Source organism: Sus scrofa, chromosome 9 (assembly GCF_054392235.1).
Source record: "Sus scrofa isolate SSC_HxYL_T2T_F1_AM1 chromosome 9, Sscrofa_HxYL_maternal_Yorkshire_Landrace_v2.0, whole genome shotgun sequence".
Lineage (NCBI taxonomy): Eukaryota > Metazoa > Chordata > Mammalia > Artiodactyla > Suidae > Sus > Sus scrofa.
Window position 1 is genome coordinate 113,135,798 of NC_139391.1, and position 404,877 is coordinate 113,540,674.

At 38.8% G+C, this 404,877-nt stretch overlaps 6 protein-coding genes, 1 long non-coding RNA gene and 3 gene segments (V, D, J or C); 5 read left to right on the forward strand and 5 right to left on the reverse strand.

The window, feature by feature from the left end:
* The first annotated feature begins 4,143 nt into the window (after positions 1 to 4,143).
* LOC106505000 (putative G-protein coupled receptor 141) lies at positions 4,144 to 7,602 on the forward strand. The gene is made up of 2 exons (XM_013979857.3): positions 4,144 to 4,313; positions 6,618 to 7,602. The coding sequence occupies exon 2, from the start codon at positions 6,653 to 6,655 to the stop codon at positions 7,535 to 7,537; it is 885 nt and encodes a 294-aa protein (XP_013835311.1). The 5' UTR covers positions 4,144 to 4,313; positions 6,618 to 6,652; the 3' UTR covers positions 7,538 to 7,602.
* An 11,527-nt stretch (positions 7,603 to 19,129) lies between these two features.
* NME8 (NME/NM23 family member 8) lies at positions 19,130 to 55,353 on the forward strand. Of its 3 annotated transcripts, none has more exons than XM_021063577.2 (17): positions 19,130 to 19,485; positions 20,446 to 20,714; positions 20,791 to 20,848; positions 21,049 to 21,155; positions 25,430 to 25,501; positions 34,660 to 34,776; positions 37,424 to 37,490; positions 38,340 to 38,413; positions 40,121 to 40,213; positions 42,066 to 42,253; positions 45,405 to 45,577; positions 48,600 to 48,744; positions 49,408 to 49,515; positions 51,654 to 51,805; positions 52,801 to 52,945; positions 54,179 to 54,417; positions 55,058 to 55,353. In XM_021063577.2, the coding sequence occupies exons 2-16, from the start codon at positions 20,682 to 20,684 to the stop codon at positions 54,414 to 54,416; spliced, it is 1,770 nt and encodes a 589-aa protein (XP_020919236.1). In that variant the 5' UTR covers positions 19,130 to 19,485; positions 20,446 to 20,681; the 3' UTR covers position 54,417; positions 55,058 to 55,353. The 3 variants fall into 3 exon arrangements, with proteins under 3 accessions (XP_020919236.1, XP_084833633.1, XP_084833632.1); XM_084977507.1 differs by having other exon boundaries at positions 19,226 to 19,454; XM_084977506.1 differs by lacking the exons at positions 19,130 to 19,485; positions 20,446 to 20,714 and having other exon boundaries at positions 20,805 to 21,155.
* Positions 55,354 to 65,995: 10,642 nt separating this feature from the next.
* On the reverse strand, positions 65,996 to 76,015 carry SFRP4 (secreted frizzled related protein 4). The gene is given in 6 exon segments (NM_001128465.1): positions 65,996 to 66,555; positions 68,867 to 68,930; positions 71,293 to 71,491; positions 73,743 to 73,808; positions 73,916 to 73,996; positions 75,267 to 76,015. Coding segments are annotated over 6 exon segments (1,041 nt in total). The 5' UTR covers positions 75,712 to 76,015; the 3' UTR covers positions 65,996 to 66,369.
* Positions 76,016 to 79,754: 3,739 nt separating this feature from the next.
* Positions 79,755 to 108,889, forward strand: EPDR1 (ependymin related 1). Its single transcript, XM_021063578.2, has 3 exons — positions 79,755 to 80,333; positions 105,834 to 106,042; positions 107,175 to 108,889. Exons 1-3 carry the CDS (start codon positions 80,035 to 80,037, stop codon positions 107,369 to 107,371), a joined length of 705 nt encoding a protein of 234 aa, XP_020919237.2. The 5' UTR covers positions 79,755 to 80,034; the 3' UTR covers positions 107,372 to 108,889.
* LOC102157670 (uncharacterized) lies at positions 87,822 to 298,538 on the reverse strand. Of its 15 annotated transcripts, none has more exons than XR_014816157.1 (11): positions 298,423 to 298,538; positions 296,095 to 296,222; positions 248,520 to 248,708; positions 232,324 to 232,429; positions 226,781 to 227,018; positions 205,269 to 205,336; positions 198,130 to 198,234; positions 192,426 to 192,472; positions 164,522 to 164,676; positions 126,799 to 126,921; positions 88,318 to 88,459 (listed from the first exon to the last, which is right to left on the reverse strand). XR_014816157.1 is itself a non-coding variant. In XM_084977513.1 (7 exons), the coding sequence occupies exons 5-7, from the start codon at positions 198,143 to 198,145 to the stop codon at positions 103,819 to 103,821; spliced, it is 429 nt and encodes a 142-aa protein (XP_084833639.1). In that variant the 5' UTR covers positions 198,146 to 198,234; positions 205,269 to 205,336; positions 248,520 to 248,708; positions 296,095 to 296,222; positions 298,178 to 298,365; the 3' UTR covers positions 101,846 to 103,818. The 15 variants fall into 15 exon arrangements, 1 of the variants encoding a protein (XP_084833639.1); XR_014816154.1 differs by lacking the exons at positions 88,318 to 88,459; positions 298,423 to 298,538 and adding exons at positions 260,234 to 260,341; positions 298,178 to 298,365 and having other exon boundaries at positions 126,741 to 126,921; positions 164,522 to 164,615; XR_014816152.1 differs by lacking the exons at positions 88,318 to 88,459; positions 164,522 to 164,676; positions 298,423 to 298,538 and adding exons at positions 260,234 to 260,341; positions 298,178 to 298,365 and having other exon boundaries at positions 126,741 to 126,921.
* LOC146400094 (uncharacterized) lies at positions 219,800 to 241,794 on the forward strand. The gene is made up of 3 exons (XR_014816159.1): positions 219,800 to 219,939; positions 226,314 to 226,413; positions 241,660 to 241,794. It is a non-coding gene; the product is annotated as an uncharacterized LOC146400094 (long non-coding RNA).
* A 29-nt stretch (positions 298,539 to 298,567) lies between the features above and the next one.
* On the forward strand, positions 298,568 to 357,289 carry STARD3NL (STARD3 N-terminal like). 4 transcript variants are annotated; one of them, XR_002346928.2, is made up of 9 exons: positions 298,568 to 298,746; positions 321,335 to 321,618; positions 325,500 to 325,577; positions 328,026 to 328,103; positions 330,227 to 330,280; positions 330,394 to 330,511; positions 332,852 to 332,947; positions 340,974 to 342,217; positions 342,408 to 342,865. XR_002346928.2 is itself a non-coding variant. In XM_084974369.1 (9 exons), exons 2-8 carry the CDS (start codon positions 321,394 to 321,396, stop codon positions 341,030 to 341,032), a joined length of 708 nt encoding a protein of 235 aa, XP_084830495.1. In that variant the 5' UTR covers positions 298,568 to 298,746; positions 321,335 to 321,393; the 3' UTR covers positions 341,033 to 341,049; positions 354,329 to 357,289.
* Positions 346,013 to 360,645, reverse strand: LOC102158002 (T-cell receptor gamma chain C region 5/10-13-like). The segment is given in 8 exon segments: positions 346,013 to 346,622; positions 348,962 to 349,009; positions 349,297 to 349,344; positions 349,893 to 349,952; positions 350,832 to 351,161; positions 354,086 to 354,136; positions 360,084 to 360,401; positions 360,514 to 360,645. Coding segments are annotated over 8 exon segments (1,038 nt in total).
* An 11,947-nt stretch (positions 360,646 to 372,592) lies between these two features.
* On the reverse strand, positions 372,593 to 393,499 carry LOC110255503 (T-cell receptor gamma chain C region 5/10-13-like). The segment is given in 9 exon segments: positions 372,593 to 373,203; positions 375,325 to 375,366; positions 375,640 to 375,687; positions 376,502 to 376,561; positions 379,530 to 379,859; positions 382,779 to 382,836; positions 387,062 to 387,372; positions 387,492 to 389,751; positions 393,428 to 393,499. Coding segments are annotated over 8 exon segments (1,032 nt in total).
* Positions 393,500 to 399,581: 6,082 nt separating this feature from the next.
* LOC102158411 (T-cell receptor gamma chain C region 5/10-13-like) overlaps positions 399,582 to 404,877 on the reverse strand; it is a 20,571-nt gene continuing 15,275 nt past the window's right edge. The window contains 4 exon segments of the C gene segment in view: positions 399,582 to 400,191; positions 402,314 to 402,355; positions 402,643 to 402,690; positions 403,526 to 403,585. Of these exon segments, the coding sequence occupies positions 400,052 to 400,191; positions 402,314 to 402,355; positions 402,643 to 402,690; positions 403,526 to 403,585 (290 nt within the window).

Sequence of the window (404,877 nt, forward strand, 5' to 3'; positions counted from 1 at the left end):
AAGTTCCCAGGCTAAGGGTTGGATGCCACAGCCACAGCAATGCCAGATCTCAGCCACATCTGTGACCTACACCACAGCTCACGGCAATGCTGGATCCTTAACCTCACGGAGTGAGGCCAGGGATTGAACCTGTGTCCTCATGCATATAGTCGGGCTTGTTACCACGGATCCACAAGGGGCACTCCCAGAAAGTTGAATTTTAAAGCACTACAGTGACAGCCTTTTTTTTTTTTTTTTTGTCTTGTCTTTTTTTAGGGCCGCACTTGTGGCATATGGAGGTTCCTGGGCTAGGGGTCCAATCGGAGCTGTTTGCTGCCAGCCTATGCCAGAGCCACAGCAATACCAGATCCGAGCCGCGTCTGCGACCTACACCACAGCTCATGGCAATGCTTGATCCCTAACCCACTGAACGAGGCCAGGGATTGAACCCGCAACCTCATGGTTCCTAGTCAGATTTGTTACCACTATGCCACAAAGGTAACTCCAGTGACAGCTCTTTATATCCTAGTACAACTTGTGGATATTATTATATACAGAAGAAGATTCCTTTGGTGACTTTTTAATCAAGTGCTCCTTGACACATTAGTCACACATTCTGTTAACCATATCTTGATTGATGTTGTCCCTCTGAATGTCAAAATACTAAGACAGTTATCTCAGAAAGCAGTTGAGTGTAATCTATTGATCTGAGCTACATCACATTCTGCCTAGTGTGTATTACGTGTTGGTAAAACCACTACTTCCTTTCCTGTGTTCTGAGGAAATATCTTCCTTTCATAAAGGAGTAGAATAAAGAAGAGAGAAAAAAAATTAAACCACTTTGTACAGTAACCTCCAAAGAGGTAACTAGATTTACTGTGAAATCAGATCACATCCTAAGGCATAGGAAAAGAGTCACACAAAGCATTTAAAGATTTAAAGCTAAAAAGAAGATGAGAGGAGAGTTTATCTTGAACAAAATGTTTCCTCATTCTCAACTGTCTTCTTGCTTTGGGATGCTTCCAAATGTTCAAAGACATAGTCACTTAAAAAAAAGACAAGGCTCAGAGTTCCTGTTGCGTCTTGGTGGGTTAAAAACCTGACAGAGTGTGAGGAAGTGGGTTTTATCTCTGGCCTTGCTCAGTGGGTTAAAATAAAGACACAGTGTTGCTGTGGCTGTGGCATAGGCCAGCAGCTGCAGCTCCGATTTGACCCCTAGCCTGGGAACTTCCATAGGCCACAGGTGCAGGCTTAAAAATTAAAAAAACAAAATTCTTGAAATACCTGTTTGATATTTTTCAGTTTGCTTAGCATCTAAAGATGCTCAGAGCTTCTGCTCTGGATTTCCTTCCTCTGGAGGAGGAGTGAGACAGATAGAATGGCCTCCCTAGGCTTCTGTCTCCTATCTGTGAAATGAGGGCAAGGCTGGGATGGCCTCTCTGCACCCCTCTCATTTCAAGTTCCGTGTCTTTGAAAAAGAAAGTTACACTGAGGAGTTATCTTGTGGCTGAGCAGGTTAAGGTTGGGCATTGTGAATTCAGTGGCTTAGATCCCTGCTGTGGCTTGGTTCAATCTCTTGCCCAGGACTTTCCGAATGGTCCAGGCATGGCCAGAAAAAAAAAAAAAAAAAACTACCTGAGTTAGAGAGAGACAGAGTGAGACAGACTTAAACACACAGAGAAAGAAATGAAGGGAGGACCAGAAGGTTGGCGCCTAGAGTGGGGTGGAGTCCAAGGTCCGAGTGCCTAGATGCTCTGAGTATCTAGGTCAGCTTCACCTCTTAGTGTTTTGGATCAGACAGGGCACCAAGCCTGGCATTTCAGTGTCTGGGTGAATGACTTAGGAGTGTAAACAGGTTTGAGAATTAAAGTTGCAGATTTTATTACCCCTTTCCCAAGGGCATTTCACTGCAGCAATTCAACAGCTCCAGAAAGACAAGCGACCCCCGCCCACCCTATTCTTTTGGCAGGGACCCGACGAGAGGCAAGATGTTGTGCCATCTCCAGCAGCATCTGCTTTGGCTCATCTCCCGCTGAGAACAGATGAACGCTGTCTCCTGAAAATGAACTTAGGCTTACCACCATCACTAATGTTTTAATCAAATGGTTTGTGTGTGGCGAGAACAATATTTAAAGAATTTTAATCCTCTAGAATTTTAAAATACACTTCCAATTAAGGATTAAGGTGCACCCCCAAAATAAGGTTCCGGATATCATGGAGAAGAAGATGGGAAATTAAGCCATTGATTGTTAATGTGTCTGCAAGATGCTATCCCAGGTTTATCACGTGTGCATCAGGCAGTGGACATGAAGGCTTGGAATGTATTTTTCATTCTTATCTGCTCTCTAACTAGCTCTATAACCATGTGGAAATTTTCTTAACTCTCTGAATTGTAGTGGCTTTCTCTGTTAAATAAGAGGGTTGTACTGTGCTGGACTGGGTAATATTAAGGTTTTGCTATTTTTTTCTTAAAGATTTTTTTTTTTTTTGGTCTTTTGTCTCTTTTAGGGCTGCATCCCCGGCATGTAGAGGTTCCCAGGCTAGGGGTTCAATCGGAGCTGTAGCCGCTGGCCTACACCAGAGCCATGGCAATGCCAGATCTGAGCCACGTCTGTGACCTACACCACAGCTTGTGGTAACGCCGGATCCTTAACCCACTGAGCGAGGACAGGGATCGAACCCGCAACCTCATGGTATCTAGTCGGATTCGGATTCGTTTCCATTGCGCCACAGCGGGAACTCCTTTTCTTAAAAATCTTGGTACTCCTGAATGAAAAGAGCTGAATTCTGAGTATAGTGAGAAAAAATATTGAATACATGCATTATTCTAGCTATGTTTTAAATAACAGTATACATATATGCTAGTACTTTGGTCTTCTTACATTGTCAATGCAAAGAATTAATCTTTATGCTGGTGAAGAATTACTTTGTATGCCAGCCATAGTTCTGAATTATAGCAGAGTTTTATTTTTATGCTCCACTGTTGATTACATCTAACTTATTTCCAGTTAGCCCTTCCTCAGATAAGCAACCTCTAAATATAGCATGGTTTCTATGGAAACATAGTTTATCCTATAGGATATAACACATTCAATCTGAAAAATGAGGCCTGTCAGATAATATGTCAAAATCGAGGCCTGTAATGCAGATCTTATAGTTCTGAATTAATTTAAGGAGAGATGTTCAAAATGGGTTAAAAAATTGGTTGCCTAAGAAATTTTTTCTAGCTGAGTTGAATGGGTACAAATTTTCTTTTGACAGTAAGAGTTAGAAATCTTCTATTGAGAGTTGTTCTTGAAATATAATTAAGCATATGGTTCTATTATGTTTGGATTCTGTTGTTTTATATCTCCATGGCCACAAGCACTGTTGGATGATCTTAGAGCAGATAGCATGGGTGGGGATAATTGTCATTCTTTTCAAAGCAAAGGAGAATTTTATCAGTTGTTACCTAACTGTACGCCATAATGAGCTGGCTTTATAGGTGATAGAGTTTTGGTTCCTTTGAGTTCCTGGAGCTGAACAGTAATACGATTTGAGACTGGATCTGCCTGAAACTCTTAAAGGCATGTTGGTGTCTTTCATTTTTAGGTGTACTAAACCCAACTAAAAGTTATGCTTTGAGGTCTTAGCACAGCTAAAGATGACTCTGAAGTCAGAAGACAGGAAAGCTTGATGTAAGAAAATATAAGACTTTGAGAAAAACAAAACAAGCCTTTGCATGGAAGTTACATCACCAGGCAGTTGAGCTTCATAAGGAATCATCTCTCCAAATGGTAGTTATTGAGGGAAATGAAATAGAATGGAAAATGAAATGGAGGGAAATGAAATGGAAATTGAAAACCAGAGATAGAAATATTTTAAATTACTGCTGAGAATATAAAAGTCTGACAGAAAGCACTCTTCTTGGACATCTTTTCCAGATATGGAACATTTTGGATAAAACAAGTGTAATAAGAAAGAGCACGGGAGGAAAAAAAACAACTCCGAGTCTTCATATTAATCAGAACTACTGCAAACAAGTCATTGACAGTAAAAATGAAAGTCTTAACCTAGAAAAATGATTTTGAATGTTTCACCACTAGCTGTGAAATAAACATCCGTCTGTGGCCCAGATGGTTTATCAGCATCATCCATCTTGACTATTTAACTGGAGAAGCCCTCAGTCTAAAGTTTGACCTCTTCATTCATGCCATGCCCTCTCCTGACTGTTGTTAGTGGAGTCTGGATTCTAGCAAACTGCTCTTATTATCTGTTCCAATGGAGATCACCAGCAAATGACCAGGGTGCCTTTAGTCTTCCAGCAGCAGCAAATCATAAGAGGAAAAGAACAAGTAAGTCATTGGGGTAGTCATTTAAATGTTTCCGCGTAGAAAACAGATCTGAAGGGTTCAGCACTTGGTTTTAATGAGCAAAGAAGTACTTAGAAATGACAAACTGCCCAAGGACGATGTTGTGGGTGGGGTGGTCATAAGGATAGGGTCCTGAGAGAAAGGAAAGGTGATGATCCGATGTCTCCCTTCCCCATGAATTTCTTCCCATGGATTTAAATACTTACAGGAGGATTCTGATTAAAACAGGATGGCATCTTGTGTTTACGAAATTTCTTTTTTTTTTTTTGATCACCACCATATCAAATTTATTATGCCACTGGCACTAATGCAGTTGGAGGCGCGCATGGTGACACTGCACAGGATTTCCTGCCTTCTAGTTTCTGTCCAAAGAGAACATCTACCTACCAGTTTCTTCCCCCTTTATGGAGGAAAATCCACTATGGGCCATTTACCCAAATAAACCTCTTAGTGTGTTTATTTTCAACTTTTTTTTCTTTTTTGGACATGAATTTTCCTCTTATGAAATTTCTTTGTGTATGTTGTAAAGGGAGGAGACACTTGGATGACCTGGTTCATGTCAGGGAATCTGTGGGGTTTTTAGACATGCAACATAACTTACTTCTCACAACATTCTCACAAAACACATCTTCTCATTCCCATATTTGCAAATGAAGAGTCAAATATGGGAATCTGTCCCATTAATGGCCAGCTAATAGTCTACTTCTGAATGTCACACTGCACTGGTAGCTGTGTCCATTTAAACTGTGGACCTGACAAATTATTTGAGTTTTCATTGCTTTAAAATAATTTCAAACTTAAATCTTGTCTGCTTAGAGTTAAGGACTACCAAATATTTTAAATTAAATCAGTGGTATTGTATTTGTTGTTTATAAGTCATAGAAAACTATTTTGTGTCACACAAAAGTATGCAATACTTGGTCCATTAAGTATTTTATCTACATGTACTTTGCTAAAATGCACATTTCAGTGCATAAAATTTAGGTTGTTTTGCAAAATATAATTCTAAGTTACAATAAAATCTCATTGAGGGTAGTCAATATGACAGGTCTAATATAATTTTTCATAGAGAAAAATTTATTCTAGGAAGATTCATAGCAGCAGAAGAAAACTTCTAGCATATTTTAGACATTCTCCGTGGCATAATTTCTCCTTCACGTACAAATGCTCAAATTATGCTTCTGGCCAGGTGGGCAGGAGATAAATGAGGAAAATGGACACATCCTTCCAGAGAGGAAAGTCTGACCTGTCGATCCCTGGGTTTCATACCATCCAATCAAAGTTCCGAAAACAATTTTTTTTAAATCATCAGATACTTATTAAGTACTTTTTTTGTTGTGGGTGCACCTGCGGCATATGGAAGTTCCAGGGATCAAACCCCGACCACAGTTGCAGCCTGTGCCACAGTTGTGGCAACGCTGGATCCTTAACCTGCTGCGCCATAAGGGGACTTCCTTTTAAGTATTTACTAATGCAACAATTATATGTAACATAACTATGTTCCTGCCCCCATGAGAAGAGGTAAAAAAATGTCTTTTTGTTTTTTCATCTGAAGAATCATAACTTTGATATTTTTTTTCCTAGTTATAAAGCTGTCTCAAATATGTTGACTCATTTAATTTTCCAATAATATTAGCAGTGTGACTTCTGCATTTCATAGCTAGAGATCCGTGAGGCCAGGAGACTTGTACACGTTGCCACAGAGACTAAATAGCTGACTGGCACTTAGATGCAGGCAGGCATCTTTCTGCTATATGATCACTGTCCCTTATGCATCCATACCTGGAGAACTCAAAAACTAAACAGAATCCACCCTCAAATTCCAACTTAAAATTTTTTTTTATTTCCAACTTTGCCTTTATTTAAAGTTTATTTTGTTCATCATGACTTTTTGCATTAATTTTGATTTTAAAAAATATTGCATTAAAATACTATTTATTTTGATTACTGACTCTCCAGCCTTCCCTTAAATTTTATGCCAGAGGCTAATATGCCTTATATTAATCCCCGCCCTAGTATGTGAATTTACCTATCTGTGAATAGAGCACCTGAGTATACAGGCCTAAGTTTTACACTCATACAATCTTATTTTTATGATTTTGTTTAACTCCTCTCTGTCATATCAATACATCTGGGTGATTCAATGGCAGGTCTGACAATATTTATTGGGTACCCAGTTTTAGGCTTGCAAATAATGGGCTGGGATTGCAAAATTCAATATTATTAATGTGCAGTTGCTGTGCAGTTTCAATATATGCATTATAATTTTGTAAAATTTTGATCTAGGGGCTTATGGTCTTCTAAGCATTTTGCCGTGAAACATGGAATGGATCAATAAAACCACCTTGTCCAACGCTTCAAACAAAGACTTGGGCCACTGTGACGGGCACTGCAGGACAATTCTGATAACACTCTATGGTGGGGTTTTGCTGGGAGGCACCGCTGGAGCTATTACTATGTCTTGTATGATGCTCAAAAGGAACAACCAATCAATGATTGCCATGATCGTTCTCAATATCATAGTGCTACACTCCATCCTCCTGGTCAGCCTTCCCTTCCGCCTCAGCTATTATGTCTTAGTCGTCTGGGAGTTTGGATTCTTCACCTGCCGACTGGTTAGCGGCATAATATATGGTCATATGTACTTCACCTTTGTTTTCTATGTGGCCATCGTCATACTTCGATTACTCATCTATTTTAAGAAACTCCAGATGCAGCAGTTCCAAAAGTACCATGTGGTCGTGTTATGCATTAGTATTTGGATGGTGGGTAGTGTCATTTTTTTGCCATTTTTTTTTTTACAATATGGCATCAATCCAATATACTCAGAACAACGATGCTTTGAGTTCTACAAAGACCTCAACCGCAGGGAATTCGTTATCTTGAACTACTCTATGATTGTCATTATGATGACAACGGTTGTGACTCTCTTTCTGATACAGATGGGTGTCATCGTTCAACTAGTAAAGGCTCTCTGGCCAGACTTGTGGGCCCATCAAGAGTACAGAGCTCAAATCAAGAGCTTCTTCTTCCTCCTAGTGATAGTTGTCTGTTTTATACCCCACCATGTCTTCCGTGTGCACTTCATTCAAAACTATTCAGAGACAGGAAATTCTGAGTTAGTTCTTTATAATGAAATTTTTGTTGCTTTAACTACTGTCTGTTGCCTGGACATGCTGTGTTTCATAGGTGGAGTTATCCATTAAGTACTCCTATGTTACTTGCTTTGTAATCAGTTTTGCACCATTGTGATAAAATAGTTTCAACTGAATGGGTGCTTCCATGATTTCAAAATTTTTCAAATTCTCTGCTCTTAATCATCACCAAAATTATTTTTTTCTTGGAAAGGTAACCAGATTGATTTTTCCCCTTCCTCAGAGAATGGTTATCACTTCTTCATTAACATAGAATATGTTCAATCACCTTAGCTCTATGCAGATTGACCCCAATCATCCAGACTCTAACCCTGCCTCTTTTTTCTTGTGATGTTTCCTTCTGTTAAGCATAGCAATGGGCTTTCCCAATGCACTTGCCAGGCTATCTTCTTCTTTGCATTTGCTCTCACTGATCTTTGAACCTAGAATGTCCTTTTCCTCTATTTCTAAACTATCTATTCTTCAAAGTCCAGACAACCTGATGATAAGGACTCTACAGAAGACTTTACTGATTCAAATTATGCTCAACTTGAGACAGATGCCTCTTGAAAATTACTGATTGCCAGTAAAGCTATGGCTGCGGGCTGTGGTGTTTGAAGGAAAAGATTAACTCAGAAGTATAGAGACTTAAGAGAAAACTCTTTCAGGATGGATGGAGCATTGATGTGGTTTCAATCTGATTAATACATAGTAGGTGCTCTGGAGGCTGAAGTTACCTCCCAGATCTGCCTTCCTAGATGTGGATCCATGAAGCAGGAAAAGAGATAGGAAAAGGTGGAAGCCAGCTGGACTTAGTCTAAGCATACTGGCAGGCAGGATTAGAACCCATGCCCTTGAGTCCATGGGACAGTTCTAAAGCTTGTTAAAGGCACCCTATATAACCAAGAAGTGTTACAAAATTAAAATCAGCTAAGTCAATAAAAACAAAGACAACCAACTCAGAGTCCACCTATCAAATGTAGACATTGACATGCCCTTAGGCTTTTCTTTGCTTACTGTTATGCTGCATAAAGAGGACTCACCTCTTCTTCCTCACTCTCTAGTAAATGGGTCAGAGGCTTTAGTTTTGGCCAAGACAATTTCATGCCAGGGCACTGTAGAAACTAGCAGTCAGTTCTGACTTGGCTCCATTACCCTCCTGTCAAAAATCCTTCCAACTCTTTCTGGATTTGAGAGAACTAAAAAAAAAAAAAAAAAAAAAAAAAAAAAAATCCACCAATAATTACAAATGTATATGTGTCTTGAAACTGGCTTTTGAGTTTCCATTTCCACATGATTTTCTGCTTATCCACCAGAAAGGCAAGTAGATTATTTGAAAAGGAAAAAAATGGTAACCTCCACGCCAGGGAGAAGCAATGCAGTACCTAAAGTTCAGCTCGTTAGAAGGTCAACATCATAAACCCATTATGTGGGGACAATCTTTTCTTTCTTTTTGTTAAAAATGCATTTGCTTTTGAGCAGTAGTCTTCAGAGTGGAAGTGGGCACAATAATAATTTAGCAAAATGCAAAAAGTGTAGTAGTAAAATTTTATTTGTACTTATTTTAGAGTAAAAGAAAGTATGTTGTACTGCTGTCTATAAAGGAACAATCAGCAATGCAGGGGTATAAACTATGAATAAGTATTACTTAATGGGTATTTTCTTTTTTACAGATAAGGATGTAAGATCAAAATAATCTGAAATCCACTGTTCTGGAAGACCAAGCAATGACAATACTCTCTCTCAAAAAGTTTTTCTCAGAGTTCCTGTCATGGCTCAGTGGTTAAGGAATCCAACTAGGAGCCATGAGGTTGCGGATTCGATCCCTGGCCTCACTCAGTGGGTTAAGGATCTGGTGTTCCTGTGAGCTGTGGTGTAGGTCAGAGACAAGGCCAGGATCCCACGCTGCTGTGGCTCTGGTGTAGGCTGGTGGCTACAGCTCTGATTAGACCTTTAGCTTGGGAATCTCTATATGCCACAGTGTGGCCCTAGAAAAGACAAAAAAAAAAAAAAAAAAAAAAAAGGTTTCTCTTAGGGATAAGACTGCTCTTTATTTAGTGGAGTAACTTGATAACATGTGATGACTGAGAAAGTTGAGTGAATTCCTCTAGCTCGTCTAGATGGAAAACTAGGACAGACCCAGAATTTGGGCATTGTTTCTTAGGGATTTAAAAGGGGACCCGAGGACTCAGGAAAAAGAAGACCCAGAGAAATATTTTATTTAGAAGAATGAGAAACCACATGTTTTAAAAGAAAGACCTAGGGAGAGTGACGACTTTGAGGGAGAAATGATCAAGGACACTGAGGATGGTGTGATGGCGTATATTTCATTGGGGGTTGTTTTCTGTTTTGTTCCACGCTGTGGTTGCTTCTATTTTAATATTATTTTTATTGCACAGCTTTTGACACACAGCAGCCTTAGGTTATTGGTGCTTTGGGGACATGAATGCAACAGGCAAAGTGCGATGGAGAGACAGCCCTGGGACACAAAATGAGAATTCATCTGACTCGGGAGGACTTCTTAGCTCTTTTAAGCTTTTTCTTCTTTTTTTCAGGACCTCCATCATCATTCTTGTATACTGTCTGTGGCCCTATTCCCTCTTTACATGAACCCTATTCCCTCTTTACATGAATCCTTTCAGTATATCCCTTTGAACTTTTTCCTTCCAAAACATTTAGCAAGCAATGAGTTATAAATAAAACAATCATCAGGATAATATAGGAGAGAATATCAGATGACTATCAGATACCTAAACAACAAGCATATTTGTACAGACCAGCTATCAATGTCCTTGTCAAACTGTCTTATAATTATTTGTCTACATGCAATTCTCTCTTATACTTCCCCCTTCTCAGACCATGAGAAACTTGAGAGCAAGGAACAGGTCTTATCAGATTGTATATATATTAATTCCTACCTTGAAAATCAAATCAAGCCTTTTTTTAAAAATTTTTTTATTTTAGAGCCATACCCATGGCATATGGAGTTTCCCAAGCTAGGGGTCAAATCGGAGCCATGAGTGCTGGCCTATGCCACAGCCACAGCCACGCAGGATCAGAGCCATGTCTGCAATCTACACCACAGCTCATGGCAACGCCAGATCCTTAACCCACTGAACAAGGCCAGGGATCGAACCTGCAACCTCATGGTTCCTAGTCAGATTCGTTTCCGCTGTGCCACCATGGGAACTCTAAAAATCAAGTCATTCTTTAAGCTAGAAAAGGGTGAAATCAGACACTGGAGTTCGAGTATTTAACTGGTCAAGGTTCAGTAGAAATGAATCTGACTAGCATTCATGAGGACGCAAGTGGCTCAGTAGAAATGAATCTGACTAGCATCCATGAGGACGCAAGTTTGATCCCTGGCCTTGCTCAGTGGGTTAAGGATCCGGCATTGCCGTGAGCTGTGGTGTAAGTCACAGATGTGTCTCAGATCTGGCGTCACTGTGGCTGTGGTGTAGGCGGGCAGCTACAGCTCCAATTCGACTCCTAACCTGGAAACCCCCATATGCCTCAGATGCAGCCCTAAAAAGACAAAAAAAAAAAAAAAAGAGATAACTCAGTGATGAGAGACCAGTTATGAAGAAGTAGATATGATGCCAGGAAACCAAAAACAATGCTACTCCAGGGCTATAACAGCAGTGCTGTCACTACCCCTACCCTCAAGATGGTAAAGAGAGAGGCCTGGTGACCAAAAACTGGAAAGAGAAATAACATGGAGCTAGCTGCTTTGAAAGAAGCTATGACCTTAGGTTGAGGAGTCAATCATCCCGAGGCAATGCTACAGAAAATAAACCAGTGAAATAAACACCATCAACTTATTCTTCTTCATTCCTCCAATATTTTGGTGGTGCTTTCTGTTGGCTGAATTCACCAGAAGCCAAAAGGCAAGGGAGACCGTTGAGGCAGTTCATACAAGCTCTTTGGGCAGAGGACAGGGTAAAGAATCAGAAAAATGTTGACAAGAAGTTCCTGCTGCTGTGAAGCAATGGGATCTTTGGTGTCTCTGGAGGGCTGGGACGCAGGTTTGATGCCTGGCCTGGCACAGTGGGTTAAAGATCTGGAGTCGCTGCAGCTGCAGCATAGTTTGCAACTATGGCTCAGATCTGGTCCCTGTTCCGGGAACTCCATATGCCACAGGGTGGCCAAAGAGGAAAAACAAATATTGACAAACCCCCACATTCAAAAATATTCCTGGAGTTCCTGTTGTGGTGCAGCAGAAATGAATCCAACTAGTATCCATGGGGATATGGGTTCAATTCCTGGCCTCGCTCTGTGGGTCAGGGATCTGGTGTTGCTATGAGCTGTGGTGTAGGTCGAAGATGTAGGCTCAAATTCCACCCCTAGCCTGGGAACTTCCATATGCTGTAGGTGCAGCCCTAAAAAAAGAAAAAAAATGTCTTACTGAGATTATTGCTTCTAAAACAAAATCTGAGATCAAACTTGGTAAGTAAGGTATGATAAGAAAACAGAAGGTGATAAAATATAAGCTAGCATGTTTCAAAGGAAAACAACAGAAAAAAATGTCAGAAATGAAGGCCATATTGAAAACCTGATAAGAGAGAACTTAATTTGCTTAAAACATGGTAAAGAACCTGGAGATCAGGATCAGTAAAAACAAGCATAATTGCACAAAAAAAATTTAATTAAAAAAATGTCGAGAAAATGATGGTTGTGGAACATGGGTAGTCCTAACATACACATTGGTGTCCTCTAACAAGTTATTTCGTATCTTTTTAAAAATATATTTTTGCTGGATATAGAATTCTAAGTTGACTGTTCTTTTCCACCACTATCTTCTCACTTAGAGCTTTGGTTTCAGGTTAATCCTAGCCTCATAAAATCAATGTTCCTCTTCTTTTTTCTGCAAGATTTTGGGAAGGATTGACATTAAGTCTTCTTTAAATGTTATAATTCACTCCCCCCACTCCTGCCCCACACCCATGGCATGTGGAAGTTTCAGGGCCAGGGATCGAACCCACCCTACAGCAGCAACCCAGACCACTGCAGTGACAATATCAGATCCTTAACTTGCTGTGCCAAAGAGAACTTCTAGAATTCAATTTTGAAGCCATTTGGACCTGGATTCTTCTCTCTTCCAGTGTTTCTGATTGCAGTTTCATTTCTTCACTTATTATAGGTCTGTTGAGAGTTTCTCTTTCATCTTCAATCATCTTACGTAGTAATTTGCATATTTCTAGGAATTTGTGCAATTTATTAGTGAATAATTGCACATAGTGCTCTCTTAACATTATTTTTTAAGTTTGACAGTAATTTCCCCATGTTCATATCTGATTTTATGTATTTGTGATTTCTCCTTTATTTTCTTTGTCAGTCTAGCTAAAGTTTAGTCAGTTTTTGTTACCTTTTCTAAGAATCAACTTTTGGTTTTATTGATTCTCTCTATTCTTTCTATATTTATTTATGTCCACTGTAATGTTTATTATTTCATCCCTTCTATTAGCATTAAGTTTAATTTAATTACGCATTTAATTTCTAGTTCCTCAAGACATAAAGTTAGGCCGTTGGGTTCTATCTTTCTTTTTAAATGTGTTTACAGTTAAATTTTCCTCTGAGTACTGCCTTAACTGCATTGATCTGCTTTTCTTTTTTAAAAGTCTTTTTCTCTGTTTTATTTTGGATAATTTCCTTTCTTTTGTCTTCAAGTTCACTAATCCTTTTTCCTATGAGGTCTAATTCTGCCATTAATCTTGTCTAGTGTATTTCTATACACTAGTCTAGCGTATTGTTCATCTCTAGAATTGTGAATTCATTCTTTTAAGTATCTTTCTCTCTCTTATCTACTTTTTAAACACAGGGAACAAAATTATGATTACTATTTTAAGATTCTCATCTGCTGATTCTAGTATTTGTATCAGATCTGGATAAGTTTTGATTGATTTTTTTGCCTCATTGTGGGTTATATTTTCATGCTTTTTCACATGTATGACAATTTTTAATTGGATGCCATTCACCATAAATTTTACCAGGTTGGATGTTGGATATTTTTGTATTTTCATAAATATTCTTAAGCTTTTTTTCTGGGATGAAGTTTGATCTTTTAAGGTGTTGTTTTTTAAGATCTGTTAGGCAGATGCAGAATAGTGAAACAACTAGGGCCATTTATTTCACTATTCAGGAAAGATCCTCTTGAGTACTATACCTAGTGTCCCCCAAATTATTAAACTCTTCAGTCTGTCTGGTAGAAACATGCACTCTTCCCAGTCTTATTGGAGCAATGGACAAAATTCTTACTAATCCTTTTATATTCTTCCTTCCCTATACTGATCGGTACTCAGCTGAATACTCAATAAGGGGGTGGTTATATAAATGCCTGGAGTTCTCTCTCTGTTTCCCCTTCTCCTCCCTTTTACCTTGCTCTGAAAAATTCTAGCTGCCTAGAATCTCAGCTCAGGCTCCTCAACCTAGGGATTCTGCCTGGTTCCACCTGGAGTACCCTCCACCTCCATGTGGAAAACTGGGAATTTTTTTATAAGGCAGTAAGATGAGGCAGTCAGTCATAGGGCTTATCCCCTTCACTTTCCATTTCTCACTGATCACTGCTCTTCTTTCTCTGATGTCCATTTAATGTCTTGAAAACAACCATTACATGTATTTTGTCAGTTTAATTGTTCCAGGTAGTATGTTAAATATGGTCACTATTACTCCACATTGGCCAGAATCACAGGAATATATAACAACATGCTATAGATATTCATGAACTTCTTTCTTATTCTGTGGGCAGAGCAATTTGTCTCAGATGATGTCATGGTGCTAAGATGACCTACATACAGATGCTGTAAGCAATTTCTGTTTTATTCTTTATTGATCATCAGTATAAAAGGATATCAGCATCTATGATCTGAAAACACTTGAGTCACGTCTAATTTTTCTCCCTTTCACAGCCCTGCTCCTATCTCCCAGCATTCTTTCTCCTCTGTATCCATTCATTTCTTACTTAATGGTGATAGAAATCTTTGTAAGAAGATACATTTGCAAGTTTTAGGTAGACTGGACTTCCCCACAGGACTGCTAATCAAAATATTTTAGAGTTCTATCTTTGCGTGACTATAGATAACAATTATTTAATGCTCACCATAAGCTGGAGAGTGTTCTAAGCACTTTATATATTTTAAATCATTGAATCCACACAGAAGTCATTAAATAGGCTCTATTATTAGCTCTGGCAAAGACTAAAATGAGGCTAAGAAACTTCCCTAAGGTCAAAAAGACCACCACTATTTAATATTATTTCATGGGGATTTTGTAGAAAATATGTGTTTTGGGTGGGGGCAGGAGGAGGAGTACAGATTAGCTACAAAAAGCTTTAGCATAATAAGATTTATTTATTCATAAATAGCTGGTCCCACCGAGCAAGGGTGTTCCTGAATGTGCTGTGCAAACCTACCGCTCTTGTGCAGAAGGGCTTTGCCCAGTTACTTGTTTCCTGGGGGTTCACTTATTCTGTTGATCTTAACACTGGATTTACCTCTCAGTAGTGGTAATGAGTCTTCTCTTTCCATCTGGTCATCCTAAAAACTCTGAACTCACCATCTCCCATCTCCCTTCTATAGAGCTGAGCCTTCTTTTACATGCCTCATTCATGTGAAAAGCATCATTCACTCAACCCAAACTTGAAACTTCGGAGTTTTCTATAATTTCTCCCACTTGCTCACCCCTACAAAGAGTCACTCCTCAAGTGCCATTGATACTAACCCTCAAGTATTTCACAGGTCTGTCTCTTGTGCTCTGAACCTCTGCTTTCTGCTTTCATTTAGGTCTTTAGCCTGCTCTGCGGGGTTGCTACAGTAGGCCTCCCCCACCACATTGGCTTCAATTGCTGTGCTGATGTCTCAGTGGTTTTCCTAGAATTGAAACCTTTTTATGTTAATCATCTATTGTAAACCCTCCTGCTTTAAACTTCTGAGAAGCTTCATGCTGTTTTCACGTAAGGCCCAAAAGCACTACTGTGTTGCTTATGGGACTTCCTGTGTCCAGCCACACAGATGGCCTTTCCAGACTCTTGGTGACCTCACACAGCTCCTCCATTTCAGGTGGGGCATTGCCTTCACGGTTCCTTCTATGTGTCATACTCTTTCATCCTCTCTGACTTAGCACATCCTGTTTTCTCCTCCATGAAGTCACCATTCTCCCTTGCTTCCCAACTGCCTCACGCTATGGTCTGTGCCCTGCTCCACCTTACCTCTACTCTTGCCTCCAATCTTTTGTGGAAAGTAGAGCGAGTAATTAATTACTCTTATTTAGCATATAAAAATTAAGTGTATATGAAAAACATTTATTTTGGAAGTATCAGCTCAAAAACTTCATTGACATTCTTTTTATCAGTTACTACAAGTTGTGAGTTAAGTTTTCCAAGTGGAAAACCTTGACAGGGAAAAATTTATGATAAATAAATGAGTCTATAACACAGAAAAATAATAAATTATTTTACATTATAGAAATAATATTCAACTTTATAGATCATTTAGCCATACATTTAAAAATAGTATAATTATAGGAAGCATCCTAACTCTGTCACATAACAGTTGCAATCCTAGTCTAGTTACTAACCTTTTCTTAAGACTCCAATATCTCCTCAGAAAACTAAATATAAAACTACTGTATGATCTAACAATCCCACTCCTGGCTGTATATCCAAACAAAACTGCAATTCAAGAAGATACATGCACCCCAATGTTCACTGCAGAACTATTCACGATAGCCAAGACATGGAAGCAACCTAAAGGGCCATTGACAGAGGAATAGATAAAGAAGATGTGGTATATGTATACAATGGAATAACACTCAGCCATAAAAACAACAAAATAAGGCCATTTGCAGCAACATGGATGCAACTAGAAATTCTCATACTAAGTGAAATCAGAAAGAGAAGATAAATATCATATGATATCTCTTCAATGTGGAATCTAAAATATGGCACAAATGAACCTATCTACAAAAGAGAAAGAGACTCAGACAGAGAGAACAGGCTTGTGGTTGCCAAGGGGGAGGTGGGAGGGAGTGGGATGGACTGGAAGTTTGGGGTTAGTAGATGCAAAAACCATTACATTTAGGATGGATAAACAACAAGATCCTACTGTATAGCACAGGGAACTGTCTCCAATCCCTTGGGATAGACCACGATGGAAGATAATATGAAAAAAGGAATGTATATATATGTATGACTGGGTCACTTTGCCATACAGCAGAAATTGGCACAGCATTGTAAAACAATTATACTTTGATAAAAAAATTTTACAAGTCTGTAAGGAGTTTCTTTGTGGTGCAATGGCTTAAGGATCCGGCATTGTCATTGTATTTTTTGAGTCACTGCTGTGGCATGGGTTCAGTCCCTGGCCTGCGAACTTCCACATGCCATGGGCACGACCAAAAAAATTTCATGAGAAATATGCTACATCAGATGAACAGAGTGACCCAGGAAACTTTTTAAAAACAGAAAATTAAACTGGAAGTTATACATACAACTTGTACTCCAGGTATTACTAGAGAATTCACCCCTAAAAAGTGGGCACAAAACAATTCCCAGGCCAAGTCAGCCACTCACCCTACCTATCAACATAGAACAGGTCCCACTCTGAGGAGAAGAGATGCGAAAGAACTCATCAAAGGGCAATGAGGAAAGTAAGTTAGGCCACTGGAAAGGTAGGAGCTAAGGAAGAAGAACCATCTCTAAAAATTATCCACTAGCCTCGAGAATCCTCGAGGGAAGTTTGATTTTTAAGCAAAAGTAAGCATCATAAAGTCATAGGGAAGGCAATAAACACAGGGGAGGCTGGGATGAAAAGTCAGCAGGTTAATATCCAGCCAGTGTGGTTGTCTGAGCTGGTGCAGAAAGATGTACAGTTCAGGTCTAAACATGTGAAAATACTAAACAAAATAACTCGGTTTCTTTTATTTCAACAATTTTCAATTTAGTTGCAAACTAAGAGAAAGAAATATCTAGGGCAGAGAAGCAAAACAGGAAATTGAAGTCATAGCGGTAAGCACGACTGGACTAGAAAGTATTCATTGGCATACTACAATGGAGAACACGCCTCAACAGGTTTATCTACACTATAAAAAGTTGAGAGTTCAGGATTCTTTGTTAGCTGCAACTGCTGGACATAAAGATAGGCTGTCCCATTTCTGAAAAGGGACTATACACATTTTCCCTCCAACTGATTTAATGGTAGGAGTGAGGATGCTTGCCATCCATAGGAATTCTATGTGGATAAAAAGTCATTGATGAGAAATTCAGGTCCCAGAACTGTGCCAGTCATAGATATGGATCAGGATTTTCAGCTACGGGAAATAGGAAATTTAAGTGGAGAAATTAACATACAATCTGTCTGGTACTCTAAATATTGATGGGGCTGGGCAAAGTCACATGCAACAGCACTGTGCAGCTAGCATCCACAGCCCTGTCACCGGGGCTCGTACTAAAAGCAATTCCTGCTAATACTACTGAGCCAAAAAAAAAAAAAAAAAAAAAAAAGGAATGAAATATTGCCATTTGCAGCAACATGGATGGACTTAGAGATGATCATACTAAGTCAGACAGAGAAAGACAAACATCATATGATAGCACTTATATGTGGAAACTTAAAAATAATACAAATGAACATTTTTATAAAACAGAAAAAGACCCACAGACTTTGAAAACAAACTCATGGTTACCAAAGGGGACAGGTTGGGGGGAGGGATTGATTGGGGGTTTAGGAATGGTATATGCACACTACTGTCTCTGGAATGAGTGGTCAACAGGGTCCTGCTGTATAGCACAGGGAAATCGACTCAATATTCTGTGAAAACCTATATGGGAAAAGAACCTGAAAAAGAATGGATGTGTGAATGCATATAACTGAATCACTCTGTTGTACAGCAGAAATTATCACAACATTGTAAATTTCCTGTACTTCAATAAATCTTTAAAAATGACAAGCGATTTCTGCTAAACATGAGCGCACAGAAAAAGTCACATACACACTCACACATCACTGTGAAGGATAATCAGCTGACCAAATGCATTGGCTAGACTTGTATCTTAAGAAAAAGAGAAGACAGCAAGCTAAAAAAGATGTGAAGTGAAAAGGCTAGAATTCTTACGACATGAAAAGGAGAGTTTGTTTTTTAAAAGTTACATTAAAAATTTCCTAATATAAATTCTATGAACAACATAATAAAACACACACACACACACACACAGTTTTACAAAGGTCCAGAGGAACTGTCCCAGATTGGAGAAGACCAAGGAGAGGACAACCAAATGCAATGTGCGCCTCAGGATTGAATCCTGGACCAGAAAAAGGACATTCTTGGGAAGGTGGAAGAGATTTGTATGAGGTCTACAGTGTAGTTAATACTGTATCAACATGAGCTTACTGGTTTCCATAATTATTCTATGGTTATGAAAGATGACAAGCTAAGCGGAGTGTGTATAGGAACTCTGTGTACTACTTTTGCCACTTTCTTGTAAGTCTAAAATGATTTGTGATTTTTTTTAAAAAGAAGAACAGAGGTAGGCGCAGGAGAATCTGGAGAGCCCTCTGATCCAAGCCGAGGCGCACAGGTTTCATACAAGACACCTTCGGAAGCAGAAGCGGTGGCAGCGTCAAGCCCAGGATGGGTGATGGAATCTGCACTGAGCAGGCGCACCTTGGAGGCAGAGGGGAGATGCCAGGGCAACTCCGGAAGAGGCAGCAAGGGGTATACGAACTTTGGGGCCAACTGCTCTGTAACCGCTGACCAGGTCTGCGCGCTGGGCTCGTGGTCCTCGGGCCGGCAGGACAGGTGCTCGCACCAGCCAGACTGGTGGCAGGTAACGTTGGCGACCTTGGGCTTCCCGGCCATCCTGGCATCCTTTCTTCCTTCTGCGGAACCAGCGGGGGCTGAAGGGCCCCGGGAGCTCGCCCCACCCCCGCCTTGGGGTTGCTCTGCGTCCGGGGAACTTGGACTTGATTGAATTCGCCCCACAAAAATACAGGGCTCCGTAAGAGAGCTGATTTACATCCTCCCGGGCTGTGAGTTTCTGGTCTTGAAAGGTCCCAGTCAGCAACTGTAGGAGGATCTATTTTGCATAAATAAGGCTTGTCTGAGAATCCCGCTGCCCTTGCTGGTTGTAGTCTTGCTGGGGGTCCGCTAGGTCCGCTGTCACACACGCAGTCAGACCCACGTCTTAACATCCCTAACACCAATGAATAGGACTTCAGGGGCCTCACGGATTTACTACTTGCAGAAAGTTTATGTTGCTCTCCAGAACCCACTAGTGGCCTTGTTCTAAAACTTAAATCTCCCGGAGAGGGACCCAAGGAAGATCCATGACCATGTTCATGGCGATTAACAAACATGCACACAGAAACAGAACCATGCATAATACTTAAGGAAAACAAACTAAACACAGTTTAAGAAGCTGTGACTCCTAAAGGTTCATATTTTAAAAAAAAATTTTTTTTTAGAGGCTAATGCTTTATTAGGGATTCACTTCTGGGAAATCTAGAGTGAAGGACTGAGCTGGCCTTAGTTTTGTAAAAACACACAACTGGTTGCTCATCTTGCAGAACATCTTTTTAAATTTTTAAAAATTTTTTTATAGAATTAAAAAAATTTTTATTGCTATTTCCCCAATACAACTTTTTTTTTCCTACTGTACAGCATGGTGACCCAGTTACACATACATGTATACATTCTTTTTTCTGCCATTATCATGCTCCATCATAAGTGGCTAGACATAGTTCTCAGTGCTACACAGCAGGCTCTCATTGCTAATAATTTTAAAGGTCGCTTTCCATTTACAGTTAATACAAAATATTGGCTATATTCCCCGTGTTGTACAATATATCTTTGAGCCTGTCTTATACCCGTTAGTTTGTACCTCCCCTTCCCCCACTCTTATCTTGCCCCTCTCACTCTCCCTATAGGTAAGCAATAGTTTGTTTTCTAAATATGTGAATTGTCTTCTTTTATGTCTTCTTTTGCTTCAGAATTATTGGAAGAGACAGCATGGGTGCAAGCATATAGCACAGAGCCCAGCCTGAAGGGTTCTTCAGAGACCCTGGCTTTCTCTCCAGAAAAGGGACGCGTCATAATCCAAGACTGCTGAAGAAAAATTTCTGCAGTACATAAAATTCTGCCTGTAGGAATAAAGAGAAGAACAGTATGCACCTTTCCTTTTAAATGTTTTCTATTTTTCTTCCCTCTTTCATGTGATGGTGGATAAATGGCAGGCAAAAAGCGAGAACTTCAGTTACAGGTGGGCATGATGTTCCAACAATTCTTGCCTGGTGCCTTGGCATTTGAGACCTTTTACAGAGCTTCCCTTTTTGCAGGCAGTCATCGATAATCAAAGCCTGTGGGATGAGATGTTGCAGAACAAAGGCCTGACAGGTACTGGGGCTCCCCAGTTTTTCAACATCCGGAGGTGGGCCCATGGCACCTCATGACACCCCAATACCAAGCACCACTCCTCACTTTTCAGAGTAAAGACCTGCTCTGTCTTTATCCTGCCCCTGCCCCCAGGAATGGGATAAGCTACTCTTCTAAATGCATTGACTCCGTTCTTTCACAAATACTGTCATTTCTTCCAGTGATTGATGTGTACCAAGCCTGGTGTGGACCTTGCAAAGCCATGCAAACTTTATTCAGAAAATTGAAAAATGAGCTGAATGAAGATGAAATGCTACATTTTGCTGTAGTAAGGATTTCATTTCCGTTAAACTATTATTTTCTTGTCGCTTTAAGGATTGTCTTAATTTAAACAATCTGTCAACTCTTCAAAATGGACAGTGTTTACTTGGCAGCTTTACTATATATTTAATTCTACTGGATCTGAGAACAAATGTGATTTTTATCCCATTCCTATAATTCTGAGGTTATATACCGTGGTCATGAATATTAGAAAAACACAAAAATGGGTATCTGTCTATTGCCCTGTTTCTTTTCACCTGATTGTATGATGTGTGTTCAGACTACGGGCTGCAAATGCCATTTACTGGATAGCACTGAGTAGGAATCTGGGCATTTACCCAGTTAATAATTTAAAAATGGTAGTGATTTCCCCTCCCTTATTTGCCTCCCAAATGTGACAATGGATTAAAATGTTACAGCTGAACTCACTGTGTTGATTATTCAGTTTATCCACATCAAATTATTAACTGCTTAGAGTTTTGTTGTCTAATATGATAGCAACTAAGCAAAGTGTCTTCTGAGCCCTTGCAATGTGGCTAGTGTAATTGAGGAATGGAATTTTTAATTTTAATTAAAGTACATTGATTAAAAACCAGATACTCTAGTTAACCGTAAAACTTTTAAGTTGTTTGGGACAATTGGATATGTGAATCTACATCTTTGACTGTGAACTTTATGAAAGCTAATTAGAGATTAATTTTTTTTTGTCTTTTTGCCGTTTCTTGGGTCACTCCCACGGCATATGGAGGTTCCCAGGCTAGGGGTCTAATTGGAGCTGTAGCTGCCAGCCTACGCCAGAGCCACAGCAATGAGGGATCTGAGCTGCATCTGTGACCCACACCACAGCTCACAGCAACGCCAGATCCTTAACTCACTGAGCATGGCCAGGGATCGAACCCACAACCTCATGGTTCCTAGTCGGATTCATTAACCACTGCGCTATGACGGGAACTCCCAAGATTAATTATTTATGATTAAAAGTTAGCCCACAAAGTGTGATGTACTCTAAATGTAAAATATACACTAGATTTTGAAGACTTAGTATGAAGGAATGTGAAATATTTCATTGACTTCATGTTAAAATGATCATTTTTGGATATAGTGGATTAAGTAAAATATACTATTAGATTACTTTCACCTGTTTCATTTAGTTTTTAAATGTAGATACCAAAGAATTTAAAAGTATATATATGTAACTCGCATTCCATTTCTACTGGACAGAAACATATCCAGACCAGCTAGACCTAAGAAATAGAAGCAGATAACTCATATATCTCTATCTCTTCTCCCTAAAACTCATAATCCCTGAAGGCAACCTGAAACTCCCACCCATTGCATGTTGTCATGGGTCCACACCGTCCCACCCAGACCTTGGGATCAATTTGCTTACTGACCTCAGCTTGTGTTTGACTGTCCGTCATCCCCTTCTGCAGTCACATTGTTTATAGGACTCGGTTTCAGTTTACAAATAAGTAATCTTAAGCTTACAAAGTCACTTCTTCCTATCTTTTCCTCTCAAAGATTGGGGGTTGCAAAGAAAAAAAATCTACAGAACCCATAAAGAACAAAGAAAGAAAAGTTAAAAGGAGAGAGCACGTAGTTACACAGTCATTTGATCTGTTCGTCCAGAGGTTGACTTTGTCTTCGGAAATAAGGGCCCCATAATTTTTTCAAGGGCAGTATTCCTTAACAACCTGCTGCACTCTGAATAGTCAGAATGACCTGAGTAGAGCTGGACTAGTCATCCTAGATGTGGTCCTTGACAGAGAGGAAAGGTAATTTCAGAGGATAGAGAAAGAGGCCTCAGGGGGATTGCCATATGCGGTAGATGGGGTTGGTCTGAGAAGTCATAAGACAAGATGAGATGGATCTAACAGCAGGCAAATAGATCATGGAGAATCAAGGATCAGAAAATTCTTGTGAATCCCGGCAGTTTTTCTGGAAGTGGTACAGGGCACAAGTTCATGGTCTAGGGGCTCTGAGGAGACTCCTGTATCTGAAAGGAAATTGAGTCAATGGGGAGAGACTGACAACAAGGCAGACCCCTTGCTCACCCGCCAGGCTACCTGGAAGGGAACTGGGGCTTGGAAACAAGGAGAGAGGACGGTGTAACTTGATGCTGTGCTCCCAGGTGGTCTGGAGTCATAAATCCCTCCTTGTTTACGGAGCCTGAGTCGGCACAAACCTGGAGTGTGTGTGTGACTTGGACAAGGCAGGGGAGGCTGAGGAGTGGGTGCAGAAGGATGAACTCACCCGGTTTGTTGGGATCCCATTTCAGCACAGCTCAGAGCTATGTGAGGATACAGGTGTTAAGAGCACCGCCTCCCACTCAGAGTCTTCTGATCTTGTCCTCTCAGCGGTACCTCAGCCAGCCAGAATTCCTCAATCTACCTCACAATGAGTCAGCTCCATCACTGTGTCTATCCCACTAGGAAGTGCTAGTAAAGTCTTTCCAAAACACTTCCAAAATGTGTTCATAAAGCTAGCATCCATTGGATTTAACAATAAAAATATTTGTGCACTCTGAATGGTTTCTCTTCTGGGCATATCCAACAATAGCGCAATCACATAGATTGCTGCTATTTTTCTCCTAAGACCCCCCTCATAAAAGGTGAAAAAAATTGTCTCCAAATTATTTCCTTGAGAGCGACAGAGGGGCGCCCTCTGCTGGATATTTGTCTTTCTGCAGTTAACCAAGGAAAGGGAAACTTCCTGAACTTGTAAACTAGATATGAACTAACAGAGTACAGACTACAACTTAGAGTACAAACTCATAGTATAAACACCTACGAGGTTGACTACTTATTGAAATCACCTTAAGCTTAAGAGTCAGTATAAAATTTTTTCTACTATGTGCCTTTTAAACACTTGAAAACTTGTACTAACATTGTGCTTATACATATAAAAATTCAGTAAATATTATTTATTATTCCTTAAATATTATTTTTTATAGTTTTAAAGTAATATTATCACCACATTCTTTGTTAATATTTTATTATAATGTAAAACTGGCAATGATTTTACCTAGATTACTTTTAAACATAATCTTTGAATTTTTTCCTTTAATATAATAGATTATTTTCTTTCAACTCTTTTTCGTTTTTCAAGGCCGTAGAACTTTATTATTTATTTACATATGTATTTGTTTATGTACATATTTATTTATATTTTAATTTTTTCAGCTATGCCTGAGGCATGTGGAAGTTCTCAGGCCAGGAATCAAACCTGGGCCATAGCAGTGACAATGGCAAATCTTTAATATCTAGGCCACCAGGGAACTCCAGAACTTACATTTTCTAGAAAGAGAGAGAAAGAAAGGAAGAGAGAAATAAATGAAGGAATGAAGAAATAAAGAAAATGATGTAGAATTCAACATGTTACAACAAGATTGTGACACAACCCCTCTGGCTGACACAGGGTTAAGGGACGCTTACCATCCTTGGCTTCCCCCTCACCATTCTTGGCCACAGTTGAGGACCCTCTAGAAATCTCAGTTTGCAAACAATCGCCTTAGGTTACAAAACATCACTCTTAATAGGAGACCCTACCGAACGCAACTCATTCTGATACCTGGCCCAAGGGATGTTCACGTTAATATGAAGGAAAATGCTATTATTTAATATGCAGTTGTCAATAATCAGTTGAGGACAACTTGAACTTTGCGAGAAAACTTTAAAATCAAAGACTTTGAAATTTGATCACTGATTTATTCAAGAAGCATTTAGCAAGCTCCTTTTTCTGTTTGGCCTGTGACTGATGAAGGGGAGGGATGATGTACAAAGGTGAGTATGGATGGAACATCATTTATCTGTACATGTAGCTCTTACAGAGGACATGAGCTAGGTCCACATAGCAGTAGTACAAGACTGAAATAGATGAGAGGTGCCCCAGAAAAGGGCAGTGAAGTGCTATGTGGAGGGGAGATGGTTTGCAGCATGAGAGAGCAAGGCGGACTGCTTGGAAGAAGGGCACTGGAGCTGGGTTGGAAAAGGGCAGGTAACGAGGAAATCGAAGGTGGTGGTATAACCTAGACGGCAAGGAGATGCATGTCCCCACAGGTCGGGTCCATAAAGGTGAACAGTGAGAGGTAAAAGTTGGTCAAATGATGCAGGGCCTGAATTGCCAGTAAGCGCAATTTGATCCTAAAAACAACTATAACATACTCAGGAAATGTTGTAGTGAACATAAAACATTGTACATATCTCTGCATTTTCTGAATATAGCATATCAAAATACATGCATATAGTGTCCTTTATTATTTTACAAAATATTTTTTTTCAGGCAGAAGCTGACAGTATTGTAACTTTGCAGTCATTTAGAGATAAATGTGAACCTCTTTTTCTCTTCAGCGTTGTAAGTACATTTATCATCTCAAGTGTGTTATCAGATTCCAATTTACAGCTAAAGAGCATGTACCTTTGTAAAATTGCTGGAACTTTTGGCCTTAAATTTCTTGTCTATTACTATTTGAATAATTTGATCTCTAGAAGCTCATAATGGATTGAGAAGATTAGACTACCACACATTTAATTGATCAGGGAAAAGGAAATTAAAATAGTATTTACCTTTCCTAGGGAAATAATCAGAGATATGTATGATGAATTATTACTTTAGGAGTGAAAAAATGGAAATTTCTTAGATATCCAGCAGAAGACAAATTGGTTATAAATATTCATGTGTATCAATACAGGGAAATATTTGTATGACCACTATTTTGTAATATATATTGCTTTTATCTCTGTATTTGCAAAAGTATAGAAAGACAGGTAGTATATTCATCAAAATGTTAATAGCAGTTTTCTATGGATGCATGATTTAAATTTTCTTCTTATACTTTTCTATGTTTTCCAAATATTCCATGATAAACACACAATTTTAATAATTAGAAAAACCAGAGCTCCCATTGTGGCTCAGCAGGTTAAAGACTTGACACAGGGTCCTTGAAGATGTGGGTTCAATCCCTGGCCTCACTCAGTGGATTGAGGATCAGGTGTTGCCACCAGCTGCCTCAGAGGTTGCAGATGTGGCTCAGATCTGGTGTTGCTGTGGCTGCGGCAAAGGCCTCAGGTGCAGCTCTAATTAGATCCCTAGCCTGGGAACTTTCATATGCTGCAGCTATTGCCATAAAAAAAAAAATCAGTGAAACATAGTAACTGCTGTTTTCTAAAAGAAGAGTATACAGATGTTTCCTGGTGGCTCAGCAGGTTAGGGATCTGGCATTGTGGCTACTGTGGCTTGGGTTCCATCCCTGGTCCTGGAACTTCTGCATGCTGTAGGTGCACCCAAAATAAATAAATTAATTAATAAAAGAAGAGAATTCAGGTAAGTGCTAAGTTGTGTGACACACAAATCTCTAGCTGTGTGTCTGCACAGTTCTCTAGCTGTGTAACTGCTACACAGCTAGAGAATTGAGATAATAAGGAAAGACTTCCCAGAGAGCGCTTGAACTGTTCCCCTGCTGTTGAAAACTTTGGCATTTTTTGACATTACGAATAATTATTAAAAAAAAAAACAACACTCCTCAGATATAACATTTTTCATTTGTTTTTTGAGGGCCACACCCATGTCATATGGAAGTTCTCAGGCTAGGGATCAAATTGGAGATACAGGTGCCAGCCTACACCAGAGCCATGCCATGCCTACACCAGATCTGAGCCATGTCTGCGACCTACACCACAGTTCACGGCAATGCCGGATCCTTAACCCACTGAGCGAGGCTGGGATCAAACCCACCTCCTCAAGAATACTAGTTGGCTTCTTAACCTGCTGAGCTACAACGGGAACTCCATAGATATAGCTTTTTGTTTATGTTAAACAACAGTCTTGCAGCTATTTCAGGGAATTGAAGCCTGGATTAATGGATAAAAACACTGCACTATAGATCTTGCTGTAAGTTGGATGTGTAAGATCTGACGATTTACATGAGGGCTCAGCCAACGTTTTCCATCATCGGCTACGTGGTGTTTGTGTTTTCAGCTTTGCAGAAATACAGTCTGTCTCGGGTCATGGTTTGCTGACCCCTGACCTAGATGCAGTTTGTGGAATGGGCTTGGTGGGCTCATGGAACCATGGGGAGGCTTTCATAGCAGTAACTGTAAGGAGCCTGGGGCTGAGGAACAAAGCCTGGGCAGGGGGCCACCATGTAGAGTCTGGAGCTCTGGGATGGTCATCACCCTGCTGGGTCAGGTCTGATGGGCAGATCCACACCTACCTCCCCAAGACACCATCTGGTCCGTCCTCTCTTATCTGCAATCAGCGCCCAGAGTAGACGTCCATGCTTTCTCCCAGCCCATATACATGCTCCACCTTCTAACACTCCGAATTTTCTTTTGCTGACTTAGTTCTCCATTTCTCCCCTTGTCTCTCAAACCCTTTCACCCAGTGTCATCTGGAATTAATTATGCAATTGGCAAATATCCCAGGCATTTCACCCATGATGCTGAGCTTTTGTTCTGTTTCCTTGACTTTCCTTAAATATGTCTTCTTAGGAGATTTTTCTCTGCTGCTCAAAAATAGTGAATATTTTCTCAGATTGCATGTCTTTTTTTTTTTTTTTTTTTTTTTGACCACTCCCTCGGCATGTGGAAGTTCCTGGGCCAGGGATCCAGCCCGAGCCATAGCAGTGAGCAGAGCTATAGCAGTGACAATGCTGGATCTGTAACCCACTGAGCCACCAGGGAGCTCTACATGTTGCATGTCTTGAGGTCAGGAGTAGAACTGAAGTTCCCCTTACTTCTCACTACCTTAATAACATTCCTTTCCCTGCTTGTCAGACCCCCTATCTGGCTGAGGCTCCTTCTCGCCCACTTTATTCCTGTCATTTGCTGCCTTTTATATCAGTTCTGTAGATGACTAAAGACTTTGGCGTGTGGCTCAAAATCTTCCTCTCCAGTCCAAGTCCTGCCATCATGCCACCACTCTGGGACGTCAGTGTCCTGGCCTGGCCTCTCAATTGTTGTTTTTTTTCTTTTTATGGCCACACCCTTGATATATGGAAGTTCCCAGGCTAGGGGTTGAATCAGCACTACAGCTGCTGGCCGACGCCACAGCACAGCAACGTGGGATCCGAGCCACATCTGCAAACTACATCAGAGCTCAGGGATCCTTAACCCACTGAGCAAGGCCAGAAATTGAACCTGAATCCTCATGGATACTAGTTGGGCTTGCTACTGCTTAGCCACAGTGGGAATCCTGGCCTCTCAATTTTTGACCTCTTAACTACCAATGAACTTTTTTCCCAATAAACCTCATCTACTCAGTCCTGCATTCATACTTCAGACTATGTTATCACCCATTGCTCCATGTTCCTAGTCATTAAGAATTTCAATCTGTGGCCACAAAACCACCAACGGCTTATTCTTAGCTGCTAACAAATTCATTCCAGTGTTTCAGCAGGAAAGCCTTTTTCAAGGGATCCTAGAAAGCCCACAGAGTTTATTGGAAGATTCCTTTTGGTGAGAAATGGTAATTAGACTGTCAAGATTCATTTAAACCTTTCTCAACTGGATCCTTCTCACTGGTCTTTGAATATGATTAAATCATTCCAATTAAAAAATACTAAAAAAAAAATACTCCTTTTAGATACTCTGCCCCTTTCCAGCTACCACTCACCCCTCTCCTTTACCTCACAGCTGAACTTTTTTTTATTGTTATTTCCCCAATACAATTTTTTTCTACTGTACAGCATAGTGACCCAGTTACACATACATGTTTACATCCTTTTTTTCTCCCATTATGATGATCCGTCGTAAGTGATTAGATATGGTTCTCAGTGCTAAACAGCAGGATCTCATTGCTAATCCATTCCAAAAGCAATAGTTCACATCCATTAACTCCAAACTCCCAACTTATCCCACTCCCTCCCCCTCCCCCTTGGCAACCACAAGTCTATTCTCCAAGTCCATGATTTTCTTTTCTGTGGAAAGGTTCGTTTGTGCCTTATATTAGATTCCAGATATAAGTGATATCATATGGTATTTGTCTTTCTCTTTCTGACTTACTTCATTCAGTATGAGAGTCTCTAGTTCCAGCCATGTTGCTGCAAATGGCATTATCTTGTTCTTTTTTATGGCTGAGTAGCATTCCATTGTGTCTATATACCACATCTTCCTAATCCAATTGTCTGTCGACAGACATTTGGGTTGTTTCCATGTCTTGGCTATTGTGAATAGTGCTGTAATGAACATGCGGGTGCATGTGTCTTTTTAAGGAAAGTTTTGTCCAGATATATGCCCAAGAGTGGGATACCTGTGTCACATGGTAGTCCTATGTATAGTTTTCTAAGGTACCTCCATGCTGTTCTCCATAGTGGTTGTTCCAGCTTACAGTCCCACCAATAGTGCAGGAGGGTTCCCTTCTCTCCACAACCCTTCCAGTATTTGTTATTTGTGGACTTATTAATTATGGCCATTCTGACTCGTGTGAGGCGGTATCTCGTGGTAGTTTTGATTTGCATTTCTCTAATAATCAGTGATATTGAGGATTTTTTTCATGTGCTTGTTGGCCATCTGTACATCTTTCTTGGAAAAATGTCTATTCAGGTCTTTTGCCTATTTTTCAATTCAGTTGTTGGCTTTTTTGCTGTGGAGTTGTATAAGTTGTTTGTATATTTTAGAGATTAAGCCTTGTCCATTGCATCATTCGAAACTATTTTCTCCCGTTCTGTAAGTTGTCTTCTTGTTTTCTTTTTGGTTTTCTTTGCTGTGCAAAAGCTTGTCAGTTTGATTAGGTTCCATTGGTTTATTTTTGCTTTTATTTCTTTTGCTTTGGGAGACTGACCTGAGAAAACATTTGTAAGGTTGATGTCAGAGAATGTTTTGCTTATGTTCTCTTCCAGGAGTTTGATGGTGTCTTGTCTTATATTTAAGTCTTTGAGCCATTTTGAGTTTATTTTTGTGCATGGTGTGAGGGTGTGTTCCAGTTTCATTGATTTACATGCAGTTTTCCAGTTTTCCCAGCGATTCTTGCTGAAAAGACTCCACCCCCCCATTTTATGTTCTTGCCTCCTTTGTCAAAGATTAATTGACCGTAGGTGTCAGGGTTTATTTCCCGGTTCTCTATTCTGTTCCATTGGTCTGTCTGTCTGTTTTGGTACCAGTACCACACTGTCTTGATGACTGTGGCTTTGGAATATTGCCTGAAGTCTGGGAGAGTTATACCTCCTGCTTGGTTTTTGTTCCTCAGGATTGCTTTGGCAATTCTGGGTCTTTTGTGGTTGCATATAAATTTTTGTATTGTTTGTTCTAGTTGTGTGAAAAATATCATGGGTAATTTGATAGGGACTGCTCTGAATCTGTAGATTACTTTGGGTAGGATGGCCATTTTTACAATATTAATTCTTCCAACCCAGGAGCATGGAATATCTTTCCATTTCTTTGAATCCTCTTTAATTTCCTTGATTAATGTTTTATAGTTCTCAGCATATAAATCCTTTACCTCCTTGGTCAGGTGTATACCCAGGTATGTGATTTTTTGGGGTGCACTTTTAAAGGGTATTGTATTTTTGTATTCCTTTTCTAACATTTCATTGGTAGTGTACAGAAATGTGACTGATTTCTGAATGTTAATCTTATATCCTGCTACTTTGCTGAATTTGTTGATCAGTTCAAGTAGTTTTGGGGTTGAGTTCTTAGGGTTTTCTATATATCGTACCATGTTATCTGCATACAGTGACAGTTTTACCTCCTCTCTTCCTATTTGGATGCGTTTTATTTCTTTTGTTTGTCTGATTGGTGTGGCTAGGACTTCCAATACTATATTGAATAACAATGGTGAGAGTGGGCATCTTTGTCTTGTTCCAGATTTTAGTGGGAAGGCCTTCAGCTTTTCTCCATTGAGTATTATATTTGCTGTGGGTTTCTCAGAAATGTTCCCTCTATACCCACTTTGATAAGAGTTTTTAATCATGAAAGAATGTTGGACTTTATCAAATGCTTTTTCTGCATCTATTGAGATGATCATGTGGTTTTTGACTTTTCTTTTGTTAATGTGGTGTATGTCGTCGATTGATTTGCGTATGTTGAACCATCCTTGTGAACCTGGCATGAATCCCACCTGGTTGTGGTGTATGATCTTTTTGATATGTTGTAGGATTCCATTGGCTAAAATTTTGTTGAGAATTTTTGCGTCTATGTTCATCAAAGATATTGGCCTATAGTTTTTTTTTTTTTTTTTTTTTTTTTTTTGGTGGTATCTTTGGTTTTGGAATTAGGGTGACAGTGGCATCATAGAATGTCTTTGGGAGTGTTCCTTCTTCTTCAACCTTTTGAAAAAAGTTTAAGGAGGATGGGTATAAGTTACTCTTTGAATGTTTGGTAAAATTTGCCTGTGAAGCCATCTGGTCCTGGAATTTTACTTGTAGGGAATATTTTTATGACATATTCAATTTCATTTCTAGTGATCGGTCTGTTCAGTTGATCTATTTCATCTTGATTCAGTTTTGGCAGGCTGTAGGTCTCTAGACAGTTTTCAAGTTGTCAAATTTGTTGGTATATAATCGTTGATAGTATTCTTTCATGGTTTTTTGTATTTCTGTAGTATCTGTTGTGACTCCTTTTTCATTTCTTATTTTGTTTATTTGGGTCTTTTTCTCTCCTCTTTTTGGTGAGTCTAGCCAGAGGTTTGTCAATTTTGTTTACCTTTTCAAAGAACCAGCTCTTGGTTTGATTGATTTTTTTCCATTGTTTTTTGAATCCCTATTTTATTGATTTCCTCTTTGATCTTTATCATTTCCTTCCTTCTACTGACTTTAGGCTTTTCTTATTCTTCTTTTTCTAATTCATTTAAGTGGTGGGTTAAGTTGCCAATTTCAGATTTTTCTTCTTTTTTGAGGAAGGCCTGTATTGCTATGAAATTCCCTCTGAGCACTGCTTTTGCAGTGTCCCATAGATTTTGACTGGTTTTGTCTTATCATTTGTTTCGAGGTATTTTTTAATTTCCTTCTTGATTTCCTCACTGACCCATTGATTTTTTAGTAGCATGTTGTTTAGTCTCCATGTACTAGGTTTTTTTCTCATTTCCCTGTGGTTGATTTCTAGTTTCATGCCATTGTGGTCAGAGAGGATACTTAAAATAATTTCTATACTCTTAAATTTGTTGAGGTTAGATTTGTGCTCCAATATGTGATCAATTCTTGAGAATGTTCCATGTGCACTTGAGAAGAATGCATGTTCTGATTTTTTTGGATATAACGTCCTGAAACTGTCAATTAAGTCTAACTTTTCTATCGTTTCCTTTAGGATCTCTGTTGCTTTATTGGTTTTCTGTCTAGAGGATCTGTCCATTGATGAGAGTGGGGTGTCAAAGTCTCTTACTATGATTGTATTCCCATCACTTTCTCCTTTTTTGTCTGTTAGTATTTGTTGGAGGTATCTGGGTGCTCCTATATTAGGGGCATATATATATTGATGATTGTAATATCCTCTTCTTGAATGGATCCTTTAACCATTAAATAGTGTCCCTCTTTGTCTTTCTTTATGGCCTTCATTTTATTTTATTTTTTTGAGCATTTTGAAATTTATTCATATTGACAGACCCAGAGAGAAGATAAATCCATCTCTCTGCAGAAGTAAATGTTCCACAGGGGCCAACTGAAGATTTTGGCCTGAAGTTCTGGTTTTGTATTTGTTTTTTTTTTATGGCCTTCATTTTAAAGTCTGTTTTGTCTGATATGAGTATTGCTACTCCTTCTTTCTTGTCTTGTCCATTGGCATGAAGTATCTTTTCCCATCCCCTCACTTTCAATCTATATGTGTCTTCACTCTATATATGAGTTTCTTGTAGGCAGCAGATTGAAGGTTTTTGCCACAGCTGAATTTTTGAGAAGATTTTCTGTATTTATTTTTACTCTATTTCTTCTCATCCTATTAACCCCTCAACCCATTCAACCTGACTTCTTTCTGATTATTCCACCATATTTGCTGTTGCTAACATACCTAATTACTTTTAGGTCTTGGGCATCTGCTGCTCAGATGTACTGAATGTGGTGACCATGCCCTTCTTTTTTGAACTCTTGCTTCTTTTGGCATTTGTGACTTAATTTTCCTTTTGCTTTCTTAGATGTTACTCCTTTCCTTCTCCTTTTGCAGGTTCATCTTTCATCATTCATCCCCTGCAGACTGACTTCATCATGCTACATAATCTCCTTAGAAAACTTCCTCCATACACGGTTTCAACCATCACCTCTTACATACCAATAACTCAAGTTTATATTTTCAGCTAAATCCTATAGTTTGAGCTCCAGACTTGTGTATCCAATCGGTGCCTTGACCTCTCCTTTTGGTGTCCCAAGGCATTTCACCATGAACTGGTCCAACACTGGACTCCTCCGCCATTCCTACCCCCACTGGAAATGTTATCTGCTAGGGTTGCCTCCTTTGGTGAAGAACATCTTAACATGTCTAGTTTCTCAAGCTAGAAACAGAAAAGCCATTGTAATGACTTTTAACATCACACACTATCCACACCAGACCTTGGTCCTGTCAATTTCACCACTCAAGTCTCTCTCACACTCATCTGCTTCTTTCCATTCTTTCCATCTCCAAAAGCACTACCATAAAATGAGCCACCTTCTCTCCCATCTTAACCTCTAGAATAGCTTCTGATTGGTATACAGCTTCTTCTGCTCCACCTCTAACCTTTTCTCCATAAGGTAGGAAAAGTGAGCTTTACAAACAGCAGCTCCAATCGTCATTCCTGCCTCTGTTTAAACCTTCCAAAGGCTTCCTTCCCTCTGCCCTTAGGATAAAGGCTGCATCCTCCCATGACCAAGCCTTCACACCTTCTGGCTCCCCCTAGCTGTTGGGCTCTGTCTCATACCAGGCATCTCACTTTCTCTGTGGTCATTTGCTGTATTCCCTTCCAGCCATGGGACTCTTGCATCTCTATTCCTTTCGCTTAGAATGTTCTTCTTCTCCTTTTTATTTCTTACCCATCCTTCACATTTCAAACCAAGTATCACTTCCTGATATTGATAAGTACCTTTACTAATCTCCTTGATCAGTACACATTCTTACAGATGCTCCCAGCTCTTTCTCTCTCAGTGATACCTATGATGGTTGTTATTTCACATGTGTTTGTGTTCATTTTTGTTTTTTTGTAATTTAATTAGATTAGGTACCAGGACTGTTATTCCACACCATCATGCCTGGTACAACGCTAGTAAACAGCTGTTTAGCAAATATGTGTTGAAAGACAGACAATAGGGACACAGTATAAAAAATAATTAGGGAGGGTAATGGGAGGTCTATACAGAGTCATTAAAATTTAATGCAGGGTTGCCTTGTCTTTGGTTGTAAGAAGACAGACTAATTGGAGGTGGAATGCAGTTTACTTTACCAAATGGAGACATACTTTCCCATCACTAGTCTGTATTTTGAAATAGCTAACTACAATAGCTAAAAAACGATTGGTGGGGTGTGGGCCAGGGTAGGGTGATGGGTCCAGCTGAAGTGTTAATTCTTGACTTACTCTGAAAATGAAAGTTTCCCTCTTGCTTTTGTTTCTCCTTATAGAATGGCAAAATTATTGCAAAAATCAAGGGTGCAAATGCACCACTTGTTAATCAAAAGGTTATTACCCTGATCAATGAGGAGAGAAAAATCGCAGCAGGTGAAATGGTCCGACCTCAGGTAATACTTTGGATTACTGACAATTTTATTTTTAAATTTTATTTAGAAAAATGATGCAGTACATCTTTTTTGTTGTTTCCCCCAATTTTATAACTATCTAAATAATGCAACTTTTCTGGGAAGTATTTTGGTAATATGAATCAAAACCCTTAAAAATGCATAGCTCTTCTGAAAATTATTACACTCCAATAATTTTCCTTAAGATAATGACAGAAATGTAGAAAAGGATGTCTACATCAGTGTCATCTATGTTATTAAAATGTGGAATCAATCTAAATGCCTAGCAATAGTGAATGGGTGACATAAAAATGTTTGTAATTTAGTTAATAAATTGTACAAATTCATAAAGTAGAATATTATTTAGTATGTTCTAGATGTATGCTTATTAACGTGGAAAGATGACTAAGATAGACACGTGAAAAAAAGAATACTGAACTTTAATAGGATACTTAGAATAAAATCCTATGTGTATGAATTGTATTACTTGTGTAATAAGAAAAAAATAGTTTAAGAAATGAAACATTAACAGTAATATTATGTTATTATAATGTCATTATTAATTTATTAATTTAATTAATATTGTGTCATTAATATTATGTTATAACATAACAAAATAAAAATATAAAAACATAATAAATCATATAAATGTAACATAATAAACATTATTATAAACATAACATAAATGTTTATGTTAAACATAAACATAACAACATAAACAAAACATAATAAAAACAAAACACAACAAAAACATAAACATAATAAATATAACATATTTTAAACATAATAATTAAAAAAACAAAATAAAACATAATAGCATAAGAAGGTAAGCCATGTAGGAAAGTGATCTGAAAAATAAGCACATAATAGGAGTAACTGATGTTTTTGAAACACACACACACAAAACAAACAACAACAACAAAATCCAAGGGAGAGTATGAACTTAAGAACTAGAAAACAGAGACTAACCAGAAATATTGAAAAATAGAAATAATGAAAAGGTATAGGTTCAAGTTTGTATAAGTAGTTGATATTTTAAAATGTCAGTTTAAATCAGGAAAGTATAAAAATTCACAAAACAGGCTTAAAATACTGGGTTAACTATTTGAGAGTTGCATCACTTTTTCATATACATAAAAAATTTCAGATGAATTAAAGATCTGAATATGAAGAAACAAAGCATAAAAGATAAGAAGAAAATATGGGAAAACATTTATGTTGTCATAGGTTGAGGAAGGCCTTAGAAGTAGAACATAAAACAGAGATAGCAAAAAAGAAACACTTGATAGATTTGATTATTTAAAAGTTTGAATAGAATGTAAAAGGAAAGCTGAAAACCTGGAGAAGTGCTTGTGTTGTGTGCCAGTGTGTACCAAGCACTTTATAAGCATTATGAAAAAAATGAATATTTTGACAGAAAACTGACAAATATGGGGGATTTACATTTATAATTGTGATATTTTCTTATCCAAGGACATTTCTCTTTACATTTCCAGGTTTTCTTGTTTTCAGGGCATGTTTGCCCTTCCTTTCTATCTCCCTCCCTCCCTCTCCCCACTCCTCCCACTTCTAATTATATTAAACATAAAATTATAATAGGAATTATTGAGGACTTACTGTTTGCTAAAGATTTTCAAAAAGATCCTCTCACGTAATCTGTACAGAAACATTTTTACTCCCCACTTTTCTTGAGATATGATTGACAACTAACAATTCATTAGTTTAAGGTCTACAACATAATAATTTGATATATATGTATACTGGGAAATGATTACTACACTTAGTTAACATTTGTCATGTCATAATTTTTTTTCTTGTCATGAAAAGATTTTCTTTTTCTTTTAGATCCACACCTGCAGTGTATGCAGGTTCCCAGGCTAGGGGTCAATCGGAGCTACAGCTGCCAGCCTACGCCAGAGCCACAGCAACATCGGATCTGAGCCCCACCTGTGACCTACACCACAGCTCCCGGCAACCCCAGATCCTTAACCCACTGAGCAAGGCCAGGGATTGAACCCGAAACCTCATGGTTCCACTGAGAAGCTGAAGTTATGCATTCTCTTGTCAAAAAAATGTATATATGTAAATATATAAATATTTCAGGGACTTCACAGAACCACAGAAGCACTTTCAGGGCTTTTCAAGAAATTGAGAATTCCCCCATCTTCCTAGCATTTTATAGTAGGAAATTGGTTATTGTTTTGAGAAAAGCATTTTTAAAAATAAGGAGGCATCTTTCTGCTCCTAATATACTAAGTACAATGGTTAGGAATGGTTCTTGAAGCTTATAAATACCCTTTCAATCTTTAACAGAACAACTGTGCATTTACTCCTTTCTCACTTGTTAATCTTTGCTTCTTTCTTATTTTATCTCTTGTGCTCTTCTTACATTTTAAGGTATTTAAAAAAAAAAACATTTTCCATATAGTATACATGCATTATTTATAATGGTCTCCCCACCCCAACCATTTCAATATTCCTTATTCTATTTCAGTGGAAAGCTTAGGGGAAAAGCAGTGTTAGATAAATGTAGGCCCATTTCCACTTTAGTTTCTCTCCCTTATAAACATTTATCAGAACCAAAGTTTCTAAAAACTCTTTCAATTTTGTATTAAAATGTAACTGGTTTATTTGCATTTCTTTTCCATAGTATCATGAAGTTGCACTTGTAGACTCAGATTCAGAAGATGCTGGGGAAACAGGCTATGAAAATGTTGGTAAGTAAACTTACTTTAACAGGAGGGGATTTGTGTACATGGATGTCCATTACAGCATTACCTGTGGCAAAAAAATCTGGTAATGACATCAGTGTTAATTGATAAGGGACTGAAAGGATCAGTGGTGATTGGTGCCGTACTGGATTCAGTATAGCAACCTATTTTGCTCCCCTTGCCTCCCCTTTGGTCTCTGTGCCTGGAGCATTTGAGGGGTTACTCACAACCAGCAGCTCCTGTCCCCTCTGAGTAATCTGGACAGCAGCTCCCTCTTATTTCATCCTTTATCATCTTCCAAAAACTTGGGAAAATAATTTCTTCCTTGATGACCCACACTCCTTGTTTATTACAATGGACAATATCCTGCCTTCACTGGGTTGCCTGAGTAGCTGCGTTCAGACTGGCGGGAACACAGGCAAACAGCGTGCTCAGTGAGCCCTTCTGCACTAAAAGCTCATTATAAGAATGTGTAAATAAATGGGGATAAATTCATAAATGGTAAAGCCATCCGTTTGTAATGTTTGCTGGCACTGCAATTCCAGTCACGAGTGATACTGAGCGGGATGGATCAGGGGATGATTCTAATGCACATGAATTGCATTAAAATAACTTTTGCCTACCTATACTCTGCTTTTTGGCCTATTGACAAACTCTCAAGGATGTTTCCCCTGCATGCAAATAGAGGAAATGTGCTTTGATTCGTAGAAACTCTTTGGAAGCTGCAATGCCATAAAAAGAACAAAGCTGTCGATGGACATTCACTGGCTGTTAGTAGTTTCCATTTCAAAATTGCCACATCTTTCGTTATCTACACTTTGTGCCAAGAAAATGAAATTCTGTTTTTTTTCTCAGATGAACTATACAGTATTGTTATTATCAATCCCGATGCTGTGAATGCTAGAAAAGTTCTAGAAATTAAAGACAAAGTAAGTAATATTTCCCAACAATACTGAATTATGAAATAACAATCCCTTCACTTTCAATTTGGACACAAGCCTATGATTTAGAGTAAAATAGAACATAATAAACTTCTGGCAGTAGGTACCTCTAAAGGCTATGAAGATGTTTTTGTCTTAGTCTAGACCTATTCAACATCCTTAGGTAAATACCTCTGCTCTACCAATATAAATGATAAAAATTATAGCTCTTATATTGGATTATAACAAATTTCTTTGTGTTTAGTTAGTAGCAGTGCAAACTTTTTGTAAGCTCACATTAGCCTGCTTTATTTCCTCTATGCTGCCATAAAGGCATGGTCCTTTTTAGATACTGGTAACTTAAGCAAGCACTTGTTTTGCTGTTGAGCCAAAATTAAAAATTTTTAGAGCAAAATTGCATTCTAATCCAAGGATCAGCAGACTTTTCCTGTAAAGAGCCAGGCCCTGACTATTTTTAGGTTTGTGGGGCATATGACTCTGTCATAGTGGTTTAACTCTGCATCATATTAAGAAAACAACAACAGACAGTAGATATACAAATGGGCAAAACAAACAAAGCCCTCCAAGCCACCCAAGGCCCAAAATAAAACAAACAAAAAATCAAATGGTCATGGCTGTGTTCCAATAAACTTCATTTCCAAAAATGGGTAGGGGGCCAGATTTTGACTGCAGGCTGGGGTTTGCTGACCCGCAAACAATGATTTTGTGTTGAAACAGCAAAAGTATAGTGCAATTTGAAAGAATGTTGCCTGTGCAGTGGAAAAGTCACCTAGGGAGCTGTCAGGAGGAGTTGGGTATTTCTTGATGAATTTCCCATCACGCATTCTTTCTTCTACCAAAACAGCATTATCACTGACTAAACTACAATTGATGGTCCATTTTATACCTGAGTGACATGCACACTGAATTAGTCATTAAAAAATTTTAAGACAAAGAAAGCAAGGCTAAATCTTAAATTTGATCTTTCCCCATAATTTGGATATTTTTGTTGCCATAAGAGTAAGACTTAACAAAGAAAAGCCTTAAAAAAAAGTTAAAACAATTTTGAAAATAGACAATTAAATGCTTGTAAGTTTATGTCTTGACGCATGATTCAGGAAGCTATATCTTTCCTGGGAATTCAGCTGGTGTTTTTACATGGTGAGGCAATTCGCTCAAATAGTAGACATGTGATGGGGTCTCTGGTTCAAGCCTTGAAAACTTAAAATATTAAGGGGCATGAAGAGGACCGTCTTTGTTGACACAGTTTCGAGCCTCTTCCAACCTAGTGCTCTGTGGATTGTGCTGAGGCACAATCAAGAAATGCATTCAAGGAGTTCCCATCGTGGCTCAGTGGTTAACCATGGGAACTATGAGGTTGTGGGTTCGATCCCTGGCCTTGCTCAGTGGGTTAAGGACCCGGTGTTGCCGTGAGCTGTAGTGTGGGTCGCAGTTGTGGCTCGGATCCCAAGTTGCTGTGGCTCTGGTGTAGGCTGGTGGCTACAGCCCCAATTGGACCCCTAGCCTGGGAACCTCCACATGCCGCGGGAGCGGCCCTAGAAAAGGCAAAAAGACAAAAAAAAAAAAAAAAGAAAAAAAAAAGAAATGCATTCAAATCTGGGTGGTTTGTTAAGCTTAGGAAACAAGTGTCCTTGACTTATTTTACCTGTGTGGTCCCCCGACACCTCTCGATCTGACCTTGCTCTCTAATTGAAGATTATCAACACGCAATTCGTCATAGAAGCAGAGGATAAGAGACTGCTCACAGCAGAACAAGTAAGGTACTTCTATAGTCAAAAGGCAGACGAGGTAAGAAAGTTTTGTTTTGTTTTGTTTTGTTTAAGCCACTCTGTTGTCAAATACAGTGAATTCCTGTAAGTTTGAGGTCCTCATTATAGAAAAGCAAATGAATAAATCTGATCAACCAAGTAAGCTCCAGGTGTCCCTGCTGGTGTCTATATCACAGTTAATCCAAAGATGGTGACCATGTGAAAATTTCCATAGAAATAGAGGCAGCCGAGCAAAAGTAGATGGTCCAGTTGTGTTTAGCGAAGATCCCTTTATCTAATCCTAACCCTAACCCTAACCCTCATCTAAGACTCCCTGCAGCAGCCCTCAGAAGTAAATATCCAGGCCTTTCCTATAGATTCTTATCCTAGGTCAAGGCTCCTTGTCATAAATTTCACAGGAAAGCTCTAATCCTTTTTTTTTTTTTACCTAAATGGCTTTCTGTCAAGCCATTTTTAAAATTCTCTTTTGTCTGGGGGTAGGATATAACAAAGGCAGTGCCATTGTTGGAAAGTGCACTGGTTTGGGGGGATCAGGAGATGCAGTTTTTAGAAATGCATTGTTGGAGTTCCTGTTGTGCAGTGGAAAAGAATCCAACTAGGAACCATGAGGTTGTGGGTTCGATCCCTGCCCTTGCTCAGTGGCTCAGTGGGTTAAGGATCTGGTGTTGCTGGGAACTGTGGTGTAGGTTGCAGACATGGCGTCTTGGATCCTGTGTTGCTGTGGCTATGGATAGGCCGGCAGCTGTAGCTCGGATTGGACCCCTAGCCTGGGAACTTCCACATGCTGTGAATGCAGCCCTAAAAAACAAACAAACGAAAAAAGAAATGCATTGTTCTTTGGGACTGCCATATGCACACTGAGATATATGGAATGTTTGGCCAAAAGGGACCTGCTGTATAGCAGAGAGAACTCTACCCAATATCCTATGATAATACATGTAGGATAAAGATCTGAAAGAGAATGGGTGTGTGTACATGTATAACTGAATTACTTTGTTGTACAGCATAAATTATCACAACCTTGTAAATTACACTTCAATAAAACTTTTAAAAATAGAAAAAATAAATGCATTGTTCAATATGGTAGCCATTAGATACTGGTGGCCCTTTGAAGTTAATTCATTAAAAGGAAAGAAGATTAAAAATTCATAGTCCCAGTGGCACTACCACATTTCAAATTCTCAGCAGCTGCCTGTGGTTACAGATATCGGAGACCACAGAGCATGGTTGTGGTCACCGAAAGTTCTAGTGAACAGCACAGTGTAAACTAGTTGCACCACTCAACCATCTCTCTTGGTTCTGGGAAAGCGCTGGACCAGCATCACCTGAAAATTTATGAGAAAATCCAGTTCCTAGGCCCTACCCTAAACTTACAGAATCATAAACTCTGGGATTGGACTCCAGAAATCTGTGTTTTGACAAGCCCTCCAGATGCTTTGGAAGCATCCTGCAATTTGAGAATAATTATTAGAATGTCATTAAGATCAGTCCCTGCTAGAGTCCCCACTGTGGGGGCAAGGGATGGGTGGTGTCACTGCAGGGCCAGGATGCAGGTTGGGTCCCCTGCCCAGCAAGTGGGTTAAAGGATCTGGCATTGCTACAGCTGCACTATAGGTCGCAGATGCAGCTCGGATCTGATCCCTGGCCTAGGAACTCCACATGCCACAGGGTGGCCAAAAAAGAGAAAGAAAGAAAGAAAAAAAAGATCAGTCCCTGCTAGCTGTCTGTCCTTCCCAGGTATGTTAATAGGAGGCTTGTAAGGAACCTTCTCTTACAAGAGGGGAGATGTTCTTGACTTGGGTAGAGGCTGCCACTAGAGTCTACCCATTTCGGGAGCCTGAGGTAAACAGATGATCATTTTATTTTTGTAGCCTGACTTTGAAGATTTTGTTTCTTTTATGACAAGTGGCCTCAGCTACATTCTAGTTATATCTCAGAAAAAGGAAAAAGAGCCTCCCCAGGATGAAAGTGAAGCTAATTCTGAGACGGAAGCTAGAGAAACATGGGACGACCAGCAGGAGATGGCCAAGTGCGTGGGGATGAAGCATAAGCAGGACAGGTAGCTCCGACCAGGAAACCCACCCTGTACGATGCATTCGTAGGTAATAGAGTGTAATGTCCAGGTAGCTCGAATCTAAGACAAACATCTTTACATTAAAGCCACAAGGAGAGTTCCCATCGTGGCTCAGTGGTTAACAAACCTGACTAGTAACCATGAGGTTGCAGGTTTGATGCCTGGCCTCACTCAGTGGATCGGGGATTTGGCATTGCCATGAGCTGTGGTGTAGGTCACAGACGCGGCTCGGATCCCAAGTTGCTATGGCTGTGGTGTAGGCCGGCAGCTACAGCTCTGATTCGACCCCTAGCCTGGAAATCTCCATACACCGGGGGTACAGCCCTAAAAAAGACAAAGGCAAAAAAAAAAAAAAAAAACCAAAAAAAAAAAAAACAAAAAAAAAAACCCACAAGTACTGCTTCCAGTCTCAAGTTTTATATATTCAACAAAGCTGGAATTGCCCTGAGAGTTTATGTCAAAGGGTTAGACCCTCCTGTTTGTCTAAAGCTGGCCTCATGGCCCTGGACTCCAGGGCTAGAATGGGACCAAGCATGGTCCCTTCTGACCCAGTTCCCTCTCCTATCTGCCCACATCCCACCTCTGCCTTTCTCGAGTCCTGGAGACAGCAGACGTGCTCTGCCCTTTTCCTTAAGGGAGCTAGTGGTTATAAATCACTAAGAGGGTGCAGGTGTCTTTTTCAAGGAAAGTTTTGTCCAGATATATACCCAAGAGTGGGATTGCTGGGTCATAGGGTAGTTCTATGTATAGTTTTCTAAGGTACCTCCATACTGTTCTCCATAGTGGTTGTACCAGCTTACATTCGCACTGGGTAGCACTGGGAACTCTGCCTAGTCACTTATGATGGAGCATGATAATGTGAGCAAAAAGAATGTATACATGTATGTGTAACTGGATCACCATTCTGTACAGTAGAAAATTGACAGAACACTGTAAACCAGCTATAATGGAAAAAATAAAAATCATTCTATCAATAATCAATCAGTCAATCACTAAGAGGGAGTTCCCATCGTGGGTCAGCAGTAACAAACCCAATTAGTATATGTGGGGATGAAGGTTTGAATCCAGCCTTGCTTAGTGGGTTAAGAATCTGGCATTGCTGTGAGTAGTGGTATCGGTCACAGACGTGGCGTTGCTGTGGCCGTGGTGTAGGCCGGCAGCTACAGCTCCAATTTGATCCCTAGCCTGAGAATCTCCATATGCTGTGGGTGCGGCCCTAAAAGGAACAGACCAAAAAAAAAAAAAAAAAATCACTAAGAACTCAATCCATATGTTTTTGTTAACAGTTTGTAAATATTCAAAAGTGAACATAAGTCACTTACAGAATGTTGGTTTTACGTATTGCCATTTGTGCTTTTTCATTCCTCTGAAGACTCAGAAAATCCAGTGTCTAATACATGAGTTGTCAGGGTGTGCCTGAAAGACAGGTAAGCGGAACAGAAATGGGTTCTGAGCAGCTGAGTCTTGAGGCTCCATGATGCATGTCTCCTCTGCTGGGCAGCCCATCTCTATGGCAGGTTTTGACTGAGCATCTCCAGAACTTTCCTTCTTGTCTTATTAAGTAATACATTATAGTGGCTTTTCTGGAGTAGGTCCATCTGCTAGTTTCTAGGGATGTCATAATTTTTAGGTAGTAGGGAGACCCTAATATCATTAATTCCCAGTTTTCAGTGGGATAGAGGTACTCATAGGGTAAATCAAATGCTGACAAAGGGCTTTGTAAACAATAGTAGTTACTCTATTTTTTGGTTTTTTTTTGTTTGTTTTTAGAGCTGCATCTGCAGCATATGGAAGTTCCCAGTCTAGGGGTCGAATCCAAGTTGCAGCTGCCAGCCTATGCCACAGCCACAGCAATGCGAGATCTGAGCTGCATCTATGGCCTACATCACAGCTCATGGCAATGCCAGATCCTTAACCCCCTGAGCAGGGCCAGGGATCGAACCTAAGTCCTCCTGGATGCTAGTTGGGTTTGTTACCACTGAGCGAGCCATAGTGGTAATGTCAAGATAGTAGTTTTATATCAGTGTAAACTTTCCTGAAGTATTTAGGAGAATGAATGGCGAAAATATCTGTAGCTTATTCCTAAATTTTTCACACACACACACACACACACACACACACACACACACACACACACACACTCCCGTGGTGGGATAAGAGAGAAAAAGAGAGAACAAATATGATAAAATGAAGGCAGTTCGTGAATCTAAAGTTCATTATCTTGGTTTTGCAACTTTTCTGTCCATTTGCTTTTTTTTTTCCCCCAAGTAAAAAGTTTAAAAAACTGTACTCATCCATTTAGAAGAGACATGAAAAGAAAAACGAAAATAAAGGGATGGCAAAGAAATAGCCAGGAAAAATAAAGTGTTAGAATTGAACATTAAAAGTGCTAAACATGATAAAGGACATGATATAGAAGAAAGCGTTTGCAAAAAACATATAGGAGTCAAAAATTTATGTTTCAAAAAACATAGATTACATGAAAGTAAAAGTTTTAGAAAAATGAAGAGAACTGGATAAGAATAACTTTATGGTCAGAGCTCTCCATACATGGTGGACAAAAATGCAAGGATATATAGGAATGCCAAATACATATTCCAAATTCTATATAATAAATGATCTATAATATATGGAATATCTTAAATCCCACAAATAAATTTGCTTTGGTAACAAAGAAAACTTGAAAAGTTTTTTAAAATTAAGATACCACCACACACATTTGCTGATTATAATCCTATAAAATTAGAAATAAACAATAAAAAAAGACCAAAATGTCTTATCTCCTTGAAAACATGTAATGTGGTCTTAAGCTTTGATTCAAAGACAAAATTAAAGGGAAAAATAAATTTACCTAGAGGAAAGAAAAAAAAATTAATGGATTTTATTTTGGTTTCTTTAAAATCTTCTCCTGAAGTCAAACATACATGATTTCATGTAATCTATTTTTGGATTGGTTCCATAAGATTTCAATTAAATGCATATTTTTTGATATGATAGAGAGATACAACTTATCTTTTTGCGAAAATAAATTTGTATGTGTTTTACTAAACTCCAAATTATTTGTGGCCATATCAGTTTTAAGTCTCTGGCATGACTATTAAACTTCAGTTTATAAATATATTTTGGCTTTCAACAGTTTACAAGAATATATGAGAAGACAACATCTATCTCAGTTTTGTGATGTTGAAGAGAATATAACTAATACTACGCTTATTGACATCTTCTTCCCTGATTTTAAAATAATGAAAGGCATAAAATTAGAAAAGATACTGGCATTGCTTCGACCAGATCTCTTTCATGAAAAGAAAGGTAAGAAAGTATAAATTGTTTAACTATTTTGTACATGGGATTTGAAGGAAACCTAGTATACTTACATTAAAAGACCTTAAAAATTTAACATTTAAGAAAAAGCACTTGAAGTAAGAAATTTAGTTTATGTTAATAATTTCTCAATAAAAAATTAAAATTTTTTTGTAGTTGAAGGTTTTTAGGATGTGTTTTCTAACCTATGAATTTGTTAGAGTAGATTGTAACATGGCAAGAATTATTATATAATAAAGACCAGAAGCACCCATGTCTGAAAAGCCTTAGTTTGAAGCTTGGGTAAACCCCTCATGACTAGTGTGATTTGAAAGAGATACTTTGTCAAGTCTATTTCTTCATGTTTCAATTCAGGAGATTAAAATGAGAAAACACAAATAAGGTACCCAGCACTTAAAAGGTGCCAGTTATTTTTAACCTCCTTACTTTCTACTCTTAATAATTTGAAATGATTTTTACCAAATACAATTCTCTCCTATGAAGAATTTTGGTGGTAGCTGTTAGTATAATAACATATCGCTACTGTGATATACAAACCATACTTACACTTAAGGATGACATAAAGGTATGAATTAAAAAGGGGAAAAAATTTGAAGTGGTTATTCTTTATCACTCTCCCACTGGCCCACTGCTTGGGTCTAGCCTCCGTGTTTTTTTTTTTTTTTTTTTTTTTTTTTTTTATCATTTCAGGTTTACTGTGTTTGCCATTTGGCAGATAAGTGGTAACTCATCATTCTTCTTTTTTCAATAAATGTTAATTGTCTGCCCTTGTGGCATGTGACCATTCCCAGGCCACGGATCAAACACGGGCAGCAACCCAAGCCCAAGGCAATGTCAGATCCTTAACCCACTGTGCCCCAAGAGAATGCCGATGTTGACCGCTAGTGACATTTAATGATTCTGCATCACTTCAAGAAATTTCAAAGCAAAGTCCACATGGATTATTTAACTTGAGGAAAATTGACATCATCATATTCTCGTTTATTATCAAGAATTATAATGTATCTCTATTCTACTTACTTATTACACCTTTTATCCAAATATAATAGTCGTCTTCATTACAGCTCTTATTTTCCAGTTAAATGTGGTAATATATGGAACATTTTTTGCTCCAAAATGTACGCTCAATAAAGGTCAGCTGTTCCTAGTTGTTCCTGTTTTAGTGCCAGCTATTTCCTTTTAGGATTATTCTTAGTGTTTTTTTTTTTTCCCCTGTAACAAATGACATCTTCTCCCCCCTAAACTTATCTTCTAAGAAAGATAGTGGCTTCTGTATATATTTACTTCCTGACCTCCTTACTGAATTATGTTTTTTAACAGTACTCACTTTTAAAAAATAGATTCTTGAATTTTCCAAAGAGCATATACACAATGTTATCCATTTTGTTCAATTTTCTTATCTTTATGGATTGCTTAGTACTTCCAGACAAATGTGAAGTAGTTAAAGGCAGTTATGGTAACATCTTGCCTTTGCTTTACTTCCCACTGCTAGTAATGCCTCCAGTGTTTTCAAGTAAGATGTTGGTTTTAGATTTCAGGCAAAATCTCTATATTCTAATATCTACATGGAGCCACATGATACAAAAAGATTGTGAATATAATCCAACTCTCTTTGTTATTTACTAAGATGAACATAAAATAGTCTTTCTCCTTTGACGTGCTCACCTACTGATGCGATTATAACAGATTTTCAAATGTTCAGTCTTCCTCGGGTTCCTTGAATAAACTTTCATAGCGCCTGGTGTATACCAAGCTATTGGAGCTGGTTTGGTAATATTTATGAGAAAAATAATGTGTATATATATATATATATGACACGGTCACTTTGTTGCACAGAAATTGACAGAATATTTAAAATCAACTACTTTGATTTAAAAAAAAGAAAAAAAAAAAAGAGGAGCTCCAGTGGTGCAGTCAGCATGCAGTACATATATGGTTAAATTTATTTCAGTTAAAATATTATTCTTTAGTCTTTCCCTGGTATTATGCCAGGCTTATTCTAACCTTTCTTTATTTTAAGTGCACTGAGAAAGTTATTTATTTATCTATTTATTTAGTTTTATTTCTTTTTATGGCTGCACCTGCAGCCTATGGAAGTTCCTGAGCCAGGGGTCAATCAGAGCAGCAGCTCCTGGCCTATGCGACAGGCACAGCAACACTGGATCTGAACTGCATCTGGAACCAATGCCACAGCTTGTAGCAATGCCAGATGAGCACTGAGCAAGGCCAGGGATTGAGCCCACATCTCACGGATGCTATGTTGAGTTTTTAACCCACTGAGCCATAGAGGGAACTTCTACACAGGGAGAGTTTTAAATGTCAGATGAACTATACATAACTTAAAATTTATTAATAAAGCTAACCAAGCTGATTCGTCATTTTATAGGGGGTGGGACAAATAGGCTTTTAGACAACTTTTAAAATTTCTTCCATAGTTACTTATCTGCTCCACTGAGTGAGGCCGGGGATCAAACCTGCATCCTCATGGAGACTATGTTGGGTTCTTAACCCACTGAGTCACAGTGGGAACTCCCAACAGTAGCTGTATCTATAATTTTTCTCATATAAACTAGTTTTCATGCTCCCCATAGCCCTTAGGCCCATTAATTTCCCACTTTTTAATCAATTATATTTCATTTATCAGTGATCTAGAGGCTATGTTTAAGCACATTAACAAAAAAATATGCACTTGTTTCTGAGCCCTAGCCTGATAACATCATTATATTACCTTCATGTATGAAATAAAATTTACCTGCCTATATAACTTTTTTGTGTATAAACCCCCATCCCCAAACCTCTAGATATTGGTCCACTGAAAAACTGGAAATAGCATCATAATTTGATATGTTGGGGATATTACTCACCTTAAATTAAAATCTAATAAGCTATTTTATAAACTTAAGTTTCATATGAGAATGAAGTGCATTCTATGTGGTTATAATATATTCTGCATTGTGTGTACAACCAATAACCTAGCAGTTTAAAACTTTTTATGTGACTTTGTATTTAGAGGATGTGTTGAATATTATTCAAGATGAAGGCTTTAAAATAATGATGCAGAGACAAATAGTATTATCAGAAGAGGAAGCCCAAACACTGTGCAAGGAATATGAAAATAAAGATTATTTTGAAAATCTTATCAAAAACATGACCAGGTAAAATAGATTTCAGGTTGAGAAAGCACAGACTGATTTATGTTTGAGTCATTTAAACCTTCTCTTGACCCTGGTTTCTGTTCAAGTCTCAATTTGGTAAAGAGGTGCTGAGTCTATTTCTTTGCCAGGCTCCCTCCCATCTCACGTCTCCACCCAACTGTGTGTCTTCTCTCATCCTCCTGGCATGTTATTACGGTGATGTCAGGGTCCTGGGTGAAGTTGCTGGAGTCCAGTTGAGTTGATGGGAGTTGCTGGAGTCCAGCAGCATCAAGTCCAAGTAGAGAACTGTGACTGACTCTCCAGGGCTTTGGGACTCCTAAAGATCACTAGTCCTAGGAGGGGAGAAGGATGCTAGAAATCTGTCAGTTCTAGAAAAGGGAAAATGGCAGCTGGGACAGAAAGCCAGCAAGGACGTATAAATTACCAGGAGGATAGGGACAACATAGGGACCACTCTATCAGAAGTGAGACCCTTCTCTTCCCATCCTTTCTCTGATTCCATCCTTTTAAGAACGTGGTTTTGAGAGTACATGAACAGGAATTAATTTCATACTCTTGAGAAAATGTTGATTCTACTTTTTAGTTTATTTAACTAATATGCTTGTAATACCTATCTATAATGAGCTGCGAACCATACTTTTGTTGACTTTGTGTTTTCTAACAGTGGTCCATCTCTAGCTCTTGTTTTATTAAGAGATAATTGTTTAATGCATTGGAAACAGTTAATTGGACCAAGCACTGTTGAAGAAGCCAGAGAACATCTCCCAGAGAGGTATGATGCGTATCATGGGTCCCAAAATTTCTCATGGGAGCCATTCTGATTTTTTTTTTTTGGATATGGGGTACAGGAACCACAGCTGTAATCCAAGAGAGATTCTCAAAAAAGCTACTTTTTTTGCTGAATAAGGAGCAGACTGCTTATGATTGCAAGACCAGCCCAATGACAACCTGAATACAGCCAAGCCTTTGTAAGAGAAGGTTATGGGTTGTTTGGATTGAGGTTGGAAGAGGTAGATATCCAGTCAAAAGGGCCCATCTTAGTAGAAATATCTGTCCCATGCAATATTTAGGAGAAATCCTTTTGAGAAAGGTGTGAAGGTTGATTAGAAGTTTCAAGACAACAATGACTAACAACATGTAGTCTATGACTTAGTGGGAACATTTTCTAAGTTAGTTTACTGATGAATCTTAGAAGTCAGCTAAACTTTGTAATCTGCTCAACACCTGGCATGTTACCTAGCACCTAGGAGCACTCTAAGTTTTTTATTTATTTATTTACTTTTTATTTATTTATTTTTTTTCTTTAGGGCTGCACCCACAGCATATAGAAGTTCCCAGGCTAGGGATCTAATCAGAGCTGTAGCCACTGGCCTACACCACAGCTACAGCAACTCCAGATCCGAGCCATGTCTGCTACCTATACCACAGCTCACAGCAACACCAGATCCTTAACCCACTGAGCGAGACCAGGAATCAAACCCGTGTCCTCATGGATACTAGTCAGATTCATTTCTGCTAAGCCACGACAGGAACTCCAGAAATTACTTTTAACCATTATTTTTCACTGGTTTCCCCTTTTCCTGTTTCCTTGGGCCTACCCAAGATTGTTTTTGAAATAACTCTTTCACCAGAATTCTGCCCTTTCCTATACTTGGGTTTCAGATACTACGCTCTCCATTGCTTACTCTGAAACATGGGCACCTGCATACAAGAGAAACATGGCAACCCCTCTATCCCAACCTTACACACACACACACAGTTTTTCCAATAAGCATGTCTAACAGCATAACAGAGGTGCTGGCTGTAGTTCTCTGCCATTAATGGAGTAAATGCTGGTGATGGCTTAGGTGGTCTTTCATTGTGCAAATCCCCCATTCCTGGCAATTACAGTCCAAGGGTCCTACACTACAAATATCTTCAAATCAGAGGTGCGAGAACAGCCAGCAGCTGAGTGGGAAAGTCAAATTGGATAAGGAAAAAATAGAAATCTCAAATGGTCAGAAAAATAAGAGAGGGAAGAAGAGGATCTAGAAGCTGAGGATAGAAGGCCAAGTGTCCAGTGATGTCAGTCTATTAACTGGAAGGAATATTAATCACCATGGCTGGATTCTGTGGGTTGTTTGCTTAGGACTGTATGCAAAGGGCATAGAAGGTAATGAGAAGTGAGTATCTCCTCTACTGAAATAGAGAGAGACAGAAAGACAGGGAAAGGGGCCACTGAAAAACATCAAGGAACGGTTGATTTTGGAGATACGTATTCATCTATCATATAGAAACAGAACCAGAATAAACTGATTCTCTGACATCGACTGTCCATTACTATCCATGTCATTTCTGCCTCTTTTCACAAAGTCCATCCTGAATGCATGTTCCTCTTTGCTGCTTTTGCTCACCTGGAGGGTTCCACTGTGATGTCTCCCAGATTCAATGCTTCTAATTTGGTATCTTTGGTACAGGGCCAAATGCCATCTCGCGTGCTTGATGTCATTTAGTGATGAAATAAGCAGAAGGAGTATTTATTGACAATTTGATATCCCCATGTATTTCAAATACATCATCTGATTACATCCTCAAAATCTCCTTCCAAAACCGGGTTTATGATCAAATTTATATTCGAGACAACTAAAGCACAGAGAAGTTAAGTAATTGGCCAGTATCATCTAACTAGCAAGTAATGCTGCCAGGATCCTGTAGTCTGTGCTTTTTCACAGGGTGGTCATTCCTACTTTCACAGTTGTCAATATCCATTATCGTGATTGTTGAAATGGTCTCATGACCTCCTTGGAAGGAAGCAGCATGCCTCAAGCCATTTTGCAATTACTTCCTTCTGCACAGTGCAAACATGAATACTTTTTATATGGTGTTATGTTATATGTTGTAATAGTTTTTAACTTGACTTCTTTTTCAAAGTTTATGCATACGATTTGCCATGGAAAGTTCACCTATCAACCAGTTGTATGGAAGTGATTCATTAGAAGCTGCTGAAAGGGAAATACAGCATTTCTTTCCTCCTCAACACACGGTAGCACTGATTAAACCTCATGTATCACCAGAACAAAGAGGTAAAGACAAAAAAGTAAAAGCAAAGTCTACCTTTTTCTTCCAAGTTTGTGAACTTTTTCAAGCTATGGAAAAGTTGAAAGAAGAAAGCAATGAGTGCCTTCATTGCCAGGAGGTAACTCTGCAAGTTGGGGCTGTTGGTGTGATTTGACAGGACTTACTTTATTTCAATCCCTCAATGGGGCCGTGCCAGTTCAGGGAGAAGCATTCAGATTGGTTCTCCCCTTCAATCCATTATCTAGCAAGAAGTTCCTTGGCATCTGCAGTATGGAGATGGAAAACCTGTCTTCATTTTTAGCAGAGGAGCAGATTTCCTCCTCTCCTCCTTTTATAGCCCACTAGATGTTTCATGTGGTTTCTGGAAAGATGGATCTTAGAGACTGGACATTTACATTTATTTATATTAATGTATTCAAGTTCTCCTGAATGTTAATTTTTTTTTTTTTTTTGGCTGCATCAATGGCATGTAGAAGTTCCCTGGCCAGGCACCAAACCATGCTACAGTGGGGACCCAAGTTGCTGCAGTGACAACAATGGATCCTTAACCCACTGTACCACCAGGGAACTTTAATCTGGTGCTTTTTAAGTTCAATTTAGTTTAGCATGTTTTTTTTTTTTTCCTCCTTTTTGCTTTTTGTGGATGCATCTGTGGCATATGGAAGTTCCCAGGCTAGGAGTTGAATTGGAGCTGCAGCTGTAGGCCTACACCACAGCCACAGCAATGCTGGGTCTGAGCCATGTCTGTGACCTATGCCACAGCTTGTAGCAATACTGGATCCTTAACCCTCTGAGTGAGGCCAGGGATCGAACCTACATCCTCATGGATATTATGTCATGTTCTTAACCTGCTGAGCCACAGTGGGAACTCCAGTTTTGGTTTTTTTAAACCACTCTATGCAAGTAACAGTATTACCTTCCTTAGTTTTTCGCAGTCTACTTGAATATGGAGCAAACGTGGAGGCAATGTGTAAAATTACCAAATATCTGTTTTCCCTAGAGGATATCCTGAAGCTTATTAAAGAGGCTGGGTTTGACATAACACAGGTGAAGGAAGTGCTCCTAACTGAAGACCAAGCAGACAAAGTTTATTTTAAAATAAAAGGAAAAGCATTTTATAAAGATGTATTGGAAATTTTATCTGAGTAAGTTTCTGATATATAGTGCTTTTTTTTTGTCTTTATAGGGCAACACCCTTGGCATGTGGAAGTTCTCAGGCTGGGGTCAAATCAGAGCTGCAGTTGCTGGCCTACACCAGAGCCACAGCATCGCCAGATTTGAGCTGCATCTTTGACCTACACCACAGCTCACAGCAATGTCAGATCCCCAACCCACTGAGGGAGGCCAGGGATTGAACCTGCATCCTCATGGATGCTAGTTGGTTTTATTACTACTGAGCCATGACGGGAACTCCTAGTTCTTTGCTTTTTACAAAACGTTTTTATTATAGTTGATTTGCAATGTTGTCAATTTCTGCTGTACAACAAAATAACCCATTTATACATACATATATGTTATTTTTCTCATACTATCTTCTATCATGTTCCATCACAAGTGATTGGATATAGTTTCCTGTGCTGTACAGCAGGATCTCATTGCTTATGCATTCCAAATCCAATAGTTTGCATCTACTAACCCCCAACTCCAAGTCCATCCCCCTCCCTCCCCCTTGGCAACCACAAGTCTGTTCTCTATGTCTGGGTCTGCTTCTGTTTTGTAGATAGGTTCATCTGTGCCATATTTTAGATTCCACATTGAAGTGATATCATATGGTATTTGTCTTTGCATTATCAAAGCAGTAATTATTCTTTGTAGAAACTTAGAAAACTACAAAAATTCATTAAAACATACCATCTAATCTAATTTATGAAAAGGCACCCTGGTAATATTTGGAGTTTTTTTCCTTCTAATTTCTTCTTTTCTTCCCTGTCTTCTTCTCTCTCTTTCCTTCCTTTTTTTCTGTTTCTTTAGGTCTTCATATTAGCTACAGAGGTTATCTGGCTTTAGATCCCTGCTTTGCCAACACACTTGATCTTTGCCTTAGTTTCCTTATCCATAAAAGGGGGATAATAAGGGTACCTACCTATGGGTACTGTTGTGAAGGCTAAATAAGTAAGTGATGCATTGAAAGTCCTTGGAACAGTGCCTGGTTGCCTCCCTAGATTAAACTACATCTCTTTTCTAGTACAAAAAAAATCTGTAGGAAGAAGGCAAAATTAAAGAAGGAGAAGAAGAAAAAAGCAATCACAAAATCACACTAATAAGGAGAAAGAATAAAAAGGAGCTCTCTGGGTGAAGCTGTAGCAGGTGTTCAGCTATGTCCACTATCCCTGCAGACATCCATAGCCCAGGTCTTCTGACAGCATTTTTGTTCACAGGGGTCCATCTTTGGTCATGATTCTGACCAAATGGAATGCAGTGTTAGACTGGAGACGATTGATGGGCCCCACAGACCCAGAAGAAGCAAGACTACTGTCTCCGAACTCTGTCCGAGCCCAATATGGAAGAAATATTTTGAGAAATGCTGTCCACGGAGCCTCTAATACCCTAGAGGCAATGGAGACCATTAATAAAATGTTCGAAGGCTTTCTTGCTGAGAATCCTGAGGAAAACTAAAGTATAGTATCTCTTTAGCTATTATTCTGTCTTCTTTGCTTACTATAGCGGCTGGGTCTAGGACAAGGCTGTCTTGGCAGGGCCAGCTCTTTCCTCGTATTCCTGAATCTACATGTATTTCCTGCTAGTTACACTGTGCTCTTCCATAGCAGCCTGGGAGCCTCGAAGCCAAGCCTTATAGATGCCAGGGACCTGGGAGACAGTGGGGCAAGGGAGACACCTTTGGGTTTGCGAGTCTTGGTCTTGAGCTGTCTGTGCCATCTGCAATGACTCAGTCATGGAGTCCCTCCCCTCACTTCCCCTCCACTCCTCACTCCAAATGGCCAAAGTCATTCAATAGCCTCAACTCTGTTCTCTAACTCTCTGGAAACTTGGAACCTATGAATAACCTGTAGGTGCTGTATGATAATGTAGAATAGAACAGAATAGAATATTAGGAATCCTAGAGTAAAAGGCACTCATTTCTTTTCCTTGGCAAAGAGGTGGATACTTCAGGAGAGGTAGTGACAGAATAGGTGTGGATTGAGTCTGCCTAGCTGCTGATCAAAACCTTAAAAACTTTTCTAGCCTAGGCAACGTGGGAGATGGAGTGTAAGATAAGTGACTTTCGCCATCAAATCTACTTTCCTTTATTTTCACAGGGCAGACTCACACATGACACCTGTATGGCTCTGGCTGCTGACTTGAATATGACTACACAGCTTCTTCACATGGGGAGTGCTGCCCCCGCCTGGACAAGCCAAACTGAGACTCAGCCTCCAGAGCATAACGAGGAAGCAACACAAAATGGAGAATCCCCTCCACGTCCAGCCAGGTTCCTCAAGGAGAGAAGTACATGCCTCCCTAATATTATCATTTAGGCTATAATTTCTCCAGGTATAAGAACACTATCCAAACATGAGCTGTGTAAAATAAAAGCAAATTCTGGCACAGAGCATTCCATTCGTCTGACTCAGTATTAGACCAGAGCATGATGGCACAACCTTAAACATTTATGTTGAGAAAATATGTATTGTATGTCTGTTTGAACTGTAGATTCTTGGTTAATACAAAACTGTGGGCTCTCAGTTAATACATAATAATAATCAAGGTTGTCACCTTCAGAAAAATACAAATATAGTGGAGAGATAAAACTCACAGAAACAGGAGTTCCTACTATGTGCCAGCATGTTATTAATCTGACGAAGATGCAGGTTCCATCCCTGGCCTCGCTCAGTGGGTTAAGGATCCAATGTTGCCGTGAGCAGTGGCGTAGACCATCAGCTGTAACTCAGATTCGACCTCCAGCCTGGGAACTTCCATGTGCCACAGGTGTGGCCCTTAAAAAAAAAAAAAAAAAAGGTAAAAATCTCACAGAAACTACCTAATTATAACCACCATCAGACAATATACATAATTAAGCATGTCAGTGATAAATGATGGGGGGGGGTGAGTGAAACTACATTCTGTTTATAATATCTATGAGCAATATGGTGCAGATCTATCCTAACATTTACACAGCTCTCCCTTTCGTGGTGAGGGGAACCTTGTGAATAATACAGAGGATTTGAATCCATGTACATTTCAGTGCTGAAATGACAGGCAGGGGCTGGAGAAGGTAAGGAATGAAATAGATCTTTTTGAAATCAGAGACAAGGAGGCAAAAAGAGAATTCCATTTTAAAAGTTTTATATATATATATAAATAAAGGCATCTATAGGCATGTATATATGTATGTATGTGTATATACACACACATATATATACACATACATACACAAATATTTTGCTAGTTTCTGCCTCACTTCACCACTGTACTATATTAGAACACTGAGTGGGCTGATCCTGTGGGTATGTTTCAGACATTCAAGAATCATTTTTTTCTGCTCTTTCTGGACCTTATTGCAGGCCTGAAGATACACAGCCTTTAAAGGCTATTGTGGTCTTTAAAGGCTGGAGATAGAAAATTAACATGTGTTCTAGGATTCTTAGGTGTCAGCACAGAGTGCTTTGAGCAGATGCATATAGGAGATGGAGGGGGAAATGGGATGCAAGCTCTCCCGACAGGAGGCTTTGCAATAATCAAAGTGAAAAATGACAGCAACTCAAAATAATGTAGAAATGTAAGTTCGGGGTCAGAGAATTCTTAGAAGGCTGCACTGCCTTGATAATTGATTACCATTCTACCAAATAGGTGGGGAAAGATAAAGCTGCCTGGTTTGAGCTGCTGAGGAAATGATCTAACCAGTCCCACACAGAGGACCTAGAAGAGAGATATAGGTGAGAAAGAAATACCTTGAGTTCTGTTTTGGTCATGTTGGGAAGAAGCCATCTGACCACAGAAGAAATCACAGGGAAATTAGAAGATAATTTAAGATGAATGAAAACGAGAACATACCAAAACTTATGGAATGCAGCTGAAGCAGTGCCAAGAGGGAAATTTGGAACTGAAATTATTACATTAAAAAAGAAAAATCTCAAATAAATAAATTTACCCTGTAAGAAACTAGAAAAAGAGCATATTCAACCCAAATTTAGAAGGAAGAAAACATTAAACATTGAAGTGGAAGCAAGTGGAATTGAGAGTATAGAGTCAATAGAGAAAAATCAATAAAAGCAAAAGACTTTTTCGAAAAGATCAAAAAACTCAACAAACCTTTAGCTGGATCGGTCAGAGAAACTGAAGATGCAAATGACTAAAATCAAACATGAAAGGAGGGACATTACTACTCAATTTATAGAAATAGAAACGATTATAGGAGAATACTATAAACAGCTGTATGCCAACAAATTGGGAAAACTAAATGAAATGCACAAATTTCTAGCAAGTCACAAACTACCAAATTTGACTTAAGAAGAAACAGAATATATGAATAGGTTTATCAAAGTAAAGAGATTACATCAGTGGTTAAAAACTTCCCAACAAAGAAAAGCCCAAACCGGAAAGGAAAATTTAAAACTGTCTCAATTACCATGTTCTTGTATCTAGTAAACTGTAAAGGAACGAACACACACACACACACACACACACACACACACACACACACACACACACGTGCATACAACTGTTGGAGGTAATTCAGCAAAGGTGCAGGATAGAAAACCAACACATAAAATCATTTATACTTCTTCACTAACAATGAAAAATTCAAAATGGAATTAAGTAAACACATCAATTTACAATAGCATCAAAAGAGTAAAATACGCAGGAATAAACTCAATCAGAATACAAGTGCAAGACTTTTACATCCAAAATTATAAAACAATGTTGACAGAATCTAAAGAAGACACAAATAAGTAGAGAGACATCCTGTGTTCATGGATTGGGAAACAATATTGTTATGATGACAGTGCTAGCCAAAGGAATACACAGATTTAAGGCAATCTCTATAAAAATCCCAATGGTATTTTTTTTTTGCAGAAATGGAAAAAAATCATACTAAAATTCATATCAAATTTCAAGGGACTCAAAATGGCTAAGACAATCTCAGAAAAGAACTAAGTTGGAGTCCTCCTGTTTCTTGATTTCAAAACATTGCAAAGTGACACCAGTCAAAGCACTGGTAGTGGCACAAGGATGGACAGACATATAGACAAATGGAACAGAATTGAGAACCTATAAATAAAATTTCACATGCATGGTCAGCTGGTGTTTGAAAAGGGTGCCACAATCATTCAATGAGAAGAAAATAGTCTCTTCAATAAAGTGTACTGGGAAAACCATCTGTCTTTTAAAATAATGAAGTTAGACTATTAACGCTATACTACGTAGAAAAATTCAGATTGGGTCAAAGACCTACATTTAAGAACGAAAAAAATAAGAGAAAATCTGCAAGACCTTGGGTTCAGCAACAGTTTCTTAAATATAATCTCAAAAGCACAGGCAATGAAAGAAAAAAAAAGAAGGTAAATTGGTCTTCATAAAAATTAAAAATTTCAGGGAAACAGGCACCTTTGTTTTGGAGTGAGCTGGACCTTGGCAGAGCAGTACAGCCCCCAGGTGCCCATACCCGTCACTCAGCTTCTGCTTACATAGACAGACACAGAGTGGGAATTTTGGCTGCTTGAATGCCAAGAGTTATGTGGTATGGGAGTCCAGTTTGCAACCCTTACGTGGCCTCAAGCATCCATGTCTTCTAGGCCTTCATGACCAGGACCTACCCTGACCTGCCTAGCCAACTGCCTGGACAAGCAGGTCCACAGAGTCTGCCCCTGATGTGGGGGCTGGGTAGACTGTTAGAGCCAGAATCCATATGGTCCTGCCACCCCTATGGGATGCAGGACCTTTCTCCAGAACCCTGCTTTCTCATCTCCTCTCTCTGCACTGGGAGAAAAGGGGTGCTGTGATGCCTGACATCCTAAGCTGCCACCTCTGTTTTCCCCAGGTTGTTAGGTTGGGGTGGGTCATCCAATTCCAAGACTCTCTGGAATCCCTCTCAGGAGAGTTGGGGCCCTAGATACATGAACCCACTCCTTCCCTCTCTTGGAAGAGGCCAAGGATTAAGGGGTCTCCTTTGGATTGTGTGGTGCTGCACTTGCGGCAGGGACTCCAGCTAGAGGGTGTCCCAAACCTCCCTACCAGCTTCACTGCGTCAGGTTTCATGGTCACTTAGAGTGTGAAGGATTTGCCCTCAGTTTCTGGATTGATCACAATGGAATCAGTCCATGAATTGCTGCTGAGCTGGCGAGGTGGCTGGGTGGACGGATGGTCTAGGGCTTCCTGCCCGCCATCTTGCTGACATCACGGCTTGATCATCTGGTGTTAGTGATACATAACTCACCTCCAAACAGCAGTGTGCCCCACTGTTTGAGATGCACACTTGTGAACATTCATCTGTCTTGTTCAATTATGCAAAAATCTAATTACATGTGAATTATCAGTAAGTATAGTTCTTGATTTTTCTTCAGAGTACATTTTTCTGTAGGTAGGGTATATAATTATGGCTTTCTTCAGATTGTGCAGAGAAATCAGTACAGTAAAAACCTTCACCTTCCTCACTCCTTCAAATTGAATACTCTATCTAATGCTTTACATGCCTGGTAGTATTTGGGCAATTGCAAAATGATTGTGGTGAGTGGCACACTGTTATTGCCTCAGGCGTGGTCCAGGTCTTCAAAAGCATTCAAGCAACAAACTCTTTTGATAACCAGCAGATGGCATGCTTTACTCTGTTGTTTATGTGTACATAGCTAAGAAGATTTTAAAAGCAAGACACAGAGAAAGGCTATTTCTTTCAGATTGCAGAATTAGCTTTGGGGTACGTAGTCAGAAATATAATAATCAAAGTCCAAAGAGATATATTCAATTAAATTTTAGTTTGTGCTGGTACTGGTCCTGTAGGGACTGAATTTAGTGGGTGGGACGCAGCAGCATGAGGCAAGCATTTGGAAGCTGGGGTTGGTGGTACCTGGGACTGTCTTCTTGCCCCTGAGTGAGAAAAGTTTGAAAAGACTACAAAGTTGTCAAGGCTCCAGCTAAGTGGGTGGGTATGTGGTCTTGAATCTCAGCTGGACTTTAGACAGAAGACACACCATCCTTGGTCACTGCGGCTAAGGCAACTGAGGACTGCAGAATGGGTGGGCATACCTTGGAGCCGTGGGCTGGGATCTGTACATACGATGAGAAGCTCATAATGGAGGTGACACAGGTCCAAACACAGGAACTGGCTCAGAATGGAGGCAATGATATGCCTGTGCGGGAAGGAAGTACCTCTATCCCAACAGTCACGCAGAGCTGAGGATGAGGTGTGCTCTCCACTGTAGAGAACAGTCTCCAACCTTCCGTGCTGGCTCAGTCATGCACCTTGACCCTGAAGCCAGAGTTTGATTGCCCTACTTATCCCCTCCCTGGATTCTGTTCCCTGTAGGCAGATGATCTGCAGAAAATGGACAGATTTGCTAAAATATGCGATGCTCTATTTTATGGCCCTCTTCCTGGAATCTCGGTGGCCTTTCTTTTCACCGGAGTTGATCTGCTGCTACTGATGCTGGCCTGAACTGCGTCTCAACTTGCTCGCCCCTTGGAAGATACTTTGGATGACCTCCAAAGCCAGTTTTTAAAAATGTTTTTAAGAAAGGAAGAAAGACCAAGTAATGGTTCACTTGATTTTCAGCTGATGAAATATTTCAATGACATAATAAATATTTGAAATTATTAAATGACAAAAAACATTAATGAATCTTAAAAAATCCATGAGTTTGACTCAACAACAGCATTTTAGATATCCCTTGATACCACGATGGAATTTTATTCATAATATTATTTTTTGCTTAACTTCAGTTTTTCACACCTCATTCTATTATTCATGTCATTATAATTTTGTGAGATTTGGGATCAGCCCTATGGTTATGAATCTTCTCTGTTATCAAAATTTAATTGCTCATAAGGTATGTTCTTTTTCCCTCTAGAATATATCACTAATGTGATCCAAACTTGTCATTATAAATTGGTTCTCATGTTTTAGAATTACTTAAATAGTTCTAAAACTATTTCCATATAAATTTTGCAACTAGATATATTAGACTTAGGTGTATACTGCCTGAAATTGCAAAGGCAAAGTTACACATCATAGAGTTTCTTACTGCCATTAACTTCCTTTTTTTTTTTTTTTTTCTTCTTTTTAGGGCCACACCTGCAGCATATGGAAGTTGCTGGGCTAGGAGTTAAATTGGAGCTGCAGCTGTGGCCTATGCTGCAACCATAGCAATACTGGATCTGAGCCGCATCTGTGACCTATGCCACAGCTTGTGGCAACACTGGATACTTAACACTCTGAGCCAGGCTAGGGATTGAACCTGCATCCTCACAGAAATAACATCGGGTCCTTAACCTGCTGAGCCACAATGGGAACTCTTCATTGATTTCCCCCTTTTTTTTTTTTTAAGTTTTCCTTACATTCCAGTGGGAAGAGACCTCTTTTAGTCAGAAAGGTAAATATTATAAGGTCTGTAGGTCCTTGGGAGATGAGGGACCCCCTGGTGGATGGCTTGACTCAAGGCTCCCAGTAGCCTTGTCAAAACTTCCTTGGACACTGAGGCAGTCTAAAGGGTTTCTACCCAAATTTCTATCCCTCTTCTGTCTCTCTGATGATGACTCCCCCAGCCCTTTTCAGCTCCCTCATTCCCTCTCACAGATGTTTCCTCTAATAGGATCCACATTTAATTTAATTCCATTTTGGTGCCTGCTTCTCTGAGGAACCAGACTAACATACATATAATCAATAATTTTCATTGTCTGCATGGTTACATGACTTAAACCCACATTCCATTCTATCTAATATGTTGGTAGCATTTTTTAATTATAAAAGTAACACATGTTCATTAGACAAAACACAAAAAAAGTTTATGCCTTGTGCTCTTTGTGTCCTTTTCCTGGTTCTGAGAATTCAATAACAGTGGAAAATTATTTGTGTCACCAAAGTCTGTCCTTCCCTGGCACGTCTTGGGCACCATGTTTGAAAGTCCATTCTCACAAATGATTGACAGAATAAACTACCCATTCCTTCCCGAGCTGCCTGGCAGGTGGAGAATGAGCAGATGGTTCATAGATGAAAAGAAGCATTGAGTTCCTAGCTAAAGTGCATAAAAACTATGAGAAGACAACAAGCTCAGGCATTGGAAAGTCAGCACTTGGATACACCTGTGGCCCAAGCATTCAGGAGGATAGCTGACATGATCAGGAACTTTCCATGCTGGGCTTACTCCTTGGCCCAGCATTGCTACTTAATTTAATCCCCCCGAACTACTTAAAGATGTGCACAGATATCAGCTATCAAGATGTTTGCTGAGGATGTTAAGAAGCAACCTTAATCCCTATGATATGAGGGTTGTTGAGTCATGCTCACCATGGAATATACCTCCTGGCTGTTATAAATGAGCCGGCCTGGGCTTCACTGACATGAGAGCTAATTCAAATAAAGGGCTGAGTGAAGATGGCAGGTTATGAAGCAGTATGTATAATAGGCTGCTAGTTTTTTTTGTTTTTTGTTTTTTGTTTCCGATCATTATATAAATGCAGAGAGGAAGATGACAGGCTGCGAGAGCAGAGACTGCCAGGAAGTGGCAAATTGGGATGCATACCCACAGGGACACAGAGGAACGCTCTGTGACTACTGAGGCAGAGACTTGAGTTAGTCTGCCACAAGCCAAGGAATGCCAAGGATTGCTGGCAACCAGCAGAAGCCAGGAGAGAGCATTTGGCAACCCAACTAATAATCTGAAGGAACCAGGAGTTTTCTGAAGAAAGTGACTTCATCGAGGGGATGAGATGGCAGAGTTGAGGGCCCCTGGGCTCACCTCCTCTCAGGAGCACACCCAAATCACAACAACTGCCCAACGACCATGGAAAATAAAGACGGGAAGCTACAAAAAGAGATAGTCTACACCCACAGAGTGGGTGCGTGCACTCGCGAATCATAGCCCATACCCTTGGGGTGGGCGAACCACAAACTGAAGGACAATTACATGGGAGGAGTTCTTCCACAGGAGCGAGAGCTCTGTGGCCCACGCCAGGCTCCCCAGCCTATGGGTCTGGCATCAGGAGGAGGAGCATTTCGCTTGGAGGGCCAGGGAGGCTTGAACGCAGAGGCCCCTCAGCACTGGGAAAACACTCTTGGGGGGCATACACAGATCTCATGTGCACAGAGGCCCAGAGAAAAAACAGAGACTCCAGAGGAGCCTGGCCTACCTGCGGGTCTTCGGAGGGTCTCTCGGAGAAGCAGGAGACAGCTGTGGCTCACCATGGGGAGGAGGACCCTGGTGGTGGAGACCCAGGGGAACATTCACCAGAATGAGCTCTCCCAGAGGCCACTCTTTTTACTGGGAGACCTAACCTCATTCAATAGCCTGCAGGCTCTAGCACTGGACACCTGGGGCCAATCAACCTCAAGCGGGGGAGCCCAGCCCAGCAGAGAGGTGGAGCCCCCAGCTCCCTCTAGACACACCCCTTGGCATATCCCTGACAACCAGAGAGCCAAGACCCAGCTCCACCCACCAGTGTGCCTGCGGCCTCCCGAACTGCAGACCAGAACCTACCCTGGGACCCGCTGGTCCCTGACCCTGGAGTCCCAAGAGGAGAGTGTACTGATGGGACACACAGACGGCCACTTCTCCAAGGTTGAGAAACATCACTCACCTTCCACATACATAAACGTAGAGAGAGAAGTTTAGACAAAATGAGATAGCAAAGGAATATGTTCCAAAGGAACAAGATAAAATCCCAGGGAGTTCTCCTGTGGAGCAGTGGGTTAAGGATCCAGCATTGTCACTGCTGTGACTCAGGTTGCTGCTGTGGCGTGGGTTCCATTTCTGGCTGGGAAACTTTTGCCACGAGGTGCGGCAAAACAAACAAACAAACAAACAAAAACCCAAAACAATAAAACCCCAGACTAAGTGAAGTGGAGATAAGCAAGAGAAAGAGTTCAGCGTAACGATCATAAAGATAATCCAAGAACTCAGGCAAAAATGGATGCACAGAGTGAGAACTTAGATAAATGAAAAGGAAATACCTGGAAAACTATATATCAAAATACCGACAGTGATCACCTCTGCAGCGCTACCCTTTGGTTGTTTATTACCAGTGTGGGCTGATGTTCATTTTCAACCTTGTTTTTTTGCTTTTTTTTTTTTTTTAGGGCTGCACTTGAGGCATATGGAGGTTCCCAGGCTAAGGGTCGAATTGGGAGCTGTAGCTGCCGGCCTACACCGCAGCAAAAGCAACGCCAGATTCGAGCCAATCTGTGATCTACACCACAGCTCGTGGCAACGCTGGAGCCTTAACCCATTGAGGGAAGCCAGGGATCAAACCTGCAACCTCATGGTTACTAGTCAGATTTGTTTCCACTGCACCACAAGGGAAATGCCCATTTTTCAACTTTTTTATAATAGATAACGAAATGGTGGCCTGGTTTAGCTTTTATCAATTAATCAAACTATTGAATGTGCCTAATTAAGTTTTTGTGTGATATGCAGTATATGATTTCAGTGACATATGCAAAGGAAACTGTGTTTAAATCTCCCAACTCCTGTTATGTCGTTTTGCACTTAAAAACTTTTTACGGAAGTGTTTTGCTTCATTTCCATGGAGTGTTCTATTTCTAACTCCCCATCCCCCCTAAATTCCTACTATGCCAAGGAGGTAAGCTAGGGTACGAATGCCTTTGATGGCCTTTTTTTCCTAGGTTTCTTTAGTTTAGACGCTACGCTAAACACTGGTCTGGCTTTCCTCAAGGGCCAAAGCGGTTTGGCTTTTACACAGAAACACACTTGTGTGGGTGGATCTATTGGATTCCTTCAACTCTGCTGCCCTGGGGTAGCAATACAGGTGAAGTTACACTGTCATAAGGAGATGGGTGCCCGTGTCGGCATCTTCACTGACCCTATTTCTCCACTCTCCCCTGGCTTTCCCAGGCACCCCACTTCTGTGTCCCAATGGCTATGAAACTGAAATGCTCGTTTAATTATTGTGTGTGAATGCACCGTGTAACTTACCCCTTCTCTGAGAAGCAGAGATCATGGTACATCTAAAGGAGATTTTACTCAAAGCGTTCAGATTGTTCCTCTACATCCTTGAATGGTGGATGGACAGGTGCTTGCAGTTGCCTTTTCCAGGTGCAGAGCTGGTGTGTGGCAACAGGGCCATAGCAGATTGAGGACTGGGGCTTTGGATCCTGACCCCCCAACCTCAGGCCCAAGGCACCCTTGGAAGCACAGCAATCAGCAGAGAGACTGGGCATCAAGATATCTAGGATGGGGCTTCCCTGGTGGCCTGCAGTATGACTGCACAGCATGGTCACTGCTATGGATCTGGTTCATTCCCTGGCCCCGGAACTTCCCCATGCCATGGATGTGGCCAACCATTTAAAAAAAAAAAAAGCGAGAGAGGAATTCCCATTGTGGCTCAGAAGGTTAAGAACCTTACCAGTATCCATGAGGATGTGGTTTGATCCCTGGCCTCGCTCAGTGGGTTAAGGATCTGGCATTGCTGTGAGCTGTGGTGTAGGTCATAGATGTGGCTCTGATCTGATGTTGCTTTAGTTGTGGTGAAGGCCAGCAGCCACAGCTCCGATTTGACCCCTGGCCCGGGAACTTCCACATGCTGCATGTGTGGCCCTAAAAAGAAAGGAAAAGAGAGAGAGAAATACCTAGGATGTTGTGGGAAGTGAGAGGTGTAAATGCTTGGGGCTGACTAATTGGTACCTACATTACAAGAGGCAAGACAAACTGTTTCTGGTGCTACTTCAAGGGAACAGACAAGAAGCATCATGCATGTAAAATCAGACCATCTCCACCATGGCATGGTAACCTGGAAACAAGGATCCAGCCTTTGTCTGCCTTTCCCTTTTATTTATTTTTCATTATTTTAGTTTTTTAGAGTTTCTATCTAAAAATAGAGCAGAAAGGTTTCTTTATATATATATCTTTAGAAACCTCCCCTTTCATCACAAACTTTTCCACAAACAGTAAACACAAGTTTCTAAACATTCATTCCTCTAGTTTTCCTCCTTAGAAGCATATTTTCAATCACATTTTTAAAAAATGGCTCACATTCCAACTAAAGAAGTCAAACTGAAATAAAACATGCCGTAAAAAAAAATTCAGGTGTTTTGTTTGTCATATGGCATTTATTTTACAATGCACATATTAGGTCAAATCGTAAGAACAAAAGCGTATTTCCCCACGTGGAGCTCTCAGCGAGTACACAGAGGGTTCACTCTGAAAACGATAAGCTTTCCCACCAGCCTTCCTATGCCTTCCATACCAAAGGGCATACCTACCACTGTGGCTTGTAGTGGCTTAAAAAGAAAAATGGAAGCATATCACTAAGAAAAATGCTGCAAGATGTGTCTATGGAGAGGACTGCTGATGTTAAGGCAAGGGGTGTGTGGCCTTCTGCAGGCTGACCGGGCAAGGCCCGGCCTGACCCTGAGAGGAAGTCCCCATTCCGGAAAGCAGTTAGCTCACACTCCTTTGGGAGCTCACGCTCGTTTGGAGTTTGTTCTCTTTGGAGCACTCCTAGCTTTAATGTTCTTCTTGGGGCTGGCCGGTTTGGGAGCAGGCGGCTTCCCCTTGGGTTTCGGGGGGTTACTACGACTGGTGCGCCCCGCTGCTTGCTTCTTGTCCTGGACTGTCCTCTGCTGCTCCTGCAGCCTCTCTTCCCACTGCTGGGAGGCAACACATACACATGACTGTCAAATACATCTCACCCCTTTGTGCTGCTAAACTGGCATCTAAATCCATGCAGATTTTCACAGTAACATATTCATCGAGGCATCGATGATTATAATACTACCCTATGTCGTTGAGCATGTGTCACATACCAGATGCTTTGGAAAGTGCCGAGTGCATTTATTTCACTGAAACAGTAGCTCATCTAGGTGGATACCATTGTTGAGACCAGGAAACAAACACACTGATATTATTTGTAGAAAGTCACAGCTGATGAATGTCAGAGCTGGAATCAAAATTCACCAGTCTGGGGAGTTCCCTTGTGGTGCAGTAGGTTAAGGATCTGGTGTTGTCACTACAGCAGCTTGGGTTGCTGCTGTGGCACACGTTCGATCCCTGGCCTGGGAACTTTAACATGATGTGGGTGCGCAAAAAAAAATAAAAATAAAAAATAAAAAAATTCACTGGTCTGATTCCACAGCCCAAGGCCCTAACCTATGCAGTTTTCCCAACAGGCCCTCTAATGCAACTTTCCTATATAGAAAGCCTTCTAAAAAGGTCTCGACATGGGTGAAAACAAATTTATTCAGCCTCACTAGGAAGTCAGGGTCTTTTACCACACTCAATGGTTTACCTAATTCTCTTAAATCCAAAGGGAAGGCAGAAGCCCCTTGAACAACTAGTCATCCACTCAAGTGTTAGCTACCTGATGAGAAATGAGTCATTCTAGATAGCTAAGTTTCCTTGATAGAAAAGGATTTATTCTTTAAATATAAAATGTGTAAGAAAAAAATGAAAAAGTGAGTCCATGTGAATAGATATTGCCTTTGAGCATAGACCAGGCAGTAGAAATACCATGTAATGAAAAACACTGTCCCCACCCTCCTAGGACATAACTCTAGTCTGTTCTAAAATAATAAACTCATTACTGTCCATTGTCCTTACGTGGTGATATTTTCATATTCTTATACTGGAATATACCAAAGCAAATGATCGAAACAGCTATGATTCTTGAAAGCTTTCTTTCTTCTCAACAGTATCAGGTTGTTATGGTGGACATGCCTTCTAGATTGATTCTTCTAATCCACTGCAGTTTTGGGAACCAGATAACCAATCCTGATGGAATTTTCTATCCAGTAAGACCAAGTGTGCTCCTGAGCAGCTCATGAGTGTTTAGCTCAGATGCAACAACAGTGTTTGGGTTATTCAGAAATGCACTGAGTAAGAGAGCCTGGGTTGAAACTATACCTTCTCCATAAATCAGCATTAATATACATTCTCCCCCTGCCTAAGAACTGTTATTCATGCAAACTAAGAGAACATAAGCAGTAGCCATATCTTTTGTGAACCTGGAAACATAAATTCTCCTGAATATATCTAAATATATTTTCAGGAGAAGGGATGCTTTTAAAATTCCAAACCAATGTCTGATTTCTTTAGTTCTGGAATGATTTTACACCTCTGGGCAAAAAAATTATTATAACTCCTCAACTGAATTGCCAATATTTCCAAGATGTTACCGCTAAAATGGTGGATTTGGTCACAAAAAAATTCCTTTTTTTTTTTTGGTCTATGATTTGTTTTGGACTAAAGTCTTAAAATTATTTTAAATATAGGGAAAAATTCTGCTTTGTACAGTGATAGTGTGCATTTTACAACTAGGTATTCACAGCCTTACATCTATATATCTGTTGTTTTTGTTTTGTTTTGTTTTGTCTTTTTGCCTTTTCCAGGGCCACACCCACGGCATGTGGAGGTTCCCAGGCTAGGGGTCTAATTGGAGCTGTAGCTGCCAGCCTACACCAGAGCCACAGCAACGTGGGATCCATGGATCCAAGTCAGGTCTTCTACCTGCACCACAGCTCACGGCAACACTGGATCCTTAACCCACTGAGCGAGGCCAGGGATCGAACCCTAAACCTCATGGTTCCTAGTCGGATTCGTTAACCACTGCACCACGATGGGAACTCCTATATATCTGTTTTAATCCCTCTGGATACTAATTCTGTTAATACCCGAATGTTTGCTAAAACAAATATAGCACAATAAAGAAACCAAAAAAACCCCACCTAATTTAATTCGGAAGTAACCAGCAGATCAGTATTGCATGCAACCAATTGTCTTTGAAGAGAGATTTATGATAAAAGCTTTGAGATGAGCCATTTTCTTAATTACTTGTTTAAAAGAAAAATACTTCTGGCTCCTAGGATAGACTGGAGAGGAAAGAATGTGAAGAATTCCCAAATTCTATAGAATTTCTTCATGTGTACTTAAATCCATATTTAGAGTATTGCTGGTTATACTTACTATGGATCTTTTACTAAGTTGATCTCTCCATTTTTCAACCAAACAATTTTCAAGAAGCATCATTCTGAAAAAAATTATTTATCATAATAAATAACTTCTGATTATGAAGGTAAAAACTTTAAAAATATAAAAGTTATAAAAATCAAAATTTTCAAACTGTTAACCCCACAACCACCCATTTATATTTTTTTGATATTTCATTTCATTCTTCTTTGTATCTATAGATACCTTTAGATCACACTGTATATTTAGATCATACTGTATACTTCCTTTTATCATTGTATTATATGCATATTCTGATATAATTGAATAACTCAAAAATGTAACTTTCATAATTGTATAAATTACCACTACGGATATCCATGATATAGTCAACCATTTTTCTACCGTTGAACCTCCACTTTTGCTTAGCTATTATTACCAGCAGTGAATTGAGTATTGTTAGTGTCCACTGGCTAATCACTTCCTTAAGACAGACTTCTGAAAGTTAAAATCTGAGTCAAAGAGTATACATTTTTTTCCTTAAGCTTGTCAATGCATGATGCTAAATTATTTTCAAAATGGTAGAACGTTCATTTAATTCACCAACCTTAACTGGGTAAAAGTAGCATCTTGTTTTTACTTGGGTTGGAGAATTAAGGAGATAAATATTTTAATGTTTATTATTTGTAGTTCTTCTGGAACTTTGTATAGATTTGTGTACATCTATTTCTATATTGTAGTCTTAATGTTTTAAATATTAATTTATATGAACTTCTTATAGAGGAAGATTACTATTCTTTTGTCATACCTGTTGTAAGTATATTTTTCTTTTTCTTTTTGATTTTTATGTACACAAAAGGATGTCATTAAATATGTATACTGACATCTTCCCTCGCGACTTATGTTACTCTTTTTTTTTTTTTTTTGGTCTTTTTGCCATTCCTTGGGCCGCTCCCACGGCATATGGAGGTTCCCAGCCTAGGGGTCTAATCGGAGCTGTAGCTGCCAGCCTACGCCAGAGCCACAGCAATGCAGGATCCGAGCCGCGTCTGCAATCTACACCACAGCTCACGGCAACGTCAGGTCAGATCGTTAACCAATTGAGCAAGGGGCAGGGATCGAACCCGCAACCTCATGGTTCCTAGTCGGATTCGTTAACCACTGAGCCACGACGGGAACTCCTGTATGTCTACTCTTGCACCATGTCATTTAAATAAGTGTAGCTTCACACTCGTTTTGCTTATCTCATAAGGCACATTTCCTCTCATCGCTCTTATTTTCAAAATCTCCTTTACCAGCTTATTCTTCCAAAGGATTGTTAGAATTATTTGTGAAGACATAAATCCCAATTATCTAAAAAATTTTACTGGGATTTTGATCAGAATTACATCAAGTCTACAAGCTAACAGGAAAAAAAACAACATGGAGACTATTGTTTAATTCACGTGTAATCTATTCATCTTGCAAACAGAATTGAAAGACTAGCAACATAATGCAGACCCCAAACTGCTTCTTGTACTGGAGTGGATATGAGCACCATGCAAGAGATGAGCCTGGAAACATTCATTCCACATTCATTCATTCAAAGTCTTTTGAGAAACAAGATATAAACAGCAAAACAGCTTTAAAGCCAAGACCACAAGGAAATAAGACCAGTGAAGTCAGTTTCAAAAGATGTTTTTTGTTTTTTGTTTTTGTTTTTGGAGAAATAGAGTTTTGAGCTATATATACCCAGAAGAAACAGAGGGGCATTATTAGTGGCAGAGAATCAAAGGGAAGACTTTTTTTATACAAATGAGTAATTTTACTGGCAAAATATATTGCAGTAAGTTATGTGGCTCATTCTGGAGCCTGGGCTGTTGTTTCATTTTTATATCTTAAGAAATTTTTATATTATAAGGATATGTAAAAAGATGTAAGGAAAGATGTGTGGGGAGACACACACACCCAGCTAGAGATAGGTGTATGATAGATGAGTGTGAGTGTGCCTAAGTGTGTGCATGTATGCGTGTGTGCAATTCTCCAGCAAACAAATATTGTAGACTATGTGTAAAGAAAACATGAGGAACTATAATCTCAAGTGGCCATCTTTCCTTAATTTGTAAGTTATTAAAGTGACCTTTAGAAAATTCAGTATTTGTCACATTAAGATTGATTGGAATGATTTGAAAAGAACTGGTTTTAATCAAAGTAATTTATTTGCCTATAAGATTTTGAGTGGATCTGAAGTTGATTTTTAAAGAGGTCTCAAATACTCACATTTCTATTTTTCCTTAATTCGATGAAGAAATAATTGATATTTAGGATATAGGATACCCCAACCAAGGCATCTATTAAAACTGATCTTCAAAAAAGCTGATGCCCTTTTATCAAACTATGACTGCTATGTAGGATTCATGTTTTCCTAAGCAGTGTGCAGTTTTTTCCTGCCCTTCTGTGCTTACCGTGAGCGCCACTCATAACACATGATGAGAACATCTTGATGGGGTAGGATGTGAGGACACTGGCAGGAAGAATTCGTAATGAGTGGGACTTGAGTTCGAGGGATGGGTGATGAAGACTTGAAGATTTCTTTCACATCCACCACTGTCGTGACTTCGTTACAGCCACTCCTCTGCACAGCTTTTATTTTGGCATGAATGACTGCAATTGAAAAAAATCGATAAATGTGTTGTTGAAGCTTTGGAGAAAAATGAGGATGATGTGTTTGTGCCAACTCCTGAGCCTCTCTTAAAGAATCACTCCTGTAATTATGGTCATGTCAGGCTGCCCAAATGTAGGCAAAAAAGCCCACACAATCATATGCTAAATGTAAGGCCTCCCATATTGTCAACAATGCCTTAAAAGTTCTGAATCATGTTGCAAAATGCAAAAGTAAATTCACAAGCAGGCTTAGTCTGGGTTCTGCCTTTGGGTCAGTGGCTGCTCCACATTGTGCTACAGATAGGGTTTGAATAGACAATCCCATAGATCCTTCCTGGCCCTAAAATTCTATAATTCTAAAATTGGGGTGGTTTTTTTTTTTTTTCTTTTTGCCAAAAAACATGTCAGGAACTTGAGTTACATAGAATACGGATAAAATTTTATAGAAACAATACTTGTTTCTCCTCTGCCTTGTAATGATTTGAAGTGAGAATCATACACCCTCAGCTTCAGAAGCCACCTTAATGTTTGTATACTTCAGTCATCCATCTGATGCTTGAACTCGCTCTGTTCCAGACGAAATTATCACAGTCATAACATTTTCACACTGGAAGGAGTCTCTGAAGACTGTTTTCCATCGTTTTATTTTCCAAACTGCCAAAGCAGGGCCCAGGGTGGGTAGAGAGGGAAATGTTATTACAGATGGCTGGTAGTGTCACTGTGTCTGATCGTGCTTTTAATTCTGACTCTTTTGGTCCTTTGCTATTACTATCTGCTGTGGAGTTGTAATCAGCCTAGGAGGGATCTGTCTTGGATTCCGTCCTAGGAAGTGGATATATGAAGGAGCCAAAGAATTTAAATAGAAAATGGTTTCATCATGGAAGTGGTTATGAGGCAATGATGCTCCAGAGAATAGCATGAGCATGGAAATCAGACTAGACAACTAAGCAACTAAGGCCTAACTAGTGTCAGATGAAGGACTTAGTATGTCAGATTGAGTATGTCGGATATCTATGTAGAAGGAGGTTTAAAACAACAACAAAAAGCTACTAGAAAAGACAGTATATTTTTTTGGTTGAATTACCCATTTTGGGTATGTGTGATTCTCAAGTCTGACAACCTAAATAAGAGGTTATTTTTTTCAGACATTTCTAGTGCCATGATCTTCTTGCTTTCATGTGGGTTGTGTAATATAAAGGTTCTGATGATATAAAATTTCAGTCTGAAATAAGGAAAACTGTTAGCAAACAAACATTTTCCCCAAATGGTTTGTTATTTCAGCATAAATAATTTAAGAAATGCAAAAAAAAAATCCTGAAAAGATATGTTAAAAGAACACATTTTTAATTAAATATACTTTTGAATAAGGAGAGTAAAATTAAATTTGCTTAAAACATTCAAAACAGGATGATTGCCTTATTCTCTGAAGAAAGTGCTGACTGGGTCTTTCAAATAAGAGAACATTTACTTTTTATTTTATTTATTTATTTATTTTTTAATTTTTTTTGTCTTTTTGCTATTTCTTGGGCCACTCCCGCGGCATATGGAGGTTCCCAGCCTAGGGGTCCAATCGGAGCTGTAGCCACTGGCTTACACGAGAGCCACAGCAACGCAGGATCCGAGCCGCATCTGCAACCTACACCACAGCTCACGGCAACGCCGGATCGTTAACCCACTGAGCAAGGGCAGGGACCGAACCCGCAACCTCATGGTTCCTAGTGGGATTCGTTAACCACTGCGCCACGATGGGAACTCCCAAATAAGAGAATATTTAAACTACGCTAATAGTTGTAGCCAAAGGGTCTTGTGGTTAATACAATCCCACAATTTATTTAAGGTGTTTAATATTCATAGCTATTTATAAGTAAAAAGATACACATGCAGATCCTGATTCCTCTAGGGTCTTTGAGCCTCAGATCAGTGACATGGGTCATTCAAGCACCCTTCCTGCAGCAATAAAATCTTGAGACTAGAACAAGTGAGGTGCTGACAGCATTTCTCACCAGGACAAGTAAGATCAAGATGTCAAATGTAATCGGATACACACCACTGTTCTCACCTGGGCAATTTTCTTTTGTTTTTACTTGACTTACCCAGAAAAGCAGGAAGTTTTTACACTTACTATTGCGCCATCTAGGACCCACATGATTAACTAGAAAAATCATCAACCCTCTTCTTCACTTCATGACCAGCGGACCTGGCTTTGTCGTGGGCCAAGTCCCCAAGACAATGGCTTCACAGGATGATTTACCGTAACTGTAGTTTTTGCTCAGATATGTCGCTAGGGTTGGCTTCACTTTTTTGCATTTGCATCGGTCTAAAGAAGACAAAAGAGAGACAGAAAGTTGAAGGAAAAAAAAAAAAAGGTTCAGAAATCACTCTGGGGAGAAGAAGGAAAGGGAGCCTTAAGGATAAAGAACTCACCAGGGTTTAGACGTTTACAGTCAATGTCAAGGGGCCTTTCCTGTACCATCATGTCTGGCGTGATGTCTATCCACTTAACGTCTGAAACACACACAGGGCCACATGGGTGTGGTCAGTGATTTGGTCTGTTCCCTCAGCTGGAATAAGGAACCATCTGGAGACAACAGCTACCAGCAGCACACACGCACACAATCCAAAGTAGTAAAAATGGTATGTGATTGTCAATTGCTTCTTTTACAGAGACATTCTGGACTCAGGGAAAAAGACTTTCAGGTAAGACTGGTATCTAGAACAAACTGAGGGGCATGCATGTCCATTTAAACTGGCTGATACCTACAGCCAGTCTGGATAAATTCCATCATTCCCTCCCAAATCTATTGTAAAATGTTGATTTTTCCAAGTCGACAATTTACAGTAATCAAAGTAACCAAAATATTTCCAAATCCCCACCTCGCATTCTGCAGAAACAGTCCACAGTTGTCCCAAACAAGCATAACCCTGGATCATATATATAATTTAAGAAATAAATATGTTTTTTCCTTAAATTCTTAATTAGAGAAGAGTTTCAAATTTCCCCTTCACTCCACTTCTCCTCCACATTTTGGTCGATGCTCTGAGGTATAACTTCAGAAATTACATTAAAGCAACATCCTAATTTCTTTAAAAGTGCAGAAACCTGGGTCAGCGGTAAAAGAAGGCAAAAATATTCTTAGGTCTCACTTCAAAAAGTAGATTTATTTGCTTCCTAGAAAAGCAACAAAATGACCAAAGAGAAAAGAAGGAAGTGGTGGTTGAGATCCAGTTAACTAAGATGCCACAGAGGTTGGCTCCTGGTCAAAGACCATGAAACAGACATCACAAGTTTCCAGGGCGACTAAATTTACAAACTGCACTTCTGGTGGGGAGTGACAGCTAGTACTACTTTTTCAGAAAGAACTCTCAAGAGAAAACACTAACTGGAGAATGCTGGTGGGGATGTTTTGAGGATTAAACGATATACTTAAAGTACTTAAAGCCAACTCAGACCCACCCCTGTATACGAGTTTACTGCTGCTGCTTAATTATTATTTTGTTATTGTAAACGAAAATGTCCCCCATGGTCCCCTATCTAAGCAAAATCGCCCCCCGCCCCCAATGGGACATGGCCCAAGATTCCTACAGAGAAAACGTACTTGTCTAGAAGTCATGTCACCAGCCCTTCCCACCTCCTCCAACCCTCCTAAGTGGGATAGCAGGAGGGGGCTGCCCGACCTCCAGCTGGCAGCTGTAGGTGTGGCCCCTGGTTCTTAAGTAGCAGCGACAGCCAAGGATGATGCCTCCTCACCCCCCTCGGTCCTTCCCCGGGCCTCACCCTCCGGGAGGTCCGTGACGATGGCCTCGGGAGAGATGCACACGCCCCGGTCATAGACCGGCAGCTCGTCGCAGGCCAGGCTCTCGGGCCAGCTGTGGTTGTACATCTTCATAAGGGGCTCGCAGTCGTCGCGCGCACGCTGGCACACGGACTTGCACGGCTTGATGGGGTCGTGCAGGAACTCCAGGGTGCAGATGGGCGCGTACATGGCGCAGAGGAAGAAGCGCAGCACCGCGCTGCAGTTCACGTCCACCAGCTCCTCGTACTGCTCGATGGCCAGGATGGCGTTCTCTTGCGTGCTGTGGTGCAGGTGGTTGGGCATCCGCGTGATGTTCCAGGGCATGTGCCGGCACATGGGGATGCGCACCGCCTCGCAGGGCGCGCCGCGCACGCCCAGCCCCAGGCGCAGCCACAGGCACAACGCGGTCAGGATGGAGAGGAGCATGGCACTGCCCTCCCGCGCCGCCACCCCGACAGGCACAACCGGCCCTTCTGTTCCCGCCTTCCTAGTCTTTTTCTCTCCCTTTTCTGGGGAGGAAGTCCTCTAAGGCACAGGGGATGTGCTCTTCCCAAACTCCCGCGGGCAGCAATGAGAAGCCAAGTGCGGAGGTCAGGGGTATCCGCCGTCAGGCGCACGCAGGACTTGCAGCGCCAGCTCTCAACCTCCGGGGCGCGAACTCGCCCTGGCAGCTCCAGTCCCCGGCCCGGCAGCTCCGAGCACATCCAGCCCCGGCCATTGAGGAACCCTATTTATCTCGACACCTCCCTTGACGTGGGCTCGGAAAGCTGCCTTGGCAGCAGCAGGCGCGCGCGGGCTCCCCCTCGGCCGCCCCACCCCCATCCTTCTCCGTGCAGAAGCGGTGACATCATCTCCTCCGGGCCGCAACCCAGGGCTGGAATCTTGCATTCCCCCAAAGTCCCTCCTTTTTAGTCTGGCCAGTCCTTTTTCTTCAGACCAAGAAAAAGAGTCTCTGGCAATCACTTTGGACACCGAATCCAGAAAGGTGCAAGAGAGGGCTTCAAAGAGAAGGAAAGACGGTCTTTTGAGTCAAAGCTGAACTTTGCACCTTCTGACTTATGGGTTTTCCGCAAATGTAGAATTGGAGGCAAGTAGGAACTCCTGGGGATCTTTAACTCTAAAACATACTTGTTTTGTCCAGTAGGGGGCATGAGAATCGCTCAGCAGTGAGACTATCCTGTGGGTTGGGAAGAGTGCAGTCATGGCTCAAGCAGGATGGAGACATATAAACAAACCAGCCCCACCGTGCGCCGAGTTGTAAGGAGTTTGTTTTTGTTGTTATTTTAGAGGCAAGTAGACCTTAGTTTGGGCTCAAGTTTTTCCAGAATGGCCTTTGATCTGTTCCTGCTGCAGGAACAGAACTTCCTGAAAGCCTAAGAGCATCTTTTTTGCTTGAGGAATGTCTTCCATCTACCAATACTGCCCAGTCACTACTCCTAACTCCCTATTCCTCTCTCCAACATGAATGAAAGCAGAAAGCAACGAAAACTTTGGATACCACCATCTGAAAGATTTTTTTCCTCCTTCATGTCAAGTGATTTCCAATCCAGCAGTCTACAATTTTGATTTTTCGATTTGCTTGGAAACTGTTATTTAGATTAAGTAAGAAGCTCTGTACTATGGAGAGCAATGGCATATATTTTGTTTTCTCCTTTATCTTATTTTTATTAGGAAGAGTTAGCCGACTCCATAGCTGGCTCAGCTATCCATGGAAAAGGGAGGCTTTACTGTTCCAAGTGTACATCAATCCTCAGGCAGAAAGATTTCTGGTATATGATATTTTCTTAGGGCATTAGACTATGAAAACATATTATCTGCATGTTAATCTTTAAAAACATAGTTTAATTGGAAATCTGAACCTAAGGCAGACAGACATTTTTTTTTCCATCCAAAGCTTAGATCTACAAAGTTAGTTTAGTTTTGACCCTGACCAGGACCGAGGATTAAAATAGCCCAAGGAATGAAAAACACGACTGACATTTACTGAGCATGTACAATGGGCCAGGCTAGTGCTAAGTGCTTTAAATGCATTATCTTTTTTCTCCCCCCTTGGGAACATGAATCAAACATGGTAGGTTGAAAGGGTAAATGAGACAAATACATTTCAAGATTTACTCAAGGAGTCCAACGCTATTTATGGCCTGGGGTGATCAAATGCAACCAGGCCAATCTAGAGAGTTTTTCCAGTTTTGTGCAAAACAGATTTCAAGCTTCAAAAATGCCAGTGCAGGCTAGTGAAATATCAAGCAGAGAGGATAGCTCGGATGCGTTCTCAAGCCATTTTCAGCAGTAAAATACAGTAGGTCTGAACTCCCAGACTAATGAAAAAAAAAAAAAAAACCTTCAGCCCAAATTCCTACCAGGGAAGAGGATACAGTTTTGAGAAAGAGCAGAACTCTCTGCCCTTTTCCCAGGAGCAACTGGGTTTCTCCTCTCTTATTGGTTCAGATGGATTGAGGTGGCCTCCTGGATGGGTGGGTAGAGAAGGGATTTTGAAGCTGAGGAGGGCAAACTTATGGTGGGGTAAAACTTCTGCAACCGGTTTGAACTTGATGCATTAGCTTTGCTGTGCAAATACCTCCTGCATTAGCTTTGCTGTGCAAATACCAAATCACAACATTTCGGATGCTGCCCTGATATTCTCAGATGGCATGTTCTTTAAGAAAGGATAAGGAGACGTTAAAAACAGTTCTCTGTAAAGCACTTTGTTTATCCCAATGGTAGTCTGGCCTTAGTGTTCATGGCTGGAGGGGGTTGGTTGGGGGCTCTGAGGAATTCATCTGGAGAGTCTGTCAACCAGCCTCCCTCCTTTTGCCTGCTTGAGCACTCAAGCCATGGACTCATATTTGACACGGATTGGTCAAAAGCTCATGTCACTGGGGAAGTTCCCCTGGTCAGGGGCTTCTCTCTGATGGCCCTCTTTCAGTCTCAAGGGCCTGCTTCTCTGCTTATCTTTTCAAAATCTGGAGTTCTCTAGGGCTCCATTCTCAGCCCATTTCTCGTTTTCTACACTCCCTGATACTCCAGATTTCCTCAGCCTCAGTGCTATTGACAGTAGGGCTGGGTAATTATTGAGTGAGTGGAGGAGTGGGGTTGTCCTGCACACTGTGGGAGGTTTAGTAGTATTTCTGGTCTCCTCCCTCTAGATGCCAATGGCAACTTAACCTCCACTCCACTATGATAATCAAAAATGTCCCTAGATATTGCCATTTGTCCCCTGGGGAATAAAATCACCCTGGGTGGAAAACCACTATTCTACTCTCCTCTCTGGCTTCAGTTACCACCTAGATGTTAATGGCTTCCAAATCCCGATCCCTAGCCCTGCTGGTCTCTGAAAGTGTTTATCCAACTGTCCCCTGAGTATTTCCACCTGGTATATTCCATGGTCATCTCAGGTCATTTCAAAACCAGTTAATCCTAAACCGAATTCATCTTCTCTCACTCAGGACTGACCTCCCAGTGGCCCAAACCAGAGGCCTCTTCTGAGTCTAAATCCTTCTCTCCCCTTCTCAACTCTTCCACCCTCTGCATTTCTACAACCATGGCCTTAGCTCAGACAGTGTCTCTCATAGGGATTAGGACAGCACCGTCCTGCCCTCTGCCTTGCCCTGCCAGTCTCCACGCCATCGTAGGTGAACTTCCTAATGTATATACCTGATGATGCCCCTCCTGAGCTTTACTTTTATGGATGGTTCCAACAACCCTTGGTATTAATAGCAAATCCTTAAAATGGTTTTCAAGGCCCTGAGTGGTCTGGCTTCAGATTACCCTCTGCCTCGTACTTGAACCCCATATCGTGCTCATTTTCTCTTGTTCCCCCATCTTTCTCTCATCCAGGAATGCTCTCTCCCACTTGTACCTGCCTCATTCTGCCTCATCCTGGAAAAGCAGATTAAGATGATATAAACTTGGAGACTGAAGGTCTTTTTTTAAAAAGAGTTGCTTCTTTTTTCTTGAGTCTACGTTAGCGATCCTAACATCACACAAACATAAATCATAAACCCAGTTTACTTGGTTCTTGATGATCCTTAACTCCCAAACACACAAACCTCTAGGCCTGCAGTATTGAAAAGTGAGGGGTGAGGGGAGCAGTCTCACTGCGAATGTGGCTGAGGTTTGTTCCTGAGTCCTCAGCCCAATGGCAAGGCCCTACTTTCTAGTCCTCTAGGCTCTATAATGAGTGGGAGCTGCCAAACGGCCATGATGAACGAATGCTCTCATTTCTTCGGGAAGAGACTCGTTCTATTTTTAATTTGGAGTTAGAAGTTGAGATTCTTTTGACAAAAAGACAGGGGCACAGCAAATACAGCATCCTTGGTACCCTTAACCTTGAGTTTGTTTCCCAGTGCTGGTTACCTGTTCAAGGTAGCAGAAAAACATATTCCTTCTCATCGCTCCCCCACCCCCCCCCCTTTTAAAACGCGGATGTCCTTCAGGATGCTAGTGGCACCACTGCCACTGCATTTCCTGTTGGCAGCAGAGAGCAAGTGAAAACAGAAGCTGCAGCGGGCAGCGGCCCAGGCAGAAACAGCTCCCTCACGATTCACCGGAGCTTTCCCAGGGCCCCGGTCCCGGCTCTCGGGCCTTGCAAGTTCTGATCCCCACAGCTGCAGAGGCCGCCGTCGGGAGGGGCAGCAACTTTGGCGGAGATCGGGTGCGAGAAAGCCGGGCGCGGCGCTGCGCCCAAGCTGCTCAGCGCCCCCTTGGGCTCCGGCTGGTCCTAGGGGGCGGTGGGCGCGGCGCACGGCCATGCCGGGACGCGCTCTCCTCCGCGTGGCCCGGGGGGCCCTGGGTGTCTGGCTGCTAGGGGGCTTCTGGGTCTGGGCGCTGGGCGGCCTCTGCGGCCTGGGGGCAGCGGCGCCGGGAGCCGGGGCTGGGGGCTCACCGAGTGCTCAGCGCCCATGCCAGGCGCCGCAGCAGTGGGAGGGGCGCCAGGTGCTGTACCGGCAGAGCACAGGGCGCTACAGCCGCGCCTTGCTCTCCTACGACGGCCTCAACCAGCGAGTGCGGGTCTTGGACGAGCGGAAGGCGCTGATCCCCTGCAAGAGGTACGTCGACCGCGAAGCTTGGGGGTCCCGGGCGGGTGAGATCGTGGGAGCTGCATTGAGGCGAGGGGTTTCCAGCCACTCGCGGCGCCTCCCTCCCATCAGAGACAAACTTGGCGGAGAGGGCCGCTTGGAGACAGCAAGTCAGAGGCTGGGCCCACCGGGGGCTGCCTGCCGACGGGCACTCAGTAAAACCCAGCGGGGCAGTAGCCGTGGGGAAAGAACCCCCAGGCCCACGTTCAAAGGCTGCTGAGTCAGCCTCGCGGCTCCTGGTGCCTCCTTCAGCCTAGGGCGTGTCTTCTGCACTATCTCATCTCTTCCAGGAGCCATCTGTACACAGAATATGTCCGTTTTTTTAAAGAATTAAAAAAAAATTTTTTTTTAAAGGATCGTGGCAACACTGCCAAAGGTGTGTGGAATCAAAGAAGATAAACTCATTGCCTTGTCACAACCGTTTAAATTTTGGTCTCCTCCCTTAAATTTTCATTTAAGTAAGTTTTACATTTTGTGATCAAAAAGCCTATATTGTCTGTACCCTTTTTATGTAACAGGATCTCTTATGTGTTCTTATTTGCCATTTGATTAGTTGGCCCCTACGGATTTTTGATGGCTGCACATGGAGGGGTTACCCTACAATGTTTTTTTTTAAACCACTGGTCTGATCATTCACCTTTCTTCATCTGTTGTGACAAAAAGCACTCTCTTTCTGAGATCTCATCCTGCTTCTGACCCCTTTTAGACCTGATTTCTATTTTGGGATCACCACCTGTCAATTCTGCCCTTTCCTGTTTCCCTCTGTGAGTTCCTCCCAGAGTTATGTTGACCTCTCTGTATGGCATTTGCACTATTAAGAGGTACCATGTGAATGTCCCTGGTTTAAGGCTCCAGTGGGCAGAAAGTTCTGGGGCAAATTTGATATCATTTCACCTAAAAGCATTTGTTGAAGTATTAGGCAGCGTGAAAGCAGTACAGTAGCACCAGAACCTTATAAAGCAGTATATTCAAGAATGCAAGATAGTGCGTGATGAAACGTAAACCTTGAGTGCTGAGGAGGCCTGAAGCAGCCGAGTCATCACGGGGAACTGGAAATGTCTGCAAGGCCTTTCAAGAACCTCAGGGTTTTTGGTTAGGTCTCAAAGTACTTTGTAATAATATCAGCAACAACCAACGTGTGGGCACTTATCTGTATAAGGCATGGTGCTAAGGATGTTCCACATACCATATGATTTAGTTTAAGCTTCACAACAACTTGATGATGCAGGTTTCATGATCTCCATTTAACAGACAGAGAATCTGAGATTAAGGGAGATTAAACAACTTTCTCAAGATCAACAGCTGGGACTCGAGGAAACAGTGGATTCTGACACCTATGATATACTGGGCTCCTGTTCATCCATTCATTCATTCAGCAAGCATTTTTCAATTCCAGCACTGTGTATAATTTGAGTGAGTCCTGGGCTGTGGGTGGAGTCACTTAAAAAGTTTCCATTCAGTGAGCTGGGTATGTGAGAGCACCTGAGACAGGCACCTAACCCAGGCTTCCTGGAGGAGGTGAAACAGGAGTGAGTCCCAAAACCCCCACCAAGCAGAACAGAGAGGGTGTGGAAGATAGACTGGTCCAGGGGGATGCAGGTGTATTCCGGGACATCCTGCCGCAGACAGGGCTGAGTATATTCCAAGAACTGCAGGCCAATCACTGTTAGACTGAAGCATGGAGTATGATGGGAGTTTGGGGACTGGGGGAAGGCTATTTAAACACTCAGATGCCATGACTGGGTTTTATAAAGAGCACTGGATGTGTCGTTGAGAATAAATGAGAACAAGAGAAGAAGCCAAAATGTGACCTGGGAGATGTTTGTAGAGAGATCCAGGTGAAAGATGGGGAGTGGCAATGGTTGGTGTGAGAAGTGGAACCATTAGGGAAGTATTAAAGATATGGAAGAGGTTTACTGAAGGAGGTGCAAGTGATTAGATGGCATGTTGCAGGGTGGTGAGGGGGAGGGGAGAATCATTTTTGGCTTCTGAAGCTAATGGTACTGATGGATTGGACTAGATGATGATGTATTCGCGGAGATGGGGTTTGGCTTTCTGCACTTTTTTTTTTTTTTTTTTTTTTTTTTTTTTGTCTTTCAGGGCCGCACCCATGGCATATGGAGGTTCCCGGACTAGGGAGCCATTTGGAGCTATAGCACCGGCCTATGCCACAGCCATAGCAACTCAGGATCTGAGCCACCTCTGCGACCTACACCACAGCTCACGGCAAAGCCAGATCCTTAACCCACTGAGGGAGGCCAGGGATCGAACTCAAGTCCTCATGGATGCTAGTCAGGTTCATTAATTGCTGAGCCACAACGGGAACTCCCTGCACTTCTGATGAAGGGTCAGTGCTACTCTTGTGTGCACTGCTGTGAAGCCTTGCACAGTAGTGGTGTACTGACGAACAGTCATGTTGAAGACAGACTGGAACAGCCCAAAGCACACTGCTGATGAGGAATGTGGCCAGGAGAACGAGAGGGTTCAAGCCTTAAGGAATTAGACTTTAGTGTCAGACAACTCTGTGTCTGAATCCAGATTCCTAATGTGGGTCTTTGGATAAGTTATTCAGTGAGAATACTACTAATGCCTAATTTATTGCAGTGTTCTGGGGATGAAATTAGTTCAAGTATGCAAAGCACATAGTCCAGTGTCTGACACACAGTGCAGAAGGTGCTCAGCATGTGGCCGCAGCTGTCCCCATCCCCACCACCATCATTGCCATCCTGGTGAATTTACAATGGCCCAGAGACTCGCTGCCAGCCCTGTGGGCTCAGAAACTTGATGGGCAGCACATTCAAGGGCCTTTCCTTTGGGAGCTGGCTGGGAGTAAGCAAGTTCCAATGCTACACTGTACATTTCAGTGAATGCTGTATCTGGCATGAGGTCAGAATTCTCAAATCTGACTAGGTCATTCTCTCCCTGTAGGCAGAATTGTGTGGAGAGCCAAATTATAATCAGGAGGTTGTGAGCAAAGAGTTGGAGCAAATTCACGGAGTCTAATGATTGCCTGCTCTAGGCTAGGCCATATGCTCAGTGCTGAGCTTTCTATCGTGAATAAGAGAGGCCAGCCCAGGGCAATCAGGCTAAGATAAAGTGATACATCATTTTCACCAAAGACGTGCCTTGTTGCCAAATCTATGCTACCCAGCGTTGCTGGTCCAGACTCCCTCCACTCTGCACGGAGCCTTGGAGGGTACTGCTCAGGTTGTTTTAGCAACCCTTCTTCTATGACTCCATGGTAGATTAATATAATCCTTAGATGTGTGTATTGTATCTTTAGTGGGGTCACAGTCTTGCTGGCCTAGAGGCTTTCTGGTCCCCATGTGGTCCCTTCCTTCCCTCCTACCTTTTTTCCTTCCTTCCTTTTTTTTCTTTCTTTCATTGAAGTAGAGTTGATTTATAATGTTGTGTTAGTTTCTGGTGTACAGCACATTGATTCAGTTGTACATATTCATATTCTTTTTCCATCATGGTTTATTACAGGATATTGAATATGTTCCCTGTGTCCATGTGGTCATTTCTCATTTCTCTGCCCTGATCCATTAAGTGTTGATTTCACAGTTTAGCTTTTAGAAGGCAATTTTATTCCCCTTCTTTCCAATTTCTTGGCAAGGTTCCGTCTCACAGTCTCATCTTTGGCCTTGAGTCAGATGTAGAAAAGAATGTTTAGTGCAGAAATGCATTTTTAAGCTCTTTAAATGTAGATTTGTTGGAACAAACTCAGAAACTTTTCCAGGTATTAGCAATCTGCCCAAGAAACCAGATGTTATTTGAATAAAATATGGATGGGTTGTCTCTTCATATTTATTAGTAAGCTGAGAAGTAAGTTTTAGAATTGGATCAACTTCTTAAGATTTTTATTTTGCATCCAGATAGTTATGGAAAATCCCACTGATAGTTACTGTGGAATGACCAGGATTTTCCAGCTTTCTTCTCCCTGAGATGATGGAAAAGATTAAATAACTTTACAAGCTTCAGATAAGACAAGTCTTAGCAGGGAATGGGAAATATTAGTAATTGATACTATTTTGTTTTCTGGTTCCAACTGTCTTTCCTGTAAACTCACAAGTATTACATTTGGAAGACTGAAGGAAAGGCAAAAAGGTTATTTTATATTTCAGTAATATATTGAACTATATGGGAGAAGCAATGTAGATACTGAATGAATTTTGTGAGGCCACCGGTAACTTACTGCTCTCATTTACAAAATGGTGGATTGGGAGTCGGAATTAATGAAGCTGCTGATGCAGAGTGAGCAGAGAAGCATTAAGAAATTATGCATTAGGAAGATAGGGATATATCTTAGGTGATTATTCAACTACCAGTCCTACATTTTTTTGTGTGTAGTTTTTTTTTTTTTTTTTTTTTTTGGTAAAAGATGAAAGAAAAAAACATGTGACAAGTGGATTCTTATTCAAATTCTGAATAGTTCATCTATGTCTCAATTTTTCCAGAATATTCTATTTCTTAGAGAACAGAATATCATTTCTCTTCCCTATTCTTAGAGAAAACCACCGAATGTAGTGGATAGGCATGGACATTCATTTAGACAGTCCTGGGATAGCAAATATAACTTCTAATCCTGGCTTCACCCCCACAAGGCTTTTCACTTCTCGGAATGTTAGTATTTTTCGTCTTTTAATTTGACTTTAATGATACCTACAATGTTTATACTAAATATTTAGGGGTTCTTCTTTAAAAGCTAAGTACAGATAAGATTAAATAATACCTTGAGAGCACTAATTGTACTTTTTAGGCTGATTCTTGTTTCTACTAAGATGCAATGAACTTGACATAGATTCCAAACTTTTTCTCAATTTGTCCCTTTGTGTAGATAAATTCAGAGTTCTTTTGTCTTCCTTCACCCTTTCACTTAAGCTAGTGTTCATGAACAGAGAAGAGAAGGGCTGCCCTTCCATGCTTTGGCTCCAGGCTCAGAAGGCTGTCCTCTCTATGGAGCCTTGCCATATACTAAGGAATCGATTGGACTGCTTACAGAAGGGCCCCTCCAAGGAGCTGCTGTGGAAGATTAATTCCAAGGGATGTTATCACACCAGGCAACTTCAACAATCATATGTGTTTGAGAATCAGGATAAGGTTTTTTTTTTCGCCCTCCAAATATATAATTTTCTTTTGAAACTGTCTCACAGTTACAGAAAACTTGCAATTATGGTCCATAGCTATTTTTCCCCTCAACCATTTGAGATTTAGTTGCCAACTTGATATCCCCACGACCCCCCCCCCCAAAAAAAAAAAAACTTCAGCGTGTGTTTCCTATGAAACACATTCAGGAACATTCTCCTGCATAAATGCAACACAACCATAAAAATTAGGAAATTAACATGGATTCATTTCTGCCATCTAAAATTCAGGTTTCATTCACACATATAATGTTCTTCATAGAAGAAGGACCCAGTTTACATTCAAGGGCTGCATTTAGGGGTTGTCTTTTTAGTCTCTTTGTATCTGGAACAGTTCCTTAGGCTTTCTTGCACATCAATACTTTTGAAGACAGTAGGCCAATTATTTGGTAGAATGTCCCTTCATTTGGGTTTGTCTGATGTTTCCTCCTAATTAGATTTATGCTATTTCACCTACAGTAGGGACATCACAGAGTTAATATACTATTCCTATTGCATTCAGATGATCACTTGATTTTCCGATGTCTAAAAGGTTTCTTCAGTGTGAAGTGACAATTTTATATTTTGTAATTCATGAGTATTTTATAGGGAGTCATTTTAAGACTGTGGACATATCCCATTCTCCATTAAAGCTTTTATTTATTTGTTTATTTATGTATGTATGTATTTATATATTTATTTATTTATATCAGCATGGACTCAGGGATTCTCATTGAATTGCATTTGCTCTCACCGTTTATTTGATATTCAAATTGCTCCAGATTTAGCCAGTGGGAACCTCTTCAAGGTGGCTTCTGTGTTCTCTTGATATGTCTCCTATTCTTTGAGCACTTCCTTGCTTTCTGGGAAGATAGTCCAAGATCATCCATACTTTCTCTGCCAGAGTCTTGGGATAAGCCATTTTTTTCAAGAAGCTCTGGTTACCTTTACTGGAAAATAATATTTGGAAGCCAAGATCCCTACTCTAGTTGTGCTCATGGCTGTTGGGTGGCACTGCTTCTAGGCCCTCTGACTGGGTGAAGCAATGGAATATAGGTTTGAAGACACAATGTACACACACACAGAGTTACTCACTCATTCACCCATATGTACGCACATTTAAATCTATGTTTATTTCTAAGCTTCCAATTCTAATACATAGAGGTATTTATACAAATATCTCTAATTCTGATCCACTACATAGATCATTCTAGTTTTCTCTATTTACTTTTTTTTTTTTTATTTTTGACCACACCCATGACCTGCAAAAGTTCCCAGACCAGAGACAGAACCCATGCCATGGCTGCGACCTGAGCCATGACAGAGACCATCAGACCCTTAACCCACTGAGCTACCATGGAACTCCTCCTGTTTATTTTTGTAACTCCTTTTCAGACAGTGAGGAAACTGGCTCCTGTTATTCAGTTGCGATAGGTAACCAATCAGGTGTTGCTATGATATCTGCTCTCTATAGGGATGCCTTCCACTTGGGCTCTGCACCTTAGTCCAGGCCATGCAGACACCCACCTTGTTTTTCTCTAAAGTCTAATGGCTTTAGACTAAATTTTTTAAAGAGGGGAAGGGAAGGTTACATTTTTTTGTATATTTTTCTTTGAGATTTCGCGGGGTAACATCATTGTAAATCTTCAGAATGTGTCTGTGTGACTGGGAGAGATAAATTAGTATGAAGTGGTTGACAAATACATTTGATCCTGAGCCCTGTTTTACATGGATTGGGTTTACATTTAAAGAAATCATGGCTTTTAGAATTTCAGGAGAATTATTTCCTTGCCCTTACTCCCTCCTCTGGGTCTGTGATGGCTGGACCCAATATTTTATTAATTCAGGAAGTTTGACTGCTTGTGGCATTTTGATCCTCGAAAAATAAACCGTGGTCATTTGCAATACTGAGTTTTTCTCCAAGAAAGAGGTTTTCTTGGAAGCACATAAAGTTTGCTTTAAGAGTCTCAATTCTGTGGATCTGTTGACCCTGAATTTCAGAGGGTCGATGCTGGGATGTGGAAAAAGTGGGCAGTGAGGAAAAAGAAGTTCCAAGGAAGATAAGCCCAGGAGAGTCAAAGGATGGGTCGGATATAAGACTAATCCATAAATAGAAGCCAGAGGTGGTTGCCATACTGCTTTAACATCTTTATTTCTCTCCATTAACCTTGAACTGTTTCTTCCTGATTCTGACCTCAAAGATGGTGGTCAGGGGCAAAGTGCCCAAAGATCTGAAAATATTCCACCAATTAGTGGTTTGTTTTTCCTGGAATAAATGTGATAGGCTTATATTTCCCCAATTCCAGTAAAAATCTTCTATTTTCCCCCTTTGTAATTTATTTTATTTTACCCAGCTTTCAAGAAAAAAAAAAAAAAAAACCTTCTCTTGATCTTATTAGCCAAAACCCCACTCTCCCCTTCTATTTAAAGCAGATCTCATGCTAACTCCCCTTTCTGTCCTCCCATGCTCTCTTGGACCCCCTCCAGTCAAACTTTCACCATCACAGCTCTATTGAAACGGCCCTGCTCAAGGGCAGTGCACTCCACATTACTAATCAGGTGATCTTTTATCTTTTCTCATTTTATTGTTGGTCATTTCCTCCGTCTTGATGTACTTTCTACACGTGGCTTTCAGGACACCACACTCTTCTAGTTTTCATCCTTCCACCTCATTTTCTTACCTTCTCTGTCTCCATTGCTCTTCCTCCTCTTCTCTTGGATCATTAAGGGTGGAATGTTCCAAGGCTCAGGCTTTCCATCCCTTTGCTTTTCTGTCTACACCCCTCTTTGGGTGATCTCATCTAGATCGTGGCTTCAGATGCCATCCTTACCTGAAGGACTCCCACAGGTCTCTCTCCAGCCTAGGGCTCTCTCCTGGACTCTGCACTGGAATATTCAGATGCTTGGTTGAGTTCTCTGTTTGGTTCTCTAATACTTATCTCAAACTTGGCATGTCCAAAATTAATGCTTCCTCTGCAAACAAACAAATAAACACACAAAAGGTATTCTTCTTGCAGTTTACTTTATCTCAGTTGATAGCAACTGCAGTTGCTCAGGATTAACACTTTGAGTCATCCTTGATTTTCTTTTTCTCCCACTGGCCATGAGCAATGAAGACACAAACTCTATTGACTCTAATGTTGATACAGACCCAGACTTTAGACCAGAATTTGACCACATCTTCGCTGTCATCCTGGTCCAATCCTTTATCATTCTTGCCTGGATTTTTTCGCAATCGCTTCCTAACGAGTCCCCCTACTTCTGCCCTTGCTCCCTGTGGTCTGTTCTCAACATAGCAGCCTCAGTGATTCTGCTAAAAATTGTTGGATCATGTCCCTTGTCTGCTCAGAACCCTCCTATGTCTTTCTGTCTCTCAGAAGATATACTTTTGCAAGGACCTGACCACCTGTGGGATCTCCCCCTCCACCACCCCCTCTGCACACTGTCTCCACACCTTCACGTCATTGTCCGTCCGCAGCCTCAGCATGCTCACTCCTTTGGCACCTGTGTTGTTGTTTTCTCTCCTAAGAGAGCTTTTCCCTAAAAAAGGTACATGGCCCACTCTCAAATTAGACTGTTCCTCCTCTCCACATTCTCATACAGCCCAGCTCACTGGCCTTTATGTTCAAGATATTTGTCTATTTAACATTTTTATTAATATACTATTAAAATTTTAAAAGTCTGTTCCTTTTATAAATCCCTCCTCTGCCACCCTTCAGCCAAAGAAAAGTGCCATACTGTCAGGGATTTTTCTCTGGTTGTCGCTGTATTTCCAGCACCATAGAACAGGCCTGAGTACATTTTCTTTTGAATGAGGGAAGAGTAACAATGATAACATACGTTTATTATAAAAGGATATATAAAATACAGATATGCAAAGAGAAAAAAGTAAAAATCACCCATAATTGCCAAACTGATATGATGACTAGTAACATCTAAATATCCTGGGAGATTTTTAGATGCACAGTTTACATACTGTTTTATAATAGGCTGCTGTTCATTTAACAATGTTGTGCAAACTCATGCATACAGACTAGTTTGCTTCTGTCATCTTTGAACTCCTGGCTTCTTCTCATTCAGATCTCAGCCCATCACCTCCTCAGAGGGGCCCTCTGTGACTGCCCCACAAAAGCCCTCCCCACAAGCACGCACCATCACATGTCACTGTCAGTTCGTTTGTCTGGTGTTTATTGTCTGTCTCTTTTCCCTGGAGCGAGAAAAGAACTGGATCAGTCTGGTTTACTACCAAAAGCCCAGCACCGAGAAGTATTTGGCACATAGAAATTCTCAATGAATGTGTACTGAATGAATAAATACCATTTTTATGGCTTTTGGATTAGTAGCTTTTTCATGGTGGAAAATCTAGATAACAGAGAAGAGCAAAATAAAGAGTAAAGATCTCTAATAATCCTGTTGTCCAGGATTAACAACCCTGATATATATGCTTCTGGGTTTTAAAATTTCTGTTTCTATATATACAATTGTAAAATTAAAATGGAAACATGCCAGGTGATTTTTTTTTAATTTAACAAACCATTATGCATATTTCTCATGCCACTAGGCAGTCTTTAATGGGATCATGTAAAATTACTGATTGGTATTCTGGCTAATGCATAAAACAGAGTTTGTGTAAGCAGTCCCTTATTATGAGACAGTTATATTTCTTTCCCCTTTCTTCTTCATTAGTATAATCAACTACATATATAACCTTGTATTTGTGTGCAATTGTTTGTGTACCACTTTAAAAATATTTTGGACGCGTTTCTGGATAAGAAATGATAGAAAAGGGATTTGCGAATTTATAATTTTTTGACAACTTTGCTTTTCAGGAAACTTGTTCCAACTGATATTTCAACTGGCAGAATATGAATGCTCATATTTCCCACACTCACACTTATAAGGAGTCTAATTATTTTTAGTGCTTTCAAATAGGATAAACAAGAAACTGAAGGGCAAATTGACATACCTACAGTGATGTCAGACCCCTTGTCATGAGTCTCACTCTAATGTGAGTGTCTTTAATTTGTCACAGTTAAGTCTTCTACAGGCTGCTGGATTAACAAAAATATGCTATCACGTTCAGTAAATATTTTTCTGACTTATTTCATAAAGAATTTATTCTAACTAGGATGAATCATAAACTTCCCCAACCTAGCAATTTGTACTAAAAGACTGTCTAACATTAAACCATCTTTGCATTCCTGAAAGAAATTCTAATGTATTATTATGTATTGTCCTTTTAATAGTCCACTTGATTGGATTTGCTAATATTGTATTTAATATTTGTTTTTAATCTAAACACTTTATGTGTAGTTATATTTTTGGCTTGATCTATAGTTTGTTTGTTTGTTTTTTTTTTTTGGTCTTTTTGCCTTTACGTGAGTCACTCCCGCGGCATATGGAGGTTCCCAGGCTAGGGGTCGAATCGGAGCTGTAGCCGCCAGCCTACGCCAGAGCCACAGCAACTGAGGATCCAAGCCGCGTCTGCAATCTACACCACAGCTCACGGCAACGTCGGATCGTTAACCCACTGAGCAAGGGCAGGGACTGAACCCGCCACCTCATGGTTCCTAGTCGGATTCGTTAACCACTGCGCCACGACGGGAACTCCTATAGTTTGTATTTTTGTGGTTTCTATATTTTAATGTCAAGTTTTTGTAGCTTTATAAAAGAATTGACCAGCTTACTATATTTTCCTATGCCCTATAGTCTTGAGGTTGGAAAAAACTGATTCATGAAAACATGTGGACCCAACTCCTTTTGAAGAAGTAACTCATTGATCTTTTTTTAAGATTAAAGATCTAAGATCTCACTGGGCCATTGTAAGGATTTTTTTCTCTAGTTATTGATCTGCTTAACTTTCTGTTTAATTCTGAGTTAGTTTTGGTTATTTATATTTTCCTAGAAAAGTTTTATTTCATCAAGATCATATTTATCATCATAACAAGCTTGTACCTGATATTCTCTTAACTCCTAAACAACTTCACCTATCTATTGATATCTCCTTTTCATGCAAATATTTGTATTTTCTATTTTTTTAACAGTAAGCTAATGGATTTGTATAATGGTTTTATGGTTTATTATTCATTTATATTTTACATCCTATATCTTCATGGTTAAGAATAATTTTTGAGAATTAAATTACACTGCCTAGCCATATTTAGAAAAGGTTTTAAGTAGGGTGGTAGTGAGTCTACACTCCACTACAGGTAGGTGGGCATACCATGACCAAAGGATCTCCCACGTTCCTTTCATCCACAGTCTCTTCCCACTCTTTCTCATCGAACACTGTCTTCAGTGCATATCCTGCTCATCAATCTCAGGTTTGGAGAATTTCCCCCAGTATGGGCTTTGGAAGTTTCCCCAGCACCAGTGGCTTTCTTTAGAAGCAGTGTCTCTTAAATGAAGAGGCCATATGAAGAATCTGATCCCTAGCAGGATGACTGTGTGCCCTCAGATTTTCTGAAGAAGATAAACTCTTAGGACAGATGGAAAACAAACAGAAGAAGCAGCTATCCTTGGATAAAAAGGCTGCAGTGCCTTAGATGATCCTCGTCCCTTCACAGAAAGCTTCTTATGTTGTAGCTAAAGTTAGGTCTACTGGACAAGGTCCAGAGTGTAAACTCTGCCAGTGAGTGAGTGCCACTAGCCTGCCCTGGAAGAGGCACCAAAGTAACCCCTCAAACTCTGCCAGTGTCCAAGTCTGTTGAGTCTGTTGTAACAAATACCAGAGACTGGGTGGATTATAAACAACAGAAATTCATTTCTCACAGTCTAGTGGCTGGAAGTCTGAGAAGCAGGTTCCAGCATGGTTAGGTGAGGACCTTTTTCTGGGTTTCAGACTTCTCAGTATCTTCACGTGGTAGCAGGGGCCAGTGAGCTTTCTTGGGTCTCTTTTATAAGGGCACAAATCCCATTCCTTAGGGCTCCACTCTCATGACATAAGCACATCCCACAGGCCTCATTCCTAATGCTCATCTTGAGCGTTAGGTTTTCAACATGAATTTAGGGGAGATAAAAACATTAAGATCATAGAACACAGAGAATCTGCTGCTCTGGGGCATGTCAGAAGTTGCCAGGGAAGATGCTGGCAGATGAGAAGATGGTGGCCCAAGGCCAAAGGGCACATCAGTTCCTAGGTCTGATGTATCCTTGTCAGCTTCAGGTGAGATATAATTTATGAGGACTATTTCTGGCATCATGAACCACCAGACCAGTTGGCGTGGTCTTCAGAAACAGCCATGGTGAATGCAAGGCCTCTGAGGTTGCCTGAAAATACTTGCAGGGAAGACTGGTAAACAGGACTATCTGCATCGACCCCAAAGCTACTAAAACATTCCCCCCGAGTTGCTTACTGAAACACTTCTTATAGCCTCTGGATTTGTAAGGTCTGCTGCCCAGAGTGTCTCATCAAGAAGCCAATGACCCTGGTTTCCAGGCTGGGAAAGGCAAACGTCCCTATGAAGAAGATGCCTGGGCCATTTTGGAGCTCTCTGAGCTGGCTGAAGTCAAGTGGGAACAGCCCCTGCTTCAGAATCCCCAGGATGACTCTTGGCAGAGGGGCCAAGAGGAAGTGGGGAGGCAGATGCAGTAAAGGAGAGAAAGCCAAGGGGCATGGAACCTCTGATTTGAGAAGAAATGGCAGCGGACCTGTGGAAATTGTACCAGCCTGCACTCTTGGAAGCAAAGGATGCTGAGGAGAGATTTCACCTCAGATTTAATATTCATTAGGATGCCACATCTGGTGTGGTATGATCTATTATGTATTTCCTCTAGATGTGGGAGTCCCCTCTCTCCGAATGGCGCCCTCTACTGTCCCCTTGGTTGCAAACTCTGTATTTTGGACAGTGATTCTCCTTGTAGCCCAGCTCCAGGCATTGTCTGGCTTACCCCGGGTGCCCCAGAGGAGCCACCCTCCTCAGGACACAGCCCCCCCTTAAGGAGTTTAGAGAATGAAGCCTGGGATCCACTTTTCTGGTGCCAGAAATCAGTTTCTTTTGTAAAGGACAAGTATTTAGGTCCCGCTCAGTATGTGGAAAAGAATTTAAAGAGTTTGGATGGTTTCGTGTCTTTCCTTCTTTCAGCATGCTGAGTCAAGCCTCTAAAAGGTCAACGTCTTCTCTTGTTAAAACACAGAGGAATTTTTATAGTGTGTGTTTGTACAAACTGCTAAGTAGCTTTGCCACAAGGTCCTCAGTTAAAAGAGAAATATAAAATATTTTCCTCCTTTTATTACCTACTTCAATTTCTTTTGTATTTATATCCACATTCACCTGACTCCTTGACTTCAATTGTCTTCACAGAGGGTACTGCTGTGGTGCTATAATTTCAGAGATTTTGAATATGGGAGAACTTTGGCTTATGGCTGTTTTACGTAATGATAATTTGGGGGTGTATATAATTCATTGGTTAATAATACTATTTTTACTGAAATTTTTGACTTTTTAAAATTAAAGTATAGTTGATTTACAATGTTGTGCCAATTTCTGCTGTACAACAGAGTGACTCAGCCATATACACATACACACACACATTCTTTTTTTAATATTATTTTCCATCGAGGTCTATCCCAAGAAATTGGATATATATATAGACTTTTAAAGATTCTTTTCCATTACAGGTTATTACAAGATATTGAGTATAGTTCTCTGTGCTGTACAGTAGGTCCTTATGGTTTATCTATTTTATATATAGTAGTGTGTATATATTAATCTTTGAACTTTTCTAACATCTCCTGGTTAATGCCCAGCTCTAGGGAAATTTCTGAAAGTTTGGTATTTTGTCTTCTGTCTTTGTTCCTTACAGAATATCTCTCTGCTTACATGTACTGATTCTCTTATAGTTGTCCCCCACATATCTTATCTTTTCATTAGCTTTTCATCATTTTTTATGTTTTTTTTCTTGAGCTCTGGAATAATACCTTTTTTCAGTGCCCTTGTTATTTGTTTGTTTTTTTTCCCCATAACCAGTCTTCTCTATGTTGCCTCTAGTGCATTTTCTGCTTTGATAATCATGGTTTTCATTGGAAAGCTATCCTTGTGGCCATATATTATTCCTTTCCTCTTAAATGCAGTATCATCCCAAATTTCTAGTGAAAGTAAAGAATAAGATTTATGTATTTTCATTTTTGTTAACTGTTAGCTGGAAGAGTGTATGTGTTTATGTTTCAACTTGGTGGAATGTGATATATTTCTGCTGAAAAGCACAGTGCTGACTGTATGAACCTAACTATCCTTATACCCACTGCAACCTTCTTAATACCCCCAATGTGAAGTTTTAGAAAGCACTCTCTACCATGGCAACATGGGTATCTCACTACTAATGAGGCTGTTTCTTTTAGTAGTGGTGAAAAAAAAGCCAACTTGAACTATTGTCTCATGAGAAGTTTGCTTTTTTTTTTTATTATCTTCCATCAGATGAAAGAATATTTGCCTACATATTGCCAATATTCATCCAGATACATTTCTGGAAAAAAAAATTTCTTCAATTTCTTGAGCACCCTTTTCCTCTTTTGAACTAGAATCCAAGCGGTGGAGGCCCATCGCCTTACAGCTTCTTAAATTGCACACATAATTATTCTTTGATTTTACTTTCCCTAGGGCTGCATTCTCAAGTAATTTAATTTTCCTTTTGTTAAATGTGATTGGCATCAGTCTGCACGATGAGTTGGTGTCTAACACGACAATTTTGAAATAATGTTTTTCTTTTATGTCTCATGATTACTGTAGGGTGTAACTTGATCTTGGTATACGCCAGAATGTCAAGTGGCCGCAGCTCAATTCTTCCTGCTAAGAGTCAGAGAGCCGGCATGCATTACTAATCTATTATACTGCATATTAAACAAATCCAAAATTTGTCCAATTTCTTCCATAAAAGCCAAAGTACTTTTGTAATCACAATATAATATTTGTCCACTCCCTTTACTGTAATTTAATATATCTCGGATGGCCAAGTAGTTGTATGTGGATGGGAAGAATCACTCCTTTCCCCTGTGGAAGGAGGCTATATACTTGTGAATTGGAATGAGTCTGGTTGGAGATCTCACCTTAGATTTGATGCTGGCACCATTATTTACTACTAATTATGCTCGAAGCTTCATATTTTCCTCATCTGTTTAAAAAAAAAAAAAGGAAAAAGCTAATAACACGTCAGCCAGCTGAATATGCCAGTCTGTAACCTCTGCCTTAGACTGTTTTTTCTTTTTCTTTTTTCCCTGACTATCCCAGTTCAGGACAGAAAAGCAATTGCCTCTTGGCTATAAAGGCAGTAGCTCTTCGGGTTCATCTATATCCAGGCCAGACTCTGGTATTTTGAGTTCTAGGATTAACCAAATCCTTGGGCTCTGCTCATTCTGGAAGCAAAGGCTCTTATAGGCTTGTTGTAAGGAATCCAATGGGTAATACCTGTAAACGTTAGTTTTTACTTATTTCATTTAAGGTGCTTTCAGTTGCAGAAAATTTGACTGTCAAGGGCTTAAATTATAAGGATGTTTGTTGTTTACCTCAGAATTCTGGTGATACGTAATTGTAGTTTTGACTCAACAGTTTCATCAGAGTCCCCGGTTCTTCTCCATCAAATTCACTCTGCCATTCTTAGAATGTTGGCTCGTAGTTGCAAAGAGGACATGCTGACTTGTTGCCTCATGGCTGCCTCCACTCTGAGCATCATGTTCTCACCCAACCATGTTCAAAGACAGGAAACAAAGGAAGTGGAATGGAACAGAGACTCTCTTCTTTTTTTTCTTTTTTTTTTGTCTTTCTGCCTTTTCCAGGGCCACACTCACAGCATATGGAGGTTCCCAGGCTAGGGGTCTAATTGGAGCTGTAGCCTCAGGCCTATGCCAGAGCCACAGCAATGTGGGATCCAAGCCTCGTCTGCAACCTATAACACAGCTCACGGCAACACCAGATCCTTAACCCACTGAGCAAGGCCAGGGATCAAACCCACAACCTCATGGTTCTTAGTTGGATTTGTTAACCACTGAGCCACAACGGGAACTCCTCTTCTTTTTTTTTTTTTTTTTTTTTTTTTTGAGAGAAGAAATTTCCAGAGGGATTCCCTCTCCCCATAGACTTCCCTTTAGGTCTCCAAGGCCAGAACTAGTGATACTCCTAGCCTCAAGGGAGACTAAGAAGAGTATATGAGTATACTTTTTTCAGCCTCTATGTTGAGGGGCAGATCAGGGAGAATGGGTGGGAATGCTTGCTGGGTCTTCTACAGAGGGGTCCATTATGCCCTCAGGAATATTCTCCCCTTCATTTCCATCTCATCTGAGTGAATTAACCCTTAATTCACCTTAATGTGTACAAGTTAAATGAGTAGTTTACTTGTTGCGCATTAACTGATTATAGTAAACACAACTGTAATCAGGCTTTCCTATAAAACTATAAATTCTTCTTCTTCTTCTTTTTTTTTTTTAGGGCTGTGCCCGCGGCATATAGAAGTTCCCAGGCTAGGGGCTGAATCCGAGCCACAGCTACTGGCCTACCCCACAGCTCATGGCAATGCCAGATCCTTAACCCGCTGAGCAAGGCCAGGGATCAAACCCACATCCTCATGGTTCCTAGTTGGGTTCGTTAACCACCAAGCCATGAAAGGAACTCCCCCAAACCATAAATTCTTGCTTTTATATCCATTTTCTCAAATAATCTCCATAATAACACTGTGAGGTTCAAAGGAGTCTGTCTTTACATATGGGAAATAGGGAGATTAAAATTATGATCATATAGCTTACCAGTGGTAGACTGTGAACCTTGATTCCTTGACTTAGACTTCTTTACAGTATCTTTCATGTTGTCTGTAAATACTATCCTGAAGTAAGAAAACTAGAGAAAAAGGTTTTCTCCCATTTTCCCATAGAAGGGTAAACTTTTAGTACCTTTTCTAATGCGAAGAAATTAATGAAGCTCTACATCGAGTTAAAATTCCACTGTTCCTTTTTGGGAAACACTAGTACTTCATAAAACATAAAAAGAGACTTTCCTTTGATCCAACAATCTTAGGATGTAAATTTTTCATAGGGATATAAAAATAGAAAGGCAAAAGGCTTTCTGTCCAATTTGTATTAACATAGTTAATACTAACAAACTGTGGAAATAATCTAAGTGGTTATGAGTAGGGAATACAGAAAATTATGATATATATACAAGATAAATATGCATCTGCTAAATTATTGTAAAGTAATGCCATTTATGAAAATTGATACAATCACTGATTTAAAATTCCCAAATAGAGGGGAGTGCCCATCGTGGCGCAGTGGTTAACGAATCCGACTAGGAACCATGAGGTGGCGGGTTCGGTCCCTGCCCTTGCTCAGTGGGTTAACGATCCGGCGTTGCCGTGAGCTGTGGTGTAGGTTGCAGACGCGGCTCGGATCCCGCGTTGCTGTGGCTCTGGCGTAGGCCGGTGACTCCAGCTCCGATTCGACCCCTAGCCTGGGAACCTCCATATGCCACAGGAGCGGCCCAAGAAATAGCAACAACAACAACAACAACAACAAATAAAAAAAAAATAAAAAAAAATAAAATTCCCAAATAGAAAGGGAACCCAATAGCACATTACAAAAGGAATACATTATGAGCAGGTGAGGTTTATTCTGGGGATGTAAGGATAATTCAGTTTTAGAGAATCTATAAACATCTATGAAAGGTAAATGATAAAATTCAATACAAATTCCTGAGACAAAGCATTCGATAAGAACTGATTGTTGCTTCCTTAATATGATGAAATCCCTATAGTTCTTAATCTGCTTGATATTGAAACCACAGTCCCTTTCCTATTAAACTCAGGAAGGCAAAGATGTCCATTATCCCCATTTTATTTAATACCATGTTGGATTTATTGAACAATATAATTGAAACATAAAATATTTAGAGACATGAGAATGAGAAGAAATAAAAGCTATCTCTGCCAATGACCTGGATGCACTATGCCTGGAAAACACAAAAGGCCTAATAAATAAAACTAATTCATATAGTAAGAGACCTCAGGAAGGTATCTGTATATAAGAAGTGGGATAGATGGGGAATTTAGGATCAGTAGATGCAAACTATTCCATTTAGAATGGATAAGCAGTAAGGGCCTATTATATAGTACAAGGAACTATGTCCAGTCTCTTGGGATAGACCATGATGGAAGATAACTTGAGAAAAAGAGCATATATATATATATATATGAATGAATCACTATGCTGCACAGTAGAAGCTGACTTAACAATGTAATGCAATGTAAATCAATTATACCCTAATAAAAATAAATTTAAAAAATTAACATGAAAAATCAATAGCCTTAATATATACAAACCATCTGCTAGAAATAACAATGGAAGGTCTCATTTAAAACAGCAATAGCAAAAACAACAAAAGATAAACTACTTAGGAGTAAATTCAAAGGAAATGTGCAAAATCTGTATAGGAAAAATTTCAAACATTCCTGAAATATACAAAAAACCAAAATGAGATTAAAAAATATAAAGACTTCTTTTTTTGTTGGGGGAAGTGGGATGACAACATCATACAGATAGTAAATCCTTTGTGTATTAGTATTTAAATTTAACTCAGTCCCCTCCAAATGCCAAAAAGTGCTTTTCTTGGAGCTAAATAAGTTAATTCTAAATTTCATATGGAAAAATTAAAAAACCCAAATACGAAGGAGTTCTCTCTGTGGTACAATGGGTTGAGAGTTGGACTTCAGGGGCCTGGGGCACTGAGGAGGCATCATTCCATCCCTGGCCTAGTGCAGTGGGTTAAGAGATCCAGCACTGCCACAGTTGCTTTTTGTTTTAATTAAAAAAGTTTATAGAAAATTGAGAAAATCATATGGTCCTTAAACACATCAAAAGATATTTAACTGACTATAATGAGTGAAGGCAAATTAAAACTGCCCTATTCCTTGTAGAAGGGAAGTGATGGAGGGGTGGGGAGGGGACTTCTAGGGTCTCATAACTTGATCTGGGTGGGAGCTCAGAAATTTTATCCCTGAGAAATTGAAACATTTCTCAGGTTCTTCACTATTATTATTATTATTTTTATACCTGTGGCATATGAAGTTCCCAGGCTAGGGGTAGGATCAGAGCTATAGCTGCCAGCCACAGCCACATCATTACCAGATCTGAGCTGTGTCTGTGACCTACACCACAGCTCATGGCAATGCCATATCCTTAACCCACTGAGCGGGGCCAGGGATTGAACCTGCATCCTCATGGTTACTAGTCGGGTTCATTACCAATGAGCCACAATGAAACTCCTCAAGCTGTACACTTTAGATCTTTGCAGTCTATTGTATCTTCATTATGCTTACCAAAAAAGGAAAATGTTCTAAGGAAAAAAATGCCTGACAGATAATGCATCTTATCAGATTGGCACAAACCCAAGTTTGACAACATTCTCTGTTGGCAAGACTACAAAGAAAACAGGTGCTCTCATATATTGCTGATAGGAGGGCAAAATTGCACAACTCTATGAAAAGTCTGCTAATATTTAACAAAATACCTTTTGCTCTAGTAGTTTCATATCAGTAATTTACCCTAAATATGTATCTCCAAAACATCACAAGTTATCACTGTGGTGTTTTGGGCAATGTAATAAGAATGGAAACAACCCAGTGTTCATCAGTAAGAGACTAACTTAATAACCAATGATACTTACACACAATAAACTATTACATGACCATAAAAAGAATAATGACAACCTCTATGCATTCATAGAGAGTGGAAAAAGCAAGGTGTATATAGTATATACCTTTTCCGTTAAGAAGAGAGAGAAATAAGAGTCCATACATGTGTTTGCTTGTATTTTGTCAAAAGAAATGAAAGAAAATAACATGGAAGTCAATGAAAGTGCTGTCTTTTGAGAGAATGAGGGATGAGGCAGGGACTGGGATGGGAGTATGACTTCTCTGAATACAATTTAATATATTTTTATATTCTGAAACATGACTTTTTTTACATATTTAAATAATAAAATTAAATCAAAGAGGAAAAGTGTGAAGTCCCTGGATTGAGAACAAACAAATGAACCTAATGATATATCAATCTGGAAACACAGTCACTCAGGGAATAGACTTAATCCAAGTTAATTTTTAATGGAGTATTGAGTTGTATTCTAAGGACAAAAAGAACTGCAAACAAATCTTAAACTTCACTAGGCAGTTCTATCTTTTGATAACAGTTTTGAAATGATTGTTTCAATGATATTGTTAAGATAAAGCAAATAATAAATTTGCTAATGTTTTTTAGGAAGGATGACTTTTTTTTTTTTGGCCATGCCTGCGGGATGTGGAAGTTTCCAAGCCAGTGACTGAACCTGCACCACAGCTGTAATCAGAGCCACAGCAGAGACAATGCTGGATCCACTGGGAATTCTGCAGGCATGATTTTTCTTTTAAGAGAAAATACATACAAACCCAAAACCAAAAACGATAGGGGAGAACATATAATGTTAAATTTAGATTGGAAATATCAGTATGAATTCATGATTTTTTTAAAATATAAGAAGCTCTGACCACTGAGAGGTTCTCAGAGCAATGCCATACCAATGACAATGAGCACATCTAGGGCACATATGTTGGTTTCTAAGCTGTTTCTCAGGAAGTTCCAGGGTTCCTTAGAGAAATGGCTGATTTCAGATTTGGTTCAAGGAAAGTTCAAGATGAACCTGTGACATTTGTGTCATGGAAAGCCAGGAATCATTCAAAAACTCATGGAGTTGTCAAAAGTCACAAACACCATGTGGAAGAAGCTCCTACTGACTGAACTTGGTATAATTTCAGCATCAAATGGAATAATGACTGTAATTGTATGTCATGTTGAATAAATAAAAACCCAAGAGTGCAGAGTGATACTAGGTAGATAGATGTATAGATGCCATTTGCTATACCATTGGTAGCATTATGCCAGCCTCCAGTGAAATAAATGATTCAGGGAATGGTTATATTTAAAATGATTAGGTGACAGTTATGGGATAACAGGCTATTCTCAGCAACACAAAGGATTACCCATCAATTACTTAGCAATTGCAAAATGAAATGACTTTTTGATGGAGACATCTGGAGTAACCACATGACTTGGTGATCAAAGTTGGTAGCATTTGTAGTGGAACGGGACATCGCCTGTCTTCTGATGTGATGGGACATGAAGCACAGAGCCTTGTTTTAAAGAGATATTTAGAAAATAGAGCAAATATGGCAAAATGTAACAATGGTTAAAACTAGGTGGTAGATATAAAAAGTGGTCCTTCAACTCTTGTGCATGTTTAAAATATTTCATAAAAAAATACAAAAATATTTCATAGTAAATTAGGGGAAAAGGATTCCATAGATATGTATTTTGGGGAAATACTTGAAAAAAATACCAAGGACAAATTTTTGAATTTAAAATACAGGTTAGAAAATAAATAATCATTTATTTTTGGAAGATGTGTATAGTACACTGAAAAATTAACATATTTGCATACCTATGTTTGTATCAGCACTATTCAAAATAGCCAGAAGTTGGAAACAACCCACGTGTCCATCCATGATGAATGGATAAACAAAACGTGATATATACATTCAATGGAATATTAGTTAGCCTTTTAAAGGAAGGAGATTCTGACACATGCTACACTACTGATGAATCTTGAGGACATGAGGCTAAGTGAAATAGCTTAGTCACAGAAAGATAAATACTGTATGATTTGGCTTGTGTGAGGTACCTAGAGTAATCAAGTTTGTAGAGACAGAAAGTAGAGTGGTGGTTACCAGGACACAGCGGAGGGAGAAATACAAAGATGTTTAATGGATATAGAGTTTCAGTTTTGCAAGATGAAAAGAGTTGTGGAGATTGGTTGCACAACAATGTGAATGTACTTAACTGAACTGTATACTTAAAAATGGTTAAGATGGTAGATTTTTATGTGTATTTTACCACAGTTAAAAACGAAAACTAAAAAATCAATAGATACACATGCACAGAGTTGTTATTTTTCTAAACTAGCGTTTCAAGTTTTAGGAAAATGGATTTTCAGGAAACAATAGAAGTTTCCATGCAGCCTAAGAATTTTGTCAAAAGCCACAAAAATCCTTTGTTCATGAGATGAGAGGCAAAATGGCCCACCAGGCATCTCTTCTGCATTTGGGTTGCCATGAAAAGCTTGGCCTGCTGACCCTTTGGCCAGGCCGGGAGAGCCTGAGACAATGCATCAGGGCCCTCCCGGGAACAGTGCTTTGTTTGGTGTCTGGCCAGTGGGGAGGCAAAGTTGTTGACCGGGGGCTGGCTGGCCTGCCTCATCCTTCACACCCATTCCAGCCCCTCACCTTGCCTGACTGCACCCCAGGGGTGTGGTTTGTGACTCCTGTCCTCACAACTTCCTCCACTTCAGACCCAGACTTTGATCTCGCCTCCCAGGATCCAGTTTCTGTTGAAGTCCATTAGCCTTTTTGGTCTATGGGTTATTAGCCGCCCGGCATCCCAGGCAGATGACTCATTTCAACCCTGGCTGATCTCTGCGTTTTGACCTTCTGGCTCTGTCGGGCTCCAGGCCCTTTATCCTAGTAGTGATGGAGAATGTACATCTTGATTACGAATATGTCATATAAACATACAGGCCATGGAAATCTTCTTTTCCAAACTTCAAATGGAGCAGTACTAGCATTTGTATCCACACGGGATTTTGAAAAAATGATTTATACAGTCCTATTTTGTTTCGCATTAAATTAATATTTTCTGTTTTGCTTAAGGCACTGTCAACATGACCTTAATACCATGTGCCCTCTTTTTTTTTTTCAAATTAAATATTTTGCAAACTTAGAAAAGTACAGAGAACACCATAACAAACACCTGTGTTCAGACCACCCAGAATTAACCTATGTTAACATTTTGTGGAGATGGCTTCAAGTCTAGAATTCTCATTTTGAAATTAACTTTTACCTCTGTGTATGGACAGAGCTGGCCTTAGGAAAGCAGTGACTTTGGCAGAGTTTCTTTTCTGCTTTCCCCTTCCCTTCGCCAGCAGGTAACTGACCCAGCGTCAGTGGCACCTGGTTCTGCCATGGGCCATGCGGTGCCTCTCCCAGGACAACTGTGCTGGCAGCTGTTCCCCAGGGCTCTGGATGGAACAGTAGAGTCCTCAATTGTATTAGAACCAAGGCCTGGTTATGAGTCACAGAAAAAGTTCCAAGCAGAGAAAGGAAAGTTTATTAGAACAAAGGAAACATCATAATTCTGCAGGTGGATATGTGGGCACCGGGCCTCAGAGAGAAAATGCATCCAGGAAATGAACAGCTGTTGGGATCCCAGCTGGCTGCTGCTTCTCTCTGCTTTGTTCTTCACTCTTATTCAGCTCACATATTGAAAATTAGCCTCTTATGGCTTCTGTGTTTATACACAACATGACCAGCCCCAGGAAGTGTCTGACTAGCAGACATTCGGTGGCAATTCCACATGTCAAAGCTAAAGAATCTGATTCTCCCATCCTGGGCCAGATGTCCCCCTCTGGTCCAGAAAGCTCTGTAGAGGGTAGCCAGGTCATGTATGCAAACATGGCTGCCAGGCTTCTACTTCTGTGATCCTGTGGATTGAGGGGCTGAGTTTCAAGAAGGAAACACCCCCCTTTTGGACATGGCTTGTGCATCTTCCAGGCGACAGTCGCTGCAGTTTGAAAAGCACACAGCGGGAGTATCAGCCAAAGCTTGGAATGACTCTGGAAGCTAAAGACCTTGAACTTGGAAAAGCACAAGAGGATGACACTTATGGTGAGGAGGAGGGTAACGCAGACAACCACTCCTGAGGGCGTACAGTATAGGTGCGTCATGGGGCATCGCTCTCAATGAAAGGATCTTGGAGCAGGATTTGTGTATGGACAAGGAATCCCATGTAACAACTGGATTGTGCTCGAAAGTCAATGCTCATGTTTCTGTACTCCTTCCATAAATGTTTAGACTCTGACATGCCAAGGACTTAACCAGGGGTGCAGAAACAGTGAGAGTCCAGCCCCAAACTCCTCCAAAGAGCTTACAGTTTGATATGAGCCCTGCGTGTGTATCACAGGAGGCTGGCTCCATTTTGTAGCAGGATCGTGTAACATGAACACTTCCTGTTCTTTCTCCATTCACTCTCGCTTCTCAAAGTCTGTGCTGGGGTTTTACCCCTGAAAGCCATTTCAAACATTTTACGGAATAAGCTGGGTTGATATATTATAAATCAGGTCATGTTTATGTTTTTATACTAGCTCATAGAAAATGGAAGCATGATATGAAGAGTGGTACTATTTTGACCATATAGACAGTTATCATTTATAGCTGAATATGAGTTATTAGAAATATTTGAATATTAGGAATATTCAAATATTTCTTCTATTCTAAAGAACAGAAGTTTAATCCCTGACTTGGGATGGAGAACAGGTATCCTCTGTGGGAGGTGAGGAATGCAGTAAGAACCACATCCCACTGCCAATCTGTTGGCTATTGATATTTGCTCATGAAAAGCCCTTTCTCTGGGCTCTTCTGCTTTCAGGTGGTGCAGATTTCACTTTTGAAGCCAGGGCTGCAACCTCACTTCACTTGACCAACAGCAGTGCCCTGAGTTTTGGATTGACAGTCGAATGCATGAAAACCCAACACCAAGATGGTTTAGCTTTAGGAAAGACAGCCCTGGTGACCACATAGCATGCAAGGTCATGACGGGTGTTCTCACAGATTGTGGAGTGACTCCAACTTGCTCCATACATGGCGTGTGCATGAGGGGATGAGGCTGAGAACACCTGAAAAACTTGATTCAGGGAAGCCATTTGAGTGGGGTCCCTTCTGGTTTTGTCCTCACCTGTCTTAGCCCATTCTCAGCACAGCTGCACTTCACCAAAGCCCATTCCTAGGATGACAATAGAGACAGTGGGGTATAGGTGGCTAGTGTATCCCCAGTGGGCTCTTGTCCTGCATTCAGCATATGCCTGTAATCCCTTGACTCAGTGCTGCAGGGGGAACTCAACCAAGCCAAGGGTCAAATCATCCTGTGTTCCTGAGGCTGAAAGGCAGGTCACAAACCAGGGGCTAACCCAGGGCCCAACCCACGGCCCCATCTTCTTCATGTTTGTATCCTAAGCACAGGGTCTGTCATATAATGGGTACTTTATAAGTAACTGTCTAATGAATATTCAGTTTTGACCTCTGAACTTCAATTATTTTATATTTAGGTTGTTCATGTGCCTAGGGTTTATAAATAAGTAAATGATTGCTTAGCAAGCAGAACTATTTTTTTCTATTGTCTTGATTTTAAGAGTAATTTATATCAAAGGCCTTTGGCTTTTATGCAGATAAAAAGCACAGTGATTGTAACATAAAGTCCTGAACTGTTCTCTTTTAATCTGTCTTTCAGATTATTTGAATATATTTTGCTCTATAATGATGGAGTGATGTTTCAGATTGAACAGGCCACCAAGCAGTGCTCCAAGATCACCCTGACGGACCCCTGGGACCCTCTAGACATTCCTCAGAATTCCACCTTTGAGGACCAGTACTCCATAGGGGGACCCCAGGAGCAGATCACTGTCCAGGAGTGGTCGGACAGAAAGTCAGCCAGATCATGTAAGAGTTCAACAAAGTATTCAAGTGTTGTGTCTCAGGAGGCATGGGAGGAAATAATGTTTAAGTCCATTAAGGAAGGCAGATGTTAAGGAAACTTATAATCATAATCAAATTGTTGAATTCCGTTTTGAAGTCCCCATGTGTACCCCGCTGGCTGCGTAGCACCAGTATCTAAGTGTTGCCTTCGAAACATCTTGGTCTTCTAGGGCCACCTGTAACTTTCTGCCACTTTGACTGTTATGGGATTAGCCTTTGCTCTGATGTTTAACGATGTCTCCGAGTTTTGTGACATGGAAGGTAGTTGTCTAAACTGCATGTTAGAATTGGTACCTTCTTTTCCTTCCCCCACAGCACTAACTAAAGTTGTAGTGAGCAGATATACTTCCATTATGGTGTCTTTTTATATATAGATGTGAAGAAGCTCTTCTCTGCAGCGCTGCCAACACACCTCCCCCAAGACTGTTTCAAAAATACAGGCCTCTATAATGTGGAAAACAATACGACAGGTCCCCCAACATTGAGCACAGAAATGGCATATGACCCAGCAATTCCACTTCTTGGCACATAGCCCAAAGAATAGAAAGCAAGGAATCAAACCAATACGTGTACAGCCATGTTCAAAGCAGCATTATTCATAACAGCCAGAGTTGGAAACAGCTCAAGTGTCCATCGGCAGATAAATGGGTACACAAAAGATGTATATACATACAGCAGAATGTTATTGAACTTAAAAGGAAGAAGTTCGGAGAGGTTGCGGCATGGATGAACTTTGACACTATGCTCAGTGAAAATAATCCAGTTAGTAAAAAACAAATACTGTATGATTTCACTTATATGAGGTACCTAGAGCAGTCAAAATGATAGAGACAGAAAGCAGAATGGTGGTTGCCAGGGGCTGGGAGAAGGGAGGAATCGAGACTTAGCGTTTAATGGGCACAGAGTTTCAAATGAGGAAGATGGAAAATGGAGATGGACAGTGGTGATGCTTTCATAGCGACATGAACTTAGTGCCATGGAACTGTACTTAAAAATGGTTAAAATGATGTACTTTATGTGTATCTTAGCACAATTAAAAATACATTCATTTGGCATGTCTTCTGCATTAAAAACTCCACTTGCCTGCCTCTTACAGATGAAACCTGGATCGGCATTTATACAGCCAAGGATTGTTATCCTGTCCAGGAGACCTTCACCAAAAATTACAGTGTGATATTGTCCACACGGTTTTTTGACATACAGCTGGGCATTAAAGACCCCTCGGTGTTTATCCCGCCAAGCACGTGCCAGACAGCCCAGCCAGAGAGGATGCGTGAGGACTGCTCCTGGTGAGCCTGTGAACACTGAAGGGGCAGCATCGGACATCAGAGGCCGGCGGCCCCAGCTCAAACCAGATTTGAGACTTGAGAGATGAGAGACTGTTAGAGTTGAATATCAGAAATCTATGAAGATAAACTTTGATGTGTGCAGTTTTTTTGGGGTTTTTTTTTTTTTTTATATATGGTTGTGACTACTTGGGCTAGGTTTACAAAAAGGGATGGGATGGAGAATGTGTGGTAATACATGAAGACATGGCTAACACAGGGACCTCAGATGTTTCTAAAGCCTGTCTGGGTGTAGCACTTTGTGTGTACAGGTTATAGAAAGAGCATGGCATACTCAGGGGTGGGGTGAGGGTCAGCAGGAGTGGTTTGCCTTGGTGGTAGAAAATGTGTTATTACTGACACTACTGAGAATTGCTGAATTGCTGACACGTGGAGATAAAACAAAGCAGAATGACTTTGGTCAGTTTTTGTATTAGTTTTTAAGTTCTCTACAGACAATGACCCCCTTATTGCCTGCGCTGGGGGAAGGACTGATCCCACCGCTCCATCCCTCCAGCACCTCCTTTTCCCTACCCTCTGCTGCCTTGGCTGCTGACGCAGTGGTCCCTTAAAAGTCCCTTCCGGCCTTAAGAGCTTTATGGCATGACCCAATGGATGGAAACATGTTGGGAGGAAATGAAAGGCTATAATACAAAGTGATTATTCCTCTAAAGCTATATTTTAAAACAAGAGGTTTTGGAAAATCTTAATGTCTATATCTGGGTAAGCATGAGCCATGTACGCTTCCTTTTTTCTATGCAAAGTATCGATATATGTGCTGAATCATCACATATTTGTCAGTGACCCGGAGAGACAGGTAGCATTCTAAGAACAGCTACCTGGGAATCAGTAGGCTATTGTTTCTGAAATCCAGAGCAAGAATTCCTTTGTACTAGAACTCTTTGATTTGCTAGACACTCCATGCTTCCCTTCACCTATGCATCCCTGGGGCATTGTTTGACAACCTCTTTGTCTATTCAACTTCCGATCATCCTCCCCAGGTCAGCTTATGCATGGCCTTCAAAGAGCTGCTCCCAAGCCTGGATTGGTTGCACCTTACAGCTTGAACATCGTATAATGACAATGCTTACTAGGCTGTGTCTAGATTTCCTGCCCCCTGGACTCTCTTGCTCACCAGCCTAGCTGTGAGCTCTGTGAGTACGGGTACCATGTTCTGTTTACTTTTATATGCGCAGCACCAAGTGCCTGCTACATGGTCAGTGCCCTAAACATTTGTAGAGTGGAGAATGCTAGCTTCTCTGGTCCTTACTTCCTCGTCTGTTAAATGGGATTGGGTTCGCTGATCTCTGCTAATCTCTAGGGACACCTCTAGTGATAAAATTCTAGATTCCTTCTGCTATTAATTTTTGTCCGGCCACCTATCTATCCATCATTTATCTCGAGGAGAAATGTATGACATCTATATTATGCTGAAAACAATCTGTATTACAGCTTTATATTGTTTCAATAAACAAATTTAATTGCACGTTTAAGTGTTCTTTGATATATTTTATCTTGGCTGTATGGGAGTTAAAATGTTTCTCTAATGAAAAAGTGCTTCATGAGATCTACACCAAATTCGATATCCCTTCTCAAAAGCCTTCTCTTCCTCTTAAAAGTCCAGTGACCTGGATCAGAAGCCTCAGTCATTCTTAACCCATATTTTCTCCTTCAGTGCTCATAGGCAATCAGTGTCATGAGTCCCATTAGAACAATTCTTAAAGCTACTGCCTCCTACCCATCCCCTCAGCCTCCCCCAAGGTCCAGGTTCTTAACATTGCTGGCCTTGGCAAGATCTTGATACCCTCTGTCTTTGTCTTTCTTCTAGAAGCCATCCTCCACTCATTCATAAGCCAGTCCTGAACCCCTCTTATCTCCAGTGCCCATGCTGGTTACTGGAGTCACAGAGCAAGTGAAGCCCAGCCAAGGCTGGCATCTGGAATGTATGGATGGGGGAGATTTTCACAATTGCTTTGAAGGTGGTCCAGCCCGATAAAGCCTTTGTGACAGTGTTTGCCCCACTTCCCCTCTCTATCCACAGGATGGCCCCACTCCCTTCCAAACTGCACATCTCCTTAGCCCTGCATCTTTGCCTTTCCCACTCCAATCCACACCCTCACTCAAAAGAGAAAGGAAGGGAACTCCTATTTTATTCAAGACATGTGAAGTGGGTGTCTTTCATTTTTCATTTGGTTTGATTTGGTAGTTAAACCCCTTCTCAGCTTAGCCAAGTCTTCTTTCCAGAAGGATTTTGTGTCTGTCGGGACCACAATACACACTTGATGGTGCCCTACTCCTGTGGTTCTCCACTGTCCACAGGTAAAGGGGAGGCTCCTTAGCCTGGTGTTCAAATTGCATGGCTAAGTGTTCTTTTCGTTTATCAGGATAATTTTTTATGACAAAAGGTACTCTTCTTATTAAAACATAACTGCTATCATTGTAATTTTCACTTGAGTTATATAATGTCAATAAAGAAAATTATCAAGAAACAATTCATCAAAGGGTTATCTTGCGAAATGGTTTTACAAACCTTAAGTACATGATTTAGTAAACTCTCAGCTTCGTTTTTAGTTTTCTCAGCCTGGAGAAAGGTTGGGAAAACAACAGTATTGTTTTTTTTTTGTCTTTTTAGCTATTTCTTGGGCCGCTCCCGCGGCATATGGAGGTTCCCAGGCTAGGGGTCGAATCGGAGCTGGAGCCACCGGCCTACGCCAGAGCCACAGCAACGCGGGATCTGAGCCGCGTCTGCAACCTACACCACAGCTCATGGCAACGCCGGATCTTTCACCCACTGAGCAAGGGCAGGGACCGAGCCCGCCACCTCGTGGTTCCTAGTCGGATTTGTTAACCACTGAGCCACGATGGGAACTCCGGAAAACAACGGTATTAATTTCCCAACCAGGAGGCGCCAGCCTAAACTGTTGGAAAATTTTCAGTTAACTAAATACACAAATCTGTTTGATTAACAGTATAGTTTTGGGGTAGGTGGGTAGTTATATGAAATAGATATTTAGGGTTGGGTTCATTTCTCTACCAGGGACAGAAGTGGTGTATTTGTTAGGGCATTATGGTATAGCCATCCTATCTTATGGAATAAGGACAATTTAGCAGAGCCAAGTTTCCCATTAAATTCCATTATAAAATGCAGAATTCTTGCCCAGGAAAAACAAAATTGTGTAAAAACTAAATTGAAAACTTTTGATGAGAAAACGTTTCTGAAACATTCTAGAATCACATTAGTAATTAGCAGTGGTAATTTAGTATTTTTTTTTTAAATCAGGGCCCTTTGCTTTTGCAGAAGTTTTAAATTCTAAAGTGTTAGGAGACCTTTTCTTAGCAGCTCTAGCCACTCTGAGGACTTGGGAGTAATAAAGTAAAGCCATAGACTGATCTGTCTACACAATCTTAGGATATTTTGATGATCTGTGGTGCACATTAGGGTCAGAGGAGTGAGTAAAAGTGATGCCCCAAGCCTAGCAAAGGTTTGTGCTTTTATGAACTGTCTTTTTGATTCAACCTCCTTTCACTTACTAGCTTTCATAATTCCCTCCAAAGTCAGCAACCACACGTTCTCATCATTGTAACTCACACTACATAAAAAGTGAGAAATAGCACTGTAAAGATTTCAGACAGATACTCCTGATAGCCTGGCATTAAGGACATTGCTTAGATCCTTATGTGTCCTATCTAATAATATCAAAAATATCATGCTTATAGAAATCCTATACATTCTAGTTCAATCTATCTATGTTCTAAACAGCAAAGATAACTGAAGATTTAGAATAAGGTTATGGATAAAAATAAGAATAAAAGAATAGGAGAGGGAGGATGAGGAAGAAGAAGAGGAGGAAAAACCATTTGATGTATCGTCATAAATTCTCAATCCAAGTTATTGATATGTATTGATAAATAAACATGAGGAGAATTCAAGCCATATTGGAGAAGCAGCTTAGAGATTTTCAGTTCAGCCACCTCCATTTTAAGTTACCATAACATAGAGCATTTCCAAATTAAATATGCTTCCCTAAACCACTAATCAGTGGCCCCTTCTATCACAAATGTTCCTGGAATGGAGATAAGGTTTTCCCCAGATTCTTGCTATATATAATCATTTAGTACAACAGTCTATTAAGAATAAGTTGTTTAATAAAAACCCAATATGTTATTTAAAAAAATAAGTTGCTTTCTACTTATAGAAGAGTGTTAGCAACAAATTTATTTAATGAGGTAAGATGTAAATATGCTAAACATTTAATTGCTTGGAAATAAGATTAAGCTCTGTTATTGAAGACATTGTATCACTAAATACACAATGTATGGATAAGGGAGTTATTTAGAGATTTAAGCCATGGAAAAAGATCTTCACATTCAGGGTTAAAAAACTGGAGGAATAATGAAGTCCTATTAAATCAAGATTGTCATTGGAAACCTATCTCATCAGGATGGGGCTATCAGGATGGAGCTGATGTGAAAGAATCCTGGAAAGTTCTCATTTTGTCTGAAGACAAAATGGTTTAGCAAAAGGAGATTTGTTTATGTGAAATTTAGTTAGGGAATCTAAGACCAAGGATTTGGTGGTATTTATCTAGCTGTGTGCAAGAGAGAAAATTATTTAGCTGGGACTTTGGCCCCCTGGAACTTTCTAGAACTCTGGTGACCTAGGCAAGACCAAGTGGAGGAAGTAGAGGCCAAAGAAGTCACAAACCAGAGCAGGGTAAATTAATAGGTGTGTCTACTCTACTACAAATTCCACCTCAAGTAGATCTTATCACTCCCATGTCAGAAAAAGGGCACAGGGAACAGACCCTCTAGCACCGGAGGAAAGGAGGGAGTAAGGACACAGGTGCAAAGGATTTGCCTCGGTGCCTAACACTGCCTTCTCTAGAGCTTGGTTTCAGAACAACAGCAATAATTTATCATCACAGGTGAATGTCCTAAATGGCAGACTTAAGTATTCCAACTCACTGAAAAGATGCAAAACACTATTGTAAAACAATGCATTGTTGTACTGGTTTATATGCCAGTCTCGTGCCCAAGTTAAGTTGCTTAGTAGATGTCAGTTTTTGGGGAGACTATGGGGTGTAATAGAAAGGACAAGGGCTTGAAATCATACATACTTGAATTCAAATGCCAATTAGGTCACTTATTACCCTGCACAAGTTATTGGAACTCTCTATGAGCCTAAGTTTTCTCCACTTCCTACTAAAAGGACTGTGTTAGAATTAAATGGAACAGCATTTATAAAGGATGTAGCCAATGACTTTGCAAGTAATGGGCACTCAAAATGTTAGATATTTGGCTTCTTTCCCTTGGGAGTTTGACCAACCCTCCATGAACCAACAAAATCAACACTTTATGGACATGTAAATCTGCTAAGGATCTTATCTGGGTTATAGTGGCCCATGAAGGCAATGCCTTCTAGGTGTTCACCTTGTCCCATTGGCTGGCCTGCCCTCTGGGATATCTCTGAATGCTCTCCATTGCCTCATACCCATAGGCAGAAATGTACCCACCCTTAGCCATACTCAGGTACCATCAGGGGTAACAGAAGCTTAGTTTTAAAAATAACTGCAACTTTCTTTTATAAATGAGCCTCCCATGGCTCTTGCCATTTTCCACAGAATACATTAAGGATAGAGGAAATTAAAATAGTGTCAACCTCGATCCTAGAGAATATTAACAAGTACTTACTTTGTGTCAGAGTCTCTATTCCATTTTATACCAATTATCTCATTTAATCTCTACGACAACCTTTGACCTAGAAGTTATTATTATTTCCATCTCATAAATTAGAACACTGAAGTTCATATCAAATGCCCTTGAGAAGATAACGAATAACAATTTTCAACTGCTATTTTACCTCCTAGATATATGCTGTTAGTATATTATTATAGAAGTTATGTTTATTAAATGAGGAAAAACCTGAATGAATCCATTAAAGCACAATTCTCTACAGCCAATTTTGAATATGAGCTAAATATAAAACTGAGAACATCAGACTGTGGGCTTCTAGGTTGTGGTGGCACCTCCTTATCTTTCTCCAGACTTCATGATCAAATGTCCTTTTAAACAAACAAACAAACAAACACATAAAGCCACAATAGTTCTGGAAATAAGAAGTATCCATCAACAGTTTGCCAACCTGTAAGAATGCCCTCTAGCCGTGAGAGCGGCTGGCTGAGCAAGGGCCTTGATCATTCCGCTCCTAAGCTCTGAAAAGCAACAGGCAGGTAGGAATGCAGTAAGAAAATGTCCTCACCCACTCTTACCACTTCTGCCAAAGGTCTGGCCTGATCAGTTAGAAAGCCAACAGGTATCTCCCCTGCTGGGAGATTATTTCTGGGGCAGCGAAAACCATTCCTTCATCCTCTGTTTTCACATCATTTCTCAATAGCACTACTTTCCTGAATTAATTCCTGGTAATACTAATTCTAAGAGTGAAATAGAATAGACTGTGGGCCATGGTCAACAGCACATACTCTTAGGGACTGAAGTCTCCCAAAGAGTTTTGGAAAAGCATCTTGGGGATTGTGATTTCCTGGCTGAAGAAAAAGCATCACCTGTCCAAATTCTCCGGAACCCATTCATTCACTAAGCTTTATGAGATGTTCCTACATCTAAGACTCTCTTCTAGGCACTGGCATGCACTGAAGGAGGAAAAGCCAGGTCCTACCCTCAGGGAGCTTCCATTCTGGTTTTGGTGGGCGGGCAGGCAGGCAACAGACAGACCATTAAAAAAGCCAGAAAGTGACAAGAACTATACAGAGAATTAAAGAAGATGATAAAGTAGAATGAATAAATAGCCACTTTAGATGGAGATGGTCAGGGAAGCCCTCTCTGAGGAGGCGCCCTTTAACTAGAGATCTTAAGGTCATGAAAACATCCTACATTGGTATGAAATGAATTCTTATTTGAGGAAAGATACAGGTCTGCCTGTTGCAGAGACTGGCCTCTTGCTACTTAGTTGAACATCTGTTTAGGCAGAAGAAATTTTGAAGCTAAAATTTAAAAAAATCAATAGTTTAAAAGTACCAGCCATAATCAGAAACAAAATAAAAACAAAGCTTACAATCTCACTAGAATCAGGAAAACAAGGACTCCTGGGAAAAAACCCTTACAAGAAAGTCGTGGAGCCTACATTCTAAAAAAAATACACAAACTTTATAAAAGTACAGCAGTATGTAATGATTTTTTAAATCACTTTTGAAATTACCTGCTAAGTAGCCTACAGAGATAATTTTTTTCCCGCTTAATAAGAGGGGTTAAAATATCTAATTCCAAACCCAAAGGGGTTTCCTTTGCAATTTGACAAAATAATTTTAAAGTTGACCTTGGAAAAAATAATTGGGTCTAGAGAAGAAAAGGAAGCACAGTTGCAGACTCTCCCTATGAGATGTTAGTTAAAAAATGAATGGTTAAATAAAAAGTTGGACAGACTTCAGAATTCACAGATAAATCATTGGGCACAATGCTCTGGAAAGAGACACACAAATTTAACATTTCAAAATGAAGCATCATAAACCCATGGGAGGAATGGGTTTTCTTACCAAAAAAGTATCGGGAAAATCATCCATTTTTTTTAGAAACAAAATCTAGTTGTAGTTTTACCCACACCACACACTGAAATAAACTGTAACACTTTAAAGAGATGGATGTAAAAACAGTGCAAAACCACTCCAGGATTTTTTTATGGATACTAAAATAAAATATAGGAAAACATAGCCTGATCTTGGATTGAAACAATTTAAGCAAAAGAGAGAGAGAGAAGGAGAGGGAGAGGGAGAGTGACACAGACTGAGTATATAAAGTTGTTTATATAAAAAATATATAACATCATATGTGATATATAATATATCACATATATCATATAAATAATATAATATCATAAAGGAGATTAAAATACAATTGACAACGGGAGGAAAACATTCTACAGTGTACTTCTTACATAATATGACATTTTACTAACCAATTAATATCTACTGGTCATTAGAAAATAAGTAAAGGACACAAGTATACAATTTACAAAGGAAGAAAGACAAATGGAAAATAAACATTTTTAATGTCCAACCTCAGTAGCAAGGACATGCAAGTTAAACAATATAATGCCATTTTCACCTTCTTTGACTTGTAAATATTAAAAAGTTTATAATTCCCAGTGATGTTTGAAGGCTGATGATAAGTATTCTCAAACACAGCTGCTCATCTGTACCTTGGCAAATTTCTAGGAAGCGTTTTGAAATTGTGGCTCTTACAAAATTTCTTATGCCACACCCTCTCTTCACTCTCACCCTCAAATTACTAAGACGAGCATTTAGCACTGCCAGCTTTAAACATAATTTCAACTTAATTTTTAAAGTCTGGCTGTGGCTGTAGAACTAAAGTTTTAATAAGTCATTTGACCATTTCTTGACATAGGCTCCACATTACTGTTTTGTTGAAAAAAAAATCTGTACTCACTTGATTCATCTCAGAGAGCTGGGGCAATCTTATTCTATCCTTCAGTTTTCTATCTTTTTTACAAATGTTAATTCAACCTGATGAACTATTAAAATCTTGGAGTCTTCCCTTTATTCGCTGTGGAATCCTTGGGTTTTCTTTTCTCCAAAACGTTCAGGTAAAAATGCTTTGTATCTTTCACAGGACTTTAGGCCAATTTGGGATGGAGGACTAGAGCAGTGGTTCTCAAATTGTAGCATGAATGGAATCCCTGGAAAGAGATGATTAAAGAGATTCTTGTCCCTCCTCCCCCTGGGGTTTCATATTCGATAGACCTGAGGCTGGGCCTGAGAATTTGTATTTCTAACATGCTCCCAGGTGATGCTGATGCTGTTGGAGAACCACTGACCTAAAGGATGTCATCCCTAAGGTGAGCAGGACAAGTGGTCATTTGATGGTTTTTTGTTTGTTTGTTGTGTTTTTTTTGGGGGGGGAGACTGTTGGCAAAAGTGTGAGTTAAAAAGTGAAATTATGATGGAATGGTTTTAATTACATTTCAGCTGGTATGTAGGAGACATTTTGGTGCTGTCCTAACACCCAGGCCAGATTCTGACAGTCACATACATATTACTTCTAATGTGAGACCAGTTCATGGATTCCCAGCTAGACTTTATTTTCCTCAAGGGAAAGTCTTCAACTTTTCTTGACTTCCCCATAGTTATCTACACCAGTAAATGATCAATATAGACTTGCTAACTGAACTGGATTCATAGAACAACAAACTCTGAGAAGAGCCTATAAAAAGTTCTGGGCCCATAAGCAAACCTACAAATTTGGGATTTACTGTGTAGGCCCATTAAAGAATGTCACAAAATCTTCATCTTTCCATATCTCAGTTGTGGTTGAGGATAAGCTGAATAATAAACTTTGAGTTTGAAGATTTTAATCTCTGTAACACTGTCTAAAATTCTCTGAGCAGAAGCTACTTCAGGAATTCAATAATAATAGCATATAATCATGGAGCTAAGATAGTATTATTCAGTTCATCCAGATCCTTTTGAAGTACAGGGGAAAAAGGGAGGGGGTGTGAGGGACAAAAATAAAGGAATTAGCTTTTACCGGAAAACAATTTTTAAAAACCAACATTTCTCATGTATCTTGCTTTGGAGGTTTCTTTTTTTTTTTAAGGGAAGATTTCTTGGAATGAGCTGTTGAGGTTAGGTATTGAATGTTCTTGTTTTATTCTTTTTTATATACTTACTTGGTTGTATATGTATATACTTTTAGCCTAGGACTTTGGGCAATATCCCATTTTGCTCTGATGATGTTGGACTTCCCTGTCTTTCCAGTTATAACAATGGTAATGACTTGTTTACAGCACTTTCTAATGATTGGACACTGTCCTAAGTTATTTTCACAAGTACTAATTCATCTAACTCAATGAAATTCTATTAGATGTAAATTTTATTACCTACTTTATTGGTAAGCACAATTAAGGAACTAGAAGCACAGCAAAATTAAGTAGCTCATCCAAGGTCTCAGAGCCAGGTCATGACAGAGCTGGGATTCACACATGTGAGGCTCTATGTGCAATGGATACAGGAAGCCCACTGACTTTTGAGTGAAACTATCCATTTGAAATTCTAGTCTGATCTAGAGACCTCTCTGGGCTGCCTTTTCCATAGCAGCAAAAATGAGAATAATAATAATTACTTCACAGGTTTACTAGAGTAAAAGATACACTGAGCAAACAACTACAATTGGTCCCTGAGCACGGGGGTTACCCAGCATATATGAAATTCCATCATTAATGAGAAGAAATTCTCAGAACAATGAGTCTGCTTTCTCTGGTACCCATGTTCTCTCCTCATCCTCTGAGGCCCAGTGTCAGGAGATGAAGTGACTTTAACTCTCAGGTTCCACAGCCTGTGTGTCTGTAAGAGCTGTTACACCCACATATATTTTGACCAAGTCTCTAAAATTGCACATAAAGGAGATGAGAGGGAAGCCCTCAACTGAACTGAATTTCCTAGGATTTTTCCATGGCGGTGAAGTAGGATGATATTTTTAAGTATTACCACCCCCAGGGCTCACCAAAGCTTGAGGGCTTTAAAAAGGCTGCAAAACAAAAAAATATATGGTATAAAGATTCAAACGGATGCTCCTGGGGTGAGTCTTTGTCATCTCACAACAACCACCCATGAGACAAGCTTTGGTGGGCCCCAAGCTGAGATGGAGAGTGGGCCTCTCCTGGCCAATGGCCAGCAGTTCTCTGTTGAGTGCCCAGTGCCCTGGGCTAGGGCTGCTGCCTCTTCCACATGCAGTGCCTGGACAACCTGCTTTTCCTGGAGCCAGAGACATGCAGATCTTGTCTGAGGATGGTAGGAGGAAAAACCTTGCTCTCTGACAAGGTAGAATAGGACAAACCTGTTGAAAACTTGTGTATGATCCAGGGGGCTATGGGCAAAGCATCACTATAGCACTTGCCACTGAGGAGTTCTCTGGGGATGGATGGAAGGAGGGCATGGTGTTTAGAGCACTGTACAGGATGGTAAGAGGCCTCCACTGGTGTGGCCCCTAACACTGGGCAAGAGCTGATGCTTCCGAGGGCACCATTCTAAGAATACTACATTAACTGACAATTTAGTCTTCACAATGGCCCTATTATCTCTTACCATTGAGACAACAGACACTTAGACTGACTTGCTGGATTCCCACAGCCAGTAGCCCTTTCTCCTGAGCTGCCTCCTCTGTTGCCAGTCTTTATTGACTCCCCCTGCTCTCTGGGGGAAACCCGGCCTCCAAGATGCAGCTGCTAACAAGGCCCTTCATGACCCCAACAGCCCTCCTGTGTCGTTATTACTTTTCCCTTCCCATTCCACACTTAGGTTGGGATGAACTGGGTTCAGGTCTTCAAATGTATTATATTTTCTGTCGCCTCGGGGCTTTTGCACGTGTTTCCTCTGCCTGAAATCACCTCTCCCTCACTCCCTAAGTAAGGATAATCACTACTCATACTTTGAGGTAAACTTAGGCCCAGTAGTTACCCCTTCAATTTGCTATATAGTTCACTCTTCTTTGTCTATCACACATCTTTATTGTATTAACTGATGTAACTCTCGGTTTTCTCTCTAGATTCAAGGCTCTATGCAGCCAGACTTTGTCCACAGAACATTAAGCCTACCAATGAGTGGGTGATCAAAAAATATTTTTTTATGATTGAGATGGGCTTTCCCTTCCTTCACTGTCTCATCCATACTACTGTTCATATCCCTAAAAATCCTAAATTTAAAATGGCTCTTGATAATTGTCATTAGTGCGACTTGATGAATCCTTGCTTGACTCTATCCTTGCCAAGCAAAAGCAAAAATCCTTCTATGCCAAAATCTTTAGGTCAAAAGAAGTTGCACTGCCAAACAACGAAGGCAAGTAGTTAAAAGAACAGCCCTTAACTTTTTTTTTAAAGCTATTCTCCTGTTTCCCTCGAAGCCACTGACACATGCATAACCCTGGTCTCTGTAACCTCACAGCCCCAGAAACCACACATCATGTGCTTTGGATCTCACATATCACTCATGCTCAGAGGCTGGGTAAGAATCAAAAAAGCTTTGGTTTCAGGGTAAAACAAACTCAGGCCATATTCCCAGCGTAATTACTCTCTCTAGAGGTGTGAATCTGTGCATGAAGTTACATCTCTCAGCGTTTCATTTCCTCCTCTCTGAAATGGGGATGCTAATGTCTACTTCATGGAGTATTATGAGGATTCAAGGAAATAATCAATGTCGTGCCTAGGAAAGGCCAAACATGCAGCAAACAGTTTGCTGATGCTGTTTTTTTTCCTCTCGCTTCTTTCTTTGCCTTAGCCCATGGGATTTTGGTCAAAGAATTTTACACTGTCTGTGAAAGAATTATTTACCTGGGCTTCAGCGGATCAGCGAACACCCTGAAATGATTTGCAGAGTCGTGTATTCCACAAGTGCTTTCATTTCCAAAGAGAGTATCTGTATTAGTTTCCTGAGGCTGCCTTAATAAAGTACCACAAACTTGGTGGCGTAAATAATAGAAATGTCTGGGAATCCCCATTGTGGTGCAGCGGAAATGAATCCAATTAGTATCCATGAGGATACAGGTTCGAGATCCCTTGCCCTGCTCAGTGGGTCAGAGATCCAGCGTTGCTGTGAGCTCTGGTGTAGGTCATAGACGAGGCTGGGATCCAGCGTTGCTGCAGTATAGGCTGGCAGCTGTAGCTCCAATTTGACCCCTATCCTGGGAACTTCCATAGGCTGTGGGTGTGGCCCTAAAAAGTAAAAAGAAAGAAAGAAAGAAAAAAAGGAAATGTTTGGCCTCACGGATCTGGAGGCTAGAAGTCCGAAATCAAGAGTCGGCAGGGTTGGTCCTTCTGCAGCCTGTGTGGGAGAATCTGTTCCAAGCCTTCTTCCCAGCTTCTGGTGATCTCAGGCATTACTTGGTTTTATTTTTATTTTTACTTTTTTGTCTTTTTGCCTTTTCTAGGGCCGATCCCATGGCATATGGAGGTTCCCAGGCTAGGGGTCTAATCAGAGCTGCAGCCGCCGGCCAACGCCAGAGCCACAGCAACTTGGGATCCGAGCCGTGTCTGTGACCTACACCACAGCTCATGGCAACAAGGCATTCCTTGGTTTTAGAAGGCAGTCTCATTGTGTCTTCACATTGTCTTCCTCTATACATACATGTCTCTGTGTCCAGATTTCCCTTTTGTATATGTGTATCAGTTATATTGGATTAGGGCTCATCCTAATGACCTCATATTGAACTCAATAATCAGAAAAGACCCTATTTCCAAATTAAGATCACACTCTCAGGTTCTTGGGGTTACGATTCTAATATGTCTTTTTGGAGGGGACACAATTAAATCCATAATAATATCCATAGCTTTTGCTGAATTCTTAAAGACGTCTATAGCCCTTCCAAGGATTAAAAACCAGTGGCTAGAAAACTTGCTTTGTGCCTTATTTCATATTAACCTATCAATCAGCAACTTTGTAGGATTGAGATGTGCCAGGGTGTGTCTTGAGTGCCAAGCCATGGAGAAACACCAAGCTGATTTTGGTGGAATTGTTTAGGTATGTACTAATGGACAGAAAATACAGAAAGTCTCTCTTTCCACACTAGACTGATTCTGGTTGGCAACTCTTGCTGCTTGGTTAAAATCCTAATGGCTGAGTTAAAAATTCTTTGAGTCCCACTCATAGAATTTAAATTCCAGTGGGTGAGACATTTTTATCAAATAACATAAATGAACATATAATTATAAATTGAGATTAGTGCTAGGGTAGAAAGAAATATGATTCTACGAAAAAGCATATAATTAAGGAAATTGATTTGGCCTTAATTGGTCAGGGAAGGCTTCACTGAGGAAATGATGCTTCATCTGAGATCAGAAAGACAATTTAAAGCAACTAAGGGGAAGACTATTCCAGGCAGAGGACAGCATATACAAAGGTCCTGTGGTAGGAGGGAACATGGTACATTAGAGAAACTAAGAGGAAGCCAGTGAAACTAGAGTAGAGATTTGGAGGCAGAAGAATGAGAGAATGGTGTGAAGCGAAGTCTGAAAGACATTTGGACATTATGGAGAATTTGGCATCTCATCCTAGGAGAAATGGGAAATCACTGAAAGGATCTTAACCTGTATTTCAAGCCATACTCTTAGCCCCATTCTTCTTGACTTTTTTAAATTCTTAGCCTTTAATCACTAAAGATACTACTTTATTCCAGTACCTTCCTATTACTCTGGTTATGCCTTTTCAGTGTAGTTTGTTCTATTCCTTAAATGTTGCTTTCCACTTTCTTCTTGATGGACCTCATCCTGTTGCATGGTTTTAACTACCATCCTTCTGAGACAACGTCAAAACATTATTCTAGGCTGAAGTTTACTTTCCCCATATGCTGACAAAATAAATACTGCATAATTTTGATCACATGAATATCAATATGGTCGGCTTGAACCCTGTTTTGGAACTCTATGGGTAACTTCTTTTTAGAGAATGTTACTAAATCCATATCTATTAACACAGATTTATCACAGGGCAAAGGAGAATGAATTGCCTTTAGGGAGGCTTGAATAGGTTGCTCTCAGCAAGGCCTCCCCAGTCAGCAGTGGAAACAGCTGACAGATAATTTGCCCTTGTGATCTCTCCCGATATATAAAACACATGCTTTGAGTTTGCTGAGGTTTCTGCTCATCTTCCTGAGGGACCCTGACTCAGGGCTACAACCACCATCTGCTTACGTCCATGTGGGCATAGAGCATCACCCTAGCTGAGATGGTGTGGGAGGAACCCAGTGGATTAATGCGTTTGAAGGTCACTGTGGCAAGGTCTACATGAGTACTGAAAATAAGAGTTAATTGGAAGTCATGATAGGTCTGATGCTCAGAGAACGATGCTTCTAAGGTACCCACTGTGAGAAAACAAAACAAAACAAAACAGGAATAGAGAAGAAAGGGAGAGAAGGAAGAAAGAAGGGAGGGAGGCAGAAAAACACCCGGACTATTATTTACTAAATACTGCATGATTTACTTTCAAAGATACATATTATCCTCACAAACAGCCAGGTAAGGTGGGTATTTAGGGCTGGGAATCAATCATTTTTCTTTTGCAGTTGATATTCTTTAAACTATACCACAAAGCCTAGAACATGGATTTGGTGAACTAATCAGACCTTTGACTCACACTGGTTTCTCTCACTCCCATGAAGACTCAGCTACCATTGAGTTCTCTCTCTTTACTTGTGACGTCTTGTCCTGAACCTATACATTTAAGTTGAACCCAGTCAGCCAGAGACCCAAACCACGTTGCTGACAGCAAGTACTGGCAAGCCAGGGATGCAGCAGTTCAACTGACAATCAACTCTGTCCCATCTCCTAAGACTCTCTCATTTGATAGCAGTTCTTCCTGACTGCTAGTCTAGGTTTTTCCTCCTGATTTGATTCAGTTCATACTCTTTGACACTTGAACTTTTTTTTTTAGTTGGATTTAACTCAGTACTTATTAAGGATTTTCCTGCTGGGCCGCTCGTTTGTCACACTGGACTTATTTTAGGCCCTTTGATGTTTCATGATTCTATCTGAATGCAAAATTCTCATACTGGTCTACCTGGCTGATATTTCACATGTTCCAGTGATGAACCCCCTAGGGCAGGAGAGAACTCAGGATTATTTAGGGAAGAATCATCATAAGAAGGGCCTTTGGGCACTTCAAACAGCTTCCTTAAATAGTTTGTACCCAACACCCCCCCTCCAAATACTCACCATGGCAGAAATGTTATATTAAGAAATGTAAAGGGAAGTTTATCCAACAAGAATTATCTGCTCTAGTCATCATTAATGGAATATCTTGGGCAAGTGCTCATTCAACCAAATAGTACATTGGGCAAATTCCTTTCAGCTCAATTCAATTTCTCATTCTACTGCTGGGGACTCCAAAAGGTTTTGTACAAAATCCATTAGCATATACAGTAATCTCTCTCCCAAATGGTGAATTCCTGTATCGGGTAATCCCAATATATATGTCTCTACTTCTGGATTTTTTTTCCCTTCAATGATCAGAATTTTGTAGCTAATACCTGTGAATTCTTGGAGAGGTTTACATTCTCACAGTCATCCTTAGTCATGATGTCCAGACATTGCTGAATCACTCCCTGCTCTGCACTTGCTGCTATTTCCTATTATCCACATCTTGGCACTGACTGAAATACAGATCCAACCGCTTTCCTTTATTTCCACAAGCAAATGAACAAGACAATCATCCAAGGTCTTTGCTACAGCTTTAGGAAGATAGAAGGAGTTTACAGATAGCAGAGGATGCATCCTAAGACTGAACATGAAAATTCCTCAAGAGCCTCTTGGAAATTGCCCCACATTGCTTGGCCATCTCTCTCAATTCTATGTCCTTTCTTTTCCCCTATCCCCAGTTCCTACATTTCTACATTCCGTGTCCTTTACTAATTGAGAGGAGTTGAACTCTTTCTTTTATTTCCTTTCCTTTCCTTCCCAAGTCTCTCAGTGACTCAGCTATCCAAAGTGGTTTACCCAGGTATTTTGCTAAATTAAGACACTTGTTTTCATAGGAGACAGCAATTAAAATGATAATTTTTAAAAACAGAATATAAACAGAGAGAATTTCTTGTTACCAGAGAAGTCGTACACCCACATGGATATAAACATAAAACTACTAAATGGCAGCTCTCTTTTACCTAATGTTGCAGGTGTTTTTGCCCTTCATTAACAAAAAAGAAAAAAAAGAGAGAGGAGAGAGAGAGATTCCAGTCTGGGCATTCACAATCTCCACAGCAGAAGCATATATATCTATAGGCAGAATGAGAAGGAGCAGAACAGGGCGAAGGAGCAGCCCCAGGACACCTCCCTGATACAGACTCAGAGATGCTGTCTGCATGAGAGTTTCCTATCTTGTTGGTTTCTGTGATGGAGTGGAAAATGTCCTGCTTGTCAAAACTTCAGTGTCATCCAGGACCATAAAAATTGGGCAGGGAGGTATATGAATCCCTTTGCCTGACAAACAAGACCAAGTCAACCAGTTATTAAGATATCTTTTTTTTTTTTCATCTTTACTCTCTACACCAACCAACATTCAAGCCATTTTGTGTCTCTGGAAACTCAGTGGAACTTAGTAAGAGGGGATATGAACTTGGAGTCTGTAAGCTGGAAAAGCAGTGAATATTTTATTTTGGTCATTGTATAAGTAATAAAAATATATAGGGCTTGGGAGTTCCTTCTGTGGCTCAGAGGGTTACAAACCTTACCAGTATCCATGATGATGTGGGTTTGATTCCTGGCCTCGTTCAGTGGGTTAAGGATACAGCATTGCCGTGACCTGTGGCATAGGTTGTAGATACAGCTTGGATCTGGTGTTGCTATGGCTGTGGCATAGGTCCCAGCTGTAGCTCCAATTTGACTCCTAGCCTGGGAACTTCCTATGCCACAGGTGCAGCCCTAAAAAGAAGAGAAATACACACACACACACACACCTCAATAAGGTCATGTGTTGTTTCAGACACCTACTTAATTTATGCCTGTCAGAGCTTAAATATTTCTCCCTTAAAACATAAATTTTTCTCCCTTGAGTGTTTTGAGATATTTGCCCTTTATGGTTAATGAGGGGCTGCTGTATCTTTCTCAATTGTGACTATTTTCAAGTTTACCTACTATGTACTAGGGGTTCCTTTAAATGTGAATAAATGTAGATTGAATAAATGATTGAATAAACAAATGACCTTGAGGAAGAGGGAAGGAAAAAGGGGAAGAAGAGACAGAGAGGAGATAGGGAAATACAGGCAAGAGAAAGAGTTGATCTGAGTAATTCTTTTACTTAAAACAACATTGTCTAGAATAGCCAGTATTATCCAATAAAATTGTGTTATTTAATTGGGAAACCTCAACCCATCAGTAATGAAAAACAGCTATTATACTCAGGATGAGATGCCATATCATAAACTAGCTCAGCATATTTTATTGAGATCATTTGATTAATAACAGAAGCAGCTTTCCTAGTTGAGTCTTGGGAAAAGTATGAGTAACTTTTAAAAGCAAGTATCAGTATTAACTGTTCATTCAAGACCTATGCCCATATGTTTTAGTTTTTGTAGGAAAGAGAAAAATGATTCTGGATTACTCTCCTTCCTATTTCCATGACAACACCACCTCAAAGTTCTCACTTTACAGTAATATTGTTTTAAGCATTAATCAATCAAATACTGTTTTACCTAAAACTAAACTAAAAAAAATTTAAGAAGAAAAAAGCCAAGTGGTGGTTTTATCCTCATCATTTTCTTTTCCTTCTTTCCCCCCACTTTCTTCTAAACTATGAATCAGTATAAGTATAAAAGAACCACTACTTAACCACAGGGTTTAATTCAAAGAAGATAGAAATTTCAGTCATAAATCCCAAAATGATGAAGCCAGTGATTCAATAAAGAAAAAAAAAGACAACACTCTAATGGAAGAAAGGTTACCCTCTTATGTGGCATAACAGTTTTCAGTTCAGGCTGCTTAGAAGGCTCAATAGTGGCCAAGAGGACTGATTTCTCAGGTAGCTTCTAGAAGAGCAGTAGCTAGGTGCTTTCTCATTCTCTCCTGCTCTAAAATTGAATCTGATGTGGTCACAGTGGAAGTGAGGCAGGTGGCTGGATCGAAATTGTAAGAGCTTAGCCCTGTTGGAGCTGAGACATAAACTGAGAGGCACTAGGGGCCTCTTGGCTCAGGTCACAGCAGTGACTGAAGGTCATGTGTGGGGCTCACTATTTGGCTCTATCTTGTGCACATTTTAAGACAGATAAGAAGCAATATTTGGGATGGCACACACAAGAACTGATGGATACAGGTTGTCAAATCTCTTAGAGGCATATCACTAAATTTCTATTTCTGAACAGCTGCAATAGTAACAATTTCTGCAGCAAGTACCATTTCTGGAGCTTTTATTTTGACTCAGGTATTTTGCCAAGAGTCCTACATGCATCATTATATTCAGTGAGCCTCAGTGTATAATGAAAGCACTGTTTTCTGCTTTTTTTTTTTTCCAATGGCTGCACCCATGGCCTATGGAAGTTCCTGGGCCAAGGACTAAATCCGAGTTGCAGCAGTGGCAATGCCAAATCCTTTAACCCACTGCACTGGGCTGGGGATCAAACCTGCACCTCCACAGTGACCAGAGCCATGGAAGTCACACAGTGGAAACTCCTCTATTGTTTTTTAAAATTACTTTTTTTAAAAATTGAAGTCTATTTAACTTACAATATCATATTAGTTTCACATATACAATATAGTGATTCAATATTTTTTTAATATTGAAAACCACTAGTATGTTCTATCTATGAGTCTATTTCTGTTTTGCTATATTTGTTCATTTATTTTTCTTGATTACACATATAGGTGAAAACATACAATATTTGTCTTTGACTTACTTCACTTATCATAATACCCTCCGGTTCGATCCATGTTGTTGCAGATGGCAATAGTTTATTCCCTTTTAATGGCTGAGTAATATTCTATTGTGTATCTATACCACATCTTCTTTATCCATTCATCTGTTGATGGACACAAGTTGGAAAGCACTATGGTTATCACTTTCTGTTATAAAGGAGAGAAAACTGAGGCTTATAGGTAAATTACTATGCTCAAGTTCAATAAGGCATGCCTATGGCAGAGCTGTGATATGGAATCAGGCTGTCTGTTCTAGAAACCTCCATTTTAAACTGCTACATTATATTATGTATTTTTTTAAAGAGAAATATTTTAAAAATCAGGTATGAATATATAAATTTTTACCTATAACATTTAAAGTTTTGCCCATTGTTTTTGAGTTGTGCTCTGGCTTAGAATCACCAACACTGGTTGCTACGGATGGTCCTCTGGTTACATTTTCAGTCCTATTTGTAGCCATTCCTCATCCTTTAATACAAATGCCCTCAACTGTTCTTATTCCCAGAATATACTTTGCGCCTTTGTTTAAACTGAACCATTGGCCTTAAATGTCCTTCTCTCTTCCTAGCAGCCCAAATCCTGCCCACTCTCCAGAATCTAGCTTAATATCTAGTAACTGGGAAATGGCATGAGACTGAAGTATGGTTGTTGAATTGCACTGAGACTAACATGTGTTTTGGTGAAATTGATACTGGTTGGAGTGAAGTTGTCCTGGTTTAGGGAGTCCTAGTGTTTAACAAGTGAAGGCAGACAATTCTGATTTTCTATACCCACTGTGATTCTCCACAAACAGAAAAGGATTTCTCTTTAGAACAAGGAGAGACAGGACTACAACAGCTGCAGTGATGCAATTTCTTTTACATTCAAGAGAAAATTTAACCAGGGGGGAGGCCAACATACTCTTCCACATAAATGGGAAAAGTGGTATGTCCAACAGATCTTTGATTCCTCATGAAATTGCTTATACTCTGCTCCTTGTTTTATAGTTTAGGTCTACGACCTCGTTGATGGTATACTGAATTTCTGTGCCTTTTCAAGGAAAAGTAATAAGCATATACATGCCTTTTTAAAATCAGTTGATTATCATTTGTGTGGTAATGAATATGTATTGGCCACTCACATTTACACGTTAGAAGCTGCTCATCATCTAGCCAGTTCTGTTCCATCATCCCTCATTCTGGGCATTAGACTGAAAGAACAGCCCTTATTGGTCTTGTGGTAGAGAGACAGGAGCAAGAGAATGGTAAAAATAATCGATGGCTCTTAAAACGTCTGCTTGGCAGTGAGGTATGCCATACACACACACCTATCACTGACTGACCACATCAAGCCACATGGCTGAGCCCCATGGTTGTTGAGCATAAATGTGCATCCCTCCCACTGGAGGCACTACCAATCAAAACTGCAGAGAGTGGAAAAGGACAAGCTGCCAAAGTTACTTAGATATTACTCATATGTATTTCTTATTGTTATACCCTGAACTGAACCATTGGCCTTAAATGTCAAGGCCAATGGTTATACCCTGGGTTATGTCCCTTCAAAATTCATATGCATAAGTCCTAGCCTCTCCAGTACTTATGAATGTGATGTATTTTGAGAGAGGGTCTTCAAGGGCAATTAAAGTTAAATGAGTTCATTGGGGTGGGCTCTAAAGCAATATGACCGGTGTCCTTATAAGAAGAGGAGATTAGGACACAGACACACACACAGAAGGAAGACCATGTGAAGACAACCATCTAAAAGTTGAGGAGAGAGGTCTTAGAATGAAACCAACTTCCCCAATACCTTGATTTTGGACATAGAGCCTCCAGAATTGTGAGAAGATAAATTTCTGTTAAGCTACCCACACTGTGATGCTTGTTTATAGTATCCCTAGCAAACTAATAGGCTGGTAGACAAATGAACAGTTATGGCATTGATATTTCCAACTTTATTTTCTTAAATGAACACCCACATTAATAATAATCCCTCAGTATGAAGCATTTACTACACATTCAGTGAATAATTAAGTATACATTGTCTAACTTATTCTCTCAGGATACATCTATGATGCAGGTACTAATATTATCCACATTTTGTATATGAGAAAATGGCCTGGAGGGTTTGAGAAATTTGTTCCAGATTATCCCCAAATGGAGAGTTGCGATCTAATCATAGGTCATCTGATTATAGAACCAGCTTCCTACTATTGCCATCGGGGAATATTAGGATGTCTGATAGTATTTACTGATATCAAAAAAGTTAAGGGGATATAAAAATGAGTGAACCATGGTGTCTCTCTTGAGGGGTTTGCAATCCAGTTAACAAAATAAAAGAAGGAATCGCTATAATCTTAAAGAAGATAAGATAAATGTTATGTAAAAGGACCTGTCCAGAATTGTTAGTTATAACTTGGATGAAAAAAAATGATGGCAGGATAATACATGTGGCTAATGGCTCAGCTGGAAGAGAGAGCATATTCCTTGGATAAGAGACTCAAATTTTAAAAAAGATAAAAGAAAACTGTCATATCAGGATGGGAATAATTGGCCAAATCTAAAGAAATGATGTATAATTAATAAATAAAATGAACTTCTCCTAAGTCCAAAAAAAATAGCTGGATCAGAACAACAAAAAAGGAATGTAGACCATTAAGTGAACAAAGTGTATTTTAGTGTTATTAGTCAGCCATGCCGCTCATTGTGGACAAGTCATTTCAGCAAACATTTACAGAGTGTCTCCTCTGCATCAGGCACTATACTTGAAGCCAGAGGTAGAAAGATGGCCAAGCGGAAGTCAGTGCTCTCAAGGTGTCCTCAGGCCAGTAGAGAAACAGAGACATAAGTTGTCATTACAGAAGAATTTGGTAGATGCTTTAAATGAGTTGGAATGAAGCACTTTCAGTATACAGAAGACCTCTTCACAGAGTCAGGGGAGAAAGTTAGAGAAGGCATTTGAAATTGAAATGGGAAGAAGGAGCCAGCAAAAAAGGGAGTTCTTGATGATCTAAAGGACAAGTGAGTGAAAAACTCAACAGTATTAAAAAGTTCAGGTCTATTGGCTTGGTGAAATAGAGGTTTAATCTTGGGCAGAGGCATATGATGAGGCTGAAAAACTGACCTGGGGCTGGTCAATTTTTTGAAGAGCAATGCAGTCAGTGCTACGAAATTTGACCTTTCTCTTCCATGTAACAATAGCATAATGAAAATTTCTGGAGTAGCAACATGAGAACATCTGATTTTTTAGAAGGCGATTGTTGTAAGCAATGAAGAGAAAAGACTAGAGAGTACAGAGTATTTCCAGAGAGATCAGTTAAGTGGTGGTTGTAATTCTCCAATTAAGAAAAGTTGAAAACTAACATAAGCACTTTCTACTAATATACATGTTGATGTAACAGGAGTGAGTGTCTCCAAAGCCCTGGCTCAAAGCAGAGTTTTGAACTATTTTTGTTTTTGTTTTCTAATACAACACAAATTCAGGTGCTGCTTCCTTCTCTACCACTACACTGCCTTCAGATATTCAGGGCTCCACCTTCTTTTAAGGATATTAAAAACTAATTGAGTAGATTTTAAATGGGCTTAGTAAAATCTCAGGATATACATGGGATATTCCTAATGGGATGTACTTGGGTCAGGGGGTGAGTTACAAACGACTAACAGGAAAACCTTCACTTGGAAAGCAATACGAGAGACACTAGTAATGCTCCTGGGCAAGACAACATACAGGGCTCTGTTGAATGGTGATGGACAACTCTTAGCATAGGCTTGGCTCCATCACCTGTCCCTTTATTGGCCATAATGGTCTTTCTTTCAGCAGAGACTGGGTTCTTTCTAAAAACTATCTCTTATCTCCTCCATGTTATCCCTCCAGATTGTCTAGAAGGTCACCTGGGCTCCCAACCTTATCTTCCTACTGATTCCCTGGGAAACTGAGGTCTTAATTTATTACTTGCAGGATGATTTTATAGGTTGACCTTTCAAATCCTTGCCTTTCAATTTTCAGAAATTATTGTCTCAAAAAATGGTTCTTATAAAACAAGAGATTCCAAAACTATCATCTTTTATATGGACTTCAAAAAAGTTAACTGTATTTCTTTGTGTTCACATTAAATCAATCCTAAACTCCTCTCCTCCTCTTACTCTTAAACTAAAGGGTATCTCTAAGGGTTTGCAATCCTAAATAGGACATACATGATCAGACAAGTATGGAAAAGAAAAGCAAACTAATTGATTTTTCCCAAAATATAATTTTATTAAAATAACTGTTTTTAAATCTAGCTAAAATATATGATATCCTAGGAAAAAAGGAGTTCCTAAAATTGGCTCAAAAAGAAACAGAAAATAGCATAGGTTAATTATAATAAAAAAAAAATGGCAAAAGATGTAAAAGTACCAAACTAGCTCAAAAGAAGGATGCCAAATTTTATGTGTGATGCCTTGAAGGCTCACATATAATTCATATAATTTAAAAATACCCGCAAGCATTGGTTTTCAAAATATCTAGGCAAAAGAATCACTTGAGGAGCCAGTAAACATGTAGACTCTGTATCCCCATCCTTAACCTCTCTTAACACTTTGAAGTAGTTATGGGAGGGATCCAGGAATATGAATTTTAAGCAAACAGATGTTCAGAGTACCATGATATTCTTTGAGAAATCTGTTTAAAGCCATGGTCTTTAATGTGAAATTTTCATAAAAAATCCAGTAGGGTGAGGAAAAAAATAGAACTTTTATTTATGTTTTTTTTCCCTAACAAAAGAAAAACATTTTAAAGCTTTTTTAAAAACCCAGTTGATCTGGTCCCCTCTTTGAATCTGTATGCGAGGTGGCCAAGCTAAACACATAGCTCAGCAGAGAAGGGCCTGGGAGAAAAGTATGGGCACCACTTCGTCCTCTCATGGTTATGTTTGCCCTTACACACTGCAGTGAAATTTTCCTGGGTTACATCCTATAGTTCCCATCAAATGAATCCCTACAAATGGACAAGTGGCATGATTATATTCTTGAATAGAAGCAACAAACTAGAGAGAGCACTCCTAGTAAGATAATACCATTCCTATTCATATTTCAAAGAAAAGACTACATTAAACATATTATGAGACAAAAACAAAGGTGATCTAATTAGGTATGATAAACATCAGCCCAAATAATATTAAGTGATCAAAAATGTTACTGGAGACTAGGGATCTACACATATCATCAACAACAACAATTATAAGTGTACGTTGTGCCTTGCATATTAACTAATAAAAGATGAGATCTTTAATTAGGATTAAAGGATTTTTGGCATTTAAAACCTAAGCATCTAGTAGCAAAAAAGCCAAAAACCCAATTGAAAAATGGGCAAAAGACCTAAATGGACATTTCTCCAAGGAAGATATACAGATGGCCCACAAGCACTTGAAACAATGCTCAACATCACTGATAGAGAAATGCAAATCAAAACTACTACAAGATACTGCCTCACACCAGTCAGAATGGCCATCATTAATAAGTCCACAAATAACAAATACTGGAAGGGGTGTGGAGAAAAGGGAATCCTCCTGCACTGTTGGTGGGAATGTAAATTGGTACAACCACTATGGAAAACAGTATGGAATACCTCAGAAAACTAATTATAAAACTACCATATGACTCAGGTATTCCACTCTTGGGCATATATCCGGGAAAAACTTTCCTTAAAAAAGACATGTGCACCTGTATGTTCATTGCAGCACTATTCACAATAGCCAAGACATGGAAACAACCCAAATGTCCGTAGACAGACAACTGGATCAAGAAGATGTGGCATATACACACAATGGAATACTACTCAGCCATAAAAAAAACCAAAATAATGCCATGTGTAGCAACATGGATGGAACTAGAGACTCTCGTACTGAGTGAAGTAAGTCAAAAGAGAAAGACAAATACCATATGATATCACTTATATCTGGAATCTAATATAAGGCACAAACGAACCTTTCCACAGAAAAGAAAATCATGGACTTGGGATGCTAAGTGAAGTCAGCCATACAATGAGACACCAACATCAAATGCTTTCACTGACATGTGGAATATGAAAAAAGGACAGACTGAACTTCTTTGCAGAACAGATGCTGACTTACAGACATTGAAAAACTTATGGTCTCTGGAGGAGACAGTTTGGGGGGTGGGGGGATGTGCTTGGGCTGTGGGATGGAAATCCTGTGAAATCAGATTGGTATGATCATTATACAACTACAGATGGGATAAATTCATTTGAGTAATAAAAAAAGTAAAAAAAAAAAAAAAAGAAAATCATGGACTTGGAGAATAGACTTGTGGTGGCCTGGGGGAGGGGAGGGAGTGGGATGGATTGGGAGCTTGGGGTTAATGGATACAAACTGTTGCTTTTGGAATGGATTAGCAATGAGATCCTGCTGTGTAGCACTGAGAACTATGTCTAGTTACTTATGACGGAGCATGATAATGGGAGAAAAAAAGAATGTGTACATGTATGTGTAACTGGGTCACCACCATGCTGTACATAGAAAAAAATCGTATTGGAGAAATAACAATAAAAAAATTAAAATTAAAAAAAGAAATTAAAACCTAAGCATCTGCAATATTATAAATAACTTTAGTTATAGAAATATTTTTTTTGTCTTTTTTTTAGGGCTGCACCCACAGCATGTGGAAGTTCCCAGGCTAGAGGTCACATCAGAACGACAGCTGCCAGCCTACACCACAGCCATAGCAATGAGGGATTCAAGTGGTGTCTGTGACCATACCACAGTTCACGGCAATGCCAGATCCTTAATCCACTGAGCAAGGCCAGGGATTGAACCCACATCCTCATGGATGCTAGACAGGTTTGTTACTGCTGAACCATGATGGGAACTCCAGTTATAGATATAATTTATATATAAATAAAAATACATATGCTGCAATACAAATACTGGAAGAAAGTATGGAATTTTCTCAAAAAACTAAAAATAGAACTACCATACGATCGAGCAATTTCACTCCTAGGAATATATCCCAAAAATCAAAACACTAATTCTAAAAGGTACATGCACCCTGATGTTCACAGCAGCAATATTTACAACTTCCAAGATATAGAAGCAATCTAAGTGTCCATCAACAGATGAATGGATAAAGAAGATGTAGTACATAGATACAATGGAAAACTACTCAGCCATAAAAAGAATGAAATCTTGTCATTTGCAACAACATGGATGAACTTGGAGCATATTATGCTAAGTTAAATAAGTCAGAGAAAGACAAATGCTGTATGATACCACTTCTATGTGGAATCTAAAAAACACAACAGACTAGTAAATATAACAAAAAATAAGCAAATTTATAGAGAAAAAACTAGTGATTACCACTGGGGAGAGAGAAATGGAAGGGACAACAGAGGGTACAAATTATTATATATAAAACAAGCTGTAAGTATATCCTGCATAACAAAAGGAATATAGACAGTATTTTATAATAACTATTATTGGAGTATAACCTATAAAATTGTTAAATCAATATATAGTACACCTATAACATATAATATTGTATAGCATCTATACTTCAATTAAAAATAAGCTCTTAAAATTAAAAAATACATACATGGTGGTTATACTCTAACATTATTTTTTTCTGATAGGTGTGCATCATCAAAAATATTAGACCTCTTCCTCAAGCATCATCCATGGATCAGTGCCAGTCATGAACAATTTGTTGCAGGTCCACAATGAATAGAGCTATTGAGAGTCAGTGCTTTATGACTTTTCTAGTAATTGACAGATTTACATTTATTAATCTAATAATGAATACATTTAGCTTTATTTCGATGGTTTTTTATTTCATTTTTCTCTTACTTTTTATTTTAATAAAAGTAGCAATAAACGATGAATTGGAAACTAAGAAAAAGAGGTCTCTAACCACAGATCATTTGAAAATTATTGTTCTATGCAGTAGAAAATTGACCAAACACTGTAAACCAGCTGTAATGGAAAAAATAAAAATCAATCACAGGTGAATTCTACCAAGCATACAAAGAGGAACTTATACCCATCCTCCTTAAACTTTTTTCAAAAGGTTGAAGAAGAAGGAACACTCCCAAAGACATTCTATTATGCCACCATCACCCTAATTCCAAAACCAAAGATACCACCAAAAAAGAAAACTACAGGCCAATATCTTTGATGAACATAGACGCAAAAATTCTCAACAAAACTTTAGCCAACGGAATCCAACAACATATCAAAAAGATCATACACCACAACCAGGTGGGATTCATGCCAGGTTCACAAGGATGGTTCAACATACGCAAATCAATCGACGACATACACCACATTAACAAAAGAAAAGTCAAAAACCACATGATCATCTCAATAGATGCAGAAAAAGCATTTGATAAAGTCCAACATTCTTTCATGATTAAAAACTCTTATCAAAGTGGGTGTAGAGGGAACATTTCTTAACATAATAAAAGCCATTTATGAGAAACCCACAGCAAATATAATAGTCCATGGAGAAAAGCTGAAAGCCTTCCCACTAAAATCTGGAACAAGACAAAGATGCCCACTCTCACCACTGTTATTCAATATAGTATTGGAAGTCCTAGCCACACCAATCAGACAAACAAAAGAAATAAAACGCATCCAAATAGGAAGAGAGGAGGTAAAACTGTCACTGTATGCAGATAACATGGTACGATATATAGAAAACCCTAAGAACTCAACCCCAAAACTACTTGAACTGATCAACAAATTCAGCAAAGTAGCAGGATATAAGATTAACATTCAGAAATCAGTCACATTTCTGTATACTACCAATGAAATGTTAGAAAAGGAATACAAAAATACAATACCCTTTAAAAGTGCACCCCAAAAAATCACATACCTGGGTATACACCTGACCAAGGAGGTAAAGGACTTATATGCTGAGAACTAGAAAACATTAATCAAGGAAATTAAAGAGGATTCAAAGAAATGGAAAGATATTCCATGCTCCTGGGTTGGAAGAATTAATATTGTAACAATGGCCATCCTACCCAAAGTAATCTACAGATTCAGAGCAGTCCCTTTCAAATTACCCATGATATTTTTCACAGAACCAGAACAAACAATACAAAAATTTATATGGAACCACAAAAGACCCAGAATTGCCCAAGCAATTCTGAGGAACAAAAACCAAGCAGGAGGCATAACTCTCCCAGACTTCAGGCAATATTCCAAAGCCACAGTCATCAAGACAGTGTGATAATGGTACCAAAACAGACATACAGACCAATGGAACAGAATAGAGAAAACCAGAAATAAACACAGACACCTACAGTCAATTAATCTTGAACAAAGGAGGCAAGAACATAAAATGGGGGGGGGGTCTTTTCAGCAAGAATCGCTGGGAAAACTGGAAAACTGCATGTAAATCAATGAAACTGGAACACACCCTCACACCATGCACAAAAATAAACTCAAAATGGCTTAAAGACTTAAATGTAAGACAAGACATCATAAAACTGGAAGAGAACATAGGCAAAACATTCTCTGATATCAACCTTACAAATGTTTTCTCAGGTCTGTCTCCCAAGGAAACAGAAATAAAAGCAAAAATAAACCAATGGAACCTAATCAAACTGACAAGCTTTTGCACAGCAAAGGAAACAAAAAAGAAAACAAGAAGACAGCTTACAGAATGGGAGAAAATAGTTTCAAGTAATGCAACTGACAAGGGCTTAATCTCTAAAATACACAAACAACTTATATACAACTCCACAGCAAAAAAGCCAACAACTGAATTGAAAAATGGGCAAAAGACTGAATAGACATTTCTCCAAAGATATACAGGTGGTCAACAAGCACATGAAAAATGCTCAACATCACTGATTATTAAAGAAATACAAATCAAAACTACCACAAGATACTATCTCACACCAGTCAGAATGACCATCATTAATAAGTCCACAAATGCTGGAGGGGTATGGGGAAAAAGGAACCCTCCTGCACTGTTGGTGGGAATGTAAGCTGGAACAACCACTACGGAGAACAGTATGGAGGTACCTTAGAAAACTATACATAGGACTATCATATGACCCAGCAATCCCACTCTTGGGCATATATCCGGAAAAAAATATCCTTAAAAAAGACACGTGCACCTCTATGTTCACTGCGGCTCTATTCACAATAGCCAAGACAAGGGAACAACATCAATGTCCATCGACAGATGAATGGATTAAGAATATGTGGAATACTACTCTGTACAATGTACAATGGAATAAAAAGCCATAAAAAAGAACAAAATAATGCCATTTGCAGGAACATGGATGGAACTGGAGACTCTCATACTGAGTGAAGTAAGTCAGAAAGAGAAAGACTAATACCATATGGTATCACTTATATTTGGAATCTCATATATGGCACAAATGAACTTTTCCACAGAAAAGAAAATCATGGATTTGGAGAATAGACTTATGGTTGCCAAGGGGGAAGGGGAGAGAGTGGGATGGATTGGGAGCTTGGGGTTAATAGATGCAGACTATTGCCTTTGGAATGGATTAGCAATGAGATCCTGCAGTGTACTGGGAACTATGTCTGGTCACTTATGATGGAGCATGATAATGTGAGAAAAAATAATGTATACATGTATGTGTGACTGGGTCACCATGCTGTACAGTAGAAAATTGACAGAACACTGTAAACTAGCTATAATGGAAAAATATAAAAATCATTATACAAAAAAAATCAATTATGAAAATTATTGTTCTAGAGCACAGAACATCTAAACTATTGTAATTTATTTTATAAAATCCTGGTACTAAAAATCTCACAAATATCCTGCAAAAAAGAAGTCTACAAACTAATCCCAATTATGTTTTATGTAAAATATTATCAAATCAATCTACTTTTGAACTAAAATAATAGTATGTCCCAGCCAAGTAGAATCTGTATTTTCCCCTTTAATTTTTGAACCATATAGCTCAATATTAGAATGTCTATTAATATGACAGTTACAAATGATAATAACATAATCATCTTGATAAATACCCACAACAATTATTTAATCACAAAATCAGGTTATCAGAGGTTTCAGGTTAGTGTGTACGTGGAAATTTGGGAAGAGTGACACATCTGGAGAGGGCCTGGGAGCTCTGAGCCCTTTCCTCATACCTTGCCCTACCCATGTCTTCCATCTGGCTGTTCCTGAATTATATCCTTTTATAATTAACTGGTAACCTAACCCATCTATTTTGCTATTGTGCATCTAGGATGCTGTGTTGCACGATCTTCTGGTACTCTATGATGTGCAACTGTCATATTTTACCTGCTTAATGCTCCAAGGAGGGGATCCTACACTCCTACAACCTGACCCCGCAAATGAACACCTTCATACTCATCGCTTTATACATCTATATAAAAATTCCTTTTGAATATATACCCAGAGAATATTTGCAGAGCAAGGCTATTCAAAAATTTAATTTGACTAGGAGTAGTTCAAATTCTGTCCAGAATGGCTATACCCATCAATACTACAACTGGAAGTGTATGATAGCTTTGTATCCTCATATCCTTGGCAACATTTGCCATTATTGAGCCTTTCAAAAATTTTCAGTACACTTTCTACATTATGGCACCTATGGCACACAGTACTTCATGTTATCAGTTCACGTATTCTGTCATTCTTTTTAGCCTGTGCTTCCAAAGAGTGCACTTACACAGTTATTTTTGTATACCAGTATAGTTAACTGCTTACCACAAAATACAAACTTGATTAAAAATGATATTTAAAAAATAGGCTATGCTCCATACTCAAAAAACGCAAGAGAGATTATTAAACATCAGTGAGTGCTATTTTTCATAATTATATGGAATTTTTTCATTTATATAAATGAATAGAAAAGCATTTGGAACATTATAAAGCCAAAGAGTTCACAATGATTTTTCATTTTGATTCACATTTTCTTCTTTTTTTCCACCTAGCTTTTAGATAAAATTGACATATAACATTGTGCAAGTTTAAGGTATACATTGTGATGGTTTGATACACATATATATAGTGAACTTATTACCACAGTAAGGTCATTAACACATCTATCACCTGACATAGTTTTGTGTGTGTGTGTGATGAGAACATGTAATATCTATTCTCTTGGTAACTTTCAGCTATACAATACAGTATTAACTACAGTCACCATGCTGCTCATTAGATTCCTAGAACTTCTTCATCTATAACTGAAAGTATATACCTTCGACCCAAATTCCCCCATTTCCCCTACCTTCCAATCCTGGCAACTACCAATTAACTCTCTGTTCCTATGAGTTTGGATTTTTTACAGTCCATATATAAGTGAGATCATACAGTATTTGTCTTTCTCTGACTTATTTCACTTAGTGTAATGCTCTCAAGATTCATCCCTATTGCCACAAATAATAGGATTTCCTTTTTTATGACTAAACACTATTATATATAATATATATTATATTGTTTTTGGCTGAATCACATTGTCTTTATGCATTCACCTATTAATGGACACTTATGTTGTTTCCATGTCTTTACTATTATGAATAATGCTGGAATGAACATGCGGGTGCAGTTAACTTTTGAGATACTGATTTCATTTCCTTTGGATATATACTCAGAAGTTGGATCAATGGATCATATGGTAGCTCTATTTTTTTTTTTTTTTTTTTTTTTTTGCTATTTCTTTGGGCTGCTCCCGCAGCATATGGAGGTTCCCAGGCTAGGGGTCGAATCGGAGCTGTAGCTGCCAGTCCACGCCAGAGCCACAGCAACGTGGGATCCAAGCCGCGTCTGCAACCCACACCACAGCTCACGGCAATGCCGGATCCCTAACCCACTGAGCAAGGGCAGGGATCGAACCCTCAACCTCATGGTTCCTAGTCGGATTCGTTAACCACTGCGCCACGATGGGAACTCCTCTATTTTTAATGTTTTGAGGAACCTCCATATATCTTTCTATAGTGGCTGAACAAATTTACATTACCATCAGTAGTGTACTAGAGCTCCCTTTCTTCCACATCTTCACCAGCATTTGTTTTCTCTTGTCTTTTTTTTATAATAGCCATTTTAGCAGGTGTGAGGTGATATCTCATTATGGTTTTGATTTGCATTTCCATGATGATTAGTGTTGTCGAGCACCTTTTCATGTATTTGCTGGCAATTTGTACGTCTTCTTTGGAAAACTGGCCAGATTCTTTGCACATTTTTTAATCAGATTGTTTTTTGCTATTGAGTTATATAAGTTACTTACATATTTTGGATGTTAACCTCTTAACAGGTATACAGTTTGTATTTTCTCCCATTCTGCAGTTTCTTTTTTTTTTGCTGGTTTCTTTTGATATGTAGAAACTTTTGAGTTTGCTGCCGTCATACTTGTTTATTTTTGCTTTTGTTGCTTGTGCTTTTGGTATCATACCGCACCCCCCCCCCCCCCAAATCAATGCCAAGACCAGTGTCAAGGACTTTTTCCCTACATTACTCACTTAGGGTCTTATACAGCTACATTAGCTTGTTTTAGAAGTTATTTGCTCAATGGTTTATTTGAATTTCATCTTCAGAAATGAACAATTTGTAGTTGACAAGGAAAAGGAACCAAAAAACACTTTAGTATTCCAAACTACTATATTTTAAATATATTCACATTATGAGGACTGACTGTTCTCTGAAAAGCACTAAGTCTTTCACCTCCCTAGTATGTACGCATACTTATTTCTCAGCTAAAATGGTTCAATAGAGCCATTCTTATTCCCTTGAAATACTCCTTCCCCTACTACCAGCTCAATTCTTTCTATTTTTCATATGCAGTGCTCTGAATTTTCTAAAGCTTCTCTGCCGCTGACTACCTTATCTCTCTTTTTGGACCAGTTAAGACATATGAATAATTATTTAACTATAAAATCATCAATACTCTCTAAATAACTGCCTAAACAATTTAGCTCAGGAGTACCTTTATTTTTGCATATATTTATATTACATTCTCAGAAGCCATCGTTTCCCTTTGAAAAAAATACTTCAGTCACATAAAAAGAAAACTAAAATGTCCTCTGTAGAGTGAAGAGAACAAGATAAGAAACTCTGAATATAGTACTGAATTTTCATTATTTTTTCTTTCACAAAAATATTTTTTGAGTGTCTAATAGGTGCTAGTCACTGTTCTAAGAGCTAATGACATGGCAATAAATATAAAAGATGGGAGATTTGCCATGAAGGAGCATGTATACATGCATACATACATATCTATAACAGAACACCAGTCTACAATAAAAAGAAAGAGCAGAGTAAGATGACAAAGAGTGATTATTCATCATGCATCCTTCTAAGTCCTGCTTGACTCCTCCATTTTCCTGTTTTTCACTGGTCACAAAGAGCTAACTCTCATGTTCTTTGGAATACATTATCAAGCCCACATATGGCTGGCCAGAAAGGCAAATTCCACGTCCTGTGATATGGCATTGCATCTAAATCCATAAGTCAGCAGAGATGTAGACCTGATAGAATTTTTGAGACTTCTGTTAGCTCTAGAGGCTCAATAAAGATGATGGTAGTGTGGCATGGTTCAGGAGGTGGGTGGCATGCATCTTTAGAACAAAGGAAATAATCAAGGGACTCTTAGGAGACATAATTTTATGTTCCATGTAGAATATTTACTGAAATGGAGAAGGCTGCAAGAGGGATTTGGGTGAGAAATTAGAGTTCCATTTTGGACATATTAAGTTGAGATGCACTTAATATAGCCAATGGACATGGAGAATAGGCAGTTGAATATTTGAGTTTGGAATTAAATGGAGAGGTTAAAACTAAAAATAAAATGGGGCATGTTGCTGTATATGGCATCTAAAGCCAATTTAATTGGATGAGAACATTTAGGGAGAAAGTATGAAATGATGAGCACTGAGCCATGGGTATTAAAGCATTGTGAGGATGGGAACCAGGCCAGCTTAATGCACACACAACTTGTGTGGTCACACAGGAGGACCCTGTGCTTAAAAGGCCCTATGCTTGGTTTAATTCACTGTTCACACTTACTTGAAATTCCTAATAATTTTTAAATACAGGCCCTGCATTTTAATTTTGTACACACACTACAAATTATCTCGCAGGCCCTGGTTGGGAACATAAGGATTGGGCATAGTCAAGAGCCAATGAAGTAGACTGAAAACCAAGCAGTGTGTTAGTGTTGTCATAAAAGCCAAGTGAAGAAAGTGTATAGGGGTGAACAGAGTGAGTAACAGTCTCAAAAACTGCTGCAAGTTAATGTTATCCTTGGCCTGAACTCTGATCACTGGATTTCGTAACTTCAGTGTGATGGTTGCCCAGGATGAACCGGGTTGTAGAGAGAAGAGAGGAGGGTAAGAACAAGCAAGCACTTTTCCTGTCCATAGGAAAGCTTAAAACTGGGGGAGGAGCCAAGAGAGACAAGGCTTTTCTAAAAGGGATATTATTATGGCATATTTTTTTTTCTCTTGATAATGACTCAGTAAAAAAGGAAGGGAAATGATAACGCAAGGGTGGAAATAATTACAGAAACAGAATTGTTTATTTGTTTTAATGACCACACCTGTGGCATATGGAAGTTCCTGGGCTGGGGATTGAACCTGTGCCTCCACAGCAACCCAAACTGCTGCAGTCAGATTCCTAACCCACTGTGCCACAGTAGGAACTCCAGAAGCAAAGTTTTTGAAACTAGAAGGATGGGATCTAGTGCTAAGTGGAAGGTTTGTCCTAAGAAGGCAAAGTGCAATGGACAGCACCTGTGCCTAGAGCACTTTGTAGAAAGATATGAACTGACTGCTTCTGTATAAGAGTCAAAGTCTTCAGTTGAAATTGGAAGTGAAGAGGGGGTGTTGAGGTTTGAGGAAAGAGAAAAGAGTGTGAAACCATCCTCTAAGAGGATGGGTAAGTGGATGGGCCTAGAACTGACAGGAAGGACTAAGGTCCACTGAAGGGCTCAGCTACATGAAAATATATACCGCCAGTAAAGCATGCTGAAATATTCAAGCCAGCTATCTCTGGTGATGGTTTCTTCTTTGCAACCTTCCGAATCTCCAAAGTTTCCCTAACAGACATATATCACTTTCACAATTAGCCTTCTAAAATTGTTATGGAAGGGTGAAGAGAAGCACATTAATATATGAGGGAGGTGCTTATGATTTGTGGGAAGTGAGTGGGGAATCAAAGAGAACAGACATGTCATTCTGGCTGCCTCTAAAAGCACTGCCCTGGACTAGATGAAGAGCAGTCCAACTTTATGCAGAAATGAGGAACAAGAAAAATATCTTTGATCCTTTCTTAGGCCTTCAGGTTTACTCTATGTCGAGGCTTGAGCCACTGATTATATTTCTCAGTTGGGTTTGAAAGTCCTACTGGTGGATATCTTCCCCAGTGCTGGCACCAGGTTGGCTGCTGTTCTTGGTTTTTTCAGAAATGATGTACGCTCTCACCCTGCATCTTCATGACTGTTTTGATGGGAAGCTGGGGAGGCTCTGTAAAGGATGAACCAGCCACCTCTTATACCAGAAAACCATTAATATTTTAAGTTTTCTTGCTTGTTAAAATGGTTAAAAGTATCTACCTCTTCTCAGAAGTTGAAGTCCTTGACATCTACTCTTGGAGTGTCCTTAGTCATTCTTATTTGTCATCTTATCAGTTTTGCCTGCTATTTTTTAAAAGTGCAAATTAAGACCATTGTTCCAAAAAGGAATTTCAGAGATAGTACATTGTTATGAAGGGGTTATTACTAATTCCAAAACATTTTCACTCTCTTAGACCCTGTAATATTATCTCATATGTGCTTTTAATTTTATCCATGATAGATGGGGTGGTGAATGGGGAATTTCAGGGCAACATTTTTGACCACGTTCCTCTGAGAAATTTACCCTCATATTTCTTCTAAAATCTTTATTGAGATAATAAATCTCGGCTCTCAGGACAAGATGTGGGAATTAGATCCTATGACTGTTAACACATCCCATGGAGCTCAGCTGTGTGGATGCAGAGGCAGTAACTCTGTGTGAGGTGCGAGGTAGGGTGTGTTTTTGGAACCCTGAGTGTGGTGAGCTGAAGATTTAAGAGCCAATGGCAGTTGTGGAAGCCAAGTCCAGGGTTTTACATTAGGATAAAATGGGAGGGATGGATATTTCTCTTGTGGTGGAAATAATTAACTTAACAATATGTATTTGGATTATGTCGCCCTTCATGAAATGCAGAAACTCAGTGGTGAATTTCTGTCATAATGAATTTCTCACATAATAAGCCTCCTATATAAATGTACTTGTTCTTTGTATTCATATGTGAATGTAAATTCTTAAAAGGACAGTTATTTTAATATTAGTTTATTTTCATTGCTATTGAGAAAAAAGATAAAATAGATGAAGAGTACTGTATGAGCAGTGGGTCTAATTATAAAAACATAATGGAACTTTGGGTGATGTTAATGTTTATCTACAAATCAATTGAAGAGAATTATTTACAGCTAGGCGTTTCTTTTCATGAAAGATTGTGTATGATTTACATTATATGGACTAAAATGGGGAGGTGGATCATTGTGGTTATTATGAGTGAAAAACTCAAGATATGCTTAGAAGCAGATTTTCAGAACCTTAAGAGGAAGGGATCAAAGAGCAGTATGATCAGTATCTCACTAGACAATGACTAGAGTTGTTTTGGAAGGTGTTGAAAGATGAAAGACAAGGAAATAAACCCTTATTGCCTGGAACTCCTGGCAGTCAAGCAAGCTTAAATTGGTATCTTTGAGAGTCAGTAAGTCTCATTTACCTTATTTGTGCAATGAAAACAATACCTACATGATAGGTGGTGGTATTTAAATAAGAAAACACACACACATACACATCTTGGTTATGTGACAAGTTTAAAACATTGTAGTTTTATCGTTAGGTCCCTTAGAGATGGCATCTATGGCCAAAGGGTCATAAAAACTAGCCCTTGAGAATTAGAAGATACCCCAACTTTGGGAACAACATATGAGTTCAAGCACCTATAGTATCTGTGAGGCTGTCTCTCCTTTCTTCACTGGCAAAACTAGGATTCTGTTATGATTGTAGGACCTCTTTTCATACCTACAATCCTAGATGCTTTGGGACACCTGCAGAGAGGTTGCAGATTTTGTCCAACACTGATAATTAACCTCTCCTTTTTCACAGCCAGAATAGAGCACTGACCTCAGCCTTTTTTCGGGGCAGTGGGGGAGCAGAGTAAGGGAGGTGGTGCTTCTCATCAGGAGATGACTCTACTTAAGTCATAGAAAACCTTGCCAGTTTGGGTGGAGGATAACCACAGGTCCTGCATGGCTGGTCAGGGAATCAGTCACTGGCTCTGCTTCAGCCATCCAGGAGTCTGGTGGTTGAGGAAGATCACAGGGTGATCTGATAGAGGACTTGCAGAAGAAGAGGAATAAGTCCATCTCTCTCAGACTCATTATAGTCCCCTAAAGCATTAGTGACATTTTTGTTTAATACTGATACAGGGAAAACTTTAGTTCATTGACCTTAGAAATAATTACAGCTTTTTGGCAAGCTTTTGTTCGTGGAAACTGGAAGCACTTCCAAACACTTTAATGATGCTTATTATCTTAACCAGCACCTGTCCTTTACCCTCCCTTGAATACTCCAAAAAAAAAAGTTAACTAAAAGAGAGAATGATTCATTCCATACCCTGATGTTTTTTTATGACCACAGCTGTGGCCACTTCAGTGTCCAGCAAATTGTTTCTTTGGCGAGTGACCTAGGGAGGGGCGGAAAGTGGAGTGGAAGAGGCCTCTGGAAAGTCTTTAACAGTGGGGCGTATTCTCTCCTAGTTGACTCCAAGAAATTCCCACTCATGGAATCTGGCCTATCATAAATAACTTTTCTTTTCTATACTTGATTCAACTTAATAAATCATGTCAGCAAACTATGGTGAATGATGACTGTTCTTCACTCAACAGAACAATAGCCTTCCAAGATGAAGCTCTGGGAGGGTAGCCATCTATCAGTTCCAGTGTCCTCCTGGTGGGCACAGTCTTCTATCTCAGTTGGCTGGTTCCTCTTGTTCATGAACTGCCTTTGTTGGCCTTAATTCTAAAATAGCATCTCTTTAAGATGCAGGAAAGTGACATTTGCCATTTGTCATCAAAGAGGAAAATTCTCAATGAGATTTTCTTTTTTAGAAACTCATCTTTTAAAAAAATCATGTCCAAGCTAGCAACATTTAGAAAATCCAGAAGCTCCTTTTTTGTTTTTGTTTTTGTTTTAAAAAATAACTTTGTCCTGGAGTTCCCATTGTGGCTCAACAGTAACAAACCTGACTAGTATCCATGAGGATGCAGGTTCAATCCCTGGCCTCGCTCAGTGGGTTAAAGATCTGGCATAGTAGTGAGCTGTGACGTAGGTCGAAGACATGTCTTGGATCCCACTTTGCAGTAGCTGTGGCATAGGCTGGCAGCTATGGCTCCGATTAAACCCCTAGCCTAGGAACTTCCATATGCTGCAGGTGAGGCCCTAAAAAAGCAAAAAAAAAAAAAATCGTATAGGAATGAGAAGTATTCCTTTTACTTTTACCAACAATAGTTACACATGCCTGTCCCCCCAACTGTATCACAAATTTTCAAATTTTGGTGCACTGTCACATCAGATATTTCACATATCTGAGTCTTTCCTAAATAATTTTACTGTTTCCAAAGCTCTCAACTCTTTCTAAACCAAATCTCTCTTGGAGTCTGTCTTCACACAAATTTTTTCTTTCCAATTTTCTTCTAATAACTTTGAGTTTATTTTTATTTTATTTTTTTCGTCTTTTGTCTTCTTAGGGCTGCACCCACGGCATATGGTGGTTCCCAGGCTAGGGGTCAAATCGAAGCTGTTGCTGCTGGCCTACACCAGAGCCACAGCAATGCCAGATCCAAGCCTCATCTGTGACCTATACCATAGCTCATGGAAACTCTGGATCCTTAACCCACTGAGCAAGGCCAGGGATTGAAATGGCAACCTCGTGGTTCCTAGCTGGATTTGTTTCTGCTGTGCCATGATGGGAACTACACTTTGTGTTTATTTTTGATTACCGCTAAACCCACCATCATCTCCAACATCATTCTTCGCAACTACTCAGTCATGGTCCTTATAGTTTTGATACACTTCATATGTACCTTATCATTTCCCTTCTCACTGCCACAACCCTAGCTCAGATATTCAGGTAATTTTTGCTTTGTAGTGAGAGACCATTAAAATGACTGCAAACAGAAAGCATGCAAAGCAATCCTATCGCTCAAAGGAGGAATTGTTCTGGGACCTTTAAAAAATTTTTTGTTCACACATTAAAAACTCTTTTACTATAGGTTATAAAAATGTAGGAAAATTTATTCATGTGCTTGTTAGCCATCTGTACGTGCTCAACATCACTGATTATTAGAGAAATGCAAATCAAAACTATCATGAGATACCGCCTCACACCAGTCAGAATGGCCATCATTGATAATTCCACAAATAACAAATTCAGGAGGTGGTGTGGAGAAAAGGGAATCCTCCTGCACTGTTGGTGGGAATGTAAATTGGTACAACCACTATGGAAAACAGTATGGAGATACCTTAGAAAACTAAATATAGAACTACCATATGACTCAGGTATTCCACTCTTGGGCATATATCCGGAAAAAACTCTCCTTAAAAAAGACACATGCACCCGCATGTTCATTGCAGCACTATTCACAATAGCCAAGACATGGAAACAACCTAAATGTCCATCAACAGACGATTGGATTAGGAAGATGTGGTATATATACACAATGGAATACTACTCAGCCATAAAAAGAATGACATAATGCCATTTGCAGCAACATGGATGTAACTAGAGACTCTCATACTGAATGAAGTAAGTCAAAAAGAGAAAGACAAATACCATACGATATCACTTATATCTGGAATCTAATATACAGCACAGACGAACCTTTCCACAGAAAAGAAAATTATGGACTTGGAGAATAGACTTGTGGTTGCCAAGGGGGAGGGGGAGGGAGTGGGGTGGCTGGGGAGCTTGTGGTTAATAGACACAAACTGTTGCCTTTGGAATGGATTAGCAATGAGATCTTGCTGTGTAGCACTGGGAACTATGTCTGGTCACTTATGATGGAGCATGATAATGTACAAAAATAGAATGTGTACATGTATGTGTAACTGGGTCACCACCGTGCTGTACAGTAGGAAAAAAATGTATTGGGAAATAACTATTAAAAATAATAATAATTTTTTAAAAATATTAAATTTTACTTTGCAAAAAAAGGAAAATTTAAAAATTATAAAACTCAGTTATTTAATATAGTGTAGTTTGAAATATCTAAAGCATTGAACAGTTTTTTCCTTTGTAGAATCTTACCAAGTACAGTTTGAACAGTCCTTGCCCTCCTCTTACTGTATTATATACAGTGTGGAGTGAGCATCTTTATTCTGCTTTGGTGAACTGCCATACTCCTTTTAAAATTTGATTGGCTTCTGACTATTTATGCTTTATACTTTCAATGTTATAAGATACTTCTAAGTTTTTTTTTCTTTTTTCTTTTTTTTTTTTTGTCTTTTTGTCTTTTTAGGGCCGTACCCACAGCATATGGAGGTTCTCAGGCTAGGGGTCCAATCAGAACTGTAGCCACCAGCTTATGCCAGAGCCACAGCAATGTGGCATCTGAGCCGCATCTGCAACCTACACCACAATCCACATCAACGCTGGATCCTTAACCCACTGAGTGAGGCCAGGGATCCAACCTGAGTCCTCATGGATGCTAGTCAGGTTCTCTAACCACTGAGCCATGACGGGAACTCCCTTCTCACAGTTTTTAATTAGAGGATTTATTTTTTGCCAGTATGTCTTCTTCTAGGACAACTTCATCCTTTTCATTACAACTGGTTCCTCATTTATGTCCCTAAGTTTGCCCTCATTGAGTTCCTCTGGCTGTAGTCTCTCAAACAGTGACAGTGTCAACATTCCCACAGACAGCTATTTCTTCTTCTTTTCTTAAAATGATTTTTATTTTTTCCATTATACTTGGTTTATAATATTCTGTCAATTTCTACTGTACAGCAAAGTGGCCTAGTCATACATATATACACATTCTTTTACTTACATTATCCTCCATCATGTTCCATTACAAGTGACTAGATATAGTTCACTGTGCAATACAGCAGGATCGTATTGCCTATCCACTCCAAATGCAATAGTTTGTATCTATTAACTCCAGAATCCCAGTCCATCCCACTCCCTCCCCCTTGGCAACCACAAGTTGTTCTCCAAGTCCTTGAGTTTCTTTTCTGTGGAAAGGTTCATTTGTGCCATATATTAGATTCCAGATATAAGTGATATCATATGGTATTTGTCTTTCTCTTTCTGACTTACTTCACTTAGTATGAGAGTCTCTAGTTTCATCCATGTTGCTGAAAATGGCATTATTTTGTTCTTTTTATGGTTAAGTAGTATTCCATTGTTTATATGTAGCACATGTTGTTAATCCATTCATCTGTTGATGGACATTTAGGTTGTTTCCATGTCTTGGCTATTGTGAGTAGTGCTGCAATGAATATGCGGGTGCATGTGTTTTTTTCAAGGAAAGTTTTGTCTGGTTATATGCCCAAGAGTGGGATTGCTGGGTCATATGGTAGTTCTATATTTAGTTTTCTGAGGTACCTCCCTACTGTTTTCCATAGTGGTTGTACCAATTTACATTCCCACCAACAGTGTAGGAGGGTACCCTGTTCTCCACACCCTCTCCAGCATTTGTTATTTGTTGATTTGTTAATGATGGCCATTCTGACTAGTGTGAGGTGGTACCTCATTGTAGTTTTGATTTGCATTTCTCTAATAATTAGTGATGGTGAGTATTTTTTCATGTGCTTGCTGGCCATCTGCATATCTTCTTAAGGATAGTTCAACATATGCAAATCAATCAATGTCATATACCACATTACTAAAAGGAAAGTTAAAAACCACATGATCAGCTCAACAGATGCAGAAAAAGCATTTGACAAAGTTCAACATCCACTCATGACAAAAACTGTTATCAAAGTGGGTATAGAGGGAACATACCTTAACATAATGAAAGCCATCTATGACAAACCCACAGCAAATATAATACTCAATGGAGAAAAGCTGAAAGCCTTCCCATGAAAATCTGGAACAAGACAAGGATGTCCACTCTCACCACTTTATTCAACATAGTATTGGAAGCCTAGCCACACCAATCAGACAAACAATAAAAGGTATCCAAGTTGGAAGAGAAGAGGTAAAATTGTCACTCTACACAGATGACATACTACATATAGAAAACCCTAAGGATGCCACATAAAAAATACTCAAACAGCTCAATAAATTCAGCAAAGTAGCAGGATAACATTCAGAAATTGGTTACATTTCTGTATATTACCAATGAAATATTAGAAAAAGAATACAAAAATACAATACCTTTTAAAATTGCACCCCCCAAAATTAAATACCTAGGAATAAACCTGACCAAGGATGTGACATATGCTGTGAACTATAAAACATTAATCAAGGAAATTAAAGAGGATTCAAATAAATGGAAAGATATACCATGCTCCTGGGTTGGAAGAATTAATATCATAAAAATGGCCATACTACCCACAGCATTCTACAGATTCAATTCAATCCCTATCAAATTACCCATGATATTTTTCACAGAACTAGAACAAACAATCCAAAAATTTTTATGGAACCACAAAAGACCCAGAATTGCCAAAGCAATTCTGAGGAACAAAAACCAAGCAGGAGGTATAATTCTGCCAGACTTCAGACAATATTACAAAGCTACAGTATTCAAAACAATGTGGTACTGGTACCAAAACAGACATACAGACCAATGGAACAGAATAGAGAACCCAGAAATAAACTCAGACACCTATGGTCAATTAATCTTCAACAAAGGAGGCAAGAATATAAAATGGGGAAAAGACAGCCTTTTCAGCACGTGGTGCTGGGAACACTGGGCAACTGCATGTAAATCAACGAAACTAGAACATACCCTCATACCATGCACAAAAATAAACTCAACATGGCTTAAAGACTTAAATATAAGACACGACACCATCAAACTCCTGGAAGAGAACATAGGCAAAACATTCTCTGATATGAACCATACAAATGTTTTCTTAGGTTAGTCTCCTAAGAAAAAAAACCAATGGGATCTAATCAAACTTACAAGATTTTCACAGCAAAGAAAACCATAAAAGAAAGGACAACCTACAGAATGGGAGAAAATAGTTTCAAATGATGCAACTGACAAGGGCTTAATCTTTAAACTATAGAAACAACTTATACAACTCAACAGCAAAAAAACCAACAACCCAATTGAAAAATGGGCAAAAGACCTGAACAAATATTTCTTCTGTAATTGAATTTACATTCAGTTTGAATTTAACTTGCAGATTTATTAACTGCTGTTACTTTGTTGTACTTCATCTCGAGCCAATTTTCTTTTTGGTCATCCATTTTTCTAACATTATGTAGGTTCATCACTGGAAGATAAGGAGACAACACAACTATACACTTTGCTGTCCTTGTGTGAACTGAATAACAGATGTGTGATGGTCAATCACCAACAGACTTCGAAAAACATCATTGGTCACTGATTATGATGCACATCTGTTATTTAAATGGTGACTTGCGAATTGAAGATCTGGCAGTGAAGTTTCTACTTTATGCAATTATTCACAGCTGTTATATTATGGTAACTGAAATCAGAACTGTGTTATTAGGGAACTGGTGTCATTAACTAAACTGTGGTAAATGCAATCTGTATATTATTATAACCATGTAAAGCAAGGGTGATCTGATTGTGACTAGGATAATTTTCTGCCTTCTCTTTTTAACGTTAGTGTCTCTAATCCATCTGACACTCACTGGTACATATTTTCCTCTAGGATTACTATCACCCTATTCATCATTTAACTCCTCAAGAACCTCACAGAATTTCATGTGTAGTTTTCACCCTAACACAGTGGTAACATAATTATAACCATCTTCCTAGTCAGCCTAAGCACCTGAATTTACATTCTGCAGTTTAATCTCTTTTAAGCCTTTGGGGGTAATGGGTGTTCCTGAACCCTGCTGCAGGATTAGGAAATTGAGGCTGCTTTGTTCTTATTGCTGCTGCTGTTAGTTCATAACTTCTATAGGAAGTTAGTTCCTTAACAAAGTCATGTCCTTTGTTAAAACTTGACTTTCTGGGTGTCATATCTGAGTTATACCTCAGTAGGGTAGATCTCAGTAGGGTAGATTTGAAGAGCTGAGCTGTTTTTGTTTCCTTGGGCTGCTCCACAAGACTTGCTCTCCAAATTTACCCAAGTCTGTGAGCATAACTGCTGAACTGCCAAGTGGAAATACATGGTTAGAGTTCTCTAACTTGTTGCTTTGTAGGTTATAGTAGCACAGACACTTTCGTCTGATGTTTAATCTTTTGTCTCCCAAAAGAGCCTAGGAAGAATCATTTGCCTTGGTATTCACTCAGGGATACCCTTCTCTTTGGTGTTGCTACAGTGAGATTCAATGCCTCCTTCACAGTCTCTCCTTTGGTTTCTAGGAGATAGGACAATATTCCTGACTTTTTCTTCATATTTACCATAAAATATCTTCTAAAGAATATGAGATGAATAGAAATATTCCCATCTGTTTTTTCCAGGCCCCCAAAGCTGGACCAACTTGTGTGACTATCTCGGCCAAACAGAGTAAAATAGAAATGATGCCACAGGCCTTCTGAGCCTAAATAATAAAAGCATCTTGCATTTCCGCCTTGCCTTTTTAGGACATTTATTCGTAGAATCCAGCTTCTATGTATGCTGTAAGTAAGCCCAAAATAGCCGACATACAGAGGTTATGAACAGGTAATTTGGCCAGTAGCCCAGCCAATAACCAGTGTTAACTGCCAGACATATGAATAAAGATTCATTCAGATGATTCCTGCCCTCACCCTGTCTTTGAGTCTTTCCAGCTAATGCTCCATGCATGTTAAAACAGACATAAGCAATCTGCTCTGGGTCCAGGCTAAATTTCTGACCCACAAAATTTGTGAATACAGCTCTTGTTATTTTTACACAATTATATGCTGCTGAATTTGGAGTGGTTGGTTATGCCATAATAGTAACTGGAACAGAAATGCTCGACTCTTAAAATTGAATGGTAAGATAAGTGAATTTATCTTTTCTCGTCCATACTTCTAACATTTATACAATGCATATAAGTAAACTGTGCAATCAATAAAGACATGATAAAGTGGCTGAGTAGATGTGGATGGGAGAGGGAAGGGTCTGGGATGCCACTCAGATTGCACGTCCTTGGACATTAGTGAGAACAGGCTCACTATGCATTAATTGTTCTCATCTCATCCATATAAAGACACTGGCAGCACATTACTTCTTGTTAAAGTGTTGCATTAAGCAACCTCTTTAGAAGTAGCCCCAAATTGTGATTAAATGTGGTTATTTCCCACTCTTATCAAGTACTGCCAGAGTTCCCATCATGGCACAGTGGAAATGAATCCGACTAGGAACCATGAGGTTGCTGGTACGATCCCCAGCCTCGCTCATTGGGTTAAGGATCTGGCATTGTTGTGAGCTGTGGTGTTGACTGCAGATGCGGCTTGGATCTGGCGTTGCTGTGGCTCTGGAGCAGGCCGGTGGCTACAGCTCCGATTCAACTCCTAGCCTGGGAACCTCCATATGCCATGGGTGCGGCCCTAAAAAGACAAAAAGACAAAAAAAAAAATACCACCAAGATCTCCTTATCATTTGTAGCTAAATAATTTATCCTAAGAGAGGCCTATCTAAATTCCATATGGCCCAACTGACGGTCCAGTTGTGGATGACCTTTCATTTCCCCCCCTTTCATCTCCTGGTTTTGTGCTTGAACTGATACACTTCAAGATTTATGATCTTTCTGACAAAAATGAAATGAGCCAGCCAGATGGTTGTGGCCCTCAGAAGGATAAGAGATGGTGTGAATAAGAAGCAAGGATCATTTTGACCACTAGTTCACCAAACAAAGCTAAAACTTTAGCATTACGCAATAAGCCAATTTCTGGCATAAGGAGTTGCTTGTTTCAACTACTTGAATTCAATTAATCTTTGCAACCAGACAATTCCACATACTCCATTATTCCTTAGCAAGTGAGTGTTACTCTTCCATCTTCTGGTGGGAAAAGCATTTACTATGTCTAGAATGGATTGAGCTAGTTTAGGAGGAGGCCTCTACATTATCAGCAGAAAGTAAATTCTATAGTCAAATCTGTCAATCACATTAGAACTTTAAGAACGCATTCTGGTGGTACTCCTTAGAAAAGAGAGAAGTCAAGTTTCACCTGTAGGATAAATTAGAGGCCAATTTGTTTCTTCCCATCTTGTAATCTAAAGAAGACAGTTTCTGAAAATCTAAAAAATTTCTATCTTGATGATTTTGGCATAGGATAGCTGGAGGTTAAAGGGAGGAACAATAAGGCCTTTGGGGGGATAAAAAATGAAAATAACCAAAATCATATCTTTGTTACATGAGTGGCCAAAAGTAAAAAGCTTCATACAAGGTTTTTGGTCTTGGCAGCAAGTATTGCCCTTACACCATTGAATGTCACTGTAATCATATGGTATCAATAACAAATGAATTATGGCCAAAATGTCTAAGGTCTGTTCTTGCAGATTTGTTCTTCTCACAAATCTCAAAAGCATGTTCATTCTGAACTCCGGCCAGCTTTTTGACCTTTCTGATGAACTGAAAGGGTTATGAGGCTAGGGTAAGACTCAAACTAGTGCCTGGAACATCCCTCAGAGTGGCCAAATATTTTCTTTATGACTGTAAAGCAGTTTCCAAATCACACTGTTTTCTGTTGCAGAGCTTTCTAGACTACTAAGCTGTACAGTATATCCCAGTATTATCATTTTCAATTTATTTTATTTTTTTATCTCCCCAATACATTATTTTTTTCTACTGTACAGCATGGTGACACAGTTACACATATATGTATACATACATGTATACATTCTCTTTTCTCACATTATCATGTTCTATCATAAGTGACTAGACATGGTTCCCAGTGCTACACAGCAGGATCTCATTGCTAATCCATTCCAAAGGCAATGATCTGCATCTATTAACCCCAAACTTCCAATCCATCCCACTTCCTCACTGTCCTCCTTGGAAACCATAAGTCTGTTTTCCAAGTCCATGATTTTCTTTTCTGTGGAAAGGTTCGTCTGTGCTGTATATTAGATTCCAGATATAAGTGATATCATATTTCAATTTCTTGCTCAAGTCTTGGATTAAGTTCTTTCAAGATGGCCTAAACACTCTGCTAATTGATACCACTGTGGGCCTTTTGAATTAGATTTTGGCCCCAGAGACCAGACAAGGGAGCTTATGTCTATTTTCTATACCATTTTAATTGGTATAGAAAATAATTGGTTTTTGGGGTCAGCATGGTCAAGACATAAAAGCTTTAATTACAGCAGTAGGAGTGGAGTAAAGAAATAACAAGAGAACTAGATGACATTCTGAATGTGATTTGTAGAGGGAAAGGAAACAAAGTTGACTAAGTCTTCTGGGTAACTGAGCTAATAATGATATGTGTGACGTTAAGTTGGATGATCTAGTTTTGCATGGTCTTTTGCTAAACCAAGAAATAATGTATTGTTAACATGCCTCAGTCAGGTCTTAGGTTTATTTAAAAAATATCCTTCATATAGTAAAATTGCTGTTAAAAATGTAATTTAAACTCTCTCTCCTAAAACAGAGATGTTATATTATAGAGAGGGTATACATTCCAGAATTATTTCCTGCTGGATCTCAAAACTAAAGCATTGTGAAAACAGATCACTCAACAAGCATCCTAAAACTCAGAGTCAATGAAAGTGTTCTCAAAATTCAGGCTTTTCAAAGCCTTCTTCTCTTAGTAACCTCAAGTGCAAGAAATTCTTGCTTGTTACTTCTAAAGACAAACTACTTTTTGTTTGCATTTTTAAAATAATACATTAAGATGAAGCTAAACATTAAAAACTTTATATCCTAATTTGACTTTTAAAATTTATTAAAATCCTGCTTTAAACTTCATACTTAATAGCGAATTACTAAAGGAATTGCCAATGGTAAGAGAAAAAAACATGACTACTTTAACTACTATCTGATATTGTTCTGGTTTTCTTCCCAATGCAATATGACAAGAAAAATTAAAGTATATTGTATATTAGAATTGAATACAAATTATTTGCCACTGGTAAAATTTTCAGAAAATGAAAAAATAATAAGCTGAGAGAAAGAGATAAAAGATAACACAAAACTCAGTTCTCATCACAAGGAAAAAAACTGTAACTAGGTGCTGTGGTGGTTGTTAACTACACTTATGGTGGTAGTAATTTTAGAATATATGTATAATATTATGTTATTATATATATATATAATCAATTAATTATTTTTAAACCTAAAACTAATACAATTTATATGTCAATTATATCTCATTTTTTAAAAAGTATTAAGAGAAAATTTGCTCAACTTCCCTCAACAAGAACATGAAAAAGAAAATTAGGGTTTGGACTTTTGTTTCATCTTGTTTTTGATTCTTTTTAAATATAAGAAGTTTGGCAAATTGACACCCAATGCATTTAAGGAGGAAATGCTACTCATACTATAAGTGGTAATGTAATTGGCACAACATTTAGAAGAACACTTCGCAGTAACTACAGTTTAAAATGTTCTTAACTTTTGACCCAACAATTCTACCTGTAGTAATTTTTTTCTACAAAGCAGATACATAGAAATATATAGAGATATATAGAAAGATTTTGACTGCCATACAATATATAATAATAAAATTTGGAAACTAATTTGTGTTAGTCATAATTCATTTCAGTAATGAGTGACAGAAAAAAAAGTAGCTCAAATAATATGGATAACTGTGGCTTTGTAATATTTTTTGAAGTCTGGGAAAGTTATGCCTCCTGCTTGGTTTTTGTTTCTCAGGATGCTTTGGCGATTCTGGGTCTTTCGTTGTTCCATATAAATGTTTGGATTGTTTGTTCTAGTTCTGTGAAAAATATCATGGGTAATTTGATAGGGATTGCATTGAATCTGTAGATTGCTTTGGGTAGTATGGCCATTTTTACAATATTGATTTTTCCAATCCACGAACATGGAATATCTTTCCATTTCTTTACATCTTCTTTGATTTCTTTGATTAAAGTTTTATAGTTCTCGGCACATAGGTCCTTTACCTCCTTGGTCAGGTGTATTCCGAGGTATTTGATTTTGTGAGGTGCAATTTTAAAAGGTATTGTATTTTTGCATTCCTTTTCTAATATTTCATTACTGGTATACAGAAATGCGACTGACTTCTGAATGTTAATCTTATAGCCTGCTACTTTGCTGAACTTATTAATCAGTTCAAGTAGTTTTTGGGTCAAGTCCTTAGGGTTTTCTCTGCATAGTATCATGTCGTCTGAGTACAGTGACAGTTTTATCTCTTCTTTTCCTATATGGATACCTTTTATTTCTTTTGTTTGTCTAATTGCTGTGGCTAGGACTTCGAAAACTATGTTGAAGAGCAGTGGTGAGAGTGGGCATCCCTGTCTTGTTCCAGATTTGAGTGAGAAGGCTTTCAGTTTTTCCCCATTGAGTATTATATTTGCTGTGGGTTTCTCATAAATGGCTTTGATTATGTTCAGGAATGTTCCCTCTATACCCATTTTGGCGAGGGTCTTGATCATGAATGGATGTTGGACTTTGTCGAATGCTTTTTCTGTGTCTATTGAGATGATCATATGATTTTTGACTTTTTTTTTTGTTAATGTGGTGTATGATGTTGATTGATTTGCGTATGTTGAACCATCCTTGTGAACCTGAGATGAACCCTACCTGGTCCTGGTGTATGATTTTTTTGATATGTTGTTGGATTCGGTTGGCTAAGATTTTGTTGAGAATTTTTGCATCTATATTCATCAAAGATATTGGCCAATAGTTTTCTTTTTTGGTGTTATCTTTGTCTGGCTTTGGAATTAGGGTGATGATGGCATCATAGAATGTCTTTGGGAGTATTCCTTCTTCTTCAACCTTTTGAAAGAGTTTAAGGAGGATGGGCACCAGTTCCTCTTTATATGTTTGGTAGAATTCACCTGTGAAGCCATCTGGTCCTGGACTTTTATTTGTAGGGAGTGTTTTTATGACCTCTTCAATTTCATTTCTAGTGATCGGTCTGTTCAGTTAGTCTGCTTCTTTTGATTCAGTTTTGGCAGGCTGTAAGATTCTAGAAAATTGTCCATTTCTTCCAGATTGTCAAATTTGTTGGCATATAGTTGTTCATAGTATTCTCTTATGGCTTTTAGTATTTCTGCTGTATCTGTTGTGATTTTTCCTTTTTCATTTATAATTTTGGTTATTTGAGTTCTTTCTCTCCTCTTTTTAGTGAGTCTGGCCAGGGGTTTGTCAATTTTGTTTACCTTTTCAAAGAACCAGCTCTTGGTTTTATTAATTTTCTCTATTGTTTTTTGAATCTCTATTTCATTGATTTCTTCTTTGATCTTTATAATTTCCTTCCTTCTGCTGACTTTAGGTCTTTTTTGTTCTTCTTTTTCTAATTTGTTTAGGTGGAGGATTAAGTTGTCAATTTGGGATCTTTCTTCTTTTTTGAGAAAGGCCTGTAGCATGGTACTGGTATCAAAACAGACAGACAGACCAATGGAACAGAACAGAGAATCCAGAAATAAACCCAGACACCTGTGGTCAATTAATCTTTGACAAGGGAGGCAAGAACATAAAATGGGAAAAAGAAAGTCTATTCAGCAAGCATTGCTGGGAAACCTGGACAGCTGCATGCAAAGCAATGAAACTAGAACACACCCTCACACCATGCACAAAAATAAACTCAAAATGGCTGAAAGACTTAAATATAAGGCAGGACACCATCAAACCCCTAGAAGAGAACATAAGCAAAACACTCTCTGACATCAACATCATGAATATTTTCTCAGGTCCATCTCCCAAAGCAATAGAAATTAGAGCAAAAATAAACCCATGGGACCTCATCAAACTGAAAAGCTTTTGCACAGAAAAGGAAACCCAAAAGAAAACAAAAAGACAACTTTCAGAATGGGAGAAAACAGTTTCAAATGATGCAACTGACAAGGGCTTAATCTCTAGAATATATAAACAACTTATACAACCCAACAGCAAAAAAGCCAATCAACCAATGGAAAAATGGGCAAAAGACCTGAAGAGACTGTTCTCCAAGGAAGATATACATATGGCCAACAAACACATGAAAAAATGTTCAACATTGCTGAGTATAAGAGAAATGCAAATCAAAACAACCATGAGATACCACCTCACACCAGTCAGAATGGCCATTAATAAATCCACAAATAACAAGTGCTGGAGGGGTTGTGGAGAAAAGGGAACCCTCCTGCACTGCTGGTGGGAATGTAAACTGGTACAGCCACTATGGAGAACAGTTTGGAGATATTGTAGAAATCTATACATAGAACTTCCATATGACCCCACAATCCCACTCTTGGGCATATATCCGGACAAAACTCCACTTAAAAGAGACACATGCACCCGCATGTTCATTGCAGCACTATTCACAATAGCCAGGACATGGAAACAATCCAAATGTCCATCGACAGATGATTGGATTCGGAAGAGGTGGTATATATACACAATGGAATACTACTCAGCCATAAAAAAGAATGACATAATGCCATTTGCAGCAACACAGATAGAACTAGAGAATCTCATACTGAGTGAAATGAGCCAGAAAGACAAAGACAAATACCACATGATATCACTTATAACTGGAATCTAATATCCAGCACAAATGAACATCTCCACAGAAAAGAAAATCACGGACTTGAGAAAAGACTTGTGGCTGCCTGATGGGAGAGGGAGGGAGTGGGAGGGATCGGGAGCTTGGGCTTATCAGACACAACTTAGAATAGATTTACAAGGAGATCCTGCTGAGTAGCATTGAGAACTATGTCTAGATACTAATGTTGCAACAGAACAAAGGGTGGGGGGAAAAATGTATACATGTAAGGATAACTTGATCCCCTTGCTGTACAGTGGGAAAAAAATAAATTATAAAAAAAGAACACTTCTCTGTAACACCATAAGCAAATTATTAAAGAATGTAAAATTTTTTGGAAAAAAAATAAGATTGAGAATTATTTCTTTTTTTGTGTAAAATTCTGGGTAGGCAATTTAGGATAGATATAAAAATAGATCAGTCATGGCCCTAGCTCCTATGTCTTGTGGTTCCACTGTACAGGTCTCAACCTCAAGATACAAGATGGAAGCATGTGCTTACAGGCAGCAGGATAGAGGAAGGGAGGTAAAATGGCAGAGGGTGTAGTCATCCTGTCTCTTAGAAAGACTCATGGAATCGTCCATGTGATACTCTACCTACATTCTGTTGCCTAGAACTTAGTCACATGACTACACTTAGTTGCAAGGCAGATTGGAAAATACAGACTTTATTATGGGAAGCCATGTGCCTAGCTAAAAATGTGGAAGAGAGGGAGAATGGATTTCAGAAGACATCCATTAGTCTCTATCCCATGACTTAACTGACCAATAACAGGAAAACATGGTACAGAACATCACACGGGTGAGGAGGTCCCATCGTGGCTCAGCGGAAACGAATCGGACCAGCATCTATGAGGACGCAGGTTCAATCTCTGACCTCACTCAGTGGGTTAAGGATCCAGCATTGCTGTGACCTCTGGTGTAGGTGGTGCCAGCTTGGATCTGGCATTGGTGTGGCTGTGGTGTAGGCCAGCGGGTACAGCTCCAATTTGAACCCTAGCCTGGGAACCTCCATGTGCTGCAGGTCTGGCCCTAAGAAGACCAAAAAACAAACAGACAAAGAAGGACATTATACGGTTGAATGCTCTGCAGTTATAAATAACAAAATAAGGCAGCTCTAAATGTGCATATATTCACCAAAAGACATGTTAAAATGTTCATTTCTTTTTTTCTTTTTTTTTATGTCTGCAGCATGTGGAGTTCCTGGGCCAGGGATTAGATCCAAGCCACAGTTGTGACCTATGCCACAGCTGTGGCAAAGCCAGATCTTTTAACCCATTGTGCTGGGCTGGGGGTTGAACCTATGTCCTGATGCTGCAGAGATGCTGCCAATCATGTTGCACCACAGTAGGAACTCCAAAAGTGTTCAGTTCTACATTATTTAAAATAGCCCCAAACTGAAAAATACCATAAATGTCCACACACAGTAGAATGAATAAGTAATAGGTGGCATATTTACATAGTGAAAGGAAATTCTACAGGTAATGGGAATGAACACTGTTGCCAGATGCAACTATGTAGATGATTATTTAAACACAATGTTAAGCAAAAGAAGCCAGGCACAGAACACATAACATATATTCCACTTTATGTAAGTTAAAAAACAGAAAAATACAGGATTAGAGAGCAGGATAAACTTACCTTTAAGGGACAGTTAGGACAGGAAAGGACCATGAGAGACTTTTGAGGTGCTGGTATGTTCTATTTCTTGAACTGGGTTCTAGTTACTTGGGGATATTTACTTTGTGAAAATTTACCAAGCTGTACAATTACATTTGTGCAAATTTTTGATATGCAAGTAGTAAGTCCAGTGACTGAAAAGCATATGTATATTTGTACATATGTAGAAAATCTGGAAGTCTATATGCCATATTAAATTAGGGTTAGTAATTTTTTTCTATAAAGGGCCAGACAGTAAATATTTTAGGCTTTGTTGACCATATATACTCTCTGCCACAATTACTCAATTTCACAATTGAAGTGCAAAAGCAGCCCTAGACAATGTATAAATGAATTGGTATGGCTGTGTTCCAATAAAATTTATTTACAGAAACAGGTGACAAGCTGTAGTTTGCCAGCCCCTGTATGAAAATCTTCATAGTGGTTACTTCAGAGGATAGTATTGAGGGGAAGGATTTTTACTCTTTACATGTTTATATAATGTCCAATATTTTATAATTATCATTTTATTTAAAGCACCTACTTTTACTAAAAGCTCAATGTTTCCTGGAAACAAATAAACAAACAAACAAAAAAAACTGGATCTAAATGTAATCAATGGACACCTCAAGGTAGCAACACAAATATGATTCAAGTCAGGCAGCAAAGTAGTCAACATTTTATCACCTTAAATGTCTAAAAGAATACAGAAAATTTTATTGCCAGTTACTAAGAAAAGACTAATATCTGTTAATAATAAAACTCTATTATTCATCTATACTTGTAATTTCCCATTTAAACAAAGATATTAGCCATGACACTGCCACAACAAGAAAATCATTGCTTTATTGTGTACATGAAGCATGTGTTTTGATAAGAGGTATAAGAATGCCAGTGGCATAAATGTCTATATTCAGAGAAAAACCATGATTAATGTGCTAGAACAGTATTCACAGCTAAGCTGAAGTTTGATTTTTAAGATAAATTTCAACTGTTTTGCTTTAGTAATAAGAAGACAAGTGTAAACCAGAGTCCCTGGCTTCTAAGGATTTAAAATCCACTTGCAGACCCAAGATATACATAGACAACAGGTAATTAACCTCAGACAGTCTGTGCCTCTTATTTTGGCAGGTATATATCAGTGCTATAAAAAATGAGAAAGAAAAATTGTGACCCAGCGTAGAGGAGACCAAATTTTCAAAGAAGCAGAATGGATAAGATCTGGAGGGGGCAAAAGAAAACTAGACTCTGAGCTAGAACAGCAGGAGGAACAGAGAACAAAGTTCCAAATAAGCATGACCTCTTCAAAGGACAGTAAAGCTAGTTTGCTTTGGGGGAAATCCAGTTGAAAGAATATAGGCTTTCTCCCAAGTTCAATGGAAAGTCAGTGGGAGACTGAGCAATGAATTAATTCATTTTTAAGAAGACTAATTTTGAGACGATGTGTATAGCTCATGACATTTTCCCTCATTCCCTTCCAAATATCCGACTCTATGATTGTAAAAATTCAGGCCAGGATCTTAAGACATGACAGGAACCTGGAGGCCCTAATCAGGGTAATAGCTATAAATCTATCTATGTATGTAATCAGTACAAATAGCTATAAATGGCAGGTAGTTTACTTTCCACATCAGAATAACTAATGCTTTTTAGAAAAACTTGTTGAATAGTCCATGCTATTTTTTGTTAGTTTTGATGTTAGATTTTTGCCATTATGATTTCTATCAACATCTCTGATAAAATTTCATCCAAGCTCAAATCTTAAGGTAGTCACAACTCTAGCAAAAACATTTAAGTATCATGGTTTCTAAATAGTTGCCCAAGCTTTTATACTCATTAAAACTAGACTCTGTGTCTCCAGGCTATGGACCTTGTGGAGTGTCAGAACTAGATATAGTCTTGCTGAGGCCTCTCTTCTCCTTTACAGGAGCCTTATTTTGTGTCTTGTTTCTAATGCTTTCAGATATAGCTGACCTGTGAGAGCAGGAGAAGGTTAACACGGCTGTTACGTACAGTGATCTTCTATCCTAAACTACTTAAAATGCTCAACATTCTTAACAAGGTCAAGATCTTTTAGGGAGGAAGAGGAGAAGGATAGAAGAAGATATAATCCTCTCTTATTAATTCAAAGTGTCCTTTCTCCTTAGAAAATAGAGGTGTAAATACGACAGTGAAAAATACTAAGGGAAACAAAGTCAAAGCATGCCAACAACAAACTCCAGGAAAGAGGCATCCTCTGCAGAGGGAGACCACATTAAAATGAAATGCCTTCGGCAAACAGATATAATAGGCCCTAGGGTGGCTGAGGTAAATAGATCTGGGTACCAAAGCATTTTTTCCATGGTACAGTATATTAGTAGTATATCTACTAATTTTTAAAATGTTGAAAAAAAGGATGTTTAATTTTTAAGGAGCAGGTCTTTTTTTTTTTTTTTTTTTTTTGAAAGATGAGGTGGTGGGAATAAGTCCAAATTGGTTTAGCCTATTGGGAAGCCATGGCTACGTCATTTATTTCAGCCAGCTTCCAGCCTCACATGACTAGGTATTAGAAGTATTAGGGTATAGTTCATAATTTTATGGGATCCCTGTTTCTACCACAGCCCTCACTAACCACTCAACATCTGGAACTGCTGCCATTTGCATCTTCTGACCCAAGCATTTGGAAGGCTATTGTTTACTAAATACAATAATTTCCTGTTAAATATAGGATTGCTTGAATATTATATATTTTACTTTAACTTACCTATACAATTATATTTGAAATGAACTTCTTACAGATAGCATATAATTGAGTCATATTTTATCCACTTTGACAACCTCTCTTTTAAGTTGTGTTTAGACCATTTACATTTAATATAATGATTTTAAAAAAGTGGACTGCCAATTTATCATTCGTTTTGTTTGTTATCTCTTTTTTTTCCTTCAAATTACTGTTTCCTCTTGCCTACTTTTGGTTATATGATTATTTACAGTATTAAAATTTACCTATTATCTTTCTACTGTCTCTGGATAGAGTTTTTTATTGGCTAATCTATAAATTACAGTATACATACTTTTCACGTAAGTCTACTTAAAATCAGTATTTTATCACATCAAGTGGAAAATAGAAACGGTACTATAATATAGGTTTTACCATCCTCCCTTTATATTGTAGGTATCTTATGTCTTGCATCTACATATATTGAAAACTCCAACAGACAATATTATAATTTTTGCTCTCAACCATACTTTAATGAATACAAAAGAAAAGCATTCAGGTATTTACCATTTATGTTCCTCTTCCTTCATTCCTGAGCTTCCTTCTGGTATAATTTTCCTTCCTTCTGAAGAAGTTTTTTAGCAATTATTTCAACGTAGCTCTGACGGGAAGGAATTTTCTTAGTTTTCTCTCAGCAGAGATGTCTTACTTCATCTCTATTCCTAAGAGATATTTTTGTTACATATAGAATTCTGGATTGACAGTTTTTGTTTTCTTTCAGTACTTCAAAATTGTGCCATTTTCTTTTGTGGTGTCTCTGTGGTTTCTGATGGGAAATCTAGTTATTTGAATTGTTTTTTCTTTGTATATGATGAACTATTTGCGTCTGACCATTGTCAAGATATTTTATTTGCCTTTAAGTTACAGAAATTTGACTATGTTGTGGCTGGGTGTGGATTTTGGGGGTTATCTTGTTTATAGTCTGCCTAGCTTCTTGAATCTGTAAGTTTATGTCTTTCTCAGAAATATAGAAAGTTTTCCTCAAATGTATTTTCTACAGAAACTTTTTTTTGTACTGCATTTTTCTCTTCTCTTTCTGGTTTTTGAGTAACATAAATGTTAGACCTTTCAGTATTGTCACTCAGGTTCCTGAGGCTCTACAGTTTTCTTTTCTTTTCAACTTTTTTCTCCTTATTGTTCAACCTACATAATTCTGTTTTTCTATTTTCAAGTTCATTGTCCCTTTCCTATGTCATCTCCATTTGACTATTGAATTCATCCAGTGAGTTTTTAAAGATTTATTATATTTTTAGTCCTAAAATTTCCATTTGGTTTCCTTTCATATCTTCTATTTACTTTCTGAGATTTTCTATCTTTACATTCAAATGGTATTTGTCCTTACTTTCTGGAGCATTGGTGTTATCTTAGCACTAGCATTTGCTAATTGTCTTTTTCCATGTGAGTTGAGATTTTCTTGCTTCCTCACATGATGAATAATTTTGGAGTGTATCCTGAACATTTTGAAAATTACATTATAAAACTATGAGTCTTACTTAAGTTCTATGGAGACTGTTGATATTTTGTTTTATTAGGCAATTGATCAGTTGGATTCATGTTGCAAGGTCCAACTAGATTTTTGTGGATGGTGGTTTCAAGCTCAGTTCCATTGTTAAAGCCTTTGCAAAACTATTTAGATCTGTCTTGAATGTGTGCCATCCAGTGGCCCATCTGGGACATGGGTAATGGTCTATCTCTTCATTTAGTTCTTAACTGAAAAACAGTTAGCATAGTATTTAAGATCAGATCCATGTATGTGTAGCTTGGGAGTGAGCCTGGGAGTTCATAAACAAATTTATAGGAGTCACTTAACCAAGCACCTCCTTCTCCACAATCAATTTGTTACTTTTTGGTTCATGTGACTCCTCTTTCAGTCCTCTGCACAGAAATCCAGGGTTTTATCTATCCTACTCTGCAGTACACTTTCCACAGCTATATCCACATTTCAGCTAAGAGGTAGGAGAACAGAGAATAAAAAGGAAATGAGGGTTCACCCCCACTCTCTTGAGACTACAACCCCTTTGATTGGAGAGAAACATTTCTTCTCTCAGAAATTAAGTCACCTGCAGGTCTCTTCTACTGCTCCTATCCCTATTGCCTTTGCCATGGAGCTGGGATGCAAGTAAATTAAAAAATGAGACAAAAAGAAAGAGAGAAAAAGGAAGGGATTTTCTAAGCATTCAGAGAACCCCTTCTCATGCCTTAAGCCAGAACTAGAGGACTTCTCCTGCAGCTCTATTTTTTTTTTTGTCTTTGTCTTTTCAGGGCTGCAGCCACAACATATGGAGGTTCCCAGTCTAGGGACTGAGTTGGAGCTGTAGCTGTGGCCTACAGGGGATCCAGGCTGTGTCTGCAACCTACACCACAGCTCATGGAAATGTCAGATCCTTAATCCACTGAGCAAGGCCAGGGATTGAACCTGCATCCTCATGGATATTAGTCAGGTTCATTAACCACTTAGCCACGATGGGAACTCTGTGTAGCTCTCTATTTTGGAATCAATATCCAACTCTGGGTTTCAGGCTGTTCTGAGTCCAGGATAGGGTATACTGAAGTCAAAAAAATGTTACTCTCATTACTGGTTCTGTAGTATTTCAAATTCTGTGGGGTTTTTTTTTTTTCAATCTGTTTACTATTTTTTACCATCAGAATCTTCAACTAGCTGCTCCAGCATCCTGTAAAGGTTTTATGGGTACATTTAGCTGGAGAGATAGGTTGGAATGTATTTACTTTGTCTTAGTTCAAAAAATTTTAAATAAATAACATAATAGCATAAAAAAGATTAAAGTAAAAAAGGTTTCATGTCAAATTAAGTTGTAAGTAAAAAGTTGTTATTTTAGTTCTGGGTGCTAAAACTACTCAAATGTCCTGCCTTTTGCATGGTAAGTGGTGACAAGAGCCAGATACACATTCCCTAGTTCCAAAGAGCAATGGAATACCCAGCAGGAGCCAGCATTCATTACTCAGGGTAACTTAATGTATTTGCTTAGCTTTCTTGAACAATTTACTCTTGCTTTGGATCTGCTCTCTGCTAGGCACATTAACATATCAGAAATCACTTAATAATCACAAATCCCTGCTTAGATAATAGGAATTATCTTCAGACTAAGTGACTTGCTTATTAAGTGACCTATTAAATGACAAGTGCTGCCAAATGGATGGGGGAATGTGAGTAGCCTACTAAATTGAAATCTGCTGGGAACAAAGGGAAGCAGGAGGATAACTAAGCATTTTTCTCATTCACTTTAAAGTTGGCATTTATTTTCAATGGTCATGGGCTACCATAATCTGCAGGAAGTATAAATGGATAGAGAACTAACCACCTCTACTCAAACCAGTGTTGAGTGAACTTGCTCGCTCACCAACTTTTCCTAAGCTCTCTAGACTCTAAACTCTAAGCTATCTTCTTTCTACTTTAGCTCAATCTGCCTTTCTAGATGATCCATTTCTCTGGCACTAAGTTAGTACTTAGTATTCTTTCATAATCATTTGTGATTATAAGAAATAAGAAAAAACTACTCTAGGTTAGAATCAGGTGCTTCCCAAAGCTTTGAAAGCCTAAAGTCACTTGTTTTAGATTTAGTGTTACAGAGAAACAGAGCTGCAGCCATCCAGAGTCAGCAACTGCAGAAATCTGCTGCAGACTTCTGAACTACTCCATGGCATCCAGGAAGGTTTATGGCAGGAGAATGCAGAGTCTGCTGCAAAAACTCATGTCTGAGAAATCCATAACTCCACCCACTGTCATAGGAAAAAGAACATGACTTCTGCTTTGTCTGTCTTGTGAAAATATATGTCATTGGCGACACTCTGAACAAATCCAAAACCCTGTTGGTGAGGGAGTCTAGGAAGGGAGTTTAGGAAGCTACCTCCCGGGCTTCTTGCCCTGGACGTATAAGAAGAGGACTGAGGGGGTATGAGGAATATTGAGTGCCACCAGTTAATATTAGCAAACTAATAATGTTTAACTCCAGTGTCAAAAAACCAAACAAAACATGTTTTTCATTTGGCAAGTTAGACCTTGGTTGATGTTGACCCTTGTGAAAGAGAATTTCTTTATTCATAACACATTTGGTAATCATTTGATGCAGTGTTAAGTTTTTATTTTGCACATGGTCTGAGGCTAATGAAAATAATTTTAAAAAGTAATGTAATAAACTTCAACACTGAGATATTTTTATTACCAGAAGGGGATGTCTCATTCTGTTGTTGGTGTTGAATGATATATTTGCTACAAAGCATAATGCAGAAAACCCCAAAGACAGGAGTTATAGAACTGGAATGAAATTTTTGGGAAACATTAGGAAACATCTGAACTCACTGTAAATTTAGTTAATGTGGATATTTTTAATAAGTAATATTATTTAAAATTGGTTAAAGAATAGAAAGTACCCAGAATTCACAGTAAAATATGATTAGTGTAGAATTACCATAAAGAAAACACAATCCATGGTTTGCTTTTCTGTGAACAAAGGCAATATTTTTTTTCATTTAAAAATATGAGCAGAAGTAAAGAAAAATATTTTATGAGTATTTTATTCCTACAGGTGTGCAAATTTCAATGGCTTTGTTTCAGTAACACTCACTTCACACTTGAATTTAACAATTTTAAGTCTGTCATTAAATGAAAATAATTCTAGTGACCTCGAAATGAATCTTTAGATAATTTCTCAGCCTTCCAAAGTAGGATAATACCTCATTTTCTACTACCTCATGTATTCAGAATGAAAGAATTATAAATTAAAACACACACATACACAGGTGAAACATTGTAGTTAAAGTAAAATACCTTTTGGAGGATGTTAATGTTGCAAATAAGATGGAGTATTTTCACTTACTTCATCAGAAATGTTTATGTAATAACATTTACAAAGAATGGGTAACATGTTACTAAATTTATATGCACATTGATTTTTAAAGGGATTATAGCAAAAAGAAATACAATTTCTCTATAGAACAAGGTAAACAAAGCAATGGGCAAGTGTGTAAAGATTTTAGATTTGATGCAAATATGTTCCTAGATTTTAATTTTAACAAAACTATACAAAGCTTGAAGTTATCTACTATATATTGGCTTAATTGATCTTGGCAATTGTTATGATTTAACAGTTCTGCTGCTATATATATACATATATATATATATATATATATATATATATATATATATATATATATACTGGAATTAAATAATTGAGTAAATGGATACAATTTTGTAAACAAATTGCCAAGACATAACAATCTTCTTCTTCTTTTTTGGGGGGGTACGATGTGCAGTGGCTTGATGTGGGATCTCAGTTCGCAGACCAGGAATTGAACCTGGACTGCAGTGGTGAAAGCACTGAGTCCTATCCACTAGACCACCAGGGAACTCCCTAGAATACAGTTCTTAATGTGCAGTTCCTTTTGCCTTTACTCTTACAGACTCCACTTATTACCAAAATTACTTAGATCAATCACCTCTCCCTTGACTTTTGCAGAGAGGCTGCTTCATATATTTTAATAGTTATATACTCATGTCACAGTCTGAATTCCTTCCTGGCATCCCCAAACTTCCTAAGTGAGTCTCTTAAATTAATATTTATACATATATTAATGTTCATTCTTTGTGCTATAAAGTTCCATGGATTTTGACAAATGCATAATCATGTGTCACCATTACAGTATCATACAGAAAAGTTTTACTGCCCTAAAATCCCTTGTGCCTCACTCTACCCTAGGACCCTTGACAACTATTGCTTCTTTTATTACCTCTACAGTTTTGCCTTTTCCAGAGTATTATGCAATAATCATATAACATCCTTGTGTTTTTTTTTTGTTTTTTTTTTTTTTTTTGGTGGCCTGGTAGCTAACTTCATTTCATTGCTGAATAATATTCCATTATACAAATGTACCATTTACCCATTTACTTATTGAAGGATATCTTCCAGATTTTGGTGATTATACATAGGTTGCTATAAACATAAGCATATAGGTTTGTAACTTTTCAACTCAACTTGGGATAATCCAGGTAAAATACTGAGAAGTGTGATCACTGAACTGGACTATAAGACTATGTTTAGCATTGTATGAAACTGTATCTTTATGGGTTTAATATATGTGTCTGTTTTTTTCATCAGTATAATTCTATTTCATTCCTTGAGCTTTGTAGTAAGTCTTAAAGTTGGGATAGTGTCAGTCTTCTGACTTTGTTCTTCATTATTGTTGGCTATTCTGAGTCATTTGCTTTTCCATACAGACTTTAAAATTAGTTCAATATCCACAAAGTAGCTTGAGATTTTGACTGTGATTACAATGAATATATAACTGAGTTAGGAAGACATCTTAACAATATTGAGTCTTCCAATACATGACCATCTTTATATTTATTTAGCTCTCTGATTTATTTCATTAGACTTTTATACTTTTCTGCATAGAGATTCTATGCATATTTACTTAAATTTATATTAAGTTTTATTTTGGGAGGAGTGTGTCATAAATGGTATTGTGTTTTTAATTTCAAATCCAATTGTTCATCGCTGATATATAAGAAAAAATTGACTTTTGTACATTAATTTGTATCCTGCAAACTTGCTATAATCACTATTAGTTTCAGTACTAAAAAATTTTTTTTGCCAAAAAAATATGTCATTTGTGAACAAAGACTATTTTATTTCTTCTTTCTCAATATGCATACTTTTAATTTCTTTCTTTGTCTTGTTGAAATACCTAGGACTTCTAGAACAATACTAGATAGAGGTGATAAGAGAGGACACCATTCCTCTTTAAGGAGAAAGCATCTAATTTCTCACAATTAAATATAATTTTAGCTGTAAGTTTTTTGGTAGATGAACATGACCAAGTTGAGAAAGTTCCTGTCTACTCATAGTTTTCTAAGTTTTTTTAAAATGAATGAATGGATGCAATTTTGTCAAATGCTTTTTCTTCACCTGTTAATATGATTATGTAACTTTCCTTCTTGTACAATCTTTATAATGTGAAATTTAAGGGGATCCTGGAGTTAAAACTCATGAAAATATGAGGACAGCCACTAAGACTCAACTCTCAAGATTTTTCAACTCTCAAGCTGGTCCATCCTCAGACTCCAGAAATTCATTAAAAATTAATGTTTTAGTTTCCCAAACAGTATACAGCTTCAGTAGTTTCTCTTCCTAGTGAGTTGGTCTCAGCTGTGATTCTTTGTATTCACCTGTATCTACAGATTCGAGAGTGACAGTTTGCTCTGTGGCCTTAGTTCTCTGATGACTCTAATTAAAGACAACACATCTTACTTTATTTGGACTTTTTTTTCTTGTTTTAAAGAAGAGTGGTGAATTCCATGCTATTTAAATGTCAAAGCTGAAACTGAAAGTTGACCTGCAGTCCTCTTCATGTCTATAGCTAAGCAATTAGATTTCAAATCTTCTAGTCCAGTCCCTATTGATATAATTAAGAGTTTGTGCTTTCCTATTCCCATTTCCTTGTTCTGTGGGTTTGTGGCTGTCACTGTTCTATCTTTTAGGATATTAGAATTATGACCACATTACAGACTTAAGAGGACCCTTCAGAGGTTTGAATCTGGGAAAACTTATAGTCCGTGGTTCTTCAGCATTTTTCTGATTGTTCATTAACAAGAACATAATTTTTCTTGCTCTTAAGATCAAGAAACATCACAATAACATCCCAAGGTCATGATTAACAGACATGGTAACTGAGGTGGGGAAATTTAAGTTTTATCTTTCAATGCTTTTGCTACTCAGGTTTTTCCTGCCTATCTCTACCTCAAGTATAACAGACTTGTAGGTATCAGATCAATGAACTAGCACCAGAACAACAAATTGCCATGAATATTGTTACTTTCTGAGAGATAGCATCTAGATAAATAGGTTCTGTCTTAACTGGGATGGAAAGGAGTGGTTGTCCTGTTCTGGTAAGGCAAGAGCTTGTGTCTAAGTCAATGGACAATTTTGCTTGTCCTTAAATACTTGATAGGAATTGTGTTATTTCTCTCATAGCATATATTGATATAATAAATAACTGCATCTTTGTCATCTTCTCTGCCCATATCATCCTATTCCATCAGGCTTGAAAATGATGAAAACATTTTTCGTGTTTGGGAAATAGGCAAATGGACACATAGAGTCAAGGGAAATGAAGAAACAGGAGAGTATCTTCCAAATAAGAGAACAAAATAAACCTCCAGAAACAGATCTCAGTGAGAGAAAGATAATTTACCTGATAAAGAGATAAAAATAATGATCATAAAGATGTTCACTGCTGTCAAAAGAATAGTACATGAACAAAGTGAGAATTTAAACAGAGATAAAAATCTAAGAAAGTACCAAATAGAAATCATAAACCTGAAAAGTACAATAATTAAAATGAAAAATTCCATTGAGGAGCTCAACAACAGACCAGATCAAGCAGAAGAAAGGATCTGAACTTGAAGACAGAGTGCTGGAATTCATCCAATCAGAAAAGGAAAAATTTTTTTAAATGAAAAATAGGATAGATTAAGGGACTTATGAGATAGCATCGACACTCAATATATGCATTGTAGGGGTCTCAGAAGGAGGAGACAGAGAGAAAGGGGCAGAAAGCTTATTAAAAGAAATAATGGATGAAAATTTCCTTAACCTGGGGAAAGAAACAGAGAATTCAGATCCAAGAAGGCCAGAGGGCTTCCACACTGAGATACCTTATAATTAAACTGTCAGGATTAAACATAAGGCTAGAATTTTCAAAGCAGCAAGGGAAAACAACTTGTTATGTACAAGGGAACCTCTATAAAAACTATCAGTAAATTTTTCAGCAGAAATTTTGCAGGCCAGAAGGGAGAGACATAATATATTCAAAGTGCTTAAAAAGAATGCAACAAAGACTACTCAATCTAACAAAGTTGTCTACCAGAATTATAAGAGAGGTAAGGAGTTTTCCAAATAAGTAAAAGCTAAAGGCACTCATCACCACTAGACCAACCTGACGAGAAATGTTAATGAGAGTTCTTTTAGCTGAAAAGAAAGGAAATTAATTTGAAACAGTAAAACATATGAAAGCATAATTCTAACTGATAAAAGTAAATATATAGTTAAATTCAGAATACTATAATGTTGTAATGGTGGGTAAATCACTTATAAATATAGTATGAAGGTTAGGAGATGAAGGTATTTTTACTTTATGGCTTTAAATTTAACTTCAGTAATTTATTAATGGATACACAAGGTAGAAAGATGTAAATGGTGACATCAAAAACATAAAAGGTAAGGATGGAAAGCAAAAATATATGCTTCAGTATGAAAGTTATTATCAGCTTAAACTGTTACAAGTATAAGATGTTTTATGTATGCTTCATGATAACCCCAAAGCAAGAATATACAGTAAATATACAAAAGATAAAGAGAAAAGAATATAAACATGTAGTACAGAAAATCATAAAATCACAAAGGAAGAGGGCAAGAGAAGAAGAAAAGAATAAAGGAATAATAAAATAGGCAGAAAACAAACAACAAAATGGCAGTAGTAAATCCATAACTATCAATAATAACTTTAAATGTAAATGGATTAAATTCTCCAATAAAATGACAGAGTGGCAGAATGGATTAAAAACAAGGACCAACTGTATGTTGCAAAAATTCCATGAACAATTCCATCAAAATGAGTAAAATACACAGATATGAATTTAATTAGAACATGAAAGACCTGTACACTGCAACCTATAAGGTACTAATGAAAGAAGTGGAAGAAGACACAATTCAATGGAAAGATTTCAGTGCTCATGGATTAGAAGAATTAATATTTTACATGTCCATACTATCCAAAGCAATCTACAAGTTCAATGTGATTCCTGCCAAAATTCCAATGGCATTTTTCACAGAAATAGAAAAAGTAATTCTAAATTTGTATAGAACCACAAAAGACTGAATTGCCTGCCAAGGCTATCTCAAGAAAGAAAAATGGAATTTCTGTCCCAGCTCAGTGGTTAACAAATCCAACTAGGAACCATGAGGTTGCGGGTTCGATCCCAGGCCTCATTCAGTGGGTTAAGGACCTGGCATTGCTGTGTGCTGTGGTATAGGTTGCAGACTCAGCTTGGATCTGGTGTTGCTTTGGCTCTGGTGTAGGCTGGTGGCTACAGCTCCAATTACACCCCTAGCCTGGGAACCTACATGTGCCATGGGTGCAGCCCTAGAAAAGACAAAAAGACAAAAAAAAAAGAAAAAGAAAAAAAAAAAGAAAGGAAAACAAAGCTGGAGACATCACACTTCCTGATTTCAAATGATATTACAAAGCTATAGTAATCAAAACAGCATGGTATTGGCATAAAAACAGATACACAGATCAATGAAACAGAATAGAGAGCCCAGAAATAAACTGATAAAAACACAATTAATTTATGAGAAAGTAGTCAAAAAATATACACAAGGGAAATGATAATCTCGTCAGTAAATGGTGTTGGGAAAACTGGGCAGTCACATGCAACAGAATGAAACTGGATCACTATCTTATACCATAAACAAAAATAAATCAGAATGGATTTATTTGAATATATTTGAATATAAGACCTGAAACCATAAAACTCCTAGAAGGAAGCAAAGGGGATAAACTCCTTGAAAGTGGTCTTGGCAATGATTTTTTTTTTAATTGGACACCAAAAGCAAAGGCCCAAAAGTAAAAATAAACAGGTGAGACAACATCAAACTAAAAAACCTATTCAGGGCATAGGAAGGAATCAACAAAATGAAAAGGCAGTGTACCAAATGGGAGAAAATATTTGCAAACTGCACATCTGATAAGGGGTCAACATCCTAAATATAAAATATACAAGAACTGATAAAACACAACAGCAAAATGATCCAATTAAGAAGTGAGCAGAGAAACTGAATAAACATTTTTCCAAAAAGACATACAAATTGCCAATAGATCCATGAAAAGGTGCTCAGTATTACTAATTACCATGGAAACGGCAATTCAAAACCACAATGAGGAGTTCCCATTGTGGCTCAGCAGGTTATAAACCTGACCAGTATCCACAAGGATGCAGATTTGATCTCCGGCCTTTATCAGTGGGTTAAGGATCTGGCATTGCCACAAGGTGTAGCAAAGTTCACAGATACAGCTCAGATCTGGTGTTGCTGTGACTGTGGTCATAGCCTAGGGGTTTCTGGTGTTGCTGTGACTGTGGTCATAGCCTAGGGGTTAAGACTCCAATCTGACTCCTAGCCTGGGACCTTCCATGTGCCATGGGTGTGGCCCTAAAAAACCAAAAGAAAACAAAAATAAAAACAAACAAACAGAACCCCACAATGAGATAGGACCTTGCATCCATTAGAATGGCTATTATGAAAGAGATAAGAAATTAAATACTGGTGGAGATGTGGGGGAATGGGAGCCTTTGTACACTATTGATGGGGATATAAATTGTTTCAGCCACTTATGGAGAGCAGTATAAAAGTTCCTCAAAATAGAGGAACAGTTCTATTAAAAACAGAACTACCATGTGATCTAGAAATTCCACTTCTGGGTATATATCCAAAGGAAGTGACATCAACAAACTGAAAAATAGAAACCACATGGTCACTTCAATAGATGTAGAAAAAGCTTTTGACAAAATTCAGCACCCATCTCTGATAAAAACTCTCCAGAAAGTGGGCACAGAGGGAACCTACCTTAACATAATAAAAGCCATGTATGACAAATGGATAGCTAACATCATTCTCAATGGTGAAAAACTGAAAGCCTTTCCACTAAGATCAGGAACAAGACAAGGATGTCCACTTTAACCACTGTTATTCAACATAATTTTGGAAGTCTTAGTCATGGCAATCAGAGAAGAAAAAGAAAGGAATCCAAACTGGAAACAAAGATGTAAAACTGTCACTGTTTGCAGATGACATGGTACTATAACTAGAAAATCCTAGAGACACCACCAGAAAACTGTTACAGTTCATTGATGAATTTGATAAAGCTGCAGGATACATAATTAACATGCAGAAATTGATTTCTACATACTAACAGTGAAAGAGAAATTAGGGAAACCAAACAAAGAGAAAACAAAATACCAAAAAGATAACTGCACACACACGTATTTATTACAGCATTATTCATAATAGTCAAGACATTGAAACAACCTAAGTGCCTGACAACAGATGAATGGATGAAGATGTGGTATATATACAAAATGGAACACTGAAACTATGAGAAAGAAGAAAGCCTTGCCATATGCAACAACATGGATGGACCTTGCAAGAATTATGCCAAATGAAATGTCAGACAGAGAGAGACAACTACTATATGGAGAATTTTTTTAAAAGATAAACTCATAGAAACAGAGTGTAGAGGAAGTGATTGACAGGGGCTGGGCAGTGGAAGAAGTAGGGAGAGGTTGGTAAGAGTATAAAAATTTTCAGCTACAAGATGAATAGGTCTAATAATTAATACAAAACATGGTGACTAGAGTTGATAACACTGTGTTGTATAAATAAAATTTGCTAAGAAAATAAAACTTAAGTTTCTCTCACACAGATGAAAAAGATACATACATGAGGTGATGGATGTGTTAATTAACAAAAGATGGGGGGGGGAATCCTTTCACAGTGTGTACGTATATGACCAAAAGGACAAATTAAATGTTATAATTTTATGTATGAATTACCTCAATGAAGCTGAAATTTTTTAAAAACAAAGAAAATCAGAAAGTCCACAGTGGTAGTGCTTTTTGTAAATATTTAAGGAAGTCCAAAAACTAGGGTAAAGTAGTTTTCATTAGATATTTATAGTTGCGAAGGAATTCTATCAGTAGCCATAAGAGGGTGGTATGTTAGCCTGTTGTCTTCATTTCTGGTAGCCAACTCTGAATGAAAAGAGAGATTATCATGGGTGGCCATGACTTTCCCCATCTAGAGCTGACCAGAGCTGATCATTGTGATCTGGGGATATAATTGTGATGTTTTTCAGACTGGAGAGCAGTGAAAATTACACTGTTGCTAATGAGCAGTCAGGAAAAGACCAAAGAACCAAGAAACATATGTTTTCTCAGGCTCAAACCTCTGGAGAATCCTCCTGGATCTACAATGTGGTGATCATTCTAAACACTCTAATAGGCTGAACCTCTGCCAAAAGTGGCTAGAGGCACATGGTTTGCATATTTTAATAAGGTTCCTAGAAATCTAAACTTGTGATGATCTTATTTAACCCATTCCAATGTTGTGATCTTTTCTGGTCATACCTCTTTTATCTAAAGCATTGCTGTATTTTCAGTTCATTTCTTATCTAGCTTTGTGTTACTCAGAGCCTAATTTGTTTTTATTCTAGTGTTAATCATGTAAGAAAAATTCAAGAAGTTAAAGTAAATCTCTTCGCATTGATGTTTCTCCAAAATAAAAGTCCCATACGGTCCTATGTATTCTTGGTGAAACTAAACCTATTTGGTTTCACATCCATTCTCCCCCAAACCTTAATTTACTTCCTATATTAATCCCTAAAGATTTGAGTAGAGGGTCTTCAATCTGAGGTAGCACTTGCATTTTTTCAGCTCATTTTACAGCCTCTACAACTTAGTTTAAATCCTAATTATTTCCACTCATCTTTCTCTGTTCACTTCCAAAACATCCCTAAGTCACCCATTCACACACATCTCTTCTTTTGGAAAGAAGGCCCAGGGCAAGTCTGTACTGATACGAAGACTCAGATGGCCACTGAATTTCCTTCCTTGGTGTTTGATGTTTTATTGGCTGTCTAGTTCCGTATTCCTGATGTTTTGTCGGTGTCTCAAGTTATGTTTGGAAAAGAACTTGCCCACATTCTCCATTTCACCTCCACTTGATGCAGCTTGTGGTGGGATGGAAATTCTCTTCAAAGTAAGTATGAAGAAACCCTAAGGTGATAATATTTGCCCTTCAGTTGAAGTAATTACCTGGCCTTTACCAATGGCAAACTTCTGGGTGTTGATAGGAAGCATTCAGCAGGTTCTTTTTAAAAATAGGTAATGCCTCTTTAGAGGATGAAACTTTACTTCATAACATACAATTTTGTTAACCACTCTGTTTAGAAAACCGGGCTCCCTTTGGTTTCCCAGCGCCGGTAGCTCTGCTTGACGCATGAGGCTGGGACTGCGTCCGTCATGCCACTTTAGATTACTGGATCTCACAGGATGCTACAAGGCAGACACACCCCAGGCTGACTCACTGAGTGGGAAGTTTAAAAAGATGGTTTTCCTCAGCCATCAATTAGATAAACCACATTTTCCAGGAGAAAAACAGCATCTTGAAAAGTTCTTAACAAACAAAGTTCTCTTGCTCATAATGCTTTCGGTCATGTTTTCTTGTGAAGGGAAATATAACTTTAACCTTAATTGCACTTACAAATTAGCAAGTAAGATATAATGCCACCCTTTTCCCCCCTTCCTTCCTTTCTTTCCTTTTTTTTCCTCAGAAAGAGACACTTTCATGATTTTAGCTCTGGTAAAATTAGAGCTTTCTTCCTCTTTGCCTCGTCCCTCAAAGTTGTGGTTTTGACCAACCACGTGGTGAATAAGTTATAGATGCCCAAGCTCCTATGCCCTGGTTACTCTTCTTTATATGTTTTCTTTTTGCCCTTTATTGCAATCTCCCTGGAAACATAGTGAGGGAGGGACATTTGCATATTGTGCCTTTTTGAAAATGGCAATTTGGATTTAAGGAAGAAACAAGCACCAAATAATTAAAATCTCCTCACTTCATGCTTTTCCAGTGCTGGCTACATGTTTGGAAAGTACTGGATAAGTGCCTTCCACTGTACTGTAAGATACCCAAGTTCAAAGGATGCTTTTGTGGTTTCTATCCTTGGTGTACAATGTACCTAATGCACATTGAGTAATATGTTCAAAAGCTGACCTTCTTTATCATGTAAAAGAATAAATAAGACAAAAAAACACATGGTCAAATCTTCTGCACAAAATATTTTGTACAAAATCTCATCTCCTTACTCACCCAACACTTGAGACCAAGGTGGCAATATTATTGCTTGGGGTTCCATACAGATATTCTGGGCCTGAATATTCCTTATGCATATTTTTAATCCACTAGATCCAAGACCAGTACTTGATTATTATCATCCCATTCCTGTAATCCTCATGGGCATGTGAATACTAGGTCTAGGAACACTAAAGGCATTCCCCCGCTTGCTGGTCCCTTGGATTTGTTTTTATTGGAGTCCATTTAAAGCAGCCAAACATGCTCAACAAATTCAGATGAAAGTAGTGCCAACAGATAAGAATGATGAGACCAAGTTTTTTTGTGCAGTTATGTGTGTGGGTGTGTGTATGTACTATTCCACTTGGGTCTTATAATAATTGAAAAGAGTATTATCACCACTTCCCAAATGAGAAAATAGAGGCTGGCTGAGATGAACAGTTTGCTAAAAGTCAGAAAACCGAAGTTGTTAATTCTGTGCTCTTAAATATTAAATATTGCTGCTCCTACCAAATTGTACTTCCTCTCTGATTTTAGATATTCTGCCACTCTTTTCCACTTCAATTTAATTAGCTATTTTTTTGTTAGTTTATAATAGAAAGGTAGGAAAAAAGATACCACAGAGATAAAAGAAAGCCTATACCCTTTAATAGCAGTATTATGATCCTCTGTCATGGCCAAAGATTTCACTACTGCTTCTTTAGGGGACTGGGGGAATGGGGCAGGTGAAAGGGAAATACAGTCCTTAAGATGGATTTGAACAATACCATCCAAACCTTTCCATATCATCATGGTCTCTTTGGGAGACTTGGGCCTCATCCTCTATTTCAAGGGACTTGGGAGTATCCTAGGCCTATGGGATATGCCTACATGTGACAAGTCAGACAAGCCAACAGTCTTCAGATACAGAAAGGTACTTTCCTATTGGACAAACAGAAGCAATATGGGTACCTACAATGGGTGCTCACGTGAGGGCAAGGAGTGGTTGGTTCAGGTCACAAAGGCCTTCTGGTGCTGCATGGTACTGACATAAAAGAAAATAAGAGCAGACTTTGGATACTGATACTGTTCCTCTTCTCCGGGTTCAGAAGATCTCTCACAATCCTCCATCCTACCTTCATCCATCATTATCTACCTCTCAGTCTACGTATTCTACCTATTGTTTATGATCTAATGTTATGTGCTTTCAGGCAACTTTAGGAGCATATTCTGGAAGTCAATACTGAACCCTGTTTTCTATGAATGTTTCATCACAACTATCCTAATGGTTTCCCACGTAATGGATAGAATAGGGAAAGTTCACAAACAAGAAAAAACAAGGGAAAAATCACATTAATATGTTTCAAAATATGATATTGCACTTAAGACTCCAGAGGATCTTACACAAGCTTTTTTTCTTAATGCACTTGAAGGATTTTTGAATAACATCACATTGCCATCATGTTTTCAAGTTTTGTTTTTCAAAAGTTGAAGTAGCCAAATGTTGAAATCAATAGAGTTTTGTTACACTAAACTTATGATATTTTTGTACTGTAATTTGCTGATTGTATACTCCACTGACCCATCCTAATATATCTGTATTTCAATAAGCCTTTTCACAAAACAAAGTCTTTCTGATAGAAAGTTCCTGTCATTGTGACCAGGGGTAACTGAGATTTATAGGTGAGAGGACCATTTTAATGAGTTTGATTCAGCTTGGAGAGGAATTTCTAGGGCTGCTTAATAGATATCAAAACCTGGATAAACATAGTAAAGATATGTTAATCCAACTCGGATGATGTGTTACTAGAATAGACAGTGACAGATGTCCATGAAATGGACAATGTTGAGGGGGAGCTGAGAAATATTTAAATGTGACTGGCTGCTGACAAGCATATATGTTCATTAAGCAGAGCTAAATGTAAGATCCTACACTGGTTGAAAAAGATCTGTATGAGATGTGGGATGTGGCTTAATAGCATCACACATAAAACAACATAATGCTGAAAACTCCTTTGAGTCAACATTAGAGTGACAACATAAATTCAGTGTAATGTTAGAATGATAGATTTATCAGACTAAGAGTTAAGCTGGTTAGTGTTGTAGCTACAGCTGTCAGTGACTAAAGTTTCCTTTACTGTCTTCTTTTTTAAATTCCCCCTGTTGTTTGAGTTTCCTTAGAGACTCTTTCTTAAGTAGGGTCTGACCTTTGCAGTTCTTTTAGCTGTAATTCACTCTTATTATGTGGGAGCTCTATTGATGTGGTGGTAAGATGTGAGAGAGAGAAACAGTTTTAGTCCTATGATTAGATCTTAGTATTTTAGGGAACCTAAACTAACTTTCACAAGCACTTCTATAAGCTCCACCTCCCAGTCCTGTCCATAGGTGAGACAGGAAGATCAGGGGTGGCCGGAGTAGGGCATTTCCCTTCTCCCGGTCATTTAAGCTCTGGTAAATGGTTTATCTTGAGGTCAGGCCTTTGCTAAGGAGGACAGAGAGCTCTAGGTGTATTTCAGAATGATTGCTTTCCTGTCTCCCTGCCAGAAGCCCTAAGGGGCAGGAGTGGTTTCCTCTATTCCTCTGATCTTCACCCTGAGAACCTGATGAGGCTCCCAGAGGTAAAACTTACAAAGTGTGAAGTTTATCCACACAGAACCTCCACCTATTTGTCAATGATAGTTTAAGCGTTCCTACCAGTATTATCTCCATCTGCAGGCTTTTGTTCCTGGGCTTCAGCTCCCTTAATATGTGATTCTCAGTATCTGCCTCTCTAGTTTTTGCAGTAGTGGTTTGCCATGTAACCTCAATTCTCAGATCTAGAAAGAGTTTTTGATTTTTCAGTTTGTTCAGTATTTTTCTTGTTTTGAGAACAAGAGTGATGGCTTCCAAGCTCTTTACATGTCAGGCCAGTAACTGAAGTCCAATGACAGATTTATATTTCATCTAGAGAGAGAACAGTAGTCCTGATATAGTTTAGCCACATCCAAGGAATGAAGTTCAATTGTAGTAACCCTCACTTGAAAGAACATATCCAAAGAACAGTGAATGGAAAATAAAGCCATGAGCAAATAGGAATTATTAAAAGTCTGAAAACTGGTCTGACTCAGCATTAGTACCACACTGGTTTCACCATTCAGAGAATTTATCCATGGTTGGTAAGCTATCCTAATGTCACTGCTTTCTAGATCTAGATGTATAAAGTATATAAACAACACTGACAATTTTTTTGTTACTTACATATACATTATATAGTGATTTCTAGAGAAAAACCAGGAATTCTACCACAGAAATAGAAATGTTTGGTAAGCTCAGCCACTGTTGGTAGAAATTCAGTAAGTACATTCTTTCTCATAGATAATAATGGTATAACATTTGGTAAAGTAGAAGTACTATGATTCACCTGCCATTGAATTAGTGTCTCAGAAAATACCAAGAAATGCATATTAGATGATTCAAAGTCAATAAAAGTTTTACCACAAAGCAAACATCAGACCCAATACGACTTTACAGAGTAGTTCTACCACACATTCAAGGAAAAAAAAATAATTTCACTTTTTCACAAAACTCTTGCAACAGGATAGAGAAAGAGAATATACCCAATCTCATTTTATGAGTTCAGCATTTTAATGTTCAAACCTAATAAGAATGGTCAAATAAATAAAAATTATGTAACAACCACACTCTTGAACAGTCATGTAAAATATAAGTAATTAAATAAAGATTTTGGAAATTAGCACAAAGTAATATATAAGTTAATAAATCATGACTAAACTAAATTTATCCAAGTGTTGCAATGTTGGTTTAATAATAGAAAATTAACTAATATAATATTTCATATTAAAGGAAGAAAGGCATATGAATACCTTAATAGATACAGAAAAAGTATTTTTAAAAGTTCCATATTCATGTATGATTTAAAATAAATTTTAGTAAATTAGGAAAGCATGAAACTTCATTAATTTTTAAAAAGGCAAACAAAACCACTCAAACAAAAATGTACAGTAAACATCAAATCTAAAGATGCAATGTTGGAAAAAATAAAGATGTAATGTTGAAGATATTTTCTTTAAGATCAGGAAAAAGATAAGGATGCCTATTACCATGACTTCTATTCAACCATAGACTGTGGGATTTAGTTAGTTCAACAAAAGTAGGGAGAAAAGAAATAAAGGCAATAAGGAAGGATAAGAACCAAAGACTCATTTTTGGTAGGTGATATAATTTTCATCTTAATGTAGAAAATCTAAAAGAAATTCTAGAAAAATTAAGACATTTAATTAGAAAGTTTGGCAAGTTTTTGACATAAACATCAATATATAAAAGCCAGTTGTATTTCTACATCAGGAATAGCCATTATAAATCAGTTATAAATAAGGACATTTTCAGTGGCAACTAAAAATATAAAATAGGGATAATTCTAGCAAAAGGCATGTAAACTTTTATGAAATTATGAAATTTTGCTAAAAATCATTAAGGATGATCTAAACAAGTAGAGAGAAATAACCTGTTCTTATAAAGACTCAGTTTTGCATAGATTAAGCTATAGATTTAGTGACTTTAGGGACTTCGCATAAAAATCCCAAAATGATTTTAGAGGGTACTGTGGAGCTGCAGGGACTGGTAGTTTGTAGGAGGTAGTAGAGGACACAGGGAACTGGGAACATGCTGGATCAAGTGGATCAAGTTGTAAAATTAGGTAACAGAGACTTTTTTCATTTGGGAACACATTTCTACATTATATGATTTAATCCCTTAGTGAGGACTCCAGGAGACAATGTTAACACACTGCTAGGACAGTTCTTCGATGTCTGCAAAAACCAGTAGCACTGAATAAGTGAAGTATAAGCACCAGAATTGCCATGGCAGGGAGCAGAGGAAGGGATCAAAATATTCACAGAAGTGGACATTCAAAAATGGATACAGTATATAAGGCCAAAAATCCTATCTACTAACTATATTCTACACAAGGGCTGGGAGGATCCTCCATTTATTTAGAACAATAACGAATATGCTGGTGAGACAGGCACCAGCATCATTGAGAAGCTCTTCTCTTTAAGCGCAGAACTGTCATTACAAAACTGGGATTGCAGATAACGATGGGGGTGATCCCAAAGTACTAGGGACCAGGAGTTGTGGCTTAAACATTAGGACAGAGGGGAGCACAGTTTTCACAAAATATAACAAGTTAGAATGGTAATCAGAAGCAGCCATGGAGATATTTAACAGAATACAGTCTTCCAAGAGGCCCAAGAGATGGACACTTTTCTGATCCAGACCCACTGAGCGTAGGCAGAGCCTGGGTGGCTCAGAGATAGTATCCTACAACATTATAGCATCACAGCACTTGGTGGTAATTTTCCTAGTCCTTCCTCAAAGGATATAAAGGCCATTTGCCAGCACGAAGAGGAAAAATCCAAATACATTGAGGATTGCTGGACACAAGAACTGAGTTGGCCTAAAGTTGCAAATGGTCCCCTTTTCAGGATGAGGCAAGGTAGAAGTGAAGTAATAAAAGGAATTCTGACCCTGGACCAACTCTAAAGTGTGCAGGGGTGGTAATATCTACCATATACACATTTACTTCACTTCTGTGGCCCCTACAGAAGCTAGATAGATCCTGCTGGGTGATAGTAGGCCACTGCAAACTAACCAAGGCCTACCCCTAGTCATAGTTTCTGTGCTGGATGAGGTATCTTTGCTAAAGCAAATTAACACAGCTTTAGGTACATGGTATCTTTAATTCACAATAACATCCATCAATGAGTATTCACCATAAAAGAAATGTTATACAGCCAATAAATAGAATGGCATAAACAACTGATCTCATCCAGCCTCTGCCATTGGTTGCCTTAATGCTAATACAATGGGTTCAAAAATGAAGTAGCTACGGCTATACCCAAGAAGAAGTGTTCCTACTCATCAAAGCCAATCTGGCTACTGCTGCTACTAGACACTCAGTCTTCTAGCAACAGAAGCCAATCCTAAGCTATGAATTTAGTATATCCCTCAAGGAGAGCCAGCAGCCATTTGGTGGTAAGTTGATTACATTAGACCTGTTGTCCATTGAATTGTGTCCCCCAAAAAAGATATACTTAAGTCCTAGAATGTGGTATCTGTGCACATGATCTTGTTTGAAAATAAGGCCTTGAAGATGTATTCAAATAAGTTAAGGTGGAGTATAGTGGACCCTTAATCCAATATGATTGTTATGCTTAAAAGAGGAGAAGAAACACAGAGACACAGAGAAGAATGACATGAGAAGACACAGACATGGAGGTAAGATAGGCCTGTGACCACAGAGGCAGAGATGGAAATTATGTAGCTGTAAACTAAAGAATGCAAAGGATTGCTAACAACACAAGAAGCTAGGAGAGAGAGAAAATGGCCCTGACATCACCTTTTTGCTAGACCTCTAGCCTGCAGAATTGTAAGAGAATAATTTTCTGTTATTTTAATCCATCCAGTTTGTGGTCATTCATTACTGTGGCCCTAAAAACTAATACAGGACACTTTACCCTTGGCAAGGGCAGTGATTTACTTCATCTAGGATTGACACATATGATGGGTATGGTTTGCCTTTCCAGGAAAACTGAAAGCTTACAGTGATTCACCAACATAGAACACAGAATTCTACCTAACACTGCCTTGGACCAAGGGTCCCTCTTTACAGAAAAGGTGGTACAGTGGTTGACACATGTCCATGGGATCCATGGGTCCTATCACAAAATATACTACCCAGAATATACTGGCCTAAAAGAGTGGCCTTTTGAAGGTACAGCTGACACATTAACTTGAAGAAGGGATGCCATCCTCCAGGATATATCTCTTCAACCTGTAAGTCCAGCACTCCTGGATCCCAGAGAGTGAGTGTTTTCACTAAGAAAACAGCTAGCGTTTTATTGAATTTTAAATTATGGCTACTGCCCAGTCCCTGAAGACCTCTTACACCAAGTGAACAGCAGACAAAGAAAATGTTTAATTGACTCTGCTCATCATTAGGAGGAGGCAGAGCTGCTACTATACCAGGCAAGGAAGAATAAGTTTGGTACATAGGTGATCCATTGTATTATCTATTGCCCAATTTTGACAATAAATTGAGAAGTTTGGGAGTCATGTCTTGAGAAGGGCATAATCAGAGTCTCAAATCTTTAAGGATGAGGGTCTTGGCCATGGCTTGTATAAGTCACCTGGACCAGTGGAGGTGATGGTAAAGGACGAGGAGAATCTAGAAAGGGTGGTAGAGAAGGGGAATTAGAAGTTACACCCTTGAGTAACTTGAGTAATTAGTTACTTGCATAATTTGGCATGATGGGCAGTTAATTCTGCTAGCCTTCCTCTTGTAAATTTCTCCTCAAAATAGAACAAGCAGAATCCTGAAGGATCCTGACTGTAATAGGTACTATAGTGCATAACCTGAATCCACCAAGGCACTCATTCCCCAAGCTACCTGGACTGCTGACTGCTAACAGTTTATAACTGACTGTCTCTGTAAGAATTGCTTTTGGCTGAAGGGAGTTGCCTTACCCCAGTAGCAGAAGCAGTCCAGATGGAACATTTGAAAGATGTGGGGGTTAAGCAGTCTGGCCCATTTAATTTAATTAGGGACATCTCTGAAGAGTCCATGCAACTCCAGAGCTCCTCTTGATATCTACGGAAGCCTCTAATAAAATTGCATCACAGTTAAATGTCTCCCTCTGCCCCATCCTGCTTGTCTCACTCCTTCCCAGGTGCTGATTGCAAGGGCATAAACTCCTGCACATGAATCCCCATCTGAATCTATTTCTCAGGGAACTCAAGCCAACACAAAGGTTTATTGTGGAATTTGAGAAGCTGATCCTAAGCTTTATATGAAAGAGCAATATTCAAGATAAGTCAAGAAGTTGCTAGAGAAGAACAACTTTTGGGAAATAGGTAGTGGTGTTGGGAGAGTCCTACACTATCACAAGTCAAGACTTATAAAGATGCAGGAAATAAGACAGTATAAATTTCCCTACAGAAGCAGATAAATAGCTAATGAAGCAGAATAGAAAAATGGACATAAACTCAAACATACATGAAAACTTGAATCATGAGAGCTCATTGAAGGAAGATAAACTATTGAATAAATATATGGTGAGAATTCACTGTCTCATACTATATGCAAAACTAAAATCCAATTGAATTAATGTCATATATGGAAGACAAAACTCTAAAACTTTTAGGTGGCAACACAGGAGAGTATCTTTTTGACATCCAGATAGAGAAGGATTTTCTAAACAGGAAATTAAACAGCATACCATAAAGGAAGAGGTTAATAAGTTTGACTATAATATTAAGAACTCCTTGTCATCAAGTCACCGTAAACAAAATTAAAAAGTCATAAACTAGAAAAATACATTTGAAATTCATACAAGTACAAAAGAGTAGTATCTAGAATATATAAAGAAACCCTACAGATCAATTAAAAACTAAAATTTCTTTTTCCAAAACAAAAGACATAAGCAAATATCTTTTATGACATAAATACAAATATTTTAAAACATTTTATAATAAAATAAAATTGCCTAAAAGTTTATATCATCCATACATACAGACGTTTAGGCAGGAAAGGTATTTGTTGGTTTTCAGACTCTTAATGTAGACCACTCATGCCTTTTGTTCACCTATGTATATTTCTTTATAGTTTTCCAGAGATTTTAATCCTCATGAAAATCTCACCTTAAAAATATTCTTAACCTATTATTTAACCTATTTCTTAATAAAAAAAATTGGTTTCATATCAACTATATTTTCAAGCACAATTCTTGAAAACAATTAAAATTCTGCATCATGCTTAAGAAGCACACGTTGGAGTTCCCGTCGTGGAGCAGTGGAAGTGAATCTGACCAGGAACCATGAGGTTGTGGGTTTGATCCCTGGCATTGCTCAGTGAGTTAAGGATCTGGCGTTGCCATGAGCTGTGGTGTAGGTTGCAGATTCGGCTCCCATCTGGCGTTGTTGTGGCTCTGGCGTAGGCAGGTGGCTACAGGTCTGATTAGACCCCTAGTCTGGAAATCTCCATATGCCACAGGTATGGCCCTAAAAGGACAAAAGACCAAAAAAAAAAAAAAAAAAAGCACACATACACTGCACATATTCATATACAAACACACAGTAGCAATAGCTGTGAAGGTGCATTTTATATTTTATACATTACAAACATTAGAATTTATTTCAAAATTAGCCCAGGGGAATTTCTGTTTCAGTATATTTGAAGTATGGTATAAACTGCCCAGGGATTATCAACTAGAAGTGGAGTATTTAACCATACCCCTCTCACTTCCTATTAGTCCAGAAATAACAAATATGTTACATATATTATGCTTTTCTTCCTATGCTTAATCTTTGGTGTTATCAGTAATATTTGGTGTCTTTTCCAGCAGGATAGTAATTTTCTATCTCAATTCTCTTCCACAAAATGCTCCAGGCAGCCACTATCAGTTCTTCAGAGTTGGCCAAATAAATGAAACTCACTTGCCATCGCTTCTCTAGACCAAGAAGCATGATAAAATACTTCTTTTACCTTTTAGAAACATTCTTTTCTCACAAATAACAGAGAAAATGTATTTTGCCTCATTTATGAGCACCTTTATCTGCAATCTGAAGTACTAATCCCAGCAGAAGGACTTTGAATCAACACTGGTACATATGCCATCTTCTAATGCTGGAAGAGCTTGTTTTTGAAAAGCCAATCTTATTTTTAGTGCTAGTCACTTTAGTCACAGTAACCAAAATTATGTAAACCTTCTAAATAGACTAAATAGTCTAAAAATACAGTAAAACACCAGCCTCCACACCAACCAAGTCACAATATGGGTGTCTGGTCTAAACCCACAAAATGAGAATGATGGGAAGGTCATTTATCAAACTGCTGTGACCATAACACTCCCATCACTGTGTCAAAACAGGGCGATCAAATGGCTATTACTCAAAGTGATTCCATTATCTTCGGGAAAATATTTCATCTCTGCATACCTGTAAATTCTTATCATGCTAGATTTAGGATTTAAATTCAATGATTATTTCAATGATACTTTGGGAAATGGTGGAACTATTTCCAACTTTGTCACTATGTTTTCAGTCTACCTTTAAAAAATATGAATGTGGGCTGAGGAAAAAAGAGTTTATCTCAATCTATTTGTTACCATTTACAGTGCAGCCTTGGGTGTTTTGAATCCTAAATGAACTGCTTTGATTATTAGGAAGAATTGTGAAGTATATCAAACATTATGACTTTCTCATCTCTTCTTGCAACCCTGGCTAATGGATGTCCCAACACTGATACCTTTAAATTAATGACGCATATTCAGTAAAATAGAGAAAGAGTGTTTTCCCTTTTGTTGTCACTTGCAACAGTGACAATGATTTTATAGAAAATCAGCAAAGCCAAGCTGCTGCCTTACACCTGCAACATGCCTGCATTTACTTTAAAATATTTCAGTTAGGACAATATGATGTGCGTATATAAGTAATCTTCAGTCTACAGGAGTTATTAACATTTAGGTTTTCTAACCCTGAATTCACACTCCACAGTGGGTTAGTTAGTTTTTGAGAGATCCTATCAGGATTCCATGCTCTAGAAGCAAATTTTAAAAGTACTTTAAATTGCGAGGTCTACATCTCCATTAATGCACTTGTTAATTAGAAACGTTTTCATTGATGTAATGAGTGATGATAAAGATATGCAATTAGCAAGGAAGATTAGTGTGGGCACCTCCACTCTTTCAAAAATAGGTATAAGAAATCTAGTAAGCCCAACATTCTAACATTTTTGCAGCAAATAAAGCCTTAGGACCAAAACTCCATATCCCACTACAGCCCCACCCCTCCGCTGCAACCACTTAATGGAGGATTTCGTTGTTTTTACTGATTGAAAAACAAATGATCTTCTTGTTGCCATTTTTTCTTGCATTTCCCTTTAGATAAAACTTTAAAGCAAGGTGCTTTCAGAGTATAGTAAGGGCAGAGTGTAAAATTATTGCAGCATTGTTTAAAGTGTAAAAAAATAAAACGTAAGCAAGATGAATGCTGATCAAATGGAAAATGATCAAGTAAATTATTCATGGAATATTCTACAATAATAAAAACTATTATTAAAGAATAATTAAGCTATACAAAGTGACTTGGGACATGGGGAGATTCTAAAATGTATTAAATGAGGGAAATGACCTGTGGGGAAGAGTATTTAATATCCTTTTTTTATAAAGTAAACAATGACAAAAGATGTATAGCATGTGTGTATAAATGTTGTGTGTGTGTGTATACATAAAATTAGGAAAGATTTCATAACATGGGGCATAGAATGACAGAGATTGGTGGGGTGGGAAAGTGAGGCAAGCAGAAAATAAAAGCTGGGGAAAGACTACAAGATATATATAACATAAAATGTTATTTTGTATGATATATGTGCATATTTATGCTTATAGAAAGTGGAAGAACAGGGTAGATCTATATCTACTGACCTATGGGGATGTCCATGGTATACTAAATAGAAAAAGAAAGTATCTTGTAATGAGTATCTTATGATGCTTTTCAGGATAATGGGAGTAAACCACACCTATATGCAGATATATCTATTGCTATGTATGTTTGCATGAGCAAAAATAGGATACACGATAAGATCTCCAGGGTCTGATTTTGGGGTGGGACGAATTAATAGGAGGTGGGCTGCTGGGGTGTGTGATTGTTACTTTGTCTATTTTTGAACTGCATTACATTGTTTTACATATTCTGACACAAACGTATTACTTTTGAAATTTGAAAACATGCAAATTACAGATTATGGATATTTGAATGGTTTTCTAACATTGTTGAAAAGAAAAAACCTTTTAAAATAAGCTTATTGATTTAAATAATTTATCTTAAACCATTAACTTCATTAATTTCACCAATATATTGAATCCCTATTGGAAACCCTTAGCTCCCTATTTTAGCCAGAATGCTTAAAATTAACTCATTTGTAGTACTAAAATTTTTAAGCAACTAAAGATGTAAAGCTGTGAAAGTAAAATCTTCACTGACATTTAATCATGTTCATTGCAATTTCTGCATAAGTGTAGCACTTCTGATTTTGTGTGCTGACTCATGAGAACTATCAAAGATAGCATTCATGGAGCTGTTACTACATACCAGGCATTACGCCCTTTTTTTTTTTTTTTTTGAACTAAAATTTACATTCAGTAAAATTTCCCCTTTTAAGTGTATGGTAATTGTAAGGAGTATTCCACGAAACACATACCAAGATGAGAATAAACAAGTATTATGTTGGCAAGTCATTGCTTGTTGATTTTAGTCATTGTAATAGGAACTTAGTTGTTTCCCAGTGATATCATTTACACCGGACTATATAAACAACCCCATACAGCAGGCAGAATCTGTAGAGCAGACTATTTCAAATAGTTTGCCACGGCAACTCAGAGCTAGCCTGATCTTTAAAATGGTGCCTGTAACCACACATGATCTGTTGTCCCTAGGATTCTGAGTCTTCCTTAAGCGATGGTTGCTTGTGCATGTGGTTATTCAGAGGCAATGAGACGTGGAATGTATTTCCTGGTTATTTCCCCAGTTCAAGGAGGTGATCAGTATCACAAAATCTCTTGAAAATTTTTGAAAATATGGAAAAGAAGAAAATAGAAATGAAAATCACCCCAACTCTATTTATTAAGCACATAGGTTTAAGTAGCAGCTGATAGCAGCTGGGGAGAAAAATTATTGAAAGATAATAGTAATAGCAAGCTGGGTGAGGCTACTGTAAACTGAGTTAAATTTAAGTAAATTTTCTCATATATGCTTCATATGTAGCAATGACACATTAGTAAAAATCAATTTTTGTTTTTTAGGATTCTAACATAAAAAGTAGAAGAAATAAGAATATATAAATAATGTTCAATATTCTATCTTTATGATTCATATTTTTGTGAAATTAGTGGAATGATTCTACTGAAAACTAACAATATTAATCATGATATGACTTCTAAGGAATTTATTTGATGGAAAGTGAGGTAGAAGGGAATTTAAACAAAACCTTTGTGGGGTTTTCCTTGATGTTGTTTTTGATCTCGTTGTGGCAGGGGTTAGAGTGCAGTTAGGGAAAGCAAAAAATGGTAGAGAAATGGGATTGTGTGATTTAGGGAGAAATAACAGTAATACAGCTCCAGTGATACCTAGGGGTTAGGGCTGGAGGGTGATTTGAGAAAATGTGAACTGAAAGCTAGGTTTTTTTTTATTTTTTGCTTTTTTAATCTAGGGTTACATCTGAAGCTGTATTTATCCCTGCAGAAGATTATCACTAGAATACAGACACAAACAACACAGAAACTAGTCTTTATTTCAGACCCCTTGTGTGTGTATGTGTACACTGGCAAGCTGTAAGCACTAATGAGCTTAGAAAAGGCATACCAGCTTCTATCTACCCCAAGCATCATCGTTTATCTAGCTCTCCCATAATTAGAATCAGATGTCTGACAACAAGCAATGAGTGAGGCTTTGCTTACCTTAATAAGTGCTTGTAAGCTATTTGGCCACTTAAGTGCCACTGGCTCTGTGAATTGAATCGGCAGAGAGAAAGAGAAGTATCAGTGTCAGAATCCACTTTAGACATTTAAGCTGATTCCACAATTTATAAAACCATTCTTATAAACAAATTCCAACCTCAACTGTTTTTCTACTCACCTCAGGTCCATCAAATTGCAACTTAACTACAAATTCTGGTTGATTTACTAAATCAACAGACCAAAACTGTGTAATCATTTGCTTAAAGTGCAAATAATTTGGGAAATTTCACCTAGATGTTTTTATTTGTGTCACGGAAAATTATGCATATTACCATCATTCAACATTTCATCATTAGCCACTTTCTAAACAGTTTGAAATGTCAAGTCAAATCTAAATTCTCTAAATTTTGAAGCGTTTAATTTCACTAAGAATAGCAAAACAGGATGAAATTATTCAAAGCTAACTTCTTAGACTATTGAAAGGAGAATATAAATTGCAACGTTTCCAATAGGTTTGAAATCAGAAGTTAATTTTATTTAACCAGATGAAGCAAATTCTTTTTTTTTTTTTCGTTTAAATGTCCATCTGTTGTTCATGGAATTACAAAATTGTACACTAGAAAAGACTTAAAGAATTGACACAAATACTTAAAAAATCATTGGTAAAATACAAAATGAATGCATTCTAAATAAGTGATTCTATTCAATTACACATTTAATTGAGATACTTTAGATTCCCAAATATAAGCTTAATTTTTTCTTCCCAAGTTTGGTCACCTTTGATTTAACAAATGCTCCATGAGGGTTATACCTTTTCACTCTACTGAAATAGATATATTAATAAAATTTTAGTATTATTTTTAATTATATAACACACTCTTATCTTACAATATCTTGTGTTTATGCATCAAGCAGGGAACTATTCACAAAACTTAATTCCTGGTTAAGCAGATGGAAGCATTTCTTCAGAGGCATCTGATGTATGGTAACAAGCCTATGACCATTTGATAAATGTACACCAAAAGACTGCAAGATATGTACCCACGTAAATCCAAGAAAACACAATGGTAGGAGGAATAGAAACTTAAAGAAGAAAGTGAAACTAGCTTATGTAAAAATAAGTGACTTTATTGAAGCAGTTTGTGTCACAACCTATTTTAAAGAGGAAGCTATTTAGAATGATCATATGCTATGCCAGCCTTCTTTCAAGTTAGTGAACCCAGTTGATAATTTTTTTTTTAAAAAAGGCTTTTTTTCCCCCTTTGTAAATGGCATGACCTGATTTTCCTGTGATTGGGGTCTGCACTGTAAATTTGTTAGTTCATTACTAATTATATTTTGTCAACATTAAAAAAAAAAAAAGCTTAGTATGATTCCAAAAGTAAACAATTCATTTTTGGGGGGGAATGGCACCCATGGCATATGGAAGTTCCTTGGCCAGGGGTCGAATCTGAGCCACAGCTGCAAACTATGCCAAAGTTGTGGCAATGCAGGATCTTTAACCTATTGCACTGAGCTGGTGATCGAACCTGTGCCACTGCAGAGACAACACCAGATCCTTAATGTACTGCACCACAGGGGGTACTCCAAATCATTCATCTTTATATGTCACTGAGGTTTTAAAATTAAACTAGAACAGAAGCTTCTGTTTTGTAAATAAAATGAAATAATTAATATAAGAACAGTAGTATTTTTAACATCATAGATAGCCTTTTAGAATCAATCTGATGAAGTGTCCAGACTATCCCAGAAAAAAAAGCACATTCAAATTAAATTTGTATTAATTTCTCTGCAATTTCTCTGCAAGCTTGTACTTTGATACCAAAGTTTAAAACTTTTGAAGTAAAAGTTGGGACCAAGTTAAAGAATACATGCATACAATAAGGATCTCTGCATAATTATGTTTATTATTGCAAGACTGAGTACAATTTGTCTCAGATTCTTAGTAGCCAGGGGGAAATAGAAGCCCTACTTATGATGACTTTCATCAAGAAAATGAAACATAGCTCTTAGGGAAAACAAAATTTTGGCTAGCAAAAAATCTTAAGTAGTTTTTCCTGGGACTGTTTTGTAAACTTTACCTTGGAAAATGCATAATCTCAAATTGGATTGTAAATTTCAAGTAATTTCTTTTTTTTTTTGGTCACTTAATAAAATAAGAGAACATAAGATTAGTGGGAAATAGGCAGCCTATTCGTTGTCTGAATCATAGAGGATATGCGTTCAACTTGCCTGGTTGTTAAACACTTCTATTCTTAGACTACGTTCTCTAAAATTTTACTTCTCCCTCCAAGTTGGGCCTTTTATAGGTGCAATTCAGATATCAGCCCTCTGGAAATCTCTGCTACATCTAGCCTAACAGAAGATAGAAAAAGAAGAAACAGGAGTTCCAGTTGTGGCTCAGTGGAAATGAACCTAACTAGTATCCATGAGGAAGTGGGTTTGATCCCTGGCCCCACTCAGTGGGCAAGGATCTGGTGTTGCTGCGAGCAGTGGTGTAGGTCGCAGATGTGGCTTGGACCTGCTATTGCTGTGGCTGTGGCTGGCAGCTGCAGCTCTGATTTGATTCTTAGCCCTGGAACTTCCATGTGCTGCACCTGCAGCCCTAAAAAAACAAAACAAAACAGGGAAAAGAAGAAACAACACCTATATAAAAAGTCTCCAATGAAGAAAACAAAAGAGATATTTTAAAAGTCAATAATTAAAGAAAACTTTCCTAAAATTAAGGATATAGATAGATAGATATTCTGAAAGTACATGTGAAAAGGCATACTATATATTATATACACCTGGGAAAATAGGCTGAGAACACTGAGAAAAATCTAACGAAATTATTGTTCATTCAAGAAAGTGAGTAAATTCTTTTGACATCTACACAAGTCAAAGTCACCTGTAAGCGAAAGAAAAATCAAATTGTTAAGAATTTTCAATAGCAAAATTTTATGCCTCTGGGATAAACCAAAAAATAAAATTTGAACCAAGTATTTTATATTCAGATGAAGCGTTTTCCAAATATAAAGTTAAACTCTTTTTAATATCCCATGAGTAATTCCTGAGGTAGCTACTAGAGAATAATCTTTAGATAACTTAAATGACTGAAGATATATCAATTTAAGGACTGGTGATAAGAATTACCATGTAGTAATATGGCAATAAGGAAAGAAATATATAGTACATAATCTCTAAAACTGAAATTAAAATGAGATAAATGCATCTAAATGGGTAACTAGTTGCTGGCATAATCACACAGAAACTAGTCAAAGTAACTTAAAAGGCAGTTTTTGGCTATACTTCCATAACAGTATATGCTCTAAGGACAAAAATTGCTGGAAAAACTAAAACAATTTTCAGTAATTGTTTTGGTAGTGATGGTATTGCAATTAAAAACTGTGTATAAAATATAATTCTGTGATATTATAATCCTATTATCCAATGTCTTTCACAAGCAAGTTTTTTTGGCCAGAAAGATAGAAAAAATGGATGTCAGAAAGGAGACCGAATAAATACATTTTAATCCTGAATGTGAAGTATCAATATAAAGCAATGATATTTTCAGCTTGAAAAAAAAACTTTTTTTTTTCAACTAAGTCCCATAAATACTTATGCATCCAGTAGCAATGAGTACTTCCAGCACCTTGAATTTGGTGTTGAAATCTAATTTCCTTCTGAAAGGATACAGAACTCCTTGGAGAAATGACTAATTGTGAGTTGAGGACAGGAAACATACAGATCATATTGTAAAACTCTTGTCACATCAGATAATAAGGAAGCTAGCAAAGATTACTAGATTTAAGTCAAAGATTTGGAAATCAACTAGCAGAGACTGACAAAGACAAGACAGTAAGAAGATCAATGAGGGAAAAAAACTTTAATAGATTGAAATATATCAAAGAAGTTTAAATCTACGAGTTCCTAATGATACTTAAAAAAAATTGGTCAGCAATTGAAAGACACTAGTGAACCAACTCATTATTTTGAAAACTCATAAAGAGCAACTGGGTAGTTAAAAAGAAGTAGGGGTAAGATTTTCTTTACTGTGGTACTTCAGCAAATAAATGAAAAAGAGATCATAGAATTGGACTATCACTCTCTTGTAACCTAAGTAATGGATCTAGGTATTGAGTTTTTGCTAATATCAAAAAGAAAAAGATAACCAGAAATTAGATGTTCCCTAATGGAAGAACAAAGCAGTGCCTTAAAAAATAAATAAATAAAGTCTTCTCAGAAAATCAAGCCAGAATCTGGTCAATCCTTCAGATTTAATGACTAATTTACAAAAAAATTCAGAGGAAAGCAGTACTTGAAAACTATACTATGGGGATGTAATCAGCAAAATCCTACAGTGCAAACAATCACATTTCTTCAGCAAGTAAATTACAGAGAAAAAAAAGATGGGGGCAGAACCAAAAGGTGAAAAGAAATTTAAAAGGAATATATTAACCAATAATTACATGTGGACCTTGTTTGGATCCTGATTCAAACTAGAAAAATGTGTGACACTAAAGAGATAATTAGGAAGTTGAACAATGACTTAAAATTTGATGATATTCAGGAATTATTAATTTTAAAAAATGCAATCATGACATTGTGTTATATAAAAAGAAAAATAATCATTTTCCTTTAGAGTTACATACTGAAATGTTCATTCACAAAATAAACTGCTGCCTGGAATTTGCCCTCAAAATAATTTGGGAAGGTGGATATGGGAAAGGGTATACAAATCATTTTGTTGAAGCTGGATGATGTCACATGGGAAGTTTATTATATTGTTCTCTATACTTTGGGGAAAAATATTCAAAAATAAAACATTTAAAACAAAAACATGCATTGGCAGTGTTGCCTGTATGGCATTTTCATGCCCTAAAGGCATTTGAAATATTTGCAATATTCTGTTAAAGAGTCATTTATTTTCCCCTGTGTCTGAGAAAAGCAGCCAGAGCTGCATGTGAGACCAGCAAGGGTTAAAAAGAACAGGCAGTTGATACATCTGGGGAGCATTAACTATATTAAGGACAAGCCAGCATGAAAAGGTAACCAGAAGAAGCAGCTGAGTACTCTCTGGTCAAGCCTTGAGGTCATCTGAATTAAGGGACTGTGGTTTACAGTCTAGCATAGGACATGTATCATTTCAGCACTTTGTTTCAAACCCCAGCACAAGAGTTCCTTTGGTTTGGAATTGGATCAAAACTGAGTAGATGTTTTTATCTTCAATAAGCAATTTTAAATGTTTTGTATCACAATACCTTTCAGGAAAGAATAGACAGGATTTACAGTATAGTAACAAAATTTATAGTAACAAAAAATGAATGTCTTTTGGATTTTCTCTATGTTACAAAAATTTCCATTAGATTTATATGTGAGTGTGATGATAAACACGTCTCTTGATTGCCATATCAATCAAGAATCTACAGTATTTAGTATATGATGGCTCTGTGAAAAGTATGGTAGAATTATAGGGGTATTATAATTTCATGGAATAAAAAACTTAGAAATAAAACAAAAATTGTCTAAAATATTGACTCTGCCATTTCTCATCTTCTTGGTTTGGGTAGTCACTGTACTTTTGTTTTCTCATCTGAAAAACAGGATGTTTTTCAGTGAGGTTTAAAGATAATGCAGAAGCACTTAGCCCAGAGGTTCAATAAGGGGAGGAACTGTCATTTTCACATTTGCTTTCTTATAATCAGCAACTTATGCTACTTACCTTTGAGTAAAGGCATCTTTGAATATTTGACATCTTTCTCCTTATGCAAATACCACTACAAGGTGCTCTCCTAGACTACCAACTCAATGGCTTCTAAAGAAAAACCTGAAACGAGTCAACACTCACAGATTAATTTTTCTAATATAGTAAAACAATTTTTGTTAAAAATTAGGGGCTTTTTGTATAACAATATGTTATAAAGACTCAAGCACTGGTTTTAATCTTCTAATACTCTGATCACTAATACTAAAAGAGATGCAAAAGTAAGTGTAGTGGATTATGCAATTGGAGAAAACACGACTCTGCCTTAGTTCCAATGGAAGCAATACTGAATATGCCACATTTCCGCCATTCATAATTTGAGCTGGAACACAGCTTTCCTTCCTGGTCTTTCATCTCTTATGGCTAAAAACAGCAGTGAATAATTAAAAAGTATAAGTCATTTTGATGCAATTATAAAGCATATAACTTCACGCCATGCTTATAACCAGCCACATGTAGACTGTAAATTTCATTTAATTATGTGATAAAATGAATCCATTTCACTTACAGTAAAAGGTAAGGACAGCAAGGGTTTTCCATCAACCCACATGTCATTTTGTGTAGGACCAAAGTTTGTAAAGGTGAGAGAGCTGGAAGTTTAAGTAACAGACCATGAAGTCACTCTACAATACCGTAAATCTACTTTCATTCCTACTAGGTTATCTCTTTGACTAGAGGCTGGGACTCTGGGAAATATAATTTTCGCTGTACTCAGCATATTTATTATATAATATATACTCCGAGTCCATTGCAGAAGGATTAAAAGTAGTAAAGTAATGACTGGCCAATGGGGATCTGCTATATAGCATAGGGAATTCTACCCAATATTCTTTGATAATCCATATGGGAAAAGAATCTGGAAAAAAAATGAATGTGGGTATATGTTTAACTGAATCACTTTTTTTTTTGTACAGCAGAAATTATCACAACATTGTAAATCAACTATATTTCAATAGAACTTTAAAAAATGAAAAAAACTGCCTAAAACCTCACCATTCAGAGATAATCACCATTATTACATACTTATGTATCTCTATCCAGATTTTGTATGAACATAATAATACATATAATTTTACAAATACCTTACCAAGTAGGTGTGTTTCATAACTTATTTTCCCCATAATAATTTTTTAAAATTTTTTTAGATTTTTATTTTTCTATATAGTTGATTTAAAATGTTCTGTCAATTTCTGCTGTACAGCAAAGTGACCCAAACACATATATATACATTATTTTTCTCACATTATCGTCCATCATGTTCCATCACAAGTGACTAGATACAGTTCCCTGTGCTATACAGATCTCATTTCTTATCCGCTCCAAATGCAATAGTTTGCATCTGCTAACCCCAAACTCCCAGTCTATTCCACCCCCTTGGCAACCACAAGTCTGTTCTCCAAGTCCATGAGTTTGTTTCTTTTCTGTAGAGAGGTTCATTTGTGACATTTATTAGATTCCAGATATGTGATATCATATGGTACTTGTCTTTCTCTTTCTGATTTACTTAGTATGAGAATCTCTAGTTCCATCCATATTGCTTCAGATGCACTATTTTGTTCTTTTTTATGTTTGAGTAGTATTCCATTGTGTATATGTAACACATTCTTCTTAATCCATTCATCTGCTGATGGACATTTAGGTTGTTTCCATGTCTTGGCTATTGTTAATAGTGCTGCAATGAACACAGGGGTGCATGTATTTTTTCAATGAAAAAATTTTGTTTTGTCCAGATATATGCCCAGGAGTGGGATTGCTGGCCATATGGTAGTTCTTTAGTTTTCTGAGGTCCCCCCAAACTGTTTTCCATAGTGGTTGCACCGATTTACATTTCCACCAACAGTGGAGGAGGGTACCCTTTTTCCATACCCTCCCTAGCATTTGTTATTTGTTGACTTGTTAATGATGGCCATTCTGACTGTTATGAGGTGGTACCTCGTAGTAGTTCTGATTTGCATTTCTCTAATAATTAGTGATGTAGAGCATATTTTCATGTGCCTGTTGTCCATATGTATATAGTCTTTGAGTGAATGTCTATTCAAGTCTTCTGCCCTCTTTTCAATTGGGTTGTTGTTTTTTTGTTTTTGTTTTTTGCTGTTGAGTTGTATAAGTTGTTTGTATAATTTAGATATTAAGCCCTTGGCAGTTGCATCATTTGAAACTGTCTTTTACAATTCTGTAGGTTGTCTTTTTTTTTTATGGTTTCCTTTGCTGTTAAAAATCTTGCAAGTTTGATTAGATCCCATTGGTTTATTTTTGCTTGTGTTTCTGTTGCTTTGGAAGACTGACCTGAGAAAACATTTGTAAGGCTGATATTAGAGAATGTTTTGCATATGTTCTCTTCCAGGAGTTTGATGGTATCTTGTCTTACATTTAAGTCTTTGAGCCATTTTGAGTTTATTTTTGTGCACAGTGTGAGGGTGTGTTCCAGTTTCATTGATTTACATGCAGCTGTCCAGTTTTCCCAGCATTACTTGCTGAAAAGACTGTCTTTTCCCCATTTTATATTCTTGCTTCCTTTGTTGAAGATTAATTTGCCATAGACGGTCTGGGTTTACTTCTGGATTCTCTATTCTGTTTTATTGGTCTGTGTGTCTGTTTTGGTACCAGTACCACACTGTCTTGATGACTGTGGCTTTGTAATATTGCCTGAAGTCTGGGAGAATCATGTCTCAGGCTTGGTTTTTGTTCCTCAGAATTGCTTTGGCAATTCTTGGTCTTTTATGGTTCAATATAAATTTTTGGATTTTTTGTTAAATATTTTCAATATTTAGTATAGACATACATTAAAAATTATAATACAGCATTCTGTTACATAGAGAACTTACGTACTTAACAAATTTCCTGTTGCATATTTGTTTGTGTTTTTTTTTTTTTTTTTCTCTTACAAATGTGTCTTGCATCTAGATCTTTATACTAAGGAAATATGATGTGTGCATATTCCCAGAAGTGGAAAATTCTTAGTATGTTTTAAGTTTTCCTCCCTAGTCACCCAGTCTGTTTTCCTTAACAAAGGTATTTTATTCACTTTCCATGGCAGACTTTTCTATGTTAGCCACACAGCATGTTAATGGAAAAAGGCCACAGGAGGAGACTGGCAATATGTTCTTCTTTTGTCCACAATCTCTCTTGAACACTTCTTCTGTCAAATGAGAAAAAATTTCCTCAGATATATGATTTGGCCTTTGGTGATCAAGACAGGGCATTGAGAGAAGATGGATGTGATCTGGAACAGTTGGTCCCACAGGTGCATCTAGAACTATCTCTGTGTTTGATAATAAATCCATTTGAACAGTTATTTTTAGAAAGATTTTGAGAAACCAAAAGTTTATCTCAGATATAGTTTACTTCCTTACAAAGCCAACACTGTAATACTTCTATATATAAAATTTGATATATCAAAACATTGTGATGAGTGCTTTGTACACTATTGTTCTTCTTCAGAAGCGTCTTTCTATTTCTATTCTATCAAAGTCAGCCATTTCCCATGAACAAAACCCAAATGAAATGTCCTGTTTCAAATGCAGACTCAGGTTACATTTCTGGTTTCAATGATTATGCATAAAAAATACATTTTTGGTGACTGAAGCTCTGTAATTTTTAGTGACTAATTATAAAGAAAATATTTACAAAGTTTTAGTCAGTGTCTATGTAGCTTATACACACTGATATCCCCCAGGGTCCATGCTGTGCATGTTCTCATTTTATAATATGATGTTAGTACTGCCTACCTCAAGCATCTAATTTAGAAGCATTCTGCACACAAGAGGAGTCAGCTTGCGGCCAAAATTAGAATGAAGCCAACTTTCCCAATAAATGACTCTTATGGTCATCTCTGATCACAGATTGGATTTGTCTGCATTTGATAGAAGATGAATAGTGTCAACCCTAACAAGTGGGGAGGTGGAATAAGACTTGAAAATCCAGAGAATAGAAAATATTAACATAACAAGAAATTCAGAAACACACATGAACAAGGGTGATGTCGATGGAAATGCAATAAAGATCTGGTATCAGAACAGCTGCCTAGATAAATAATATTCTTTATAGAAAAAAAAATGTTTTCTCTGAATCTTCCTTGTTTTGTTATACCACACCTATGCTCAGGGAAAGTCTGATCAACACTTGTTGACCATTTGTAAATTATGTTCAAATTGGTTTGAGTATGTCCCATTTGTTAGTTATGTTAAAATTGGCTGCATATGTCCCTCTGACAATTACTGCTAGGTCATAGAAGGAAAGAGGAAAGCATAACTAAAACAAAAACCAAAAAACAAAAGTTCAAAAAAGTAAGCTCCTTTTCCACCCTGATTTGGCAGTGCACTGGTGAACAGCTGGAGACATGGTATGCTTGGCTATGGGAGCATCTGGGTCTACAGGGGCACAGCTAGTAGGAGTTCCATCAGGAGGAGTTAGAGGGAAATGAGGACTTTCATTAGGTCATGTCAGTTACCTGAGCAGGCTCTGCAACAGGGAGCTGCTGGTCACATTGCTGATGATGGCAGCTTTGCTTCTAGCTTAGGTAAGCAGCTACTCATGTCAAAGAAAAGGTTGGAAGAGATTTGATGTACAATGTAGGTAGTTGTGCTTGAAGGAGGGAAGTTGTCTCAATGCAGACCTTGTCTCAGGTCCCTGAGTTGAGGGACCCAGGATCAAGCACATGTTGAACCCATTAGTGTGGGAAATCCCAGCTAGCTATGAGACTGGAAGTGGCAGCCCCTATAATTTGACAGGTTAACACCATCCTAGAATTTGCTACTAGACTAGAAAAGGCCGGTTTTATAATTGGTACACAATACCATGTTGGCTCAAGAAAGAAGGTAGTTAAGGTCTGAAAGAAGCAGAAGTAGCAACTAGGTTAAAGCATGAGGGAAGGAATTTGAAATCGACAAGTAATTCAGGCAGTGCTCCTAAAATATGCAATGAACTGCAGTACCAAAACCATCAAGATCTACTGTGTCTTCAATCAGCCTTGATGCCAATTTTGGATCTTGAAATCCCCTGGGATCTCCAGGGAGAGAGTCTTATGCTTAGGTGACCACCTGCAGGAAGTAAGGGTGACTATACTAGAAGTCAGTTCAGCACAGCCTAAGAGAAGAAGCAGGGTGGAAATACACCCATGGAGCTTTAGACAGACCAAAACTAAGGCTGAAACACAGCTTGGAAACAGCACTAGCATCACTGTAGCATTACTTTCTTCAAACTAGGTAAAAATTCTAAACAAAATAATTGCAAACATAATCACAATCTATATAAGAAGGATCATATATCACAACCAAGAAGGTTAATATTTGATAATCAAGAATGTAATTTATCAATTAACAGGAAAAAAGGGAGGAAAAATATAGCTATTTCAATAGAAGCAGAAAAAGCATTTGGTAAAATTCAACACTCATTCATGAAAATGACAGAACACTAAAAACAGAAACATCTTTATCTGATAATAGGCATCTCAAAAGAATACAAATGATATGCGTATAAACAAAAGTAATTTCAAAGTTAGAGGTAAAATATTGAAAGTTTTTATCATGGGGTTGGGAATGGGACATGGATGCTTGCTATCACTACTTACTATCTAGGGCAGGCATCATCAACCCAAATGTCTACAAGGGTCATGGCAATAGAGAGAGGTGGGGTCTATGGAATTTCAAAAAGAATATTCTGCCAAAAATCATTCAAATTAAATTACAAAACAAGACCAAACAAAACCAAGAAAAAAACTAAACAAAAATCACTGGTCCAGCCAAACAAAATATCTGCAGGCCAGATTTAGTCTGCAGTCTGCAGTCTGCAAATTGGTGAACTTGGTTAGGGTTATTTTGGGCCCAGCCTTTGAAGATCCTTTCATACAACCAGCTGATAGAATAGGACACTAAACATCACAACTTAAGTGAAAACAGTAATCAAGTATATTACTATCTGAAGGAGATTCTGTATTTTAACATATGTCAAAGCCTAAGCTAAATTGTATTAATCGGAAAAGAGAGCTGAAAAGGCAAATCACATGATAGAAAGAATAAACAATACTAAGGATATAAATGGAAAGGGAGGCTTGGACTGTGGGGCATCAGAGCAGTGATATAAGGTAATGGTAAAACCACTTGCTTATGAATTATTCCAAGAAATCTCCAGCCACCTCTGACTGAATTTATCACATTGTACAAGTCTACAAGGGAAATGGATAAAAAATGCACTATTGAGTTGACTGTTTCCATCTGTTAAATCCTTTCCTATGCTTTACCATTGGAAGTGCTTTGCATATAATCACCGGTGAAGTCTTTGAACTTGAGTTTTCTCTCCTGATGTCTGTTATCTCCCACAGCAACTAGGAGTGATCCTCTATACCCCAGACTAGTGTACCAGCTTGCTCCTGTGCTCACAGATGCAAACATAGGAAAGCAGAAGGAAGGCTGCCCATTTTGCACAGGAAGAACCATTTCTTGGGTGGTCCATTTTGCACATGTATTAAGAACTAGCGTGACCCAGAATTGCCTCTCTCATTTCTGCAGGGAGAAGATCACGGAATCTTTGGTGCAGTGAATTTCTGAATTTAAACTGACCTTGGCTTTTGTATTTCTTTGGAAAACCTTCTCATAGCTTTGCAAGGGGATGAGCTTTTTGCCTGCTTCCCAGAATGAGGTGGAGATTGCATGCAGATGGCCAAAAGCGTAAACCCAATCTCCTCTGGTGCCTTTGGCACTAGGTGTGGGTTTCCCAGGTCAGCCAGTTAGGCAGATCCAAGAGTTCACCCAGAGTACTTAGAGGAAATCTCCTCAAAGCAAGATGTATGTCAGTGCAGCCTGACAGAATTGACCACCCGTGCAGAAGTCAGTCTGGGCTGTCACCCACATGCCCAGGGCCAGGCTTAGTACATGGATGTAACTGTTTTCAGAAATGCCAGTGTTTGCAGGAGTTCTTGACTGTGCTTGCATTTTTGTTCACAACTCTATGTTTTAGATGATGTGACACTTGGATTCTTCAAGTCGTCTTCAGGCTTTCTTGCCCTTCAGATAACTAAGCCCACATCCAAGAGCCTAAGCAGGTGACATCAGGGACAAAGGGGGAAAATTAAAAGCTATTTTCAACAAACTCCAACTTACCTTTGAACTTCATCCTTATAAACCACCTCCAATTGTCTCCAATTCATTAAGATTCCTTTTGCTTCTTCCTGAAAAAAAAGAGGCATAACAGGAAAAAAAAAGTTTTTCTCTTATTGTAAGTTTTTTCAAGAACAATGCCTGGCAATACTACTTTGGTTAGAGTTTCTGACATGTACAATAGTTTTCAGGAGATTATTACATTCACTATTTTAATTGTTAAGTTGCAGAAACCTTGCCTGGCAATACTACTTTGGTTAGAGTTTCTGACATGTACAATAGTTTTCAGGAGATTATTACATTCACTATTTTAATTGTTAAGTTGCAGAAACCTTGCCTGGGGGTCAGAGTTCACACACATGCTCTACTTGTTAAAACATGACTCAATCTGCAGCTGACCTGTTAGTTGTTCACTATGAATGGTGTCATTTGTATCAGACTACTCTCACTAGAGTGTGCCTTCAAAACAGCTTTAGTTAAAAAGAAATACTGAATTTTTGTTGAAAAATTTAAACTTCTTACATGGGGGCAAATCTAAGCTCAGAGTAGAAAGAAAAGAGACAGATCTGAACAGGGGTAAATGAGATTCATTATGCTGGATATCGTGGACAGAGACTCTGATTTACATGTTAATTAACAAACCTTGTACCTAAGTAGATCATAACTAGCAGGCCCATAATAAATGGATGTTGAATGACTGGGGAAGAGTTTACTTTTGAAATTAAGGTATGTCATTAAAAAAATGCTGAGGGATAGACGTGGCCCAAAATATGGAGTACTGATCCCAACTTTAAAATTCTCATATTAAGTACTTTATTAAATGGAAACACAATGACCTGAAAAACACCACTGGTTTTAAATCACTAAAATTTTCATGGAAAAAAAATATGGCACACCACAGGTTCCATGGGCTTTACCCATCTGGAAGTGTGTATACCTGAAAAGGAGGGAGACTTCACTAGTGAAGACAACCCAACTGTCTTCTAAGAGCCAGGCAGGCATATTGGCAAGACTGGGGACATTAGAAGCACGACAAATATTTTCTAAGCAATAGATACTTATCACACTTCCACTTAGTGATTATTTTGCAGTGGAAAAAAATGTTCATCAGCACAGCACTCTTGCACAATTTTGTCTACGTGATTCAGATTAGACTGACCCCAGCCCCAATCACGCAGGCCTGGAAAACCAGAGCCAATTCAAAGACTTTTAATAATATAATCATAAAAGGGATGTATTTATTTTGCTAGAGTTGTGAATATGATAGAATAAAGACTTGAGTTTTTTCTGTCCATCTTTACCACCAGGTGGGAAGAGTTTTTTAGAGAATGAAAATAAAAATGCAAGAAGCTCAGAAGTGAATACAGTTAGTTTTCTGGTCATATTGTGAGAGCATCTGGATCCAGCTATACCTGACACTGGCCTCTGTACTTTCTGTTTAGTGGAAAACTTTTTAGGTCCATTGTTTTTCTCCAGAATATTTCTCTCTACTGCTTTTTCTCAGTTCTCATCCAACAAGGTAATATTTTCCTTAAGAAAACATGTACAATATATTTTTATAATTTACTAATAAATTATCTATGTCTTTGTTAGGCATCCTTAATGCCCTACTTTAAAAGTATCTTTTCCAAGTAGAAAATTATTTGAGACCTTATCACCTCAACAAAATTTTTAAGAAAAAATCTCAAACATCTCAGAATACTGCATATAGTAATTCAGTGACAGTCTGGTCTAGCTCCTTTCACAAGGCGAAAGAGCTATCCGTAAGAATAAAAAAGATTAACCTGCATATAAAGACAGAGTTTTTCTGAAATAAAACAGTAGTATAGACACAAAAAAATGTGCTTGGCTTATACTCAGCCCCTGTATTTTTAGCCCCTCCCACACAGAGAGTTGGGTCAGGGAAGCTCCATTCTCTCATCTTCCTGAATCCACACTTGTGGCATTTATTTAATTTCTAATTGAAAAGTCACCACTGTCAGTCTGGCAGGCACCTGAGAGAAGCTCAGACCTTTCTTCTTTCCTCAGTGTTATCTTGACAGGTTCCCAGAGGTGAGACTTTCACTTGTCATACCCTGCCTGCCTTTGCACTCTCAACTTCCTTAATTACATCCTTACAACTTGGCTGGTTTATACTCCTAGCACTTGGCTACCAGGATTGGGAGCTACTGGGGATCTATCTACTGTTTGTTATCACATCGTTCCTCTTTATCCCCAAAGCTCTACCATTGGAAAATACGGGTTTAGAAGACAATTCAACTGATATGACTTGCCCATAAAAACTGCCCCCAAAAGGAGTTCCTGCTGTGGCTCAGGGGTAACAAACCTGACTAGTATCCATGAGGATGCAGGTTTGATCCCTGGTCTTGCTCAGTGGGTCAGGGATCTGGTGTTGCCTTGAGCTGTGGTGTAGGTCGCAGACGTGGCTCAGATCCTGTGTTGCTGTGGCTGTGGCATAGGCTGGCAGCTGTAGCTCTGATTCAACCCCTAGCCTGGAAACTTCCATATGCTGCAGGTTTGGCCCTAAAAAGTAAAAGAAAAAAAGATTGCTCCCAATGACCCAACATTGGGTGGTTGGGTCTAAACACAGAATACTCTGGTCCCCTTTCTCTCTTTAAGAATCTTGGCATTTGTCTCAATTCTAGTCAGGCTTGTCCTCATACCAAAAATATTTGAAACAGTCAGATGAGCTACAGAATTAAGCTTCTTGACAAAGGCTTTAAAGCTTAATGGGAGCAAGGTGGCCATACCAGGCAGAATTAAGTGCAGCATATCATAATATAGCTTCCCTTGGCCCCCAGAGCCTATAATCAAGCATCTGCCCATGCAAAGTGGAGTCCAGCCAGATCTCAGAGCTTTGTTTCACAGAGGCAACTGTTCCCATATGTGGCAGATGATTCCTGATTTCTTCGGTTTATTTCAAATCTACATTGGTCTATTTGTCTATTCATGACCCATACTACACTGCCTTAATTATTGTAGCTTTATAATATTTTGGCATCTGAGAATAAGTCCTCTCATCTCATATTTATTCTTCAAAAAAATCATGGCTCTCTTAAGTCCTTCACATTTCCTTGTAAACTTTACAATCAGCTCACCAAATTTTTAAAAATTGTTGAGTTTAGATTGCAGCATTTCATGGACAATTGATATAAGATTGAGTTTTCCAATCCATTTATATTTTATAACATAATTTAGATTTAGATTTTATTTAATATCTCTTAGCGATTGCAATTTTTGTATATAAGTCTAGCAGATTACTAGATATTTAATATTATGATGTAATTATAAAAGCATATGCTAAATTTAATTTCCTGACACTTTCTGATGTATAGAAATTGATTTTATTATTTTTATTTTCCCTTCCTTTATTTCTTTTATTTAATGATTTTTTTCCATTATAGCTGGTTTACAGTGTTCTGTCAGTTTTCTACTATGCAGCAAGGTGACCCAGTCACACATACACATAAACATTCCTTTTTCTCACATTATCATGCTCCGCCATAAGTGACTAGACATAGTTCCCAGTGCTATACAGCAGGATATCATTGCTTATTCATCCAAAGGCAATAGTTTGCATCTATTATTAACCCCAAATTCCCAATCCATCCCACTCCCTCCCCTTCCCCCTAGGCAACCACAAGTCTATTCTCCAAGTCCATGATTTTCTTTTCTGTGGAAAGATTCATTTGTGCCTTATATTAGATTCCAGATATAAGTGATATCATATGGTATCTGTCTTTCTCTTTCTGACTTACTTCACTCAGGATGAAAGTCTCTAGTTCCAACCATGTTGCTGCATATGGCATTTTTGTTCTTTTTATGGCTGAGGAGTATTCCATTGTGATATATACCACATCTTCCTAGTCCAGTCATCTGTCGATGGACATTTGGGTTGTTTCTATGTGTTGGCTATTGTGAATAGTGTTGCAATAAACATACAGGTGCATGTGTATTTTTCAAGGAAAGTTCTGTCTAGATATATGCCAAAGAGTGGGATATCTGGGTCATATGGTAGCTCTATGTATAGTTTTCTAAAGTACCTCCATACTGTTCTCCATACTGGTTGTACCAATTTACATTCCCACCAACAGTGCAGAAGGATTCCCTTTTCTCCACACTCTCTCCAACATTTGTTATTTGTGGACTTATTAATGATGGCCATTCTGACTGGCATGAGGTGGTACACCTCATAGTAATTTTGATGTGCATTTCCCTAATAATCAGTGATGTTGAGCATTTTTGCATGTGCTTGTTAGCCACCTGTATATCTTCTTTGGAGAAATGTCTGTTCAGGTCTTCTGCCCATTCTTCAGTTGGGTTGTTGGTATCTTTGCTGTTGAGTTCTATAAGTTGTTTGAATATTTTAGAGATTAAGCCCTTGTCAGTTGTATCATTTTCAACTATTTTCTCCCATTCTGTAAGTTGTCTTAGAAATTGATTTTAAAATTCTGATTTTTCATACAGAAATCTTGCAAAACACTCTATAAGTTTCATGGTTTAACTGTGAATTATTTAAAAAATTTTAGATATAATCATAATATTTGCAAATAATAGAAGTTTACTTTCAGGAGGTCCCTTTGTGTCCCAGTGAACTTGACTAGTATCCATGAGGATGCAGGTTTGATCCCTGGTTTTGCTCAGTGGGTTAAGGATCCAGTGTTTCTGTGAACTGTGGTATAGGTTGCAAATGTGGCTCAGATCCCACATTGTTGTGGCTGTGGTGCAAGCCAGCAGCTGCAGCTCTGACTCAACCCCTAGCCTGGGAACTTCCGTATGCTGCAGGTGCGGCCCTAAAAAAAAAAAAAATTACTTTTATATTTTCGTTTCAAAACTTTATACAATTTCATGTCTTTTGTGTTGCCTGCTGCATTACTATGAACTTGAGCAACTGTTGAATAGGAGTGATAATATCCTTCCTTGTTCCCAATTTCGAAGGGAATAATCTCATTATCTCATCACTAAATATTTTGTCATTTTGCTTGTTGTAGACATCCATTATTAGATCATTGAATGTCTGTTTTAAACAGGTTTGCTAAGAGCATTTTTTCATCATAAATGAATGTTGAATTTCATCATGTACATTTTCTGCATCTGTCAAGATTATCATGATTTTGCCCTTCAATTAATTACTGCAGCATGTTACAAGGAGTGGATACCACTCAGTGCTGAGGATTAAAAGTTAAAAAGTTCCATTAGGGACAGGGGCTCAATTTTGTCGAGGAAGGTCACATTGTTTACTCTAATAGCAGCTATAAATAAGTACAGATAAATCAGAGCATAGGTTCCTCTTGAGAAGAAGAGATACAAAACCAAAAGCAATGGCATTTTAAAATGTTATGAAAGCAAAATAAAAATAAAAAAATAAAATGTTATTAGAGCCTCAGCATTACTGCAACTCATTAAGCACTTACCACATGCAGTATCTAACTTATCCTCAAAAAACAAAAAAACCAATCACTTCCACTAAAGAAAGAGCAAAGTTAAGCTCATCATGGTTAAATAATATGGCCAATGTTATACAGCTAATAAGTGCAGATGATGGGATTCCAAATGGCTCCAAGCCCAAATTCTTAAGTTTCTTTTGCAGAAGACAGCACAACAGAGTGGGTACGGATTTTAGAGTGTTTAGTTTTAATAAACAATATTTTAAAGTGATATTCTTAGAGATGAAATAAAATCAAAAAGTTGTACTTTCGACCACTTTATAGAGATTATTCATGTGAAGAATTATAAAGTCTAAAATTCTTTTATTCTAGTTACTCTCACATAAGTTTCTTTAAATGAAAGAACTCAATTGTGTGTCTTTAGATCTGTGGGTTGAGCAAAGGGTTGAATGCTTGAATGTCTTGTGGTAAAATGAATTCTTCAGTTCCCTTCTTTCCTTCCTACATGAGAACTCTGAATGTTCTTGCAATGTTCCCTAAGACAGTTATCTGTCACTTTTGACACTAACTACTCTAATACTTTGATGATGTTTTATGATACCATCACATTCTTCCATTTTCCTTCAGCATTTCTGTTCTTTTTTGTAGGTTGTTCCATCCGTCTCTTAAATGTTGATTTTCATGTTCAATTTTTGGAAATCTCATATCTTGGAATCATATCTTACATCTTATCTACCTAGTAGCTCATGCTAGAAAAATAAAAGTAAGTTATTTATACACCATTAATACTTAAGTATGCATACAAAATATCAGTATTATTATCAGTATTTTCTTTTTTTTATTTTATTTTATTTTATTTTTTATTTTATTTTTTTTTATTATTTTCCCACTGTACAGCAAGGGGGTCAGGTCATCCTTAGATGTATACATTGCAGTTACAGTTTTTTCCCCCACCCTTTCTTCTGTTGCGACATGAGTATCTAGACATAGTTCTCAATGCTATTCAGCAGGATCTCCTTATAAATCTATTCTAGGTTGTGTCTGATAAGCCCAAGCTCCCGATCCCTCCCACTCCCTCCCCCTCCCATCAGGCAACCACAAGTCTCTTCTCCAAGTCCATGATTTTCTTTTCTGAGGAGATGTTCATTTGTGCTGGATATTAGATTCCAGTTATAAGTGATATCATATGGTATTTGTCTTTGTCTTTCTGGCTCATTTCACTCAGTATGAGATTCTCTAGTTCCATCCATGTTGCTGCAAATGGCATTATGTCATCCTTTTTTATGGCTGAGTAGTATTCCATTGTGTATATATACCACCTCTTCCGAATCCAATCATCTGTCGATGGACATTTGGATTGTTTCCATGTCCTGGCTATTGTGAATAGGGCTGCAATGAACATGCGGGTGCATGTGTCTCTTCTAAGTAGAGCTTTGTCCGGATAGATGCCCAAGAGTGGGATTGCAGGGTCATATGGAAGTTCTATGTATAGATTTCTCAGGTATCTCCAAACTGTTCTCCATAGTGGCTGTACCAGTTTACATTCCCACCAGCAGTGCAGGAGGGTTCCCTTTTCTCCACAACCCCTCCAGCACTTGTTATTTGTGGATTTATTAATGATGGCCATTCTGACTGGTGTGAGGTGGTATCTCATGGTAGTTTTGATTTGCATTTCTCTTATAATCAGCAATGTTGAGCATTTTTTCATGTGTTTGTTGGCCATCTGTATATCTTCCTTGGAGATATGTCTATTCAGGTCTTTTGCCCATTTTTCCATTGATTGATTGGCTTTTTTGCTGTTGAGTTGTATAAGTTGCTTGTATATTCTAGAGATTAAGCCCTTGTCAGTTGCATCATTTGAAACTATTTTCTCCCATTCTGTAAGTTGTCTTTTTGTTTTCTTTTGGGTTTCCTTTGCTGTGCAAAAGCTTTTCAGTTTGATGAGGTCCCATGGGTTTATTTTTGCTCTAATTTCTATTGCTTTGGGAGACTGCCCTGAGAAAATATTCATGATGTTGATGTCAGAGAGTGTTTTGCCTATGTTTTCTTCTAGGAGTTTGATGGTGTCCTGTCGTATATTTAAGTCTTTCAGCCATTTTGAGTTTATTTTTGTGCATGGTGTCAGGGTGTGTTCTAGTTTCATTGCTTTGCATACAGCTGTCCAGGTTTCCCAGCAATGCTTGCTGAATAGACTTTCCTTTTCCCATTTGATGTTCCTGCCTCCCTTGTCAAAGATTAATTGACCATAGGTGTCAGGGTTTATTTCTGGGTTCTCTATTCTGTTCCATTGGTCTGTCTGTCTGTTTTGATACCAGTACCACACTGTTTTGATGACTGTGGCTTTGTAGTATTTCTTGAAGTCTGGGAGAGTTATGCCCCCTGCTTGGTTTTTGTTTCTCAGGATTGCTTTGGCGATTCTGGGTCTTTTGTGGTTCCATATAAATGTTTGGATTGTTTGTTCTAGTTCTGCGAACAATGTCATGGGTAATTTGATAGGGATTGCATTGAATCTGTAGATTGCTTTGGGTAGGATGGCCATTTTCACAATATTGATTTTTCCAATCCAGGAACATGGAATATCTTTCCATTTCTTTACATCTTCTTTGATTTCTTTGATTAAAGTTTTATAGTTCTCGGCATATAGGTCCTTTACCTCTTTGGTCAGGTGTATTCCGAGGTATTTGATTTTGTGAGGTACAATTTTAAAAGGTATCGTATTTTTGTATTCCTTTTCTAATGTTTCATTGCTGGTATACAGAAATGCAACTGACTTCTGAATGTTAATCTTATATCCTGCCACTTTGCTGAATTTATTAATCAGTTCAAGGAGTTTTGGGGTTGAGTCCTTAGGGTTTTCTAGGTATAGTATCATATCATCTGCATACAGTGACAGTTTGATCTCTTCTCTTCCTATATGGATGCCTTTTATTTCTTTTGTTTGTCTAATTGCTGTGGCTAAGACTTCCAAAACGATGTTGAAGAGCAGTGGTGAGAGTGGGCATCCCTGTCTTGTTCCAGATTTGAGTGAGAAGGCTTTCAGTTTTTCCCCATTGAGGATTATATTTGCTGTGGGTTTATCATAAATGGCTTTGATTATATTCAGGAATGTTCCCTCTATACCCACTTTGGCGAGGGTCTTGATCATGAATGGATGTTGAACTTTGTCAAATGCTTTTTCTGCGTCTATTGAGATGATCATATGATTTTTGACCTTTTTTTTGTTAATGTGGTGTCTGATGCTGATTGATTTGCGTATGTTGAACCATCCTTGTGAACCTGGGATGAACCCAACCTGGTCATGGTGTATAATTTTTTTGATATGTTGTTGGATTTGGTTGGCTAAGATTTTGTTGAGAATTTTTGCATCTATATTCATCAATGATATTGGCCGATAGTTTTCTTTTTTGGTGGTATCTCTGTCTGGTTTTGGAATGAGGGTGATGGTGGCCTCATAGAATGTCTTTGGGAGTATTCCTTCTTCTTCAACCTTTTGAAAGAGTTTAAGGAGGATGGGCACCAATTCCTCTTTATATGTTTGATAGAATTCACCTGTGAAGCCATCTTGTCCTGGACTTTTATTTGTAGGGAGTGATTTTATGACCTCTTCAATTTCATTTCTAGTGATCGGTCTGTTCAGTTGGTCTGTTTCTGCTTGATTCAGTTTTGGCAAGCTGTAAGATTCTAGAAAATTGTCCATTTCTTCCAGATTGTCAAACTTGTTGCCATACAGTTGTTCATAGTATTCTCTTATGGTTTTTTGTATTTCTGCTGTATCCGTTGTGATTTCTCCTTTTTCATTTATAATTTTGGTTATTTGGGTTCTTTCTCTCCTCTTTTTAGTGAGTCTGGCCAGGGGTTTGTCAATTTTGTTCACCTTTTCAAAGAACCAGCTCTTGGTTTTATTAATTTTCTCTATTGTTTTTTGAGTCTCTATTTTATTGATTTCTTCTTTGATCTTTATAATTTCCTTCCTTCTGCTGACTTTAGGACTTTTTTGTTCTTCTTTTTCTAATTCGTTTAGGTGGAGGGTTAAGTTGTCAATTTGGGATCTTTCTTCTTTTTTGAGAAAGGCCTGGATTGCTATAAATTTCCCTCTGAGCACTGCTTTCGCAGCATCCCATAGATTTTGAGAGGTTGTGTCTTCATTATCATTTGTTTCAAGGTAGTTTTTAATTTCCTTCTTGATTTCCTCATTGACCCATTGGTTTTTTAGTAGCATGTTGTTTAGTCTCCATGGAGTAGGTTTTTTCTCTTTGCTTTTCCTATGGTTGATTTCTAATTTCATGGCATTGTGGTCAGAGAAGATACTTGAGATAATTTCTACGCTCCTAAATTTATTGAGATTCGCTTTGTGTCCCAATATGTGGTCGATTCTTGAGAATGTTCCGTGAGCATTTGAGAAGAATGTGTATTCTGCTTTTTTTGGATGTAGTGTCCTGAAGATATCAATTAAGTCTAACTTTTCTATTGTTTCCTTTAGGATCTCTGTTGCTTTATTGGTTTTCTGTCTAGAGGATCTGTCCATTGATGTGAGGGGGGTATTTAGGTCTCCTACTATGATTGTATTCTCATCAATATCTCCCTTTATGTCTGTTAATATTTGTTGTATGTATCTGGGTGTTCCTGTATTTGGGGCATATATGTTGACAATAGTAACATCCTCTCCTTGGATGGATCCCTTAATCATTAAATAGTGTCCTTCTTTGTCTTTCTTTATGCCTTTTGTTTTAAAGTCTATTTTGTCTGATATGAGCGTTGCGACTCCTGCTTTTCTGTCATGTCTATTGGCGTGAAATATTTTTCCCCACCCTTTCACTTTCAATCTATATGTATCTTTTGTCCTAAGGTGAGTTTCTTGTAGGCAGCATATTGAAGGTTTTTGCCTTTTTATCCACTCAGCCACTCTGTGTCTTTTGATTGGGGCATTCAGTCCATTGACATTTAAGGTGATAATTGATAGATGATTATTTATTACCATTTGAACCTCGTGTTCCAGTTGATTCTATGGTTCTCCATGTTTTTTTTTTTTTTTTTTTGGTTGGATGGTCTCCTGTTATTATCTGCTTGAGTATATATTTTTTTTTCATTTTTTGCAAATGCAATATTTGGTTTTGGCTTGTGATTGCCCTGTTTTTTAAGTATGCTAACCCCTTCCCATAAATGTGTGTTTTAGCCTGATGGTCCTGTAAGTTCAAACACTTCATTACTATATTAAAATTAAGAAGAGAGACATACATATAAACAAAAAGGGTTATTTACCTCCTGACATCCCTTGCCCACATTTTATGGTTTTGATGACTCTTTTTTATTTTTTTCTTTTTAATTTTATTTTGTTTGAAGCATGTTCATGATTAAATCTTTATGCTGGCTTATTTGAGTGACTTCTCTCTGATTGCAGTTTCCTCAGTCCTAGTTCTACCTCTTCTTCTTCTTTTTTCTTTCTTTTCTTTTTTCTTCCCTTTCCTTCCTTTCTTTTTGGTTTAGAGAAGCCCATTCAATATTTCCTTTAACCTGGGTTTTGTGTTGCTGTATTCTTTAAGTTTTTGTTTGTTGGGAAAAATTTTTATTTCCCCTTCTATTTTAAATGATATTCTTGCTGGATAGAGTATTCTAGGTTGCATATTTTTTCCTTTGAGCACTTTAAATATCTCTTGCCATTCCCTCCTGGCCTGTAGTGTTTCTGTAGAGAAATCAGCTGATATTCTTATGGGGGTTCCCTTGTAGGTAACATTCTGTTTTTCTCTTGCTGCCTTGAGGATCCTCTCTTTATCACTAACTTTTGCCATTTTTATTATGATGTGTCTTGGTGTGGGTCTGTTTGGGTTCAGTTTGTTTGGGGCCCTCTGTGCTTCTTGTATCTTGAATCCAGTATCCTTTAGATTTGGGAAGTTTCCAGCAATAATTTCTTCAAATATATTTTCCATTCCCTTATCTTTTCCTACTCCTTCTTGAATTCCTATTATGCGTAGATTGGCCCGCTTTATATTATCCCATAGGTCTCTTTATACTCTCACATAAGTTTCTTTAAATGAAAGAACTCAATTGTGTGTCTTTAGATCTGTGGGTTGAGCAAAGGGTTGAATGCTTGAATGTCTTGTGGTAAAATGAATTCTTCAGTTCCCTTCATTCCTTCCTACATGAGAACTCTGAATGTTCTTGCAATGTTCCCTAAGACAGTTATCTGTCACTTTTGACACTAACTACTCTAATACTTTGATGATGTTTTATGATACCATCACATTCTTCCATTTTCCTTCAGCATTTCTGTTCTTTTTTGTAGGTTGTTCCATCCGTCTCTTAAATGTTGATTTTCATATTCAATTTTTGGAAATCTCATATCTTGGAATCATATCTTACATCTTATCTACCTAGTAGCTCATGCTAGAAAAATAAAAGTAAGTTATTTATACACCATTAATACTTAAGTATGCATACAAAATATCAGTATTATTATCAGTATTTTCTTTTTACTAATCAGGCTTGAATTTTAAAAGGCTTTTAAAAAATTAAGACAATATTTTAGAGCAATTTTAGGTTTGTAGCAAAATTGAGGGCAAGGTACAGAGACTCTCATATACTCTTTGCCCCTTCACATGTATAGTCACTTTCATTATCAACATTCCTGACAGATTGGTCCATTTGTTACAATGGATGAGCCTACACTGACAGATACATCATAATCACCCAAAGTCCACAGTTCACATAACGGTCACTCATGGTGTCGAACATTCTATGGATCTGAACAAATGTATAATAACATGTATCCATTATTACAGTAATATGTAGAGTATTTTCACTGCTAAAAATCTTCTGTGCTCATCCCTCCAAGCCTGGTGAGCACTGATCTTTTTACTGTCTCCAGAGTTTTGCTTCTTCCAGCCTTTTCAGATTGGTCTCTTTCACTTAATAATATACATTTAAGGTTCCTCCATGTCTTTTCAAGGCTTGATAGTGCATTTCTCTTTAGTGCTGGATAATATTCCATTGTCTGAATGTACCACATATATTTATCTGTTGACCTGTAGAAAAGTATCTTGATTGTTCCCAATTTTCAACAACTATTTTTAAAAAGCTCCCATTAACATCTGTGTGCAGGTTTTTGGGTGGACGTGAGTTTTCAACTCTTCTGGGTAAATACCAAGAAGTGTGATTACTGGATCCTATGGTAGGAATCTGTTTCGTTTTAAAAGAAACTACCAAACTGCCTATGCCATTTTGCAATCCCAGCAGCAATGAATGAGAGTTCCTGCTGCCTTACATCCTCACCAGAATGTGGTATTATCAATGTTTTGGAAACTGGCCATGGTATCTCATAGTTCTAATTTGCTTTTCCCTGTGACATATGATGTGGAGCATCTTTTCATGTGCTTATTTGCCATCTGTACATGTTCTTTGGTAAGGTGTCTGTAGGTGTCTTTGGCCCATTTTCAAATCAAGTTGTTTGCGCTTTTTTATTGTTGAGTTTTAGTAGTTCTTTGTATATTTCGAATACTAGTCTTTCATCAGATGTATTTTTGGCAAAGATTTTCTCCTAGACTGTGGCTGGTCTTCAGGATTATTTCTTTATAGTTTCATTATGTAGAATTCCAACACTGCAGAAAACATGAAGATGAAAACTACAAACAGAAAAAAAGCTTAAATGTATGAAAAATAATAGTATACATATCCTTAGGGATAATTAAATATGATTTTAGAACATTAAAACATGGAAATGGTAAAGATCAAATAAGAACAATGGTTAACTCTGAGGAGGGAGACAGAAGTAGGATTAGTGAGGAGTGTATAGGGTTTTAAAATTCAGATTAAATATTTTTGATGAAAATTGGTAAAACTTTATATCAAGAATGTTGAATAATGTTCTCTTCCATTATTTTCTGTGTTTGAAATAAAATGTGTTCTATTGTTTGATACCTATGAGGTTGGTGAATCTATTACTTTAGTCTAATCTCTTTTTAGGGTGCAATTCCTTTAGAAAATTCCCTTCCATTCCAAAATTATGGGCATGCTTTTATGATGTTATTTTCACTCCTTTTCTAGGCACATCTTAATTTACAACATGAAACTTCAAATATTTGCTTAAGCAATACCTTTGGATTAGTTCGTTTACAAGGGGAATGTAAACCCATTGCTGCCTTAATGTTTATTGTGTTGAAACAAGTGCTCTCACTTGAATTTGGACTCTTCTAGCTGAGTAAATGAACTCAATAAATGGTCAGTAGCTTGTATGAACATCACTGGTCTAAATATAGGATGTGTTATACCATGTCTAGATTAGATCAACATCACAAAGAAATATGCGCTAAAGAATTTTTTTTACTTCTTTTGGAAAAGCATATTTGCAGTGAGCTCACAGATCAGCCTTTCCCATATGTAGCACATTTAATGTTTCTAAAATTTCAAAAAAATGTTTCCAAAATGATTTGAGGAGTTTCTATTGTGGTTCAGTAGGTTAAGAACATGACTAGTGTCTGAGGACACCGATTTCATCCCTGGCTTTGGCTCAGTAGGTTAAAGATCCAGTGTTGCCACAAACTGCAGCATAGGTCACAGAAGTGGCTCAGATCTGGTGGTGCTGTTGCTGTGGTGTAGGCCAGCAGCTGCAGCTCTGATCTGACCCCTAGCTCGGGAAATTCCATAGGCTGCAGGTGCAGCCCTAAAGAAAAAAAGAAAAAAAAAGTACAAAATGATTTGCCAAATCGCAAACACCACATTTCTAAATGGTCCTTGGGGAGGACCAAAAACAAAACTTGGACTTTGAGGCTCTTGTTGACTTATGCCTCCAGCTGTACCCCAAAGCAGTTGGAGCAATGATCTGGGAGGAACTTTCCTCCCAACATGAAACAAACCGCTATCACCTACAGAAATCAACTCCTTTAAAAATATTCTTTGAAAGTGAAAGTTTATATAATAAACTGGGACTTTAAATATTTGCACAGGCCCCAGATGTGAGGAATTGAAGAACTTTTGACCCTGCTCTGTTTCTCAGAGGACAGGCTAGAGTCAGGGCCTCCAAGTTCTGCTAGGTGGAACTTGCTTAGTGGAACTTGCTTTCCCACAGGGACATAAAGAAGAAACTGGTAAGATTTTATGGCTGCACCTGTGGCACATGGAAGTTCCTGGCCAGGCACTGAATCCAAACCACAGCTATGATCTATGCCACAGCTGCGGCAATGCCAGACTCTTTAACCCACTGTGCCGGGTCAGGGAGCAAACCCACCCCTCCATGTGACTGGAGCCACGCAGTCAGATTCTTAACCAATTGAGCCATGGCGGAAACTCCAGAACTGGTAAGACTCTTTTTTTGTTTTTGTTTTTTTGTCTTTTCTAGGGCCACACCCACAGCATATGGAGGTTCCCAGGCTAGGGGTCTAATCAGAGCTTCAGCCTCCAACCTATGCCGCAGCCACAGCAATGCGGGATCTGAGCCATGTCTGTGGCTTACACCACAGCTCACAGCAACACCGGATCCTTAACCCACTGAGCGAGGCCGGGGATTGAACCTGCAACCTCATGGTTCCTAGTTGGATCCATTAACCACTGAGCCATGACGCGAACTCCAAGAACTGGTAAGACTCTTAATTGACTACATGAAGGAAGTCCTTGAGGTCACTTAGGCTGATTAAATGGGGAGTAAGAGAGAGGCTATAGCTTGAAAGTCAGAAGGATGCCTTTTACTCCACTCCCCATGTTCACATTCATTCCAACATGGATCTGAGATGGCTGATGTGTGGACTTCTAATTCTGTTCGCTCATCATCTAGGTAGGAATAAGTCCTTTTTGAAGTCTCTTTGATTATTCTTTCAACTCATTCTTTACTTCTTATATTATCTAAATCTTTAAATGTTGACTCTATCAAATATTTGGAGTGCCAAGGCAATTTGGAGATTTGTGATGGGAGAAACTATCTTACTTCTTTTGAATTGGGATTGGAAATAAGGACGGGCAAAGACATAACTTTACGGCACTGAGATAGAGGTTGAGACACTTGGGTATGTTATAATGAGGTTCTGGGCCCAGGGTCTCCAAGGACTCTTTTCTAGGGAGGCTGTGCCTGAACTTCTGATAGGAGGTTGTTTTTATCAGGTTCCTACTTGAAGGTCTCTTGATCTCAATGTATGTGTGCAAGGTAAGCTGTGTGAAAAGACCAAAAGCAGCACATGTTCTGATATATCTGGAGTTCTCTGGGGGAAATGTGGGCTTGGAGCTGGAAAACAGAAATGAAGATCAAGCATAAGTGTCAGTCAGCTGACTTGGCAGATGGCAAAGAAATCAAGTGTTTTTTTTTTCTTCTAAGAATATCGTCAACATGAACTTTGAGAGTAAAAAGAACTAAACCCTGAAGGAATAAAGGACAAGGTTTATGACATTAATCAGAGCTTAGAAGGGAAATATATGAAAACTTGACCACCACCTCACCATAAAAGAAGATAGGATGGAAGGGGGGTGAGGGAAACATGACCTGAGAGGAGGATGGTGGAGACCTGCTTAGAGGATGCATCTGAAGGGGACAAGATATACATGAGATGGGACCTGGCCTGGCCTCTGCCAAAGGGATTGCTGCCCATCTGGAGCTGAGCTAGTAATTGCCGAGTTGATTACATTTGAGACAACTCTGCACACCTTTCCTTTAGAGGAGTAACTCGGTTACTCTCATGGTTGTCATATAGGGAAGGCTCCCATCTGGAGATGCCCACCTATCACCTGTTTATCTTTTGGAAGGGAAGAACTGTCTGTGCCCCAAGACTGTGCACAGTCCTATCTGAACTGCCCCCAACAGGAACTTCCCTATTTCCAATGGCCCAAGACAGCTACAAGGCTTCTTTAAAAAGAGGTTGGATCATTGATGTCAAGAACAGCAGGGAGGTTGGAAGGGGAACACCTTTGTGACTGTACATGGGTGGTACAAAAGAGGGTGATCTCCAAGTGTCCACTTGAGCCAAGAGTGAGATGAAGCTCTGCCCTCCATCCACGGAGGTTCTTTCATCCTGCCTCCAGACACCCTCTCACTGTGATGCTTAACTCAAGCTCATAATTCTTTAGACTTATCTACATGGACTGCCTCTGCTGTAAGTAGTTCACTGCATTTAGGTAAAACAAACCTGAGCATTTCTCTCTCCCTTGAGAATACTAGTATGTTTTTTATTCTTTCTCAGGAGTCTATAACTTTCTTCCCCAAAGTAGGTAATGTAAAAAAAAAAAAAAAAAATTCTGCCACATCCAGCTAATTGGTATTTTTAAGAAGTCTAACAATAATTATGAATATAGCCAGACTCTGTTTTTTTTTAAAAGATGATTCTCTTTCTTAAAATGTTATCAAGAAATAATTCAGCAATTCTTTCACCACCACCATTTTGCTTCCGCTGGTTCCTTCTTTTTTTCTCTTTCTTTTCTTCCTTCCTCCATCTCTTCCTCTCTTCCTTCCTTCCTCCACCACGTTTCTGTTTTTGTTGTTTTTTTGACTTTTCTTTCAGGTATTTGCTTTTCTTCTAGTCAGCCCTTAGAAACTTCAGTACTGACACTTGGTCTTGGACTTGGCTTGCCTTCTTAATCTCGCCCTGTCTTTCCAACTGGTCCTAATATGTGTCCTCTGTCCCAACACTGACTCCTGGCAGACTCCCATTTTTGAGTTGCTGGTGTTTTGTGGCCAGTACATCAGCATAATTTTAGCAAAGGCAGAAAGGGGAAACATTGTGCAATGTTTTATTCTTCCTAATCTCTCCCCCAGGAGAAATAAATCTGGGGAAAATGATGGGGAGGTGCAATGGAAAAGGTCAGCAGAGATTGATGTGCTTCAGAGAAGAGTGAGGATTATACAAACAGCTGGACTGAGCTGGAGAAGTTGGCCCCTGAGTTAACTACAAAGAGCATACAATCCTTTCCTTGAGGCACCCTCCCCAGCCCACTCTCCTCAAGCTGCTACTTGTACTGACTGATAAGAATCAAAGGGATCCACTTAGGAACTCTGTGGCCCTAGTCAATCACATTCTATTACAGGACGCAGCATCAGCCCATACCTACAAAGCCTGAAAATATTTTAATAGCTTCTTACATTTCTTTGGGTGGTAATACATAGTTATTCATGGCTGGTTGATTAATTCTTATTTTAAATAAGTTAGTATAAACTTTACATCTCATACAGGTATTGTCCACTGCTTCCTTTGTCCCTATACCTTCACCAAAATAACACTGAAATACATGGATATCCTCATCTCTGTAATTATTTCTATCTTCAAGCATATACCATGTCTAATAATAGCCAAATATATAGCAGTTATTATGGGCTAGGAGCTGTTCTAAGTGCATTATGTATGTTAAGTCATCGAATACTCATAAGAGCCCTATGAAGAAGGTATTTTTTATCATTCTCATTTTACAGATCAAAAAACTGAGCAGAGAGGTTAAATAACTTCCCAATCCCTTGCCAATAAACAGTGGTGGAGCTGGGATTCAAATTGAGATACTCTAACTCTGAAGTCTAGATTTCCAATCACTAAATCATTAATTGTTTTTATACAGTCATTAGTGCCCAGCACAGCATTAAACAAATGAGCGTATAATAAAAATCTAGGTTTATTATTCTAATTGGGGACGTTAAACCAAGTGATTTAACATGAAAAATATTTTATTTGATACATTTTCCACTCACATTAGGAAACTAATACTTACAGAGTTTAAGAGCCCTGACTTGCTGGGGTAGGGATTCAAAGTTATCTGCATCCATATTTGTATCTAACCTGCCAAGTGACCTTTTTACTCCACCCGTGGAACTTCAGAATCACTTGGTCCTCTTGGGGCTGCAAGGGCTATACTCTGAGGCTCTCACACAGAGGATATGCAAGAGATCTTACTGGACTCTTCTTGCATGATCAGGGATAAATGTGGAGGGAGACCTATGGTACACATGGCCTGAAATGGCCCTGCCAAAGACTCATTCAATACCTTGACTCTCAAAGGTGGGAGAGTGTGAATTTTGTTCCTGCCCCACCAATAATCCTGTGCTATTAAATCACTTCTCTCCTGCCTAAGAAAAGGGAGAGAAAAGTCACTGCTGGCTCTTCAGTCCCCAGACCTGTTTTCTAAGAACAGGGTGCTAAACTGCCCAAGTTCCTCAGGAAGGCTTGAGCACAGAAGGTGAGATGCTCTCTCTCCTCTCAGTATCCTCCTGTAGACCACGGAGGTAGCGTCCATTTCAAATACTCCTTTTGCCTTTTGGCTTTAATCACAAATCTCTCCAGGCCTTGAATTAAAATATAACTTTAAGAAATGTTTTAAATACAGAAGTTGCTGAGAGTCCTCAACAGATACAGCAAAGAGGGTTTTGGTTTATGAATAAAGGCACAAGGGTTCTAAGCTACCAGTTTCCATGGATTTTTGCAAAGTCATGTCACATAACTATTTCAATGAAACTAAAACTTACCCAGTGTATTGCATGGGGCTTTAAAGAAAATATGAGGTGATGTGTTTAGTTTGTTATCCTTTCACACAAACTCAGGTTTTCCCTCTCTCAATATTCTTTATTGCTTTTAGTAAAATGTTCCACTTTTTCCTTCATCCTATTGTCCTTAGGAAACAATAAAAGGTTAATTCACAATCTTTGGAAAGTAGAGAAAAAATAACTTTGGGGGGTTTTATGAGGTGGCTTTGCAATCCAGGCATAGAGCTCCCGTCTGAGTCTTTGTTTAGAGAGGAGTTTTTCACAGGCTGTTTCTCCACAGATGGCACTTTGGTCACTTTACAGTAACCAAACCTCTCTGGAACAGATTTCTGTGGGGAGACAATCATGTCCTGGCCAAGCAGTTACACTTCTGTTCTTTCCTTTGATTTCAGGGAATAAGACTTGTGTTATAGCTCAGTGTTTACTTTTCAATCTCAGCTTCTTATAGTACCATCACATGCAGTCTAACAATAAAAAGTTAGTTACTGAATTTCGATTATATAAGAGCCAGAAACTATGTAAGCATAAAAAGTTTATCATTCCAATTCTACCACAGATGGGATGCCCTGTTATACTGTTGTTGACTATCTCCTTAGATAGCTTTTTATGTAGTGTTTAGTGTATATATGTGTGTGTGTAGTGTTTATCTATATACATTAAAAGCAGTGTACATATATGTGTGTGTGTGTACATATATATGTATATATACACATATATATAAAACCAACAATGTGAACCTCAGAGCTCCAAACCGTGATAGGTGTCTTGGAGATTTTGTATATATATCTGTGTTTTTTCCAAACATGAAACTATATGGACTATCCTGTTTTGCAGTCTTTTTTTTTTTTTTCTTTTAAGAACACATTACATGATCCCTATCTTGGGTGACTATAAACAAGAGAAGAGACAAATTTTGGTTCATTTATACAACAGAATAGTACTCAGCAAGAAAAATGAATGAACCAGGCATGTATACACATAAACATATGGGATGAATCTCAAAAAACCTTCTTTCTTTAGTAAAAGAAGATTTACTCAGAGTACATATTGTATGAGTTCATTCATATGAAGTTTTAAGCATGTGAAGCTCACCTATGATGAGAAAAATCAGAAAAGTGATTGCCTGGACAAAATGTGAGGCAGAAAGGAAGGAAGGGGCAAGAGTGAATTTCTGGTGTGATTGTAATGTTCTATCTCTTGAAAGGGAATGGGACGTAAAGATATGTCAAAATTCATCTCATGGTTCCTTTAATATTTGTACATTTCCTTATATGTAAATTTTATATAAGATTAGAATAACAAACATCAAATTCTAGTTAATGTGCATACTAAAGTTTTGGGGTTTTTTGTTTGTTTTTAGTCTTTTTAGGGCCACACCCATGGAATATGGAAGTTCCCAGCTCGGAGCTATAGCTGCTGACCTACACCACAGCCCACAGCAATGTGGGATCCGATCCACATCTGCAACCTACACCACAGTTCACAGCAATGCTGGGTTCTTAACCCACTGAGCGAGCCCAGGGATTGAACCTGCTTCCACATGGATAACAGTCAGGTGTTTCCACTGAGCCACGATGGGAACTCTGCATGCTAAAGTATTTGGGGTGAAGTGAACTGATTCTGCATCTTTGAAATGCATTTTAAAAGTTCAGTTGGAAACAGGGATAAATAGGTGAGTTATAAAGCGAGCAGAGTAAAACGTTAATTATTGCACTCGGGTAATAGTTATGTACATGTTCTCTCTACATTCAACTTTTTTGTAGGTTTCAAAATTTTTTCAAATTAAAATGTTTGTGAGAAGAAAAAAGCATAAAACATGTTTCCAAGTCAAATATGCTTCCTCATTTTCAAGGACTAAGTCAACAACATCTGTAGAATGGAATACTATTCAATCACTATTAAACATTTAGACTGTTTAAAGCTGCAGAATAAGCTATATTACAATAATCATCCTTACACTTAGCTCTTTAGACACTTGTCTTATTAGGTCCTTAGGACAAATTCTTATGAGCATAATTGCTATGTCAATGAAGAATTAGGATTTGGGTTCCTGTTTTCATCCAGGATATTTGGGACAATTTTCTCTTACAAAATAAAAGAATTCTACTTCTGCACATTTCCTTATAAGATTTCCATAAAGATTGAGGTTTTTTTTTATCTTTGCTAATCAGATTGATATAGTTAATGAAATATTTTTATGATTTATTTTTTGGCTTTCTTCCTCAGTATGTCGGACAGTATCAAGGAAAAAAGAACTTTAAAAGAGAAGAGAAACTATTTAATGCCCAATGTTGAACTAACAATCTGAATCTCATAGATCCAAAAGGTAATTTGCCACAAGCCTATTTTCATGATTTGAAATGGAGTTAGTGTTCAATGAGAGATTTCTGATTGAAAGCAAAAATCAGTTTCCAGGTTTTCTATCTAGCCTTCTCTCTGTGAACACACAATCAGTGTGCATTGAATATAAGACTATGGGAGGTGTTTACCCTTCATACCATAATATCACTATGTTTTGAAAAATCATAACTTGAGTCCTATGTGCTAGCACCTTTGGGTGACCGACAAGCTGTAGAAAAACCCGAAGAATGTGAAGGTTGGATCACTTATATTTAAATGGTGATTAAAAGCTCATGCAATCTGTGCAGCAATTCAGTGTGCCAGAAGAGGCAGCACATAAACAAAACACTCACTGGGCTGCTGGTCCCGTCCCGCTCATTGTGGTATGGATTATAGTCCCGTTTTATCCCTCTCTCTTGGCTCTTTCAGCAACAGATGAAACCACTGAAGCCACTCAGCAGACAAACATGACAGCTCACGAGCCAGAGGACAATTTCTCTTTCCCAGCAGCAGCTCAGGGTCCTTCCCTGGACTTTCCAGATGACCTTTATAGCAGCAGCTGACTTCTTGAATAGTTTTTATTTTAATGGCCTAGAGCAAAATAACAGTGCAACACAGCCTAGTGAAAAGCCTGGGATTCAAACTCTAGTTCTATCTCTTTTTTGGTTTTGACTCCAATTCAAGAGATTTTAAAAAGGCAACAACAGGGGATATGTATGTTTGTTTACTCCTTAAGGAGATTTAACCACTTTCTGAGCAACAGGTGAATCTTACAGTTTCCAAAAATCATACTGTGTCAAACAAGTTCTCTACAGTATTCCAGTATCAACTTTCAAACGGGTCAGTTCATTTCATCCCTTTGAAAATCATGTGATACTGTTGAGGTCCTATTGGAATTCCATTCTGCCTTTTTTGATATTGCACTTCCTAGTTTCCCACCTACCGCCCTGAAAATCTCTTCTCTCTCTCTTTTTTTTTGGGGGGGGGCATACCCACGGCATATGGAAGTTGCCAGGCTAGGGGTTGCATCAGAGCTGGAGCTGCCGGCCTACACCACAGCCACAGCAATGCAGGATCTGAGCCATGTCTGTGACCCACACCACAGCTCATGGCAATGCCAGAGCTTCCCACTGAGGAAGGCCAGGGATTGAACATATGTCCTCATGGACAGTCAAGTTTGTTACCACTGAATCATGAAGGGAACTCCTCTGTCTTTTTTCTCTCAACTGGCTTATTTAATTTACCTCAGACCCTATAAATAGTTGTTACTCAACTTCAGTCTTCAGCTTTATATTCTATCTCTACTTTTTCCTATAAGAGTAAGAGACGAAATCAGTTCCAAAATTTGGATGGATTCCTAAAAGCAGAATCAGAATTTTATAATCTGGTAATATGTATCTAATTTGATATAGCTGTTTGGTATAGCCTGTTGGTTCCTATCACCTGAAGATAGCAGCAATTTTTTTGCATACTTGTCAAACAGGTCCCTTCCATGCCTAGTGTTGGTAGATTGATGGATGAAAAAAATGATATCTTATCCAGCCATTCCTATGAATGCTTATGTTCTTTGTCTGTTTTTAAATAGTAATAATCATCTTTTTCTTATTTATCTGTAAGAAATTGCCTATATGAATATTAAAAATGTTTTCCAGTTTTATTTACATTTTAACTTTCAACGTGTTGTTCTTCCTTATGAAGAACATTTATTATAGTCAACTCAACTCAGCATATATTTCCCATAAAGAAATGGATAAACATATGGCCATGTGTTAAAAAAAAAAAACAAAAACTTAGGAGTTCCCGTTGTGGCTCAGTGGTTAACGAATCCGACTAGGAACCACAAGGTTGCAGGTTCGATCTCTGGCCTCTCTCAGTGGGTTAAGGATCTGGTGTTGCCGTGAGCTGTGGTGTGGGTCGCAGACGCGGCTCAGATCTGGCGTTGCTGTGGCTCTGGCATAGGCCAGTGGCTACAGCTCTGATTCGACCCCTAGCCTGGGAACATCCACATGCCGCAGGAGCGGCCCTAGAAATGGCAAAAAGACAAAAAAAAAACAAAACTTAAAGGTGAGGGCATAAAATAATTACTGTGAGTATGAGAAGAGTTAACTAGATAAATGTGGAAGCAATGGCAGACAATATCGAGATCCCAGATGTCCACTGAGACCCTAAATTCATACACTAATCTATATGAATTATTTTCAACCAGGTAGAGCCATTAGTCTAGGTATATAGTTACCAACTGTAGACATTTGTGTTGATCTAGGGTACAGTTTTAGGAGGAAAAAGGAAGGATTAGTAAGTGAGGTAATTGAAATGTTAGCAAGATGATTTATATAATAGGTTATGAAGTCTGGTATGTACTACTGATTTAGATGCTGTTTAAAATATAGAGCAATACATGGTAAGTAGCAAAGGACTAGACTGTGACTGAAACAGATTGAAATCAGTTGACCATCACACTAGATAAATATCTTGACTCTTTTTCAGTGTACTGAAATTTTCCATTTCATTGAACTTCCTATTCAGAAATCTTTATATATTTACTGATAAATGACAATCAAGAGAATCAATGACAACAATGGTGAGAGGTAGAAAGTGTGCTGTAACAAGAGGCCAAAATCTCAGTGGATGGCTTTTTACAAAAAATTGGAAGAGCAATAGTTTCTACGTGTGATTGTGTAACTAGGGTCACCATGATATATTTTAGAATGTGGAATGAAATTATATTTGCTGAATCAAAGTTCGGAGGTGAGAGGAAGATTAAGTTAAGGCAAGGAAGGAATGAAGTACTTAATGGAAGAGGTATATATAAATGTCAAGGACATGATATTTGAAGAAGTAATACCATATATCAAAAGTTGATTTAAAATTATTTTTAATCTCTGAAGTTCAGTTTTGCTTTAATATGATTCATCCAGTTGTGACTTATTTTAACTTGTCACATTTGAGACTCAGTAAGATATTTTATTCTGAAAATTCATGTCTTTATTCTGGTAATTTTCCCTTCATTAATTTTTGTATATGGGATATAGCATTCTTTCTACTCTTTCTTCATGAAACTCCTTTTAGATCTGAATTGATGCCTCCTAACCTAGTATTTGTATTTATTCATCTCTTTTTTTGTATTTTCTACTGATCAACCCTCCAGTGAAAGGATAAAAAAAAAGATAGTTCATGCAAATAGTAACTAAAAGAGAGCAAAGGTGGCCATATTAGACAAAAATGACTTTAAATCAAAAAAAAGTTTAAAAAAAGAGACAAAAACAAAAAATAGACAAAGAAGAATATTATATATCTAAAACCTTAAATACAGAAAGAAGATATTACAATTATAAACAACTATGCACCCAACAATAGATTATCAAAATGTATAAAATAAAAATTGAAAGGACTAAAGGGAGAAATAAGCATTTCTATAATAATAACTGAAGACTTCAATAGTGTCCTCTCAATAATGGATATACCAACCAGACAGAGATAAGTAGGAAAGTAAATGATTTGAGCAACACAATAAGCCAATTAAATATAAGAGATATATACCAAACTCTCTATTAACGACAATAGCATGCACATTCTTCTTAAGCCTACATGGGACATATTCCAAGATAGAACACATATTAGAACACAAATTGAATCTCAATAGATTTTGAAAGAGAGATATCATACAAAGTATCTTCTCCAACTACAATGGGATGCAGTTAGGAATCAAAAACAGAAGGAAAACTGGAAATTTCACAAATTTGTGGAAATAGAACAGTACACTCTGAAACAACCAAGACGAAACCTAAAAGGAAATTCAAAAATGCAAAGATATGAATAATAATGAAAGCACAACATACCAAAACTTATAGAATGCAGTGAAAGCAGTACTAAGGGGGAAATTTATAACTATTAATGTTTACATTTTTAAAAAGAAGAAAGATCTTAAGTCAACAACCTATTTTACATTGTGACATCACACAGTATTTGTCTTTCTCTTTCTGACTTACTTCACTTAGCATGAGAATCTCTAGTTCCAACCATGTTGCCACAAAAGGCATTGTTTTTTCCTTTTTATGGCTGAATAGTATTCCATTGTATATAGGTACCACATCGTCTTAATCCATTCATCTGTCGATAGACATTTAGGTTGTTTCCATGTCTTAGCTATTGTGAATAGCACTGTGATGAACATAACGGTACATTATCTTTTTGTATGAATGTTTTGTCCAGATATATGCCCACGAGTGGGATTACTGGATCATATAGTAGTTCTATATTTAGTTTTATGAGCTACCTCCATACTGTTTGCTATGATATCACTTATTTGTGGAATCTAAAATATGGCACAGATGATCCTACCTACAAAACAAAAACAGATCACAGCCAAGGAGAGCAGACTTGTGGTTGCTGGAGTGGGGGAGGTAGTGGGAGTGGGACGGACTGGGAGTTTGGGCTTGGTAGATGCAAACTTACATTTGGAATGGATGGGCAATGGGATCCTACTGTACAGCACAGGTAACTGTGTGTGATCACTTCATTGTACAACAGAAATTGGAGAAGCGTTGTAAGTCAACAATACTTTAAAAAAATCAACAACCTAAATGTACAAACTAAGGTACTAGGAGGAAAAAAAGAACAAACCAAGCCCAAGTCTAGCAAGAAGGAAGGAAATAATAAAGATAAGAGCAGAGATAAAATAGAAAAACAACAGAGAAAACCAATGAAACCGAAAGTTGGTTCTTCAGAAAGATCAATAACATTGACAAACTTTAGTTAAGCTAAGGGAAAAAAGAGAAAATTCAATGTACTGTAATCAGAAATGTAAATGGGACTGATTCTACAGAAGTAAAAGGCATTATAAGAAATGGAACACCAAAAAATTAGATAACCTTGATGAAATGGACATTTTCCAAGAAACACAAATTCTATCAAGACTGAATCACTAAGAAATAGAAAATCTCAATAGATCTATAACTAGTAAGGAAACTGAGTCAGTAGTCAAAAAGCCTTCCAACGAAGAAAAACCCTAGAACTGATGGCTTCACTGGTGAATTCTACCATTTAAAGAACTAATACCAATACTTCTTATATTTTTCTCCAAGAAACTGAAGAGGATGGAACACTTCCCAATTCATTCTATGAGACCAGCATTACCTTGATGACAAAGCCAGTCAGAGACGCTACAAGGAAACTACATAACAATACGCCTTGTGAATACTGATGTTAAAATCCTCAACAAAATTATTGACAATATTCCCCATGCTATACATTACATTTCTGTGATTTATTTATTTTATAACTGGTAGTCTGTACTACCTAATCCTTTTTACTTATTTCACCCATCCTCCTACTCCTCTCTTCTCTGGAAACCACTAGTTTGTTCTCTGTTTCTGTGAGTTGCTTCTGTTTCATTACATTTATTCACGTGTTTTGTTTTTTCGATTCCACATATTAGTGAAGGAAGGTGCTTCATAAACTATTTATATTCAATAAAGAGACAAAAATCAACCATATTACAACTGGTCTGAACAGTTAATACTATACAAATAAATCCCTTCCTGGTCAATATAATTGAAATAAAATTTTATTGGAAACAAAAAAAATCATCATCAAAATACTTGAAAATTGAATTCAGCAGAATATTAAAAGGATTGTACACCAGGGCCAATTCTATTTTCAAGTACATAAAAAGATGCTCAGTATCAATAATAACCAGGGAAATGTAAATCGTAACCACAATGTGATATCATCTCCACCCATTAATATGGCTACTATCAAAAGCCAGAAAATAACCAGTGTTGGAAAGTATGTGGAGAAAACAGAATATTTGAGCACTGTTTGTGGGAATGTAAAATGGTACAGCTGCTATGAAAAAGAATACGGTGTTTCTTTAAAAAAGTAAACATAGACTTACCATATGATCCAACAATTCTACTTCTGGGCATATACCCAAAAGAACTGAAAGTGTGGTCTCAAAGATATCCAAACACCCATGTACATGGCACCATTATTCATAATAGCTAAAATACAGAAGCCAAAAAAAGTATTTGTTCAGAGATGAATGTAAAAGCAAAATGTTATATATGCCCGTAACAGAGTATTATTCAGCTTTAAAAAAGAAGGCAATTCTGGCATATGCTACAACATAGACGAACTTCAAGGACATTATCCTACTTGAAATAAACCAGTCACAAAAAACAAATACTGACTGATTCCACTAAAATGAGATACCTAGAGTAGTCAAAATCATAGAGACCTAGAGTTGAATGGTGGTTGCCAAGGGCTGGTTGGAGGCAGGAATGGGAGTTATTCCTTAATGGGCACAGAGTTTCACTTTTGCAAGATGAAAATGTTCTGGAGATGGATAGTGGTGATGGTTGCACAACAATATGAATGTACTTGATATCATGGAATTGTTTACTTTAAAATGGATATGATGGTAAATTTTATATTAAGGATATTTTGCAACAAAAAAACTAAAAAAAGGTTTCACTAAGAAATGCATATTTTCATTTTTGAAAAGTTTTGCTACATTTTTTCTGGTAATGATATAAGTAGTAGAAGGATGGAGAAGAAGACTTAATACATAAAGCCAGTCCCCCACTAGGACAGGAATCATCACTTAGCCCCTCCAATTTTGTTTCATCTAACTTAGAACTCAGCAAAGCAGAGTTATTTAGAAAATTAAATTAAGAAATCCAAATACACTGTCTGTCTGGAGAGAGTAAAGTAGCATTTCAGTAACTAGTAGAATTTTTTATTTCACGTATTTAAATAGAATGCTTATTAAATTTTTTCCTTGAGGAATATTCAACACAAGATAATTTCCTATTAATTACTCTTAATGGCTTAAAATGTTGGCATGATTTTAACTGTCATCTTCTGCAGTCCTCAGCAGAGGAACACATTACATAACTTCTCAAAGAAAAATGTTGCTATAGACAACTTTTGGGCTACCGCAAATCTTCAAATCCTCTTGCACAGAAATATGCCAACTCATCTACAAAACAGTACTGTTGTGAGAGTAAAGGGTTAAGAGCTTCATAGGATATGGTTGATCTGAGTTTATTATTAATGGCTGGTCACATGGCCTTTGGCAGGCCAAGTGGTAACATTGGCTTCCAGGAGAGAGGATGTTTTGGAAAATGATAATGTATGCGACTATCTGTTCCAGTCCACCCTGTGTTGGCAGAGCTTCCCATTTTACTGTCTGCTTCCTTTGGTTTGGTTTAACCTATTTTTCAGTATCATCAGTTTAAGTTTTTTCCTGGACTCTGGGAAGAGAGCTTCATTCTTGTTTAAGATCATATGAGATTTTATTGCAAAACCTCAAACCATATTAAATTTGATTATTCTGAAATATGCCATTGACTTTGAGTTCCAAGGATCTGCTTCAATATTGCCTCTCTGTCCAAACTTTTTCTTAAAAGAAGCAGATAACTTTTTAGCATCCGAAATTCCAGACTCAAGTGGGTAGACATTCATGAAGGGGCTGCTATTTAGAGTTCATTTTGTGACCTTAAGATTTCTGTTATTCAGAGATTGGTCTTTGAATACAACACTCCAACCACCAGAATGTAATCTGGAACTATAGGACAGATACCGCAATATTTATTAGACTTTGCAATAATTTCCATTTCCTCATTGCCAAAGCTCATAGAAGTTACGGAGGAGAATCCATGAGAGCAATACTGGATTGATCATCTGTCCAATTTTCACTAACTTAATGACAATCTGTACTAGTACCATTAGCATAAAGAAATAAGAATCATACCTCGATTAAAGCCCAGTCACCTGGAGTTAACGATCTGGGTCCAGAAATAACTCATTTCCCCACAGCTGTCATCTAACTTCATTGTTAGTAATGACAAGGCATTTCCTATCCTCAGTCCCCTTGAGACAACATAAGCATATGTACAGTCACCTCCAGTATGACAAGGCCTAAGAGTGATTGAGCATGACAGGCAAGGACTGTCATACACAGACAAGATTCTTTACCTCCATGGAATCTCATGTTCTTCAAATGCGATGGTGCCTATCATTCAAGCTTGTTAAAAAGAGGTGGAATATAGGAGTTCCCGTCGTGGCTCAGTGGTTAATGAATCCGACTAGGAACCATGAGGTTGCGGGTTCGATCCCTGGCCTTGCTCAGTGGGTTAAGGATCCGGCATTGCAAGAGCTGTGGTGTAGGTTGCAGAAGCGACTCAGATCCTGCGTTGCTGTGGCTGTGGCATAGGCCGGCGGCTACAGCTCCGATTCAACCCCTAGCCTGGGAACCTCCACACGTCGCGGAAGTGGCCCTAGAAATGGCAAAAAGAAGAAAAAAAAAAGATGGAATAATAAATATGTGATATATGTGTGGGTGTGGGGCATCTCAGCTTGAGTCAGAGACTGACATATATGTGTGGGTGCTCCTGATGAATATGTGGGGTAGGAGCACAAGAAATCCATTGTAATGGGACAATAATGCCTTAAAAAAAAAAGACTCTTAAAGAAGCTTCGAGAACAGTGAGCTTGATCCAGTAGGGCAGACTCAGAAACATTACAATTTTCAAATCTCTTAGAATCAGTGAGACATAATTCCCACATTGAACTCATATTTAAGAAGCTCACTGAGATGGAGGAGAAATTCAAAATAAACTCTAAATGGCAATAGGACACAAGCTTCTCTGTTGACCCATGTATCTTCTAGAAGGTATGTGTATTCCACTACCAAAATACAGTGCAAATATAAAGCAGACTAATTGTGAGTGCACCTGGAATACTCTTAAGAGTCCCTAAATTACCTGCCAGAGAATTTGGATAGTATTAGGTCCTGTGTTAGAGAGGTGAGGGCATTATCAGTGAAATATGATCTCATTTGTACCCATTAGCAAAAGTCTGGAGTAAGTTTTATTATATATATAGTGGATATGATGTAATACTTTGAACATAGCTCATGGTATTAAAATGTCATTTATAATTAATTAACATAATGTGTTTCACACATTAACTGAGAATATTCTGCTATGGGACACAAGAAAAACAAATGAGATGTATAAAACTTAAAGGCTATGTTAAGCATGGATAATAAATAAATACTTTCAAGATATAGGTGAGACCTAAAATATGTTCAATATAGATGATAAGTGATTAAATGGCTTCTATGACATGGACAGAAGTCCTTAAACATGTTAAAATAGATAAGCAAGTTATTAATCTATGAGGCATGTTAGACCATAAATAAAGGAAGTAGGGACTGAAGGACCAAAAAGCATCTAACATTTGTGATACACTAATACTTCAGTCACATTAAGCACTTAGTTATTCATGAGACCATGTGTTGATCACCTAGTGTTATCACTCTGGCCCCGCTGGGAAACCAAAAAATACATATAAAATGTGTACCTGCTCATCAGGCTACTTGGTGAACTACAGCTATGATAAATACCTGTCCCTGTGTCTCTTTGCTAGACCAACTGTGCATTCAGTTAACTCTGGGCACCTTCTATCTGCTCACCCCTTGCTTAACCTTAATTCTGGTCATGTAACTCCAAGACCAAGAAGGAATGCTAATGCAGTGGGGGAAGAGACAAGCCATGTAAACACTGAGGCCATTGAGCCATGTGAAAAATGAGGACCTAGGTACTGTGGTCCTTCTGCTCTGCCTGCAATTATATTTAATGTGTTAACTCACCACTTCTTCTTCCTCTTTTTGTGTATTTTAAATTAACTTAGTAAAATGGATGATTTAAACATTTTAATTTAGTCTATGAGCCTCTTTAGGGTAATTTCATGGTAAAGTATACTTGGACATTACTATTGTATCAAGGCAATTTCCCAAATAAAAATTAAGTTTTCTGATGTGCTTATGTATTTACAAAGAGGGATTTAACTAATAAATTAGAGAACGAACTACAAGCAATGAAAATCATCACAAATCATTCTGAGACAGTACCATTGGGGTTGAAAAAGAGACAATGCGTGTGGTCAAAATGGGGTCAAATATGTTTGTTTTCGTACACGTTGTTGGTCTGTGCTGGTAGAAGGGTCCCGGGAAAAGCTTGGAGTTCTCGTCTGGTTTTAGAAAAGGTTAGTAGCTCCAATATTTTGATTCTATTTCCTATTCACTCAATTCCCCTCAGTTCAAGGCAAGCATTATTTATATGTCTCTAATAGCATATTACAGCAATCTGAAAACATATTAGAATAGACAACGAAGATGAAAATCATTACTATACATTTTTACAATGAGGTCATTCCAGATACTGAATTTATTATTTTTGCAGGCCCCTAGTTGGTATTCTTACCTCATCAATAAAATAATTCATTTGGTTTTAACACTTGAGGTGAAATTCAGATTTTAAAATTAATCACTTAAAAATGTACAATTCAGGAGTTCCCGTCGTGGCACAGTGGTTAACGAATCCGACTAGGAACCATGAGGTTGCGGGTTCGGTCCCTGCCCTTGCTCACTGGGTTAACGATCCGGCGTTGCCGTGAGCTGTGGTGTAGGTTGCAGACACGGCTTGGATCCCGTGTTGCTGTGGCTCTGGCGTAGGCCGGTGGCTACAGCTCCAATTCGACCCCTAGCCTGGGAACCTCCATATGTCGCGGGACTGGCCCAAGAAATAGCTAAAAAGACAAAAAAAAAAAAAATGTACAATTCAGTGTCATTTAACATAGGCATGATATTGTGCAACCTCCACCTCTATGTAGTCTGAATACATTTTCATCACCTCAAAAAAAAAAAAACCCATAGTCATTAAGCAATTACTAACTTTTTCCTCTTCCCCTAGCAACTTCACACTGTTTTCTGTCTACAGATTTACCTATTCTTGATACTTAATATAAATGGAATTATATGACATGTAACTTTTTTGTCTAGCTTCTTTCACTTAGCATAATATTTCTGACATTCATCCACATTGAAACATGTATCCATATTTCATTCTTTTTTATGGTTGAATGATATTCTATTGCACACATATACCACAATTTGCCTATATTCATCCATTGCTAGATACTTGGGTTGTTTCGCTTTTTTTTTTTTTTTTTTTTTGGCCATTGTGAATAGTGATGTTATGAATATTCATGTACAAGTATTTGTTTGAGTATCTGCTTTCAAGTTGGGGATATATACTAGGAAAGGAATTGTGAATTCATGTATTAATCCTACATTTAATCTTCTCAAGAAGCACAAAGCTGCCTTCCACAGTGAGGCTAACTTTTTACATCCCCACCAACAATGCACAAGGGTTCCATTTTTTCCCACCTCCTTGCCAACACTTATTCTTCTTTTTCTTAATTATTGCCAGCCGAGTGAGTCTGAGGAGGTACTTTATTATGATTTTGATTTGAATTTCCCGAATGACTAATGATACTGAATACCTTTTCCTGTGTTTGACCATATAAACATTTTTTTGAAGAAATAATATCTCAAATCATTTGCATATCTTAAATTGGGTTGCTTATCTTTTTATTGCATTTTCAATTAAAATATAGTTGATTTACAATGTTCCTTCAATTTCTGCTGTATAGCAAATTGACCTAGCTACACATACATATATATTCTTTTTTTTTCATACTATCTTCCATCATGTTCTAACCCAAGAGACTGGGCACAGTTCCCTATGCTGTACAGTAGGACCCCATTCCTTATCCATTCTAAATGTCATAGTTTGCATCTACCAACCCCAAACTCTGTCTTATCCCTTCTCTTCCTTCTCTCCCCCAGCAAATACAAGTCTGCTTTCCATATATGTGATCTGTTTCTGTTCTATAGATAGATCATCTGTGCCATATTTTAGACTCCACATATAAGTGATATAATATGGTGTTTGTCTTTTCTGTCTGGCTTATTTCACTTAGTATGAGAATCTCTAGTTCCATCCATGTTTCTGTTTTTGAGGTATGAGTTTTTTATTTACTCTGGATACTAGGCTGTTACCAGATAATATGATCTGTAATATTTTCTGCCATTCTGTAGGTTGTCTTTTCACTTATTAATGTTCTTTGATGCCCAAACCTTTCATTTTGATAAAGTCCAACTTATCTATTTTTAATTCTATTGTTCAAGCTCTTAGTGTCATTTGTAAAAATCCACTGGCAAATTCAAGGTTTAAAATGATTTACCCCTAAATTTTCTCTTAAGGGTTTAACAGTTTTACCACTTATATTCACTGCTTATATATTTGATCATTTTACCACTTATATTTGGGTTGTTTCCTGCATTCTCAATTCTATTCCACTGGCCTGTGTGTCTGTATTTATTCCAGTACCATGTTGTCTTAATTACTGCAGCTTTGTAGCAAGTTTTGAAATTGTGAAATATAATCCTTTCTTTTTCAATATTATCTTGGTTATTAAGGGCTTCCTTGAGATTACATATTAACTTGAGGATGGGCTTTTCCACTTCTGAACAAAAAAGACCAGTGGAATTTTGATAAGGTTTGGTTTGACTTCGTAGGTGGCTTTGTGTATTATTGCCATTTTACCAATACTAAGTCTTCCAATACATGAACAAGGAATGTCTGTTTTTTGTGTGTTTTTTATTTCCTTCAGCAAAGTCATAATTTTCCATGTACAAGACTTTCACTCCTTGGTTACATTTATTCCTCAGAATGTATGCACTTTGATGCCATAGTAAATGGAATTGCTTTACAATTTTTCAATACTAGTTTATAGAAATACAGCTGATTTTTTGGTTGATCTTTTATGCTGCAATATTATTGAATTCTTTAATTAGCTCTAGTGTTCTTTGTGTGGATTCTTTGGGATTTTCTTCATAGGTTCAAGTCATTTACAAATATAGTTTTACTTCTTCCTTTCCAATTTGAATGACTTTTTTTTTTCCTTGCCCAATTTCTCTGGCTAGAACATCCAGTACAGTGTTGAATAGCAATAGTGAAAGCAGGCATCCTTGTCTTGTTCTTGATCTCCAGAAAAAGTTTTCAGTCTTTCATCATTAAGTATGATGTCAGCTGTGGGATTTTGGGAAATGTTCTTTGCTGCAGTAAGGAGTTTTCCTTTTATTCCTAGTTCTCTGAGTGGTTTTTTTTTTTTAATCACGAAATGGTATTGAATTGTGTCAAATAATTTTTCCGTATCAGAGCCACAGTAATCAAGACAGTGTGGTACTGGTACCAAAACAGACACACAGATCAATGGAACAGAATAGTTCTCCAGGAATAAACCCAGACACCTACAGTCAATTAATCTTCGACAAAGGAAGCAAGAATATAACATGGGGAAAAAACAGTCTTTTCAGCAAATGGTGCTGGGGAAACTGGACAGCCGCATGTAAATCAGTGGAACTGGAACACACCCTCACACCATGCACAGAAATAAACTCAAAATGGCTTAAAGAGTTAAACATAAGACAAGACACCATCAAACTCCTAGAAGAGAACATAGGCAAAACATTCTCTGATATCAACCTTACAAATGTTTTCTCAGGTCTGTCTCCCAAGGAAACAGAAATAAAAGCAAAAATAAACCAATGGGACCTAATCAAACTGCCAAGATTTTTCACAGCAAAGGAAACAAAAAAGAAAAAAAAAAAAGACAGCTTATAGAACAGGAGAAAATGGTTTCAAATGATGCAACTGGCAAGGGCTTAATCTCTAAAATATTCAAACAACTTATAGAACTCAACAGCAAAAAGTCAACAACCCAATTGAAAAATGGGCAAAAGACCTGAATAGACATTTCTCCAAAGAAGATATCTAAACAGGTGGCTAACAAGCACATGAAAAAAATGCTCAGCATCACTGATTATTAGAGAAATGCACATCAAAACTACTATGAGGTGTGCCACCTCACACCAGTCAGAATGGCCATCATTAATAAGTCCACAGATAACAAATGCTGGAGAGGGTGTGGGGAAAAGGGAACCCTCCTGCACTGTCGGTGGGAATGTAAATTGGTTCAACCACTATGGGAAACAGTATGGAATACCTCAGAAAGCTAAATATAAAACTACCGTATGACTCAGGTATCCCACCCTTGGGCATATATCCAGACAAAACTTTCATTCAAAAAGATACATGTACCCATATGTTCATTGCAGCACTATTTCCAAGACATGGAAACAACCTAAATGTTCATTGACAGATGAGTGGATGAAGAAGATGTGGTACATATACACAATGGAATACTACTCAGCCATAAAAAAGAACAAAATAATGCCATTTGTAGCAACATAGATGGAACTGGAGAGTCTTATACCAAATGAAGTAAGTCAGAAAGAGAAAGACAAATGTCATATGATTTCCACTTATATCTGGAATCTAATATGTGGCACAAATGACCCTTTCCACAGAAAAGAAAAATCATGGACATGGAGAACAGACTTGTGGAGGGAGTAGGAACTGGGAATTTGGAGTTAATAGATACAAACTGTTGACTTTGGAATGGATAAGCAATGAGATCCTGATGTATAGCACTGGGAATATGTCTGGTCACTTGTGATGGAACATGATAATGTGAGAAAAAAAAATGTATACATGTATGCATGACTGGGTCACCTCATCGTGCAGTAGAAAACTGACTGTAGGAGTTCCCATTGTGGCTCAGTGGTTAACGAATCTGACTAGGAACCATGAGGTTTTGGGTTCGATCCCTGGCCTTGCTCAGTGGGTGAAGGATCCGGTGTTGCTGTGGCTGTGGTGTAGGCCAACGGCTACAGCTCCAATTAGACCCCCACCCTGGGAACTTCCATATACCACAGGAGCAGCCCTAGAAAAGGCAAAAAGACAAGAAAAAAAAAAGAAAGAAAGAAAGAAAGAAAATTGACTGTAAATCAGCTATAATGGAAAAAATTTAAAAATTATTATTAAAAAGAAAAAAAATTTCTGTATAATTGAGATGATCATTTAGCTTTTCCTCTTTGTTGTATTAATGTAATATGATTAATTTTCTTATACTGAAATACCTTTGCATTCCTGGAATAAATCCCACTTGATCATGGTGTACAGTCTTTTCAATATGCTGTTGGATTCAGTCTATTAACACAGTTTGAAAACTGTATTTCATTTTGGCATCTAATTCATAAGGACAATTCGTCTATAGTTTCTTTTTTTGTGATATCTTTGTCTAGTTTGGTATTAGCATAATGTTGGCCTCTGAGAACAAATTAGGAAGTGCTCCTTTCTCTTCTCTTTTTTGGAAGAATTTGAGAAGGGTTGGTGTTAATTCTATAAATGTTTGGTAGAATTGAAGCCAGATAGTCCAGACATTTACTTTTTTGCATTTTTTTTTGTCTTTTTAGGGCTACAACTGTGGCATATAGGGGTTGAATTGGAGCTGAAGCCACCGGCCTACACCACAGCCACAGTGATGCCAGATCCAAGTCAGGTCTGCAACCTACACCACAGCTCACAGCAATGCTGGATCCTTAACCCACTGAGCAAGGCCAGGGATTGAACCTGTATCCTCATGATACTAGTTGGGTTCATTAACCACTGATCCATGATGGGAACTCCACAAAATTTTAAGTTATCTTTCAAACTCTTTACTTGTTAGCAATCCTTTCAGATTTTTATTTCTTTCCTAAGGAGTAAGTTTTGGTAATTGTGCATTTCTATTATTTCTATGCTGTATTGAAAGTCCAGCAAGGAATATCCAACTAACATTGTACAAAAATGTCATTTTGCTTTATATATTTTGAGGCTCTATCGTTGGGCACATATGAGTTTATAATTATTATGTCTTGATGAATTGAACTTTTAATCAATAAATAATATCCTTCTTTATCTCTTGTATCAATTTTTACTTAGTCTATTTTTTTCTGTTATTAGCATAGCCACCACAGCTTTCTTCTGAGCACTATTTGCATGGAATATATTTCAACTTGTGTCACTGGATCTAAAGTGAGTCTCTTGTGGATAGCACATAGTTGGATCACCAACCACAGAAACTATTTTTTAACCCATTATTCCAGTCTCTGTCTTTTAATTGATGAGTTTAATCTATTTTCCTTTAAAGTGATTATAGACAAAAGGACTTTCTTCTGTTAGCTTATTTGTATTGAATATGTCATATATTTTGTGTGATCTAACCTCCAATACTGCCTTCTTTTATGTTATATCTTTTTTTCTTAGTCTATTCTTTGATTTGCTCATTTCTCTTTTTGTGTATTTTTTAGTTATTTTCTTCATTGTTACCCTGGGGGTTACAACTAACTTCCTAAAAGTTAGTCACTACAAAGTTTAATTAAAACAAGTCTCTCCTTTTGGAAATATTTGTTTCTTTTGTTTTCATTATACATTGCCTTTGGATTTATCTATTTTCTTTCACTTAAGGCAATTATTTTTTAATTGGAAATTTCATTCATAATAATAATAATAACAATAACAATAGAAAATTATCAATTAGGAATTATGTTAGACAATAACAAAGATCTGTCTACAATGACTTAAATACATAAGGGCTTACATTTATATATTTTTTTTTGTCTTTTTGTCTTTTTTTAGGGCCACATCCACAGCATATAGAGGTTCCCAGGCTAGGGGTCTAATCAGAGCTGTAGTCGCCGGCCTATGCCACAGCCACAGCAATGCCAGACGCAAGCCGCAACTACAACCTAAACGGCGGCTCATGGCAATGCTGGATCCTCAACCCACTGAGCCAGGCTAGGGATCAAACCACAACCTCATGGTTCCTAGTTGGATTCATTTCCGTTGTGCCACGATGGGAACTCCCAAGGGCTTACATTTATTTGTATGTGTGTGTAATGAGAAGTTTTTTTTGTTTTTTTTGTTGTTGTTGTTGTTGTTGTTGTTGTTGTTGTTGTTTTTTTTGTCTTTTGTCTTTTTTTTTTTTTTTTTTAGGGCTGCACCTGCGGCATATGGAGGTTCCCAGACTAAGGGTCCAATTTAAGCTGTAGCAGCCGGCCTACACCAGGGCCACAGCAATGCCAGATCCAAGCCATGTCTGCAACTACACCATGGCTCATGGCAACGCTGGATCCTTAACCCACTGAGCGAGGCCAGGGATCAAACCCATAACCTCATGGTTCCCAGTCAATTTGTTTCCACTGCCCCACGAGGGGACTCTATGAGAAGTTTCTAGCAAGGTTTGCAATATTTTCTGGCGTGATTCAGTAACTCAAAGGTGTAAGAATAAAGGGCTCTGCTCTTCTTTTGACCTTTCCTTCATGACCCATGAGAGTTCCTGCAGCTCCAGTCATGATGACTTTATTCTATGAAAGGAGGTAGAGAAAAAAAGAAAAAGAAGAAAAGCATTCCAACTAGCCAAATTAGCCCTTTTAAAGAACTTTTATAAGTTACATCAAACAACTTGAATTTATAGATTATTGGCCAGCCATATCTATAAGATTTGGAAATGTAGTTTTTCTTTTAGCTGGGAACACTAACACCCCAAACAACTGAAGGTTTTTTGTTACTTAAAAAGAGAAGGGCAGAATTAATATCAGTAAGAAAACTGAAACATAATTAGCTGTTAACATATATACAGAAGATATTATGTGCCACACACTATTCTAAATTCCCTATTTATATTAGCTCACTTAACCACAACAACCCTAGAGGATAGGTGATTTTATTATCTCCTTTGTACAGATGAGAAAGCTGATTCAAATACAGAATGATAACTTTCTTAACTTCTCAGATTTACTAAACATGAGAGCCAATTAGAACCTGGTTATCCTTCAGATCTCATTTTATAAACAATTCTGCTGTATTAAATAGAAAACAGATCCAAAATCTATCCATCTCCTTTGCCTTTTTCCTTTTATAACCATATGTTCACATTTAGATGACACTTTAAATTCAATAGCATAACCAGCCTTTATAGCTGGCTCCCTAACTGACTTCCTACATCTGCAGTCTCCACTGATATTCTCCATTACCATCAAGGATTGCTCCTCACAATGCCTGAAAGCAACAGGAAACCCATTTTCATAGAAAATGTGCAGGAAGTTTTGATTCACTGGTTCTTCATTGGCTCTTTTGCAGTTGTATCTCTAGTGTCTATTGAGGATTTGATCACTGAAACAGCCTTCCACTGGGCATGCTCACCTCCATTCCCTGGTTCTGATGTTTAGAGAAGTCTGAGTTATACAGATTAACTGATGAGCAGTGGGAAGAAACATTAAATGCCTGTCTGAAAGTGAAAGAATTCAATTTTTCTAACATATTTTGAAAATCTGTCACATGAAGTGGCTCTTTATTGCTCAGTCAAAATTCCTTGGATTGAAATTCTAAATGAGGTTCAACATCATTACAACTTTATTTTCATGTCCTTCTTTATTTCCAATATATTTACAGTCACCTAGCCATTCCTAGCAAAAGTGAAAAGGTAGAAATGAATAGTAACATCCTCCCCCGTCTGACACTTGCCACTTTCCAGCAAGTTATTTCCTGACCCTTTCAAGTCTTACCACTTCAGCTCGTGGCAAAACAACTTTGATAGAAATTACTAGAAAATCATACTTATGGAAAAGTTATTAACAATAGAAAGCAGAATGAATTTTCTTTACCATGAAAGGAATTTACTTTTTCTGTATATCCTTATTAAGAAATACCAGTTTCATTAAGTACTATATACATATTATTTAAATTTAAAACAGTTACAATTAATTACTGCTGCATAATAAATACCCCCTCAAAAAACTCTGTGGGTTAAAAACAATTATTTATTTGGTCATAATTCTTCAACTTGAGCAGGGCTTAGCAGTGACAGCTCTTCTTGGCTCCCTATAATTTTGACAATGGTAGCTCAGCTGTGACCTAGTTCACATGATTCCAACAGGGGTGGTCAGAAAGGCTTGGGTTAATCACTTCTCTTTTTCTTTTTGTAATATCTCTTTTTCCATGCCTCTCTCTGTCCATGTAGCTTCTGTCGCTTATAGGGTATCAGATCTTTTTATATCACAGCTGGTATCCAAGAGTGTAAAAATGGATGCTGTGAACTTAAGACCTTTGATCATGAGTCATATAAAATAATTTCTGCCACATTTAGCTGATCAGAGTAAGTCAAAGAGCCAGCCTAAAGTCAAAGGGAGGAGCAAGAGACTACACTTTTAATGGGATGGGAGTAATCACTGATAGGCAACTTTGTGCACAATCTACTACACAGGTTTCTGCTTCTGTTTTGCCTCAGACATAGACAAAGTGTTTGCCAACAAAAGTATGGTGTGGAAACCATTATCATTCTTCTTTTATTTTTCTACAGCTACATAGCAGCTTGATTGGAAAACTACATTCTACTTTGTGTTTCTTAAAATTCTAAATATGTGAAATTTTAGTGAATACAATCAGGTGGAAAGGATTCTTTCATGAGTTATGGCTTGTTGTGAGTTAAGTAATGGTCCCTAAAATTATGTGTCCAAACCATAACTCCCAGAACCCATGAATATGACCTTATTTGGAAAAAAAGGCCTTTGCAACTGTAATTAAGTGAAGGATGAGTTCATTTTGGATGAACTTAGTGGGCTCTAAATCTAATAAGTGTCCTTATAAGAAGAGAAGACTCAGACACACAGAGAGAGGAAAACCATGTGCAAACAGAAGCAGAGCTTGAAGCTGCCACAAGCCGAAGAATGACTGGAGCCTCCAAAATTAGCTCTGGAACTCTTTAGAGAGTCTCCCCTAGAGTCTTGAGAGGGACGATGGCCCTACTGACACATTTATTTCAAACTTCTGCCTTTAATAACTGTGAGAAAATACACATCCATTGTTTTTAAACCAACCAGTTTTTTGTAATTTGTTATGGAACCCTAGGAAACTAATTCATAGTTCTGTATCAAATTCTTAATGTAAATATTGTGTAGTACTATTTTTAAAACTTTCATGCCTAGTTCATCTGATTTCATATGATCTTCACATTGCAAAAGAAAATAAAAGGGCTGAAAGAAATTGCATTTATTTAGTTAAGAGCTCTTCAACAACAAAATTTAAACTTTAATTCTTGAATTGCATATATTTCCCTCATTTGTTTTGTATCTACAGATACAGTATCCAAATCATCTCATCATTTATTTTGACTGGATACTTATACTGATCAATATATACCCTCAAAATACCTCTTTTTTCCATATAGCATCTTTGTGGTTTGAGATACTTATGACAAGAAATATTTAAAGTTAAATTAAAGTAAAATTTTAATCATTACCATGGCTAAATCAATGGCTCTCAAGCAATGTCACCTTTATTAGCAGCATCAGCATCACTTGGAAATTTGTTAGACATGCAAATTCTTGAATCCTACCCCTGACCTACTGAATTAGAAGCAATCTGTGTTTGAACAAGTCCTTCGGGCAATTTTGATGCCACTAACATCTGAGAACTGCTGCAGATTCTGCTGCTTGCAAAGTATGTCTATTATCCCACTTATGCTTTCTAGAGTGAGGGAAATAACCACAGAATGAGTTCAGGGACCTATTGGACCCACTATGAGATGAATTTGAGCTAAAATTTCGTTAATCACCTGACCTCCATGACCTCTGATTGGTGGACCATAGCGACATTTTGTGTCTCCCTGAATTAATGTCAGTTCAGAGCCAGTTGTCAAGTAATCTTTAAAAAATCTAATTATTGGAGTTCCCGTCGTGGCGCAGTGGTTAACAAATCCAACTAGGAACCATGAGGTTGCGGGTTCGGTCCCTGCCCTTGCTCAGTGGGTTAACGATCTGGTGTTGCCTTGAGCTGTGGTGTAGGTTGCAGACGCAGCTCAGATATCATGTTGCTGTGGCTCTGGTGTAGGCCAGCAGCTACACCTCCGATTCAACCCCTAGGTTGGGAACCTCCATATGCCAAGGGAGCGGCCCTAGAAATGGCAAAAAGACAAAAAAAAAATCTAATTATTTCCTTTTCCCAATGTACAGTCAACCTGGGGCATGGCATTATATTGGGAATTGAGTGTTGGTTTCTGCTGAATGTTGGTTCAGCTTTGGCTATAGCCACGAGCCATGCTGCCCTTGATTAGAGACTTCAAATCTTTGAGGTATTAATATCTGGTAATTAATTAGATTTCTTATTTGTGGATAAGCTGAAGACATTTTATTCCAATTGATTCCTTCTTCAGCTTTCCTTCCCTTTTTAACCTGCCTAATCTAGCAATCTAGCAAGTGTTTTTACTAAGATGGCTGCCGTCCAACATCTGGGTCTGAAGGGAAACTACAGAAATCCATCAAAACACATTTCCTTGATTCCTGTGGGTTTTTGGGTGGGGAATAAATTTAAACTCTGTGTGAACCTAACGAGGATAAAATAAGCAAGGACAGAAGAAAGAAACATTGGGTTGGGACTGTAGCAAACCAAAACTATTATGTTTGTGCCCTGATACTTTCTTCTATGATGGCCATACTGCTGGGTCCAAAGGAACTGGTCTGCTACACAACCTCTCTAGCACTGCAAATATGGGTATTAATTATGTCATAAATATCCTGTAAGCATCACTGAACTCTTTCTTTTTGCCATTTAGCATAATTAGGAACAGATTTAATCCCATTCACAGGGCATAATATACAAAATAAATTCTCCTTCTTCTTCTCAACCCAAGTTCACTACTCAAGGAATGAGACATAGGGCAGAAGTTAACATAAGCTAGAACTAAAAGCGTTGTATAGAAGTGTGATAAATTTACCAGAAAACTCCAGAACAGACTACCAATGATGTGAATTATAGAACTTTATTAGTCTATCATCAACACTATATTCTCAATCTAGCTGCTCTGCTTCTAAGAACATGTATACAGAAATCACTTACCTGAAGAAAGAAGAGGCTGGAGATAGCAGAATTCATCACTAAGCATTCGGTAAAATACTTACCTGGTCTTTTCCAATCATTAAAGGTTAACTGATGTTTAGTAACATATGGTAACAGCCTCCACATCCATAGCAAAAAAGAAGCACTTCATATTTTTTTTTATGAATCACATTTTATTGAATCTATGATGCTTTCTATTGTAAATTGCACCATTGTTTTTATATACTACTAGAAGGAAGGAAGTTTCCAATTAAATCATCTTATGCTTTTATTTTATATTTATTCAAAGAGCTCTTTTAGACACATTTAGGCCTAGACTTTTATCATATATAACTCTCATGCTTCCATTAAAAGAAAAATGTTAGTAAAATAAGTGGCTTAACATTTCTAAAAGTCTTACCATTCAGAGATCAATTTTTCTGAATCAGAGGTGTTGATGTCCATGTTGTCCTCTGTAATAGCACCTTGGGGGGCATCAGAAGATGTAATCTGCATCAGGTATTAAAAAGAGTGCTCCACTCTTTCTCCAGGCTTTTCTTCCAAGCTCCTGATATGTACGCTTCGAGTTTTGGAGCTGACATTAAAAAGCCTACCAGAAGAAGTCAAAGGAAGATTTTCAAACCATTAGGTCTCACATGACTTTTTAACGAGGCTCAAAATATTTGTTGACTAAAATGTTCAAAGGTACAATTGTCAAGTCATGTCATCAGAAATAATCACAATGAACCTTTCCACAGAAAAGAAAATCATGGACTTAGACTTGTGGTTGCCTGCGGCGGGGAGAGGGAGGGAGTGGGATGGATTGGGAGCTTGGGGTTAACGGATGCAAACTATTGCTTTTGGAATGGATTAACAATGAGATCCTGCTGTGTAGCACTGAGAACTATGTCTTGGAGCATGATAATGGGAGAAAAAAGTATATATACATGTATGTGTAACTGGGTCCCCATGCTGTACAGTGGAAAAAAATAACATAAAATAAAATAAAAATAAAAAACAACGTCACTATACTTTTTGCTGAACTCTTCCTTTACTCTTCCAACGTCAGTCCACAAATTGAAATGAATAGTAGCATACTTTGTTAGTAATGTAGGGCTCCCTACCATTGATTTCATATTTGGTTGGAATTCCGCTTCACTTTCTCTTCTACCTTGTTTCATATTCCTCTGTTTTCCCCCTCAATGGCAAGGCTTTTGACAGGTGATATATTGTTGAAGTGACAATGTGAATCACTATGCCCAAATTCACCAGCATGCAGGCAATGACAACTACATCCCAACTGCATCTTGCCTATCAGTAACTGTAAGTGTGTTTAAGATGCTGGAATAACCAGATGCTGGAATAACCAAAGGCTGCCAGTTCTAGATATTATATGTTAAAATGTACAGGAAAGTGAATTTGGGAATACATAAATAAAGGCAATTATTTTATCTTGAATATCCTCAAGGGCAGAATCATAGAGGTAGATTTAGGTACTTCCATATCCTGGCACCTAATAGTGACCTATATTATTGAGAGATCAGTAAATGTTTGTTGAATACATAAAAGGCTCAACCATGGCCAGCAAAATGCTGATCATGTATATCAACAAAGCATAAACCTTTACATTCATATCCTCAAAATGAAGGTAGTTGCATAGCAGAAAATTATGTTATTAATATATAAAAACAATTTAGTTAAATTTGTCAAAACATCTCACTTATCCTGTGAACTTTTAAGTAAATTTGAAAGTGACAATTTTCTGTGGATGCTCTATGTTAACACTGGAAGAAAAGTCATATATCACAATGCATGCTTAAAAACTATTTGCCACAAGGCGGCTTTCCAAGTCTCTTATGTGAACATTCAGTAGTTCTCTTTACATTCTTTTTTTAAATTTTTTTACTTTTATTTTTTAAAGTATAGTTGATTTACAATGTTTCTTCAATTTCTGTTACACAGCAATACAATCCAATCACACACAGTTCCCTGTGCTGTACAGTAAGAATCCACTACCCACTCATTCCAAGTGTAACAGTTTGCCTCCACCAACCCCAAACTCCACATCCATCCCACTCCCTCCCCCTTCCCCTCCTCCATGTTAATCACAGGTCTGCTCTCCTTGGCCTTGATCTATTTCTGTTTTGTAGATAGGAGCATTTTATGATTTTTTTTCTTTTGTCCTTTTAAGGGCTGCACCACGGCATATGGAGGTTCCCAGGCTAGGAGTCTAATCGGAGCTGTTTCTGCCAGCCTATGCCAGAGCCACAGCAATGCCAGATCTGAGCCAAGTCTGTGACCTAAATCACAACTCACAGCAATGCTGGCTCTTTAACCCACTGAGCTAGGCCAGGGATCAAACCCACAACCTCATGATTCCTAGTCGGATTAATTTCCACTGTGCCATGGTGGGAACCCCTATGATGTTTTAGATTCCACAAATAAGTGCTATCATATGGTATTTGTCTTTCTCTTTCTGACTAATTTCACTTAGTATGAGAATCTCCAGTTCTATCCATGTTGCTGCAAGTGGCATTATTTTGTCCTTTTTATGGCTGAGTAGTATTCCATTGCACATATGTACCACATCTTCTTAATCCATTCATCTGTCAATGGACATTTAGGTTGTTTCTATGTTTTGGCTATTGTGAATAGTACTGCAATGAACACAGGGGTGCATGTACCTTTTTGAACTATAGTTTTGTCCAGATATATGCCCAGGAATAGGATTGTTAAATCATATGGTAGTTCTATGTATAGTTTTTCTAAGGTACCTCCATACTGTTTTTCATAGTGGTTAAACCAGTTTACATAACCATCAACTGTGAAGGAGGGTACCCCTTTCTCCACACCCTCTCTAGCATTAGTTCTTTGTTAACTTGTAAATGATGGTCATTCTGACTGGTATGAGGTGGTACCTCATTACAGTTTTGTTTTGTTAAGTTTTTTAATTTTTAATGTATTTTTATTTTTATTTATTTATTTATTTTTATTCATGAACTTTCAAACTATATATATATTTTTTTCCCCCTGCTGTACAGCATGGGGATCAAGTTACTCTTACATGTATACATTTTTTTCCCACCCTTTGTTCTGTTGTACTATGAGTATCTAGACATAGTTCTCAATGCTACTCAGCAGGATTTGATATGCATTTCTCTAATAACTAGTGATGTTGAGCATTTTTCCATGTGCCTGTTGGCCATCCCTGTGTCTTCTTTTTTTTAATAATTACTTTTATTTTTTTTAATTATAGCTAGTTTACAGTGTTCTGTCAATTTTCTACTATACAGAAAGGTGACCCAGTCACACATAAACATTCCTTTTTCTCACATTATCATGTTCCGCCATAAATGACCAGTCATATTCCCAGTGCTATACAGCAGGCTCTCATTGCTTATCCATTCCAAAGTCAACAGTTTGCCTTTATTAACCCCAAATTCCCAGTCCATCCCACTCTCTCTTCCTCCCCTTTGGTAACCACAAGTCTGTTCTCCATGTCCATGATTTTTCTTTTCTGTGGAAAGGGTCATTTGTGCCACATATTAGATTCCAGATATAAGTGGAAATCATATGACATTTGTCTTTCTCTTTCTGACTTACTTCATTTGGTATAAGACTCTCCAGTTCCATCTATGTTGCTACAAATGGCATTATTTTGTTCTTTTTTATGGCTGAGTAGTATTCCATTGTGTATATGTACCACATCTTCTTCATCCACTCATCTGTCAATGAACATTTAGGTTGTTTCCATGTCTTGGAAATAGTGCTGCAATGAACATATGGGTACATGTATCTTTTTGAATGAAAGTTTTGTCTGGATATATGCCCAAGGGTGGGATACCTGAGTCATACGGTAGTTTTATATTTAGCTTTCTGAGGTATTCCATACTGTTTCCCATAGTGGTTGAACCAATTTACATTCCCACCGACAGTGCAGGAGGGTTCCCTTTTCCCCACACCCTCTCCAGCATTTGTTATCTGTGGACTTATTAATGATGGCCATTCTGACTGGTGTGAGGTGGCACACCTCATAGTAGTTTTGATGTGCATTTCTCTAATAATCAGTGATGCTGAGCATTTTTTTCATGTGCTTGTTAGCCACCTGTATATCTTCTTTGGAGAAATGTCTATTCAGGTCTTTTGCCCATTTTTCAATTGGGTTGTTGACTTTTTGCTGTTGAGTTCTATAAGTTGTTTGAATATTTTAGAGATTAAGCCCTTGCCAGTTGCATCATTTGAAACCATTTTCTCCTGTTCTATAAGCTGTCTTTTTTTTTTTCTTTTTTGTTTCCTTTGCTGTGAAAAATCTTGGCAGTTTGATTAGGTCCCATTGGTTTATTTTTGCTTTTATTTCTGTTTCCTTGGGAGACAGACCTGAGAAAACATTTGTAAGGTTGATATCAGAGAATGTTTTGCCTATGTTCTCTTCTAGGAGTTTGATGGTGTCTTGTCTTATGTTTAACTCTTTAAGCCATTTTGAGTTTATTTCTGTGCATGGTGTGAGGGTGTGTTCCAGTTCCACTGATTTACATGCGGCTGTCCAGTTTCCCCAGCACCATTTGCTGAAAAGACTGTTTTTTCCCCATGTTATATTCTTGCTTCCTTTGTCGAAGATTAATTGACTGTAGGTGTCTGGGTTTATTCCTGGAGAACTATTCTGTTCCATTGATCTGTGTGTCTGTTTTGGTACCAGTACCACACTGTCTTGATTACTGTGGCTTTGTAATATTGCCTAAAGTCTGGGAGAGTCATGTCTCAGGCTTGGTTTTTGTTCCTCAAGATTGCTTTGGCAATTCTGGGTTTTTTGTGGTTTCAAATAAATTTTTTGATTGTTTGTTCTAGTTCTGTGAAAAATGTCATGGGTAATTTGATAGGGATTGCTCTGAATCTGTAGATTGCTTTGGGTAGTATGGCCGCTTTTACAATATTAATTTTTCCAACCCAAGAGCATGGAATATCTTTCCATTTCTTTGAATCCTCTTTAATTTCCTTGATTAATATTTTACAGTTCTCAGCATATAAGTCTTTCACCTCCTTGGTTAGGTTTATTCCCAGGTATTTGATTTTTGGGGGGTACAATTTAAATAGGTATTTTGTATTCCTTTTCTAATATTTCATTTTTATATACAGAAATGTGACTATTTCTGAATGTTGATTTTTTTATCCTGCTACTTGTTGGTCAGTTCTAGTAATTTTTGGGTTGAGTTCTTAGGGTTTTCAATATATGGTATCATGTCATCTGCATACAGCAGCAATTTTACCTCTTTTTTTCCAATTTGGATACCTTTTATCCATTTCTATGTCTTCTTTGGAGAAATGTCTATTTAGGACTTCTGCCCATTTTTCTTTCTTTTTTCCTTTGTCTTTTTTCTTTTTAGGGCTGCATCTGCCGCATATGGAGGTTCCCAGGCCAGGGGTTGAGTCAAAGCTGTAGCTGCCAGCCTACACCACAGCCATAGCAACGTGGGATCTGAAATGCATCTGTGACCTAAACCACAGCTCACAGTAATGCCAGATCCTTAACCCACTGAGCAAGGCCAGGGATCGAACCTGCAACCTCATGGTTACTAGTCGGGTTCGTTAACCACTGAGCCATGAAGGGAACTCCCCATTTTTCAATTGGGTTGTTTTGTTTTTTTGTTGTTGAGTTGTATGAGTTGTTTGTATACTTTGGAGATTAAGCCCTTGTCTATTGCATCGTTGGCAAAGATTTTCTCCCATTCAGTGTGCTGTTTCTTGGTTTTTTAATGTTTTCCTTTGCTGTGAAAAAGCTCCTGAGTTTAATTCGGTCCCACTGATTTATTTTGTTTTTATTGACCTTATTCTAGGAGATGGATCAAACAAGATGTTGCTGCGATTTATGTCAAAGAGAATTCTTCCTACGTTTTCTTCTAGGAGTTTTCAAGTATCTGGTCTTACATTAAGGTCTTTTTTTTATTATTTTTTTTCCCCACTGTACAGCAAGGGGATCAAGTTATCCTTACATGTATACATTACAATTACATTTTTCCCCACCCTTTGTTCTGTTGCAACATGAGTATCTAGACAAAGTTCTCAATGCTATTCAGCAGGATCTCCTTGTAAATCTATTCTAAGTTGTGTCTGATAATCCCAAGCTCCCGATCCCTCTCACATTAAGGTCTTTAATCCATTTTGAGTTTACTCTTGTGTATGGTATTAGAGAGTGTTCTAATTTCATTCTTTTACACATAGCTGTCCAGTTTTCCCAGAACCACTTGCTGAAGTGATGATCTTTTTTCCACTGTGTGTTCTTGCCTCCTTTGTCATAGATTAATTGACCATAGGTGCTTGGGTTTATTTCTGGGATTTCTATACTGCTCCATTGATCTACATTTACGTTTTTGTGCCAGCACCATATCGTTTTGATAACTGTAGCTTGGCAGTATTGTCTGAAGTCAGGGAGCCTGATTCCTCCATTTCCGTTTTTCTTTTTCATTGTTGCTTTAGCTATTCAGGGTCTTTTGTGTTTTCATACAAATTTTAAAATATTTTGTTCTAGTTCTGTGAAGAATGTCCTTGGTAATTTGATAGAGATTGCACTGAATCTGTAGATTGCCTTGGGTGAATAGTCATTTTGACAATATTGATTCTTCCAATCCAAGAGCATGATGTATCTTCCCATATGTTTGTGTCATTTTTTATTTCTTTCATTAGCATCTTATAGTTTTCAAAGTATAGGTCTTTTGTCTCTTTATGTAGGTTTATTCCTAGGTATTTTATTTTTTTGATGCTATGGTAAATGGGACAGTTTCCCTAGTTTCTCTTTTTGATCTTTCATTGTTAGTATATAGAAATGCAACCAAGTTCTGTGTATTAATTTCGTAACTTGCAACTTTGCCAAATTCACTGATTAGGTTTAACAGTTTTCTGGTAGTATCTTTAGGATTTTTTAGGTATAGTACCATGTTTTTTTTCAAACAGGGATAGTTTTACTTCTTTCCCAATTTGGATTCCTTTTATTTCTTTTCCCTCTCTAATTGCCATTGCTAGGACTTACAAAACTATCTTGAATAGTAGTGGTGAAAGTGGACATTCTTGTCCTGTTCCTGATCTTAGTGTAAATATTTTCAATTTTTCACCACTGAGAATGATGTTAGCTGTGGGGTTTGTCATATATGGCTTTCATTCTTAGTGAGTTAGTCATCTTTATACTCAAATAAACCAATCTTTATCATTGAGTGTTGGGAGAAGTTAAACAAGTTATCCAAACTCTTTGGCCCTTCCTACTCTCAAAGAATTGATCTCATCATTCAACCTTCTGTGATACATTCAGATTTTTAACTTATTCAAATTGCTATTTTCAAAGAAAACATTCTCAATTAGTGTAATCAATCAAGGTACAGTAAGAAGGTAGAATCTGCAGCAGTAATTCCAACAGAAAATTTTTAACATAAAGAACCACTAATTAGTAATGAGATAAAGCACAAAGAGAAGTATTGAAGATGCTAAAAGATAAGCAGGTATAAGGGAAAGCAGGTTGTGCAAGAACACTGAAGAAAGGAACAAACTGGGAAAAGTACACTTGCCCAACCACCAAGTAGACTTGCCAGGAAGCCACCCATTGGGGTCCACATCACTAGTCTCCAGCACACTGCTGGCAAGGAAGCTGCCCAAGTCCAAGAAGTACTCAGTCCCCTTCCCAACAAGGTGCATCTCTGCCAGATGCACCACAGATCAAGAAGGAAAGTGCCAGCACAAGGAAAATAAGCTCTTTCCTCTTACAATGTCCCTCCAGCATCCCCTCCTGACAAGTCCTATTGCTAGGACAACTGGCTAGGAGAAATGATTACAGGGTCCATCCCCAGTATCACAAAGCAGAGCAAGAAGGGTGGATTTGGAGCTGAGAGACAGTAAATTGTCAACTAGCATAGTTATCTTATCTCTTTGTTCTCCTACACCTGTTATGAAAACTCTTAACTTTAGAGACATCCAACACCCAGTGTATAAAGACTGATGGTGGAGAATGGGGAAAATCACAGCTTTATAGATCACTCTCACTTCAAATTAATAGTATCTCATTTCACCTGGGCCTTAGAGGCACAGCAATGCTATCATGTTCATGACCATCTACTTTCCATTCCCTTACAGTATCCATTTTTAGATTATTTCCTCATGTGTCTACTCTTTAGCTTTGCCCCTTATTCTTAGTAAATTATTTTGTTGCTTATTTTAAAGAGAATTAAAGAAAACTTCAGAATGAAACTTACTCATTTTTGTGTGCTTACTATGAACATATATGCATCTCATAGCAAACTTTGCTCCTTCCCTTTTGTAGGAGTGGGGTAAATGTATTCTTCCTTCATATTTCTTATTCTACCACCTATTCTCTGGACCTCATCCCCACTTATACCTATTTTTTTATCAGTTTTACCCTTGCTTATTTCCCCCTTACAGCTGTATTTCTAAAACTGTGGTCTTTGCAATACCTACCTCACATTCACTGTGGGTACTTGGTTAAATACAGATTCCAGTGCTACACCTCAAAACTACTAAGTCAGCAGCTCTATAAAGCAGAACTCAGGAGTCTTCTTTATCTGAGTGTCCGTAACAATATTTATGCATGATGAATTTTGAAAACCAGTGATACATGATCTTTTCTGCATGCTCACTTGTTGAAAATAATCTGTGGTTGTATCTTTCTCTGATTTTCATTTCATCTTTCTTTGCCCCTTCACAATGAAGTTCTTTGAAAGCCATGTTCATAGTGGATTGCAGAAGAGACTGGAAATCACCATCTAGCTTTTCTTTCTGAGATACTATGTTTTCCCAGGTCATCATGATATTTTAGTAAATTATTTTGCTGCTTATTTTAAAGAGAATTAAAATAAAATTCAAAATATTTCAAAATCTTTTCAATTATTCTGTAACTATATTTCTGTTGACTCTGATCTTTCCCTTACCTTGGCTTTTATTTTTTCTTTCTTAATTTTTTATTTCCTATCCTATCCCTTAGCCTTCTGCTCAGACTTATCTTCCTATCTTTTAACTACTGATATATCCATGTTCTGTATCTGACAATTTCTTTCTCTTTCTACACATTTCCTAAGTAATCTCTTTAGCCTCTGTCTTTACCTACCACTTACATAATAATGTAAGCCAAGATCTCTCTCCTAAACTTCATACCAATATTGGACAGTGTCATACTCATATTAAATCCAACTCAATACTGGACAGTTTTACCTGGACACCCAAAACCACTGAGTTCAGCTTTAGGCATGGTTTTCTTCATTCAAGCTCCAATTTTTCTTCCTCTATCTTTATGAATAATACTGTAATTCCTTCAGACATTAAAGTAATCATTAATACTTTCCCTCAGCACACACACAAGTCACCACAAGCTATGGCTATCTTACATCTACTTTTTTTCCCATAGCCACAATTTTATTTTAGGCACTATCACATGAGTTATGCAGAAGCCTGCTAAGTTTTCTTGCTCTCCAAGCTTGATCCTATTCTAATACACTTCTAGGTGTCAACAAAGTTTTATTCTAAATATCAATATGATTATGTCCCATCTTCTTTAAAAAATTATGTTTCCATATACCAACAACAAATAGAAGATGAAACTTTTGAAAACATAAATTTGAAATATAATTAAAATATCAAATACCTAAAAGTATTCTGAATGATGTGCAATATCTCTACAGAGAAAAACACTATTTAGAGAAAATAGATAAGACCTAAAAAAATGGATGTTTACCACGTAAATGGATTGAAAAGTTCAATACTTTATAAATTTGTCATTTCTCCTCAAATCAATCCATATGTTCCTTAATCTAATCAATACTCCAAAGTTATTTTGTGAAATTTTACAAGGTGTTTCTAATATCATGAAAATGCAAAAATCAAAAGCAGTCAAAGAAATCTTGAATAATACCATGAAATTAGTTGTTTCACTTTGATTCAAGACTTACATAGCTAACACTGGAGTGTTAGTTAAAGGACAGATAGATATACAAAGACTGTTCTGTGGTGGAAACATTTTTATTCATTCTCGTTCTTAATATTTGTTGTAATTGGTAGGGAATTTTTGTAATTTCTTTGACATTGTTTTATAGAGCAGTCTGTGACCAGTTTTGGTAATTGTTTCAAATGCTCCTGAAAAGTGTATGCTATTGCACTGTATCATTGTTAGATGAAATGTTCTACATTATGTCAGTTAATCAAAATGGTTAATCATAGTTTCAGGCATTTATATGATTAGAGGTTTTTTTAAGGTTTATCTATTGGCTATTGAAAGAGAGGTATTTAAGTTCATCACTATATGAATTTATCTTTTCTCTTTTAAATTATATCTATTTTGTTTCTAAAGCTATTAGTTATCAGACACATGCAAATTTTTGATTATTTTCTTTCTGTTAAATTTATCTGTTTAGCAAAATTAAATATCCCTCTTGACTGGAGGAATATTTCTTGCCCTAAAGTCCACTTTTTTTTTTTTTTTTTGGCTTTTTGCTATTTCTTGGGCCACTCCCATGGCATACGGAGGTTCTCAGGCTAGGGGTCCAATCTGAGCTATAGCCACTGGCCTAGGCCAGAGCCACAGCAACGCGGGATCCAAGCCGCGTCTGCAACCTACACCACAGCTCAAGGCAATGCCGGATCGTTGACCCACTGAGCAAGGGCAGGGACGGAACCCGCAACCTAAGGGTTCCCAGTCGGATTCGTTAACCACTGCGCCACAATGGGAACTCCCCTAAAGTTTGCTTTATCTGATATAGTAGAGCTAACACAATAAATTTTTTTTCATCCTGTTGCAATCTTTTTATACCCTTACATTTAAAATTTGCATTTTGTAAGGAGCATATAGTTTTGAGTTGTTTGCTTATTCGGTCTGAAAATCTTTGCATTTTTTTTCTTGCTTCTTCTTATTATTTTTTCTTTCTTTTCAGGGCCACACTTGTGGCATATGGAAGTTTCTGGGCTAGGGGTCTAATTGGAGCTGCAGCTGCCAGCCTACACACTCCATAGCCACAGCAGTACCAACACGGAATCTGAGCCATATCTGAGACCTACACCACAGCTCATGGCAATGCCAGATTCTTAACCTACTGAGTGAGGCCAGGGATCAAACCTACATCCTCATAGTTACTAGTTGGGTTCTTAACCCATTGAGCCACGATGGGAATTCCTGAAAATCTTCGTCTTTTAATTTGAATATTTAGTACATTAATGATGCAGTTATTGATATTATGCTTTATATCTACCACATTACTATCTCTTTTCTATTTGTACAACTTGTTTTATGTTCCATTAATCAAATATTTTATTATTCTAACCCTCCCCTATTAATGTGAGATATACAGATGTATATATTTTATATCTCTATATATCAAGTATATTAACATATAATATATATTTATACTATACATATATAGATATTTCTACTATCTTTATATATATATATATATATAATTGCCCTAAAGATTACAATATTCATCCTCTGCACAACTGACTTATTATCATTTCATACAATAGTAGTTTCTAATTAACCATCCCATGATGAAGTTATGATTTTTTAACTTTGTTTAACCTTCTCTGACTTTTTATGTTATTGTTGCCATGAATTTTAATTCTACATACATGTAAACATTATAATTTATTTTTAACATTATTTTATATTTATACACATATTTACCAATACCATTAACATAATTCCATCTTGAATTTTTGTTTTTCTGTTAGGGATCATTTTCTTTCTATCTGAAGAACTCCTGTGGTATTTACTTTAATATTTGGTGAATCCTCTTTGTTTCTGTTAATTTAGAAACACTTTACTTCACTTTCAAATTCTGAAGTATATTTTCATTTGGTAGAGAATTCTGGCAGTTATTTTCTTTTACAACTTAAGATGTCATTACCTTATCTTCTGCCTTTCATCATTTATGTCAGGGAATCAGCTGTCCATCTTATTGTTACTGGTTTAAAATAATGGTTTTTGGCATACTTTTAATATAATTTTTTTTCATTTTTTGCAGCTTGACTCTGATGTGCCAAGGTGTGGTTGTTGTATTTAACCTGTTTGAACTTTTTACACTTCTTGAATCTATTACTTATTACCTTTGGACAGATGTGGAAAATTCCTGAAAAATTATTCTTTTCAAATATTACCTTTTCCCCATCCTGTCTCCTTCCCTTGTGGAACTACAATTTCTTATACAGTAGACCTTCACAGAGACATCTTCTAAAAAGATGTGCTTTCAGAAAATTAAATGCAACCTAAAGGAAGAAACACAAGGCAAGAAACAGTGGTAGATAAAGGAACTAACAAATATCAGGGTAAATATAAACAAGTATTTATTACCTTAAATATTATTATAATTATTATTTATAACTTGAAGAATATAAAAATAAGTTAGAACTAAAATAGAGAAACATTAGATCTGAGGAAATATGGTAAGCATTTAAGTGATCTAAGGATTTGTATTTTTAGGTGAGGTATAAACATATTGATTAACATAGGACTTTTCAACACTTAAGACTATGCAATTAATGAAGAGAAATAGAATATAAAAATTTCAAAATATTATTAGAGCATAAGATTTTTAAATAAAACTTAATCCACTAAGAGCTTGAATGGCAGAAAAAAATGGAGTATGGGGGAAATAGGATAAACAAAAATCACAAAAATGGATGATGAATACATTGGTTTAACTGACTTTACAGTTAAATAAAAATTCAGGTAGGATTAACTAAAATGCAGCAGTATCCTGTTTAAAAGAGACACAACACATTAATGTGCAGAAAGGTTACAAGCAAATGGACAGTAAAATATATACTACAAATGCAGTAATAAAAAAAATCCTCTATTTCAGAGGTCAGCAAAAGTTTTCTGCAGAGGGCCAGATAATAAATATTTTGGGCTGGATGTCCTAACTATGGAATTCTGTCATTAGAGTAAGAAACAATCATATGTAATATGTAAATAAATGAGCATACATACGTTTTTATAAAATTTTATTAACAAAATCAGTCGGCATGAGATATCCAACCAACAGGCCATAGTTTGCTGATTTTGGTCTATTGAAAGATCATAATCATGGGCCTAATAGATATGAAAGGAAGATTTTAATGATAATGGAATAAATTATGATCTCATGGTTTTGTAGGAAAAGTCAATCTCAGAAGCTGAAATAGGTACTCAAAAAAATAGAGAAGGAACTGGACAAAGATCATAGATAACCTGTATCCATCGTTAACCCAACACTTTTTCCCTTTCCCCTCACTCCCACCTTTTACTAGTTCTAGACAAGTTAAAAATTAAGACACAGTCCTTGGAGAGTGATTTCAGATAGCAGAGTTTATGAGAATAGAGTTCCCAGAAACTGCAGGATGGAATGTAAATGCTATTATAGTTACATTATTGAAGCAGCTCTTCTAGAGTCACTTTTTCTATGAGAGTGAGATACTACATATGGGACTATTGCTTGTGATAAAATAGTTTTCTGAAATTAACTGCCCTCAGGAGCATTTATGAATAATTATTTAGGAAAAGATTAAATGACACCAATAACCCTTTTAAAAAATTGTTATGAGAGTAGAGTTGACTTACAATGTTGTGCCAATTTCTGATGTAGAGTAATATATATATACAGTCATATATATATGTGTGTGTGTGTGTATACATTCCCTTAAATTATTTTCCATCATGGTCTGTCTCAAGAGACTGGATATAGTTTCCTCTGCTATACAGTAGAAGCTCTTTGCTTAGCCATCCTAAATGTAATAGTTTCCATCTACTAACTCCAAACTCTCATCAACCATCCTTTATACTTAGCATTATAATCATAAATTGTAAAACAGCATGTCAAGCAGTTACTTATTATCGCTTAATTATAATTCTTACCACTAGGTGGCACTCATCCTAAATTGCAGCCACACAGAGGGGTGACAGGTTGCAAACTGACATGCTCTGGCCCACCTGTGTTTTGATTGGCCTGTCATGTTTTCAAATTTTCATATTACTGGTTAATGTATAAGACGAGAGAATTCCATATTATAAAACTGTATTTCTTGCTTCTCTTGAAAAATAGATCTGACAACATGGGGCCTTTACCTGCTGGCAGCTGGCTGACTGACTCAACTGGGCCTTTTCTGTAGAGACAGCATGCACTCTCACAGCAGGCACTGATTATTTTTCCCATCATATCTGTGGTAATCATTATAGTCCATCTAACCCTTATAGGTATTTAACTGTGATCTTTGCTTTACAGTTGCAACAGAAGGTATCCAGTGATGGTTGTTTATTTAAAATGTACATATAAATATATATACATATAAAATTTAATACTGAAATATATTTCAGAAATATAGATGTGAATTTAAAAGAAAAGAAATAAGACAGGAATAAAGATTCTATTTCTACATCACAGAATGAATTTTGAATTAATGAAAGTAAAAGGGTTTTAGAGCAAAATATGCAGTAAGAGAGTATAAAACAGTTAAAAAATAATAATTTCCAGCAAAGGTCAGTTGACTGGGTATAGCACTGGACTAAGCACTTTCTGTAGATTCACACACAAAATTCTCAAAATCATTCTATGAGATGTGTGGTTTCCCTTCCATTATCCGAAATAAGAAAGGTGAGTCCCAAAGTTGAGTAGCTTTTCCAAAGTCATAGACAGTAAGTGGCAGGACTGGGTTTAACCCCAGGTAGGTTTTAAGCAATGCCCAAGCTTTTAGCTTCTACCCTAAGGCTCTTGCTGCAGAGAGATTATTTGGTGATTGGGTTGAGATGTAGTTTGGTCTGCCATTCACAACAAATCTTTCTGAGCCCTCAAGTTGATTAGTCCTGACTTTCCCTGTTGAGTGAGAAGATAATTCCTTCAGGGAGACAATAGATTCATGCTTCTCTTTCTTCTCCATTGTGAAGAGGAGGGAAGCATTGATTTCCTCTCAGATAGTGGCATGGTCCAGATAGACTACAGTCATGCTTGTTCTTCTCTCCCTAGGATTCTCCTCCTCTGAGGACCCCAACACTCCCAGGAATGCTTACTCTATCAAGAGAGAACCAGAAAATCTGCTTGGTGGAGGCCATCCTTTTTCATAGTTGCTGCCACACGGTGTCGCTGTTGAAATGCAGGAATACAGCCACCCAGGTAGGTAGGGTCCTTGCTGCACAGCTGAGCCCCAGGCAGTGCTGTGGCTGGTAACCACTACAGGGAGCCTCAGTGACTTACAAGCACCAATGCCATCCACTGCTCAACAGGTAGCAGTTTCTCCACAAGAAGACGAAACTCTCCTTAGTGTCAGTATCAACTATGGTCATTCTATCCAGGCCTGAGCCCCTTACTTGTCTTATTTAAGAGACTATTTGATTCTATACTTGAAGCTATTTTTACAAGACCCATACTGAATGCCTAGAGTAGATGAATTTGGAAGGATTTCCAGTTAATTGCTCAGAATTACCTCTCCTCCCACCCACCCACTTTAACCAACTTCCAACATGAGAGAACCTCCTCTCCATCTCTGACCCCATGATCATCCCCATTTTTATTCAAGGAAGGGAAACATTTCTTCATGGCAATGCCTAACCTTGTTGCAAAAACAAGCTACAACCTTAATCCCTGAAAATCTTTCTATGCTCAGAGAATTATTCTGTATGGATTAACTCACTTTGTAGGATTCAAACAGTACATTTTGGTTTCAGAGACTTGGATGTGGACTGACTGTATGAAGTATCCTCAGCAGTTAATGTTAAGAGAATGATGCCCCAAATCCCTCTTGTTAGTAAATCACTGGTGTCTTTATTAGGCTGCATGCATTTGAATGACAAATTACATCTAACTAAAGTTTCTAATTCAGTAAAAAAAAAAAAAAAAAAAAAACAAAACTTTTTTTGGCATTTCACTTTATGCCAATGCTCTTTCTCATGGAATTATTTCTATATCTTTAAGTAGAGATTTGAGATGAAGAGTAAATGAGAAAATGCTGCTGATGGATTTGAGGATCATGACATGATAAGGCCAAAAATAACATTGATAAAATATCCACTTTGTTGTGGACATAAAATAATATAGGTATATAGTCAACTCTCAACTAATCAGTGAAGAGAGTTCACAAATAACCCAAAGTCAAAGCTTAAATAAACTTGCATCATCTTCTACTGCTTTCAAACTGCCTGCCTTTCACCAACCTGTAAGTAGCCTTCTCCAAGGTTTTATTCTGATTTTCCTCAACTATCATGCCTGCTCTGGCCCTCTAAGGGAGCAGAAAGGGTGTTCTGGTGAACATCAATAGCAATAAGTGATAGCCACTGCCTAATTTCTGATTCCTGCTACATAATTATCATAGCTCATTAGGGATCTGATTTACTCTACCCCAGTCTAATTGAGAAGTACCTGTATTCTAGTCCCTGAAATCTTCCGGGAAATAGAATTGCACATTCTTTCTTGTCAATCAGTCTTAGAGGTAATTAGCCAGGAAACCAATTTAAACAACAATCAGTACAGTATTGATGAATTTCCCTATGAACTAAGAAACAACATTTCCTGAGAAGTTATTTATATTTAAAGTGGAGGGTATTAAGTAAATAATATTTTTTCATCGGTGATGGAATCCCTTCCAAAGCAAAAAGGAAAAGTTCATAACTACAGACAGGTTACAGATCATGAGATTCAAGCTTCTGACTTTTCCACTTGCATCTAAAGAAACTCATTACATTCAACATTAATCTTCTCATCTGTTAAATGAAAGGCTCCAAGTGATTTGAACTCAATCGAAGAGTTAGATACTGGGGTGGGAAAAAAGCTAAAATCCTGTCTAAGGCACTTTCTATTACCCCATGCTGCATTAGCTAATCAGACACTGTCTTCTAAAACCAATTTCCCCCAAGAAACCAATGATATTCCACATTATAATTCTAGGATACAGCTTTTAGAATACTTGGCTAGAGCTAAGAAGGAAAGTTGTTGGAATTGTGGCTATTCTCTTGTGGTTTAGAGGCAATCCAAACATCAGTTGTATGTTGTTATATTTCAATTCTCAAAGACTGTGATGGGATCCCATGTTATGGTATGCTTCAAATAAAAACAGAGAGACCTCCTTTCTGAACTGTGGGATGACACACAGTTTTGTGCCACTTCATCAGCATTTGGTTTTTTGACCAGAGCATTTATTACAAAGTGCAGTAAAGCAGAACAGAACCACAGAGAAACATTAGAGCTTTCCCTGCCTTTCTGAGTTAGTGTAGGAGAGGATTTTCCTTCAGAAATAACATGTCTGCCCCAGTGCTCACTATACTCAATGGCTCTATATCTATCTTACTGGATGAATTTCCCATGGGATTTTACAAAGAAAATATCTGAGTTTGGGACTTGGTAAACACATTTTACAGCCTCTTTCACTAAATGTATTTCCTTCTTTGAATGGAAACTATATTATCAAGTTATCTTTGGTTGCGGGAATTGAGCAGGCAGAGAGATACTCAGATTTAGTTCCAATGAGTTCAAGTTGTGGGACAGGATATGTAAATGAAGATATTCTTGACAACAGGAAAAAATAAATTGAGCAAGCCTAAAATTTTGGAGTTAGAAAAACTGAAATAAAGGAATTTATTGTAAGTGGACTTAACTAACATATGCAGACAAGGGTTCTAAAAGTCTGTCTCCAGCTTTCCAATCAGTTCCTGTTACCACCCTATTGGTTTGGATTCATCTTGTTGCCACCCTGTTAGTTGCATCTCCTTCTTTCTGTGATCTTGAGATAGTTAAAGCGTCGAGAAGGATTTCAACTTGCCTTTTTATTTGCAATCTTTATTTTCCCTTATTCTTTAAAAAAAAAAAAATCAGTTGGCTGGAACTTCTATTACATAGTTGCCTGAGGTCTTGATGGAACTGGAAAGTTGGAGAATAAATCAAAGCAAGCTGTGCTCTTGTGGTTTTGAATTATTAAACACTTACATTTGACTGGTCACGTGGTATCTTCCCCTAAATGTATATACTACTGATTGAGTGGCAGAGTTTGGTGTCAGTAATTTGGAGGATACTTCATTCTATTAGAAGGCATATTTTAGGCCTAATTCAGTTGAACTTTGCTGATAGGATAGACAATCTAAGTACAAGAGTCAATTAAAAAAAAGCTTACACCCATAGAGTACATAAACACTCCAAACCAGAAAAGCAAAGAAAATGATGTTTTATAATGCTAATTACTGAACTTCACCAGTCCAGTTCAAGATATATTAAAAAGTTGCTTACACTGGCGATGGATCTTATTTCAATTGTTAAGCTTTCACCTTATTTTCCCCCTAAGGTTGGAGCACCAGTCTTGAAGGAAGAGCCTAGAAAGTCCTAATAACATTATAAAGTGATCCAAGAATAAAAGAACACTAAGATAATTTCTACCCTTTTGAGATCCTAAGGTCACATGCTTTCGGGGTTGAAAAAAGTTCATGAAGCTTTCAAATATAACAGACATAAAACTAAAACAGAAATGGACACAGTGTACTCTAGTTTCTGGGTGAGCTGTAGGTGATAATATTTAAGGCTACAATGGAAAACAAAGGTGAACTCTAACAATCTGCTATGGAAGAAAAATCATTTATCTATTTTCTTGTTGCCATTTTCCAAAAATCTTTTTGTGAATATTCCACAATTTGCATACTTTGCAGATTGGGAAATATAGTGGTTATCCACAGAAGTTAATGAGACCAGCTCAAGATTTCCACTTTTTTCCATAGTGCTTCAAAACCTCTAAGCTAAGTCATCCTCTCTTTGACGTAGCTTTAAACATTGCACCTAGTATCAGATTATTCCATCACAGAGTATTTTGTTAAAACATACTGAAGCAAGTATATAATATGATATTTTCTGTGGTACACTAGTCCCACCTTGCAAATATTCCCACTAGTGATGGTTCATAATCACATTATGTTTGAGTGATGATTGAGGGAATATCTTAATAGATTAATTAGCTCTCCCATTCTTTTGCATAGTCAGCTCTCCCTAGGCTCTCACTGATGGTTGCTTTTAATCAGATTTCCCTTAACTGACAAGATAAAAGGGATAGGAATCAGAAAAACTGTGAGTCAATAACCAGTGTATTGCTTTATCCCCCAGTATTGATCTGATGAAAAGACAGTTAAATGTGATAGAAATAATCTTTGGGGTTTCATCTTCTCTCCTTAAGCCCAAAGACCAGCTTCAATTTTGGCCCCCAGAGTGCATCTAGGCCTCAAAAACATAGATTCTAATATCCCATAATCTCACAACTTCCTGACCTTCCACGTCTTAGAGGATCTCATCTTTACCTCACAGGCTTCTCCCCTTAGATCTTCATCTCCCCTGACCCAAGCTAATGTGTCCTCTCTCCAGTAGCTTTATCACCTATGCTGAACCTCATGCTTGCTCTTCTCTCTACCCTCTCATCAGCACTTCAGTTTACCTGCCCTGTATCATACCACACTCACTCTGCATATTACCTGACCTTTGGATAAAAGACAAGGAACAATCCAATTTTTCTCCTACTCTATCTAGGGGACTGAGCCTGCTGGAGCAAGCCACAGGACCCTGGAAATTGATGAAACCACACTTGGAGGCTCTGGTTTCATAAGCCATGGACACTTCCTATCTACACTTTTGTTGGCTATTGGAAGTTTTCCCTTTCATTCCACGCATTGACTCTTGTAATGCTAAACCATCACTTCTCTGCCATTAAACTCACAATCCAACTTCCAGTCTCCAAACTTAATGCAACTTTCTTAATACTTAATACTTCCTAATGCTACCTTCTATTTAGATTATGCTTAAAACTTTCAGTAGTTTGCTTATTTTTTTCTTTCTGAACTTTCCACTCTATCTAGAAATATATTTTCCACCAGTCCATTTTTACCTTCTTTCATCTAGTCTAAGTTCTCTCTATATGGAGTGACAGACAACCACCCAGTTCTTAACCCCATGCTCTCCATTCAATCATCCACTGTCTCTCTTTTAAGCGCGACCTCCTCTGGTTTATTGGGTTTTTTACCCCCTTCCCTCTCAAAAAAAAAAAAAAAAACCCACAAAATAAGAACAAATATCTTCCCCTGAATTGTGTTCCTCAAGAGTGACTTTTAAGAAGTTCAGATTAATAAGGGAAGAAAAAAGACCAGTCTAGACTTGTTTATCAAGCATTTGTATTTGATCTGCTAAATTATGGCTCCTACTCTCAGCATTCCACTGAAGTTACTCTTATTGAGGTCCATAATAATATTTTCACCAAATTTGAAAATATTTTTAGTTACTCTCTTACTAGAGCACACCACTTTATATAAATTGTTCATCCCATTCTTGTTATCCAAGATGCTATTCTCTTACTTCAATTTCTATAAGTGGACAGAAATAAAATAATTCCTAGAATAGGGAAAATAGAGTAAGAATAATTTCTTCTCTTCCTGTTTCTGCAGGTGGAATCTATTTCACATATTATTTAATTTTGGATTCTTAGTTCTGTGCCTTAATCACAAAGAATGAAAATTATGTCATTTTAAACTATCGTCAGTATGCTTTTGACTTCCAAGTCTATATTTTCAACTCAATCCCCTTCCTTTCCTGAGATCTGAGCAAATATTTTCACCAATTGGCTGAACTTAATATTTTTTGATAGGAACCTAAATTCAATATTTAAACTAATCTCTTCCCACTACCCTGCATCCCTTCCCCAAGCCCATCTAAGGACTTGTGATATTGTGATTTATAAAAAAAATATATTTAGCCATTCAGATGATCAAAATATATTTCTTAAATATATTTGGTCTTTTTCCACAGTTCCTGGCTCACAGCTCCCTTTCAAAACCCTTGGAATTTCCTAAATTTCGAGTGATAAAGTGCTAGGTGAATGAGGTGATTTTTGGAAGGACCTAATGATGGGGGATGGTTTGGTTCAGCAATTTGGAGGATACTTCGATCTATCAGAAGAAGAGAACCAATCACATGATTAAAAGGTCAGAACTTTCAGTCCCATTCCACCTCCCAACTCTGGAGGTTAAATCCATCATCAATGGTCAATGATTAAATCAATTGTACCTATATAATGAAGCCTCCATAAAACACCAAAAGGACAGAGTTTGAAGAGCTTCTAGGCTGGTGAACATTGGAAGACTGGGGAGAGTGGTATGCCTGGAGGCGACATGGAAGCTCCCCACCTTTTCCCCATGCCTTGTCCTATGCATTTCTTCCATTTAGCTGTTCCCGTGTTATACCATTTAATAAAACAGTGATCTAGGTTAAGTAAAATGTTTCTCTGAGTTCTGTGAAGAAAAATAGCAAATTAAATGAACCCAAGGAGGAAGTTTTAGGAACATAATTTATAGCCAGTCAGTCAGAAACCCAACCTTGCAATTAGTGTCTGAAGTGGGGGAGGTGGGGTGGAAGAGGGGTGGTCTAGAAGGACTGAACTCTTAAACTATGAAATCTGATGTTGCTTCTGGGTAGACAGAGTCAGAATTCAGTTGAATTATACGACATCTAGCTAGTGTCTGAGAATTGTTGGATGTATGGGGAAACCCCCTACTCACACATTGGAAACTGGTCTCAGAACACCAAAAAGAATATTTAATATCCATTGGCTATTCAAGCAGCCACCTGAACTAAAGCTTAGAATCTGGTGTCTCCTTTTAGCTCCCAATGTTTTATATTATACCCCTAACTTATTGTTATATCTCAAATATTCTGGTCTCTGGAAACTTCTCCATATAAACCTTCAGATTTCAGGCTGCCATCATAACCATCTGGGAGACACAAAAGACAACATACTCTCTCTACCGTTGATTTTGTTCCTTCATATTCATTCTCCACAAAGCTTCCAGTTACTCTTCTTAGATGAAGACTGACTATATCATGTTAATATTTATTACCTACAAATTACTGCTTATAGAATAAGGTCTGGGCAACTTATTGTGATACTTCTTCATGATCTGACCCATGCCTACTCCTTCATCTATAAATTTCACAACTCCCTGTCTTAAACTTGACACTGCTACAGCCACATGGAATGGATGGTATTTCCCAGATTCTTGAAGTTGTTTCTCTGTTGCCTTTGCTCATGTGATAATTTTTTTCTTTTTTTCTTTTCTTTCTTTCTCTCTTTTTTTTGAAATGGAAGCTTTAAAAGGGGAGTATCTGGTAGAAATTGTGATTGTGGAAGCTTCCCATAAACAGAGGGAGTTAGAGGTAGATTTCTTCTGATAACCTTTCCTCTTTTGTCCTCCAAAATTCAATTACATACAAACTCTGTTACTGTTATTCTTTTTCTATAAAATGAAGTTATTCAGCAAAAATTTACCTAACATTTTTTGTCAGAAAAAAAATTTTCCTGGGAGGATATATATATAATTTCTCCCAGTGGGAGATATATATATATTATAAATATAATTTTGGTATACATTTGATCTAATAGGATTGATAAGTTATAACCCTGTTTTGAGATGTCTAGTAAAGCCCATATCCTTCAGCACTTGTAGAAAGATGCTAAAAATCACAAGGAGTAAAGAGCTAAAACAACTACAGGAGATTTCTGAGGACAAATGTCTTTGCTGTAGGTGAAGACAGCATATACTATCAGGGACCTTGATGTCTCCCTATGATGGTTCACCTTATCACTGCCATGTTGTGAGTTATTACAGGGTTGGGTGAATTCTAAAATTAGGAGCTAATGCCAAAAAGGGGCAATAGGGAGAGGGTTTGGGGTGATGTTTATATGTCTTCATAAAAAATGAATTCCTCTGAGTCAGGTTTGAAGGAGGAGCTGGTGTCACCTGAGGCTCATTTGAATGTCATTGTTCTTGTAAATCCAGATAACAGGTAACTGCAAGCAGGGCTGTCTTTTCTTTTATTAAGTTTCTCTTGGGTTTCATAGGGACTGTGACTCTGGAAGGAGTCTATCTAACATCTTTTGCTTGAAACTTCCTGCCTCCTTTTCTGTACCAGATGCCACCTTCTCAGTGTCACCCTTGATTCCATGGCTGTGGCAAACAGCTCTCTGAAGACTTTGCCCCATGTCATACAAACATAACTAACACTACAAGTGCCCATGCTCTCTGCCCAGGGTTTCTTGTTACTGCACCATGGGACATATAAGACCATTCTCCACTCATGCATTTACAGCCCAGAAGTTCTAGAGCTTTAGCAGCCAGTGGGGTAACCTTGAACCATTGGGTGTTAAGAATTGATGGATAATTGCTTCTCCTACTGCTCCTCAGGAGGATAATCTTGAGAGGCATCTACACTTCCGTAGGTATCCAGCCCTAGTAACTCATGAAGATGACCTATGCTATTTGAAGAGAGAGCAGTAGTATTTGCCCAGCAAGAAAGAGTGGTAGGGGCTTCTGCTAAGAATCAGCTTGGTGCTATGTTGACAAAACATAGGAGAGCAGGGAAAACCCAACATAAAGAAAACTAGCTACAAGCCACCTCATCCGTCAGCATATCACATGCCTTCCTCAGAATCGAAAAGGAAAGCCCTTTTGAGGATTTTCCTTGTGGCATAGAGGGTTGAGGATCTGATGTGTTACTGCAATGGCTTGGGTCACTGTTGTGGTGCTTGTTTGATCCCTGGCCTGGGAACTTCCATATGCCATGGGCACAGCCAAAAAGAAAAAAAAAAAGAGAGAGAGAGAGAGAGAAAGGCTATAGTAAAAACAAACTATGTCAGAAGAAGGCAAAAAAGGAAATAATAAAGATAAGCATGCAACCAGAAATCATCATACACTTGAGGAAAAACTCTAAAGTAATAGAGCTCTAAATAAAATGGTAGAAAGTATATAAATGGAGACATTTGCCTGGCAGAATAGATCAGGAAGATTTTATATACATAAAATCTAAAAGTCAAATAGATATCTACAAAATTTAAAAACTGATCATTAGATTTACCAACAAATACTCTAGAGGTTGATTAACAGTAAAATAAACAAATCTGACAGACAAATTAGTGAGCTGAAAGATCATGCTAAGGAGTTTTCCCTAAATGAATTCCAAATGAACCAAGTGGCAGAAAACATGGAAGAATGGATAAGAGACATAGCATGTACATCCAGAATTTCCAGAATAAGCAAACTGAACAAAGAAAGGGATTGACACATAAATGAAAGAAAATGAGAGAAGAAAATGTTCTCTGAAAAGGGCTTGGTGCAAGAGTGAAAGAACCTGCTTAAGTGCTAAGCAGAGTAGGTTAAATAAATCATATAGAAAGCTCTACCTTTGGAACACACTAATGTGAAATATCAAAGCATCAATGAAAAATTCTAAAATGTAGAAAAAAGAAAATATAAAACATTACTTATAAAATAATAAGTATTAATTTGCCTAGCGAGAGGACTGTGGCTAATAGAAGACTTCTTATTCTTTTGAAAAGCATGCTAATATTAGGTATGAAATCTCCAAATGGCTGCAATATATTTTAAAACACATAAGCAAAAGGATATATACATATATAGCGAGGGTAATACTAAGAAAATATGGCTAACTATGGAGAACAGTTTGGAGATACCTTAGAAATCTATACATAGAACTTCCATATGACCCCGCAGTCCCACTCTTGGGCATCTATCCGGACAAAGCTCTACTTAAAAGAGACACATGCACCCACATGTTCATTGCAGCACTATTCACAATAGCCAGGACGTGGAAACAACCCAAATGTCCATCAACAGATGACTGGATTCGGAAGATGTGGTATATATACACAATGGAATACTACTCAGCCATAAAAAAGGATGACATAATGCCATTTGCAGCAACATGGATGGAACTAGAGAATCTCATACTGAGTGAAATGAGCCAGAAAGACAAAGACAAATACCATATGATATCACTTATAACTGGAATCTAATATCCAGCACAAATGAACATCTCCTCAGAAAAGAAAATCATGGACTTGGAGAAGAGACTTGTGGTTGCCTGATGGGAGGGGGAGGGAGTGGGAGGGATCGGGAGCTTGGGCTTATCAGACACATCTCGGAATAGATTTACAAGGAGATCCTGCTGAATAGCCTTGAGAACTATGTTTAGATACTCATGTCGCAACAGAAGAAAGGGTGGGGGAAAAAACTGTAACTGCAATGTATACATCTAAGGATAACCTGACCCCCTTGCTGTACAGTGGGAAAATAAAAAAAAAAAAAAAGAAAATATGGCTAAATGTTTATCTTGGTGGCAGGTACATTGGTATGTCCTATAACCCCAACTTTCCTGTTAGTTTGAATACTAACAGGAAATCTTATTGACTGGCAACTAACAACCAAAAATTATCTATAATCTAAAAGGTGTCAGACTGAAATTAGATACAAGTAACACGAGATACAAGAAGATAATGGGGTGCTATCTTCTAAATCAGCCCTTAGAAAAAAAATCTTTTGACTTTCCCAGATCAATAAACTACTATTCAAACATAAAGGCAAACTAAGTAATTACAAGTCATAAAATTTACTACCTTCAAATTGCATTTAATATAATCACTAAAGGATATATTATAATAAAATTAAAATTACTAAATACAAGATAAAACTAAGTAAGCATTAAAAATATAGTCAGTCAATTATTCATCTAATCTCCCTCTTTAAAATCCCCTAAAAGACTTAAAAGATATAAACTGGCAAATACAAAGAGAGCATGAAAAGGGGATAGCAATAGAGGAGGAATCTTAATTTCCGGAAAATTGAACATGTATGGATTTTACAATGCGGAAGAAGCCTTAGCCACAAAGCCAGTCAGTGAATGAAGAATGATAGCTGACTTTCCAAGACTGGGAAAGTCTCAGGACTAGGACCTGAAAAGTATAGAGGAAAGTGATGAGGAGGCATACGGCAAAACTGACTTTTTGTAAATAGTACAAAAACTGTATACAACTAACTTCTCCACCCTCCTTCCTGCCTTATGCATGGAAGACTGACAGCTAAGCTCCTCCCATCTTTCATCTCAGACAAGAAACTGGCAGGAGATTCTGAAGATCTCAGTGGTCCTTAGGCTATAACACTACCAATGGTATTTGCTGAAATACATAAAACAGCCAACGAATGAGCAGTCCTCAAGGTAAACCACAGAGCTTCCAATCTGCTTTGGAGAGTCTCACTATGAAAGACTAATGGAAATTAAGCATTTGAGGCATTTGATAAAACTCTCTCGTATGAAAGAAAGATACCAAACTGTCAGGATTAAAAAAAAAAAAACTTGGAGTTTTTTGAGGTTTTCTTCAAAACTACTTTCTCTTTAATATCCTCAGGACAATCAGAGAAGATGTCGCATCTATAAAACAAAAGCAGAGTTTTATGGAAAATTAATAACAATTGGAGAACAAAAGGGCTCTTAGAAATACAACATTTTAGGGGTTAATGCAAAGATTGAAAAATTAAAAGTAAGGAAATTTCCCTAAAAGCATGATCAAAAACCAACAATGAGTGGGAAAATGTGATAGAAAAGATTCAAGAGGTCCAATGTCTTACAGTCCATAAAAAGAGGAGTGAAAAGTGAAAAGGATGAAATTATAATACAGGTAACATATTTCCTGAAGTCAAATTTCCTGGAGAGATTTTCCAAATCAGAATGGCATACAAAGTGTCTAGCATAACAGGTGGACTATTATTTAGCTTATATTTTCTATTCAACTAATACTTTAATTGATAAAAAGACAAAATATTAACTACATTCAATAAGTAAATTTGAATCACTGAAACAGAGATGTGCCTGTGTTTCAAATCTGAGGATTATGGCATTTCAATGTTTGAACATCAAAAGTTTCACTAAGCAAATCTTTCAATAAAGTTCAAAAACTACAGCTACAGGTCAAATCCAACTCACAATCTGTTTTCATACAGCCTGGAGCTAAGAAGGATTTTTACATTCTTAGAGTTACAAAAACCAAAACAAAATTAACATATGACAGGTGACAGAAACCATATGTGGCCCACAAAGCCTGAAATATTTGCTATCTGGGTTTGCTGACTATACTAAGCAAACAGTGAAAGTTATATGCTGTACCTCTATTATGCTAATCCTCATCCGGAGCATTAAAAAGTTTCTTAAAAACTCTTATCATTAAGAAACTGAGAAATGGAGGATCTCAAATTTACAGAACAATTTTTGACAAGTAGTATCTTATTCCACAGGGAGTCCCAGCTTGAACAATTTGGTACGAGGCTGGTCATTTATATTCATGTAAAAAACCAACCAGAGTTGTAAGATGCCCAGGGGCAGTGGAAAGGGCCACTGAGGAACTAGAGAGAGCACGTCTAACTAAAGACATTCATATTCAGAACACACAAAAAATATGCTGTTTGTATAAATTTGTGTGCTTTGTTCTAAAATCACTGCATTATGAATGAATGTTAGAAAATTTCTGCTGCTTCTGTAATTCTTCCTATTTTCATACCTATCTAAGAAGCAAAATTTTACTTATATCGAGGCAATAACACATTTGTGAATTTCTTGGCTTAATGTATTTGAAAACAAAGATTTTCTTGAGATGTAGGGGGAAAAAAAGAAATATTATGGCAAAGGAAAAAGGTCCTTGTGGGTTGAAGTCTATAAAGATCTCATGTGGTAAACTCACTTCAAGATGACCCCCAACAATTACTTCTTCCTGGTACTCACAACCTATATAATGCTCTCCCTTTGAGAGTTGTACCTACTGACTTGAGTCTAACGACTAGAATACTTCCATTAATTAGTTTAATTGTGACTTCTGTCCTGTTAACTGGCTCTTTTCTGAGCCTAAACATGTTTAAGAGGCCCACATGGCAATGAATTGGGGTTGACCTCTGGCCAACCGCCAGCAAAACTAAGGCCTTTAGTACAACAGCCAACAAAGAACTGAATCCCATGGTGAGCACCAAATAAATCTGGAGCAGATAAACCACTGCAGAATATTTAAATTCCATTATTCTGCATCTTGACATAAAAAAATTGAGAGTTTGTTTTTCAAGAAATTTTCCTACAGTTTGCTTTTGTATCATTTTGTGGGAAATTGTGTTGATTCATTATTTGTTTGGTATAGTTAAACTTACTCATCACCCGTAGAATTCAACCCACTGTCTGTGACTTCCCTGACGTTACTATAAACAACACAATTGCCAATACAAAAGCAGTATGCATTCTCTTGGAGTTAAAGTAAGCACTTGTAAGCTTTTTCTTTTCTATATAGATTATAGGAGATTTAATTCTGAAATACAACATGAATTCTTAACTTTTCATCTCTTTTAAGTTACTGATTTAGCTATCCTAATAAATTATCTGGGCTTGGAACCTTGTCCCACCACATACCCTATGGCTATGGGAAAGCTTCTTTGCTTTTCCAAGTCTGCCGTTCCATAAGTAAAATGGAAATCTTGCTCTGATTTGAAAACAGTTATATGAGATTGTGGCATAAAATTCTTGGTAAGTGCTCAAAAAAAATTACCATTTCCTTACTTTGTTAAGAGTCAGGTTAGTTTTTATTTCTATAGAACTGTTTTATTAAAAAAACAAATAATAACAGTGTTTTATAAGCCGTTACTTAGAATTCTCATTTAGTTTAAGTGTGGTGATTAGGCAATTCATTATGATGATATTATTATAGAAGATGAGGCAAAGGGGAAAACTCAGGGTTATAAATCTGAAAAATCATTATCCTCAAACTCAGAAAAGATTTAAGATATCACCTGGATATTCCTTACTTTAAAAAAATGTATTTAGTAAATGGAATAGTTATTTCCAAATATATGTTGTGATTTTTATAAGTTGAGTGCTCTTTATTCTCCTTCTCAGAAATATTTCCTCACATTTGCAAAATGTTTCCAAACTTGCCTGATCATGAGGTTCTTCTTAAATTAAAAATAGATATTCAGAGGTGCTTCCCTGGTGAGGCTGATGCATTGGGGGTGGGGAAGAAATCTGTACATTTAACTGTTGCTCCAGGTGGTTCTTATGATAAAGCAAATACGGAAAAAAGTACATCAGCTAACCTACCCATTTTGCTGATTGGGAGAAAGTGTATACATGCAAGTCAACCACTAAAATTACATTTTTCCTAAGTCATAGCATGCTCAAATTCAATAATTTTTTCCTCAGAGTTAGCAGTTGGTTAGCAGCCTAGAGGGCCAAAAAGATAATTACAGTGAAGGTTGAGAAGGTGCTTCTGCCACACAGCCTTTTTGTGGCAAGGTTATATTTCAGCGTTAATCTGTATCTTCCAAAGTTCCTTCCCTCTCTGCTTTCTCACTGATACAGTGAGGACCTCTATTCTTCCTTTCCACCTTCCTTCCAGCCAGCAAACATGAAAGCAGAAACAAAGACTGAAAGAACTGGAGCCTTAATCCATTCAGGCTGCTATAACAAAACACCATAGACTGGATGGCTTTAAAACAACAGAAATTTCTGTCTCTCAGTTCTGGAGATTAGAAGCCCAAGATCAAGGCACCAGCAGATTTGATGTCTGGTGAGGGTCTGCTTCCTCATAGACAGCCATCTTCTCACTGTAAGCATACATGGCAGAAGGTGCTAGGGAGGTATCCAGGGTGTCATACATAATCACATTCATGAGGGCCCCACCCTCATGATGAAAGCAGCTCCCAAAGGCTCCACTTCCTAATGACATCACATCATGCACAGGTTTCAACAGGAATTTTGGAGAGTTCCCATTGTGGCTCAATGGTAATGAACCTAAGTATCCATGAAGATGTGGGTTCAATCCCTGGCCTCACTCAGTGGGTTAAGGATCTGGCATTGCCATGAGTTGTGGTGTAGGTTGCAGACACAGCTTGGATCCCGCATTGCTGTGGCTGTGGCATAGGCTGGCAGCTACTGCTCTAATTCGACCCTTAGCCTGGGACCTTGCATATGCCGCAGGTGTGGTCCTAAAAAGCAAAAAAAGAAACAGGAATTTTGGGGAGGACACACACATTTAATGTATAGCAGAAGTCTATGGCTTCAGTGTCAGACAGTAAGGTTGGAAGACAGGTTTGCCAAATCAGAACAACAAAGATGGAACAGAGGAGACAGAAACCAAAAGGGCACATGGAGAAAAGAAGCAGTAGGCTGAGGGACCCAGAACGTATATTCTCATTGTCAATATCATTCATCCCTCCCCTCTATTCATTAAAATGTTTTATGTAACAATTATCAGTCTGATTGCTCTGTGTCAGTAACATTTGTGTAGACAGTAGGCTCTTGAACAATACAGGTTTGAACTATGCAGATCCTCTTATATGTGGATTTTTTTCATTAAATACATATCAATACTACACAATCCATAGTTGGTTGAATCCACAGCTATAGACCCTTGGATATGGAGAGATGACTGTAATTATACATGGATATGTGGGGTTTTGACTGTTCTGGGATTGGCATCACTAACCCTACATTATTCAAGGGTCAACTGTAAATGCCACTTGTGTGTCTTGACAAAATGTCAGACAGCCCTAAAGGACATTGTACATCTGCCATCACTGTATCTGTCCAGCTACTTGGCAGAAGACCTGGCACATAAAAGATGGTTTGAAAAACCTTAAATGGCTATTCAAAGTGATTCACATCACTAAATGTGAGATAAAAATGTTAGTGATAACATCTGGCTTCCAATTTCTATAATCTCCTCTCTCTGACTGACCCCAGTATTATAGTCCTATAAAAATCTAAGCCTTAGTCACAATTCCTTTTCTCTTTTGCTAATAATCTGCTTTGGCAGTAAGTTATTCTTGATCTCAGTTTCATTCTGATTTTCTGTTCCAATTCTTATAATTGGGCTTCTGTCTTACTCTTTGTCCTTTACATTTCTAAGGAATCTTATCATTACTACTCCAGTACCTCTAGAACTAGGTTTATTCATTTTTATAGATTTAATTGCGTACCTATAAAGACACATTGAAGTCATAACCACCGAATGCAACCTTATTGGAAGTGGGGTTGCTGCAGAAGTAATTAGATAAGATTAGGTCATAATGGAGTAGGACAGACCCTTACTCTTATAAGACTAGAGTCCTTATAAGAAAAGGAAGACAACTAAAGACACAAGAAGAATATCATGTGATTACAGAGACCAAGAATGGAGTGATACAGCTTCAAGCCAAGGAATGCCAAGGAATGTAGCAACCACAAGAAGTTATATAAAGGTAAAGAAGGCTATGCCCTACAGCTTTCATAGGGAGTATAATATTGCTGGCACTTTGGTTTCAGACTCTTAACCTCCAGAACTGTGAGATAATACATTTCTCTTTTATTAAGCCACTTAGTGTGAGGCACTTGGTTATAGGAGCCTTAATAAACTAACGTAGTCTTGTTTCCAAATATTATAGACAATTTCTGAGTATCAGAAATAACTATACCTACCTCACTTACACACATCAGAACACCCATAACTAATGGAATCTGGGTGAAAAGTTCAAATTTGTAGGTATACTAGAAATCTACTGGTCAAGATATCATTTCTTAAACTTCCACATTTTCTGTCCTCCAAGTATGTGACAAATTCCATGGCAAAGAGGTCAAATTCTAAGTCCTAAAAAATATAAAGATACAGTTTAACCATGTATATCTATCTATCTATCTATCTATCTATCTATCTATCTATCTATCTATACTTTTACTTTGCTAACTGGACTAAATGCTTGAACCAAAAGATTCAGACTTGCTGAATGGATACAAAAACAAGACCCATATATTCGCTGCCTAATAGAATTTCACTTCAGAACTAGACACAAACAGATTAAAAGTGATGGGATGGAAAAAGATATTCCATGCAAAAGGAAAACAAAAGAAATTTGGAGTTGCAATTCTTATATCACACAATAGATTTTAAAATAAAAACAGTTACAAGAGACAAAGAAGGATATTACTTAATGATCAAGTGATCAATCCAAGAAGATACTACATAATGATAAAATAATCGATCCAAGAAGAAGATAGGACAAATGTAAATATATATGTACCCAACATAGGAGCACTTCAATATATAAGTCAAATGTTAACAAACATAAAAGGAAAAATTGAAAATAACACAATAATAGTTGGGATCTTTAACATCCCACTTTCATCAATGGACAGATTATTCAGACAGAAAAATCAGTAAGGAAACACAGGCCTTAAATGACACATTAGACCAGATGGACTTACTTGCTATTTATAGAGCATTCCATCCAAAAGCAGCAGAATACACATTATTTTCAAGAGCACATGGAAGATTCTCCACAATAGATCATATGCAGGGCCACAGTGCAACATTGCTAAGTTTAAGAATACTAAAATTGTAACAAGCATCTTTTCTGACCACAATGCCATGAGACTAAAAATCAACTGCAAGAAAAAACCTGCAAAAAAACACAAATACAAGAAGGCTAGACAATATTCAACTACACAATCAACAGCTCACTGAAGAAATCAAAAAGAAATGAAAAAATACCTAGAGACTAGCAAAAAAGAAAACACAATGATCCAAAATCTATGGTATGCAGCAAAAGTAGTTCTAAGAGGAAAGTTTACAGTGATACCAGCTTACTCCAGGAAACAAGAAAAATACAAAATAACAACCTAACCTTACACCTAAAGCAACTAGAAAAATAAAAAAAAAACAAAACTCAAAGTTAGTAGAAGGAAAGAAAGCATAAATATTAGAGCAGAAATAAATGAAATAGAGACTAAAAAAAAAAAATAGAGTTCCCATTGTAGATCAGCAGGTTAAGAACCTGACATAATTTCCATAAGAATGAGGGTTGGATATCTGGCATTGCTCAGTGGGTTAAGAATCTGACATTGCCACAAGCTGTGGCATAGCTTGCAGATGCAGCTTGGATCTGGTGTCACTGTGGCTGTGGCATAGGCCTGCAGCTGAAGCTCCAACTCAGCCTGGGAACTTCCATATGCTGCAGGTGTGGCCATAAAGACAAACAAACCAACCAACAACAACAACAACAACAACAACAACAACAAAAAAAAAACAGTAAAAAAAGATCAATGAAACTAAAAGCTAGTTCTTTGAAAAGAAAAACAAAATTGATAAACTTTTAGTCAGACATCAAGAAAAAGATGGAGAGGACCCAAACTGATAAAACCAGAAATGAAAAAGAAGTTACAACTGACACCACAAAAATACAAAGGATTATAAGAGACTACAATAAGCAATTAGAAGCTAGTAAAATAGACAACCTAGAAGAAATGGAAAATTTCTTAGAAAGGTACAATCTCCCCAGACTGAATCAGGAAGAAACAAAAAATATGAACAGACCAATGACCAGTACTTAAATTTAATCAGTAATTTAAAAATTCCCAAAAAGCAAAAGTCCAGGACCAGATGGCTTCACAAGTGAAGTCTACCAAACATTTAGAGAAGAGTTAACACCTATCTTTCTAAGAATATTCCAAAAATCTACACAGGAAGGAAGAATCTAGAACTCATTCTCTAAGGCCACCATCACCCTGATACCAAAACCAGACAAAGATATCACACAAAAAAGAAAATTACAGGCCAATATCATTGATGAACATAGTGCAAAACACTAGCAGACTGACTCCAACAATACACTAAAAGGATTGTATTATGATCAACTGGGATTTATACTAGGGACACAAGGATTTTTCAATATCCACAAATCTATCAATGTGATACACCATAATAACAAACTGAAGAATAAAAACCATATGATCATTTCAATAGACGCATAAAAAATTTCTGATAAAATTCAACACCCGTTTATGATTAAAAGTCTTCAAAAAGTGGGCAAAAAGGAACTTAACTTCAACATAATAAAGGGAATATATGATAAATTCACAGATAATATCATACTCAATGATGAAATATCATACTCAATGATGAAAAGCTTAAAGCATTCTAAGATCAGGAACAATACAAGGATGCCCACTCTTGCCACTTTTATTTAACAAAGTTTTGGAAGTCCTAGCCACAGCAATCCTAGAAGAAAAAGAAAAGGAATCCAAATTGGAAAAGAAATAAAACTATTATTGTTTGTAGACATGCTGCTATACATAGAAAAGTGTTAAAGACACTGCCAGAAAACAACTAGAGCTTTTCAATGAATTTAGGAAAGTTTCTTGATACAAAATTAATGCACAGAAATCTGGTGTATTTCTATACACTAGCACAGAAATATCAAAAATAGAAATTAAGAAAATAATCACAATAACCATTACATCATAAAGAATAAAATACCTAGGAATAAACCTACCTAAGGAGGCAAAAGACCTGACTCCAAAAACTCTAAGACACTAATAAAAGAAATTGAAGATGTCACAAACAGATGGAAAGCTATACCATGTTCCTCATTTGGAAGAATTGATATTATTTAAAAGACCACACTACCCAAGGCATCTATAGGTTCAATGCAATCCCTATCAAATTACTAATGTTATTTTTCACAGAACTGCTGCAAAATTTTTTTTAATTAGTATGGAAATAAAAAAAGACTCTGGGTAGCCAAAACAGTCTTGAGAAAGAACAGAGCTGGACGAATCAGGCTCCCTGATTTCAGATTATACTACAAAGCTACAGTAAACAAACATTATGGTACTGGAGCAAAACAGACATATAGATCACTGGAACAGGATATAAAGCCCAGAAATAAACCCATGCACTATGGTCAATTAATCTACAACCAAGGGGGCAAGAATATACAATGGAGAGGAGACAGCCTCTTCAATACACAGTGCTGAGAAAACTGGACAGCTATACCTAAAAAAATGAAATAGGAACATTCCCTAACACCATATAAGAAATAAACTCAAAATTTATTAAAGACCTAAATGTAAGACTGGATACTATAAAACTTACAGAGGAAAACATAAGCAGCACACTCTTTGACATATATCACAGCAATATTTTTTGTATTCATCTCCTAGAGTACTAGAAATAAAAGCAAAAATAAACAAATGGGACCTAATTAAATATAAGTTAGACTTATAGAAGGTCTATAAGATGAAATGAGAAAGGAATCAAAGTATATTACTACAAAAAAATTCATGAAACACAAAAGAAGGTAGCAAGAGAGGAAAAGAGACAGAATAGCTGAAATACATGGAAAACTATTAACAAATGGCCATACCAAGTCTTCCCCTATCAGATATTACTTTAAACATGGAAATAGATCACCAAAAGATATAGATTGATTAGACATATCAGAAAAAACACAAATAGATCCATCCATATGCTGTCTACAAGAGACTAACTTTAAATCTAAGGGCACACATAGGCTGAACATGAAAGAATGTAAAAAGATTCACCATGCAAATAGTAATCAAAATAGGGGAGGGATGCCCATAGTTAAAACAGACAAATTAGACTTTATGTCAAAAACTGTCACAAGAGTCAAAGATATTTTATAATGATAAAAGGGTCAATTAACCACAGAAATATAACAATTACAAATATATATGCCCCTGACAGAAACCCCAAATATATATAGTAAACAATGACAGAATTGAAGAAATACATAGCAACATGATAACAGTAGGAGACTTCACTAGCTCAGTTTTAATAATGAATAGAACAACCAGACAAAAAAATCAATAAGGGCCAAGAAGACTTGAATACTAATAGATTAATTAGACCTAACAGACACACAGAACATTTCACCCAACAGCAGCAGAATACACATTATTCTTAAGTGTAAATGGAACATTCTCCAAGACAGACCACATGTTAGGCCACAAAATAAGTTTTAACAAATTTAAGAAGCCTGTAATCATACCAAGTATCTTTTACGGCTGCAATGGGATGAAATTAGAAATCAACAGCAAAAGGAAAACTGGAAAATTCACAAATATGCAGAAATTAAACAACACACTCTGAAAGAATAAATTGGGTCAAAAAAGGGGAAAAATAAAATAACTTGAGACAAATAAAAATGAAAAAAACCCTACAACATAACAAAACTTATGGGATGCAGTGAAAGCAGTACTAAGAGAAAAGTTTATGGCAGTAAACACCTATATTAAAAAAAGAACGATTTCAAGTCAATAACCTAACTTTACATCTCAAGTAATCAGAAAAGAAGAGCAAAGTAAGGATAAATTTAGAAGATGGAAGGAAATAATAAAGATTAAAGCAAAAATAACTGAAATAGAGAATAGAAAATAGAAAAAGTCAACAAAACTTAAGAATTTAAAAAAAAAAATCAACAAAATTGACAAAACCTTAGTGAGACTAAGAAAGAAAAAAGAATCCATATAAATTAAATCAGAAAACAGAGGACCCTTATGAATAAAATCAGAAATGAAAGAGGAGATATTACAACTGATTACCCAGAAATGAAAAGGATTATAAGAGAGTACTATGTAAAAAAAAAAAAAAAAAAACACCTTTTAAAAAGAGACTACTGTGAACAATTACATACAACAACCTGGATAATCTATATGAAATGGACACATATCTAGAAACATACAATGTAACAAGACTGAATCATGAGGAAATTAAAAACTTAAACAGATCTATAATCAGTGAGGAGATTGAATCAGTAATCAAAAACCTCACAGCAGGAGTTCCCGTCATGGCTCAGTGGTTAACGAATCCAACTAGAAACCATGAGGTTGCAGGTTCGATCCCTGGTCTTGCTCAGTGAGTTAAGGATCCAGCGTTGCCATGAGCTGTGGTGTAGGTCACAGATGCAGCTTGGATCTTGCGTTGCTATGGCTCTGGTGTAGGCCAGCAGCTACAGCTCCAATTGGACCCCTAGCCTGGGAACCTCCATATGCTGCGGGAGCAGCCCTAGAAAAGGCAAAAAGACAAAAAACAAAAAGAAAAACCTCACAGCAAAGAAAAGCCTGGGACCAGATTGTTTGCTGGAGAATTCTACCAACATTTAAAAAAGAAATTGCCTTTGGAATGGATTAGCAATGAGATCCTGCTATGTAGCACTGGGAACAATGTCTAGTCACTTATGATGGAGCATGATAATATGAGAAAATAGAATGTGTACATGTTATGTGTAACTGGGTCACCATGCTGTACAGTAGAAAAAAATTGTATTGGGGAAATAATCAAAAAAATAAAATATATTTAAAAAATAATAAAAAAGATATTACCAATATTCCTCAAATTCTTCCCAAAAAAACTGAAGAGGGAATACTTCCAAACATTTTATGAGGCCAGTATTACCCTGATCCCAAAGCTAGAAAAGGATACTACAAGAAAAGAAAACTACAGACAAATATTCCTGATGAATATTGATATAAAAATGCTCATCAAAATAAGCTGAATAACAAACTGAATTGATTAGCATCTTAAAAGTGTCCCACCACAACCAAATGGGATTTATTGCTCAAGTGCGAGGATGATCGAACACATGAAAACAATTTGATATAACAAATTAACAGAATGAAGAACGAAAACCACATAATCACCTCAACTGATGCAGAAAAAGCATCAATAAAATTTAATTCATTTTCAACATAAAAACATGCAAAAAAAAACCCCTTAAATAGAAGAAAAAAGTTCAACATAATTAAGGCCATACATGAAAAGGCTGCAGCTAACAGAAAAGCTGAGATCTTGTCCTCTTAGTTCAGGAATAAAGCAAAAATGTGTACCCTCGCCACTTCTATTCAACATAATATCCGAAGTTCTAGAAAGAACAATTCGTTTGGGGGGGGGAGGCATCCAATTTGGAAAGGAAGGAGTGAGATTATCTATGTTCACAGATGACATATTCTTATATGTATACAACCAAAGATCTCTCTCTCTCTCTCTCTCTCTCTCTCTCTCTCTCTCTCAAACACTCACACACACACTGTTAGAACTAATAACCAAATTCAGCAAGTTACAGGATAAAAAAACAACAGATAGAAATCAGTTGTGTTTCTATACACTAACAATAAACAACCTGAAAAGGAAATTAAGGAAATAATTCTATTTACAATAACATTAAAAAGAACAAAATACTTAGGAATAAACTCGTGAGGAGGAAAAAGACTTATACACTGAAAACCATAAAACATGGTTCTAAGAAATTAAAGAAGATACAAATAAATGGAAAGCCATCCATGTTCATGGATTGGAAGACTATAATATTGTAATGTCCACACTACCCAAAGCAACCTGCAGATTCAATACAAACCCTATGAAAAATCCCAATGACATTTTTGCATAAATTAAAAAACCATCCTAAAATTCATATGGAATCTCAAGGGACTCCAAAAAAATCTTGAAGAACAAAGTTGGAGGTTTCATACCACTTATTTCAAAACATTACAAAGATACAGTAATCGTAATCATCTAAATAAAGACAGACATATAGACCAATGGAACAAAAAAGAGAGGTCAGAAATAAACATGCACATGGTTATATTATCTTGGACAAGGGTACCAAGACTATACCATAGGGAAAGGACAGTATCTTCAACAAACGGTGCTGGCAAAAGTGGGTAACAACATCCAAAAGAATGAAGTTGGATATTTAACTTAAACCATATACAAAAATTCACTCAAAATGGGTTAAAGATCTACACATAAGACCTATATCTGTAAAACTGTAAAAGAAAACATGGGGGAATAGCTTCATGACAATGGATCTGGCATTGATTTCTTGGATGTTACACCAAGCGCACAGGCAAAAAGAGAGGGGAAAAAAAAAGACAAACTTAAAAACTACTCTGTATTAAAGAAGATAATCAACAAAGTGAAAAGGCAACCTACAAAATGGGAGGAAATATTTGCAAATCATATATATAATGAAGGGTTAATGTCCAAAATATATACAGAAATATAACTCAACAATTATAAAAAAATCTAATTTTAAAATATGCAAAGGATTTGAACAGATATTTCTTCAAAGAACATATATAAACAGCCAACAATTATATGAAAAGATGGTCCAACATCACTAATAACTAGAGAAATGCAATGAGATCTCTCTCTCTCTCTCTCTCTCACACACACACACACACACACACACACAGATACATATACTCAGAAAATAGCAAGTTTTGGTGAAGATGTGGATAAATTTGAATCCGGTGCATTGTTGGTGGAATATAAAATGATATAGCACTATGTAAAATGGTACAAAGGTTTCTCAAAAAAATAAATAAATAAAAATGAAATTACCACATGATCAAGCAATCCCACCTTTGGGTATTTACCTACAAGAATTGAAAGCATTTCTCTTATAATCGGTGATGTTGAGCATTTTTTCATGTGTTTGCTGGCCATCTGTATATCTTCCTTGAAGGAATGTCTATTCAGGTCTTTTGCCCATTTTTCCATTGGTTGATTGGCTTTTTTGCTTTTGAGTTGTATAAGTTGCTTATATATTCTAGAGATTAAGCCCTCGTCTGTTGCATCATTTGAAACTATTTTCTCTTGATTATAAGAGAAATGCAAATCAAAACAACCAGGAGATACCACCTCACACCAGTCAGAATGGCCATCATTCATAAATCCACAAATATCAAGTGCTGGAGGGGCTGTGGAGAAAAGGGAACCCTCCTGCACTGCTGGTGGGAATGTAAACTGGTACAGCCACTATGGAGAACAGTTTGGAGATACCTTAGAAATCTATACATAGAACTTCCATATGACCCCGCAGTCCCACTCTTGGGCATCTATCCGGACAAAGCTCTACTTAAAAGAGACACATGCACCCACATGTTCATTGCAGCACTATTCACAATAGCCAGGACGTGGAAACAACCCAAATGTCCATCAACAGATGACTGGATTCGGAAGATGTGGTATATATACACAATGGAATACTACTCAGCCATAAAAAAGGATGACATAATGCCATTTGCAGCAACATGGATGGAACTAGAGAATCTCATACTGAGTGAAATGAGCCAGAAAGACAAAGACAAATACCATATGATATCACTTATAACTGGAATCTAATATCCAGCACAAATGAACATCTCCACAGAAAAGAAAATCATGGACTTGGAGAAAAGACTTGTGGCTGCCTGATGGGAGAGGGAGGGAGTGGGAGGGATCGGGAGCTTGGGCTTATCAGACACATCTCGGAATAGAATTACAAGGAGATCCTGCTGAGTAGCATTGAGAACTATGTCTAGATACTCATATTGCAACAGAACAAAGGGTGGGGGAAAAAATGTATACATGTAAGGATAACCTGACCCCCTTGCTGTACAGTGGGAAAAAAATAAATTATAAAGAATAAAATTTTTTAAAAAATCATCCTTTGCTAAATCAAAAAAAAAATTGAAAGCAGAATGAAAGACATTTTGCATAACCATATTCATTGTAGTATTATGCACAACATCCAAGACGTTGAAGCAACCTAAATGTCCATGGATAAATGAATAGATGAAGAAAATGTGGCATGTATATACAATGGAAAATTATTCATTCTTAAAAGGTAAGGAAATCCTGTCATAGGCTACAACATGGAAGAAACGTAGGGATATCACACTAAGTAAAATAAGGAATGTCAGTCACAAAAAGACAAATAGTGTTTGATTCCACCTATGTGAGTTATCTAAAGTAGACAAACACAGAGAAACAAAGTAGAATGGTGGATGCCAGGGGCTGGTGGAAAGGAGAGATGAGGAAATCTTGCTCTGTGGGTAGAGAGTTTCAGTTTTTCAAGATAAAACAGCTTTAGATGTTAGCTGCACAACAGTGTGAATACAGTTAATACTACTGAAAGGTATACTTAATATGGTTAAGATGGTAAATTTTGTCTTATATGTTGTTTTAACTGCAGTTAAGATAATACAAAACTCCTAGGCCCAGAGATCACAGAACCATTTTACAAAATTAGATTATAGTTAACCCCTTTCCTACCTGCTCCCATCCCATCTCTGTTTCTTCCTCATTCCACCCTTTAGCTCCAACCTCAACAGGGTCAAAAATCACTATTTTAAATTAAAAAAAAATAATTTTTTTAAACAAACACACACAAAAAAACCTTATTAACCCTGTCAGTTCCTGGTAATAGAGAATGAGTTCACCAAGAAGAAACTGTAAGCATTATAGTGCTGTCTGCTTGTACTGTTTTTCTTTTTTTTAAAGCACTTTTACGAATAGCATAATTTTATGGAGGAATTTTACATCAGCATGGTGCTTAGGAGCTCCTGCTGTGGTGCAATGGGATTGCCAGCATCTTTAGCAAGCTGGGATGAGGGTACGATCCCTGGCTGGCACTGTGGGTTAGGGATCTGGCGTTTGCTGCAGCTCTGGCTTAGTTCACAGCTGCAGTTCAGATCTGATCCCTGGCCTGGTAGCTCCACATGCCACAGGGCAGCCAAAAAAAAAAAAAAAAAAAAATGGTGCTTCCAGAAGTTAAGAATTCCTAACAATACATTTACTTGAATTCCTTTTTTAACATAGAAAGAACCTCAGGTTATAAAGCTTACAAAAAAACTAAGAAAACCCTGAAAAGTCAAAAAAAGCTATGTGGAAAACTTACTTTGAAAATAATTAATGATTGGAGTCCCATCATGGCTCAGTGGTTAACGAATCCGACTAGGAACCATGAGGTTGCAGGTTCAATCCCTCGTCTTGCTCAGTGGGTTAAGGATCCAGCATTGCTGTGAGCTGTGGTGTAGGTTTCAGACGCGGCTCAGATCCTGCGTTGCTGTGGCTCTGGCGAAGGCCGGCGGCTACAGCTCTGATTAGACCCCTAGCCTGGGAACCTCCATATGCCATAGGAGCAGCCCTAGAAAAGGCAAAAATATAATAATAATAATAATAATAATAATTAATGATAATGACAAGCATTAATTTCCTGGATATTCTGCAATTATTTTAGCCCTTCCTCACATGTTACCAGTAGAATCTTAAAGAAGTTGCTATTTGCCAACATAAGCATTGTATGAAAACCTTACAAACATAGCTGGGAAGAATAGACCAATGACCTCTGTATGACTCTGTAGCAACTATGCAAGACGGAGGCCTAATTTGATATGTGGATTTGGTGGTTTGACCAGCCTTGACCAACATCAGGTCCACATGTAAGGGGGTGCTGTGGTTTCCTACTCTGGGGCACCAACTCAGTCTCATGTGCCATGAGTCACAGTGGTAGAAGAAAGCCTTCTTCCTGGCTGTCTTGACTCACTTGGGAATAGAAGAGGATGTACATTGGGGTTGTGGTCCTGTGTTACGTGAGGGACCATGGTGAGATAAACAGCTTCACCAAAATGCAACCAAATCCCTCAAATGAGGAGAGAACAGGATGAGAATGACCAAATTCAATGATGTTTTGGGTTGGAAAAATTCTATGAAGTGCTAACATTGGCTCTGTTTTCATGAGTCAGGTTTTACTTAAGTCTTTTCGACTTCTAATAGTTAAAGTGCTGCAGCTGAAGTTGTCTTTTCAAAAAAATTCTACAGGAATTTATATTTTGTTTAAGAGTAAATTAATATTTAAAGTCTATCTTGGATCAGATCCAATATCCCAACTTAACCTCAGAACATGTCTCTTTAGACAGTACAGCTATCGCCTTTCTATCAGGTAGCCACTATTTCATTCTTCTCCAGGACTAATGTGTTTTTCTTCTTGAAAATGAAACCATCTGTCCTAGGTTTTTCACTTTTTAATTTATATAGTAGTATTATTTAATGAGCACTAAACTGCAATGTGCATTAGTTATTTTGAAGCCACGCAGGACCCTGCTGGGCCTTCCCAGGGACAGACCCCCACATGACCCTCATGTCTTATTTATAGAAAAACTCTTAGCTTCCTAGGCCTTCTCCCAGTTCCAAAGAGAAAATTAAATCAGGTAAGTGAGAAATGAAGAAACAAACAAACAAAACCAGTCAAGCAAGACAAAATAATAGTTACCCATAAAACAAAATCAAAGACCTTTAATTCACCCAAAAGGGCTACAGACAATATCCTCAGTCATATCTTTGAGTTATTTTACAAATGCTGAAACCCCCATCAGGCAGAAGGTAACTGCATGCTGACCATCAACAAGTAGACCCTAAACTAGTTGGAACCAGAGGTTGATGATTTAGATCCCCAAAGCTTTGTTACTTCACCATTAACCAATCAGAGAATCATTCATAAGTTGATCACACACCCTGTGACTGTCTCCCTCATGTGGTCTTCAAAAACCCTTCCCTTAAAGTCATTAGGGAGTTCAGGTTTTTTTAGCACAAGGTACCCATTCTCCTTGTTTGGTGGACTGCAATAAATGCTGAACTTTCCTTCACCACAACCTAGTGTCAGTGGATTGGCTTTACTGCACACTGGGCAAAGAGACCCAAGTTTGGTTTGGTACCAATATGTCTAATTACTAAATTACTAAAAAGACTGTCCCCTTTAGACAAACTCTTAAGATTATTTTAGTTGCAACCTGGTAATAAAGGGAATATAAGAAAAAAATATGTAAATGTCTCTTTTCTTATGACCAAGTATAGGCTTCAGAATTTAAAATGATTTAATCAATTGAGTTAACTTATGACCCTATAGTTTCATGTACCATTTAATCATGGCTACTCTCAAGGTTACTCACACATTACTGCTGCCATTTCTTATAATGCTTGTCCTCCATCTTACACTTGTTTTCTTACTGCTTTATATCACTTATATCCTTAAAGATCCAAATTATAATGTATCTCTTTAAATATTCTCATATTTTTTGAGACCACTGAGCATATGGGAGGGGGCTGGTCAAGGGCAAGTACAAACACCCAAAACCCTTCTACCATTGTAAAGTTGCCTTGCCTTGACTCAACACCTCGTTGGTTCTTTGAAACCTTTGTTTTCCTAACTTCTAGCAAAGTTGACTCTGACTGTTTCTGCTTAACTTTTCAATATTTATGTGGAGGGATAGGCCATCTAAGTTACCTATTCTATTTTCTCAGGGCAGTCTCCCAAAGCAATAGAAATAAGAGCAAAAATAAACCCATGGGACCTCATCAAACTGAAAAGCTTTTGCACAGAAAAGGAAACCAAAAAGAAAACAAAAAGACAACTTTCAGAATGGGAGAAAATAGTTTCAAATGATGCAACTGACAAGGGCTTAATCTCTAGAATATATAAACAACTTATACAACCCAACAGCAAAAAAGCCAATCAATCAATGGAAAAATGGGCAAAAGATCTGAATAGACATTTCTCCAAAGAAGATATACAGATGGTCAGCAAACACATGAAAAAATGCTCAACATTGCTGAGTATAAGAGAAATGCAAATCAAAACTACCATGAGATACCACCTCACACCAGTCAGAATGGCCATCATTCATAAATCCACAAATAACAAGTGCTGGAGGGGCTGTGGAGAAAAGGGAACCCTCCTGCACTGCTGGTGGGAATGTAAACTGGTACAGCCACTATGGAGAACAGTTTGGAGATACCTTAGAAATCTATACATAGAACTTCCATATGACCCCGCAATCCCACTCTTGGGCATATATCCAGACAAAACTCTACTTAAAGAGACACATGCACCCGCATGTTCATTGCAGCACTATTCACAATAGCCAGGACATGGAAACAACCCAAATGTCCATCAACAGATGATTGGATTCGGAAGAGGTGGTATATATACACAATGGAATACTACTCAGCCATAAAAAAGGATGACATAATGCCATTTGCAGCAACATGGATGGAACTAGAGAATCTCATACTGAGTGAAATGAGCCAGAAAGACAAAGACAAATACCATATGATATCACTTATAACTGGAATCTAATATCCAGCACAAATGAACATCTCCACAGAAAAGAAAATCATGGACTTGGAGAAAAGACTTGTGGCTGCCTGATGGGAGAGGGAGGGAGTGGGAGGGATCGGGAGCTTGGGCTTATCAGACACATCTCGGAATAGAATTACAAGGAGATCCTGCTGAATAGCATTGAGAACTTTGTCTAGATACTCATGTTGCAACAGAACAAAGGGTGGGGAAAAAATGTAATTGTAATGAATACATGTAAGGATAACTTGATCCCCTTGCTGTACAGTGGGAAAAAAAAAAAGTTACCTATTCTGTTATTTTCACCACTGACATTCCAAAACATTTTTCTCACAGTGCACAGCACTATTCTAGCCCAAGGCACAAAGAAAAAGACATATAATCTAATTTTAAAATGGGCAAAAACTTGAATAGGCACTCCACAAGATAATATCCAAGAGATATAAAGACATATGAAAAGGTGCTAAACTCTTTCTTTTGTCATCCACAAAATACAAATTAAATCCACAATATGATAACCTACAGATACATCAGAATGTTTAACATTACCAAAAATCCTCCATTCTATTTTCCAAAGTGGATGCACCATTTTATATACCCACCAATAGTGTTCAAGAGTTCCAATTTCTCCACATCTTGCCAACACTTGTTATTTTGCTAAACATCCTGATGAGAGGTGATATCTCAAAGTGGTTTGATTTGCATTTCTTTGATGACTAGTGACATTAAGCAGCTTTTCATATATCTATTAGCCATTTGTATGTCTTCAAAGAAATGTCTTTTCAAATCCTTTGACCATTTTTAAGTGGGATATTTGGGGTTTTGTTTTTTGTTGTTTGTTTTTTGGTTTTTGCTAAAGAGTTGTAAGTATTCCTTATTTTTTTGGAAAGTAATGCCTTATTAAATGTGTGGTTTGGAAATACTTTCCTCTATTTACAGGTTGCCTCTTCAGTCTGTTGGGTTTTTTTTTTTCCTTTTCTGTGCAGAAGCTTGTTGGTTTAACGTAGTCCCATTTATCTATTTTTGCTTCTCTTGTCTGTGTTTCTGGTGTTGTATCCATGAAGACTACTCTTCCAAGACTACTCTTATGAAACTTTTCTGATTTTCTTCTAGGAGTTTTATATTTTTAGGTATTATGTTTCAATCTTTGATCCATTTTGAATTGATTTTTGTGTATATTTTAAGTTTGGGGTCTATTTTCATACTTTTTACATGTGAACATTGTTTTCCTTACACTATTTTCTGAAGAGACTCCTTTCTGCATTGTGTATTCTTGGCAACCTTGTTGATGATCACTTGCCTATATATGTGTGTGTTTGTTTCTGGGCTCTCTATCTGTTCTATCCGTCTATATGTCTGTCTTTATTCCAGTATCATATTGCTTTAACTATGGTAGCTTTGTAATATATTTTGAAATCAGGAAGCATGTTATCTCTAGGTTTGTTTTTCTTTCTCAAAGTCACTTTGGCTTGCTAGGTCTTTTGGTTTTCCATATAAATTTTATAATTATTTTCTATTTTTTGTAAAAAATTTTCGGTAGAATTTTGATAGGAATAGCATTGAATACATAGATTTCCTTTGAGTAGTCTGAATATTTTAATAATATTAAGTTTTCCAACCCATGAACACAAGATGTTTTCCCATTTATTTGGATTTCCTTTAATGTCTTTCATCAATGTATAGTACTATCGAGTATATAAATATTTCACCTCCTAAAGGAGGTCATTTCACCACCTTTCACTTATTTCTAAATATTTTATTGATTTTGATTCTATTGCGAATGAGATTTTTTTAATTTATTTTTTGGGTAGTTCATTGTTGGTGGATGGAAATGCAACTAAATTTTGCATATTGATTTTGTATTCTGAAACTTTCCTGAATTTTTTATTAATTCTAACAGGTTTGTTTGTGCATATAATCTTTAAGATTTTCTATGTATAAGATCATGTCACCTGCAAATAGAGACAATTTTACCTCTTTTTTAATTTGGTTGCCTTTTATTTCTTTTTCCTGACTAATTGCTCTGGCTAGATCTGTCTGTGTTATATGTTGAACATAAGTGGTAATAGTGGGCACCCTTGCCTTGTTCCTGATCTTAGAAGAAAAGCTTTCAACTTTTCACCCCTGTGTATCATGTTAGCTGTGGGCTTCTCATATTTGGTCTTTATTATGTTGAGGTACATTGCGTCTATACCTAACTTGTTAAGAGTATTTTTTTATCATGAAGAGATGTTGAATGTTGTCAGAAGTTTTTCTGCATCTATTGAGACAATCATATAATTTTCACTCTTCATTTGTTAATATGGTATATCATATTGATTGACTTATACATGGTGAACCATCCTGGCATCCCCGGGATGAATTCCATTTGACCAAGGTGTACAATTCCCTTATTGCACTGTTGAATTCTATTCACTAAATTTTTGTTACAAACTTTTGCATCTACATTCATCAGTGATATGGAGCTGCAATTTCTTCTCTTGTAATGTCTTTATCTAGTTTTGGTATCAGAGTAATACAGGCCTTGTAAAATGAATTTGGAAATGTTGCCTCCTTTTCAATTTTTTGAAGAATTTTGAGAAAGATGGGTGCTAATTCTTCTTTAAATGTTTGGTAAAATTTACCAATGAAGCCACCTGGTCCTGGACTTTCCTTTGTTGGGAAGTTCTTGACTACTGATTCATTTTTCTTACTTTTTATAAGTCTGTTCATATTTTCTAATTTTTTTACCATCTAATCCAGTAATTTCATTTCTGGATATATCCAAAAGAATTGAAATCATATCTACATTGCCATGTTTATTGCATCATGATTCACAATAGTCAAGGTTTAGAAACACCCTGACTTTCCATCAACAGATGAATGGATAAAGAAAATGCATACAACAGGCTATTATTATTTGGCCTTAAAAGCGAAGAAAATCCTACCATTAGGGACATCATGGATGGACCTAGAAATAAATATTATCTAAACCTCTACATTTTTATCAAAATTCATTTTTCATTATAAATGTCCTTTTATCTAAGTAACAACTGCTTTGACTGAAGCAAAAGCTAAAGTGGTACTCCATGTATTTATTGCCTTTCAAATTCAACTGGATTATTTGCCTTTCAAATAATGGCATTATCTAGTTCTACCTGCTTAAAGGGTCTTTGATATAGATCAGCTGTACAAAAGACATCTTTTTACTCTGATATTGCTTCATTTGGTTCAATCATCACTTTTTCTTTACAGTATCTGTCTTTTTTAGATACTACCTAGAGATTTCTGGAATATACAGTTCAGGGCTAAAACCTCTCATGGGCTGCTTCAGCAGCTGTTGGGACCCAGAACCTGAACCTGGGGGAGTGTGAGGCAAGGGCTGAGTGGGACTCTACTTGGGGATGGGAAGAGGGCGACCTGCAGTTGTAGCAAAACCTCTTACCCGCTTGTGGCCCTCTTATGGCACCAATCATCTGAAGGGCAGACACCAAAGTCCAGCCTAGTTCGTGGCTCTCACAAGGTTCAGAGGGAGGAGGTAGAGACACAGCATCACCATGGAAAACATTATGCCTGGAAATAAGTCAGTCATACAATAACAAATATTGCATGATTCCAATTAAATGAAGTATTTATATAGTCAAACTCATAGATAGAAAGAATAGACTTGGTGGTTGCCAGAGGATGAGGGGTGGATAAAACAGGGAATTTTTCAATGATTATAAAGTTACAGTTGTATACAAGGTTGTTGTTCACTTAATAACCTAAGATGGCACACCTCTTGCTATGTATTCTTACTACCAAAAAAAAAAAAAAAGCAAGAGGGGGTCACAAGAAATCTGTTGGTGGTAATGTATATATTTGTTATCTTGTTTGCAATGATGGCATCACAGATCTATGCATACATCCAAACTCATTAAAGTGTACACATTAAATATTTGCAACTTTTGTATATTGTTTGTCTCAATAAAGTTGAAAACAAAAAAGACGATGACCACAAAACTGAGAATATTAAGTATTGGCAAAGATGTGAATTGTAAATTGACAAAGCCAAAAAACTGTTTGTCAGTGTCTACTAATACTGAATATAGGTATATCCTCTGGCACAGAAATACTATTCTTAGATATATATATCAAAATCAAATGTGTAACTATGCACATCAACAAACAGGTTACAAGAATATTCATAGCGGCATCATTTGTAGTCATCCCTAATTTTAAACAACCCAATGTCAAACAATATTAGAATAAAGAAAATTTGAGATTATATACAAACATGAAAATGAATAAATTTTATTCACTGTTCTTTAATATGGATCAACCTTACGAACATATTACTTAGTGAAAAGAGGCACACAGGAGTATACACTATGTATGGCCATTTATAACCATTCAAAAGCAGGAAAACTAATTTTGGTGATAAAATTCAGAATAGTGGCTATTTCTATGTAGGTTGCAACTACTAAGAAGGAACACAATACTGCTGGTAAATATCTAAAAATCTTGATCTAGGAGGTGGTAACACAAGTGTATTGACTTTGTTACCAAGATACACATTCAGAATTATCACACTTTTTTGCACACGTTATCTCAACAATTTGTCACACACATCAATTTAGAAAATTTTAAAAATTGTATTTCGTTGCTTTTGGCGACAGGGCAGGGAAAGGGGTGCTCATATATTTAGGGTAAGAATGTTAGTTGTAACAGCTACTTATTAGGAACAAATGGTAGGAATCTACGCTGAGATTTAAAATGTGCATATTCTATCCAGAACATTTTCATGTTAGTATCTCTACCCTAGAGAACACTTGGATACAGGTACAAAAAGACACAAACATATGTTGAAGGTAGCAAAGAAGAAGCAAACTACATGTCTGAGAGAAATGGAATCATAGATTAAATCTACTGGTTCTGAGGACTACCAAGCAAATTTAAAAAGAATATGGTAAATTTATACATAGAAATGGAAAGATCTCCAGGATATAATGTCAAATGGGAAAAAAAGTAACATCTACAGATTTATAAATGCGCAGGAACGAGGAGTCATCATATAGGGACCGGTTTGTAGTTACTGCCATTAGCGTAATTTGTGATGTTTAAATTTACAGTGAGGTGTAATTTAGAATTAATAATAGCACTTATAATGTCTTTGGAAGAATGTCCAAGGTCAGCAACACCGACTGAGGCACTGACTCTAATAGGCAAACTGAATGCCTGAGCAACCGGAAGCGGAAGGAAAATGTTCATGATGTAACGTATTCTTTCACATATTTGAACAAGGTAACTGTAGCATCTAATGGGGGGAAAAGTTTACTTAAAATATAAACATAAATTTGAATTAATAATTAAAGGATGCCAATTTTGTGGGAAAACATATACATACTGTGGGGAAAATATGGTTAACTGTGACAATTAAGATAGTGGTGTTAATGCAATAAGAGCACAGAAAAAGTATCCTAAGTGTCGAGGCCTGAAGAGAAATCAAATCTGAGGTGACACCTGAACAGAGAAATCCAATGTCCTACTTTTCATTCCTGAAGAGCTGAGGTGGCCAGGGCCCTGAAATCCAGTCCCATGATTATTTTCCCAGTGCTGTAGCCTAAATCCCCATCAAGAGAATGAAGGAAGGCGGAAGCGGAATCTACGAGGAGGGTTAGGCGCACTCGAGCAAATCGAACTAGCTCTGCGCCCTCAAAGCCAGATTTTTAGATTCCCACTCTTTACTCAGGGCAGGCCAGCCCGCTCCCTCCCGCCTTCCCGCGACCCTTACTGGGTAGTAGATGATTGACAGAGTCATTCACCAATCGCTGACTCTGATACAGGGGCCCAAGCCCCAGCCGGATCTTTGGTCCCTCGGGCAAGATGCGGCCTCTGTGCGTCGACGTCAGCGTGATGACGTCACGGGACGGGTACTCGAGAAGGTCTGGGGGCACCTTTCCGCGGGCGGTGGGTTGTGTGTGGTCCGCAGGGCTAGATTCCCGGTCCCGCCCCGCCCAGCTCCGCCCCTCCGCCCGCAAGGACTCCTGCGGGCACAGTCCGGGAGCCGCTGTCGCCCGGCCAGCCTGAGGCGGCCGGCCGGGAACAACCCGATGAGGTAGGCTGGGTTTCTCGTCTCCCTATTTGACAGATTGGAAAACTGAGTCATCTGGGATCAGATGATTTGCCGGGGGCTTACTGAAGACCCGCTATCGCAGGTCCTAGCCAAGCGTTCGGTTCTGTGTGTTGAGCGTCCCCGTACTCAGGAGGCGGAGGAGGGGCTAGGCAGGCTCTGTTTATAAAGGATACAAAAGTGAAGTTTCAGATTTCAGAGGCCCTTGTCATCCAGGTTTGGGCTGGGTTTCGGGGAGTGGATGCAGGTAGTGAGGTCTTCATTCCTTCACCCTGCGGAACCCAAGGAGTCTTTGGTGGGATCCAGGCCACTGCTGGCCCCGTGGGCCCTCCAGAGTGACAAGAGTGCAGAATAGTGCGTTGATACAGAGGAGGTTTGTTACTGACCTCTTTTATTCATTAAGAAAAGCTGTTTTCAAAACAAAATTTAAAAATTAAAGCACAAGTCACGAATGTTCTGGTTCTGGTTTCAGTTCATTGCTTTGCTCACTCATGGGTATCTGGCCATATTTTGAAATCTCAGGAGCATGCTTATTTTTGGTTTAGGTTTAGAAAGGGATTTTTTTTCTCTCTCTTTAGTTCAAACATGACTTAACATTATGCAACGTTTCTTATCATTCTCAGGGATAATGGGATTATCATTCTCTTAATGTGCCATTTGTTCACCATGTCATTTGTCTTCTGTTTCACAGATGGAATCACTGAATTCATCACTTGACTTAGTTTGAATAAGTTTAGCAAGGTAATAAAGTAACAGGTCACACCTGTGATAAATACTGGAGTTAGTTCAATTTGTTCATCTCAGAGTTCTTTGTTCAGAAGGGTTCTGAAAACTAATTTATATATATTTTTTATATATATATATGAATTATCTATATATAGCCCGTCTACCCATACACTCACAAAACAAAACAACTTATGGTTCTGTTGACTTTATTTATGGACTCTAATAAAGTGGGGCAGGATTCATGCTCAAAGTGAAAACGCATATTGTGCAGTATATGCATCCATATATAATATTTTGTATTGTCATGAAGAATTCATTCTCTTTGAATCTTGCTGTCTCAGACATTGACCTTTTAAGACTGCATTATTGCATAAGATTGCATTATTGCATAAAATTGCATTAAAGAAATGAAATTAAACTGCTTCAGGGGACTTTGCCTTATGTTCACAGCAGGATGGTTATTATCATCTGAATTTATTCTTTGGAACAGTTTATCTGATGAGCGCTTCATCTATGCCATGCTTTGTTTTAGATGTGGGGGATTTAATACTGAAAAATGTAAAGATCCCGGCCTCAAAGACCTTCCATTTTGGTGGAGATACTGTAAATATGTAACAGAAATGACAGTGTTAGATAATAATAAATGCTAGGAAAAAATATTACAGAGTAAGGGGCTGAAATGTGTGTGGGGGAAAATTTATATATGGGTAGTCAGGGAAGACTTCCTTGAGGAAGTTTGAATGAGACCTGAATATTAGAATGAGTCAGCCACTGGGAAGAGCTGCTGGAAGTTTCCAAGCACAAGTAGCAGAGCAAAGGAGCTAAAGAAAAAAGGTGTTTGGCATGTTCCAGTGCTAGAAGAAAAGCTGTGTGAGTGGAATGAACTGAGGGGAGAGTCAGGTGGGAGGACAGCAGGAGGTGATGACCCTTGAGAGGTGGGCAGGAGTGAGATCTTCTCAACCCCACATAAGAATTGCCGACAGGCAAGGGGAGATAGGATTTATATATTGTCAAAGCTCTCTTCATTTTTTTTTTTTTTCGGTGACATTCATAGATGCTGACCTGTTCTCTGCTTCATACTTGTTATGAGATCATTGTAGAAAACCACTGTATTTTTTTTTTTCACCAGTGGACCTCTTTCCTTAATGGAAAAATGTCTTCCCTCAAGAAGACTTGCTGTTTCTTTCTTGTTTATTGTTACCACCTGCAGGACTCCTAGCTTCTGCTTGTCTTCAGCTCCCTGCTTTTATCCTTCCTACTCCCTATCGCAGGGCCCCTCCAGCACTAATGTGTAGACAGTCAGTCCCTGCTCTTTTCCAAGCCAAGCTCTAGGAAACTGCATTGTCAAGTGGATTACTGTTTTCTGTCAGAACATTTGTTACTGACCAGGAACTTAATGTTTGCCTTTATTTAGTGTCTACAGTGTACCAAGTACATTCTGATCCTTTAACCTATTGCAGAGATAAATGTTACCCCTTCTTGGAAACTTCCACTTGAGGCCACCCCGCTGGTGCTGAGAGAGCCTAAGTTTGAACTTGAGTTAGCCTGCCCCCAAAGCTTCCTCCATGCCATTCCACCTCATTGCTTTCCTGAGTATATAACACCAACTACAAATCTCTACTATTTGAAATTTGGTATTTTATGAAATAACATTCTGAAGATCATTATTCAGTCCTCTTAATTTAAAGGTGGGGCTGTGGTGGCCCATTGATGTTCATTGCTTTTTAAGACATACCTGGGACTGAATTCCCAAATTCTCACTCTGCAGATACTCAGACTAGTGGTTTTTTTTTTTTTTTTTTTCCTTCTTCCCCTGATATGCTTGCTTCTGGAAAATACCATCACAAGGGGTCTCTATATATGTATTTCAGCATCATGTATTTTCTGTCCATAAACTCATATAAGGTTAATTTTTAAAAGATGAAACAGCGCTGCTTTGTGGGCTAAAATAACCTTCTGCTTTATTTTACTTCTCTTTTTCAACAGAGATCAGGTATAAACTTTCTGATGAATCTTGGTTTTCTTAGTAGAAAGTGGTTTCGGAATGACTTTAAAATTTAAATTTTCATTGCACAAATTTTTGTAAGGGAGTTTACGATTTATTGTTTTTCCAGCTTTAACCATGCTTACAAGTGTGGGAATATTGCTGAACTTTTTAACTGGCTCATAGTTTTGATTGACAAGTGGAATTTCTTCCTATAATTGAGGAAGCTGTTGGGTCAGCTCAGGAATACAACTTCTCTTTCTTAGTAATGTATTATCATTTTAAAAACTGAGTAAAAATCAGTTTCTAAATAATATGGCTGAAAAATGTACTATGTTTCTACAATTTAAAATTACCCATTCTTTATTTCTAAGGTTTGCTTATTTTATTATTTATAATTGAGATATGGTGGGTGAATAATAGTAAGTTAACAAATACCTAAATTTAGTTTCTGGTACCTCCTATAGCTTAATGGAGATTTTCTTTTCCATTGGTCACATCAGAATAATGTTAATGGAATTAGTAGCACCTTTCTTGAATGTTGGAAGATATTTAAATTCAGCCAAAAGAGAGCTTTTGCTCCTGAAGCCGTCTCCTGGATATTTTGACCAAATTCTCTATCCTTTAAGATTGCTTATGCAATTGATGTACACCTTCTGAAGGTCCAGGCTGTCATGATTTGGCCTCAGGTCCTTCTGTCATGAATTCAGTGCCCCAAACTGGACTCCTGGCCTTTCCAGCTTTAAGACCATTGCCTGTGTTCTGCCTACAGCTTGGAATGCTTTGTAGATGGACAAATCCAGACCAAGTTTTACCTGGTTTCTGCATCCATCTGTACTGCTTTCTCCATGAGCTCTTTCCTGAATGTCTTTAATGGAAGCCTCTTTCACTGTACTTTTGGTAGTCTTTCTCTGAGATGCAGTTGACCTATCTTGATATCTTTGGTGATGCGCTGTTTTATACATGGGTGTTCAAATGTATGTGAGCTTGAGCTTAAAAAAGACTTAATTCACATTAGACATGCAAGGTTTTTTGTAGATTATAGACCTGTTTAGTTTAGTTTAGCCCTTTAAATATGTAGAGTTTTATTACCTCATCTTTGTGAGAAGCACTGTTATGCTTTTCTTGGCTTTGGTTCAACAGAACCTCTTTCCTGTTTCAGTTAAGGGTCTGACTTCTGCAGTTACCAAGGGGTCCCTCGAGGGAAACTCAAATCTTTGGGTTGTAAATATTGAAGGCACATTGTGGCATATAAAAATCAGTGTTCTCTGTGTTTGTGGTTTCAGAAAAATAACAGCAGTTCCACTTTTTTATAGCAGAGATGAGAAAACTGAGGCCCAGAGGCCTAGCCAGGGGACCCAGCAGTGCTGGGACAGGAGCCTGGTCAGTGCTCCTGGTTCAAGGCAGCAGGGCTTGTACAGGCCATCACTGGCTCTGATATCTGGCATCAGAACTTTTGGTAGCCTCTTAGGAGTGTATCAGCATAGCTTAGGCCTTTCTGGATTGTTTTACTAGCTTTGCTAGTGAGTGACCTGGATCTGGAAAATACCTCTTGTTGGGACTCAAGGTCAAGGCAGGATCTTTCACCAAGGATCCTTGACTGAGCTGTTTAAGCCCATGGGATCTTCCTGGAAAAAATTGGCTGGCATCGAGTTTGGTAGGCTCTTTAGTTTAAAACCTCTTTCTTCTACTCCCCCTTTCATCATAGTTTTCCAGAAAATGTCTTTGGACTGGTGGGCATCCTCTGTATTAAGTATGGAGTTTGGAGGAATTTGGGTTAGTACCTGCTAAATTGCAGTAATGACAGGGTTTTGTGTCCCATATTTTCCAGGACAGTATGCTCTTCACACACTGTACATTGTTGCTCACTAGAGCCTGCTCTTCTTTGCTTTCCATTTCAGGAAAATGTATTCTCATAATTCTTTTTTAAATTAAGTGATCACTTGCTGAATTAATGACATAGAACCAGAGAATTTCAAGTACGTTTTCCTATTGGTATGGCATGTGAAATTCTTCAAAGATAACACAAGCACCTCTTGAAAAATTAGAAGTTTCTCCACCTGAGGTGAGAGCACCAGCCAAGACTTGCTTTTGTTATTATTGGTCATAACTGACCCTTGGGGAGGGCTTCCTCTGTGTCAGGTGCTATTTTAAATACCCGGATTTCTCATCTTCAGCACTGATGGCATTTGGGATTGGGTAATTATTTGTGGTGGGGACTGTCTTGTGCATTGTAGTTAGCTGCATCCCTGGCCGGCACCCCCTAGAAGCCAGTGGTACCTCCCTTAGTTGTGACAACTAATTATGTCTCCAGATACTGCCAAATGTCTTAAGGAGAGTAGTGGGCAGAATCCTTCCCACCACAGCCCAAACCACTGCTTTATATAAGTGAATTTATTCCTCACAAAACCCCTCTGAGGTAGGTTATAATATTGTCTTTATTTTATGGAAGGAGAAGCTAAGGCATGGAGAGGTTAAGTAACTTGCCTGAGGTTACACAACCGATAAGCAGTCATACTGGATGTGAAACCAGGCAGTGCTGTTTGTGAACCCTGGCCGAGCACTGCCAGCTCAGTCTGGGCACCAGCTGTTGGTGATCCAAAGACCCATGTAAACCAGGGGACAAAACAAAGGCCAGTGGAACCAGGCAGGGTCAAGAATGAGGAGACCGAACTGGGGAGTATTGCCAAAATTACCTGCTTTTCAAGAGAAGCTAGAAATCCAGATTTTACCTGTGTGAAAAATGCTTATCTTTTAATACTGGCAATTCATTCATTGTTTACCAAACATTGTGCAAGCCAATAGACTGACAGTATCACCTGTATACAGATAGGATTTGGTCCCAGGCCATCAGTTTGCAGTCTTTTTTGGTGTAGACTTTGCATCAGTGTGACATTTTAGAGAATTGCATGTTCATTTGATGAGGGGAAAGGTATATTCATTGGATGTGTGGAAGACAAAAGTTTCTCTTCTTGGAAGGCTCTGGAAATGAGGATAAGTGGGGTGGAGCTTCTCGACTAGAAGTGATTATCTTGCTTTCTTTTAAGAAAAAGAGTATGAGAATTAAAACTGGCTACCCATCACACCTAGAGATTTTAATGCTCTGCTCCTCAGCACACAGACTCTGAAAGTGCTGTGCTTTTATCTCCTTCAGCAGCATCATTCATAGCTATGTCCTTCATGACCTCTGCTTGTCCTGGTGCTAAAATCCATATCTTATGTGACATTGAAAAAATGTAAATTCTAGAATGCATTGGCTATCTCCTGGAAAAGTGAATCATAACCACACCTCACTTTTTGGCTGGCCAGTAACCACTTGAGTCCATTTTAACTCTCTAGGTAAAGACCAGACTCTCTTCCTGGTTTAGTAGCAGATGCACATCTGTTGGCATTTGCTGCTTTTTCCTCGTTCTCAGGACCCTTGCGTCTTTAATGGTGCCTGTGGGCCATCACGCCCTTGCTCTCATGCTGACTTTCCATGGCCTGGGGACCTGTCCATGTCCTTTAGTCCAGCTGCACCTCCTGCTGCTCCCTTATTTGGGCCCCACCCAGGCTGTGGGCAGCTCCATCACCTGGACACGACATGCTCCTGCTCTTCCTTTGTTTTCATTTAGTCTGCCTTTTCCTTGCAATATGTCACCTTTTTATTTTTCTTGAAGTCATACGTTTTCTCTTAGGCAAGCTTCTTCATCAAGCCTTTTCTGCCCACAAGAACCAAAGTTCAGTCTTTTAGTGTGAGAACTATCTTAGGCTTTGATTTCTAATTATTTGTGTAACCATGCTACCTCCTTTATAAACTGTATTTGACTTGAGAATAGGGAATATATGTCTTTTCCATCTGACTTTTTCCCCACAGCATCTAGCATAGGGCTTTACACAGTTTAGGTACTTAATACATTTTAGCTTATTCATTAGGGTCCAGAAGATTCCCACTCATATAGCGATTTCTAAATCCTCTTTTCCCATATATTTGTATAAGTTTATATAGTGTGTTGTTAGAGTGACTTCATTAGGTAGAGTTCAAAATATGTAGGAAAAAGTGATAACCAAATTAATTTGGAGAGATTGGAGATTTTCATTAATTCCATTGTCAATTATAGTAATTAGAAATTAAATATTCTTGGGTTATTTAATATAATACATTGGCTCTCCAGACATCTGTTTAAAACTTGCCTAACTTTACATAGCTTGTACCCAGACACCACACTTTTATACAGTAATATTTGTAAGTCATGAATTTAGCAAACAAATTGAATGTCTAACATGTGACCAGACATTTCGCTAGGTGCTAAGAGTGCAGAGAGGTCTTCCAGGAGCTTTTGGTGTAGTACTGAGAACAAGACATGTGAACAATAAGTGAAACATATAAAAAACAAGTGCTGTTAAAGAAAGATAATATGTCAGTGAGATCCGAGAAGATTTCACTAAAGAAGTGATACTTAAGCTTCCTCGAACAATGAATAGGCTTTTGTTGCTGTTAATTGTTTGGTAATTGGAGAAAAAGTCACTTCAGGCAGGAGTATTAGGACAAAGACATGGATAGTGCAGCCTCCGTGCATGCAAGGGAACCAGCAATAAGCTAGCATGCCTAGGACTAGGAAATGAAATTTTGAGTAGAGGGAGGAAATGGTTCATTCAGATTTTCATTTTAGAAAAACTAGCATGATACCAGTATGAAGAAAATTTTGGAGGTAAGTAAACTGAATTATTGGAGTAATGTGGATAAATGCTGATTGGGAAAACCATGGAAAAGACTGATGAGAGATATTAGGAGGAATGGCATGGTCACTAGTTAATGATGCAATGTCTGGAACATGGAGCCAGCAACAGAATCAAATTTAGCACATTATCTTAATAATAAAAACTATAAATGAGATCTCACTAATTATTATTGGTTAATATTTCTTAAACATTTTTGAAATATTTATAGGTAGGGCATATATATCATACATCAATGTTGGTATTTTTAAGTCGTTCTTAAACTGTTCTTCTTGATTTTATAATTGTTTATCCCTTGTTAAATTATTTGAGAGCAGATCATTTGCGAGCAGATTTTTTTGAGACCTGGTATTTTCAAACCTTTACTGAGAACCTTATGAGCTTAAAGAGGTCCTGCTTTATTTAGCAGAGGACATCTCTGCCTCTGTAACATGGCCCCCCAGTCTCATTATTAGGCTCTATTTTCGGGGTATATTACCCAGTAGTTGTGTAATTAGTAGTCTTTGTTTATGTGATTCTGTTTTCTGAATCACAAGCTAGGTTGATAGAGTCATCTGATTCATCTGATGCTGATCTCTTAAGGGTCTCTTTTCTTGTGTGGCCGCCTAAAAAGTCTGAAGAAGAAAGAGAAAAGGTTACTGGTGTTTTTAAAATCTTGGTATCAAAATTTGAGATGGACTTTTCTTATCTGTCACAGGCACCAAGCTTGGTGTCAAAATTTGAGATAGACTTTCCTTATCTGTCACAGGCACCAATCCTTTTGAATGCTTTTAACTATCTGCTTGGAGTTTTACATTTTATATAAGTTCAATGCTTATTAATTAATAAAATTGACAATTCTTAGTGGCGTTAAATAGCGCTTACCCCATAATTATTTTCTGTTCTACAAATAAATGCACTTTCTTTCTTTTTTATTCTCTCATCTTTTATGGAGAATAGGGAGAACATTCTACTTTCTGTTCCATCTCATAGCTTTAACTTCTATTTATATGCTGTTGACTGCCAAATTTCTGTTTCTCTCTCAGACTTCTCCCCTGAACTCCTGACTCATATCCATCCGTGTGCTTTATTTCCACTTAGATATTTATGTGCATCTTATACTTCACGAGTCCAAACTGAACCGATGTTCTTCCTCAAAATCCTCTCTTCTTCCCCCTCTATCTTCTTCATTTCAGTGAATAGCGACACCATCCCTCCATCTCTCTCGGCTGTAAATCTGGCCAGTCCTTTAGTCCCCTCTTTGTCCTATGCTCCAGGCCCAATCCGTCCCCTAATGCTTTACACCCTGTATTTGATACTTAACCAGCTCTCACCACCTCTACCACCACCCTCATCCACTAAGTCGCTATGCCCTCTCTCTCCTGAGTTACTGCCATAGTCCCCTAAGTGGGCTCCCTGTTTCCATGCTTCTCTCAGCCAGAGAGCCTCGTAAAGCATAAGCTGCATCACATTTCTCTTCTCCTGAAACGCTTCCAGTGTCTTCTCATCTCATTCAGAGTTAATGTTTTATAGCGACCTATGAGACCCCACAAGGCCCCCAGGAGTTGTTAACTTCTCTGTTGTCACCTCCTGCTTCTCACCAGCTCTGTCATCCAGCTCCTGCAGAGCTGACAGCTAATGACCCACCTGACCTCCTTCCTGGCCACCTCCACCTCCCCTCAGGCCTTGTCCTTCCTTTTCCCTCTCCCTGCAGTGTTCCTCCTCCTGATGCCTATATGGCACTTCTTCCTTATCTCCTGCTGGTCTTTCCTCCACCTTTACTTTACCTCTGATGACTTCTGTGAGGTCATCCTAACCACACAGTTTAAAATTACAGTGCTCCTTTCTTTATCACCTGTCCCTGTACCCCGGAAGGTAAGCTCTGTGAGAGGAGGAAGTTGGGTTTTTTTTTGTTTTATTTTGTTCTGTTTTGTTTTTATTCACTGCCATGGAGTAAATGAAGTAGATGGGGTATATTCTTGACAAACTTCATATTTTCAAAAATTACCAAAGGCAATTTTTAAATCTTGTTGTACACATCCAGTGGTATACATTTCTTAACAAATGTTTTAGATTTTCTGTATAAATTATGAAGACATCAATACAACTTACCCAGCTATCTTTAACTCTTAATGTATCTATGTTATATGTCAAAGAAAAGTTTACTAGTATTTTTAATATTGGTGTGGCAATAGATCACTTAGAAATTAAGTTACTGTAAGTACAGGTTTGAGCTTGGGAAATAAACTAGTGTCTGTGAGAGAAGTGACTTAAAAACACCATGACAGACTTGTTTTCTGCTTTAATTTTTCCGAGTGATTGATACTAATTTCTAGATAAATTTGAGTCTTGAAACAGATTGTCAGAAGGTTAAATTCTGCTTACGCTCACACAATTACTTTTATCTTCTGGTATTAACAAAAATTAATAAATGAGACGAAACCACAGGAAATGACATAGAGTTTTAACAGAGAACCTTGAATGTATAGGGGGTGAGGGAGAGAAGGCAGAACACATAACAGCAGAGTGAGCAGACTTAGCAGGATGGAGTATAAAGGCTTTTGTTACCTCCCAACCAAACAGAAGTAATAGAAAATGTGACACTTGGAAGATAAACATTCAGACCAAAACCATGGAATTAATATACAGAGATATTACTATGAAGTTGAACTTCTAAATTCTTGAAGAAAAATAGAGAAAGAAGGAAGTACAGTTGAAATGTAGGCACCAGTGGCTTAAGTCAGCTGCATACATGAATGAAACACTTGGTGCACCCAAGCCTTGGTGGAAGATCTGTCTTTCCCCAGCTGTCTGGGAAGGCTGTGAGTGCTAACCTGTGGAGGAAATGATAGATGAATTCAGCTTTCAAAAGCTTACATTAAAGTTGGGAGTTCCCACTGTAGCTCAGCAGGTTATCAACCCGACTAGTATCCATGAGGGTATGAGTTTGATCCCCAGCCCCCACTCAGTGAGATAAGCCTCCGATGTTGCCGTGAGTGTTGTAGGTCAAAGGCGTGGCTCAGATCCTGCATTTCTGTGACTGTGGTGTAGGCCAGCAGCTGCAGCTCTCATTTGACCCCTAGCCTGGGAACTTTCATATGCCACAGGTACAATCCCAAAAAGCAAAAATATAATAAATAAGTAAATAAAAGCTTACAGTAAAGTGATATCTTGTGCACATTTTCACTAAAGACCTGAGCAAAACAGTTGCATAATGTGCACTGTTTTTTCATTTAAGCCCTGTGATGACAACAACAATAACAAAAGGACAATTATTAGGTATTTGGTATTGGCTCAAAATTCAGACAGAATGACTCCTGTCTGCAGTCACAAGCACTTTAGAAGCAGCTAGGTAATATGATAGTTTTATTAGGGGCAGAATGATTTGGATGCCCAGAAATCTTCTACTGTAGGTTTTTCCATTTAGTCTATCAGCGTGTCTCAAACTGCTGTGTACATAGAAATTATTATTCAAGGTTATGTGTACAAAATCTGCATGCATTCTCCTCTATAGAATGATTTAAGAATTCTGTAAGGATGATTCCAGTTCCTTAGTCTGCTCTTAAAGGTAGCTCATACTTACAGTAGTTAACTGAATGATTTTTTGCAAAGAAAATTTACCTTTATTCATATTTTTGTATAAACACAGCATATGCACATAAACAGTATATACATATTATGTTTAAATATATTTATCTGTGTTACAGATACATGTTTATATGTATTGAAACATCTCTATGTCCTTATGTTTTTCTGAACTATTCAGAAGTTAAGAGTATCTAGGAATAAGGGGAGTTCCCATCGTGGCGCAGTGGTTAATGAATCCGACTAGGAACCATGAGGTTGCCGGTTCAGTCCCTGCCCTTGCTCAGTGGGTTAACGATCTGGCATTGCCGATCTGGCATTGCTGTGAGCTGTGGTGTAGGTTGCAGACGCGGCTTGGATCCCGCGTTGCTGTGGCTCTGGTGTAGACCAGTGGCTGGGCTCCAATTTGACCCCTAGCCCGGGAACCTCCATATGCCGCGTGGCTTTACGTTTGGGGTTTTTTGTTTTAATTCAGGATTTTAATTCAGAATTCAGTCATTGTGCATTGCCTTTGATGATTGTGGTTCTTTATGTTTTTTTAAGTTTGAAGAGTATCCACATCACTTTCCTATCTTTTGTTCTTATTTTTTTTTTTTTCACCACATTGACTTCTCTCCAGATTCCAGGATAACTGTCTTGAGTGTTTGTCCCACATACTGTATTTGTCTTATTGTTTCCTTATAGCTGAATTCAGGTTAAACATTTTTGGTGTATCATAATTGATGTTATGTATTGCTCCATTAGAAGGCATGTAAGTCACCTTGTTCTAGTATTGGTAATACCGTTTGATTACCTGGTACAAGTGGAGACTGTCAGATCTATATACTGTAAAGGTATATTATTCCCAATGAAATTATTAAATAATCTGAGCAGTAACACTTTGAGACTATGAATATCCTGTTCCCCAACAGTGTTTTAATAATTTTCAGTATCCAGTAAAGATCCTTGCCTGAATCATTTACTCTAACTGGGAATTTCAAACTGTTGATTTTTCTTTCTCCTTTCTTTTCTTTTTTTTTTTTTTTAAATGGCCACACTTGCAGCATATGGAAGTTCCCAGGCCAGGGGATTGAATTTGAGCTACAGCTGCAACCTATGCCAGCTCCTTTAACTCACTGCACTGGGCTGGGGATTGAACCTGCACCTACGCAGTGACAGACACCCCCCACCCCCCACAACCCAGAGCCACTGCAGATTCTTAACCCACTGCACCATAGCAGGAACTCCTTGATTTTTTAATTTTATTATTTCTTCTACATTTTCATTTTATTTTTTTAGTTTATTTTTTATTGTTATTTCCCCCAACACACTGTTTTTTTTTTTTTTCCACTGTACAGCATGGGAACCCAGTTACACATACATGCATACATAAATTTTTTCTCCCATTGTCGTGCTGCATTGTAAGTATCTAGACATAGTTCTCAGTGCTACACAGCAGGATCTCATTGTTAATCCATTCCAAAAGCAATAGTTTTCATCATTAACCCCAAGCTCCCAACTCTTCCCACTCCCTCCCCCTCCCCCTCCCCCTGGCAAGCCACAAGTCTTCAACATTTTTCACTCTAACATTTGTGCTCTGTAAAGGAGAACTTTTTTCTACAATATTACTGTGGGCTCATAGAACCTCTTAATTTTTCCAACAGAAATTCAAACATTACAGTTGTTATTCAGTTTTATGTTCAAGTCATCCCAGTCTGACCCGTGGAAACCCCTGATGACAGCATACACAATTTTTTCTCAAGATTATGACTTTCTTTGTCTTCTCTTTAAGAAATCTTTGCCTACAAAATGTTTTTTAAAATATTCTCCTACATATTCTTATAACAGCTTTATATTTTTAGTTTTTATGTGTAGGCCTATGATCCATCTTTAATTATTTTTTGCATGGTATGAGTTAGGGTTTGAGATTTTTTTTTTTTTCAATTTTGGTATCTGCTTGCCCTAGCATCATACTTGCTTTTCCTGTTGAAATGCTTTGAGATCTTTTTTGAAAGTAAAATGATCATATAAGTACAGGTCTGTTTCTAGACTCTCCTTTATGTTCCGTTGATCTATTTGCTGACCCTTATGCTGGTGCCACAGTTTTCATTACCAAAGTGTTATACAAAGTCTTTCAGTTAAGTAGTGTTTCTTCCAATTTTGTTCTTTCTCGAGATTGCCCTGGATATTCTCATTTCTTTGCATTTCTGTATACAATTTAGAAGTTGCTTGTCAGTTCCTATCAGGAAACCTTGATGAGATTATGATTGAATGAGTTGAATCCATAAATCAATTTGAGGAAAATTAAAATCTAAACAATATGAATTCTTCCAATCCATAAACATGGTAATCTGTTTATTTTTATCTCACTTGATTTCTCTCAGCAGTGTTTTGTAGTTTTCAGTGTTGGGACCTTGCATACATTTTAAGTTTACTCCGTAGTGTTTTGTGTTTTTGATGCTATTTTATTTTATTTTTTTTTCACTTGAATCAGTTTTATTTTTTTTTCAGTTTTTTTTTTTTTCCCACTGTACAGCAAGGGGATCAAGTTATCCTTACATGTATACATTACAATTACATTTTTTTCTCCACCCTTTGTTCTGTTGCAACATGAGTATCTAGACAAAGTTCTCAATGCTATTCAGCAGGATCTCCTTGTAAATCTATTCTAAGTTGTGTCTGATAAGCCCAAGCTCCCGATCCCTCCCACTCCCTCCCTCTCCCATCAGGCAGCCACAAGTCTTTTCTCCAAGTCCATGATTTTCTTTTCTGTGGAGATGTTCATTTGTGCTGGATATTAGATTCCAGTTATAAGTGATATCATATGGTATTTGTCTTTGTCTTTCTGGCTCATTTCACTCAGTATGAGATTCTCTAGTTCTATCCATGTTGCTGCAAATGGCATTATGTCATCCTTTTTTATGGCTGAGTAGTATTCCATTGTGTATATATACCACCTCTTCTGAATCCAATCCTCTGTCGATGGACATTTAGGTTGTTTCCATGTCTTGCCTATTGTATATAGTGCTGCAGTGAACATTGGGGTACATGTATCTTTTGTTGTTGTTGTTGTTGTTGTTGTTGCTGCTATTTCTTTGAGCCACTCCCGTGGCATATGGAGGTTCCCAGGCTAGGGGTCAAATTGGAGCTGTAGCTGCTGGCCTGCGCCAGAGCCACAGCAACGCGGGATCCAAGCTGCATCTGCAGCCTACACCACAGCTCACCGCAACGCCGGATCGTTAACCCACTGAGCAAGGCCAGGGACCGAACCCGCAACCTCATGGTTCCCAGTCGGATTCGTTAACCACTGCGCCACGACGGGAACTCCACCTTTCTATTTTTAAGCTGCTTGGTAACAACCATCCTATGACAGAATTCCCCAAAATACGTTTCACAGAATATTACTTACAGAATTTTTTTTTTTTTTCCCACTGTACAGCAAGGGGGTCAGGTTATTCTTAGATGTATACATTGCAATTACAGTTTTTTCCCCCACCCTTTCTTCTGTTGCAACATGAATAAGTATCTAGACATAGTTCTCAATGCTATTCAGCAGGATCTCCTTGTAAATCTATTCTAGGTTGTGTCTGATAAGCCCAAGCTCCCGATCCCTCCCACTCCCTCCCCCTCCCATCAGGCAACTACAAGTCTCTTCTCCAAGTCCATGATTTTCTTTTCTGTGGAGATGTTCATTTGTGCTGGATATTAGATTCCAGTTATAAGTGATATCATATGGTATTTGTCTTTGTCTTTCTGGCTCATTTCACTCAGTATGAGATTCTCTAGTTCTATTTGTGTTGCTGCAAATGGCATTATGCCATTCTTTTTTATGGCTGAGTAGTATTCCATTGTGTATATATACCACCTCACACCAGTCAGAATGGCCATCATTAATAAATCCACAAATATCAAGTGCTGGAGGGGCTGTGGAAAAAAGGGAACCCTCCTGCACTGTTGGTGGGAATGTAAATTGGTACAGCCACTATGGAGAACAGTTTGGAGATACCTTAGAAATCTATACATAGAACCTCCATATAACCCCACAATCCCACTCTTGGGCATATATCCGGACAAAACTCTACTTAAAAGAGACACATGCACCCACATGTTCATTGCAGCACTATTCACAATAGCCAGGACATGGAAACAACCCATATGTCCATCGACAGATGATTGGATTCGGAAGATGTGGTATTTATACACAATTGATGCTATTTTAAATACATCCTACCAGCTCCTCATTTCTTCCTACTGCCCAGAATGGAGGGATTGGTAAATAGGTGAATCGCAGTGTTCAACCATTTTTTTGGTTGTTGGGTCAGGGAGTGGGCACTGTTGTTAGCCTTTGGTCTAAAGTAGATTTAAAATAATCCTAAGGCAGCATGATGATGTCTGTACGCACTGCTCTCTGGTAGGGGAGAGAAGTGTGGGAGAGTGGGCGGAAGCAAAGCTCCCTTGCAAAAGTGACTTTTGACCTAAAGCTTATTAGGATGATTAAGAGCCATAGAGTTAAGGAGAGTGGCACTGCTGGGAGAAAAATACAAGCAGAGATTCGTGAAAATGTGATTCCTTTAGGGAACTGCTTGTGATTTCTAGTATGGTTGAGGTGGTTCTGGAGAAGTAGGCAGAAGTAGGCCATGTGTTAGGTTAGGCGAGAATAAGAAGTTTGAGCTCTACCTGAAGGTCCCAGAAAACTATTTAATAAATAACTCATTAATTTGGTCCTCTAAAAAAATTTACAGGTGTTGGATGAAAATTATAATAGTTTATCAATAAATTTATTTTTCTTGTGTGCTTTAACTTTTTTGGCCCATTTTTCTACTGAGTCTTAAGGTCTTCTTTATCTGTCTTTCAACACTTTAAGTTTTGCTTCTAATGTTTTTGAGGTAGAGAAACTTGATTTTTTTGTATTCAGTTGTTTCCCAGTGTAGATTTTCTTAGAACTTCATTGTCCTAAAATTATGTTATTTACCTATAATTTCTTCTACATAAACCATGCAAATGATTATGCTTTATTAGCTTCTTAATAAAATCTTCAATATATTTTTACACACAGATTTCTTTCTTTGTATACTTGAATGACTAATAGTTTCATTCTTTTGCAACTGAATTTTGATATTATTTTTATCATCTATAGTTACTTTATGGTGTACATAAGTTTTTCCTTGCAGAAAAGCTTAGTAAAGTACAAGCCACATGGTAACTTATCAGTAATGAGTTTTTCTTCACTATTTTTTTTGGCCACCCCCCAGCATGTGGACCAGGGATCGAAACCTGGGCCAGGGATCGAAACCACACCACAGCAGTGGCCAAAGCCACAGCAGTAACAATGCCAGACCCTTTACCCACTGCACCACCAGGGAACTCCCAAGCATTCATGTTTTTAATATGTTTTAAAAATTGAACTAATTCTTAATATATGGGAAATTTCCTATTATAGTTCATGTTTCTGGCTTCTACTGATAAATAACAGTGTGGCCTCTATATTCACATGTTTGACCCCTGAAAATTGGGCACATATTCCACTCCTGTTTGCCTCTTGTTCCTTGTCTCCTGACACTGATTATCAGTTGACCATTTTCCTTTATCTTACTCCATTTTTTTCTCATTATCACATGTATTTCCCTTTGTCTCTTTCAAAGCCTGAGGAATAAGAGACTTGAGAGAGCCACATTTTAAGAAAAGTGGAAGACAGTGGATATCTCTTTGGAACTGAATAGAGTCCATAAAGTTTGAAATTATGCCAGTCCCCCAAAATTCAAAACCGGTGAAAATATACATAATTTCCAAGCTTTTTAGCCCAAATGTGTGTGTGTGTGTGTGTGTGTGTGTGTGTGTGTGTGTGTGTGTGTGTGTGTATTCATGCATGCTTTTGAAATGCAGTGGAAAATTGTAATGTATACACGGAAATATTTGCCTTTCAATTAGGTTTCATTTTTTTTTTAATAACTTTTGACTTATTTTTGTAATGTTTCAGGAATACCTTCAATATGTGGGTCCTATTTATGGGAGCTGTCGTGAGGCTTTAATGACCTAATGTATGTTAAGTACTCAGCACTGGGCCTGACTCAGTGTAAGGAAGCTATTGATTTTATTGTTGTAAGGGTATGCACTCTTACCTAATATAATAACATGTTATTAGGTGGGTAGGTTTATACTTGTGTTCTTTTGTTCTTGTCAGACAAAGTTAGGATTAGATCAGCTTTATTTAATAATCTTTTCTTTTTAATGTTTTGGAACAGTTTATAGGATTTTATCTTTCATTTCAAACTTTGAAATACCTGTCATATTCTCTGACTCCAGTTCTTTGCTTGGTAACTCTTTGTCTGCTCTTTCACTTTGCTTTTTGGCATGGTTCGTTCTGTTCAGGCCGTCTAGGTCCTCTTGATGTCATATAGAGAGAGTACTGACTTCCTTAATGATTTTCAAATGTGATTAGTGTAAAGTATCACTTACACTTTGAAAAAATCATCTCTCCTATTGTGGAGCTTGGCTCCATCTAAAGAGCTCCTCAGCTTCTTGGCTCTATTCTCATGGTAAAGCCTATCCATTCTGCGTGTTTTAACTTTTCTAGAGAAGCTAGGCATCTGGAATTGTATATGAAAGTTCATTATTTAAAATATTAGCACTACGTTCAGAATTGTTAGAAACAGTGAACAAGACCAAGCAAAACATGTCTGTAAGTCACATCTGCTCCCCAGGCCTTTGGATAAGGTGATGACTAAGTTCTTGCTGAATTAGATATGTTTAATGCTTGTTCTTCTCACAGTCTTTGTCTTGAAGAGAGCGTGCAGTGTCCTGGCTATGGCCAGAAGTGATATTAAGAAGGCTGAGTGATTGGGTTGAGACTTGGTTTTCCTGCCACCAGTAAGTGTCCAGAAGCCCTGTCCCCTTCTCCTAGGAGGGACCTTGGGACTTTGGTAAAACTCCAGTGACGGTGGTTCCTGTGCCCTAGCAGCTGCTGTGCACCATCTGGGAAGTATCAATTAAAGTTTTGCTCAGCTTTGCAACCAGCATGGGGGCCAGTGCAGTAGTGGCAGCCCAAAGATATAAGCTGTGCTTTCTGGAAGCTACAGGATTTCAGGTTTTTGTCTTTGTTTTTTCTGTGTGCAAAGGATATCATGATTTGGGAAGCTACTGGTGTGGATGAGATAGAATTTTTCTCCAGTTCTAATGTGATTAAGGGAAGAGTATAGGGCAGAGAGCAGCATGTTCAGGCTGAACTGCTGTCATGGCCTTCAGTTAAGCCAACAGTAAGACAAGACCACCTGTGCCTGAGCTGCTCTGGCACAAGAGCGACCTGTGGAAAAATAAGAATGGATTTCAAGTTTTTGCTAATTGCAGAATCAGAGCATGCATTGGAGAAATTAATATCCATCAGCCAGCCTATTTTTGGCTGATTATAACCCAGTAACTAAATCTCACCTGGCTCTTCCTTTGAGAAGCCGAGGTAAGCCATAGTCCCCCTTTCTAGAAAAATGCAGGTAGTAAAGGAAGTATTTTAGGCTTTGTGAACCATATGGCCTCTGTTGTGACCATTCACCTCTGCTCTCTCAGTGTGAAAGTGTCCATAGCAATGGACACCACCAGTAGAAAAGGAGGTAGTATTCTAGTAAAACTCTATGTTCCTAAACAGGCTGCAGGCCATGTTTGACCTACAGGCTACAGTTTTTTGACTCCTGATTTTAGAACATCAATAGCTGTGGTAGACTGGAATCTTTATCAGCAAGTAGCCACTTAATTTCTCCTCTTCTTTGAATGGAGTGTTCATCCCAGCTGCGTGCCCTTTGGGCTTAGCCTTGAGATATACTGTGGCCAATAGAATGTGAGTGGACATGTTGTGTACAGCAATTGCAGCATGTTTACGTGGTCTAGCTTGTCTCCTGTGCTCTTGCCATTTGCCAAGAAGAGAACATGCCATGGGTAGCCCTGGTCCAAGGGGAAAGACAGACAGGGAGCAGACCAGACCCAACACAGTTTGAAGCCAAGCTCTGCTTGCTGTCCACTGTCTGAAGCCCAGACTAGACTGGCTGAACTTCAGGCAACCTGCAGACCTGTGAACTTGAAAATAAAGGTAGATTATTTTAAGCCATTGAGTCTTGGGGTGGTTGTGAATACAGCATAACTATAGAATTAGCTGGCCAGTACAGAAGGAGGATAATTACTCATCTAGATAAAGCAATTAAGATAGGAATCTATCTTTTGGAAAAAAACCCAAAACAGCAAAAGAAGATTCTCATCTCCTTCCACAAATTCCAGAAAAAGATAAGGGGATATTTTTCTTCATTTTATAATCTCCACCCCCCTCCTCCTCACCTCCCTCACCCCCATGCTTCTTCCATGGTTGTAATAAACCCAGCAATTTAGGTTCAGGTTCCTGTGTGTACAGCTAATCAGGACTTAACAACCTCTTTAGAGAGGCATAGTTTTATGTCAAGCCAACCCCAGAAAGGATCTCAGTACTGGATTTTTTTTTTTTTTTTTTTTTTTTTTTTTGGCCATGCCCGCAGCATGTGAAAGTTCCTGGGCAAGGATTTAGCTCAAGCCACAACAGTGACAAAGAGAACTTGATATTTAATATTTTCAAAATTATGTCTGAGAAAATATCCAAGCTCTTCTTCAGAAATAAACAGTGTGGTCTCCTTAAATCAGCGGAGTTTTTTGAGAGCCTGTTCTGTGGTAGTCTCTGGGCTAGATGCGAGGCAGAATTTATTCAATCAATGCCTGTTTTGTTCCTGCTGCATGCTGTGTACTGAGGTAGTCCCTGGAGACATAGGAATATGTAAATCAAATTCAGGGCCTTCCAGGAGCACTCCAGCTAGCAGGAGAGAAAGGCAGGTAAGTGGATAATTAAGGCACAGTGTGGAAAGCTTTCGCCTAAGTGGCATATTCGTAGTCCTAGGAGAGCTTGGAGGGGATGCACTTGACCCTCCCTGGGGCTTGGAAGGTGGGGAGCATTTCAGGGAAGTCTTCGAGAAGGAATTGAATCTTTCTGAAGGATATGGTTAGGATGAAACCCTATAATTGTAGAGTAGAGAGAGGCTTTAAAAGTGTCTTCCTCTTTACACATTTAAAGGAAGCTCTCTCTCCCTTTTAAGACTTCCCTCTGTCCCAGACACAGATCAGTCTGATTAGAGTGAAGCTGCTCAGAGCAGTTTGTGCCCTGGGTAACTTTATTATTGAAGCTATTGCAAGCAACTGTACACTCTAGCTCATCAGCAGTTAAATACACATGCCTAAAAAATGTTGTAATGATTCTCATTTCCCAAGTCAGGTGTCTAGCATTGTATGATGTCAGTTTTTAATTGGAAATGGCCTCAAGATTTCTAGGGTTGGTGTTTTGCTTTGTTGTCCTTTTTTATTCATGAGGGGTAGGCTCAGCAAAGGAGACATAAGTGACACTAAGAAAAAGACCTGATTACCTTGGAAATGGTTTTCTTCCTAAAAACGATCCAGAGTTTGAATTGTGATGAATTTGTTGAATTTTCTTTACAGTTTAGTGGACTTCAATCATTTATATGTCAATAGGTCGTCAAAAAGTGGGTAGCCATGTCGGCTCTACTTAGGCCAAGAAAGAACTTGACCAAGCTTACGTTCTCTAGTCGCTCTTCCCTTCCTGTTGCTCAAAGGTTATCACTGAGCCAGCCGCTAGAGACATGGATCAGTTTTTTCCTTAAAGGTCTGCACTTACGTTCCTTTAGATTTTCAGAAGTAGGGTTACTAGATCAAGAAGTATGAAGATTTTTTTTTAAATTTGAATTTAAATTTTTTCTTTTTACAGCCGTTCCTGTGGCATATGAAAGTTCCCAGGCTAGGGGTCAAATCAGAGCTGTAGCTGCCGACTTACGCCACAGCCACAGCAATTCCAGATCCAAGCCATGTCTGTGACCTACATACACTGAGTGCTGGATCCTTAACCCCGTGAGTGAGGCCAGGGATCGAACCTGCATCCTCACAGACACTATGTTGGGTTCTTAACCCACTGAGCCACAAAGGGAACTCCTAAATATTTTTAAGTATCATAGTTCATGTAACCAAATTGCTTTCAAACATTTAATGTTTCAAACATTTAATGTTATGGCATTAAAGCACCACGTTGTATGAAAATATGGAAGGGACTTTTGTTCCCATGCGTGGGGAAGGAGAAAAATGAATGTCAAGTGTCGAGTCATAGTGTTCTGGACTCTGACAGGGCCAAATAGGATCATGTTACTTCAGGGAGATTCCAGAAATGTTTCGAAATTGTGTTTCGCCCACCTTGAAAGCGTTCTTCTCTCTCTGGACATGGCCAGTCATTGCGGCAGAAAGGAGAGCGTGGGAACCATGCTCTGGATCTTAAGGTCTGGATGCAGGTAACACACATTGCATTGGCCACATCACATTGGCCAAAGAAAGGCACATGCGTTCAGTAGAGCCAGGGGTATATAATCCTCCCAGAGAGGGGTGATATTGGAAGGGAAACTGGAATATTTGTCAAAGAAAAGTAATCCGTCATACTCTCCATTTGATGACTTTGCCTGATCTGTGAGATCTGATCATTTACCTTATCAGTCTTTTACTTTTATCATAGAAGCACATGCTGGCCTAGCTGGCCTTGGTCCACCATCTCCACATAGGACTGTGACTGTGGTAATTATCAGTGGGGGTGTTAGCATAATGCTGCACTTTTTGGGGTGTGCATACTTCTTATCCAAGAGTAGCCCCAGAAACATGCATATCCATTAAGAGGTAGTGGAAATGCTAAATTTGTTTTATTAGGTACCTGTGATAGAAAGCAATTCCTCCTTAGGAAACACATTTTTTATAGCTTATTTACATGTTCTGAATACATACTGTCTGGGAAGCCATTCAGTAAATGTTTTCCTAGTCCATGGATAATGACACTGACAGAACAGTAGAGATTCAGGAAGCTGGATTGGCTTGTTCACCCAGAAGCTTGCTCCAGGCACAGCACACCTTTTTGTTGTGGTTAATATCCTGTCTTTACCCTTTACTACTTCCTGTAAATTTGCATTCTTCTTTATTGACAGTCCTTTCTGTAACAGTGTTTCTTGGTTTTTGGGGGGGTTCTTGGTAGTACTGATAGATAACAATAAGAATTTCAGAGTTCTGTTTGTGACTCAGTGGGTTACAAACCCAACTAGTATCCATGAGGATGCAGGTTTGGGGAGTTCCCATTTTGTTTCGGTGGTAACAAACCCGACTGGTAACAATGAGGTTGCAGGTTCAATCCCGGGCCTCACTCAGTGGGTTAAGGATCTGGTGTGGCCATGAGCTGTGGTGTAGGTCGCAGACATGGCTCGGATCTGGCGTGGCTGTGGCTGTGGCTGTGGCTGTGGCCAGCAGCTGTAGCTCTGATTTGACCCATAGATGCAGAACCTCTATATGCAGCAGGTGCGGCCCTAAAAAGAAAATTAAAAAAAAAAAAAAAAAAAAAGGAATCGCTTCTCCTTTCACTTTCTGTATGTCTTCCTCAAGACAGAAAAGTCTTCCGTTAAAGACACCCGTTGGTCAATGAGAGGAACAGTTGCATGACGTTGGGGTCTCGCTGTGATATCAGGCATACTCTGATTTAACATGGTATCTCTTTTCTTCCCCAAGGATCTCTTCCCTCTAGGGATGGTGAGGTCGGAGAGAGGCTCCTCTAAGCCTCCTGCAGGATGAACCCCCTGCCAGAAGACATGGAGAACACTCTCACGGGGAGTCAGAGCTCGCATGCATCCTTGCGTGATGTCCATTCCATCAACCCCACACAACTCATGGCCAGGATTGAGTCCTATGAAGGAAGAGAAAAGAAAGGCATATCTGATGTCAGGAGGACTTTCTGTTTGTTTGTCACCTTTGACCTCTTATTTGTAACCTTACTGTGGATAATAGAGTTAAATGTAAGTGGTTTTTTTTGTTTTTTGTTTTTGTTTTTCTTGAGCATTATACAAATTGTGTCCAGAGAGGCACCCTCCCCCCCAAAAAAAGTTTTCTTATCATTTCTGTCCCATTTTAGTGAATTCCATCCTTTTTCAAATGAGGCAACATAGGACTTCTCCAGCTGATTTGGAACTTTCTTGTTTTGTACTGTTACTGTTTAAAAGAAACCTGGTTAGTTTAAAATTCACTTTGTCTACGATTATGAAAGTTGAATTAATGCTCTCTAAAAGGAGTTGGCAAACTATAGTCTGAGGGCCAAATTCAGCTGGCCTGGTTTTATAAATAAAGTTTTATTGGAACACAGCCCTGCCCATCTGTTTACTGATTGTCTGTGACTGGCTTTTGTGCCAAGTAGTTGAGTTGAGTAGTTCTGACAGAGTCCATCTGGCCTACAAAGACAAAATGTTTTATTCCCTGGCCCTTTTCAGAAAAAAATTACTGAATCTTGCTTCAAAAAATGTAGCTTGCTTCTTGAATATGTTTTAAATGTTGCATCTACTTTCTAGTTTCTACATTTAAGATTTTACACACACTTATTCTCCCCCCACCCCTTTTTTTTAGGACCAAACCTGCTGCATATGGAAGTTCCCAGGCTAGGGGTCAAATCTGAGCTGCAGCTGCCAGCCACAGCCATAGCCCAGCAACACCAGATCCAAGCCTCATCTGTGACCTACATCACAGTCATGGTAATGCTGGATCCTTAATCCACTGAGCAAGGCCAGGGATCAAACCCTCATTCTCATGGATACTAGTCGGGTTTGTTACCACTGAGCCACAATGGGAACTCCAACATGCACGTATTCTTTATTTTATTTTATTTTTTTTTTTGGAAAGAGGTTATTCAGTCATATTCTATCAAAAGGAAGGAAGGAAGGAAAAGAAGAAAGAGAGAAGGAAGGAGGGAGGGAGAGAGGGAAGGAAGGATGGAAGGAAGAAAAAGAAATCCTAGAGGCATTTGGAGGTTTGTCTCTCTTTTCTTGGGTTTTTGCAGTTATATTGCCAAATAATTGACTAGAACTCTATCCGGTAGAAATGTAATGCAAACTTCATGTGGACTTTTAAGTTCACATTTAATAAAAGTTAAAATAAGCAGATGAAATTCATTTTGATAACATTTTATTTAACCCAATATATTTGTTTTCTCCAAAGCCTCAGCTTTCACTGTTTACATTCCTTGCCAACAAGTAGGTGAACCCTTCCAAAATGCTTCCTCCTGGGCAAAAAAAATTGTTTATTCCCTTTACTTTCACAAGTTCATTTATTTCTAAGAAATATTTGTAAGTCCTGGGTATCAGTAGTTATTAGCTATTATTTATTATTAAGAGGTTGCTCTTTGCTAGGCACAATGCTAGGTGTTTTATAAGAAATTTATTAAAATGGAGAAAATATGAAAAGATACTGAGATTCCTATTGAAAAAATGATTTTCAATTTCGCTGTTAAATAGAGTCAACGTCTTAATCTAAACTCTGGTTAATATTCTGATTCGTCACAACAATTTTAATTCTAGATTCTAGAGTCTTAATAATTAGGATCATTGGACTTATTTAATTTCATCATGAATTCTGAAAGAGGAACAAATCTCTTTATGAAAGCAGACATGTACTTAAATTGGAAAATAAGATTTGTCCCAGAATCAAGGTCATATACGACATGAATCTACTGTGAATTTGAGTTAATAGATTTTCTTCTGTTAATCTAGCACTGTGGGTATGCCTTATTTTTGTTTAAAACCGAACAAGCTAGTGATATGACAACAGTATTTTAAAGTATCTCCTTTTATATTTGTTCCATATTTACACATTGAAGATAATATTTAAATTTATGTATATTTTAAAGGAGTAATCTACTTTCAAAACTAGCAGCTGTGTAATGAGAGCCGAAAAAGAAATGCATCTTTTAACAGAAAAGCATAGCAGCAGTTTTAAGGAAGTGCACTTAAAATTATTGTAGTGACAGCACAAAATCAAGGCATTCATTGGTTTGCCACTAATACGACCGCTGAGTGCAGTTAAGTAAGGGAAGCCACGGGATGGGGCTGTGATGGGTCACGAGGTTACACTTCTTACTTCCCTCCTTTCTCCCTGCGTCAAGGAAATTGAAATGGAAGTGAAGTAGGTGGGCTGTGCCCTGTTTTGTTCATCATGAGAGATCTGTGTGCATCTGCATGCAGTGTGTTCTAAATGAAAAGTTATTTCCTAGCAATTAGGAAATCCGTTTTTAACCTCACTTTTCTCCTGACAGCCTGTTTCCCCATTTGTAAAAAGAAAAAAATATATAATCTTTAAGGTAGTATATCATGACTTTCTTATCAAAACTATTAAAAAAAAAAAACTCAATTTTCTAGTTTATTTGTCTTGAATTGTCAGTCCTGACCTGGGCTTTTCATTACACACTGTAATGCCTTTTCTTTTGTCATCTATCTCTATAAATCTCTAATAATCACTCAGAGTGCATAGTGTCTCTGTGCACTCTAAAAATGTACATATTTTTAGATATCTGCAGATTTACTGAGTGCCAAAACATAGGCTTCTGATTCAGGTGTTGCAAACTCCATGGAAAGCTATATGAGATATAAAGCTGAGGAGATATAATGAATATCTTAAATTGCCTTGTAGTGTTGGTCTTTAAAAGAGGAAAGAAATGGCATAAAGGGAGATTAGGCCTTCAAAAGAGTGTGAGAACCAGGTGTTCTATACAATTATAACAATGACTAAAATCTTTTGCTTTCATGTATAACTTCCAACTTAACCAGTTTCCCCCCTGGCTTCAGGGAGTTGACTGGTACCAACCCTGCCCGGAGTTTATTTTCCTGGGGTGGCTGATTCCTTTTTGACCAATTGAAAGGAGGGTTCTGGTTCTGCCTAGGGCCTCCTGGTATACCCTTGAGTAGACTGATTGTTTATCCCTTCTTAAATGCTTTGAGAGTGGATTTTTTTTTTTGAGACCTGGTGGTTTCAAACTGATTTGATAAGAAAGTCATGTTGTCTATTCAAGTTAAAAAATATCTCTTTATAGGAGGAGTTCCCATGATGGTGCAGTGGAAACGAATCCGACTAGGAACCATGAGGTTGTAGGTTCGATCCCTGGCCTTGCTCAGTAGGTTAAGGATCCGGCATTGCCATGAGCTGTGGTGTAGGTCACAGATGAGCTTGGATCTGATGTTGCTGTAGCTGTGGTATAGGCTGGCAGCCGTAGCTCCATTTAGACCCCTAGCCTGGGAACCTCCATGTGATGTGGGTGTGGCCCTAAAAAGACAGAAAGACCGAAAAAAAAAAATCTGTATATAATATATAGACATGGATCAATAGATACAGTGCAGAATTTTAAAATGCTGAGAGCAAATAAGACTAGCCAGGGGGACAGTTTTACACTTCTGTCATGTGTCATGATAACTACTATCACTAATGTTTGCTAAGAGATCAGGGAGCCTCTTGACCTCCCAAGCCTTATAATAGTGGAGCATGATCAAAAAGTGAGGGGAGCCCTGAATAAATGTGAATTGTCTTCTTTAAAAATACACATTTGTGTGATTGAAGGCTTTATCTTACAAGAGAAAAAAAATAAAAAAACTAGTTTTCATATATAGCATTTTAGTGTGCCAAAATATGAACTACAAAAAAGGCATTGTTCTTTATTACATATTTATATTTGTTAAATGAATGAATTCAGGATCGAAGGAGGAAATGCTCTTTCTATTCAAATCGTGAGGGTACTTTTCCATATTTTAGCACTTCTGGCTGCTGAGAAGATAGGAGAATGTATACAAAACCTTATTGTATGTTCTCTTGTATTATTTTCACATTTAACTCTCTCATTTTTTCCTCTTACTCTCCTTCCCAGGTGAATGGAGGTATTGAGAACACGTTAGAGAAGGAGGTGGTGCAGTATGACTACTACTCTTCTTATTTTGATATCTTTGTGAGTATTTTCCATCGTACGTTTTATTTCAGACACAGTGAAACTAGGCAGAGTGTCTCTCAGTAGACCTCAAATCCTATGCCATTCTTTTTTCCTCTTTTGAACATTGTTTTTCCTTTTCCCTTACTCCTGACCCATTCTCTGCTCTCTCTCTTTTTCTAAGAATTTTTCTGGTCATCTCAAGGAAAGAAAAGATTAATGAGAAATAAGGGAGCCCCCAGTGGAACCAGCCATTCTGGTTTTCCTTTATTCTTTAAAAGACTGATCAGAAGCCATTGGCAGACCCTCATCACTAAAAGGGAAATTCACATATTTATATAACAACACAGGGGAAATGCCATTCCTTTGCTGTTTTGAGATAGATTTCTGAGTATATTTTTAATAGTGATTGTTTTGTTTTTCCGTAATAGGAGTTTTTGAAAAAGTGCTGCTTTGATTATCTTGGGCAGCATTAGTCTGTCGTAGAATTACACAGATGCAGTTATCTGTAGATGAGGCATTCATTTTATTCAAAGGAACACTTGGAGTGTCTTTCTAGGATACACAGTGACTTGGATTGGGTTAGATGCCTCTCCGTGCTGTCTATTTCTTTATAGGTGGTAGCATAAGTCAGTCACATTCTAACACTGTCTCAGACACAGCACAGACAATGAAAATTCGTAAAGAATCTCCCTCAAATTCATTTTAACTACTTCATTTACTATCTTCAAGCAGCTGCATACACAATAGTTCAGACCCTTTAAAGTCAGAAACACCTGGGTTTGATTCAGAACACTATCACTAATTGTATATTTTTGAATAGTATTAGGTCTAAACTCCAGTTTCCTCATATGTGAAATAAGATCATCATAGTTCTGAAAAGTAAGTGAAATAACACGTGGAAGACACTTAGCCTAATGATACGTGTGTACGTCCTAGAAGCTCAGAGACCCACCATCGTAATCACTGTTAACCATCATTGTTCCTTTTGGTTGAGAGTATGAGTGATTATATTTTCTAGGGGTTTTTAAACTACACGGAAAAGTCTTATCTTGTTTTTCCCACACACACTGCAGAAGTGTGTATGAGGAAAGAGGTGGCATTCCCAGGACAGAGATTAGGGTTCCTTGTCATCACCCCCTTGCAGTCTTAGTAATTGCATTTCTAGCTGTACAGTGTGTTAGAGTTCTGTTAAGATTGTGTTGCAAAAGTGACTGGTATGGCGTATCTGCAAAACCAATGATATAATTTAATCCCCTTTTCCAAATGAAAGAATTGAGTCTCACAGTTCAGTGTCTTGACCTATCTTAGGTCACCAAACTTAGTGGCAGAGCATGTTAGGCCCCAGAGCTCTTGCTAATTCTTTCTTGTGCGGCTGTTGACATATAATAACAAAATTGACTCCTCTGTTTCCTTTTATTCCCCTGTTGAATTTATCCTAAACTAGTCTGAGCCAGGAATTGCCAGGAAGCCACGTTAATCCACTGGCCAGATCTCCAAGGGTTGTCTGAAGTCTGCTTAGGGAGTTAATATTGCCAGGCAAATAAGTGGGGTCCATTAGCTCAGGTTGGAAAGACTTTCACACCTGGCCTAGGAAGTGGACACAGACTCCAGGAAACCTTGGGATTTGGGAGACCCCAAGATAGAGAGAGAAAGATATACTTTTGCCAAGTCCTCAATGCAGAGACAGAGGTAGGATAGACAGAGAAACTAAATGGTTAGCAGATTATTGGAAAACACATTTTCAATGAAAGCAGCAAATTAAAAACTAATAGAACTGCAAACTTCGTTTATGTAAAAGGATCTTAACCGAGGTCATTCAGTCAGTGGTAGCAAAGAAGCGGTTGGCATCCAGGCTTTCAGCAGTTTTGGTTAGAGGAACTTTTGGCAGACCCCTCTATCCTGCGGCATTGCTCAGGAGCCACCTAACTTCTCCCTACTCAGACTAAGCATATTTTCCAAATAAAAATTGGTAAAATTTTATCCTATGTTTATTCCTTAGTAGATGAGAATTTCTAAGACAGCTGTGGCAAAGTGGTTAAAAGTCTGGTCTTTGGAGTCAAGCTGCCTGGGTTCAAATCCTGGCTTCCTTACTCGGAGTTATGTGGCCTTGGACAGTTTTTCTGTCTGTCTTATGTTTGTGCCCAGAGTGGAAAAGTCAACTTTCAAAGCATTTTCTCCAACCTTAAAAGAATATCAGAATATATGTGGACGCAAAAAGAAAGGAAAAATAAACATCTAACTGTATGTTCTTTTGTTGGTAATGGGAAGTTAATTTGAATCCCTTTTTGGTTGGGATTCCATAAATTCTAGAGCAGAGGTCCCACCTGCCAGTCTGTGGCAGTCTTCAGCTAAGTCAGAATGAATAATGAACACACTGTGGCGGGTTCTTTATTTAAACTAAATGACTTTACTTTTGTATATATTTCTTAAAAGTTATTTCGTCTTTTTTTTTTCTTTTAATATTAGCTTTTGGCAGTTTTTCGATTTAAAGTGTTAATACTTGCATACGCGGTGTGCAGACTGCGCCACTGGTGGGCCATAGCGGTGAGTATGCCTGGTGAGTGGTTCCTCGGCCCCAGGGCTGATGGCCAGGGTCTGCTCACAACAGGGCTGAGCTGGGGGCAGCTGTGCTTTCCATCTGGGTTGAGTTCCACTTGCTTCTCCTGAGTCCCCCTCCTCCACACCTCAGTAGGTTTAATTCTCTGGGGGCGTCTTTCCAGGAATAATGAGTAACTAGCTTTGTTGCTATGGAGACTGTGACAAATGAGGAATCTAGGGGCCCATGAGTGATCTGATCGTTGGCCAAGCACCAACCCACCCTCTACCTCGTTTTGCAAACGAGAGATGAGCTCGGTCCCTCTGTCCCAAAGCTATTTGGACAGTTTCCTCTGGTTGAAATCCCTTGGCGACTTTTCAGGACTTGCTCTCTGTATATTTTGATAACTTCCCTCCTCACTATGTGACACCCCCCACCACCTCCCACCTCCACTCTAGCCTTAAAGGGAAAAGCTCCCTTTTTATTGTTGCCTTTAGGCTTCTTAAAGGCAGTGGCATTTTTACTCACCTGTTTCCTTGCATCCAGCCCAGAGCTTTGGCACAAACTATTCACTCTCAATACATATTTTTTTTTTTTGGTCTTTTTTTTTAGGGCCACACCCGAGGCATATGGAAGTTCCCAGGCCAGGGGTAGAATTGGAGCTGCAGCTGCCAGCCTAGCCACAGCCAGATCTGAGCTGCCTCTGTGACCTACACCACAGCTCACAGCAATGCCGGGTCCTTAACCTACTGAGCCGGTGGCCAAGGATCAAACCCACATCCTCATGGATACTAGTGGAGTTCCTTACTGCCGAGCCACAACAGGAGCTCCTCAGTACATATTTATTGATTGAAAGAAAAATTATAAGCAGTTCTGCCTGGATTGTTTTTGTCATTGCCACAGACCTCTGAGCAGCCACTTTGTTGGGGTCTCTAATAAGGCAGGTGTATGGGGGGAGTGGCAAGCTCCCCAGACCTGGGAGACATGGGCAAGGCCAGCCTGCCATCCTGCTTCTGGAGTATGAGCCCTCAGTCTGTGTCGGGGCCCTGGCTTGTCCAGCTGGTCATAGAGTTGTGTTGCTGTCCTAACAGGGAGTCCGCCAGGGGCCATATGTGCCTGGACCATCTCTTCTGAGTAGCCCCAGAATCCCAGGGCTGCCCTCAGACCATCCATCAAGCCCCAAGCCCATGCTTCAGCCAGACTTGACTCCCTTGTCTGATATGCTTTTGCCAATACCCAGTGGCTGTGATGACTGTCCCTTGCCCATTTTCTACAGCTGTCCCTATTGAGAACATTCTATTCAAGTCTCCATAATGTGCGCCAGTATGTGTCAGACCATCTGTCTCAATGTTTATTTCAGAATAGTGGTTGGCATGCAATGAGAGTTTTAAGAAAGTTTCTTCAGTATCTACTTTCAAATTTTCAAAGGAACAGGTCAGAGGTAGCACATCCCTTTTATTGTTGCTGATTCTTGTTTTTAAACATATTTGCAGAGAAGGGCCAGGCAGCTGGAAGGAAAAGTCAGCTGGTACCTGAGGAGCACTTAGTGTCAGCCTGTAAAGTTAATTAGTATCAGAATGTAAGATGCCTCTTCTCCTAAGTAGCTTGCTCTAGGTATTTGTGTTTGTCTGTGTGGTGTGGTTGCGTTGTGTTTTGCTAACAAAACTGACTGCAGCTTTGGTAATACTCACTGAGCATGCTCCTCATCTCCACTCTGTCCCCTGGTCAGGCCTCATAATGCTACAGACCTTAGTGGGAGAGACTAGGCCCAAGTCCTGTGGGATTCTCTCTGGGCTTCCCAGCCCCGGGAGAGCTCTGCCTCTCTATGTCACTGGACCCTTCTTCTGCGCTGACAGCATCTCTGCATGTTGTGCCCCCTAGTGGACAAAATTAAGTTTCCCAACACACCAGTCTATGGCTGAGGGGAAACCGAAGGCTGCCAGTCAGGCCTTGTGTGCCATATGGAAGCCCGCTGTGCCCAGTGTGGTGTAGGGGATAGAAGCAGAAGGATGTGGGAGGGGGCCAGGTCGGGGAGAGCCTTTTCAGGCTCTGATGGGTCTCTTGCGTGAAACAGGTGCCTCCACAGTATAAAATATCTAATTTGAATGGTGCCGGATTATGTGTCTTTCAGTTGACGACAGCAGTGACCAGTGCCTTTTTACTAGCAAAAGTGATCCTCTCAAAGGTACGGCCTTCCGCTTTTTCTGTGCCGCCACCGTCTATACAGACGGAGCCTCGTTCTCCAGTGCGAGCTTGTGGTAACTGTTTCCCCTTCTCCGTCCCATTTGTTCTTTCCAGCTTTTCTCTCAAGGGGCTTTCGGCTACGTGCTGCCCATCATCTCCTTCATCCTTGCCTGGATCGAGACGTGGTTCCTGGATTTCAAGGTGTTACCCCAAGAGGCAGAAGAAGAAAACAGTACGTCTCTCTGAGAGTTGGCCTCCTGAGACTGGCCAGGCTGGGAGGAGGGGCGGCAGGCGGCGAGTCTGGCTTTGCATGAGCTCCAGGTGGAGTTAGGCACATGTGTCTCCACCGTACAGCAGTGCAGGAGACCTAGAGTAAGGGGGTGGATGGAAGGACAGGGGAAGGATATGGCTCCTCACTCCAGCCATTAGGCCAGGCTTCCTAGAAAGAAGTGTGAACCCTGGTGGAAAAGATATTCCAGCAGCTACGACTGTAGCCAACACCTCCTCCTCAGACAGGTTGACCTTCTCTCTGTTGATAATGGCTGTGGGGTGCTTAGCATCTTGTGTCCAGATAACAGTTCTAAATAGAAGTCAGCATTCCCCAAAGTCTCACATCCCTGTCCACACAGCCGGTGGTGCCTTTGAATGGGCCACAGTGTGAAAAGCTGAGTGCCAAATGGGGACTGTTGATGGGGTGGATGGTGGCGATGGAGTTAGGGGAGGAGGTTAGCCGGCCAGAGAAAAGCTCGTCCAGCTCAGGCTCGCCTCGTCCTCCTCTGAGCAGCAGAGTGATAGCTGGCTTTGTGCTGTCGTGGGTCCTGTCAAAGCTCTTAGGATTTCCCTGTGTGGCTTGGAATATGACAGGATATTAGCTGGGAAATCCGAATGATTGATGGCGCTTTAGGATTAATTATTGGGCTGGCATTCTCCACATGATGGCCTTCATGGAAGCCCACGCACCTGCCCCCTGAGAGATGGTGGAACCCAAGCTCAAGGCAGAGACCCAGGCAGTTTCAAGACATGCTATTTTAATTTTTTTTTTTTTTTAATGAGAGTTGCCAGGTTTATTTCAGGGTTTTTGTTTGTTTGTTTGTTTGTTTGTTTCTCTCTTTTTTGCCACACAGGCAGTCAGGCAGTATGTGGGAATTCCTGGGCCAGGGATTGAACCTATACCACGCAGCAGCAACCAGAGCTACAGTGGTGAGAACGCAGGAGCCTCAACCCACTAGGCCATCAGAGAACTCCCAAGACATGCTGTTTTTATGCTCTCAGTCATCTGGCTGGATTTGTCCTGCCCTATTAATAAGGGGAGAGAACATCTTGTGTCTTATAGGAAGTCAAACATGATTATAACCTCAAGAAACAGCAAAAGGAAAACTCACCCTGCAAGTGGTTTTATTTTTAAAAAGCTCACTTACGACGAAGAAATCTTTTTTAAAAGACTTATAATTCAAGAGTAGATTTTTAAAACACATGAATCAGGCCAAGATCCATCTTCTGTCCTGGGCCTCTGTACCTTTATGAGAATATATTGTGGAAAAGGGACAAAATAAAGCTAATGCAAGTCACCTTTTAAAAAATGCATATATATCGGAGTTCCCGTCGTGGCACAGTGGTTAACGAATCCGACTAGGAACCATGAGGTTGCGGGTTCGGTCCCTGCCCCTTGCTCATTGGGTTAACGATCCGGCGTTGCCGTGAGCTGTGGTGTAGGTTGCAGACGCTGCTCGGATCCCGCGTTGCTGTGGCTCTGGCGTAGGCCGGTGGCTACAGCTCCGATTCAACCCCTAGCCTGGGAACCTCCATATGCCGCGGGAGCGGCCCAAGAAATAGCAACAACAACAACAACAAAAAGAAAAAAAAATAAATAAATAAATAAATAAAAAATGCATATAAATATCACACTGAACTTTCTTGAAAGTATATCAACTGCCTTGAGTGCTTATGTGATTAAACCAAATCCGAAGTAACTGGTAAAGCAGAACACATAATTAATGAGAAGAGTTAAAACAGCCTTTATTTTCACTGTAGCTTATTTTACATGTGTACCTGCCAGCTATTGCTTGGCCTGGTGCTCCCTCTAATTGTATCTTATTAATTATTATTATCTTGTTAATTGAGTTAACCAGTTTCAGCCCCAAGCACTCATCGTTGATGGCCTTCTCTTCTGGTGTGAGTGATTTTATGCTTTGTCTGGCATTTCTCTAACCAGATGCAGACTGTAGGCCATTTGTACAAGCTGACAAGGTTTTTTGTTCTGCCTCATGCTTTGGTTTTGATGTTGTTGCTTTATATCTGTAGGGAAGTAGGTATTTCCAAAGGGGAAGATGCTAAACCGGAGAATCCCATGCATAACAGGAAGCAATGTTTTAAACCAGTTGGAATCTGTCCTCATAATACTGGTTTATGGTTTCTGAATAAAACTTAGTTTTTGGCTGAAAGATGTTCAAAGTACCCGTTCTTGCTGAGATTTTTAAACAAGTAATAACACCACCACTTTATTGTGGTTGACCTGGCCAGGAAGCCATCAGAACAGACATCATTTCCAGCATCTGAATTTCTTCTCTTCTAGGACTCCTGATAGTTCAAGACGCCTCAGAGAGGGCAGCCCTTATACCTGGTGGGCTTTCTGATGGTCAGTTTTATTCTCCTCCTGAATCTGAAGCAGGTAAAAAATTTGTCATTTGTGTATTTGTCCATCATTCAGAAGCTTGGCACACATACACCCCGCCCTCTCCCAACCCCCTCTTCTCTGTTCACTTAGATATCTGACATATTAATATATGAATATAACTAAGACATGGCATTTAATATATGAATATAACTAAGACATGGTCTTGATCTACGGCCCGTGATGGGGCACAGAGGTGTAGAAATAAATGTAACAGGGGGCCTTGGGCACTGGTATGTGGGCGGGCATAGGGTCTTGATACTCTCTGTTATCTGTCATCCCCTCCCTGGCTTTCCTCCAGGATTCTCACCGCCTGCCCAGTTGCCCAAGTTGGAAATCAGGGCTTCACTGAGGACTCTGTCCCTTTTCCATGGCACACAGCCCATCATTCACCATGCCTTTTTGATCTTTTTTAATTCTACTTCCTTGCTTTCCTTTAAATTATACCACTTATTATCATCTCTAGCCTCAATTCAGCATTTCCTGTTTTAGTTTCTGCAACAGCCTTCTGTCTCCCTTCCTCACTTGTTTTCTCCCAACCAGCGATCATAAAGCCATGTTAAACGTAACAGTTGCATTATGCTGAGGGTTCCTCAGAAGCTCTCTCTGAGGCAGAGTCTCATTATCCCTATTTTAGAGGAGCAAGTGGAGGCACAGAGAGGTGACATCCTTTGTCTAGCATTACACAGATGGTGAGAAGGTGGAGCTCAAATTTGAACCCCAGCTCCAGCAGTAGAGTCCATGAGCATAGCTAATAAATACACACAGCCTTTCAACATTAATGAAAATGCAGAATTGATGGTGTCATTCCCTTGTCTAAAAGCCCTTGGCGGCACAAAACATTGAGAAAGTCATTGGATCCTTAATCTGGCTGAAAGTACCTCTGTGTCAACCCTTACCCAGTTGTCCAAGCTCTCCTTTCATTATGCTCCTGTGTGCTGTTCTTTGCTTTCTGAAAACACCAGAACCCTCAAAGTCATTGTTTGTCTCGCTTTTTCTACCTTTGACATTATCCTCTGTGGTCTTAGTCTCCACTCACACATTCAGTAGTCTTCTTCCAACCTATCCCTGGCTCCCAGCAGTCCTAGGTGGTAGTGGCAGTGAAGTGGGGTTTGCCCTGAGATCTCGCTCCAACAACTCTGTCGTCCTGCAATGACTGTACTGCCTTAGACAGCGACTTGGCCTGTTCCTACTATTGGGATATAAACTTGAATTAGAGATGACATTATTTTATTCCCAGCATTACACTAAGTAAATATTTTAAATGCACACACACGCATATAAGTACAATATAGATTCTAGGCAGAAAGAGCAACAAGATCATCAAAGGCCTAGAAATGGGGCTTAGTGTATTAGGGGAATTCAAAGTAACTTGATACTCTGCACAACTGGTGTTAGATTGAAAAGCAGTATGAAGTACAAAAACATAATCAGATGAAATAAAGATACGAATTAGCAGAAAAGCGATTTCTCAGCCAGCAGAAACTAGGATAAGTATTAACTATTCATTATAAGGATGACTTCACTGAGATTTTTGTAAAGAAGTTCAGGACAACAGGATAATATGATTATGCCTTAGGCATTTTCCATCAAGCAAGTCATTGACTTCCGCCTTTGACTTTACTGCCATCTGGTGGCAGTTGGAAGCATTGCCATCTCATTGAATTATGATGTTAAACAAGAACAACACTTTCATGTTCCACTGGGTGGCTGCATTGTGTAAGATAAAATCCAGATTAGTAGTGGGAAGAGGAGTGTTCACCGTGACTTCACTTTATTGTATTGTGTGTTCATCGTATGAATGTTTATTTAGGAAAGAATTAAGATGAAAAACTATTCTTGCAATTAATGCACCTCAAAAAGAAGATTTTACTCTAAAGTAAAGCTTTTTTATTAGGGCAGCAGACAAATATTAATCAGTCTTTCAGCTTTTGCCCTGATACAGTATGACTGGCCCCTAGTAAGTAAGAGGGCACGAGCGCTGTGTCTTGTTTTCCTGTCTGTCTTTCTCTAGCACTTAATATAGTGCCTGGCACACAGTAAACGTAGAATTGTTGGAGGAATGAATGAAGAGAGAAAGAAAGAAATTGGAGGCACCAACAGTTTAAATGTTAGTATTTTTCCTTGTAAAAGAATGACTTCTTGAATTTTGAAATCACAGAAATTTGGGAAATTAGCACAGTTTAGTAGGTGTACTTATGCAGTTTAAAAGAACCAAAGGAAGGGAGTGCCAGAGTCAGTGAGGCCCAGGCACATGCCAAGGTCTGCTGCTTTCCTGGATGCTTTCCTTGGTGCTCTTTTTCCTTCACCGTCTTAAATCCCTCCTCTTCATTTTCTTTGTGAAGTTTTTGGAAGCACAAATTTTTAATTTTGATGAGGTGAAGTCTTCCAGAATTTATTCTTTTATGGATAATATGCCTAGGGTCATATCACTTTTCCTTAACCTTATGTCATGAAGATTTTCTTCATTGTTTTCTTTTAGAAGATTTTATACATTTAGCTCTTTCAATTTAAGTTTATGGTGCATTTTAAAATAATTTTTGCATATAGAGGGAAGGAACTAAATCCACGGTTTGGATTTCTAGTTTTCACATTGCTATTTGTCATAAAAACAATAACCCGTTGAAGGAATTCAGCAAGTTTCTCAAAAGCCAGTTTTTTTGGTTCTCTTCCACTGACCTATGTTGCTCACCTTGCACCAGAACCGCACTGCCTTGATTCCCGTGATTTTACTTTTATGGAAACTTTGAACTCAGACACTGCAAGGACTTGCTTAAAAGGCCTGCCTTGCCCCCAGGGATCTCAATTTTATAAGTAATAAACCTTGCCATATCCTCCTGGTGTGTGTGTATGATACCATCAGTCTCAACATCCAAATCGAATTTTGCGTCCTCGCTGCCTCCACTGTTTTTGCAGGGTGACCATAACAAAATTATTTTGGCTATTCTAGGTCTTGTTTGTTTTCCTGTCAGTCTCAGGATGAACTTATTCATTTTCGCCCCCAAAGTGTGCTGCATTGAATTTATAGCTCAATTTGAAAAGAATTGATATCATGACAATGTTGAATCTTCTAATCCATGAACTTGGACTCTCTGTACATTTATTTAGATATTCTTTAATTTTTCTCTGCATTGTTTTATTGTTCTCAGCGTGCAAGTTTTGTTCCTCTGTTGTTAAAGTAATTCCTAAGTATTTTATTCTTTTTGGTCTCATTGAAAATGTAATTGTTTTCTTACTTTCACTTTCAAATTGTTACTAGTATGTAGAAATACATTTGATAGTTTGCATATTAAACTTATATTTTGTGGCCTTGCTCTACATGGTTCTAGTTTTGGTTTTGTGTGTGTGTGTAGATTCCATGGAATTTCTACATGTAGAATAATGTCATCTGGGAGGGAAAAACAAAACAAAACACCTCTTTTCCATTTTCAGTCTGCTGGATATCTTTAATTTTGTTTTATTGTTGCACAGTCCAGAACCTCTAATATAATGTTGAAAAGAGGTGGCAAGAGCAGAGATTCATGTCTTGTTCCTGATCTTTGGGCAAAAGCATTCAGGCTTTCAGCATTAAGTGTGATGGTAGCTGTGGGTTTTCACAGATGTCTATTATCAGGTCTTAAGGTTCCATTTTATTCCTAGTGTTTTGGAGTTTCATCATGAATGCCCATTGGATTATTCGAATGATTTTATGCTTCTACTGAAATGATCATGTGTTGTTTGTCCTGCTTATTCAATTTATTTATTCATTCTCCTGCTTATTCATTTAATATAGTATATTCCATTAAGTAATTTATGAATGTGAAATCAGTTGTTTACATTGGGTCAAATCCTCCTTGGTCACATTGTGTAAACCATTTTGCATGTTTCTGGATTTTACTTGCTAATGTTTTCTTGAGGATTTTTGTACCTGTGCTCAATAATTTTGTACCTATTTGCTTTTGGCTTTGATATCAGGGTAATGCTGGCCTCATAGAACACATTGGGAAGTGTTCCCAGTTCTTCTGTTTTCTGAATGAATTCTTCTTGTGAGGGATCAATATTATTCCTTCTTTAAATGTTTGATAGATTATGCAATGAAACCATCCTGGCCAGGGATTTTTTTTGTGGGAAGATTTTAATTACTAATTCAATTCCTTGTTATTTATAGATCTATTCAGATCTTTATTCTTGGGTCAATTTTATCAATATGTGTCTTTCTAGGACTTCATGTATTTCTTCTAAATTATCCAGTTTGTTGACATAAATTATTTATAATATTCCACTCTACTCCTTTTTAGCTTCAGTAACATTAATGATGTTCTTCTTGTCCTTCTTGATTTAGGTAATTTGTATGTTCTCGCCTTCTTGTTCATTCTAGCTTGAAGTTTGTTAAATTTATTGATATTTTCAAAGAACTGACCTTTGTTTTCATTGATGTTTCTCTCTTGCTATTCCGTTTTCCATTTCAATTATTTCCATTCCAGTTTTTATTATTTCCTTTATTTTGCTTGGGTTGAATTTAACTTACTTTTGTTTTTCAGCGCTGATTTTACACCTTCCTTACTGATTATAGGCATTTAAAGCCATAAATGTTATAGCAATTGTTATAGCAAATGTTAAAGCCTGGCAATGTTATAGCAACATCTTATAAATTTTGATGTTGTGTTTTCATGCATTCCTTGGTTTTCAGCAGTTTGCCTATGATGTATCTCCTTGCGGATTTCTTTGTATATATATCTCAATCAGAATTAGATATGTAGATTAATTAAGGGAGTTTGGGCCATTATTTCTTGAAACGTTTTTACTTGTTTTTAAAAATTTCCTCTTCTCTTTCTCTGAGGTCACTATTACATGTACATTGGTATGCTTGATGTTATCTTAGGTCTCTGAATTTTTTTTCAGTTTTTCTTCAGTCTTTTTCTCTGTTATTCAGATTAAATAACTTCTATTCCTCTATCTTCAAGTTTATGATTCTGTCTTCTGTCAACTCAAATATTCTCTTAATACTATCTATTTTTTAGTTCAGTTATTATACTTTTTACTCCAGATTTTTAAAAATCCTTTTTTTTTTAATTCTGTCTCCCTCTTGAGAATCTCAATTTGTTGGTTTATTGTTGTCACACTCTTCTTTAATTCTTTAAACATGATTTTCTGTAGTTTTTTGAACATATTTATAATAGTTGCTTTGAAATCTTTGTAAACAAAATATTAGACACACTCAGAGACAATTTGTATTAGGTCATAATATTGCTTTCTTTTTTGCCTAATAATGGTCAAACTCTTCTGATTCTTTCCCTCTCTTGTAATTTTTTTTACTGAAAAATATTTTGTTGAAAATACATTGTAGCAAGTCCAGATTCTGAATTTGCTGCCAAAGGTTCCTGTTATTGCTATTTGTTTGCTTATAAAATCGTGTGGTTAAATCTGTGAAATTATGTCCCCTGTGGTATGTGGTTGCTGCTGTGTCTTCTGAGTTGTTTTTTGTTTTTTTTTTTGTTTTTGTCTTTGTTTATTTGTTTGTTTTAATTCTTTTATTTTTAAACATGACTTCCTAGGGATCACCCTTGTGTCTGCATAGTTTGGTGGTAACCAGTAATTGAAACAGCCTTTGTGGTCAGTCTCCTTGATTAAGACTTTCATCCTTGGCCAAATGGATATTTCTGTTTATGGGATAGCACATTCAAATATCAGGTCTTTTTGAGTCTTCAGCTTGTACTTTTTGCTGAATTTTTTCACATCTCCTCTTCATATGCTTACAGACTCATGGTCGCCCAGGCTAGTGTGGGTTCTTTTGGGTTTCCGTTGAGCATGCATACAGCTTTAGCCAAGCATATGTTTGTTGCAGCCATGACCGAAACCTCAAACCAGCAGAGGCTCTGGTTTTATGCTCACATACCTCTAAGTTTGTTATTTCCCCATTGTGTCACTTCTCACCCCAAATTAAATGAGCTCCTTCAGCTGTGTAAGCGTGCTTCCAGTCTTCATGGCCCACCATACTTTAGAACCTTCATGCCATGGAGCTGGGTGATGGGAGATGGGGGAGAAATGGGAGCAGCTACAGGAAAGAGTAGCGTTGTTGTTCCTTGAATCCTGCAGTGTTTCAAGTATAAACACTTTTCACATAGTTGCAGGGCTTTGGTCATCTCCCCAACACTCCATCATTTGTTTTGTTCATCTCTGGTTTTATAGTTGCTTTTCAAGGAGAAGGTTTATAGAACTCCTCACTTGACACTCGCCAGAATGCCTTGCTACCTTCCACTTTTAAATTATGAAAAGCATACGCATCATTATGTTTTAATCTAAAATTTGGCTTTATTTACGGCTTCCAAATAGTTGCAGGCCATGTCATCTCATTGTGGTTTTTGAATGCCTAACAGTGGAGCGTGAACCTGGAAACAGAAAGAATTGGTATCACCATTTTCCTTAGATTCTTTTCAAAGTGAGATGGCAGTTACACCACCCTGGTGTCTCTAAGATTTGTAACAGTTTAGTAAGTGAAGCCTCCCAACCCATCATATCTTTATCTATTTATTTTACCACAGACTTAACCTGAACTACATGATATTTATGAGGTTGAGATGTGGGACAGTCTTTTTTTGAGGTTCTCAGGCATTCGTTCTTCCGTGCCAGATTTGTTCTTGGCTGTAATCTAGGCAGACATTCTCAGAGAACAAGTGCTCTTTTGAAGTGTCTAATCTGACAAGGGGAAAGCAACAGTGAGGCAGGTTGCTTTTGTAGGTAACTAGATAACATCTTAACCTGCTCCCTTGGTGTCCTCACCACTCCTTTAGTTCCCTCCCTGATAATGGGAGTAATGCATAATTCTTATGTAAAGGAGAAAAGAACCAAAATAAAAGATAACTCTCCTTCAGACTATTTAGCAACGTTAATATTGCCAGTTTAGTTTGTTTTCCGTCTACTTTTGTGTTTGTAATTTACAGAATTGTGGCCATACTTCTCTACATTATGCATACCCCGTTTTAAAAATTTTAGAGATTTTCCTCCTGGCACAGCAAGCTAAGGATCTGGCATTGTCAGCAGCTTGGGTCACTGCTGTGGCTCAGGTTTAGTCCCTGGTGGCTTGGGTCACTACTGTGGCTTGGATTCAATCCCTGACCCAGGAACTTCCACATGCCACAGGTACAACCCCCCAAAAAAATTGTAAAGTCACGTCAAGTTTATTGTAGAAATTTTGGAATATCCAGAAATGTATTTAGGTCACTCAGTCATTTTTTTTTTTCTAGTCTTACTGATTTGTACATGTATATTAAGTTTATTTTTATCAAATATCTTACAGTGTATTTTTCATCATATAGTTACTTTACTTTATAGCATAGGCATTTCCCACGTTGTTACATATAAACACAGTTTTTAAATGGATGGTAAAATATTTCATGGAAATGTAAAAATTACTTCGCCTTTACTCTCAGACTTTTTCTTCTCATTTTTATAGGGAAAATCTTCATAATGGAAAAAATGTATAATTTTCTCAGGGGTGTATTCTAAAGATATCATCCTAAAGTGGAATGACTGGGTCAAATTCAAGCATAATGGAAGACTCGTGTTACATCGACCCAGGATGGTTTTCACAGCGGTCGCTGGCAGCAGCGCTCAGTGGTGGCCACCAGCTTGGCCTTGACTTTAGGAAGCCCCTGCCACTCTCTCACTCACTGAGTGCAGCCACTTTTCAAAATATGTAGGTTAAATTATTTACACCCAAAGATATTTGCACTTGAAAAACAGATACACTTTTCAGCAAAGAAGTAGAGGAGGAGGAGTTCTTGGTGTTTATATGAGTATTTTTAGAAGAACATACATGAAGTCCATTTTGACACATTCGTGCAAGTGCTCGGTCCTATCTTAAAGGCTTTCCTCCAATAAGAAATAACGTAAAAGTGTTTTTCAGTTTCGCTAACCTGAATCTTGTGTGGATTAAACATATATCCTTTCATTGAAAATTTATGCATGTGTGTTACAGTTTTAAAGAAATTGTTACTGTGATCAAATGTAGGACTTTTTCTCTTTCCTCCCAACTTCCATCTAGGATCAGAAAATGAAGCTGAAGAAAAGCAGGACAGTGAAAAACCACTTTTAGAACTATGAGTAAGACTCCGGTCAAAGTAAGTCTTTGAAAAATGAACCTGTAACAACAAAGTAGCTAAATATGGAAACTTTCTTTGAGTAGATTCAAAGTAAAATTCAAAAATTGAGTGTGATTATATAGTTATATTTCTCGTTTTTACATGAATTTTCAGACACATTTTTAATGTAAGATTTCTGAACGTTTTCTAGGTGTTAATTTGCAAAGGATGAAAAATTCCTCAGAGTCCCACATTTCTAAGTAAGGATGAGCTAGTTCATTTTGTTGACTTAGCTAGAATGTCTCCTTGATTACAAACGCTACCTTCTGACTGGGGTAAGGGGAGCAGCCTCATGACATTGGTCCTGTATCGTCCCCATTTACACCTGAGGCAAATGGGACTAGAGGGTGAGTGGCTGGTCCAAGGTGGCACAGCTGGCAGGGGCAGAGCTGGGACTCAGGCCACCCCGTCTGGTACCAGGATCGCTCTGGCCGTGCAGCCGAGTGTCGACTGTCTCCAGGGTGTTTTGGAGTTTCTGCGATGAAAGACGTGATCCATTCACAGCGGTAGGGCTTCTGTGCCTCCAGGTGGGGCACACTGTTAAACGTCTTCAAATCATCACAGGAAAGCATTTCAACCTCAGAAATACAAGCCCATAAACATATTGTAGGTTGCAATAGCAGGAACTCTGCCTAATTAATTTCAGCCAGAAGGAAAAGGAGAGTAGATCTTAAAAGAAAAACAAATTATTATAACTATGTATAGTGAGGGATGTTAACTAAACTTTTCGTGGTGACCATTTCACAATATATACAAATGTTATGTTGTGTAACTGAAACAAGTATATGTCAATATATCTTAATAAAAATAATAATAAATTTTAAAAAACAGAGTTCCCTGGTGGCACAGCGGGGATAAGGATCTGGTGTTACCACTGTAGTGGCTCAGGTCGCTGCTCTTGCACGAGTTCGATCCCTGGCATTGGAACTTCCACATACTGCAGGTGTAATTAAAAACAAAAATAAAATAAAAAGAAAGGAATGGTAGTGGGCAGATTTGAGTAGCTGGGCAGCCAGCACAGGGGAGACCGCATCAGGAACAGCCATGGCCGTGCAGTTGGATGCCAGGGCTGCAAGAGTGGATTGCAACACGGTTCAGCCCCTTTTTCTACAACAGTGTTCCAGACAGAAGACAAAAATGTGGGCAGGTGAGTAGTAGATCCTTTTCTCACATACTTTAAAATAAATTATTATGTGGCCTCACCTGTGCCCTTTCAAATGTCTATAATACAGCTTTTGTTTAGCACGTAGACTTTGTTATAAAGACATAAGGCAAAAGGTAGTTTTTTGCCTTTGTATACTACATCTTGAATATTTCTGTGTTCTCTCTTTCTCTAGGCGTGAAAAACTTTCATTGAAAGACACCTGAAGGAGAAAAGGGACCATTGAAAGGTGAAATGGTGACATCCACTACTGACATGATTGAACGGCTAGTAAAGAATTTATTTATTGTAATACCTCACAGACATTGTATCATATCCACATACATTTGATAGCCTGCCTATGGCTGGTAAGATAATGTCATGATCCATCCTGTTTTCAGTGAGACTGAGTCTGATCTGTTAATGAATAGTTGCAGAACGTCTCGTGCTGTATTCTTAATCAAAAGACTTCTAATATATTGGAATAACACTTTTTAGTAAGCAAAATGTCTTTTTATTTTGATTTTTTTGTCATGTCTCAGATTTGTTTTGTATTGCTTTTTTTAACACCCTACATTTCCCTTGTGTTTTTTAACTCATGCACATTCACTATTTGTACAATTTTAAAAGGTAATAAAATCCAACATGTCAAAATGGTTAGTTTCATTTTTTTGTGGTTTGCATTATGTATTTGGCCTAAAGTGTTAGAATTACAAAAGGGGGGCATGAGGGATTGTGAATCCATGTAGAAGGTCACCAGAAATAGTATCTTTCTCTTAGAGGTATGATCTCAAAAAGTCTGAGTACTCTCACTTTAAACCCACTCTTTGAAATCAATTGTCGTCACTTTCCCTTGTATTTAGATAGAGTGAATTAAAATGAACTCAGTTATATTTTGAGCCTTTTTTTTTTCTTTCTTTTTTTTTTTCTGGCAGGAATGGTCAACATAATGCTTCCAGTAAAGCCACATGGCTGTTAGTTTTCTCTCATTACTCAGTGTATCATTCAAGAAAAATTCAGCTGTGCGTAGTGGTTTAATGGTGCTGATTGGGATGGAAACTGATCGTTTGTGGGGATCAAATCAGCTCCATCCGTGTTTGTTCTAAGAATGGGCCATATGACAGAAATGCAGTGGAGGCTGACTGGGAGGCTGGGGCCTAACCAGGGAGAGCTTCTTACTTAGAGAAAGAGGGAGGAAAAGCCCCAGGGTCTGGCCTTGGACTAAAACCTCCAGAATCCAGTGGTGGAGTTCCCATTGAGGCTCCATAGGTTAAGAACCTGACATAGTGTCTGTGAGGATGTGAATCCAATCCCTGGCTTCACTCAGTAGGTTAAGGATCCAGCATTACCACAAGCTGCAGCATAAGCCAGGCACATGCATCTCGGATCCAGTGTTGCTGTGGCTGTGGTGTAGGCCGGCAGCTGCAGCTCCAATTTGGCCTCTAGCCTGGGAACTTCCATAAGCCACAGGTGCAGTGTAAAAAGAAAAGAAAAAAAAAAAAAAAGAATTCTAATAGTTTATTCACAGTGAGAATGTCCTGTCTCAGAAGTGGATGGGAGTCTATACCATGAGCTGGATGTCAGTGTGTTACTTTAACCTAAGAAGAGCTCTCCCCTGATGCTGGGCTGGACCAGTGGGATGCGGCCCATCCTCCCAGGAGGGCCAGGCCCCTGGATGTGGGCTCTCAGAGCAGAGGCCAGAAGGAGTGCAGTGTGTGACCTGAATGTGCCCTGAGGTCAGATGTGAGAGCTAGAGCCTTGACCTCAGCAATGGAGCTGTGCTTCCCTCTGGGACTGGACAGATGGAGTGAAGGGACAACCCCCACTCTGGCCCCTGCTGGGTGGGGTGGGGTGGGACCTCTGCCCTTCCTGCTCACGTGCTGACCAGCCTCTGCTCTTTACCCTCACACTTTCACCTGGTTGACTGTTCTCTATGAAGCCTGCTCAGGTTGACTCTGAGGTCATTTTGTCCCTGTAGGAGGACTTGTGTGATCTGTACATGACATTCGATTGCACAGTTGAGCCCAGGGCCTCTGTGTCTCTGTTTTTGTGAGGGATAAGTCACATCACTGTGCCCACATCTACATTCTGTCCTTGTCACTGGGCTCAGGGGAAGGAGACTTGTGTCACCCCATCTATACTGAGAAATGAAACCAAGAAGGAGCCTCCTGAGTCAGTCACACATGATGGAAGAGCACAGGTGGCTGGTGGAAGGTCGGGGTTATCTTAGTGCTACAAGGAGTCGTGTCTGCTGTTTCCCTCAGAACAGGGTCATGAGCGTGGATGAAGGTGCAGCATCTGAACGTCCTGCATGTAAGGTTTCCACTCATGTGGGCACTAATCAGAGGACCTTTGTGTATGAACAGTGGGAGCCCTGACCCCCAGTCTAGGGTATGTATGGTGGCTCTCAAATGTGTGTGCAGAGGGATATCTTTCTATCCATTAGTTGTGTCCCTTTGAAGGTGAACAAAATTGGTGGTGGTTTAACTGTTCTTATTTCTTTATGACACCCTGGCTCCCTCTAGCAGAACCCCAACCAGTAAGGGCCTGTTTGACATTGAGCATTTTCCACGAATCAACCACATTTGACAGACACTTTAACAAAATAAGCCTGAGAAAATGAAACACTATCAGCCACAGCAGCGCCCCCCTGCCCCCACTACCTCTGCCTTTCCCCTTCTCTGCACCTCCCAGGCCAGGGCAGCCCAGGGCAAGATGGGGAAGGAAGTTGCTAAAGAGACCTTGCAGTGACCCAGGCAGTGAAATCAGCTGCACAAAACTTTCAGAAAATTCTTTACAACTCCTTGGATAATGTCCTAAGGAAAAAAGCAGTATATGCTTATTTCCTTGTGGTTTATTTTGTTTTTGTTTTTCCAAGTAGAAAGTGAGTCAAGGGAAAGTCACATGATACTAGGTAACAAAATATGGGGTTCTGAGTTCAGAGACACCTGGCTTTAGGTGACTATTATTTATGCAGTGGTGACCATGAGCAGAATACCTAACCTCTGCAATCTGTAAACTGTGGACTCTAATTGTACCTTTATCTAAGTGATCTCAGAGGATAATGGGATATCTGCTGAAAGATTGAAACTGAGTCCTTGTTCCATCCACATCTAATCTGTCTGTGGGGAAATGAGATTAGAGGTGATTCTCAGTGCTTCTCTGTTTGTGTGGAATCTACTGTTTCTACAGTAGAGCTGCCAGCAGTAGAAGCGAATGTTGAAGATTGTGGGCCAAGCATCATTCACTCATCTAATCTGCATGGTCCCGGAGACAGGGCACGGTGACTTCACTGCACAGATGAGGAAATGACAGCACAGTGTTCACATAGCTGCCTGAGGTCCCACAGATACTATTATAGACCCAGGGCTCAAACCCGGGCCCTTGGGGGTCAGAGTCTGAGAGTCTGTGTGCTTAACCCTCCACCCGATGCCCCTGTGGTGTGGGTGGTGTTCTCATGGGTTAATGTGAGGATCAGAAATCAGTGCTTATGAGACACGAGTACAGGTCTGAGCACACCCAGTGTAAGTCATGCTGGGTGTTACACTGTCACCATAGGAACATCCCAAACCAATGAGTCTGGTTCCAGTGACCTTTGGAAGAGAAGGAACCCTGCACCTTCATTTGGCCGAAGCTCCCCTTGGAGCCAGTGCCCCAAAGAAAGCACCATACCCACCATCTCAGGAAAGATTAGAAACGTGGTGTGGACCATTGTCACAACTAAGGTTCAAATTGATCACTGAATTATGCTCTTTCTACCTTGGTTAGATTTCATGAAATTAAAGTACACATAGACAAAAGTGGAGGTTGGATATCTTTTTAATTGATTGTGCCTATCATGAAAAATCAAAGGACAGATTTCAAGCAGCAAAGCTGGGGCTCCAGGGTGTGTACAGGGAAGCTCAGGGCCGTGGTCTGGTGGAAGCCCTGAGGGAGGAGACGAGGAACCGTGTGCTGTGCTGTGTGTGCTCAGGAGGTGAAAGATTTAGTGGCTGGAGGAGCTGCTGACACTGAGGGACAGTGGTGGGAGAGGCTCTCGTGGACCAGCCCTCAGCCCTGCCCTGAGTCATGGCAGGATTCCTTGTTAAACAGTACAGTGGTCTGTTTGGCCATTGGATTGAAAAATCCTTACACTATAATGATATAATACAAAGATGTACATATTCTCTGAAAGAAGCCAAACCCAGAAAGGAAGCCCAGCTAGATCCTCAGCAGACACTTGTAGAGACAATGATGCTGAAGCGAAGTTGAGCCCTTGGTGGCATCATCTGTCAGGAGGTCTTCCCACTGCTGCAGACTGTTCTCCTAAACAGACAGCAGGTGATGATGGCAAAGTAGAGGGTACTCTTGAGGAGGAGGAGGAGGTAGGTGTAGTAGGCAGAGGTGTTCTCAAGCTGCAGCTGCAGTGAATCTGAGAGAAGTCATTTGATTAGTTATTTGTTCTGTTGAAAGGCTGGGTCATAGTGATGGTGTGTGTGTGTGGGGGGTGTCACCATTATTTACTTCTCATGCCCCCACTCTACCAAACCCCAAAGAAACAATGACCAACACCCAAACCAACACCAGGACAACTCAGAATCTCACTTGCAGTTCAAGTCAATGAACAACCTCAGCTAAATTCACTAAGAACCTTCCAAAACACTACAAAGGAAGGTTATGTCTTTAATGAAGGAATCTGATGGGAAAAAATACTTGTGATAATTAACATTTAGTCAATTGTTGCCCCCACTATGTCTCTGAGTAATAATGTAATATTCATTAGCCACTAATATCCTGAGAGCTTTGCATGCATGAGTCTAATTTTATTTTGTTTTTTGGTTTTGGTTCTTGCTTTTTTGGGGCCACAACCACGGCATATGAAGGTTCCCAGGCTAGGGGTCGAATTGGTGCTGTAGCCACCAGCCTACACCACAGTCACAGCAACACCAGATCTGAGCCACGTCTGTGACCTATACCACAGCTCACAGCAACGCCAGATCCCTAACCCACTGAGCGAGGCCAGGGATCGAACCTGCATCCTCATGGATCCCAGTCAGATTCATTTCCACTGCCCCATGACAGGAACTCCTTATTTTGTTTTTAAAGTAACCTAGGGGATTACTATTTGCAACCCCATTTGACAAATAAACTGAGGACAGAGAGCAGTAATTTTCCTGATGTCATACATTTAGAAAGTACTGGAAAGCACATTGTAACCCAGCAACATGACTAAAGAACACATTCTTAGCTATTCTGTAAGCCAGCATCTCAGGGGCAATAAATACCCCAAATAGCAAAGTTAAGCAAAAATAACAACTTGAATGCTGATGTGAATGCCTCTGAGCCCTTACTTATTGTGCATCAGTGAGACTCTGAAGAAGAGTACAATCCATGGAACTCTCTCTTCACAGTGCCGTAGGTAGAGGGTTTTAGTATAGAGGGTGTTGTGCAAAGTGAAAGAGAGTGATTAATCCAAATTTCCTGAATCTTTAGGAGCTCATGCCTCGGTCACCTGTCTGTCTTGAATGTCTCTCATTGTGGCCGAGATGTTATAGGATAACTGCACTTACTCTGCTTTGACATTTTATAGGAAACGTGTGATGTCAAGAAATAATTACCAAAGAACGATGGCGGGCCTGACTTAGTTTCTTAGTGAATCAAAAACTTGAGTCTGTTCTGGAAACTTCCCTTTTCCATGCTTCGTCTTCATAGAGTCAGAACTCGAAAATCATTAGCACTTGGTGTGGAAAGGATCAGGAGGTGATTGCTCATAAGCCACTGCCCTTGATCAGGTAAGGTCTTCGCTGAGTTCCAGGCCCCCCGATACTGGGCCTGGAGGAAGGATCAGCAGGACCAGAGCCAGTGCTTCTCAATTCATTTAGAATCCCCCATGCATGAGGAAAGGGCCACCACCTAGTGCTGATTCTGTGTCAGCTAAATGGATGCCTTATACTAGATAATCCACAATCCACATATGTGACCTTTATCTCTTCCAGAACTAGTTGGGTGTGATTAATCTCAATTGGCAGATGAGAACCTTATTGCTCAGAAACGTCAGGAGTTTACCCATATTCATGCAGCTAATAATAAACGATGGGTTAAAGTGCGGTCTGTGGTAGTTGGAAGCCCATGCACTCACAGCCCTGCCCATGTGTCCATCATGTCTCGGGGCCTTGGCTTTGGGATTCGTGCTCTATGTCTATATCTTAGAGGAGGGTTAGAGAATTGAGTAAGTGTGTGAGCACTGATGCAGAAGGCGGGATTGAATCCCCAAATCCACCTGTGTGTCTTAATATAATTGACTTTATTTTTAGCTCAATGCCCTCATTGCAAACTGAAGGGAAAATATTGTACCATCTCATAGGCATATTATAAGAAGTAAACAGAATATGCATGCACAACAAGCACAACACCTGCTGTTTATAAAGTTCTCCATGCAGTTCATGTGCTAGTTACTGGCAAGGACCAAAACTTTAAACTTGTCTAGAAACAACTTCACGTTTCCCAAGCTGCACAATGAGTGAATTCCACTGTTGAAATAATCTAGAGCTTAGCACCTCTTATTTGGAGTCATCTCATACCCAATTCAGTATTTAATGTATTAAGATCACTCTTAGGAAATAATGCTCAGACTTAAAATATTACCCAGTCTTATCTGCAGCATCCTGACACTCCTATTTTCTACCTTAAACTATTACTTTCTACCTTAACTTTATCCAGAGGAAGAATGTGCTCTAGCATGACATAAAGGCAAACACATATAAAACTTACTGCTTTCATCTTTCTGACAAACTTTTTTGGAATCAGTATCAGTGACTTCTAGAAGAAAGGAGAGGAGATATTAGTAAATTGTTCATACCAATTAATGGACGGGTGTATATGTATACATATCATGTGTGTATCTATATCTATGCATGTGTTAATACATGTGTATATATAATATAAAATCTGCCAGCACACCAAAGGGATACTAATGAAAGGTAGGAACCCTATAAATTAGGAATAATTGATTTTTCTACCATTACCGTGGAAGTTCAAAAGGAAATTTAATGAGAAGGAATACAAGTGTTGTAGGATGTTGTAAAGGCAAACATGCAAATACTTACCACTGTGATCTTTCTTACAAGCTTTTTCAGAATCAATACCAGTGGCTTCTAGAAGAAATGGGAACAAATATTAATCAATTGTCCCTGCCCAGGAGTTCCCGTAGTGGCTCAGTGGTAATGACCCTGACTACTACCCATGGGGATGCAGGTTCAATGCCTGGCCTCACTCACTGGGTTAAGGATTCAGTGTTGCCGTGAGCTGTGGTGTACGCTGCAGACACTGCTCGGATGCTGTGTTGCTGTGGCTGTGGCAAAAGCAGGCAGCTGTAGCTCTCATTCGACCCCTAGCTTGGGAACTTCCATATGCAGCAGGTACACCGCACTCTCAAAAAAGAGCAAAAAAAAAAAAAAAAAATTGTCCATGCCTTTATTTCACAGTATCTGCGTATTTATCTGAACATACATGTGTCTCTCTGAGGGTATACATATATGTAGATATATGTGTATAATCTACAGAGAGAAATCAAGAACCCCACAATTCCTGATAATTGGTCTTTTAGACTTTAGGCCAAAGAAGTTCAAAAGGTAAATAGGTCAGAAAGAAAAAAAAAGAAGACTGAAGCATGATATAAAAGCAAACATATGCAGAAACTTACTGCTTCCATCGTTCAAACAGTCATTTGGAGGCTCAGTAGTAGTGACAACTGAAGTGACAACTACAAGAAATGAGAGCAAGGATTAGTCAATTATTCATGCCCATTATTTGACTTGTTCATATATGTTTATATCTTTGGATGTGTGTGTTTATTTGTACACACACGCACACATATTTATTGCCATTAGAATCCCTTGGATAGCCTTTGTTTAGATGTTGCGTCACACAAAACACATTATGAATTGTAATGTAAATTTCATAGGATAATCATCATAACGAAATTTAATAATACTCGTTTTTTTCTTGATCCGAGCCACATATGAGACCTACACCACAGCTCACTGCAATGCCAGGTCCTTAACCCACTGAGCGGGGCCAGGGATCAAACTTGCATCCTCATGGATACTAATCGGGTGGTTCGTTAACCACTGAGCCACTACAGGAACTCCCAGAACACCGTTTTGTCATTTAACAACTCTTTGTTTCTGAGTTATGCTTTCAGGAAGGCAGGACTGAAGTGAGAGTGGCTTTGCTTATTAAGTCTACATCCCTGAAAGAAGCATAATGGTTCCTAATTCCTCATCAACTCAGATCATCTAGAGTGGCATCACCTCTTCTGCATTTGTTTTATGCTAAGTTGCTAGATGCTTTCATGTATGTCCTCTCATTTCAGCCATGCAACAACCCTAAGAAACATCACAAAGACATTTAAGATTTCGGAAGATGAAAATGACGCTGAGAAAGGTTAAACTTTTTTTTTTCTTTTTTCTGTGTCAAAGTCTACCCCATTTAATTCTATGCAGAAATGGGATATTTATGCCACCTTTAAATGAAACATAATACTCTAAAGACTTAGACTTGTTTTTTTCATTAATGCTTGACAGAAAAAGGGATTTTTTTTTCAAACATTGTTCTTGAGGTTATATTTATATGCACATACCTTCATTCACTGAAGGAAAAATAATCTCTTGATCAACTCCCCCTCTATTTTTCTCGTGTTTGACGACACACTTGTGTTCTTTATCCATGGCTGTTTTGCTCACAGTCAACCAGCTGAATTTCATGTATGTGTTAGTCGTCCTCATGGTATTTCCCTGCTGGGATTCCAGGACTTTGTTGCCATTCTTTTCTTTCCAATAAACCTTAATAACATTAGGGAAAAAATTCTCCAGAAGACAAAGGTATGTTCCAGCATTATGGAGCTTTATCTCAGCAATCGAAGGAAGAAACACTGTGGGCTTGGGGGAAAGGTCTGAAGCAAGGTTTATATCTGTAGAGGAAAACAAAACAGTAATGAAAAAGAGTTATTTGGGAAAAAAAAAAAAAGAGAGAGAGAGAGAGAAAAACATGAACATTGTGTGGTTTGGAAAAACCTAGTGAGTAGTAAGAGGAAGAAAGGCTTCCATTGAGTCCGTGCTCACTGTGGATTTCAGCCCCGCTAGTTTGTCAGGTGCTTCTCATTGTTCTTAGTTTCAAGGGGAGGAGAAGTTCAAGACTTTGTGTAACTTGCCCAGAGTCACAGCTAATAAGCAGCAGAGCGAGATTACACCTTGGCCTTCGTATTTTCTCCATGTGCAGGGATGGGGTATGACTTTTAACTGCCCCATAGCAAGGCTTCTAACATTCATGAGCACATTAATTTCTTTTAATCTCTTTTGTTCTCTCATGGTGGAGTCTGTTTGAAAGAGGATGGGTGGGTGGTGGGATCAGGGATGGAGGAGGAGGTCAGGGAAATTTGACGGCTTCTCTACAAGTGAGAATCTTTGATGGCTTCTAAACTACCTCCCTTTCTGCGCCTGTGTTTTGTAACTTATGCTCTCTTTGGCCACATAACACATTCTCTTGTTCTGCAAGTCTGTGGAAGCTCATTCTTCATTTAACTGGTTCTGAAATGAACAGTAAATATTTTAATTCTCCTTTTAGTACATGTCAGGAGGAACTTTATCATATTTTTATACAATCACTTTTGCAATGGGAATGAGCATCCATGCGAACTTGATGACCTATAAAGATGAACTTTTAGCTCTAAATGTGGGCCTCTTCTGAAGTGAGGGCATTCTCCTTATTTCTAATTTTATGTAACCTTTCAACTTTACATCTGAACCACTCCAGATTTTTGAGTAGAGCGAGAAATTATTTGTGATGTCTTGAATGTAGAAACAAAATGGCAATATTTTCAAAACCTCTATTAAAAATGTATTATTAATCCCAAACTCCTAATTTGGAAGTAACAGATACACACCACTGTATATAAAATAGATAAAGAATAAGGATCAACCATATAACACGGGAACTATATTCTGTACCCATAATGGGAGAGAATCTAAAAAAGAATTTGTGCATGTGTACGGATATGTGTATATGACTGAATCACTTTGCTGTATACCTGAAACTAACACAACGTTATAAATCACCTATACTTCAATAAAAATGTATTATTTTCAGTAATGCTCTTCTACTAAACTTAGCAAGCAATACACCTATCAGAATATTGCCTCTCTTCAGAAAATGCTCATCAGAAGCACATTTTATTTTGGAATTTCACTTGAAGTTTTAGCTTGAGTAAGAATACTCCCTATTTTGACTCTCAGTGTCTCCACCATAATTTGAATCTACCCTATAAATCTGCTGAACTGCTTGAGAGGTCCACTTGTTACTTTTTTCACCTGCTGAATAAAGTATATGTACTTAGAGCAATATTAAAAGCTATGGTTGGAGTTCCCATCATGGCTCAGTGGTTAACGAATGCGACTAAGAACCATGAGCTTGCGGGTTCGATCCCTGGCCTGGCTCAGCGGGTTAAGGATCCGGCGTTGCCGTGAGCGGTGGTGTAGGTCGCAGACACGGCTCGGATCCCGCGCTGCTGTGGCTCTGGCATAGGCCGGTGGCTACAGCTCCGATTCGACCCCTAGCCTGGAAACCTCCATATGCCATGGGATCGGCCCAAGAAATGGCAAAAAGACCAAAACAAAACAAAACAAAACAAAAAGGCTATGGTTCCTGAGTTTCTTGCAGATATAATGTCAAAATATATAACAAACCATCACATGTGTACAGAGGCATATCACTTGCATTCTGGAATGTTAACTCGATTATCCATTTGTGGCTAATCTAAAAGGAAAATGATAAATGTTGGAACCCTACCCACTTTGATTTCCAAGTGAAACACAAATACCTTATTAATATTCTCTTTAAGCTAGTGTGGAGTAGCTTTAATCATTAATGAGGTAATATTTTAGGAAGAGAAAAATTCAACTTCTCATTTAAGAAGAAAAAAAAAATTCTGGTCAGTTTCTTCCAGTGCAGCAAAATTCCTAATTTTTCTCCTAAATCAGTACACCGAGAGTGGTGCATTTTTATGCATGCTATGCATATAGTTGGGTTATAATGTGTTTGAATTTTAGACATCTTGCTTTTTGTGCAAGGGGTACTTTGCTGGTTGTAATAGCAAGACACTGTATTTCTCCAACCATACCCTTTGCTATGGTGAGCTACGTGTTCTCCTTTTTTCCTTCTCATTTTTCTTCTACCTATCGAATAATTAGAGTCAATTCACATTTAAATAAGAATTTCAAACTCATGATGTTCCCATCTATATTTAAGTGACCTTACTTCTTGAATATTGTCTCAGCCTGCCTCCAAAAGCTAAAGTAATAAGAAATGGGATTTACTGATGTTCTATAGTCATTTCCTATAAGATTTTTACTTGCACTGCTGTTCGGGATGGGATGACAATGAATCATGTGGGTTTTGCCAGTTGTTGGGAGAAAGGAGTAGGGTGTTTATCTCAAACTGCAGAGAAGAGAAATTAAGAAAATGATTTCTCACGTAAGAGGCGATCCTCAAGAAAAGAAACTTGAACCGATAACTTTTATCAGCATAAGGACATAATATGATAATGCTGCAGGAATAATGAATCCATGAAATTGACATGGTCCTCAAAATATTTTAAGAGCCAGCCTGAGTCTGTGTGTGTGTGTGTGTGTATGTTCTAAAAGAAGAATTTCAGTCTTCTTATAAGCAGGGATGAGAATCAACCATTTACAAGGCAGTTTTGATTCCATGTACAGTGACCAACAGCTACAAAATTGGTGTTTATACGCTGAGACCAAGAATGGAGCTGTTAGATCGTAATTCTAAAAAGCATCTGTCCATTTTGCATTACTGAAGGAAAATTAGAAAAAAGTTACTTACCATAGGGAGCTACTATGAGCTCCAGTGCCTTTTCAAATATCTTCTTCCAGTTTATCACACTGGTTAAAGCTCCTACAAAAAACCCAGCTTCTCCTAGGTTCATAACATGAGTAACAGTTAGAAAACTTTGCTGGCAGTTTGACCTTCTGGGTGCCTTTGAAAGTCCTTGAATATAGCTTTTCATGGCATCTGATGTTTTAAGTTTTCTTCAGATTTATGGGCCGAAATGTCTGTTTTCCACAGAGAAGCAGTCTTTGAAAACACCGATAAAAGATGAAAGCATAAAAGCAGGAAAAGAAGAGTTCAGCACCAACTGGTTAACCACCTGCTTTTCTAAATTACCAGGAAGAGTATTCAAAGAATGAAGACTTTTTTTTCCAGGTGTTCAGCTCTGTTAAAACAGCTCAGGGTTTGCAGCAAAGGGAAGAACCTTCTGTTCTCATAAACACCAGGGCTGCTCTGTTAGCCACTTGGAAACGCATTTCTGAAAGGAGGAAGCTCTTCAGGAACTGAAAATGCAAATATGCCAGCACAAGTGTACTGAGAAATGTGAACAGAATTCTCCATTCACTGGACAGTTCTTTACCACGGCAACCCCAAGGGTGAAAATAAGTTCTTACATGACGTATCATTTTTCCTAGAATTGAAGAAGAAATGTGTAGAATCTCTCTCTTTTGACATAACAGATTCCTCATTTAAACTAAACCTGAAAACAATATCCATTTCTCTGATATGCTGAACGAAGAAGCCTCTGGAATGCAGTTTTGTAATCTGAAACCACTCATCTTGAATCAGGGGAAAAGGAATGGCCAGAGGCAGCTGAGGGCTCCTCTGAGGACAGATGAGCTGTCCATCTGCCAGGACCCAGAGAGGACAGGCCCTGCATCTCCCCAGGTCCACTCCAGATCCACCCAGTCCTGGCCTAAGTCCCAGGGACCATCATTGCCTTTTCTCCTGAGATGGGAAAGTAAGAGGAGTTTAAGGTGGGCACCTGTCCATTCCCAGCAGCTCTCAGCCCACAACACAATGGGTGAGAGACCTGGATGAAATTCGTATTTACAAAGGGTTTTTTTAATTGAGAATTGTAAGCTACTAGTAGTTGGGGCTGTCATGTAGACTTTGCATCTATTGTAGGTGTGAATAATCTCACTCATTCCTTTCTGATAGCTTGTCCTCCGTTTCTCCTTATTCCAAGACCATGAGCCGAATTATCAAAACTTCAGGATACAAGAGGATTTATGTAGTAAAAAGTAAAAGAGTAAATAAACAGTTATAAACTCTTTCAGTACATTTACAAGGTAATACAAAACTATATGATGGAAACAGGATTGAATTTTACTAAAGGCTTATAAGAAAACTTGCATAAATGGAGACATTATATTCATGAGGGAAAAACTCAATATATACACACTCTTATCCTGGAATTCCCACTGTGGCTCAGCAGGTTAGTGAGCCCCACTAGTATCCATGAGGATGGAGGTTTGACCCTTGGCCTGACTCGGTCAGTTAAGGATCCAGAATTGTGAGCTGTGGTGTAGGTCCCAGAAGTGGCTTGGATCTGACATTGCTGTGGCTGTGGTATAGGCTGGCAGCTGCAGCTCTGATTTGCCCCCTGGCCTGGGAACTTCCGTACGTCACGGGTATGGCCCTAAAAAGCAAAATAAAAATGAAAATAAATAAATAAATCAACACACTCATCCTTCCTAAAGTCAGGTATATAAATGGACTGTAAGTCCAATCACAGTTAAGATAACATTTTATTTTTTTTGTTCCATGACATAAGGATTGGGGATGAGCAATTTATGTTGATTTTAGTTTTATATGAAGAATACATATGAACTAATTAAAAATTATTTCTTAAAAAGTGATGAATGGACATTTGGCATAGTAGATCTTGGCCCTCATTGCAAAGCTGCTGTCATAATATGATAACGGTGCAAGAATATTAAAATACAAATGAAACACAAATCCTCCAGAGAGTGTCCCAAGCTTGTGTTAGTGTAAAATATATTAAAACATTTTAAATTGTGGGGACATGTATGATTATTTTAAAACTAGATTTGAACTACTGATTACCGTCGGGAGAACAAAAATAGCTCTCTCTCAAGGACCACATAAAGGAAGTTTCTATTTAAACAGTGTAGCGATGTGAGCTAGAAAGAGCAGGTAGGAGACGACTTGGGTCCTTGGGTAGAGAAGCTTGAAATGGGAAGAAGGTAGGAGACATTTTACTTAGTATTTAATTTTTAAGAAGGAGAAATGTGGAAAACTTTCACTTTTTATAACCTTTTCAGATAAACAGTTTTTAAAAGAATAAATGATGAGGACTTACTGAAAGTTTTAGGGAGGGAAGTGACATGATCAGATATGTGCTTTAGGAAGATAATGTAAGAGCAAAAAGGTGGGTTGGTCAGGGATCAATCCTGCTGAAGCACATATGCCTCAAGAGATGGTCCCCATAAACCACTGAGAGGCATCTGAAGACCCCGGTTATTGCAGTGACAGTGAGGCTGGACGGAAGGGCTGGTGCAGTAAATATTAACAGACTTGGGAGAGTTTCTCAAGAATTCACAGGTGATAAAAGAGATTTTACCATGAAGGGGTGGAAACTGAGGCAAAAGACTTTTTTAAATTGAAATATAGTTGCTTTGCAGTCTTGCGTTAGTTTCAGGTGTACAGCACAGTGACTCACTAATTCTATATCTATATATTCAGATTCTTTTCCATTAGGTTATTGTAGGATATTGAGTATAGTTCCACATGCTATACCAAAATCCTTGATTATTTTACGTATAGTGGTATGTATATGTTAATTCCATACTCCCAATTTATCCCCCCCACTTTCATCTTTGGTAACCATAACATTGTTTTCTATGTGCGTGAGTCTGTTTATGTTTTGTAAATAAGTACACTTGTATTAATATTTAGAGTTGACGTGTAAGTGATAATATGTCGTATTTGTCTTTGTCTGACTTACTTCACCCAATACGATAAACTCTGGGTCCATAAATGCTGTTGCAAGTGCAATATTTCATACATTGTAATGTCTGATATATATATATACAGATAGATAGATAGATATGTTTCTATATATATCACAGCTACTCTATCTATTCATCTATTAATGGACACGTAGGTTGTTTCCACATCTTGGCTATTGTAAATAATGCGGCAATAAACATAGGGGTGAAGATACCTTTCAAATTTGTGTTTTTATTTTCTTCAGATAAATGCTCAGTAGTGGAAGTCCTTGTTTGTATGATACCTCTGTGTTCAGTTTTTTTGTTTGTTTGTTTGTTTGTTTAAGAATCCTCATACTATTTTCCAAACTGAATGCACTAATTTACATTTCCACTAACAGTACAGGGGGGTTCACTTTTCTTAATGCCCTTTCCAGCATTTATTATTTGTAGATTTTTTTTTAATTGATGATGATATGGTGGGAAGTGTTTTCTCTCTTTGATTTTTTTGGATTATTTTGAGATGGAGAGATGTTAACTCTTTGTAGAAATATTAAATTTAATTCATTTGAGGAACTGTCTGATCCTTGACTTTAGTTTTCTGGGAGGTCTTTGATTGCTAATACAGTTTCATTTCTAATAGTTTTTTCATTTTTTTCTATTTCTTCCTGATCCAGTTGAAAGATTCTACATTTCTAGGAATTTATCCATTTTTTTAGGTTTTCCATCTTCTCAGCATGTAATTAATTCTTATCATCATTTGTATTTTGGTAGGGTGACTTGTAACTTCTGTTTCCTGTCTAATATTATATCTTTGAGATCTCTCTCTTTTTTTGATGAGTTTACCTAATGGTTTACCAATTTGTTTGTCTTTTCATATAATCAGCTTTCAGTTTCATTGATTTTTTTATACTGTGTTTTTAGTCTCTATTTTATTTATATCTGCTCTGATCTTTATTATTTCTTTCCTTCTACTTACTTTTGCTTTTGTTTGTTTTTTTTTTTTTTTTTTTTCTAATTCCTTTAGATGCAACCTTAGGCTGTTTGGGATTTTTCTTGTTTCTTGAGGTAGGTTTGTAAGACTATAAACTTCACCTTATAACTGTTTTGCTGTATACTTTAGATTTTTTATTGCTTTTCCACTTTCATTGTTTTTAAGTTTTGAATTTTTTTCTTTTTTCTTTTAAGGGCTGCACTGGAGGCATATGGAAGTTACCAGGCTAAGAGTCAAATCAGAGTTGCAGCTGGCAGCCTATACCCAGCTGCAGCAATGCCAGATCTGAGCCACTTCTGATACCTACATCACAGCTCATGGCAAGGCCAGATCCTTAACCGACCGAGCAAGGCCAGGAATTGAACCCACATCCTTATGGATACTAGTCAGGTTCATTACCACTGAGCCACAATGGGAACCTCCACAGTCTTCAGGTATTTTTGATTTCCTCTTATTTCCTCAATCACCCAGGGGCAGTTTCATAGCACTCACTTTAGCCTACCTGCGTTTGTGTTTGTTGTGCATACACAGTGACTCCACCTCCAGCTGTGCCCTTAGAGAAACTGGCCCAAATATGCAGACACCTAGAGTAGAAAAAGAGAGAGAAGAAAATGGCTGTGTGAGCATATGGAAATGTCGTCATCACCAAATGGCAATGAAAAAGGGTGGGTGTAATGATGGATTAATCAGTAACTGGGGAGAAATTGGATCTCCACATTAAGATGGCCACTTTATACCCATACACAAAAATGCAGATCAAAGACATCAATGTACAGAACAAAGTCTTAACACCATTGGAAAAATATAAATGCAAAAATATTTATGCTTCAGGCTTTCTTAAAGCTGCAAATAATTAAAACATCTGGTTGCTGGTACAGAGGGACACGTTAAGGATGGTGCATTTACTATACAATTTCTTCTCGCCTGCCGTCCCATGAGAAGGAATCAAAGCTTTGACTTGTGGCTGTGGGATCATCCAGGAGAAATGTGATGACTTGGGACAGGAGGGGCTCTGGGTTAAGAGGAAGCCCATGAACACCATTCTAGAATGCTTCCCTCTGTCAGGCTGGGATCTGGCTCATTTCAGAGGGAGACATGTCACTGTATCTGTTACCTCTAGGACAGCAGTTCTTAACAATCAGTTGGAAGAAGAATCAGCTGTGGAGCTTATGGAAAAATGCATATTTTTAGCCTTCATTCCAAGATTCTGATTCCCATGCGACACAATATATGCACAAACCCAATATCCTATATGGGAAAAGAGTTGTTTAGATATGTGTATGTGCATAAATGAATCACTTTTTTGCACAGCAGAAATTATCAAAACATTTGTAAATCAACTATACTTCAATAAAACTTCAAAAAAAAAGTACTGAACACTAATGGCTGTGGGCTGAGCTTCAAAAGAATCTAAGCAGAAGACAATGGTTGGCATACCCAAAACAATCACTCTTTGCTATACTTTCACTGTGTCAGTCATTCCCTGGTTGGTTATTTGAGGAAAGTATCAGTGTGACCAAAAGATAAATCAGATACCAGCTTGAGGTTCAGCAAGTCCAAAGTTTTTTCATTCCATCATTTCTCATTCTTCATATTCCTGAGGAATGAAGAACTTCCATCCCCAGCCATTTTCTCTGGATAATGATTGGAGAAATGATTCAGTATTATCTATAGCCTTTCCATTTGTTCTCCCAAATATCTCCTCCAACAGAGCAACCCTAGGAGAACTGTCTGTTCTAAAGTGAAAATTACATGGCCTCCATCAGCTCCTAGGAGAGCTGAGACCATGGTGCCTGTCATGCTGTTTGCCTAAGGCCTGGAGATGAAGTTCTGTTTTTAAGAAAAAAACAGGGCTGTTGAGGGGAGGGATGAGGTGACAGTGCGCTATAAAGGTTGTGGGATGGGCAGTGAGCCCAGGATTTCTCTTTGCTCAGAGTCATGAGAATTGAGGGCAGGAAGTGAGGCAGGGGCTGATCCAACCTGTGTACTAGGTCTGCTTTGACTGTCATAACCAAAATTTCCAGTGTGGTGGAAAGGAAGTATGAACCAACGTGCTTGTCCCAGAGAGCACAGTAGTACGTGCCGGAGTCACGTTCTTCCAGATATAGCATGGTGAATGTATAGCTCTTGCTTGTGCCTGCATAAACACGATATTTCTCTGGACTATCTCCTGATTCCAACGTAAATTTTGAGTAGTAGATGTCGTAGTAGAAAAGGCGTTGGGGGGCTGTCCCCTCCTTTTTTGTGTACACATGGATATAATTGGTGTTTTGTGTAAGAGCACAAGTAAATGAGACAGCTGTTCCAGGAGCCCTAGTGACTGACATCTTGTCCCCTTCCACGTTGGAAGATACCTGAGTGACTGCAATGGGAAAAGCAACAAAAAATAATAATAGTAATAATAATAATAATAGTATGACCCCTCTGCCAAAAAATACAGGAAAACCCCATGAGCATCTAAGCAACATACTTACCAGGAACCAGGAAAACGAGAAGTACCCCCGGGAACCGCATCATGCCAGTGGCACTGAGTTACCCTGGGGTTCGGAATAAATGTGACAGGCAGGGAAGTGAGCACCTCTCTTAAAGACCACCAAGCTGATGCCACAGGGGGTGGGTGCTGGGGGAGCCCTGGGAGGAGCCCTGCCTCTCTGAGCCAACCCATTTCTTGAGAGCCCCCCTGTGGCAGGCTGGGCTCAGGCTCTCTCCAGAAGAAGGGAAGCCAGGGGCACTGGGAGCTCAGAACTGCAAGCAGAGGGGCCAGATGGGGTGGGAATTAGATCTGGAGATTCAGCTTGCCTGTTGTCTGGTGGAGTGAGCGGTCCTGAACTGGGCTAAGCTCCCTGCAGTTCCGCGGTTCAGTGTTCATGCTGTTGCCATGGTCCTGTCCAGAAATACACCATCTTATATCATCTCCCTGCTCCACCTTCCTCTTTACATCTGGAGGTAAACTTTGAGGCCGTCAACACTAAACCCAATAAGCATTAATCCTGCTTTATTACAAGAAATTAAGATCAGATATATTGATCAGAATTCAACTCTCCTCAAAGGGAAATTTGTGTGTGTGTGTGTGTGTGTGTGTGTGTGTGCAATTCGAAATCAATTTGATAGAGCAATTTTTTCATTATAAAGAAAGGGCCTTCACATAGGGTTGTCAGATGTAATGAACAAAAACAACAACAACAACAAACCCACATAGTGCTATACAATACTTGGGGCGTACTTACACCAGAAAAATATATGATATTTATCTGCAGTTCAGGGAAGTGGAAATCAAAACAGCAATGAGATATCATCTCATTCCTGTCAGAACGGTTATTATCAACAAGACTGGAAACAAGTGTCGGTGAGGATGTGGAGAAAAGGGAACACTTGTGCATTCCCGGTGGCGATGTAAATTGGTGCGGTGGCTATCGAAAATTGTATGGGATTTCCTTAAAAAAGTGTAAGCAAGAAGGGCCCTGTGAGGCTCCTGGTCACACAAGCCTTTCTGCATCCTGCGTTTCTGCTTTCTCGGGAATAAGCCTCAGCCTCCAGGAACCTTCCCAGAGCTCCAAAGGGCAGTTGCTAAGCAGGGAAGGGAGGGGATGCAGAGACCTGGGGGGAGCAGTCAAGAGAAAAATAGTGCAGCCTCAGGGCCGGGTCCTGGTCCCTCCTCAAGAAATATGCAGAACAGTATCTCTGAGCCTTTCTGCCCAACTAAAACCCCCAACAGATGGAAGAACTACTTGATGAAGCATTCTTCACTCCAGGAAGAAGAAGAACCACCAGAACCAGTCCTGGGGCCACTAAACACCAGCTTTGGAAGACAATGCAAGCTTGCTTCTACCCTGATCTTTATCTTGGGGCCCATTTTCCCGCTCCCCAAACTATAAAACCACCTGCTAATCTCTCCCAAAGGGGGCACAGTCTTTAAGGCATTAGCCAGCCTGCTGTGGCCCCCTTTGCCTGGCAAAGCAATAAAGCTACCTTTTTCTCCTTTGCCCCAAATGCTGTCTCTATCCAGCAGCAATGGCAGACAGAGGCCGAGTTTCAGCCACAAAAGTAAAAGTGGAACTACCATATGATCCAGCAATTCTGGGTATTTATCTGAAGTAAATGAAAACATTAATTCAAAAAAAAAATCTGCACCCCTTCAAGGTTCACCGCTGCCTTATTTGCAATAGTCAAAACATGGAAATAACCTAAGTGTCTATCAGTGCTGAATGGATAAAGTAGTGAAGTAGTGGTGGTTTATATTGCAACGGAATATCACTCAGACCCAAAAAGTGTGGAATCCTGCCATTTGCAACAACATGGGTGGACCTTAAGAGTGGAAAAAAAAAAAAAAAAACAGGACAGAGAATGACAATTACCCTATAATTTCTTACAGGTGGAACATAGTTTTTCAATTTAAAAATGTAAAATAAAGCTCTTAGATTGGTGGTTGCCAGAGGCAAATCCTGGGAGACAGGAAAAACCCTTAGTTTGCTTGCTTCAATACATTGAATTTGGTCTTTTTAGAGCCGAACCCACGACATATGAAGGTTCCCAGGATAGGGGTCGAAGCAGAGCTGGAGCCACCCGTCTATACCACAGCCACAGCAACATGGGATCCAAGCCACCTCTTCAACCTACACCACAGCTCACGGCAATGCTGGATCCTCAACCCGCTGAGCAAGGCCAGGGATCAAACCCGCGTCCTCATGGATGCTAGTCAGATTCATTGCTGCTGAGCCACGAGGAGAAATCCTGAATTTGTAAGAGAGAAATCCTTTTGTAAGAATTAGACAAAATGAAAAATAAAGAACATGAACAGTTCCTGCAAAAAAGGAGTAATAAACCTCATTTCTTACCCAGGAATAGCAACAATAAACCTCTTTAAAGGTGTTCAAACCCACGATGACTAAGTGTTTCCAGTATGAGGCGTAAATCCAACAGAAATGTGTGCTCAGAGTACCAGGACACGAACACGATCGTGTTTGTGGCAACACTATTAAAATTTCCCGAAAGGGGGCAAAGATCCATGTCGTTTAATAATCCAAAGAAAAAGACATATGGTGTACGCATGACCTATAGTCCTATGTAGCTGCATGACTTGATGAACGACAGCAACATAAGTAAATGTAGAAACAAAATATGACAAATGAGCTAAAAGGGAATACACACAGTGTGATTCTATTTGTGAGACCAAAAAAATGAACTCAGATTTACTTGGGCATTCTGTATTTTATTCAGCAGACGTCCCCTCAGGAAGTAGATATATCTTTGATGTACTTGGATTCTGAGATGGACAGATGGATGGATAGGTGATCAAACAGGATGCGTAAAGTCATGGTGGAATTTAAGTGATATACAGGCAGATTTTCACCCACTGCCTGTATCAATGTGCTTGGATATATGCGTAAACATGTTCAGAGAGGGATGCAGAAAATGCCCCCCTGGGTCATTATTTTGGCATCTCTCTTTCAGCTGATTCATTTTCTAGGGTCCTGACTGAGAGCTGGGGAGAGAGGAAAGGACAGGACTCCAGCTGGCCTCCAACCCCCCCTCCCAATGCCTCAGGGACCACCTGTGCCGAGGATACAAGGGTCCCACTGGAGCAGCTCTGAAAGCAGAGTACTCCAGGTGGTTCTACAGGAAGCAAGCACAGGTGCCTTGGACCCAGGGAAACACTGGCCGGGACAGAAGCCTCGTGGTTTAAAAATAACAGTGGAGAAAACTGCCATCACACTAGTGGAAAGAAAATTCTTAAAACAAAAAAGTAATAAGAAAAAAGATATTCCACCAGAATGTAAGAAGAACTATACACCACAGTTATGAAGAGGGCAAAATGAGCACTGAATATATTCAGGGAACACAGAGTTCCCAAAGAAAGAGAAAGACGAGGATGCAGGGAAAGACCCTGGAAGAAAAGAAGAAAAAAGAAAGAAAAAGAAGAAGAAGAAAAAAAAAAGTCGTATTTTTCATCCCTTGGGCTTAGTGTTGGTAGCAGTCATTACAATGTTTACATTTTTATAAATTTATGTGTATACTGTTTGATATCAAGACTTCAGCATAAAGGAACTGCAAATCTAATTTTTAAAGAGTTTAGTAAAAAAGAAAAACACATGGTCTATAATTTGAATTGCTTTTCTCTAAAAACTACCTCTCTTTTGTCATCCAGTGAAAAAACTTGGGAGCAGTAACAAGGCAGAAGTCACGAGCCTTGCTAGAATAAGTATTCCATTTCTTACTAAACATCCAAGTGCTCCGTTGAGAAAGGGCTGAATCTAGGATGCGGCAGGAGATGTAAGAAGATAAACCCATGTCATCCTGCCTTGGCTGAAAACAAAAAAATCTGTCAGAGACCACTGAGGTCATGTCAAAGGAGGCCAACTTGCAGTGGCTCCCGCTGGCCATAGAGAGGACAATGTCAACCAAAGAATAGCACCCACACAAAAATTTAAAAACACGTAAAAAAAAAAAAAAAACCCACACAAATTCATTGGTAATACTTAAAAAAAACCAAAAAAAGGGACCTGTGGAGGTTGCTAAGGCATCATCGCATTATCGTTCAAGAGAAATTTTTAAAAAAATCAAACCTTTGTCTCACCATTTTGGTACAAACTGTATCTCAAGATACCACAGAACTCAAGCAGGAACGTTCTCTTTTTATGGGAGTGTCACAACCCATAAATGCAGGGTAAATATCACCATCAGCAAATTACCATTACACAGCCCCTAACGATGTGTGGATGTAGACGGCCCTTATCACTGTTTTACAGCTCTGCCTCCTGCACTGCCTTGCTTTCTCTCTCTACTACTCTGCTTCTCCATCTCCCCACTGCTTTCTCCACCACCCTGTCTGCAGAGCGCTCTGGCTCTCCATCGCTAGGTGCACAGATCTCTGTTTCCTGTGGCTGTCCACTCCTCTGTGCTTCTCTGTCTCTCCTTCCAGTTCGGTCTCCTTCGCCTTCTCTATTTCTCTTTACCTCCCCTCTTTCTCTCTCCCCCTCTCTATTTCTATCTTTTTATAGCTCTCCACCTGTCTGTCTCTACCACCCATCCTTCTTTACCAAATTCTCCATTTATACCTCTCTTACCTGTATTATTTCCTGTCTCTAGGTCTCTCTGTCTTTTCATTGTCTTCCATGGGCATAAAACTGTTATTCCAATGTCTGTGATAGCTCAGGATTGAGCTCTGTGTACTTGGTTTTCTCATATCGAGATGTTGAGATCCTCCTTGCTCTCCATATGTCGGGTATTTTTGATTGTATCCTGCACATTTTGAATATTGCGTTATGGGCTGTAGGCAGTGTTTAAATACCATGAGGAATGCTCAGTGTTGTTTTTGTTAGCAGGGAATTGACTCAGTTAGGGAATGCGAGTTCCCACTTATCTTTTAAATATATATATAATTCCATATTTATGTTTTTATTTCCCCAATACTTTTTATTAGTTTTTTCCTACTGTACAGCATGGTGACCCAGTTACAAATACATGTACCCATTCTTGTTTCTCACATTATCATGCTCCATCATAAGTGACTAGACATAGTTCCCAGTGCTGTACAGTGAAGTAAGTCAGAAAGAGAAAGACAAATACCATATGATATCACTTCCATCTGGAATCTAATATATGGCCCAAATGAACCTTTCCTCAGAAAAGAAAACCATGGACTTGGAGAATAGACTTGTGGTTGCCAAGGGGGAGGGGGAGGGAGTGGGATGGATTGGGAGCTTGGGGTTAATGGATGCAGACTTGCCCACTTGTCTTTGCTGGGCAGTTCTGCAGTTTTCAAAGCATTTGTGGTTCTATTCCCACAGCACCTTGTGCACCACCTAGTGGCCAGTCTAGGACATGGCTGGTGATCCACCCTGAGATCAGTTGGCAAAGTGTTTAGGGTCAGATTTATGCATGTGCAGCTAAGGGGTGGACCTAGTTGTCAAACACCGTCAAGTGAGATTTATTCCTTAATCTCCTCTCTCTACAATCTCTGCAACACTTTCCCACTCACAGGAATTCTCCCTCCAGTCGCCTGAGGCGGTGAGTGGGCTTCACACTTGCTGTGCTGGGCGTTTCCTGCAGCGCTGTCTGCTTTTAACACCAAGCAGGGAGAGGTGAAAGAGAAAACCAAAGCCAGCAAGATTCTCCATGTGCTCTTGGGACCACAGGTTCCCTCCCTTGTGTGAGAGATGGTCCCCTTCCCTCAGAATTAGTCTCCCATGCAGCCACCTCTGATGTCACAGACACTGTGATTGCCTGGTGTGGGGGGTGACAGGGTGGGGAGGGATGGGAAGAGACAAAAGAAACACAAACAAAAACAGAACAGCAGGGCTCTCTGACCCCTTTCCTTCAATCTGCACCTGGTGTACAGATGGACTTCAGGCTGTATTTGAGTCCATACCTGAGGGGGGCGGGAAGATAAAACTCACCTTTGGTTCTGCAGGGCTCAATTCATGATTTCCTTTTCCAGTCTGCTTGCTGCCATTTATTTTACAGAGTGCTCGGATTCAGGGGTTAGAGTTGCATTCACCGAGAGGCAGGGGGCCAAATGTGCTCACTACACATTTTCCAGATTGCACTCACTCCTTGTAATGTGACCCCTTAGCTCCTCAGTCAGGAGGGGCCAGTTTCCCCCCCTTAGTTAGGCGGTTCCAGTTCCAGATCTAGACCCTGCCAGCTAAAACATGCTGCTCACCATCTGGCTCTACTAGGACTGAGTCATCAGCACTGCAGACACTGACGTTTAACACACCCCGAAAGCAATTCAGGGTGGACGTCAGGAATGGGGCACTCTGTGCTCTGGAAAAGCTAGTAAAATAAGCCTTTAGATAGTTAGATATTTTCAGGGAAAAAAAAAATTATGACTGCTTAACTCAGAATCACCTTAAAATGATGCTCAAACGTGGGAGAAAGTAACCTGCACCAGGGTGAGAAGACAATGTCAGAACAGGACGGTGTCCAAGATGCCAAACCCGACTCATATGATCATTATAGTGTTTTCTTTTCTTACTTTTTTTTTTTTCTTTTATGGCTGCACCTGTGACATATGGAAGTTCTCGGGCTAGGGGTCGAATTGGAGCTGCAGCCGCCAGCCTACACCACAGCCACAGCAACACCAGATCTGAGCTGCATCTGCAGCCTCTACCACAGCTTGTGGCATTGCCGGAGCCTTAAACTAACTGGGTGAGACCAGGGATCAAACTCTCATTCTCATGGACGCTATGTCTGGTTCTTAACCAGCTGAGACGCAACAGGAACTCTGATATAGTGTTTTCTTAATTTCTTGGACTTCTGCATGGAATTAAATGTTTTCTGTTATGAGAATGAACCTATGCAGTTTTTAGAATTCGATCCAGTGGTTGAGTTTGTGTCTCACTACCAACCTCCAGTACTTTTGTTAACCTTGGTGGGTTTCTCCTCTCTAAGACTCTGACTGGATGGCCCTCAGTAAATGTATTGTAGAACAAAGACATTATAGTTCTGTTCAGGCCACTCTTGCTATGACTCGATGGGATGCCCTCACTTAGCTGATCCATAAACCTGCTCCGACACTGACCCTAAATATGAATCTTCTTTAACTGCTACTTAAGCTCAACCAGAAAAAAAGAGTTTAATTTAGTCAAAACCCATAAACTTGCCACTTTATTAGGAGGAAACCTCCCCCAATTATGGGGCGGATTTATATGGTCAGCACCAGGCTATGGTCATTTAAGTTGAAAAGCTCTCTTATGTTGGCAACAGTTAAACTATGCTAAGGATAATCAGCCTGATAACAGTAGATAGTGGGGCTTGGCGCCTTGTGAAAAATGCCAATACATCGTTATCCTTAGAGAGAGCAATACAGCTAGAGGCTAGATCACAGAACTGGAGATACACTGGGTTGCTCCTAATGGAACTCAATGGATTTGAGGAACTAATGAAGGAACTTGGCTTCTTCCAGGAGGCATTGGAAGACGTACCATAGGATTCCTGTGGACCCAAGGCCACTTTCATGCCAATTTAGGTATCAACCCAACAAATTTACCGTCGGTATAAACCCAGTGGCCCAAGTGATCTGTATTTCAATGTTATGGCCACTTAGCCATTTCTGCACCTTCAGTAGGAGTGCAGGATGTAACCAGCCATATTGAAGCTTTATCAGAATTCATTCACTAGGCCATAAATGACAATACTTAGGCTATTATTCTACTGAATTCTGAGACCTCTGTGATGAGAAAAGTGGTGTTACAAAAATCAAATGTTCCTCGATATCCTTACCATGTCTCAGGAGGCACCTGTGCCATCATGATTCAGACTGAATGCAGCTTTTTCACACCAGATAAATCCTTTAAGACAACACATTTCATGACCCACATGAAAAGTCAGGTTTCTTCCTTAAGTGATTAACTCTCTCAGTTTTGATGGCCCCTTAAAAGAAGGAAAGAAAAGAAGAAACTGATTCGATGCTAGAAGCTCTTGGCTTAAACATTTGGTTCACCCTATTAAAGCTACTAGCTATATGACCTATATTCTGCGTATTTGACAAGATTTGTTGCATTACCATATGTGTGACTGAACCCCTGATAAGATAATGATGACTAGGAGACTTAAAAGGATTAAGCTAATAATATAGTTCTTTATGAGATCAATGACTGTAATAGCGTACCTGTAGATATGGGAAAAAGCAACCAAAGGGAATCTTTTCCTGGACCATAACACACTAGTAAGACAGGTGACCTAGAGATTTTTGGCTACTGTTAATAAATAGGCTCTAGTCCCGAAATACCACTGATTGGCCTATCCATGAAATCCTGACCTGACCTAGCAATGAGCCTTCCTGGCACCACTGGACAAAATGATCGTGAAGTGACCCCCAACCCTTGGTGCAATGCATGACCATGAGGGGGCACTGCCAACCAAAGAATGTCATTCACCTTCTGGCTCTGCTAAGGACTGAGTCATTAGCAATTGCAGTCCCTGATCTTTAGCACATTTTAGCTCCTGCAGAGTTAAGGGTGGAGATGAGGAATGAGGGATGCCATGCTCTGGGAAAACTGGCAGAACAGAACGTAGGGAGTTGGATATTTTCAGGAAAAAAATTTTGAACCCAAATTCTTGCATCTTTGCATATGCAGTAAAGCACTAAAGCCAGTCATTAAGATGTAGTTCTTGTGACTAGCAAAAACTCAGATGCGTGCTCGATTGCATGTAGCCCTTCACCAAAATCTCATAGATACTGACTTCTCCTTATACCACCTCAAAGCAGTTTTCCTGAGCTCCGGAGGGCACAGCTCCCAGGCTCTGGTCCTGAGTAAGACATTGAATAACTCAACTCACAGCTCTCACGTTGTGGGTTTTTTTTTGGGGGGGGGGATTTGTTTGTTTGTTTCCTCCCCAGTGACATGCTCAAGCGGCCTAATGCACTTCTGCTGGCTTTCCTGGACACCTACTGTTGTCATGAGAACAAGTCCCAGCTAGTCAGTGTGTGACTTGAATATGCTGTGAGGTCAGACGGTGAGAGCTAAAGGCTTCATCTCAGCGGTAGAGCTGTGCTTCCCTCTGAGACTGGACAGATGGGGTCCAGGGCCTGGATCCTCCCTCTGGACCCTGCTGGGTGGGGCGGGCTGGGGTGGGACACCTGCTCTTCATATGCACATTGCTGAGCACGCCTCTGCTAGTTCACCCTCACCCTTTTATCTGATGTTAGAATCTTCCATTAAGCTTGGCTCAGGTTGACTCAAGTCCTTTTGACCCTTAGGGGAAACTTATGTGACTCAGTATGTGACATTTAATGACACAGTTGAGCCCAGAGCCTCTGTATCTCTGTTCTTGTGAGGGATAAAGCATATCACTGTGCCCACATCTGCAGTCTGTCCTTGTCACTGGGCTCAGGGGAAGGAGACTTGTGTCACCCCATCTATACTGAGAAATGAAACCAAAAAGTAGCCGCCTGAGTCAGTCACACATGATGGAAGAGCACAGGTGGCTGGTGGAAGGTCGGGGTTATCTTAGTGCTACAAGGAGTCGTGTCTGCTCTTTCCCTCAGAACAGGGTCATGAGCGTGGATGAAGGTGCAGCATCTGAATATCCTGGGTGTAAGGTTCCCACTCACGTGGGAACTAATCAGAGGACCTTTGTGTATGAGCAGTGGGAGCCCTGACCCCCAGTCTAGGGTATGTGTGGTAGTTCCCACATGTGCATGCAGTGGCGGTGGTGGGCGGGGGGCGGGGTGTGTTCTCCATTAGCTGTGGCCCTTTGAACGTGAGCAAAGTTGGTTGTGGTTTAACTGTTCTCATTTCCTTCTGACACCCCAGCTCCCCCTTCCACAGCGCCAACCAGTGGTGGCCAGTTTGACTTTGGGCATTTTCCACGAATCAACCACATTTGACAGACACTTTAACAAAAGAAGCCTGAGAAAATGAAACACCATCATCCCCAGCAGCCCAGCAGCACCCTCCTGCCCTGTCCCCCACCCCACCTCTGCCTCTCCCCTCTCTGCACCTCCCAGGCCAGGGAAGCCCAGGGTGAGTTGGGGAAGGAAGTTGCTAAGAAGTTGGAAACCACAGGAGACCCTGCCTAGCAGGGCCCTGGCAGTGAAATCAGCTGCACAAAACTTTCAGAGATCTGCAAGTTTCTCCGTTTGGCTTCCACACTTGCCAAATTCATAAAGAGTTTTAACACTTGAGGCCAGGCCTTTGCCCTAAAGACGTTTGATCAAATGCATGAGAATCAAGGAGTCCATCTAAATTTGATTTTATCTTTCTTGTATCTGGTTGCTCTCATTTTCTTCCCAAAAGGAAGCTTCTACTTCCCTTTTCTACTTCTTTTAGTATCTGCTCAAATCCCAGCTCTGTGTCTTATTAGCTGTTTCACTATGGCGACCTTCGTATCCCCTTCTCCAGTTTTCCAATTGTAAAGCATAGATAATTGCATATATGCCTCATAGGCTACTTGTGAGAATTAAATAAGTTAGCAGGCACTTAGCACTGGCTATTATTACTTCATTAGAATGTTAGTCATTAAGTTTGTAAATTGAAACTGCTCACAAAGTCTAAAATTATTTCACTCGAACATCTTCTTCTAAAGAAGGATTAGGCAGCATGACTGACAAGAAGAAACAACACAGCTGGTTAGAAAGACCAAATGGCCTAGGCTCTAATGATGAGGGGTGTGAGGTGGAGTTTCTGATCCAGTGTTCCTCCATCCATACCACGTGGTAGCCCTGCTGTGGAGGAAGAGTACTGGACCAAAAAGATGTATGCTTGCCTCCCACCCCAGAGAGGCACCTGGTCACACTTAGAGGCTTCCAAAGGGAGATTGTGAGGACCCAGAGTCCATTGAGTCTGGTGGGGGAGCCGGGGTGTCAGGATGGTCAGAGCACCACCTACTGCCCTGCTTTGCCCGAGACGCTCAGTCCGACCCATGACACCTCCCAAAAGAGAGTTGCAAATCTAGGACACACTCACAGATTAAGGCAGGATTTCCACAGTGTTGAAAACCAAGGGAGGAGCCATGGTGATTCCAGAGTGCAGACATGAGAAGAAAAGAGATGCACCCAGGAGGCTTTAAGAAAATTCTCACTGATTCCTTGCACTATGGCCTTAGGAAAGAAGCAATGCATGCTTTGTTTTCTTGTGTTTTGTTTTGTTTTTCCGTTTTCCAAGGAGAATTAAAGTCAAGAAAAAGCCATAATATACTAGGTAAAAAGAAAAAAAAAATACAGGGTTCTGTATTCAGAGAGACCTGGCTTTAAGTGACTATTACTTACAGAGTAGTGACCACGAGCAGAATACTTGACCTCGACAATTGGCAAAGTGTGGACTCTAATTGCACGTTTATCTAGGGATCATAGAGGATAATGAGCTTGCCTATCTCCTGAAAGGTAGAAACTGAGTCCTTGTTCCATCCAGACCCAACCTGTCTGCAGGGAAATGAGATTAGAGATGATTCTCAATGTTTCCTTGTTTGTGTGGAATCTCCTACTTCCATAGCAGAGCGACCATCAGTAGAGGCTAATGTTGTTGAAGGTGTGTGCGGACCGAGCATGATTCATCCATCTAATCCATACCCTTCGGGAGACAGGGCACTGTGACGTCATTGCACAGCTGAGGAAACGATGGTACAGGGTTCACACAGCTGCCTGAGGTCCCACAGATACTAATATTGACCCAGGGCTCAAACCCGGGCCCTTGGGGGTCAGGGTCTGAGAGTCTGTGTGCTTAACCCTCCACCCGATGCCCCTGTGGTGTGGGTGGTGTTCTCATGGGTTAATGTGAGGATCAGAAATCAGTGCTTATGAGACACGAGTACAGGTCTGAGCACACCCGGTGTAAGTCATGCTGGGTGTTACACTGTCACCATAGGAACATCCCAAACCAATGAGTCTGGTTCCAGTGACCTTTGGAAGAGAAGGAACCCTGCACCTTCATTTGGCTGTAGCTCCCCTTGGAGCCAGTTCCCCCAAGAAAGCACCATATCCACCGTCTCGGGAAAGATTAGAAACGTGGTGTGGACCATTATCACGAGCAAGGTGAATCTGATGGCTCGGTTGTCACGCTCTTTCTACCTTGGTTAGATTTCAGAAATTAAGGTACACATAGACAAAAGTGAAGTTTGGATATCTTTTTAATTGATTGTGCCTATTATGAAAATCAGAGAACAGAATTGAAGCAGCAAAGCTGGGGGCTCCAGATGTGTACAGGGAAGGTCAGGCCTGTGGTCTGGGTGGGGGCCCTGAGGGAGGAGACGGGGAGCTGTGCGCTGTGCTGTGTGTGCTCACGAGGCAAGAGGACTCAGGCAGCCGGAGGAGCTGATGACACTGAGGGACAGTGGTGGGAAAGGCTCCCGGGGACCAGCCCTCAGCCCTGCCCGGAGGCATGGCAGAATTCCTTGTTATGCAGTGCAAGGGTCTGTTTGCCCAGTGGTTTGAAAAAACCTATGCAATGTTGACCTAATACAAAGATGTACACATTCTCTGAAAGAAGCCAAACCCAGAAAGGAAGCCCAGCTAGATCCTCAGCAGACACTTGTAGAGACAATGATGCTGAAGCGAAGTTGAGCCCTTGGTGGCATCATCTGTCAGGAGGTCTTCCCACTGCTGCAGACTGTTCTCCTAAACAGACAGGAGATGATGGTGGCGAAGTAGAGGGTACTCTTGAGGAGGAGGAGGAGGTAGGTGTAGTAGGCAGAGGTGTTCTCGAGCTGCAGCTGCAGGGTATCTAAGAGAAGTCATTTTGATGAGTTATCTGTTCTGTTGAAAGGCTAGGTCATAGTGATGGGGAGGGGTCACAATTAGTTATTTCTCATACCCCACATTACTAAGCCCCAAAGCAAACTACTACCACCTCGACCAGCCCAATCAGGACAACTCAGAATCCAGTTCAAAATTCAAGTCTTCAAAACAACTTCAGATAAATTCAATAGAACCTTATTGAAAATTCAATTCTAAATTCAATAGAACCTTCTTGAAAAGTAAGGTCGTGTTTTTAACGAGTGAGTCCAGTTGCAAAAAATCACTTGTGATAAGTTGCTTTTAGCATTTTCTTTACCCTTTCCACATGTTTAAGAACTAATAATAGGTAGTATTCACTAACCACTAACCAATGCCACATACGCTTAGAATTTTGCAGGCAAAACCTGAATCTTAATTTTTACAATAATGAATGAGATTTTTATTCTTGGTCCCATTTAACAAACAAACTGAGGACAGAGAGGAGGAATTTGCCTGATGTCACACACTTAGAAAGTGTGAGATACCACATTTCAATCCAGCATCCCAGCAATATGACTTTAAAAACACATTCTTAGCTTCCCCGCAGTCCTGCATCCCCGAGTGCAATACATACCCTGGACATCAAGAGTTAAATAAATAAAATTGTAATTGGTGATTTGGAAGCACTTGAGCCATACACGTACTTCAGTGAGACTCTTGAGAAAGGTATGATTCATGAAATCTCCTGGTGTTGTTCACAGTGGGGTGGGAGCTTTTAATCAAGACAGCATTGTACACAATGGAAGAAAATTAATCCAAAATCCCTAGAACTTTAGGAGCTCATGCCTCAGTCACCTCTGTGTCTTGAATGTCTCTCATTGTGGCTGTGATGTTATAAGATGATCGCACTTACTCTCCTTTGAAATTTTATAAGAAATATACGCTTTCAGGAAATAATTACTAAAAGTGATGGTGGGGCAGGTGTGGCTCCTGAATGAACGAACCACAAGGTTGAGTCTGTTCTCCCAGAAATGTCCCTTTTCCATGCTTCATCTTCGTAGAGTCAGAACTCCGGGATCATTAGCACTTGGTGTGGAACGGGATCAGGAGGTGATGTGCTCATAACCCACTGCCCGTGGTCAGATGGCCACTGAGTTCCAGGCCCCCCGATACTGGGCCTGGAGGAAGGATCAGCAGGACCAGAGCCAGTGCATCTCAGTTCGCTTAGAACGTCCCACACAGGCAGAAAGGGCCACCACCTAGTACTGACTCTGTGCCGGCAAAATGGATACCTTATTCTAGACAATTCATGATATACACATGTGAGCTTTTCTTCAAGAACAGACTTAAGTGTCTTTGTTCCCTGTTCTACCAGTCTTGCTCAGACATAGAAGTAATTTACCCATTTTCATGCAGGGAACAATAAGGGAACTGAGTTTGAAGTCCAGCCTGTGATAGTCAGAAGCTCGTATACTTACAACCCCACCCATGTGTTCCTCTTGTCTCGAGGCCAGAGCATTGGGATTTCTAGCTCTGTATCAATGTCTTGATACAGACAATTGAGGAGAAATTCAAATGGCCCAGGCTGAAACCCCATATCTGGCTGTGTGGCTTGGTACCAGGGACTTAATTTTGGTTCATTGCCCTAATTTTTAAAAAGGGGAAAAATTATACACATCTTCATAGGAGTATTATGAAAATCACACTGATAATATATAAGAAACACAGTACAAGGCTTTTGCATATAATGAAGAGCTTCACATACAGCGAAGCTCTCAGTAAGTGTCAGTTTAGCTCACTAGCTGCTAGCAGTGTCCAAAGCCTTAAGGAAATCCAGAGGCGACTTGGTATCATTTTTGCTCGGTCATTTGAAACCCAAGCCACCAAAATGAAGGCAGCTCGTTGATGAAATAATTCAGAGTCTGTCACTGCAACTCTGATTTACAGTCATCTCATATGTATGTATTGTGTTAAGATTACTGCTAGGAAATGATGGATCGACTTTAAAATATTACCAGTCTATTCTTAAATATGCAGACATTCTGGCTTTTTACCTTAAACCAGGAATATTTAAAAGTTAAAGACAGTGCTCTAGCATGACATAAAGACAGGCATATATGAAACTTACTGCTTTCATCTTTCAGACAAGCTTTTGTAGAATTAGTGACTTCTAGAAGAAAGGAGAGCAAGCATTAGTCAATTGTTCATACCAATTTATTCGACAGTGTGATATGTGTGTGTGTGTGTGTGTGTACACAACACACATATATGTCAAATCTGCCCACAGAGATAGGAGATACACTCATTAAATGTGTGAGCTCTACTGTTCCAGAAATAATTGCTTTTTTCCTACCACCAAATGGGAAAGTTTTAAAGGTAATTTGATCATGAAGAAGAACAATGCTAGGAGATGACATGAAGGCAAATATATGCAAAAACTTACCACTTTCATTTCTTACACAGGCCTTTCTAGAATCACTATCAGAGACTTCTAGAAGAAATGAGAGCAAGTATTAATTAATTGCCTGTGGCTATTTTAATTTTATTTATTTATTTATTTATTGCTTTTATGGGCCACACCCATGGCATTTGGAAGTTCCCAAGCTCGAGGTTAAATCAGAGCTACTGCTGCCAGCCTACACCACAGCCACAGCAATGTGGCCTCCGAGCCACATCTGCGACCTACACACAGCTCATGGCAACGCTGGATCCTTAACCCACAGAGCGAGGCCAGAGATCAAACCTGCAACCTGATGGTTTCTAGTTGGGTTTGTTTCCACTGAGCCACAGTGGGAACTCTCCTCACGCCTATTATTAAGATTGTGTATATATGTATATATGTGTGTATAAGTATGAGCCGGTATGCACATAACTGGCTGACAGAGAGGCAGTAGATAGTCATTAAAACTATGAAAATGGTTAGACTCACAATTCTAGATGATTAGTCTTTTCCACTTTATCTTTTTTTTTTTTTTTTTTTGTCTTTTTAGGGCCATGGAGGTTCCCAGGCTAGGGGTCTAATTGGAGCCGTTGCCACCGGCCTATGCCACAGCCACATCAACGCCAGATCCGAGCTGCGTCTGTGACCTACACCACAGCTCACGGCAACGCTGGATCCTTGACCCGCTGAGTGAGGCCAGGGATTGAACCCCAACCTCATGGTTCCTAGGCAGATTGGCTTCTGCTGTGCCAAGACGGGAACTCCGTCTTTTCCACTTTAAGCCAGAGAAGTTCATAAGTTAATTAATCAGGAGGGAAAAAATGACTAAAGCATAACGTAAAAACAAACATGTACAAAAACTTACTACTTTCATCCTTCAAGCAATCATTTGGAGAATCAGTAGGCATGACAGCTGAGGAGACAACTACAAGAAATGAGAGCAAGTATTAGTCAGTTTTCATGCCCCTTCTTTGATAGTGTGCATAGATATTCATGAGTGTAACACATATGGATGTAGGCATGTGTGTAACACATATATATCATACATATAATACGATCTGCCAGCAGAGAGACAATCATTAACAATAGGAGCGCCACAACTGCAGGAAACTTCATCCGATTCAATGTAGTTCAGTAGATCTAATCTACGTATTGTTTTCAGCACATGAAAATGATGAAGTTCCTCAAAGGTACATTTTCGTTCTTTTTTTTAAAATCACAACTAGAGGTAAATATTCAAGACCACCTTGTTTTCCTTCTGGGTTCATAGCTCCTGGCACAGTGCCTGTTGAAAAGTAGGTATTTGAGAAATACTTTTCAGAAAGATCAACAGAAAGAGCGGCTGCTCTAGAGTCTTCAGCACACACGTTGGAGATGAAGAGTTGCTAGCAAATCAAATTCATCCAGTCCCAGAACCTACCACAGACTCTCACATTCAAAGGAGTCTGGTTCAGGCGGCTTCCCATCTAAGCAAAGGAAAGCAGCCGTACCCTTCCAAATCACACATCTGCAGCACCCCCACCTCCTGCACATGATTTTCTGCAGTTGTGGTGTTTGTGGGCGTAATAAACACAATATCAATAAGGCTAAGAGCTCCGGAGTGAATGGATCTGGGCCAGGCACTCCGTTAAGTCCTTCACATGCTCTGTCTTCTCTACTCCCCAGTGACCCTGGAGGGGGTTGTATATTGAGGGACTGCATGTTACCAAGGAGGAGTAAGGGGTGGAGGGTAAATAACGTTCATACCAGTGATGGCAGAGCCAGCATCAAACGCTCCGTTGTAGGGATTAAATGAGATAGATCACGTGGAAAGTGCTTTGTCAAATAACCCATAGAAAGAGAGAGAAAAAATAATCTATAAAGAGAGAACGTAATTCCACCACAGTGGATACTAAAAACATCTTATTTTCTAGATAGCTTAATTATTCTTAGCAATAAATAACCTTTTTATTACAGGAGCTCAGCACTTCAGTGCCATTCCTGGGATAGAAAATTCCAGATATAGAAAAACAGGCCAAATCGCATTTATGGCTCTCTGACTCTTTAAAGCCTGAGGTGAGAGCTGTGTTTATCTGCAGTGTAAAAAAGTAAAAAAGGCAAGCATACAAAGACAAGGTTTTCTTTTTAAGATAAGGAATTGTTGGAGGCAGGAAAAATCAGAGCCATAATGGTTGTTTAATTTTTATCCTTTTTCTTCTGGATGTGTTCTTGTCAGTGTAGATGTGGTTCTGCTATGTCATGTTATGCCCTCGATCAGATCTTTTTTCAGTACAATCTAAAAATTGAGTTTGAGATCTAAAAACTTTGCAGTAAATGCCAAGAATGACATGGTGTTTTGATGTTAAAATATCAAGAACTGATCCTAATGTGTCTTAGAAATCTGTTTGGCTTATAGTAACCATATTCATTAAAAGATAAATAAATCTCCTATTACTATGAATAGATTGAGGTAGAAACAATAAAGTGAAAATTCTGCATTGTCAGCGGTTGTGCATCCTAAGATGTCTTTCTTAGTCAGGATTGGTCAAAAACTTGGACCAGATTAGTTTTCTCTTGCTTCAAAAGTCACTTCATGATTTGTGCTTCCATATCACATTCTTAGCTTTTATGGAAAACAGAAAACTTCTGGAGTTCCCGTGATGGCTCAGCGGTAAGGAAACCAACTAGTATGCATGAGAGTGCAGGTTCGATCCCTGGCCTCCCTCAGTGGGTTAAGGATCGGGCTTGCCATGAGCTGTGGTGTAGGTCACAGACGGCTCAGATCCCGCATTACTGTGGCAGTGGCATAGGCCAGCAGCCATAGCTCCGATTTGACCCCTGGCCTGGGCACTGCCACATGCCTCGGGTGTCACCAGAAAAAGTAAATAAATAAATAAATAAATAAACAAACACATCCACTAATGTTTTGGAAAGCAAGTGTTTTCACTGACATAATTGCATTAGCTCTTCACCTCAGCCCAAAGACAAAGCCAAGGCAAGCATTCAAATCTTAATTGATCACTGGATAAACTAAAGATCGGAGAAGATAAAGACTTATTTCAGAAATTCGCACTGGTACACAGCAAAGTCTCTGCACATTTGTTACACACTTGTCTCCCATACTTAAAAAGTGCATCCTAACACAAGGAGAAGCAAAAATGACTCCTTTTTGTTTGTTTGTTTTTTTGTCCTTTCTAGAGCATATGGAGGTTCCCAGGCAGGGGAGGGGTCTAATCAGAGCTGTAGCCGCCAGCCTACACCACAGCCACAGCAATGCAGGATCCGAGCCACATATGAGACCTACACCACAGCTCACTGCAATGCCAGGTCCTTAACCCACTGAGCGGGGCCAGGGATCAAACTTGCATCCTCATGGATACTAATCGGGTGGTTCGTTAACCACTGAGCCACTATAGGAACTCCCAGAACACCGTTTTGTCATTTAATAACTCTTTGTTTCTGAGTTATGCTTTCAGGAAGGCAGGACTGAAGTGAGAGTGGCTTTGCTTATTAAGTCTACATCCCTGAAAGAAGCATAATGGTTCCTAATTCCTCATCAACTCTGATCATCTAGAGTGGCATCACCTCTTCTGCATTTGTTTTATGCTAAGTTGCTAGATGCTTTCATGTATGTCCTCTCATTTCAGCCATGCAACAACCCTAAGAAACATCACAAAGACATTTAAGATTTCGGAAGATGAAAATGATGCTGAGAAAGGTTAAACTTTTTTTTTTTCTTTTTTCTGTGTCAAAGTCTACCCCATTTAATTCTATGCAGAAATGGGATATTTATGCCACCTTTAAATGAAACATAATACTCTAAAGACTTAGACTTGTTTTTTCATTAATGCTTGACAGAAAAAGGGATTTTTTTTTCACACATTGTTCTTGAGGTTATATTTATATGCACATACCTTCATTCACTGAAGGAAAAATAATCTCTTGATCAACTCCCCCTCTATTTTTCTCGTGTTTGACGACACACTTGTGTTCTTTATCCATGGCTGTTTTGCTCACAGTCAACCAGCTGAATTTCATGTATGTGTTAGTCGTCCTCATGGTATTTCCCTGCTGGGATTCCAGGACTTTGTTGCCATTCTTTTCTTTCCAATAAACCTTAATAACATTAGGAAAAAAATTCTCCAGAAGACAAAGGTATGTTCCAGCATTATGGAGCTTTATCTCAGCAATCGAAGGAAGAAACACTGTGGGCTTGGGGGAAAGGTCTGAAGCAAGGTTTATATCTGTAGAGGAAAACAAAACAGTAATGAAAAAGAGTTATTTGGAAAAAAAAAAGAGAGAGAGAGAGAGAGAAAAACATGAACACTGTGTGGTTTGGAAAAACCTAGTGAGTAGTAAGAGGAAGAAAGGCTTCCATTGAGTCCGTGCTCACCGTGGATTTCAGCCCCGCTAGTTTGTCAGGTGCTTCTCATTGTTCTTAGTTTCAAGGGGAGGAGAAGTTCAAGACTTTGTGTCACTTGCCCAGAGTCACAGCTAATAAGCAGCAGAGCGAGATTACACCTTGGCCTTCGTATTTTCTCCATGTGCAGGGATGGGGTATGACTTTTAACTGCCCCATAGCAAGGCTTCTAACATTCATGAGCACGTTAATTTCTTTTAATCTCTTTTGTTCTCTCATGGTGGAGTCTGTTTGAAAGAGGATGGGTGGGTGGTGGGATCAGGGATGGAGGAGGAGGTCAGGGAAATTTGACGGCTTCTCTACAAGTGAGAATCTTTGATGGCTTCTAAACTACCTCCCTTTCTGATCCTGTGTTTTGTAACTTATGCTCTCTTTGGCCACATAACACATTCTCTTGTTCTGCAAGTCTGTGGAAGCTCATTCTTCATTTAACTGGTTCTGAAATGAACAGTAAATATTTTAATTCTCCTTTTAGTACATGACAGGAGGAACTTTATCATATTTTTAAACAATCACTTTTGCAATGGGAATGAGCATCCATGCGAACTTGATGACCTATAAAGATGAACTTTTAGCTCTAAATGTGGGCCTCTTCTGAAGTGAGGGCATTCTCCTTATTTCTAATTTTATCTAACCTTTCAACTTTACATCTGAACCACTCCAGATTTTTGAGTAGAGCGAGAAATTATTTGTGATGTCTTGAATGTAGAAACAAAATGGCAATATTTTCAAAACCTCTATTAAAAATGTATTATTAATCCCAAACTCCTAATTTGGAAGTAACAGATACACACCACTGTATATAAAATAAAGAATAAGGATCAACCATATAACACGGGAACTATATTCCGTACCCATAATGGGAGAGAATCTGAAAAAGAATTTGTGCATGTGTACGGATATATGTATATGACTGAATCACTTTGCTGTATACCTGAAACTAACACAACGTTATAAATCACCTATACTTCAATAAAAATGTATTATTTTCAGTAATGCTCTTCTACTAAACTTAGCAAGCAATACACCTATCAGAATATTGCCTCTCTTCAGAAAATGCTCATCAGAAGCACATTTTATTTTGGAATTTCACTTGAAGTTTTAGCTTGAGTAAGAATACTCCCTATTTTGACTCTCAGTGTCTCCACCATAATTTGAATCTACCCTATAAATCTGCTGAACTGCTTGAGAGGTCCACTTGTTAGTTTTTTCACCTGCTGAATAAAGTATATGTACTTAGAGCAATATTAAAAGCTATGGTTGGAGTTCCCATCATGGCTCAGTGGTTAACGAATGCGACTAAGAACCATGAGCTTGCGGGTTCGATCCCTGGCCTGGCTCAGCGGGTTAAGGATCCGGCGTTGCCGTGAGCGGTGGTGTAGGTCGCAGACACGGCTCGGATCCCGCGCTGCTGTGGCTCTGACGTAGGCCGGTGGCTACAGCTCCGATTCGACCCCTAGCCTGGAAACCTCCATATGCCATGGGATCGGCCCAAGAAATGGCAAAAAGACCAAAACAAAACAAAACAAAACAAAAAGGCTATGGTTCCTGAGTTTCTTGCAGATATAATGTCAAAATATATAACAAACTATCACGTGTGTACAGAGGCAAATCACTTGCATTCTGGAATGTTAACTCGCTTATCCGTTTGTGGCTAATCTAAAAGGAAAATGATAAACGTTGGAACCCTACCCACTTTGATTTCCAAATGAAACACAAATACCTTATTAATATTCTCTTTAAGCTAGTGTGGAGTAGCTTTAATCATTAATGAGGTAATATTTTAGGAAGAGAAAAATTCAACTTCTCATTTAAGAAGAAAAAAAAAATTCTGGTCAGTTTCTTCCAGTGCAGCAAAATTCCTAATTTTTCTCCTAAATCAGTACACCGAGAGTGGTGCATTTTTATGCATGCTATGCATATAGTTGGGTTATAATGTGTTTGAATTTTAGACATCTTGCTTTTTGTGCAAGGGGTACTTTACTGGTTGTAATAGCAAACACTGTATTTCTCCAACCATACCCTCTGCTATGGTGAGCTACGTGTTCTCCTTTTTTCCTTCTCATTTTTCTTCTACCTATCGAATAATTAGAGTCAATTCACATTTAAATAAGAATTTCAAACTCATGATGTTTCCATCTATATTTAAGTGACCTTACTTCTTGAATATTGTCTCAGCCTGCCTCCAAAAGCTAAAGTAATAAGAAATGGGATTTACTGATGTTCTATAGTCATTTCCTATAAGATTTTTACTTGCACTGCTGTTCGGGATGGGATGACAATGAATCATGTGGGTTTTGCCAGTTGTTGGGAGAAAGGAGTAGGGTGTTTATCTCAAACTGCAGAGAAGAGAAATTAAGAAAACGATTTCTCACGTAAGAGGCGATCCTCAAGAAAAGAAACTTGAACCGATAACTTTTATCAACATGAGGACATAATATGATAATGCTGCAGGAATAATGAAACCATGAAATTGACATGGTCCTCAAAATATTTTAAGAGCCAGCCTGAGTCTGTGTGTGTGTGTGTGCGTGCGTGTTCTAAATGAAGAATTTCAGTCTTCTTATAAGCAGGGATGAGAATCAACCATTTACAAGGCAGTTTTGATTCCACGTACAGTGACCAATAGCTACAAAATTGGTGTTTATATGCTGAGTCCAAGAATGGAGCTGTTAGATCATAATTCTAAAAAGCATCTGTCCGTTTTGCATTACTGAAGGAAAATTAGAAAAAAGTTACTTACCATAGGGAGCTACTATGAGCTCCAGTGCCTTTCCAAATATCTTCTTCCAGTTATCACACTGGTTAAAGCTCCTACAAAAAACCCAGCTTCTCCTAGGTTCACAACATGAGTAGCAGTTAGAAATCTTTGCTGGCAGTTTGATCTTCTGGGTGCCTTTGAAAGTCCTTGAATATAGCTTTCATGGCATCTGATGTTTTAAGTTTTCTTCAGATTTATGGGCCGAAATGTCTGTTTTCCACAGAGAAGCAGTCTTTGAAAACACCGATAAAAGATGAAAGCATAAAAGCAGGAAAAGAAGAGTTCAGCACCAACTGGTTAACCACCTGCTTTTCTAAATTACCAGGAAGAGTATTCAAAGAATGAAGACTTTTATTTCCAGGTGTTCAGCTCTGTTAAAACAGCTCAGGGTTTGCATCAAAGGGAAGAACCTTCTGTTCTCACAAACACCAGGGCTGCTCTGTTACGGATTTGGGAATGTATTTCTCAAAGGAGGAAGCTCTTCAGGAACTGAAAATGCAATATTGCCAACACAAATGCACTGAGAAATGCCAAGTTCTCCAATCATTGGGCAACACTACTCTTTACCACAGCAATGCTAGTCAATTGAGGAAAGAAGCTCTGAGATGTTGTATTTTATATAGAATAAAAGAAGACCAATGTAGAATAGATTCCTTATGTAAACTAAAATTTGAAAACAATGCCAAGTCTGTGATATGTTGAACGTTTTCCCAGAGGCTGTTCCCTGATCTAAAGCATCTTGGATTAGAAGAAAAAGAAATGGCCAAAAGCAACTGATTGCTCCTTTGAGGATAAATGAGCTGTCCATCTTCCAGTATCCAGAGAGGACAGGCCTTGAGTATCCCCATTTCCACTCCAGAGCCATCCTGTCCTGGCCTAAGTCTCATGAACAATTACTGCCTCTGCCCTGAGAATGAAAGTATGAGGAGGTCAAGTTCAGCAACTGACCATTCATAGCAGCTTACCACCTCTAACACAATAGAAGTGGAAGAGAGTTCTGGATGAAAGTTGTGTTTAGAAAGTTTAATTGAGAATTAAGTTATGAGTACCTTGAGTTGTCAAATACCCTTTGCACTTACGGAGATTTCAGCGATACCTGCTCTGTATCTTTCTGATACTTTGTGCTCTGTTTTTCCTTGTTCTAAGACCATGAGTAGAAATATCAGGAGCTTTAACAGCTGTCTACATTTCAAGATCCATGGCAGTTTTGTTGTTGTTGTTGTTATTTGTGTGTGTGTGTTTTGTCTTTTTAGGGTCGCACCTGCGGCATATGGAGGTTCCCAGGCTGGGGTCTAATCGGAGCTGTAGCCGCCAGCCTACGCCAGAGCCACAGCAACGCCAGATCCAAGCTGCATCTTCGACCTACACCACAGCTCACAGCAACGGCAGATACTTAACCCACAGAGCAAGGCCACAGATAGAACCCGCAACCTCATGGTTCCTAGTCGGATTCGTTGCCACTGTGCCATGACGGGAACTCCTCCATGGCAGATTTAAGTGATAAAATGCTAGTAGGTAAAGAGTTATAAAGTCTTTTATTAAGTTTATAAGAAAACACAAAAACTATATGAGAAAAGAGGATGAAGTTTTACTAAAAGGCATAAAATTAAATCTGCATAAATAAAGAGACATAGTACTATCATGATGGAAATATCAGTATCATAAAGATGCTGATATTTCCTAAATTCTCATATAGGAATTATCTGTAATTCCTATCAGAATTAAGAAGACTTTTTTTCTTTTTGTTCTGTGGTAGAAGGGTTAAGGATGAGCTGGTTAAGTTCATTTAGACTGAAAACTGTAGGATAAGTGTGAAATAGTTTTTAAAAATTTAAGAATAATAATGAATAGCCAATTGGCATGGCAGATCTTAACACTTATGCAGTTATTGACATAATATGACAATGACATAAGAATACTGAAACGTAAATGAAGCAGAACTCCTCCAGCCAATGCTCCAAGGCCATGCTTGTGTAAAAATATGGTAAGCCATTTTTAAATTTCAGGAAAATGATAGATTTTTTTTAAAACTAGATTTGGACTTCCATATGACCCTGCAATCCCACTCTTGGGCATCTATCCGGACAAAGCTCTACTTAAAAGAGACACATGCACCCACATGTTCATTGCAGCCCTATTCACAATAGCCAGGACATGGAAACAATCCAAATGTCCATCGACAGATGATTGGATTCGGAAGATGTGGTATATATACACAATGGAATACTACTCAGCCATAAAAAAGGATGACATAATGCCATTTGCAGCAACATGGATGGAACTAGAGAATCTCATACTGAGTGAAATGAGCCAGAAAGACAAAGACAAATACCATATGATATCACTTATAACTGGAATCTAATATCCAGCACAAATGAACATCTCCTCAGAAAAGAAAATCATGGACTTGGAGAAGAGACTTGTGGTTGCCTGATGGGAGGGGGAGGGAGTGGGAGGGATCGGGAGCTTGGGCTTATCAGACACAACCTAGAATAGATTTATAAGGAGATCCTGCTGAATAGCATTGAGAACTATGTCTAGATACTCATGTCGCAACAGAAGAAAGGGTGGGGGAAAAAACTGTAACTGCAATGTATACACCTAAGGATGACCTGACCCCCTTGCTGTACAGTGGGAAAATAAAATAAAAAAAAAACAAAAAAAAAAAACTAGATTTGGACTCTTGGTTATCTGTTGGGGAACCAAAATAGCCCTTTACCGAAGACCATTTAAATTAGGTTTATATTAAAAACCATTAGAGATGTGAGTTAAAAAGAACAAGTAGGAGACTAATTGGATCTTTGGGTAGAGATGCTTGTAATTGGAAGAAACAACTTTATTTAACATTTACATTTTAAGAAGGAAGGATTTGGAGAATTTTTTACTTTTTACAGAATTTTCAAATAATCATTTTTTAAAAAGAATTGATGAGGAGGACTTACTGAAGGCTTTAGGAGGGAAAGCAACAGGATCAGATCTGTGCTTTAGGAAGCTAATGTGAGAGCATTACAAAAGTGGATTGGTCAGATCTGAGCCACATCTGAGACTTACACCACAGCAACCAAGCGAGGCGAGGTATCGAATCTGCAACCTAGTGGTTCCTGGTTGGAATCATTGCCGCTGCACCACAACGGGACCTCCTAGAGTATATTTTTAAAATGCACATTTTCAGTCTTCATTCCAAGATTTGGATCATTGTGTTGAGTACCACCCAGAACTGGCAGTTTTATTCCAATCCAGGTACTTCTGATATAGGTCCATGGACTACAATTCAAGAAGTACTGCTCTGATAGAAATCTGGAATAGCAATCCAGTACACAAGAGATCGTAAAGATATGAATCTGGCATTTCTCTAATTCAATATTAATTTTACATCCTTAAACCTAGCTCAGTGAGAAAGCTACATCGCTTTCCTATATGACTTTTCAATTGAAATATATAGTATTCATTGTCTGATTTTTCAAAGTGTTCTTTAATTTGAATTGAGAAAAAAAATAATCTGATAAGACTCATTCCAGCTTGTGCCTTGGCCATGTCATTGTCGGGGGGAGGGATGGAAAGTAGCTTTGGAATTACTTTAAGACAGAGCAGTTCTGGCTGTGGGCTCTACTTGAGAGGAAGGTGTAAGTAGAATACAGTGGTCGGCATACCTAGAGCAATCACTTTTGTTTCCCTACACTTTCACTATGTCAAACGTGACCTGGTTGGTTAAGTGAGGAAAACATCAGTGTGTCAAAAAGATAAATTGGATACCAGCTTGAAATTCAGGAATTCCAAAGTTTTCTTTTCCATCTTTTATCATTTTTCATATTCCTGAGGAATGCAGAAGTTCCATCTCCTGCCATTTTCTCTGGATAATGACTGGAGAAACGATGCAGTATAACTAACCTTTCCATTTTCTTCTCCTAAATGTCTCCCCTAGCAGATCAATCCTGGATGATCTGTCTATCCTAAAGTGAAGTTTGAATAGAATTCATCAGCTTCTAGAGGAGATAAAAGAATATGCTGCCTATCAGATTGCTTGCCTAAGGTCTGGAGATAGAGAAAAGTTTTCAGGAAAAACAAGGGCTGTTGTGGGGAAGAGGAGCTGGCAGTGTGATATAAAGGTTGTGGGGTGGGCAGTGAGCTCAGGTTTCTCTTTGCTCAGAGTCAAGAGAATTTGGGGCAGGAAGTAAAGCAGGGGCTGATCTAACATGTGTCCCAGGGCTGTTCTTGGCAGCCACAAGCAAAATTTCCAGTGCAGTGGAAAGGAAGTCTGAGCCAACGTGCTTCTCCCAGACAGCGCAGTAGTACGTGCCAGAATCACTTTCTTCCAGATTTGAGATTACAAATTGGTAGCTCTTCCCTGCACTTTGATAAGCATGATATCTTCCTGGACTGATTCCTGATTCCAACGTAACCTTTGAGGAGGAGACGTCATAGTAGAGAAGGCGTTGGGGTACTGTCCCCTCCCGGAATCTGTACCAGTGGATATAGTTGATGTTTTGTGTGAGATCGCAAGTGATTACAAGAGATGACCCAGTTGCCCTAGTGACTGACATCTTATCCCCTTCCACGTTGGAAGATACCTGAGTGACTGCAATGGGAAAAGCAACAAAAAATAATGAGGAAAAGAAAATATTAATTTCATAGTATGACCCCATTGCTAAAAAAATACAGAAAATAATCCCAGGAGCATCTAAGCAACATACTTACCAGGAGCCAGGAAAACGAGAAGTACCCCCGGGAACCGCATCATGCCAGTGGCACTGAGTTACCCTGGGGTTCGGAATAAATGTGACAGGCAGGGAAGTGAGCACCTCTCTTAAAGACCACCAAGCTGATGCCACAGGGGGTGGGTGCTGGGGGAGCCCTGGGAGGAGCCCTGCCTCTCTGAGCCAACCCATTTCTTGAGAGCCCCCCTGTGGCAGGCCGGGGTCAGGCTCTCTCCAGAAGAAGGGAAGCCAGGGGCACTGGGAGCTCAGAACTGCAAGCAGAGGGGCCAGATGGGGTGGGAATTAGATCTGGAGATTCAGCTTGCCTGTTGTCTGGTGGAGTGAGCGGTCCTGAACTGGGCTAAGCTCCCTGCAGTTCCGCGGTTCAGTGTTCATGCTGTTGCCATGGTCCTGTCCAGAAATACACCATCTTATATCATCTCCCTGCTCCACCTTCCTCTTTACATCTGGAGGTAAACTTTGAGGCCGTCAACACTAAACCCAATAAGCATTAATCCTGCTTTATTACAAGAAATTAAGATCAGATATATTGATCAGAATTCAACTCTCCTCAAAGGGAAATTTGTGTGTGTGTGTGTGTGTGTGTGTGTGTGTGTGTGTGTGTGCAATTCGAAATCAATTTGATAGAGCAATATTTTCATTATAAAGAAAGGGCCTTCACATAGGGTTGTCAGATGTAATGAACAAAAACAACAACAACAACAAACCCACATAGTGCTACACAATACTTGGGGCGTACTTACACCAGAAAAATATATGATATTTATCTGCAGTTCAGGGAAGTGGAAATCAAAACAGCAATGAGATATCATCTCATTCCTGTCAGAACGGTTATTATCAACAAGACTGGAAACAAGTGTAGGTGAGGATGTGGAGAAAAGGGAACACTTGTGCGTCCCCGGTGGTGATGTAAATTGGTGCGGTGGCTATCGAAAACTGTATGGGATTTCCTTAAAAAAGTGTAAGCAAGAAGGGCCCTGTGAGGCTCCTGGTCACACAAGCCTTTCTGCGTCCTGCGTTTCTGCTTTCTCGGGAATAAGCCTCAGCCTCCAGGAACCTTCCCAGAGCTCCAAAGGGCAGTTGCTAAGCAGGGAAGGGAGGGGATGCAGAGACCTGGGGGGAGCAGTCAAGAGAAAAATAGTGCAGCCTCAGGGCCGGGTCCTGGTCCCTCCTCAAGAAATATGCAGAACAGTATCTCTGAGCCTTTCTGCCCAACTAAAACCCCCAACAGATGGAAGAACTACTTGATGAAGCATTCTTCACTCCAGGAAGAAGAAGAACCACCAGAACCAGTCCTGGGGCCACTAAACACCAGCTTTGGAAGACAATGCAAGCTTGCTTCTACCCTGATCTTTATCTTGGGGCCCATTTTCCCGCTCCCCAAACTATAAAACCACCTGCTAATCTCTCCCAAAGGGGGCACAGTCTTTAAGGCATTAGCCAGCCTGCTGTGGCCCCCTTTGCCTGGCAAAGCAATAAAGCTACCTTTTTCTCCTTTGCCCCAAATGCTGTCTCTATTCGGCAGCAATGGCAGACAGAGGCCGAGTTTCAGCCACAAAAGTAAAAGTGGAACTACCATATGATCCAGCAATTCTGGGTATTTATCTGAAGTAAATGAAAACATTAATTCAAAAAAAAAAATCTGCACCCCTTCAAGGTTCACCGCTGCCTTATTTACAATAGTCAAAACATGGAAATAACCTAAGTGTCTATCAGTGCTGAATGGATAAAGTACTGGTGGTTTATATTGCAACGGAATATCACTCAGACCCAAAAAGTGTGGAATCCTGCCATTTGCAACAACATGGGTGGACCTTAAGAGTGAAAAAAAAAAGAAAAAAACAGGACAGAGAATGACAATTACCTTATAATTTCTTACAGGTGGAACATAGTTTTTCAATTTAAAAATGTAAAATAAAGCTCTTAGATTGGTGGTTGACAGAGGCAAATCCTGGGAGACAGGAAAAACCCTTAGTTTGCTTGCTTCAATACATTGAATTTGGTCTTTTTAGAGCCGAACCCACGGCATATGAAGGTTCCCAGGATAGGGGTCGAAGCAGAGCTGGAGCCACCCGTCTATACCACAGCCACAGCAACATGGGATCCAAGCCACCTCTTCAACCTACACCACGGCTCACGGCAATGCTGGATCCTCAACCCACTGAGCAAGGCCAGGGATCAAACCCGCGTCCTCATGGATGCTAGTCAGATTCATTTCTGCTGAGCCACGAGGAGAAATCCTGAATTTGTAAGAGAGAAATCCTTTTGTAAGATAGACAAAATGAAAAATAAAGAACATGAACAGTTCCTGCAAAAAAGGAGTAATAAACCTCATTTCTTACCCAGGAATAGCAACAATAAACCTCTTTAAAGGTGTTCAAACCCACGATGACTAAGTGTTTCCAGTATGAGGCGTAAATCCAACAGAAATGTGTGCACAGAGTACCAGGACACGAACACGATCGTGTTTGTGGCAACACTATTAAAATTTCCCGAAAGGGGGCAAAGATCCATGTCGTTTAATAATCCAAAGAAAAAAACATATGGTGTACGCATGACCTATAGTCCTATGTAGCTGCATGACTTAATAAACGACAGCAACATAAGTAAATGTAGAAACAAAATATGACAAATGAGCTAAAAGGGAATACACACAGTGTGATTCTATTTGTGAGACCAAAAAAATGAACTCAAATTTACTTGGGCATTCTGTATTTTATTCAGCAGACGTCCCTTCAGGAAGTAGATATATCTTTGATGTACTTGGATTCTGAGATGGACGGATGGATGGATAGGTGATCAAACAGGATGCGTAAAGTCATGGTGGAATTTAAGTGATATACAGGCAGATTTTCACCCACTGCCTGTATCAATGTGCTTGGATTTATGTGTAAACATGTTCAGAGAGGGATGCAGAAAATGGCCCCCTGGGTCATTATTTTGGCATCTCTCTTTCAGCTGATTCATTTTCTAGGGTCCTGACGGAGAGCTGGGGAGAGAGGAAAGGACAGGACTCCAGCTGGCCTCCAACCCCCCCTCCCAATGCTTCAGGGACCACCTGTGCCGAGGATACAAGGGTCCCACTGGAGCAGCTCTGAAAGCAGAGTACTCCAGGTGGTTCTACAGGAAGCAAGCACAGGTGCCTTGGACCCAGGGAAATACTTGCTGGGACAGAAGCCTCGTGGTTTAAAAATAACAGTGGAGAAAACTGCCATCACACTAGTGGAAAGAAAATTCTTAAAACAAAAAAGTAATAAGAAAAAAGATATTGCACCAAAATGTAAGAAGAACTATACACCACAGTTATGAAGAGGGCAAAATGAGCACTGAATATATTCAGGGAACACACAGTTCCCAAAGAAAGAGAAAGATGAGGATGCATGGAAAGACCCTGGAAGAAAAGAAGAAAAAAGAAAGAAAAAGAAGAAGAAAAAAAGTCGTATTTTTCATCCCTTGGGGTTAGTGTTGGTAGCAGTCATTACACTGTTTACATTTTTATACATTTATGTGTATACTGTTTGATATCAAGACTTCAGCATAAAGGAACTGCAAATCTAATTTTTAAAGAGTTTAGTGAAAAAGAAAAACACATGGTCTATAATTTGAATTGCTTTTCTCTAAAAACTACCTCTCTTTTGTCATCCAGTGAAAAAACTTGGGAGCATTCACAAGGCAGAAGTCACGAGCCTTGCTAGAATAAGTATTCCATTTCTTACTAAACATCCAAGTGCTCCGTTGAGAAAGGGCTGAATCTAGGATGCGGCAGGAGATGTAAGAAGATAAACCCATGTCATCCTGCCTTGGCTGAAAACAAAAAAATCTGTCAGAGACCACTGAGGTCATGTCGAAGGACACAGAGGCCAACTTGCAGTGGCTCCCGCTGGCCATAGAGAGGACAATGTCAACCAAAGAATAGCACCCACACAAAAATTTAAAAACACGTAAAAAAAAAAAAAAACCCACACAAATTCATTGGTAATACTTAAAAAAAACCAAAAAAAGGGACCTGTGGAGGTTGCTAAGGCATCATCTCATTATCGTTCAAGAGAAATTTTTAAAAAAATCAAACCTTTGTCTCACCATTTTGGTACAAACTGTATCTCAAGATACCACAGAACTCAAGCAGGAACGTTCTCTTTTTATGGGAGTGTCACAACCCATAAAAGCAGGGTAAATATCACCATCAGCAAATTACCATTGCACAGCCCCTAACGATGTGTGGATGTAGACGGCCCTTATCACTGTTTTACAGCTCTGCCTCCTGCACTGCCTTGCTTTCTCTCTCTACTACTCTGCTTCTCCATCTCCCCACTGCTTTCTCCACCACCCTGTCTGCAGAGCGCTCTGGCTCTCCATCGCTAGGTGCACAGATCTCTGTTTCCTGTGGCTGTCCACTCCTCTGTGCTTCTCTGTCTCTCCTTCCAGTTCGGTCTCCTTCGCCTTCTCTATTTCTCTTTACCTCCCCTCTTTCTCTCTCCCCCTCTCTATTTCTATCTTTTTATAGCTCTCCACCTGTCTGTCTCTACCACCCATCCTTCTTTACCAAATTCTCCATTTATACCTCTCTTACCTGTATTATTTCCTGTCTCTAGGTCTCTCTGTCTTTTCATTGTCTTCCATGGGCATAAAACTACTTTCAGTTATCTGTTATTCCAATGTCTGTGATAGCTCAGGATTGAGCTCTGTGTACTTGGTTTTCTCATATCGAGATGTTGAGATCCTCCTGGCTCTCCATATGTCGGGTATTTTTGGATTGTATCCTGCACATTTTGAATATTGCGTTATGGGCTGTAGGCAGTGTTTAAATACCATGAGGAATGCTCAGTGTTGTTTTTGTTAGCAGGGAATTGACTCAGTTAGGGAATGCGAGTTCCCACTTATCTTTTAAATATATATATAATTCCATATTTATGTTTTTATTTCCCCAATACTTTTTATTAGTTTTTTCCTACTGTACAGCATGGTGACCCAGTTACAAATACATGTACCCATTCTTGTTTCTCACATTTCATGCTCCATCCTAAGTGACTAGACATAGTTCCCAGTGCTGTACAGTGAAGTAAGTCAGAAAGAGAACGACAAATACCATATGATATCACTTCCATCTGGAATCTAATATATGGCCCAAATGAACCTTTCCTCAGAAAAGAAAACCATGGACTTGGAGAATAGACTTGTGGTTGCCAAGGGGGAGGGGGAGGGAGTGGGATGGATTGGGAGCTTGGGGTTAATGGATGCAGACTTGCCCACTTGTCTTTGCTGGGCAGTTCTGCAGTTTTCAAAGCATTTGTGGTTCTATTCCCACAGCACCTTGTGCACCACCTAGTGGCCAGTCTAGGACATGGCTGGTGATCCACCCTGAGATCAGTTGGCAAAGTGTTTAGGGTCAGATTTATGCATGTGCAGCTAAGGGGTGGACCTAGTTGTCAAACACCGTCAAGTGAGATTTATTCCTTAATCTCCTCTCTCTACAATCTCTGCAACACTTTCCCACTCACAGGAATTCTCCCTCCAGTCGCCTGAGGCGGTGAGTGGGCTTCACACTTGCTGTGCTGGGCGTTTCCTGCAGCGCTGTCTGCTTTTAACACCAAGCAGGGAGAGGTGAAAGAGAAAACCAAAGCCAGCAAGATTCTCCATGTGCTCTTGGGACCACAGGTTCCCTCCCTTGTGTGAGAGATGGTCCCCTTCCCTCAGAATTAGTCTCCCATGCAGCCACCTCTGATGTCACAGACACTGTGATTGCCTGGTGTGGGGGGTGACAGGGTGGGGAGGGATGGGAAGAGACAAAAGAAACACAAACAAAAACAGAACAGCAGGGCTCTCTGACCCCTTTCCCTCAATCTGCACCTGGTGTACAGATGGACTTCAGGCTGTATTTGAGTCCATACCTGAGGGGGGGAAAAAGATAAAACTCACCGTTGGTTCTGCAGGGCTCAATTCATGATTTCCTTTTCCAGTCTGCTTGCTGCCATTTATTTTACGGAGTGCTCGGATTCAGGGGTTAGAGTTGCTTTCACTGAGAGGTAGGGGGCCAAATGTGCTCACTACACATTTTCCAGATTGCACTCACTCCTTGTAATGTGACCCCTTAGCTCCTCAATCAGGAGGGGCCAGTTTCCCCCCATTAGTTAGGCGGTTCCAGTTCCAGATCTAGACCCTGCCAGCTAAAACATGCTGCTCACCATCTGGCTCTACTAGGACTGAGTCATCAGCACTGCAGACACTGATGTTTAACACACCCCGAAAGCAATTCAGGGTGGACGTCAGGAATGGGGCACTCTGTGCTCTGGAAAAGCTAGTAAAATAAGCCTTTAGATAGTTAGATATTTTCAGGAAAAAAAAATTATGACTGCTTAACTCAGAATCACCTTAAAATGATGCTCAAACGTGGGAGAAAGTAACCTGCACCAGGGTGAGAAGACAATGTCAGAACAGGACGGTGTCCAAGATGCCAAACCTGACTCATATGATCATTATAGTGTTTTCTTTTCTTTCTTTTCTTTTCTTTTCTTTTATGGCTGCACCTGTGACATATGGAAGTTCTCGGGCTAGGGGTCGAATTGGAGCTGCAGCCGCCAGCCTACACCACAGCCACAGCAATACCAGATCTGAGCTACACCTGCAGCCTCTACCACAGCTTGTGGCATTGCCGGAGCCTTAAACTAACTGGGTGAGACCAGGGATCAAACTCTCATTCTCATGGACGCTATGTCTGGTTCTTAACCAGCTGAGACGCAACAGGAACTCTGATATAGTGTTTTCTTAATTTCTTGGACTTCTGCATGGAATTAAATGTTTTCTGTTATGAGAATGAACCTATGCAGTTTTTAGAATTCGATCCAGTGGTTGAGTTTGTGTCTCACTACCAACCTCCAGTACTTTTATTAACCTTGGTGGGTTTCTCCTCTCTAAGACTCTGACTGGATGGCCCTCAGTAAATGTATTGTAGAACAAAGACATTATAGTTCTGTTCAGGCCACTATTGCTATGACTCGATGGGATGCCCTCACTTAGCTGATCCATAAACCTGCTCCGACACTGACCCTAAATATGAATCTTCTTTAACTGCTACTTAGGCTCAACCAGAACAAAAGAGTTTAATTTAGTCAAAACCCATAAACTTGCCACTTTATTAGGAGGAAACCTCCCCCAATTATGGGGCGGATTTATATGGTCAACACCAGGCTATGGTCATTTAAGTTGAAAAGCTCCCTTATGTTGGCAACAGTTAAACTATGCTAAGGATAATCAGCCTGATAACAGTAGATAATGGGGCTTGGCGCCTTGTGAAAAATGCCAATACATCGTTATCCTTAGAGAGAGCAATACAGCTAGAGGCTAGATCACAGAACTGGAGATACACTGGGTTGCTCCTAATGGAACTCAATGGATTTGAGGAACTAATGAAGGAACTTGGCTTCTTCCAGGAGGCATTGGAAGACGTACCATAGGATTCCTGTGGACTCAAGGCCACTGTCATGCCAATTTAGGTATCAACCCAACAAATTTACCGTCGGTATAAACCCAGTGGCCCAAGTGATCTGTATTTCAATGGTATGACCACTTAGCCATTTCTGCACCTTCAGTAGGAGTGCAGGATGTAACCAGCCATATTGAAGCTTTATCAGAATTCATTCACTAGGCCATAAATGACAATACTTAGGCTATTATTCTACTGAATTCTGAGACCTCTGTGATGAGAAAAGTGGTGTTACAAAAATCAAATGTTCCTCGATATCCTTACCATGTCTCAGGAGGACCTGTGCCATCATGATTCAGACTGAATGCAGCTTTTTCACACCAGATAAATCCTTTAAGGTAACACATTTCATGACCCACATGAAAAGTCAGGTTTCTTCCTTAAGTGATTAACTCTCTCAGTTTTGATGGCCCCTTAAAAAAAGGAAAGAAAAGAAGAAACTGATTCGATGCTAGAAGCTCTTGGCCTAAATATTTGGTTCACCCGATTAAAGCTACTAGCTATATGACCTATATTCTGCGTATTTGACAAGATTTGTTGCATTACCATATGTGTGACTGAACCCCTGATAAGATAATGATGACTAGGAGACTTAAAAGGATTAAGCTAATAATATAGTTCTTTATGAGATCAATGATTGTAGTAGCGTACCTGTAGATATGGGAAAAAGCAACCAAAGGGAATCTTTTCCTGGACCATAACACACTAGTAAGACAGGCGACCTAGAGATTTTTGGCTACTGTTAATAGGGTCTAGTCCCGAAATACCACTGATTGGCCTATCCATGAAATCCTGACCTGACCTAGCAAGGAGCCTTCCTGGCACCACTGGACAAAATGATCGTGAAGTGACCCCCAACCCTTGGTGCAATGCATGACCATGAGGGGGCACTGCCAACCAAAGAATGTCATTCACCTTCTGGCTCTGCTAAGGACTGAGTCATTAGCAATTGCAGTCCCTGATCTTTAGCACATCTTACCTCCTGAAGAGTTAAGGGTGGAGATGAGGAATGAGGGATGCCATGCTCTGGGAAAACTGGCAGAACAGAACGTAGGGAGTTGGATATTTTCAGGAAAAAAATTTTGAACCCAAATTCTTGCATCTTTGCATATGCAATAAAGCACTAAAGCCAGTCATTAAGATGTAGTTCTTGTGACTAGCAAAAACTCAGATGCGTGCTCAATTGCATGTAGCCCTTCACCAAAATCTCATAGATACTGACTTCTCCTTGTACCACCTCAAAGCAGTTTTCCTGAGCTCCGGAGGGCACAGCTCCCAGGCTCTGGTCCTGAGTAAGACATTGAATAACTCAACTCACAGCTCTCACGTTGTGGGTTTTTTTTTTGGGGGGGGGGGATTTGTTTGTTTGTTTCCTCCCCAGTGACATGTTCAAGCGGCCTAATGCACTTCTGCTGGCTTTCCTGGACACCTACTGTTGTCATGAGAACAAGTCCCAGCTAGTCAGTGTGTGACTTGAATATGCTGTGAGGTCAGACGGTGAGAGCTAAAGGCTTCATCTCAGCGGTAGAGCTGTGCTTCCCTCTGAGACTGGACAGATGGGGTCCAGGGCCTGGATCCTCCATCTGGACCCTGCTGGGTGGGGCGGGGTGGGGTGGGACACCTGCTCTTCATATGCACATTGCTGAGCACGCCTCTGCTAGTTTACCCTCACCCTTTTATCTGATGTTAGAATCTTCCATTAAGCTTGGCTCAGGTTGACTCAAGTCCTTTTGACCCTTAGGGGAAACTTATGTGACTCAGTATGTGACATTTAATGACACAGTTGAGCCCAGAGCCTCTGTATCTCTGTTCTTGTGAGGGATAAAGCATATCACTGTGCCCACATCTGCAGTCTGTCCTTGTCACTGGGCTCAGGGGAAGGAGACTTGTGTCACCCCATCGATACTGAGAAATGAAGCCAAGAAGGAGCCTCCTGAGTCAGTCACACATGATGGAAGAGCACAGGTGGCTGGTGGAAGGTCGGGGTTATCTTAGTGCTACAAGGAGTCGTGTCTGCTGTTTCCCTCAGAACAGGGTCATGAGCGTGGATGAAGGTGCAGCATCTGAATATCCTGGGTGTAAGGTTCCCACTCACGTGGGAACTAATCAGAGGACCTTTGTGTATGAACAGTGGGAGCCCTGACCCCCAGGCTAGGGTATGTGTGGTAGTTCCCACATGTGCATGCAGTGGCGGTGGTGGGCAGGGGGCGAGGTGTGTTCTCCATTAGCTGTGGCCCTTTGAACGTGAGCAAAGTTGGTTGTGGTTTAACTGTTCTCATTTCCTTCTGACACCCCAGCTCCCCCTTCCACAGCGCCAACCAGTGGTGGCCAGTTTGACTTTGGGCATTTTCCACGAATCAACCACATTTGACAGACAGGTAAACGAAAGAAGCCTGAGAAAATGAAACACCATCATCCCCAGCAGCCCAGCAGCGCCCTCCTGCCCTGTTCCCCACCCCACCTCTGCCTCTCCCCTCTCTGCACCTCCCAGGCCAGGGAAGCCCAGGGTGAGTTGGGGAAGGAAGTTGCTAAGAAGTTGGAAACCACAGGAGACCCTGCCTAGCAGGGCCCTGGCAGTGAAATCAGCTGCACAAAACTTTCAGAGATTTGCAAGTTTCTCCGTTTGGCTTCCACACTTGCCAAATTCATAAAGAGTTTTAACACTTGAGGCCCGGCCTTTGCCCTAAAGACGTTTGATCAAATGCATGAGAATCAAGGAGTCCATCTAAATTTGATTTTATCTTTCTCGTATCTGGTTGCTCTCATTTTCTTCCCAAAAGGAAGCTTCTACTTCCCTTTTCTACTTCTTTTAGTATCTGCTCAAATCCCAGCTCTGTGTCTTATTAGCTGTTTCACTATGGCGACCTTCGTATCCCCTTCTCCAGTTTTCCAATTGTAAAGCATAGATAATTGCATATATGCCTCATAGGCTACTTGTAAGAATTAAATAAGTTAACAGGCACTTAGCACTGGCTATTAATTATTACTTCATTAGGATGTTAGTCATTAAGTTTGTAAATTGAAATTGCTCACAAAGTCTAAAATTATTTCACTCGAACATCTTCTTCTAAAGAAGGATTAGGCAGCATGACTGACAAGAAGAAACACAGCTGGTTAGAAAGACCAAATGGCCTAGGCTCTAATGATGAGGGGTATGAGGTTTAGTTTCTGATCCAGTGTTCCTCCATCCATACCACGTGGTAGCCCTGCTGTGGAGGAAGAGTACTGGACCAAAAAGATGTATGCTTGCCTCCCACCCCAGAGAGGCACCTGGTCACACTTAGAGGCTTCCAAAGGGAGATTGTGAGGACCCAGAGTCCATTGAGTCTGGTGGGGGAGCCAGGGTGTCAGGATGGTCAGAGCACCACCTACTGCCCTGCTTTGCCCGAGACGCTCAGTCCGACCCATGACACCTCCCAAAAGAGAGTTGCAAATCTAGGACACACTCACAGATTAAGGCAGGATTTCCACAGTGTTGAAAACCAAGGGAGGAGCCATGGTGATTCCAGAGTGCAGACATGAGAAGAAAAGAGATGCACCCAGGAGGCTTTAAGAAAATTCTCACTGATTCCTTGCACTATGGCCTTAGGAAAGAAGCAATGCATGCTTTGTTTTCTTGTGTTTTGTTTTGTTTTTCCGTTTTCCAAGGAGAATTAAAGTCAAGAAAAAGCCATAATATACTAGGTAAAAAGAAAAAAAAATACAGGGTTCTGTATTCAGAGAGACCTGGCTTTAAGTGACTATTACTTACAGAGTAGTGACCATGAGCAGAATACTTGACCTCTACACTTGACAAAGTGTGGACTCTAATTGCACGTTTATCTAGGGATCATAGAGGATAATGAGCTTGCCTATCTCCTGAAAGGTAGAAACTGAGTCCTTGTTCCATCCAGACCCAACCTGTCTGCAGGGAAATGAGATTAGAGATGATTCTCAATGTTTCCTTGTTTGTGTGGAATCTCCTACTTCCATAGCAGAGCGACCAACACTAGAGGCTAATGTTGTTGAAGGTGTGTGCGGACCAAGCATGATTCATCCATCTAATCCATACCCTTTGGGAGACAGGGCACTGTGACGTCATTGCACAGCTGAGGAAACGATGGTACAGGGTTCACACAGCTGCCTGAGGTCCCACAGATACTAATATTGACCCAGGGCTCAAACCCGGGCCCTTGGGGGTCAGAGTCTGAGAGTCTGTGTGCTTAACCCTCCACCCGATGCCCCTGTGGTGTGGGTGGTGTTCTCATGGGTTAATGTGAGGATCAGAAATCAGTGCTTATGAGACACGAGTACGGGTCTGAGCACACCCGGTGTAAGTCATGCTGGGTGTTACACTGTCACCATAGGAACATCCCAAACCAATGAGTCTGGTTCCAGTGACCTTTGGAAGAGAAGGAACCCTGCACCTTCATTTGGCCGTAGCTCCCCTTGGAGCCAGTGCCCCCAAGAAAGCACCATCCCACCGTCTCGGGAAAGATTAGAAATGTGGTGTGGACCATTATCACGAGCAAGGTGAATCTGATGGCTCGGTTGTCACGCTCTTTCTACCTTGGTTAGATTTCATGAAATTAAGGTACACATAGACAAAAGTAGAGTTTGGATATCTTTTTAATTGATTGTGCCTATTATGAAAATCAGAGAACAGAATTGAAGCAGCAAAGCTGGGAGCTCCAGATGTGTACAGGGAAGGTCAGGGCTGTGGTCTGGCTGGAGCCCTGAGGGAGGAGACGGGGAGCTGTGTGCTGTGCTGTGTGTGCTCACGAGGCAAGAGGACTCAGGCAGCTGGAGGAGCTGCTGACACTGAGGGACAGTGGTGGGAAAGGCTCCCGGGGACCAGCCCTCAGCCCTGCCCCGAGTCATGGCAGAATTCCTTGTTATGCAGTGCAAGGGTCTGTTTGCCCAGTGGTTTGAAAAAACCTACACAATGTTGACCTAATACAAAGATGTACACATTCTCTGAAGGAAGCCAAACCCAGAAAGGAAGTGCTGCTAGATCCTCAGCAGACACTTGTAGAGACAATGATGCTGAAGCGAAGTTGAGCCCTTGGTGGCATCATCTGTCAGGAGGTCTTCCCACTGCTGCAGACTGTTCTCCTAAACAGACAGGAGAGGACGGTGGCGAAGTAGAGGGTACTCTTGAGGAGGAGGAGGAGGTAGGTGTAGTAGGCAGAGGTGTTCTCGAGCTGCAGCTGCAGGGTATCTAAGAGAAGTCATTTTGATGAGTTATCTGTTCTGTTGACAGGCTAGGTCATAGTGATGGGGAGGGGTCACAATTAGTTACTCCTCATGCCCCACATTACCAAGCCCCAAAGCAAACTACTACCACCTCGACCAGCCCAATCAGGACAACTCAGAATCCAGTTCAAAACTCAAGTCTTCAAAACAACTTCAGCTAAATTCAATAGAACCTTATTGAAAATTCAATTCTAAATTCAGTAGAACCTTCTTGAAAAGTAAGGTCGTGTTTTTAACGAGTGAGTCCAGTTGTAAAAAACCACTTGTGATAAGTTGCTTTTAGCATTTTCTTTACCCTTTCCACATGTTTAAGAACTAATAATAGGTAGTATTCACTAACCACTAACCAATGCCACATACGCTTAGAATTTTGCAGGCAAAACCTGAATCTTAATTTTTACAATAGTGAATGAGATTTTTATTCTCAGTCCCGTTTAACAAATAAACTGAGGACAGAGAGGAGGAATTGGCCTGATGTCACACACTTAGAAAGTGTGAGATACCACATTTCAATCCAGCATCCCAGCAATATGACTTTAAAAACACATTCTTAGCTTCCCCGCAGTCCTGCATCCCCGAGTGCAATACATACCCTGGACATCAAGAGTTAAATAAATAAAAAATGTAATTGGTGATTTGGAAGCACTTGAGCCATACACGTACTTCAGTGAGACTCTTGAGAAAGGTACGATTCATGAAATCTCCTGGTGTTGTTCACAGTGGGGTGGGAACTTTTAATCAAGACAGCATTGTACACAATGGAAGAAAATTAATCCAAAATCCCTAGAACTTTAGGAGCTCATGCCTCAGTCACCTCTGTGTCTTGAATGTCTCTCATTGTGGCTGTGATGTTATAAGACAATTGCACTTACTCTCCTTTGAAATTTTATAAGAAACATATGTTTTCAAGAAATAATTACCAACAGTGATGGTGGGGCAGGTGTGGCTCCTGAATGAACAAACCACAAGGTTGAGTCTGTTCTCCCGGAAATGTCCCTTTTCCATGCTTCATCTTCATAGAGTCAGAACTCCGGGATCATTAGCACTTGGTGTGGAACGGGATCAGGAGGTGATGTGCTCATAACCCACTGCCCGTGGTCAGATGGCCACTGAGTTCCAGGCCCCCCGACACTGGGCCTGGAGGAAGGATCAGCAGGACCAGAGCCAGTGCTTCTCAGTTCACTTAGAACGTCCCACACAGGCAGAAAGGGCCACCACCTAGTACTGACTCTGTGGTGGCGAAATGGATACCTTATTCTAGACAATTCATGATATACACATGTGAGCTTTTCTTCAAGAACAGACTTAAGTGTCTTTGTTCCCTGTTCTACCAGTCTTGCTCAGACATAGAAGTAATTTACCCATTTTCATGCAGGGAACAATAAGGGAACTGAGTTTGAAGTCCAGCCTGTGATAGTCAGAAGCTCGTATACTTACAACCCCACCCATGTGTTCCTCTTGTCTCGAGGCCAGAGCATTGGGATTTCTAGCTCTGTATCAATGTCTTGATACAGACAATTGAGGAGAAATTCAAATGGCCCAGGCTGAAACCCCATATCTGGCTGTGTGGCTTGGTACCAGGGACTTAATTTTGGTTCATTGCCCTAATTTTTAAAAAGGGGCAAAATTATATACATCTTCATAGGAGTATTATGAAAATCACACTGATAATATATAAGAAACACAGTACAAGGCTTTTGCATATAATGAAGAGCTTCACATACAGCGAAGCTCTCAGTAAGTGTCAGTTTAGCTCACTAGCTGCTAGCAGTGTCCAAAGCCTTAAGAAAATCCAGAGGCGACTTGGTATCATTTTTGCTCGGTCATTTGAAACCCAAGCCACCAAAATGAAGGCAGCTCGTTGATGAAATAATTCAGAGTCTGTCACTGCAACTCTGATTTACAGTCATCTCATATGTATTTACTGTGTTAAGATTACTGCTAGGAAATGATGGATCGACTTTAAAATATTACCAGTCTATTCTTAAATATGCAGACATTCTGGCTTTTTACCTTAAACCAGGAATATTTATAAGTTAAAGACAGTGCTCTAGCATGACATAAAGACAGGCATATATGAAACTTACTGCTTTCATCTTTCAGACAAGCTTTTGTAGAATTAGTGATTTCTAGAAGAAAGGAGAGCAAGCATTAGTCAATTGTTCATACCAATTTATTCGACAGTGTGATATATATGTGTGTGTGTGTGTGTGTATGTATATATGTACACAACACACATATATGTCAAATCTGCCCACAGAGATAGGAGATACACTCATTAAATGTGTGAGCTCTACCGTTCCAGAAATAATTGCTTTTTTCCTACCACCAAATGGGAAAGTTTTAAAGGTAATTTGATCATGAAGAAGAGCAATGCTAGGAGATGACATGAAGGCAAATATATGCAAAAACTTACCACTTTCATTTCTTACACAGGCCTTTCTAGAATCACTATCAGAGACTTCTAGAAGAAATGAGAGCAAGTATTAATTAATTGCCTGTGGCTATTTTAATTTTATTTATTTATTTATTTATTTATTTATTTATTTATTGCTTTTTAAGGCCACACCCATGGCATTTGGAAGTTCCCAAGCTCGAGGTTAAATCAGAGCTACTGCTGCCAGCCTACACCACAGCCACAGCAACGTGGCCTCTGAGCCACATCTGCGACCTACACACAGCTCATGGCAACGCTGGATCCTTAACCCACAGAGCGAGACCAGAGATCAAACCTGCAACCTGATGGTTTCTAGTTGGGTTTGTTTCCACTGAGCCACAGTGGGAACTCTCCTCATGCCTATTATTGAGATTGTGTATATATGTATATATGTGTGTATAAGTATGAGCCGGTATGCACATAACTGGCTGACAGAGAGGCAGTAGATAGTCATTAAAACTATGAAAATGGTTAGACTCACAATTCTAGATAATTAGTCTTTTCCACTTTATCTTTATTTTATTTTATTTTATTTTTGTCTTTTTAGGACCATGGAGGTTCCCAGGCTAGGGGTCTAATTGGAGCCGTTGCCACCGGCCTATGCCACAGCCACATCAACGCCAGATCCGAGCTGCGTCTGTGACCTACACCGCAGCTCATGGCAATGCTGGATCCTTGACCCGCTGAGTGAGGCCAGGGATTGAACCCCAACCTCATGGTTCCTAGGCAGATTCGTTTCTGCTGTGCCAAGACGGGAACTCCGTCTTTTCCACTTTAAGCCAGAGAAGTTCATAAGTTAATTGATCAGGAGGGAAAAAATGACTAAAGCATAACGTAAAAACAAGCATGTACAAAAACTTACTACTTTCATCCTTCAAGCAATCATTTGGAGAATCAGTAGGCATGACAGCTGAGGAGACAACTACAAGAAATGAGAGCAAGTATTAGTCAGTTTTCATGCCCCTTCTTTGATAGTGTGCATAGATATTCATGAGTGTAACACATATGGATGTAGGCATGTGTGTAACACATATATATCATACATATAATACGATCTGCCAGCAGAGAGACAATCATTAACAATAGGAGCGCCACAACTGCAGGAAACTTCATCCGATTCAATGTAGTTCAGTAGATCTAATCTATGTATTGTTTTCAGCACATGAAAATGATGAAGTTCCTCAAAGGTACATTTTCGTTCTTTTTTCTTAAATCACAACTAGAGGTAAATATTCAAGACCACCTTGTTTTCCTTCTGGGTTCATAGCTCCTGGCACAGTGCCTGTTGAAAAGTAGGTATTTGAGAAATACTTTTCAGAAAGATCAACAGAAAGAGCGGCTGCTCTAGAGTCTTCAGCACACGCGTTGGAGATGAAGAGTTGCTAACAAATCAAATTCATCCAGTCCCAGAACCTACCACAGACTCTCACATTCAAAGGAGTCTGGTTCAGGCAGCTTCCCATCTAAGCAAAGGAAAGCAGCCGTACCCTTCCAAATCACACATCTGCAGCACCCCCACCTCCTGCACATGATTTTCTGCAGTTGTGGTGTTTGTGGGCGTAATGAACACAATATCAATAAGGCTAAGAGCTCCGGAGTGAATGGATCTGGGCCAGGCACTCCCTTAAGTCCTTCACATGCTCTGTCTTCTCTACCCCCCAGTGACCCTGGAGGGGGTTGTATATTGAGGGACTGCATGTTACCAAGGAGGAGTAAGGGGTGGAGGGTAAATAACGTTCATACCAGTGATGGCAGAGCCAGCATCAAACGCTCCGTTGTAGGGATTAAATGAGATAGATCACGTGGAAAGTGCTTTGTCAAATAACCCATAGGAAGAGAGAGAAAAAATAATCTATAAGAGAGAACATAATTCCACCACAGTGGATACTAGAAACATCTTATTTTCCAGATAGCTTAATTATTCTTAGCAATAAATAACCTTTTTATTACAGGAGCTCAGCACTTCAGTGCCATTCCTGGGATAGAAAATTCCAGATATAGAAAAACAGGCCAAATCGCATTTATGGCTCTCTGACTCTTTAAAGCCTGAGGTGAGAGCTGTGTTTATCTGCAGTGTAAAAAAGTAAAAAAGGCAAGCATACAAAGACAAGGTTTTCTTTTTAAGATAAGGAATTGTTGGAGGTAGGAAAAATCAGAGCCATAATGGTTGTTTAATTTTTATCCTTTTTCTTCTGGATGTGTTCTTGTCAGTGT

Coding starts and splice junctions, on each gene's coding strand:
- LOC106505000 (XM_013979857.3), top strand. CDS start 6,653: ATGGAATGGATCAATAAAACCACCTTGTCCAACGCTTCAAACAAAGAC.
- NME8 (XM_084977506.1), top strand. CDS start 20,901: ATGACACCCCAATACCAAGCACCACTCCTCACTTTTCAGAGTAAAGAC. Junction 45,578..48,599: donor TCTCTTTCATGAAAAGAAAG/GTAAGAAAGTAT, acceptor CTTTGTATTTAG/AGGATGTGTTGAATATTATT. Junction 49,516..51,653: donor AGAGAACATCTCCCAGAGAG/GTATGATGCGTA, acceptor TCTTTTTCAAAG/TTTATGCATACGATTTGCCA.
- EPDR1 (XM_021063578.2), top strand. CDS start 80,035: ATGCCGGGACGCGCTCTCCTCCGCGTGGCCCGGGGGGCCCTGGGTGTC. Junction 80,334..105,833: donor GCGCTGATCCCCTGCAAGAG/GTACGTCGACCG, acceptor TCTGTCTTTCAG/ATTATTTGAATATATTTTGC. Junction 106,043..107,174: donor CAGAAAGTCAGCCAGATCAT/GTAAGAGTTCAA, acceptor TGCCTCTTACAG/ATGAAACCTGGATCGGCATT.
- LOC102157670 (XM_084977513.1), bottom strand. Junction 104,185..192,425: donor GCTTACAAGCACTTATTAAG/GTAAGCAAAGCC, acceptor TGCTTTTCCAAG/TTCAAGGTCTTTAGCTTCCA.
- STARD3NL (XM_084974369.1), top strand. CDS start 321,394: ATGAACCCCCTGCCAGAAGACATGGAGAACACTCTCACGGGGAGTCAG. Junction 321,619..325,499: donor TGTGGATAATAGAGTTAAAT/GTAAGTGGTTTT, acceptor TCTCCTTCCCAG/GTGAATGGAGGTATTGAGAA. Junction 332,948..340,973: donor TCCTCCTGAATCTGAAGCAG/GTAAAAAATTTG, acceptor ACTTCCATCTAG/GATCAGAAAATGAAGCTGAA.